Source organism: Rattus norvegicus, chromosome 10 (assembly GCF_021556685.1).
Source record: "Rattus norvegicus strain SHRSP/BbbUtx chromosome 10, alternate assembly SHRSP_T2T, whole genome shotgun sequence".
NCBI classification, from domain to species: domain Eukaryota; kingdom Metazoa; phylum Chordata; class Mammalia; order Rodentia; family Muridae; genus Rattus; species Rattus norvegicus.
In genome coordinates this window covers 32,717,662-33,294,377 of record NC_141543.1, presented here as the reverse complement: position 1 = coordinate 33,294,377, position 576,716 = coordinate 32,717,662, and the positions used below count along the sequence as shown (strand labels likewise).

At 38.3% G+C, this 576,716-nt stretch overlaps 2 protein-coding genes across 8 annotated transcripts; one reads left to right on the top strand and one right to left on the bottom strand.

Moving 5' to 3' along the window:
• Positions 1–126,952: 126,952 nt before the first annotated feature.
• Gabrb2 (gamma-aminobutyric acid type A receptor subunit beta 2) lies at positions 126,953–363,603 on the bottom strand. 3 transcript variants are annotated; one of them, XM_087569943.1, is made up of 11 exons: positions 363,171–363,603; positions 361,726–361,951; positions 361,509–361,600; positions 360,487–360,554; positions 284,520–284,740; positions 237,805–237,887; positions 166,890–167,027; positions 164,954–165,106; positions 161,337–161,581; positions 156,937–157,032; positions 128,018–133,035 (listed from the first exon to the last, which is right to left on the bottom strand). In XM_087569943.1, the coding sequence occupies exons 2-11, from the start codon at positions 361,800–361,802 to the stop codon at positions 132,688–132,690; spliced, it is 1,521 nt and encodes a 506-aa protein (XP_087426069.1). In that variant the 5' UTR covers positions 361,803–361,951; positions 363,171–363,603; the 3' UTR covers positions 128,018–132,687.
• Positions 363,604–488,503: 124,900 nt separating this feature from the next.
• Positions 488,504–503,896, top strand: Gabra6 (gamma-aminobutyric acid type A receptor subunit alpha6). Of its 5 annotated transcripts, none has more exons than XM_087571211.1 (9): positions 488,504–488,923; positions 489,126–489,244; positions 490,025–490,092; positions 491,958–492,148; positions 492,223–492,305; positions 492,591–492,734; positions 493,103–493,255; positions 494,480–494,739; positions 502,813–503,896. In XM_087571211.1, exons 1-9 carry the CDS (start codon positions 488,886–488,888, stop codon positions 503,086–503,088), a joined length of 1,332 nt encoding a protein of 443 aa, XP_087427337.1. In that variant the 5' UTR covers positions 488,504–488,885; the 3' UTR covers positions 503,089–503,896.
• Positions 503,897–576,716: the final 72,820 nt, after the last annotated feature.

The window sequence follows — 576,716 nt, the reverse complement described above, 5'->3', positions numbered from 1 at the left end:
CCAATGCTTCTGAAAACTCCATTAATGAGTTTTGCAGCTTCTTGTAGTATTTTCTTTTTGTTCTTATTTCGCATGATACTCAAAGGAAGAGATAAGCAAATACTAGTGTATTATAGATTTTACATTAGCTGGCAGGAAACTTTGCTTATTTCTGTAACTCCAGAAAAAAATGCCTCTGGTTTGAGATGTAAGTAGAATTTCTTAATTAATAGATTAAATAGCTTCTAATAGCTACTTTTTACTTACCTTGTGCTAAAAAAATAAAGTACTTTATATGAACTAACTGCCTTAATTCACAGCTATCAGTCCAAGTCTCAGCCCAAATGTCAGAGAAGATCAAAGTCACAAGTCAAAGACAAAGACCATCTGGAAGAGAGAAAACATCCTCTTCTTTAGCCTTTTCTGGTTTAGTCAGGTTTCCAGTGAATCAGCCACATGTAGGGGAGGGCAAAAATCCAAGTTCATGAAATCCAATGCTATCATTGATTCATCAAACCAAAGAGCTGCGTATATTAGAGCCCATCAGTTTGACACATAATATCACTCCCATGACGAGTGAAAAGAAGGAACTCAGAACATTTGAGTCATTAATAATTTATCAACAACAAACCCAAAGAATGACTCAAAAGGAGCTTTCTGATTCCTGAAATCAAAGAGGGGTTGGGCAACTGGGAATGATTGTTTATAAATACATAGTTAACCAGACTCTTGTTAATTAGCATATCCTTAGGTTTCTTATTGGAAATATTTTTCACTCTCATATACTATATTTAAAACTCATTTGTGGAACAGAAAAACAAGTTCCCAATCCACCCACCTAGCCTATAGGATTGCAAGCATAGCTTGAAGTTTTAGTTGCAACTAGGAGAGGGGAGATAAATTCCTCTAGGTTGCCTCAGTGGGGAAAATTTTAGGTGCAATTTTTCTTTTCAAATCTTTAAGCTGAAAGTGATTTCTATGTTCCGTGAGAGGCCCAAAGATAAGATTGAAGTGCAGCCTCTGTGAGAGGAAGAAAAACTTGCCTTATGCAGGGCTCTCTGAGGAGACTGATTAGGTCTCTTGTATTGTTTAAGAGGGAAAGGAAGAGCTGAGAAGTGTTTGATGCAGAACGTGAGCAGCTCCTCTTTGGGACTGAAAAAGCTTCTATCAGTCTGTCCTGGCTCTTGAGGTCAAGTTCAAAACAGCTTCCCGACAGAAGCATGAGTCAAGGAGTTTCCTTTCCCCTGTGTCCTGATGGCCAGCCAACCTGCCCAGAGCTTCCTAGTTTTATGGAATAAATATACCCTCTGTACTCACCTAGGGATCAAGAATAAAGAACCAGGGGCAATACTGCTTCTTAAACCCAAGGAGCCTGAGAAAGGCATCACATATATTTTAGGCCCAGATCACAATCACTTCATCCTGAAGCTCTAAAGGATATGTCTTTACCTAACACATGGACTCTCTAGTCTTAGTAGAACTGTGGTACAATGCCTTTTGTTCCTGTTTGCTTATTTGTCCTGTCCCATCGTTTGCTCATTCAGAGCTGGTCCTTACTTTGTTTTATTAATCATATTGTAGGGTTTGCAAAAATCTTACTTCTCAGTCCAACATACAAAGTTTTGTGGAAGCCTGAAGATTTGGAATGATTTTATACTATTACCATAGCAACTTATCTGAATGCACAGACACTAAGAATATAAATCCATGACACAATTGTTAGGGAGGAATTTTTCTTTAAAAAAAAAACACATATAGTTAGAATTAAATAAAGAGGTGAATTGTGTTTTAGAAGACAGATGAAAATATGCATTAAAATGAATCTTATTTTTTTGAATATGAGAAACTTGAAGGAAAATTCAATGCAACATGACAGGTGTAGAATAAAACCCAGAAATAAATAACATTTGTATAGCAAATATATGATAAAGTGGCATAAACAGTTTGGGTGTTAGAAGTAGTGTGCAAATACACTAAGTTTAACTGCTGAATAATTTAGAGGCTTTGGGAAAATCATCTGTAATTGAATTGTATAATTGTCCCCTTTTCCAGCTCAATTTTGGGTGTTGTAAAGCTCTTTCTTACAGCTTTTCTTGCAAGTGAAAAATGCTGTACTATGCAGAGTATATGCTACTCTGGCTACATTGCCCGCAAAGCTCTTATCTGTGACTCTCATATATATATATATTATATATAAGTATATATATATATTATTGTCTATGATGTATCACCATTTCCCTCAATTTTATCCATTCTTTTACATGTATGTGGCAAGGTCTGTGTGTGTGTGTGTGTGCTTTTCAACTTGGTGGGTAAGGCAAGTGGTTTTTTTTTTTCTTGCTGTTCCCACAGCACATTGATTACCCTAGGCTACATGGACAAAGAGCTTGCACTGATTTGCCTGTTTCTTGACACAGGATTACAGATGCTCAGAGCAGATTGACACTTTACCAACTGCACCATTTCTCTAGCCTAACCGTTTCTCTTTATAACATTGGTGAATGGGCTGACTTTAATTCTCCTCCATCCAGTTAGGGTAGCTGCATGACTTTGCACAGCATCCCATGACCAGAGTCCTACTCAGGAGCCTAACTGAGATGTGATATTTATTTCACCTGAAAATATGGGCAAGAGAACTTCCTACTGCTCAGTGTAGCAACCTTCCCATGTTTATGGTGATGTATTTTCCTTCCTTTAATTACAATAGCAATCTGCTCATATGTTCAAGTCACAGGCCTTACCACTGAGTTTACTCAAGTCCAGTTCTTTATCACTACAAAGACCCTGCTTCTTACATTACTCCCTATGGTATTTGTTAACTGGAAAACAAATGAAAAACAACAAAAGAGAAACAACTTTAACTTCAAAATCTTCCTTCAAATCCCTCCCACTTTTCTGTTGCCTTCAAGGTATTTTCTCTGTCCCATCTTTCTTCTTCTTGTTATCTCATTTGCTCTTTAACTCTTTCCTGTAAGAGCTATGAATCTATCATCAGTTCTTGTAATATTCTTCCTTGATCCAGGGTCACAGTCACCTTTGTCCCTGATCATCATCCTTACTTATCTGATATTATGCCTTCAGGTGACTTTCACATTTAATCTATAATTGTCTTTTATTTCTCTTCTTTGTAACCAGCTGTTGTTCTTTGCAAAAAGTGTGTGATCTTAGATTCCTCCTTTCTTATTTATATTCTATACTCATGGTTTTAAACATCATATTTCCGCTTGTAAATAATTGCTATTTTTTTTTAGCATCAGGCAGTATTTCTTCCCTAAGGTGGTCTATCATGCTCCTTATGAATCTCAGAATACACTCTCATGAATATTTGTTTCTGCTTAGGTCACAAAATATCAAATATAACCTTCCTCGTTTTCTTCACCACATATCTTCTGCATCATTAAAATTCCTCAGTCAAAAACTCAAGTATCTCTCCCCAGATTTAGAATTTTATCTTGGTACAAACTACCTTCATTCTTCACTTGTATTCTAACTACCACCCCCTGATTTCATGCCAACAACTGCCTGGTAGATGAGTTCTCTTTGTAATATAATTCCAATCATGACACTTCATTGTGTAAGACCTCCAAGGGTTTTACATCCATTTTTAAAATAGAATCAAAATTACTTACCTTAACTAAAGGATCATACCTGCAAGGTCTGTTTCCCTTACAACCATTTTGCCTAGTATCCCACTTACTTGGATTTACCCCACACAGATCTTGGTTCTTAAAATGCAAATGTGTTCCATTCCCAGTACCTGTCTACCTGATGATCCTTCTAGGGACTGTTCTTCCCAGGGTATTGATGAATCTTACCTCCTGTTTACAGATCTACATATGTTACAGCCAAGTGTCAAATATGCCCATGACTCTTTTACCTCATTATCTTGTTTCTCTTTTATGGTCCTTGCTGTGATTTGTGACTACAACTAGACTATAATTTCACAAGTGTAGAACTATGTCTATTTTACCTGGCACTCAGAATGGTGGCTGACACAAAATGAGCTTTGCAAGAATGGTTTTCTGAATAAGCCACAGAACAAATGATGGAAGCAAAATTATTAACACAACATTTGAGCAACTGAATTCAGAAATGCTGGAAGGCAGTTCTATATCCAATTTCTCAATTACAGGAACAAGTAAGCTCTCTCTTTCTCTAGCCCAACATGGTGGCCTGGCCCTGTGATCTCAGAACTCTTTAGGTTGAGCCTGGAGGACTATGAGCTCAAGAGTTGTCTAGGTTATTTAGTATGACTCTGTATCAAAACAACAAAAGAAAGGGCTCTCTCTTTTTAAACTTTTATCTAAGTCCAATTTATTAACAATTATAATCAAATTCTTGATCACAGACAGTGGTATGGTAGCAAGGGTAACACCAGCTCATGAGTATAGGCTTAGCTCATTTTGTGTGTGTGTGTGTGTGTGTGTGTGTGTGTGTGTGTGTGTGTGTGTAACTATACTCTCAATGGTATTACTTTTAAGGTTAGGCTTCAATAATCTGTGCATGCTCATTTTCATTTACAGCTTGGAAATTAAGAAATGACATAGCCTATTTTTAAGTTTTTTTATTAAATGTTAGAATATCATTTTTGAAACTTTTAAGAATCTCACTTTTGTTTTATATGGATTGCCCTCTCATAGGCAAGGCGATAAAGTGGGAATATTCTAGAAAAGTGATGGAGTTTGGTGGCATTGACAGTGATAGCACTTGTATAATTTGACAGCCGAGCCTAGAGGAATTAAGGATGGAACTCTTGAGAAGTTGAGAATGAGCACTTAGTTGAGGACATCCTCTGCTATATCGGCTGTGATGACATTTACCAAGATGAAAAGGAGAAAGTAAAACCAGTTCAAGGTGCTGCCTGGAAGATATCAAAGTCTTTCAAAATGCTGCAATAGAAGGACAATTGAAGTTCTCTGAACATCGGATTTCCACCTTCAGCCTTTTTAATTGTCTCAATAATCTCAGACTTCCCCAAAATCATGTCAAAGAAGGCTTGAGCTTCTCTCTCTCTCTCTCTCTCTCTCTCTTCCTTCCTCCCTTTCTTTCTTTGTTTCTTTCTTTGTTTCTCTCTTTCTTTCTCTCTTTCTTTCTTTCTTTCTTTCTTTCTTTCTTTCTTTCTTTCTTTCTTTCTTTTAGATTCAATCAAGTTTTATTTTCCCAAATGTAGAGCTGATTGAATGTGTTCATGCATCTTCACCAGCAGCTGGGGCATTGCCACCCTTTGTGATTCTGGTATAAATTACATGGGCTCTGTGCTTTGAAACCAGCTTGATAAGTCCTTTACTAAGTAGCTCCTGAAGGGCTGCCCTGGCCAAGGAACCTTGAATCTTCAGTCTCTTGGAGACCACAGCTGGAGTAATGAGCTTATAGTTGGGAACTTCCTTATAAAGTTTGTTGAAAGTAGCTTTGTCAAACAGGAAGAGATTGTTCAGCTTGTCACAAACTTTGCTTTGGACCACTTCTTCTTTTTGGCCTTGCCAGCAGATTTATTTACTGGGTCTTTGTCTTTTTGACCAACTTTCTGGCATCCTTCTGTTGTTGGAAAGTTATAAATTGGGTTGTCTTTTATCCCCTCTAGATCTGGCACCACAGTGCTCCAAGGTATCTGGTAGATATCTTGCCAGAAACATATATCCCAACTCCGTGGCAGCCCAGTGTCTCTGCCCCACATACTCTCCCAAAATCAAGTTGTTACAAAAAAAGAACACACAACCCAATAACCTCTGATCCAATTGATAAGATATAATTGCCACCTAGACATACAAAGCCCTGTACACATATCCTTTAAGAACATTCCTAACAACCTGTAAAGGTACAGTGTGGAATCTTAACATCGGCCTCCATATTCTTAGCGGCTTCTCTGACAGTCTCCCCCAGTCTCCTCCTCTTCCCTCAAACTTTTCTCTTGCCCATCCTTCCTTCTCGTCCAATGACGGGTCTCATTCTATCTTGTGCCCTGCCTTCACCTGTGTAATGAAAACATCCCGTATCCTTCTTGTTGTTGTTGTCTTTGGGCATCATGGTGAAGCTCAGAGAGTAGTATGGACCACTGCAGAGTTTTTCATTTGTTTTACAAAAACACTAAGGGTTACGTCTAAGGTTTCCCCAGGTCTTATATTCTCTGATTTCATCTATAGGATTTCCACTTGTATAGTCTAGTACTTAAAATTTCTGTTTCTTACGGAAACTCCTTCCCACTAAAGTTGCAGCTAAGTGTTCCTTTCCTTGTCCCTTAATTTAACTTACCATTTTAGATTAACATGGTTTCTCTAGGAAACACCCCACCCCATAACAGTTAAAGACATTTAATTTGTAGATTTTCAAGAATGATGAGCTCTTGGGAAAACTATTCTAACTAGTTTTCTCTAATCATATTTGGTTCTACAACTGGAGAGGCCAATCTCAAGAGCATGGATGTATTCTTTTCTATATATAAATTATATGTAAATTAGTGAGTCAAATGCACTTCTTGCTGTGGATGCTTTTCTAGTTAAGGATATTTTCTATTAGGTAAATTAATCCAAATGACTTTCCATCCTAGAAATGGTACATGGGGAAGCATTTATAAAGACGAAGGAGAGAAAAGGTAAACAAAGTAAGAAAGATTAATGCATCCACCTTTGGCGCAAAGTGCTGCCTGTATGAAAAAGCACCCCGTACTGTTGTTTCTAACAATGCTTCCATTAATCAAATCCTTGAAGCAACTGCATGAAGAGGCAAAGGAGCTAATGTACATTAGCATATTGCCGCACTTTCGCCTTTGCAGGCACACATGAATGTCCATTTCACAGTCCGTTTCAGTACTATTCTTTCTGGATCCAAATATTACAGTCATGGAAGAAAAAACAAAAAGTACAGTTTCCGAAGAGTCTTCTTTAAACCACCTTCACTATTAAAAGCGACCCAAAAGAAAGAGTTTCTCCATTATCACTATACATAAGTTTGCATACACTAAACTCCAATAATGAAGATAGAATCTATTGGAATCAGAGTGTTCTGTTGGTCCCCCAGTATTTGCTCAGTCTCACAAGGATGGATATCTCTGCTGGTCTTCTGTATATGCTAGAATTCCAGAGAAATATGGTCCCATGCCCGTGAATGAAGGGTTGTGTTAGCAAGGCAAAGGCAAGTGGGGAAACAGAAAAGCTTCCTTCTTCTATAGCTTCATATAGACTTGTAGCAGAAGGTGTGGCCAGATTAGAGATAGATCTATCTTCCAATTTAAGATTCACATCAAAGGCCCATGTCTTCCTACCTCAGGATCAGGATCAAAGGCATACATCTGCCTACCTCAAAGGTACAGACTAGAAATAGATTCACTCACTTCAAACCAAGCAGAAAAATCTCTCACAGGTGTGGCCCCCATTTCTGGAGGCACAAGATTCTAAAAAACTTCACAATAAAGGAACCAGTTTCCTTTATTACAAAGTTTGACATATTACTAATATGTATCCATCAGAGAATGTAAGACAGAGACCATTTTCTCAGCATCCGCAACTTTTTTCACCAAGTTCTAAATACAAACTGGATAGAACTGTATAACTTAGGCTATGCAAACTGGATAGAACTGTATAACTTAGGCTATGCAAGCTTGACAGGATGGCATTTTTATAGGACACAGAACTGTCAAGTTGGTCTGGAAGAATATTCACTTAATTTGAGTTATGTTTGAGCTAACAGTTGCCTGATGGTGAGTAGGAATATTCATTTTATTTCAAACAATTTGTGAAGTTGTGTTCTGAAATGGCTTGGCTGGTCAGCAATTGAGTTCCAAATGCTAAGAAAATGTTTAAGACTTATTTAAAAGTGTAGCTTTGAAAAAAATACCACTTAGTTATTTCCAAGTTTTAAAGCTAGAACTAACTTGCACTTGCTGAAAGCCCAGGCTTCTAGAATTTTCTCTGGTCTTAATTGTTATGAAGTGTTTACTTGGTTTACAAAGAGCTGCCATTTAAATTTTTATTTTTATTCTTTTTAATTATATGAATACTTGAACATGGACGCATTGTTACGTGCGTGTGTGTGTGTGTGTGTGTGTGTGTGTGTGTGCGCGTGCGCACACACGCACGCACGCACGTCTGAGTGCAGGTGCTTGAAGAAATAAAAGGTGTCAGATTCCCTGGAACTAAAGATTTGGGCAGTTCCATGCTGTCAGAACATGGGTGCTAGAAACTGAACCTGGGTTTTCTCTAATGCCAGTACTCTCTTATCGACTGAGCTCTTTTTCTAGTCCCAACAGCTGCCTTTGAAAGTTTGTAGCTGACTTTCTTGATGATAGAAAATCTTAGAACAGGTGTTTGTTTGTTTGTTTGTTTGTTTTGTCTTAAAACTAGAGGGAATCTGGACAGCTCCTTTGAGGTGAAGACAAGGCTCTTCTGCCCACAGTGCTTGTGGAAACCACAAGACCATACAAAAAACTTTGCTGAGCTGGTTCAGCTGGGATAGGTAGGAAGCTGGTTTATTTGTATGGCTTCCAATGAGTTTCTTAGGTGGGAAGGGGTGAGAACAAGAGAAGTCACTCAGAGAAGTCACTGAAAATTCTAAGATAAAATGATCCTATGTGCCCCAGGGATGCAGCTTATTTAGTCAACTGCTTGCCTAGTGGACAGGAAGTATACATTGCATAGTGTGGATTCGATCTCTAAAGTAGTGCATAAGCTGGGCATGGTGGCTCACACAGTCCCAGAATCGAAAGGTAGAGACGGGAGGATCAGGAGTTCAAGGTCATCTTGAACTAAATCATGAGTTCTAGGTGGTTCAGTCTGCCATGCAGCAGACACTGTCACAAGAAAAACAGAGGTATGGTTCTAGAATGTCTTACAAAAATTGGGGCAATGGGGTATTCCTCCTGGGAAAGGAAAATCAAATCAACTGAAGGAAGAGAACTTCCTATCTTCCTTTTCCTCCCTTTATTTTTGTTTATTTTGCCCAATTTCCCTGCCTAAAAGTAATAAAACCAGACGTCCTTCTCTCATTCCACATCGTAAAGGAAACATTTTTATTTTTTCTTTGTTTGATGTAATGATGGCTGTGTGTTTGTCGTGTATAGTCACTGTTGCACTATTGTATGAACCTTCTGTAGATAGATCCTTCAGTGTCAATGTGAAGGAAAGCTACATTCTATTGACTGCTTTCCTCCATTTGTTCAGATGATCACATGGCTTTGCCTTTCTGTTACTCTCACGTAGCACATTTGTCGGTTAGTGTTCAGCGGGCCAAATTAGTGTCGTTAGGAGAAATCTCATAGGTGCTTTTAATTTTAATTTTCTTTGTTTATTGACTAGATTTTTCTCTTACTATGATATAAGTCCTTGGATTGAACTGAGGTCTTTGGGTTATGTGGGAAATGTTTTCACCTTCTAGACCATCTTGCTGGCCACTTTCTGTTTTTTTTTATTTTTAAATCACAGTTTTCAGTCGTTATAGACTAATAGTTTATTATAAGCAGAACTGCTTTTTCACTCACAAAAATATTGATGCTCTCCTCTCCATGACAAGAAAACCTTTGGTGAATTATTTAATCTCATTCTTTTCCAGTCACATCCCTAATTAATAACAAAAGCTGATAATAATGGCATTGGGGTTCTGTTGGCAACATAGCAACTCCTAGTCAGTAAACATTTCATATCTAAGAAATGAGCAAAGTACGTCACATGCACTATGTATATTTAGTAAGTCAGTCTGTCTGTCTGTCTATCCAGGAGTAGTTGGCCAACATAGAATGAACTATATATTTTGTTTCAATTTCTTTCATTTGGTATTTTTTAGTCTTGTTTTTGAATATTTGTTTTAATTTATTTTTAATTCTTTTAGGGGCTGGGGAGTGAAGGAAAGAGAGTATTTTAGTGCGTTTGACTAGTCTAGGAAGGAGACATCATCATCATCAACTTCAGTCTGCATGTGGAGATGTTCACAACTTCTCCAAGTTACTGAATGGAAGACATGGTTCTTGAGCTCAGTGAACCTCACAGCCTCACCTGTGATGTGCTGTTCATCCCTTTATTTCCTCTACTTATAGCTAAATGGCATCTTGGTCTAATGCTTTCTATTCACTTTTGGTATTTATGGTCATTGCAAGTTTGATTTCCTTATCCAAATTCTAAATTTGGAATTCTAGTTAATTCTATAATATTAAGCATGTTACCCACAAAGTTGTTAGCTATTGTCAATGTATTTACACTGACTTTTGGAAAAATTACTCCACCATTTGTGACTTGACTTAGAAGATAGGAAAGAAACATCGGAAAATTAAAAAAAAAAAACAACACTGCATTGTTTCTTGGTATCGTCAGCTATTTCTGTCGAGTTTGAGAGATCTAGAGGTACTCCTACAATCTGGTCACATCTGCTTCCTATTCCCAATATGCTGCTCCAATTAAACATGAGGCTCCTTTCCCAGCATCTCCTATCACAGTTATAGTACCTATTTCCCTGGATTTAGGATGGGAACACTATCACAACCTCTTTGCCTGTGTTGTACCATTCGTGGAAATTTTGGCTTCATTGTAATTCTTGAAATACTGTCTAAATGTCCTTTACGATCAGTCTCATCTAGACACCCATGTATTTTTTCCTTTGTCTGTCTCTTTAAAAACTTTACCTTCACTGATGTTTCTAATATGCTAATTTGATTCCATTTTTATCTGCTTAAAATACTGGAGTACTGACTAAAACACTGCTTCAGGGGGGGAAAGGATGTACACACCACAAAAACAAACAAAAAATCTACATAGAAGTCCATACCGTATCAGAATTTTTGGTTGGGCTCACAGAAGACAGTTTATCTCCATTTTCAGCTGAATGTGTCTGTCTGAGAAGAGTTCGGCATTGGGAGGACCCAATGAATCAGGCCTGATATCATGGGAGCTGAGTCTGACTGCTGACAATGGTTGTTCTATGACATCAAATGTTGTCTTGAATTCTTTAGTGCTATATTTTTTTGTAAGGTGGATGAGTCCAAAAGCAAATATCCCAGAGGGTAAAAATGGAAGCACATAACATTTCATTGTCTAGAGTCCAAAATCAAAATGTACAACCAGGGGTTGAGGGGAGATAGCATTTGCTAGGAAGAGACTGACATGTTGGCGTTTCAGAAGTGCATGTATTGGGGAGATAGTGTTTTAGTTACTTTTTGGAAGGATGATCTAACATGGTGTTTTTATAGCCTATTGGGGTTGGATACCTGTAAATATTTCTAAAGCATTCTATTTTTCTACCTTGATCCCTGCTCACCATGGACCCCTTTAGGATGTAATGGAGTGGCCTATGACAGGAGCTCAAAAACTATGTATGGTGCCGAAAGAAGAAGCTTGTTTCTTCAGCAATCAATAGATGTTTGTTTGGGAAATTCATGGAGCTAGACAGAGGGCTTTGAAGGTGGCTCCATGAGGGAGTCATGCAATTTGGACTGCTTTTCACAGAACACCTCTTCAGATTCTATTGTTTTAGCATCTCAGAGCTCCTTGAGATCTATTTAACCCCCTTCTTCTTACTCAGATCAACATTCTTTGCTCAAAGCCCAGAAGCTAAATTGGTCATATAAGAATTTGCCAAGCGAAGAACATTCTAATATCACTGCCAGCAGCTCCACTGGGGATGAAAAAGAAGAAATTATGTGGGTTTTCCTCCCTCAGACAGAGTTTGCAGGGCATAGAGAGCTTTTCAGTCTTCCTGTAAACATTGCTATGGTAACTGACAGGTAATTAGCTGTTTATCACACACTCTGAAGCATACTCAAGGTTTCAGGCTAGAGTCCTCTTGCTGTAAGAGCCTGTTAGAATAAAGAAAGAAAATCAATTTTCAGACTGTTTTTAAAATTACATTTTTTGGGAGAGTCTTCCTACTGTGAATCTTCAGGGAAAACAAAATATTTATGATACAAACAAGCAGAACTGAAGTGATTCTATTTCCTATTCTGCCTCTACTCCTCCACCAAGAATAAAGTTTTGGTAGAGGATTTGTCTTCAAGTTGGAACTGAGCAGCTGGAAGAAGGAGATCTGAAACAGAAGGGCAGAATAACAATTGTAGCACTAGGGCGATCTCACCCGCTCGGGAGGAAGATAAGAAAACGCTTCCTTTTAGCTAGAAGCTACCAGGACTAACTATGTTTTCCCTATTCTGTGGTATGTCATAAAAGGAGTAGACTAGGCTTGTACTGAGAGATAAGTGGCTTATTTTGGTTCAGACCTGCACTGCTTTTGTGAGGTGATTATTAAAGGCATCGCATGCTGTAGTTTCTCAACGTATTTGTATATAATAACCTCCACCTATATAGTATATTCTATGTATGTAAAATCAAAAGAGGCAGCTAGAGGAAAATCAACTTTATAATAAAATTGTAATCGAGACAAAGAGCCTAATTAACATTTTTAGGGAGGCATGAACTCATACCTCAGTGCATACTTTGAAACGCCATTTACATTGCTCGTTGCAACTTTAATTTGGAAAAAAAGAAGTTTGAAAAAGAATTACTCATGCGTTTGGTTTGTATGGCTTAAAGGAGCATGGCAACAGGTATATCTACTGCACATAGAGGGAATGAAGGCAAGTCAATTACTAATGCAATGATAATACACATCATACATCAATTTAGAAATGGTGATTATGTGTTTCTCAGCAAGGAGCTTGTAGTCCTTGATTATGGCTCCCTAGGGAGCCAAGTTTTGTATCATACATTAGTAGCAACTGAAGCAAAGTGAAGTTACCAAACAGAAAGAGAAAACTTTGTTCTTGAAAGAATCATGACTAGAAATCTGAATGAATCATACATTTCTCAACACCTTACAGCTTGTCCTGAGAGCTGTTGAACAGAAAGTAGTAATGAGATACGGGCTTCTAAGGGTGATAATTTAAAACTACTGTGATGGTTGAAAAGGAAATGTGGGGCCTAACCATCCTAGCCCTTGTATCTGATCATATGGCCTGCATATTTGGGCTTTCTACACTCAGATACCAGTGAGACAGAAAATAGTGAGCACTTTCAAAAAATTTAGTGACTCATAATTGACTAGGAACACACACACACACACATACACACACACACACACACAAATACAGTCACACATGCACACGCTCCGATTTGACTTAATTAGAACCCAATAGATATGATTCTTCCTGGGATGGACAGATGTCACAGATGTACTGCTTCTGTTGACTTCTCCTAAAGAGTAGATTGTATAGCAGGCCTATGACAAAACCTAGAGTCCTTAAGGATCTCCCTCTCCCTCTCCCTCTCCCCCTCCCCCTCCTCCTATACCTATACTATACCTATATCTATCTATATCTATATCTATATCTATATCTATATCTATATCTATATCTATATCTATATCTATATCATCTATATCTATATCTATATCTATCTAATCTATATCTATATCTATATCTATATCTAATCTATATCTATATCTATATCTATATCTATATCTATATCTATATCTACCCAGTTCTCTCAGTTCCTGGAAGTCCCACTTTATTACAGTGCCGTTCTCTCAGGGAGATTTCACTACTCTCTAACTTACTAACTGTGGTGACCATTCTTCATTATCAACTTGATCAAATCTGGAATGAACTATGGTCCCAAAATGGAGGGCGCACACATATATAGATATGTATACATACACACATACCAATCACTTATATAAGAGAATAGGGTAAAAGGATAATGATCAGGTTGTGATTTATCCAAAATAAGGGAAAGTCTCAAAAAACAAAATTCTTTTTTTTTCAAAAGCTCATACCTTAAGATAATAAACGCCTGACCTAGGGCTGGAGAGATAGCTCAGTGGTAAGAGCTCTTGCTAGTCTTGCAGAGAATCTGGGTTCAGTTCTCAGCACTCACGTGGTAGCTTTATAACTATCTGTAACTCCAGTTCTAATGCCTTCTTCTGGCCACTTAGGGTACCAGACATGCATGTTCTATGTACACATTCATGTAAACACTTACACTTACTTAAGAGAAGAATAAGCAAAACTTAAACAAACAAACTGTGCTACAAAGCAAGTCAAGGTTAGTATGTGTTATGTGGTGAGGATCTCTCTTAAGAAGGAGGACAGAAAAGGGGAGGGGGAGGAGGAAAAGAGGAAGAAAGTGAAGGAAAGGAAAGAGCCAGGGAGGAGAGGGAAGGGGAGTCAAGGGAAAGAGAGCAGATACTCCCTGTGAAATAAGGTGTTAGGCTTAAAAATATGCTTTTCTTGTGCCCCCCCAATGGTTTCTATTCTATTATGTAATTAAATTGTTGTAAAAATATACAATAATGTTTACTGAAATTTTTCTATAAGCTCTGAATGCATAGTGCTTTGTTCCGTAGTTCATTCTTCTGATAACTCTGTGAGCTAATTATAATCATTCTTTCCTTTTCACAGATGAGAAGGCAGAAGCCCCGAGAGTTTTCACACCAGCCCGCAGCAGAATCATCCCTTACCTCCAGGCAGTCTTTCTCCTCAGCCCACACAGGGAAGTCCCGTAGCAGGCTGCTTATTGGAATGGACAAATCAAACAAAACAAAGAGGTTCCAGACATTAAAGTTTTGAGATCTGAGATAGACGGAGAAGATGAATGTGGTACAGGGTAGCTAAGACCTGATCGAAGACCCTGGAAAGCTGATCGGAAATGACTCCTGATCCAAAAGAGGTGAAAGAAAGCTTGGTTCTGAGGGAGTACCCTAAATTTAATATTTCATACTAAATTAGCCATCAGTTCTAACATAAATACTCATATTTCATATCCTCATATTCTCAGCCACAAAAATCATATTTCATGCTTTATTTCACTCAAAGTATCTCATTACAAATTCCATGGTAAATGACTCTAATGGGTATGCTTTTGCCTCTTAATTAGCAACCATATGTAATGAGTTGTGTTGTAGGTAATCTCATGCAGTTAGGGCAACAGCTATTCAGTACTATAATGTTTGGACATTAACAGAAACAAACATTAAATAGGTGAAGGAAAGTAACCTGGGTATTTTATAGTAGCCCATTACCCATAAAAAATAGAAATAAAAGTGTGATTAGTTCTGCTCAGTATACAACAGCTACAACAATTTGAGTCAAGCTACAAGAGCAAATACCTGTCTATAATGTATTCAAATCTTTTCAGCCAGAATAATGGGTTTAGCTCATCTGAGAAGAGCCTTGGACAGGTTTAGTAAAACTCATCATTTGGAATAGCTGCAAAGCAAGCACCCTGCTTAAACCCACATGCCCAACCTTTCAACCATCCATCCATTAATCCAGCCCCCTATTTTTCCTTTTCCTATTTTATCCAGTTCCCTAGTGACACAGTGAGTATTTTCTGAGCACCCAGATTTACTAGATAGATCTGTGGATGAGGAAATGCACTGGGCTTGAACAAAACAACTGGAAAGAATGATTGGCATTTTCATGAGAGTAAAGAGGATATTTAAAACTGAGGCTTTGCTTTGTATAACCAAGGTGATTATCTTTTGTGGAGATAACAGCACTCTCCACATTAATGCTCCAAATTTCTTCCATTCAGATAGTTTTATTATACCAACTGTGGTGGTTTGAATAAGAATGACCTCTAAAGGCATTCTTTACACAGTTTGGGGAACAGTTTGGGGAAAATTAGGAGGTATGGCTTTAAGTGGGTGTGGCCTTTGTCCAAGGGGGAAGCAACTGGGGGAGGGTGCTTTGATGCTTCAAAAGTCCAGGAGAGACCCAGTGCCTCATTATTTGCCTGATACCTGCAGATCAGGATATAAAGCTCTCAACTACTGCTTCAGCGCCATGGCTGTGTGCTTTCTGGCATGATGGTCATGAACTAACCCTCTAAAACTATAAGCATGCTTCCAATGAAATGTTTTCTTTTATACGATTGCCTTGGTTGTGGCGTCTCCTCATAGCAATAGCACAGTAACGAGAAGACCAAATAAAGTGTGCGGGACTCTCTCTCTCTCTCTCTCTCTCTCTCTCTCTCTCTCTCTCTCTCTGTGTGTGTGTGTGTGTGTGTGTGTGTGTATGTGTGTGTTGAGGAGGTGTGGTCTATAACTTTAGAGTTGAACTTACTACTGTGACAAATGAACATAGAGGATGGAAAAATGGAGAGAGCAGCACTGCTCGCAAATAAACTCCAATTGTAGTTTCAGGGAGGGGTTGACTTTTAGGGATGTTCGGAACACAAGATAAGAAATGTTTCCTTGAGTATCAGCCTGTTACTATGACCATGAATAGCTGTATGCTTATTCAAGGTTATACAACAAGTTGGTGGGAACAAGATGACAGGAGAGACAACGCCCTGAACTCAGCTCAGTGTTCCTTCTTCTATATGTTGATCAACAGAAGATGGCTAATGCCTTGAAATGCCACTTCTTTCTAGATCTCTCTGGAAACTGTGACAGAGAACTTATTTCCTTGAATGTGCCACAAGCAAGAGAGAGACCAGGTGAGGCTGTGATTCCACAGTAACTTTAGTGACTAGCACATCACTTTCCCCTATTCCCCTCTACAGTGGTGTGGATGGATGTATTGTCTAAAGAGAGACACTCTGTATAAGACTGTTTCTCACATAAAGAAGGGCTCTATTTGAAAGGGTTTGTACCTTGTCGCACTGTCTTCCTTATGGATGTTAATGTCAAAGCTGTCATCATCATTCGCACTTTCATTTAACAGTGTAACCGCATTTGAATGCAGCATTAGTCAACTTAAGGCATGTAAATCCAGTTCTGGACCTATGTCTCCACCTCTCACCTTCCCCCAGTAAAAGTGTACAGGGGATTTACGTAGAGAAGATGAATGAAAGAAAAAAAAATATGTTAGGTAACACAGTTTTTCCCACTCATCCCCAAATATCTTTGTGACTTATAGGACCTATGTATTAATTTCAATTCTTAGATTCTTCTCTGCAGGTAAAATGTTGGTCAGAGCTCACATAAATGGCATGGAGGAGAGATGATAATGTTGGATATTGATTCCATGTCAGATAGGGGAGCTTTCATAAATACTGTTCATTTTATCTTCCTAGCAGTCTAATATGCCAACTTGCAGCTTGTATGGCACAGGACTGAAGTCATGAAACAGAAAGGCCCTTAATGATAGCAACTTTCACTTGTCCTTGGGTTTGGTTTTCAAAATATAACCACATGCCACATCTCTTTGAATTCAGTCACTTTCCACATGATAGGGACTTACTGATAGGGACTCTTGTGTTGATGACTCTCTCTCCCCTTTTCTGTGGGTTTGTTGAAATGTACATCAGGGGGCTTCTAAGCTGGTGTATTCTTGCCACCACAGTGGAAGATACCACCAGCAGAATTCTCAGATAATCACATTTCCTCAATACCTTTGGTTTTGATAAAAGAACTAGGAAGTTCATGGAGAGACCTTTTAGCCTTTGGGCAGCTCATCATAAATCAAGGAACACACATGGCCATATTTCTATTATAGGGCATCACTAAGAGAAGAATATATACTTTGAAAAAGTTACTTGTTTGAGTTAGGTCAAAAGGAGGGGGTGTAGAGTAGACTCAGGTTTCAGTGATGGAGAAACCCTAGGGAATAGCACTCTCTAACCCTTCTCTCCCTCATTCTCTGTGCGTCTCTTTATGCTACTTCAAGTTGGGCTTCAATAAGTTCCAACTAAATAACTCTTGGAAAACATACCTACAGAACAGGAACCAGATCCCAGGGTCTACCCCCCTTCCAGTATCTAACATAGAGCTATGTCTTATAAAGCACAATTCACAGAAAACAAAACAAAACAAAACAAAACAAAAAACTAGTGTTTGAGAAATGACCCAGATGTCAGAGCAGGGGCAGAAGTATTTGGCTGGCTAACAAAAAAAAGAAGAAATGCAGAGTAGAATTTATGGTTCAGGTATGAAAGAGTACAACGAAGAAGCAATTAGGAAATGAGTCTGAGTATATACCTTTGTTAATCTTCAGCAGTAGTTCTTCCTATAGATTATACTTAGTTGCCACCCACTACGAACACTAAGGCAATGATCCTTGTCAAGAAATTTACAGCTTCATTACTTAAGCATGGGCATTATTTTACCTATCTTTATCACAATTTTTTTTTATAAACTGGAGACTTCTGACCTGCTTAGAATATGTTAATTTACAGAATGTAGTCATTTCCCTTATCAGCCCCTCCAGGCAGTTGGCAAGAAGTATTTTCAGCTCCAGACCTTGCAATCAGCCACTCAGACCTGCTGGCTTCCTGTGCCCTGACAGATAGAGCTAATTAGCACTCAGAAGCTTTTATGTATTATCTCTGACTCCAGAACATTCCCACAAATGAGGGGCAGGTTTGCCTCAATCCCTAAGGACAAGAAGAAAACCTGAGAGATTTGGAGGTTAAATAACTTTCAAAAAGTTGCTCTATCTCAAGTCTACTTTTTCTTTTCTTTGGTGATCAGCTCCATGCCTTGTTTTAAGTGCAGCCTTAGGGTCTCTCTCTCTCTCTCTCTCTCTCTCTCTCTCTCTCTCTCTCTCTCTCTCTCTCTCTCTGTGTGTGTGTGTGTGTGTGTGTGTGTGTGTGTTTGTGCCTGCCTTCCTTTCCCATTCTGTTCTTGCTTTTGTAGACTAGTACTGCTTACTACTTGTTTCGATTCTCTCAAGACCATAAACAGCCCTTGTAGGATTATTCTCCAAGTCTCTAAATCAATATAGCAAACTCCAATTAAAAATGTATATGTCTATTTGTTCGGTGTTTCTGTTTTCTCAGAGCCAGTCTCCAAGTTATAAGGACTAAGGTAATCCCCTAAATATCCACAGATTGGGCCAACAAAATGCTTCTTTTCCTTTGGTATGTGCCGCTTAAAAAAAATAAAAGGATTCCTACTTCCTATCAAAGTATGAGCGACACATGAGGATGTCGTTCTTGGTGAAAGAAATTAACCCTGGTAACACTGATCCAGGGTACATGTAGCTTTGTGATACCCCACTTAATTTCCGGGATAGAGCCGTGCTACCAGCCCCCACCCAGCTTCCCTCAAATCCACAGATAAAAGCACATGCATAGCTTCCTCATTTTCATCTTTCCTTTTGACACATTGCTGAGTGCTACTATCTCCTGCCTGGAAAAGTGTGCCCGGATCAATATTCTTATCTCTGCACCTCCCACCTACCCTAACTTCAGTTGTTCAGTTGAATATAGTCCCTGTTAAACATTCCTGACCACCCTGTAGGAACAGCCTGTGTGGCCGCTTTGTTTTTAGCTCTCACATAACTCGTCAACTTTGCTTCATCGGAAGCATGGTGAACCCTGTCTTCTCCTCCCTTGCATCTGTCTCTTTTTCTCCAGGGACCCAGAAGTCCCTCCTGTTCCTTCAGCCCAGCAATTAGGCCTATGGCTTCTTTATTGACAGCTCAAGAACCAACTGGGGAACAGGACAGCATCAGAACCACCTCTACAGGTCCACCTACATAAAGGACTGGTAGTAGTCAAATTCACAGGAATGGAAAGTGGAAATGCAGTTTCAACGGACAGAAGAAAAGAAATCTGTAGCTGCTTGCTACAGAGTTTCAGACAAGAAAGACTTGGAGGTCTGTTTTACACAGTGTTCAGTGTACATATTGCTTCTGAACTTTACACATAGAGTTAAAACACTAAGGCCAATGATATATGTTGTTGATCAAAATGTGTACCTCTGTAGTGTGACGATTTATTTTCTCCTGTGATGGTGGGGATACAGTGGGGCTAACTGACCATATAGAATGTGTCAGGCAAAAGAAACACAGAGCAGTACCAACATGGGATGGCACACTGGGTTAGAGGAGCAGTAAGAAAGCTAGCTTACCTGCTTTTGCTTATAACATTAAGGGATGCTCAACAGTGAGCCTTTTACTGATGTAGAATTCTGCACAAAGACCACAATCTTACTCTAAAGTCTACCATGTGTCATGTGGAATCCTTTCCTAATCTTGTGCCAGTTGTTGAAAATAAGGTGTAAAGCAAGGCTGGACAGGCTTTTGATTCCTATGGGGTAGAGAAGTCATAGCAGTCAAGGCAATAGCCGGGACTGTAGTTTGCTAAGGAGGGACGTAGTAAAAGGGACTATGTTCACCTGCAAGTTTACACAGACCACTTAGAGGATAGAAGACCTTTTTAGCCAAGATGGCAAGGTGTGAAAGATTCTGAAATGAGTAAGGGGGATTGTATTCTGAGCAGTAAGAGAATAACTCTACAAGCTAAAAGTGAGATGGTCCCTTGTGTCTGAGACACGGAAGCATGATAGAATGCCAAGAAAGACTGGTCAATGCATTGGGTGAGGGAGAACATGTAGAGCGACATCATAGGGCCATAGAAGGTATTTTAATGAATTTTTATTTTAAAGGGAAGATTTTGATATGCTTATTTGTAATTTCTGCTATTTAATTTTCAGTCAGAATTGATATGTATCAATCCATAGTCTGGGGCTTACTCTAGATTCTCATCAGTGGCTCATGCGCATTCCTTTTTGATTGATCATTGAGTTAACTTTAACTACAATAGCACTCTTTGGTCACCGCCATTGTGAAGCCTATGACACAATAACAGCCTTCATTTGTTTATGATGTTTTCCTCAGCAAACACACCCTGTATCCCTGTACTTATTTTTTTCAGTTTAACCAGCATATTAATTCAGTGCTATTATTTTTTCTTTGGTTTATTGTTTATATTTTCTTTTTCTGTCTCAATCTCTCAAATATTGGATGCTGTGGTACTTTCCACATTCATTGACAGTAATTTTTGTTTGTTTGTTTGCACTCTGGCTTTTTTGGAGGAAGTCTGAAGAGAAATTGTAGGAGAGCAAGAGTATTTAAATTCCACCAGGAGAACTGGTTCTCAAATTTTGATCATTCCCTCATAAAAGGCCAGTTAGCCTGTGTTCCCCAAGGCAGAATACCACAAGCCTTTGGCTCAGTGCCTGGTGGCTGGGAAATAAGTTCCCCATGGAGACTCTGCCGTCATCCAGGGAAGCATACGTGAGTCTCACTGTGCGATGAGATCACTCACGTTCACTGAGGTATGCAGTTTCCAAGGGCTTGCTTCAAGTAGGAGGAATGCTACATTTCTTCAACTGTATATTTATTCCCATTTATCTCCAGCAGAGAGCTCTAAATTGAGAGCATGCAGAGAAATAAGAGGTTAAACAGAATCTACCTTCCCTTCTTGATAATCCATACATGACCCTTCGACTACTTGTAGCAGGTTCAGACATCACCAAGATGAAGCCGATATAGGCAACACTACTGCAGGAAAAAGTGTGATGGAAACGGTGAGTAGGGAAACGTATAAGATCAGGAAGTAGCAGAAAGAACCATGAGAGGAGAATTCGATGTGGCTTGAAGCAACACAAGTGCTCCCCAAACAAGAAGACACAGGGAGGTAGGGCTGGGAGTAAGAGGGCAGTGACCAAAGGCAGGAACTCGCTCCTTCTTGCCAGTTCCCAGGGAGATTGCTGAGGGCTTCCAAGCTGCAGGCCCATCTGTCTTCTTCAATTCTAGGGCAAACCTCATTAGGATGAGGCAGCACCCTGCGTCTCCATCCTGCCCTCTGGGACCTCAGATCCCCATCTGGCAAGCTAAAGGAACAAGTGTGTTCGCTCTGCCACAGGGCTCAGATTCTCTGGCTGGTTTTTTTCCCCCCTTTGATAAAGAAAAAAATGTTTTTTTTTAATTTTGCTACTATTTGTTAACTTTTATTTGGTAGTCCATGCTGTGTTCTTCTTGCCTTAGGAGCTATACTAAACTCATTTCAATGTGCTGGCTGAAAAAGCTAATAACTTCACTCTGGTGTAATTAAACTCTGAAAGGCAAATTCTTCTTCTTCATCGTCTAACCTGGCAGGAGATCAAAGGCATCCAGGGCTTAGAATCATTCTTTGGATACAGGACGGCCACTATGGGGCAGGGTTGGTCTGAAGGCTAGTGGGACAGTGCTTGACAAGGGTTCTATTCCTTTCTGGGAGGAAAGAGTACATTGGACGAGTATTACAAATCCAGAAATTATCTTTCCAGAGGAGAAAACATGCTATACAGAGACCCTAAGTCAATACAGTTCCTCATGTTGTGGTGACACACCCCCAACTATAAAGCTATTTAATTGCTATTGCATAACTATACTTTTGCTACTGTTATAAATCATAATGTAAATAACTGATATTCAGGATATCTTATATGCAACCCCCAAAGGGGTTATGACCCATGGGTTGAAAAACACCATCCTAAGTGCGGTCTGAGAATCATCACCAAAGTGTAGTCAAGAAACATCCACGAGCACAAGCAGAGTTTCCACCAGATTACATAAGAGGTCTTAAGTGAGGCTTTCTCTGTTGAAACATAGAATCTGTTCTAACTAAAGAGTTGAGGATATGACTCCTTTCTTCTGCCTCATTTATTCACTTGTTCAATAAGTATGTATTGAGTGGTTACCCAATGCAAGAGCTGTGATAGTTACTGGGGATATCACCTAAAATACTTCTTTTCCATGCTCTCACAGTTTGTATTTTACAATGATTGAGATTGCAGTCTGAGAGTAGACATTGCCAAATACTTTTAATATTAAGATTTGGAACTTCTCTTTAGGATAGTCGCACACCTCAGTTCATCCTTGCCTTTCATTCAGTTGAGAATGGACCATGGAAAGGAGGAAGAAAGAAGGCAGGATGCCTGCTTCTGCCCCCAGCTCCTCCTTGTTCTTTGTGGCTCTTCTGAGCCTCCATTTTCCTCATCTGTAAAACCTCACCACCCAGATTTACTTACCAACTTCTGTGTCAATTCTGTGTCACTGAGCTGGATCAATGTGGGCAGTGTGCTGCGATGCACTGATGCCAGGCTGTGTGTTTGCCTCACTGCTGGGGTGTCCAGGGCACTCTGGGTAGCCACTGGGGAGAGGCAGAAATTAGTCTGCAGTGGAAGGGAGTCCCAATCCATGTTTTCGCGAGTGGGAAACAGCTTGATCTAGGATGATTCTTGTGGTTCTGTCTCCTGTATTCCCAGGGACTGCTGGGAGTAAGGAACAGGGTTCCTGGTCTACTTGTCAGACATGAAAGGGATGGCTGAGCCTAAGATCGGGAAGAACCTGGTTCGGTTCCAAGTGAGTCCTGACAGTGTGGAGGGCCTGGGAGAGAGAGAAAGCCTTCTCTGGCAGACTTAGGCCCTGCTCTTTATGATGAAGCTCCCCTCACCTCTCTACCCCTCCAGCCCTCCATCCCTCCACCCCCAACTGCTATCCTTGATGAAAAGTGAGTCTTTATTTGTCCAAACTCTTTTCTTTGATGGTGGGAAGGAATGCCTAGGAAGGGAAGCTCATTGGCTGAACACTCAGAGCCTATTTAAATACCTCATTAGCATGGAGAACTCCAGGTTTTTATGCTAAGTGACTGGTTGCCAAGATCCTCATGGCTATGTGTTCCAGAACAGGTAGAGATTGGTAGGGAATTGGCTCTCCTGCCATTCTCAATACTGAGATACTCCCCTCCCCTTCCGGTCTGAGCCTGCTCCACCTTCTTCTGTCTGGTGGCACAGTCTACTTGCCCTTCTTCCCTTTCCTTGATTTTCTGGCCACATGAATCCCATATTTCTACTTTGCTGTCACATGCTTGAATGGCCTGGGATGCTTCTTGGAGTCTCCCTGAGACTGTTTTCTCATCTGTAACTTAGCTGTTATTGCATTTTGCACATACAATTGCAATGGTTTCATAAAGATAGCAATATGAAGTCCTACTCTGCTATGCATAGAATTGACTTTATATAAAATTTATTCATCGTTTCTGCTTATTTTCCATTTTGCCTGCTTTTGGTCTGCCTTTCCCATTCTCACTTGAAAACAACAGTGGGAGTAAGCCTAAGGTTACTCTGAGTTGGACAGAAAATAGCTCTATTTTCTGGTTCAAAAAAAAGCCTTTTTGATACCAGGTCTCCAGTCTGTTAAAATTAGGGGTCAACCACCTTCACAGATAATGTGTGGGGCTACCAGTCTCTAGACCTGGGCTTGTGTTCTTTTAATTACCTAAAGCAAATTCTCTCTGTCTTTCATGTTTCAACTTTCTCATTAGTAAGGTTTGAAGGTATGACATGTCTGTGTCTGGCTTTGTTTTAGCTAATTATTATCCCTCTGAAAAGGTGAAGCAATGCTTTTTATCTGTTTCTCTTCCTACAATTATCTCCTTCTCAGTTGTTAAGAGAAAGCCTCTTCTTGATTCCACTATTCTCTTGGGGCTTGTAACACCTCAGAGAATTGGCTCCTTTATTCATTGTTATTCATATCACTTCTACCCTTGTATAATAGCTACATACTTTCTTAAAGTATAGGAATGAAATAAAAGAGCATAAAATCCCCTTGTTTGCCATGAATGATGTGTTGTGACAGTAAATATAACTGCCTTGGGTGCATTCCAAGTACCAAGTCTATTTGAGAAAATACCTGTTGTGAATTTTTATTACTGTTCGATAAGAGCTCATATCTCTCCTGGATAAAGGAAAGCAGGACGGAAGAGGTGATATTTCTGCTGCCAGTTATACCAGCAGACCACTAGGCTTCCCAGGAACTATCTTGGGCTTTCTAGATGAAGGGTTGGGGATTAAATCTGGGACGAAATACCCCTTGTCACAACCTTCAGGCAGAAATAAAGTCTCACCCACTCATTGTCCTGCCTCAAAGAAACTAAAGATTTTCCCAGGAACCTGTTTTAAAAATGTAGTCAAGTTCCCAGCTTTGGAATGAACTGAGTTGGTTGGATCATATGGAAAACAGAGGTTTAACTTAGATGGATTTTTGAGTATAAGGGTTATATTGAGTGCATAATGCTTAATCATAATAATCAACTTGACCTGATTTAGAACCATCTAGTAAATATGTTTTTGAGTTTGCTTTTGGTGATGTTTCCAGAAATGTTTGACACAGAGGCAAGAGATCTAACCCGATTGTGGGTTGTTGAGCCATCACCATGGTCTGAGGTGCCAGACTGAATACAAATAGAAACAGGAGGCTGATGGATCCCCAGTGTTCATCTCTCTGTTCCCAGTTGTCAAGAGATGAGCATCTTAGCTTTACCACACCCTTTCTCCCTTGATGTTCTGCTTACCCACTAGCTCAGAATAATGGGATGCAGTAACTGTGGCTTCAAACCACATATCAAAATAAACCTTCCCCCGCTTAAGTTGCATTTTGTCAGGAATTTCATCATAGAAAGAGGGAAGGAACTAAGAGAGAGTATGACAAAAAAGAGTGATGCTGGACAGGCAGTGAAATCAGCCTTGGTAAAGATAGGAAGTCTTAAGTTAATCCATTGGAGGATCTATTAACAAATAGAGAGGTCCTGAGTTCAAAGTGTCCAGACTCTGGGGTCTTCATCCTTCATGATTGTCAGCGAGAGGTGTGAGAGAAAACAGCACCAGTTCAGTGGCTGGGAAAGCTCTAGGAGACGAGAGCCCTTGGAAGTGGCTAGATTCTTGTCCTCCTTGCATTAGAAGGGCAAGTTATTTCTTGAAGGTGAAATCAAATGTCCCTCTTGCAGCTGCAGCAATAAACTGATGGATATAACCAGAGTCTGTCCTCATAGGTTATTCATTGGTCCAAATTTCCCACTGAATTCCCTAATGTCATATATTTTTGATACTTTATTATTCTTGGAGTGTGGAGGGAGGGTGTAGTAGCAACACGTGTACTAGCCTGTGCATGAGTCCCTGAAGACCAGAGATAAATTACTGTCATCTTTCTTTATTGCTTCTGATCTAAGTTTTGGAGACACTGTCTCTCATTGCGTCTGGAGCTTAATATTTTAACACGGTTGCTGGCTATGAACCCCTAGGATGTTCCTGTCTCTGTACTCCCAGTACTGCAACTGCAGATGCGCATCTCGACATCTGACTTTTATGAAAGTGAAAGTGCCAGGAATTTGAGCTAGGGTCCTTATAGTTTCATGACAGACCCTTTGCTGATGGAGCCTTATTATCAGCCCACTTTAATTAAAAATAAATTTGCAATAGGATGAAAGAATGCATATTTAACATTTTCCCACTGAATTTGGAGATCACTTGTTTTCTCTTAAAATATAGAAATTTGGCAATGGTGTGTATTCATCCACACCTCAAATTATGGTAGAGTTATTATAAATGTATTTACATGTTATAAACTTCATGAGACACTGTTTTCATTATAAATTTTGCTTTAAATAGTTACATGGTTTATTAACATGAGAAAAACTAGCAATGTAAACTTGTCATTTTTTATCCGCATATTTACTTTTCAATGTTCTTCTGTGTTGTCTCTGCATCCAAGCTTCTACCCACTCTCATTTCCTTTAGTCTATAGAATTTTATATTGTGCTTGCTAATAAAGATTTTTCTTAGATATCCATGGAACCTCTCTTTAGTTTTGAAGTTTGTTTTGCTTTTGCTTTGTTTTCCTGGATTTAGAATCTGGCATGACTACATTTTTCTGACTTTTAACATTTGAAAGATGGTGTAATCTCTTCTGGCCTCTGTAGTTTCTGGCAGGAAATCCAACATTGGGTTTTGATGCCTCTGTATGTAAAGTATCATTTTCTATCCCAGTATGCTTTCAAATTTTCTTTTTCATCTTTAGACTTTTAGAATTAGAACTCGATAGAAGACCCAATCTTATATTACTTCTGCTTAGTGTCTACTAACCAAGATATTTATATCTCCCTCAAAATGAATATAGAAATTTTGCCATTGGAAAAAAAACATGTTGTAATAATATTTTTCTCCTCTGATTGTGGAGTTTCGGTTACAAATGTTTGGCCGTTTGATGTTAATTGAGGCCCTCAAGACTATGTCAAATCTATTCTTTATCTCAATTAGTCATATTAGATTATTTCTATTAATCTATATTCACATGAGCTTCTTCCTCTTTTGTTGTCTGATACTTTGTCCTCAGCTGAGTGCTTATGAGTTTAATCACAAATGGTTCAGAATGAATCAGAGACATACATACAGAGACTCCTGGAGTCCTTTCTCTTTTGCTTCTGAAACTTAACCATTCTTTTTTTAGCTCCATTCCTTCCAGCAGTGTTGAAGATATATTTTTCTCACCAGTACCCTTGACACATAAGCCATACCTAGTCTATTAGCCTAAAAACATTGAAAAATATTGCTGTGATAGAATTATATATAAACATATAGTGATATAATCTGTGCTATAAAGTGATATAATAGAATTTTGTCCTGACTCTTACACCTTTGCTCTGAGTGTGTACTCCTCAACAAAGACTCCTCTGTGTTTGTTTTCCAAAGCTTCAGACAGTTGCTTTATTTATTATGTCTGAATGGTGGTTGGATTTTAGGAAGGGAGTCTTCAGGTAGGGTCTTACTCACCCATGGCTAGTTGCACCTACTGGAAGTTTTTCCAAACCTCAGCTGTAGTTCAACTACATATACCTGCTGTATTGATAGTTTTGCTCTGTGAGCATCTCTTGAATACTCATCCTGCTTTACTTTGTATGAACACATAGGTCCCTCTAGCTCTGTGTTGTTAGTTTCCTTAATGGACTCATATATGAGAAAATATAAACTTGAAATCATCAGAGTGATCCAATTTGAGAACACATCTCAGGAGATTACTTTCTACTTAGACCCCATAATTATATCTCAGACTTTTAGAAAAATAACCACCCTTGTTAGAATAGGAGCCTGTACTTGGCTTTCACTTAGATCTCTTGTCCCAACCATCACGTTTTCTAAGGTATAGTCCACATGGCTGTATTTCTTTTGAGCAGAAATTCTTTTCTATTGTTCTTTGCTACATAAATCTTAATCACTGTAAGATTTTTGGCTTTCATGTTAGTTTCTTAAGATAATGTATTTTATCTCTAGCTCTTCTTTGTGATAGATTCCAAGAACCAATCTTACTTTGACCATTACCAGTCTATAATGATACCATTTCCCTTTTTTGCAATGGTATCTTACAGCCTTAAACTCTTGTAATTTTATATTTATGATTCTGAGGTAGAGTTATTTTTAAGTCAACTCTGGAGTTGTTTTAGTTACTATTGATTGAAGTTAACTTTCATAGGCTGTTGTCTTGCTGAAACATTGAAACATCACATACAGTATAATTAGAGAATTCAATATTTTTTGGCACTCCAGGCATGGTAAGCACATTGACTTTCAATATTGCACTCCTGGATATTTTGACCCTATTCTTGCATCTTTTGTCTTTGTAGCCCTCAGCTATGATCATTGTTTTAGTGCTGCATGATTCTAAATGCTTTTATTTATCCAGGCCAAGGGCAATGTATCTTTATTCTGTTTTCTTACTTTTCAAATTTAATTAGGGAGTCTGGAGATTTACAAATTTTAGTTTCAAAGGATCTTGGGTTTAAATGAATCACAACTGGGGGTAAAGAGATAGCTTAGCACTTAAGAGGCATTGCTGCTCATCTGTTGTACCCAAGTTCAGTTCCCAGAACTATTGTTAAGTGGCTCATAGTTTCCTGTATGCTTGTAAGTCCTGCTTAGGAGAGCTGACGCCTTTGTGTACTATAATCACACAGATATATTTACACTCTGGTGTGTGTACACACACAAATAAAAATACATCTTTCAAGAATTAGAACTGTAGCTATATAAACCTTTGGAAAGAAGCCTCTTGGGGGAATGTAGGTGAGAAGGGAAAATTGGACTTGTTGAAAAGAACCGATCTCTTCTTCAGCCTGAGTGAAACATATTTCATACATAACACGAAAGAGTAAAAACATTCAGTCTCTCTAAAAATGTCATTGACCACATTCCCTATTCTTTCCAACCTTTATTTTATTTTAAAGTATATTTTTAGTTGAAATAGAATTATTTCACTTTCTCCTTCCTTTTCTCTCTTCAGCTCCTCCCTAAGTTTCCTCTCTCCAATACCTCAATATGTCCCCTTCCTCAAATGTATATCCTTTTTATTTTTGTTTATTATGGTTTCTTGTGTGTGTTTATGTATATGTGTGAGTTGTTAAATCTCTTTATATTTCATTTTTATTGTTATTATTATTGTGTGTTGATAGCCTCTTATCTTTATTATTGTGTGTTTGTGTTTGTGAATATATATATATGTATATATATATATGTACAAATATATAAATCCAATTTGATGCATTAGTTTTTGTTGTTTGTATACATTGATTTCAGGCTGACTGTCTGACAAACAATAAGGTTACTGATCCATAAATGAGGTTAATTATTGTTCTCCCAAAAGGCATAATTTTCCTATAGTTCTTTGTGCATTGAGTATGACTTCCACCTTCCCTATTCTTAAGCAGGATGCAAGGAAATTTGTTTCCTAGAAATATTAATTTATTTATACAGAGAGATTTAATTTAGAAACAAGGCAAGGACATGGAGCCAAATAGTAATATCTTTTCAAGGATGTTTGTTTGTTTGTTTTAAGCTGTTTTTCAGGAACTACGTTAGGCAGAAAGCAAGAAAGGTGTATTGTAGCCACATCACACAGAGGCTTAAATTTCTACAGTGACTCACTCTTTTCTTTCACTAGGTAAAGTTTTTATACCATAATAAAATCCATTTTAGGCAGGCACTCCCCAAATCTGAGATGACCTATATATGATCGATCTAGTCAGGACAAAGTTAGTTTTTTTTTCCAGGTACAGTGCCTCTGTTGGGTTGTTCATGGAACAGAAGACAGCTCTATACTTATGTGCAGTCAGGTTATAACAGTTGGATCCAGTAGGTGTATATATGTATAAATGATGTGAAGTTGGAACAGGTTAGGGGAGCAACCTGGAAGGAGTTGAAGAGTAAGGGATACATTTGTTCAAAACAAAGCCATGCATAACATAACATTTAAACATTTTTTAAATCAAGGAAAAAAGAGTAATGGAGCAAAAATAATTTTATTTGCAGATGATCCAATCATGTATTTAGAAGAACCTAAACATTACTCCACAAAACTCTTTGATATGGTAAACACTTTCAGTGAAGTACTAGGGTACAAGACTAATGTATGACAATCAGTAAGTGTCCTATATTCTGCACCATGAACAAACACTGAACATGAAATCAGGGAAACAGTTCCCATTTGCCCAAATGCCCAGGAGTAAACCCAACTACAGTGATGAAAGGCCTCTGCAATAATAACTTTAAGACAAGAAGGAAAGGTTTTGAGGAAGATGCTAACAGACCTCCTAGATCTACAGATTGCTGAAATTAATTTTTTAAAAAAATATTTACCAGAGACAGTTTATAGATTTAATGCAACTCTCTTCAAAATTCTAGTGGTATTCACCACAGAGTAGAGAAATAAGTCTAAAAGTCATAAGGAAGGACCAAAAAGTCCCTCATAGTGCATTTCTGGGGTGGGAGTGGACAATGCTAGAGGCATCACCAGGCTCAATTTCCACATCTACTACAGAGCCATAGTCACAAAAGCACAGTGGTAGAACGAAAACCAATACGGAAGTAGTATATTGACAGAATGGAATGAAACATTGTGAGTAGGCACATAGATACAAGCACTTGACTTTTGTCAATGGTGCCAAACACTGACTAAGGAGAAAAGACCATCTGTTCAACAAATGATTCTAGAAAAACTGGATAGCCAGGAATAAGAATGAAACTGTATCTATCCTTGCCTCGAATACAACCTGTATACAAATCAACACATGCATGAAACACAATTATGTAAGACCAGGAACTGTGAAAGTGAGACAGGAAAACAGGCAAAATACTGTAGAATACAAGTCCTAGCAAGGTTTTCTGAAAACTCCAATACCATAGAAGATAATAGCAGGAAGTGACATAGGATTGTATGAAATTAAAAGTATGCATAATGAACAAACAGCGGCAACAGCAAAACCACACTGGGCGAGCATGATGAACATGTGTAAAGGCAGTTCCTGGGATCCTGACGACCTAAGTTTGATGCTTGAAATGATTGTGGTGGGATGAAGAACACATTTCCACAAGTTGTCTTTTGATATTCACATATGGGCCATGACGCGCGCGCGCACGCGCGTGTGTGTGTGTGTGTGTGTGTGTGTGTGTGTGTGTATGTGTGTGTGTTTGTGTGTGCATGCACACAAACAAATAACTAAATGTAATAAAATTTAAAAACATGTCTGAATAACAAAAGAAATGTTCGAAGTAAAGAGGTCCTTGCAATATTGGTATAAACATCTCTGCTAGCTATATATGCTGGCAGGGGATTGATATGCAAAGACCTTATTAAAATCTCTCGAAGTCCAATAAAACAAGAGGACAAATCAAATAAAGTGGTAGTTCTCAAAATATGAATTATGAGTGGCTTTATTGAAGCCATTAAAATTCTTCATTATCCTCAAACAACAAGTAATGCAAGTTAAAACTACACTGATTGTCTACCTTACCCTCCAGAATGGCTGCCACTAAGAAAATAAATAATAATGCTGAGATGTATGGAGCAAGAAACTTCACACACTTTTTATGGGAATGTTAATTAGTTCAACAGGGAAACCAGTTTGAGAATTCCATTAAAATGTAAAAATCTGATTATCGTATGATGTAACTATACCACTTGTCCTAGATGGCAGTGTTAGTAGTAGTAGTAGTAGTAGTAGTAGTAGTAGTAGTAGTAGTAGTAGTAGAAGTAGTAGAAGTAGTAGTAGTAGTAGTAGTAGTAGTAGTAGTAGTAGTAGTAGTAGTAGAAGTAGTAGAAGTAGTAGTAGTAGTAGTAGTAGTAGTAGTAGTTGTTGTTGTTGTTATTGTCAACATGATACAAGTAGAGTCATTTAGAAAGTTGGAACCTCAAGTAAGAATGGAAAAACTTGTGAGATATTTTCCCGATTTATGACTATTTTTTGAGTGTTCAGGTCATGTTCGTTGGCGACACCTCTAGACAGATGGTACTGGATGATATAAGAAAACAGGCTGAGAAAGCCATACTGAGTAAATCAGTATGTAATATGGCCTCTCGCTTTAGCTCCCTACTCCAGATCCCTGCTGTGAGTCACTACCCTGATGTCCCTGATGGGGTGTGTACTCAGGGCTGTAAGATTCCCCAAAGTTGTTTTCAGCGATGATGTTTTACCACTGCAAAAGAAACCATAATTAGAACACCACTTCTGGGAATATACCCAAAGGATCCTAAGCTACTGTCCTGTGAGATACCTGCATATATTTGCTTGCTTATTGTGGCCATATTCACAATAGCTCAGTTATGGAGCCACCCAAAGAAACCATTAATACATGCCTGGGTACAAAAGTTTGGTATGTATGTATGTGTGTACATGTGTGTATATGTGTGCATATGTGTATGTATGTATGTGTGTATGCATGTGTGTGTATGTGTACGTGTGTATATGTGTACATGTGTGTATATGAACGTGTGTATGTATGCATGTGTGTATGTATATGTGTGTATATGTGTACGTGTGTGTATGCATGTGTGTGTATGCATGTGTGTGTATATGCATGTGTGTGTGTGTGTGTGTGTGAATGTGTGTGTGTATGTATGTGTGTCTGTGTGCATATGGGTATATTTGTAATGAAGGTTTATTCAACATGTAAGAGAAACCTACACAGTCCAAAGGTTGGCCGCTTACATCACATCTCTATTTGCTGGGCTGTGGCAGGATGGGGTAGGGGGTTTGCAGAGGAGAAACCAGGAAAGGCAGTAATTTTACATTTGAAATGTAAATAAATAAAATTTACATTTAAAATGTAAATAAATAAAATATCCAATAAAGAAAAGAAAAACATTAAAAATAAATTAGAAATTAGAACATAGAAGTTGAAATGTGTCTTTACTTTCAACTTTCCCCAATTTTCTGGCCATGCCCTACCCACAGGATAAGTATCAAAACTAGGAAGTTCACATTAGCCCATTATCCATTAGCTCATGCTTTTCAATTTTGGTTGCTTATTTTCCATTGCTACTCTGAACTCTAATTTCTAAACATTTTTGCCATCTTAACATTTTTGAGTAGTTGTCACCTGCTGTGTAAAATGTGGATTTCTCTGAAACAACTATGAACTTTTGAAGTAATATCATATAAATGAAATAGTTTGAAGAGTGTATATGAATGTGTTTCATATTTTTATTTATTTTTAATCACTTCTCCCAGTACTCTATATATCCTTTATCTCACAGATGGAAAAATTTTTCCTGTTACTTCTTATGACTTTAAGGAACATAATATTCAGGAACATGGTTTGATTCACTTATAAACATTCAAGGGGTTGGGGATTTAGCTCAGTGGTAGAGCACTTGCCTAGCAAGCAGAAGGCCCTGGGTTCAGTCCCCAGCTCTGAAAAAAAGAAAAAAGAAAAAAAAACATTCAAGAATTGTTCATCTTGTTTTTATTGATTTCTAGATACATTTTATTTGGTCAGAGAGATGCTTTGTGAGGTTAATATGTCAAAATCGCCTAAAACTCATTTTCAGTCTAACATTCAGATTTTCTTACTGAAGACCTCACGTTCATTTGGAAAGATAATTGTGTGAAGCAGCCCAGACCATCAGAATCTCCAACTGTGAGTAAGGGTCTTTTTTTCTTTGCTTTAAATATTTTACTTGTATATTTTAAAGTGGGGATATCAAGCTTATATACACTTATTGTCCCTTTATCATTCTAATAAATTGCTTTTTCATCATATGAAACACTGTCTTTGATCTCCCATGATTCTACTTTTCTCTAACTCCATTTGTCTAGCGTTCATCTAGCCTCCAGTTTTCTACTGACTATTGACCAGATGCTTCTCTTTCTAATCTCTTAATCTTGAACTGACTATGCTATAATCAATATTTAATATATAATATGTAATGAGAAAAATTATTAATTCAATTTGAATGACCCTTGTCTTTTACTTGGTGTTCGTCTGTTCAAATTTAACAAACCCCATGGTTAAATTTGGTTTCTATTTTGTAATATAAAAGCAAAGTGGTTCATGCCATTTAATTTTGCAATTTTCTTCCATTCTTTATGAGACTTAATATATACTTTTTCCTTGAATTCTTTTTCGGCATTTTAGCTAAAACCATTAACATTATTTTAGTGAATGTGCTAAGACATGTGATTCATTGTCCTCAGCTTCGTATGGTATTTTCTGATTTAATTTACATTAGATTCAGTAAAATTAAAAGAAAAATGCAGCAACACTGTGGGTTGTTATCTGCTGGTATTTGTTGCTACTTATGTTATGTCGTCATATAATAACAAGCCGTATAATAAGTGCTAACCTGTTTCATTGAACAGTCCTATTCATATTTAAGAAATTAACAGAAGACAAACTCCAGATGTTTGCAGTATTCTGTGTTCTCTCTTCAAGGGAAAAACTGCTGTTTGATATTTCCTTAGTTTCAGTCCAGCCTATAGAGCTGCATTTGTTAATTTTTTTGGTAATATTGATTAAATGATGCATGATTTAAAGTTTTATCATTGAAATACCTTTTGGTTAATCAGAGGTCCGGTCTATCCTGCATATGAGTCATTTCAAATATACTTTATAGACTAGAATTTTCATTTGGCTACCTGTTTCTGTGTCTCCATTATACTATCTTTTTGTTCATTCATTAGAAGTATATTTCTGGGATCAAGAGACAGTTCTGTGGTTAAGAGCGCTGGTTGTCTTCCAGAGGACCCAGGTTCAGGTTCCAACACCGGTAGGATGGTCTACAACCATTTGTAATTCCAACTCCAGAGGTTCCAATGTCCTTTTCTGATTCTCATATGCACTGTACACACACACACACACACACACACACACACACACGCACACACACACAGACATATGTGAAGACAACACACACACACACACACACATACACTTTAAAATAAATATTTTAAAAAAGAAGAAAAGGTACATTTCATTTGAAGTCCTGAGTCTTTGGAATAAGGCTTTAAAAACTCCACAGTCTTCCTTGTCGTGGGCAACAGATGAGACAAGTCAACTCCTTCTACCTCCCACCTGTGATTTCACAGAAAGAGCATAAGAATCTGTCTGATTATAAACATGTCAAAGGTCAATGAAGGATTTTGGCAAGCACTATTAATACATATTAGGGCTTGCACATATAACTCCTCCTAACTCCTCCTTCTACTCAAGAAGACGTAACCATAACTTCCCAGGTCCTGTGAGTTTGCTGCATTTCCTGATATGTTCTTAAGCTGATGAGGACTGAGGCTCACTATGCTACTCAGATCCGCAGTCTTGAACTACGTGAAGTTTCAAATGCCCCTTATCCTTCTTCATCTGGTGCTCATTTGATTCAGGCTTTCATCGGTTGCAACCGAGGAGTGTCAGAATAGATAAAGTTCTGCTTATTGATTGCAGAATATAAAATGTTCTGCTAATGAGCAGACTTGCTGGAAAAGCTGAAGTTTGTTCACCAAGTAGGTCATGGGCTCCATTTGATTTTCTTGTCCAAGTCAAATTCAAAGCAGCTGGAAAATGAGCCACATGTGCTCTTTATCTGAGTAGAGTCACAACTAGAGTTCTGTGTGGGTTGACCTCAACTCGTGATCTTCGTGCTCTGGTCTCCATGGTTCTGGCATTGCAGGCATGAACCTTGTACTAGGGTGGACTCTCTGCCTAGAAGCTGTACTTCTTGTTGGACTATGAGGTCCTTGATATCAGAGGCAACCCCTTCTGTGCCACACAGTATCTCCAGTTTATAGAATGGAATGATGAGCAATTATTTGTTGAATGGGTGAAGTTTGGGTTTGAAATTGCCATTTGAATTGCACATGCGTTTGAATGAAGCAGTTATAAAGACAGGCTTTTATTAATTCATCCATTCTGCACACTAAAGTCCCAATAAATGGCTATAGAAACTGATATAGAATCAAAGCAAGTTATGTTCAGACTGTGTTATGCTCCCACAATAGCTGCCACTTTCACTCTGTATAAAACAGAGTCTAATTTTCTAAGTTTACACAGAGCTCTGCATCCTGGCTCTTTCTTAGATCAGTCATTTAAGTTCTTAACACTCTTTATGGTCCTTTATGTTCCAGCTCATTGACCTTTTTGTTTCAATAACATACTCTCTGCAAGTTTGTTCCTGACCCACAGCATTTCACTCAGGAGTCTAATCTGTCTACAATATTCTCTTATAACTTGCCCCATGATTGGTTTCTCATTCTTTAGATCTAGAGGGCAGTTCTTTCTGAAGCTTCTGATTTTCTAATTCACATGGTACATGTGCATGGACACTCTGTTGCTGTCCTATAGTCTTTTAGCATGCTATTTTACCTTTGTTATTTACACCATCACTACTCTTGGATAATAATCTGACTTATTTTTTTGTATCTTAATGATTTATATACTATGAGTATTTAATCTACATAGAAGCAAGTACCTATCTTTATCCTGTGTGCATTATCAATGCCTAGATCACTGTTCAGTGGTTCTTAGATGAAAAAATATGATTAAAAATATCAGATGACTTTGTTTACTCATAACAATGAAATCAAGAGATTATAAATGATTCATTTTACAAAGAGTATCAACTCACCCCATAAAGGTCGAGCCAGTAATATGGAATTCTGAGCTGTCACTAATTTGCTTCTGGGTCTGCATGGCCAAGAATGTGGAAGGTCCCAGAATAACAGCTGCAATGTAAGCGAGTTGACTACAACACCACAAAGACAGCAATGGGCTTGCTTACAATATTGTTCTCTTCTAGTTTTTGAAATAGAATTTATATATAAAATGAAAACCATTAAATTTAATGCTTTTGTACACTCTGACCATATTGATTTTTCTCCACAATTGATCTGATTTTGTGTGGAGCATTTACTATTTACTCGATACTTATTTAGAGGCAACATAGACTTCTACATTCATTGCCATCATTTTTTTGTTCTTTATTCTTTTATATTGCGTTCCAGCCATTTCTACATAAAAGCATTTAGTAACTTTTCCTGTGAGACCTGGAATTTTCTCTAATGGAGATCTCTTTTCAATGCATTATTTTTATGAATAGAATCACTTGTATACAGCTTTCATTGAAAATACCTGCTGGAGTCTGTACAGTTCTGTGTGGAGAGAGAAGGTGAGACATAGAAGTTTGTAGTGTTATACAGGAATTGAGAATACCATTACATAGACGATCCTATATCTGTTTGTTTCTTAGGTCTTTCCCTTCTTATTCAGGGGTGCCAAGGCTCACCTCAGCAGTAATTTTGCAAAAAAACACAGTAATGAATATATTGAAGAAACAAGTCCATAGAAATTGCATTTTTCTGCTGATGTGTATTGTTGGCTTGATTCAGGTCATTAATACTGACAGTCACAGAGTTCCCTCATGTGCTTGCCACTGAGATAAAGAGTTATATGCTTTTCATACCATCTAAATCCTCAGAAGAGAATCAACTCCTTCATTCCATTCTTATCTTCAATCAACAGAATGTGACCATGCACAGAAGAAAAACCAAGTTGCTTAACTTAGGCCTTAAATGTTTTCACTTGTGACCCCTCTCATCCTTGAGAGTTTATGTGACCCAAGTCATATAAATATATAGACTAGGTAAACAAGTCAAACATTTATTGATAATAACCTGTGAAAATATTTTATTTCATATTTTAACAGATATATTTTATTTTTATTTGTGTATATGACTGTGCCTATATACACACGCACATGTACATGCACATACACATGCACACAGATATATGTGTTGGCCAGAAGAGGGATTCAGATTCCTTGGAACTTCAGGTATAGATGAATGTGAAATTTCAGACATGTGTGCTGGTGCCTAACTTGCATCATCTGCAAGGGCCACAAGAGCCGCAAGCACTCTCAACAACTGAGACATCTCTTCACTTATCAATGATGTCATCTTAAATTACTTTATTGGAAATAATTTTAGCACTCTTTGTATGTGTGTCTTTGTGGGGGAGTTACTTGCCAATATGTGTACTTGAGGAAACTGGAAGACATTTCCAGCTGTTGATCCTCAGGCATTGTCTACCTATATTTTGAGGCAGGGTCTTTCACTGACCTAGGTTCACTACATAGGCTACACTGGCTGGCCACCGAACTGCAGAGACCTTCTTGTCTCTATTCCCCTAGCACTGGGATTACAAGCGTGAACCACCAGGTGGATCTGTTTGTTTCTTGGATTCTGGTTACTGAAATCAGTTCCTCAGTCTTGAAAGGCAAGCAGTTTACCAACTGAGTCATTCTCCAGCCCCCAATGTATATTTACTGAAAAAGGAAAATGAGTAAATTTACAATATCATGAAATGACAGTCTTTGTTTTTTCTCATATGAGGTAATAAAATCTCAGCTATACTTTTGATAAAGCAAGATGTAGAGTATCTTCTTCAAATTTTAAAAAAGTGATCAATATTTTCTTTTCTGAGTCATCAACCTCATTGAATTAATCATATACAGAATGGCAGAAACATTTTAAGGACAACAGTTTTGAAAATTGTGTTTTAATCTGAAGCCAAAATTCGTTTAATTTTTTTCATCTTTACATAATTATGTATTTTCTGGTTACAGAATTATGGAATAAAATACAACTCATAAAGAAAAATTGTTTTTTTTTCTTCTTAATTTAGCAAGACAGTTTTTATTTGTTGGTTGGTTGGTTCGTTGGTTGGTTAGTCTTTTTTTCTTCTTTCATTGAATATTTTTATTTACATTTTAACTGTTATCCCCTTTCCCAGTTTCCCCTCCAGAAACCTGCTATCCTATTCCCCCTCCCCCTGCTTCTATGAGGGTGCTCCCTCACCCACCTACCCACTTCTTCCTACCTTCCAGCTCCGACATTCCTCTACACTGGGTCATTGAGCCTTGACAGGACCAAGGGCCTCTCCTCCCATTGATGCCCAACAAGCCCATCCTCTGCTACCTGTGTGACTGGAGTCATAGGTCCATTCCTGTGTACTCTTAGGATGGTTGGTGGTGTAGTCCCTGGGAGTTCTGGGGGGGGGGCTGGTTGGTTGATAGATGGTATGCACTCACTGATAAGCAGATATTAGCCTAAAAGCTCGGAATACCCAAGATACAAGTCACAAACCACATAAAGCTCAAGAAGAAGGAAGACCAAGGTTTGTATGCTTCAGACCTTCTTAGAAGGGAAACAAAAATACTCATAGGAGGAAATATGGAGACAAAGTGTGGAGCAGAGACTGCCACACCTGGAGGATCTATCCCATATATAGACACCAAACCCAGTTGTGGATGCCAAGAAGTACATGCTGACTGGAGCCTGATATAGCTGTCTCCTGAGATAGCTTTCTCCTGAGAGGCTTTGCCAGAGCCTGACTAATACAGAGGCAGATGCTCACAGCCAACCATTGGACTGAGAATGGGGTTCCCAATGGAGAAGTTTGAGAAAGGACTGAAGGAGCTGAAGGGGTTTGCAATTCCATAAAAAAATTCATTTAAGTTTTTTAAAAAATGAAACTCAGGTCAACAGCTCAAACAGTGACATTTAAAATCAAATATTCTAACAATCCAATCCAGTGATTTAACATTTGTTAGTTACATGTGAAAAATTGATAAAAGTAATGTATTAACACTTTTGTTTTCATAATTATGTCATTATGTTTCTACAAGAGCAGAAATCATATGCATAGTTGAAAAAGTTACTTAATTTTATGCAATAGTCTGGAGTCTCACCAAAGGTCTTCCGGGCAGTGCTCGTTGGTGGTATGTGCCATGATGATATACACAGTGCAAAGTGTGCATGTTGTATGTTCAGAACTCAGGCTGTGGTGAAGGTATGCAAGGTAAACTGCCAGAAACACTCCAAGTTCAGCATGCCCTTAAGTTTTAATCACTTTTTATTATTGTAATTCAGAATATGTTTAATTTTGCCACATTGCCATACTCTTTGTGAACCCTTAGGTTGAATTATACAATCCCATATGAGATTGTGACTCACAGTGAGGAAATCTCTGGTGTACCTCAGCACATTATTTTAATTTTTTGTATTATTATTTCATATATATTTTGCTTGCATATATGTCCAAGCAACATGTACTTTCAAGGCTCACAGAGATCAGAAGAGGGTGTCAGATACTCTGGTACTGGAATTACAGATAGTTATGAGCTGCTGGGTTGGTACAGGGAATTGAGTCAGTGATCTCTGTAAGAGCAGTCAGTTCACTTAACACCTGAGCCATCTCTCTAGCCATCAAGTTAAAGGGCAAAGCACGTTAAAACAACTTTATGGAAATATTATGACACCTAAATAATCTGTGGAAACACTCTGATACCTAAATAGAGTCGTTTGACCTTGTAGCCAACCAATTTGGCACCTGCAGTTAACTACCACAGATAGATATTGTCATTATCAGAAGGGTATGTAAATTTGTCTTTATTTATTAGCAGTTATATCCTGAGCACCTGAAAATAGTTCTGAAATAGAAGATGATCTCAGTAAGTATTTGTTGGCCAGTTGAGTCTTTTTTTAAGATTTAGTTTTTTTAATGTATGTAAGTACACTGTAGCTGTCAGACACACCAGAAGAGGGCATCAGATCCCATTATAGATGGTTGTGAGCCACCATGTGGTTGCTGGGAATTGAACTCAGGACCTCTGGAAGAACAGTCACTGCTCTTAACTGCTGAGTCATCTCTCCAGCCCTTGAGTGTCATTTTTATGCAACTGAACTTCAGCAAGATAAAATAACTTGCAAAGAAATTGTGCAGTTCCAGAATATGAGGTTGATCTGGCTTCTAGGTCTTTGCCTTGAAGTATCTGTTGGCAAACTTATGACAAACCTACTTTGCTTTCCACATTCAACTATCATAGCATGGACTGTCAGTTAACACTAAAAACTTTTAGAATATAATACTGTGAAGAAAGCTAATAAGTAATGTGAAATTGAAAACTTTTAATAGAAAAATACTTTAGAATTTAGTAACCGACCTGTCATTTCACCTTGTCAATATGTTTCTGTACTGTTAACCTCAGTTCAAAACTACATTGCTTCTACAGATCTTTCATATGCTGGGCCCTTCCTTCTTCCTTCTTGTTAGGGAGGGATCAACTCATAAGCACTCACGTCAGTTGTATCCTGGATGATTAGTGGGGATGTTGTTATTACTTTCTTCCAATCAAGCCAAGTCACTGTTTAATCAATAAAAATGCTAAAATGATAGCATATTATGATAATAATATTATAATAATGATAATATATTAATCATCTTACATGAAATTCAACTGACTGTATCACTTATTAGTTCCATGCTAATTGGAACAATATTTTACACGTCTGTCTCTTCATCTTAAGGATCTCAAGAGTAGTCAATGTTCTTCATCTCTTCATCCTGTACGCTGTGAGAGAACCGTGGATAAGTACAAGCTTTTGACTACTGAGGAGAACTAATAGGAAAATTTGATAAAGCAACTGAGCTTCAAGAATTGCAAAAACATCTAAGCCTAAAGTGATGGGCAAATCCGGGCAAAAGAGTCTTACCAACTCGACATCTGATAGAGGACTAATATTCAAAATAAGTAAAATACCCAAGAAACTAGATAGCAGAAAATCAAATAATCCAATTAAAAGTGGAATGGGGTTCAGATCTAAACAGAGAAGACTCAATAGTGGAATCTCAAATGGCTGAGAAACACAAAAAATATTCAGCATCCTTATTCACTGCAGAAATGCAAATCAAAAGAGCTTTAAGATTTCATCTTATACCCATCAGAATGGCTAAGATAAAAAACACAAGTAATACCCCTGCTCATGAGGAGGTAGAGCTAGGGGGGACACTCCTTTATTGCTGGAGGGAGTATAAATTTGTACAGCCAATTTAGAAATCAATATGATAGTTTCTCAGAAAATTGGGGATCTATCTGCATCATGATCCAATTATACCATTCTTGGGCATATATTCAAAAGATGCTCCATCTCACCACAATGACATTTGCTCAACTATGCTCATGGGTGCTTTATCATGACTGCTCATAGTAGTCACAAACTGGAGAAAGTTTATATATCTCTCAACTGAAGAATGGATAAAGAAAATGTGGTATAGCTACACAAGGAAGTATTATTCAGATTTACAAAAACATGAAATTTGAAGGTAAATAAATTCAACTAGAAAAAAAATCATCTTGAGTAAGGTGACCCAGAACCAAAAAGACAAATGTAATATATATTTACTTAAGTGGATGTTTGCTGTTAAGTAAATAATAATCAAGTTCCAATCCACAGTTGCAGAGAGGTTAGATAAATAGGGGTGGGGGAAATGCATTGATCTCCTGGTATGAGGAAATTGAATAGATTTTGCAAGTGGACAGGGAACAGATAAAGACAGGAGTGGTAAAGATTTGGTGTGTCTAGAGCGGAAGTTATGGAGGCAGAAAGGATGGAAAAGATAGCTAGAATTATGCGGTATTTGATGAGTGGAGTGAACATCTACTACAATGGAAGCTTCCTGGAATCTATGAGGGTGACTCTAGGGGGACTTCTAGTAATGGAGTATATGGAGTCTGAACTGGCCATCTTTTGTAGCCAGGAAGGGCTTCCACTGGTGGGACTTGGTTGCATTCAGATGAATTGTTGGTTATGTGGATCCAGTAGGGATTCCTTAACCATCCTGGCTGATGTCATGAGGGGGGTCACTTTTTGAAAAATGACAGTGGGGACCCATTGCCGAAGATGACTTCACACAGCACATTGAATGTAGAGTGGTCAAGCAGATGAGAACATAGAGTCTTCATCTCTATGTTTTAATCTCTTTGGTGTGAGAATGTAGTCTACAGCTTACATCAAGGGAAATTTGGACATTAACAGAGCCACAAAACCCTCACCCTATAATCTGTCTGGCTTGTAACATGTACTGAGGCAATGGCAATTAGTGGACACTAATGGGAGTGGCCAAACTGTTTGATTTAAATTGAGGCCCAATCTACAAGCAGAAGCTCATGCCCTACACTGCCTGAATGATTAGAAAAGGGAGACTGGTTATTCCAGAGACCTAGAGTAGAAACAAGCACAATAGGCAAAAAAAATCTATGAAACAATACCTAATTTTGTTGTGCTATACTTACTGATCAGTGCCTTGTCCACCACCAGTCAGGCTTCCTCTGGCAGCAGATGGGAGGAGATATAGAGAACTGTAACCAGACATTGTGTGAAAAGAGAGTTTTAATTGGGGGGGGTCTTCATTGATTTACTCCCATCTGAGTTCAGGGAATCCCACAAAAGAGGGGGTGGGAAGATATTTCAGGGAATGAAGTATACCAGGAGAACATGCCCACTGAATCGACTAAGGGCTAATATGAGTTTACAAAGACTGATACAGTAAGTACAAGGGCTGTTTAGGGTCTGTACCAAAGTGTTCAGGCTGTATGTTATGGCTGTTAGGACTCCTAACAGAAGGAACAAGTGTGTCTGTGACTCTTTCACCTGTTCTTGAGACTCCTTTCTTTCTATTAGGTTGACTGTGCAGTCCCATTATGAGAGCTTCTGCCTTGTCTTATTGTGTGTTGTTTTCTCCTGGTTTGCTATAGTCTCTTGGAGGCTTTCTCTTTTCTAAAAACAAACAAACAAACAAACAAAAAACAAAAAGAGAGTGGATGTGGGGGAGAAAGAGAGTGGGGGGTAGCTGGGAGGAGTGGACAGAGTAAGAAAGGAGCTATTTCTATTTAAAAAACTAAAAAAATTAATAAATAAAAGAATAAATAAACATATTGTATCCCCAAGTAGGGTAAAAATCATGATTTATGTTCATCTTTATATAGGATTATAGACTTTCCTGGGACTTTGTATCTATGAAGACATTTTAAAGTTGCAATTTTGGGATGCTGTCACAGAACTTTCTATGAAATTGTTAGACTCAAATATCCATCTCATCAGTGACAGCTTTGAAATCACAGAGTTGGATTCAAATAAAAATGTGGTATTCTATCAGATCACTCAGATAGCGAGGAGAAGGGGAAACATATTAGATAAAGTACCTCTGTGGATCTTGTCAGACCAGTGAACATTCGAATTTCCAAACATCCAGTCCATAGTTCTTAGAGAAGAAAATACACGGAGCTACAACTTATTTGTTCTGTATCTTCAAACATCTTTGTATGTGCAATTTAATTAGGTCTCAACAAACAACTTGGAGAGTCGGCAGGACTTCATCTGTGTCAAAACGTGGAGACTGAAATTTAAATGCTGAGAACAACGTTGACAACCTCGTTTGAGTCTGGTTGTCAGAAACCCCTAGAAGTTGTGAAGCCAGCACATATTTCTTAATCCCAGTGAGCTCTGGCATCCTTAATTGTTAAAAGAGGATATTTCCGTCATACCTGACTTTCATCAAGTGCAATGACATCAGGGTTATGAGATGCTTACATATCAAAATGGCTGGCACTCATTATGTCACTTGTCATTGGTGTTTTTTTTTCAAGGTTATGAAGTGAATCACCAAACTAGGCCTGAGACATCTATTCTCATTAAGAAGCAAATAGTCAAGGTATTAAAAACCGAGTGGGACATTATGTGTCCATTACCCTTGACAACTTCTTACATTTGCTGTGAGTGACTTGCAGGAACAGGATGATGCTATAACTGTCAATTTACATTTCTATTGCACCTAATATTTTAATAAAGGTCTCTTCAAGTTCTTCAAAATCATCTTGCCCATTATTTTTCCACTTTCCATATAATTCAGGAAATTATAATTCACACTTACAATCCAGCCCTCTGTCCATTGTACTCAATGGCTCATTAATGAGACCAGATAATAATTTGCTCAAATTAAAGTATAGGATCAAATGGGTTCATTTGCTTTTATATTCTTCTTCTACACAGACTTTCAGATTCATGTATCTACATTAAACCAGTCCAGACTCTAGAACGAACTTTTATTCTCCTAAGAATTCAGGCAATAGTCATGTGATGGTTAATCTATATTGTCAATCAGACTGGAAATGTATCTCTGAGTGTGTTTATGAGTGTGACTGTAAAAAGGTTTAACTGAAGATGAAAAGCTCACTATGATATAGGGGCAGTGCTATCCCATAGTCTTGGATCCTGGATCAAATTAAAAATCATGTTCTTCCAATAGGACCTGTGTACTTGATAGAACTGGACTTCTAACCCTTCCCACATTAGCATGAATGGTTCTGTCATAGACTGTCTATTCCTAACTCTATTGACTGAAGTAGGACTTGCACAGGTGTTCTATCAGTTTGCCTCCCCAACATTTGTCAAATATGTGTCCTTTTTGTAATTGGGCAGATAATTCCTTGAGAAGAATCAGTTTTGGTTTGCTTAGTGCTACTTCTCTCCTGCTTTGAAGAATACCCTTTAAGTCATCTGAACCTATTTCTCACAAATATGAATGTATCAACATACATTAATTGTCTTTTGTGACACACTTTCCTGGGTCTGAAGAGGATCTGGGAGGCACTAAGCTAACATCACATTGCCCTTAGATGACCTTGGTTCTATGTGTAGGTTTTAATACAGAGCTGATTGCTAGCCAAGGTGCAGTGAGTTGGCCTCAGATGTAGCACTCTTTAGCTCAGGAATGACTGTAGAGTGGCAGGTGAGCCACTGAGCCATGGTGTGCCAGGAAATGAACTGTCTGACAGGTTAATTCTAGCTGCTGCTTGGTGTGGGCAAGGTGAGTAGAATTGTTAGGGGATCAAATAACCTCCCTATTTCATGTGTGTGTGTGTGTGTGTGTGTGTGTGTGTGTGTGTGTGTGTGTCAGCACAGAGAGAGAGAGAGAGAGAGAGAGAGAGAGAGAGAGAGAGAGAGAGAGAGAGAGAGACTGAGAGGGAGAATTTTCAAATAAAGATACTGAGGCAAGTATTTCTCCACAGTGATCTATTACTATTTTCTCTCAAGAAAACCAGCATAAGATAGAAGTGATGCTCAGTATTTATTCCCAAAATAAATACTTTGGGAGATGTTTGAAAACTTCTACTGCTCAGGTATATCCTAGATCCATTAAGTCTGAATCCCTGGAAGTCGTATTCAGGCACGATGATGTAACTAAAGTAGAAAAACCTTGTCAAGGCTTTTATAATAACAAATAAATTAGATCTCTGAACTTTTGTCTCATTAATGACTTGTGGTTTTAGAGAAAATATGAAAATGGCAATAAAACTGAAAAAAAGCATTTTAGCTGTCTTAAAGGCAAGAGTAATTTTTCAAAGACTGTCTCTTAAATTGAAAATGTAGTAATTTTCTTTTGACAATAAAAGACTCTGTAACTGACTAATTTCTGAAGAAAGGATGCACTCACCAAGCTCAGTACTTTCTTTTCCAAACAGAGTTAAACTATTAACCTTTCTTGAAGTCCACATTGTTTCTCATATTCGACAATATAGAACTAATATAGGAGCATACATAATGCTATTATCATATGCACAGAGACTATTGGTTCATCCTACTGAAAGCCAGAAGAGTATTTCTAGCTTGTGGACCCTCACCCTCAGGTATGACTTAGCAAAGTTGCATCAGTTACAACAGGAGACTTGAAAAATGTACATTTTGTCAAACTTTTCCTTTTACTCTGGTAACAAAGGTAATTGTCAATGAAGTTATGGTAAGACGCAAATATGAAAATATACACAAAGCAGGTAATGGATTACTTGTGTACTTTATACTCACTCAGTATCACGGGCAGTGATTCTCTTGTTAATAGCAACGATTTTAAAATCCAAGGACAGACAGTACCCTTTTAGCACATCCAGGTTCCTCTAACTCATTCTTAACAAATACAGTGTAATATGTACCACTCTTAGTCACATGCTAGATGTATGCCCAATACTTATTAATACTTGGGAAGATTCTAAGAAGAAAGCTTGATCCAGAAATCCTATTTGTTAATAAGTTGAAATACTAATTGATCTTGAACATTTTCATGCTATCATAAAGTACTAAAATTTTCATATATATATTTGTTCCCTTCCAACTAGGGTTGCAAAAATTCTTGTCAGTTTCCTTGATAAATTTGAAGATTCTATAAAAGTCAAAGAGTACAGGATAGTGTGTATTTTGTAGATATTAGATATACAGAATATAAATGTAGGCTATTTTAGAAAGGTATCTGTAGTTGTTATCTGCAGCTCTCGATATGAAATGGAACGCACAGAGGTAGGAACAAAATTGTTATGTTGCATAATAGCACTTAACTCCACTTTAGCTGTAAATAAATATATAAAAATGCATATAGTCCCTTGAGTATTTAAAGAATAAGAGGAACTGTATTTAACCAATATCTTAACAAAAATCAACAAGTAAGTTATATCACTACATATTAAAGAGAACCATAAAGAAGATAACTAGAACCAGTAAGATGCATTGAAATTCATTACATGAGGGGATTTGCATGTTAAATGCATCATGAGTACTTTTAGATTTTTTTTTATTTTTATGTGTATAGGTGTTTTGTCTGTATGGATGCTTGTCCACATGTGAATGCTTTGTGCCCACAGAGGCCAGAAGAGAGCATAGGATCCCCTGGAACTGGAATTATAGACAGTTGTTAGGAACTGCATCGGTGCTGGGAATGAAACCTAGATTCTATGAAAGATCAACCAGTCCTTTTAGCTGCAGAGCCATCCCAATATGATTAGTATTTTAAAAATATAACATTGAGTTGTCTACATTTATAGGAATCTAATGTTAATTCCTCAGGCACAGAAAGGACTGCCATATCTGTTTTCTTCCCTTCTTATACTTTTAAATTTTTTTTTTCAGGAGCCTAGCAAGGCTGTCTTCTGAGAAGCAATTCCAGTAGCTGACTGAGAAAGACAGAGATACAGCCAACCATTGGACTGAGCTCAAGGACTCCTATGGAAGGGTTAGGGGGAGAATTGAAGGAGTTCAAAGGGACAGCCATCCCATAAGAACAACAACAGTATCAACTCACTCAGACCCCTGGGAGCTCCCAGAAACTAAGCCATCACCCAAAGAGTATACATGGGCTGGTCTGTGACCCCCAGCACATATGTAGCAGAGGACCTTGTCTGGCCACAGTGGGAGAGGATGTGCCTAATCCTGTAGAGACTTGATTCCCTAGAAGGGGGATGTGTGGGGTGGTGGAGAGGTGGGCATGGGTGTATGGGGGTGGGTGAGGGGAGCACCCTCTCAGAGACAAAAGGGGAGGAAGTATGGCTTGAAGAACTCTTGGAGTACTGAGAAAGGGGGACAACATTTAGAATGCAAATAAAACATTTTTTTAAAAAATAAAAATATTTCTTTGACACCAGTATACACATCAGGATCAGAGGACACACTGTGTCTTCTTTCAAACAACTGGGCTCTCTGCCTAGTTCCAAAGATGTCTTTAATGGTCTCTTTACTTATACCCATTTCCCTAAAAGTTATCTTAGAGTTATTCCATGTCATTTCTAGGTGAAATTGGAAACTTTATTCCAGCAAGGTTGGAGTCTTGTTCATAAGCGGTGGGGGTTAGAAAGGAAAAGCGAAAATAGAAAGGTAGAAGAAGATGTACAGAAATTATGATTATTCTTTTTATTATGGTCTATGCTTAACCATATCTCTTCTCTTTAAGGCCTTTCCTGACTCTGAAACCAAAAGAGTATTCTTCAGAAATGCTCAATATCCTGTTTTTCTCTGACTCCCTCTGCATCACCCACGAGAGTATAGAATAGACTTGTTCATGTATTCGATACTATCTCTTCCCTTCAATGGTAAGCATGCCCATGTTCTATGTTTATGGTGGGCTTCTTTTCACATATATATTTGTAGGCATTTAGAGCTCAGAATAGTGTCCAACATAGAAGTTTATAGACTGAATCTCTCTCTCTCTCTCTCTCTCTCTCTCTCTCTCTCTCTCTCTCTCTCTCTCTTTCTCTCTCTCCCTCCCTCCCTCCCTCCCTCCCTCCCTGAGAATTGAACACAGGGTCTTCTGCTTTCTTAGCAAGTGCCATATCATTGAACTAAAACTCAAACCTCATGAATTTTTCGAAAGAACAAGAGTTAAAATGGTACGGGATTTATTCAGAGTTAGAGGCTGTAGACCAATATCATTTTGCTCAAGATGAATAATACCTCTGTGTAATGACTGACAGATAATTCAGTTAAAGTTTCAAATTCTAGGTCCTCTTAGAGATGCTCCATTCCTTCCATAAATCATTTCCCTTTTAAATGTAGTCTGTTAGAAAAAGGAATATTTCACAGAACAGTATTGATCTTCTTTAATCTACTATCCCAAATCTCAAACAATTGCCAGCATCTCTGTCTTTTACTTTACCTTCCAAAATCTTATTGTCAAAAGAAAAAATTACTTAATTTTTGGGAAGAGGAAGAGTTTGGAGAAGAGGAGAAAATCAAACACCTCAACTTAATATTATACAGATATCTAGCGTCCTTTGCCAGATACCTTTGAACTTTAAATAGTTATACAATCCTTTAAGGAGGAAGCTGACTCATCAGGGGAATAGTATGATGACTATTAAATTTATGTTTACATAAAGCCTATCTTGTGCTAAGAACCATTTCAAAAAGGATACAAAAATAAAACAAAGCAAAACCAAACCAAACAAACCAAACCAAACCAACCAACCAAACAAACAAACAAACCAAAAAACCCAAACAGAAAGTACCACACTTTCACTTGAATTGCTTATAATGTTTTTCTTTATTCTAAGTGGGCATGAAGCAAGCGTGTGAAGAACAAAATAAAGTTATGTATACGAAATACATAGATTCTTCTCCCACATACACACTTTTCTGAGTGGGAGAATCAGACCTTCAGATCCTGAACCATGCAGGTTAGCTTCCCTTCTATCACCCATCTCCTCTGTTTGCTGAGTCCTCTGGGGCACTCCAAGCTTCCCTGAGCAGCCTGCTATTCTTGATGGACCTCCATTTCCATCTCCCCTCTGCTTCTCTGCCAACCTTCATCAGATCTTCAGAGTCTGAACCATGCAGGTTAGATTCCTTTCCCTGACCCATCTCCCAAGCTTCCCTGAGCAGTCTGCTACTCCCAGTAAACCTCCATTCTCCTGGATCTCTCTGCCTACCTTTATCAGACCTGTCGATTCTAAACCATACAGACATGCTGATCTAGAACTACACAGTCTAAGGATACCCAGCAGAGGCCTGACACAATAGGACCATCAATGTTAACGCCCCTCCTAATACCTACTACAACAGGAACATCCAGAGACCAAAGCCCCATCCCAGTGGCTAAAAGAACACAATCAAAAAAAGAAAAAAGAAAAAAAAGAAAAAAAGAAAAAAGAAAAAACCCCCAAAACAACAACGACAGAAAAAAAAACAAAAAATAAAAAAAAATAGTGCAATATGACAACTTCAGAGCATAGCTACCATACTACAGCAAGCTGTTGATATCCCAACACAACCAAAACACAAGAAAATGACCTTAAATCCAATCTTATAGAAATGATAGAGGCCTTTAAAAAGTAAATGAATAAATCCCTAAAAGAACTACAGAAAAATGCAATCAAACAGGTAGAAGTCTTTAAAGAGGAAACAAATAAATCACATAAAGACATACGGGAAAATACAATTACACAGGTGAAGGAAATAAATGAATAAAAACTGTTTAAGTTCAGAAAGTGGAAATGGAAGCAAAAACAACAACAACAACAACAAAAAGAACAGCAAAGTCCACAAGTGGAAAATGTAGGGAAGAGATCAGGAACAACAGATGCAGATATCACCAACAGAATACAGGAAATGAAAGAAAGAATCTCAGGTATAGATAAGATAGAAGAAATTGATAATATATAAAAAATGTTAAATTTTAAAAATTCCTAACACAAAACATACAGGAAATCTGGGATACCATGAAAAGACCTACCCTAAGAACAATAGGAATAGAAGAAAATAAAGAGCCCTGGCTCCAAGTCCCAGAAATTATTTTCAACAAAATAATAGAAGAAAACTCACCCTACCTAAAGAAAGAGATACCTATAAACATACAGACATTTATAGATGACCAATTAGACTGAACTGGAAAAGGAAACCCTCTTCTCACATAATAATCAAAACAAAAAAATCTACAGAACAAAGAAAGAATATTAAAAGCAGCTAGGGAAAAAAGGCCACATAACATACAAGCAGACATACCAGGCTTGCATCCAATTTTGCAACAGGTACTTGAAAAGCTAGATGGGCCTGGACAGATTAAAAAAAAAACCAACCCCCCAAAAAACAAACAAAAAACCCCAAAAAACAAAAAAACAGATCACTATAACCAGCAAAAGTCTCAATCATCATATGTAGAGAAAGCAAGGTATTTCAAGACAGATCCAAATTCAAACACTACTTATCTACAGCCCTACAGAAAATATTAGAAGGAAATTCCAAACCAAGATGGATAACTACATACACACACACACACACACACACACACACACACACACACACACACACACCATCGTCATCACTACTACCACCACCACCACGAACAACAACAAAAACATTAAAATAAATGGAATTAACAACCACTGGTAATTAATATCTCTCAAAATTAATGAATTCAATACCCCTAGAAAAAGACACAGCCTGACAAAGTTAATGCAAATAATTAATGCATCATTGTGCTGCATACAAGAAACACAACTCAGCAATAAAAATAAATATTACATTAGGGTAAATGGCTAGAAAACTGTCCCAAGAAGCAAGTTCAAATAGCCATTCTAATAGCTAATAACCAAAAATAATCAAGAGAGACAGGGAAGAATACTTTATGCTCATCAAAAGAAAAATCTACCAGTACGATAGCTCAATTCTGAATGTCTATGCCCTAAACACAAGGGCACTCACATTTGTAAAAAGAAATATTACTAAAGCTTACATTGTACATCAAACCCCACACATTAATAGTGGGAGATTTCTACATCCCACTCTTATCAACTGACAGGTCATCTGGACAAAAACTAAATAGAAATATTGAAACTAACAGATACTATGAATGAGATGGAGCTAACAGACATCTATAGAATATTCCACCTAAACACAAAAGAATATACTTTCTTCTTAGCACATCATGGATCATTCTCCAAAATTAACCATATAATCAAAAACAAAGCAAGCTAAACAGATACAAGAAAATTGAAACAATGCCTTACAACTCATCAGGTGACCACGGATTAAAGCTGGACTTCAAGAAAAGAAGCACCAGAAAGCCTACACACTCATGGAAATTAAACAATTTTCTACTCAGTGATCTCTGGGTCAGAGGAGGAACAAGAAAGAAATTAAATACTTTTTAGCATTCAATGAAAATGAATGCATAACACACCCAAATTTATGTGACACATTAAAATAGTAGTGCTGAGAAGAGTCCATAGTACTAAGTTTCTTCATAAATAAATTGAAAGTTTTCATAGCAGCAATTTAAAAGTATACTTGAAAACCCTAGAAAAAAATTTAAAAAGAACCGAGCACACCAAACAAGAGTACAAGGCAGAAAACACTAAAAATCAGACTCGAATCAATCAGTTAGAAACAACAACAACAACAACAAAATAGTACAAAGAATCAATGAAACCAAGAGCTGTTTTTTTTTTTTTTTGAGAAAATCAACAAGAAAGACAAACTCTTAGCCAAACTAACTTATGGGCAGATAGATAGTACATAAATTAAGAAAATCAGAAATAAAAAGGGATACATAACAACAGACATTAAGGAAATTTAAAGAATCATTAGGTCTTGCTTCAAAAGCCAATGCCCCACAAAATAGGAAAATTTATATTAAATGGATAGTTTTCTAGACAGATACCAATTACCAAAGTTAAATAAAGATCAGGTAAACTATCTGAATATTCCTATAACTCCTAAAGTAATAAAAGCAGTCACCAAAGAAAGCCCTAGGCCAGATGGTCTTTGTACAGAATTCTACCAGACTTTCAAAGAGGAGCTAATACCAAAACTCTTCAAAATATTCCACAAAATAGAAACAAAACAAACACTGCCAAACTCATCCCATGAAGCCACAGTCAACCTGATTCCTAAAACACAGAAAGTCTCAACAAAGAAAAAGAATTTTAGTTTGATTTCTCTCATTATCATTGATGTAAAATTACTAAAAAATAGCTTCCAAACTGAATCCAGAAACACAACAAAAGAAAAAAAAAAACATCCACCATGATCAAGTAGGCTTCATCCCAGGGATGCAGGGATGTTTCAATATATGAAAACCCATCAATGTAATCCACCATATAAACAAACTGAAAAAAAAAAACATGATTGTCTCAAGACATTAAAAAGCCTTTGAGAAAATCCAAAACCCATTCATTTTAAAAGCATTAGATCAGTGATAGAAAGCACTTACCTAAATATAATCAAAACAATATACAGAAAGCCAATAGCCAACATTAAACTAAAGTAAAAGCAATTTAAAGCAATTCCACTAAAATCAGGGACAAGACAAGGCTGTCCACTCTCTCACTATGTATTCAATATTGTACTTGGAAGTTCTAGCCAGAGCAATAAGACTACTAAAGGAGATCAAGGGGAAACAAATTGGAAAGGAAGGAGTCAAAGTGTTATTTGTGGATGATATGGTAGTATGCATAAGCTGCCCCAAAATTTTACCAAAGAACTGCTATAGCTAGTAAACATCTTCAGTAAAACAGCTAGACACAAAATTAACTCAAAGAAATCAGTAGCCCTCTTTTATACAAATGATAAATGGGTTGAGAAAGAAATTAACATCTTTAACAATAGGTATGAATAATATAAAATATCTCGGTGCAACTTTAACCAAGGATGTTAAAGATCTGTATTACAAGGACTTCAAGTCCCTGAAGAAAGAAATTGAAGAAGATACCAGAAGATTGAAAGATCTCCCATGCTCATGGATAGGCAAGATTAACAGGAAAACTGGCCGTCTTCCCAAAAGCAATCTATAGATTTAATGCAATCCCCATCAAAACTCTAGACTTTGAATGAGCAATTCTCAACTTCATATGGAAAAACAGAAATCCAGGATAGCCAAACAATCCTGAACAATGAAGTATCTTTGGGAAAAATCACCATCCCTGACCTCAAACTACTACAGAGCAATTGTGATAAAAACAAAACAAAACTGCACAGTATTGGTACAGAAACAGACACATTGACCAATGAAGATCCAGAAATAAACACACGTCCATGGACACTTGAGTTTTGATAAAGAAACTAAAACCATACAATGGAAAAAAAGAAGCATCTTCAACAAATGGCGCTGGTCTAACTAGATGTCTACATGTTGAAGAATGCAAATAGATAAATATTTATCGCCCTCTACAAAAGTGAATCAAGCACCTCAATATAAAACTGGGTTAAAACTCCCAGAAGAGAAAGTGGGGAATAGCTCTGAGTGCATGGGTACAGGAGAAATTTTCCTGAATAGAACAGGAAATAGCTCAGGCTTTAAGATCAACAATTGATAAATGGGACCTCACGAAACTGAAGTTTCTGTAAGGCAAAGGATACTGTCAATAGGACAAAGCAGCAACCTATAGATTGGGAGAGGATCTTCACCAACACTACATCTGACAGAGGGCTAATATCCATAATCAATAAGAATTTAAGAAGTTAGACACAAACAACCTAAATAACCTGACTCCAGAATGGGGTACAGAGTTAAGCAGAATTTTCAGCAGGGGAATCTTAGATGGCTGGGAAACCCTTACAGAAATGTTCAAAGTCCGTAGCAACCACAGAAATGCAAATTAAAACAACTTTGAGGTTCCATCTTGTAACCATCAGAATAGTAAAGATGTGGAGCACGGGGATCGCTCCTCCACTGCAAGTGGGAATGCAAACCTGTACAACAACTTTGGAAAACGATTTGGCAGTTTCTCAGAAAGTTGGGAATAGTTCTACCTCAAGACCCAGCTATTCCATTCCTGAGGATATACCCAAAAGATGCTCTAACATCCCACAAAGACACTTTCTCAAATATGTTCATTTCATAACAGCTTCATTCATAATAGCCAGAAAGTAGAAACAATATAGATGCCTCTCAACTGAAGAATAGTTAAAGAAAATGTGGTACATCTATACAATGGAATACTATTCAACTATTGAAAACAAAGACATCATGAATTTTTCAGGCACATGAGACTATCATGCTGAGTGAGGTGACCCAGGCCCCAAAGGACATGCATGCCATGTCACTTATAAGTGGAAACTAGCCATAAAAAACAGGATACCCATGCTAGACACCACAGACCCGCAGAAACTGAACAAGAAGGAAGGCCCAAGCAAGGATGCTTGACTCTTATTTAGAAGGGGGAGAGTTAGAAGAGGCAGATGAAGTGAGGGAACTGCGTGGAAGAAGGAATGGGTTGGGGTTCAGGATCAGTGGTGAGGAGGGACGGGAGAGATGGCCAGATGGTCATGAGAATGAAAATGAATGGAAATCTCTAGCTGATGGGATTGGGGAGGTGGTGGTGGGGGACATCTCCAAGATGTGACAGAGACCTGGGATATGGGAGATGTCTAAGAATCAACTGGGGGTGACCTTACTTGTGACTTACAGCATTGGGGATATAGAAGTTGAAGAAGCTACCTCCTATAGCCAGGCAGAAACCCCAGTGGAGTGATAAGCACACCAACCCTCCCACAAATCTTTCAAACCCCAACTTTTTCTGTCTACAAGAAATGCAGGGATTGGGAATAGAGCATAGACTAAGGAAACCAATAACTCATCCAAATTGAGACACATCCTATAGGCAAGCACCAATTTCTGACACTGTTAATGGTAATCTGTTATGGTTGCAGACAGGAGTTTAACATGGTTGTCTGCTGAGAGGCAAATGACTCAAACAGATGCAGATACCCACTGCCAAACAGCGGATGGAACTTGGGAACTTATGGAAAAGTAGGGAGAAGGACTGCCAAAGTGGAGAGGAACTCAACAGGAAGACCAACAGAGTCTATTAACTTGTACCTTTGGGGCTCTCAGAGACTGAACTACTGACAAAAGAACATACAGTGGCTGGACCTAGGCCTCCCTGCACATATGTGTCAGATGTGCATCTTGGTCTCTATGTGGGTCCTGAACACCTGGAGCAGGGACTATCCCAAAAGCTGTTGCTTGTCTGTGTGGTATGTTCTTCTAGCTGAGATGCTTCTCTGGCCTCAGTGGGACAAGATGCACTTAGCTACACAGACTTGAGGTGCCAGGGTTAGGGGATTCCCAGGGATCCCCCATCCTCTCAGAGGAGAAGGGGAGGGTGAATAGAGGAAGGATTATGGAAGGGGTGACCAGGAAGGGAACAGTGAGTGGGATGTAACATGAACAAAAAGGAAAGAAAATGAAAAAAAAATCGATGTTAAAAAATGAAAGAATAAATGAAAGAAAGGAATAAAGAAAGGAAAAAATACACAGTGCATCAAAGAAGTTGTGGAAATTCAAAAGGAGATGGCTTTTTGCCACTTTCGTTGTTGTTTTGGAGTAATGAGTTTATCTTTGTGCAATCAATCCATCTGTCTATGAACAATGATTATGTACTAAAGCCTCTGAGTCAGGGTAAATTTATTTAAATGGGTGGCCTGACATGTAAAAAGATAATTATAGGTCATGCTCATGTTGGGATAGAAAGAAGTAGAGCTGTGTGAGAAATGTGTCTTTGAAGACCTGTTTTAAATGCAAAGAAGAGGGCAAATGGTCATTCAAGTTTCCTCAGGAAATGTTAGCTAGGCTTGAACCCAAAGCAAGGGAAAGTAACAGTCTAGCAAGAGGCAAGAGAAGACATAGGTAGAGTGCATGAAGAAGCTGAAGAGGGGATCAGCATGGCATATGAGTGGAAAGAAGACTGTATTACATTTCTGGAACACAGGATTGGCAGACCATGAGGATTACTGTGTTGGGCACTGTACACAGTTTTGTCTTGTTGGAGAATAATTAAAACTAAATGTGCAGCCCATTGCTCCCCATGTACAGATTAATCAATCATTTCTGACTGGGCACAGCGCTAGGCACTTTTGAGTGGACCTCTATGAGACACTGCTAAAACGGACAGTTCTCATCCCGGAATGATGCTTGGCTGTGAGTAGGATGTTTGTTCAAGCCAAAAGCCTACCCTGACTTTTGTTAAAGGGAGTCAGTGATATAAATATCCTTATCTATTCTCTGTTCATTATTATTAAAGGAAATTACAAAGGGAGAAGTACCTTTATGAGAAAAAGCTTCTTTAATCTAGTTATAGATAGATAATGTTTCACATTTGCTTTTGAGTATCCCAAAGGAGACTTTATTATTAGCATTGCTGGGGTTGTGTGGTTTTCTTTCTGCCAAATGTTTTGGAAAAAATCCCACTGACAGCTACGGCTGTGGTAATGTTCAAAAATTACAAGTGCTGTTAAGATGTCAGGAGGCCCACTTGCTCCAACAAGTCGGAAGAGGCTAAAATAGAACCTCAAAGGTAATAAGTGTGAAGAACTTGAAGCTCATGAGAGGTGGGGGAAAAGCATTTTGAACACTTCTACAACCAGTCACTTCCTCTCTAATCTGCGGCATTAAAGTTGAAAGTATTGGTGCAGTACAATGTGATTGAGATTTTATCCATCTTGTTTCTATCTGCATGTCATTACCCAGGTCTCTTTGTAAGATGTAGATTATGATCCAGATATTTATGAGTCAGGATTAGCTGGCTTTCTGCATTTCTAATAAACTCTCAGGGGTTCAGAAGTACTGATGCACAATACATAGAAGAGACACAATTTGCCTTTAAAGTAGACTATGCTTCCAAAGTGTTGAAAAAGACATATTTGTCAATAACTTTCCTACTTAGAAATCTTACTATATGGAAGAACTCTAACAATTTCCTCATTGTTTTAACAATATTTTAAATACGTACTTTAGGAATTTCACATATATATATATATATGTATATATGTATACACACACATCACACACATACATATAAATGTCCTTTCCACCTTTCCATCTTTATGTCTACTTTTTCACCACTAGTTTTCTCTTACAAAATACAAATACTTCATGGGCTAACGTGATCAAACATTACCAAATGATACGGAGTATACATCCAAATATCTCTGTCATGGTGTTTTGATTTTTTTCTGCCCTATCATCGTCCCATAGTGTCCCCACAGCATGGTAGACATACATCATCGCATGTCTTCTTTATGGCTCTCTACAAAGAATGGCAGCTATTTTTCTGCAATGCAAATCCTACATCATGGTCTGCCTTGAATCTCTTCCAATGACTTTATTGTCGGCAGGATAAAATTCAACAGGATCACAGTGAGGAGGGGCTTTGAGGATAAAAGATATTTAGATTCCCATTTCTTAAACTCAGACTGCTTCTAGGTAAGCTTACCCAGATATATAGAAAAGTCATTTTCTCTGTGCTCCATTGGGAGGAAGGAGCTGAAAAGTAGGAGAGCACCAGTAAATTGAAAGTCTACAAGACCAGACAGATGAAAGTCTTTCAGTTTATTGTGTCTTTAACTTTGATGGTTTGAGGATCTAGTAGAAGCAAGGGTCCTTTGATACTAAGCTAAACAAAAGCCAAGTTAAGCATTGAGTATATTTCATTATCTTGATCTTAATCAAGATTCTCAATATCTTCGTTAAGTTGTAAGGAAGCATGGTACATCATTTAAATTTTCACAAAAAGCATCCAATAGAAGGTATCTCTCTCCTAGTCTGGGGCCTGGTTCCCAGTATCTCTATGGAATACTTTTAGCAGTACTGCTAGCAAGTCTGCCCAGAATGCTTCAATCTTTAGCATTACTCTTAGCATAGTATAAATAATATCACTTATTTTTCCTTTCCTAGTTATTCAGGAAGTTTTGTATTACCCTAAAACTGTGTAATTCTTTCGAGCCAATTAGCTTTAGTAAGTATCCTATAGACTTTATCAAATATTTCTTTATATAGTCTTGTTATCACTAGAGTTTCTTTATGTGCTGAAGGTACACACGTATTTAAACTATCTAGAGACTGTTATGAAACCGTGTGATGTGAAAATTAGGTCCCCTTAACACCCAATCAAATGAATTAAAAAAATGCCTGTAGACCCAAACCCGCACTATTGTTAGACTGCTTTTAAAAATCTATCTTCACCAATCAAAATAGTTGTTTTGGTTTGTTTTTAGTTCAAGGTCCCTACTAATAGGTGAAGATTTAGCGGTGGAGAAATTCTAGCATCATAGCTGTATTTCACATTTTTGTCTCATCTGAATATGAGCAAGTGTCAAGCAATTAAACAAAATCTGGCACATTGTCCACTTTCTTACACAGAGATATCACAGTTCTCACATAAGAAATAGCAGGAGGTTCAAATCAGTGACTGCGGTGTCTCAACCAAGAAATAATGAAAGTAAAAGATGGATTGAACCAAAGATAAATACAAAATATTATTTAACTGATTTGCATATGAAACCAGTAAACTCAGAGACAAATGTCACCATAATCAAACACTTTGAAAGAAACTAATTTGTAAATTAATCTATAGCAATGCTAATTCAAAAAAATACAGGCAACACATAATTTGTCAATATTTGAAATAATTTGTCACTAAAGATTATTAATAGTAGTATAAAATGTTTCATGGATACTTTTTCTATTTACTTTCAAAGACACAAACAACTGAAGATTACTCATAAAGACACTGCAGTAACCCCATTGCTATTAAAATGTAGAATCTGTATTTCAAAAGCTCCCAAAGAAAATTACAAGTCAAGATGGCTTCATTGGAGAATTTGACCAAATGTTTTGCAAGGAAATAATATCCATTATATATCATAACACCTAGAAATTCTGAGAAGAAAGAATGCTATTCAATTACTTCTTACTAGCTCCTAAGCCCAAGACTCTACATATAAAAAATCTATAGAACAATAACACTAAAATATACACATGCTAACTAACTCTCTAACAAATCTTAGAAAAGTGAATCTAATATTATTGAAATGTAATACATCGTGATTTACAAGAGTTCATTCTGGGGGTACAAGGTAAGCATAAATGCACAAATCAATTGATATAATTCATTACAAAATATATAAAATAAAAAATTAACGGTAGCCTCAAAAGAAAAAGCACTTAACACAATCTATCTTTTGTTCCTGATACATGGGACAAGATATGAAGTCTTCAATCTGATGGACATATGCAAAACTCTCAGTTAGTTTCATTTGCTATAGTGTGAGACTAATGTCCCTAAGAGCAGTTGAAAGGAAAAGATGCCTATTTTTAATACTTAGTAGATACTTCACTTCTCATTTTATTGAGAATATAATAAATGAGTGAAAAGGAGACGTAGAAAAAAGTAAGAAGCAACAAATTTAAAAAGAAAGAGAGAAAATGCTGTTCTTAGTTGTGAGTAAAATGAGTCATTTCTATTAGACAACTTTCAAAATATAAATTAGACAATGAGATTAATTATATTTCTTTATCTAGTCAGTCAACTGTAAGATATTGAAAACAAAAACATTGCTAATTAAAATAACAGATAATAAATAATGAAAGTGTAAAGGAAAACAATTAGAATTAACACTATGAAAAATTTAAGGTTATGATAAAGCCATAATAATCAAAGACAATATGTGGCATTTGACACAAAGCTAAAATATAAATAGTATATATACAAAATAAAGATACTAAAACTAAACCTATACTTTGAAAATAATAAAATTTATGACAATCATGCAAAGGGAATTTGATATAGAACTTACTGTCTTTTGTTTGTTAAGCTGTGATTGACCTATTAGATATATGTATGTGAAAAAAAATCAACTGTGATTTATGTCACACCTTTGTTTAGATTGTTGATTATGCACTATTCAGTTAAATGAAAAGCATAAAGTAGCTCTAAAAGTTCAGAAGGTATGATCTGAAAATGATTTTGTGATTCTGAGTGAAGCACCTATTCTGTAGATATGACAATGAAAGTTTATGTACAAAAGACTAAACATAAATTTTATCAGAATTAAAAATATGTGCTCAACAAATGTTTGTTAAAACATTACAAAAAAGGCACTGTAAGAGAATAGTTTTTGATGTGTGCTCTGATAAACATGTGTATCAAAAAACCCACAGATGTAGCTCTTAAAAATCATAAGAAGAAATCATGAAATAGGCTTCTTAATGGTCAGAAAATTTATTTTGTTAAGTATACAAGAACACTCTTGTCCTCAATAGTTACCAAGAAATGCAAATTAAAAGAACAATAAGAAATACTACGTACCTTTCAAAATAACTAAAATTTGAAAGATTGGCTATAATATTAACAAGAATGTGAATATTTGCAACTCATATATGCTGCTAAAGTTGTGAATTGATAGCCACTATAGGAGAAAAAAAGGTGATTTCATAGGAAGTAAGGTCTATTTGTGAATATTATAAAGTATAATATCAATTTGCAGTCAAAATATGCCTACTGATGTAATAGTGGAAGTATGGCTAAGGTAATAACCAATCACTTTGAGTTGATTTTAAGCTTCTTCCATAAAAGCAAATTCATGCCTGGTATTGTAAAACTAAGAGGTCTTCGGCTCTAGGAATCAACTTACTACTGTTTAGTTAAGCTGTCATTGTTCCAAGCTAACGTTTATTAGGACAGAAATGTTATTCTCTACTGAATTACAGAAGCTTGCAATCAACAGTGGTTAGTACTGAGATATGTGGCTGTTCATATTATAGGATTAAGTTGACAACTCAATGTTTTTCCCTAAATAAAATATTCAACAACTTATTAAAGTCCCAGGGATTATCACAGAAGTAGCATCATAAAGAGCAGAAGAGCTAGAAGGTATGCAGAAGTGCTGTGAAACATTGTCTTCTGGGAATGGTTCAGCCAGTGCAGTTATGGGCTCATAATTGTTGTAGTTACCTGCAATTGACCATCACAAGACAGGGTCTAGCAATACTCAAAGATCATGGGAGAATTCATGTAGCCATATCCCTCCCTGTTAGATGAATTGATACTTGGGAAAGGCTAGTTATTGTCCCCCAGTTGCATATCCACTGAGGTGCTTACAGACTCCTGTGAGTAGTTCCAAACACGATCACGTATGATCCTGATGCTGGTCGTCTCCAAACAAACAAACAAGCAAACTATTTGTGGGGAGGGAGTTGTAGGGAGGAAGAAGGATAAGAGACGTGAGGGATATAGAAAGGGTGGGGAATTTCAACTAGTAAGTTGAAATATACTTTATACATGTTTGAAATTGTCAATAAACAGAGTCGATAAATATTTTCTAAAAAGGGACTGCTAACATGAGCTAGCCACTCCTCTCCTAGGTGTTTACCCAGCAGGAACAAAAACATATGTTCCAATAAAAATGCGTACAATGCTATTTATTAGAACTTTATTTTTGATTTGCTCTGAGACAGGGTTTTACTATGTATCTCTGGTTGTCCCAGAACTCACTATGTAGACAAGGTTGATTTCAAACTCTAAGAGATCTACCTGCTCTTGCCTCCTAAGTGCTGGGTGTAAAGTGTGCACCACTATGCCAGGCTTCAGTTTTATATGCATAATTAAAATAGCTGCTAATAACAGGATTAATAGACAAATTGTAGGCTATCTGTTTAACTGGTGTCATTCATCACTGAGAATGAAGAACCACACCCTCAAGGACAGTAATGGATTTCAAGACAATGAATGTTTAATGAATGAAGACAAGAGAGTGAATATGTATTGAATTTTCTATCATATAAAAGTTTTGAAAAGACAAGCCAATATGTAGTGGTAGAAAATACATTAGCTATTACTTGGGTGAAAATTACATGGTGTGGGAAATGGGATTCCAAAGAGAGACAAAGATATTTTTGAAGCAATAGCTATGTCCACTGCCTTGACTATGCACAGGAATGGGTGAGTAAGTATGTAAAAACTTATTAAATTATACATTTTAAAGCTAAGCAATATACTGTATGATAATTGTACATCTGATATCACTCTTTAAAATGATCAAACTTGCCCTTCAAGATGTCATGGGTTTTTTTTTTTGTTTTGTTTTTTTTTTAACTATTTAACCCCAAATCCTAAGCTTTTTTTCTAAGCTTGCTTTCTCTTTCTTTCTTTCTTTCTTTCTTTCTTTCTTTCTTTCTTTCTTTCTTTCTTTCTTTCTTCCTTCCTTCCTTCCTTCCTTCCTTCCTTCCTTTCTTTCTTTCTTTCTTTCTTTCTTTCTTTCTTTCTTTCTTTCTTTCTTCCTTTCTTATAAGTACACTACAGCTGATTTCAGACACACCAGAAGAGGGCACCAGATCTCATTACAGATGTGGGTGCTGGGATTTGAACTCAGGACCTCTGGAAGAGCAGTCAGTGCTCTTAACCATTGAGCCATCTCTCCAGCCCAGTGCCATGTTTTTTTAATCACTATAAATCTGTTATTTTTTTTCTCTCATAAAACTGTAAATGTCGGGTGTTGAGGTGGAGTCAGGGGTTGAGGTGGGAGTCGGAGGAGGGAGTGGGAGGGGGGAACTGGGAAAGGGGATAACATTTGAAATGTAAATACATAAAATTTCCAATAAAAAAACATTACAACAGGGAACAGAAGAGCTCAAAACATACATGACACCTTGTTACCAGCTGTCTATAGAACCTACCACAGTGGCCTCCCACAAGCCCAGGTAGTGCTTTATAGAAGTTTTCCTATGAAGTTAAATGATGTCTCTTTCTCTTCTGAGCTGAGTGAAAGCTTTCAGGCACTGAAAAATTGTTAAGTACATTCCTGAAAAAAATCCACTTTCAGTTTCCATGATGGAGTAAAACTCTTTCCCCATTTGAAGTCAAACCACAAACTCTGATGACCAAATTTCAAAGCATACTTATTTTATTTTTAGATGCTAGCATGTTAATAGTTGGAACACTAGAGAGTAAGATTAATGTAGTAGAATCATGACTACATAGTTACTAAGTAGCCTTGAAATTATTTATAGTTAAATTGTGATTATTTTATACCACTACACAATATACAAGCTGTCATAATATTAAAAGAAAGGCAACAAAACTAAAAATAAACAGGGTGACTGTTTTCTTCAATGGCATGTGTTCAGCAAAAAGATGAGCTGGTTTTATCCTGAATAAAGGGCTGTGATGAGGCCATTTGTCAACGTGCTGGCCTTTGGGCTGATCAATGTTTATTACTTCCTTACCTGGTCACAATGATTTATTGTGCAATCCTCACTTTTTATTATCTTGTCTCATGAATTTTTCAATAAGGGCTGACCATAATTCCTTAAACTTGTGCTAACAATAAAACAGGGCTATTAGGAGAGTTTTCTCTAGAGGCTACTCAAAGTTCATAATATATGAATAATTTAAGTGATTTGTGGATTGTCAGTGACAGAGGAAACCCCACAAATAAAATCCCAATTGGAAGTTTCACTTTTTTGAGTGAGAGAGCCTTCCCGTTTCTCTGTAACATCAATGAATTTACTGCTGCTTTGAAGCAAAGAGAAATATGTTGAAACACGGGCACTTTTTAATTGTACCTGTGATGCTGTTCAGTTTGGTCACCTATATACTTTATAGAGATTAAATATTAAAAGTTCGTAGAGGCATAATTTCCATACAAAACATTTATTAGTTAATTAACAAATATTTACAAAGGACTATATAATCCAAATAGTAGAGATAACAACCATGAGCAAATTATATAAAGTCCATATATAAAAATGGGTAGTATATTCTAAAGGGTAAAAACCCTCAGGTATTTCTGTCTTGGGGAAAATAAAGGCCTATCTGTTTAACCTGTCTGTCTAACAATCTCTCAGACACAACAGATCTCTTTTTAACTCTAAAATTGCATATAATTATTTTCTTTAATACATTAATATAATTTAATTTTGTGGTGAGTACCACACAAAAGTCACTACTTTAAATTAGGACCTCTGTTGCACACCACCAAAGAGACTTTTAGCTAGAAATCAATGCTCCAGAACATTGTAGCGAGTAAACAAATAAACAAAAACCTTTGTTACCCATCTGACAAAGAATTTTCATGTGATTTTGAGTAATGTTAACATTGCTAGAACTTGAGGCAATAGATAGAAGGCAGTATTTATTTTTCAAAGTGTTTTCCTGACTCAACAGGACTATTGTCCACATGAACTCATAGCATGGCATGTACAAGACCCGGACCAGAGCAAGGCAGCCAAAATTATACCGTGGGTGGGAGAGAAGATGACAATGTCACAACTTAGCTGAGGAACTACGGGCAAATGGTAGCTCCTACGTAAGAGAGAGTCCACTTTCTTCAGATGTTTGGCCCTCTAGTGACTACCCATGTACGAGGAGATGGCTTTATACTCCTGGACATGCTGGTCTCTTAAGACAAGTTGGTCTACTTCTAAATCTAGCATTAACATTTGCCAATTCCATTTAAATCCCTTTAAATCTCATTAATATACAAATTTTCATCCTCACATTGGATCTAAACTAAGGAATTGAGTAAAATTGATTATAATTTTGGGAATTATCATACCTTTGTCACACTGCGTCTGGCAATTATATACAAGTTTATTAATGTGCCCCATCCAAGGGTAACAATATCAGTTCTGGTTCAACATACAAGTTTTTTCAGTCCTAGGTAATATTAGGTCTGGCAATTCTCATCTCTAAAACAGACAATGGAAAGGAGCACTGGTCCTGTTCCATTTCCTTCTAAACGATACTGGAATGATAACGAAAGGCAAATAAGAATAAGTGATTTTATAGTGTCCTATGATAAATAGTTCAATAATATTTTCCTTTTCCTGTTTTTTTAAATGAATGTCATTATATTTATTTCCATGTTTTGTTCTTTTAAAAACTGCACTTTTCTGACTACCCAAGTGATTTATGGGAAAGAGTACAAACCTCTGCTTGGTGTCATAAGAGAGCAACACTGTATTCAAATACAGTGCTAAGGGATGGGGCAAGGGCTCACGGTGCTCAGTATGCAGTAGTAAAAAGTGTAATAGCCAACAAGGTTGACTACTTCTATATTGAGAAAAGAGTCATTTTTCTTATACTAAAAAAAAAAAGACCTATCCAGGAATTCAATAATGACCTTACACAAGTCAAAACATTTATATTTTATTCCCTAAATCCTCATTTATAGAAGAACCATCAGTCTCAATTATCCTGGACCCCTGACATCCCTTAGACACTGGATCACCAACCAGGCAGCATACACCATCTGAGATGAGGCCTCCAACACATATACAGCAGAGGACTCCTGGTCTGGGTTCAGTCAGAGAAGATGCATGTAAACCTCAAGAGATTGGAGGCCCCAGGAAGTTTAGAGATGTGGGGTGAGTGGGGAAGGGACACCCTTGTGGAGACTTGGTGGGAGTGGGGAGCAGGAGGAAGTTTGGGACCTGGGGAGATAAAAACTTGAGTGTAAAAAAAATACATTAATTTAAAAATTCCTCATTGAGTACAGCATGTGCATTACTGGTTTAGTCATAGGAAATTAACAGTGACCAAACCACAATGGTCTGTCTTTGAAACAAGGATTTTAGGCATCAAGATAACACTGTAAACAGGCTGCATATAAAAAATATAGGTGCACACACTAAGTCAAGTATAATTGCAGTACAGGCAAATAAAACAGGGTAGAGGGCGTGAGGCTGCAGGCATGACTCGCTGTTTCCATGGGTTTAGTGATATTTCTAGGCACATTAGGATAAAAACATCAAGTAAAAGATATTAAGGCATTTTCAACCCATAGGATGAACACAATATCAACCAACCAGAGCCCCCAGAGTTCCCATGGACTAAACCACTAACCAAAGAGTAGCAACGGAGAGACCCATGGCTCCAGCTGCGTATGTAGCAGAGGATGGCCTTGTTGGGCATCAATGGGTGGAAAGGCCTTTGGTCTTGAAAAGGCTCAATGCCCCAGTGTAGAGAAATGCCTGGGTAGGGAGGCAGGCATGGGTGGGTAGGTGGGAAAGCACCCTCATAGAAGCAGGGGTGGGAGGATGGGAGAGGGGGTTCCCAGAGGGGAAACTGGGAAAGGGGATAACATGTGAAATGTAAATAAGTAAAATATTCAATAAGAATAGAAATTCTGGAGCCCCAATTTTAGTTCCATTTGGTCAGACACACTGAAATGGATTGAACTGAATGGGACAGTGTTGTTAACAAGATGGGAAAGACAGCAGCAAGGGAGAGGTGTCATGTTGCTTTTAAGGGTCCGAAACTGTTATTTTATGGATTTTGATAGACTGCTTCCAAATGCTACTTAAATAAAACAATGCTTTTAATAGTCAAAATGTAATACAGAATTATTAATGAACAGTATGAAATAAAACCCACCACAATTGTTTACCTTATCTAAAGGTTAATGTTAAGGATGATCCTATTATTTAATTCAGTTTATCACTATCATGTTTTGAATGAGAGCCTCTTAGGATCATGAGTCCATGGCTCTGTAAACCCACAGTGAACTAGGCCCTTCCACATCCATTGTTAACCAAGAAAATGTCCTATAGGTCAACCTGGTGGAGGCGTTTTCTCAAATGAAACCCCCCTTTCCCAGGGGACTCTGGTTCATGTCAAGAAGACAATACATAATAAAGACTAGCCAGAAAAATAGTCATTGAAATACAGTATGAATTGCATTTTACTATAATAGCTAATTATAGCTATTTTTGCCTAGTTATCACAATGTTCTATACATAGATGTATATATATTCTATGCAAAGATATAAATTAATAATCAAGGTGTTTGTTTATTGTGCCATATCTACTCACCAATATGCTGTTCACATCTTGTGAACTGCATGTGTTTTCCCAAATCTTCCATTGAAGCTGTAATCTCCCATATGACAATGTTAAGAAGTGAGCCTTTTAAACAAATTTCATTTTGCAAGGATCCATGTTGGGGGAGCCCTCAGCATGAGATCAATGTCTTTAGAAGGATAAGGCACATCAGCACACCCTCTCTAGTTTATGAAGACACAGGGAAAAAATGGAACTTTCTGCGAGTCAGGAAGTGGGCCCTTATCAAAGACAGAATCTGACAGTAGATCGATCTTAAGCTAGCTTCCAGATCTATGAAAAATAAGACTACTGTTGAAGCACCAATCACATCATTTTTATAGTATCCTGGACTAAGATAAGGGATTCAATGTTTTCAGTGATAGTTCATTTAACCCGAACCTCTTGGACTAGTGGATTTATTAATCTATGATAAGTGTATCTTGCCTATTTATCTTCACATTGCCTGTAATTCCTTGCTGAAAAGTTGTACCTGTGCTATTTGGTGTACAAATAGTATTAACTCTTGAGCCATCACTTTAGGCCCAATTATTTTATTTTTCCTTAATTACTTTTTGCAGGGTGTATGTGTGTGTGTTTGTGTGTGTGTGTGCATGTGTGTGTGTGCATGTGTGTGTGTGTGTGTGTGTGTCTGTGTATACATGATTGCATATGTATGTGCATGGAGTATACACCTCTGCCTTGTTATTTATTTATTTATTTATTTATTTATTTATTTATTTGACATAAGGTCGCTAGCTGAAACTACACGACCAGCCAGAAAGCCCTAGATATATTTCTGTGTCCACAATCCTTTGTGATGTGGTTTGAAGTGTGCATTGGACAAAGCCCAACTTTCATATAGTTGCTGAGGTCTGATCTTAGATCTTGGAATTTGTACAGCACATGCTCTTCGTCACTACGTCAATTCTGGTGTCTATATAAACCGCATATAGAAAGTATTATAGGCAGATATTACCTTTAACTTGTTTCTAAATAATACAGATTGTGTAGACAGAATAGGGAGCACAGAAAAAATGCTAATATTAATCTTGAAGCTAGGGATAGATAAATGAATTCTCTGTTTATTGTACTAGCAGTAATTGTACACATTTCATTTTTTTGAGCGTAAGTTATCTTCTATTTTAGGTAGAAAAAAGGGGAGTGGATACTCTCACTGAAAGGCATTAACATGGAGGCCAGAGAGATGCCTCAGGGTTTATGTGTTTGATACATGAGCAGGACACTTCAAGGGTTAGGATTCTGATATCATGCATGTAAAAGTCCAACCATGTCAGAACACACCTGCAACTCTAGCAATGAGAGTAGGGAGTGGCAGAGGCAGATGCCAGGGCTCCCTGAGCAGTCTAACAAAAACCTAACAATGTCCAAGTTTAGTGAAAAGATATATATATATATATATATATATATATATATATATATATATATATTCACACACTTGTATACACATGCATCCACAGTTGTATATACATACATATATTACTCATGTACATAACTGTACACACACAAAGATTAAATCCATAAGAAATCTACATCTTCATAAAAAATGGTCGCCCTCAACCCATAAATAACTTGTAGCAACCAAGCTTATGTTCTTAGTAAACAGTGAACCTTGCTAGGATGCTTACTTAGAAGGATGCTCACTAAGAGGTAATAAATAAAAATCTTATTTCTGCCATATGGACTTGACCACAGAGAGATTAAGTAACCCTGAAAAATAAGGGCAGCTACTTTATGAGGAATTCCAGCTAACGATAGCAAAACTAATGGTATAATTAGGATAGCCACCATTTTACAACCCAAAATAAAACAGTTGGCTTGGGTAAAAGGTCTTCAAATAATGAAAACTATTCGATTAATAATGTACTTATAATGAAAAACTCTGTCTCTCTCTGCCTATGATTGTTGATCAATTAGTATTATTAAAACAGAGGCCTATTGCAATAAGGCAGCTATAACTGAGTCCACAGAGGATCCTTAGACATTGGAATTCTTCCCTTATTAAGAGGATGAGTGCTGCAATGTAGTACAGAGAGAACACAGTTTTGAAATATAAATTCAAGAACAATATGAGGACCTGGCAAATTCAGAACATGCAGGAGCACACATTGTCTGGATTTATTTTTAAGCAAATGGTGGCCTTACAACAACGGAAGGCAAGAAAAATTGTCTTATTCTGAAAGAGACCGAAGGTGTCAAGCCCTCCATCCATCAGCATACCTCACTTACATAGTAATTTGAATAAACTAAATGGGGAGGGAGACTGACACTGTATAATTAGAGAAATTTAGGTCTGAATTTGAATTAGACATTAAGAAATCAGTGTTGGCTTTGCTTTATATGAAACAGCATTGTGGTTACACACACAAAAACATGTCAGTTTTGAGCTGTACATTCAAACTTATTTTTAGGTAATATTACATCTGACAATTACAATGAAATATTCTAGAAAAACTCAAAGTAGGAAATAAGAAATGCAATTGGTAGGTAGAGATGCTTTTAACATCCTATTTGGGACATAATTAGTAATTTCTATAATGAAGCTTACACAATAACCAGTGTACAACCCACTGTAATGTACAAACGAGTCAGAGCAGCTGAGACAGGCTAGAGTTAGTCTATAACATTTTGTTAATAAAGGCATTGACCCCCATACACCACTCCTAAAGCAATATGTTAATCCAGGGCTCTGTGTTTTCTTTTGAGAGATATCTGTCACCAGCATCTTTACCATTTATCAGTAGTTGAGGGGAAGAATAAACCGGAATCTTCATGTGGCAAGAAGTTTGAAACTTGACATTTGGTGAAAAAAAATACGCAAAGTCAGAATGTACGTGTTAAAGGACCTTTGTTTTTTTTCCCCTCCAACATAAACTCAGCTTGCATAAGCAAGATGTAAAGGGAATTATTGAATAACTTAAAATGCTCAAGTGAAAACCAGTTCATGTCTTCATACACAGAGAAGTAGAACACAGTGATGTCCTCGTGAGCCAAGCAGTAAATAAATCTACTTGACCAGATTATTATTTTTCCATAATACAAAATTATATTCCCGAATACGAGTATTGTGTGACAGAGAATACATGGAGAAAGTTCAGGCCAGAGCCTTAGAAATCAAGCTTGATAGATTTTACTGTCTCCTAGATGAATGTGCCTTAAATATTAAATCTATAAAACATGTATAACTATAGGTGCTCTATTGTTTTCTAGTGATTAATTAATAATTACAGCATATATTTATTGCAATGCTTAATGTGGCAGCCTTCCATGACAGAAAATACATCTCTACTTAAGATGTCAAAAACCAAAACAAAACAAAAAATTACATATGCATGTGTTTTATAAATATTTATTTGTATGTATTACTTACATAGCCATATAATTCAAGTAATAAAGGCATGATTTTTTATCTAAAAAAAGGATGTCTTTTGAAGGCAAAATCTAGGATTTGGCTTGCTGGGAAGAAATTTTTCCCTCCTCTGCTTATATGTTTTAATTTTCCTTTAGAAGTCTTCTCACGAAGCCACGGGAAGGGGTGGGTGGTTGGCTTGGGGAACACCCTCATAGAAGAAGGGGAAGGATGGGATAGAGGGTTTATGTAAGGGAAACTGAGAAAGGGAATAACATTTGAAATGCAAATAAAAATCAAATAAAAAAGAGTCTTCCCACTCTTCGTGCCTAGAAATAAGCTGCCATCAGAGATAAATATACATGTTACATTATCTTGGCTACAACAGGCTTCCAGACTAAGAATTTCTGGATTCTTTGTCACTGGAGACAGGCATATTCACTGTAGAATGGTGAGCTTTATCCTGTCCTGACCAGATGTCTGTAGCTCACCTAAGTTGAGGCATTGTTAAACATGCAAGACTGTACCTTATTGATACCTACTGGACAACAGTGATTGACATAAGGACTAGAGGTACGACGGGTTGCTCCAATCAATTATTGGAATTGCTAGGTTGGAGATGTGAAATTGCACTGGCTTTGCCAAGCTAGGCAGTTAAGGTTAGAATTACAATGGATTTCTCGTCAACAGCTGCCAAAAGCTGTTCCTGAAACTGAAGGTTATTGTCAGTGGATAGAGAAGGAGAGAAAACAGCTAGACTTGGTGCTCTTGTATAAAGACCTGTAATAACAACGTTGCAAACATATTCCTGGGGGTTTTAGCATTGAGAAACAAGGGCTCCCTTCGATTCCAAACTCTCCTTGAACTGGTGTTTGAGGCATTTAAAGATGGAATCTAGTTGTGTTGGGATTGTTGGACTGAAGTGGAAATCTAGTCAATAATCTGCAGATTAATTGAGGATTTACACTTCCTTAAACTTTTTATGACAAAGATCTCTATCATATTTGAGATAACTGTAGAGTCTTTCTCTGAAAACATTCAGATAGTCATATTGTTTTTATACTTGATTTCAAAAGACTCACAAACAGCCTCCCTGGAACCCTAGAGATTTAAGTCACCCATGTAGGATCTGAAATAAAACCACCTGACCCTTTATTCATCCTTTAACTTTCCAAGCCCTGTCCCACCGGTGAGAAGGGGATCGGGTTGGTAAGCACATAGTTACTCAGTCAGGCACACTTTCAAGTATTCTGGATAATAGGCAGGCATGCAAGAATAGTTTCTTGTGCTATATTTTAATGCTTAATGTATTCTGGGAAGCCGAGACAAACCTCTCTGGGAAGCAATGGTATTTTGAGGTTCTGTTCCTAATATTGTATATGATTAACAAGCATAAGGAAATTCAATTTAAATAAAGTGCTTTGCATATTAATACGCAGGCTGACACGTACAAGTTGGAAATGAGTTTTAAATGTGATCGTTACCAGTGACTAAGTCTGCAAATGAATTATAATCACGAATGTGAAGCTTTTTGAAAGCTTCTATTTCAAGGCTTCTTGGCGTTAAATAGTTTATTGGGGTGGGGAAAGCCTGCTCATGCAACAAAGCTGTGACCAAAGGATCTTTTCAACTTTTCCTTTGACTTCATGAATACGTTCACAGAGATAAATTTTTTCTTCTCAAGTGGCCCGGAGGTGAGTTTAAAAGGGAGAGAGTGGTGTTTCTGGAAACTTGCAGTCCCTTTTGTCTGAATATTTTGCTGTCCTTGTGATATTGAACTATTACTATTGCCTTTTTTTTTAACTACTGATTTCAATTGAAAAGGAAATGAACAAAACAATGTTATCTTCAGGGAATTTGAAGTTGGATCTTTGTATTTCCTGACTTAGTGGGATTTTTGAGACTCTAGAATTACAGCTTTATAAGCCATTTTACATGCCAGAAAGGAGCTGGGTGGGAGTTACCCTTTCTTAGGTAGAATAATTGTTCTACATTCCAAGAGGTTTAAATAAAAAGTAGGATCTCTGTACTTCAAATAATCAAAATCCCATTGAACAACCAGGAATTTCTGATCTGGATCTATATGGAAGTATTAAAATCTCCGACCTTGAAACGTATCACACGCAAACCTATAGTCCATAAAACAATATGTTAATAGCATAAAAACAGACATGTGGACAAAAAGAAATCAAATAGAGTCCCGAAATGAATCCCAATTCTATATCAACTGGCTTTTGATGAAGATCCCAAGAACATATGGCAGAGAAAAGACAGCTTCTTCAGAAATGATGATCATGAGATTGAATATATACATTCAATAGGATACAACTCTCCCTCTCGCTGAACAACAACAACAACAAAACTCAACTCATAGTGAACCAAAAGCCTCCATCTGCCAAAATGAAATTGTGGCGTTTTCTCTACTGCATGGAGACAGAGGCTTCTGTGATCCGCATTATTCATTATAGACAATGCAGGAATCAATCCAGATGTTCACCAGTGGGTAGATGGATGAGGAAAGCGTAGCGTACACACAATAGCATATCATTCGGTCATAAAAGAGCAAAACACTGCCATTTGCTGTGTCGCAGATGGAACGAGAGGTAATTATGTCAAGTGAAATAATATGCATAAAGTGAGAAATACCATATTATACTTAAATTTTTGAAAGCTAATATAAGTCAGTCATGGAGAAGAATGGAATGTTGGTCAATAGGGTGAAGGGCAGGACAGAAAGGAGATGATAGAGTTTATTTTAAAACAACAAAACGCAGAACTGAAAATTTTCTTCTCGTTTTTTTTTTTTTTTCTTTACACAGCAGGGTAACTACTGGTGGAAACTTTATGATGCATTTTAAAACGAACATACGATGCATTTTAAAATGAACATTCAAAGATGACATTCCCAATACCAAAAATATTAGTGTTTGAGGTGCCAGAATCAGAATCAATTACCTAGATTATTTTCTCAAGTAGATGTATATTGAACTGGCATAGTGTAGAGAGTAAATACATAGATCAGACCTTAATAAAACTCCTCAGTGTAGCTTAAAACAGCACATAACTTCTGAGTGACATCTTCCCAGACTGCAAATGTAAACGTGCTCCTTCCAGCCATCTTACCAACCCAGCCATTTTTTCCCTGAATACCTGTGACAAGATGTTTTATTTGAGGTGGAAGACTGAATAGCTGGTGGATACCTACTGTGACATCCGATCACATCATGAAGTCTCTAGGTATGGCTCATTTCCTTGATGTGAACAAGATCAATTTCTAGAAAAGGCTTGTCATCCATAAGTGAGGAGCATCAGATTTGTACAATCTCATCTGGAAGATATTGGCATTGCCCTCACATCGCAAGTGTAATCAGAGAGACCAACTCATTTTCCCTGTACTTTGGAAAATACCACTGCTCCGTTGAATTCCCAGGCCCCATACTGCTAGATGATGAACGACTGCCTGGGATTCCTCAGTAAAGCCCCGTGACAGTGCCTTTTAGGCAAACACTTACTTCCATTATCCTTTTACTATCAGTTAGAGAGGTCCTAATTTCTAGGGCTCGAATTTTCTGCAGAACACAAACACCTTCGGATTGGCCTCTCAGCCTTGTGCTTCAGATAGGGGAAATTTTTTTTTAATGCTTCAGGGATATGGTGTCCACTGTGGGAAGCCTGGAGCAGAAGACCAGACACATTGTGAGCTGATGTGAATCAGGATTTGGCTGTTGTTATCTCTGTCTCCACCACTTCTAACTGTTTACTTTTGCTTAGCTTACACTATGTGTTTTCATAAGGTTTAATAATTTAAACAAGGGTACACTGCTTCTCTGACATACAAGACAAGTACCATGGCTACTCCTACTCATCTTGCAGTTAGTGATTCCAGAATTTAGGCTCAATCCACTCCACAACCTTCATAGGAAGCATGTTATTCAGTTTTTTTTTTGCCACGAAAACAAATATCCAACACAATCACTTTATAAGGAGAAATGGGTTCTTTTGACTCACAGCTTTAGAGATTTCTGTCTTTCGATTATTGTCTCTATTGTTCTTTTGTGTGTAGCAGCACATCCAACTGTGGGCACATGGCAGGCTTCAACAGTTCATCTCATGGCTGGAAAGCAAAAGAAAAGAGTGATGAGAGGGCCAAAGGTCTCATGGTCCCTTAACATACGAACCTCCAGGACCATAGAGGGCTTTCCTATAAGCCCAACAACTTTTAAAGTTCTCACTACCTTCAAGTGCAGCAATTCTGAAGACCAAGCCTAAATTAAAATAAGGGCTCAAACTCTGAGCTTCCATTTAAAATAAAAACCATTGGAGACGCCTTCTCAAGTATAAGGAAGAAAACAGAGCAGTTATGGGGTTTTATTTTGAATCAAGCCTGACTGCAGAACTCTGTTCCTCTCTAAGTCTTTAACCAGAACTTAGTAACAGTCAGCTGAAAGGGAATGGCGGGAAGTTAATTTTGTATTTCTAGGAAAAAAGTAAAGACAAAATGCTTTGATGTAAGTCAAGAAATACTTTGTTTCTGCCATGGTTTCCTCTTGTATAAAGTTTAAAACACCTGTTCCTACTGGATGGTTTGGGAACATTTACCTGTTTGCTGATAGAATAGCATTGCTAATTATTATAACTGCCAACATTTTGATGATATATTCTCCATGGTAAGAAAGGTTTTTATTAACCACCACCCTTTACTCTTGTTCAGCCAGAAATTCTTATTCTCAATTCAAAGTGTGGAATTGGAATGGAAGACTTTTCTACCAGAACCCTAGTTAGATTTAAAAACTCAAGGAATCTGAGGATGGTAAAATAACTAAGGACACAGAAATTACAGCAAATACATCATGTTAAGGATGAAGACAGCCTGGGTAATTTTGTGGAATTTTCTATTATCTGATTACAATATGTGTTGTGAAGATGTTGCTTAAAGAAAATTCCAGATTTATCCAGATTTTCTTCTTTCTTTTTTTTCAATTAATTGTTTAAATTATAATATTTATTGTTCAAGAATTTCCCATATCCTTCCCAACTCCACATCTCTACGTTCTCACAGATGTTTCACAAGTCCCCACATATCCCCTTACAACTGTGTGTGTAGTTACTGTGCATGCAGCCCCAGTCTCTGAGGGTCTGTATACACATCAGTCCAGTCCTGCTGTGTCTGAAAGACACTGTTTCTTTCTCATCATTCATCACCTTTGACTCTTGCAATCTTTCTCCTCTACTGAACAGCTCCCAAAACCCTGCAGGGAGCAGTTTCATGAAGACCTCCCAGTCCTAGATGGTCCCTTTGATTTTATTTATCTGAGTATATCTCTTTTTTACTTATTCTAGCTAGGAGTTTTTCTATTTTGTGTATCTTGTCAAAAGAACCACCTATTTTGTGTTGCTAAGCTCCATTGTGGGTTTTTTGAGTCCCATTTCATTTATTTCTACTGTGATCTTTATTGTTGCTTTCTACTAACTTGGAGTTTATTTTCTTCTTCCTCTTTTTCTATTTCCATGAGGTACAATGATAGACTGAGAACTTTTTGTGGAGGAGGTTTTGCTGTGAGCAAGCATCATTTGCAGTTAATGTCCCTCCAGCAGAGCTTTTGACGTTCACCCCACTGGTTTGGGTGTGTTGTGCCTATATATTTATTTGGTTGAAGAATGTTTAAAATTTTTCCTTCATGCTTTCCTCTTTGATTCAATAATCATCCAAGGCAAATAATCTACTATCTATAGGTTGATATATTTTTCTTTTACGATTTTCATTGAAAATAGATTTGTCTCTGGTACAGTACATCTAGCCACATTTCTCCTCTTATTTTATCACTATTCATTTCTAGGTGCTTCACATAGTTATCAGTAAAGACAGTTTAAACTATTTCACTCTTTAAAAAGGTTGTGACTTCATCATTTGATATAACACACCTTAGTCAGGGTTTCTATTCCTGCACAAAGCATCATGACCAAGAAGCAAGTTGGGAAGGAAAGGGTTTATTCAGCTTACACTTCCACATTGCTCACACAGGGCAGGAACTTGGAGGCAGACTCTGATGCAGAGGCCATGGAGGGGTGCTGCTTACTGGCTTGCTTCCCCTCACTTGCTGAGCTTGCTTTCTTACAGAAGCCAGACCTACCAGCCCAGGAATGGCACCACCCACAATGGTCCCTCCTACCCTTTATCACTAATTGAGAAAACGCCCTGCAGTTGGATCTCATAGAGGCATTTCCTCAAGAGCGTCTCCTTTCTCTGTGAGAACTCCAGCTCATGTTAAGTTAGCACACAAAACCAGCCAGTACAACTAACCCCTTGTCAACTTGACACACAAACACGTCACTATTAGTCCTCAACCGTTAGTTTCTTATTCATCCCCAAGATCTAAATAACTTTGAAAGTTCCACAGTCTTTATAAATTCTTATATATTAAAATTACAATCCCTTAAAAATATCCAATTTCTTTTGAAACTCAAAGTCTTTTTTATAATTCAAAGTCTCTTAACTGTGGGGTTCACTAAAATACTTTCTTACTTGAAGAGGGAAAAATATCAGGGCATAGTCACAATCAAAAGCATAATCAAACTCTAACCTTCCAATGTCTGGAATCCAACCGAGATCTTCTGGCCTCCTCCAAGGGCTTGGCTCACTTCTCCAGCTCTGCCTTTATAGCACACACATTGTCTTCTAGGTTCCAGATGCCTGTTCTCCACTGCTGCTGTGGTTCTTGGTGGTCATTTCATGGTACTGGCACCTCCAAAACATGGCTGCCTTCTGCTGCAACTAGATTGCATGTTCACAAATAGCCTCTCACAGGCTCTTTTCATGGTGCTAAGCCTCAGCTTTTCTGTGTGATCCCTTCAATCCTGGGCCTTCAACTGCCACTGAGGCTGAACCTTCACTAACGGCCTCTTCTGACCTCTCACAATGCCAAGCATCAGCTGCTACCCTTTCATGTTTCCAAATGAATACCACCTGGCTGACTTGTAGGCATTACCAAATCTGACTGCCTCTGGAACACAGCTTCTCTGTGCTCTCAGGAAACCCTTTCCAGAAGATTTCACCTTAGTGATGCTGGTCTCTTCTTATTCACTGCTAATTTCTTAGCTCTAGCTGACCAGCATCAATTGTCCCAGTAATGCAAAGGTCTCACTTTAGTAGTTCTGGTAACCTGTTAATCACAGCTGATACTTCAGCCCCAGCTAACCAAAATCACTGAATCTTCACAATAAAACATCATGGCCCTGATAAGTTTTTACTCTTCTATCTGGAATTCTCCAAGCCAGGCCTCCATTCTTTGCACTATTCTCAACATTATCTTCCAAGCTCCTACAGAATTTCCCACAGCCTAACATCCCAATGGCTTTTCTGATTCACAGTTCCAAAGTTCCAAAGTCCTTTCACAATCCTCCCCAAAACATGGTCAGTCTGTCACAGCAATACCCCACTCCCAGTACCAGTTTGTCTTAATCACAGTTTCTATTCCTGCACAAAACATCATGACCAAGAAGCAAGTTGGGAAGAAAAAGATTTATTCCACTTAGACTTCCACATCAGTGTTCATTGCCAAAGGAAGTCAGGGTAGAAACTCATACAGGGAAGGAACTTGGAGGCAGACTCTGATGCAGAGGCCATGGAGGGTTGCTGCTTACTGGCTTGCTTCCCCTCACTTGCTGAGCTTGCTTTCTTACAGAAGCCAGACCTACCAGCCCAGGAATGGCACCACCCACAATGGTCCCTCCTACCCCTAGTCACTAATTGAGAACATGCCCTATAGCTGGATCTCATGGAGGCATTTACTCAAGGGAGGCTCCCTCATCTGTGATAACTCCAGGTAGTGTCAAGTTAACACACAAAACCAGCCAGTACATAACCTGAGAGTATTCAATGTGTGGATGAGAAAAATAGTCATTTGGTGACTGTCAGACAAGGATGTTCTGTACAGCCTGCTAGGTCAACAGGACCAAGGGTACAACTCAACTCTTCTACTTATGATTTCTGTCTGAATGTCCAAACAATCAATTTCTTGGCAAAAGCCCATCTAAAATGCAAAACAATTATTCCTGGAAGCTATTTCTCCCTTCAGGTCTGTTAACATTTGCAATACATATTTCAGTGTTCATTGGTGGATACAGGAATATTTAATTTATTTATTTCCTTTTACCCCACTGTCATTCCATAATTATTTTTCCTGTCATTTTTACTGCTTTTGATACAAAGATATACTGAATTTTAAACCTTCCAATGCCTTCATTATGTCTGAATAAACCTGTTTAACAGTTCTTATAGGTTGGGTCTGGTGAAAATTGTTTGTAAAGCTTTTGTCTAGAGGTTGTTAGCTTTATATATATGATGGCTTTTCTGAATTTCGTGATTACTGTTATGTACATTCCAAGGAAATATACTGGGATATGTTGACTGAAGCTTTGAGTAGTGTTACTAAAAGCAGCATCATGTCCACTTACACTGTTTTGGGGTTCACGTTTACAAGAACCTGCCCAGTCTTAGGGATGCAATGAGGGCCATGCTTTCTCTGGTGGTGATGCAGGTCAAAATCTGGTCTGAGGCACGGGTTTCTGTTTGGCCTCAGTTCTAGAAGCCATGGCAGGGAAATAGCTGTCATGCCATAGTTTAAGGATAATTTGTGGAGATCGTTCCCTGAATACTAGAGCTGACTCTGAGTTGAAGAATCTCATCTCCTACCCCCAGGGACAAGCATAATCTCAGAAGAATGACAGGTACCCACTCATCAGGCTACAGATTATGGAATTTGAAACTTAAGTCTGTTCTACCAACATAGAGGCCCCCATGCGATGCCAAGTTTGTTTCAGTTTTACCTATGAGATCAGATTGCAAATGGACCTTCGGTTTCCTAAGTGTGCAGGATCACAACATGATGATTTGTTGAGTAGACACAGGGACAAAGCCTTTCTAAACGTTTACATCGTCCTTCCTAACAGTTAGAGTTCTTTTCCAGTTCTTACCCAGAAATTGAGGGAAGTGTGTGTTTTGAAGAGAGCAGGCTGAGTTAAGGTAGCACCAGCAGCCCAGGCTCAGGTGGTACTGGCCAAGTCCTAATGGTTAGAATCTTACTTAGTTTCTAATCTGAGACATAGCCTCAATTCTTCCCCCCTTCCTAAAGTAGAAAGTGATAGGTATCTGCCAAGGTTGTGTTGTTTGGGGCAGGGAAGACTGACGGGGGTAACTTTCACCCTCTTTCAATGCATCTTCTTCATTTGTTATATTAATACCAACCACTAAAATGATACCAAATTTTCTTAGCTTCTGTGCTGCTTGTTTGGTGAGTGAAAAAGTGTTCAACTTGGAATAACTGTGGCAAACAGTACATGAAAGTTCTTTCTCGCCTTTCATGGTGTCCCCCTTCCCCTTGCTGAGGCTTCTGGTTTCTTTTTTCACTTGAAATGCCTGAGATGGTGGTGCGAGCACATATCCTAGGTATCACTGTCTATGAGAGAAAGTTGCCTTCTGCATTTCTTGCTTGCTTCCTATTTCTACCATGTCAACACTTTGCATAAAATACATGCTTGTTTCTTGGTTACTGACCCCATGGAAACTAAAACACGAGACACATTTGCTTTTCAAAATGGCAATTTAGTAAAACTTAGTTTAATTGAACTCTTAGGATTTTACCTACATAAAAAAGTTGGAATTTTACTTAACCAAAACCAACGTGGGGCTGGAGAGATGGCTCAGCAGTTAAGAGCTCATTGAACTCTTGATTCCTAAGACTCACATCTGAAGCTTACTATTGCCTTTCACTCCAGCTCAATGGGATTTGATGCCTTGTTCTGGCCTTTCCAGGTACCTAGATACACCACATGTAGCATATAGACACACACAGAGACACATACATATAAATATAAATAAAAATAAATCTTAAAAATTGACCTGATGCGCTTTTAATTCAAACCAGTGTTTTCAAAAGCTGCCAGCAAAGATTTTTATTCATCAGAAGGGTTTTACCTGTAAGCTCTTCTCTGCTGGGCAAGGCTCTCTCCCTTGATGACTACTGAGCTCCCTATGAGCTCTCTAGCACTAACTGTCTGCCAGCTCTTTTTGGGATACACCTGCAAAGCCTCCACTCCTGCCTATTTTGGATGGTTGGTACTGATTCCTGGGACAGAATCTCTGGAGAGGCTGGCATATTCATGTTCTTGCGATATAATAAGTAACCATGGATTAGACCAAGAATAGGTGGTAACCTTAGTAAGTGAAAAATGGGAAATATTGGAACTTAAATCTCTGCCATGCATTTCAGAGGAAGACATCCATGCAGCAATGGAAGGATGAAGGCAACTTATATTAATTGGGGAGTCTAATATCAAGACATAACATTGAGATGCTGGAAGACATGTCGTATACCCTGGCCTATTCTTACAGCAACCTAAAACATCTGGTCAAAAAGGCCAGGTGGAAGACACCTGTAACCCAGCTGTCTTAGTCAGGGTTTCTATTGCTGGAACAAAACCTAAAGGCAAGTTTGGTAGGGAAGGGTTTATCCAGTTTACACATGCAGATCTTAGTCCATCATTGAAGGAAATCAGGCAAGAACTCTAGCATGACTGGAAACTGGAGACAGGAGCTGATCCGGAGGCCATGGAGCAGTGCTGCTTACTGGTTTCTTCCTTGTCATGGCTTGCTCAGCTTGCTCTCTTATAAAACCCAGTACCACCAGCCCAGGGAAATCACCACTCACAGCGGGCTATGCCCACTTTCATTGATCACTAATTGAGAAAATGCCTTACCATTGGATCTCATGACGGCATTTCCTCAACTGAGGCTTCTTGTTCTCTAATAACTCTAACTTGTGGCAGGTTGAAACACAAAGTAAGCCAGTATGCCAGCACGTGGGAATCTGAGGCAGAAGGCTAGAACATTTGAGTCCACCTTGGGTTACTTCTAAGTTGCTGTGAAGTATATGATGAGATACTCAAAACAACGGATTGCAAAAAGTGAAACAAACAAAAAACTATGGGCAGATAACTTAGAACTAGACTATCGAATAGAGACTCGGATGTGCAGAAGCATGATAGTGAACCCACCCCTGAAAGTTCAATGGGATGCATGTGGTACTGTACAATGTGTCCACCACTCGCCATCCACACCCTTTTTGTTTCCCTACAGCGAACTCCGACTTCTTGCCAGTTAGGTGGATGGTAAAAAAAGCTTTCTGCCACTTTTATTTTATTTTACCTAAGGATGTCCACATGATCTCCTTTCTCCATTGGACAGCTCCTGTTCATGCCCATGGTATTGAAGTAAATGTCTTAAAACTTCCTAGGCCTTTAACAGTTAATGCGTGTTTTTTCCCATGGAGGCCACATTTTATCCAGTGATTAGTTTTATTAGAGAAGTTTTTTTATCATTTATCATATTTTATTTTTCATGAATTCAGAGAAGCGAGCTTGTCATTGTTTTCTTCCACTATTCCTTAAAAGGCTATGTGTACAGTAAACATTTAAAGGTCTTCAGTAAATGAACAACCGATGAATATTAGTTTTTGTACTTTAACCACAGTAGAGAATCTCTGGTTTATTTTCTCGCTAAAAATAAGGTATGCACCAGAACTATTGTTTATTTGGTTTGGTTCATTTCAAATCAACCTTTAACTCTTTGGATATCTGTATAAAGGTGACAGATAAATTAGGCTAAGGCACCAAGGATTATCTAAAAATGGTCTGATGATTATCTGACTTAAAAAAATGGTAATGTCTGTCCTGTCCTTTACTTAGAATGATATTTTTTTATCATTCCATATGATATATGTCTCATTTCTCAAAAGCTATTCCTTATCCTGGTCATGCAGAGTCTAAATAAATTGTGTTTATAAAAATATACTCTAATCTACAGAGGAGCGCTGCTGTGAAAATGGAAAAGCCTAAACTGCTATCTTCAGTCGCTATGGGAAGTTGTACATCTGAGAACCATCAGTTTTCAAATTGAATTATGCTCCAGTTTGTATTTCTAGCTAATGATTAAAACAGCACGTGGACCAGCAGGTTTCCACCAATAGAGCAATTGCATACAAGACGCTGCCTTGTCCTTCTGTCTACAGAGCCCTTCGCAGAGATGAAAGGTCAGTCACTTCTGCTTTAATGATTTGCTGTTATTGATTAAAATGCTCCTTTTGTTTCAATCACATTTGTATGATTTTATGCTACAAAAGTCCCCACTGACCTCCAAAGAAAGGGCAGGCCTTTACTCAATAATGTGTTCAAAAGTTCTAGACAAAGGAGAGGGACAAAACAAAAATAAAGACAAAAGCACTTTGAAGAAAGTTCCAATAGAAGTTCACTATGGTCCCTGAGAGATCAGCTTCCACATGGGACAGAAAGAACCAGGTTACAGATACATTGGAACCAGTGCCTTCTGTTTTCAAAACAAGACCAACTACATTATAATACCTACTTTAGAGCTGTGGAATATAGAAAAATGGAATTCCCATCATAATCTCAGTGTATATAGCCAAGGAAACTCACAGGCAGGACACTTGAAATTCCTTAAGTGCTGGTCCTGTATCTCTTTCTATTTATAGCACACACACGCACACACACACACATACACACACACACACACACACACACACACACACACACACACACACACAAATACACGCGCGTGCGCCCGCGCTCACATCTGTACACATAGAAACCACTATATACATTTGGAGAGATTAAATGTTTGTATTACTTTATATATTAACTATTCTTTTTACTTAATTTTACAGTAGATAAACTTAGAGTCATGATTTGAGGACTGTGTGTACACACTGTGTGTAAGTACGAGTGGGGTATAAATGCAGGTCTGTGGATGCCACAGTGCACATGTGAAGGCTAGAGGACAAACTCAGGTGTCAGTTCTTGCTTTCTAGCCATTTGAGACAGAGTCTCTCATTCACAGTAGCATAAGCCAGTATTCCTGGTTTGCAAACATCCTGTCTCTGCCTCCCATCTTCCTGTAGGAGTATGCAAATCATAGAAATACAGTCCTGACCTGTTTTGGCCATCTGAACTCCGGTCTTCACACTGAGACAAATTATTTTACCCACAGAGCAATCTTCACAAGAGCTTCTTAATTTTAACTGGAACGAAATCAGCTATAAGGGATTCCATTAAAGAGTAGACATCTTTAGAAATGGAAACCATCATTGAAACTTACCTTGTTTTTAATATTTTGAGGTGAAAGTTAAGTATTTGAGCCATCTTCCTTTTCCTTTGATGACATTTACACCAAAGTTTCTCACTGGAAGTGTACATAAAATGTATTTAAATGGTCTGGGTTTTGTCTTAGCTCCTGATCTTTCAAATATTCATATTCATTGCAGTAATTTATGGAATAAGGCCTATTTAGGATCAATATGAAAATGTAGACTTTAAAAATGTTTCTCTTCACTGTTTTATCTATATTTTAATAAATTGCTCAAAAATTCAAGTAAAATTTAATAGTAAAACTATGTGCATTAAAGACTTGTAGAAAGGCTTTGGTGGAAATTGCAGGAATCCCTATACACAATTCCTAGCATCCACTGAATTCTTGCCAAATGGTGCTTGCTACTCAGGTTGTTATCAAGTGGGGCCTTCAGAATATCATGAGGATATGCCTACATTGCAAAGTCCTGTATCTATTTCAAATCCCTGTCAGACTCACTGCTCAGATTTCAAGAGCAACTCTGCAAATTACCAACTTCGCCTCTATTTATAGATAGGATGTGTTGACACCATACTGGACCCATCTTGCTGATCAAACTCCATTGTTGATCTTTAAAATGAGATATAAGGATTTTGCTCCAGGAATCCATATTTATCCTAGAAAGGATTTGCATCTTTCCATGTCCCTCACTACAAACCACTGTGTCTTTTTTTTATATTTATTTATTTATTTTTCATGTATGTGAGTACACTGTAGCTGTCTTCAAACACACCAGAAGAGGGCATCAGATCCCATTACAGATGGTTGGGAGCCACCATGTGATTGCTGGGATTTGAACTCAGGTCCTCTGGAAGAGCAGTCTGTGCTCTTAACCACTGAGCCATCTCTCCAGCCCACTACTGTGTCTTTGATTAGCCATAGAACCCAAAATAATTTGCTTACAGGTTTAAAATATTGGGGATGAACAATTAAAGCAGTGCTTGGACCTGAAAGATGAGCACTTCCCTTATTTAATTCATAAATTACTTATTTTTTCATATTTAGTAATTAGTAATTCATTTATTAAATGTAACCTGAAGCCTGTTTCCCATGCTGACTTTTGTCTGATAACGTGGAGAAACAAATACCGATTCAGTTAGTCCATGTTGATGTCCCTTCTTCTCTAGAACAATAAGGGCCACTCTTCCAACAGCCATTTACCTGTACAAAGGGCTCCCAGCTTTCAGCTTTATTTTTCCCTTCCCTGTGGGTCTCTCTCCTCGCTTCTTTATAGGTCTAACCTCTATTTTTCATTTCTCCACATTTTAAAGAAACTCTTACCTTTCAGTATTTTCCTGTAAACTCTAGAATAAAAACACTAAATCAGTACAAACATTCGGCCCAGGCTTCAAAGCATCAAGCACTCACCCTGATCTATGCATGCCTATAGGTACCCATCTCTTCCTTCCTTTCTATGTGTCTCCTATGATCTTTCATTCCTATTCTTTCTCTTATATTTCCATACCTTTTATCTCCCCAACTAAAGAAAAGAAAAAGAATTCTGAAATATCAGTTCCATACCCCCAAGGGAGGAGTTGGAATTAACCTCCTTAAATTATGATATTTCTTTCTATGTGAGGGGATTACATAACACAAATATAACATCAGCACCTTTCCTTCTTCCCTGTGCCTGCCAGAGTATACAGCCCAGCTTTGGAGTATCTGCATTTTAATTCAGTTCTTCATTTTGAAAAGATCATTTCAAATCCGTATTTTTCCCTGAAAAGATTTTTTCCATTTTTATTACCTTAGGGAGAATGCAAAAAGGATAACTTTTGCCAAGCATTGCCGAGCCTATTCATATTTCAAAAGCAAATGAAGACACCATAGCTAAGCCCTTGGAGGCATTCTGTACCAGTAGGTAGATGATACCTAAGAAATAAATCAGTTTCATTACAACAGTTCCACCCAGCCTCATAGGTATGCTGAGAAGGCCCTACTTTACTCTTGCTTCTTCAAATATGTAAGCTGTTAACATGGCCAATGTCGAGGACATATTCCAGTCCCCATCCCCATACACAGACACACAGACATATAGGCACACAGACACTCATACATTAGCAGACTTATTTCTGAGGAAGTCAAATCTTGTTTTTAAAAGTAGACAGCATGCTAACTATAATGATTAAATGGAACCATGTTCTACACTATATTCTATACTTTCATGTTAATTATTTCCAAGGCTATGCTAGTGCTGCTAGACACTGTACTCTACCTGTTAGTACAGGAGTGGGAAACTTGAGCCCATATGCTTGGTACAACTAACCGGAGAGAACATAGCTTGGTAAAATTAACCGGGTTACTAAGGTGCAGACAATGAGCTTTCAATTGAAGCAGGATGATTGGGGAGAACTTTTTCCAGGAGAATTTTTGAAGAGTGTCTGTAAGGTTGAAGTAGAAAAGTAATGGAGGCAAAGACCACCAATTGAAAAACTATGTTCATTAAACAAGTATATCCATGCCATGACTTGTATTGTACATGGTACACAATGGCTATAGACCCACTGGATCTTTGGTGTTTGTTCTAATGAGGAAGCCCAAGAAAAATAAACATATGCATTAGACTTGCCAGGAAAGAAGAGAACCAGGGAAATGAACCTTGTTAAAGGAGAAGAATCCCTTATTTTGCTTATTTTGTCAAAGAATGGTATGGTTAGGTATGTTTAGTCAAAAAAGGTTGGAGCAGAAAAGACACTTAGGAGACTACTGTCGGTGGAGGAAGGTCTTTCGGAACTTAATGCATGGAGGCAATGAATACCACTTGGTCACGCAAAGTCCCACAGGTCAGACTGAAAGCTTTGGTCCTGGCCTAAGTGCAATTGGGCTTCACTGAGGGTGACAGCATAGTTGAATGCTTGACTTGACTTTGAAAGACTTTACTGGCTTGTGTACACGGCATATTGGTTTGGTGCAGGGAAGGCAAGTTCTCAGATTGGAGGAACTGAACATAATTCCATGTAATTTGAGGTTTCGATACTGGAGCTGGAAGGAGTGAGGTAGAGGTGAACAGCACAGTGTGACAAGTGTGCATGACTCACACTTAACAGTAACACACGGGGCACTTGTTCTTTGCCTGTCTCCCAAGTATCTGTCATTTATAAGACTAGACTGTGGAAATCAATTCTGCCTGTCCATCAAACCAACTCTTCTAATACGTGGACCCTAAGAGAAAAGCTGGAGCCTAGGAAAATTACTTTTGTTGACACATCTCAGAAAATAGCTCAAAAGAAGTCATTCAGTTAGATATTATTTTGGGGTGGGGGAGAATTTGTAAAGGAACTTTTATATTTTCCTATTCATGCCAAGCCTTGCAGTGTGATTATGATTCATTTCATAAGGTAAGTGTTTATGGGAACCAATATCATATTGTACTCACATTATTCTGAGTACATGCTGTCTTAAATACCCTTCACCACAATGTTCTAGCCTTTACTTCTTTTTGCTGGCTTGTGAGAAATCCAGAGGTGTTGCCAAGTGAACAACACTCCTTAAAAATAAATTTTTAAGCATTATATTCTTTATAATTCATAACGGCAGTGAATTGAGTTCAGTGCTAAGATTTTCCAAAGAAATAGATTCTCACATTTATGAGCATGTTTAAACGGAATCTAGATGACTTGAAGTCAAGATGATTGAACACAAGACAAACGTGACCTTAAAATACCCATCAACCATTTCTCCATGACCTGGTATCAGGCCGCTAGACACAAAAATCTATCTCTATTTTGGGTCTCAGGAAACTGCAAATTATTTGTTCATATATATACTTATTTATTTCTACTTGTAAAATCTCATATCATTATGATGCTCACTTTATTTATCTTGATTAAATCAAAGTGATGTTATATATTGAGAATTAGAAGCAATGCCTTTGGAGATATCCTAAGGGATGCTTTTTTCCAAAACAGATTTCACAAGGTATTAAGCTTCTGTTTGTCTAAAGATACCTCTGGATGAAGCTTTAGCTCTTTATTTTACAGAGGAGGAAACTAAACACTCTTGAGTTTTAAATTCAGGGTGTAGATGGTACAAATATTGTCAATCTTTTTCTATTTTTTAATAGCAAGTAGCACATTATGTAGCAAATGAGTAGATTTTGCAAATGGGTGTTTTCTCCAAACTGACAGTGTTGAGACTTGAGTAAGTTATTTGAGCTGTCAGACCATCCATTTTCTCATTCCTTAGCATCTAGGTATAGTACCCAATTTACATGTTAGCAATGATTTTTGAACAATGCTTGGCACACTGTAGACATTTACAATGGGATACATTAGTGTTATTAATAATAGTTTCTAACACAGCAATCTATTTTACATTTCTCTTTCTTCCATTTCTTCTCTCTTAGAATCACTCATTTTGCCTTGACTGTTTATCCCACATTACGGCCCTTCTGGCTCAGACCAGGAAGACCGTCAGGTTTCACACTGGAGGTTGTAACAGAGGTAAGAAAAGCAGCTTTGGACTGGCTTCCTTCTGAAGCCAGAAAGACAAAAGCCATGCTGCACTCACGTTGCTCCTCTTCCTTATGACTTAGCTCTGAAATTCCTGCCCCGGAAGTCTGAGAATGACCTCCCATTGGATATGGTTGGATGGTCATCTGGTCTTGGTTTAGAAGAGTTTGTTGTTGAGGGCTGATTCTTTGGGAGGTTGAGACTTGTATAAACGAAATGAAATGAATAGAAAGACCAGTGTCAGTGGTCAAGTCAACTGATAAATATCCTGACTGCATCCCCGTGGTGTATTCTCCACCCTACCATGCCACAATTCGCAACACACATTCCCTTTCCGTCAGAAATATTCATAAAGGAGCAACCAACATAGGGCAGGCAGGGCTTGAACCAAACGCTTGAGACTCTGTCTAAGACTCCCTGTGACAGAGTTTTCAGCTTCTAAATAATATTCTCATGTAGAATTTAAATCAACTCTTCTATTTTTTTTCCATTTTAAACACAGTTAATACCCAATTTCCCGCACTAGTGAAGAGAATAATTTACAGCTGACACTGAAATTCATTGTATACCGGGTATTAGTTTTCTCGAGTTCTTCATTTCTAATTATGTTTGTTTGAGGCAGTATTGCGGAATGCAGTGTGCAGTAGCCAAGGTGTTAGGTCTGATTCATTATTTTGCACACAGTGTTTATGGCATCTAACATTTGACCTTGAAAAGACAATTTGTTTCTCCAGGACACTTAGTTTTACCCTCCCCAATTTTGGGAATAGTCATAAATATTTACAGAAATCTACCCTGTAGAATATAATGTATATCAATTTGATTGTCTGCAGCATGGACCAGAGGGCCTAGGACACTAGAGGTATTTATTTATTCCTGCTTTAGAAGATTTGCTTTTGCCTCTAATATGGGCTACTCATCTAACATGAAGTAAGAAGATTCATTTCTAGATTTCATTTTCTTCCCCTGACAAATAGGAAGCTTCCTTTAATGATTATTATTATTAGCAAACAACAACAGCTAAAACAGGTATGTTATCTCAGGCTTGGGACTATGAACGTCTCTTATTTTCTGTTTTGTTCCCCCAGAACATTTTTGTACAGCAGTTTTTATGTTGACTCCATTTTAGGTGAGGAAATAGACAGACATTAGTGGAGTTTAAATAAATTGGCCAACCTGGATAATGTCCATGCAAGAGAAAAAAAAATCCAACCAAGCAAACAAATAAACAAGCAAAAAAAACTCTCACCTGGGAACACAGATTCATGTTATCTCAGCTTCCACAATAGTTTTGTGAAGTTTTATAGTAACAGAACAAAGAAAGTCATAAACCAAGTCATCTTTCAAATACGTTCATGGAAATATCATTCAGATGGGTTAAAGCAAAGGGAACACACCACTGGCCTCACACAGCATCTGACAGTGTTCTTAGCTTTTGGGTTGGTAGAAATTGGGTGGTATGTTTGTACATTCTCAATATACTTACCTAGTAGTCTCAGAAATGTTAGGTTACACTCAGAAGAGGACAATGGTTCTTCAAGAGGCCAAGACAGATCCAGATTATTTGTAATTTGGCTTAGAACCCACATTGGAATCTCTACAGACCCCAAAATTCTAATCACCCTTTTTGCGTAAAGCTCCACAAGTGTGTGTCTTCTTCCAGGAGACTTTGGATCACAGGACTCATTTTTGTGGAAACATACTGACATTGTGTTCAGCTTTTCAAACCTTACCTGACTCTTGGGTCCCAGTCACATGATCATAAATAAGAACAGAAAGCTAATAATAAAGCAGTTGTGTGCTCACCTCTTTGTTTTGGCTCTGCTGCAGGCTCTGTGGATCAACAGTATCTTTAAGAGAGAGTCTTTCAGATGTGGATGAGGACTCACTGACAACAGAAAGACTACCTGTTCATGGAAGCAGAACCGTTCTCTAATCAATGTTCAGTATTTCTTCAGGCTGGAGAAAAAAAGAAAGAAATTAAAGACTTTCTAGAATTCAATGAAAGTGAGGGCACAGCATACCCAAGCTTATGGGGCACTGTGTCACTTACTCAACTATGTTTATAGCAGTTTTGTCCATGATATCCAGAAACTGGAAACAACCTAGATGTCCCTCACCTGAAAGATGCATAAAGAAAATGTGGTTCATTTGTACAATGCAATACTACTCAGCCAAAAGAAGAAATGAAATAAAAGAAAAGAAAAGAAAAGAAAGAAAAGAAAGGACATCATGGATTTTGCTGGGTATGTGTGGTTGTTTGAATATGCTTGGCCAGGGGACTGCACTATGAGAAGGTGTAGCCTTGTTAGAGTAGGGGTGGCCTTGTTCAAAGACGTGTGTCACAATGGGGATGAACAATGAGTCCCTCCTCCTAATCATGTGAGAGCCAGTCTTCTCCTGTTTGTCTTCAGAACAAGTTGTAGAACTCTCAACAACTCCTGTGCTATTCTTGCCTGGAAACTACCATGCTCCCACCTTTATGATAATGTACTGAACCTCTGAACCTATAATCCAGTGCCAAATAAATGTTGTCCTTATAACAGTTGCTCTGGTTATTGTGTCTCTTCACAGCAATAAAACCCTAACAAAGACAGTATGTAATCACTTATAAATAAATATTAGTTATAATGTATAGCATATCCTTGCTATAATCAACAGACCCAAAGAAACCACATAACAAGGAAGGTTCAAGGAAAGACGGTTGAACCTTTCCCACAAAAAGAAACAGAATAGATATCAAGGTCAATGGAAGAAGGAACCTGGGAGGAAGAGGAGATGGGGAGAAGAGTGGGAGAAGAGAGATTAGATGTATGGAGAGCTGGGGAAAGGGAAGGGAGATCAGTGGGGGTGGAGGTGCAATCTTCAAGACATGCCTGTGACCTGGGCTGGGGTAGGCCATTACATTAGTGTAGTCATAGTGGCAGGAGCTTGAGGGGACTGGTCACATGGTGTCCACAGTCAGGAAGCAGAGATCAATGAAGGATTGTGCTTAGCTCACAAACTCATTTTCTTTCAGTCTGTTCTCTTTGTACGAATCCTCTTTATACAATGTTTAGAGGAGTTAATAAAGGAATAGTCCAAACATACAAAAGGAATTTCAATAGCTCTTTGGTGATGATGATTTTGAAGGTGTTTAACATACGATGTCACAAAATGGAATTAATAGCTGGTTTGGCAGAAGACAGTGGGGAAAATTCGAAAGGCATCTTTAGGAAAGCAACTCCACTGGAGAGGAGAGCTACTGAAAATAACCAATGGGAAGAGTATGAAGCTGAAGAACAGAGTACTTGCTTGGATGAGTCAATTAATGCAAGGAATCAAGAGTGTAAAAAACATACACTCTAGCTAGAAAAGTAGCTTCTTATGTGGCCTACAACCCTACTGTTCCATAGGCTATTCTGCTATCAGTAAACACTGCTACCAGTTTTCTTCTACCAGAAAACCAAGAGAGAAGAAATATGCTCTGGACCCTAATGTAATGCATTGATATTACTCACCTAGATGCCAGGCATTATCCTAAATTCTTTCATTCATTATCTCAATATGTAAAATTGCTTATGTTTTTGAAACAGGTATGAAAACTCAGATGTGTTCATACAGTGATTGGTGGAGGTAGGAACACATGGTTGTATTGGAGAAATTCCTTTACATTTTGACAGATGACAAAGCAGGAATCTGATTTTGCAGCTAGCATTAGTCACACAGCTTATCTCTGCTTTACAGACAGCACTGCAGAAAGCATAGGAATGAAGGCAGAAGAAGACTTCAGTCAAGTTCTTTTTCTGAGAAATGATTTATGAAGGTTGAGACTCATTGTTTGTCCTTTCTGGGCCTCCTTCCCTTAATTGTAACCTGAGTTTGTTTATATGAACTTATATAGGATTAAGTTTCTCAGAGTCTATGACAGCTGTTTGACCATATACTGAAGAACTGCAACTTCTCTGGCCTTCAGGATGCTCTTGTTCCTTTGCTGTTTTACCTAATATGCCCTAATTTATGAGGAATAATAAGAAATCCCCAAGAAATATAAGTTGGCTTAACCTAAATATTAATATTGCCAATGTGACAAGCTCTAACATCACCTTGGAGGCAAAACTATGGGCGTACCCAAGAGAATTTCTAGACTTCATTGAAGAGAGATGATTGATGTTAAAAGTTGGCAACACTGTCCCATGGCCTAAAGCCCTGCACCAAATGAAAAGTAGAAAGTAAGCTTATCTGGAACTTTATAACTTTTCCCTGCCTCATGATTTCTGATGTACTGTGGCTGCTGCCTCAAACTCCTGTGGCCATACCTATCCAGGAATGATGTATTGGACCCTCAAACTATAAACCGAATAAACCTTATCTTTCTTAAGTTGTTTTGATAGATGTTTCATCATAACCACAAGGAAAGTAATTAATATGTTAACTTACCAATGCAAGACCTATTGTGAAGTTTAGAAATTGTATTAAACTTTCAAAGTACCACCCATATTTTATAAAGTCAATTGATAAGTTCCCAGATGTTTGTTTCCCATTTCTCCTTTTCCACAAATATCTGTCTCTTTTAGACATCTAGCTAGTTTTTGAGCATCCCTTCCCATTCCTCTAGAAAACACAAGGGTGGTATTGTATCAGATGAGATCTCCAAAATTTATATGACCAAACTCACTGGGTCCTTTGCTGCCATTGACAACATCCATTTCTGTATAAATTTTCAGTCATCAAGATGGCACACAGGAGGGTGTTGTTCACCCCAGTCAATGTTAAGGCAGCCTCGGGAAGATTATTTTAAAACAGGGATAGGTAAACTCATCATTTTTATACTGTGATAGAATATTTTTATAAATGGGAAGTATAGATGAGTATTGACAAAGTTAAATAGGTACAGTATGTGTCAAGAGAAACCCAGAATCACTTAGATGTAATGTTGCTCATTAAAATGTTTTTTGACATGCCAGGCACAAGGATAATGGAATGGTAAGGGGCTTTTTCTACTGTTATCCAGGTAAAATTGGATATAATTATGTCACTGAGAAGAGAGCTAATGTCACTAGAGGTCACAATAAGAAATTTAAGAAGACAGATGTTATCCTTTTACCACTCCATTTGCTCCATGTCTTATAAATATATCCCCTGTGATAATTTCCATAGATCCTCTCTGGTTCTTAATATATACATTTTGGGATGCTAGAACCACACATATCATGAACTCAAAGGCAGAAATGTAGCTTTGCAACTTCTTCTAACACTTGTAGAGAAAGAACATACTGCCAAGTTTTGATTTAATCACCCCAGAATGTTAAACCCTAACTCTTAAAATAGATAAGTAAATGATTCTTAAAGGAGCATAAAATTCCTTTGTCTCCATTGGCAAGTCCATTATTTAAAATAAGACATTCTCTACAGTGTTTAAAAGTTGAGTTCTGCTTCAGGCCATGGGCCTCTTGCCAGGAACTAGCAAAGTGCAATAACTTAGAAAAGGCTAATAACTGTGAAATGTTATTACGTTATTTAGACATCGCTCGGAAAGAGACTAATAGCAGTAACATTATGTGTGAACTGCCAGGCGCAAAAGTCACAGAACTGGATCTCTGTTCATCAACAACTCCACAGGGTAGCGGACCTCGTTCAGTTGGCCTGAGTATAAATCTCATTATGATCTCTAGGCTCTCCATTGCTGCAAACCTGCCACATTCGTACCCAGCTCACAGCTTCTTTGACAGAATTGTTGGCTCTATTTGTCCTTAAGAGGGTTGAGACTGATGGAATTGATGTTTACAGGGAAAAGAGAAAGGTATGGGCAACCTCTGCAAAAAGAATAGGCAAAGGTAAGAAATTCTCATGAAATATCATAATTAGACACTTTGGGGGTGGGGGAATAACCCAACCCCATTTTCCTCTGTTAGTTGCTGGAAGTGACTCTCAAATAAAGGATAGAGTGGAAGCCCAGGTAATTCAGGGCTGATAGCCTCCCCTGAGCAAGCTTAGAGGCACTTTGTTTCTCATGCATTTTAACTAAGGAGGCATTTAAATTTGTGAGTTGGTGTGAGTGTGTGTGTGTGTGTGTGTGTGTGTGTGTGTGAGAGAGAGAGAGAGAGAGAGAGAGAGAGAGAGCTATAACTTTGTTGACTAGAAATCCTAGCTACAATGATAAGTCACAGAAAATATATAAAAGACATCTAGTTTATGGAAGCAAACGGAATCTACTCTTATTTGCAGATGATTTAGGTAAATACTACAGATAACAAATAAACTAATCTGAATTTCAGAAAGTAAAACATTCAATTAAAAATCTGTATATAGATCAATTTTATTTCTGTGTACTTGCAATCAATATTTCAAAAAGAAAATATGAGCATAATTACACTTAAACATCACCCAAAAGAATGAAATTCTTAAGGACATGCATTTATGTTCTCATTAATAAGTGGAAATTAGCCAAAACAAACAAACAAACAACAACAAAACCCCAAGTACATAATACCCAAGATACAGTCCACAGAACTCAAAAAGGTCAACAAGCTCAAGGGCCCAAGTAAGGATGAGTCAGTCCCACTTGGGAGAGAGAAGAAACAACCACAAGGGTGGAGGGAGGGAGGAACCTAGGAGGGGAAGGGGATGTGAGTGGAGGAAGAAGGGAACATGATCTGGTATTGGGTGGGGGAAAAGGACTGAAGCCCTGAGGTCCGATAGAAAGAATGGAAAACAGGTGACCTCAGAAAGAAGGAGGTTAGGAGGACCCTCTAGGATGTACAGAGACCTGGGAGGTGAGAGATCCTCAGGAATCAAAGGGGGGACCCTAAATGAAATGCTGTATAGTGGAGAGAGGGAACTTGTTGAGCCCACCTCCATCAGAAAGATAGAGCATCAAGTGAGTGATGGGAGCTGCTATCCTATAGTCAAAACTCTGACCCATAATTCTTCCTGTCTGAAAGAACTGCAGGAATGGAAATGGAGAAGAGCCTGAGAAAAAGAAGGTCCATCGACAGGCCCAAAGTGGGATCCAGCTCAAGGGGAGGCCCCAAGACCTGATACCATTACTGAGGCTATGGAATGCTCACAAAATGGACCGATGATGACTGCCCTCCAAAAGACCCAACAAGCAGCTGAAAGAATCAGATGCAGATATGTGTACCCAACCAATAAACAGAAGCTGCTGACCCCTCTGGTTGAATTAGGGAAAAGCTGGAGGAAGCTGAGGAGGGGAGTGACCCTGTAGGAGGGCTAACAGTCTCAATTAACCTGGACCCCCAAGATCTCTCAGACATTGGATCACCACCCAGGCAACATACACCAGCTGATATGAGACCCCCAACACATATAGAGCAGAGGACTCCCAGGTCTGGGTTTAGTCAGAGAAGATGCACCTGACCCTCAAGGCCCTAGGGAGTTTAGAGATCTGGTGGGGTGGGTGGGGTGGGGACACCCTAGTGTAGACAGGGGTCGGGGAGGAGGTATAGGTTGTGGAACAGTTAGTTGGAGGGTGAACTTGGAGAGGAATATAATTTGGAATATAAAAATAAATAAATAGATTAATAGATTAATAAAGTAATAAAGTAATAAAGTATAAGATGAGTATACTGAAAAATCTAAAAGTTGTTGAAGTTAAACATGAACAAATAAATCGACTCGCATTCCATATTTATTAAGAGAACAGAGTGTTATTGGTGCATCAATGATCTTCAAACTGATACAAACATATATCACAATCCCCATTGACCGTGCTTTAGTGTGGCTTTGGCAAAAAAGTCTTGCTAGTTTTAAAAGTTGTGCTAGGTGGCATTGATGACGACATTTCTCTCCTGGTAATGTGCAAAGTGTCTTTCAGCACTGTGAGAGCGTGACAGCAAGGAAGGAGCTAGGAGTTACTGAGAATTCATAGCTACCTGCAGAGGTAGTCTTGTTTAATGTAAGGCCCAGGGTAGGTCAAACTCTCTCCAGTGGGTAGCCACACACTCAAGAGTATATAGCCAACATGAATGGGACTTGATAGGTTAAAAAAATAGGATACACAATGTACTGGGTATGAAATTAAAACTGGTTCTGGGAGGAGATGGAAAAAGGGGGTGAACATGGCAAAGTAAAATGTATGAAGCTTTCAATAAGTAATAAAATATACATTTAAAGAGTCATAATAATGCAAGAGATGAAGAGTATTTCAAATAGTCTTGAACATGAAAAAGAAGATTGAATAATTAAGATTTTTTATTTTAACACTTTCTAAAATGTTGGTTTTCTGAATGGAAAGGAAAGATACTTCCTGTCCTTTCGTGATACTTTTATAATGTGATATATGGATTGGTGGAACGGAATGGATTTCAGAAATAAGCCTTATACTCACAGTCTACTTATTTTTGTTTTATGTGTAGGGATGTGACCCAGGACTTTGTATATGCTAGGCAAACACTTTACTAAGGAACGACATTACCAATTCTGGTGAATAATTAAGGATTATTTGTTTGGAGTTTAAACTCATTAAATTGTTAAAGAATAGTGTTTTGAACAAGTAAACCCAATACCTTGATATTATAATAAGGTAGGCATGGTGCCACAGGCGTGGCATCCCAGCAGTTAAGAGACTAAGGCAGGGGGATTGCCATAAATTTAATACCAGCCTATTCTACTTACTGACAATTAAGCCAGTCAGGATTATATGGCAACACTTGTGGGAGCCAAAAAGAAAACAACTGTATACCTATGTGGAAACGAATGAATCTGGTCTCCTAGCTCATATCACATATAGGAACTAAGTAAACATAGGCTGAGGAAATAAGAGTTAAAACTGTAAAGCAAGCAGGAACTCATCACCATGAACTAAGCACTTTTTGTTTGATATGTTGCAAGAACTACATGTAACAAAGCAGTATAGATTTTTTTTTCAAAATAGATAACAGACGTTAAGCTATGTAGTTTGCCTATGTAGTTTCCCTTTGTGATAGAATTTTTCTTGATAATATACTAATCTGTCCTATTCCATTTTAAGGAAGGGGGTTTAAAATACCCTATACTTGTGCCATTGGCACTCAGATCAAGAAAGTGAAGTCATCAACAGTTCAACAACAACCACGTGCTCTCCACCCCAGTTTTGACTCCCAACCCCAACTAGTCTCCTGAGAGGGCATCGCAGATTAGTTGAAGTATTATTTTGAACTTTACAATAATAAAACATGGCTTCTTTTATTGAGAAAAGATAATGATTTTTCTATCTAACAAGGCCCCTATATCTGGACTATGTAAAAATTTTTATAATTTAACAATGGTAAGACAATAAACCCAATTAGAATACTGGTGAGAAATTTGAGAACATATTTCTCAAATATCGAAACCAATGGTAAATAATCAGACGACTAGATTTAAGAAAATGTAGAATAAAATCACAGTATAAAAACAGTTCTTGTCTGCTATGCTGCTAGCAGCAGACAAGGTAAGTGTAGATGTGTACGTAAAGAAATTGGAACGGTTGGAGTAAACCTAAAAATGCCTGAACCTTTTACCCGGCTCTAACGCAGGCGCTGTTGGGCCACATGAAACTGTGGGGAACTTTTATCTCAGCAGCTCTATGTTGCCCCCAAGCACTCTCAGACTCAGGCGGTCCACAAGCCATTCCCGCGTTGCACCTTGCCACGCTGGTCCCTAGTATTAGTTCTGGCATCAGAGGGCCATATGCAACTAACCATAATTTATCTCTGGTTAGTATCTCTCCCAGCGACTCTCTACTAGCCTTGAACTCTCTGGTTCCAGCTACCTGGTAAAATCTGGAAGTCTAGCAGCAGCTGGCCAATCGCAGTTCCCTGCCACTGACTCTGCAAACACTCCCCGCAACTGCCCCCGCCCCGGTAGTTAAGGTATAAACTCCCAACTACCAGGTGAAATCATGACTCAATAAGCTGTAATTTATTAATCAGATTTATGTGTTAAATCCTCAATCCACAATACATCCACAGAATAAACTCACAACCAAATGATAAAGATATAAACCGCCCACCTAGATAAGGTAAATTGATCTATAGAAATCTATCCCTTAAGAAATATATGTAACTACCTAGGACCATTTAAGACCCCCTGAATCTGGGTCGTCCCTCTCCATCTCCATCTTGATTCTATCCCTTTCCCTTCTCTCTCACCTTACAAAAACTTTGTGCCTGCCTTACTTTACTGTCCAACCAGGGCCTTGACCTAACTTCTGCCTCACCTGCATATAGACATCAACCTACCTGGAACCTCCGTTCAAATGAGATTTCTAAATACTGGAGAGTCGTGTGCTCTGTCCTCAGTACATCAAATAGGCCCTCCTAAGTATGTACCTTGAAAAACTGTAACAGATTCCCATAAAATATGTAAAAGGTATTAACAATACTATTAGTGCAACTCAAAGGTCCATCAAGTCTTCAATAGGTGGACGAAATATTCATACAATAAAATATTATGTAGTAGTAGTCATACAAACTCACATTATAAATTTATGTGAAATCCCCCAAATAAATAAGTCCATAGCAAAACCAAAACAAATGAGCAGATGAAACGATTCTGTGGAGTGTATGGGCAGCAGAGACTAGAAATGAAGCAGGATCGTTAATGGATGTGCTTTTATGTCTGGAAAGAAGAGAACGGGTGCAAATGTTTTAAAATTTAAAGTGAGGATGATGACGGCTGTACACGTGAATTTGCAAAATCAAATGGGTTAATTTTATGGCAAATAAGCTTTATCTCAATAACCCTCTTTAAAAGATATTCAGTGCTTTCAATAGCGTAGTTGTAACATCACTGACATAATTAAAATGTATTAGAACGCTAACGTAATATCAATTACTTTAGGCGATTGACAAGTGTTATTTGTTACCAATTTATACTTAATGTGACTTGGCACTTGTCCCAGGCTTCTCAAAGCTCTTGAGACAGTGTTACAAGGCCTCAGGGAGATGCCAGATGAGCTGTTTCATTCATAAATTAGCTGAATGGTATCTACAGACTTCGTGGAGTCGATTGGATAGCATTCATTATCGGGGGTGGGGGTATCGCTCTGTAGATCGTGCAGCATGAGGCAAGTGAAACCTGTTTTCCACCTGTTTCCCTATGTATTTCTGAGAGACTCAGGACCACCACCATCACTGTGTGTTGTGGTTTAAAGGTAAAATGCCCTTTCTAGGCTTGTGTTGTTGGGTAGGTTGTGGAACTTTTTGGAAGTCTTGCTGGAGGAAGTGATACACTTGAGGGTGGGGCTTAATATGTATTGCCCAGCGCTACTTCCTGGACTCTCTGCTCCCTAAGTGTAAATACAGTAAGACCTGCCCTTTTCCTGCTCACGGATGCCAGTTCCTCCTCACCAAAGTAGACTATCCCTGCGCAACTGGAAGCCAAACGTATTTTATGATATCGACCAGAAAATAGCTACAACAATACGACAGTCCAGTGTTTCATAACTGACTTGGTTGACATTCTCGGGAAAATCTTCCAATGACACACACAAACCCTGCAACAATTGAGCTGCATGGAAAATTCCATCCTGAGTTTGACCCGGAGTGGATCTTGGAGGACTCTTTTGGGAAATCTAGATCTAAACATCTCATTCATCACCCTCAAAATCCACAGAAGGGATAGCAACGCCCAGAATATTTAATTTCCCAAAAAATATGCACACACAGCAGAAAACAATTCCAGAAATTATCAAGAGAAATTCCAAATTGTAAGAAAATTTTGAAGTGTTTTAATCATTAATGATCAATGTGATTTAGTAATGAGATTTCCTTTTATATTATTGAAAAGTAGGTTATCATTCAGATTCCTCAATTGGATTTTAAAATAATCAAATATTTCAATCATAGAAGTAGAGCAGACTCTAAGGCTAAAGAATTAGTGGGTGACTAAATTTTTTGGGACTCAAATAATAACTGAATGAACACAGTATGAATGAATCCTTGAGAACTCAAAATAAATGGGACTTAGAGTGTGAGATAAATGATGGAACAGAAAGGTTTTCCCTTCCTACGTTATATTGGTGAAATGTACATTCTTAAGGAACATAGCTGTTAGCACACACTATTTACTGTTTACATTCATTCTATAAACAAAGAAAAGTTTACCATCATGAGGCCTGCTTTTATCACATCAAGTGTCTCTTCAGACAGTTTCTGACTTGTACTAATCTATTTACACCTAAATGCTTGCCTCAAATCTAAAAGCCCAGTTTCCTTCCTATAATGTTTACATTGACTTTTCTGTTCAACATATATAAAAAACATTTGCACTTTTGGCAATTTTTTAAGTCCAGGACATATTATTAGTAACAAAATATTTCCAAGTTCTGTTTTACCACTTATTGCCCTGGCAACTGAAATCATCTGACTAACTAACTTGTCACCTGTTCTGACTGCTCTATCTGTGTCTGTGCTCAACAATTTAGAAATCAAGTAAGGTAGACTATTTGCTATTTATCTTTCTGTGCCTGGCTTATTGCAGTTGCCACAATACCCTCCAGATGCTTAAATGTTTATGTAAACAGCAGTGTTTCATTTTGTTCTGAGGTATATATGTTATATATAATAATATTATTATATATTTATATTATATAATACAATTCATATATATTATATTATATATATTTATATAATATATTAACAATACTGTGGTGAGTGGGCCTAGGAAAGTGGATATCTACTTAACACACCTGTTTCATTTCTACTGTAAAAATGTTTTTTAAACCTTCTTTTTTTTATTCTATGTATTACTGTCTTCCTTTCATTGTCCCTGCCCCCAGTTTTCCCCCTCATATATGTATCTTCCAAACTGCTACCCTTTTAGTCTCAAAGTCTGTCTTCTGTGATTTTTTACCTTTAGATCAACTAGTTTTGGTACTAGACTTCTTTAATTGCTTTACAAGCATTTTCCTGATGCTGGCACAAATAAAGTGTTGTCCTGAGCTGAATCTAATGGTAAGACTGGGTTCTTCTTTAAGCGTAGACGTGGAGAAGCTGACATAATTCAGATGATAGGTAGGAACAGTAAGGAAGAGGGGACAAGTCGTTTGACAGTTTTAGCAAATGATTATTGTGTTAGTGATGAAATGACCATATTTTTTGGAAGAAAGTAACTTGTCCATGACACCAAGTAAGAGTAGCCTATGGGCCACACTGTTATACCACGGAAGCACGTTTATAAACCTACACATTAAAAACTCTCACAACTCACAAAATAATCAACTATATGTAACATATACTACATGCCAGGATATTTTCTGAAAGGCATCTGTAATTTCTCCTAGTTACTAAAATTAGAGTTGATGTCCAGAAGATTTGCCTAGTTTATTGCATTGTTCTCATCTCACAGGCAGACCATTTTGAATGTGTCTGAACTTTCAAATCTGCTCATTTTCACTATGCATTTCACAAGCTAGCAATTATAATAATAGAGAATGAAATGGTAAAGATGTTAAACTTTGCCCACAGAACCATCTAGTTCATTTCCATTGGCAAACAGTAAGCAGGAGGATGGAGGTCACTTCTGTGTTCCATAGTACATCTGGAGGAGTGCTCACCTGTGTGATACTTGGATCTGAGAAGTCTTTCTTGAGCCTCACACATTATCTTCTTGTGCGAGTCTTTCCCCAACAGCATTTGCATATCTTTAAATGGAGCGTTGTTCCATATACTCTGCCAGTTACTATCTGTTCTCCTGCTCCACTCCACTTAACTTCAAAGCTCCAGGAGTGATGGAAGAGTATTCATTTCTGTGGTTTATGGTATATATTCTCAATTTTAAAGTCCCTGCTACTCTTTGGTATTTGTGGATGGAAGCAGGTAGGTTTACCTTTTGTACTCTAAGCTGTGGAAGCAGTCGAAGATCTTACTCAAAAAGGAGACACTGAGGTCACCTTTCTCCATGTCTTAAAATAATCAAAACACCTGTTGATGAAACTAAAATGTGTGTGTGTGGGGGGGGGAGGGCAGGTATCTATCCCAATGGAACCATTACTTTTAATTTTTTATAGATTTATTACTAACTAACAATATGTGATGATGTTGAAAGCAGCCACCTTGTTATTTCCTCAGAAGGGTTCTGAATATGAGTAGTAGATGAACTGAATTGACCCATAGATTCATGACTTTTTTTCTGTATAGGTCCTATAACAGTGAAAATAAATACCAGGACTTTCACACTTTGGTTTATGGATTACATTCATAAACCTTAACAGTAACTTTAAACGTCGTAAGAATTGTGCCATGGGCTAGAGAGATGGATCAAGGATTAAGAGCACTGGCTCCTCTTCTCGAAGACCTGGGTTCAATTCCCAGCACACATACACAGCTTACAACTGCCTTTAACTCCAGTTCTAGGAGATCCAACACCCTCACACAGCCATACAATCAGGGAGCACATCAATGGACATAAAATAAAAATGAATAAATCATAAAGACCAATTGTGTCTTTTCAGTTTAGACACCTGCAGCTTTTGTTTCCACATCTTATAAAATTGAGGTGTTATTATTCAATTATGCAAGACCCATATTCTATTTCTGAATTTAAAAGTGAAGTGGACGAGGGTAATACAGAGGAAATGAGTGGGAACAAACAAGAATCTGCAAAGCTGTTCAGTATATGAGGTTTCCACGGATTGCAGGAAAGTAGGGGTCAGAAAGAAAGCCATAATCTACATCTATCTCTGTAGATGTAGAAGAAAGATAAACTTTTATCTTTCTTTTCCTTGTCATTCTTTTCATCTCCATTTCCCCTGGGACTACCCCACTAGGTATCAGTGACTCTGGTGGCTGCTTGTGACTGAAGAAGGTTCAACCCTGAAGAAGGTAGAGGCATGAGGACAAAAGGCCACCTGAATGCTTTCCACAGCCTGGCAATCAAGGAGAGACTGCACAGCCTGCCAGCGGAGGAGGTCCAAATGTAGGGTGAATCATCCTTTGCCTTTGGAGTAAGATGGATTCCGTTCACATTGCGAGTTGCTTTCTAGCAAACCTGTGACTCCCGTTCGGTGGCTTGAAAGGTCATGCACCTCTCACCGGGATGCAGGCAATGGCTCTGCCTTCTATATCGCCTTGATCTCAAACTGTTGCTTGCACACTTTCCCTCCATCATCTTTTCTGATGGATTCTCACTGCTGACGAGGCCAGCTGCTCACACAATATGCTGGTGGCACATTCCTGGCAGGCGCTCTCTCACAGCCAGTCCTGTTTATGGCCTTTCCAGCTGACTGCATGTTCTAAAAGCTCACCCGAGCTTCAGAATCAAAAGAACACAGATGCTGGTAGGTATGAATCTTCCCGGGGTCAAGTCAAAATTTGTGGGTTAAATGCATATTTACGATATCCGTCGCTTCATGTTAACAAAGCAACAATGGTCCTTTGTGTATTCCTGAGATGCATAAACACAGCAAGCCTTTGCCTTACTGAAGAACACCGCATTAGCTGACTGAATTATAGGACGCAGGAAGACATAGTTGGTTCAATTTTTTTTTCCTGATCACTCGGATCAATACAATTAGACTGCTAATGGGTCCAGTTAAATTAGCTCAAGCATAGAGAAGGAATTTATGGCCCCACAAAAGTGAAAAGAACTTAGCTTTTGTAATAGTTGTAATAGTTGGTTCTGGGCACTAAATAACATCAGGAATCCCTCCTTCTCTCTCTCCTTCTCGTCCCCACCCCTTTCCTCTCTCAAATTCCATACCCGTACCAATCTTCCCATGGAAAGTTCACAGTATCTGATGGATGACAGGCCAAGCACTATATCACTGACGGTAGGAAGATAGGTGAATTGCTGTCTAAAAGCACACATTGGAGATGGTGATTACAGGAAATCCTGACTGGCAGCCAAACCTGATCTTATACAGGAGGAGTCCTAAGTTTAGTTGCTTACCCAAGAAGAAGCCCAGCAATTGAACTGGGTTTCAAAGCTCCATGCAAAAAATAAAAAAAAAAGATGTACAATATTGTACTTCCTTGGAGAAGTAATCCTTCCCCAGTATTTTCTTCCAGTGCTGTTACAAAGATCTGAGTCTTTGTCCTCATCATTATTGCTTGCCTGGCTGGGGTAGTCTATACCTTTAATCCCAGCAACTGGGAGAGAGCAGCAAGAGAATCATTGTGAGTTTGAGTTTGAGGCCAGCCAGGTCTACAGAGTGAGTTCCAGGACAGCCAAGACTACACAGAAAGCACTGTTTCGAAAAAACCAAAATAATTAATTAAATTAAAATAAAACAAAAATAATCATTGTTTCCTATGGTGGTTCCACCAGGCAGAGCTTATTTAATTCCTCATTGTGCTCTTATTCTAGACATACTGATGAGGAATAGTGATTTGCTTCGCATTGCATCAACTGATTTATCTTTTCCAGTACAATAAGATTTTAGTAACTAAAGAACTATTTTGGGAATAAGAGCTCATTACATTTTGTTTATCTTCATTCTATGTGAGAATTTAAAACAGAAATTTGATAAACGTACTTGTGTTTCATTTTTCAGCCCAATAAAAGCATAAAAACCTCATCAAGTAGTCTTCTATTAATAAGTAATAATCATTAGTTTTAAATGCCTTAAATGCCATTATTTGTTGTACATGGACAAGCAAGGTCTTCGAACTAAATGAGAAGATGAGCTGGGCTTTATAACTGGCCAGCCTTGCTGTCTGCTCCTCTAGACAATCTTTCCAGAAACCACATTAATGTTTTTTTTTTAATTTTGTTATTTCTGCAATGATGGCTTTCACTTGAATAGGTCTTAACAAATAGCTAATTAAAGAGCTTCTTAAATAAGCAATGTTTTATGGTTTTTGGCAAGACTGAAAACGAGTGTTCATTTAAATCTCTTGGCCTAAGACTTGAATTTCTCACAACGTGGCACTGCTCTTTAGTTCTAGTTAAATTAGTAGACGAGTTAACATGGTCAGTACAATAATATCACAGCGAAGTCCACAAGAGGCTGAAACCAAAATGCAGCCACATTAATCCACCCTTCTCCTTTGCTAAAGAGAAAAAAATCAGGCAATAAAGAAATAGTTCATAGGACAGTATACAACAGAGTATATTCTTTGTGCTTGTTAAAAAAAAAAGAAGATAACCTTTATGTTCTAATTCCTGGGACTATCATCTCGTAGGTGACAAATAGGACATGTGAGGTGACAAAGTATAAGGAATCCACCAGGAAATATTATTTTGAAATAATCCTCCCAAGGAATCAGAGACTACTTTGATTCTGATTCTGTATGTTCTCCCATGGGCAAACTGAAGATAAACACTCCTTATACTTCCTAGACTATTTTGGAAACAAAAAACTAGACTGGTAGCTGACTCAAGTTCAGAGTCAAGGATATACACTCTTCAGCTTGTATTATTGCAGATCTTCCTTTGATGGAATTTTTTTCCTTTTTTTTTATTAACTTGAGTATTTCTTATATACATTTCGAGTGTTATTCCCTTTCCCGGTTTCCGGGCAAACATCCCTCTCCCCCCTCCCCTTCCTTATGGGTGTTCCCCTCCCCATCCTCCCCCCATTGCCGCCCTCCCCCCAACAATCACCTTCACTGGGGGTTCAGTCTTAGCAGGACCCAGGGCTTCCCCTTCCACTGGTGCTCTTACTAGGATATTCATTGCTACCTATGGGGTCAGAGTCCAGGGTCAGTCCATGTATAGTCTTTAGGTAGTGACTTAGTCCCTGGAAGCTCTGGTTGGTTGGCATTGTTGTACATATGGGGTCTCGAGCCCCTTCAAGCTCTTTCAGTTCTTTCTCTGATTCCTTCAACGGGGGTCCGATTCTCAGTTCAGTGGTTTGCTGCTGGCATTCGCCTCTGTATTTGCTGTATTCTGGCTGTGGCTCTCAGGAGCGATCTACATCCGGCTCCTGTCGGCCTGCACTTCTTTGCTTCATCCACCTTGTCTAATTGGATGGCTGTATATGTATGGGCCACATGTGGGGCAGGCTCTGAATGGGTGTTCCTTCTGTGTCTGTTTTAATCTTTGCCTCTCTATTCCCTGCCAAGGGTATTCTTGTTCCCCTTTTAAAGAAGGAGTGAAGCATTCACATTTTGATCATCCGTCTTGAGTTTCATTTGTTCTAGGCATCTAGGGTAATTCAAGAATTTGGGCTAATAGCCACTTACTTTGATGGAATTTTTAATAGTTACCTCAGTTTTTTTCTCCACTTCTTTCATTATTCTGAAAGCCAAGATGCGAATTCCATGTTTGCTTTAAAATATCAGCTTATAATATGAGCACAATCATTGAAACCAAGGTGACATATATTCAGGAGGAATTGTACACTGTATTACGAATTTTGGCCAATTTTGGGGATAGCCATGTGTGGTATTATATGCCCTTGTGATGCTTGGTAACAGCCTTGAGCCATGGCTTCCGAAGAGCCACACACTACCTTGCCTTGTGTTGCTAGATTTTGGTGCTCAATGGATTGTCTAGACACCATAAGCGAATGTGTACCTTTTTCTGTCTTAAACTGCGAGTTAGATTCTGTTACTTATACTTTGAAAATCCTTAACTGACAGAGAGTTTATAGAAAGCTTTGGGATGATTGGCTAAGAAAACAAGCTCTAAGATGGACGAATCTGAGTATTGATTATCATAAGGAGGGGCGTAAGTAGGAGAATAAAGACCGAAAATGGTGTTCATCTCATAGGACTAAGAGACATTTATTTTCTCAGTTCTAGAAGTTGGAATATTTTTGGGTTACGTTTGGAGTGGATTCATTTCATAATGGGGCTCTCTTCTTGCATCACAGATTTCCTCCTAACTGAGCATCATATAGTCTTTCTTGACACTGTGCCTGACTAAAAAAATTCTGCCTGTGCTATTATAAAACAACAAACCAATTTCGAGAGTCCCACCTTAGAACAAACTGAGACCTAACTCCTCTCCAGAGATGCCATATGCAAATGCTATCAGATAAGGGCAGTAGCCATGTGCAACTTCCAGCTCAGAAACATGACTTGCACTATGATGCGTCATGAGCAGTCCAAGCAATGATGTGAACCTTAGCGGTATTTTTGTGTATTTATTTAGTCTCTACTTTGTATGCTTGGTATTTGGCATCTAATTGTACTGCATGGTTTTCACAAATACATGAATGAAGCTACTGATGATAATGTCCACCCCTCATTTATAGGTGAGCTAAAAAAAAAAAGTCAAGCATTTAGATAACCTGCCCATCGTGTTTAGATTATGAGGGATAAAACTTTAATTCTGGGTCTTTTAGTACTGAAATCCATGCACCTGACCATAGTACTTCTTAATTTGTTGAAAACCTTATAAATCATCTGTCCACATTTGCCCATGAAGTTGCAACAATAGCATAGATCTCACCTCATTCATTCCATTTGAATAGCTACCCTGAAAAGACCTTTCAAATATATTCATAAAAGGATACTGGAGTTATACTTATTCATTTTTCCTGAAACAAAATCACACTGATCATCCAATCATTTTCATTTATTAAATACTGGTTGTGTTTCTGTCTTATACAAGCTACATAGTGCAAGACACCGAGGACTCTTTTTATTTCAGCCCAAGTTCAAATGCTTTTGCAGAAGTGTATTTTCATGAACAATAGTCATGGATAATCTTATGGCAAAATATCTCCCAAGGCAAGTTGTCATAGAGACTGAGAAAAGGTTTTTTTTCTCCCCATTCTAGTGTGTAGAAGCATGAGGTCATATGCTATTTGAGCACCTCTAAGAGGGTGCTGTGTCACTAGGTAAGGAAATATTGGCTCGTAGGCAGAGCAGCATTTGTGGGGAGAAGGATCAGATAAAACCTGGCTTAGAAAAGAAGATAAAAATCAAAGTATTAAAATATCTGCTTTATAATGTGACAATGATGTCCTTCAAATAACTCCCAATCCTTATGGTTTAAAAGAGCAAACATGGCCTCTTGGTTCAGCTCATTATCAGGGAGATAAACGTCAGGACCAGAAGGAGCTGTCTTGAAGAGTTAAATTCTTCCTTACTTTTTCTAGTGGTCATTGAAAAAAAATGTTACTTTTATAGCTTTATAGTTCCAATATGGCTTCGTGTTAAAATAGGCAACTTCCCTGTGGGTGAATGATCAAATATCCTCTTCCTAGAATGCTGTCTGAAATTCGGTCTGGCCTATAATCTTACTCTAACATAATGATGCTTACAAATGTAATATCTCATCCCTTTCGCCCAGATTTCAGCCATGTAGTCTATTTCTCTTCATCAAATAGATTTCTCGTTTTGTCGTTAGCTACTGACCCTTAAAGCCCAAACTCATCTCATACATCATCCTTCATTATATCACAGGTTTTGGAGGCTTGTTCACTTGTAAATTACCTTCGCTGCTCGGTATTTTGTATTTAGAAATAAATAAATAAATAAATAAATAAATAAATAAATAAATAAATAACTTTATTTTAATCAAGAACAACAGCTGCTCTGGTTTAATCTTGTCTCGGCTGAATTCTAGTCACAAAGTCTGACTCTCCGCTGTAAGGTGTGGGGGACCAAGCACTTCTTTTGGAAAGCACATTAAAGAGATGTAGAACTGGGAGGAAGAGTTCCTATTTAGTATTCTAATAAATGACGCTATTAGGCATGATTTTTGAAGACTTCTCTAATTGGAGTCATGCCTTATTCACAAGTCATTAAAATTGTCATTTAGGTTTTAAAAAAAATCAAACTTCTCCTTTTGATTACATCTGTAATTATAATACATTAGCAGAACAACTATAAATACAGAAGTGCCATTTGCTTCTGATGTCAAAATGTAGTTGTAAAAGCAATAAAATCACCTTGCCATTGTGCCAGCCAAAGTCATGTTAATTGCCTTAAGAGTCCCAGTCCTGTGTCACAAGGTGTGACAAACATAGTGTTTTATACGTTCAATTTGTTCCTATTTTACAGGCTATCAAAGCTTCTTATTCAATCCTGGGCCATGTTCTAATGTTTTCATTCTGTACCAAAACGTGCCTGAGATACACTTGGAAACTTTTGGAGTTGGAAGAAGAGTTTGAAAGATCCATTCATCATTGATTGGTCTTCCATCCTTACTTTGTAGGTAGCAGTGAGCTGACAGTGAAACCTGAGCTTCTGTCATTAGCAGAGGGACACTGTGTATTTTATTTCTTGCTAGTCAGCCTCCCACTCTAAACCCAACCAGTGTTTTCAATAAAGTTGTGTTCTAGGAATCTTCGGAATGAATGTGCCAAAAACAAAATTCAAGCCAGCTTGGGACTTTCACATTCCAGAAATCTAGTCTGGCATCTGCACATGATACAGTGATGCCATATAGGCGGTCTCTCCCTTTCTCGTCTTGCCTCACTGCTTTCCTTTGTGTTTCTTCAACATCCAGACTGTCTCGAAGTGTTGGCAGTATCACTACCCAAACTGTCAGAGTGATGCCTTGTCTTTCTTCAAATCTAAGTGAAATACAGAAATAGCCCACACACCACATCCACAAACACCTGCATTGTCTGCCATTGCTTGGTCTGACTTTTTATTCTGGTAACTCAATTAGTTAGCCTTGATTGCATGACACTCTGGAGCTCATGGCATATATGTCCTGGAGAGTGACAGACGATCCATTATGGTGGAGGTGAAAAACACCAAGTTGTGTGGTTTGAGGTCTGTACTGTTTTGCATGAAGGCATATGGTGAAATGAAACAAACAGAACTCTGAACTGTTGATAAACGGCTTCAAACAGTGCTCCTCTTATTGTCTGTATCCAGAGAAAATGGCTCACATATCTCGGCCTCCCATGTTTGATAATTAGCTGTCTTCCTAAGAATATAGAAAATGTCGATTGTGAAAGTTGAAACAGAAATTGAAGGTTATTAATAATATTGATAGTATCTCGATTAACATAAGAAATTGTTATGAGGATTTTAAAGAATTGTTTACTGGAAAGGAACTTATTTCCTAGAGTCAAAATGAAGTTCATGAGGTCATAGAACAAATAAAAACTTGAAGCTAATTTTCCCTAGTTTGGAGATTTTATTAGTCATAAGCCAAATAGCACATTGGAGTCTGGTTTTCATAATCAGTCCTTTTGTCCTTTTCTTCTAACGGGTTTTGTAGGAAAGTGAATGGAACATCATGAGTTAAAAATAAGTACAATGCATGGAGGTGTGTGGTGATGGGCTGACCCATGTCAGGATAATGGATTCCATTTTGCAGGGGTATTAGGAATATCTTTCCTCTGATAAAAGCATACCTATTTTTTCCATTCAGCTCTGTACCTTCCCAGGCATAGATTTTATTATTATTATTATCTAAAATGAGAACAGGTCAACAACTTTTTTTTTCTCTATCTAGGGCAGCACTGAGGTTAGCTGATGTTTTAAAGATAGAATAAAATCTCTAACCAGAGCCCTAATGTAGCAACATAGAAAGTTTTAAAAGACACTGACAGCAGCAGGGAAGATTAGGAGCCTGAGAAATTTTCAGCCATGTTCATAAACTTGGATGCTCATAATATCACTGAGACTGTTTATGAACACACGAGCTGCTTATTTATTCCAAACTTTCTAAATTAACTATTGAAGCCATTCATTCAATAAATATTCTTAAAATTCTTAGTATTTGAAAAACAACACATGTTTTTATATCAGGAAATATCAGTTCATAAAGCAGACAGAACCTGTCCACTTATGAATATAAATTTGGGTGAAGGAAAGAAATTAAAATGATCATTATAAATATGTTCAGCATAAAATGGAGAGAATGTAGAGAAAAGGATGGGATCGAAGGGATAGTAGGTCGGGGCTGACTTTAGAGTGTTAAAGGAAGGTGATGATATTGTATAATGTGGAAAGGAGAGGGCTCATCGGAAGACTTAAAAGAACTAGGAGAATTAAGCATGTTCTGGAGGGACATTTCCAGACAGAAGAGAGGCAAGAGAGAAGAAACATGTTCCGATCATCGAGGTTGAGCAATGAAATCTATATAGCTGGAGCCTAGAGAAACAGAACACTTGGCACCAGGTAGGTATGCAATGGGATTACAGTATATAGGCTATAATATATACATTATAGAGATGTATACAGCTTTTGTATCATATTTTAAAATTCTCTTCTGTCTGTTAAAAAGGAGTCTCTGATGTATTTGGAGAAAAGCAGTTGATCTGAGTTGCCTTTTAAAATGCACACTTCTGATACCATGAGAGGAATGTGAGGGTTAGGTACTTGCTTTAGTGTTGCGACAGAAAACTTGGCAAAACAGCAAAAAGGAGAGAGGTTTTATTTTCACTCAAGGTTTAAGAGGGGATACGGTTCATCATGTTGGGGAAGGCATGGCAATAAGAACATGAGGCAGCTGCTCATATCACATCAATAGTCTTGAAGCAGAGAGATATGAATGTAGTGGCTCAGTTTGCTTTTTTCCCTTTCCATTTTTGTTCAGCTTGGTACAGCTCTACAGATGTTCCTACCAGTATGTCTCCTAGTTCATCCAAATCCAGCCAAGCTGAGGAAGGTTAATCTTTAACATTTAGGAGCAAGCATGAAGAGCAGAAGACAGCCTGGCTGTTCAAACCATGCAAGTACAATATTGTAATTCAGCTAAGTGGCTACAGAAGGAAATGAGTGGTGGTCATATATTATTATGCTGGAAGGAGTAGAAATATTGTAGGAAGCAGAAGTCCTAGAGGACTGGACATAATAGAAGCATTGCCTTCATGAACACATAGCATCTGTGGCTGAATGCATATGACCTGCACAGGGTGAAGTCAGTCAACATTCTTGTATGGCACAGTGGTGGCATACTGGTGCCAAACTAAGGAGCTATTGTCAGGTGGCGTCTTCTAAAGGAAGGAGAATCTGTTTTCCATAGTGGTGTTTACCCCACACCCATGAATATATGGGTAGCCAAATTCAACTCAATAGATTATCAGGGGAAAAAAAAGAAAAACAAAAAAGTGAAATTTGGAAGTAGATGGGCAGGTTGGGGCCAATCTGGGAAGAGTTGTGGGAAGAGTGGAAGAGGTAAACATGATCAAAACATATATGTATATGTGTATGAAATTCTCAAGGAGTTAATAAAATTACTATACAGAATGCTACTATTACAGAGTCCCTGACATCAGTAAATGGAATGCTCCTAAATTGGAGAGAAAATCAGTTTTGAATACTCAATATTTGCAACGCACATTCAACATATATGGAATGTGTAAGTTAGTTGGAGTTTAGAAGAGTGTTATATATTTAAAACATAACAATGCACTCTAACATAAAGACTTTAGAATAGAGTAAAAATCAACAAAGGACTCTGAAAAAATAACAATTAGTAAGTCATAGGACAACTCAGAGCTGAGAAACTTGCTTCCATGATCAGCGTGTCCTCTGGTTAATACTCAACTCTACCCTAAATTCTGTCAAACACCTGAAGTTTCCCCAGTTACTTATGAAAGTGTTATGGCACATTTGCTCTGTGCTGAAGATGGTGTCCAAAATAAATCAATGTTTAGAATCAGGAAAGTTTTATCAGATGACATGATCTCTAATTTTTTTTCTATTCTTTTTTTTTCGGAGCTGGGAACTGAACCCAGGGCCTTGCACTTCCTAGGCAAGCGCTCTACCACTGAGCTAACTCCCCAACCCCAAAAGATTTTATTTATTTTATTTATATGAGTATACTATAGGTATCCTCACACACACCAGAAGAGGGCATCAGATTCATTACAGATGGTTGTGAGCCACCATGTGGTTGATGGGATTTTGAACTCAGGACCTCTGGAAGAGCAGTCAGTGTTCTTAACCACTGAGCCATCTCTCTAGCCCACCACTGAGCCATCTCTCTAGCCCCCACTGAGCCATCTCTCTAGCCCCCACTGAGCCATCTCTCTAGCCCTAATTTTTTTTACCAGAAAAAAATACATAGAGAAATTCCCATTTCTCACACTACAAAAGTGAGATTGAGTGTGTTTCATTCTTATACTGATGTTCCTAGAAGTCAGGTCTTTCCTTGAGATCAGATTTGAAAACAGGTGCTATTCTGCTTGTACAAAAACTCACTTTCTCTACAGGGAGTCTTTGGATTCCATGGCTCTAGCTATCTCAGTGACCATATTTGTTCAGGAAGAACACATTTTAAAAAGGACTAGAGACCTGAGTATGAGTAGTGCCTCTGTGGAACTGGCTGGAACTCAACTGGGAGGGAGTCTGTTTTCAAAGGCAGAAAGAAAAAAACCAGCTCTTAAAATGAGCAAGGAACCAATCTCAAAATGCTATAATGTATCTAGTCTGAAAACTTGGGAGTCCATGGTGAGATTAAGTCTCCTATAAATATCAGAGAAGCTGCACACATGAAATCTTTCTAACAAGGCTGCCTAAGCATGACCTTGGCAAGGATGATAACAGTAGAATAATGTATGCTGTGGAAGAGGGAAAGTTCAGGAGGCCACAACCCTAGACAAAGAACTATAAGGAAGTAAGGAATGTTGAAAGTACAAGAAATAATCTTCCCAAGGGAAAGATAAATGTGTCACTGAAGCACCACTGAGGATATCATTCAAGAGCAGTCATTTCTGAGGGCCATTGATTTTCCTGTTGGATAGGACTGTTAATAACTTCTCTCCATCAACAAGTCACATAAGACCTAAGAAAGAAAAGTTATCTTGGCAACCAACAGCTATTTGGACCTATGGCCCACTCATTAGGAAGGAATTCATGTCTGATCCTGCAAACCAACTACGTGGCTGGAGGGGTCAGAGATTCGACATGAGAACCCACTATCCCCTTTTCTTAAATCACAATAATGTCTATTTGTATCTTAACTGCCCATCTTTATGTAAACAGAATAGCAAGTGTAGCTCTCACACCTCATCATAAATTTTAGTTTTACAGTAGAGATGGAGACTACTACATAGATTTACAACTGCTCAAAATGTAGACAGTAAATGACCATTGGTTTCCAGTCTCAAGTGGTACATCTTCAATGCAACCTTAGAACATAAGGCTCAGGGAAACTTTCAGAAGAAGTGGAAAGACTCTAAGAGGTAGATGACCAGGACCCCTGTCATTAGACAGCATTTTTAGTCAAAAAGAGAAACTGCACCCATGAAATCTCAATAACGTGGTTGATTAAACAAGACTAAGTAATGACGATAACAGTTGACATTTTGGATAGGGTTAATTTCACAAGGTTCCTATTCCCAGATGAAGACCTACAGCAATCAGTGGCTGCTGAGAGACCAAGAGAGGGAGAATTGGTTTTCTTCATGGATGAGCTCCGAATAGGTTATCGAATCCCACACGATCAGCTCCAAATGCATTTGCATATAAGCAATACTAAACAGATTCTGTAGGACACCCATGCATGTGCGTGTGTGTGTGTGTGTGTGTGTGTGTGTGTGTGTGTACACACAAAATTAAAGTCACAAATTTTAAAGGGAGTCATTTTAAAGGGCAGACATTGAAGGAATTGGTAGAAAAGGAACAGTGAAAACGATATAAATAAAGTAATCATGTATAAATTCTCAAAAACTCTTAAGTTTTATATACATTTAAAAATAACATCATTCCCATATTGTTGTTGTTACCATCAATCAACTGAAGACCCCAAGACTGACCGCCCTCTGAGAAGGGTGGAATTCTACCAATACATGGTCTTTGAACTTGAGCCAGAACATTGGATGTTCCTCTGAGCCCCAGCCTACTGGTCCGCACTAAAGGTTCTGACATGTATTTTCATAATCATGTGAGAAATTTTCTTATATTTAATATTTCCAAGTACAAACGCATGCCCTACTGCTTGTGTTCTCTTGAGAAGCTCATTTATTAAACTGGGGAAAGAGAAAGAAAGCTCGAGGGTCTTCGTTTACTGTCAGAAAGCCCCATAAGCATTTGCTTTTCCTTGCCCACTGTAAAAACAGGCTATCCTGGGTGTTCCACATTGATTCTGGAAGAGTTGCCAAAGACACATGTCGGTTCCTACTGTGTGCTAGCCCTGGATGCAGAAAAGCTCATCTTACATGCACATAATCCCATCATTTAATTTTAGCAGGAACCTTGTGAAAACCTTTTAAAAGTTTTTACTTATTAATCATTTTATACTTCGTATGCATCAATAGTTTCATTTTATATATTTTGTAAGATTCTTGAAATGTTCAAATGAATTCCTGGCAAGTGGAATGAGGAATCGAAATGAATAAATAAAGGTTTGGCAAACCACGTCTGAAAGGTTGCCAGCTTTGAGCAGAGTTCTGATTCCTTCGTGATTGTTCTTAACTCTTCTCCCTTTGATTTCGTTCCCTCACCTTCTCTTGCCTTTCCCTCTCACATTTCTCTTTCCCATGCCCTTTCCCTTTTCTCTGTCACACCTGCTTCTATTCTCTCCTATTCATTCTTCCATTCCTGAAAACTGAAAAAATATATATATTTGTTCACAGTTTGAGATCCATAATGTCTGTAAGTCTAGGCAGTGGGAGCTACAAACAGCTATTCATGTCTCACCAGCTGCCAGAAAGGAGCAGTAACTGCTTGCATGCTGCTGCTCCTCCTCCTTCTAGATTGATGCAGCCCAGGCAATGGTCCAAACCACAGTCTAGACTTCTTTTTCACATCAGCTAGGATAAGGAAGACAATCTCCTTCAGGTATGCATTGAGGCCAATTTCCCAGGTGGCTCTCGGTTCTATCAGGTAACATCTGTTACCATTACAGCCTCTCCTGTCATTTTCTTCTCTTATCTTGTGATGATGTTCTTAGGGCTTGGCATTTCCCTACTAGGGATTCCAGAGGAAGCATGTTCATTTTATTTGAAAAATGTCATGTAGGAGGCTTCAGTTTCTTCAGGGCCAGTGGACCAGATGACAATAGAGACCTACCTGCTTGGCCCTGCCCTTCAACATTTAATTTGAGGTGAAAGAAAGAAAGAAAGAAAGAAAGAAAGAAAGAAAGAAAGAAAGAAGGAAAGGAAGAAAGAAAGAAAGAAGATAAAGAGAAAAAAGAGGAAATAGAGAAGAGAAAGAGAAAAAAAACAAAGAAAAAGGAAAGAAAGGTAACAAAATCTTCACATTGGGAAATTCATAACTCAAAACTTTTTAATGAGGACAGAGAAAGGAGAACCCTGTGTACTGTGAGAAAACGTGGCTTTCAAATTCCTTAGATGATAATTTAAATGTACTCACTTGATTTATTTTAATGCTCCTTCCCTCTTAAATAAATTGGGGATGACAATCAAAGCATCTAGAATTTGGAAGTTCTTGGCTTTTCAAAATACATAGAAAATAAGAAAAAACTAAGCAGGGGATGTAGCCCAGGTGGTAACACAGTTTGCTGCATAAGTCTGGCAACCTGAGTTTGATCCCCAAGACACTACTTAAAGGCGGAAGGAGAGAACCAGTTCCACAATGCCATCCTCCAAATTCTGCACATATGCACTGTATGTTCTATTACTATAGATATAAAGGAAGATTGGGAATGAAAATCTCATCTCACTCTTTCCTTATAACTTTAGCCTTGTTCCTGACTTCCCTCTTAAAGAGCATGCGGCCTTCATAGCTGGAGGAGAAGTTGTGTAGCAGCAAAGCAAAGACATTGTGTATACAAGGTTGGTTGTCAGCAAGCTGGTCCTGCAGTACAAGCTGTGGCCCTCTTACGTTCTACGCAGCTGATTAGTTTCCCACACGCTCTATCATGCCATCCTAATTACAGCACATGCAACACGGTTGGCTGTGTCGGGATCTGAACAAAATTCATCTTTCCTTTCTCCGCTTACCCCTCCTCTCTCATTGGTCTTTCCTGGGCATGAAGGGTGGTACCAGATCCTTCAGGTCACTACTGTGAATTGATTTTCAATCTGTTTTATTAACTGCAGTCCTATTGCAGTTAGGATCAAATTTCTTATTTTTTTTCCATTTCAGAATTTGAAATTTCTGATTAAGTGTGTTGTGTTGAGTGTGTGTGTATGTGTGTGTATGTGTGTGTGTATGTGTGTGTGTGTGTGTGTGTGTGTGTGAGAGAGAGAGAGAGAGAGAGAGAGAGACATAGAGACAGAGAGAGAGGGAGGGAGAGAGGGAGAGAGGGAGAGACAGAGACAGAGACAGAGCAAGAGAGATAAGTGTATATGTGTGCAGTTACACATAGTTATGTGTACTCATGTGGAAACCAAAAGATGAATGCCTCTGTGGTGCCTTCTACCTTGAATTGTTAAGACAGAGTCTTTTACTGAACCTGAAACATGATTAGACCTTAGACATAGAGAAAACTTTGCAACTTTGACTGAAACCAAACACACACACACACACACACACACACACACACACACACACACACACACACACACATACACACACACACACACACACACACACACACTCATAGTTTTTCTTAAATATAAGCAATGCCAGCTTCTATGAAAGGGGAAAAGAGTGATCCCATTGAAGTTACAAATTCATGGAAGCTTCTCTACACATTTTCTTGGAGGTTGTAATGTTCTTCCACTCAGCTTGAGCACTGCAGTTATAGAACCCATTTGATGTGCCCACTTGAACACATGAAAAGAGAACTGCATCTTTCTGGGAAGTGAATGATTTTCTGCACTGGGGAAAAGTCAGTTGGTTGGTGGTAGTCACTGTGAGGTTTGGGCTCTTGCAGTCTAAGATTAAGCTAGCAACATGGTACATGCAATTCTTCAAAATTTTTGGATGCTCTCTCAGATAAAGTATGCCTTCCTGAGTTTGCACTGCCACTTACAGGAAGTTTCTAGTAAGTTTATCATTTCTGCTAACAGTTTCTACTAATCTTTCTATATTATGGTCTGCAAGACAGGGGTATGGGCTATACAAATTCTCTATTTTAAAGTTTATTAATTTTCTGCATGTCTTTTTCAGGAACTATTTCATTGTCATAACAAATCCATCTTCTGGCTTTTCAGATCACTTCATGCTCTGCATTGATCACGGACTAACCAGGTCCTGACTAGGAACGCAGCAGTGAGTCTTACTTCTTAAATGAATGGCACATTTCTTTGTTGACATAGCTCATTCTGAGTGCGTCTTTGGCTGCGATCACAGGGCTCCCTTGCTTTAGCAACACGCCCATGGCCAAAGCTTTAAACATGGCCTTCTTAGCTCCTCTGTGCCATTTTCTCTATGTTATGCCATTTCTCCAGGTCATAACCAGTGAGTAAAGTTTAAGCTTTTTTTTCTTTATTTTTTATTGGATATTTTCATCTTTATTAAATTGGTTATTTCTTATTTACATTTCAAATGTTATTCCCTTTCCCAGTTTCCAGATCAACATCCCCCTAACCCCTTCCCATCCCATTCTATATGGGTGTTCCCCTCCCCATCCTCCCCCCATTACTGCTCTTGCCCCAACAATCCTGTTCACTGGAGGTTCAGCTTTGGCAAGACCAAGGGCTTCCCCTTCCACTGGTGCCCCTACTAGTCTATTCACTGCTACCTACGAATTTGGAGCCCAGGGTCAGTCCATGTATAGTCTTTGGGTAGTGGCTTAGTCCCTGGAAGCTCTGGTTGGTTGTCATTGTTGTTCATATGGGGTCTCGAGCCCCTTCAGCTCTTTCAGTCCTTTCTCTGATTCCTTCAACAGGTGTCCCATTCTCAGTTCAGTGGTTTGCTGCTGGCATTTGCCTATGTATTTGCCATATTCTGGATGTTTCTCTCAGGAGAGATCTACATCCGGTTTCTGTCAGCCTGCACTTCTTTGCTTCATCCATCTTATCTAGTTTGGTGGCTGTATATGTATGGGCCACATGTGGGGCAGGCTTTGAATGGATGTTCCTTCAGTCTCTGTTCTAAACGTTGCCTCCCTATGCCCTCCTAAGGGTTTTTTTGTTCCCCTTTTAAAGAAGGAGGGAAGCATGCACATTTTGGTCATCCTTCTTGAGTTTCATGTGGTCTGTGAATCTTGGGTAATTTGAGCATTTGGCCTATTATTCACTTATCAATGAGTGCATACCATGTGTGTTTTCTGTCATTGGGTTACCTCACTAAGGATGATATTTTCTAGTTCATTCCATTTGCCTATGAATTTCATAAAGTCATTGTTTTTGATAGCTGAGTAATATTCCATTGTGTAGATGTACCACATTTTCTGAATCCATTCCTCTGTTGAAGGGCATCTGGGTTCTTTCCAGCTTCTGGCTATTATAAATAAGGCTGCTATGAACATAGTGGAGCACGTGTCTTTGTCATATGTTGGAGCATCTTTTGAGTATATGCCCAAGAGAGGTATAGCTGGATCCTCAGGTAGTTCAATGTCCAATTTTCTGAGAACCTCCAGATTGATTTCCAGAATGGTTTTACCAGTCTGCAATCCCACCAACAATGGAGGAGTGTTCCTCTTTCTCCACATCCTCGCCAGCATCTGCTGTCACATGAGTTTTTGATCTTAGCCATTCTGACTGGTGTGAGGTGAAATCTCAGGGTTGTTTTGATTTGCATTTCCCTTATGACTAAAGATGTTGAGCATTTCTTTAGATGCTTCTCAGCCATTCGATATTCCTCAGCTGCATTTTGTTTGTTTAGCTCTGTACCCCATTTTTAAAAGGGTTATTTGTCTCCCTGCAGTCTAACTTCGTGAGTTCTATGTATATTTTTGATATAAGCCCTCTATTAGTTGTAGTTGGTAAAGATCTTTTCCCAATCTGTTGGTTGCCGTTTTGTCCTAACAACAGTGTCCTTTGCCTTACAGAAGCTTTGCAGTTTTATGAGATCCCATTTGTCGATTCTTGATCTTAGAGCATAAGCCATTGGTGTTTTCTTTAGGAAATTTTCTCTAGTGCCTATGTGTTTGAGAGTCTTCCCCACTTTTTCCTCTATTAGTTTAGTGTATCTGGTTTGATGTGGAGGTCCCTGATCCACTTGGACTTAAGCTTTGTACAGGGTGATAAGAATGCATCGATCTGCATTCTTCTACATGCTGACCTCCAGTCGAACCGGCACCACTTGCTGAAAATGCTATCTTTTTTTCTACTGGATGGTTTTGGCTCCTTTGTCAAAACTCAAGTGACCATAGGTGTGTGGGTTCATTTCTGGGTCTTCAATTCTATTCCACTGAAGTTTAAGCTTTTAATCGATAGGTTTTATTATCCTTTTTCCTAATCTTTGAAAAACTACCCCATTTTACTTTAAAAGATATCTTTATTTTCTTCCGGTTTCCATCTGGGCTCAGAGCTGAACCTAAGACACAGCCCTCTGTGTTCGGATCCTGCTGGGAGAGAGCTGATCTCAAAGGAGTGCTAACACACCGGGGAGCACAGGCAGGACTATCACTTGTCCTCAAAGGGACCCACCTGGAGCCCTTGGGAGACAGAAGCTGAGGAACAGTCTGGGACAGGAGCCTTCCAGTTTCCATGTGCTCCCAGAGCTGACACAGAGTCACAGCCCTTTGTGTCTAGATCCTGCCAGGAGAGAACTGGTCTCCCAGGAGTGCTGACACACAGACTTACAGGTGGGTCAAGACACAGTCAAAGGGAGAAAGACCAGCCAACATCAGAGATAACCAAATGGCAAGAGGCAGGAGCAAGAACATAAACAACAGAAGTCAAGACTTCTTGGCATTCAGAACCCAGTTCTTCCACCACACCAAGTGCAGAATATCCCAACACACTGGAAGAGCAAAACTCTGACTTAAAATGACACCTTAAGATGATGTTAGACAACTTTAAGAAGGACATAAATAATTCCCTTAAGGAACTACAGGACAACACATATAAAGAGGTAGAAACCCTTAAAGAGGAAACACAAAAATTCCCTTAAATAATTATAGGAAATCACAATCAAACAGATGAAGAAATTGAACAAAACCATCCAGTATCTAAAAATGGAAATAGAAAAAAATAAAGAAATCGGCAAGGTGACAACCCTGGAGATAGAAAAATAGGAAAGAGAAAAGGAGTCATAAATGCAAGTGTCACCAAGAGAATACAAGAGATAGAAGAGAAAATCTCAGGGGCAGAAGATACCATTGAGAACACTGAAACACCAGTCAAAGAAAATGCAAAACGCAAAAAGCTCCTAACCCAAAACATCCAGGAAATCGAGGACACAATGAGGAGATCAAACCTAAGGATAATTGGTATAGATAAGAGCTAAGATTCCCAACTTAAAGGGCCAGTAAATATCTTCAATAAAATTATAGAAGAAAATTCCCCTAATCTAAAGGAAAAGATGCCTACAAACATATAAGATGCCTACAAACATATAAGAAGCCTACAGAACTCCAAAGAGTTTGGACCAGAAAAGAGATTCCTCCATCACATAATAGTCAAAGTTCCATATGCATAAACAAAAAAAATACTAAAACCAGTAAGAGAAAAGGTCAAGTAACATATAAGGGCAGACTATCAGAATTACACTAGACTTCTCACCAGAGATTGTGAAAGCTAGAAGATCTTGGGCAGATGTCATATAGGCCCCAAGAGAACACAAATACAAGGCCAGGCTACTATATCCAGCAAAACTCTCCATCACCATAGATGGAGAAAACCAAGATATTCCATGACAAAACCAAATTTATACAATATCTTTTCACAAATCCAGCCCTACAAAGGATAATAAATGGAAAACTCCAACACAAGGAGGGAAACTATACCCTAGAAAGAGCAAAAAAGTAATCTTCTTTTAACTAAACCAAAAGAAGAGAGCCAAACAAACATAATTCCACCACTAACAACAAAATAATAGGAGAAAAATCATTGGTCCCTAATATCTCTCAACATATATAGACTCAATTCCCTAATAAAAAGGCATAACCTAGCAAACTGGATATGTAAACAGGACCCAGCATGTTGCTACATACAAGAAATGCACCTTGACTATTTCTTAATATCTCTCAACATCAATGGACTCAATTCCTCAATAAAAAGACACAAACTAACATAAAGAGGACCCAGCATTTTGTTGCACACAGGAAACACACCTCAGTGATGAAGACAGAAACTACCTCAGGGTTAAAGGCTGGAAAACAATCTTTCAAGCAAATGGTCAGAAGAAACAAGCTGGACTAGCCATTGTAATATTGAACAAAATCTACTTATCACCAAAAGGTATCAAAAAAGATAAGGAAGGACACTTCATATTCATCAACAGAAAATCCAACAAGTTGAACTCTCAATCCTAAATATCTATGCACCAAATGCAAGGGCACTTACATTCATCAAAGAAACTTTACTAAAGCTCAAAACACACATTATTGTGCACCTCACACATAAATAGTAGGAGGCTTCAACACCTGACTCTCAGAAAGGGACGGATCATGGAAACCAAAACTAAACAGAGACACAGAGAAACTAACAGAAGTTATGAACCAAATGATTTTAACAGATATCTACAGAACATTTCATCCTAAAACAAAAGAATATACCCTTCTTCTCAGCACTTCATGGTATCTTCTCCAAAACTGACCATATTATCAATTATATGTCACAAAACAGGCCTCAACAAATATCAAGAAGATTGAAATATCCCATGCATCCTACCAGATCACCATGGACAATGCTGGTCTTCAATAACAATAAAAATTAAGGAAAACCCACATACACATGGAAGTTGAAAAACGCTCTACTCAATGATAACCTGGTCAAGGAAGAAGTAAAGAAAGAAATCAAAGACTTCTTAGAATTTAATGAAAATGAAGGCACAACATACCCAAACTTATAGGACACAATGAAAGCAATGTTAAGAGGAAAACGCATAGCTCTGAGTGCCTCCAAAAAGAAACTGGAGAGAGCATACAATATCAGCTTGAGCCATCCTGAAATATCTAGAACAAAAAGAAGCAAATACACCCCAAAGGAGTAGACAACAGGAAATAATCAAACTCAGGGCTGAAATCAACCAAGTAGAAACAAAAAGAACTATCCAAAATCAACAAAACCAGGAACTGGTTCTTTGAGAAAATCAGCAAGATAGATAAACCCTTAACCAGACTAACCAGAGGGGTATGAAAAGGGAGACATAACAACAGAATCTGAGGAAATCCAAAAAATTACCAGATCCTACTATGAAAGCCAACTCTCTCACTACTTATTCAATATAATACTCGAAGTCCAAAAAACCCTAGCCAGAGGAATCAGACAACAAAAAGAGGTTAAAGGTTACAAATGGGAAAGGAAGAAGTCAAAATATCACTGTTTGCAGATAATAGGATAGTATCATTATGTGACTCCAAAAGTTCTACCGGAGAACTCCGAAGCCTAATAAACAACTTCAGCAAAGTGGTTAGATATAAAATTAACTCAAAACAAATCAGTAGCCTTCTTCCACTAAAGGATAAACAGGATGAGAAAGAAATGAGGGAAATGACACCCTTCACAACAGTCACAGATAAGATAAAACAACTTGCGGTGACTCTAACCAAGCAAGGAAAAGATCTGTATGACAAGAACTTCAAGTCTCTGTGGAAGGAAATTGAAGAAGATCTCAGAAGATGGAAAGATCTCTCATGCTCATGTATTGGCAGGATCAATATTGTAAAGATGGCCATCTTTCCAAAAGCAATCTACAGATTCAATGCAATCCCCACCAAAATTCTGACTCAGTTCTTCATAGAGTTAGAAAGAACAATTTGCAAATTCATTTGGATTAGCCCAAAAAAACCAGGATAGCCAAAGTTATCCTCGACAATAAAGACCTTCTGAGGGAATCACCATCCCTGACCTCAAGCTGTGTTACAGAACAAAAGTGGTTAAAAACTGTGTGGTATTGGTACAGAGACAGGCAGGTAGATCAATGGAATAGAATTGAGGACTCAGAAATGAACTCATACACCTATGGCCACTTGATCTTTGACAAAGGAGCTAAAACCATCTAGTGGATATAAAGACAGCATTTTCAACAAATGGTGCTGGTTCAACTGGAAGTCACCATGAAGAAGAATGCAGATTGATCCATTTTTATTGCCTTGTACAAAGATCAAGTCCAAGTGTATCAAGGACCTTCACATCAAACCAGATCCACTCAAACAAATAGAAGAAAAGTGGGGAAGAGCCCCTAACACATGGATAGTGGGGAAATTTTCCTGAACAGAACACCAATGGCTTATGCTCTAAGATCAAGAATCGACAAATGGGATCTCATAAAACTGCAAAGCTTCTGTAAGGCAAAGGACACTGTGGTTAGGACAAATCGGCAACCAACAGATTGGGAAAAGATCTTTACCATTCCTACATTCAATAAAGGGCTAATATCCAAAATATACAAAGAACTCAAGAAGTTAGACTCCAGAGAGCCAAATGACCCTAAACAAAGAATCCTCAGCTGAGAATTATTTATTGGCTGAGAAGTACTTAAATAAATATTCAACATTCTTAGTTACCAGTGAAGTGAAAATCAAAACAACTCTGAGATTCCACCTCATACCAGTCACAATGGCTAAGATCAAAAACTCAGGTGACAGGAGATACTGGCTAGGATGTGGAGGAGGATGAACATTCCTCCATTGTTGATGGGATTGCAAGCTGGTACAACCACTCTGGAAATCAGTCTGGAGGCTCCTCAGAAAATTGAACATAGTTCTACCTAAGGACCCAGCTGTATCACTCCTAGGCATATACCCAAAAGATACTCCAACATATAACACGGACACGTGCTCCACTATGTTCATAGCAGCCTTATTTATAAGAGCCAGAAGCTGTAAAGAACCCAGATGTCCTTCAACAGAGGAATGGATATAGAGAATGTGGCACATCTACACAATGGTATACTACTCACATGTTAGAAGCAATGACTTCATGAAATTCTTAGGCTAATGCATGGAATTAGAAAATATCATCCTGTGTAAAGTAGCACAGTCACAAAAGAACACACAGGGTATGCACTCACTTATAAGTGGATATTAATCCAGAAGTTCAGAATACCTAAAATACAACTCACAAGCCAGAAGAGGCTTAAGAAGAAGGAACAGCAAAATATGGATGCTTCAGTTCTTAGATGGGGGAACAAAAATACTCACCAGAGTAAATAAAGAGAAAAGTATGGAGTAGACACTGAAGGAAAGGCCACCCAGAGACTGCCCCACATGGGGGTGCATCCCATATACAGCCCCCAAACCAAGACAATATTGTGGATGCCAAGAAGTGCATGCTGACAGTAGCCTGATATATCTGTCTGCTGAGAGTCTGTACCCCAGCCTGACAAATACAGAGGCAAATGCTTTCAGAAAACCATTGACCTGAGAACAGGGTCTTCAATGGACGAGTTAGAGAAAGGACTGAAGGAGGTGAAGGTGTTTGCAACCCCATAAGAAGAACACAATACCAACCAACCACCACCCCCAAGAGCTCTCAGGGACTTAACCACCATCCCAAGAGAACACAGGGATGGACCTATGGTTCCAGCTGCATATGTAGCAGAGGATGGCCTTATAGGGAATCAGTGGTAGGAGATACCCTTGGTACTGTCAAGGCTCCATGTCCCAGTGTAGGGGAATGCCAGAGCAGGGAGTTGGGAGGGAGTGTGTGGGAAGGTGAGGGAGCACCCTCATAGAGGTTGGGGAGTTTGGAGAGCAGGTTTCTGGAGGGGAAACTGGGAAATGGGATAACATTTTAATGTAAGTAAGATATGCAATTAAAAAAATAAGTATGGAAAAAACCTGTATAACCTTAAAAATTACCTTTATTTGCCTTAATGCTGAGTTTTTCTTTGCAGTTTTACCCATTCTCATCAAAATACACACACACACACACATACACACACACACACACACACACACACACATGCTTTCTAGTGCAAATAGGTTTCATGTGCCTAGGTTTTAATTTGTAAAATAACCATTAAGAGTAAAGCCATCCTGCATACTAGAAATGTTTTGTCTTTTCCATAGATATATTCTTTGAGATCCACAACTCCATTAAACCTGTGGCTTTACTGGACAATCATGTACAGGAAGGACACCTCCTTCAGGGTAACATCTTCCACTAAAATAATGTTTGGAATTCCGAAAGAAGTGAGGATGAATGGTAGTGGATTTATCATTAAAGTATCCGCAGGACCTGAGAACTCAGCTGTGCCTGGTCGGCAGGATCATGACTGTTCACCTCTGTTTCCCCATGTCTGAAAACTTTTGGCTAGGTCTGACACAAATGTTTCCTGAAAAGTGACCAAGTGAGGCATTTTAGAGACGGGAAGTGTGTCTGTGAAATGGATGCTCAATGTTCAAGGCTGGTAATAAATAAAAAAGCTAGCATATATTTTTTCACAGACCACTAACTATCTCGTAATGTGTCCGGAGCTCCGTCATCCCATCTTTACAACTACCTTAAGAGTAAACTGAATTTATGCCTTTCATTTACAAACAAAAAAGCGGAGTTAGTGGTGTGTGTGTGTGTGTGTGTGTGTGTGTGTGTGTGTGTGTGTGTGTGTAATAGTTGCTTGTAGGCATCGCATAAAAACTCACGTTGAAGTCTGCAAGATAGTGAGTTCCAAGTTTATAAAATCTTGTGCTTTTCAGAAATTATTGCAACATAAGCCACACACGCGGACATTCATGCACAATAAAGCCACACATAGAACTTTTAATTTTTATTTATATTTCTTAGCTCAAGAATTACACACTAGCCAACATTAGTATATATTTACATGCTGAAACTGGCTGCAATTAGTTGAAATTCATGAAAATAATTCTTATGTGCTATTCATTGATAATCCTCTTTTGAATTTGACTACCGCGTGTATCCCAGAGATTTTAGAAGTCCTGATGTTAGAAAGACGTGAAAACGGATGCAGTGAGTCCCGCTAGTGCTTTGCATTTTTCTAGCTGTTGGGGAGTGAGCAGGATGTGTGTGTTCAGAAAGGCTACAAGGTCATTGTAAGGCTGATAATCACTACGTTGTGAAGACACGGGACCATCACTTCTTATAAAAGGACAGTTCAGAACTACGCAGGAACAATTCCATAACAGAACTATTTAAACACCCATGCAAAGAAAAATTGTAAGTGGCATGGAATTTAAATTATAGGTAGCTTCATTTGCGTGGATTGTGTCTAAAACGAATGTGTGTGGACTCGTAATCACTGAACCAAAACATAAAATGGGACAAACTGATGGAAATGCTGACTTGATTCAAATGGTGAGTGACAGGGGTATGGCGTCAGATGGAGGGGATCTAACAGGGAGTGGCATTTCGCTTTAGAACTCAAAATAAAATTTTGTTTTTCATCGTTTTGGATGTTTATCACAAACATACTTCCTAAATCAAGTTAAAAATTGATGTCTAAATATTGCACATATCTAGAGAAATGTTCTCAATGAATTTCCCAAACTAGAGCTATTTAAGGGTACAGCTTTTTTTTTTTTTCCAACTTAAAAACGCAAACAAACACACAGACAATAATTTGCTCAGGGAAACTTCTGAATTTACTCTCTATTGACTCCTTTCTATTTTTTTTAAAAACCATCTCCCTACTGCATTTGGAAAAATTATTTAAACTTTGGTGTGAAGCAGTGACCTTTTTTTCCATTTCCTTTCTTTCTTTCATTTTTTTATTCGTTTGCTTTTGAAAAATAATTCTGGAGTCTTTGGTTGAAAGGAATAATACTATCTAAAGACAAATGCTAGTATATATTAAAAAAAAATCTTCTAGCATGCATCACATATAACAAATTCTGGAGCTGGTATGAATAATTTTTGTTGTCTGCAGTGCTGCTATAAACATCTAGTTTTGGGGGCCTAGCTATACTTTGCAAACTTTGGCTTCTTTTACTCTAGCATAGAAAAAAGTTAAATCGACCCTAACCAAGTCTCCTTTTTTTCCATTTAACTTTTTAAAAGCATCCCTTTTTGTTAATATGACGCCAAAACAAGGCTACATTTCCCACTGAGAGGGATCAAATGGGGGTGAAAAGCAGGGAGTAGAAGATGGTGTATGTGTGTGTGTGTGAGTGTGTGTGTGTGTGTGTGTGTGTGTGTGTGTGTGTGTGTGTGTGTGTGTGTACTCATACCTGTATGTGAGAAACAGCAGTGGAAACCCTTCTGGCTGGGATTCCCAAATCATTTATGCAAAAGGGTGTTTAAATTACTCTGTTGGGGCACTGCAGTAAACACACTGAGTGAAAAATAAATAGATAAAATTAAGACAAAAACCTTAAGCAATTATTTGTATCTGTTGACTAATAATTTACAGCATATTTAATTATGTACATAATGTAGCACGTCAATGTAAGCCATAAACAGAATTAGTACATTGCCTTACTGTAAAATACAAATTAGAAGTTAAAAATATTTAAGAAATCTGTTTAAATATTTACACACGCTCAGTGAAAGTTATGGTTGCTTACATAACAGATTCTGTACACTTAGCAAAATGGCATAATTACTACAGTTGTAAATTTCCCCTAACCATCATGGTGAAGGGTTATTTTTTTTCACTCCTCTCCAGAGGATCTTTTCCCCCATTTTCTTAATTTTATTTTTTAAATTTTAAATCACCAATGGACAGTGTTATATGTGTCCTTTAAAAGAGAGCAGATGGACATTTGACAAGCAATGCAGAAACTAGTTAACATCTCATAATTTGAGGTACAGTACTATTGTAGTGTCAAACTGTGCAATGTTCTTAGAACTGTAGGCATTGATTTGCTGAGAGAGATGTTCAGTACCCTGTATTACTTATTTCAGAATGGTGACCGTTGGTTGCCAAATTTTAAAAAAAAATTAGTCATATACAGGCTCAATGAAGGAAATAACTCATTAGCTTATTCCTTTTGTTTCTGACGTATGAATGAATGCATACATATGCATGTATGTTTACATGGATCTCTATATACACTATACACATGTAGATATGCTATAAGACCTGTCCGTGTTGATGTTTTCGGGTTTTGTTGTTGACCATGAAGTTAGCTATAAGACTCAAACACAGTGACCTACAGAAAACGGAATTGGTCATAGTTGCCGATTTAAAGCAGGTCTTGCTTAAAATACCTGTGATTTATTTCTCCGTTAGAAATTCCACTGCACTTTTGTGATGTCTTGTGCTTTTGTAAGCTGACAGATCACTTCTGTGTGGTCCTAATCCTAGAATGTAGCATCTTTTGTTTTTTTTTTTTAAATCAGTATTATTACTGTTGTTTTTATTACTTTACTTAGCACTGCTCTTGTTGAAGTGAAGAGACAGAAGGACTAGATGGCACTGCTTGAGTCCTATCCTTTGTTGTTAAATTGCAGTAGAAATAATTGTAACATTCCTATGCAAACACATGAGTATGCTGCATGAAATTTCAATTCGGAGGTGCATTTCATACCTACAAGCAGTCATGTACAATATATATATATACAGATTGAGATCAGAGATTTTGTTTAGACTGTGCATTTGAGAGTCAGAATTTGCCCACTAATTTCTCAAAGATGAAAAAACACCTTAATTGCTGGCTATCTGACTATTGTATAATCAAAAGAAAAAACTATACATATGTATAAACGGATAGTAATACCATTTCAAGATTGCCAAAATACACCTTGGTGGTCCATTAGTTTAATTACTGGGTAATAAACTAATTGGTTTTCCCAGATTCAGCAGACCTAGCACCCTTTCCTACATTCTAATTCAACTAAATATGTAGCTTAAAAATAAAATCTACATGGACTGCTATTCCTGGACGGGAGGAGTCAGTGTTCTCTACCTACATGTATATTGAATGTCAATATATGTTTTCACTCTAGGGCATTGGTCACAAGGTCCCGTCTTTTCTCTGCATTAGTTAGACCAGAAATCTGTTTGCTTATCATGAGCCTGTGAAACCCACCCTGTGAGGCTGCTTCTCTCCATCTTTGATCTAAATTATGTGGTTGACTTCCCTGGACAGCTAAGGTTTTGTTATAATCACAAATTACAATATCAAGGGTTTTGTTATGGCTTTTATGGAGATTGCAAATGGGAGCCTAGACTTAGGCTCTGAATTGTCTTTAGAAAAATCTTTTCAGAATGGCATGTCACAGGTGTGCCCCTGAGATTAAGGTTATGCTTCTTCCTGTGGGTTTCTACTCAGACTTCACCCCTGGTGACAAGGGATAGGCACTTTTATTACTGTGAACCCCCCCTAAAATAATGATTTTGTAGGAGAAAGCCCTGGAGAAACTCGAAAAATCTTTACTCCGAGCACATGTGAACATCCTTAGTCATGTCTGTAGTCCTGTAACTCAAATTCAAAAGTATTAGGTACATAGTTAAAACACAGGAGTCAGGCACCCCCAACACTGATTGGGAAAAACAAACAAACAAACAACAACAACAATGACAAAAAAACCCACAAAAACCTACTATCCTATCTTTGTTAAAATTTAGAAAATTAATGATGAATTTTCATTTCTTTTTCTTGTTTTCTCTTTATCAGAATAGAAGCACACAGTAATGCTTACTCTCCTAGGTTTTTGAGCCATGATGGAAAGATTCATCTGTAAATGATACTAGCCTTGACTCCTATACACTTAACTGGGGACCCTACTCTGAAGTCAGATATATATTTTTTTGATTGTTTTTAAAAAATAGAAGTAGCAAAGTCATCCTCTGAGGTTAAGGTCAATCAGAGTCAAATGTATAGAAAACATAGTAATTTAGTATTTTCTATAGGTAAAGGCCAAATAAACACCCCATCCCCGTTGACAAAAAATAAAATATATTACCCTGTTCTCTTTTCTGTAAAGAATCTGTAGGCCCAATATAGAAAGATGCACAATGACACAATTTGAGAAGCAGTATAAAAACAATCCTCATACCAGCCTGCTTGGCGGTTATCTACGCTTCTGTACCATGAGCTGGGAGTGCAACACTCACTCACCACGGTTTTGTTCTAATCCCAGTGTCCACTGTTTTTCGTGGTTTGCTTGATTAAGTAGATTGCAATATACACAATGTGAGCACCCTTTAAATGACCCAACCCCACAGACTCCCAGACTCCGTAACGCAAGCCTTGGAGAATACAAAAGAAAACCCAGGTCACAAGGTCTCAGCAAAGTCTCTCCGGGGCTGTCTCCTAAGTGTAAAATGAGATATACTGAAAGCAAGAAAATCTGAAGAGGGCGACTAATCCTTTAGGGCAAAGAGCAAATTCTCCTTGTAAAAATACCGTATTCGAGTCCGAAATAAACCTGTAGGAGGACAATGTAAGGGCAACTGACACTGAGGAAAAATGACCTGCTTGCTCATCTCTGCTCTGTATTTGTCTGTTAGAATGATTCTCAATATAAGCTATCAAGAGACTTCTAATTCCCTCCACTTTTCTATTTGATAGCTACTTTTTTGATGAGATAAATGATTTTTAAAAATCCTCTTTAAATGTGCTAAGCTCACGACATGGGCACATCAATCTGTCTCATTCTATGCTTTGCTGCTCAGGGCTGTGTGTCAGACCAGATGCTGTGTTGCAATGATAAGGGTCACACTTGGTTGTTTTACTCTCTCTTAACCATGGTATTTTCTGGACTTTTGACCCTGCTCTGTGCTGCTAGCTTTTATTTTGACCACCTAGGAAACAGCTTTTTGGCAAAGTGTAACCTTTGGCCACTGCACACGGTCTGCTCAGAAGTCTTCTGTTCTCTAAGACCCGCTTGAAAAATATGCCAGCTGCTTTGCTGTAGGCCAGACCAATTGGATTCCCGAGTCTCTTCTTTGAAGCTTTGTCCCACCTCCCTATTTTGATTGTGCTCAAAATGCATACAAATGTATGAGACCTTTGAGAATCACCACTCTATGATGTCATCATCATCATCATCATCATCATCACCACCACCACCACCATCATCATCATCACCACCATCATCATCATCTGGCTTAGACCTCAAAGCCCATATTGAAGTAGCATGTTTGCATTATTGCGGATAATGTTTTATAAGCACAGTGCTGTCCCAACTGCGTGCCAACCTTAGGAACAACGATGGAGAGCATTTGGAAATGACTGTTTCAGAGACTTGACTGCCCATGCCATTGAGCTTTCCAGTGTCTTCTAGAATCTAGGTAATTAACCCTCTGAGTAGGCTGTGTCCTAAAACTGACAAAGATCTTGCCGGCATGTGTACAAATCACTTGCATTGTAACTGGAAAACCACGAGGACCTTAGTGTAGTCATTACTTAGTAGAAGCAACCCAAATGTTATGAAATGGACCACAGGATAGGCCAGCAACTAAGGTATTTTAACATCGCTTTTGTCCTGGATTGATGTGTTTTCCAAGTCCTACATCAGGCATCAAGCTGTACAACTGTTTGAAGAGGAATCTAGTCCTTGCTTCTCATGGGAGGCTGGAGTTTAGTTCACATAGTAAAGCCAATAGACGATGTTGAAGAAGGAAAACACCACAGGGAAGAAAATGCGGGACCACCGATCAATGGCGTTCACATCAGTCAAGTCGGGGATGGTGATTTTCAGTTGGGAGGCACGTCTCCTCAGGCGACTTTTCTTTTGTGCCACATGTCGTTCCAGGGCGTTGCGGCCAAAACTATGCCTAGGCAACCCAGCTTTCCGATACTGGATGCTGGAGGCATCATAGGCAAGCATTGTGCTCCTGGGGTCTCCAAGTCCCATTACTGCTTCTGATGTGGCCATCTCATTTTTTATCTCAAGAGTGCTGAGTAAGATGTTCTCATGTGGGTCCATCTGGAAGGAAGAAGGATCAGAAAGGGTACCATAAGACTTTGTTAAGGCTTGTACTGCAAGGAACTATTACAGACACTTAACAGGCTGTGTATCACAGTGGCGAAGAGAGCTAGCTTTCTTATTGCAATGCTTGACTTTTAATTGCAGCTTTGCCACTGTGAGCTATTGACCATCAAGTTCCTCATTTACTAGATGGTACAGATTCAATTCCAGAGGTTTCCTATAATGTGATTATAATAGATTAACTAACACCAGCTTCATAATTTCTACTTACCCCAAGCAGAGAAATAGAAGTCAAGAAACATCCCTTTACATAATTTATAACATTGACATAAACAGATGAACAATTCAATTTTATTATCTATGGTATAATGGTAGGAAACTACTCTCTGAGTTATATTCACACTTATGTAATATATTTATTTACTGAATATATATATATATATATATATATATATATATATATATATATATTTGAGAATCAAGGTATAGCAACCGCCATTATTCTTTTTCTTCCTTTCTGGTCATGTTGGGGACTGTACCTGGAGCCTTTACTATTATAGGTAAGTGTCATACCTCTGAGCTACATGCCCACTGATAATTTTTTAATTACAAAATAAGAAAAAGTGAATCCAACTTTCTGTACATTGATTGAGAAGTAGAATATTTTTGTATGTTCCTCAAGAATCCAACATTTTTGATCTTTTTAAGGCAATGATTATGCAAGTTGGGTGTTATATTTTAATCCATTAACCATTACTAAAATAGAAACTAATGGGATGGGTCACCAAATATACTTGTCACATTGAGCCACTTAAAAATATTTTTTAAAAGAAATTCTTGTGTGTAGCAAGATTTAATAATCTGAAAATTTCCCCCTGGGCACGATTCCCAACATGCACATGGTAGCTTTCAAGCATCTATAATCTAGTTCCAGGGGATTCAATGCCTTATTCTGACCTGCATGAGCACCTCACACATGTGTTGTGTATATATAATATGTAGGCAGAACACACATACAATTAAGACAAAAAAGTCTCTAAAAATACAAAACTATACTATTACAATATTACTAACATGTAAATTGAAATGCTATATATAAAGGAAGACAATAAAATAATGAATGAATGAAGAAAGAAAGAAAGAAAGAAAGAAAGAAAGAAAATCTGGCTAATGGTAGGCACAAATGATATAGACAGGAGATATAAGCAATTTGTAACATGATATAGTAGTGTGAGCATGGATTGTGCAGAAAACAAAATATTATAAAGACTACATATTAGTAATTAACTTTGATATTTACTTTGATGGTCCTATATTACAACTTCAGAGCTAAGACTGTTTGAGAAAATAGATTCTACAAAACATTCTAGAGCATAATAGTTGGCCAATTAATCTCTGCCCCCTATATGGTTGTTTTATGGTTTAAACAAACATACTGGGTAGACTAAACAACAGCTATTCAAATTGTTTTGGAAAGTTTATAAAATTTGGAAATGCAAATACATATATGATACAAGAGTACTGACTTTCACAGCAGTGGTTGTGATGATTGGTTAGTTCTCAGCCTAAGGAACACTGAAATGCTTTTGCTGTGTTCAGTTCTCTGCAACAACTGTTGCACTAAATACTCACAAGCTTTCTTATAACAGGGCACTCTTCTTCCATTTACAGGTAAGGGTGTTCACCTGAATTTCCCTCCCAGACACTTGGTCCCTAAGGAAAACCATACCTCAAAGCTTCATCCTCTAAGAAATCAAATTTACAAGTGAGAGGATGTGAATTTTCACCTGCTGCTCCAACACTCCATCTACTCTCTATATTTGCTGTGCTTTTATCCATACAGGAAACAATTTTTAACATGCAGATTTTTCTTTAATGATTTTCAGTGCTTCTCTCATTCCAATACCGGGATGCTTGCCTTACTACAGAGTGTTATAGTAGTAAGAGAGGTTACAAAGCAATCATAGGCTTGACTGTTAATTGTATGAAACAATGGTAGCAATCCCAAGAAGGGCATTGGCACCTGTCAAAAGTAACCTTTTCTAAATTTTACACACATTACACTCGGATGATTTATTTAACTTCAATGAGTTTCTATCTTACTGTGTATGGAATTCAAGAGTTGAATCCAACGATCCCTGGAGCCTTATCATTTGTTTCTTTTTCATTTCCAAATTCAAGAGATATGTTCAGTGTGATTGATTAGCGGGCTGAGTGTCATGAATATATAGAGGGCTAAGGAAGAGTCCTCATGGCAAGGGCAGCCTGCAGAAACAACACTGGGTACAGGTCAAAGTGTAGTTTTCCATTGGTTCTTTTTGATGTGAGAAAGCTAAACATTCCTTCATCTGTATTGAGAGCTGATGTAGGATGCGGGGAAATTAACTGAAAGGAAATATGTAAGAAAGTAGACGCTAAAGCACGATTCAAGCCAACTGTCATGAAGTTGACAGTTATAGGGAGATGCATATGAGTACCAGGAACATGGAAAATAACAATAATAAATAACCATGCCCAAGGGAAAAGTTACTGGGTTGGCTTATATATACTTATGTGACCCACAAGAAGCACTTCAAAATTCAGAGCTGATCTCATACAAGTAAAACCACTGTTCTCTGGACGATTAAATTTGATCTAGAGTGATCTTTTCCTAGGTAAATCCAATCATCTCTGTCTTATTGGCGGTCTTGGCAGGCTGAGAAGGAGGTAGTGGTGGAGAATGCATATGGAATACCTGTGTGGACATCTGATGAGCTGCCACTCTTTGGCAGAGACCCCTTCACTAGAAAATGTTTTTTTCTTTCAGTTTTTAGTGTCGTAATTTATCTATGTAGCCCTGCTGACCTGGAACTCACGCTATAGACCAGACTGGCCTCAAATTCAGAGATCCTCCTACCTCTGCCTCCTGAGCTTGGGGATCAAAGGCATGCACCACCATAATTGGATCAAAATACTTAAACTGTAAAATATGACTATTCTTCTAGATTTGATTACCTGGCCAATAACAGAAAAGAATTAATTTATCTAAAAACATCTTTATCCAGAAAAATCTTACCCATGCTACAGAGACAGGAAGTAGGCAGGAATAAGAAATAGCCATCTTCATTTGTAATTCATTTTTCAATTAACAGGCAGGAAAGAGACTCAGGCCAGTTGTAATTCACTGTAATACGCTTTAAAGTAAAGTACAATGACATAGCTCTGGTTTTCCCAGCTAATTCTAGGAAGGAGCATTTTTCTCCTTGATCCTGTTTTCTACAAGGTCTTCTTTATAGCACTTACCTTCACTTTCCTCCTGAAAGTCACTGAATTCCTCACCAAAGAACACTCTTTAGTGCCCCTTTGTCACCAATATGGAGAATGCTTATCACATCTGCTTAGGGACTCAAAGAGCACTTGCATCACTTTCTCCATTCTGCCAAAGGCAGGCTATTGTACACTGTCCTGTATATTACTCCATATTGTGACAGTCTTTGCTTATCCAGGGTCTACCTTTGGGACTAAATCTCAACCTCTCTGATTTCAGTTCTGTTAAATGTCAATTGGGGAAAGTATCAGCACCAGCTTTCTGGGGTTGTTTAGGAAAATTGAAAGCTGTATATGCAAAACACTTAGGCTCTTTGCTCATAGCAGGCATTCAACAAATCGTAGCTAAAATTGCTATTAAAACTCCAATACAGCAACCATTGGACTAAGCATGGAGTAGCCAGTGGAGGAGTTAGATATAGAACTGAAGGAGCTGAAGGGATTTGCAGCCCCATAGGGAGAACAACACCAACCAACCAGACCTTCCAGAGCTCCCATGGATTAAACCACCAACCAAAGAGTACATATTGAGGCATCCATGGCTCCACCTGTATATGTAGCAGAGGATGGCCCTGTAGGACATCAATGCGGGGAGGGGAGAACCCTTGTTCCTGTGAAGGCTCGGTTCCTCAGTGTAGGGGAACACCAAGGCAGGGACGTGGGGGTGGGAGGGTCGGTGGGGGAGCACCCTCATAAAATCAGGGGACAAGAGGATGGGATAGGGGATTTCCAAAGGGGAAACTGGGATAGGGGATAACATTTGAAATGTAAATAAATAAAATATCCAATAAAAATTTCAATATAGGTGAATAATCCACAGTCTCCTTATCTTCATGCCTTTACTGTAAATGAAACATCCATAGCACACTGACCCTACACACCTACACACACACACACACACACACACACACACACACACACACACACACAGGCTGTGTAAGAGTGAACAAAAAGATTATAGAAGCTAGGGCCATTGGATTCCTGCAGTGGAAAGTGTTTACCAGACATGATCTGGCTGTTATACACATGAACACATAGCAGCTATGACAGCATTCACAAGAGCTCTACAAAATCTCCCCAGTCAAAACCAAGCATGGAAAAAAGCTCATGAAGCTCTACCCACAGATGAGGAGAGATATTAGCAATTGATGACTTCAGGCAGAGGGAGAGAGTTTTCTTTAGGCATATAGCTCATGAGGGGCTGTGTAGGCTCAAGCTGATGGTCCTATAATCATATGCATACAGGTAGCACTAAGAGGAATTAGTAGGTTTTTAAAAAAAGGAAACCAATGAAATTGAAGTCAAACATGGTAGGGGAATAAAAGAGAAACTGGGTGGGGAGGGAATGGGAGTAGAGTCGATGACAACACGTTATTGGCATATATAAATTTATCAAACAAAACAATCTCACTAGTCAATGCATCTATAGGTTTCACTTTATGCTGCCATAGGAAAAAAATGCCACAGACAGTTATATAGGCTAAACTTTCAAAATCATTACTACCTACTGAACACTATGTGTTTATTTATAAAATATGGCTTCATTAACTATAGTAAGTCTACACTGAATCATTTTCAAATGTTGAGATGAGATGAATAGAAGTTGCATTTCATTTTTGGGGGAGGGATGGAGAGAGAACAAAAGGCTAATGGACATTACTACATACACCCTGCATGCCAGTTCATTTTAATATACCTAAAACCACCTGGGAGGTCAGTCTTCTGAAGGAAGTTTTCTCAGACAAATTTGTCTCTGGATGTGACTATGAGTAATTGCCTTGATCGTTACTTGATATAAGAGGACCTTGCACCATTCTCCAGACAAGTGTCCTGAACATTGGAAAGAGAGGTGAAAGCAAGCTGAGGATCATTGGGCCAGCAAGGAACCATGCCAATAATTCTCTGCCCTTGAGTGTGGATATGATGCGTATACAGTTGCTCACCTTTCTGCCTTGACTTCCCTCAAGTGATGAACTCTAGTCTGGAATTGCATGCTGAGATAACTCCTCTCTTCCATAAGTTACTCTGGGTCAGGATATTTTATCATAGTAACAGAAAGGAAAGTAGGGCACCACATTTACGGAACCAGTTACATCTGCCCAATGACAAGAAAAATAGGGCCTAGAGGCCAAGGCCAAGAACGAAATTATCAGTATTACAGTGGCAGAGAGCAGGGACAGATGACCTGGCTTGTCTTTTCTCCTGATATGTCAGTTTTCGTTAAAATTCTGATGACAATAAATTATACTAATTTTCTTGGTATTTGTCGTTTATCAAACAGCACTTCTTGAGGAAAACACAAAAGGAGGCCTTTGTATTCCATTGCTGTATCTTCAATAATCTTACATTGCTCTTAGAACAATGCACATGCTCAATATAGAGTGGTTCAATGAAATTAATTTTGTGATAATAAAAATCAAATCCACCTCTTTGTGAGTCATCAGTACATTGGAGTCAATTATTTCATAGCACTCTAAAGAGCAGAACACACCAGGAAGACCTCTGGAACTCTACCTCTGCACCCAAGATTTCTTTGTCTATTTGCATAGGTGTTTGCTTGCTTGCTTGCTTTTTTTCTAAAATAGAGCCTCTATACTCCCATGGTGCCCAATGTTACTTCCAGGACAGATCCTCCATTCCTACACAGACAGGAGTACTTAGGAACTAACAACTTGAAGTTGAAATTAAGCATTTTATTTACAGAACACGTTCAGTTGTCCCAGAAGCTACTTAGAGCTGGCTCTGATCCCACACTTGGAAAATAGTGAAAAGCAGGCAGAGCAGGAATTAGATTTAGATCTGTTCCACTTTCCATTGCTGAAGCATGGAACCAGTCTACCTCAGTGGGGCAGTCATCACTGGGTCTTGCACAATTATCCAGAGGAAGGACTAATATGAGTGTTTAGAGTGAAATCTGTCACTAAAGATAAGAGCTGGTTAAACTTGTATTAACTCCAACACTGTCAGGTGAGAAGAGAAGACATATGTGTTCTGTCTGCTTATCACGGGTAATCTACTTATTCTCATTTCTTTTTTTAATTGGATATTTTCTTTATTTACATAAATAAGTAATTGCTGGACTGTGGGTCTCAATGCAGTATTTCAATGCTACCTCCAATCTGTCTTAAATCTACCAAGGAAACCTGATCCACCTGGTGGGGTGGAGGACGAGAAGCTGTGTCCCTTGTTCCTAAGCTCAGGTGTCCATCACAACCCCCTGAGGCCTTGTTAAGACAGATTTCTGGCTTCCACTGTTAGGATACCTGAATCAGCAAAGTTGGAATGCATCTCGATAATCTGAATTTCTAATAAGTTCCCAGGTGACACTGTATTTCTGATCTAGGGTTTATGCTTAGAAAATGCATCCCTTGGACAGCAGCTGAAGGGCACAGTGTGACTTCAAATGAGGAAGCAGCAGAGTTAAAAAAAATTATGAAAAGAGAAGTGGCTGGTTGAATTCTACAACCAATTTGAAGAACAGCTTTCACATGAAATGCATGTAGTTTTCATTTCTGCACTATTCCCAGGAAACACACAACACATGCTGCTTCTCTGTGACTTGACAAAACTCTATGAAACATGGATCATTAACATCTCCATCTTAAATACAAAGAGATAAAGAGATATGCCTAAATGTGTTCTTAGTAATCTGGTCCGAGATCCCCTCCTAGGTACTTAATTATACATCCTCCTGGCTGAATTTTGTCATTGAATACCTTTTCTGTATGCTGTCTTTAGATGATAAATTTTAGAAAATTAGAAGATGCTGCCATTGACTCATGCATTTAGCTAATTTAAAAAATAAGTTTCTCCCTCTTCCACTTCCTCCTCTGTTTCTTCTTCTTCTTCTTCTTCTTCTTCTTCTTCTTCTTCTTCTTCTTCTTCTTCTTCTTCTTCTTCTTCTTCTTCTTCTTCTTCTTCTTCTTCCTTTCCTCCTCCTCCCCCTTCCTCCTCCTCCTCCCCCTCCCTCCTCCTCCTCCTCTCCCTTCTTATTTTTCTAATCTAACCTTTTCTGATTGTCTCAACTCAGCAGAGCAGAAAAGACATGTGAAACCCTCTCATCTAATCTGGTTTCTGCAGAGGACATTGTACTGGAAAACATACCAGTATTATGAAACTATTCTCTTTTAGCATGTCTACCTATTCAAATAACCATGGGCATTTTCTTAATAGCAGCTGAAGCAAGATGGAGAAAAGCAAAAAAAAAAAAAAAAAAAACAAACAAAAAACCCAAAAAACAAAAACAAAAACAAAAAACAAAACCAACCAACCAACCAAAAACCTAACAAATAAAACAGAAGAGATGGGCACATAAACCCACACGCTTGCAGATGAGTTGCAGGGAGCCTTGCTGGTAGTGGCTTTGTACTGTGCTCTTATTTCAAGTTCTGCTTCTTATTCGCCTATCCATTTCTAAAAACACGCTTGTCTGGGGAGATTTTATAAAATCACCGTTATCAATCAAACTGTTGTTTCCCATCCAATGCCCCTGTCTGCAAATTAAGATGCACCTGGAGTTGTATTTTTCAATCAAGAGCTGAGTGCTGGATTTTGAGAGGCAGACAAGAGTCTCCTGCAAGGCTCCTCTGAGAATGAAGACAGCTCGAATATCATCCATCTGGCACACCTACTGGTTGCAGAAACACCTCTACTGACATGGCTTACTTTGTAGATTGACCCAGGGAGCGTTGCCACTGACACTCGTAAATTAACTCTGAATATTTGGAATATATCCTTGTTTCCTTACTGTTGTCTGCTTGTCAACATTTTTTTTCAGAGGAAGAAAACTGGGCTGGCTAAAGGATTCCATTTTGCTGTTTTTTTTTAAACAGTAATCCACTATGCTCTGAAGAGTATGACTTGCTTTTTATATAATGATTGGTTAATTCCAAATGGGTTTTCAGACTCACTGCTTCTTTGCCTATTTATAATTGACATATGATCTACAGGGACAACCTTATGTCTAAGGTCATCTACAGAAAAACAAATCACGTCTCTCACTAGCAGACTAGAATCACCAGCTTACCTGAAAAGGAGAATAGTGTTATTTTAAAACTCAGTTCACTGCTGGCATTACCCACTGCATGAGAAATTGCAGATAAAAACAAGTTCTAACTACACAGTTTCCCTGCCCTGTGCCTACAGAGGGTAGGAGATCTAGTTTTATCTTCCATGAAATGGCATCGGGGCCCGTGAGACTTGAAATGCTAAGGCAATGAACCATTAAGCACCTGGGGATAGTCAGTTGCACTCTTTCTGGAGGTGGAAATCCTCTGAAAATACCTAGCAAACGCTCAGTATTCTGTGAAGTGAAAGAAAGTTCAGCCAAGCAGAATGTGTAATGGGGATTTTATCAGAGTAAGTGAAGGCCAATGCTGTTGATTCTTCAAGTCCTTGAACCAAAGTTAGTGGAGAAACAGCAATCAATGTTGGCATTTAGAATTTAGAACTGGATGTAGGAAGAATGCTTCACAATATCTCGGTAGCTTTTGCCTTACCATATGTGTGTGTATGTGTATGTATGTATGTATGTATGTATATGTGTACATATGTATATATGTATATGTGGGTATGTATATATGTATATGTATATATGTATAGTCATCCTTCCTTCATGCCTTTATTTTTCCTTCTTTGCCTTCTTCTCTCTCTACCTCTATACTTTCCTTCATTTTTAAACATATTTAATTGGTATACAGTTACTGTGCCATCTGCACATGCTTCCCTGTGTTGGCCAGAAAGTGTAGGTGGGCTAGGGAAAACCAACTCTGTACCTCAGGTTCTCTGATTTTTTTTCCTTCTCTAAACTTGCCAAAGCAGTATGCCTTCAAGACAGCAAAAGTGAGATTGTGTGTTGGTGGTAATGGATCGTTAAGTCTGTCTGGAAAAAAAATGCCACAAGTATTTAAACAAATAAATCAACCCCAAACCAAACACGGTATATTGAATCTCTAACAGTGTTAGAGAAGTCTGGGAGCTCTTCTATGGCAGGCTGTGGAGACCTATTACATGAGACCAACATGAGAGATAACTGCTGTACAGCCATACTGTGGACTTAGCAATAACAACATCCCCCACTACATACCACATCGACAGAAAGGTGACACTTGTAACCAGAGCCAGAACGAACGTAAGATCTGCTTTCCTTAATTAAGTCAGTTACTACTATCATACTAGAACTACCCTTTGTATCATAAATAAGTCCATGATTACTTCAGGCATAGTTACATGCGGAAAACTTTTCCTGGTCTTGATAAGTAATTACTAGAAAATGTACTATGTTCATTATTTTTCAGTACAAAGTAAAAAATAAGGAGCAGTATGAAATAGATTTCAGCATCTTTGAAATACAGTGACAATTATTGTAGCTTTGCTAATTCTAGGTTTTTGACTGGATATGAAGTTTGCTTACTAAACTGCTTTTGTGTTAAGCATCATCCATCTGTGCAATCATTCCTTATGATCGTCACCCGCTATGGTTCTAATGTGATCATCAGGTGGAATGTTTCTGTTTCTCACATAAAGAGTCCATCAGGCCAGCAGGTGAATGCAATGAGCTAGGGGGTGGCTTGTTTTCTGAGGGGATGACTCTTTTCTGAGGAAGCAGAAGCAGAACTCAGGATAGGAAGGAACCGATGAAGTCTCTTCTCTCCAAAGTTCCCCAGCAACAGGCCTCATAACACTTGCAATCAGTACAGAATCAATCTGTGAACCCCTTGATAGGCATGTGTGTTTCTAGAATTGACATTCTTACCCTTTAGATTCTTCTCCTAGATTTACTGCCCTTTGCAAAGTTAAAACATTGACAAGAACAGTAGCTTCAGCAACAACAGCAGATTCCAATTTTGACTTTCGCTCCTTTTCCTCCTCCTCCCCACCTCCTCCAGCTCTTCCTCACCTCCTCCAGCCCCTTCTTATCCTCTTCCTCCCCTTGTGTTCCCACTCCTCCTGGTCTTCCTTTTCTTCTAATTCTGTCTTGCTTTTTCATGCTCCTTCTCTCTTTCTTCTCCCCACTTCCTCTTTCTCCTCTTCTTCCTTCTTCTTTACCCTCTTCCTCCTTCATTTTCTTCTTCAACACTATTATTCACTAACTCTTCCAAGCCTCCCTATCTTCTACTGGGAAATTCTGAGATTATAGATAGATATCATTATGCTCAACTCCTTAAAGGGTCTTAGCCAGAAAATCTAGGTGTATAAAGGAAGCCTCATGCAGGTAGAGCTGCAGTGGGCAAGTGAGCTTCCTGGAGATGAGCCCACTGTCCTGCTCAGCTTTGGTGGGTGAGCTCTGGTGTGGTATGAACCCAGAGACATTGTCCAAGGACTGCCTCTTGCTTCTGTTGTACTTTCTTATGTTGGTCATTGCCTACTCCTCATTCATTTGGGTTGGTGTGAATGGACACAAAGAGACCCTTGCTGCCTATCACTTGGTGTAATAGGCACCACCCATCCTGGGCGATGGGCCATTTTGTTGGGCAAGCTTTTTGCAGATCAATATGAAGGTGAAAAATTCTTGAGATAATAGTGTCTAGATGAGTTAATTATTTCATGGAATTTCTGACTTGATTTAAATAATCTTTAAAGGTTATTTTGATTTAAATAATTTTGGGAAGTTAGGGTAGTTGACAAAAACACATACAGTTAGGAAATTGGAAGAGTTGATAAAAAGTTTAAGTTAGAATTAAGAATAAACTGTGCCCTTTCCTGATAGACTGGCGAGAGCTGCTTGAGTTAGAGAAAGGAGTGCAGTGAGCATTCATACATTACAGCATGTGATTGTAGAGGTAAGAAGAACAGACTGGGACAAGCTAATGATCGAGATAAGCATACCCTCTGAGATGGTCTGAGTTCTTTCTTGTGATCTAGGGATTCGGTGACAGGAATTTGGTGTGTACCAGAAAATGATAAGGTTATAATAAGGAGCAAATAATTCCAATATGAGTATAAGATCAGAAAACAGATGACTAGCCAGCTTAGCTGATCAGAACTTCCAAATTACAATGTAAGAAATTTGCTCCTTAGTAAAGGTAGGTTGTCACCAACCAGGCAAAGGGTAAAAGTTACTCCTATAGACTTGGCTGGTTTAAACTTTGTTAATCAATGACTAAAAATTACTGTTTTGAGGTCACTATGAGTTTTTGCAGAGAAAGATAGGGCACAATTGCTTAATTAGGTATGAGTTCATATAAGATATATGTAATTAATATTTTGTTGTAGTTTTCTTTTATATAATGATTTTGATCTGTTTTGGAAGAATGTTTTTTATGGTGATTACCTCTGGAAAAGATGTAATTTGTGGCTATGCGGTAATTTTCTTTCTAATAGAAAAAACTGTCTCTAGGGGTCTAAAAGAGAGTTAAGAAAAGAGATACATTCTTCCAGCTTATTCTTGCTTCAACCTTTCAGTATGCCTGAGTGTTTGATCCCTTCTTTTGTCCCTGCAGGCCCTATAGTTATCTGTATGTGCCTGTGTTAGATGCTCTCTGTGGCTCGATGCTATGTATCCATTAAGCTGACTACGGCAACCAGTACAAATGAGCATTCAAAATAAAACTAAACTGAATCTCCAATAGTTATGTTAAATCTTGGATCATTCAATTTTGGCTTATGATGGTTACAAAACAAATTTTGAAGCAGATATAATGGAGAACAGGAGGAAGTTAGTCTTAGAGTGAACTAGACTAAAAGATACTTTACCTTAATTGCATCTAAATAAAACATTATCAGGAATACAAGATAGTCAAAATTACAGCTAAGTGTTCAGTGCTCAGGGAGTGGCATAAAGTGTTCCTCTTAGATTTCATTAATACAAATTTCTTCTGTAGCTGCATTTAATTTTATATTAGCAACTAACTTTTTTGACTTAATATACAGAGTGATGTTAGAAATGAGAGCAAAGGGAAAATCTTGTCTTTGATATCGTGGTGGAATAATCTTAATTCCAGCACTCAGAAGAAGGAGAGGTGGTAGTATCTCCCGGTCAAGGTCAGTCAGGTTTACAGTTCAAATGTAGTCAGCCTGAGCTACATGTAGAATATTTTTAAAACAAACAAACAAAAACAAAAGAATAGTACACTTTCCCCATGTAGTTCTTTATAAAAGCAAATCCCCATTAGAGATTCTTAAGTAGTTTTCTTGGTTTTGGTAGCTTACAGACTTTTCAACCCTGTCCTTAAAGGAACTAGTTGATATTTTCTGCAGCATGATGCCACCTTCCACATGGAGAATGACACATTAGTACAGATAATTAGTTTGTGTTTCTCCAGAATATTTGCATTGAGATCAAAGAGTAGATGTTAAAGTTAGAAGAGAGGCAAACACATTCAAATTGCTATATTCTACAAGATCACAGTGAATGAAGTGCACGCTGAATAAAATGTCTAAAGGTTGGTCAAATTCTTTTTGGTTTCTCTTTTTAATTGAGTAGAATACATATTAAATTTGAAAGTAAGTAAATTTGTCATTGGAGAGAAAAACCAATAAGGATCAGTTTAAATTTTTCTGAAGAAATGAGAATTGAAACTGTATTATGAACAATCATCATTTCTTGCATTCACATGAGCTTTTGATTTTCACAGGTCTCTGTGGTGTAAGGAATTGAGTGTACTTTTACAATAAACTTTCCTAGGTTCAAACCCTTTTCTCTGAGAATAGCTATGTTTGTCTTGGATGGACAATTACTAGGCTTAAGAGTTCTCCCTGCCTTCCAAGTAGCTAGGACTACAGGCTTACACTGTTGTATCCTTTAAGGATCAGATTTGGGAAAGTTTCTGGAAGTGGATGTGAGAATTTACACATACAATCATAATGATTCAACAGAAGAATGAGACAAAGGTTTCTTAATTCAGTTTTCATTTGCTGTATTGACACAAGCCCTGAAGTAGAATCGGTGAACTAATCTAATCTTTCCATTAACTGGTTCATCTACCCCAAAGCACTATGGGTGGAAAATTCCTGAAGATTTTTACCAATATTATAGCTTGCAATTAACAACTTCCCAATATAAGTTACCCAAATAAGACCACATAGAACACTTGATTTGATTTTTTCCTTCCCAAGGCTAGAAACAGGCTAGTCTGTGGTTTTTAGTGCGTAGAGGTAAGGACGACAAACGTAACACATCATGCCAAGTACAGTAATAGGATATATGAGTAAGAGAGATAAACAGTATTGTCAGGCATGCTGTCATAATCTTTAATCCTTAAAGAGGAGTAATAAATTCATTAGGTCAAATCTCAATTTTATTTATAGGTCACAATTAACTTCAAGGTTGTGGCTTCAATCAAACCAGGTCATTGAGAGAAGAACTTATGATCGTTATCTTTTCCTTGGGTTTTAAAACTGACCCTGAGAGATATTGTCCCATACGTAAATGAGGTGGGTTTGGGCACAGAAATCCACCCACTGCCTCTATTTAAGTCATAGAGAATTGTCACTGCTAGCTTTTATTCAAAAGCAAAGAGTCCACAGTTTGGTTTTTGTCACATTCAGTCATGGCGTCATTTTTTTTTGTATTTTTAAAAATTTGTTTATTATTGATTGATTGATTGATTGATTGTGTGTGTGGGGGGGGTGGGTGTGGGTGTGGGTGTATTGCTTAAGTATAGGGTTAGAGGACCAGTTATAGGTGTTGATGCCTAAGCTCACAGTAGATGCAATTCCTCTAGCAAGATTTGCAAAAGACTGAGCCCCACAAACATTCGATCCTGCACTTTAGATTCAACATGCTAGGAGATTTCTAAAGTTAAAACCTCAGTCGTCACAGGAAGCAAAAGACTGCCAATCATCTATCTTCCTGGTGCTTAATTTGAGGACTATGTTTGTTTCTTTATCCTTACAATGGCCAGAGGCAAGAAGGAACTAGAAATGTTCCACTTCATTATCTGCCAACAGGATTAGTCTAAGTTTTGGAAGTCCCACCCTGCACCCATCAACAAAATTAAATTTTCAGACTAGTTCTTATTCCATTTATATATGGAAAATAAATATCTCTTCCTGCAAATGAAATGCGTCAATAAAGACAGCTTCATTATGATGATAATGATAATATGCAATTCACATTCTGTGCGTGCTCTTTGTATAGTCACATTTAAAATTCGAGTAGAGACAAGAACATTTATAGAGTTAACTAAATTTGCAAATGTGAGCGTGGAAACAGCTTTGATTTCTTGCTCATCTACCAACTTGCTGTGTGATCTTGGCTTAGTTCCCCAGCTCTACTGAGCCTCAGTTTCTTACTTGTTAAAATACAGGAATGAAAAGGCACAGAATACATAGGCCACAGAAGCAGAAGTAGGACTGCTGAGGAAGGCGGGAAACCGTCAGGAGGACATAGATGATGGAAAAGGAAGTTGGGAAGGAGTATGTTTCATAGAAGAATCTATGAAACAATGTTATGGAACCCACTGCTTTGCATATGAATTTCAGAAGAAATTTGAGGTTATTTTAGGATTGGTTCATAGTATTTAGGAAGTATAATTTGGATCTTCACGGTCCTTCAAAGGCCCACATGTTAAAAGCTTAGAATGAAGCCTGTGATGCTACCGGGAAGCAGGGGAATCATTAAGAGGTATGGCATTCGAGGAGGTTCTAGACCATTGAGGGCGTGTCCGTGAAGGGAATGCTGATGTCTTAAAGAAGTGTTTCTCAACTTCAACTCCTCTGAAAGTAGGACAACCTTTACACAGAAGTGATCGAAGACCATCTGAAAACACAAGATATTTGCATTACTATTCATGGTGACATGTTTAAAATTACAGTTATGGAGTAGCAAAGAAAATAATTTTATCGTTGGGGGGGTCACCACAGCATGAGATATTGTATTAAAAGATTATAGCATTAGGAAGGTTGAGGACTACCGCCTGCATAGCCTAGTTGCTCTGAGCATGATGTCGAGCTGTTCCTCCTGGCAATGGGAGCACGATGGATTAAACCTGTAAAACCATAAGGCAGATAAACCTTTCTGTCCTTTTACATTGATTTGTTTCAGATTCTACTTTAGAGCAATGGAAAGCTGAGGAACGCAGTCATTCCACCAGCCTGTATGGCATGTTATTAGGCAATAACAAGTGGTCATTTCTAAGGTGCTAATAACTTGCAATGTGTACAACCCAGAGAAAAGGTTCAGATTTACAGATTCACTTAGTCAGACAACATTATTTTAAGAAATGTTTTCTCTGGGGTATTTTAGTGGAGGTTCCAGATGAATCAATACTTCCTTTCTAACGGAGTAGCAGTGACTTCCTGTCCTCATTTTGAGGCTGATGGCTTTAAGCCAGAGTTGTTACTCTTCCCTTCCCCTTGGCAGTTATTGGCACAACAGAACAGGCAGGCGGTCTATGACAAGGGAAACTTATTCCTAATTGGCTCCTGTGTCCAAAGGAAATGCCCATCTCTTTGTCTGGGAAAGAAAGAAGAAATAGGAAATCTGTTTGCTAATACGGAAGTCTTATATCAGAACAAGGTATTTGTAAGTAAGATTTGGGATTGTCTGGCTTGACATCTCCCTTTCTCTTGTACTTATTCCTATTAAGCAGTGGCAGAAAACCAGAAGAATCTCATTATAATAATTAGCAGATATGGTTCAGATAAAATTTGACCCATAGTTCAATAAGTATGTGCATGTATGTACACATTACACCTCTCTCTCTCTCTCTCTCTCTCTCTCTCTCTCTCTGTCTGTCTCTCTCCCCCTCCCTCCCTCTCCTTCTGTCTCTGTCTCTTTGTCTCTCCCTCCCTCCCTCCCACCCTCCCTTCCCCCACCGTGTATTTGTATTTGAGGCAAGTCATTACTTGTTAAGTTAGGCAAGTCTCAAATTTCCAGCTATCCTTCTGACTCAGATTCCCAAGTGCTGAGATTGTACCCTACAGGGCTAAAAGTAGTAATCTTTTGAGGAAAATTCAATGAAATCTCACAACATTTTAAATAAGTTTATTCCTGAATTTATTTAAACCACTTGAACAAATTGAATGTACATCCGGGTCTTTTAGCTTGATATTCCCTACAACATTGGAGTGAACTTGAAAGATTAGGTGTGCAGTGTCTTTTAATTTCACAAACAAGACAACTGAAGACAAGTGAGGCTCTTTAGTGAAAGTCTCAGAGTTGTCCCAGAGACTCAGCTACACTGAGTCCCCTGGCTTTATGAATCCAAATTAGATTCTGTGACTGGTTCTGACAATTATAGAAGTGAGAGGAAAGTTATTTTAAAACAGCTTCACATGCAATCTGTGATTAAAATGTGCAACTCAGAGAGAGATAGAAAAAAATAATCTAGGCATGCATTCTAGCTTTATATAGCCATAGCCCTATAACTTACTGGCTTCTATGAGATCCTGAATTAATCCCTGAGAGCTCTGTTCTCAGCTTCTGTATGTTACATGACAGAATTGTTAGAGGTGATGGTGTCTATTCTTAAGCTTATGATAGGCAATGTAATAGCCCAGATGGCTCTGGACTCAATTGCAGTATCCTCAATGTCGTTCTCAAGGCAGCAGCCATGAGTCATCCAGAGATTGCTCTCCAGAGTACTCACTTGTATCCCCTCAGCTAGATTCTTGCTATTTCCTACAGACCATAGATCGATCAGTTGCTTTGGCATCACTGGAAAGTGTGTGGAGATTACAGAACTTCAAGCCTTAGACACTACAGACTGAGTTTGTACTCTTCCAGGAGCCTTAGACTACCTGAATGCATATTAATGTTGAGAGAAACTGGGATTAAATCATCTAGCCTCAACCATGCTACTTGACCTTCTAAAGCCAATGGTATCTGCTTTGTTTAAAGGTGGCTCTGGAAATACACATTCATATACTATTCCTGACTCAAGCATATGTATTACTCATAAGTGAGGCTCTGTGTAAACCCTTCAGGAAAGTGAGCTGCAGAGGGAGCTATGAGCTCTACTGCAGCCAAGGATTTCTTACTCAGCTGTGATCTAATGGCTTTTGTGCATTTGGCCAATTACATGGTGAATTACTCTTGTCAAATGCAGCCTCTGCCTCCTAAAGGACTCTCTGCTTAGGAGAACGGCTGTTAATCTGACACAGCCTTGTCAAATATCCCGGTGCCAGTTCTAACACCCAATTTCCCTTTGCTTGGAGTTTGAAGATGATGGCAGACAGCATATGCTGCTCAACTCTAAAACATAGGGCAACGAAATGAACAAAAAATAAAATATATCAATTTAGAACGTATGGCAGAACATTGTGGTCGGTTGATGTCCTGATATTTCTCCGAAGGAGAAAACCCTATCTGTATTCTGGGTCAAATATTGAAATCTTTCAAAACAAAAGAACCCAGGTTAAAATTGCATGTTAGTCTCTTATGAACTATGAAAATGAATTTCTTTACTTTGATCAAAACTGTCTTTTCTTGGACTAAATGGTTTGTAGAGCAAGTATACAAACTTATGTTTTTGTGGTCATGTGTATTCTTTGGGGAGTTTGCTAAAATTTACCTTGGCAGGCAATCAGAAATTCTGACCTAGTTATTAAAATGTTGTAGCCTAAAGATGACCCTGTATGTAGTTGTGTTTTGGGGTTCTAGATAACAGGAGATGATTCAAATAGATGAGTTTCTTGACTTCTGAGTTTACACAGCTCTCAGTGAACATTAGCTTTTTAAGAGATATTAATATTTAAGACTTAACTAATTTTCCCCAGAGTGGTCCAAGCTGGGGGCGTAGAATGGTTTCTATTTTGTCAGGACACTGTCCTGTGCAGTCACTTCTCCCAGAGACATTTTTTACTGGAATGAAGAGATCAAAGTACCATGCAGATCAAATTATTACTCACTTTTAACTCCTGGAATAGAAGACAGTGCTATGAAGGGGGCAATGTAATTGTTGTGTGACCTTGGACTGGTCACATCTATTTATGGATTAGTCTTTTTGGTAATAATGAGAAGACCCTTCAGTTGTCTCCCTAGAGTAAAATGCTGTTCTTACACGACTGATTCATTTACCCAAGTTGGACAAAGAAGTAACTTAGTCATATTTTTAATTTTATTTTTAGAATTAAAATTTCCATTTCACTCTGTAATGCTTTTCCTGAGCATATATCTGGATGCAGCATCTCCTTCCTGTGAAACTGAAAAGCACACATTATCTGCAACTCAGTGAGCTAATGTACAGTGCACTCTGTGATCCAATACCATTAGAATAATCCTACAGGAGCCATGGGAAGGAAAGGACCAGTCGACCAAATAAAATGACAGCACAGAATTTAGAAGCAAATCTTTAACACCACGAAACACTCTCAACTCTGTTTTTTCTCTTCTTCCACAAAGTCACAGTGACCACTTGCAAACACCAGCTGCTTTTCCAAGATCTTCCTACCTTCCTTTCAATACAATTCTTAAGAATACAATCTCATGGCATAAGTATAAGTTTTTCTATGCAAATGAGATTTTGAAGCTCTCCCAGCTGCCACTTTATGCCCACACAGCTAAAATTCAAGTCTTGGGGCTTGAGTTATGGGCTCTCTCTAATCCAAGGTGAAGCTGGATTCATCAAGCTAGAACTTTCTGTGCACTTAAGCCATCAAAATAGAGAATGCTATTCTATAGGAGTAATCATTTGGTAAATATTTAGTGAACAATCATCACATTCATGATGCTCTTTCCAAATCTGTATTCTTTGTGAGATATTCCATGCTAGCCTGCCAAAGGCTATTAGAAGAGGAACAGAGAATAGCTGAGAGCTTGTCATGAAGAAAAAAACAAAACAAAACAAAACAAAAAACAAAAAACAAAAAAACCCCAAACCCCATGTGTTTGGTTTCAGTAGGCGAGTATTCTCAAGTAATCCCTAAATCTTAGCAATACTTCATCTGAGTAGAGAACTGTGACCCCTAGAGACAATGAAGGTGTGAGGTGTAGGGAGCAATAGAAGGAAGCTAGATAATGGGTGATTTTTGTAGATAGAAGGAGGGAGCTCTAATACTCTACACCACAGAATCTGACCAATTTATGACCACTTTGTATATATAGGAAGGGCAAAAAGAGAAGGACTAGAAGGTTTCTAGAATTAAATAATAAAAAGTATTAAAACATTGATTATTATCTAAACATTGATTATTGTTCACTTATACAGAACCCATTGTATACATGTATTGCGTTGACATATTGCATTTTTCATAAGTGTGGACAATAACAATAATCCTTGTTCCTGGCCTGAGGAAATGTGAAATACTCCATGAACTAATGTTTGCACATGGGTACTTGATATTGTAGTATGATCTTCAGGAGGCAGTTGAGAAGAGCTGACTTCCCCTTCCCCAACTCAGATTTTCAGCCCCAACTCCTCTCTCAGTAATCATCACAGGTATCCTTTTACTCAGGGGAGAAAGCCTGCTGGAGCTTGTCCAACTTCCAGAAATATTTGCAGTCAGAGCTGGTAGAAGTGTTGTGAGGAAAACAGACAGCTTGTTTATTGTCAAGGGAGATTTCAAAAATCATATCAGGGTCCAGTTTTGTTATGTCTCCCTAGATACTCTTTGCCAAAATTAAATAAGTATCAAGCTATCTGGCATAGCTCTTTGCACCAGAGGCTGTAACCAGTCTGAATTTCCTTAAGAACATGAGAAGTAACTTGCTCAAACTATTGTATTTTTTGTTGTGAAATAATTTAAAATTAATAGGAAGGTGGCTAATGAAAATTTGATGCCAGCTCTTGATTCCCAGAACTGTTCATGGAACATACACTTCCTTTCCTTTCCACTATTTGACAAATTCTTCCTAATCCTTACAGAGTTTTCTCAGGGAAAGTTCCCTTTTTTGATGATAGAAACTTCACCTCATTTTCTAGAATCTGAAATTCTATAAGAATAAAATAAATACTATAAAATACCCATCCATTGTTTACAAATGCAGGTGTGAGTAAGAATGAGAAAGAAATTATTCATATTATGTGTGCCCTATCCTAACTCCAGGAGCTTGACAAGGCTGATCTTTGTTTGTAAATGGAAGACAATTTGACTAATCTTTACTTCTTTTGGAGATCTAATTGATCTCCATTTTAACAAGTTATTTTTCTTTTATAGCCAAGAATAAATGTTGAAGCTTTATTAGCATTTTTTGATGTCTATGTGGGGAGAAAGATTTTAGTCTTTCAACTCATGCTTGTTACTTGTATACTTCAAGGAAACATGTACCTTTAAGGTAGTTTGTGAGCCTTCTCTGGGTATATCTATCTATTCAATGGTTTCTCCCTGCCATTGACATTTATTATTGAAGTGGACCTCTGACTTACTATATAGTTTTAATAGGGGTTTGCAATCACTTATTTGTAGTGAGCTTCAAAATCACTTGAAGATGTCCTTCCTGCTATGTCCAACAACTATCACTAAAGGTAACTAGATCTCAATGTTTGAAATGATTTATTATGGAAAGTTTATGGGCTAGATTTTTTTTAGGCAAGGTTACCTTTTTATATCTATCCTATTAGTTTTAGTTAACACAAATCGAGCAGTCTTTGTGCACTTACTTGTAGTTTCTCGAATGATCACTTTGCTTTCAGATTCCTCTGTGTGTGTGTGTGTCTGTCTGTCTGTCTGTTTGTCTGTGTCTGTGTCTGTGTCTGTGTCTGTGTCTGTGTGTGTGTGTGATTATGTGCATGTGCGTGGGTGCAGGCTTGTCTGAGGTGATCCGAGGACAACTTGTAGAAATCATTTCTCTTCTTGTATCACATGGATCTTGGGATTAAACTCAAGTAATCAGCCTTGGCTACAGTACCTGAATCCATTGATCCCAGTTTATCCCTTTATTAATTTGCTCCCTTTTCTAATCTTTCTTCCCGCTATTGTAATATTCATAGAAGATCTTATCATAAAAGTCAAACTTGAGATGTAACTTATCTCAGAATTGGTTTTTGTCCAAACCTCTTCCAGGATTTCTATGCTGTTTCCTTGTTGGATTTCTCATCTTGATTCAAATGTTGCTATTGAGTTTTCCAGTTGGCCTATCTACAACCTGGGTGGATTTCTCTGAATTCTGCTTACATTAACTCTGACTTTGTTTGCACATCTTTGCTTGGGAGAGCTTAAGTTTATAATTGTTATTTTATTATTTGATTTACTTTTAAATTTCTGATTTATTCTTTAGGACTTTTTAGACAGAGAGAAGATGAAATGAATCTAGAATTATTTTATACATCTATTTCTCTAGTACTTAATTGGTCACAGTAAAACAGGTATTTTCTGGTTTGTTTGTTTGTTTTTCTCATTTTAGAGGCAAAATGCACATATGGTACACTCCTATATGGTGCCAGTATCTCAGCAAATTACATGCAGACCATTATAGAGAGTGACATGTAAATAGATATCACTTCATTCTGGGCCAAAAAATTCAATTTTCCACATTAAGAGGTAACAGTATACAAATATGCCACCAATGGAAAGCTGATTTTATAGCTGTTTTTAGTAGACATGCCTCAGGAACAATTTACACATCTAAGAATGTATGCATATTAAATACGTGAGTAGTAAATTATGATTTGGCATTCAGTGAAACATTACCATTAATTTGATTTATTTTTGAAACTGTGAAAACTAGAAATCCATTCAATGGTAGAACATTACAAATCTATATAAAAGAGTATCACTAAGCATGAATCCAAGGCAGTGATAATAACAGTTAGGACTGCAAGTGGGGATATGGATGTTTTCCATTGTTTTAAAGCTTTAAAAAGATATATCCTCTGTGCCACCATCCCAATATTCCTAGCCTATTTTAATTGAGTATGCTTTGCCTGGTAATGTATATGACCTTAGCGTAACTATCTCATCTATCTTAGCATCTCCACAGTGAGCTCAGTGTTCACCTTAAAACATTAAAATATCCAATGCCACACACCTCAGAAGGACAAGACCAGAATATAGACCCATTTCAGTTGGACCCTAAAATATAGCCCTTATCTTGCCTCTTGTGATTGCCAAAAACATCTTGGTTATTAAGCATACTACATCTCTAATAAAAAAACATTGTTTAAATTGTTGAATGTTAATTTGTATTTGAAATAGTAAATACAGACTTAAAATGAAGACTCAGAGGAGAGAACAAACACATATCTGGGAAAAGACACAAAATCAAAGAAAAACATTAAACTTTATACTTCAATGTATTTTGCTGAACATTCTCTTTAATGAGGTATATGTAACAGAACATCTTAAAAAAACAAGGTTCTTGATCATTGGGCCAAGCCGTCGCTTAAAAAACGTGGCACAGACTAGGCAAAATTTCTTCAAAATATTGTCATGGTGAGAGAATGTTCTAAATTTTCTTGGTGCTTTATCTAATCATCAGACTAATCATAATGATTTGATTTTTTTTCAAATCATTTTTTTAAACATCGTCATAATAAACACCAACTTCCATCATGTTTCATTCCAAATGACCACCATTTTTCCCAGAATGCATCAAACCACTCTACTTTCAGCAAGAGTCACTGAAGTTTAAGAATCACATTGGAAACAACACACTCATGATAGCCGAAAGCATGGACATGATAGGTTCCAGAATTTTGAAGAAATTAAGACTAAAACGATTGTTGACAAGCTCTAAAATGCCTCTGATCCCAGAACCTCTTGCCATTTTTTGGGTAAATACTTAACAAGCTATACAACTTATAAAAGCAATGAACTACTAAGCCAAGACACCATCTAGTCTATCACCCAAATCTGTGCTTATGCACAGAGGCTGAAGAATGAAGTGTCAGGACTTTTGAAGCCACAGTCTTCAAATTAAGGAAGAATGGGATAGAAGACACAATATGGAAACCCACTAGGCATCAAGGCCTCACACAAAAGGTTGAAAAGCATCAGTATCAATTCATCCCCATTAGGAATTGAACATTAAGACACAAAACCAAAATGTGTCAATGGAGTAGTGGCAGGTGATCAGGTGGAATGTTGAGTATTAATGTGTTTCTTCTCCTCCTCTCATTCAGAAGGTAATAAGATGGACTAGTGGCCAGTAAGGTCACGGGAACATGAGGATTCAAACCTTGACTCTAAGAATTAGTAAACAGATAGACTAAGATGTGGTTAACCACAAGTTTTCACAAGGAACACTTTCAATAACTGTCTTCTTCTCTCATGATAATAGTGCCAAACCTGCCATAATAATACTTATTTAGAAAATAAATAACAATAAAGCAAGGACTTGATGCAAATATAACAATCCTAGTTATAAATAAAATAATTTACTGCAGAAAGTAAAGGTTCTGAATTCCCATGTTCCAAACAACAGAAAAAGAAAAGTTTAACTCCCTATTCACTCAGGTGTTCAAAGCACCCAACAACAAAATCAAGAAAACCCATGAGTCATCATAATAACACACTCTCTCTATACAGACAATGGGCATAAAAGCAATCTGCTTGCTTTGCTCCCTAATACTGCAATAATTTCTTAAGGCTATGTCTGCCATAGTTGTACTATGTTGAAGACTCTATTTAGGTCTTCAGAAGACATTTCTCTTAGACTAAGATCCCTATGGACACATGCCTGTGAATTATCTTCATAGATGCCAAACATTATGTTAATGAGAACAGCCAAACAGAAATAGAAAGAAATAGATTAAAAACTGGCTTTCTAACCATATACAGAGAGAAATGATAGTAGGTAGTCCATCTAGTAGGGTCCCACAAGGATTGATACTGGGTCCTATTTTGTTTAATATCTTTATAAAAAATCTGGAAGACAAAGTAGAAAATGTGCTAATTAAGTTGACTGATGGCACTGGTAGTTCAGGTGAACTGGGTGTATATAAATGCTATTGGTCTTCAGGAAACATAAAGAAAAAGACCGGTACTAAGGAAGAATGGGAGAATGATGATTAGCTGGTTTTCAAAAGCATTTTAATAGTTAATTCTAAGCAGTAAGGATACATTGAAAAGGTCTTAGTGCTTTGCATTACAAACGGTTCAAGAAGGCCTAAGGTCAATAGTGTGTCACAACATCCTGGGTGCAAATAACATCAAATGGGGGTTCTTTTAGGAAGAGTTTTATTGAGAACACTGATGGCTGTAGGTTTCTCAATATGAAAAGCACATTGGAGGGATTTCAAGTATGCAATAACCAGGACTGAAAAGGCAAAAATGACTGGATTCTCAAACATGTAAATACTTAGCAACAGGCAGAAAAAAAGAAGTCAGGAAGCCATATAAAGCTTAAAGCTAGGAAAACAATGATTTGGAAACTTTAGTCATGAGGAAAACAGGAACCGATTATTAACGAAAAGAAAAATTCTATCAGAAAACACACACACACACTATCTATCTATCTATCTATCTATCTATCTATCTATCTATCTATCTATCTATCTATCTATCACACAGGGGCAAACAAGCTTTGATTGCATTAAAATAGATTTTGCATTTTTCTCATTTATTATTGGAAGCTATTCTATGTTTTAAATCACCACAAAGGACATTTGGGAAAATATCAGCAGGACTCATGTCAGCTTGAAGTTGATTTTAAACTCACAGTATTCTATAATTTAGAATGTTATATAAGAACAAGTGAAAGAAACATTTGGTTATAGATTTTCCTGTGCTGGGTTTAAGTCAAGTAAACTGATGAACGGATTTCTCAGATGGACTAATGAGGAAAGCAAGTTGCAATTTTCCTTTATTTTGGTCAGTATACAGAGCCACAACAATATATACACTATATATGGCTGAGAATGTACACTATATACGGTTGGGAACACTCCGAGTAGGTCTGGGGTCCTTGGTTAACTTTCTGATGCAATTGTGGCTACAGCATGTTTTCCTTATTAGGTTTCATTTCTGATTTACTTAAAGGGAAGGGTGGTGTTTTAAAAGCGGGAAAATATATTCAAAAAACTAAAAGTAACTAATAAAGAGAAAAGAGAAAATATGAAAGTTAACTGTATGTTTCTTCTTTTGACCTTCCCTGTCTCATTCTACCTTGACCTTGTGACAGTGCAGTTTGAATATCACCACAGCTGATCAGATATAGTCCTTCCCTTTTTAGGAAGCCATCAAAGCAGGAAAAAAAATCTAATCCTTCTCGTAGCAGCTGATTCTTTTTTTGTTACGGGAGATAACAATACTTAGCTGATTATGTGTCCAATCTTGGGGGGAAAATAACCTTAGAATTACAGTTGAAAAGAAGGGACATTTCTGATAAGAAATAGTGGCATTATGCATGATACTGACACAAAAGAAAGGATTATATAATCAGAACTCAGTGTGGATCTTCTCTGACCTTTTGTGCTGGGCAAAAGAAAGTCAGTATCTGAAATGCTACATGAGCATCTTTTTTGTCTTAATCTAATCAGGATGATGTCAAATGTTCTGCCCTATAAAATGTCTGGCAGAATTTGGCACAATAGTTTTGATGTAGATTGTATAGCTAATAATCACTGAAAACCTCATTCCCTTGTTGTTATAGTAATTCCTGGCATGCATACTATTATAGGCACTATACTTTGGGGATGCTAAACAATGTAAAATCAAGGGATAGGTATGCAGTTGGCCTATTTGACTGTGAAAAAAAATAATGCTTACTATACAGAAGGGTATCAATTTTATTAATACATAATTCTTAATGAATGGCTGTTAGGTAGTGAGGATTCTCTTACCCTCCTTTCACAGTATCCGAATCTTCACATAATATTTTCATAGAAACATTATGAGAAAAGAATTGACCTTATTTAATAGACTAAATACTGAAGGCCAGACAGGTTGACTCTGTCTATTATCACATAGGGCCAAATACTAAACCTGATTGATTTAAAATGTGATGTGGAATTGCGTTTGATATCTTTGGGGTGGGGGCTTGCTGATCAAACAATAGATAAACCTCGTAGTCAAAGAGTAATGAAACCCAACTCAAATATATTATCTAGGGAGATCTGTCTCTCGGGTTCGAAGTAAGAAGGTTGGGTACTTTGGGCAAGATGATTCTTTATCTTTGCGCAAGCTATTCTGGGCATTGTGGTTAGTTTACTGACATCCTTGGCTGCCATACATGGAACACTAGTAGCAACCTCTATGTCCTAGTTTGACAAGCAAACATATCTCTAGGCATTTTCCCAACCTCTCTAGGGTCAAAATTCCCCATTTTGGAAACCGACAATGTACTGGATGGTACCATTCTCCTCTGTTCTTTGTTATGCTATGATCTGCACTGTGCCCACCCTCAGCCAGGAAAACGGGCTTTTCATTATCCAAAAGTGCCTACCCCATGAGCTTTTCCCTGCTTCTTTCTGGAAACAATTGACTTTAAAACTTTGGAAAGCTCTTTAGGTTCCATTTATTTAAAAATCTTCACTGCCTCGGTCTTAAATGTATCATTTAAATGCAAATTAGTATAAAAAGATCAGGTAGATGAAGGTGTAAAGGGATCAGATGTTATCTTATTAAGTCGGACTTGCATCAAGCAATTGTTTAAACTCATTTCAAACTCAAGTCCTAGGAGACACTTTTATTTATTATTCTTTCTGTTTTCTTTACTTAGCATACTCTGTCTGGTGAATCATGAAGCGGTTTTAACAGTCGTCTCAGTTTTCAACCTAGGAAAAGCATACTGATCAGCTGGCTTTTGCTGTCCAGCAGCCTACATATTCCAGCTACAGAATATCTAAGCCCGGGGAATAGGTGGACAGTTCCTAGACTCCATGCTTATTGGCTTCCATAGATAGCATATAAAATTTATTATTATAAATGTCATCTTCTGCAAAAGAAGTTTTTAATTAAAAATAGTCTAAACAAATATGAGACCTGTGGTTAAATTGGAATCATGACTCAGAAGCTTCCATGGAGTTTCTGCAAGGAAATTTCAATGGTGAGATTTGAGTTCTATCCTTGTAGTTATAATGAAGCAGAAGACATTAACATGTCAGTGTCCTAGTTAATTATTGTTGTGGGTAATAAGTATAGGGAGTTTAAGCACATTTCTTTTTCCCAGGATATCAGTGTGAATTATTTAATGAGTTCACTATTTTATGTTATTCCGTAAACACTAGGACAGATGCTACTGAAAACACTTAACTCAAAAAGTTCAAACATGGAATAGGAAGAAATATCTTCACAATTATTCTGTTTAAGACAGAAAACTCTGTAACAGTAAGCCAGGTGAAATTACATTTGGATCCAAAAAGCTCAACTCCAGTAAGACTTCTGCCCAAATCCCTCAAAGTGATGATTCCCAAAATGGGTTCCAAGTAAGAATAATCCAATGAAACTATGAATGTATGATGCCCAGGCTTAGGAAGGACTTGGGATTCAGTCTCTACAACATTCTTTTCATCACACCAAGAGGAGAAACTGACTTCAAAAACAAAAACAAACACTGTGAAGACTTATATAGGAAGTCTTTGACCAGGCTTGACTTACTGAAGATGGGCACCTCATGCAGGCAGTGGTCTGGCACGGCTTTAAGCAAGCATGTATCACCTGAGAAAATTGCTCCACTTTCCCTACTTCTTCCCATCCTTTTGATTACTTGGGAGGTGGGCATCTCCGATTGTTGTCAGTAGGTAGTTAACAGATTTCTAAATGTGATTACTTGTATTTTAAACCAAAGAGAAGGCAGAACTAAGGTTCAGAGCCTTCATTTCATATCAGTAAGAGTTTAATGATGCAATTTTATTTTATAGTTAAGGTCAGGTAGCGGCAAGCTCTATTGAGTATGATAAAATGACCTTGTTTTTTTTAAATATATTTAAACAAGTAAATTTAGAGGAATGCAAATTATTTATAAGATGTGATTCTCATATATAGGAAAATATCTTCTGTGGTTATGAGGTGAGGAAGTTTGAGCATCTTTTGTGTCAAAGAATGAGTACCCAAGAGTTGGGTAATATAGTTGAGGAGCCTATTTTGCCTCTCACTTATCATTTATGGCATTTTGGGAGGAAATTACTGTTTTCTTCCCTATGCCCCATTTTCCCAAGTCTTAACGACTCCATCACGCTCCACAATTCCTCTGAATCTAAGCAATCAGGACCATTTCTCTGTAAGTGTACCTTGTTGACATCCAGGCGCATCTTCTCGTTGTTGGCATTAGCAGCTTTCTCAGCTGCTTTCTTTTGGCGCTGGGGTCCTCTCCCAAAGAAGATGTAGTTGACCAAAGCATATTCCAGAAGGGCCATAAAGACAAAGACAAAGCACCCCATTAGGTACATGTCAATGGCTTTTACATAGGGAATTTTAGGGAGAGTCTCCCGGAGATGGGTATTGATTGTGGTCATCGTCAGGACAGTTGTAATTCCTGAAAAAAGAAAAAGAAAAAGAAAAAAATTAGAGTAATATATTCCTATTTCCTTACCTGTCTCATAATAGCTGAAAAAGCTAGCTTACTTATATATATATAAGAGATTGATAGAGATTTTATTATTTATCAGCCTAGTGAAAATATGTGTAAATTAACTTATAGTAAACATGTATCATTATAGAATTATCATCTAATTGTATTTTTTGGTTCATATTTATTTATGAAGTAGATCATTGGAAATGTGGATTAAATATTATGCTACATGTATATATTTGGAGCAAATTTGCATAGAGTAGATCCCAGTTCATATCCCTGATATGTCAGTATCAAGAATGTAGATTTCAGGAGGTGCTTTTTGAAAAATGAGTGAGTGTTGTCTATTTATCCAGAGGAAAGTAATTGATAGTTACAGCAAACCTCAGGAGATCATGGGTGGGAAAACTTCATATATAGGTTGGATTACAGAGAGTTCACAGCTCTTCAATAATGTTCAAGATCTTCAAATATATACACATATATTGGAAGAATGGAGGTTAAATGAAAGCTTGCTAAATCAAAGATAACGCCCAATGCTGGCTAGATGGAGACCAGTAAACATAAATATGGATATACTAAATTTAAGAAATTTACTCTGGTAACAACATGGGAATGAAAGAAATGCAATATAAGGCAGAAATAAAGAATACTAGATTAAGGGTTTTTCTAATAATCTATGTAAATAATGGAAAGGTAAATTAAAATAGCAGACACAGATCTATGAATGCATTATGCAGCTAACATACACAAACTACTACAAACATTTGAAAGACAAAGGCAGAGGGTTAAAAAGCAGAAACTAGAGTGCTTCTGATTTTGAATTGGACAAGTGTGAATACATAATGCACAGACATGAGACACAGATCAGCTACAGTGGTCCTTATTGGAATGTCCCCTTGGGTCAGGTTATAATTGCTTGTCTAGTTAGCAGGCATCTCTAACAGTAGAGAGCAGTTAGTCCCAGAGCAGTCACTGGAAGGTAAAAATATTGAGAGTTCAGAGAACTTGGTATGGCGCAGTGCAGACTTTGTAGTGATGAGAAAACAAAGAACAGACAGAGGCCACGTCACACAGAGGGGAAGCTGTACTGACACCATCTGAACTGAGGTCTCAGGAACATTCACCTCCCGAACAAACCATCATCGTGTCTCAAAACTTTAACTTCACTCTTCAAAGATTTCTCTAGCGTAATTCTCTTCTTTAATCCTGTCTCACTAATGATTTTCATTTTGTTTTTAGCAGAGCTCATGAGTGAGTAGCTAGTACCTGAATATGGACTTCAGTTGACTTCAGTTGAGATGTTTCCTTACGGACCTTAGATATCCTTTGAATGAGTCATTTTGAAAGACTTTCAATTTTATATTACTCCCTGTCATTTCTACAACAGGCTTTACTATCTTATTCACTTATTAAACCTGACTTTTCATCTGAATGCCTTTTGAAGGTAGTCACGTTCCTAATAATAAATGGTTCAATTACAAAGATATTTTAAGCATTTCTTTTAAGGCATTAGTAAATTACGTGTTTGCGCAATAGACACACAGTAGATGCTTGCTTTACTTTAAGAAATCACAGTTTATTGTTTCCATTTCTTTATTAGCATTTTATGTATGCATAAGACAGTACTGGGATATGACTATATATGACCCTTCTTCCTCCAACGAGTCTTTCGATGCTTAGGGGAGAGCATCAAAAAGTAACCAAACAGAAATTAGTTCCCCATCTCCTGTGATCTTTCCCCATGGCTTTTCTCCACACTGTCCTCTACAGGGTCCCATCGACATTCCCAATTTTTTCCAACCCAGGAGCTTTTGGAGGCGTTTGGACAATCACCCCCTAGATCTTGATTTTTCTTGACATCTTTTCTCCTATAATTACTTCTGTGTGAGGTCAGCTTTGACCATGGTGACACTCCCCGGCACGGTTACAAAATGCTTCCTTCTCTCTGCAGACTCACCCTCTCCATAACTGTTGGTGGCTCCTCAGTGTCTGTTTTCCATCTTCTCAAAATGAGTGTGCAAAATTTTAGGATTTATTGTGACATTTTCAAACATAATTTTGTTACTCCTCACGGTCCATCCTCTACTCTCTCTCTCTGTGCTACTTTTGCCTTCTACCCTAGCACCCACCTTTTTGCTTTCACATGAAGTCTGGTGCCCTGCTCCCTTTCCACAATACCTCTTTTTGTCCTCTCATGATTGCCTTTCCAGATTCATACACACACACACACACACACACACACACACACACACACACACACACACACACTCTTGAAAGTTAGGGTCCCCATGAGAGTAAAAAGTATGGCAATTTTTCTTTCTGAGAACCTCACTTAATATAATTTCCATATTAGTCTACTTTTCCTCAGTGTTCATGTTTTGAAATTGAATACAATTCCACTGTGTATATGAACCACATTTCCATGATCTGCTCTGTCTTGCTCTTAAGACTCTTATCTATATTTGCTGCTCCACTCTATTTTTCAGAAAAGGAGACACGCATCTTCAGTGCCTTGCTGTGTCAGCACATGTTATACGCAAATGTTTTTGAATGAGAAATGAATGGCTTTTCTATGTGTGTAGTGACTGAATCTGGATCTTGTGATGAAGCCAAGCAACTCCCAATTTTAAAAGGGATTAGTCAGAAATGTAAATAGAGAAATCTGTGCAAGAGGTCACACAATTTGCATAAAATGTTTACTAAATGTGATTTATTCACATCTGATGTTATGACAGAAAAACAAAGTCAGGCATATGATGAAGAAGACAAAAAGGATGTCCCAGCACTTGACTCTTTTGTCTCCTCCCCTCTACATGCTATCTTGAAGCATGAATAAACCATCAGATATTTTCTTTACTTATACATTTGTTAAGTAGCACATCTCCGTGCTAAGGTAGGGGATAAAAGGAAGCATTCTGCAGGTGAAGAAGCATGGAGATAAATTGAGCAATTATGCAAGCATTATTACACAAAATATGTTTTGATAAGACTATCAGACTGATGAAACCAATTTCATTACCAGCAGCTCTACCGTTACCTAATTTTGACATGGAAGAGCTTTAATTTGTGTTTAATTGATTTAACGCTGAATCAAATCATAGAAGTCTCGTGGCTGAACTCTTGTAATGGGAAATGTCCAGTCTTATACACCACAAAATTCTGAGTGAGAAAAGTAAAGGCATCCACATTTGGACACACACACACACACACACACACACACACACACACACACACGCACACACCCCATTTTGGAGGACGGGGCAGAGAGGGAGAGAGAGAGAGGGGAGAAAGGAGAGAGAAGAAACAGGATTCCACAGTTTGCAAATGGCCTACCTAATGCAACCCGTGCAGCAGAAGCATCATAGTTGATCCAAAAGGAGACCCAGGAGAGGATGGTAATCAGAATGGATGGCATGTATGTCTGCAGGATGAAGTAGCCAATGTTTCTTTTCAGCTTAAAGCTTAGGGACAATCTGGGATAAGAACCTAGAAAGGCAATTTGAGAACAACATAATTATCAATATTTATAAGGTGCTTTCCATTAAAGGTTCATAAAAACTTTGTACTTCTTTTTAAATGCAATTTTAGCTCTGGGTGAAGGGCATTTTTGTTCTGTAAATCTCGTCTGAGATCCCAGGCGTTTTACTGAGCAGAAGGACTCAAGTGTGGAATACATCCCATGCTTCCCAGCAACTAATGAACCCATCCTCTTCCTCATCAGCCTCATGTTTTACACCAAAGATATCCATTCTCTGCAACTGTGAGGACAACACGATTTGTACAGTCACTTGGTTGCCCTCCTTCAGCTCTTCCTTAGTACATTCACCCTATAATTTTTTGTTCTTTTAATATAAGAATAAAGCTGAAGGCCCTGGTGGCAGTAACAAACACCCTCAGAAGCCATAGGATACATTTTCAGTCTGTGATCAGAACCCAGGTGTCTTTCACTGCATACAGCCTTTTCTTTCCTTAGCAACAGCATTACTTGTATGATAGTCTGGACTAGTCACTCAAGAAAGTGTAGAGAATTACCACCTTTAACTAAGATTTATGAGATATAAACCAAAGGACAAAAATGTCGCGCTAAAGACACAGATCTTGGTATATACTAGGCTACTGAAAAAACTGAACCAACAAAACAATCCCACTCCTTCAAATGCCAAGCAATAGAAGTTGCCTGAATGTGAGTCCTTTGCCTGTGGAGTTCTGGGGAGTTAACATTACCAAGAAGACATGTAGGAGTGTACCACCTTGGAGTGTGAAAGTTCCACACTGTAAAAGGCATGAAAGACAACATTCTTCCTATGTATAAGAAAGTGTTGTTTAGTTTTCTTGGGCTAAATCATCAGAGGTCTTAATATATACACAATCCAAATATTTTCAGAAGGATATCCTTTCCACTGAGTTATAGGGATGTAAAAACCCCAGGCTTACTGAAAGCTTCTGGGCTTTTTATCCCACTCCTCTTAAGCTAAAGTTAACTTTGTATTTTTACTAAGTCATAACACAGCTCTTTCAGAAAGTGGTTTACAGCTCGGCAAGTATCAGAATCCTTGGCAGAAAGGCGATTCTACAAATCTTCAGTGATGGACTTAGTTATTTATGTGCCTGTTGGATTCATTTCAACAAGAAAAACCACCAAGAGGAATATTCCAGCAAGCTTATTACTTCCGCTGAAATAGTTTCAAGAAATGAATGCTTTCCTCCACCATCTTTAGGGGAACTCATGCAGCCACCCACAACACCACAGATGCCTGAGATCTGGAGGAAAAGGGGTCCATGCTATCACTGTTTGGAAGATGTCAGCTCGAAGATAATCTGGAGCTAATGAAAGTCTCATGTTCTAAGGCAAACATGGCTTTCTAGGCTACTTTAGTGGATGCCATGCTTCCGCTCTAAGTGCCTAAAGAACTACCCTTAGCAAACTGGAATGCTTAAAAAGAGTGGTTTTAAAAAATCAAGATGCCTGAGTCAGCTTTCCCTCCCTCCCTCTTCCTATACTCCATCTCTAAAATCCATCTCGTCTCTGGCACGAGTGGTGAAGAGGAGGGTTGGCTCTGCTTGACACTGCCTTCCAGAAACCACTTGTGTGTTTCTGAATGGCACAAGGAGCCTCTTGAGGACTGAGGGTTGTAGCATAGCTTCTACACTGTTGGCTCCTAGGATACAGAGTTGCTGCCCGCTATCCCCAACTCCATATTAAGGTATCCTTCTGAAAAAAATGGGATAAAGTTCTTTTTTGCTTAAATCCTCCCGCCCCGATACAAACCTGTGGAGAAAACAACTTTCTTGGTGATGAGTTTATAATCTACAATGGAGAACTGAGGAAGCTCAATCTTTGTCACTCCCGTGACTGCATTGTCATCGCCACGCCAGTAAAACTCAATGTCATCAGTTGTATAGCCATCTGCAAGAGGAAACATATATGAGTGCTCAAAACAGAAAGAAACATATAGAAAGAACACTCGTGTAATAGCTGAACTCGCATGTACGAGAAACTACAGTGATAATGTGATGTGTGAAGTAGCAACCGATAGAAGCATTTTGAAGTCTACTGAAGCATTTCAACCTTACACAATCTTACCATAAGGGAGTAGCCTTCGACCCACTCAAGGTGTAAAAGACTTAGAGGAATTAACAGAATCCTCTTCTTACAAGTAGGAAGTGCTGTGCATGGGCTACAAATCAAACTGGTAGTGAATCTTCCCTTATCTACGAAACATGATCAAATATCATACAATCCTCGATTGTGCTTAAGAAATGATAAAAGAAGAAAAAAATTAAGTGGTTAATTTAGTGCTAAATACCCTCAAATCATTCCCTTCCAATACAGGTTATTTGAATTATAAAATATTCATTTCATGTCAGAAAAGAAGTCTTCATGAAGAAATCTGTATACCACATCTCCAAAAAAATCTCATTTTTCTCACTGAAGTTTTTGGAGCCCTCAAAATTTAATTGGTTTTAACAGCTCTAGTAGATATGAGTGGGTGGCATATATTACAGATGCACAGTACATTAAGAAAGCATGCTTCCCTATACTGAACCATGATTTATGGCACTCATGTCATCGTCATTATTGGATATTCTCATGTGAAAGGATTTTGTATAATAAAGACATATTGTAATCATGAAACTTTCCATCCATGAACCTTAACGAGTGCAGAAACCATGAGTGTAACAAGCAGCCCAATTAGACTATAGACAGTACTTTCAGAGATAGATGGACAGAACCTAGTACATATTAATAATTAATAGACCCATCTAGACTAGCCACAAACATATCCCTCAAGCAAAAATGATGCATTACATCTTTATATACGGCACGTGAAGAGTCGTCACCTCTATGTCTTCACAAAATCTATTGGATCGGAATAGCTGAATGTTACAAGTATGGGGGTTGGTTCCTTAATTTAAAACTCAGCAAAACTAATTAAAGAGTGTTTAGGATCCTTGCCTTTGGCTTGTTAGTAAATAGTGTGACACAGATAACCAAAATACCTGTCGTTTAACACTTAGCTTCACAGAGACCATGATCCATAAAAGGACCCCTGAGTTTATGGACACAGCCACTGTATCTAGCTTTCCATGGGTTTGGAGGGTGGAAACTGAAGCCCCACGCTTCCACTGCAAGTATTTTATCAACCAAGCCATCTGTATTTTCTGCACAGCCTACAGTTCAGATTTGATGATGGCAAACTTCAGGGCATTTGAAGTTCCATCCATTCTTAATAGCATATCCATTTTTATTCAACGAACAAATACAGGGATTTTAAGCCTTAATGAACATCTGTCTGACTGGTTCCACAGTGTTGGATTTTGGTGAACTTTTAAAAATTTTAGTATACTTTCAAGTACCATTTCTCTATTGAAACAGAATTATGGACTGTTAATTGATTTTATTTTATTGGCACAGGCTAATATAGAGATCTTTTATAATGGAATGCCTGTTGTGATAGAAAACTTTTTCTTGGAAGTAAATTTGAAGATTTTATTACACTGTAAATGATAAGTTAATAGCACAATAAACAAATTCTCTTCAGAGAATTCATAACTCATTTGTTTGAAGGTAATACATTTCCTGATATTGGGAACTTATGGTCCAGACTGGTTTCTCAAGTGCAATTTATTTGATTGTCTGTTCTTTATACACACTGCTCAGTTATGAGATAGGTCAGGGTCTTTGATAAGAAGACCTGTTTACAATCAAAGAAAGAGCAATCAAAGAGGTATTTGTGAAATAAGAAGACACAGTCAGTCCCCATGGAAAGAGTTTAGAAAAATAGTAATTACCACTTATATATCTAGACAGCCAAGAGTTGGTAGACACATAGTAAATACCATCCCTTTTACTGAGAGGCAAAATTTCAAGAAAAATGAATCTTGGTTTATCCTACCAAGAGCATAAGATACTTGTGGAGCTGATGATTTGACCTAGGGACTTGCTTTTGCTTTTAAGTAAGCATCTTGGGTAACTATATTTTGGGTGGCAAGTGGAAACCTTAAGAACCACTTGTCTAGCACATGAGGAAGATGATGATAATAACTACAAGATTAAATATAGTCTTTTATTTCACTAAAACCTTTATAATAAAAGTAATATCAATATTTATATCAATATTTACAATAATTATTTTATAGGAAAAGAGTATTTATAAACATTATGTTAAGTTTTGTCAGCCCATACTGTATATGAATTATTTTTATTCTAACTTGATGGCAGAGAAAACTAAGACAAGGAAAAATTACATAATGTGTTTAAAGTTACCTATCTGGCATTTGACTGAATAAAGAACCTGTTGCCATTTTGCTCCAAAGATAGAATTCTCCCACTGTACAACGTTGCTAGGGAACATAAAACAAGCAATATGCTAAAAAGAGACAAAGTGCCCATTTTGTGATGTAAATAAAGGGCAAGTAACTTCAAAGCAAAAAGGGGAGAAAGTAGTCTTGAAATATTTTCCCATACAGAGGACAAGAGCTGAGCTAATGAAGACCCTTCCAGCTTCTTCTCCTCACTCCCTTCCTCAGTATTGACCTCATCTTTGTATTCATCACTGTGAATCTTACACATCCATAGACAGAGGAATTAATTAGAAAAGGGGAGGCATTTTAGCAAGATAGCATTGGCTTTGCTTGTCATTTATTCCCCTAATGGGAACATTACAGAGGACTACATCTGTGTGTTTGACAGTGTTTGCTACGTAATGCTTGGTAGAGGAAAGGCACTCCATAAAATCATGGTGTTAATAACATATTGATTTAATGCACATGTTGATTTGAGTGCACAGTTATTTATAATGGTGATTTATCTATGTGCTCATACACTACAGGTACACACACATGAACACACACATATAACTTTATTATGTACTAAATAAATATTTTCAAAATGAAATTTCAAATTTTATAAGAACATTTAAAGATTACCTACCCAGTCGTTCTTAGTCATATACTTCCCCCACGTCTTGCAAAATACCATTACTTTTATTTATTCTCTATTTTCTCGTATATGAATTAAGATAATAAAAAACAATACTTACATGTAGAGGTGCATTATGGAGAAAAGCATACATTTTTGAGTTTCTATTATTTAAATGTTCAATTATTTTCAAATTTTACCTAACATATTTTGATCACATTTACTTCAGTTCCTTCCCTTACTCCACCCAGCCCCAGACCTGGAACTTTCTGCTCTCTTGTTTTATTTGAAAATTGATAACCCATCAACTCCAACTATGCTATGACTATATTTCTGGATGTAGGGTCTGCTAGTGGAGTGAGGCTGACCATCTAGGAGTTACAGCTGTAAAGAAAATCAGACTCTCTTCTTATACTTTATATAACTGTAAAGAATAATTTAAAAATATCAATGATGAAAACTGAATAGCATTTTGCTGCATGTCGTCTTTTTGTGCTTCCATGAGCACACACGGGGACTGCATGATTAGAAAAATGAGTGATCTGACTGCATTTGTAGAACTTTTTTAAAGGCTTGGAAATTAGGAGTCAAGAACTTAAAGGTCGCTTTGATGCCCAAGTTTTTGGAATCTAACATGATGATAGAGCGTATTAATCATATTTCTTGGCTACTGCTAGTCTTCAAAAGCCAAATTGTCTTGACATCATTTTGGTTAGTGCAGGCTAAAATATTCCAAAGGAAAAACAAGTGCATTCTCACCCCCTCCCCTACCCTCATCTCTGAAGATGAAAGACCAATCGTATCTCACTGAGCTAGGGCAGTAAGATAAAAAGACAGTCTGATAGACCATGTAGGATTGGTTTAAAACAGACCTAGTTTTCTCCTTTGAATTTTCTCTAGAGAAATGCTTAGCACTCTCTCTCTCTAAGTGATTAAAAACTAAGAGAAAATGTATGCAAATGTGCATGACCTGACTTTCATAACATCCATAATGAAAATAATTAGGTTCCTTTTAGAATACATCAGAAAGTGGCCCTGTACTGAAGTGCTGCGTTAATGTCTCAGAAATCAAACTTACCTTTTTATATTTTAACCATGGAATCCCTAAATGTGAGCCATCACATTATTTTTGGTTGTGTCATCAAAAGCGCAACCTACACACTAGAGTCAGATGGGCTATGAATACACAAAGCGCAGATTCATTACAATTTACTTGGAAGAGTGAAACTGATAGGCAGTTGCACCATGACATCACTTTTGATCAGGAGGTACAGATATCTATATTTCTAAATAAGTGTATAGAAGATATGAGTTGGAGACACTTTGGCTTTCAAATATCAGTAAATATTACTAAAGGGCTAAGGAGTAGAAATGCCACTTTTAAATACAGATACACAAAAACTGAGCTAATCCTTACAAGCGTGATATGATTTTTCATAACACAACTTGGCATTCTAAAGTGTTTTTCTCTCACTGTCTTTCTTTACTGTCAGTCCACATACCTACTTGTCGTTTATTAAATAAAGGCTCAGTTTTATAACTTTGCAAAAATATGTACCATTTCCAAGGAATTAATCCACAGAGATTAATGAGAACATTAATAAGAGAAAAGTTGCTGATAGCACCATTTTTTAAAACGTTTTATTGGTTCTTTGTGAAGTTCATATCATGGATTCCAATCCCACTCATCTCCCAGTCCTGTCCCCTCATATTGGCCCCTCTACCTTTGTAACCTCTATCTCCAAAAGAGAAAAATGTGGAAGCTGTAGTCTGTCACAATGTGTCCCACAGTACCTCCTTTTCTCTATACTTCTTTGTTGGCAAATGTTCATTGAAATGTATTCTTGGTCTGGCTTCTGTTTACACAATCAATACTGGAACTACACTGAGAGTCCTTGCAGATATTCTGTTATGGCTCTGTGTCCTGGAGATCCTGTAGGTTTAGATTTGTAGAACTGGCCTTTTCCCACACTCCAAAAGATCATGCATAGGGTAGATATTGTGGTAGGCCAATTCCAAGCCCTGGATCTGGGCCTGAGAGGTACCTGTACCCACATCACAGAGGTCCCTCCTATCATTCCCTGGCTGGCCCATCCAATTTCACAGCTTTCAAAGGCAGAGCTAGATGTCCAACTCACATGCCCTTGGGGCTGACTCTTCTGGTGCCCATGCCATCAGTGCCAGCTCTACTGTGCTGCCCCGGGGAGATGCCGAGCCAGCTCTCCAGAGGCTGCAGCTGGCAAAGAGCAGGGATAGCTCTACTACTCTCATGCCCTCAGGGGCGGCTCACCTGCATAACCAGAGCCAACTCAACCCTGCTGTCCAGGCGAGGAGCCACCATTTACTTTTGATACGGGGAAATTGAAGTGCCTTTGTCCTCTCATAACTTATTGAAGCACTGTTTCTCAATGGAGTTGATAGAAATGTTCTGAAGTATTATCTCCGTTTATACCTCCCTATCTGTCAGCACTTAGCAGTTGCATTAACCATCTAGTAATATCCTGTTTCTATCAGTTGACAATGAAGGGGAATCATAAGCTAATGCGATTGGTGAGTTTACTTTAGACATGAGTTTGATATGAGTTCATTTATTAGAGAATTATATTAAGGACTATTTGAACTCAAATTCTCTGCCTTTGTTCCAGGATTGTAAAATAGCACTGAAAGCTTCCAGAATCAAGCCCTTCATTTCTAAAAATTTAGCAGGTAACTCCCTCTTAGTGCTCTTCTTTTTTCAATGTGGTTGCTACGAGTCTCTGAAGAGCTGTTATCAAATCTTTATTTTTGTTCTAAGAAACATTACTCTTATAATGAACTTTACGGAAAAGGGTTCCATGATCTGTGCATTGGAGAATAATAGCACATGTGAGCCGCTGTCTACAGTCACAGAACATTTAACACAGTAAAGGAAAGGAAACCATGAAGTAAATAATCCATTTAATTTTACTTGTGCTTATCATAGCTGAGACTTGTTTTATTAGAAACAAACAAACAAAAACAAACAAAATGCCTATCCAGATGCAATCATTCCATTAAATGCTGGGTTCACACATTGTAGGGAAAACATAATCGTCCTCTTAATAATGGCCGCCAAGCACTCCCAAGAAGGACATGAGAAGACTCATGAACCATTAGAAGTAATTCTTCCTTAGTAGATTAAACATTATTTTATCCCCAAGAAAATAATTTCAATAAAAGAGATGGAGCCGCCTTTTGGGGAGCTAAGCTGACAGGGATGTAGCATGGGGAAATGGTTTCACTCACGGTTCTCGGGTCTAAGTCAAGTGAACATAATGAGATGCTTACAATTAGAAGGGAATTCACCATATAAATGTTGAGTATACAAGAGTGAGTAGCATCAATGCCAAAGCCATGAGAAATTTTAAGATGCAGCCATGGCTTTTTAAAGTTAGCACTAGGTATTGCTGAGATACTCAGTGATGTTTCTAACTCCATTACATTCTTCCCTCAGCTCTTTAGACGAATGGCTAGACACAAAATTTCCATTGTAAGACCATCTCTAGACTTCAAGCAGTTCAAAATAATTAACTGAGGGAAGGTCAGGTTTGATTGTGTAGTGCTTGCTTAGGACGTTTATCATAGGCCAAAGCCCAACATTAGTTCCTAAATCAAAGATTGTGTGTGTTTGTATTAATCATAAAATTTAACTATTATGAAGTATGAAACAATAAAATCTATCACATTCAAGTAAAATGTCAAATGATGGACTTTGAAATCCATTGCCCCTGGCAAAACAATAATTTTTAAGCTCCATATGGGTGAAGGGTGATTTTGTGATAATTTATGGGAATTGTAACTATACTGCATTTCTTAAATATTGTTATAGTGTTTGCAGAGAAAAAGTCATTAATGCTATGGTTCAGACCTAAATACATTATGTGTCCAAATTCATGAGGTCTCCGTCTCAAAGTAATATGAAAGATTCAGGAAAGTTTTGGTTTAAAAAAATAGCCAAGTGCTTCTCAAACTTTGTGTGTATGGAAATCACCCAGAAATCTTCTTAAAATGCAGACTTGATTTAGATATGAAGCCTGAGATTTCGAATTTCTATCAGAGCCCTAGGGGATCTGATACTGTTTGTTGACCAAGCATCCTTAATCTAGCAAGAGATTAAAGGATTTTGCAAGGTGAAATTTCTCTCTGCCATGGTGATAGTCAGGTAACAGATGCCTTGAATCCAGTAGGATGGACAGAAGAACTTGATCTCTGATAAATTAAAGTCTTATTGGATCCTAAATATTAAAATGCCTTTTCCTGTTTTATGACAGATACTAGGTAACAATTCTGGTACATTGACTGGAGACCTGGTTTCATTTAACTGCCTATAACTTATCAATAAGTAATACTACAGAGAGAAGGGAAAGAGTCTGGGTCCAAAATTCTAGTACAAGTTGTACCTATTCCAATTTTATTTCAATGTTTAGCCTTTATGAGGTTCACTGATAGGACCTCTCACTGATGGAAACAGCTTTCTGTATGTTTCGCAGAAGAACAATCAGCAACTTTTCAAATGCTTCCCCTTCCTCCAGTTTATGATACACAGCTGGTTAATATTAGTTTATTTAAAAGAGGTTGAGAGCCAGGCATAGTGACCTAGTTCTGTAATATCAGCAGGATATAAAACTGGAATATTACATGCTGGATGTTAGAATGGGCTATGTAATGACCATCAATTTCAAAGATACCACAACAGAATAAATGAAAATAAAACATGAAAGAATAGTAAAAATATATTGAATGAAAACAAGTTAGTGCTTTAACAAAACAATATGGAAAGGACAAATAGAGAAAATAAGTTTTCTGTCTAGGTGGTTCAAAACTGAATGAAAACCCATCAGTCTCACATTGAAAACTGGCATTGGGAAGGCTAGGCTGACTCCATGAAAGGTTTCAAAAGGGCTGTTAGGAGACTAGGTCAAAGAGTTGAGCAAGTCCAAGCAAGCCCAGGTAAGTCAACTACTAGAAAAAAGACCCAGGCTTCAGGCAGCTAGTCAGAAACTGCTCTACCATCAGAAACTGCCCCCCCTTTGCCTGAGGCAAGGACAACTGGTCAGCAGCAGTTTCCAGTCTTCCTCACCAACAGTTTCTAGCCCCCATGTCCCAGTGATGGAATGTCCCTAGAGATGGAGTAAGATAAAGGTTACCTACCCAGGGATCCCCTAATGTGTTTTAAATCAGGCCTGTAAGCTCACTTAGTTGTGTCTCTATCTTGGTAATGGGAGATCCCAGCATGATGGACTTCTGAAGAATAAAACACTCCTTGAGTTTACATACTATTTAAGTCTGGGACATCATTCTTTGGTGAATCACAGACCCTTATACATTATATAGCTTCTACCCACTGCCTTTATTAGTATTATCTCCCTCGCAAATTCCTCATCATTGGTCTACTCTCTTTGTGAATTATGAGAAACTACTTGACCTTCAGGGCCTGGTTTGAGTTACCTCAGTTATTTGACTACTTCACTCTTCACGTCTAGTGTCCTAATGTCAGCACTGTTTTTTTGTTTGTTTATATGAGTACATTGTCACTGTCTTCAGACACACCAGACGATGGCATCGGACCTCATTATAGATGGTTGTGAGTCACCATATGGTTGCTGGGAATTGAACTCAGAACCTCTGGAAGAGCAGTCTGTGCTCTTTACCACTGAGCCATCTCTCCAGCCTTTGTCAGCACTTTAAAATGGTCTATCTCAGTGTCCTTCTTTCCCCTAAACCTTCATTTTCTTTTACTTTGTCTGCAGCTTTCACTCAGAGCATGCTAGTTGAATGTCTGCTGCCATAATTCTCACAGCTGAGTCAAATCTGTATTAGGGGATTTTGTGGGTATGCTGGTCTCAGTGATCAGGCTATCAAGAAGCATGCCTGGCTCTTAACTCTCTTCTTCTTTTGTGTAGGTCTTAACTCAAGCCAGAACTTGTCCTATCTGGGTAAACTGAATTGTCAGTATGGTGCTACCTTATACCCTGGTGACTCGTCAAGTCTCTGCGAGCACAGGGAAACCCAGAAGCCATTTGCTGAGTGGCAGAATGGAAAAGTTAGGAGCTTGAGCATCAGCAAGTCCCATCCCTCTAGCTTGAAGTCATTCAAAGAATGCCAATGCGGCTGGTGATTGTCTAAAGAAGCAGTTTATCAAAACGTAGTTGTGTTTAGTCAAACTTCCAGATGTTCTGGGTTTTTAATAGGTGTTGCCATCCCTAGAGTGAACTAACATGTACTCTTTGAAGGGGATCAGAACTCTACTAATGATTTTCTCTGGGCTGATAGATTTTGGAAACCAATCTGCCACACTAATCTCCAGAGGGACCCAATACCTGCAGCTCAAATACAATAATGCTCCCTTGTGAACGGTGGAAATAGTCACACAGAAGAGTGTGCTAAGTCAAGAGTGATCATGGAAGACATTTAAATTAACAAGGCCAATTGAATGGGCAAGGAGATGCACACAGCTGTGCAATAAAGTGCCATCAACTGTGACATCAACCCATCTGCTTTCTAATAAGAGGTGACAAAGCAAGTAAAGGCCCAGCTGGCTGCATCAAGGACCAATGTGGATCTTTCCATGTTAACCCACACTTTACATATCCTTGCTGGGATACAAGGTGAGCTGAGGATCGCTAGTAAAAATGGTGGCAGCGGGCAATTCAGGCTGAGGGATAGTTGATCTAGAAAAGCTCTTCATCTATGCTATAGACTGTTAGGATAGAGCTTGACCAGTAACACTCTTCTTACAGTACTTGTACTTGCCTAATCTGTAAGAGCATTCGGTATGTTTAATACAAGTTATCTGGCACAGGCTGTATCCCCATCACTCAACTCTGAGATCTTATTTAAACAGAGCATTCACTGCTTACGTTCCCAAAGTGGAGTGAAAGGTGGCAAACGTCCGATATTTAGTACACAGTTATTGAGACGGACTGGATTTATGTTCTGTAAGAGGGTTTATGTACACAGCAGGAGGGAGGACTTAGAGACTGATGGCTTACATGCCACTCATGTCAACAGATGTACGCAGTTAAATATGGCACTGCCGCTTTGTCTGAGGGAGTTGGGAAGAATTCAGTAAACGGAGGTAGAGAAGGGGCTTTAGAAAACAACCACTGGTTTATGTGATTAAAGAATTTCTGCAAGAAACCTGGTGCTTCCTAAGCATCCTCTCACCCTGCCTTTAATAAACCCTCTGACATATGAGTTATTTTCTTTATTTCAGAGATAAAGAGCCTACCTTCTAAAGAGGTTAACTTGCCCTAGTATCAGAAATGGGAATTAAATGTAATCCTCTTTAATATTGGTAAAGAATCCAACCACTTGGTCAATATAATTGCCGTCCCACATTATGATACAAAGCCATATGTCTGACTTATTATGTAACATTATAGAGATACTATACTGGGCTCTGTTTTTTTCATTTTAGAGCATAGTTTGGGATATTTTTACTGGAATATGGGGTCAGCCGAGGACATTCGTATTTAACTAGTCTCATTGTATCCACTCTTTTTTGTAATGTGAATTTATAACTTTCACCATTAAGTGGTAGATTCTTCCTCTGCACCCCAAATGTGAGCCATCTTTGATGCTTGTTTTATTCAGTATTGCTGACACAGCTCCAGCTTCGGTCTCAAGAAAGTTTGTAGCTGTGATTATTCTTTGAGCTTCCTGCTGCCACCATGGAAACAGTCCTTGGACAGCTTGCTAGATAATATGGGGCATGGAGAACACTTCCCTTTATCATGGCAGTCAGACAGCAAATCCCCAGCCTTCCTGCCAGAGGACACTAGATGCATACATGGCCATAGTTAAAATGAGCCAAGCTTGGCTTAGCTCGACAGAACCTCCCAACTAATTTGTAGTCTTTTAAGTAACAAAGACTGCTTTTGGTTTTAATCCATTGAATTTTAGGCTAGCTTTGAAGGAGCAGAAACTAAGAGAGGACAATGAGTCCAATTTAAGACTGAAAACAAACTTTCTTTCCTACTTGGTGATGTAGGGTCTGTATATACAATCCAGTCTAGAATGGACTTTGGAGTCATAGCTGAGCTGTGTTTCACAGAATCTCCAACTGCTTGTATAAATCTTATAGTCTTGACCATATAACACCAATCAGAATACCTACCTAGATTCTGCTACAAAGAAGCCATAGCACTAGGGAAGCCGAATATATGGCGTTTAGAGCTCAAGTTCTACTTCTGAAAATAAAGCATTTTCCTCAAACAGCAGTTCTCAAGTTTTGGTTTCTAAACAGCTTTGCTCTGAAAAACCACTGAAGACCCAAATAGCTATTCACATGGCTTAGAGTTATAGATATTTACTATGCTATGAGTTAAAATTACATTTTAAAATATTCAGTATTATGAGTCATTAGCTAATTGAAAGCAACAATGGTGGCCCTATCACTTACTAATATAAATAACATTTCTATGAAGATAATTTATACATATTGCTGCATGGGAAGTGTTATGAAGAATTTCGGTTCTTTTCCATGCCAATGACTTTAGCTGGATCCCCATGTATTCTTTTTCACTGTTAACGTAGTAACCCAGTGCTTAATGCCTCTAGAAACTGCGTCTTTACAGGGAAAGAATGGGGGAAATGAGGCAAATAATTTTTGGTACTTTTGTGAAGGTAGTTATTTAGCCCTGCGGATATTCTAAAATGTTCTCTAGGGTTGGGGATTTGGCTCAGTGGTAGAGCGCTTGCCTAGTAAGGGCAAGGCTCTGGGTTCGGTCCCCAGCTCCGAAAAAAAAAGAAAAAGAAAAAAAAAAAGAAATGTTAAAATGTTCTCTAGATGTACTCAGGGAAATCTGAGCATTGTAGACTACAGTGTTAGAAATCATTGCCTTTGGGAATTAGCAATATGAAATTTGATGATTTAGGTAAAAGTATGAAGAATCCATTTTTTTCTTTCAGATCTATTGAGTTTATTTAATGTGTATGAGTGTTTTTGTTTGTATGCATTTATGTGCATCGTGGATGTCAGAAGTCAAAAGAAGGTGTTAGATCACCTAACACTGAATTTATGAATGGTTGTGAACTACTCTGTGGATGCTGGAAACCAAACCAGGGTTATCTAAAGGAGTAATAAGTATTCTTAACCCCCAAAACATATCCCCAATTCCAATTAATTCATTTTAAGTTATTAAAAATTAGTCACGACTAATTCTGTTGTTTGATGCCAAAAGAATAAAAATAATTCACCCTTGAAAAGCTAGGAATTTAGAGGCCATTTTTGATTCTTAGCTAACTCAGAAATAATGCACATTTATAGTTCACAAAATTTAACTTATTTCATTTATTCCCTTGGTAAAGTAGGGATGTGCACATCTGAGAAAGGAAATGAATGCACTTTTATGCAGTTGAAGCTACTCTTCACCCATATCTGGTTCTCAACTCGTAGCTGTGATTGTGGATTTAAAAAAGATTGAACTTCACCTTAGAATGCTCACTCTTTCTCGTCATGTAGAAGCTTTGCGTTCCTAAGATAATAGACTTAATTGTGAGGATAAAAGTGGGGCTATTGACTAATAATCAGAGGACTAGGGTTCCTGGTTCAACAGCATCAAGCAGCTGAGGCCTGCTAGAATCCTGTGAGTGGGTCTGGAATCATACTCGTCTCCTCATGAACCTTTCAGAGGAGACCACAGCAACAGACAACAGGTTGACTACCACCTAAAAGAGACCCTGAACTCAAAGAACCTAATTAAGACACCTTTGTTTTTCCTGAACATGACAAATTCTGAAATAAGACGTCTAACTTTATTATTATTATTATTATTATTATTATTATTTATTTATTTATTTTTAATAGTCCAGTCGCTATACCCCTCCTGGTCTGTCCTCTGAGTGTTATTTAACCCATTCCTCCTTCCCCATCACCAAGAGGATGTCCTACCCTACCCCCCAAAAGCCTTTATGCTTAAGGGAAATCTGTGAGTAAGGCTGACCATAAAACAGTGTGCTTTAACACAATAAATTTACAAAACCAAACCAAACCAAACCAAACCAAAACCAAAAACTAAAAAACACCACGCATCACGTTATATTCAATGATAAAATGTCAAAAACTTTTTTAACTCAGAGTCCAAGAGATCGATGCTCAATCTAGTTGCTTCCATTCAACACAGTACTTGAAGAATCATTATCAAAACAATTGGCCAAGTAATAGAAATTAATTAACTTAACTGAGAAAGAAGAGTTTAAATAATATCTATTTCCAGACACACACATATGCACATGTACACATACTAATACATGCAGACACACAAACAATACATGCATACACACACACAAAAACATACACACAGATGCACAAGCACTCATAAACACTTGCATGCACACAGATGAACAAACGTGTGGACACACACATACACATAAATGCACACATGTACACAAATGCACACACACACAAACACTTAAGAATAATAAATTCATAAGTGATGCAAGATACCAAAATCTGAGTTTTAAGAAATGATTAATTTCTTCACGTGAACAATAAACGATCTGAAAATAAAATCCAGAAAAAATATATTCATAAAGGACTCAAAACAAACCTAATCCATGAAATTTTAAAAAATCGAAAACTGAAAATATAGATGAACCAAAGAAAAACTGGCATATGAAACCAAGTGTTGGCATTATGGAACCAAAGGGTTTCTGTCTTAAACAAATGCATAGATAAACGGACATGGGGAATGTGAAGGCTTCGTGTCTTGGAGTTTTATGCAGACTTGTTTGCATAAACTTAGATACATGAAAAATGTTTGGACTGGAGATAAGCATTTGAATATAATAAGCACACTGGTGATATCGAATGTTGTTCAACCTAATGAGAGAATACATGAATACACTAGGCCATATCTAAATGCTAACAGAAAGTTGGCTGGTCAGTATATGCATTCACATCCTTGGCGGTGATATGTAAGAATGTAAGATAGAAACAAGAGGACCATGAAGAAGAATAAGAAAAAAATACATATGGTAGGAGACAAAATTAGAGAGTATACCACCAATTTCCTCAGAGCAAGAAAGGGTCATGAGGGGAAACCAGTGTCAGTGGTGTTAAATGATTTGCCTCAAACATGTGGGGGAATTGGAGTGTTCTTGTGAGGTCATTAACAGCCATGATAATCTCAGCTTGAGTCATGGTCAAGGGGAAAGATACAGTAGAAGAGATTTAGAATACAGTGTAAAAGAAACATCTGAATTGGAGTTTGCTGTGAAAGAAAAAGCTAGCTTTGCAGCTTAGAAGTTTCTTTATAAGAAGAATTTGTATATTTCTTGTCACCTTGTCAGAGGAGCAATAAAAACTGATATAGCAAAGAAGGTGAATGGCTGGAGCCATTCCCTTGAGTGGGCAAGAAGAAGAAATTCTATATACAGGGAGCAGGGTAACAGCAGGGAGAAGGTGGCACGTGGGTGAGGAAGCTGGTGGCTGGATAGGTGAAGGGTGGGAGGATTCTGAGTTCTCTCATGATTCCTTTTTTCCTTAGCTGGGTAGAAAACAAGATCATTAGTTAGGAGAGCACCAGAGGTGCTGAGAAGGTAAGAAGGTAAGAAGAAAGGAGTAGATTTAAAAGAGAGAGAGAACTAATAGATCAAATATGTATAACATGATTTTCCAGCAAAATTATTGACAGTTGAAAGGTGGGATCAGATGGACAAAATAGGCTAGTCACCATGTACCGCTTAAGCTACTTCAGCTGGGCTTTTTCCCCGATCCAAAACACTCAGACCAGAATATAGAATTACATGGAAACAGCTTAGCCTCTTGGGATATCTGTGGGTGGCAACTTTTTATTTTGATGTTTTAATGATGAAAATCTAGGACACGATTATATGAGTGTTCTTTTTTTTTTTTTTTTTTTTTTTTTTTTTTTTTTTTTTGGTACCCAGGAAGAAAGAAAATCCAGACTGCATTTTAATACATCTACATAGATTTAAGCATACTTAATACAATGGTTACAGATGTGTAGATACAGTACACTACACTACACACACACACACACACACACACACACAGCAACACACACACACATTCCACCCTTACAGAGAGAGAGAAGAGAGTGAGAAAAGCAGGCAGACAGAAAGACACAGACACACACAGACAGACAGACAGACAGACAGATAGACAGACAGACAGACAGACACACACACACACACACACACACACATTCCACCATTACAAAGACAGGGAAGAGAGTGAGGAAGGCAGGCAGACAGAAAGACACAAACACAGAGACAGACAGACAGATACACACACACACAATTTTGGAAATATTTGCAGTTTTGATTTTTCTATGTTGCTTTATAATTCCTCATTATCATCTGATATTGATAGTAAAATATTTATGACCTCTGCTTCATACAGAAATGATAATTTTCTGTATATCTCAAAATGATATCTTTGTTGTTAACAGCTCTCTGTAGATATTTTTGAACTTAAATATTTCCTGAAAGTATAGACTTAAATATCCATTCAGTTCTTCCATGGGCACATAGGGCCAAAATTCAAAAGACATAGTTTCTTTTCCTCAGAGTATAAGAATGACAAGGACATCGGTATATGTGTTAGAATATAATTAATGATGATGATGCCTGTGATGCTAAAAACAACAAGATTTTGATTTTTAGCACACTGCACTGTGGGAAAAAAGACAATGCAGAACAGTATTTAGAAAAGAACATTTTTAGATAAGTTTTCCTTATCCCTATTTAGATTATGCAATGCCAGAGACATTAACTGGGGTTTTATTTTGAAAACGAGTCACCCATGAAAGATAAAAGAAGGAAAAAAAACCCTACTTTGTAACAAATGTAACAAAAATATGCTATTTTTTCATATTTACAAATTTAAAAATCATCTCCAGCAATGTACTGGAAAGCCTCAGAGGTGATCAGCCCTGTTGTCTGTGGTTGCTAACCTTGGTTCTCAATGAAAGCAACCATGACCATTTAGAAAAATGGCAGACTTCCATCTGGAAAAGTGAAGAGACCGAATACAGAACTGGAAACTGAAAGGAAAGCAAAATTTACTAGATTTGTACCAATAAGGGTCAGTTGTCAAACAGGTCATTGGCAAAAATTAAAGCATGGTTTCGACAGTAAATAGAGAATATACAATGCATAAAGAAAATGTTTAAACACACCCCTCAACCATACCTTCCTATGGTCAACACTGAGGGATACTGGGAAATCCCCCAACACATACCCTTCCATGGTCAACATTGAAGGATACTGGGAAATCAACTCATTTTTCTGAAAACTGATATAGCAAAGCATATGAAATCTTATCTAGTCCTAAGATGATAAAATAATTTAATATCTGGTATGAGGGAACCTGTTTTCATATAAATAGCTTAGTTAATAAGTTAAAAAAGAATAATAAGTACATGGCCCCATTTTGTGCTGTTGTACTAAATCTAAGCTGTTGTCACAGCAAGACAGGACAGTGTCTCGTTTTAAAAAAATGTACCCACTAGGTAGTACATTTGACAAAAGTAAAATCATACAAGTACTAGAAATTATTAAGAGTTATTTCTGCAAAGAAGCCCGAGGAGGAAAATACCCCAGTAAAACACTCAGGAAGATAGATTAAATTAAGAGATAAAGAAATCCTAAGAAATTCCACACTAAAATAAACAATCAGCCTTCCCTCCTATCGCATGGATTCTAAAGGAAAACATGACAATAACGGTTTTCAATATAATGATCATAAGAAAAAAAGAAAGGATGCAAATTATACATGAAAATTACTTGAAATAATTGCAATTGCAAGGACTTTATTTGGATCTGAACTTGAACAGACTAACTGCTGATCTAATATAAGTGAGCACTGACTTAAATTTGATTTTATTGATAATGATATCAAAATCTGATGTTTAATGGTCATCCTTATCCATAGTCTGGAAGGAGTTATGAATCTGATGATATAGTTCTAATACTTAAGGTCTGCAAAACTCTTCTGACCTGGTCTATGGCTCAGCAAGACAGAGGTGTGGACATTTGGTCCTGAATGACAATTTTATCACACTGCAAGTTCAGTTTTAGTACATGGCTGGAACTCAGAGTCTACCTCCAGGAGGGTCTCAAGAGGAGGGACGGGGTTACTAACCATAGTCAAAAATTCCTGTCCCGGAATTGTTCCTGTCTAAAAGAACTACAGGGACAAAAATAGAGAAGAGACTGAAAGAAAGGCAATCCAATGACCAGCCCAACTTGAGATCTGTGCACTGAGGTCTATATGCAGGTGAGGGCAGGCACAAGATAAGGCAAGGCCTGTGATTGGGCATTGAAAAGAAAGGCGGGGGCAGAGTTTTTGTAAGGACGGAGAGATGAGAACGTTGGAGAAGAAATGAAGTTGGAGAAGAAGGATGACCTACCCTCGTGTGGCTTTAAATAGCCACAGGTAGCTATGAAAATCATGTAAGGGATGGGTAATTATAAGACAATTTGTCTTATGTAGGTAGGCAGTTTATATCAATATCAATTGGTTCTGAGTTTATTGTGTGGACGTTTTGTGGAGTGAGAATTTACTGATTGATAAATTACAAGCTTCTAGAGTTTCGATTTTGCTGGGTTACTGGGAATTGCGACTCTATCTCCAAGGTGCTGATGGCTGAATGGGGCTGGTGTGGCCTGTGGTCTGAGATCTACAGTCACTGCTGGGGCCAGCCACAGCAGGAGATCGCCACAGAGCCCAGAAAGTAGTCAATGGTAGCATGGGATGGAAACTGGGAACTTAATGAGTCAGAAAGGAGACGTTTTGAGAGTTCTAGGTCAGAGAGTCTGCCGAGTCTGGCTGACTGAGATTAAAATACCCTGCAGATGCCGTGTGGCCCAATGGTGCCAGCGATAGCATGAGTTGGTGTCTCATTTCATGTTTTTATTATTTACCACTACAGGGATCTATCTCATGGTGGGTGGGGAGGAGAAAGCAAGGCCTAACACTATTGCTGATGCTATGATGTGCTTACAGACAGGAGCTTGGCATGGCTGTCTTCTGAGAGGCTCTACCAGCAGCCGACTGAGACAGACACAGATACACCCACCATTGGACTGAAGTCAAGGGTCTCTATGGTTGAATCAGGGGAAGGATTGAAGAAGCTGAAGGGAAGTAATCCAAACTCCAGGGAGTTTCCAGAGACTTAGCCACCAACCAGGAATATACTAGGGCTGACCCAAGGCCCCTGGCACATATACAGCAGAGGTCTGCCACATATGGCCTCAGCGGCATGAGAGACTTGAGAGCTCAGGAAGGGGGAGGCCTGCTGGGAGGAGCACCCTCTTGGAGGCAAGAGGGAGGAATGGGATGAACAAATGTGGAAGGGTGGACCAAGAGGGAGGCAACAACTGGAATATAAATAAATAAAATAATAATTTTAAAAAAGTAAAAGTGAAGAAAAGGAAGAGAAGTTTGAGTTTTTCCTGCTTACAGACGGGGTTCAGGCAGAGAACACCACTGTGATATCATCCCAGGTCTCTGGATTGTTTTGTAATTTGTTATTTTCTTCGTTCTGAGGCTTATGAAGTAATTTGGGGTAAAATAATCCTTCATTCTTTTATCTGGGAGCCATCAGCTATATTTATGGATCCGGGCTTATGTGTGCCAAATATAGGCTGGAGGGAATGTTACAAAAAGTTATGTTCTTAAAGACAGAGACATGCTGTTTTTTGAATAATTTCAAAGGTTTGTACTGTTCCCATCATAATGTAATTTTAATCAAAGACAATTCTAAAGGAAATGGATTTTAAATATTCAGTGTTTTGTTAAAAATTTTAACAAGCTGAGGGGAGGGAATGAAAGCACTGTGGTGTTCTCAGTGCTGGGGATGGAACCCAGTGCCAGTCAGCCGCTAGCCAAGCACACTACCACTGAGCACAGCACAGCCCAGCCCCTGTTTATGCCAGGTTTGGAAATTTGCTTTTCTCTGCCTCACATATTACTCAGTGTCACTAAGTGATTAAAGACTACATAGTTTTTCTTCACGACGTAATACATAAAACATCAGTCGTTAAACATTTCTCAGAATATCATTAATTCAGTTATAATGATCTATATTTTAGTCTTACTACAGTATTCATCAGTGTACACTGAATAGGAAATAACTCATACTTCATTCTTTATGCCTATGTGTCTCTATACTTGTGCCTGATAATCTGTATTTCTGTTAGAAATGTTAGTAAAATGACGGTAGTTAATTTTTTTTAACTGTAGAGTTTTCCTCGTGTGTCCTATACTAAACTCTTCTAGTCTTTGGATAATAAAGTAAGGAAAGTTTATGATACAGTGTTTAGCGTCCCCCCTTTTGCTGTCCGTAATATCTGAAATGTTACCTAGTACATACTCAGTTTCACCTATATAAGCTGAACAGATATAAAGTTTTCTATGCTAAATTTCAAAATGGTGGCATTCTAACATCTATAATGACAACTTTCGTATGAGTTATTGGATTTTGGAAAATCCTAAAATATGTCTATTACTCTATCCATTTTATTTATTTGTTTGTTTATTTATATCCTTATATATATTTATTAATAATAGATTCTTATTTCATATAGTACATCCCAACCACAATTTCCCCTCCTTCCACTCCTCCAGGCTCCCTAGAACCCCACCTTCTTCCCAAGATCTACTCTTCTCCATTTCTTTTTCAGAAAAGAGCAGGCCTCAGAGAGACAACAACCAAACAAGACAAAAGCAAGATATGATATAATGAAAAGAAAAGGCCCTCATATTGAGGCTGGAGCCAGCAACCCAACAGGAGGAAAAAATTACCAAGTGCAGGCAAAAGGGTCAGGGACACACCCCTGCTTTGACGGTTACCACGATAACAGCCAAGAGGCATAAACAAGCACAGGTCACCTGGTGCAGACCTAGCAGACCTGTGCTTTCTGTTTCTGTCTGTGTGAGTCCATACGTGCCCTGCTTAGCTGATCCAATTGGTCATATTCTCCTGGTGTCCTCCATCCCCTCCTAGAATCTTCTCTCTCCATCTACCACAGGGGTCCTCTATCCTAAGTGAACCCAATGGAGACCTTATTCTCTCCTTATAATGTGGGTGGGGGTCTTTGCAACCAGGTGCCATGTGCTATCAGAGGAAGCCTCTCAGAGGATAACTGTACGAGGCACCAATCTGAGGATAGCAGAATATCATTAGGCATCATTTCATGGTTTTTTTTGTTAGTTCGTTTGTTTTGGTCAATCTACCTTCCATCTCTGAGCTATCCAGTCTCTGATATCTGGCTGTTCACGCAGTATCAAGCACAGGAAAGACAGATTGTAGGTCACGGGTTTTATGGCTTGGTTGGTGTCCAGGTTTCCCTTTCAATAGTCTGCAGAGTACCTTCCCATGCCAGAGACCAGAACATGGGGGTGGAGGCTCCAGGCAGGGGCCAGTGTAACCTCTCTACATTCAATGAGTTGTGTGTCGTCCAAGACAATGGGGCCCTGTTGTCAGTTTGGGGGATATCTAAGTTGTTTTACGTTTCTGGCTATCATGACTAAAGTTACTTGAAATACATTTAACAAGTGTCCTGGTGGTAGAACGGAACATACTTTATATACCTAAGCTTGGTATAGCTGGTTGTTGATGGAGATCAGTTCCCATTTTTCTCAAAAGCCATCGTATTAATTTCCATAGTTGCTGTACAAGTTTGCATTTCCCTCAGCAATCAAGGAGTGTTTCCTTGCCTCCACATCCTTGGTAGCACAAATCGTCGCTTGTCTTATTGATCTTAGCAGTTCTGACAAGTTGTAGTTTTGATTTTCATTTCCCTGATGGTTACGGATGTTGAACATTTCCTTAAGTGGTTCTTGGCCATTTGAGATTCCTCTGTTGAGAAATCTTTGTTTAGCTCTACGTCCCATTGTAAAAATTAGATTATTTGGTATTTTGATACCTAGTTTTTTGAGTTTTTAACATACTTGGTTATCAGATCCTTATTGGTAAAATTATTTTCCCACATTGTAGGTTCCTGTTTTGTCCTATTGATGGTGTCTTTTGCTTCACAGAAGCTTTTCTGTTTAAAAGGTCCCATTTATTAATTGTTGATTCAGTGCCTGCCCTACTGGTATTCTATTTAGAAAGTCATCTCTGGGGCCAATGGATTTAAGGTTCTTCTATCCATTTTATATTTCCTTATACTATATATCTTAAGTAAGAAAAGGAATTATTCTAACTATATAGTAAGTAAGAAAAGGAATTATTATTTATGATATTATTTTTACCTCAGCATTTATGTTGTGTCATGTCAGGTTCTGATTAATAAGACTCTTATTTTCTAATCTTAGAAAACCAAACTACTTTTTGTTTCTTCCTGGTTTAAAATGATCTATTTTGAAGATAAAGATAGAGTGCTTCAACAAAAAGTATGGTTGTAGTTATGCTGACCACTACATGTCATAAAGCTGATTTCTTCAAATATCTTTTGAATTTGGAGAATAATACTTTATAGTCTTCAAAAGGACTCTTCAACTGTATAATATGACTTGCATGCATGAACGTAACTTTCCATTTTGTTAATTTTTATTTTATTTTTGTTTTATTATTTGTTTTGTGTGTGTGTGTGTGTGTGTGTGTGTGTGCCCGCATGCGCACACATGTGGATGCATTTATGCAATTATGTTCATGTGGGGGTCTGCAGACAGTTTGCGGAGTCACTTCTCTCCTTTCTCTAAATAGGTTCTGAAGACAAAGCTCAGGGAAGCAGGCTTGATTGGGACACTATGTTCCTGAACCACCTGATCAGCTTACCTGGATGAAAATTAAAGAAATGAACACAGGCATATGGTTCACTACATATATGAATATACATATACGTATAAATGCATAACTGAAGTCAAGATCTTGAAGAGACAGCTGATTGTTACGTTCATTGCATCATTTTAAATAATAGCCAAGATGTGAAAACTATTTAAAAGTTCATTGGTTGGAAATGATAAAGAAGATACAGCTTACTCAGCAATGTGATATTATTTGGCCAAAAAAACCAAGGATGACCGGCTTCATGCAACGGCATTGATGAACCTGTTGGACACTGCATTATATCGAACAAGGCACGGAGTTGCAAGCACTGTGTGGTTCCTTTATATGAGGTGGCTAAAATAAACCCAGAAACAGAGGTTGGAATGGCAAACTCCAGAAATAAAAGAGTAGAAACTGAGGAGTTATTGTTTAGAGCGTATGAAGCATAGAGGTTCCTCCTAAAACCAGAAAGAGAAGTATCATACACCCATGGATTCCACTGATTCACAGACAGACAAAGAAATTAAAATATGCATGTTTGAGAAATGGATAGGACAAATGCCCTGAACTGCTCATTACTTTTTCCATATACTGAAGTGCTATGACATACATGATAATTATGAAAATTATTTTATACCATTTAAATAGACAAAAAAATAAAAAGAACACAACAAATGTTGGTGAGGAGGTGACAAAAGGGAACATGTGTCATTGCTGATGGAAATGTTATCTCATCTAACCATTAAAGAAGGCGTGACGTTTCCTCTAAAACCTGAAAATAGATGAACCATATGACCTGGCTCTACCACGGCTGTGTGTTTACTCACAGCATTCTGGGTCCAAATCACTCAGAGGTATTTGCGTATCAATGTTTATTGCATAACTAGTCACAGTAACTAAGTGATGGAGCCAATTTAGGCCTCTCTCAGTAGAGGAAAGGGTGATGAAAATATAGTATGCATATACAGAAGGGTTTTTTCCATCCACAAAGAAGAAAAACATTATGGCAGTTGCTGGAAAATGGATGTAAGTGGAGATGCTCATTTACAATAAACACGAACATTTTTCTTTTTTTGTCATCATTCCCTAAACAATGAAAAGCGAGACTACATTTTAAAAAAATACCAATTCCAGACAATCAGCAAGTAGGAGAATCATGCTTCTCTTGAGTGCTAATTCAGCTCCAAAATAAGTGTTCTTTCCTGTGCTTTACTGTCTGTCCCTCTCCTTTACTGATTCTCTCTCTCTCTCTCTCTCTCTCTCTCTCTCTCTCTCTCTCTCTCTCTCTCTCTGTGTGTGTGTGTGTGTGTGCTTTTATGTCTCTGTCTCTCTTGGTCTCTCCATTTCTCCCTTTCTGATTTTCTTCATTTTGCTTTTAAAATTTCATTTTGGAATTAAAACTTAATACATCACTTCTCCCCAGCCCTTCTCGAATGTGCCCACTTTCTCTCAAAATACTGGCTTCTATTTCTAACTGTAATTCCATACACATATACGAACGCTCATAATCCTAAATATATAACTGTTTTATCACGTTTCTCAAGGTAGATTCCCCTGAGGGTCTTCTATCGTAATAGAGATGCTGGTAATTTACTATGCGGGCGTTTTATTTTTCTCTTTGTTTTGAATCTGCTTCTATTGTACCATTTGATGGACTTCTTATGGACATATTAGGGTTTCGCCAGGTCATTCACGCACACTGAGTAGGTCCTATGCCCTATAAATGTTCAGCGAGCATGTGTAGTAGGTTCTCAACTCTTTGAGAAGTCTGCAAACAGGAAAGTTGGCACGTCTATGTTAAGGAGCGTGTCATTCTGCCAAGTTCCCCAGAGATTCGATGTTATAAAAAGAAACCTATGTTCCTAAGCATACAATAAACCGTTTCGAAGGGAGATGACAGCCACAGAAAGGGAACCTCTTTTAAACTGCAACTAAAATGAAAAGTATGACTGGCTGGCAGCAAGCTACAGCACAGAATCATGCTGATGAAGCAATGGCCGGAGGATTCCTTTATCCATCATCCATCCGAGGGGTTTGGTTCTGCTGCTTTTAGCTGTGAAAGAGGAACGCGATTGTTCTCCACACTTGGATACTTGAATCTCATTCAAGCAAATGCTTGCAAAGAACTACGAATTTAGAACCAATCATTTGATATCATCTGAAGAAAATCAGTGGAGATCAAATTTAACCACAATTCTTTTTCCCTATCCCAATGCTAGTTTTCTGGGCACCTTGAGAGTAAGAATCAAAGTCACCAATGTGCTACTTACTATGTGGTAAATGCTTCATTCAAAGTATGTGTGCAAGAATGCATGAATGGTGCTGTGGTTTAGCCAAGAAATCAGGGCTTTGTAACTAATGAATTCGTCTTGATACAACTTGTTGATAAAATATTTCTTTAAAAAAACTAACCTTTTCAAAAATTAGATACTTCTGTAATAACACATTACAGTAAGAGAAAAAGAATTCTTTGAAAGGTAACAAATCCTTTTTCTGGTTTACTAACCTTTCAAGGTCTGGATTAGAAGTCTCTTTATAACTCTAGTTTATGTTAAATTTCAAATGTCACCTTTTGTAGTTACTCAAATAAAAAATAATTTTCATAAAACTTTAATTATACGCGTGGATGTCTCTGCATATGAGTTAAAACAAAACAGAATATCAAAATTCTGCAGTTTTTTCAAACGTATAAGTCTCTTTGTGAGGAAAAATGAAAAATGCTTCCCACGAGGCTTGGTACATACTAGGGAATTAATAAAATTAGATATTATTCCAATGAAAAACTCAAAATAGCAAACCGATTAACTTAGTTCCTCCTCCATTCCTTTCTCTGTAATTCCTGTCCTGTGTTCCTCCATCACTGAAAGTGGATGGCTAAAAGACCATGTTCTGAAGCAAAACCGACTCTCACCACTCCATCTTCCACGCTGGGATTTTGGCGGGATTGATAATTTGCCGTTCTTGTGCCTTAAGTCATGGCCACCGTGCCTTGACATATGCCACAGCCTTTTCACGTTAGGCATATTCAGTTTTGTCATATTTAAGTCAAATTTTCCTCTCATTTTATAGTACACAAATACATGTTTATCATAGGTTGTATCTCAGCAAGTAAATGATTTGAAGTCTAACTTTACCACCGAAATAACCAAAGAAATGCCATTTCAAGTGTCAGAGAAAGCTACCACATGCTTCAAAGTTCAGTGGAAATCATATACACATTTAAAGATCAAACGCGGCCTCAAGATGTTAACACCAGGAAACAAAGAACAGCATTTCACAGTATTAAATGTCCCCTTCAGAGATACAGAGACAGTAAGGAAAACACTTCTTATATGTATTTATTTATTTGAAATGTGTGCGTTATTACACTAATGTGCGAGCTTGTACCAGGTCACAGGTGTGACGGTGAGAGGATAATTCGTAGGAGTCAGCCCTTTTCCTGCACCAAGTAGGTTCTTGAGGTCAAATCCAAGTGATCAGGCCATTGTACACGAAGCCATCTCACTGGTTCACAATACTACATTTTATAGGAACATTTAAAGATAATTTTAGAAAGGCATCTCAGAACCCACTTAGGCAACTTCAGTGTGCACAGTACTTCTCTTGCAGAAGCCCCAAATCTAGTGTCTGGCACACAAGGGTAAATTTAAGCTTCTCTCACATTTGTGGTTTAACTGGTGAGCACATTGCACACAACCCAATACATGTATTCTTTCTCTTTCTCCCTGCCTCTGTCTTCCTGTCTCTGTTTCTCTGCCTCCCTGTCTGTCTCCTTCTCTCTTTCTGTCTCTCTGTCTCTGTCTTTCTGTCTCTGTTTCTTTGTCTGTCTCTGTCTGTCTCTGTCTCTCTGTCTCTCTGTCTCTCTGTCTCTCTGTCTCTCCCTCTCTCTCTCTCTCTCTCTCTCTCTCTCTCTCTCTCTCTCTCTCTCTCTCCCTTCCTTCCTCCCCTATCTCATGTCTCATTTATGTTCCAAAACATTTTTTTAGTTTCATTTTAACATTTTGTCTTATGTGTGGTGTCTGCATGAATGTCTGTATATCATGGGCATACCTTGTCCCCGTGGAGGCTAGAAGGGAAGGCACTATAACATATGTGGGGGCTGTAAATACAGATGTTTACGAGCTACCCTGTGGGTGCTGAAGATCAAGTGTGGGTCCTCTGGCAGAAGTACTCTAACTGCTGAGTCATCTCTCTAGCACCACTCAAAATAAAGTTTAGACAAAATAAAAATAGGAAATGTAAAAACATCAAGGTCTCGGAATCAAAAACAAATATACCTATAAGGTTTCAATACTTTTTTAAATTTAACTGCTAAAAAAAAAATTCTCGGTGTGAGGGTAAACTTAATTCAGGACTGCATTTGGGGGAAAATAATTTTTGAAGTTGTAACTTATAACAGAAAGTAAGACTTCAGGGAAATTTATTGAGCAAGATGTTATTATTGAAAAAAAGAAAGAGTCTAAAGAAAGGTAGGTGAACTGCCAAGTTAGAAGGAGACAACTGGAAGAAAAAGCAGTCCAACAACACTGGCTATGGCAGGCTTTTTCATTCAGACTACCAGAGTAACCAACTGTTTGCTTATTTGATCTGAGTCTTGCTCTTTGGAAGGAACTCAGATCTGTGTCTTTGATATGGATAAAGCCTGCTGGTGGCAGAGGGGCTCATAGATACTAGTAGGAAGACTGCTGCTGACAAAAAAGAGGGGGCTCTGTTGGTTTCCATGTATCTGCTCAGCAGGATCTGGTTTCTCAACCTACTTGAGATGCTCTTTTTGCATTTAAAATAATGCCTTATAGCAGGATGTAGGGTTCAGCCAAGCAAAGTAAAACATTATGAATAGCCTTATTATTATAGATGGTCTCTTTATCATCAGATCTGGAATATATTTGATTATACATGTTAATGTTTATGGGTTCCGTCTACATTTGGCAACCTCTATCCCCGAGGCTCCCTACCTTTCGATTTTTCTAGGTCCTATTATTAGAAAAACCTGATTTAGAAATTCAGATAAGCTCCTGGTTTTTTTCTCGTGTGGTTGTGAACAGATTCAACATGCCTGAATCTATGCTGTAAAATGGACTTCCGGCAGGAAGACTGGCAGCTCCTGCCGTGAGACCACTGAATGGTTATCAATTAAAAAGTTTTAAAGGGAACTATTGTTTAAATAATACTTTCAATGGCAGTTCTATTTTTGACTTTATGGATAAGAGTATGCATTAGCATTGTATACATTATATAACTATCTTGTACATGTGAGGACCAAAGAAATAATTTGAGAGAGAGGCTTAGAATTTTCTATCAGTTTGTAAGGAATGAATGATATCTCAGAGAAAGACACACACACACACAGAGGGAGGGACTGAGGAAAAGAATAGAGACTACCCATTGAAGTGAGGCAAATTAATCTGTCAAGAAGCCTACAGATTAATGAGAGGTGCTATTTTTTCCTTAGATTTATTTATTTTATGTATATAAGTACACTGTAGCTGTCTTCAGACACATCAGAAGAGGGCATTAGATCCTATTACAGATGGTTGTAAGCCACTGCTAATTGGCTGGGAATTGAACTCAAGACCTCTGGAAGAGTAGTCAGTGCTCTTAACTGCAGAGCCATCTCTCTAGTCCCGTGAGGTGCTATTCTTATGGCAAATGTCTTTTTGTTCTTAGGAATAGATTTGCCAAAATATATAGATGGTCTTCATTACGATTTATTACATTTAGTATAGTTACAATGAAACATGCTAATACTGATTTATAATTGTTAATACTGGGCTAGAAAGATGATTCTGTAGTTAAAAGCATGTGCTGCTCTTTCAGAAGACCTGAGTTTGGTTCCCAGTACTCATGGCCATTGGCTCAGAACTATTTGTATCTCCAACTTTGTCCCCATCCTTTCAGGTACTCATATACACATGGCATATACACAATCAGATGCATCTCTCTCTCTCTCTCTCTCTCTCTCTCTCTCTCTCTCTCTCTCTCTCTAGCTAGCTAGCTAGCTATATCTATATCTATATCTATATCTATATCTATATCTATATCTATATCTATATCTATATCTATATCTATATCTATATCTATATCTATATCTATATATAAACAAGTGCAGATGCAGATTTCCTTACTGTGAACATGTCAAGGAATATTCTCTGGTGTTCAGATCTTTACTTTTGTGGTAATTAAAGCTGTTTCTGCTCCTCAGCCTTTTCTTCTCCTATTTGTAAGCAGACTCTTTAGACAATTTTGCTGATCATCTCAGTGGTGACTAATGTTCAATATAATAAAAATTTTGGTCAAGTCTAAACATTTTGAGAGAAAGTCCTAAGAAGAAACAAAGACAAGGCTTAGCTTCTGCCACATGACTTTGGAAGCTATGTATCCTTTTTCAAAATCACATGTCTCTTCTCTCTCTCTCTCTCTCTCTCTCTCTCTCTCTCTCTCTCGCTCACTCTCTCATTCTCTCTCTATTTATGAAAAACAAAAATTAAGGATTTTGCACAGGTAAAATGGAATGACTTACTACAATGGAAAAATAAAAATAAAATGAATGACAACAAGTCTCATCTGATCTCCAGGGCTTTGTTTCCTTAACATTCCTTAAGCTCAGCTCAATCTATCTATTATACTGTTTATACAGCCTAAACTGACGTCTAGTTTGGAGTACTGAGACTAGGCCAAACAGAATGAAAATAATTTCAAAAGAACTACCTGACTCAGAATAGTTTACCTAGAAGGAAGAGCTTGGAAAGATCTATTTTTTTCCATTCATCAACGTGCGTCAAAAACTCGGTGACTACACTATGTAAATCATTTCACCTAGAGAAACTGCACTCTACAATTGCTATGGGTTATCATTCATTCAAAGTATCTTCCACACTTCAATTAGGTGTTTGGCAAGATAAGGCACTTAGTATCATCCAGGCAGAGTTACAACTTCTGCATTGTGTATATATTTTATCATTCTGCGCACTTCCAGTTTCCTCCATTCACAGGCTGGCAATGAACGTAAAGTTAGTAGGAGCAGTCACCTGTTATTTGCTGCAAAATCAAACTAGAAGAGGAGCCAAGTGAGATCTAGCGAGCCCTCAGTACCCAGGGGATAAAAGCGTCACTGCTGAGTACAAGGTCCTGAGACTTCCGGTGTTTGCCCTGCTTTGCTGTAGATTCCACAGAGTACAAAAAGTGATGTTTCTTGTCTCTTTCCAAAAAAACAGTGCTGAGGTGTGTTGGAGATCTAAGAATTCTCTTCCTCTATTTAGTTCTGACAGCACATCAGCCTTGAGCATTAAGGGAACTCTTAAGAGTTAGTGTTATCTCCACCCTCCTCTGACAAGACTCAAGCTTTAGTAATAGTAGCATTAGAAGCTTTTACTTACAATATTTCATTTCTAAATTGTGGGCCTGAGAAGTTCGCTTAGAAGGACACTATGAGAAAAATCTAGAAGGTAAAGTACAAAGTAAAAAATGACAAACATTTACAATCACATCTAATACCATAAAAATTCTTATTTATAGGATTTGTGTTCATCTATGCATACCGATCATCTTTCTATTCATGTATCATCTAGCTATACCTATAATTTAATCATCTATCATTTATCTATCTTTCCCTTCTTTCTACATAGCCAATCTCTTCATTAAATATATGCAAATTGTATTTATTTTTATCACTACAATGCACCTTCTTTAAACCATGGCCCTTCAAGTCTGTGCCACTCTCTTGAGTACCCTCTTTTATCTCCTTTTGTATTTCACCTGTAGCTCACTCTTCTTTAGCATCTTTTGCATGCATGTACCGTCATGATGTTTTATCCAACTGGGTTATCTAGAACTCAACAGACTCCAAATAGAAGCCTTCATTTCTATGACAGCCCAGTTCCCATGGTGGCTTCCACTTCTCTAAATGAAATCACGTTCAACTACTTATCCTTATTTCATTTCTTCTTTCAAGATATCCGTCTCATATAAAGTACTGGCATTTCTTTCCAGATAAACACCAAAAGTCAATTATTATTTTTTTTATGTAAGCTGTGCTTTTCTAAATAAATTTCAACTCTAGGTTATCAACAAAACTGAATCCCTTGGCAGCAAGTAGGGTGGGATGGGGGTGGAGACATTTTTACTATTTTCCTTTCTTCTTAGAAATGTTCATTCTAATCACATGGCTAAGTTCCTTCAAGACTTTATTTATTCAAATTCCTCTTCTTTGGAATAACCTTCCTTAATTACCATGTATAAATGTATAAGTCAGCAACTTTGTTGCTTTTTATTCCCCTACCATTCCTTATCAATCTTCATGTGCATTATGCATTTACATTACGTATTTGTTGATTTATTGTCCGCGTTCTTATAAACAATATATTAGTTCAATGTAAATAATCACTTTTTAATTGCTGTGCTCCATCTTTGAGACTAGAGATGATTGTGCAGTAGGGGTTGAATTAAGGCTTGTGCATAAATACAGGAATAAATACTCCTGGCAATGAAAGGTCTAGGCTGACTTCATGACAGGCTTCAAATGGCAGTTCAGGACTGGGCAGGTCCAGGCAGGTCCAGGCCTCAGAAGCTGCCCTGGCACTTGGTCTGTGGCAAGGACAATGGATTAGCGGCAGTTTCTAGACCTCCTCAGCTACTTCCTCAGCAACTGTTTCTAGCCTGCATACCCCAGTAATGGAATGTCCCTAGAGATAGAGGAAGACAAAGGTCGCCTACCCCAGAATACCCTAATGTGCTTTACATCAGGCCTGCAAGCTCACTTGGTTGTCTCCCTATCTTGGTAATGGGAGACCCCCGAATGCTGGACTGTCCAGAATAAAACGCTCTGCATTTACAAACTATTTGAGACTGGGGTATCATTCTTTGGTGAGTCATGGACCCTTATAATAGGAAAATAATCGTTTCTATGTTTTGCTATTCCTTAGAATATTTGAATGAGTTGTAAGGGATGCCAAGGAGGTTTAGATCTAAGTATTCGGTTTTCAAGCCTTTATTATTCAGGAAACTAATTGAATGCATGGGTGGCCATACTAGTTCTTGCCCAATTCTCATGTGTTAATATAAATTACAGCTCATAGTAACTATTCAAAGGCTATTTATCAGAGCAATGGCTTCAACACCACAATCAGAATATGTCCAGTGTAAGTCTTTACTATAAAGATCATACCATTGATCAGGGGCTACATTTGAGATGAGATGCATGCTATTCAAAGTATAATTTTATATGGAAATTAAGTATATTTTTTCTCTCTTACAAACCAGAGAATCTTAACAACAATGGCGTTGTGCACCGTTTGGCAAGCAAGAGGCACAACTGAAGACGGTATCATCCTCAGAGGCACCTGAGATACTGTCTCCATGTTTGCTGCTTCTCTTAATCAATGTGACCTTCCTAACCTCTAGGCTGCTTGTGGCATTTATATTTCTGCCTTTGTACAAATGGCAATTCCCATTTATTTATCACTAAAAAGTACTTTCAGAAAATGACAAACAAACAAACAAAAATATTCTAACGGAGATGAAGCGTAAGATATTTGAGCCAAAGAGACTTTCAGTATCGTCCTCATCATTTGTAGTTAGATGAATAGAAGGGCTTTGTCTCTAAACTTAAGTTTTCTTCTGCATGAAAACAAGGCCAGCACACAGCCATCATGAAGTGTAGATAAGATAAAGTAGCCTGGGATTTGAGGCATTCACTAATTGGCAACTCTGTCGTCAGTAACAGTTGATGACAAAAACGAGGTTTCTTATTATAAGCATTAAGTTGACTTATGTTGGAAAGTACAAATAGAATTATTTGCTCTAATATTCTGTTTATTTATTCCACAGTCAAGATGAAAAATATCCTTAGCTGGAGTCATATGTGTTGATAATTTTTTCCTTTGGCTGTTTTTTCCATCAAATCCATACAAATACAAACCATTTATTCAGAAACTATTATAAAATGTTGAAAATAAAAAGGTGGAAATTGGTTGATTATTGATTGATTGATCAATTGATTGATTGATTGACTGATCAATTTTTTATTGTGGAGTTAGATCCCATGTCTCAAGCATGCTATGTAAGCACTGTGTAGCACTAACTTTCCATTCATGATCATTAAAAAAAATAAATATATAATTCTAAAATCATTTATTGAGTATTACAAAGGCATTTATTATAAAGACAGAGCTGAAACTGAAATAAAAGTGAGGGGAAAAGCAATTAGCTTCTTTTAGGTATAAAAGTATAAAGGTGGATAGAGCACCTACTTTGCCTTCCTTTATGCTTATATTAGACATGATGTTATTGGAATTCAGTATGCTAGAATCAGACATGATATTAATAAATCCTTAGGATTTAGATGAATCTAACCTTTGTCAGACAAGATATAATGCTTGCCTAAGAGGACCAGAGGGAGTATATACAGGGATAGTACACACACACACACACACACACACACACACACACACACACACACACACACAAGCATGTACCCATGTGTGTGCACATACTCACACGGACACACAAAGATAAGAAATCTTCTTTCTTAAATCTAACATAGTCAATCACGTTTTGGTTGCATTTGCTATTTATAAAAGTATATCTAATGTACTTCTGGATAGATAAATATAAATTTATCTAAATATAAAGCATCTGCAGAAAGTTGTAATGTCTCCCATTCTGAGTGTGACTGATGTCAAGAACAATATAATATCTTTACCTTCAATATTCATAAAAGCAGAATCAACAGCTTCATGGTTTTCTTTTCCAATACACTCTATTTACTGCTATAAACATGGTGAGTTCCACCACAGGTGCACAATAACAGGTTATATTATGAAAGTGTTTGTTGGTATAAATTTGGGTGAAATAAACAGTACTTTTATTTCCAAATGTTCAAAAGGTGGCCTTGATATTTATAGCAGTTGTAAATGAAGAGAGAGGGTGTGAAGACAGAGAATCAAGGACTAGAAAGCAGAGGTGTATCTTAGAACAGCTAAGCTGGGTTATTTGAATATGTTGCCTAAGTAATGAGATTCAAATCGAGATAAATTTTATTTTTGCTACCTCCTCCTTTATTTGAAATGAAGCATTTAAGAATAACTAAGTCACAGCCAGGCATCGTGGTGGATGCATCTAATTCTATTACTCGGGAGGGAGAGGCAGAGGCAGGTGGATCTCTGAGTTCGAGACCAGCCTCATCTACTGAGTGAATTCCAGGAGAGCTAGAGCTACACAGAGAATCCTTGTCTTATAAAAAAAATAACCAAGTCATGATCAGCAGTCTGATGAGAAAAACATCACATTTACTTTCAGGTTGCGTGACGACAGAGTCACTGTGTCTGTGGGGCTAACATTCATATCAAATAAAATCTTTTAACAACAAGAAGGAACAAAGAGAGTGTATAATTAACCTGCACCCCCCAATGTCCTAACCATTACTCATAAGAACTATTTATGAATCTCTAAAACAAGCTTTCTGTATCTACCGAGTATTTATCATAATAAGAATATAAAACACCCGACCCGTGAAGAGTGATTAAATGTATAGCACTGAGTAGACAGCATCTGCGAGAATAAATGCAACTAAAATCTTTATACAGATAAGCATATTTTTCCTGCTCTTAATTGTGTGAAGTCTCTTTAAAAACAAAATTAAATGGAACTGCTAATGCTCGTTGAAAGCATATGAATAATTTTTCTAGATAAAGTTCTTAGGAGCAGGGGCCACTGGTACTGTCGCAGATAATTAAAAAAAAAAAACCCAGTGTAAGTGCTTGATACATTATTGAATTATTGTTTGTGCTAAGTCATTTATGGTGTAGGAGTCTAGAGAACTCTTCACATATTTTTTTCCATACAAAAGCTTTTTGTTGAATTGGTGGAAGGTGTTTAGAGGTAAAAATTATCTTCCTACGCAGGAATTACGAATTGAGTTTGCAGATCAATACACATAATCCTTTCTAATCATTTGTCTCAGTGTATCTTTAGGTAGGACACCGAGTCAGAATTTTTCATTTGGAACTCAGTCATTTTCTTTTTAAAATTACATCCTATTTTAGAGGGCGGGAATGAGAAACCTGGGAACTGCGACTCTAAATATTTCAGACAATAGGCTTGACAGCTGTATGCTTTTAAAAATCACGTTATTTACCCTTTGAGGATTTTATCTAATGCATTTTGAGCATGTTTATCCCTGATAAACAGATCCACTCTCAGATCCACTCTCAACACTCTTGCCTTCCTACCCTTCCAACTTCAGTTCTCTTCATCTTTTAAAAACTTATCGAGTTCAATTATGATGTACAACTTCTTTAAGGAGTAGAATCCTCCCTAGAGTTTCCTTGGTCTACTAGAGGTCACACCAGTCTTCCTCTCCTAGCAGCTATCAACTGCCGACAGCTTCCAGTTAATAGTAAGAGTTCATGACTAACTCTGTCCCTCTGTGTCAGGATTTTGTCTGGCTTGAGATGGCACAGGTCTGTGCATGATGTCACAATCACCATGAATTTATATTCTCAACTGCCCCCTTATGTCCTTAAACTTTACTGTCATCTTTAGTTATAATCTTTCAATTCCCTCATCCACACATACCCATAAGCCCTAGAGTGAGAGGTGTGTTATCTATTATTATTCTGTTAAATATACCTAGTATTACGATGGCTGCTAATAACTTATTATATTATTATATATGTGGTAGTTTGAATATGCTTGACCCATGGGAAATGACATGACTAGGAGGTACGGCTTTGTTGGAGTATGTGTGACCTTGTTGCAGGAAGTGTGTCACTGTGGAGTAGGGCTTGAGGTCCTATGTTCAAACTCCTCCTATGGCAGAAATGAGTCTTCTCCTAGCTGTCTTTGAATCAAGTTGTTGAATTCATGGCTCTTCCAGCACCACGTCTGCCTGCACACTGCCATGCTTCCCGCCATGATGATAATGGACTGAACCTTTGAACCTGTAAGCGAACCCCAACTAAATGTTTTTTTTTTTTTTGCAAGATGTTTTGGACATGGTGTCTCTTTACAGCTATGAAGCCCTAAGTAAGATAATATCCATAAGTCAGTGCATCTTTCAACCCTCTTCAGAAAAGCTTCTCGCTGAAGATGGCAGTTAAAACAGAGACCGATCAATCCAACTGATCATCATGCCTACAGGAAGAAACTGTGGAGTGCTCAACCCTGGCTTTATGTGTTTTCAAATATTATTTAAGCTTTGTAGAAACTGTGCTCTGTCATGCACAAAGGATGACAGGATGGAAGGATAATTAGAGTCAAGAAGACATTGTTCTGTGGTTCTGGTAAGCCTGAATAATCACCTGACTGACAAGATGTTCAATCAAATGTTATTGTACCAAACAAGAGAGTAAGATATGCTCAGTTTTAAGTATGATAGAAAGTAAACAACCTGGGATAACATGCCATTGATTTCTTACCAATCTTTATCTCCCAAATACCTGTGTTTATTCCCAGTGAACATACTGTGTCCCACAAAAGGAGGTGGATTTTTTTCTTGTAAATTTCTAGAAAAACTTAACTTTTCACTGAGTAGTTATTTGTGTTTTGAAGTAGAAGCTGTCATAGTGTATATTTATTATGGTAAGAGGATAAAAAACAGTTATAAGAACTTCTGAGCCTAATTTATAACTATTTCCCTAAATGAATCTTATTTGCTATTGTACTTGATATAAATAGATTGTAATTACTCTGGCTTGAAGGGCATATGTATTAACAGTTTTTAAAAGTGGTCCACAGAAGGCTGGGGAGATGGTTCAGTGTACTTCTTGCTCTTGTAGTGGACCCAGGTTTGGTTCCTAGCACCCACAGGACAGCTCACAATATTCTGTCTTCTGCAGGCATATGTTTGGTGAACATACAGACAAAATACCAATACACACAAAATAAAAATAAATAAAAAAATTAATTAAAAATATTCAACCTATACTGGTTCATTGGAATAACATATATTACAATTCCATGGCTAAAATGGGAGCCATTAAAATGAAGTCAGGCATAAGTGATTTCAATCTGTAGAGTCTTGTGGGATTTTTATTGGGTTCAAAAGAGTATATTTAAGTGAGTTGCAGGGGATCTGGTCAAAAAGTGTAGCTTGAAGCTACCCAGAAGAAGGTTTTCTAGAGTGACCTGACTAAACAGAATAAGTGTTCACATTTTCATCACTATTCATAAGACCATTCCCCCATAGAGTCTCGTTTAGGTGACTGTAGAAATGAGACTGATGGTCTACACTCTTCTGTCTTCCTGAAAACATACATCTGCCTACCTCCCTATCCCTTGTCCAGCTGATAGGAAAGAGAGTTATTAATCCAGAGAGATAGGGGCTTGAGGAGTCTAAACATTAGAAGAGAGTTATTTAAAACATGAGCCCATTGCGGTTAGTTATATATGCAACAAAAGACATATTTGAGTATCATGGATAAAAACCAAACCAAAACAGAGCGGTGGTCAACAGAAATACCCAGTGTCTTTTCCTGCTAAAGAACTTATGGTGCCTGTAAATGTACCCCCTCAATATTCTACTCCTGCATTGTAAGGATGTACTTTAGTAATGCAGAAGTGTACTCCTACCTGTAAACACTCTGTATGTATATTTGAGGTAAACTTGAAGAGCCTTGTAGCAAACACAGAACAGTGTATTTACAAGATGCTATCTAATAAAATTTTTTTAAATAAGTCTCACACTTTCTTATATTTCACTTTCACTGGCTCTCTTCTAAGTACTCAAGCATTCTGGATGAGGACCATCACAGAGTAGACATGACTTCAAGAAGTCTTGTTACAGACTTTACTGCTAACCACTCCCAATCAGCCCCTCTAGCCAAACTTCTCTATCTGAGTTTCAATCCCTGGGTTGAAATATGACCTAGGGCTGAAAGCACTTGGACTTCTCCATGCAGCTTCTAGAGTGGGTGGCAATTGGAATTGGTCAGCGAATTGTTCAAAGTGTAAAAGACATGTCTACATTCTGCCTAAAGAGCAAAATGCGATAAAACATGAAGGGAAATATTAATTGAGAAAAGGGGAAGACGCACAAATTGAAGGAGAGAGTATACTGAGCTATAGTAATATATTTGGGTTTTAATAAATATTTCGTTGCTATATAGAGTTTATCTTACAATTTCCTTACAAATGACTTTTCTACCAATACTTAAATGCTTTGCGGGTGGTTCTACGTCCCTGGAGTCTGTTTTATTAAGGTTGAATAATGGTCTATAACTTTCCATTTTAAACACATATTACTGCTCCAGGGCCTGTGTATGGTCCAAGGGGATCGCTCATTAATAAACATGTCTTCTTAGCTAGAGTTGGTTGTTGTGAGAATCAAGCTGGCTTTATTCCACAATTACACAATGATGAAATTTTCTTCCACAAAACTTTAATTTTTCAGTAACTTAATTTACCACTAGTACAGTGAACTGTCACTAGAGCATTGGAAAGCAACCCCAAACTAGGTCAACAGAATAACTCATTAAGCCCTCTCTCACCCTCTCCTGCTCCCTACCCTCCCCCGCTCTTACTTTTTCTTTAACATGTTAAAATATCTCTTTAGAATCCAATTGTACCAGTTCTTTACCCAAATGGGTTTGCAAATCTCAATAAATACAACAAGAGTTTAGAATTGAGCTTCTTTGCAACTACTAAGAAAAAATAGCTTCCGGTGCTCTTTCTGGACCAATGCTGACTCATTTACATTTATGTTCCAGACATTCAATACTCTAGTGGAAAAACAATGTGAGAAATCAAAAAGTAGAAGGAGTAGATATAATTCAGTGTTAGAGACTTGCCTAGTGTGTATGTGAAGCTGGGTTTGAGTTCCTGTACCATGAAGAGGTTTAGAGAGCTGATCTAACCAGGTTTTAAGTAATGTAGCTTCTGAGGGCATGAGTGCAGCAAGCTTCCTGGTGAACACACACACACACACACACACACACACACACACACACACACACACACGCATAGGAGAATGGCAGGTGGGCCAGCACAGTGTAAATGCAATAGTGGTGCTAAGAAACTTGGTGACAAGTTTTTACAAGGGGATAAAGAAATGGAATTTACTAACTGCTGGAGTGTGCAGGAAGAGTTACAGGAAAGACATTGAAATATCATGGACAAAAATTAACAGATATTTACCTGACATCAAGGCTCCATCACAAAGCTTCTGCATTAAAAAAACAATTTAGAAAGGTTCAAGTGGGGTTGGGGATTTAGCTCAGTGGTAGAGCGTTTGCCTAGCAAGCACAAGGCCCTGGGTTCGGTCCCCAGCTCCGAAAAAAAAAAGTTCAAGTGTATTCAAAATGCTAGTTTAAATCTATACTCAATCATCCACATGCAAGTAATTGTTTTTCATTGAGAACTTTGCTGAAGAAGAAGCATGAGTTTTGTGGTCACATAACGTCAATTTCAAAAAAACTACCATTTGTTTGACCTAGAAAAAACCATTTCAACTTTCTGGCATTCGGTTTCTAAACTTATGAGGTAGGTATTAGGATAGCTACCCTTATGACTATCTTAAATGTGTAGAACTCGGTGTGTAATCCTAAGATAACATTATTCAATAAGGAAAATTCATCCCCACTGACAGCAGCTCCACAAGATCATCATGGAGCTTTCAGATGAGATAATGGTTAGCAATGCTTGCCCTCCTTAGAGATGCTACTGAAAGCACAGTTTATCTGGCTACTTCGTCTGTCCAGTAAAAGATGCATTATAAGATGATTAACTGATGCTTTAGGATGAGGTCATGCCCAAAGGTAGGGAAAACTCTGAATGCGAAAATGGGCTAATGGATAGTTGGTGGATACTCAAAGTACTCATTGTAAAAGAAAAATGTCCCGTACCTTTGGGCAAGGAGTCAAGTACAGCAATATCTTTAGTGAGGCTCCAAGCTAAAACAAATAGATACTGTGCTGGGGAGAGCGAGTTTGAGGAAAATACCATTTCAAATCTGGCTTCTAGGGTATTTATCTTTTGCAATTTGAATTAAGCTATTAACCTCTCTGAACTAAGTTTTTTCCTACTAAATGTCTACTAAATATAATATGGTATCTTGTCTATTTAAAGATTTTGGCATGCAGCTCTATTAAGGTAATATGTGTATACACAGTACAGAGTTGTATACATAGAGGATTTTCAGTGTTCGCTCTAATGTTTTGATATTACTGAATTTATATTGTCCGGTTCCACGGTAGGCCTTTCTGCTTATTTCATTTGCACATTATTACACTTTAATGAAGTGGTCTTGAACCTCTGAATCTAGCTTCAGCTTTGCTGCGCAAATAAAAAATATGTTACATTTTCCATATAGTCCAGAATAGTGTAAGAAGGGGCAAACACGGAAGGGGACAGTGAAGTGACACCTTAGGTAAAGATGTTTTCACTGAGCCCAAACTCCCAGGTTTGATCTCTGGCACTCAAATGGTGAGAAGAAAGAACACCTCAAGTTGTCCTTGGACCATCAGTCACATTGAACCATAGAAAACACGGAAGCGCGCGTGTGCGTGCGCGCGCACACACACACACACACACACACACACACGCACACACGCACACACGCACACGCACACACACACACACGCTCATACAGAGGGGATAGAGAAGAGAGATATCATATGTGTGATCTCATGCATATGATAAATAAATAAAATTAAAGAAAAATAAAGCCAATAAAGAAGAGCGAAGAATGGGAGAGATGCTTCCAAATGGTAAAGAGCAGTACATTGCTGCGGGACTTTGAAGTTCCTAGGAGTGCTCTGTTCTCTAGGGCTAACTTGAAGAGATAAAGGAATAGAGGATATATGTTTGCTGAATAAGGGACTGTTTACTAAGAGGTATTTCCAATGCTATTTAGATACTCAACACACGGTGGGCTTTATATTGCTGAAGGTCCCTGGATTCTGGTTACAGCACAAATCTGCTTTCTCCCTATATCAGTATGAGCTTTTATAGTTCTTTTTTTTTTCTTGAGGCCTCGTCTTTTATCATGGAAGTAGGCAATATCGTACTACCAGCGTTGCTATCATAATGAATTGTATTTATTCCAGTTTACGCTCTTTCTTTCTGAGTTAAGCAGGCACCACTCTATTCTTCGTGTCCTCTTTCACTTTTTTTCCATGACTTCTTCCTTCCTAAGAATACTCAGTCCGTGTGAAGGCCTCTCAGTTTCGAACCCTCTGGATTATGTGACATGTTGGAATTCTGTTTCATACCTGGAGTGATGAATCTTTGGCTCCAAGCTAACTCAGTGCTATATATGCCCACGCTAAAAGATGGATTAACAGATTTGTGTATCACATTGAGAATCCAAGCTTCTACATTTTCATAATGAAACTCTGTGGAAATCCAGTGCCCTTCAGTCCTTTCTCATGCACCCATACCTTAGCCTCTTGATACCTGAGAAGTAGCTGTCAAGCATTCAAATATCTTAGCTCAAATAGTAAAGAGGCCTTAGCAGATATCAAAAGAACAGAGCTTGAAAGACATTTTTCTCCATCCCTTTACTGTATCCAAGTTCTCTTAAAATTATTTAGTTTCAAATATTTAACCTTTTTTTGTATTTAAGAACCATAATTAAATTATCTGATACACACAAACACTGTTTAAAAATTAATGCAATTGAACTGCCTGAGGATCCAGCTATACCTCTCTTGGGCATATACCCAAAAGATGCCTCAACATATAAAAGAGACACGTGCTCCACTATGTTCATCGCAGCCTTATTTATAATAGCCAGAAGCTGGAAAGAACCCAGATGCCCTTCAACAGAGGAATGGATACAGAAAATGTGGTACATCTACACAATGGAGTATTACTCAGCTATCAAAAACAACGAGTTTATGAAATTCGTAGGCAAATGGTTGGAACTAGAAAATATCATCCTGAGTGAGCTAACCCAATCACAGAAAGACATACATGGTATGCACTCATTGATAAGTGGCTATTAGCCCAAATGCTTGAATTACCCTAGATCCCTAGAACAAACGAAACTCAAGACGGATGATCAAAATGTGAATGCTTCACTCCTTCTTTAAATGAGGAAAAAGAATACCCTTGGCAGGGAAGGGAGAGGCAAAGATTAAAACAGAGACTGAAGGAACACCCATTCAGAGCCTGCCCCACATGTGGCCCATACATATACAGCCACCCAATTAGACAAGATGGATGAAGCAAAGAAGTGCAGACTGACAGGAGCCGGATATAGATCGCTCCTGAGAGACACAGCCAGAATACAGCAAATACAGAGGCGAATGCCAGCAGCAAACCACTGAACTGAGAATAGGTCCCCTATTGAAGGAATCAGAGAAAGAACTGGAAGAGCTTGAAGGGGCTCGAGACCCCAAAAGTACAACAATGCCAAGCAACCAGAGCTTCCAGGGACTAAGCCACTACCTAAAGACTATACATGGACTGACCCTGGACTCTGACCCCATAGGTAGCAATGAATATCCTAGTAAGAGCACCAGTGGAAGGGGAAGCCCTGGGTCCTGCTAAGACTGAACCCACAGTGAACTAGTCTATGGGGGGAGGGCGGCAATGGGGGGAGGGTTGGGAGGGGAACACCCATAAGGAAGGGGAGGGGGGAGGGGGATGTTTGCCCGGAAACCGGGAAAGGGAATAACACTCGAAATGTATATAAGAAATACTCAAGTTAATAAAAAAAAATTAATGCAATAAATTAGTGTTTTTAGTCAGGTTCATGATCCCTGTCCATCTTAGACCTTGAATTCAAAGACCTCCAAACAATGTCTTTCGTTTTCCTCTCTTCCTGGTGCCACGTTCTCTAGATTCAGCATAGTGATGACGCCATACTTATTTGTCTTGCTGCATTTTTGGCTTGGACTATTTTAAACAAATCATTAAGAAGAAAGTGTACATAAGTCCTGTATTTAATCATTCAGCCCTAAGGCGAGTGTTTTACTTCTAACCCCATTTATACATTCTTAGATTGTTTATTGCAGCAGCTGCTTGTCACTTGTCAAATTAGATTAAGTCAAATTAGCTAAATTAAATTAAACAATAACAATTGAGTTCAGGAGCCATATGTGAGTAGGTACTTATATTTTGAAAGTGAACATATCAGTTAAACCTCCATCATTGGAGAATATTGTAGAAGAGTGTGCTAGTCTACACCCTGTTCTTTTCCATAGCAAAGGTCATTTTGTAGTAGTACCTGACAATGTTGCTAACCAATGTTGTTACACCAAGAAGTGAACAAGAATTGTTTGGTAATATCAAATATACATCTGGCATTAAAATTCCTCTACCTTAACCCTCTTGCTTATCATGAGTTTATGAGGAGCTTTCATAGGTTTCAAAATAACTCAGAGTCTGTATGCAAAACCTGCTTAAGTACAGAGAAAGAGAGAGAGAGAGAGAGAGAGAGAAAGAGAGAGAGAGAGAGAGAGAGAGAGAGAGAGAGAGAGAGAGAGAAGGGTTTTACTTGGGAAGATACTGAGATACCATATGATTGTCTCAAATACTTATAAAAAAAATGTTTCTAGAAAATGAAGACTCAATCCCTAATAGGAGGTATGTCTAACTAAGTAATTAAGGAGCTGAATTCCTGTTTCAAAGGATACTATAAAATGAATTTGCTAAACACAGAACAAGGAATTCACTTTTTAAAGATGAAAATATCTTTTTTTAGTAGTTCTATTTTTTATTTGATTCACATATTTGCCTGAAATAGGTACAGGGTCAGTTTAGGATCACTGGCCTTGGATGACTCATGTCTTCTTGATAATATCACCCATCTTCTATTGGAATAGCCTGCATTTCTTCTTATGATGAGAGAGGACAGAGGGATAGATAGATAGATAGATAGATAGATAGATAGATAGATAGATAGATAGATAGATAGATGGACAGACAGATAGGTAGGTAGATAAGTAGATAGATTGACATATGGCCAATATCTTCTGCAAAAACATTCTCTACTTACCTAAATTTCTCCCTCTAGGCCTTACCTTTTGAAAATTGTAATGCTTCCCATTAGCATCACAGCTAACGGCTAAGCTTTTAATACAGAGATCATCAGAGAATATTTACCTAAACCTTGCATCAACAATGTATTTTTTAAGACAAGATATCATATAGCCCAGACTATCTTGGATCTCACTATGTAGCTGGAGATGACTTTGAACTCCTGATCCTCCTGTTTTTCCCTTGTGAGTAATGGAATCTGGTTCTGTATTCCTTCCCTTGCTCATGCAGTGTTTCATTCTAGGAACATACTTTATCATCTGAACAGCATGCCCAGCAACAATGCATTATTTTATATATGCATAGCATATATATATACCTACACATAGCATACATATTATATATGCTGATATATATGTGGGATGAATAATAGCAATAAAACAAAGGACATCAAGGAGAGATTAGAAGCATTTTGTTATAATGAGATACTTGTATATCTGTAAAGCAGTTTTTTGAAAACATTTTAATCACATGAGTAATACAAGCTTTAGGACAACTGCCTAAGATTATAAAATATTTCAATCATAAACTGTATCTTATTTTTATTCTGTTACAATGCCTCTGAGAAGACAGTTCTTCAGTTGCATGAATCTGTGCATTTATAAGCATGTAAAATGAAGCATGCTTCTCCTTTTGCCTTTGGTATAACTAGGGTAAGACACCCTGAAATTCTGAAATAGTCCCATTCTCCTTCATTGGCCATTTCAAATGTTCATTTCCCTTTACTTACCCAGTCATTCATCCAATATTTGCTTAGAGCACCAACTCATATAATGAGGCCTTAGTTTTTGATATAACTCTGATAGGATCTCGTAACTTTTTTTTTTTCGGAGCTGGGGACCGAACCCAGGACCTTGCGCTTGCTAGGCAAGCGCTCTACCACTGAGCTAAATCCTCAACCCCTGATATGACCTCATATCTTCATGATTCCTCACATGAAGTATATTTGACTCTTGGCACACTTAGTGCTACTGAGGATAACTGTGCCACAGTCAGGGCAAGAAGACTTGAAAGGATTTTGCCAGTTGGACAACAGCTATCTATCCTGTACTTAACTGTGAGCCAGGCCTGTGTGAGGTGACTGGGACAGGTTAGACATTCACATATGCAGAGTTCATGTTCCCATTCAATTTAGGCAAACATCATCATGCTGTGAATTGGAGGGATGCAAGGAAGAGATAGCTGTCTGTTGATGTCTAGTATTTGGGGTGTTATAATGGGAGGGCAGGATCACTGTGTTATCGTCACTGTGACCCTTCTGTTGGCATCCCAAACCAACCTATCAAAGTTGTCATTTACCTATTGCTCACCTCTCCCCAAAACATCCCTGACGTCCATGAAATCACTTGCTGTGTAAGCAGCCCTCAGCCCTACTGGACCATCTATGTTGAGCATCTGTCATTTCTTTCAGAAACTGCAGTCTCTGATTTTTCCCTGGCCTTTCTAAAAGTAGGTCCTCACCTCAAAGGCTGCAACGAATCTTCCATTTCATTACAAATGCAAATGTATGCCAAAAATCTCCATCTTTATATATCTACACATATTCCCAATTGAACGCTAGCATATCAATCATTTTTAAAACATCTACAAAAATCTCTCATGAACATTCCTCTGCTAACCCTTTTTCTAGCCAAATTTTCCTCATGTCTTTCTTTCACTGAAATGGGCCTTTTCTTTTCTTTTTTTTTTCTTTTTTTCGGGGCTGGGGACAGAAATCAGGGCCTTGCACTTGCTAGGCAAGCGCTTTACCACTGAGCTAAATCCCCAACCCTGAAATGGGCCGTTTCAGTAGGGGAAATTTCATAGGTCAAACGAACAGTTTTGATACTTGGAAACATTTCATTTATTGTTGACTGGTTGGCTTATGTTAAGTAAGATAGAATATTTTGGACAACAAGATGGTAGATAAGAGAAAATGCTCTTAAACTTGCAGTCTTCATTGGCTTAAGCACCACTATACTCAGAACAAAAAAGAGAGATTTAAGTCAATAATCATTCAGTGATCATCTGTCCAGTGTTGTGCTCTGTATTAACTAACAGATATCTTATATTGGATGACATTTTAAAACATGTTTAATTATCATATATACACATTAAATGAATGGGTATGGGAATATATCCATAAGCTGATTCATTCAATGGTATTTTCTAATTAAAAGCAAGGAAACACTAAGTAGCTAGTTTTAAGATTTTTAAAATGTTTATGTGCAAATTGTACCCTGAGTGAGGTAACTCAGACCCGAAAGGACATGCATAGTATGTACTCACTTATAAGTGGATATTAGCCATCTAATAAGCATATATTAGGATACAATCCACAGAACTACCAAAGGTTATCAAGCCAAAGGGCCCTGGTGAGGGTGGTTCAATCCCACTTGGGAAGGAGAAGCAAACAATCACAGGAGGCACAGAAAGGGAGAGATCTCTGTGGGAGAGGGAAGGTGGAAGGGAAAGGGGAACATGAGGAGGTATGGGGAGATAGTAGAGAAGCCCTGAGGGCCAGCAGAATGAATAGAAATATGCAACCTTTGGGGGTGGGAGGTGGGGGAACCCTCTAGAATGTACCAGAAACCTGGGAGGTGAGAAACTCTCAGGACTCAAAGGGAAGGACCTCAGATGAAATGTGCTATGTTACTATATGTGCTATATTACTGATGTACTATGGAATGCTTACAGAGAGGAGCCTAGCATGGCTGTTCTCTGAGAGGCCCAACAAGCAGCTGACTGAGACCGATGCAGATAGTTAACCATTGGGCTGAAGTTAGAGACCCCTGTGTTTGAATTAGGGAAAGACTCATAAAGCTGAGGAAGTGGCTGACCCCAGAGGAAGACCAGCAGTGGCAACTAACCTGAATCCATGAGATCTCTCAGACACGGAGCCACCAATAGGCAGCATACATTAGCTGGTCCAAGGCCTCCAATACATATACAGCAGAGGATATGACTGGTATGGCCTCAGTGAGAGATGTCCCTAACCTTCAAGAGACTTGAGGCCCCTGATAGTGGGGAGGCATAACGGGGGAAAGGGGGTATCCTTGTGAAGACAGGGGGGAGTAGGAATGGCCTGAGAAACTGTGGGAAGGCAGACCAGAAGTGGGGCAATGATGGAATGTAAAACAATGAAAATAATAAAAAATTGTGTATTACTTTATTTATGTTTATTTGGGCACTTATAGGCACTGTGAGGCCCATGTGCTATTTCAACATACTTTCTGTTGTTGCCATTGGGAAGGAGACATTTGAACTATCACTCTAGCAATGATTCAAATGTCTGCTTCAAGGCCTCGAACAACTTTAAAAAAAAAATTGTGCCTCAGTACCCTGTTTATGACACCAGGGTGAAAATTTAGACCTAGGGAATGTACCAGATGCCTGGGATAATTAATCAGGATTATTAAATTATTTAGTAAATTCTAAAGGGCTGTACATGATGTTGGAAGTGTGATCGTTAGGGGTGAAGTGGCATTCAATGTTGTGGCTATGAGCTTGCACTTGAATCTGGAATCAAATTGCCAGAGTTCAGGTTCCCTCCTCCCTAGTCTCTATGTAATACTACGTAAATCAGTGAGCTTCTCTACTCTTTTTTTCTTTTTTTAAAAAATATTTTATTAGATATATTTCTTTACTTACATTTCAAATGTTATTCCCCTTCCCAGTTTCCTGTCCATAAGCCCCCACTCCCTCCCTCATATGGATATTCTCCCTATACATCCCCCTTATTTTCCCCACATTCCCTTGCACTGGGGGTCCAATCTTGGCAGGACCAAGGGCTTCCCCTTCCACTGGTGCCCCAATAAGGCTATTCTCTACTACATATGCAGATGGAGCTTCTCTACTCTTAATTCCTCCTTCTCTAATGCCCCAAGGAAAAACAACAGACACCAGTTTATATGCTTGCCACTAAAATAAAGTCAAATATTTAAAAGTTTAGAGCAATGTCATTTACTTCATAGCTTTTATTAGTAGTTACATATTATATATTTCGAATGTATGTGTGGCTCTCTGCATGTGCTTATGTATGAGAGATGTGGAACAGTTTGTACACAAAGTAAAATTGGCCCCAGGATTTCATTCCCAATTTAAGTAGATTTTTTCCTGCTGTTCAGTTTTCATGTGCAAATCACTTCACTAACATGGCCACAAGATGACTACCTTAATTCTGTGGTTTGATGGAGTGGGTTCACTCATTACTTTTACACACCCAAGGCTTATATTTTGCCTAAATATGTCTCATCCTGTGATCCCTGTCAACGCTTGAATAGTGGCACAATCTCTCTCATAAAACCACCGAGACTAAAGAATCCTTAGAGTGATTTAATGCCACAGAAGCATTTAAATAATTTCAATATTACTCAGTTGTCTCTACTTTCAAAATCAGTACAACAAGCTAAAGCGAGAAATTAGTTTGGTTTTTGGACACTCCACTTTTCATCTAAATTTATACTGACCAGGCAGTGGATATTAGAAAATATTGAGTTATATGAATAACATGAATATATATCCAAGACAATATATATGTTTATTATGTATATACTCATATACATATATAGCATATATGATATATTTATGCATATATACATTTACCTTTGAGTAAATAAGTAAAAGAAAATATAAAAACTAAAAATTCAAAAGGACTAGATATTTAAACTACATAAAACTTTTACGAGGAGCGGCAGGACCCCTGCCGGAGACACCGCCGGACCCTGAAGGAAACAGACCGGATAAACAGTTCTCTGCACCCAAATCCCGTGGGAGGGAGAGCTAAACCTTCAGAGAGGCAGACAGGCCTGGGAAACCAGAAGAGACTGCTCCCTGCACACACATCTCGGACGCCAGAGGAAAAAGCAAAAGACCATCTGGAACCCTGGTGCACTGAAGCTCCCGGAAGGGGCGGCACAGGTCTTCCTGGTTGCTGCCGCTGCAGAGAGCTCCTGGACAGCACCCCACGAGCAAACCTGAGCCTCGGGACCACAGGTAAGACCAAATTTTCTGCTGCAAGAAAGCTGCCTGGTGAACTCAAGACACAGGCCCACAGGAACAGCTGAAGACCTGTAGAGAGGAAAAACTACACGCCCGAAAGCAGAACACTCTGTCCCCATAACTGACTGAAAGAGAGGAAAACAGGTCTACAGCACTCCTGACACACAGGCTTATAGGACAGTCTAGCCACTGTCAGAAATAGCAGAACAAAGTAACACTAGAGATAATCTGATGGCGAGAGGCAAGCGCAGGAACCCAAGCAACAGAAACCAAGACTACATGCCATCATCGGAGCCCAATTCTCCCACCAAAACAAACATGGAATATCCAAACACACCAGAAAAGCAAGATCTAGTTTCAAAATCATATTTGATCATGATGCTGGAGGACTTCAGGAAAGACCTGAACACACTTAGGGAAGCACAGGAAAACATTAATAAACAAGTAAAAGCCTACAGAGAGGAATCGCAAAAATCCCTGAAAGAATTCCAGGAAAACACAATCAAACAGTTGAAGGAATTAAAAATGGAAATAGAAGCAATCAAGAAAGAACACATGGAAACAACCCTGGATATAGAAAACCAAAAGAAGAGACAAGGAGCTGTAGATACAAGCTTCACCAACAGAATACAAGAGATGGAAGAGAGAATCTCAGGAGCAGAAGATTCCATAGAAATCATTGACTCAACTGTCAAAGATAATGTAAAGCGGAAAAAGCTACTGGTCCAAAACATACAGGAAATCCAGGACTCAATGAGAAGATCAAACCTAAGGATAATAGGTATAGAAGAGAGTGAAGACTCCCAGCTCAAAGGACCAGTAAATATCTTCAACAAAATCATAGAAGAAAACTTCCCTAACCTAAAAAAAGAGATACCCATAGACATACAGGAAGCCTACAGAACTCCAAATAGATTGGACCAGAAAAGAAACACCTCCCGTCACATAATTGTCAAAACACCAAACGCACAAAATAAAGAAAGAATATTAAAAGCAGTAAGGGAAAAAGGTCAAGTAACATATAAAGGGAGACCTATCAGAATCACACCAGACTTCTCGCCAGAAACTATGAAGGCCAGAAGATCCTGGACTGATGTAATACAGACCCTAAGAGAACACAAATGCCAGCCCAGATTACTGTATCCAGCAAAACTCTCAATTAACATTGATGGAGAAACCAAGATATTCCATGACAAAACCAAAATTACACAATATCTTTCTACAAATCCAGCACTACAAAGGATAATAAATGGTAAAGCCCAACATAAGGAGGCAAGCTATACCCTAGAAGAAGCAAGAAACTAATCGTCTTGGCAACAAAACAAAGAGAATGAAAGCACACAAACATAACCTCACATCAAATATGAATATAACGGGAAGCAATAATCACTATTCCTTAATATCTCTCAATATCAATGGCCTCAACTCCCCAATAAAAAGACATAGATTAACAAACTGGATACGCAACGAGGACCCTGCATTCTGCTGCCTACAGGAAACACACCTCAGAGACAAAGACAGACACTACCTCAGAGTGAAAGGCTGGAAAACAACTTTCAAAGCAAATGGTCAGAAGAAGCAAGCTGGAGTAGCCATTCTAATATCAAATAAAATCAATTTTCAACTAAAAGTCATCAAAAAAGATAAGGAAGGACACTTCATATTCATCAAAGGAAAAATCAACCAAGATGAACTCTCAATCCTAAATATCTATGCCCCAAATACAAGGGCACCTACATATGTAAAAGAAACCTTACTAAAGCTCAAAACACACATTGCACCTCACACAATAATAGTGGGAGATTTCAACACCCCACTCTCATCAATGGACAGATCATGGAAACAGAAATTAAACAGTGATGTAGACAGACTAAGAGAAGTGGCTATTAGCCCAAATGCTTGAATTACCCTAGATCCCTAGAACAAACGAAACTCAAGACGGATGATCAAAATGTGAATGCTTCACTCCTTCTTTAAATGAGGAAAAAGAATACCCTTGGCAGGGAAGGGAGAGGCAAAGATTAAAACAGAGACTGAAGGAACACCCATTCAGAGCCTGCCCCACATGTGGCCCATACATATACAGCCACCCAATTAGACAAGATGGATGAAGCAAAGAAGTGCAGACCGACAGGAGCCAGATGTAGATCGCTCCTGAGAGACACAGCCAGAATACAGCAAATATAGAGGCGAATGCCAGCAGCAAACCACTGAACTGAGAATAGGTCCCCTATTGAAGGAATCAGAGAAAGAACTGGAAGAGCTTGAAGGGGCTCGAGACCCCAAAAGTACAACAATGCCAAGCAACCAGAGCTTCCAGGGACTAAGCCACTACCTAAAGACTATACATGGACTGACCCTGGACTCTGACCCCATAGGTAGCAATGAATATCCTAGTAAGAGCACCAGTGGAAGGGGAAGCCCTGGGTCCTGCTAAGACTGAACCCACAGTGAACTAGTCTATGGGGGGAGGGCGGCAATGGGGGGAGGGTTGGGAGGGGAACACCCATAAGGAAGGGGAGGGGGGAGGGGGATGTTTGCCCGGAAACCGGGAAAGGGAATAACACTCGAAATGTATATAAGAAATACTCAAGTTAATAAAAAAAAAAAAAAGAAAAGAAAAGAAAAAAAATAAAAAAAAACTTTTACTATATGTATGAATTAATTACTAAAATAAATCTACAAACACTGAGGAGATGTTTGGCATCTGGATTTTTTTAAAAAAAATTTTGAAAGAAAATATTTTGATAATTTTCTGTGATTTTATATGCCCAAGTTGTGTGGTAACATTACTCGGTAGCAAAATGTAACATTAAAACAAACCTAGAATGAACTTTCTTTTCAAAATCAAAACAAAGAAAAACCTAAAAAAAATAGACTGTTCTATGAGAGAATTCTCCATAGGACATATACGAGGGCAGCTGCAATAAAATGAAAGCTCTTTTAAGGAAGCCACAGAGCAATGTTCTCCAAACACAAAGAATGGACAGTTTTAGGAAAAAGATGAGCAACTCAATGGCTCAAATTATATGAAAACTATGAGAATTTGAAGAAACACTGAGCCAGCACTAGGGGTTAAGTACAAATGCAGCTTAATTAGAGAAAACAATCTCTACTGGTCCAACTGTGAATGAAATTCTTAATACTGATAAAGTGGATTTTGAGTTTATGAGTTCAAGCATTCTTTGGGGAGCGATTTATAAGGGTGTACAAAGTTTAAAGCACTAATTGCCGGGTTACTCGGTTATTCCTGTTCTTTTAACATAGTATAAAAGGAGAGAATACAAAGAGGGACACGCAGCGCTTCATTTTCACATGACATGTGAGTGAATAGTTGGGGAAGGTAAAAAATAATCCATAGGACAGTTATTAAATATATTATACCACATCCCTGTGACCATACTGTGTAAGGAATAGATGTGACATCTCTTAGCACTGGCTGTAATGGATGTTCACGATATATAGAGAATAAATATAGAAGAGCTTCATAGGATGTATTAGTAAAGGGGAGATTATATAATATTGGCCTTGTTTATCCCTGGGGAAATGATAAGGGGTAGACATAAAAAAATTTGATATCTTAGTTTTCCTATTTGTGTAGCATGGTCAAGGGTGGATGTCATATTCTGTCTGATTTCACAGAAGGAGTGTGCCTTCTTTATAGTTGTTAAGGGTGTAAGTTACCATCGGCATAAATTATTGAACTGGTCACTCTGACCATGGGGATCAATTACCTCAGAGTTGTTTCTTTAGGGGATTTGTTTATTCCCACACTGGACTTCCAATATGGGGCAGGACCTTGGCTACATATCAAATATTCCTTTAGGAAGTGAGGGCCTGCGTACTTTGAAGCATCTCCCAGCCTCAGATAACCTAATTCGTGAAGATCAATAGAACAATTCTTATAGATGTTTTCAATCGAAGAATTTGCCTCAGAGAAAAATATTCAATTGTTTCAGATTTACAATCAGATGGTGCAATGACTTTGAAAAAAAAGTCTTAATTTGTACGAAGAGAAGTTTTTTTTTTCAAAATAAAACCTCTAAAATTAAATTCTCTATTTGACCCTCAGGAGTTGATCAAAGCAGAAAACTGTTCTAAAATCAACAGGGGAATTTCCCACGGGAGCACAAATTATCCAAATGATCTCTTTGGTCTATCCACCATCTCTTCTTTGGAGTTATCTGGGTAATACAAATGTTTTCTAAACTTCATGTGACAAATTTTGTTTACACTTTTGTACATCAGGTCATCTAGATTTTATAGTATCAATGAGCATGGGTATTCAGTATATTGTTGAAAACAGAGAATGCAGGGTACCTGCATTTCAGAAAATCCATCTGCCATAATAAGTTAAACAACTTCATTTTTTCCTCGTGTACAGAGCCCATATAACAAATCTCTGCCAATCTACCTCTCATGTCTACCTGTTTCTCTTATAAAAGAACTTTGCAGTTAAAACAAAAGAAAATGAGAAGTTAGGACTCTAAAATCAAATTTGATGTGATGTTATTGATAAACAATTCAAAGCAAAATGCCAGGAGATTTCAAGTCTTTGTGCTTTAGAAACTGAGTCAGAAATAATTATAATACACATATCATAATATTATAATATATATATTTTTAATATAAGCATGTGCCCTAAGAGCTTTAAATACTGACTTGTAATTATTAGTATTATGATACTGGCACACAAAGCCAGACATAGGTTTTGAAGAACCCAGTCTGAAACATAGGTAGACCACAATGCAGATAATAAAATTATTATTTAACAATTACAAGCTAAATACACACATCCTTTTACTTAAAATTCCACTTATGTTTTTAATAAATGCTTAAATTATCCATGAATAATTTATAAATCAGCCATGTATTTATATAAAATATAAAGGCAATGTAACTAAGCTGTCTTACTCTTGATTCCAAAATGTGTAAATATTTCTGATTCAGTAAAGAAGACAGTCAAAACCACATATATTGAAACTGTTAGTAGAATAAGGATTATGAAATGAATGTGGTGAGATATTTGTGTTATAATTTAAAGATACATCATTTTGGAAATTCATTACTTTTAAGTGATGCACATTTTTCAAACTGTGAGGTATAATTTAGTCCTGATACTGGTTCTTTATCAAGAGCACCAAAGTTGTCTTATGATATACAGCATCCTTGATTAATTTTGCCCCTCGAAGACAGATAATGGGAGATGCATTTTTTATTATGAATTTAATAATTCATTTTCTATTAAAAATCCCCTGTAAACAGACGTTTTAGTCATTTTAAGAAAGATTTTTATAGTCGATAAAATAGCCTTGAATATCCTGTATTATCAAACCTGCATCCTCTGTGCGTGGCATCATCACACGCCATTTTTTCTTCAATGACAAGTTGATGATTAATTGTTACAGTCTGAAATATAATGACTTCACTTTATCTTTGGAGAAACATGTACATAGAATTACTTATAAAACTCATATAATGTATATGCAGAAAATGAGAGTAAGTGAAGGTTTTAGTTTAACGAATGGTATGCTGTATTCTTTCAGAAAGCACAGGACGTGAAGGAGAAAATAATGCATGGTACAGACGCTCCAGTCCTCAATCTGTGATTAGCTGGACCAATGACCTGGAAATTATTGGTTCCTTATCTGTAAATTTGGGTAGTTGAACTAGAGAATAGTCGTCTCTCAATTCAGGGCCTTTATAACAACAAATGATGGGGGCCTTTCCAGAAACCGAAGCCTCCAAGTTGGATTTTAAGCTAACAGGAATTATCATTTTAATGGGTTGCGATCATCCAGATGGTCCAAATTAGTAGGTGCACTGAAAGTGATCTTAGGTTATTCAGCCTGTCAAAACTGTGCATAATTAAACTTCCAAAATATATTCAGCAAATCTTTCTCCTGCTGTACAGTTAACAGTGTGGTAAATAAAACCTTGAGCCTCTGACGAATGTCACTTTGGTGTTGAAGAACAAGAAATGAAAATAACTAATAAGATGCATTTTATAAGCACGGTCTTTGTATTTATTGCATTTTTCAGATACATAAATTCCAAATGGAATGTGTACACATATCAATATGTGTGAGATAGAGAAGAAGAAAAGGAATGGGGAAAAGACAGAGAAAGAAGAAGAGGGGAAAGAAGAGTACCAGAAAGAGGAGGGGTAAGGAACAGATAAATAGAAAAGATTGGATTAAAGAATCGGCTGGGATCATTCAATTATAACAACAGTGAAAACTTGCTTTGTGAATGTTTTCACCAATATAAATTTCTATGGTAGCTCAAAATATAACTTCTAGAATATGACCTTATAATAAAATGATCCTGGGTTTCTCTCAAAGAAAGAAGAAGCAACCACATAGGGACTGATTTTATTTTTCAGTGACTAATTAGCACTGTTTTTGGAATGGAAAAGGTCTCAGCTTACACATGTAGTTCTCAGGTGAGAGCTGTGAAATTGGGAACCTCCCCAAACTCCTCAGAGATGAAGATTCCTCAACGGCAATATAATGATAATAATTCCTACTCTATCAGATCATTTGGCAGGGATAATAGGCAAAATAAAGCATAGTACCTAGTTGGTTTCCTTTCAAGAAAGTGTGAAGTGAATTGGTATATGATCAAATTTATAGCCTTACTTAAAATAGTACATAACTCAAAGAGCTTGTATTGGATTTCACACAGTTAAATGTAAATATGTGAGCTTAGGTCTCTACTCCGATGCCCTTGAGTCCATTATGCTGGAGTTAATGTGCTTCTGAAAGTAATACATCATACATTTGAGTAAGCCAGTTTTATAAAAAGAGTATCAGTCAAATTAAGACTGAGGGATCTTTCTATCAAGTGCTAGAGGAATAATTAGTCTTCTTTTTTAGTCATGTAAAACCTCTCTCTCTCTCTCTCTCTCTCTCTCTCTCTCTCTCTCTCTCTCTCTCTTAGATATATTTCTTTACTTACATTTCAAATGGTATTCCCTTTCCTGTCCATAAGCCACCATCCACAACCCCTCCCCCGTACAGCTGTTCCTCCCAATCACCTCCCCCCCAACATTCCCCTGCACTGGGGGTCCAACCTTGGCAGGACTAAGGGCTTCCCCTTCCACTGGTGCCACAACAAGGCTATTCTCTGCTACATATGCATTTGGAACACTGGGTCAGTCCATGTATTGTCTTTTGGTAGTGGCTTAGGCTCTGCAAGCTCTGGTTGGTTGGCATTGTTGCTCTTATGGGGTTGTAAGCTTCTTCAGTTCTTTCAGTCCTTCCTCTAATTCTTCCAAAGGGGGTCCTGCTTTCAGTTCAGTGATTTGCTGCTAGCATTGACCTCTATATTGGACATGCTCTGGATGTGTCTCTCAGTAGAGATCCATATCTGGTCCCTTTCAGCATGCACTTTTTAGCCTCATAGATCTTATCTAGTTTTGGTGAGTGTATATATGGGCCACATGTGGGGCAGGCTCTGAATAGCCATTCCTTCAGTCGCTGCTCTAAATTTTGCCCCCCTATCCCCTCTTAGGGAAATTTTTCCCCTTTTAAGGAGTGGGAGCATCTGCATTTTGGTCATCCTTCTTCTTAAGCTTCCTGTGGTCTGTGGATTGCATGTTGGGTAATTTGAGCTTTTGGGCTAATATCCACTTATCAGTGAGTACATACCAAGTGTGTTTTTCTTTGATTGGGTTACCTCACTCAGGATGATATTTTCTAGTTCATTCCATTTGCCTATGAATTTCATGAAGTCATTGTTTTTGAGAGCTGAGTAGTACTCCGTTGTGTAGATGTACCACATTTTTTGAATCCATTCCTCTGTTGAAGGGCATCTGGGTTCTTTCCAGCTTCTGGCTATTATAAATAAGGCTGCTATGAACATAGTGGATCATGTGCCTTTGTTGTATGTTGGAGCATCTTTTGGGTATATGCACAGGAGAGATATAGCTGGGTCCTCAGGTAGTGGAATGTCCAATTTTCTGAGGAACCTCCAGACTGATTTCCAGAGTGGTTGTGAGTCTTCTTACCTGTTGGGCTCATGAATCCGAGTGAGAACTCAGAATGTCTGTGATGCAAGAGTCTGTGTTGGTGCCTCAAAGAGGAAAAATATATTCAGAGACAGCTAGTGAGACACAAAGACTAAGTTAGCTGAAGAGATTTTTTCCAATCCTAGTTACTTTGTGGCATGGCTGTGCAACATGTTGATCTAAGGGAAGCTGATTGAAGAGCATGTGGGAAGACTATCCATTCCCCTTGTAACATTTGGCAAAACTGATATTTCAAGATAAAAGTATCCCAAATGTCTAAATTTGAAAAAATTGATAATGGTAACAAGCAAGCAGGCCTTCCATACCCTCTTCACTCCCTCACTCTCCGCTCTTACTAATCAAGCTCCTTGTCCCTTGGGAGCTTTCAGCACTGTCTCCAATCCATCTTGGTTCTTGCGTCTCCACATTATGAAGGTGGTTCAAACTGGTATACTCATTACAGCCAAGAGCATCTTTCTTGGCTTCAAGTTAGAGTCAATGATAGAAACAGTTCAGGACCTGTGGGTAATGTTGGACAGAACTTATCCTGGCTAAGTTCTAAGGAAATGCACATTTCATTAGCCTAACAAATAAACAGACAGTGACAGGGGTATGGCAATTAGGTTACATAAACTTATAACTGTAAAGATGCATCATTAGGTTATATTTTTAAACTTCCATATGCCACCCAAACTCAGGCATAGAGAAACCTGTAATGCCATCTTCATGACAGATTTTCTTAAATTCGCTGGTTTTCCCTTCTCTCCTGACATTTCATTGAAATTTTAATACTCTACACTTTGACATTTGACAGGTTGCCTTCAGCTAACTTTGTTAAGCAGGAGCATCTGTTTTAAAATGGCAAGCTAGGTCCAATCATCCCGTCTTCTTTTTTTGTTAGGTTCACAGGCCATTTTAACAAGCCCTGGGTTTTTTAAATTCTGTGATATTCAAAGGGGGGGTTTGTAAACGATGCTCTGCAAAACAGCTACCATTTACTTTCCTTAATTACTGAAATGGCCTGCTGGAGGTGTAAGGCCAGATAAGAGTCATTTGAATGTGATTTATTTTCATAGGGTAGAATCAGGTTTTGTCCAATTTCAGACACAAATTCTGAATTCTCATAAGGGTTAGAAAAATATGACATCATGAACAGCCATGAATATGTAAAAGTAGCATTGGGAAGCAAGCCAGAGAGCAAGCGGGTTTCTGCATTAGGAGATGGCTGCTTGCTCTTTTTTTGTATGCACAAGATCTAAGTAAAAATGTCATAGTTTCTGTGACAGGTCGTGAGCCATAGAACATGGTCGTAGATATGAGCAACATGGGATGGCATATTCTTCCCTTTTGAGGAATAGGAGGCAAGAGATAAAGATGATTAGGCTACTAAATCATGACAAGTCACTTCTTGGTAGTCCATCAGTTGTCTCTGAAAGAGTAATGGATCAGATTGTCTTACAGTTAAAGGATCATGTAGCCTTAATACTTAGGACCTAATTGTGTTTCCCTGGATAGTACACCATAATTACTGCAGAAGGCTGAGAAAAACTACAAATTGTGGGGTGCCATATTTATAACTTATTAACCTTGGAACACTCAACCCTAAATGGAATGTCTCCCTCCCTACAGAGCTCAGGGAACCTGTTAGAAGACCGGGAAGAAAGAGTGTAAAAGACACTGGGGATAGAAAATAAGGCCATCTAAATCAACATGAGCAAAGCTCATATAAACTCAGAGACTGAAACAGCATGCACAGGGGCTGCGTAGGTCTGCACCAGGTCTTCTGTATATGTGTTATGGCTTCCAGGTTAGTGTTTTTATGAAATTCGTGAGTGTGAGAACAAGTGGGTCTCTGATTCTTGTGCCTTCTCTAGAGATCTTTTCCTTCTATTGGTTTATCCTGTCTGAATTCAATGTAGTAAATTCTTATTTTTTTCTTATTATATTTTGTATTGTTATAGTTTAATGTCTCTCCTAGAAGCCTGTTATTTTCTAATGAAAATCCTTGTGGGAAGGAAAATGGAGAGGAACTCGGAGGAGCTGGAGAAAGAAAAATCCTATTAAGGTATATTACATGAGGAAAGAATCTGTTTTCAAGAAAAGGAAAACTCACGAATTAACTTACTAAGTAACTGACTGACTAAGGCAAAAAGTAAGTTCAGAATTGTCTAGGGATGAAACTAAGTGACCAAGCCCTTGCCTCACTAGTTCAGATCAATGGCTTTGACATCTACTACTGAAGACACACAAAGTGAATGTGGAAACTCTTCTAGCATGTATACTATCCCAGACCTAATCCAGGGTGAATCTGACAGGGCTTATGAGAGCTAGGCTTGGAGCTTATTTCTTTCTGGTATGCAGATGTAGAAATGCTTCTCTAAGATCATAATCAAAAGACTATGCAAAAGCATTATGATGTTCTCTGTCTTATTATCATAGTAATAACAATGAGACTATTGTGAACTAGAAGAGAGCTAGTAGACTAGTTGTTGTAAGTCCTCCATTCTATAAAGTAGTTCATGTCTAGCTATAGTCAATAACTCTGACTTAGTTCTTGTAACCTCTATGTACGATGGCTATGATTATTAAGGGTATATTCCATATTATATAATACTCATTTTTTAATATTATACATGATATGAAGCATGGCATATGATATGTACACCAAAGATGATAATGTCTTCATATGATTTAAAGGTAAATCAATGGAAGAGCATATTTTTGTTGAAAGCTTAATTGAATTCAAAGTTCATCATATTGCAAACATTAAAACGATAACTTACTAGAAGTAAAGTAGCATAGCATCAAATAATTCCTGACACAAAAATGAAGTTAAAAGACACATTAGAGAAGTTTAGAAAGAAATGTCCATGAAAATAACATTCTGGGAAATCAATTAAATTGGCGCTTAGGAAAATTTGAATTTTTAAAGGCTGTATACTTGAAGATTCAATCAATAATTCACTTATTAAAAAACCTAGGGAAAGATAAAAAGAGAAAATACAAATGGTATATAGATAGAAAAATCCAAAGGGCATGATAGGTGGGATAAAAAGAAAATGTCCAGAACCAGAGAGTCTTTTATAATACTTAAGGGAATGACCAACTCCCAGCTATTTATCAATATAAAGAGAATATAGGTTACCAATATCAAAGGATGAAAAGGAACTATTAGCCCAGATCTCATGAGTATGAGTATTATGATAAGAAAATACAATTAGAACCTTTATGCAAATTTGATTCTTAAGGAAAAAAGTGTTTATTGAAATATACAACTTCCTCAAAATTTTGCAAGAAACGAGAAACTAATCTATTAAAAAAAACCCATAGCTATTAAATTATTGATTTACTAAAAACTTACTGAAAAGCAAACTTTGGCAAAAATGATTTTATGTGTGACTTTTATCATATATTAAGAAAGGAAGTAGAAACAGGCTCACTGGAAACTTTTTAGAAGACTACGGGCCAGGACATCTGCTGAGGATAGCATGATCACTATTGTTACAATGCCGAATCCTAACGAAAGCTCATCTGAAAAGGAAAAAGCTACAATTTAAGGCACTCCCTGATACAAAAACGAACCAGGAAAACAACAGAGTATCACACTCAGTAGCTGTTAAAGTGGTATTTAATCAAGATCTCTGGGAGGCATTGGATCTCAGATCCTGGGTTCTTTACAAGAAGAGCAGAGGGACAGAGATCTCAGAATATAGTTATAAACTTATAAAGGGTCTTATTTTATACAGTGTAGATATTTAATTTTGGTTTGCCTTTTACATCTTGATAAAATGTGGAAAACGCTCTTAAAATTGATACACTCTGGCAATGAAGTTAATTTCAGTTTCAACAATTCCTGGTCTGGCTAAGCTTTTAACCATTGGTCTTTTTATCTTTAAAATAAGGTTTGACATGGTCCTGTTCAAGAGATTACCACAAAAAACCCACGAGATGATCACGGAGAGGACTTAGTCAAAATACACAGCAAAGAGAGGGATTCTGGGTGGCAACTGCTAGTTTCCACATGTCAAATTAAAATGGATGTCTTTGCTAATTTTAGGATTTATTTTTGTTTTTGTTGTTAATGTGTCTTCACAACCCAAAACATTGAGCCTACTGTATCATTGCATACCTTTAACCCCAAAACCTAAAAGTTGAAGGGAGAGATTGCCATGAGTTTGAGGTGAGCCTGGGCTACATAGTGAGTACCAGACAACCCTGAGGTATTGAGACTCTGTCTCGAAGAAGGAGAAAAAGAAGGAGAACGAGGAGAAGGAGACAAGGAGGAGGAAAAGGAGAAGAAAGAAAAAGAAAAGGGAGGAGAAGAAAGTATGAAGAAGGAGAAGACGAGGAGGAGGAGGATGAGAAGGACAAGGGCAAGGGGAAGCAAGGCATAACTAGTTAGGTAGCAAAGTCCTTACTTAAAGTTTAAAGCTGGGCAGAGCTGAAAGATATATTCACATCACAGATTTCCTGTGATTATAGCAGTTTGTATGCTCTCTTGTGTTTGTTATCATAGTGCAATTATAATTGAAAATAGCATCATTCCGTTCAGGACAGTGCATCCCTGATGTATGCTTCCTGATTCTGTTAATTTTATTATTTGGCAGTAAATTTTATTAAGTGTTACTCAAGCAGTATTTTATTGTACATATAAACAAACGGACTCAGCATTTATAACTATAGTAAATATTTTCTTTAAACATGATTTTTTAAGGGGCATTTAAAATCAATTAATTTGATACAGTGCCTTTATTTTGGTAAGAAATAAGTCTTTTATTTTCTAACTGTCAGAATAAATTAGGACTAGCAATCATTTTAGAGATCCATGCATATATTGATACCAAGATACTCGTGACAAATTAGGAGCCCTTTCCTAATACCAAGGCCCGAGGGATTAGAGAAACTTTTATTGCTAATGTAGCTCTGTAGTACACTTAAAGTAGTATATGTGTGAAGAGACTTTCTGGGATTGCATTAACAACACTACACCTCGTTAGTTCTGTGACCTTTACTAACCAATTCCTACAGGGCTGGCATGCTAAGACAAGGCATTGAATGTAAGTTTTTCATATATTTAACAAATGTCCCATGAAGTATATATATATAGTCCTAGATATTATGCAATTGTGTGTGTTCAAGGGAAAATTTAAATTAAATATCTAATCTTCTTATTTGAGTCATCACCTATCAAATACATTATGAGCAGGTAATCCAATACAAAGATAAATTATATGAGAGTATTATTAATTATTTTAATTGCATCTTGTTTTGATAAGGTCTCTTGATACAGTAAACTTTAAATAAATAAGTAAGTAGAATAGACAAATTTGCTGATTGTTATCACACAAAGTACTATGGGTGATAAAAAAAATGATACAGAATAAAATCCATCCTTTTAAAAGCTATCATCTTTAGTTGCAAAGAAATTAAGTAGGAAAATATTTATTAAACTGAAAATGAACATTATCACTAGAGAGCAGTTGTATGAAATACATGATCAGAAGCAAAGTTCAGACTCATCATTTGTACTAAACTCAATGGGCTGCGACTGGGGCTTCACTGTAGATGCCAGGGACATGGGCTACGGAGCACAGTGATATACACATGCAAACTATCACTGCTTTTCTCTACAGACTCAGTGCTTCTGGTTGTCTGTTCTCATGCTCTACTATACCTACAACTCGGAAGTATGTGACTGGTAGTATTCTGTCTGCATCCGCCTTCTAGTTGTAAAGCAGGGAGATGGTGAATGTCTGGCTTTTCAAGGGATGTGAGTTCCACCATTATAGAATGGGATTATTCATTTATAAAGAAAAAGATGAAAATATCTAATGTCCTCTAAAAGCACACAAATGAGTAGATGGAATTTAATAAAGATGCAAATGCTTATGTGCAAAGTGGACTTTGTTAATTGTATTAGAGCTATAAGTAAGGAAACTTACAATAAATGCAAAGGCTTAAAGGGATGAGCTATAACAGCAGACCAGCGAGGTAACATCTAGTCTTAGATACTGCTTCATATTGGCAGTTGACTCACTGAGAACTGCATTCACCAGTTTACTTTGCCCTACAGTTTCAAGCAAGGTGGGAGATCTGTCAGTCAGGAGTGCTTGCTGAGAGAAGAATTCAGAGCTGGACTGAGTGTACAGCTTACAGATTCTAGGGCATTAGCATAGATTATATAACGAGCGGGGGAGTTCTGGTCCAGTGGCTGAGTAGTAGCCCCTGTATTCATCAGATGGTCACACTAACCCATGAGCAGCTGCTACTTTGGGAACAGAAGGCTGGGCTGCAATTCTGGGAGTCATATCAGAAATCTTAACCTAGTTTCTATTTCTCCAGTCCTGTCAAGAATTCTGTAAGTCCACTTAACCTCTTCTGCTTAAAACCTAACTGCACAGTTCTATTTGCTGCAACTAAATCTTAAACAATAAATTCACTTGCTAGCCTGTGTGTGCTTCTATCTAAATGTCCACTTATCTGTCTGTCTATGTATTTATGTATCTATGTCTGTCTTTCCGTCTACACACACAGACATACACACACACACACACACACACACACACACACACACACACACCACTCAACTTTCCAAATGACTTATATCCTCATATGTACAGATGTTATTAGAAGCTGCCACAGGAGATTGGGTGAAGTCAAGTCTGTATCCAGACAGCATGGAACCACAATGCACTATTTGATAAATGGTGATTCTTAATGCTTATGATGAAAACAATCATGATGTCACTAAGTAATAACCACCGGGTTGACTGTCACAGAGATCAGTACGGGCATAGGAAATAGAGTTGGAAGCCATCACGAAGAGCGAGATTTGATTTTCAAAAAATAACCATCTTTATTTAAGGCCTAAGAAAATGGAGAAATCTTGGAGAGGTAATGCAGTGAGTCAAATTTTGGATGTGTCACACTGCAGTGGGCTGCAACTGTCAAATGAAAACAAAATACATTGTCTGAAAGTGCTGCAGGGAAGGTCTGTGGGTGTGCGTAAGGGTATAGCTTAGGAGGCTCACGTCATGGTTCCAATTTTCACCCTAAACACTAAGCAACCCACACCTGTGCCAGTTTTCTCTACTCCTGCCTGATAGAGTATCAACGGAAGGGCAGCCAGGAAGAGACACCATCCACAGCATGACAGCAGCCTTGACACAATTCCTCAGCCAAAACCAAATCAAACCACACCAAACCAAACCAAACCAAACCAAACCAAACCAAACCAAACCAAACCAAACACCTAAACAAATGGGTTTGCTGTTCTCCCCTTCCCCCATAAAACCTGAACACTGAAGACCTGATTGCATTTGCAGAGTGGTCAGACATATTGAGAGCAGGAACTGGCCTAGTAGTAAAAACTTTAAGAGGGGGGAAGGCATCAGATTATAAAAGATAAAGATGCTCAATGCCACTTTCTGGACAGAACATCATTTCTGGGCAGAGCATCCTTTCTGAGTGGTGCATCATTAAACACTCAGTGTCCTGAGAGACCCAGAAACTCACTTTATCCTTAAACAAGTGTTTCAATTTGAAGTCTGTAGCCTAGTAAGTCTTTCCCTAACCTGAACAGCTCTGTTTACCAATCACAGCCAGAGGGTGTTACTCTGGAAGCCTCTGGCTAAGGATGAGCTTTATCGTTGAAAGTTGCAGGCCACTGAGTTCAACGTGTTCACATTTGATATAATATTCACAACAATATTCTTGATATGTTACAAGATAAACGTCTAATAGGGGATCGATTCTGTCACTAATTCATGTTATCTTAAGTTGTTTAAAGTCCGGATGCCAAAAAAAAAGCAGCTCTGATTCACATGAAAGTCTTCACGGATGCCAGTAGCAAAACTACCTACCTACCTATGGGGTGTCCTGTGGTGGGCAGGCAGCAGCTCTCCATACCAGAAGCTCTATAACCTTTTACTTTGCACACTGTATCGGGAAGAGCCTAATGACGGCCTAGGTAAGTGAAACGAATAGGTAAGACTTCAATTATGAGTGTGGAAGGTACTAATTTCCTAACACTGAACTATGCTTTATTGAGGTTTAACCCATTAGGATTAAAAAAAAAACAGTGTTTTCCTCTGCAAAGATAACAATAATCATTTGAATTCTAATGTGCTTCAGGGTCCTTTCCGTTTTCGTGATTTTTACATAAAGCAAAGACACCTGGAGGTATGAATGTAGAGTTTCATTCTTCTTCTCTGAGATCTGGTGAATATGACAGGTGATAAGGTTTGAGAGTAGAAAATCCTTGGCAGGTGCTGACACTTTATCAAACCGATACCCTGTGCTGCTCCAGTACAGTGGGTACGAGCGTTTTAATTTTTACTTGTAATTACATTCTGTCTTCTTTTAACCCTATGTTTTTTATTAGAAAGGAGATGTCCACATGACCTGTGTAAATGCCTTCATCCGGGTAAAATTAGTGGGAAGAAGTGATATTGTAAAATTCTCAGCCTGGAAGGATGTGTAGACCTCATGGAACAGAATCAAAATATATTAAATTTTATGTTTTCGGTGATGAGGATGTTAAACTTATATGGATCTGCCCTATATTTTAGTATCTTTCAATAAACTTCTGTGTGATAAAAGAAATATCTTAGCTGTCTGCTCTGACCAATATGAAAACTCCCAGCTACCCAGTGACTAAGCATATTGACATAAACATAGTGTAACCAATGAGTTGAATGTCTAATTTTATTTCATTTTGCTAACTATGAATTTAACTTTATATATCATATTGGAAAGCATGACTGTATAATATATTCGTAAATAGATGCCCTGGCATTACCCTACGCTGGAGAAACGAGCCTTTCCATGACCAAGGGTTTTTCCTCCTATTGATGCTGGGCAATGTCATCCTCTGCTACCTATGTAGCTGGAGTCATGAGTCTCTTCATGTGTACTCATTGGTTTGTGGTTTAGTCCCTGGGAGCTCTGATGGAGTCTGGTTGGTTGATATTGTTGTTCTTCCTTTGGTGTTGCGAACCCCTTCAGCTCCTTCAGTCTTTTCTCTAGCTCCTCCATACGGGTCCCCTTGTTCAGTCCAATGGTTAGCTACAACCATCCTTATCTGTATCAGTAGGGCCCTGTCAGAGCCTCTCTGGAGACACCCATATCAGGCTCCTGTCAACAAGCATTTCTTTTTTTTTTTCCCTTCTTATTCTTTTTTTTTTTTTATTAACTTGAGTATTTCTTATATACATTTCGAGTGTTATTCCCTTTTCCGGTTTCCGGGCAAACATCCCCCTCCCCCCTCCCCTTCCTTATGGGTGTTCCCCTCCCAACCCTCCCCCCATTGCCGCCCTCCCCCCATAGACTAGTTCACTGGGGGTTCAGTCTTAGCAGGACCCAGGGCTTCCCCTTCCACTGGTGCTCTTACTAGGATATTCATTGCTATCTATGAGGTCAGAGTCCAGGGTCAGTCCATGTATAGTCTTTAGGTAGTGGCTTAGTCCCTGGAAGCTCTGGTTGCTTGGCATTGTTGTACTTTTGGGGTCTCGAGCCCCTTCAAGCTCTTCCAGTTCTTTCTCTGATTCCTTCAACAGGGGACCTATTCTCAGTTCAGTGGTTTGCTGCTGGCATTCGCCTCTGTATTTGCTGTATTCTGGCTGTGTCTCTCAGGAGAGATCTACATCCGGCTCCTGTCGGTCTGCACTTCTTTGCTTCATCCATCTTGTCTAATTGGGTGGCTGTATATGTATGGGCCACATGTGGGGCAGGCTCTGAATGGGTGTTCCTTCAGTCTCTGTTTTAATCTTTGCCTCTCCCTTCCCTGCCAAGGGTATTCTTTTTCCTCATTTAAAGAAGGAGTGAAGCATTCACATTTTGATCATCCGTCTTGAGTTTCGTTTGTCCTAGGGATCTAGGGTAATTCAAGCATTTGGGCTAATAGCCACTTATCAATGAGTGCATACCATGTATGTCTTTCTGTGATTGGGTTAGCTCACTCAGGATGATATTTTCCAGTTCCAACCATTTGCCTACGAATTTCATAAACTCGTTGTTTTTGATAGCTGAGTAATATTCCATTGTGTAGATGTACCACATTTTCTGTATCCATTCCTCTGTTGAAGGGCATCTGGGTTCTTTCCAGCTTCTGGCTATTATAAATAAGGCTGCGATGAACATAGTGGAGCACGTGTCTCTTTTATATGTTGAGGCATCTTTTGGGTATATGCCCAAGAGAGGTATAGCTGGATCCTCAGGCAGTTCAATGTCCAATTTTCTGAGGAACCTCCAGACTGATTTCCAGAATGGTTTTACCAGTCTGCAATCCCACCAACAATGGAGGAGTGTTCCTCTTTCTCCACATCCTCGCCAGCATCTGCTGTCACCTGAGTTTTTGATCTTAGCCATTCTCACTGGTGTGAGGTGAAATCTCAGGGTTGTTTTGATTTGCATTTCCCTTATGACTAAAGATGTTGAACATTTCTTTAGGTGTTTCTCAGCCATTCGGCATTCCTCAGCTGTGAATTCTTTGTTTAGCTCTGAACCCCATTTTTTAATAGGTCAACAAGCATTTCTTAGCATCAGCAATAGTTACTGGGTTTGGTGGCTGCATATGGGATAGATCCCCAAATGGGGCTGTCTCTGGATGACCTTTTCTTCAATCCATTCCATTCTTTGTCCCTGTATTTCCTTCCATGAGTATTTTGTCCTCCCTTTTAAGAAGGAATGAAGCATCCTTTTTTATTTAAAAAAGAAGTAACTATTTTAAAGTGGAAGGAATTATTGAGTGAAAGAGTTTTCTACCCAGGTTAAGACATACTCTTCACATCCAAGATGGTGCTTTCAAATGTTGCCAGAACTTAAGAGCAGAAGAATTCAAGTTCAAATATCAAAGTCAGAAATAATATCTGCCCAATGTGCTAAAATTCTATCGATGCCTTTAGGACTTATCTATGGCCACTGGGGACTGAAAACTATTTGCCTAGACCATAGTCCAACAAAATATCAAACATAGCAAGGGTGGGAAGATACAGCCTTGCCTTCTGCAAGCCTAGATAAAATTCTAGAAACTATCAAACCCAAACAGCAATGCCAGCTGGATATTATGCAATGACTGAGTGATCATTTGCAACGCTCTTGGCTTTTCTTGAATAAATAATTATAACTAGGCTTTACTGGAGTGGCAGAGGAATATATTAATTGAAAATAATTCAAGGATCATTTCAAATTCTGGGTAGTTTTATTGCTTTATGCATCTCCATTTCTCCCCATCCAGTACCGATATAAATAGTGATGAATACATTCTCTTCTATTGAGCCTTGTGAGAAGGAGCAGACTCAAAAGGGCTAAGGTTATTTTTAAAAGAGTGCATCTACCTAGGGTCTTAGCTAATTCTGCATAGATAAAACTGTAAAATGTTCTTCTATGAGGAAATTTTGTGGAAAGAAATACAAGTGGCTAAGTAATTGTAGGCAAGCACAAACATACGCGCGCGCGCGCACACACACACACACGCAGAGAGATAGAGAGAGAGAGAGAGAGAGAGAGAGAGAGAGAGAGAGAGAGAGAGAGAGAGAGAGACTTGAAGCTTAGCAAGTAAGCAATCTTTTCCTAATCAACACCACTCCCAGTGGGATATGCAGATGGGCCGTGCATCCTTACATAAACCGGTACTGCCTTAAAATCCTTTAATTAAATTCTTTCAGCTTTTGCTGGTGTCAAGTGACCCTCAACCCACAGCTACTCAGAAACTATTTAATCTCATCACTTTCTCAGTAAAATAATTTCTTCACACCCAGTAAATGGTCTCGCAAAATACAGCCACCCATTTGATTTTCACCAGCTACAATTGCCTAAAGCTTTTCTTTAACTTTTCTGACCTAAATTGCCTTTTGGCATCTTGTAGCACTGATCTATTTTTCCCTCTAGGTCATATACAGTCAAGATTTTTAAGAGGAAGTCTTGCAGTGATTATCGGAAAAACAACTCTCCCGTTCAAATGCTACATGCATCCCTCCCTAGCTCCAAGGTCCCTTCCTCGAGATAAATGAGTCTACGCAACAGCAATTCCGGTTTCTTCTACTGTGTCTTTAAAATGTCCGTTCTGTATACTGTTGACATTTTCTTCAGTGGTTGTAATTGCCAAATCTCTCTCATAAAGGGTTGTGAGTTTAATTAAGTCCAATATTATAGGGATAATTTGATAATATCAATGGTAGGTGTTGTCTAGAGAATCATTAGTCTTTGTATGACACTGAAATGGTGCCTTGTTTATCTCAGTATCTCTGAACATAATAGTATTGTATGGCCAGTAAACAATAATTCGAAGAATAGCAGCTGCTGCTTGCCTAGTTCACTGAAGAAGCTATAACGACTCTTCTAGTTATATTCCAAAATGGCCCCCATCACTGTATCCGTTTAGTCCAGAGACCCATCTGCTCACCGTCTCCTCTGTTCTAGGAGGATTATATTATAAGGTGATGCTGACCTTGTAGTAGTCATGACCTAGATAGTCCATACTGACCACCTAAAATTCTCGAAATAGATTTTATGGTTTGTTCTAAGTATCATTTGTTTAACTTAAATAATTAAGTACTTTATCCTACCAACAGTATTTAATTTACCAATATTATTTAATTTATTATTTGCATTTTATTCTTTCCATTATGTCCATAAGCCTGCTTAGCTGCTTAGCACAGTAAGTAATTAGTGTCCAATGAGTGTTTAATGAAGAAAGTAATTATTGAATGGGTGGATGGATGGATGGATGGATGGATGGGTGAATTCATTGTTCATGCTTCCTACTCCAAACATTCTAGAGACAGGTTATGCCTTTTTACTGAGCCAGGATATTTGCTGTCAACGTGTTGAGAGATCATCATAATTTAACAATAGTATTGGGGCCATTTTGAATTGAGAGATAAGAAGAGAAAAGACAGGAGGAGAAAAAAAGGTGGGGAAGAAAGGGAAGAAAAGATGGATAGAAGGAAAAGCGAGACTAACGGTTCCCCAGGCTTCCAAAGGAAACACTGACTAAGGTGGATATGACGAGGTGTCAGGTACCATCTATAAACCACTTGTTTACAGGTTAGAACTTGAGCACATTCAACAAAATGTAAAAGTAAAAAGGCTTTCATATCCTATGCATTGTTAAGACTGCATCAGATTATATTTTCTACAAGGATGATTAGCAGTCTGGATCAATCTACAAGTACGAATTCATTTTTAGAAAAGACCATTTAGAATGGGAAATTGAGAAAAGGGATAACTTAATCTGGTCATCCAATATCAGTGTCTTTCCTAAGACATAGCAATGATTTATGATTACATCAGCAAGCTCTTCTGTTTCTTTAAGGGCTACAGGATACTGGAGAGATACCACTTTTACCTATTTGATTCTGTTTCCCTAGGTATAAATACAGAAATATTACCAACTACTTCATTTCGCTGGGCAACTAGAAATAGAAATGAGAACCGTACACTGAGATAATGTATTATGTAAATGTAAAAGTTGTAATTTAACCCTTGAGTATTACCTGTTTCTGCTAATACTCCTTCCTTAAAACAAACCAGATTTTTTTGTTTTTGGGTTTTTTGTTTTGTTTTGAGAATACAACAAAGAACTTGAAGTGAGATCATTATAATTTCTCCATCCTTTCATAAATATGATTTTTTTATGAGTCCAGTAAAATGTTACCTCCAAAAACATAATAAAATAAAGTGTCAGAAGCTAACTTTTTTCCGAGAAATCTTACAACTGAGCATCTGAAACTGCCTAAGGATTTGGTCTTTGAGAAGTATTGTACCATAAGTTTAGCACATGGAACACACCATTCCATCTCAAAGATATTTACATAAAACTAATCATTGAAATCCTATAGGCCAGCTAAATTTAACTAGTTTTATAATGCAAAAAAACCAATTTTGGAATAATGATGAGTTAGAATTTAAGGGTGCAATTAGTTTCTTTATAAGCATGTGTAAATTTAATTACCCCTAGAGCTGTCTTTTTAAAATGAGTACAAATATGCACAAAGTTTCATAAATGCTCTCTGTCTGCTCAGAGCAGTGCTGGACTCATGCTGCTTACCATAGCTAACATTTTTCTCAAAGGCAGGACACATCTCACAGTCCAGCTACTTGGTGTACTGAACACTGAGTTAAAATTGTCTACTTCTAACTATGGACTGGGATAAAATACAAAAGTGTTCCAAAGCATTTGTGGGAAAAAAAAATCAGACACCAGCTTCTTCTTTCCCTTAAACCAGCTCTTTGTGATGTCTGCAATGCAGAAAGATTACAGAATCATCAATTTAGCCCCTCTTCCAGCAGGGCAGATGACAAATTCATTGTCATGAAATCCATGGTGCCAAAAAGCAAACACATTACAAAACAGATTAGTATCATAAGTAGAATAAACATGCATACCTAAATGCTTGCACGCACACACACACACACACACACACACACACACACACACACACACACACACACACACAAAGTCTAGCTTACTGTATGGCCTTTGGCCTTCTGCACAAAGCTAAGTTTCTAGCACTGACAATCCTGTTTCAAAGCAAAAACAAGCAAACAAAATCCACAGCCCAGCGGACCTTCATAACACAATCAGTCTTCATGGCTCCATCCGACATTAACTTATCAACTATAGGGGATAGCATTTATGAGTTTCAAGGACAACTGGGGGACATTTTATCACATGCTGTCACCTTTACATTTTCCCCCTCAGGTTTGTCTTAACCCTTTACACCAATTTCATACTTCAAATGCTTGACTAGCCTGTGATTTCCTTCCAGAGTGTTAGTACTATTTTGATTGATAAATCACACTTTTCACTAAACATGTTCCCCAGGATTTAGAGGTGGATGTAAGAAGGTGGCAGCATTAAGGTGGGGAGAAGCTGTTTGAAGTTGTTTGCCTGGATCAAATTGCAAATACTCCTCTAGCAACTTTGCCAAGACCATTGATTGAGGCATGATCCTGCTTAGCAAGCCTGTGCCTGAGGTGAACCTCAAACCAGGAGGTCAGCCCAGCTGGATCCACAGACACTTACAGCTTTCGATCTCCAACGTGCAGTTTTGTTCATCCAGTGGATACCGCCTTAGGTCCATCATGCAGGCAGCTGTAGTTGTGATTCTAGAAGAGAAATGGCAATGTGAGTTGTTAGTGCTTAAATCCAAGTGCAGAAGAGAAGAAACAAAAACAACCAACAAAAAATGCCCTCTTAGAGACTGAATCCTCAGTTGAGCATCCACAAAGAGAGTGATCATCTTTCAAAAATCATTCTTCTCCACAATGCTTCTGGCTTCTGAAGAGAGTGGACTATTTAAGTCTCCAATGGGTCACGAATGGCTTGAACCAAAATCAACCAGATGTGTTTCAAAGGCAATTCTTTCAAGTCTCCAGAACGTCTTTGGGGTGAGGTTGTTCTAGCTGTATCTCAGGTGACTTGGGTAGTAAAAACATTCCAATGACTCTCACATTTTGCTTTACTTAATCCTTTTGCATAATGCTAAAGTCTAATCTTCTACCAACCTTACTTTGGATCCATCATTTTTCATGCTTAAAAAATCACACTGTACTTGGTAAGCATCCTCATTAACAGACAGCACACATTAGCCCTCTATCTATGCCTGATCATTTTGTTCTAAATAACCTGATGTTCTCTTGGCTACTTCGAAAGACAACGAAGCATGGAAGTTCATATTTTTGGATTTGACCAACCTACTTTTGCACAATCGTGAGGAGCTCAGAGCTCAGTTAGAAGTGGAAAAATGAGACAGACCTCTATTCTGGAGGAAAGAGTCTAGACTACACTTTCCAAACTCTACCTCTATCATGTAGAACTAAACCAAGAATCCATGTAGCCACACTTCAGGAAGATACTTGGGTGAATCTGACAACCCAAGGGGTAGACTGGAAATGTGTAATTGGTTATTCATAATGAAGTTTCTTAATTTTAGTTTTCTTTTCTTTTGTACAAAAATGCTTCCCAGAGAAGGTTTCTTGTTGACTTCTCCCTTTATTTAGCGAGTCCTGCAGGTCACTCTGCCTCAATTATCTACTACCCCACTTTCTCCTATGAGTCTGTCCCCCTTGCTTCCCCTACAAGTCAGTGCAGGAGCTGGGCCTTAGACCTTTCCATTTGTGTCCCTAATTCTATCATGCACAGAAAACAATAAAGTAGATCGCATCTGTTAAAAATGTAATGACTATTCTAAGAGAATCCAAACTCTGACTTTGTCCGACTCTTTCTCACATGTTATGTTTCTCTTCTTTCCTATTAGCTTCTTCTATTGTTTTTTCTCACAATGTCTTTCTGCCATCAACTTTGTTCTCTATGTCTACAGCATGCATCCTTCCCCATCAGAGAAGCTCTTTCTGAACAGCCTATCCAGGGTGACTGTTTTAAGTCATGCCTCTATCTTAACTTTCTGTTCACTGCTGTCAAGCAATTACCACAATCTGGAATTAGCTTGCTAATTGTTGTCTCAGAAGAGTCTTTTTTTTTCTTTCAATAAAATTTAAGCTGCTTATGGGCATAGACTCTGTTCAATTCAGTGCAAAGGCATTCAATAAATATCGGCTGAATGAGGAAAAATTAATTTATAATGAGGCAACCAGATGGATTTGCTCGTTATAAGTCTTTACATGTGGAAGACTTTTATTGCTTCACCTCTGTTTTGACTGAAAATGGTACTGTGTCTTAAGTTAGAGATGTTCCTTTTGTAGGGTTAACAATAAATGGAATCTAATCAATTTAAATTACATGAAGAATATTATTTTAAAGTTATTTTATCAATTTGACTCTTACAGCTTTCAATGAGATTTATGTTGCATTTAAATTCTACAAATTACATTAAAGTTAATATTCACATTTAACAATCTGGTAACATGGTACTTGGATGGATTTTTTTTTCTTGGCCCACTGTTTCCTCTTAGAATTTTGTGAGACTTTATAGATTGATACACTCTGAATTGCCTCTAACCTACAGATTACAAAGGGAAATTAAATTTAGGAAATGGTAGACATACTATCTCCGAGCGCTGTTGTGGAAAATCGTTAACTGGGTTCCTCTCCTCAGAAACTAGATGAAATGACTTACTTAGTCTGATAAACCAATACAAAAGGCAAGACTGCTACAGGGACATAACTATAATTTGGGAAATTATAAAATGGGAAAAACAAGTACTGAAAGCAAGCTGTGTAATTGAGGTGAAATTTGTAATTGATACTGCAGTTTGTATTTCACAGCTCTGCTGATACATATTCATAGCAATTAATAACCGTGAACTATACTGTATAAACTAAGAAAAACAAACCTACTAAAGCTCTTAAAAAGGCAATGTGTTTTCTTCAAGTTTTAAAAATACAGTGAAAGGAGAGATGACTGACATTGTAGTCCTGTTAGCAGAATGCTCACCTACCGTGTATGAAGCCCTGGGTTCAATTCCCAGTACCACATAAAACAGGGCTTGTAGCTAAAGAATCAGAAGTTTAAGATCAAGTATAATAAGTTTGAGGCTAGATTGGGGTATACAAGTCATAGTCTAAACAGCAGCAGCAAAAGCAACAACAACAGAAAGTAATTTTTTCTTATGATATTCATATTATTTATTTGTTTTACTTTACTTCTGTTTTTAGCACTATAACACAGAAAGCTAGCAGATCCTGTGGCCATTTTATATTTAATATTTGTAGTCTGGGTCTTCTATTGGAGTAAAGTCAAAACTCTGGGACTGGAAGGATCCATTTTAAATCTTGATCAAGTGCACAAGGACTAGTCACCCCTCAGATAATTTACTAGCATTCTTCGCCTACTGGAAACACTTGCTGACCAAGCTGGCTGTAGGATGATAAATGGGAGGCACGTATAACTCAAAAAGTGCTCTGCAACTTTTGTATTAATCTGCGACAAGCAGATATCAAGACAACTCATTTCACTGATGAGGAAATATAAATACCCATGTGTGTCCATTACCAGAACCATAACTATGAATGTAATAGTGATACCATATAAATATATGACATTGTTATATATGGGTGTGCATATCATAAATCTAGATATTTCTCAAGTGCCCACAGAGTTCAGGAATCATATGTTTTGTCTTAATTTGGATTTAAAAGACATGTTCCTGACATATGTCACTAACTCACAATTAAAATAATAATAAATCACCAAACAAAACAGAGAAGCGTGATCCAATGTGAATACTGATTGACAAATTAAGAATTTTCAGGTGATGGTTATTAAGGACCAAATATAACTCATCCTAGAATTCACACATAAATTTAATAATCAAAACCATTTTAGTGAAGAAAGTATCCTGTTATGACTATCATTCAGAAAAGGCCAGTGGCAAGCATCTATGCCTGTTTTATTCATAATAGGGCTGAGGTTCACAGTAGTGCAACAGATACAACTTCAGTCCTAATGAATATTCTTAGCACTGTTAATGAGTCTTAAATCACTCAACAGCATTACTAGATGTCTTTGAAGAGATGCTTACAAGCGGTTACACAAATGCCCCGGTTAAAGATCGCAAGATCCAAAAGATCAGAGAATTTTCTGTGAGATTGTGTCTCCTAGTAACTAATGTCAGAAGCTACATCCATAAACTCTCATCAACGTGACCCTCAAAACATGAACTGAACAAAGACACTAATCGACATGCCAAATTGGACTGGAAAGAAAACCCATGAGGCCTCAACCCTACACAAAGGACTACAGGCAACTGAGGAATATGGAGGAAAATAGTTTTCCCATGGAAAGAGCACACCAGTTGGTTACCTAATACCAAATCGTCAACCCTGAAAACATACATAAAATTAGTATTATGCAGACTATTTTAGTTTTAAAACTTAACAATATGGAGACAGCCTTAGTTTTTAATCAAACCAGCACCTTCCTTATGAATGGAGAGTCTCCAACAGTCTAATTGTAAACACCTTCGACAGATTTGAACTCTTTTGAAGAATGAAAGTTTTACTTAGAAATGTCTGTGTTTTATTTGGAACAAGAGATTGTGGATAAACCTTTCCTAAGGTAGTCATAAGCTATTATCACTCTATAATGCTTTGTATCATAAAATATTAGCACAGAGCAAAAAAAAATCTAAATATACAGCACTACCCAAGGATTCACTAAAGGCACTCATAAATCAAGAAATATAAAAGCTAACCCAACATTTTGTATCAAAGCTATAATTTGTATTTTTGTAGTTTTAGAGTGCACAAATGCCACTCAGAATATGAATGGAACTAAAGAGGGCTACTAAGCAAAAGCAAATACCACTTTTTCAGATGCAAGATGAAATACTTGGGCTCACAGTAAGTGTGACAAATCTTAAACCTTGCAGTAGACTCTTTAAGAGATGATTTTTGGAGTTGAAAACTCCATATGCTCGCATGTGTATAGCCTATGAAAGTCTGGGTGGGATTTCAAACAGAGATAGTAAGAGAATGAATTAAGTGATTTTTTAAATGACTTTGATTCTTTAATAGATGATGTCATACTTATCCATCAAGAAATTTTGTTTTTATCCATATCATTGTCTGCTTAAAGTATCAAATGTCCCATCCTGAACCATGCTTCGTTAGAACACAGTGTTCTAATGCATGCTGTGCTTTTATTTGCTCAACTAATATATTTACTCAAAACCTACATCCAATTATAACCACAAGGGAAAAAAAACTTCTGGTATTAATAGGCAAAATACCCAAAGGAAAGTGAAGAATTTTAAACTAGGGAGATTGAGAGATGGTTCAGAAGTTAAATATGCAGGCTGGTCTTGGAAAGGACCAGAGGTCAGTTCCTATCAGGCACATCCATCCAGTAGCTCACAACTGCCTGTGGCTTTAGCTCCAGGATTCCAATGTAGGCATTGCATAAACCTACAAACATACAAATACACACACACACACACACACACACACAGAAGCTTAAAAATAAAGTCTTTAATGAAGTCAATTACCCAAACATGAATCAATTTTTGAAGTTTTCAAACAAGCATATTAAAATTTCAACACAGAGAAATTCTAAATTTAAGTTGTTTAGGATATTAACTAATTATAAAATGTTCCAAAGACCTCATATAATTCTCTTTCCTTAAAGGTTCTTTAAAAGTGTCTTTCTTGGTGTACTACCGTATTTGACATCACATCATTCTGTATCTTATGGCGACTTTCATTGGGAAACAAAATTAATCTTTCACACTAACTCATACTCAATCAGGTCTTACATCTTGTGGATTAAAAAGAATATAGATAAAGGACATGGGTGGTTTCTTAAGTAGAATTCTGATGTAAAAACCACATAATATTAACTTATCAGTTACTAATAAGGTATAGATACTATTAATACCACCCAGACAGTTCTCATTTAAGTCTAATTATTATTATCATCTAACAGACACAAGTAGTGGAGGATGTTTTAAGAGACACACTGTAAATGGAAGAACAGGGATTTTTTTTCCCGGCAGGAATTGACTTAACAGTCCACATATTTAAGAATGATACTTAACTCGATAGATAGATAACCTTGACAGTGTGGTGTTGGTTCTTCAGAAGACTGTTACATATATTCAGAATGAGCTTATTCTTTCTGGGATCCTGTATTCATACATTCATGGTATGACCTTGAGATGGTGTCGTTCTGTTTTACCCACACATGCAAATGTTGTATTTCCCTGATGTTTATTCTGTTTTACTCAATTATGTAGATTAGCCCACCACAGACAAGTAAATGCAAGCCTCTCCCTAAGGAGTCTCTGTTAATACTCTCTCTCCTCTGATTGAAGGTCCTCCTCACTTTTTTCTGCCTTTCTAGCCACTCCAAAGGCCTTGTGCTTATAGCAAAATCTCCAAGACTCTTGCGTAATTGTTTTTAAAAGCTCCTTTGAAGTCCTCTTTTGAGTCACATGCACTACTATGCTCAACTTTGTAATCACCCAGAAAAGTAAGATTGCTGGCACTCAAGTTCCCATTTGATAATTCATGCATTTCAGATTAGAGCTATTTGTGCTCTTCTGCAGATGTTTGGCCTTCTGCGACTCTTTCAATCTTTTTTTCGTAATCTTATGCTCTGCAAAGATACTGTGACCATTAAAGGGCTACCCAGATCTCTGCCACAAACACAGACATTATTATTTAAGAAATTTCCCTAAATAAAAAGCCTGCTTCCGCAACACAGTTAGAAGTCTCTAGCAAGTTCTTATTCTGTGAGGACACTTCATCACAAACATTAATGTAAATGTCCCAACCTAGGTTCCCATTTGCCTTCTGTTCTCTGTTTTTCCCATCTTCCCTATACTATCGTCTTTGTGGTCTCACCTATAAATCCTATACTTATCTCATACTCTTATTTTTTTCTTTCTAAAATTTACATCAAGAGGAGAGGCACAAGAAAAAGTAAACATCCATTAATTTGATCATCATTTAACTGAAATTTGATTTTATATCACAGTAAAAGGTCTAATGGAGCTATGATTTCTTTAAAAGGGGAAGGGCACACAAAAAGAGTGGGAACTCTGAATTATTTTAAAATCGAACTTTATTCACAATGATGACTCAATATACTGGGTGCTTTTGATAATATATTCATGAAAATAATCAACTACTTTTTTCTATATAACACATCAGAAATCTACCATTTCAGAAAAAGTCATCAGTTTCTCTCTCTCTCTCTCTCTCTCTCTCTCTCTCTCTCTCTCTCTCTCTCTCTCTCTCTCACACACACACACACATATATATGTATATATATATATATATATATATATATATATATATGTTCAACCCTAGCTAGTCCAGATATTGTTAAGTAGACCAGACTGTCCACAAAGTCACAGTGGACTGTCTCTATCTCTAGAGTGCTAAAAGCTTTGGGCCAGCACAGCTAGCTTATTCAGTTTTGTAAAAATAGCTAACAGATGTGTGAGGACTTGACTAGCACAGACAAACCTCTAACTACAGCTGTGCCTCCTCACTTCTTTCTGGTCCCTTCCAAGTATAGTTTAAAACACGAACTACACAGGTGGGAGCCTACTTTTTGCTTCTCCGATTGTACCCTCTAACTCCAATCCCTGCATTTTGGCTTCTTGAAAACTAGTCTACTTGGACTTCACAATCTCTTCTAAGTCTGGTGTCTGACCCAGGGAGTGAAGAACAGGACATGAATCTGAGATCAGAGGGAAGTTAAAATCCAGGGATGCTACCCTCATTCCCTGCTCAGTCCATAGCCCATCTAGTCCTCCCTTCTCTTTTGAAAAGTGAATCCTAGGGCGCTGGTGGCAACCTGCTGATGCTGTGTAGTTAGGGAGGAATGTTTTTTTTTCAACTCTTTGTAAATAGTTCTTTTATTGCCTCCTCAAATTATCCCACTTTCGGCGTACCATCTGTTTCCTGTTGGGTTCTTGACTGATAGAAAGCATTATAGAAATGTATTTAAAATCAGAGGCGCTAACAGTTATGCTGTCAAAAATTAGAACAGTTCCTTTTTGGAGTTCTCTACCTTGAGAATTTGGAGGTAAGATCATGAACATCCCTTTCCTTAAAGGAAACATCTCTTACCTGTCATTCTGGTATCTGTTCATCACAGCCCTTCTAAAGCACCCTCTCCCGCTGCCTAGCTAACATGGTGCTACTTGTTCTCTACTGCTCACCTCCTGTGTGTATTCTCTTCCTTTTTTTTAACTTATTAATCATTTTATGTGTTTACATTTCCATTCTTACCTCCCTTCCTAGTCTCCCCTCCATGAACCTCGCACCCCATGCACCTCCTCTTTGCCACTAAGAGGGTGTTCCCCCACCCAGCTAATTCGCCTCATTTAATGCTATCTATCCCTATTAAGATTCTGGATGTTTGTAGGATTTCTCTCTCTCCCCCCCTAGACTCAACTCAAGCATTGTCTAACTAAGGCTGGGTTCTCTAGAACCTGACCTTGAGAAGTATTTATTTGGGATCATCAACAGTGCAGAGAAGCTAGATGAGGGGTTGTTGTTGTTGTTGTTGTTTTTAAAGGAAGACTTCGAATTGTGTTCTATGCAGTATGGCAGCAATCCCACCATGGTTAGTCTCCCAGGAAACATGCAAGATCATCTGTGGTAGGACTGAAGTGGCCATTAACCAGCCTCTCATAGTCTATTATGCACCCATAGACTATGCCAGGCAAACTTGACAAAAGAGAAAAATACCTTTGGCTCATTTTTCTCATTCCTTCATTTATCTCCCATTTCATAGAATCTTGCTGAATTCGTAAGGCCAAAAATTCTAAGTGATCCACTGTTATCACATCATCATACATAGTTCCCAAGCACTACACCTGCATCTGTGATGAGCTGTCATGTATAACATACAGGCAATTCATTTCTGATTCCAATAAAACCTATACATGCTACCATCTCAGGGCTTTCTGTCACCTGACCTCACAGTAAAATGGTTTTAGCTACATGGTACTTTTTACTATTTCTAGATTGTATGCTAAGTAGTCATAAAGATATGTGAGCAATGCTTAATACAAGTAGCAACCACGCATGTATATCAAAGGCATGGTTATTATTGTTTAAACAATCAGCACAAAAATGAAAAAGATGGTATCTGGACTGCATAGAAATGGATGCCTCCTGGGTGCTGTGGTTTGGACTACAAACTGGTATAATGTTTCTGAAGGATTGTTGGACTGCAGCAAACAAAACCTACTTACTTACCTTGGCTCCTGAAATGTCATTTTAGTGAATTGGTGTGAAATCACAGTGATATAGAGATGTTGAGCAAACTTCGTAACTTGGCAGGACAAAAGGCTTTTGTGTATATTTGAATGTGCATGAGTATGTATACACACACACACACACACACACACACACACACACATAAATGTTGACATGAATTTTGATCTAGACACATGATGTGGTAAAACACTCTTGAGAAGAATGGGAAAAAACAAGAAATCTTTTCTCGATATATGAACAATAAGAAATTAAAGAAGCAATACAGGCAGTGTAAGTCTGTGTGCTTTTAAGAAGTTACATCAGTGCATATTGAAGTAGTTAAAATATCATAAAAGAGGTATAGCACATTGGTGAGTTGATAGAGTACTTGCTTAGCAAACATAGATCTTTGAATTCTATCCCCAGCATTGCATAAAACTAAGCTTGGTGGTATATATGTATTATTCTCACCATGGGGAGGTGGAGGCAGGAAAATCAGAAGTACAAACACAACTGTTGCTATATACTGAGTTTCAGACCTCATTGGGCTACAAGAAATCTTGTCTCAAGGAATCTAATTTAAAATGCAATGAAGATGTAGTTGACTCTTTTCTTTCGTAATTTCCTTGTTTCTACATTGAATAGGTATCATTTCCTCTCCAATAAACATTCTAAAGACAGTTTTCTCTATCTGCTTGGGGCTAGGACAGCACTACTCCTGTCTCTGAACTGAATTCAGTCTATCTGAATAACTTTTATTCTTTAAGTGAAGACATTTGTTTATGCACGGAACCATATTCCATAGGTTGCAGATACTGGTCCTCAAAACTGTGGTGCAATAGGATTCATGTCATTAAAAATGTTTATGAAAAACCAAACGCACAAAATAAAGAAAGAATATTAGAAGCAGTAAGGGAAAAAGGTCAAGTAACATATAAAGGCAGACCTATCAGAATCACACCAGACTTTTCGCCAGAAACTATGAAAGCCAGAAGATCCTGGACAGATGTCATACAGACCCTAAGAGAACACAAATGCCAGCCCAGGTTACTGTATCCTGCAAAACTCTCAATTAACATAGATGGAGAAACCAAGATATTCCATGACAAAACCAAATTTACACAATATCTTTCTACAAATCCAGCACTACAAAGGATAATAAATGGTAAAGCCCAACATAAGGAGGCAAGCTATACCCTAGAAGAAGCAAGAAACTAATCGTCTTGGGAACAAAACTAAGAGAAGAAAAGCACACAAACAGAACCTCATATCCAAATATGAATGTAACAGGAAGCAATAATCACTATTCCTTAATATCTCTCAACATCAATGGTCCCAACTCCCCAATAAAAAGACATAGATTAACAAACTGGATACGCAACGAGGACCCTGCATTCTGCTGCCTACAGGAAACACACCTCAGAGACAAAGACAGACACTACCTCAGAGTGAAAGACTGGAAAACAACTTTCCAAGCAAATGGTCAGAAGAAGCAAGCTGGAGTAGCCATTCTAATATCAAATAAAATCAATTTTCAACTAAAAGTCATCAAAAAAGATAAGGAAGGACACTTCATATTCATCAAAGGAAAAATCCACCAAGATGAACTCTCAATCCTAAATATGTATGCCCCAAATACAAGGGCACCTACATACGTAAAAGAAACCTTACTAAAGCTCAAAACACACATTGCACCTCATACAATAATAGTGGGAGATTTCAACACCCCACTCTCATCAATGGACAGATCATGGAAACAGAAATTAAACAGAGACGTAGACAGACTAAGAGAAGTCATGAGCCAAATGGACTTAACAGATATTTATAGAACATTCTATCCTAAAGCAAAAGGATATACCTTCTTCTCAGCTCCTCATGGTACTTTCTCCAAAATTGACCATATAATTGGTCAAAAATGGGCCTCAACAGGTACAGAAAGATAGAAATAATCCCATGTGTGCTATCAGACCACCACAGCCTAAAACTGGTCTTCAATAATAATAAGGGAAGAATGCCCACATATACGTGGAAATTGAACAATGCTCTACTCAATGATAACCTGGTCAAGAAAGAAATAAAGAAAGAAATTAAAGACTTTTTAGAATTTAATGAAAATGAAGGTACAACATACCCAAACTTATGGGACACAATGAAAGCTGTGCTAAGAGGAAAACTCATAGCGCTGAGTGCCTGCAGAAAGAAACAGGAAAGAGCATATGTCAGCAGCTTGACAGCACACCTAAAAGCTCTAGAGCAAAAAGAAGCAAATACACCCAGGAGGAGTAGAAGGCAGGAAATAATCAAACTCAGAGCTGAAATCAACCAAGTAGAAACAAAAAGGACCATAGAAAGAATCAACAGAACCAAAAGCTGGTTCTTTGAGAAAATCAACAAGATAGATAAACCCTTAGCCAGACTAACGAGAGGACACAGACAGTGTGTCCAAATTAACAAAATCAGAAATGAAAAGGGAGACATAACTACAGATTCAGAGGAAATTCAAAAAATCATCAGATCTTACTATGAAAGCCTATATTCAACCAAACTTGAAAATCTGCAGGAAATGGACAATTTCCTAGACAGATACCAGGTATCGAAGTTAAATCAGGAACAGATAAACCAGTTAAACAACCCCATAACTCCTAAGGAAATAGAAGCAGTCATTAAAGGTCTCCCAACCAAAAAGAGCCCAGGTCCAGACGGGTTTAGTGCAGAATTCTATCAGACCTTCATAGAAGACCTCATACCAATATTATCCAAACTATTCCACAAAATTGAAACATATGGATCACTCCCGAATTCCTTCTATGAAGCCACAATTACTCTTATACCTAAACCACACAAAGACCCAACAAAGAAAGAGAACTTCAGACCAATTTCCCTTATGAATATCAACGCAAAAATACTCAAAAATTCTGGCAAACTGAATCCAAGAGCACATCAAAACAATCATCCACCATGATCAAGTAGGCTTCGTCCCAGGCATGCAGGGATGGTTTAACATACGGAAAACCATCAACGTGATCCATTATATAAACAAACTGAAAGAACAAAACCACATGATCATTTCATTAGATGCTGAGAAAGCATTTGACAAAATTCAACACCCCTTCATGATAAAAGTCCTGGAAAGAATAGGAATTCAAGGCCAATACCTAAACATAGTAAAAGTCATATACAGCAAACCAGTTGCTAACATTAAACTAAATGGAGAGAAACTTGAAGCAATCCCACTAAAATCAGGGACTAGACAAGGCTGCCCACTCTCTCCCTACTTATTCAATATAGTTCTTGAAGTTCTAGCCAGAGCAATCAGACAACAAAGGGAGGTCAAGGGGATACAGATCGGAAAAGAAGTCAAAATATCACTATTTGCAGATGATATGATAGTATATTTAAGTGATCCCAAAAGTTCCACCAGAGAACTACTAAAGCTGATAAACAACTTCAGCAAAGTGGCTTGGTATAAAATTAACTCAAATAAATCAGTAGCCTTCCTCTGAGAAGAAGAAAAACAAGAGAGAAACAAGCTGAGAAAGAAATTAGGGAAAGGACACCCTTCATAATAGACCCAAATAATATAAAGTACCTCGGTGTGACTTTAACCAAGCAAGTAAAAGATTTGTACAATAAGAACTTCAAGACACTGAAGAAAGAAATTGAAGAAGACCTCAGAAGATGGAAAGATCTCCCATGCTCATGGATTGGCAGGATTAATATAGTAAAAATGGCCATTTTACCAAAAGTGATCTACAGATTCAATGCAATCCCCATCAAAATAACAATCCACTTCTTCAAAGAGCTAGACAGAACAATTTGCAAATTCATCTGGAATAACAAAAAACCCAGGATAGCTAAAACTATCCTCAACAATAAAAGGACTTCAGGGGGAATCACTATCCCTGAACTCAAGCAGTATTACAGAGCAATAGTGATAAAAACTGCGTGGTATTGGTACAGAGACAGACAGATAGACCAATGGAACAGAATTGAAGACCCAGAAATGAACCCACACACCTATGGTCACTTGATTTTTGACAAAGGAGACAAAAACATCAAATGGAAAAAAGACAGCATTTTCAGCAAATGGTGCTGGTTCAACTGGAGGTCAACATATAGAAGAATGCAGATCGATCCATGCTTATCACCCTGTACAAAGCTTAGGTCCAAGTGGATCAAGGACCTCCACATCAAACCAGATACACTCAAACTAATAGAAGAAAAACTAGGGAAGCATCTGGAACACATGGGCACTGGAAAAAATTTCCTGAACAAAACACCAATGGCTTATGCTCTAAGATCAAGAATCGACAAATGGGATCTCATAAAACTGCAAATCTTCTGTAAGGCAAAGGACACTGTGGTTAGGACAAAACGGCAACCAACAGATTGGGAAAAGATCTTTACCAATCCTACAACAGATAGAGGCCTTATATCCAAAGTATACAAAGAACTGAAGAAGTTAGACCGCAGGGAGACAAATAACCCTATTGAAAAATGGGGTTCAGAGCTAAACAAAGAACTCACAGCTGAGGAATGCCGAATGGCTGAGAAACACCTAAAGAAATGTTCAACATCTTTAGTCATAAGGGAAATGCAAATCAAAACAACCCTGAGATTTCACCTCACACCAGTGAGAATGGCTAAGATCAAAAACTCAGGTGACAGCAGATGCTGGAGAGGATGTGGAGAAAGAGGAACACTCCTCCATTGTTGGTGGGGTTGCAGACTGATACAACCATTCTGGAAATCAGTCTGGAGGTTCCTCAGAAGATTGGACATTGAACTGCCTGAGGATCCAGCTATACCTCTCTTGGGCATATACCCACAAGATGCCCCAACATATAAAAAAGACACGTGCTCTACTATGTTCATCGCAGCCTTATTTATAATAGCCAGAAGCTGGAAAGAACCCAGATGCCCTTCAACAGAGGAATGGATACAGAAAATGTGGTACATCTACACAATGGAATATTACTCAGCTATCAAAAAAAAAAAACAATGACTTTCTGAAATTCGTAGGCAAATGGTTGGAACTGGAAAATATCATCCTGAGTGAGGTAACCCAATCACAGAAAAACACAAATGGTATGCACTCATTGATAAGTGGCTATTAGCCCAAAGGCTTGAATTACCCTAGATGCCTAGAACAAATGAAACTCAAGACAGATGATCAAAATGTGAATGCTTCACTCCTTCTTTAAAAGGGGAACAAGAATACCCTTGGCAGGGAAGAGAGAGGCAAAGATTAAAACAGACACCCATTCAGAGCCTGCCCCACATGTGGCCCATACATATACAGCCACCCAATTAGACAAGATGGATGAAGCAAAGAAGTGCAGGCCGACAGGAGCCGGATGTAGATCGCTCCTGAGAGACACAGCCAGAATACAGCAAACACAGAGGCGAATGCCAGCAGCAAACCACTGAACTGAGAATAGGACCCCCGTTGAAGGAATCAGAGAAAGAACTGGAAGAGCCTGAAGGGGCTCGAGACCCCATATGTACAACAATGCCAAGCAACCAGAGCTTCCAGGGACTAAGCCACTACCTAAAGACTATACATGGACTGACCCTGGACTCTGACCTCATAGGTAGCAATGAATATCCTAGTAAGAGCACCAGTGGAAGGGGAAGCCCTGGGTCCTGCTAAGACTGAACCCCCAGTGAACTAGATTGTTGGGGGGAGGGCGGCAATGTGGGGAGGATGGGGAGGGGAGCACCCATAAGACAGGGGAGTGGGGAGGGGATGTTTGCCCGGATACCGGGAAAGGGAATAACACTCGAAATGTATATAAGAAATACTCAATTAAAAAAAAAAAGAGTGGAGCAGAAACTGAAGGGATGGCCATCCAGAGAGTGTCTCACCTGTGGATCCACCAAACCCAGTCACTATTGATGATGCTAAGAAGTGCTTGCTGACAGTAACCTGATATAGATTTCTCCTGAGAGACTCTGCCAGAGCCTTATTGATACAGATGTGGATGCTTGCAACTAACCATTGGACTGACCAAGGGAACCCCAATGAAGGAGTTAGAGAAAGGACTGAAGGAGCTCAAGAGGTTTGCATCCCAAAAGGAAGAACAAGAATATCAATCACCCAGACTCCCCAGAAGTCCCAGGTACTAAACCACCAACCAAAGAGTACCCATGGCTCCAGTCACATATGTAGCAGAGGATGGCATTGTCTGGCATCAGTAGTAAGAGAAGTCCTTGGTCCTGTGAAAGCTTGTCTCCCCAGTATAGGGGAATGTCAATGTGTTGAGGTAGGAGTGGGAACATTTTCATAAAAGCAGGGAGAGGGGGAATTGGGAGGGGACCACAGGTATTGGAGAAGGGGGGATGGGAGATAATGTGAAATGTAAATACATAAAATATCCAATAAAAACATTTTTTTCAGATAAAAAAGTTTATGAAAAAATGTCAATTAATTATGGATTTTAAAGCAAAAAATAGGTTGAGTGACATCCATGCAAATGCCCTTTAGATAAACGAGTTCTTTCTTTGTGATCTCTGTAATTATTGTCCTAACAAATCTCCAGGGACTTGAAATTCAAGCTCTCTGAAAGGAAACCATTTTGTCTTTGGAAAGCTGTGATTATCAGATTTTCTTTCTATTTTTAACATCAGTTTGAATTCTTTAATTGTAAATTATTTCTCCCTGTACTTTGTAGTTTTGCTTAGGAAGTGTCCTTATTTTTCTTGTTCATAGAGATTCTTGACAGTTTATGACATCCATTTTCACAGAGCTGTACCTCTCTTGCACATTGGTTTCTTTTCTGCCATTATTTGTGTAGAATGTCTTTATCTCTTGCCAAATGAGTGAAAAAAAGAACACTGCAGGAGAATGAATAGAAATATGTAGCAGTGGGGTGTGTGGAGGGGAACCATTAGAAAGTCCCAGATATCGGGGGTGTGAGAGACTCCCACATGTAGTAGAAATACCCAACAGAGGGGAGACAAAATCTGAAGAGACTGCCTCCAGTTGATAGGCATAGTCCCCCACCCCCAGGTGAGGCCACATACCCATTTCAAAAGTTTTAACCCAAAATCATTCCTTCCAAAAGGAAATTTGGGAACAAAAAATTGAGCAGGGACTGAAGGAAAGGCCATCCAGAGACCACCCCACCTTAGGATCTATTCCACCAACAGACACCAAACCCATTGCTGATGCCCAGAAAAACTGTCCTTTGAGATGCTCTGCCAACACCTGACTAAAACAGAGACACTCAAAGCCAACCTTTGGACTAAGCCCAGAGAGCCCAATGGAAGACTTAGGGGAAAGACTGAAGGAGCTGAAGGAATTGCAACACCATAAGAAGAACAATATCAACTAACCAGAACCCTCAGAGCTCCCAGGGTCTAAACCAACAACCAAAGAGTATACATGGCTCCGGCTACACATGTAGCAGAGGATTGTGTTATTTGGCATTAATGGGAGGAGAGGTGCTGGGTCCTGTGGAGGTTTATTGCCCTAGTGATGGGGGATGCTATAGGGGGAAGGTAGTGAATAGGTGAGTGGGTAGGGGAGAACCCTTTTAGAGGCCAAGAGAAAGGGATATGGAAGGGAATTTGCAGAGGGAGACTGGGAAGGGGGACAATATTTGAGATGTAAATAAATAAAATAATCAATAAACACTGTATCTGATTTATATGCTTAAATTTTATACTGACTTCTTAAGCCCATCAAGATGTCATACTGATACACTGTTTATGCTTAGAACACAGACTTCATTTTTTTCCTGGAAAACAATGTGGTGCCATTATTTCCTTGACAAACTGTCATTTCGTTCCCAGAGAAGAAATAGTGACAGCAAAGGTAAATTGAGATTCTTATCATTACTAATGCAAATATAATATATACTTTTATGAAAAAATAAAATAACAGAGTGGAGAATATAGTTTCATTTCCTGTAATGCTTGCCCAGCATGTACTAGACCAAAACTTTGCACACCAGGTATTGTGGTGTCTCCTGTAATTCCAGCACTCAAGAAATAGAGATAGGAGGATCCCAAAGGCAAAATCATCTTTACTTAAGTAGGAAAATAAAGGACAGCCTTGGATATGCAAGTCACTGCTAAGCAATCTTCACATATTAGGTCAGTAATTTTGTTTTTGTAATTTTCAAGAGGATTTTGTATAAAGAAAGTGATAAGAGATGAGTTTAAATAACCATGAAAGATATAATGATCCATGCACCACTAGTAATAATACAGTTTCATACTCGAGACACCAGCAACCCTCTCATATCCAGAAGTGTAGAAGAAAATAAAAGAAAATGGAACTTCTGAAGTTTTGGAACCGTCTCTTAACTTCTATCATGACTGCCTCCTGCTGTGTGACTTGCAACATCCTATGGGGAGAAAAATGGTATGAAAATGGTCCTGCAGCCCCAAATACTTCATCATCCTGTGAGTTAGAACCATTCCCCAAAGCAATAAGGAACCTTGCTTCTGGTTTGTAGAAATAATTTCTTCAGAATGTTCATCTACTTAGAAGGGTAGGAGGTTTGAACTGAGGAGTGGGAAGGTATGTGTATCTTAGCCACCGAAATTAAGAGAGCCCCTTACAGCTTGTGACAAAGGGAAACAACAGCATATGCTGCCTCATTATGAAATAGTCCAGTGATTGCTAGTCCCTCTAAAACATGTCTAATAAGAGGGTGTTTAAAAATAAGGGAAAACAAAAAAAAAGTTTCCATGTCTTCAAATGATGACTCAATGTGCAATAAACTTACCTAAGTAATTAATTAAAGCAAAATAAATTGAAGGGTACAAAAAAGAAAAGTTTGGAGCAGAGACTGAAGGAATGGCCATTCAGAGCCTGCCCCACCAGCCCATATATACAGCCACCAAAACTAGACAATATTGATGAAGTCAAGAAGCACATGTTGACAGGAGCCTGATATCACTATCTCCTGAGAGGCTTTGCCAGAGCCTGACAAATACAGAGGCGAATGCTAGCAGCAAACCATTGATCTGAGAACAGGGTCCCATTGGAGGATTAAAGAAAGGATTGAAAGAGCTGAAGGTGTTTGCAACCCCATAAAAACAACAATACCAATCAACCAGAGCTCCCAGGGACTAAACCACCATCCAAAGAGTACACATGGACAGACCCATGAGTCCAGCTGCAGATGTAACAGAGGATGACTTTGTTGAGCACCAGTGGGAAGAGAAGCTCTTGGTCCTGCCAAGGCTGGCAGTGTAGGGGAATGTCAGTGTGGGGCGGTGGGAATATCGGTGGTTAGGAAGGGGACCTTATAGAAGAAGTGGGGCAGGGAGAAGGGGCTTATGGACAGGAAACCAGGAAAGGGAGTAACATTTGGAAGGTAAATAAAAAACACCCAATAAAAAAATTTAAAAAGTAAAGCTCAACATTAGAAAGAATCTCAAAGAAACAAAAAAGGGTCACAAATAGAGATTTAGAAAAAAAAGATTTAGCATCTGTGCTTCAAAAATAGCTGAGACAGGATCATTGCCATGTGCTTGAAGCCAGCCTGGGCTATGCAGTGGTTAGTTACAGACCATCTTGGGTTAAAGAGTGAGATTTCATGAACCAGAAAGTAAAGGAGTTTGCTGTGAGATTGTATATCCCAGAAATGTGAGAAACCAAAGCCAGAGAGTCCCACTATGATCGCCTAAGTATGAGCAGAACCAGGACAGTAGATGCACCTAAGCAGAGCAGGTAAGCCCATGAGACCTCAAAGCTACAAAACAACTGCTGGAAAACAAAACAAAACAAAACAAAACAAAGAAACAAACCAAAAACAACAACAAGAACAAAAACAAAACAACGCTAGGAACAGGAGAGACAGTCTTTCTGAGAAGAGCACACAAATTGGTTATCCAGTAACAAATGATCTATTCCCCAAAACACATATGGGCAACATGACATTCTGAGCCGCTTGTATCTCAGAATATATATGTATATTCTGTATACACATATCTGTATGTAACAAATAATGAAAAAAGGCCATCGTTTGTAAGAGATCAAAAATGGGTTTGAAAGAAGAAAAAGAAAGAGAAAATAATGTAATTATATTATAATCTCAGAATATAATCCCCAAAATTAAAAAAATAAAACAAATTGTATGCTAGCTAACATATCTATGTTCTGAAATTATATTAAGTCCCCCAAATAATTTTAAAACATTACAGGAAAGACACAATGGAAATTTTTCCATATTTTATCCCAAGAAGAAAGGAGAACTAAAAACAGACGATATCAGAAGACAATAGTCATGAGTCAAGTTTATTTCACCCCATTGTGAGATGAGAAGAGGCTTGAAAGAAAAGAAAGGTTGTCAATGTTAACCAACACTTGCCCTGATTGATCTTTCCTCCCTCTTTATCCTGCCTCTGTGTTTGTTGCAATTCTGACCCTTTCCCTTCTCTCAGAAGAGAAGAAAAGGTAGATGAATTCATGATTGTGTGAAGTGTGTGACTGGATATTGCAGCCTGAAAAACCATGGATCCCTGTGGCAGCAGAAACTCTGTGGTTCTACCTGGGTACAGGGAAGACTGATGGATGACACCCGCCTCCATTCATGGAGAGGGCTCAGTGGAGCAATGATCAGCTGTTCACATGGTCCACTGTAGACTAAGGAGAAAAGTTTACCCATAAATTTTACCAGGAAGGGCTCTGAGGATTTAGGTTAAAGAGAAAGATGACTCTGCCGATAGTAGGCTGTAAATGATGAGATGGCTCTCCGGGGTGGATGAGCAGGTTTCTTTTCTTGGAGATGATGTGTACAGAATAGGCTCATTTATCAGTATGATGGGATGGGAGCAACTCTTGTGCAAGGATGATCTATATTTTCTGGTTCATGTAGACAGACTCTCTACCTGTTAATTTATAGCAACTGAAGAGTGAAGACAATGTGTAAATTATTCAAAGTGGCAGCATATATTTGCTAATTTGATTTTAACAGAATTTTATCTGAAAAAAATGGGTAGGGTCTACTAAAGTTTGTCAATGTAGTTGCATATCTAAAGGCTTAACATAGCTTCTTAATATCAAAGTATTTCAACACATGCTTAGTAACTGCAAGAGCTAAGGAAACACATATGTGACACACAATAATTTAGGGGAATTCTCAAAGAACTAGATTCAATATTTTATGTCTATAACATTGTTCTTGCTGGAGTCTCCGAATAGTTAAGACATTTGTGGTAGAACACTACAGTGCTGCTAAAGGGTCATTGGTTCTGAATTATTTGTTAATGGTTAAGGCCCATTATATCACTGTGGCACAACTGATTTTAGGCTTCTTTTCTCTGTAGCCTTCTTGCCTTTCCCCAGCTTCCACCCAAAGGAGTTCAGATTTCCTCTACTTGAAAGAAAAAGAGATAGATTAATAATTACCTAATGCCAATCATCCACAAGAGAAATACCAGGCAATAGGAGATACTGAGAGAAGAAAATACAGTGACAGATGATATTAAGACCACTGCATTTGGAAACTATTTCTACACAGCACACAGAGCTCAATGCTCCCAGTATTTACATTTCACTTCCTAGAAATAAATAAGCAATAAAAAATTTAAAACTGAAGCATTCTTTTATGGGGATTACTATAGCTTTTCAACAGGCTATAATGTCTACCCTAAAAGAGAAAAGATACTCATGCCTGAGTAAGAATCTTTGCTGGGGAACTCAAAGAACCTACTATGATCATTTTGCAAAGGGGATCTAACATCAAGTTTCTTTCTAACTACCATCTATTCATATCTGGGTACAGCTTTCACACTCATCGCACAAACTCATTTATGCAGTGGTTCTTGGTTAATACAGAGGCTCACAAGTGACCACATATCAGGGAATAAGTGTCTTTGTAGTTCTTAGCTCTAAACAAGACATGTATGACACATATCCTTCACCAAGGCTCAGGCAATGTGGGAAAAAGTTATGAAATGATTGTAAGAACCAGATGGCTGCAAATTAATGTCTTCTGAACATGAAATGGCCACAAGAACTCACAGCAGTTGTAGATGCCTACATCAGACCTGCACAGGACCAAGTCAACCAACATTTCAGGATTAAAAGGAAAATTTCCCTCCCCCACTCTAACTAAGGGTCATTGCTTATTAATATATGTTGGGAGAGGGGAAATAAATCAGTTTTCTTCAGTGATATAGCGAATTGCTGTTTGACGGTGCTACAGGTTATGATGCCCTATACCCTTGTGTACATGATAAGCACTATTTAGTCTCAGTGGATCCTAATTTTAAAAAAGAAAGACATGAAGGTACGAAGATGTAGGGGGACCTGGGTGGAGATGCGAGATAATGGATATGTAGACATGATCTAAATATATTGTCTTTATGTGTAAAATTACCAAGAATCATTTACAAAAAAAAGGACATAGTACAATATTCAAAGGTGTTATGTTTGCCAAAGAAAATAACTTACATAAATTGGATCAGTTCTGAGGGCTGATGCTAAGTAGCACTTAATATACTCTGTAATTTTATACTTGAGGAAAATAAGCCTCTGAAAGTCTAAGTGGTTAACCCTAATTGGCAGTCAGTTGGATATGACCAAAGACAAATCTATTTCACTTTAGAGGTAAAGCATTTATGCTAGACAATGTGGGGCAGTGTGAACCAAGAGTCAGAACATCTATGAATTTTCAATACAACCTTAATTATCTTGATGAATGTTCCCAAAATTTTAATTGTACTTTATTAGAGTCTTAAATAAGCAGTGGAGTGAATAAAATATAAAAAATAGATAACAACAAAAAATAACAGTTTACAAAGCATGTAGCAGTGAATTCAAAGACTCATGGCCACCCAAGATGCAGAGAATAAGCAATAATTTTGGACCAGCTAAGTTATACTTCTCTCTCTAAGGCCCAATGTTCCATAGAGGAAGAACGTTTGCAGAATACCTGAGCTGTAAAATAGAGTAAAGATCTGAACATTGCAATTCTCTAGACCTAATACAACACTAATCATCAACTCACTGTATTTCCTTGTAGTGGGATAACAGAAAACCATTCCTTTCAACATCAGATAAGGAAGGAGGAGAGTTTTATGCAGCCCTGCTTTTATCATGAACTATTAGTTATTGATAAATTCTTGGAGACAGGGATTCACTCTCTCTTCTTGCTACACCCTGCTGAGCTCACCAGACTCCACCAGATAGCTCTAAACCCCCACTCAGTCAGACAAAACGTACAAAATAAAAGAAAAAGAAATGAACGTGAAAGAGGCATTTGTGGGCCTTAGGGAGGGGAGACAAGGGTGAAACAGGTAGGCAGTGAAAGCGGCCACTATGCATTGTGACAACCTTTTAAAATTGTAGAAAAAATTATTTAAAAAATTTAAAAGAAATAAAAACTAGAATATATTGCCATGATAATTGCAATTGTTCACAGGCACATCCAAGAAAGTTATTATAAGATTGATATGATTTATATTATGTCATTACATTTTAGTAAAATAAATAGGCACATTACATAATTACAGGGAATAAACATGTTTTCAGGAAATCTCAGATTTCTAGAATGTAGCACTGAGACCTTCGAGAGGTTGGATCTCCAGGCCAACTTGTGGACTCGTAACAGAGACTCAATAAACCTTCTACCTTTTCAGGATTGCCTCAGGTATTTTGTCATAATAACGGAAAACAAGCACAAATCCATGAGTTAAGAAACAAGAATATAATATTCAAGGTGATGTAGCCAAACTACTTTTACTAACTTTTTGTGATTTTTTAAATAATTCTTTCATAGATATCACCTACTAAACTAGGAAACAATAAAAGTTCTGCTAATATTTTTTCCAATTATTTTCAATTTCTGATTATTTTTAAATTAATCATCCCTTCAACTTTGTTAAATTTAATTCCAAGTCTAGTTATTGACTATGTATTAACTGCCTGAAAGATGAATTAACTCCTGAAAGATGAGTCCATGTGAGTATCATATTCAAAAACATATTTATTTTATTCTTCATATTTTTTAAGTTTTCACTTCACTTTATTTTTCTTTTTTTAATTTCTTATTAGATATATTTTTTTACTTACATTTCAAATGTTATTCCCCTTCCTCGTTTCCTGTCCATAAGCTCCCATTCCCTCCCTTCCCCTTCCCCCTCCCCCATACGGGTATTCCCCCTATACATCCCCCATACTGCCCCACCCCATATTCCATTGCACTGGGGGTCCAACCTCAGTAGGACCAAGGGCTTCTCCTTCTACTGGTGCCCCAACAAGGCTATTCTCTGCTACATATGCAGTTGCAGCCCTGGGTCAGTGCATGTATAGTCTTTCAATTGTGGTTTAGTCCCTGGAAGCTCTGGTTGGTTGGCATCGTTGCAAGCTCCTTCAACTCTTTCAATCCTTCCTCTAATATCCCCCAAGGGGGTCCTGTTCTCAGTTCGGTGGTTTGCTGCTAGCATTGACCTCTGTATTGGACATGCTCTGGATGTGTCTCCCAGGAGAGATCTATACCCGGTTCCTTTCAGTATGCATTTTTTTTTTGCTTCATCCATCTTATCTAGTTTTGGTGGCTGTATATATATGGGCCACATGTAGGGCAGGCTCTAAATGGCCATTCCTTGAGTCGCTACTCTAAACTTTGCTTCCATATCCCCTCCTATGGATATTTGTTTTTCCACTTTTAAGAAGGAATGGGAACATCTGCATTTTGGTCATCCTTCTTCTTGAGCTTCCTGTGGTCTGTGGATTGCAACTTGGGTAATTCAAGCTTTTTGACTAATATCCACTTATCAGTGAGTGCATACCTGGTGTGTTTTTCTGTGATTGATTTACCTCACTCAGGATGATATTTTCTAGTTGACCATTTGCCTATGAATTTCATGAAGTCATTGTTTTGATAGCTGAGTAGTACTCCATTGTGTAGATGTGCCATATTTTTTGAATCCATATTTAATACACAATTATTTGTCTTTGTATATGTTTAAACAAAAGTACCATAAGTAAATTCGTGAAGTTTTCAATGAAATAGAATTTCATGTTTTTCATGGAAAAAAGCAGCTTTCCTTAATATATAGGAAGTGTATCTAGAGGCAAAATGACTAAAGTATTATCATAAAACCATTACTGGACTATCTCAGCCAACTTACCCTTATCTGATCTAAAATCCTAGAGAAAAAGAAACATCTATATAAAAATTCTGAAGACTAATTAACTAGCTAAAACGTCATGATGTTAATTGTGAAAATACTATAGAAAAGGGTCAAATAATCTTGGGATCTCTTTAGTCGTTTTGACAGAAATTCTTTATCACTTCTGTATCTAACCTATCATCCTTTAAATTAACAAGTTAATATTGTTGGAATTCATTAATTTCACAAACTATTAGCTTCCATCTGTCCTATAGTGAATAATTTCATCAAATAAACAAACAAACAAACAAAAATCAGTGCGTAGTTGCTCATTCTTTGCTGTACCACTCACAGATGCATTTTTAAAATGCTTTGATTTATGACTGTGTTTTATTCTGTGACTTCATGCAAGTTCACTGAAAAGTGTTATTTGGGGGTACCCTTAATCCATCAACTTGCACATAATTCAGGATAAAGGATCTCTTATTTTCCTCAAGGTAAAGTCTGTGAGGTAGGTATCTATGAATCCATCTATCTACCTATCTACCTATCATCATCTTCCATCACTTATCTATCTATCCATCTATTTTCTATCTACAATTTAATGCAAAATTTTAATTAATGCTTTCTGAATTTTATATATGAAGAAATGTATTTGGACCTTATTGACCCTCACTCTTCACTTAACTCCTCCATATTATCCTTGATTCCTAAATTTATATCTTCTTTTTTTTTCTTTTTTAAAACCCACTGAATCCATTTGTGCTGACTATAGACAGGAGTAGAGGGTCATCCCCTTGAGTTTTGTCAAATTATCCAAACTAGAAATCACACCCTAAAGAAAACCAAGTCTCCTCATCTAGTAGCCACCAACTGTTACTAGATCCTCAGAGAGGTGTAGAAGCTGCTGAGCCCCTCCCTTACTTATTCTGGAATGTTAACTAGTTTTGTGCAGGCAACCATGGCAACTTGGAGTTCACAAGAACACTAGTCTCATCTTGTACAGATAATGCTATTTGACTCAGTGCTTCCCAACCTGTGGCTTTTACAATCTTTCTATCTCCTTTATGTGATATTCCCTAATCCTTTTGTGGAAGGAATGTGATCTATTTAACATTTACAACTGAGAATTCAATAGACATATATTTTCCTTAGTCACTGCACTAGAACGTTTCTCCATGAGGACTGAGTTGCAGCCCTTTCCGGTAGGTACAGTGATTCATAGTTAGAGGGCAATTTGATGCTACAATGTTCAGTGAACTCCAAAGCCATAGGTTCTAGGTGAGGTGTACAATACTGGATATGTATTTCCTCCCATGGAGTGGGTCTTCAATCCAATTGGAAATTGGTTGGTTATCTCATAACATTTGTGCCACTGAAACACTGATGGAAATACATTGTCAGGCCAGTTGTGATTGCAAATTTCAGGTTCGTTACTCAATAAAGCCACTGATGGCTTTTCTTTTGGTGGTAGGAAAGGCTAGCCAGAAAAGGGGAAGCCTCTTGGTCAGTAAATACTTGATTTATCCATGTTTTATTATCATGGATAATGGTATGTGTTGTTTTCAGTAATATGGACAAAGCACCAAGATCTGGTGGGCAACGGAGAATAATACAGATATCTATGAACAATATCTTGAGGGTAGGTATCCCACACACCTGACCTCTTAGTTTGACGAGCTATAGCTTCTAGTAAAATCAATGCCCCTATGTATGATACTTTCAACTAAGCTCTTTTGAACACAGAGTGTGTATATGTATCTGTGTTGTGTGTGTGGTGTGTGTGTGTGTGTGTGTGTGTGTGTGTGTGTGTAGCTGATAAAACAGAAGGTTTCCATATGGCTTTTCAAACATCCATAGTGTTAGTCATCTCTTTCCTTACCTCCTCCTCTGATCTAACACTATATATATGGTGATACATAAAAATATATATGCTTATATATGGCATTAGATATATCTATATGTGATACTCTTCTGTGGATATATATCCATAGTACTTTTAAGTCTACATATATCTAAATTTCCAAATATCCATAATATTTTAAAAATACTTAGAAATTTTCTTATGGATTAAGGCAAGAAGCACAATCAGATATCCCTCTGGTGTTCTCAGGGCTAAATTCAGCTAATGAACTGAAAAAAATAACATTATCCCATCAAATGCTTAAAATATTTTCATTCATCAACTAAACAGTTTGAAACCAACACTTCAGAAAATGTCAAGGCAATGATAAATGCTATTTGTATTTACGCCCTAAGAACTGCAAGACCGTAAATGTATAAGTCATAAAAGAACTGTTAAATGCAAATTTGATCATTGATTTCTATGATTAAAGTTCATGATGGTTTCCCTTGCTCCAAAGATTAATTTTAAAATCCTAAATATTGTCCAGAACAAACTCTTCTCCTGCTCTAACCTGTCTCATTCCTCATGGCTCACTCTCACTGTCTGTAGTTCAGCCAAAGGAAAGTCATTTTCCCTCCTTCATTTTTGTTTGGCATATACACTGCTCCCTCAAGGTGAGTCTCTTCCCTCTATTTTTCAAAGGTTCTACTTCACTTGAATATCTCTATGTCCTTCTTTATGTGGACCTATCCCCAGTATTGCCCCGACACACACACACACACACACACACACACACACACACACACACGCATGCACCACACAAACACCATGCTACCTACATAGCAGATATTTCTATATGCTTCTTTATCTAAGAAAATGATATGCAAAGATGGATGGGATATCTGAGAGATCGTTAAGATGAAACGGAATGAGGCTCCATAGGGAGAACTAGAAACCTGATACGACGATTCATTCTTTCAGATCCGTTTTGCATTTATTTTTATTATGCTATTATACGAGTGTTTTGCTTGAATATATGTATGTCCTTCTTGGACATGCTTGGTGGCCTAAGAGGTCAAAAGAGGTTGAGGAGACCCCGAGACTGGATTTAACACACCTGTTGTGAGTTCCCATGTGAGTAATAGTAATCAAACCTAGGTCCTGTGCGAGAGTAACAAGCTCTTACCTGCTGAGCAAACTCTCCAGCACCAGTAGTGCTTAGTTCTAATGTTCAGCTTAACACAGTCTAGAATCACCTGCAAAGGGAGTCCCCGTGAGGGGTTATTTGGATTAGGTTAGCCTATGGACCTGTGTATGGAGAAGCGAGATGGTGTGTATACTGTGGGTAGAAGTAGATTCTCAGCCGTGTAAGAATGAAAACGTGAGACAAGTCCGATCGTGCACGAGTGTGCATCAATGCATTGCCCTCTGCTCCTGACTATGGATGTGCCATGACCTGCAACTTCATTTTCTGTTCGCTTTCCTTTCCCACACTGGTGGCCTGTAACACAGGTTTATGAGCCAAATAAATCTTTTTCCTCCTTAAGTTGCTTATATCAGAGTGCTTTATCCCAGTGACAGGAAAGGAAACCAAGATATAAGGTAATCAAGTCAATAAATGCAGAGCCATACAGAGCTCTCTCCACGTGGCTTCTCTGGGGGTAATCAGCAAGCCACCCAGGTCAGAAGTCAGTTTACTCATAAATAAAGTGACACGTTACAGTGATGGATAGACAGCAAGAGCCTTTAAATGTACCCTGTCAACCCTGCACAAGCTTATTTGTTGTAGAAATTTAAATAACAGTCATGTGGATCTTAGGCCAACCCTCTACTGCTAACCCAAAGCCCACACCGAGCACCCTTGAATGTTAATACTCATTAATGTCATGCATGTACCTAGACGAACACAGTTTTCTCTCTTCTTAAAAGCAATGGAGCTGAGGGAATTTAACTCAGTATTAGAATCTGTGTCAAGTGTTTCAGACCTTAGATAGGGGCCCTATAAAAATGTACATATTTTAGAAAACTTATTAAATTCAGAAATTACAGATACAATTGGAGAAACACCACATAAGATTACTAATGACTGCATTAAAACAGTATCCCAAAACCTAATAAGTATCCCAAGAAAAGAGGTTGGCATATAATATATATACATATATAATATATATACATATATATATAATCACTACACAAAAATAAGGAGGATGACGCACTCTTAAAAATGGTACTGCAGAAAAGGATAAATGGAAGCCTACTTGTCATATAATATTAACTGGAGGAAGAAAATTATACAGTAGCAAACATAATCAAAGACTTCTATGAAAAGCAATGCATATAAAAATCTGGAGGAAATCCTGTCTAATACTCATGACAGACACTCCAAAGTTATAATCATTAATGAGTGTTTTCTTCTAGCAGTTCAAATTCTAAGTTCTTTTCTTTTCTGGCTCCTGTGATGTTCACATATGTTCTGGCGACTAGGAAACAACTTAGCCTGGTCATGAAGCAGAGCGAAGAAGAAGAATAAAGATAGAGAAAAGGCAAAGGAGGAGGAAGAGAGAATGAAGAAGGAAGAGAAGAAATGGCAGGAGAAGGGATGGGAGATTAGGAGAGAGAAGAATGAGACGGTAAAAAGGGAAACTTTCATTTAGTCTTTTAAATATATTTTAAAATTTAAATGTAATTATCTCGTCCCCTCTTCCATATTCTCTCTTTAAACCTTCCCTTGGTCCTCTCTCAAACCCCTCATATTTCCCATCTCCCTTGCTGACTGATGGCTGTTATTTTTGTTACCATTATTATTAATAGGCTATTAATAATATATTATTTTAATATTTATTAAATATCAATAACAGTCATCAGTAATATGCTTCCTCTATGTATATATAAAATTAGTGTTTATTTTTAGAAGGTTTAACACCATTATTCATCAGGAAATGTAAATTAAAACTATTTTGAGAATTTATTTTACCCAAGTAAGAATGGCCAAGATCAGAGATATTATTTATAGCAGATTCTGGCCTGGGTGTGGAGAAATGGGAACATTTATTCACTGCTGGTAGGAGTGCAAACTCTCCCAACTACTGTAACCATTAGTATAGATGTCCTTCAAAAATCTGAAAATTATATTTATTATATGATCTAACTATGAAACTCTGGGACATACATCTAAAAGAGGTTTATCTTACAACACAGACACTTGTTATTACATATTTATTTTTGCTCTACTCAACAGTAGCCAGAATATGGAAGCATCCTATATATCCATCAACTCTAAAAAAGACAATAAAATTGTGGGCACTTACCATAATCAAGGTTAAAAATAAACAACAGTTTTCAGATGACCAGTGCCTAACATTCTTAAAAATACATTTTATAGTGATAGCAAAATTAAGTTACCAAACTTATTATCCCATATGCTCTGGAGGTACAGAAACCGTGGAATAGCAGTATTCTGACTTGAACCATCAGATGAGTGATACTTCTTATACACAAAATAATGCCTTGAATTTAAAGCCATAAATAATTACTTCCATAGTATGAATCTATAGCTATGAGATATTTGTTCAAGCAATGAGTCTTCAAATATAAAAAAATTACTCTTTGTTCATTACAGTAAATCAGAAGGGTAAGGGTAAAGGAGGCAATATGAAGTAGGTGCTGTAATACCATGTATCAGACAAACATAGATCCAGTATTCAGTTTTAACAGTGACTTTAGGAGCATTACTTAAACTTTCTGTGATCCTTTTCCCCCAGCATAAAAAATATCCACCCTTACAAGTAAAACTGCACAAAACAATTCATACGGTGTGTAGCACATAAATGATACTCATTAATTATGAATTACTTGAATTACTGACAGAGAAAATGATTTTTTTTGTCGCTTTGTCCTTTTTTTTCCTTTTTTCCATCTTTATTAAATTGGGTATTTCTTATTTACATTTCAAATGTTAGTTCCTTTCCCAGTTTCCAGACCAATATCCCCCTAACCCGCTCCCCTTCTAGATGGGTGTTCCCCTCCCCATCCACCCCCCATTACTGCCCTCCCTCCAACAATCCTGTATCCCATTCACTGGGGGTTTAGTCTTGGCAGGACCAAGGGCTTCCCCTTCCATTGGTGCCCCTAGAGAAAATGATTTAATGGAAAAATAAACATGTAAAATACCATGAACAAAAGTCCATAGTTGATAAATTTGGGAAGCATACTTATAGTGAGAATCTTGGGTTGATTTTACATAAAACCACTATTCTACTTGTCAGTGACCACAGTATAATCCTACTCTGTTATCTGCCATATGGACTTGAAGCTGACAATACCAGGAATCTCTACTCATTGGCACAGAAGGATGAAGAAAAGTGTGCATTCCTTGTACTGGGCAATATGCCCACATTGTACACACAGCATCGTGGTCCCATGGACAATAGCTACTTACTACTCATGACCTGGGTCATAAGGTCAAGAATGCTCACCATCTACCACTCATTTTGTTATCTTGTGCTTTTTGTATTCCCTGCTCATTTCACTCGTCTTTTCTGAACTTGGTGTCCCCCTCAAGCCCTGTGACATATTTCACCATCTGTTTGTGCACATGGCGCTGTCCAGCAAAGTCAGAGTCTAGTGTCCCCATTTTGTTCTTTCTTTCTCTCACTCTTTTTTTTTATCTAGTTGAGTTTCAGCAGTGGGAAAAACAAATGAGGAATCACAAGCCCATGAAACTGAAGACGACATGACCTCTGTAAAAAATATACTCACTGTAAGGACCTGGATTGTAGCGAATGCTGTATGCGTTCAACTCCCCCCAGCATTCTGCTGCAAACCCACTATCTACTACTGACGTCCCCTGTGGTATGGCATCACAACTCTCCATCACGTATTTGCAGTCAGCGAGTACCGAAATGATCGATTGTGAATTTGTCTGTGTGTATTTTACACTTCGCTCTCCCCATGTCTAAAGAACATGAAATGATGCAGGGATGGAATGGCTTTCTGTAATTAAACAGGGCTGTCACTGAATGATGGCCCACTGTTCTTTCAGAATTGTCAAACATTACAAAGGATGAAGTTGAGCCAAGCAGCTCATTTATTCTGGGAGGAAGCCCAGAAGCTTGGACATCAAACAAACATAGCACAATCGCCAGAAGGAAAGGCACATCAGAGCACCAGCGTCTTCCCTGCCTGAGATGCCTGTGACTCTCTCAATAAACAGGCCAATTAAAACCAACTCTAGGACCCAAACTTCAAGCAGAACTTGAATGCGAATGCCTTTCAGCTCATGTTATTTGGAACATGGCCTCTTATAGTAAAATCTGTTTTCCTTCTGGCTAGAGTTTAGTAGGCACACATGCCTGTTTTAATGATTTCCCTTTGTTTTCCTCTCACTCACTGCTCCCCCACCCTGGGTACCTCACAGTGAATCTACTTTCTGTTACAAGGCAACTCTACTTATTTTTCAAAAAGGGAAACCCATGTGGTTCATCTCATCTCTTTACCAGATGTAAAGATTGGGTGCTTTAGGCATTCTAGAACTTAAGAAGGATCTGCAATTCAATACTTAGTTAGTGGTATTAGTGAGGCACAAAAACATTCAATATCTTCTTAGAACTATCAGCCAAAGAAAAGAGCTAAGTGGAAACTCATTATTACATTATGGGCCTCTTTTATATTGGTGTATCTAATTGCCCAAAGTGTATGTGTGTGTGTGTGTGTGTGAGGGGAGCTACAAGGGCTGACAATTGCATGCAAAGAAAATAAGATTTGAAAAAAATATTGTTTGGAAAATATATTTTACTTTTCCATGCATAGTAGTTTCTCTTCATGACCCTCACTACCAGCAGTACCCCAATCATATGGACAGAAGCACAGAAGAGGACATCTGAGTTGTTTTACACACACACACACACACATGCACACACATACGCACATGCACACACACATACATATAATTGAGTATAGGCAGGATAATCTAGATGGCAATGATATACTCTATGCTCAGCAAACTGTGCACCATGACTTAGCAGTCATAAAAGTTAGTCACAAAGTATTTTATTGTTATACCTAAAATGTACCACACCCCCCCAGCACTCACACTCAGCCCCAAATACATTTTTGAAGCATTTTTTTTAAAGATTTGTCTAGAAAGTCTTCTCTCGGTGGTTTACTTTATGGTGGAGACTGGTATTGGGTACCTAATTTCTACCTGTACAGTTGTTTTTTTACTTTGATATGTTTGTCTATCATTTAAAGTATTTTAATGGTAGAAAATATTATATGACATAAAATAGCAGCCTGCCAATGGAAATGAATACATAGGCAATTCCTATTAACACGTAAATAACACTGAACAATAGTAGCAGTGGATCTTGCTTTTGTTTTAAAACATATCTGAAATGTGCTGGAGTACATACTGCATGAAAGTGCTGTCACTAATAATGTAGTTTCCTTTCCAATGAAGAGACACGCTCAACATGTAAACAGGGAGGACCATAGATTATCTTTAACTTCACTGCAGCATGATGATCTTTGATTATTGGGTTTGAAATCATCTCAGCTTCATTTTGTATTTCTTTTCCTATTCCTTTTAAATGGCACATAAATCACACACAGAATACTTTAACATTTGTAGTTGGTTGCTGTGGGACACAAATGCGCTTGATGTTGGGGTGTGAAATGGGGTACAAAACAGAAATCTATGCCTTCCTAGGGATGCTATTCCTGTAGAGGGTATCCAATGAATGTAATATTTAAATGATGGATTATTTTAGGAGCATTAAACGCAATAGTGTGAAAGAGTGACTAGAAAATTTTGGACAACATGGCTTTCCTTTCATTTTCCCTTAAACACAGGAGGCTTTTCTGGCCTCAGGAATATGAGAATCTCATGTTTCCAACTGGAACTTATCCACAGAACTCTTTCTGTCTTTCTTTTATTACCGTTTCTTTTTTATTAGTCATTCATTTCTTATTCTCAATAATAAGGTCTCTAAGTGTCATCCTCTAGAGCAGTATCCTACCTCTCCTCTCTAGATATTCCTCATGAGATCCCTCTGATCCTTCGGCTCCATTGAATTCATCATAACTTGAAAACCTTCTATTCATTCATTACTCAACATATTTATTGCAAATGGTCCTAAGATTTTCCTCAGCATAAGAAGTGCCTGTCTATGGGTTACCATACCTGCACCAGCAACCCCACCTTGAGATTACCAGAACTCCAAAGGAATAAGTTGATGAACATGGGAATGGAGTGTTCAAGGATTTTTTTTCAGTTTTATCAAAAAGAAACTTGTTTTTGTTTGTCTCCAGCTTCCATTTTGAACGCTCCATAGACATTCTTACAGTTTAGATTATCAAACTCGACGGTACATTAACTTCTATTCATGAAAATTCCCAGCATGCCTTTACCTGCTTTTTTTTTTTTCGTATCCCAGTCTGTGCACCAAGTTATTTCTCTCTCCTAAATCCAGTATGAAGCATTAGGCTTTAGGATCAAACAGTGATTAAAGCTATTTCTAGTTTTGACAAATATATTGCTACTTTGAACAACTTACTGAATTTGCTTGAATACCCTTCTCTCTAAAAATGAAATGTTCTGTTGCTTCCAAGCCCCTGCTATCTGTTATGTGCCTTTCAACCACATATGTCTTTGAACATGAGGTGTGTTTCCTACTATGCCCCCTCTTTATTCATTTTCTTCCCCAATTAACTTCCAATATTTTGTAAGTGACACATATTGTAGGGCTCATTTGTCTTCGTGTGTGCCCACTACTGGCCTGTGGTGGGTATGTCGTAAGTATTCAATCATGTATTTCTTTCTTGACATATTTTATTCCCACCATATCAGCATGGGCTACAACATAATAAGTCAAAGTAAGATATTTGCAGAAATGTTAACAGTAACAATTATCTTTAAAATTAACTTACTACCCGCCAGATAATTTGCTAAATGCTCTACGTCTATTCATTTGTTTAACTGCCTTAATAATGGTTCAAAGTAAGTAGGGTTAAAAATCATTTTACTGATAAGAAAACTGAAGGTCAGGGGATGGAGTACAACATGTCTGTGGTTCCGAGTGGCCTTGAAACAAGGCAATCAGAGTCCAAACCCAAGCTCTGAGCATTGCAATATGGCTGTTCCAATGGATCTTTGTTAATAGCCAGACATCTCCTAGTGCTTTGACATCTGTAGAATCTTTGTTCTTTGTCTTGTTTGGCTTCTCCTAGCTGTCAGCCTATTACAGCTCCTACAATATAAAGTCCTAATTATTTCCACCATTACGGCTAGTGGGAGCAATCCAACTTGGGATTAGCATCTCCCTCTAAAGATTTATAGCCATTTAGCATTGTGCTGCCTTTTTATTCTGTCCGTAAGAATGCACCTAATGAGCTCCTTCTGCGAAGTAAAACAGCTTGAGCATTTCATGTTACGGGGAATGAGATTTGAGTCATTAACCTTTTACACTGCTTTAGTTCCTAAAGAGAAGGCATGCTTTATTTGTCCAACATAAAGAGGGACAGAATGGCTAAAGCTCTTCCATATCAGTTTAGCAAAATGGATGAATAATATAGTTTCTTAAAGTCTTTAAATAATTTTCTAGAGATAATTTACAAAGGTTAGATTATTTTTCATTTTCTTCGTTCCTCTTCCAAGGAGTAATAAAGCTGAAACCAACACCACTATTCAGTCCATAAAATTAATAGTTATCCCTGTGTTCTTTTGGACCTTGCCCAATAGTCTGGTCCATGAAGGAATCTGCCTAGTTACCCATATAGAGAGGCATATATTAAAGGCTATAATAGGCTCTGAACTCACTACCTCCCCATCCATTGTAAACGTTGATACTAAAGTCACTGGTGAGAGTCTCACACCCATGCTCATGGATAGGTAGGGTTAACATGGTTAAGGCCATCTTACTAAAAGCAATCTACACAGTCAATGAAATCATTGTCAAAATTCCAAAACAATGTTTATAGACCTTGAAGGAACAATTCTCAATTTAATATGGATAAACAAGAAACTCAGGACAGCCCAAACAATCCTGAAAAGAAAAAAAAAATACTTCAGGAGGAATTACCATCCCTGACCTTAAGCTGTACTATAGAACATTGTTAATAAAAAAGTTGTATGGGATTGCCACAAAAACAGATAATTTGATCAATGAAATTGAATCAAAGACCCAAAACTAAACTCACACAAGGATAGACAGTTGATTTCTGATAAAAGAAGCCAAAACCATACAATAGGAAAGTGAAAGTATCCTCAAGTAATGATGCTGGACTAACTGTGTATCTGCATGTACAAGAATGGCAATAGATCCATGCTTATCACCCTGTACAAAACTCAAGTCCAAGTGCATCAAGGACCTAACATAGAACATTCTACTCTAAATTCCATAGAAGAGAACATTGGTATAGGAGACAAGTTCCTGAACAGAACACCAATGGCTCAGGCTCTAAGACTAACAATCTAAAAATGAGATCTTGTGAAACTGCAAAGCTTCTGTAAGACAATGGACACTGTCAATAGGACAAATAGGCAGCCTACAGATTGGGAAACGATCTTCAACAATCCTATACCTGACAGAGGGCTAGTTTCCAAATTTTAAAAGGAGCTCAAGTAGTTAAACATTAACAACCCAAACAGCACAATTAAAAATGAGGTACAGAGCTAAACAGAGACTCTTCAACAGAGGAATCTTGCATGGCTGAGAAGCAGTTAAAGAAATGTTCAAAGTCCTTAGTAATCACTAAGGATGTAGAGCAAGGGGAAAACTTCTTCATTGCTAGGTGGAGTACAAAATTATGCAATGGCTTTGGATATCAATTTCACAGTTTCTCAGTAAACTGGTAAGAGTTCTACCTCAAGACTCAGCTATACCACTCCTGGGAATATACCCAAAAGATGCTCCAAAACCTCACAAAGACAATTGCTCAACTGTGTTCATAGCAGTTTTATTCATAATAGCTAGAAACAACCTAGATATCCCTCAACTGAAGAATGGATAAAGAAAATGCAGTATATCTACAAAATGGAATACTATTCAGCAATTAAAAACAAAGGCATCATGAATATTTCAGAGAAATGAATGGAACTTGAGAATATCATCCTGAGAGAGGTAACTTAGTCCCAAAAGGACATGCATGGTACAAACTCACTTATAAGGGGATATTAGCTAGAAAATACAGGTTCCACATTGCACTCCATAGATGCAAAAAAGCTAGACTAGGAGGAAGGCCCAAGTGAGGAAGCTTGAATCTCACTTAAAAGGGGGTATAAAATAGTCATAAGAAACAGATAGAGCAAACAAATTGGGAATGAAGGGAAATGCTGAGGGAAATGGGGACTTCGGAATCAGGTATGGGGAAGAACAAAAGAAATGGCTAGATGGCCATAAAAATGAATGGAAATCTGTAACTCATGGGAGTGAGGATATGGGAGCATCTCCAGGGTGAGACAATTCAAGGATGAGATGGTATAAAAGGGATGTCTGAAAATTGATAAGGGTGATCTTAGATGTAAATCACTACACTGTGGATATGGAACTTGAAAAGGCCACCTCCTGTAGTCAGGCAGAAACCTCAATGGAGAAATAGAGATACAAACACATCCACAAATCTTTCAACCTAAAATTTATCTTGTTTACAAGAAATGCAGGCATGGTAGATAGAGCAGAGATTGAAGGAATGGCCAACCAAGAACCATCCCATCTTGTGACCCATTCTATGGGCAAACACCAGTCCTTAACACTATTAATGATACTCTGTTATGCTTGTTGACAGGAGCAAGTTATCTTCTGAGGGGTTCAACCCAACAGCTGACTCAGACAGATTCAGATACCCACAACCAAAGATAGATTTATCTTGGGGACTCAAAGGTGATATGAACTCTACAGAGAGACCAGCAAAGTCAACCAACCTGGACCCTTGTGGCTCTAAGCTTGAACCACCAACCAAAGAACATACACAGGGTGGACGTAGGCCTCCCTGCACCTATGCAACAGATCTGCAGCTTGGTCTTCATGTTTGCTCCAAACAACTGGAGCTGGTGCTATTCCAAAAGTTGCTGCATGTATGTGATAGGTTCTTCTAGCTGGGCTGCCTATCTGGCCTCAGTGGGGGAGGAAGCACCCAGCTTCACAGAGACTTGAAATATATGTGTGGGGAGATATCTATGGAGGAGGGAACCTGCTCAGAGGAGAAGAGGTGTGGGAATTGGAGAAGGACTCTGGAAGGGGATAACCCAGAGGGGGATGTAACATGAGTAAGTATACAACAAAATTAAATTAAAAGGAAAATAGGAACTCTCTAATAGAGCAACGATCTTTAGTGACCACGGGGAGATATGTTGCTTTAAATGAGACAGAATAAGATAAACACTGAACATCTTTTCACGTGTGTGGCATTCTATTGACTCGGAGAGTTCATACATGAAGAAAGAAGGGTATGCAAGTTCTGCCAATGAGTTTGCGAAAACAATATTGGCCCACTATAGTAAATACATATACAATGTGAGCCATAGATACTTTTACAATCCTCATTATGTATATTGGAAATGTGTGTCGATGTCTATCCTCTTTAGCACATCAATGATGCTATCATGTTCGTTCTTTGGGCTTGTAGTACAAGATCCTTGCCTTTTGGAGTGAGCTGCCTCGAATTCCCCAGTCTCTGACCATTCCTCTTTCCTGAAAGTTTTACCTTCACACCTCTGCTCTGTATCAGAGACAAAGTTTGACACTGTAACCATTTGTACCTAGCTTTCTTTCCACTGAAGTCAGTGGGCCTAATGGTATCTAGGGACAAATGTAGAGGGGAATGCAGGAGCCTTAGTAACCACTCGGCTACGATAAGCCAGAAAATATTAGAGAAAAGCAAGGTAGCAAGGTTTGCCTTTCCCTTTCAAATAATCTTTTGCTGTTTAAAACTGAAGCAAAATGTTAAAACGATTTGTGTCCACATGCCATCTCTGCTCCTCAGCCTTCAGTGTCTGACTCCAGTGTTGTTGATTTGGATCTGAATTATTTGGTAATGTTAATGAAACAGTGTGAATCTAACTCAATGAGAACATATGCGGCGACTATGACAGCAGCAAAAGGAGAACAGTCCTTGAATTGGAAGTTCAGTGTTTGGGGATATATTGTGTTTTCCAACTAATAGCTCTCTCCACAGCAGCAGGTGAGTTGTTCTCGTTTTATATCTGCCTTTTAAAGAAGCTGTCTTAGTTAGGGCATTATTGCTATGAGGAGACACCACATCCAAGGAAACTTTTAAACTAAAGTGTTAAACCAGGGCTTGCCTAAAGTTTTTAAAGGGTGATTCCATTGTCATCATTGTATGGAGCATGGCAGCAGGCAGCTATAGCTGAGAGAGACTTGGCTTGACATGAGCTTTTGAAACCTTAAAACGCATGCCCAGTGACACACTTCCTTCAACAAGGCCATACCTCTTAATTCTGCCCAAACAGTTCCTTCATTTGGGAGCCAAGTATTCAAATTTATGAGCCTATGTGTGTGTGGGGGGGGCATTCTCATTCAAACCACCACAGTTGAACTTATAGCAACTATAAATTACTTCTAAATATGTTTACTTTTAATCTAAGTAATTTTATCTTATATGAAAATGACGAGGAAGAACGTTACTTTAAAAAAGTAGACACAGTTCTTTAAAAGCTACATCTAAAGTTCCTATGGGTTTCTTTTTCCCATGAGGCAGAGGCAAGTTAAGAATAAATTAAGAGACAAATTAAGAATAGGGACTCTTTAAACAGCAACAATATTTAAGTATAAAACCCTCTAAAATCGATTTTTCTGTTGAGGACAGGGAGCATATGATCAGCTCTCCTACTCTGGCTGAGAAGACTGATATTCTTAATAAAATCTCTTTTGTTCAGCCTGACAAAGTGCGATTACTCAGTATCTGTGTGAAAATTAATTAAACCAATTAGGAAACCCAAGCTAAAATTGATATATTAATGTTTAATAGAGCATTTTTCTATGTGTGATAGCTATCTTGTGCTAAAACGTGCAGACTGGAGAGAGAAGATGGAATTAATAAAACCCCACTTGCCTATACTCATTACAGGCTAACTTTTTTTTTGCCATTTTCCCAATGACAGAGCCTACAAAAGGGGGGTGGGGTGGGGTGTTGAATCATTGTTTCTGGTGCCTGCTAGATCTTTCTTTAAGAATGTGAACCTTAAGTATGAGTGACAAGTTTCTGAGCTAGTGTTACTTATAGAAGGTGTTTAAACAAGTGTTGTCTAGCTGACTCCCATGTCTACATACACATGGAGACTAAGTGGGCCTAGGAGCTCTCCTCAGATGGGCTAGCTACTACTCAAAGCAAGAAGGCCATTCTTTATATAAAACCATCGCTAAAAAACAAAAATAAAACAAAACAACAACTACCACAACAGGCTTCAGTAAATATTCTGGGTGATTTCTTTACCAAGTGAGTCTACAGAGCTAAGCACAGCTACATGATTCTAAACTGTATTTCAAGCAGCTTCTTGAGTTTCTCATTAAAGTACTAAACAGATTTCAGAGAACATCCTATATTTTATATAAACAACTTCATATTTCACCTTTCATTCAAACCTATAAAATGTGTCTTGTGTAAGAAATATATCTGAAAACATAGAAGTCTGGTGGATATAAAATGAATTTCAAAAGTACTTTATTCATATAAATTATGCATATTATTGCAAATTGTTAAGAAACTGGTCCCCATGTCAGACATTTAACATTAAATTATTTTTACAGAAAACTACATATGTACTTTTCTAAAATGAATATAGGTGAAAATACAGAGCAAGGTATTATTTTATTTTGACTATATTTGCTAGATAGTCAAAAAGAAAAATAAAATTTCATAATTTAAAAATGTCTTTTTATTGTTAAAGGGTTTTTAGGATATGTTAATCAATTGGCATTAATTTCAGTGCTGATGTTAAATTTTTAAGAGAATGTAGGTTGTTACTAAGAGATATTGCCTGTTGATAACATGGGTTGATTCCTTTGAAAATCAGAATGTGACACTTTTGCTTCTGCTTTATAATTAATTCATCAGAAGAGTTTATTTTTCGAAGACAACTGATGTCCTTGGTAGACCTCAGATGTATTGAACATTGCTACAAGCAAATGAGATATTTCTTAGAAGCCAGGATGGAGTACATAAGCAAAATTATAAGACTATAGTCATTGGGGAGCTAGAACAAGAATTTAGCAAACATTTCAATAAATTATTGAATGAATCATCAATTTTCAATTTTCAGACTAGAATGCTGACTGGTTTCCAATTAATTATTCATTAGCCTTTGAAATGTACTAAATATGCTATTTTGAGAAAGTTAAAATATAAATCATATATATGCAATATTCTTTTTATTTTATTTTTTAATTTTTTATTTGTTATTTTATTTATTTACATTTAAAATGTTATCTCCCTCATGGTTTCCCCTGTACAAACCCCCATCTCATACCCCTCACCCCTGCTTCTATGAGCATGCTCCCCCACCCATAAACTCACTTCTTCCTCACCACCCTACATTCCCTTACACTGGTCATAGAGCCTCCACATGACCAAGGGCCTCATCTCCCATTAATGCCAGATAAGGCCATCCTCTGCTACATACACAGCTGGAGCCATGGGTCCTTTCATGTGTACTCTTTGGTTGGTGGTTTAGTCCCTAAGAGCTCTTGGGGTCTGGTTGGTTGATTGTTTTATTCTTCCTACAGAGTTGTAAGCACCTTCAGACCTTCCCCTAACTCCTCCGTTGGGTTCCCATCATACTACTGACATAATCATTGCTATGTTTTAAATACCGGAAAGGTTCACTGAACACTGCTTTATGACAGTTCACTCAAATATCATGGATGATGGTCTCTCCTTCCTTCCTGCCAAGATGGGTAGGATGCTGTGGTTTGTGGTATCTTATGCCATAGACACTCGACTCAAAGTCATTGATTTGCAAAGTTCACTGGTCATTGTCTTGATTTATAAAACTGCCTGGCTCTCAGATTCCTTCCTGAGGTTGAATGATTTCCTTTCGGTTTTCATTATTCACACTGGTAGACACTACCATTACTGATGTTTATTTGCACTGACTTTGTCCGTCTTCAAGGATTACACACACACACACACACACACACACACACACACACACACACACACAACCTACCACCACCACTACCATTGCCATCATTGTCCTAGAACATCCTATAACTCCATTAAACCCTGGGATTGGAATCTCAAGGTGAATTTCCATACAAGATTCATGTTTGATGTTTCTCGGGGTTTTTTTCATCATGCAAGAGAAAAGTCTCTACCAATCTACTAAAAGAAATTTCCATTTAGCTTTTCTTCTCTCCCATGCATTCTAGGTTCTTTCTGAGCATTCCCAAATTTAAATTTCTATAGGTTCCTTTGTTTTTCATATAATATGAACAAAATAACAAGACTTAAGTAGTATGAAATAAGTAAATACACACATGATAAGGTTTTCCACGAATCCTAGATACTTACAATAATTTCTAAGTATTTTTCAACATTTTTCATCACATTAATTCCAAATAAAATTTTTATCAGACTATGAGCAATGAAAAATAACAGGATTGGCAATAGATTAGTAGGAGGAGGGGCTAAACATTTGTATTCAATACTTATAATGGTCATTTTAACTAAATTTATTCTATCTATTGCAAAAAAGTTTCCTGACGATGATAAGAATAGAGTATCAGCAGCCACCAAACCCAGACACTATTGCTGATGCCAAGAAGTGCATGCTGACAGGAGCCTGATATAGCTGTCTCCTGAGAGGCTCTGCCAGAGTAGGACAAATACAGAGGCAGATGCTTGCAGCCAAACATTGAACTGAGAATGGGGTCCCCATTGGAGGAGTTAGAGAAAGGATTGAAGGAGCTGAAGGGGCTTGCAACACCATAAGAACAATACCAACCAACCAGAGCTCCCAGGAACTAAACCACTACCCAAAGAGTACACATGGATAGACCCATGACTCCAGCTGCATATGTAGCAGAGGATGGCCTTGTTGGGCACCAATGGGAGGAGAAGCCCTTGGTCCTGCCAAGGCTTGACACCCTCCCCCCAGTGTAAGGGAATGTCAGGGTAAGTAGATGGGAAGGGGTGGGTGGATGAGTGAGGGAACACCTTCATAGAAGCAGGGGTAGGGACATGGCTGGGGGTTTATGGACAGGAAACGGGTAAAGAGGATAACATTTGAAATGTAAATTTTAAAATAAAAATCCAATAAAAGAAAAAAAGAAAAAAAGAATAGATTATCACGCATTTAGCAGGAACTGGTCTATTTTTTCCATAAAATTTGAGAGGACTACCTAAAAACATATTTTAAAATCTTTCTATTAATTTCATTGGCTGATTAATATTGCAACTCAGAGAACAATCAAAATTAATGAGCCTGCTTTGCACAGAAGTGCTAGTTTTATGAATGTCACAGGTGTTCAAAAACTTGTTTATTGTCAAGAATCTTTGTTGAAAGTGGAAAAGGAAAAATAATGATTTTCTACTATCGGGAAGTAATACAGGCTGCCCTGTCAGCATCCAGCTCAGAGAAGTTATAAGCCCCAAACCATTTGCCTCTAAAGCGGTTCTCAACCTTCCTAATGCTGCAACCGTTTAATATAGTTCCTCATGTTGTAGTAACTCCCAACCCTGAAATTATTTTTTTTTGCTATTTCATAAGTGTAAGTTTGTTATTGTTAAGAATCATAATGTAAATATCCGATATGCAGGCTGTTTGCTACGGGACACCTGGGAATAGGTTTCTTGTTCCAAAGAGGTCATGACCTACAGGTTGAGATCCTCTGCTATAGATGCACAAGGGGCAAGTGCCACTAGCGAAAATAGGCCTGGAACAAGATTGAGGTTGAAATGTATCCAAACTGTGAAAATCTCATCTTGAGACTGGTAGGAGTAAGGACCGTTTCCTCCCTGTTCTGGGCACACTTCAGCCAAACCTGTGGTCATCCAGCACACCCGTCACAGTAATCTGACATATATAGCCACCTCCCTGACAGCACTGATCATACGTACAGAGGGGTTTCAAAACCACCAACCTCTGAGGTACACATCCCACCCTGGTTGTCTGTGGTTCTAACAAGTAAGCAGTCCTTCCCTCCACACTTTGAGTCTCATGCTTTCTTCCATTGTTCCATTAGCATCAAGCCTAAGCACATCAGAGAGCTACAGTCTCCTGCCTCTAGGGCATACTTTCACACTCAGTGAACTCACTTAAGCTAGACAAGGAAGAGACTATTAAAGCCATTGGAAGAGAAGCCACTACTCCTGCCCTATTCCCTGCCCCAAGTAAGCGTCTCTGCCCTGCGCACCACAAGAAGCCAGATATGATCCATCTATATCTGTCACACATGCGCAACACTCTTCAAACACTTCTTAATTTAGCTTGTTAATTTAGAGGTCAGAGGATTCCTAGCATCTATCATTGTCCCACAATGTTTTATGAAACAAGGTTCTGAAGATTTATGCACATGTGAAACTGCTATCCTGGAACAACTCCTTGCCAAAATACACTGAGTCTGCTTTATGAAGTCAGAGACCATCATGATCCTCTCCTGTACAAAACCACAATCATCTTCACTTATCCCCTCCATGGTAAATACCAAGTTCCCCCAAAACTGAACTTGAAGCAATGCACAGTGCATTCAAGAATTATAAAGCACAGGAGATGATGTTAAGCATCACTCAATCAGTTGCATAAAAGTCTCTGCTAACTCCATATTGACAAACCCCAACACACAAGAAGAGCCAAAAAAAAAAAAGAATGTCTTCTCAAAAAATTAACAATTACATAGTGATAGCTGCCAATGAGGGTGACTTAGACAAAATTCTAGACAAAGAATTCAAAACAATAAATATGTCCAAAAATTCCAAAGAGGATGCAAATAAACTCATGAATCAATTGAAAGTGGAGGCAAATAATCTCTGGAGTCAATTCCAAGAGAACACAATCAGCTGCATGAATTAAGAAAATCAATTCAGGATTGAAAATAGAATTCATCAAAGATCTAGAAATACTGAATAAAACTCAAACGGAAATGATATTAGAAATGAAAATTCAGTAAGTCAAATAATCATCTCCTCATTGGAAAGCTTCAACAGTAAACCAATCAGAGTGGGTACATCATCAGCGTTTGAGGATAATACAAAACAATTTGATCATTCAGTTCGAGTCAATAACTTTTTTAAAGAAAAATATCAATAGACTCAAAAGATCTGTAGGACAATATGAAAAAATAAAATTTTGAATTATGGACACAAAAAACAAGGAGAATTCTATGGTAGAAGCATAGGCAGTCTTTTTAATCACAGAAGAAAAGGTCCCAATCTCTTAATAAGATGCCCCTCCAGGCATAAGAGGCATGAAGAACATCAAATGGATAAGACTAGAGAGGAAACACCCATGTAATATTATACTCTACAGAATGAGTAAAGGATACTGGAAACTTCAAGAGACAAGGCTTAAATATATAAAGGCAGACCCATCATAGTAATATTTGACTTCTCAATGGAAACACTAAAAACTAAACACCCTTAAAGAAATGGATATGCTTCATGGCCTGAGATCTGCACCCAAGATTTCTACGCCAAGGAAAACTATTTGTGCTAATACTAATAAACAAAAGAGAATGATAAACATTCTGATGCAGAAGCAAGAGGAAGTAGTAAATCTGTGTGTATGTAGATATATGATTATGATACATTTACATATATGCATATAATATATGTGTCTATTTATGTTTGGGTAGGTGACTATTCCAGTGCATGGATAGAAGGTTATGGTAAAACTCTGACCATCAGTCTTGACCTTGAGTGAGGCAGGGCCTCCGTATTGTTCGCTGCTTCATACACAGACTATTTGGCCTGAGGATTTGAGTAATTCTCCTGCCTCTATATACATCTAGCTAGGCAAACACTGGATTGCAGACAGACAGTACTATACCCAACTTCGGGTTCCTCATTTTCACATGAGGAACATGATACATTTGACCCACCCATCAGTTTTATTTTTTTCCTCTTACACCGTCAACACACATTCCTCTATTTCATTTGTCACCACTTTTTGATAGTATCCAGTATGGTGTCCCAGCTTTCTATCAAGTGGATTACAAAATCCTTTTTACTGACTTGTCATGTGCCATGAATGATTCTAATCAATTCAACAAGAATCTTCCACAACTGTTTGCAGCCTCATCCATAAAGTATTTCAGAAACCCATCCATTACAGCTTCCATGAATATTATTTTATCAATAGTAGTCGAGTATTCCCCTGACTGGACAGTATCCAGAGTAATTCAATCAAACACCAGAAAACGTTTACTGCTCATCTGTATTACCAAGAAACTGAAATTTAGAAGTTGTATTAGAAGTAAAAATACAGCTTATACATAATCATTTATATAGAAAATATGAAGGAAACCCAAATGCATCGAGTATTATTAATAGGACTTTAGCTTTTCTTCTTCCAGTTAATTTTTCATTTTGGCCAAAGGCAATAGTAAAATCCATGCTAAGAAAATGCTGCTACCTCGGCTTTCTGATTTTGGTGCCAGAACAGGACATATGATCTCTCTGTACTTTTCAACAACTTGATAGATTGATCACTGTGTGCATGCTATCACCTTATGAAATTTCACTCCTATGATACTGTACAGTACCAGAGTTCAACTGTCCTTCATTTATCCTTTCATAGATCCTTTGCACTTATGAATTTGGGCTTCCTGGATGTGGTCCTATGGGAGAGCTAGGTTTCAATGCAAATTAACAGTGGTTGTAGCACATTTTTTGCTTAATCATTTCTTTTCAACTTTTTTTTTTGAGAAACAGAGCTGAGCCTTTTCTCATCAAGTGTATCCTCTCTGGGACCTGTCTTAGTATAACTATCCCTAAACCTTTATAAGTTCCTATCACTTGCAGCTCATGGGTTGGTGGCACTTATCTTGGTACCCCTTGATGAAGTCATCATACAGGCTCAATGTGTCTCTCATACCAAACACAACAATCTCTTGCCAAATGGGATATATTTTCTGTTCATGTTCCCATCCATAATTGGAAGGCATGGCTTATTTTACTTATCAAACCAAGAAATGTAAAATGGAAACAGGCTGTGGAGATGGTAACTATACAATGTGTGGAAAACACTTAGCTTGGCATATAACACCTGAGAAGGATACAACTAATGACTATTTCCACTGCCACTAACATCATTATGATCACAGGATAGCTACATGCTTAAATAAAATATCAGATTGGGGACAATGAAAAAGCCTGATGTTTAGAATGGTTTGCATCTCTTGTGCAAAGAAAATGTTCATACTGTAATATTTTTAGAATAAAAAAAGTTTCATGCAAAATAATAGGTCAGAGGCATTTGAAAACACTGACGTCTAGAGTGGTCTCTTTCTAGCATGCAAATACAAATGTTTACATTGAAATTATTTCAGAATAAAAATATACTTTCATTTTTATCAATTAAAACTACATCCATTGGTTTTGATTGAAATTAAACTAGCTTCCTTTACAAACCATCCCCATCCAAATAGCCTGGTCTTGCAATGATATACTGGAATTACCCTTAAAAGTGTAAATTATCCATTAATAAACATGAGATGGGTATTATTTGCAAGTCAGATTGCTCCTTGGAGGACGAGAGGGCATGCTATTCTTCTCTGTCACCAGAGGACCATGACCCAGTTCAGCAGCTCAGGAGCATCTGCCATGTCCAAATAATCAGTCAACGGTCAGGGTTTTCTGTTTTCCAATTTTCAAGAAATCCTGTGCCTCAGCTCTTTTGATATTCTTTATCCCTATTCCTTAAAGAAAGCGGCTTTAGCATCAGCAGCTGATACTGGGAGATAATTCAGAAGAAGTAAAACACAACAGCAACTTGGTCTTAGCTGCAGCTAAGTCCTTTGTACACATGGTGTTCTAAGCTCTCAGACATTTCCCTGATAGTAGATTTAACTATTTTTAGTAGGACTGTAAAAGGAATAAGAAAAATAGCACGATATAGCCACTGACAACAGGCCATTGAATTTTATTTTTCCAGGAAAAGTTAAATGTTAAGATCCGTACTACAGACCTGAGGCCATACAGGACAGTACCATCTGGATGCAGTCGAATCATACGGTTTTTGACAGTCACTCCATGTACAAATGACTTCTTATCATTCAGGAAGTAGGTGTCAGGCACCCAGAGCTGGTCTGCCACTCGATTGTCCAAAGTCAAGTTTAAAGGGATTACATTGTAGGACAGTCTCTTATCTCTCCAGGCTTGCTGGAAATACATGGTCAAGGTGTAGTCCTGTGGATATGAGAAGAAACATAGTTATTTTGTATTATCACAGACTCCTGGAATGCATTCATTGATTTAACTCATTCCTTGCTATATGTTGCAGGAAGACAGACATCAAAGAATAATTGGATAACTTATTTTTTCTGTTGTTTTACAAAGTAGAATGCATAGGGTTGTTTTAGCTAAGGTATAAGTACAAATTTAGAAGGATAGGCACTTGTATTCCTCAGTATTGAAATAATTAGCACATCAAATCTAAGATTTCATGCATTGATTCATTCAACAAATGTTTAATTTGTTCCTGGTATGTGGCTGGCAGTGCTGACGAGTAGATCAAAGCCTGCTCTAAGGGAATTTATGAACAAAGCCTAGATAAATGAAAAGAATGTCACATAATGTTGTAGTGCACAAAGAAAATATAGCAAATATAAAAACATTTATATGGGATGATGTAGAGGAAAGCCTCTCTACGGAGGTGAGATGGTACAGAGACCAAAAAGGCCAAACCACTGGCCCTTAAAGGAACATTCCAAACTCAGGAGAGTCTACAACAATCCTAATGTTTGAGTGGAATTGTCATATGTAGTAAACCGATGAAAGACATTCTCATATGACAGCAGGGGCACATAGAAAAATGAGAACAGAACAACCCTATGAGATTTACCAGTCGGAAGAGGATGGGTATTAATGATGCCCCGCTGTCAAATGACAACAAATGTTAGATATGGGGAAAGAGGAATCCTATGTACTTTTGGAAGAAATGTGAACTGTTTCAGCCACTGAAGATTTCAGTATAGAGCTTTTTAAAAAATCTAAAAATATAGTTACTATGTGGCCAGGCTGTCCAATATGCAGTCATACTAGAGAGACTCAAAGTGCTACCACAGAGATACCCCTACATTGCTATCTATTTGGCATTATCGGCAATTGCTACAAAATTGAACTAGACTAGATGACAATAAATGAATGAATGAGAAAATGTTATGCATACAAGTAGTGGGAGTTTATAGGCATGAAGGGAACAAAACACAATACTAGCAGGAAAAATGATAGAACTGTAGACCATTATGTTAACAGAAAGAAGGCACACATTGAGAGACAAATTCTTCATGCTTTTTTTCAGACATGGATCTTACACTCACATACACACACACACACACACACACACGGGTAATGAAACTGGAAATGGAACCAAGGAAAACCGAGTCTTTATAGGGAGGAAGAAGACCACCCCAAAAGTCTGAGAGGATGGGATGGAAGTGAGTGGAGAGAAATGAGCTGGTTATCAGGTGCACACTTACAGCACTCCCTTTTGCCTGAGTTGATTAAGTATAAACAGAGCTCTTAATATATGCCTAATATAATCAGCACTATTATGGAAATTAAATAAATAATGCAAATGCAATTTGTAAACCACATAAAGCAATATATTATGAATAAAGCATTAACATATATATTGTGACATGCTTGATCCATTAAAAGCCTATGGGCACAAAGGAATTGCTCTCTCCCCTTCATTTGAATGACTAACCGGAGGACCAAATACTCATTTGAAAAAAGATAATTACAAATCTATTTTAAAATTAATTCACAATGACCTACTTGAGGGCTTTTAAAAATGAGAGTCATGTCTTAATCATTCCAGCAGCCTGAGAAGCTAGATCAGCACCGGGGCACAAATGGTGAATGAGTGAATGGGCTGTAAATCATGCCTCTGGGATTTATGCCCAGAGCTGGATAATTCTGTATATAAGAAATGCCATTCAATCTTCACAATGCCTGAGGTTTTCCAAACTTGGTTGGTTGTTATGTATCCTAATTTTGTGCTTCACATGGTATATGTGATGATCACTTATAAAAATGTATGTGTGTCACATATACAAAAAGTTTAAATAGGTCTCTGGTTTTGCACATCTGCTCACGTTGGACTAATCAAGAAGTTACTTCATCAAGCAGCATCTAATTTTACCACCAGAATTCTATTTTAATAATGCAGATATACTAAGGTCCTAAAGGCATTTCAGATAGTTGTAGGTGGAAATCAGTTCAGTGGATCACTCTGACCATTACCCTAAACGATTCTGCAAATGTCTAGTTCAGAAAAAGAGTTCATGTGAAGATTATTAGAAGAGTTCACCGGCTTAACAGAAACAACACCAGAGAGTCAAGAACAACATTGAGATGAAATAATACCCTGTATAGTTTTCTCATGTCTGTGTCACAAATAACTTAAAAGCAGGAAATAAAAATAAATAGAAAATTAATATTGAGAATAGGAAGATACTGATCCTATTAGAATATTTGCATGGCCTTGACAATAAGCTTTTTTTCTATTGAACACAATTGGAAACAGTTGAATTTTAACAGTCAGCTGATACATATTTAAGCACAAGTCACATGCTAACTCCAGTTATTTATCTTCAAGCCCTTCCTACTAAGACGTACTCCCAAATAGAACCTGGATATTTTGTAACCTAGCATTTCTGCCTCCATTTCAGCTATTTCAAAACTATACACCATGGCACCATCAGGAAAGAAAGAATTTGTACACATGAAGAAAAGTCTTCCTGCAGTCTCCTCTCCTCTCCCCACCTGTTTACTTCAGATAAATCCTTTCGACTTCAGTATTGATCTTGTGTCCTGTGGAATTTAACCATGGGGAGCTGTTCCAACTTTGCTGTGTTTGAACAGGAAATTCTCAACTTAACCACAATCCAGACCATCTCCATAAAAGATGGATTTAGAATGTCAAAGCTAAAACCAATTCTTTTTCCATCCTGTGCAAACTGATGTTTGTACTGCAGGTTATTTGTCCCTCTAGCTGCAAGTAAAATAACAAAATTCTAGAGATAATAAGAAAGCAGCTATCTCTCATGATCATGTAAAGTTAATAATAGAAGATAGACAGAAGAAGAAAAAGAAATTGAGGTAAAATTGTTACAACGAGGAGATTGTTATTGTATTATTGTAATTTGTGTCTTCCTTTTCATTTTACTGCAGTAACATACATGAAGGTGGGCATGTGTCTACATGCAGAGCTAGAAGGATACATCCCTAAAGAAGGGAGATATATGCTGTATCCATGACTGCAAGGGTGAATATTATTAAGCTGCCATCTCCATGGAAATGCGAACGTTAATTTTTGCCTTCACATGCGAGGGTCTTTTTTAAAATGTGAGTAAGGTGTTAAAATTCATATGCAAAATGCAGGAATAGGAATAGTAAAAATAATTTGGAAAAAAATAAAACTATCGAAAGCCACAGAATGAGTTTTAAGACATAGTATGAAAATGCACTCAGCTACGTGGGGATGGGTTACAAAAACATAGATCAGTAAAATATACAGGTCTAAAAATATCCACATGTACCTGTAAGTTCACTTGATTTTCAACAAAGAAACCAAGGGAAATAATGGAAAATGCCTGATATTACGGCAACCATCCAATTCAACTGGAATATCTATGTAAGTACAAATAGACGAATCCTTCTGGAAACATAAACCCCAATAAACAAATTCTTCTGTGAGTTGCCTTGGTCCTGGTATTTTGTCAAAACAAAAACTAATACACAAAGTATGACATACATCCATATATATGTATATATATATAAATTAATTTTATGTTGTCAATTTCATATATATGTACATGTATATTTATTCAATATATACTGTTTGGATATATACACTATATACACTATATAATGTATAAATACACACACACACATATATATATATATATATATGTTAAATTAGCAAAAGAAAATTAATTCATTTGAATGCTATCAATCAGTTCACCATTCACCCAAGATACCACCTTTACTTTCTAGACTTCTTTAATCTCGGTAGCTCCCTAATCATTATTTTTGTGATGATGTTTTTGAGGGCTTCTGGTCAGTTGTTTTGTTGAAGGTCATTCTGTCTGGATTTTCTAGTATGTTTGCCTAGTGAATTGGGTTTACAGCATGTCTAGAACTAGGAAACAGAAGCCTGATCATTACACAAGATGCTTCTCCATAAGGCTCATTTCCCCTCTACAGACGGACTGTGCCACTGCTCTGGCCACTTCTAGCCAGAGGTCTTCATTCTGGTGTCTGCTGAAGTTTTTTTCCTGGCCAAGCCTATGGTTTTTGTGCCTGTGTCTGCAGTCACGAAGCTTCTGTCTTCCACCTTACTGCCTTTTTGTCTGTGGCTCTCTAATTCTTCATTTCTTTCTTCTCAGGGGAAGCTGGAATTGCTATTCTATGCATCTTTTCCTTTGTTTTGCATTTAAACCACAGTCACTCACTTGGGGAAAAATAACTAATATATTTTCATTTTCCCATTTAATTTTTCTGAATCTAGGGAGAAGCCAACAGGGAATGAGTGTGTTTAATTTGTGTCTGGTCTGTCCTTTGAGTATGCCAAAACATCTGTTAGCTTTCTAAATGGGAAGACGTTAAAATATACTTTCACCGATGATAAAATAAGGGATTAATCTGCTTTATCTACTGTAGCGATGTTTTGTAAGCTTTAAAAATTGCTGTTACTACACTAGAACCTTGAATTTCAGTGACTAATCTTGTGTGTACATTCTTCTAGACAATAGCTTTGTCTTCAAAATTATGTATTTTTGCAAATATCGCAATTTCTTCTCTAAAGCTTTTGATTTCTGAAAAAGCAACCCAACCTCTTTTAATTACCACTGGCAGAAACAAGTATATCTAATAATCTTTCTTTATTACTTTCCTCTAGAGGATGGTACTCCAAGACTGAGGTTCTGAATGGAGAGTCTGAACTTCTGCCTGCTTTTAGATGGCTCTAATACTGGAAAGGCAGTGTAAGCTCATTATTAATAAAGTACATGATTAATTTAAGTTTAACACACGTTTCTGGAGTATAATATGCCATACATATCCAACATTCACCCTTGTAGATTTTCCTCTCATTTGGGAAATAGTTTATTAATTTGAGGGCAAATTTAGAAGACACTTTCATGTTTCCTTCTTGTATTTCCAGTGAATTCCAAAATTTGAAATGCAAAATAATTTTCACAATTAAAACTCAAAGTTTTGTTAAAGATATCACATGCAATATGTAAATTATCCTAAACATGACAACTATAAAACTTAGTGATATACAGGATGCATGTTTTTAACATCAAAGGTTGTCATCTCCATGAGAGAACTTGTATCTTATTCATGTAGACAAAAACAATATTTAGTACACATTCAAGTAAATAAGAGTACAATGTGGATTTCTTGTGAACTCTTAGGAAAATGCACAGAATGCTCTAAATATGATTCCTGTTTCTCGGTATTACATTCTTAGTGATATATTTTAATACTTTTTGTTTGTTTTTAATTATGTATGTGCATGTTTTGGTGTGTGGGTGTGTATACATGAATGCAGACCGCAAAGCAAGTCAGAAACATCGGATCCATCTTGGGGATGGAGTGACAGGTAATTGTGAGCTGCTGGAAGAGGGTGTTGCTGTGAAAACTCAACTCCAGGCCACTGAAAGAGCAGTGTGTGTTCCTAACCACTGAACAATCTATCCAACTCTAGAAATATTTGTAGAAAAAAGCCAAATACTAAGTTCTAATTCCAAATATTATAGAAAATCTGGTATGTCTCTAGTCTTAAGAGTTGGTGGCAAATTACTATTACAAAGAAGTTATTACAATGACATTGCCACTGTTTATATTTTTATCCTTTCCCTCAATGGGATATTAGGAACCTACACAGAGACGTGTCTTCCTGAACTAATACAGTTTGAAAGCTTTTTATATGCATAGAATGAAACATTAACCTACTTCCACAGCCTTGTACAAACTTGGACATACTCTGTTTCTTTGGCCTCACCTCTGTCACTTTTCTGTCCCAAATTACTAAACATTTATTCATATTGCCTTTTCCTGATTTGCAAACACTTTAAACTCTTTTAGATTTTGAATACTGTCTTAATAGATAATGAACAAGCTACATTTCTATGTCTGGCTAGAACTCAAATCCAAGTTCGAAACTGCTCAGCAACCTCTTGACCCCAGTAGACCCCAGTAGACCATACACCAGCTTTCATTTACTGTATAGTCTGAGCACTTGACACTTTACAAAATCATATTCATTTATTAGGGTAATTCTGTAATTTTCGCCTTCAGAATTGGAAGATATGTTCCATAAAAATGAGCTTCTCGGGTTTTGAACCATTGTATCTTTTGATATTTAACTACTCCACCCATCTAAAATATCCATGGCACTGTCAATTTTTACTTCAATCAATTTGCTTTCATTATTCCTTATCACTGTCAAAAATGCAAACATCAAAACAATGTTCATATACACAGTTAGATGCAGCAATTACAAACTAAAAAATTAAGCATACATAAAATAAGTTATATCTATTTTATTACCATCACCAAAGTCACACAATTTAATGAACTTAGAGTTGGCACAATTGAAGCTCTGAACCTTCACATTTAATATCTTATTATCATAGGTGATATTAATGAGGACAAAGGAGACCTGTTAGTTTCTGAACATACTCTATGCAATTGTGCATATATTACAGAGTGTCAGAAAACACACATAGACCAAGTTTAAACAAAAAAGGTGACTCCTTCAATTCAATTAGTTTGTGCAGCAACTGCGGCAAGGTAGAGCTCTTGCTTTAGTGATTAGCTTTCTGAGTATCAATTCAATTAGAAAACGCTTCTTACAAATTAATGCATGCTAAACTTAAATTAATATCTCTCTTGAAGGAGCCTGGGTCTTTTAGAATAAAATATTTAAATTTGATGATTTTTAAAGGGACAATGTATACATGATTGCTTAAAGTAATTAAGTTTATTTAACCAAAATGAGTAATTTCAGTGAGTTATAATTAACTCGCATAGCATAACTTTTAAAATAAAGTCATTTTATAAATGAGTTTTTCATGGCTCTGTAACTTGTGTCAGAATTAAAACAAAGGTCACATTATGTCCTAACACTTAAGGAAATGTCCAAACTCAAAACCTGTATAGCTGTGCCAGTACAACATTTTCAAAGTTGTCTAGCTATTTACCTTTGAATACAACTATTGTAATGAGTAATTATGCAGATTACACAGAAACTCATTCGCCTGTCTATTGTGTAGCTATTTCTTTAAACTGAAACATTCTCTCCTCATCATTCCCAATAAGTCTCAGGAACCCACGAACATTTAAAAGGCTAGAAAAGGGCCCTCTCTAAGCTTTTGTTAAGCAACAAACATATACAAGGGAAGAGGTTTTTGTTTACTGACTGGACAGGGTTCCCTAAGAATTCTCCTCTCCTGAGTTTTCACCCATGCATTGTCTTTTTGATAGCACAGCTACTTTTCAGTTAGTCTGGGTGGAATGGACTCTGTCTGCTGTTACCATATTCATAATAAGCAGTAGCCCATTCATGTCTCTCCGTGAGAAGGTACACAAGGCTCTCTTAGTTTATGTAAGTATATTCTGTGATACTCATGCAACTGAAGCCAAAACTGCTTCTTTAAACCTTCCCTAAGATAGGTTATCATCATTAAAGAATGGGTGAACATGAATTCAATATTAACACAGGGATAGCCCTTTGTAGCCAATTTATAAAATATCAGAAACTAAGACATTACGTGATAATTCAAGAAAGAAGAAAAGGGGAATGAATTTTACAAAGATAAAACAAATTTAACTTCATGTTTTAAGACCTCAGGAACAATAGCTAAAAATTTTGCCTGTTTTTGATGAATAAGATTCCAGGTTAGAAGTGAGTATTTTATTAAAGGAAGAAACACATTTGCAAGAGCCTAATCCTAACTAACATTTAACTTTAGCTGCATAACTGGGCGGGGTCCTGGGAATGAAGTACTGCTATCCATGTCTCCTTTGTTTCACTTCTCATGTTCTGTTAAAATGTCCACAATAAGATAGAATGGAATGTCCCCAACCATAAGACTGCAGGAAAACCGTGAGAGACTTGAGACATGAACTTGTCAAGTGACATCTTAACGTTTGTTGACACTTTAATATGTGAAAGCAAGTACAATTTACTATGTATCCATTACATTTGGAATTATGTCAAAGGCTGCATAGAACTTTATGTGAATCAGAGTTGTTTTCATTTTCATAATAATTCAGTATAAGTTGAGATACAGACTATGATTAAATCAAAATATGAATTTTGAGATATGCAAACACATGTAAAAAAGATCAAAGCAAGGAAGAAGGAGTGATGTCAGAGAAAGTAGAAGAAGAATTCGGTCTGATGGCACAGGCTCAGTGTCCCAGTGCTTAAGAGACCAAAGGATGAAAATTACCAGGAGCTTAAGGCCAGCTTTGAATACAAATGAGTTTCAAGACAGCAGTGGTTCTTTAAAGACATAGTGGAACCCTAGCCAAACCAAAAAAAAAGAAAAGAAAAGAAAAAAATGACCTAACAAAACATGAGAAAATAGAGCAGAAAGAGTATTTGAAAAAGCCATAGAGAAACATAGTTTAAAAATTTATTTAAAATGACACATATATATAAACATATATGATAGATAGATAGATAGATAGATAGATAGATAGATAGATAGATAGATAGATAGATAGATAGATAGAATATAAAGAGTTTAAATGGTAAATGGTGTTGGTCACAGACTATTTCACAAAATCCCTAATGGTGGTCAAAGAAAACCTCTCTTCCAGTAGAGGTTCTTGCCACTGTAGTCTGTTACATACCAGAACTTGAAGGCAGGACAGTATTTCAGAGACACTGCAGACTTCAGACATAGAACTTTGTTGAATCAAACTCGTAATGATCTGGTAACATCCTCTTTGAAGACTAGTTCTGAATATACTAGAAGTTTCTATGCAAGCTGTGAATGGAGAGAAGCAATTGCTAGATCTACCCAGCTGTAAGTCTTTCAAAGCACAATAAGGATCATCCTGGCTGGATATTTTGATGGTACAATTGAGCCACTTGTGTCTTAGACAGTAAGCAACAGCTGTCTCATTGGACCGAAGGACCACTCCATAGGATGGCCTACTTGTCTGTAACTGTAAGTTAAGTGACTTTGCATGGCTGGAGAGGCCATATAACTTGCAACAGTCATGTCACTAAATCAAAATTATTCCTAATTATAGGGTAACACTGATAAGTACAGCTTTCCCCCTTTATCATAGAAATTTCTTTTTGCAGCAGTTAGGATTTACTACAGAGATGCACACAGGACAACTAGAAAAACAAATTAACCATGGTATGTCCATTTCAAGTTGGTACATCTACAACCCAGACCCTACATCTAAGGCTCAGGAAAGATCATGAAGGTAGGGCAGAATGATTGTAAGATCCAGAGGAGCAATGCCCCTCTTGCTCCATAGTATTTTCTAAACATGAAAGAGATGTCTTCATGAAATCTCAACACTATGATTATGTAAACAAGACCTGAATAATAACCACACCAGTCAACGTGCCAAAATGGATGGAGGACATGTCATAAGACCCCATTCAATATTAAAACCTATAGGCAATTAATACCTATTATGGGAGGGCATATTAGTTTGCTCTATTTAGGAATGAGCTCAGAGAAAGGGATTCCAATTCCAAGTGGTCATCCCTAAACACATGTACATAGGAAAAATACCACGTGGATTCAGTAGATGTGTGTGTGTGTGAGAGAGGGAGAGAGAGGGGGGGAGGGACAGAGGGAGGGAGGAAGGGAGGGAGGGAGAGAGAGAGAGAGAGAGAGAGAGAGAGAGAGAGAGAGAGACTATAGAAGAGGTTATAAATTGACAGACAGTGGGAAGGTGGGTAAAAGGAAGAAGAGCAAAAGAAGGTTGCAAATAATATAAATTTAGCAAGTTTAGGTATGAAATTCTCAAAAAAGCAAAAGAAAGAGAAAACCAAAGAACACAAATAGGGAAAATAAAAATAAGAATCTAAGCATATTTATTCTGAGTCAAAATTTCAGAGTAGTTTCTAAGTTTCCTTACCTGGAAACTATTGCAGATTTCCCTAGATCTCAATAAAAGACAATGTCATTATCTGTAATTCAAGCAGCAATAAGAATGTTTGTTTCAAAAGAATGTTGAATACTGAACGATATAACTCCTATGTAGAGGCAAGTAAGTGTCTTATTGTAAACCCTAAAGTGAAATTAAAAAGAAAAAACTGAAAGATTCCGCACTCCAATTGAACCGTGATGTCACCTGGACATCCTAACCTGAGCAATTACATAAGGTAAGACTAAAATGACACTCATTTTCCAAAAGACAAAGAATACCATCAATGATGTTCTCTCTCTATATAAATGGCTATTTGATACTGTGAGAACTATTAATTTAGAAAAGTTGTAAAATACAAAATGAACATCTACTTGGTTATATTTCTATAAATTAGAAATGGAAACTATGGATTGAAAATGTTTGTCAATCATGTACCTGATAAGATGTTAACAGTGAAACCCTAGTAATGAACTCAACAATGAAATGGCAACAATATGGTATAAGAGAAAGACAAAGTTCTTTATCAAAATAATATAGAAAATTACAAAGGTATGCTGAAATTTTTCAAACTATAAATTGACATCTCACCAAGGTGTCACTTCACACCTATGGTAGCTGCAATAAACAATCTACCAGATACAAAATCAAAATTTAAAATGTAAAAAAATTAAGAACGATAGGAAAAAGTATAAGTTATTGAAGATGTGTTGATTTTGGAACTCTTATATGATACTGTGAAATTGCATAGATGTCATAAAGTATAACTGTTCCAATGAATGAATGTATGGATGAATATATCATCATGTAACATCAACTGACTGACCCGAGAGCCAGTTTAAAATCATATAAGGTACATTATCATATATGGTGCAGTTTTTCCAAAGCAGAATTGCATCACAAGCCAACCATTCCTTACTTAATAAGTTCAGTTTTGTATATTTTATGGAAAATGCCCTTTCTATGTAGGGAAAGCTGGCCCTAAATTTTTCTTAGCTTTCTGATTACTTGGACTGCAGATGAGAATAACCATGCCAGGCATCTTGTAGTTTTCAATGGGGTGTATTGTAATGTAACTATAGGAGAACCCAAGGTCAAGTTCTCCTTGCCATTTCCAAAATGGGTTGTGTTAGACAAGCATGCAAAACCACCCTGGGTACTCATATCATCACTTATCTTCCCACAGGTCCACAGCAAGAAGTTTGATCATGGCAACTCATTAAACATTAAATTGATATGGTCTCCAGAAATGGGAGAAATGCAAAGAAATGACTTTTGTACTTTTGTCGTATGTCATGCTTAAAATAATTTTGAGAAGTTTCTTTAAACCAGTTTGCACACATCAAACCATTTCATTTTTTAAATAAAGGAAACTCGGTATCCAATGACGCACATTGCCACTTTGACCAGCCGTGACACATGTGGTGCTGGCCTCAAAAGAAACCTTTTAAATCTAAACCATCAACACTTATGAATCTATTTTTATGCTCACCACACACTGGCCAGAAGTATGTATTTTTATTAAGCATATCAAACTAAATGACTTATGATATGCTTCTTGTGGTGTTTTCTAATGGTTCACTAATCTGATGGTTGCAAAATAAGTCCACGGAAGACATTACAGAGATAAGTGGATTTCCCACATCGGTTTTTACAGACATTTGCTATGGCTGGTAGTACTACATTCATATGTTTTATATTTTTAATAAAGGTCTCACCTGATCTACAATTATAGTGCTTAGCAGAGCCCATCTAATCCTAAGCACCTAGTTGGTCTTTCTCTTTGATTCTCAAAGTGATTTTTATATGAAAAGTAGAACGAGGTAAGGAATCTGAGAGACAAGAGGTGCCATGGAGTCCCTTTTCAATATTTCAGATGCTTATTTTTGTTCAGCTCAGCATGAGCCAGGCTCGTTCACTCTGAAGCGGCAGCTTCTGAGGAAATCTGACAGTTCTAAAGGGAAAGGACGTTTTCAAATAAGGATGTAGTCTGTTTTCATACTTTTGACAAGGTGGCGGAACCTAAGAACTTGGCCAGTTTGCAGACTGAGGATGGAGCAAAGAGAATGTGCTTAGTCAGCGCTTCCAGGAGAATGGCTGATGGGCCAAGAGAAAAGACAAATGCATATGATCACGTTTTGCAGGAAAGGTGATATATATATAATATATATATATATATATATATATATATATATACACACATTATTAAGACATAAGTGACATTGAGCTACAGGTCAATATTTTTTAAATCACTGGTGTACAAATGGGCCAATATTTTTGTGGATGCTAGTAGCATCCTGTCCATCACGTGTCTGAGGACCCTCATTGTTATCCTTAGTTCAAGCTCTGCACCTGCGTATTTCTTAGATCTCTTGCCCTGGTAACTTGACCATAGCCCTTCACCATTTACTAACATGGATGTCATCAATGTTCTAAGTTTTGTCATCACGAAATCTTTAGAGAAAGTAGTCCAATAAAAGAATGTGAAAAAGAAGTTTCAATGGTTCAAACTACCCACTCATCTTGAAAACAGGACTGTTCTTTTAGGAAACCATTCAAAGTGTAATGACAACGCTCGCAAATGAAGGAAATGGGGCTTCTCTTAGTCTCAAAGAGAGAATAATTATTGCTAAGAAAATAAAAATAAATTAATGGATGTACTCGACAGTGACAGAAATTCGTGGTGACCAGTCACTAAAAATTGAGGAGTTGTTTTCAGAGGTTTGGCTATCCTAAGACAGCCAAAACTTAAGAAGTTGTTATTTATTGATTACATTCATAGGTCAGGATAGGACTACTTTTTTATTAAGTTGGTTTCTAAAACTTTCCCCTGAAAAGGTTTAAGCTTCCTGCTTGTAGGGTGTGATTATCCTCAGAAAAGCAGAGCACATGCTTCTGGAACAAAGCAAGTGCTCTGTGTCAGTGGACAGGAGAATAAAGCAAGCAAATGTCCTTACAAAGAAAATGGTTTCCTCATTCTAGACCATAATCAAAGACATCAATGACTATGTCTTTACTAATGTTTATTTCTTAGCTCTTACTTCCTCTAAAGATCTGAGGCAGTTCGTTATTGGTTTCCCGGCGGAGGCATTTTGTCAAATATCACAGAAAGGACAAATAAGATCATGTCAGGGACATTAGTGTCCTTCCTAAGGTAAATTACTTTCAATCACTAAGATACACATATATAAGTCTGATCTTATATATGATGACTTCCTATTTTAGCACATTTAAAAGGAATTTTTTTGGAGTCAAATTTTATTTAATTGTTGCTTGAAGAAGAATTGCATACATAGGTAGTTTTATATACATAGAATAATAGGAGGTGCCTTTTCCTACTGATTGTTTTGGAAGAAGAGCAGTACATTTAAAAGGATAATTTTTTAAAGAAAGAAAAAAGTTAGTAATCTACAGGGTCCTTTATTTGTTTTTTTTAAACAACAGTATACATTTAAAATTTCTCCATTCCTAATAGAAAGTTAAGACATGAAAAAAAATCACGTAAACATTCAGTAACATAAGCGTGTACCTACTTTAAAAAGCTTCATTAAACAAAATAATGGTTACATATCATCAAATCTTGTGTCAAGGGTATTTTAAGGCTACTCTTTAACTGCAACAATTTGTATACCAAAAGGTTCATGAAAACACTGGTTAAAGGTAAGTGGGAAGATTGAATTATTCATTAAGTATGGTCATGCAAGGGAAGTAATTTACCAACAAAGAATGCAGCGGCTGGACCCTGTTAACACAGTCTTGTAATCTCATCTATTCCAGAGGCAAAGGCAGAAAGAACACAAGTTCAAGGCATGACTGTGCAGTATCCCAAGATCTTGTCTCAAATTTTTATAAAGAGAAGAAGAAAACGAGGAGGAGATGTAGGATGTATTTCTTACTCTGTGCCAGGGCACAAACTGATTGCTGGATCGGAGAGCAGTTACACACAGGCCTGGCTTCTATTCCCAAGGTACCATTCAGTCAGTGCCACCGCATGTCATCAGAACTTAGTGTATGCCTTTATCATTGTATTCTCTTCAATGATTTTTCTTTAATAGGTATATTATTTCTGAAACGTTATCAGTATGAATTTACTAGGATCACATGATAAATCAACTTGTCACTTAGACAACAATAAATTTCTAACGCCCCCCCCCAAGCAAAATTACAAATGATGGTTTGAAAATATATATCACCCACTTCTATTCATGACAACTTTCTCTTAGAGAAGCAGTGTTGTGCTTTATATTTTCTGCCAAGTAGAACAATATTTACCTACAGACAAAACAGACAAGCTAATAAAATAGTTATTACATCTAAAGCTGGTATTATCCATGATTATCTTTAATCCATTCAAGAAAAATTAATAAAAATCATGGTTTAAAGTCTTATCTGAAGTTTAGGCATCAACCTGATCTGATGGATTCTGAGGATAGAACTATCCATGAGTGCCCTATCCTTAGTAAGCCCCTGAAATTCACAATGGTTACAGTACTGAGCCAAAGTAAATATCTTCCCTGTCTCCAGAGCAAATGCTATTAGGCAGTGGTCCTAAATCCTTGAATCTTCATAGGAAAGCCAATTATTACAACAGGGAGATCTCTGATCCAATCTTTCAAATTTACAGTTTGTAGCCTGTAATTCTGCCCCAAACTCAGCGCACTCGAAGATCTGGTGAACCCTGACAGAGTGTTACATTTTCAGATCCCAGACTCCTTCATTGTCAAGTTCTTTATGAGCAGTAACCCTGTCAACAGGAGAACATAGGCTTATATATGTTTGAACACTTGGTCTCCTCTTGATGGAACTGTTGGTCCTGTTAGAGGAGTGTCACTGTGTGTGAGAGTTGAGGTTTCAAAAGACTAGCGCCATCCCAAATAGTCTGTCTCTTGCTTGTAGGCTAAGATGTGAGCATTTAAATGTTCTTTCCACCGTGGTTTTGTTATGCTTTCATGGCCTCTAAGCCTCTAAAATCATAAGCTCAATAAAATCCTTTAATTTATAAGTTGCCTTCGTCATGGTGTTTTGTCATAGCAATTAAAGAGTAACTAAGAGAGGAGGAACAGGTTCATTTCAACTTATGGCCTACAGTCCAGCATCAAAGAAAGCCATGTAAGAATTCAAGGCAGGACCTGGAGATGAATAAAAACCTGGAGCAGAAGCCATGGAGGGATGCTGCTTGCTTGCTTGCTCCCTGGCTTATGTTTAACTAATTTTTAGTGTAGCCAAGTCCCACCCGCGTAGGGATGGCATCACCTATAGTCACTGGGCCCTCCCAAATTAATTTCAATAAAAACAATGCCCCATCTACATAGTCTCAGGGCAATCTGATGGAGGTAACTCTTCAGTAGATAATCTATCTTCCCAGGTAGTCTGATGGAGGTAACTCTTCAGTAGATAATCTATCTTCCCAGGTAGTCTGATGGAGGTAACTCTTCAGTAGATAATCTGTCTTCCCAGGTAGTCTGATGGAGGTAACTCTTCAGTAGATAATCTATCTTCCCAGGTAGTCTGATGGAGGTAACTCTTCAGTAGATAATCTATCTTCCCAGGTAGTCTGATGGAGGTAACTCTTCAGTAGATAATCTGTCTTCTCAGGTAGTCTGATGGAGGTAACTCTTCAGTAGATAATCTACCTTCCCAGGTAGTCTGATGGAGGTAACTCTTCAGTAGATAATCTGTCTTCCCAGGTAGTCTGATGAAGGTAACTCTTCAGTAGATAATCTATCTTCCCAGGTAGTCTGATGGAGGTAACTCTTCAGTAGATAATCTATCTTCCCAGGTAGTCTGATGGAGGTAACTCTTCAGTAGATAATCTATCTTCCCAGGTAGTCTGATGGAGGTAACTCTTCAGTAGATAATCTGTCTTCCCAGGTAGTCTGATGGAGGTAACTCTTCAGTAGATAATCTATCTTCCCAGGTAGTCTGATGGAGGTAACTCTTCAGTAGATAATCTGTCTTCCCAGGTAGTCTGATGGAGGTAACTCTTCAGTAGATAATCTGTCTTCCCAGGTAGTCTGATGGAAGTAACTCTTCAGTAGATAATCTGTCTTCCCAGGTAGTCTGATGGAGGTAACTCTTCAGTAGATAATCTATCTTCCCAGGTAGTCTGATGGAGGTAACTCTTCAGTAGATAATCTATCTTCCCAGGTAGTCTGATGGAGGTAACTCTTCAGTAGATAATCTGTCTTCTCAGGTAGTCTGATGGAGGTAACTCTTCAGTAGATAATCTACCTTCCCAGGTAGTCTGATGGAGGTAACTCTTCAGTAGATAATCTGTCTTCCCAGGTAGTCTGATGGAGGTAACTCTTCAGTAGATAATCTATCTTCCCAGGTAGTCTGATGGAGGTAACTCTTCAGTAGATAATCTATCTTCCCAGGTAGTCTGATGGAGGTAACTCTTCAGTAGATAATCTATCTTCCCAGGTAGTCTGATGGAGGTAACTCTTCAGTAGATAATCTGTCTTCCCAGGTAGTCTGATGGAGGTAACTCTTCAGTAGATAATCTATCTTCCCAGGTAGTCTGATGGAGGTAACTCTTCAGTAGATAATCTGTCTTCCCAGGTAGTCTGATGGAGGTAACTCTTCAGTAGATAATCTGTCTTCCCAGGTAACTATTGGTTAGTATCAAGGTGATGGTTGAAGTTAATACTGGTAATGTTCAAAGAAAAAATCCAGAAGACTTTTACTTTGATTTTAGTATATTTTTCCATATTTAATCTCTGTTTATCATGGATTTTGAGCAGGCAGCAGGTGGCAGTCCCTGGTAGGACTGAGTTTTATAGAGCTTCCACTTGTATTACTCATCTGGACATCATGTGTTCCAAACAACAGTTCTATTAACATGTTTCTCCATAAAATTATATCATGTGCAAAGTGTGCGATTGAAATACTACATTTGTCTATGTTTCCTTAGAGGTGCACAATGGTTTATTATAGGGTCAAACCAAACAAGTTAAATGGTTTCTATACTGGGGGAATTAAAATTTTCAAAGACTATTTTAGGAGCAAGTGTGACCATTCCCATTTTGTCATTTCACAGCAATGCCTCTGAGGGGAGTAGCAAAATTCTACTCATTCTTACTAGTCTTTGCCTGTGAACTTTACCAATAAAAGGTTCATCCATTTTTTTATTCTTATGTTTTATATATGTATTTATCTTGTGGTGACAAGGCTGAGTACAGGATCTAGTATCAGATCACCCCTCAAACAAGAATCCTGAATGTGTATCAGAAAAGATTCAATTTCTTTTAAAAAAAATTAAAATACTAAGTAGGCAAAATCAGAGCTAAACAATTAACAAAGCATTCCATAAGGCTTTTAGGTGTGGTCATGCTTGATCCACATTTGGAAGATTAAAAATTAAAGTAAACAAAAATGCCATTGCAATGAATAAACCTTAAATGACTGCTGTAATTCAGGACCCCAAATTCAGGACTCTGGCTAAGAAAAATCCCAGACTCAAGAAAAATTTTGGGAAATTTTAGTGTGGCTTAACAATAAATGTGCTTTAATAGAAAGACAGACATCATTGCTACTGTAGCACGCAGGATAAAAAGAACCCAGAGATATATACTTTACAGGTTTTCCTATGAGAAAATACAGTTAAATGTTAAAGTGATGGAATTGTTATGGAAGTATTTTTCTCTCAACCTGACTCTTTAACGGAAGAATTCTTTCTCCCAAATCCGTGACAGATGGTAACCCAATTCTGCTTGGATACTTCCAGTAATGAAATCTCTACCTGGCAAAGCCGACATTGCCCTGTTGGGTGGATGGAACTGGAAGAAAGATGTTTGCTTGTGATTTTCACCCTCTGGTGTACACAACATCGAGTCTCCCTTTGAAAGGTAGCTGATGTGTAATTTGAGACACTTTGCATAAATTAAGGCGCAGAGATAAAAGGAATGAACACAGTAGCATACTGAGACTTTACGTCCTGTGGGTCTTTCTGCATACAGATGTAAGGGACCACTCCTCCACTGAGAAAGGATCGTTATTTGAAGGACAAATGTTGGAGTCCTAGATGAGATCAGCTTGGAAAAGATTCATGCAAGAATCAATGTTGGTCACCAACTTCCTTCCTTCCTACTCTATTGTCTTAAAGGCAACAAAAAATCCTTTTTTTTCTAACTAGTTTTGTGGATATATTGTACAGCACATAAAACCAAAATGACTTTAAATCCTTCAAAACTCACAATAAGTTCATGCAATTCAGCATCTATTATAAACGGAGGTGTCTTCATCCCAACTCTATTGACATCCATTCTCTTACCTGAGCTAGAACTCACCACATCTTTTCTTGTTTCTGACAAATATTTGCCACACATTTACCAAAGTACTTCCTCAAAATACATTTTTGCATGTCATTTTCTTTCCTAAACTTATATCAGTATTGGTTTAGAGTATTCACAAGATTTTCAATTCCTTAATGAGGTTTCTGTGATTGCTTTCCTCTCAACTTGACAGAACCTGGAATTACCTGGAAAGATGCTCTCCATGAGAAAGTTTCCATATTGACCTGTGGGCCTTATTGCACAGGGTTGCCTTAGTTAACTGATTGATTGATTAATTAATTGGTAAAAGAATAGCCATCCCAATGCATTTGGAAAAATTCCCTAGATAGGGTGTCCTAGACAAAGTAAGAACAAAGAAAACATAAACAAGCAAATAAGTGCATATCCATTCATGCTGTCCCTGCCTTGAATGTGGCGGTGATGTGACTCACTGTCTTAAGCTTCTACTGGTAGAGCTTCCATGCAGCGGTGGACTATAACATGGGGATGGATGCTAAACTGAATCTTTTCTCATCTACATTCCTTTTTTAGAGGGAATTGTTTTACAGCCACAGAGATTAAACTAGGATGCCACGTCCCAATCAATGTTTTCTGAATATTAAACTTCATTAATACCCTTGACTTCTAGGTTCCCTAGGACCTAGACTTTTTCACAATCAATTTCTCACATCTCTGTCAATTTTTCCTTATTGTCTTCCTTCAAGCAACTCCTATTTATTCATAAATAGGTCCTGAATCACATAGCATGAGTCACCATTTAATGATGGGTTCTCCACCTTAGTTCTTTTCTCCATTGCCTGTATTCAAATCTAAGTTAGATATCTTCTAACACACTGTGGTGATAACTGTATATTCTTACCTAGAACAGTGTTTATTATGTCACAGTGTCTTATGTTCTTTCTGCTTCCATACATTATAAAGTGTGCAAAGTTGGGATAATGCTCTAAGTATGCAGTCTATATTACCACTGTCAGGAAATGGCACATAGTAAGAAATTAATAGCATTGTCCGGGAATACATCAGTGTAATAAAGTGAGGAGAGTTCCCTGGCCTTGGCTTGGTTGCACCTCTATTTTTTAAGGAAAGCAATCATAGAATTGTTTGGTCATATTTCAGTTCAGTATGTGCTGAGAACTCCACGGACTAACACAATTTCCAGTTATATACTGCTACACATGTTGCAAAGTCACTTGTGGTCCCCATCAAGAAGTTTTGTTTTGTGAATGATATATCTTTTTACTTTGGGTTTATTTACTGGCAAGAGTGGGAAATTATCAAAAGTCCCAGTTATAGTGGTCAATAAGATATGCTAGTACCATCAATGACTAACATAGAATGTGTACTTCAATAATTATTGGAAATAGGTGGACATGTGAAACAATTCAAAATATAATGCAACAGCAGTATAATAATAGAGAGGGGAAGTTGAAAATTTGTTGAGGGAAAAAGATGCTTCATGAAAAAATATTAACTGTTCTGGCATTAGCACCACGAGCAAAATTGGCCATATTCCAGACAATGCAGCTATCCAAAAGGAGAAAGGGACTTCAAAAGAAAGGAAAACATTCACAGGTAAGGGCAGGGTATGGGTGTGGGGTAAAATTAATCATTACTAAATCTATGCAGACACAAATAATAGAAGAAACACACAAGAGAAAAGTGATAATCTAAACCAGCAAGCAGGTCACTGTGAGTGTACTTTGAATAATATGCAAAGATGATCTTTGTTTCCACCCAGCATGGAATCCTGCTGTATACAAAATGGAGTGTTTTGTGTTTTGTTTAATGTATTTTGTATTATTATAATAATGAATTCAAAGGTAAGTAATTTAGTCATTTTTGCGGTTAGAAAATAAGGGAAGAAACAGTTCATGACTTATGTAAAGAGTTATTAAAACAGAATTAGAGCTCAGAATTGTCTGCAATCAAGCCCGTCAAAACTATAGGCTGAAGACCAGAGTGAGGGGCTGCAAAGAGGACTGTGCAATTAAGAGGATGCATTGCTCCTACAGAAATCCTGAACTGGGACCTGAGCATCTAGGTCAGGTGGCACACAACCATCTGTAACCCTTGCTCCAAAGAATCCGATGTGTCTGGACTGTAGAGACTGCTGCAATCATGTGCAAAACCCCACACACTGGCACATCAGACTCTTAAAAACAAGAACAACAACAAAAAAATAAAATAAAACAAGCCAAAAAGCCTAATGTGTAGAATGAAATGGGCAAGAAGAACCAACTTGCAAGAAGACCATCCTTCTGCCTCAGTCTTCTGAGCTCTGAGGATTCAGTTATGCATCAGCACCCTCACCTCTACATATAATATTTTCAGTGTGCATTTGTTTTTTTTTCTTTTCTTTTTTTCAGAGCTGGGGACCGAACCCAGGGCCTTGCGCTTGCTAGGCAAGTGCTCTACCACTGAGATAAATCCCCAACCCCTTCTATTAATAGTATAGTTTAGTTGCTCTAAAAATTCTGGAATTTGTACACCTTCTGGTTCTAATGTTCGAATTATTATCCAATACTCAATGTGCGTAGGAGTTTGGGTTTTAAAGGGTGCAGTGTCCATATTTTGTGGGTTCCCAACTCTCTTACATTTTTGGATGTAGCAGTCCAAAGTATTCATTGAGAAAATGACAAACCCAGCTAAGTATTGAGGCAATAAATACACAACTAGATTATTTCATCCTCCAGGTTCAGAGATCTTCATATCACTCAAGGTAGGTCAATAAGATACTATTTTACAATTTTTGGTCAAGGAAATTGAAATACATGTTTCCATTTGTAGACTAGAGTCTTTTATCTTTTAAAGAGAAGGGCAACACTTGAAAACTGCCTAAAAATAAAGAGAAAAGGTGAATATAGTCATCGGAGATGCGGGCTGACTGCAATGATTGTAGACAATACCATTTGAGCATGTCTAGATGCTCTGTTAGCCATGTCTGAGGCCAAAGCAAGGCCCGGTCAATTCAGTTAGTGAGACAATGCATTCCCTTTTTATGGAAGCCTGCTTAAGTGCTGTTTTTGTTATTGCCCAATGACATGGCAAATATCTGATACTTGGATCACTTTAAGGTGGTCACAGATAGATCTACACTAAACTTTGAAGAATATGCATGACTATTAGATAAAAAAAACTGAGTATTTTTTTCTGGAAAGAGGCATTGTAGACAAAATCCATCATTCTTGCCATCAGAGTTCTCAGTTTGACGTGTTTCTTTTATCTATCACAATTGAACAATCTACAGAAACAAACATATTCCCCAACAACTCCATGTCTCTGGAAAATGCACACCCAAAAGCATCTTGTCTGTAGTGATGGATTGCACTTTAATTCTCTACGCACATCACTGAAAGAGAATTTGATAGCATCTATGATACACTTTATAGACTGGTTCATACAGCTACAGCACAATGCCTTTGCCAAAGCACCCAGCAGGTTACTTTGAAGGACAGCATATCAACTGAAGAGCACCCATTTGCGGCATGTGAAGTCAGCTGTGTAATGCATGAATTTATACATTAACTTGGTGGCTCTCATTATGCAACCCTAAAATAGAGAGAGATTCTTTGCCTCCCATTCAGTCCTATCTTTCCAAGCCTCCTCCTCCATATGTGCGATCATAAATATTCATCTCAGAAAGTCATCCGTTTGACACCAGCACTCTACTGTCTTCCAAAGTGCTAGAAGGTCACTGTGATAAACTGCCTCAGAGAAATAATTTTGAACATCATTGAACAGAGCAAGCACACCACAACACTCACTGTTTGTTTTGAGAATTCTTTATAAAATTCTTCAAGAAAGTAAAAGCAAGAATGAGCTCTTTCAGTTCAGAGAAAAAATTGGGTTGTGCCTCAGAAAACTTTAAGTCAGTTCCATGTTTTGATCCATATTCTCTTCTCATGTTGTATAAATATCGAGGGACTACCTTTCCTTCTAGGATGAATTACTTTAGGAGTGTGCAGATCATGAACATTTTTCTCTTATAATTTCCCTAATAAATCATTTTCATTATTTGTTCTTTGCTTTCCTATTGGGAGACAGAGGCAAAAGTTCTGTGGTTAAGAATTCAGTGTTTAAGAGCACTAACTATCCAGAAGATCTGAGTTTAATTCCCAGTGCCCATAATAATGGCGTATAACAGGATCCAAAGCCTCCTTCTGGCTACAGGCATCAGTTTTGCACTCTGGTGCATAGGTGTGCAAAAACATCTTAGGAGACAGTTGAAATTAATTTAATGCACTGACTAAACACAGGTATACACATTCACACATGCATAGGCATGGGTACACACACACACACATGCTGCATTCCTAGAAAAACCATCACAATTTATTTTCCCAACTTGGTAAAACAAGACAAACTGGACTAGAAAACAGGATATTAAATAGTTGTGGGGAATAGCTACAATTTCCCACGACTCTCATTGTCCCTTGTTAAAATGCCATACATGTTAAATTATAAATATATTTGATTAAAAATCATTCAACCTAAGGGAAATAAACAAACACATTTTCAGTGTATGTGGTTAAGTAGGAATGTTTGGGAATAGGGCTTCACACCATAGGAAAGTTTATGGATCTTTGACTCCCTGCCAACACAGGAAGGTCGCAGAACAGAGCATAGTTAGTCTTCGAGTACGAAGGCTTGAGTCTACTCACCTTCAATTCCATAAACTGGGCTCACTGTCTGGGCTTTCAATTTTATTCTAGTAAAAATATTATAGTAAAATAGTGGCCTTGATGCCCAACATACAAAGTATCTCTGGAGATACAGCAAAATAATACATGAATGACCCCCTAGGGGCTAACAGATACTCAATAAAGGTTGGCTAAACACATGGAAATTATAAATGAAGAGACTTCTCCCAATTACTGTCTCCCAGTCCTTGCATTTTCTTACATTTTTAATGCTCACCGTTCGAAGGAACGGTTTATCACTATGACAGAAAACTTTCGGAGTGTAGCTGTTTGTGACCCGGGGTAAAAGTGCTAAAGTGCTGGAAGAGTACTCACAGAGAATAGATAGCGTGCCCGCTCAGTCGAATGTGCCTGAGCATTTCCCATGTTTCTATGACTGAATATCTGAGCATTAGACAGATGAATGGGCTCACCACTCTCATTCTGCAATACCTTTCTCTACACTATTGTATCCAGTGTTATAATGACTGGGATAGATTGTGGAGGGCTCTAGAAAGGGGACAGAAAATGACCTTTGGTTCATTGATTTATATTTTTCCTTGTAGTTTCTTGTATTTCCTTTTATTTCTTTTTCTATACAACCTTAGGCATTAAGGCCCCAGTAGTATGAAAATCGCCCATTCACATCTTTATGCGAACATGTAGGCTGTACCCCAGAAGTAGATTTTAGATGTAGTGAATTTTGTCCTCTAACCTCTTCAGAAAGAACACACTGCTTCCTCTCATTATTGCCTTATCATTTTCTATATACATTCATCCTTGTGCCACTGTAGTTGTGACAGTGTGGCAAGAAATCACTGAGTACGTGCTGCAGCGCAAACGTTGCTTATGAAAACTTATGCTTGATCTACTCTATGTTATGATTACTGACTTTTGATCACAGAACATTCGAAGGAAACCTCTCAATTGGAGAAAAATGGCTGGATTTTGCACAATACCATTATTATTTTATTATCCCCGAATGAAAAATTATTTTCTCTTCTAAATTTCTCTCTAATTTACTCAGTAGTCATAGCACGTATAAAAGCTTTGTCCCACTTCAGGGCAAAAGGTATTCATCTGGTTTTACTTACTAACTTTACAGCATTCATTTCAGAACAAAATATTTACAAATTCTACAAGACAATATACTGTATATGTAAGATGTAGTAGGAAACATTATAGTTTGGAAATGTACCCACATTTTTGGAGTACCTGAACCAGGAATCTGTTTATGGTTGAGTTTTAAAGGTCATTATTTTGTTTCTTTATTTTAAGTGACTATACTTTCATTTTATGTCAAGAGATGCACATATTGTTAGCTACCAGACTTGCTTTCTAAATCAATTCAAGACACTCTGACATTCAAGGTGATCAGTATTTGGTGCTTGAGCCATGGACTCTAATGAAACAATCACTTTTATCCAAATAAACAGATGATTCATGTTAAGGATGAATAACTGTTGAGTGACAAGACTGTAAGTAATAGACTTTCTAATCACGATTTGTTCCCTGCAAAGAGGATCAGCTCAGTTTCAGCATAGACTATCTATTATGGAGTAATGTGAAAGCATAAAGTTATCCTCAAAATTATGTATAAATCATTTAATATATTTTACCATAAAACCAAAAATGATATAAAACAAGAACATAAAACATTTCTGAGAATGTATTCACGGCAGGTAATTCATAATTTAAACTATACAATGTAATTTTCATTAACAGCCTCATTGGCTGAACATTACCATAACTTTGATGTTTTATAGGTGAGAAAAATCAAACATTAAGTAGATTAAATAACTGTCAAATGTAGACGGAGGAGATAAGAGTATTAATATTTAAATCCAAGCAGTGGGAGTAAGGGTCTTGAGAGTACAGACCAATCAGAGTTAGGACAGTGCATAGAATAGTTCTACTTCCTAATGACCATTTTCTTTAATATAGTCTCTTGCCCTGCCTCTAGAGCAAATATCTTTTCTCAGACATATTGTTCATGCTATAAAAAAATAAAAAAGAAGAAAAGAGATCAAGAGATCTTTACATCTTGGTCTTTCTCTAAATAGTACACAGGGTGCCAACCATCTTTGTCTCTTTGTCTCTGTCTCTGTCTCTGTCTCTGTCTCTGTCTCTCTCTCAAGTTGTCTGACTCTGTTTCTCTGTGTATATGTGTGTCTCTCTCTGTCTCTGTCACAGTGTGTGTGAGAGAGAGAGAGAGTGTGTGTGTGTGTGTGTGTGTGTGTGTGTGTGTTGCACATACACGTAGGATAAGGTGAGGTTTGAGGAATAATTCCTGATGTCCTGTTCTATTTCTCTTCATTACTTTGATATTCTCTTTCTTGCTGACTGGGGGCCTCTCATTTTCTGTAGACTTCTGGGTCAGTAATCATGCCCTAGAAAATCTTTCTGTGTTTCCTACCAAAGTAATAGGTTTACAAATCCTATTCCCCACCATGCCCTACATTTTAAGAGAGTGTGGGGTTCTTCTTCATGAAGATCATGTCTTCATGTTTGCACATTAAGCTCATTTACATACTCACTCCTCTTGTCCCACCTATTTTGGATTTTCTTTCTGTGTCTAGAAGTATGTCCCATTCTGAGAGCGCTATTGACAGAATCATGGGCCATAATGCCTTCCTCATTTCCACACGAAATGTTTCTGTGAGGCCAGCACTATAAAATAGAAAATTTACCCAGGGCAGGAAACTTGATCAAAATGAAGTTAGCTGTTGATTTGTAGGTCATGGCTGAAAAACTGGAAAATGGTAAAGAAACTTATAATGGTATTAATAACAGTGACATCATTTTCCTGTGTATGATATTAGCATGGCAGCAATTGAATTAAAAGTAGAAACTTGATGTTACATATAATTAAATGAGGCTGGATGAATACAGGAGGATCTAAAACCCTTTTCAATGGCATTAAGGTCAATGACTCATGACTTTCTATTAGAATATGTGAAAGAATCTATTACTTTGTTAAATTCAAGTTTTACTACACAGACAATGCTTTAAATAGTTAACACAGGTAACACTTTCCCCATTGATTTTAAGTGCTGTGTTTTATAATAAATTTCAATGGTCTACTTAACTTTCATCTTTTGTTCATTAACATAAAAGTCTCCAAGGTTACCCTTCACAAACATATGGATGTGGAATGAAAATTTTATTGGATTTTCAAATCAGTAATGGTGGTCTTTTAGTATCATTTTAAAATATATTTTTAATGTATGATTGTTCTGTCAGTATGTGTGCATGCATGCATGCCAGAAGGGGGCATCAGATCTCATTACAGATGGTTATGAACCAACATGTGGGTACTGGGAATTGAATTCAGGACCTCTTGGAGAGCAGCTGTAGGCACTAAATATTCTCTTATATTCACAATATAAAATGCAGAGAATGAGAACTTACAACTCAAATGCCTATAAGAGCTAAGCCAGTGGTTCTCAACCTGTGTGTCACAACTGCTTTGTGGGTAGCACCTCAGATATTCTGTGAATTCTGTGTATCATACATTTATACTGGAATTCATAACAGTAGCAAATTTACAGTTATGAAGTAGCAACAACATAACTTTTTGTTGGGGGCCACCAAAACATGGGGAACTGTATTAAAGGGTTGCAGCATTAGAAAGATTGAGAACCTCTAACCTAAGCACTGGCTGTATTACTGTGGTGACGAATGAACACATAACTAACATACTATTATGGGGGACTGAGTAGTACTGGTCCCCATAGACTCATGTGTTTGAATGCTTGGCTCTTAGGAAATAACATATTAGAAGGTGTGGCCTTGTTAGAAAAGGTGTGGGATTGCTGGAGGGGGTGTGTCACTGTGGGAGAAAGCTTTGAGGTCTCCTATGTCCAAGCCATGCCTAGTGTGGCACACGGTCTCCTTCTGCTGCCCAAGGATCAAAATGTAGAATTCTCAGCCCCTTCTCTAGCACCATGCCTGCTTCTTACCATGATGATAATGGACAAAAATCTCTGAAACTACAAATCAGCTCCAATTAATTATTTTAACAATAGTTGCCTTGGTCATTATGTCTCTTCATAGTTATAAACCAAAAGTAGGGAAGTCCCACACGGGCGGATCCCGGACCGCAGCAGCTCTCTGCTCCCAAACCCCGTGGGAGAGAGACCTCACCGCCTGATCAAGTGGGCACTCCTGAGGCTGCAGAGCGGAGGAGACCACCAACACTGCCCACCCCTGCCCACATCCCTGGCCCAAGAGGCAACTGTATAAGGCCTCTGGGTTCCCATAGGGGAGGGCCCGGGAGCGGCAGGACCCCTGCGTCTGAGACACTGCCGGAACCTGAAGGAAACAGACCGGATAAACAGTTCTCTGCACCCAAATCCCGTGGGAGGGAGAGCTGAACCTTCAGAGAGGCGGACACGCCTGGGAAACCAGAAGAGACTGCACTCTGTGCACATCCAGGCGCCAGAGGAAAACACCAAACGCCATCTGGAACCCTGGTGCACGGAGGCTCCTGGAAAGAGCGGCGCAGATCTTCCCGGTTGCTGCCACAGCGGAGAGGACTTAGGCAGTACCCCACGAGCAAACTTGAGCCTTGGAACTGCAGGTAGGACCAACTTTTCCCCTGCAAGAAACCTGCCTGGTGAACTCAGGACACACAGAGGCAAAATTCCTCTAAGGCCGGGCACTTCCTGTGTTTACCGGAAGTCCCACACCGGCAGATCCCGGACCGCAGCAGCTCTCTGCTCCCAAACCCCGTGGGAGAGAGACCTCACCGCCTGATCAAGTGGGCACTCCTGAGGCTGCAGAGCGGAGGAGACCACCAACACTGCCCACCCCTGCCCACATCCCTGGCCCAAGAGGCAACTGTATAAGGCCTCTGGGTTCCCATAGGGGAGGGCCCGGGAGCGGCAGGACCCCTGCGCCTGAGACACTGCCGGAACCTGAAGGAAACAGACCGGATAAACAGTTCTCTGCACCCAAATCCCGTGGGAGGGAGAGCTGAACCTTCAGACAGGCGGACACGCCTGGGAAACCAGAAGAGACTGCACTCTGTGCACATCCAGGCACTAGAGGAAAACACCAAACGTCATCTGAAACCCTGGTGCACAGAGGCTCCCGGAAGGAGCGGCACAGATTTTCCCGGTTGCTGCCACAGCGGAGAGGACTTAGGCAGTACCCCACGAGCAAACTTGAGCCTTGGAACCACAGGTAGGACCAACTTTTCCCCTGCAAGAAACCTGCCTGGTGAACTCAAAACACAGGCCCACAGGAACAGCTGAAGACCTGTAGAGAGGAAAAACTACACGCCCGAAAGCAGAACACTCTGTCCCCATAACTGGCTGAAAGAAAACAGGAAAACAGGTCTACAGCACTCCTGACACACAGGTTATAGGACAGTCTAGCCACTGTCAGAAATAGCAGAACAAAGTAACACTAGAGATAATCTGATGGCGAGAGGCAAGCGCAGGAACCCAAGCAACAGAAACCAAGACTACATGGCATCATCGGAGCCCAATTCTCCCACCAAAGCAAACACGGAATATCCAAACACACCAGAAAAGCAAGACCTAGTTTCAAAATCATATTTGATCATGATGCTGGAGGACTTCAAGAAAGACATAAAGAACTCCCTTAGAGAACAAGTAGAAGCCTACAGAGAGGAATCGCAAAAATCCCTGAAAGAATTCCAGGAAAACACAATCAAACAGTTGAAGGAATTAAAAATGGAAATAGAAGCAATCAAGAAAGAACACATGGAAACAACCCTGGACATAGAAAATCAAAAGAAAAGACAAGGAGCTGTAGATACAAGCTTCACCAACAGAATTCAAGAGATGGAAGAGAGAATCTCAGGAGCAGAAGATTCCATAGAAATCATTGACTCAACTGTCAAAGATAATGTAAAGCAGAAAAAGCTACTGGTCCAAAACATACAGGAAATCCAGGACTCAATGAGAAGATCAAACCTAAGGATAATAGGTATAGAAGAGAGTGAAGACTCCCAGCTCAAAGGACCAGTAAATATCTTCAACAAAATCATAGAAGAAAACTTCCCTAACCTAAAAAAAGAGATACCCATAGGCATACAAGAAGCCTACAGAACTCCAAATAGATTGGACCAGAAAAGAAACACCTCCTGTCACATAATTGTCAAAACACCAAACGCACAAAATAAAGAAAGAATATTAAAAGCAGTAAGGGAAAAAGGTCAAGTAACATATAAAGGCAGACCTATCACAATCACACCAGACTTTTCGCCAGAAACTATGAAGGCCAGAAGATCCTGGACAGATGTCATACAGACCCTAAGAGAACACAAATGCCAGCCCAGGTTACTGTATCCTGCAAAACTCTCAATTAACATAGATGGAGAAACCAAGATATTCCATGACAAAACCAAATTTACACAATATCTTTCTACAAGTCCAGCACTACAAAGGATAATAAAGGGTAAAGCCCAACATAAGGAGGCAAGCTATACCCTAGAAGCAAGAAACTAATCATCTTGGCATAATAAAAAAAAATAACAGGAAAAAAAATAAATAAGAAAGATGGATAGATGATACATAGATAGATGATACATAGATAGATGATAGATAGATAAATAGATAGATAGATAGATAGATAGATAGATAGATGATAGAGAGGTAGAGAGATAGAGAGATGGAGAGATAATTGGGTAGACAGACACATGGTTGATAGGTATCAGGCTTTGCCCTCGCTGTAAGTACTCCATATTGTATAAAACAGTTGTCTTTCTGTCTATGCTTTGCTCTGAGAGACTCTATTTTGAAGATGGAGGATGACTCTATTTGGGAAGACGAATGAAGGGCCTCCTGATAAATAAAGGGCAGATTGACAAATGACTTAGTTCTAAAAGTAGAAAGTTGGCCACTCTATAAACTTATCAAAGTAAATTGAATGTATTAAAATCAAGTTAGGAAAATATGGCTGCAGAACTTACCAGATACACCAGACTGAGGAAAGAGGAATCTCTCTCATCTGGACCACATAAGGAGGAGGAGACTTACCACTCTGATAGTGAGCCCCACCAACTTGTCATCTGATCACTTGGTTTGTATATCAAGGAATTGAGAAGCTAAGATTTTCTAACTTCAGCTCAGCTCGGTGCCTGCTGTTGACACAACCTATTTTATCTGCCAACCATGCATCTGCCTGCCTGTCCATCCAGATCTACTATGAGTCTGCCTGCTGTTCATTTGCCGCTCCAGCCTCCACCACACCTTGCTTCTCCAGTTTGACTCTTGTCTCTGCAGCCTAACTCTACAGCAGTAGCTGCAGGTTTCCAGCCAACTTCCAACTTGAGCTTACTGTCTTCTTTCCCCAGAGACTGTTTTAATCCCTGACGTTTCTGTCTTTCAAGTCTCTGAAACATCTTCATCACCGTCCTAAACCCTTGGCAGCCATTCTACAGCCTACACATATACATGTTTAGACAGGTGTACTTTTGATGTGTACTGTGTGATTTGAGTATTAGTAATAGTAAGTATGGTTGGAAAAAAAACTACGTTTACATTGGCTGGGATGATCAAGGAAAGTAGAATTACTTGGTAAAGAAATACTGACAACAAAACCACTATTCCTTGTGAGTTCATTTTCAATAAATTCTAACCTTGTAGAAAGAAAAAAAAAAAAAGAAACACACATGGACAGAAAAAATAGGGGGAATGAATCGGACAGACCTATAGAGAGGTTCCAAGAATTCCTAGTACAATGCTTGTTAACACTTAGCACAGCGCCTGGCGAGAAGTGACTGTCCATTAATCAGTAACTAGTGTTAACACGGTAATCATTACTCAGTAAACACTGCCCTGCTCAGCAGCGTGAGAACACCTGGGGACAGAGATGGTGGAGTCAGAAAGGTTAGCAGGTAGCATCGACTTGGGAGCTGTGCTGGGGCTGTACCCTGATAGGATTCATAACTTTAGATTTGTTTCTATTGTGTTAAAATTAAGAGTGTTCTGGGCTGGGGTTGGGGATTTGGCTCAGTGGTAGAGCACTTGCCTAGCAAGCGCAAGGCCCTGGGTTCGGTCCCCAGCTCCGAAAAAAAGAAAAGAAAAGAAAAAAAAAGTGTGCTGGGCTGGAGAGAAGGCTCAGTGATTAAGAGCACTGATTGTTCTTCCAGAGGTCCTGAGTTCAATTCCCAGCAGCCACATGGAGGTTCACAACCATCTGTAATGGAATCGGATGCCCTCTTCTGGTGTCTGAAGACAGCAACAGTGCACTCATATAAAATAAAATCTTTACCAAAAATAATTAAGAGCGTCCGCACGCACGTGCTTGTGTGCAGATGCCTAAGGAGGCCAGAAGAGAGCCCTGGATCTCCTGAAGCCAGAGGTACAGACGGCTGCGAGCCACGGAGAGGGTGGAATCCAAGTCAAGTCCTCCGCAGAGCAGCACAGGCCCCTAACCACTCGGCCACTTTTGCAGCCCTTGGGTTCTGAATTTACAAAACAGAACTCTGGCCCTTTCAACTGCTTCCCAGACACCATGATGTGAACTGCTCTAGACCACCCAACCCTTCCTGCTTAGATGGACTGAGGGCTGGCTAAGTGGAGCTCCTGCTCTGATGAAAGAGATCCAGAGACTTCTGATCACAGAGGTTTCCTAGTAGTGAGCTGAAAGTTACAGTTGTGATTGAAAATATGTCTGAAAAAAAAAAAATCACAGCCCGTGAGACGGCTCAGTGTGTAGGTCTGATGCCTGAGTTTGAGCCTGGAAACCATGTAAAAGTAGGAGGGAGAGCAAACTCCATAAAGTAATCCTGTGACCTCCACAGGTGATCTGTGGTACACGTGTGCCTTCCTTCAAAGTTTAGATGGCTGCAGGTTCTGGAGGCGGTAAGATTCGGAAGGTAGCCATGGGGATGGGTGGCTGAGGATGGTGTATTGGAAAACAACTCTCTTGTTTGGTCTTATGTCCCAGAACTGTAGGAAGGGCAGGAACATCCCTGAGTACCCTCAGATCAATGTTTTCATAGGCTGGAGCCTCCTTATGAGATGCTCAGTTGCTGGCTGCTCATCCTTTTAGATTGAACGTGAGTTGTGAAGCCCAATTATGTAAAAGGAGCAAACAGAACAGCAATATGTGGTGGGGGGATCTCTGTGACCAGGTCTGACAAGACGGGGCAGGGAGGCACACGGGGTGGCAGGGAGGAGGGGCGGCTGGCTGTAAATGGTACAGGAGAGAGAAGAACAAAGGTGGGCAGTGGGAACAGAGAAGGGAGAACTTGGAAGAAAATAATTGATTTTTGATGTTTTTGTTTTTTACTTCTTTTTTCTTTTTTCCAGAGCTGGGGACCGAACCCAGGGCCTTGCGCTTGCTAGGCAAGCGCTCTACCACTGAGCTAAATCCCCAACCTTGTTTTTGTTTTTTAAAGACAAGGTCTCAACTAGTCCAGGCTGGCTCTGGACTTGCTATGCAGCTGAGGGTAACCTGTTGACCTTCATCCTCCTGCCTTACCACTACCTCTCAAGCATTAGGTTTACAGTTTACAGTGCCCAGTTTATGCTGGTACTGGGATGGAACCCAAGGCTTTATCGATACTGGGCCACCAAGTGTGACCTTAGAAACAAAGGGTGAGTTCTAGAAGACTCAGTGATAGGGGCTTATGCAGGTGGAAGGATGTTTAGGTGTTCCTAGGGCAGAGTCCACTTCCTAGCATGTAGTCATGTAAGGTGGAGGTCTTTTGGCCTAACCTGGGCTTCAGGGCTGGCAGGCCTCAGCTCCCGGTGGGCAATGGGCATCGCCCACTCTAGGGCAGGCAGTAAGGCAGGAGTCAGGAGGTCAGCTTGCCAGGGTTGGGTAGAGGGGACTCGGAGGCCTGCTATGAGCATGGAGCCGCAGAGCCCTGTCCTGGGCCACAGGCAGCCCCCCAAGTCCAGGAACACCCACAGTCTTCCCAAATTACAGGGTCAAGCTGTGGGCTTTTGGGACGCTGTCCCCTCAAAGGGCCACAGACAAATTGCTTTAAAAATAGACTTGGGGTAGCTGAGGAGTTGCTGAGCCAGCCAGCAGGGTGGATTGAAACTCTGTCATCCATCTGCCCGTCATCATCTGTCATGGGGTGAGAGGGGCCGAGCCATGTCCCTGCTCTTCCCAGGCTGGGGGTCTGAGACCTCACAGAGGTCCAGGAACTTGGCAGTTGCTGAAGTGGGGTGAACAGCTGCGACCTCAGTAGTCACAAGCCACAGGACCTCCCAAAACTCCAGAAGGTGTCCCTTCCTTCTTGGCAGGGAGGACAAAGGCCAGTTTCTACTCTGGGAGAGACGGCGGCATGGCACGGTCTGAGAGCACAATGCTCACGAGCTAACAGCGATTCCAGGAAGGCACCGCTGTCTCCCCACTGAAGAGAGGGACGATCAGAAACTCACACCTAAGGCCAGTTCCTCTGGCAGGCAAGGCGAGCAAATCTCACTCATTGTTCTAACCACTCCTAGAATTAGTAGGAGTGTATATTCCATGCTGGGCCCAGAGCTGAAAACCATATATATATATATATATATATATATATATATATATATATATATATATATATATATATCTTAAAATAAGACTTTCCCCTTAGAATAAAAAACGTTTTAGGCTAAAAATAAATAAATAAATAAATAAATAAACCAAAAGTAAAAAAATTATATAAACTAATAAATTAATTCATGCAGCTATGGCCTGGTCTATATTTGATGCTGCAACATTTTTGCTAATGACACTAGATTATATTACAGAAGTGAGATTATGACTATCAATTCACTTTTCCCAGAGCACTCCTGTTTTGACATGAAACATAAATCTTTGGTGATTTATTTGCATTTCTAATATCAGAGACATGGCTGCTGATATGTGTGTATGTATGTTCACATAAGAGGATGAAGGCATCTGCAATATTGGCTTAAAGAGGAAGAATGAGTTTAGTTTTCCATAGGAAGTAAATGTAAATGTGAATGGTTTTCTAGTGAACCTAAATTTTTCTCTAGGCAGCACGTAACATTCGGGCTTTGGATTATGTTTGCTGTCTTCATTTTAAAAACTATTTTAAGAAATCAAAAGTCAGTAGGGAAACATGCCATGGGCACTTGTCACAATGCCTCCGCCAAAAGTCTCTGGATAGGACAGAGCTGCTGAACAGAGGAAACTTCAGAAACTGAGGTTTCTTGCACAAGATCAATCCAATTAAATATCCCAGAACACAGGGAGGTGGGGGCTCCTGATGTTCCACAAATAACTGAGGAACTATTGAGAGCTGATGGCTATTCAGGGAGAAAAGGTCACTTTTCTTTGGGCTACAGCCATAGGTAGGTTTTTCTTTCCCCAGTGAATGGCCTCACACCCATGCACATATGGGCACTACTAATTGGACTCAGTGGGTTATAAAAATGAAAGAAGAGACTAGAAGTTGGAAGAAGGACATGGTGGGCAAGGACTGTGAAGTTGGAGAGAGGAAGTGAAAGATTATTATGAGCAAGACAGGACATGTATAAATGTGTAAAATTTTAGAACATTAAAAAGGATAAATATCATCATAATACATATGTCTATGAGATGGAAAATAAAAATAAATCCTACCTAAAATTCTTTTTATTTGCTTTAGTTTCCTAGTATGTTTAGGTTCAGAATTGGATATGTTTCATTTAAAAACTGCTATTTTTTCTTAAAACATATATCATAATCTAAAGAAAAGCTATTATTCATTATGATGTCTATATGTAGTCAAATCCTAATAGTGTGTGGAAAGTAATACAGAAAGGAGAATCAATCTCCTTTTGTGGTGGATTGAATGAGAATAACTCCATAGACTCATATCACTGAATATTTGGTTCCAGTTGGTAGAATGTTTAGGGAGGATTAGGAAGTATTGTCTTGTTGGAGAGGTGCATATTTGGTATTAAGATTTAAGGTTTCAAAAGCCCAAGCCAGGCCTAATATTTTTTTCTTCTGCCCATATATCAGGGTGTAAGATCTCAGGTATTGTTCCAGTGCTATGCCTGTGTGCTACCACCATAGTTCCCATTGTGATGGTCATGGACTAACCCTCTAAAATTGGGAAGAACCCAATTACATACTTTCTATTTTCAGTTGCCTTGGTCCCTTGGTCATGGTGTCTCCTCACATTACTGAAACAATAACTAAGGCATTGTTTAAGCTTCATAACAAAAATTCACAAAAGGAAACAAAAGAGTAAAACAATTGGAAAATGAATATTTTAATGTCCTTTGAAAAGAGCTTTGTGTTTCACTTGCTTAAAAGAATTTATTATGATTTATTTCTCTTTAGAAAAAAAAACTGAAGGTGATTTTCCTCCAAGATGACGAATATCCTCTTTAGCAAAAGACCCTCGAGATATTATATGTGAACATTTCAAAACAATGTATTCTACACTCCAGGGGCTAGACAGTTTTAAAGACGCTTTGATTAAAATTATGGTCACAAGAGGGATATTTCTATGAAAATATCTGTGATGTTTGAACTATGCTGTAAGCTAAATTAAAGCAAAAGTCATTTTCAAAGAAGAATGTCAGTCAAAAGAGAATGTATGATCTCAGAGGCTACCAACAGAAATAAGGAAAAGATTTTTGAGTGTCATTTCTTTGTGCATTACATAATCTGTTCAAAAATATAAAATGCTAATACAGATAAATTGACATACAACCTTAATCTAGTGTTGATACTTTCTTATGACATTGTCTCTAGCCAAGTGGACTTCATATTTTCATCCCTTCATAGACATCATGGAAGGCATGACTTTTGCTTAAATTATATAGGAAACTCAAATGTAAGTCATTGGTCCAAATAAACCTTTGGCCAGTTTGGAAACATAAGATCCTTTCATTGGAAAGAGAATACAAACACAGAAGTCAAATTGAGGAAATATAAGCATGATCAATGATTCTACCATTTATTATTAGCGTTAGCAAACAGTGGAGAGGTTATGCAATCTCTCTGATTGCTTTTTACTGTCTGTAGTCACTACAATGTTATCTCTAAGAGACTTTTAGGGAGATTAAAGTAATGAGTCACTCAGAATTATAAATAGTTACATAGTAATATTTCATTCCTTGATAATTTTTTCAATTTATTTTGTTTATAACATTATGTTTCTGAAAATTCAAAGGTGTTTATTGATTTTTAACAAAACTATTCATAATGGCTACTGATAACAAGAATGACTAAAGGAAAAATTACTCGGTCTTCCTGGTTGCTGCCGCTGCAGAGAGCCCCTGGGCAGCACCCCACGAGCGAACCTGAGCCTCGGGACCACAGGTAAGACCAAATTTTCTGCTGCAAGAAAGCTGCCTGGTGAGCTTGGGACACACGGAAGCAGAATTTCTCTAGGACCGGGCACATTCTGTGTTTACCAGAAGTCCCACACCCGCGGATCCCGGCCCGCAGCAGCTCTCTGCTCCCAGACCCCTTGAGACAGAGACACAACCGCCTGGTCAGGTGGGCACTCCTGAGGCTGCAGAGCGGAAGAGACCACCAACACTGCTCACCCCTGCCCACATCCCTGGCCCAAGAGGAAACTGTATAAGGCCTCTGGGCTCCCGTGGGGGAGGGCCCAGGAGCGGCAGGACACCTGCCTGAGACACCGCCGGAACCTGAAAGAAACAGACCGGATAAACAGTTCTCTGCACCCAAATCCCGTGGGAGGGAGAGCTAAACCTTCAGAGAGGCAGACAAGCCTGGGAAACCAGAAGAGACTGCTCCCTGCACACACATCTCGGACGCCAGAGGAAAAAGCCAAAGACCATCTGGAACCCTGGTGCACTGAAGCTCCCGGAAGGGGCGGCACAGGTCTTCCTGGTTGCTGCCGCTGCAGAGAGCCCCTGGGCAGCACCCCACGAGCGAACCTGAGCCTCAGGACCACAGGTAAGACCAAATTTTCTGCTGCAAGAAAGCTGCCTGGTGAACTCAAGACACAGGCCCACAGGAACAGCTGAAGACTTATAGAGAGGAAAAACTACACGCCCGAAAGCAGAACACACTGTCCCCATAACTGACTGAAAGAGAGGAAAACAGGTCTACAGCACTCCTGACACACAGGCTTATAGGACAGTCTAGCCACTGTCAGAAATAGCAGGACAAAGTAACACTAGAGATAATCTGATGGCGAGAGGCAAGCGCAGGAACCCAAGCAACAGAAACCAAGACTACATGCCATCATCGGAGCCCAATTCTCCCACCAAAACAAACATGGAATATCCAAACACACCAGAAAAGCAAGATCTAGTTTCAAAATCATATTTGATCATGATGCTGGAGGACTTCAAGAAAGACATGAACACACTTAGGGAAACACAGGAAAACATTAATAAACAAGTAGAAGCCTACAGAGAGGAATCGCAAAAATCCCTGAAAGAATTCCAGGAAAACACAATCAAACAATTGAAGGAATTAAAAATGGAAATAGAAGCACTCAAGAAAGAGCACATGGAAACAACCCTGGATGTAGAAAACCAAAAGAAGAGACAAGGAGCTGTAGATACAAGCTTCACCAACAGAATACAAGAGATGGAAGAGAGAATATCAGGAGCAGAAGATTCCATAGAAATCATTGACTCAACTGTCAAAGATAATGTAAAGCGGAAAAAGCTACTGGTCCAAAACATACAGGAAATCCAGGACTCAATGAGAAGATCAAACCTAAGGATAATAGGTACAGAAGAGAGTGAAGACTCCCAGCTCAAAGGACCAGTAAATATCTTCAACAAAATCATAGAAGAAAACTTCCCTAACCTAAAAAAAGAGATACCCATAGACATACAAGAAGCCTACAGAACTCCAAATAGATTGGACCAGAAAAGAAACACCTCCCGTCACATAATTGTCAAAACACCAAACGCACAAAATAAAGAAAGAATATTAAAAGCAGTAAGGGAAAAAGGTCAAGTAACATATAAAGGGAGACCTATCAGAATCACACCAGACTTCTCGCCAGAAACTATGAAGGCCAGAAGATCCTGGACTGATGTCATACAGACCCTAAGAAAACGCAAATGCCAGCCCAAGTTACTGTATCCAGCAAAACTCTCAATTAACATTGATGGAGAAACCAAGATATTCCATGACAAAACCAAATTTACACAATATCTTTCTACAAATCCAGCACTACAAAGGATAATAAATGGTAAAGCCCAACATAAGGAGGCAAGCTATACCCTAGAAGAAGCAAGAAACTAATCGTCTTGGCAACAAAACAAAGAGAATGAAAGCACACGAACATAACCTCACATCCAAATATGAATATAAAGGGAAACAATAATCACTATTCCTTAATATCTCTCAATATCAATGGCCTCAACTCCCCAATAAAAAGACATAGATTAACAAACTGGATACGCAACGAGGACCCTGCATTCTGCTGCCTACAGGAAACACACCTCAGAGACAAAGACAGACACTACCTCAGAGTGAAAGGCTGGAAAACAACTTTCCAAGCAAATGGTCAGAAGAAGCAAGCTGGAGTAGCCATTCTAATATCAAATAAAATCAATTTCCAACTAAAAGTCATCAAAAAAGATAAGGAAGGACACTTCATATTCATCAAAGGAAAAATCTTCCAAGATGAACTCTCAATCCTAAATATCTATGTCCCAAATACAAGGGCACCTACATACGTAAAAGAAACCTTACTAAAGCTCAAAACACACATTGCACCTCACACAATAATAGTGGGAGATTTCAACACCCCACTCTCATCAATGGACAGATCATGGAAACAGAAATTAAACAGTGATGTCGACAGACTAAGAGAAGTCATGAGCCAAATGGACTTAACGGATATTTATAGAACATTCTATCCTAAAGCAAAAGGATATACCTTCTTCTCAGCTCCTCATGGTACTTTCTCCAAAATTGACCATATAATTGGTCAAAAAACGGGCCTCAACAGGTACAGAAAGATAGAAATAATCCCATGCGTGCTATCGGACCACCACGGCCTAAAACTGGTCTTCAATAACAATAAGGGAAGAATGCCCACATATACGTGGAAATTGAACAATGCTCTACTCAATGATAACCTGGTCAAGGAAGAAATAAAGAAAGAAATTAAAAACTTTTTAGAATTTAATGAAAATGAAGATACAACATACTCAAACTTATGGGACACAATGAAAGCTGTGCTAAGAGGAAAACTCATAGCGCTGAGTGCCTGCAGAAAGAAACAGGAAAGAGCATATGTCAGCAGCTTGACAGCACACCTAAAAGCTCTAGAACAAAAAGAAGCAAATACACCCAGGAGGAGTAGAAGGCAGGAAATAATCAAACTCAGAGCTGAAATCAACCAAGTAGAAACAAAAAGGACCATAGAAAGAATCAACAGAACCAAAAGTTGGTTCTTTGAGAAAATCAACAAGATAGATAAACCCTTAGCCAGACTAACGAGAGGACACAGAGAGTGTGTCCAAATTAACAAAATCAGAAATGAAAAGGGAGACATAACTACAGATTCGGAGGAAATTCAAAAAATCATCAGATCTTACTATAAAAACCTATATTCAACAAAATTTGAAAATCTTCAGGAAATGGACAATTTCCTAGACAGATACCAGGTATCGAAGTTAAATCAGGAACAGATAAACCAGTTAAACAACCCCATAACTCCTAAGGAAATAGAAGCAGTCATTAAAGGTCTCCCAACCAAAAGGAGCCCAGGTCCAGACTTGTTTAGTGCAGAATTCTATCAAACCTTCATAGAAGACCTCATACCAATATTATCCAAACTATTCCACAAAATTGAAACAGATGGAGCCCTACCTAATTCCTTCTACGAAGCCACAATTACTCTTATACCTAAACCACACAAAGACACAACAAAGAAAGAGAACTTCAGACCAATTTCCCTTATGAATATCGACGCAAAAATACTCAATAAAATTCTGGCAAACCGAATTCAAGAGCACATCAAAACAATCATCCACCATGATCAAGTAGGCTTCATCCCAGGCATGCAGGGATGGTTTAATATACGGAAAACCATCAACGTGATCCATTATATAAACAAACTGAAAGAACAGAACCATATGATCATTTCATTAGATGCTGAGAAAGCATTTGACAAAATTCAACACCCCTTTATGATAAAAGTCCTGGAAAGAATCCTTAACACCCTGTACAAAGCTTAAGTCCAAGTGGATCAAGGACCTCCACATCAAACCAGACACACTCAAACTAATAGAAAAAAAACTAGGGAAGCATCTGGAACACATGGGCACTGGAAAAAATTTCCTGAACAAAACACCAATGGCTTATGCTCTAAGATCAAGAATCGACAAATGGGATCTCATAAAACTGCAAAGCTTCTGTAAGGCAAAGGACACTGTGGTTAGGACAAAACGGCAACCAACAGATTGGGAAAAGATCTTTACCAATCCTACAACAGATAGAGGCCTTACATCCAAAATATACAAAGAACTCAAGAAGTTAGACCGCAGGGAAACAAATAACCCTATTAAAAATGGGGTTCAGAGCTAAACAAAGAATTCACAGCTGAGGAATGCCGAATGGCTGAGAAACACCTAAAGAAATGTTCAACATGTTTAGTCATAAGGGAAATGCAAATCAAAACAACCCTGAGATTTCACCTCACACCAGTGCGATTGGCTAAGATCAAAAACTCAGGTGACAGCAGATGCTGGCGAGGATGTGGAGAAAGAGGAACACTCCTCCATTGTTGGTGGAATTGCAGACTGGTAAAACCATTCTGGATATCAGTCTGGAGGTTCCTCAGAAAATTGGACATTGAACTGCCTGAGGATCCAGCTATACCTCTCTTGGGCATATACCCAAAAGATGCCTCAACATATAAAAGAGACACGTGCTCCACTATGTTCATCGCAGCCTTATTTATAATAGCCAGAAAATGGAAAGAACCCAGATGCCCTTCAACAGAGGAATGGATACAGAAAATGTGGTACATCTACACAATGGAATATTACTCAGCTATCAAAAACAACGAGTTTATGAAATTTGTAGGCAAATGGTTGGAACTGGAAAATATCATCCTGAGTGAGCTAACCCAATCACAGAAAGACATACATGGTATGCACTCATTGATAAGTGGCTATTAGCCCAAATGCTTGAATTACCCTAGATCCCTAGAACAAACGAAACTCAAGACGGATGATCAAAATGTGAATGCTTCACTCCTTCTTTAAATGAGGAAAAAGAATACCCTTGGCAGGGAAGGGAGAGGCAAAGATTAAAACAGAGACTGAAGGAACACCCATTCAAAGCCTGCCCCACATTTGGCCCATACATATACAGCCACCCTATTAGACAAGATGGATGAAGCAAAGAAGTGCAGACCGACAGGAGCCGGATGTAGATCGCTCCTGAGAGACACAGCCAGAATACAGCAAATACAGAGGCGAATGCCAGCAGCAAACCACTGAACTGAGAATAGGACCCCCGTTGAAGGAATCAGAGAAAGAACTGGAAGAGCTTGAAGGGGCTCGAGACCCCTTATGAACAACAATGCCAAGCAATCAGAGCTTCCAGGGACTAAGCCACTACCTAAAGACTATACATGGACTGACCCTGGACTCTGACCCCATAGGTAGCAATGAATATCCTAGTAAGAGCACCAGTGGAAGGGGAAGCCCTGGGTCCTGCTAAGACTGAACCCCCAGTGAACTAGTCTATGGGGGGAGGGCGGCAATGGGGGGAGGGTTGGGAGGGGAACACCCATAAGGAAGGGGAGGGGGGAGGGGGATGTTTGCCCGGAAACCGGGAAGGGGAATAACACTCGAAATGTATATAAGAAATACTCAAGTTAATAAAAAAAAAATCAAAAAAAAAAAAAGGAAAATTACTCAACTAAAACTTATGACTTAAGAGTCATTGCTGTCAGACACTGTCATGTATCCTTCCATAAAACAAATATGAGTAACTTCTGGTCATATTTTACATGCAACTTTGTTATGTTTTAAAGTTCAGCTATAGCATAACTATCTTCTACATCATCAAGTGGAGTTTTATGATCTACAGAGGATTGTAATAAATTGAAGTTATTATCAGTGTTCTTGAATTCTGTGCTTTAATATTCTTTTCATTTTATCTTTAATATTAATAACTTCAAGGAACATCCTTACATAGTATGTCTTCATACACTTGGAAAAATATTTCCCTAGTGAACAGTTTTATCTTATCTGTTATTGGATTCAACCATTGCATAATGTTTGTACTCTCTATGAGACATCCCCTGCTTTCTTTAAAAATGCAAAAGTAAGAGGCACCCAACATTCAAGGTGAGACACTTCTCATATTACCAGTTTTGCATCCTATATTAAACAGCATTGGACACCACATACAGTAAACTTAATCAACAGTGGGATGGCTTCATAAGGAACAGTGAAAAAATATGAAATGATAGAAAAAATACGAAGCCATACTTATTAGAAACTTAGGGAGCTCAAAGAAGTGTTTTAGGCACCTGACACATAATAAATTAGATGTCACGTTTCACGCCGACACAAAATTGTGTCTCGATGAGGAGATGAGTAGCACATAAATGAAGACAAGTTAACAGGCATGCCAATATTGTCCCCATCTTATAATGATGCCCGAGAGGTGGAAGAAGTGATTAGAGACCACTTTCTCTGACCCATGCCATACAATGTCTGACCACCACGTTATCTTTTGACACTTAAACATTATTTAGTCCCTGTCCTTCCACACAAAGCCCTCCTCTCAAACTCTCATTTAACATCTAAGGGGATGTGACAAATGCATGTTGGAAGTAACTTAAAGTTGCATTTACTCTAAGGAAAATGAAGTCCTGACATTTCTGAAGAGACATCAGACACATACGACTATGGTCATGAAGCACACACAATTGAGCAGCCTGCAGTTGGCTACACAAAGCTCTGAGTACCACATGTTTTGCCATGACACCATTTCATAAAGTGCAGGCTGAATTCTTTCTCTCTGTGTATTATTAATTAGCTGCACATGTCATTTAGATGGTCATCTTTGTCCACAACTTCAGAAGCACAGAGCTATGCTAATATTAGAAAAATAAACCATGATAATTTGTACCCCCAATGCTGTGTAAGTAAAGTGGAGTTAATTTGCCAGAACAACCTAATTTCCTCTAAGCTATTCTCTCTTTGAAGATGTTCTGCTTCTTCATTTTAAACTAGTAATACTTAATTCCATTATAGATAGCTGTATAAAGAATTGAGGCAACACTACATAAATGGAGCAATAGATCTTCCTCATTTTGTTCACTCTGAAGTACCCTCAAACTCACAAATTTTACACTACATATAAAATTTACTCTGATTAATGTTCCAGAGAATCCAATATTAGGGCAGCCTCTACAAAGCATGTTTTAACTGTGAGAACCAGGGTTCTATCCCAGTGGCACACTGAATGCTTACCGTAAAAGTGTCCTGTGTCAAGCCTAGCAACCAATCAATAAACATACTCATAAATGTTTAATATCAATATGCTATTAACTTGGGTAAGCACTGACTTTAATCAACCCAGTATCCTGCATCATGAAATCACTCGACAGTTATATTGCTACAATGATTTTGTTCTGTGTACATCATACTCCAATTTCAATTGACATATACATCCATGAATATCACCTTTGGTTTTAATTCCTGACTCAATGGTCACGTGCTTTCTTGTGCCTGAAACATGCTGGCACCAATTCTTTAGCATGAGGTAAAACAGCTCTGTCATCACACTCTAGGAAATTCTTACCTGTCCTCCTCAGTGAGTAAACTGCTCTCCTTTGTACTTAACCCACATTCTTCCCAATGACTGCATTTACAGTACCAAATTGCATCATTCATTTATATATGCATTCATTAAATGCTTCCCCTTCTGACTCAGCCTTCTAAGTATTTCTCAAACCTCTTATTGCATCACCTCTTTTTATTTTATTTGTTATTCTAAAGCTGTAAAATACCACACAGTATGATAACTTCCTCTCCCTTTAATTGGATTAGTTCTTTTTTAAAAAAAAAGACTGTGTTTATAATTAAGGTCGTATTCTGATGTAGTGAGAATCAGTATAAAATATATACGGGCTAAATTATATGTATATACATATGTATATTTAAACAATAAAAGACAATTCCATTTTTAAAATTTAAATATGTTTTTATCATGAATGGAACAAAGACGACCCCCATAAACATGCCAAAGTGGACGAGTTAAAGTCCACATGGCTGAAACTCAACACAGAGAACTACAGGCAAAGAAGGAACTTTGAAAGAGATGAATGGTCTTCCCCTGGGAAGAGCAAACCTGTCGATTAGTCAGTACCAAGTGGTTGATCCTGAAATATACATATAAGTAACATTATACAAACTGAGTAGGTTATATTTAGGAATATCAATATATACACATAAGCATATAGTAACAATGGAAAAAGAAGTCATGATTTGACATGGAGCAAAGACGTATAGAAGGATATAGAATGGGGAAAAGGAGAGGAGAAATTATGTTATATGAGAATCTCAAAACTAAAATAAAACATTTTTAGCTTGAGTAAGCATTGATTTTAATTGTTTTCATATCTTGAATCTCTGCTCTCCTGCAACCAAGTACTCTATAGAACTCAACACTAACCATTGGTAAAAATTGCCCAGAAATCATGCATGCCTCACAGCGAAGTACCACAGGACTGAATATGATCAATGAGGTGAGAAGATTGGCTTTCTCATTCTTTTGTTGCTTTTCCTAAATCAAATTCATTTCAGAGCTAGGGATCTGGGGGGATACATTTCACCTGAGGTGAGGAAACAGATGTTTTCTGTGGCGTTGTATTCTCCCTCTGCCAGAAATCTCAGCTAAGTGCAATTTCATTTCAGGATTTCATGATTACAGCTCCGGGGAGTTCAGCGATGTGTTCAGCAGCTGACACTTGCCTCAGTGATTAAAAACGTGCTTGCTTGTGTCTGACCAGCGTGCTGACTCTCTTTTCTTACCTCCTCCAAAGGATATCCCCAGTTTCCCATGCTTCCTTTCACAGCTCACTTACACGCAACCTCTGGAAGTCCAATCCTTTTACAAATGCTTCCTCTATCTCTAAGCTGTACTGTCATGAATTCTCCTTCCTTCCTTCCTTCCTTCCTTCCTTCCTTCCTTCCTTCCTTCCTTCCTTCCTTCTTTCCTTCCTTCCTTCCCTCCCTCCTTCCTTCCTTCCTTCCTTCCTTCCTTCCTTCCTTCCTTCCTTCCTCCTTTTCTTCCTTCCTTTCTGCCTGCCTGCCTCTATCTCTCCTGTTCTCACTGTCTTGCTCTCTTTTTCTCTTTCTTTCTTCCTTTCTTTTACAGAATACTATGTCAGGCTCTTATTTGCATATTGCCTTGATTACTGTCATTGTCCTACACTAGGATAAACATCAAGAGGAAAAACATCTGTTTGGACTTGTTCATGTTTTTCTCCAGACCTCAAGACACAGGGTCTTCTTTAGAGCAAATGGTTAATGTGTATCTGCAGAGTAAATGGAAGAAGGAAAAAAAAAAGAATGGGGCTCGAATACTTTCTATTCACAAAAGTACACACATATGCATGTATGGGCAGTTATGGAAAATATGCTGATCACTAAATATATACCATAGGACACAGCCATGGGAGACTCTCGGCCTTTTATACTCTGTGGTCCTCTGAGTTTAACATGTTTAATGTCTGCATTCAACTCTGAACTTCAATCCTCTCAAGCCTTGTTATGATTTGAGGCGAGCTAGCCTCTCTGTTTACGCTCTGTGTTAACTTACAGCACTGTTTCTCTTCTGCTCTTGAGTTTTCTATCATAATTGTTAACTACTTTTAAATGAGAAAATGTATGCCATTCCCATGCCTTATCGGGGATAGTGCTCATTAAGGAGTAGTTACAGTATCATCTATCAATATTGTCAATGGACCCAAACATACTCATGCAGGGCAGTTAATGTAAACTTCTACCCAGTTTATCTGAAATGTGACTTTGAGATGGGGAAAAGACCATGTTATGCAAAGCGAGCTCAGGCACTAAAGTCAGTCTCTTCCTTTAGTGGCAGATTTGTTTTTATTTAAATATGATTCTGACGATATCTATGCGAAAATCTTCAGGTTTTTCTGAAATTTCTCTGAAACACTTTGACTAAATAGAAGCGGAAAGGAGAAGCAAAACACATTTAAAATTCAAAGTAAAGTAAGCTCATTTGTTGTGAGCAACTTGGGCCTATTTTTGAAGAAAAAGAAATATGTTCTCTTTTACCCAGGAGATAAATTGCAAAACAGATTTTTTTTTTTGCTTAATTTGGAAAAACGAATGAATGGATTCTTGCACACAAGGATAGCTTTGAAAACTCAAGTTTATTGGATATTTTCTGGTTTTATTTTTCCTTTAGTGGAGAGGAGAAAAAATGATGTTTACATTCTGATATGCTTCATGGATCCCACTAATTCCACCATGGACTTAAGATTCCTTAAACATCACAGATTTTTAATTACTATGCAAATGTATTAATTAAGCTACTTAGAGTTAAAGGTCAGGTGCCAATGTAGAAATAGAAATAAAAAAATTTAAGAATTTTTGGAGTGGCTGAAATTCTTTAAGGTTGTTTTCTATATAATAAGAATAGGCTAGGTGTGTTGGCACAGATCTCTCATCCCAACATGCCTGAAGCAGAGGCAGGCAGATCTCTGTGAGATCAAGGCAGCCTGGTCTACAAAGAGAATTCAGCCAGGAAGGACTACATAGTCAGTGAGAGCCTGTCACAAACAAACAAACAAATGTAAAGTAGAAGAGATAGAGAAGGAGAAAAGAATGTAATTGTCAACTAGCTATACAAGATAGGTCAACATACATGCAGAATGCTGGTCCTAGTATCATATGCCTTTAATCCTAGCACTCTGGAACCAGAGGCAGGAGATCACATCTTTGTGAGTTCTATGTGAGCCTGGTTTACATAGTGACTTCTAGGGCTTTGTATAGAGATCCTGTCTCAAAACCCAAACCAACCAACCAAACACACAGACAAAAGAAAACAGGAAACATATACAGAGAATATAAGGGAAGCAAGAGTTCACAGTGAGTACAGCGGTAGATGAGGAAAAAGTACTTTTATCCTGGCAAAATCAAGTCATCCAGGGTCCACACCAGCTTCTCTCCTTACTGCTTCATGGAGGTTTGCCATTAGGCAGCTGTGTAGAAAATGAGGAGGACTCTGAAATGCTACCTTCGAGCCTGTAAGTTTTGACTTTGACATTACTTACTGGACGGGACATGGGTATTCTGACCTCATCTCTTACCCTCCCACTCACATTTCCTAGTACATTTACATGAAGTTGGAGCCAATAAAGATCTCCGTGTGTGTATGTGTATGAGTGTGCATGCGTGCCCATGCCCAATGTGTGTTCTAATGCGCATGCCTACGTTCACATGTGGAAGCAAAAAGAGGACATCAGATAGGCTACTTTCTCACTCTTTGCACTACAGGGCCTGTCACTGACCCGACTCTAACTGCTTACACTAGGGTGGGCTGTGAGCTCCTTGGATCCTGTTCATTCCACCTCCTGATGTTGGGGTTACAGGCACACATGTGACAGCTTTTTCTCTATGGATCCTTGACATGAGGTATTCTGATGCACTGAACCATAGGCCCAACTCATAGCTACTACCTTGATAAAGAAGCTTAACTCATTGGTCACATGTTAACGAACTATTGTCTAAGGCACACCTGCAACTGTCCTAAAGTCTGTTAGTTCTTCCATTTAGTCATCACAATGAACTCGGGAGTTAGGTAAATAGGGTGCGTTTGAATGAGGATGCCTCTCAAAGGCCTCTTAAATGCTTGCTCCCTAGTGGATGGTCTATCTACGGAGGGTCAGAGAGTGCAGCCTTGTGGGAAGAAATATGTCACCGAGCCTGGGCTTGGAGGTTTCAAAAGCCCTTGCCAGGGCCAGTGTCTCTCATCTCTTCCCTTCTGACTTGTGGAAGACACAAATGTAAAGTCTTATCTACCGCTCCAGTGCAATGCCTGCCTGACACCTACCATGCTCCTTGCCATGACGGTCATGGACTCATCTTCTGAAACTGGAAAGAAATCAGCCATGAGACGCGCATTTTTATAACTTGCCTTGCTCCTGGCATCTTTGAAGCCATAGACCAGTAACTAAGACAGTGATTACCTTAATCCTAAACTCTGTGTAAATACAACACACCCCATTGCTTTTAAGGACACAGGATTCCTCACAGTAGCCATATGCAATCACATCAATTCCTGCATTAAAGAAGAAAGCAGTGAACCTAATTAAGGCAACGAGACTCACCAGAGATGGTTAATGAATAGACAGCCAAACAATCTTCAATCCGTCAGGATACAACTCCAATAATGTTTTGCTTTTTTTTTCTGAAAAGCCTAGATACTGCCTTAAAAACATGATTTTAGTAGGCTATGCAAATTAATCAAGACTATGTTTTTGCCTTTAGAAAGTTTTCAGGGTAATCATCCTACTCACAAGATTTTATCCCACCTGTGGTCAGTACAGGTAATCAAAGATTTACCATGAGAAACTGCAAGTTTATCTTGTTCTCAATTGTTGTGTTCAGTACATGTGTGAAGAGTGACTTCACAAGGTAGGGTGGATTGCTATAAAATCCTAGGAGATAGGAAGAGAGAGGAAAATAAAGGTCTTCCCAAAGAATGAGAAGACATCCCTTGGCTTTCTTATATTAATTTTCACACCTTATGCATGTGTTTTTGGAAATAACTTGTGCTTGCATCAAGAGAATTAAAAGATCCCTCACTTTTACCATGTCTCTAAGGTATACCCATCTGTCTGTTCTGCCTTTTTGCCTTCCTCTATCCTGTGAGTAAATTCTGATGCACCGGGTATTTTCTGTGGCATGAGGACATAAATGTCTAGGATAAACACTGACACAGTTGAAGATATTGGAAGGAAATGTCATTAGGTGTTTGTGACTCAATTTATTTTCTCAAAATTTTTCTTGAGTGTTCTCAAATGACTGAGTTGAAACTGAATAAAGATGAATAATGTCTCACTATGCATTTTAATTGTTTTTGTTGAAAGGAAGAAAAGCCCTACTTCTGATCCTTCTCTCTTTTTGGTGGCTGGATCAATGAACCTCAGAAAATACCTCAGCTCTCTCCTCGAAGAAGTATCTCTGTCACCTTTGGCATCAGAGAAGGCTGGCTTTGATGGGATGTACTTGTTTGGTTTGAATTGTACTGAGCTCAGGTTTGAAAGTGTTTCTAAAAATAATTTTGTGCTGCAAAGAAATGTTGAGTTCACCATTTGTTGAGATTGAACTTCACTTTGCTTGTAAGTACAGGGTGTCTACTATTTTTATCGATGATTCTGGCTGTAGCCAGTTGAGGTTAGATCAGGCATGCACACCTGTGCAGATGACTCTCTTTATGACCTAGAGGAAAACTTGAAGGAGTAGTAACCTAAGACCCCCTTTAAGAGCTGGTAGTTAGGAGATGGGCAGGGTAGCAATTGGATTGCCCAATGTCTGTATCATGCTCTGTACTCATGATGTTCAGACAGTGACAAACTGACTGACTCTAAAGGGACCATGTCTAATATAAATCGCACACTACAAAAAAGTGAAAAAAGTTTAAGAGAAACAACTCACAGAAGACAAATAGAAAACGAAGATTTCTAATTTTGTCACAAGAGAATATCGAAATTTTTTAAGGACAATAAGTGGGTTAATTATTTTTAATTATTATTTTTAATAATATTATTAAATTATTTTTAATAATCTATACAAAATTAAAATCACGACCTGGGGAAATTGTTTTAGAAGACAAAAGCAGTAGTTTCTTATAATTTATGGGGATGGGGGGTGAAAAATCCAGTCTCAGGATGAATTATCAAGAGATGCTCAGTTTTAATGTCTCTTTACAAGGAGGGCTCTCCTACAAATTTTGGCCAGTGTGGACATTTTTAGCTCTGCTGTTGTCACTGATGTGAAATAAGCGTTTTCAAGATTGAGCCCAAATGTGTCAAATGAAAGATTAAAATCCCTTACATTTCCCTAACATACTGAAAAGCTCATTTCACTGTTTAAACTGAAAATATAAAAGTATATGACTCTCTTAAGCAACTCAGTAGCAGCAATGCAGTCTTACCACACCAAGATGCTGTTACTGAAAGTCTCTGTGCACGTATGCATAACAGTGTATCATGCATATCCTAATCTGTCCCAGCAGTTTCTCTTACTACATCTAACCATAAAGCTAGAGGGGGAAGGGTGTTCGATTTATGCAGAGTAATGAAATAGACAATAAAGCCTCTGGTTGCATTGAGAAGGCATTATAAACTATATACATCAATCATTGATACAGGAAAAGATGTATTACCACATTCATCACAATGGATCAATTACATTGATGCATTTGTGAATGAAATCAGAAACCCATTATCCTACCTGCAGCACCAGCTTCACGCACGCCTGTAACACTTCACAACATTTCACTGCAATATTAGATTTTGGTTCAAAGTGGAACTCATTAACTTAAAACGAACTCTTGAGGAAGGCAACGGCGGCAGCTTCTTGTACCATAGCAACGTCCATTGAGTTTTGTAAGGTTAACAAAGAATGGAAGGAAGCTTCAGGGCAAGTTCATGAAGCAGTAATGAAGATGCTGCAGAGATCACCACAGGGGCTATACGGACAGAGAGCGTAAGCTTAGACAGCTCTACTGTGGAAAGTGCTGTGCGCTGGCGCAAGGTAGCAAAGAGACAAGTAGCCAGATTAGAGGTGCCCTCCTGGATACCATGAGCAAGAGCTGGAGGTAAGAGAATAGAAATCAGTCCATTCACATATAGAGACTCGCCAAGCACCTGTCTGCTATGCTATCCTTTATCCTGTGACTCACACTGGCTTTGCTTAGCAACACTATGCCAAGCATCGTTCTTGCGTGAACAAGAAGGTGCTTACTAAAAACAGACCAGTACATTTATAGAGAAGGTTTTATGGTGCTCGGCTCTGCTTACACAGCCTTCTAAGCATCCTTCTCCCATTAAGATGGCCACGACCCTTGGTGACGAGGGAAGTCAGTGTTATATTCAGGCTTTTAGAATACAGCGAAGACCCTACAAAGAAAACGATTTTCGCTGTTTTAAAAAAGTTTGGTATTTTAAGGAATTGTTCGGGATGTTTCCTTAAAGGTGAAGTTTTTTGTTAAGACACAAACATAAATAAATGACATAGAAAAATTTAAGGGATGTAAATTGAAGGATTAGCACTAAAATTTTGAAAAAAAAAACCCTGAGAGATATTTTATGGGGATGTAAAGCAGTAATAATAATATCCATTTAAGGTGATGGAGAATGATATGAAGAGAGCAAAAGTGAGGTCAGATAATATTTAATAAGCAATTCTATACTTTGCTTTTAGTCCATAAGTCTCATGATGAAGCAGCTAACTGTAAGATATCCTGTTATAAGCAGATCCAGGGCAATACAAAAGAGAAAAGACTTTCAATGTTTTCAGTGAGATCTAATATCACAAACGCACTATTTTTGCAATGTTTATTCCCAATGTTGGCATTTCTCTTTTAACTAATGCTAACATTGCATATAACGGAGCATAAACTGAACTACTTACTTCGAGAATATTTATTTTCCAATGAAACAGAGGAATATTCAAGGCAAGTGGAAAGCACCGATGTCGCCTTAAAGAAGAATTAACTGGCCCCTGTGAATGAGTTACAAGAATGCAATGTATTTCTGTGGCTGCCTCTAAAGTTAGTTCAAGAAACATGGCTATGTGCATTGGATATCAAAGGATATGTTTTGTGTTAGCGATAACCTTCAATATTTATATCAGTAATACTCAGCTCTGCCTTCATAGAAAGAAGGGATTAGCACTTGGTAATTCTTGAAAAATGACATTCCTCTGCTATTTTTCTTTTGCCTGCCTTTCCAACTAACACATCTTGATGAAGCTGGTCACGAAATGAAAAGATTCTGTTGCTCTCAGTGTAATCAACCTTTTAAGATTCAGTTACTGGCTGGTCATATTCTAGCTCCTTTCTCTGAACCTTTATTAGGGAATAATATTGACAAAATACAGGGAAAACCAAGATTCAGACATGATATAACTTTTTAATAGGATATTTTCTTTATTTACATTTCAAATGTTATCCCCTTTCCTGGTTTCCAATCCAGAAATCCCTCATCCCATGTCCCCACCCTCTGCCTTCATGAGAGTGCTCCCCTACCCACCCACTCCCTCCTGCCTCCCTGCCCTGGCATTCCCCTACACGGGGACGTCAAGCTTTCACAGGACCAATGGACTCTCCTCCCATTGATGCCCAACAAGACCCATCCTCTGCTACATATGCAGCTGGAGTCATGGGAGGCTCCATACTCTTTGGTTGGTGTCTATGTGGTGTCTGGTTTGTTGATATTGCTTTTCTTCCTGTGGAGTTGCAAACCCCCTCAGCTACCTCAGTCCTTTCTCTAACTGCTCCATTGGGGACCCCATTATCAGTCCAATTGTTGGCTGCAAGCAACCACTGCTGTATTTGTCAGGCTCTGGCAGAGCCTCTCAGGAGACAGCTATATCAGACTCCTGTCAGCATGCACCTCTTGGCATCTGCAATAATGAATGGGTTTGATGACTGCATGTGGGATGAATCCCCATGTGTCACAGTCTCTGGATGGCCTTTCCTTCAGTCTCTGTTCCACACTTTGTCTCTGTATTTCTTCCTGTGAGTACTTTGTCCCCCCTTCTAAGAAGGACGGAAGTATCCACACTTTTGTCTTTCTTCCACCTGAGCTTCATGTGGTCTATAAATTGTATCTTGGGTATTCTTTCCTTTTGGGCTAAAATCTACTTATCCGTGAGTACATATCATAATTTTTAAGTATATAACTTCTAGAGATATAATTACTGTCATCAGGGCTCAGACCATAAACTATAAAAGTAAAAATTGTTTATAAGCTTCCTTGTATCAATAGAATACATGAACTAAGCTAACTATAAACAACTGTGTGTTGATGTAAGTATGTGTATGTATGTGCATGTGTTGGTGTAAATATATTCATACCTGTATGTGTGTGTTTCTCTGTGTGTGTGCATATGTGTGCTGTGTTTGTGTTTATATGTATGTATAGTCGTATTTGGAGTATATAAACCTGTGTGTGTGAACATATCTGTATAAATGTATATGCATGTATATATATGTGTGTGTGTTTCTCTCTCTCTCTCTCTCTCTCTCTCTCTCTCTCTCTCTCTCTCTCTCTGTGTGTGTGTGTGTGTGTGTGTGTGTGTACTCCAGAAATATGGGTAGAGCGCATTTGTTTCCATGAAATGACTGAGAAACAAGCTTACCTGAACTCCTCATCACAGCATGCGACATTAGACCTCACCGATCAATAAACTTTGCTAAGAAGTCAATAGGTGTTGCAGTACATTGCTTAGGAAACAGGTATGACAAATCATATTTACTGAGTTTTTTGTCTTGTCAAGGGGGCAGGTCTACTTTGTTGGCTGTGACTAAGAACATCCACGATTTATGACGCCTGATCAAATGTGTCAGTTCTTTGAACCTGGACAAATCTCATTTGGATAAAGGAGATGGAGGGCCATTGGTTTTACTGGGTTCTCCAAGTTGCCAAGAGCAATAAAATGAAATGATGCTTAGCAAGTTCCCGTTGCCCCTTTAGGAATAACTCTCAGGTTTATCAGCTCTTAAAAGTAATGAATTAAGCCTGGCTCCACGTACCTAATCAATGCCCTCAAAAACTTCATCAATCACTTTTTCTTTATACTTAATAAATAAATTGGCTATACATCTTATAACCTGCTTCTTGATCAGTAGGCACAGCACGAGGCCTTTAGTTAGGAGCATCAGAATTATAGTTCAAATTTAACTACTTGGTAACTACTGCTGAAGTGTCTTCCATGGAGATATAAACATCTACTTCCTAAGGTCTCAACAACAAACTGAGGCATGATTTCACCAATATTTATTCTGGGACTTGATAAGTTCATTAGGTTTACTTACAGAACACAGGTGCGGTACTGTTCACAAGAGTATGGGTGCTCTTTGACTAAAAGACAATATTGAAAATTCTTCACCTACCTAGAATAACCCCTTTCCCATAGCCATATTGATGGAGTCTCCTCCACTGGTTCTTTCCCCTCTCTATATGCTATCACTTCCCCAGGACCTGAACGTTAGATGCATACAATTTATTTGAAGAGATGAATAGATACTCTGTTGAGAGTCCCGTGACATCCCTGTACCTTCTTCTGTAAGGGAATATTAGAAGTCAACCAGCCCCTGCATGATAACCTCTCATGTGCAGGCCCAGCTGAACTCTTGAAGTGTGCCTTGGAGAACAGTTTGATATGGTAACCATATGGTTTATGTAATAAAAAGACACTACCATCTAAACAATTCACTTCTTATGATTAGGAAAGAATGGCGCAAACAAGGTGGGAAAGTCCTTGGTTCACCTCTCATAGATGATAGGGAACACAGATAATAGAAGTTGCTTTCAAAAGGATCGACTCATCAACACTCTTGTGTGTGCTTATAACCCAGCAGGAAAGCACAACGGTGAAGTGTAATGATGGAATGGTCCTAATGCATGGGGAAAGACCACATTTCAATCATTTTACTTAGGCTGTTATCTGAGAAACTTGGTAATGTCAGCATCCTAACTCTGACTCAGCAAAGAGTAAATCGCATTTCTATGGTACAAAGGCCCATGTGTTCTAAAAAATTCGGATTCGACTTTACAATTTTTCATAGTCTGGAAGTGACCATGGCAACAATCTCCATATGATTCAGAGAACACAGCTCCACCACAATGACATATCAGTTCATTTATTCTCCCTGTAACATGAAAGTCGGGTGTCATGAAGCTGTCAGGGTACCGTCATGTCTCGGGTAAGGACCTGTGTCATGAAGCTGTCAGGGTACCGTCAAAAGGACCTGTGCCCTTTTTCAGGAAAAGGGGTATCATTTTCTGTACATGAACCTTGGAACTCTGTCTTTTGAGGACACAGCTCTTGTTAGCCTGATGTGTATTTAAGAGACCTTTAAGTGTTACCACACGTTTAAGATTAGTCAGGTATGATTCAGGAAGAATGAAACTTACAGGGTCCCCATTGGAAGAATTAGAGAAAGGATTGAAGGAGCTGAAGGGGTTTGCAACCCTAAAAGAAAAACAGTGGCAACCAACCAGAGCTCCCAGGGACTAAACCACTACCCAAAGAGTACACATGGGCAGACCCATGGCTCCAGCTACATATGTCCAGAGGATGGCCTTGTTGTGCACCAATGAGAGGAGAAGCCCTTGGTCCCGCCAAGGCTGGACCCCCAGTGTGGGGGAATGTCAGGGAGGGGAGGCAGGAGGGGGGGGGGTTGGGGAGAGGGAACACCCTTATAGAAGAAGGGGAGGAGGATGGGGTTGGGGGCTTATGGACTAGAAACCAACCGGGAAAGGGAATAACCTTTGAAATGTAACTTTTTAAAAAATTCCAATAAAACAAAGAAAAAAAAAAGAAACTTACAAAGAGCTGAGAGGAGAGTCACTGTCCCCTTTTCAGCTATTCGATGAATTAGCATATGGAAATATTAGCACCTCACAAATTTCCTGCAGACTGCTGCAAATGGAACACCTTGGGAGGATTAGCCCGCTGAGGCTTTGCGGAATCAGGACGCCGCTACAAAAACAATGGCCAAATATCCAGGAGGAAACAGCAGCTTTTCTAATGGACAGCATAACACCTTTTATTATCTCCCTTTTCATCGTCGATAACAAATGCGTTTTTTGTCTGCCTGGCAGCCCATGTATGGCTGTTCATTTAAAATTTTAAAACAATCTAGCATCTTTATAAAATGTATTTTCTATTCGTCTTTTAAAAATATTCCGAACTGGTATAGTGTATTAATGAAATCCTTTCATGTGCCTACAGAAATAGAACCAGTGCGCAGAGAAAGAAAAATAAAAGACCGACTCAAGGTCACACAGTAGAGAGGAGGGAGGATAAATTTAGAATGTAGGTTTACTGGATCCGACTCTAGCAGCTCTATACAGAACGAACGAGTCCTTTGATCGTCCACTGCCATGTGCTTCTGAGAGTATGGCTGTCTTCATTTGCTGCCCAGACAGAAATTCTTATGGATTCATGCAAATTTAATTTGTGCTGTATTTTTGGTTTGGGGTTTTGTTTTGTTTGAGGCAGGGTCTCCCTGTATATATCTCTGTCTGCAATGGAACTTCCTATGTAGACAGTCCGGTATGAAATTCACAGAGATCTGTCTGACACTGCCTTCCAAGTGCTGGACTTGAAGGCATGTGCCAGAAAGCCTGTGTGTGTGTCATATTTTAATGAATGTTATTTGTAGATATATTATACTATATAGAAACTTTAATAAGCCTTGTATATATATTAATTTACTTAATTTGAGGAATCATCTTTTGAAGTTCATACCATTCTTTTGTCATCCAGCTGGTAAGAAAACTGATAGTTTAGTAAGTTAATTAAATTGAACAATGTCGCAGAGCTAAATACGCCAGAGAAAAAGATTCTATAGTCTAATATTTAAGAGCGGTGCTTTGTTTCCCAATGTTTAAAAGAAATCAAAGGAAAAGCATTTACTCTCCAAAAAATATGTCCTGCCTTTATTAGTTTTAAGAAACAAAATTGACTTCTAATCTTTGTAGAAGTAACCACAATATTTATTTAATTCTGGTCCAGCAGCAAAATACGGATGTGTTGCATTCCATTCTTTAACAGAAATTGACCAAAAGTATTTCAAAGATACTTAGTATTTTAAAAAGGAAATGACAGGTTCCTAGCTTGGGAAAGCATGCCTTAAATCCCAACACTGGGGAGGCAAAGGCACGTGAATCTCTGTGAGTTTGAAGCCAGCCTCTTCTACATAGGGAGTTCCAGGATGGACAAAGGTATATAGTGGCACCCATCTCAAAAAGAAAACAAATCAACCAAACAACAACATCAAACTGAAAAAGAAGAGAAGGAGGAAAGGAGGAAAGGGGAAAAAGAAAATAAAAGAAGAAACTTTGAAGTATTGTGATGGAATAGTTCATTTTTCCTACATCTGAAACATTAAGTCATATTTATCACCAGTAAGCCCTATCAAACTACATTCTATGTACAACCCAGTATTCTGTGTAGCTCTGATTTTAGTTTCCTTTTCAATCAATCATAGTGATAATTTCAGTGTGCATGCTTCAAAAAGGATGCTGCTCACTAAAACCTTCAGGTGGATCTACTGACCAACCATGAGAGCGACTCTCACTCTTACTGACATGCAGATTCTTAGACATGTAAAGGAAGACTGTGTTAATACGACACTAGGCTTCTCAGGCAAATTCCCAGATTGAACTGAAATATCCTAGAGAAAAATTGCTGATTGAGTGTAAGCGACAATAACTTCCAAATAAAAGCATAATTTGGTAGTGATATAACTTCCGGAGCGCAAGCAGCACTAAGAGATTCCGTGTTGTTCTAACAATAATTTAATTCATTTGTTATGTAACAATCATGAATCATGTTCATTTTGAGTTCAACGGGCATACAGTTAGAACAGTCAAGGAAACGAAAGGGTGCTGACTTCTTGAGCGCAGACTAAAAGGCTATGGTGAGGTAAAATTGAAATGGACAATGAGTTAAGATTTTACCAACAGTAATCTCGGTAGTAATAAAATATTAACCATGTCAAAAGCATCCATACAGTGTTAGGTCCTATAACCTCTTGATTAAGTACAAAGCAAATCTGAATACAAAATACAGGCTGCCTTGCCTGTATCTGAGAGATGACAGTTGGTGCAGAATTCCTTAAAATTTGATCTATAATTGATATCTAGAGTATCTAACCTGTCCCCTTCAGGCAAGTGGTATTCACTCCTAAACTTTACGTGTTGGGACTATGTATAAGATTACAAAAGAGGTCAAAGAACTGAGATTGTACAAAAATGAGACTTAACCATTGTGATGTAATTATTAATAAATGTAAGACCTCATATGTACTAAGTTCTGGATATGGAGCAGTGAAAATGTTCAGCCATCATATAAAAAATGACAGGTTTTAATTGGAATTCTTGAACGTATTCATTAATAGTGCAAAATACATGTACTCTAAAATAAACTTATTTTTTCCTATTTATTTTACTACTCTTTCTTTTTTCAATATGTTTGTGACTGGAGATAATGTTCAGTGATTAGAAACATGGGCTGCTCTTCCAGAGGACTCAGATTCAATTCCTAACACCAATATGGCAGCTCACAAGCATTTGTAGCTTTAGTTCCAGGGGTTTGGAAACTCACTCACACACGCAGACAAAATCCAATGCATATAAAATAAAAGTAAGTAATTCACTGAAAATTGTAGTTTTGGACATTTTGTAGTATATGTGTGTATATGACCACATTAAAAGGTTTTACCCAGCTGTGAACTTTGGGAACTTCCTGCACAGCAGGTAGAACTAAGAGTTCAATAAAGACAGGAATTTTATGAAGGCAACCAACCTCTTCTGAGCGGAGTTAAGGCCCACCCCACCACAGAGGAAACACAAGCATATTGCTGTGAGCATGACTAAGAACTCCTGTTTGGAGAGCTCACAGGTACCAGTATAAACCTAACCTATTTTTTTATCATCACTATCACCATCACCATCAGCATCACCACCACCACCACCACCACCACCACCACCACCACCACCACCATCATCATCATCATCATTTTGTTAAATGCACATAGTATTGAACTGCCTTCTAAATTCATTTCTCTATACCTATAGATTAGTGTAACTCTTAGACATAAGCAGAGATGTTTCGTTGTGGACAGTAGTTAGTACTAAAACTCAGGACTTGTCAAGATACAAATAATAAGTGTAAGGAATGCTCAGCTACACAAAAGACATCTATATAGCTTTCCTTCAAAACTCAACAGTCAATGGTAGAAGGGAAAGGTAGATTTTTAAGAATCTCTCAGACACCGAGCCACCAACCAGACAGCATACAATAGCTGGTCCGAAGCTTCGACACATATACAGCAGAGGAGAGCCTGGTCTAGCCCCAGTGAGAGAAGATGCACCTAACCCGGAAGAGATTGAGATCCCAGTGAGTGAGGAGGCCTGGTGGGGGTTGGGGGTTGGGATATCCCCTTGGAGACAGGGGGAGGAACAATGGGATGAGGAACTGTGGGGGGGGGCAGGACAGGAGGGGGGCAATGACTGGACTGTAAAAATTATTATTATTATCATTATCATTATTATTATTATTATTATTATTATTATTATTACTATTACTATTACTATTACTATTACTATTATTATTATAGTTTAAGACTGGGAAGAACTGGACCGAAACAAGACCACTGTGGCTATAAACTCAAGCGCTGCTGCTGCGATTGCCTGCATAGAAGCTGCACAAGATCAAGGCACTCAACATTCTAGCATGGTGAGGGGGGATAGTACACCTCGCTGCGGACCGAGGAGGTATTGCAAGCTGAAGGTTTCACTTAGAATTTAAAGGCGTGGTAAGGGGAAGAACACCCTTATGGGGGAGGGGAAGAGGATAGGGGGCTTATGGACAGGAAACCTAGAAGGGAATAACAATTGAAATGTAAATAAAGAAATATATCCCCCCCAAAAAAGTGTGATTGCAGTAGATTGGCCACACTCCACTGGATACTCCCCAACCAAGCAGTATATAGGCAACGTGAATTTTACCTTAAAGACGTTTAAAAAAAAAATGAAGACACAAAGTTGAGTTATGTAGGGAGTTGGAGTATATAAGAGGAGGTATGGGGAAACATACGAGAATTAAGTTCAAAATACACTTTATAAAATTTACAGAGAATTAATAAAATTTATATTAAAAAGATACGAAGCATTTCATATATTTACAAGTAAACGCACACACACACACACACACACACACACACACACACACACACACACAGAGTCACACACTCACACACACCAGAAATGTCTTTCTCTAGTTTCTGATCTCTTGGTTAAACCAAGATGAAAGTTACTCCAACATCAAAGAATCTAAACCTCCCAAAGTATATGCTGTGTTTTCTTCAGTTTTGTGGCGTTTTCTTCAGTTTTGTGGCGTTTTCTAGAAATCATGAGCCAAACAGACCAACATGACCATCAAAACAGATCAATAAATCAAACTGGCAAATCATGGTAATAAACATGGGCAAACAATATTCGCCTTAGACTACTGCGATGGGAGAGCTTTTATGTCCTTATTTTTAAGGCACCAGCTGTTCTTTGTTAGTGTTGAATCTTGCCGAATTATTACTGTAGAAGAACTAGACAAGGAAATATTTGATCATAGAGTGGTAGATGTACCGTTTCAGTCTTCTTATATAACTACTTTAGCATAAAATATCTCCTCTGTATAATGTGCAGATGCATTCCTCCAAGTCACTTTTAATATATATAGACATAACCTGTTGTGAGAATCCATAAAAGTTCTTGGTTTCAGAAACTTTACGATATAAGGGATATAGATGGGACAACTTACAAAGACAATTACTTCAAAGACATATTATAGTGCATAAAGTTAAATGCAAGGTGTATTAAGACAATGTTCTCAGCAGCAATGCATGCTGGTCCTTGGAGTCAGATTAGAAGACTGAAATTACAATTAAACAATCCTATTTTTGTGCATTTAAGTTGATTAATAATAGTCTTCCCTTAAAAGAGGTGTGAAATTTTAGATGTGTGTGTAGCGGGGTCAGAGGTGGCTCCAACGAAATTAGTGCCATCACGGGTGCCTAACCAAAAGCTGGAATAGAAATGGCAGTAAGAATGAAGAAACTAAGAGGCAAGTTTCTGAAATGTCTCTTTGACATTTATTCATTTGGCTAAGAATTAAAATAACCATTGAATGGAAATTTTCCATTCAGACTATTAATAAGAATCTAAAGTACTGAAGTATAAGGGCAACAAATACATAGTACTTATAGGAATAAATTTATTGAGAAATGTGCCATATTATCCTGAATGAAACTACATACTTTTATTAAAACACATAAAAATATAGGTAAGTAGCAGGGAGAGTCATACTTTTCAAACGGGAGGGCCAACAAACATTCAAATCTGTTCAATAGGAAAATTCAAATCAGTTTATATTTATTAAAAATGTGATATTTATCCTACTGAAGTTTAATATATACATATGTACATATGTTCATATATATATGTGTAGATAATATGAGTGAGTTATTTTCAAGTAAACATAAATATAGTAAAGGGGATTCATTACCTTTAACATAAACTTACTTCTAGCACAAAATATAGATAAAAACTAATGACTGTTACAGAGTAAAAATTACAAATCTAAAAACAGGAAAATTACTGTATAAGTATGTAATATAAATCTATATAAATATTCTATATAGTTTATTTCATAGTAACAAAAATTCTACAAATAATAACGATCATCCACAAATGATTGATTTCATAAATAAAGTGCATGTATGTAATAAAATTCTATGCAAAAATTAGAATTATGATTCAGAGCATCACAAGATACTGACAATGCTGACAATTGTAAATATATCTGAGGGCATGATAATATGTCCTACCTTATTTCATATGGCAAATATATTATTTATTAATACTATAAATGTATTTCTAAGAAGTCGGAGAACTCTATATTTATTTTGCTAGTTGCAATCTTCTCCATCTGTCTTTAGTCTGGCCAGAATACTGTTTTAATGGCCAGAAGAAAAGAAAATAATTCAGATTTTAAAAACTCCTAAAACATGGGGGAAACTGTATGTGACAGAGGAATTAACTTGATTTATAAACAGAATGTAGCAAGCAAATTAAATCTACCTTATACATTTCATTCCTCCATTAGCAAATAAAAATGTTTTCTAAAACTCAAGAAGGCTTTCCCATTATTTAAATTCTAGGATAAAGTCCGTGCTCCTAGTGTCTTCCTTTTGATAGAAATAATGTTTCATAAATGTAGAAGTAATCTGTTAATATTCAGCAGATTTTGATTGAAGAGCTCTGCTTTCTAAATGAGTATACACAGCACATAATTTGGAAATTATAAAAGTATTTGCATATTCAAAGCATATTGTGTATATATAAGATATATTTCTCCTGATTTTGATCTTATCAATCTATGTGGAAGTTAGATAAAGTATATTAAAGATGCAGGTATCAGATGAGTTTTGTTTGAGGAACACATTTCTCAGGACTTAGATATGGGTCTGTTCCAATGGAAGACTTGACTTGGGTGGATACATGTGTCGCCATTATTTTCACAGACACTGAGGTACTGGTCAGCACAGTGTTTTGAGACAGCTGTCTTCCCATTGAAATGGCAAGTGTGATGTCAATAACTGATTTTCCTTTGCTCTAAAGTCTCTCATAAAATTTAATCAAAATCTAATTTTGTGCTTAATTCCCAGGATTAGCATACACTTTCTTTTGAGCACATCTTTTTTTTGTGTGTGTGTGTGTTCAGCAAGAACTAAATTCATTTCTTAGGAATAAAAGCTAATGTACAAGAGCTAAGAAAAATATAAATTATAATGTCTAATTAACTCACAAATTCTACTGGTGCCGAAAGTGATAATTACTAGCAGAAACCATATCTAAATCATTGAGTCTATATGCATTCACACTGTGACAAACTTGAATATTTTTTAATCGATTTTGTGAATTACCCACCACCCTTGGCGATTATGGCAAAGGAACATCTACTCAATTCCTAGGACATTTTTTTCTTATTATCTTTAGGAAAACCATTTGGGGAGGCAAGCTTCATTTCCACCCCTACCCCTTTCTGGAGAATCATAAAAAAGAACTGTGTTGTCTTGGTTCTAACTAAACTCTTGCTTCTTCTACTAATCCATCAGCCCACATTCATAAGCTGAGAATGTAGAGTTTATTTCATGTTTTTTTGAAAATTGTGCCATTTCATAGAAATTTCTTAATAAAATGAGTTTTAAAAATTAGTCATAATCATTTTCCAGTTACATGTCAAAATTTTTCATTTTCCAGGTGAACCTTTCAAACTAAAATGTTTTTTGAAAATAAAGTATTTTTGCTTCAAAGAACAAAGAGAATATACATATACCATATACTTGGATTCAGATCATTCTAAATCATCTAAATTCCAAAGGGCAAAGTCTGGGCATGGAGTGAGTTATTGGTAGAGCGTGTGGTTCACATGTGCAAGAGAAAAGAAGAGAGAGACAGACAGGAGATGGGGAGGGGGCAAATCAAAAACCAATTCTGGGCTATCCTTATATAGTCCTTATAGCATGCTTCATGTATTTTATACCAAGCAGAGGTCAGCTTTAGTGTAAAACATAAGCCTTTTTTCTCCTAGGTCGTGAAGACATACTATAGACTCGTGGGCAAAAGACTGCTATTTTTATCATTCCCTCAATGTCTCCCACTCCCCTCTCCGTGCTTCATTTTAAAATAAAACAGTGTAAAAACAGCAAGCAAATGAGAACTGGAGAAGAAACAGAGAAATGGGGATCAGAATCTAAACCCTACTCACCCACAGCTGCTCAGCCCTGCTTACAATTCTTTGTCATGCTGGAATTTTTGCCAGGGGAGTTTCTTTAAAATGACTCCTTGAACGCATAGGCACAAGGGAAATGTTCCTGAACAGAACACCAATGGCTTATGCTCTAAGATCAAGAATCAACGAATGGGATCTCATAAAATTGCAAAGCTGTAACACAAAGGACACTGTTATTAGGGCCTAACGCCAACCAACAGATTGGGAAAAGGTTTTTACAAATCCTACATCTGATAGAGGGCTAATATCTAATATATACAAAGAACTCAAGAAGTTAGACTCCAGAGAGCCAAATAACCCTATTAAAAATGGAGTACAGAGCTAGACAAAGAATTCTCAACTAAGGAATACTGACTAACTGAGAAGCATCTAAAGAAATGTTCAACATCCGTACTCATCAGGGAAATGCAAATCAAGGCAACCCTGAGATTCCACCTCACACCAGTCAGAATGGCTAAGATCAAAAATTCAGTTGACAACAGATACTGGTCCTTACCAGCATCTGAAGATGGAGATATGGAGAAAGAGGAACACTCCTCCATTGTTGGTGGGATTGCAAACTGGTACAACTATTCTGGAAATCAGTCTGGTGGTTTTTCAGAAAATTGGACATAGTACTACCTGAGGATCCAGCTATACTACTCCTGGGCATATACCCAAAAGATGCTCCAGCATATAACAAGGACACAAGCTACACTGTGTTCATAGCCGCCTTATTTATAAGAGCCATATGTTGGAAAGAACTCAGATGCCCTTCAACAGAGGATTGGATACAGAAAATGTGGTACATCTACACAATGAGGTCCTACTCAGCTATTAAAAACAATGACTGCAAGAAATTCATAGGCAAATGGATGGAACTAGAAAATATCATCCTGAGTGAAAAAGAACATACATGGTATGCACTTTATGATAATTGGATATTAGCCCAAAAGTTTGGAATACCTAAGAAAAAAATTCATAGATCATATGAAGCCCAAGAAGAAGGAAGACCAAAATGTGGGTGCTTCTTTCCTTCTTAGAAGAGAGAACAAATATTCATGGAAGGAAATACAAGGACAAAGAGTGGAGCAGGGGCTGAAAAAAAGTCATCCAAAGAGTGCCCCAACTAGGGATACATCCCATATGCAGCTATCAAACCCAGTTGCTATTGCTAATGCCAAAAAGTGCTTGCTGACAGGAGCCAGATATGGGTGTCTCCTGAGAGGCTCTGCCAGAGCCTTACTAATACGGATGAGGATGGTTGCAGCTAACCATTGGACTGAACAAGTGGACACCAATGGGGAAGTTAAAAAAAGACTGAAAGAGCTGAAGGGGTTTACAACCCCATAGGAAGAACAACAATATCCACCAACCAGACCCCACCAGAGCTCCCAGGGAATAAACCACCAACCAATGAGTACATATAAAGGGACCCATGACTCCAGCCACAAATGTAGCAGAGGATGGCATTGTCCAGTATCGATAGGAGGAAAAGCCATTGGTCCTGTGAAGGCTTGTTTCCCCAATGTAGGGGAATGCCAGGGCATTGAGGTTGGAATGAGTGGGTAGGAATGGGAGCATCCTCAAGGAAACAGGGGGAGGGAGGAGGGGACATGGGTGAGGGAGGAAAGAGATAACATTTGAAATGTAAATACATAAAATATCCAAGAAAATTAAAATTAAAAAAGGAAAAAAATAAAATGACCCATAGTTTGTTTCATTCAAGATTAATGATGACGAGGGTTATCTCTGAAGATACATTTCAGGGATAGACCATGACTACCTAGCAAGCACATATCCTCTTGCAAATGAGCAAATGGACAGAAGAGGAGAAAAATAAAAGATTTGAACACAAGTTTGTAATTTTTGAGATTGTAACATAATCACAGAAAATTGTCAATGTTTAAAGATTATTTTGTGTTTGGGTGAATGACTAGATGCTCTATTTCCTAGATATTGTCAATCTAACTTGCCACAATCTCAAAAACAGGAATAGTCAAAGCTTTGTTGCGAATAAACCCTGCTTTCTAAGAAAAACAGACAAAGCTCAAAAATATATTTTCCTGTTTCAAACATTAGAACTGCAAGGTAAAAAAAAATGTGGATATATTCATAGAAAACACCAAATAGCTAATTTTACCTATTAAAGTCCTACTTCCTAATATTCCCATTAACAAAAGAAAATGCAAAAAAATCTTGAATTTTATATAACTATTAATGTTTCCCATTTTCATGGAAATTGAAAAACTCTAAACCAGTAACAAAATGAAAAAAGAATAAATATATTGCACCTCTTTAAAAATAAAATTTTGAGTAAATATCATACTTGAGAATGTTTCGTAATATATGAGTGCCTACATCCATTGACAGATACCTTTTCCTAGAGTCAAACAGCCTGAGGTGTTAAATGTCAGTGATGCCCTTATTATCTTGTGGCTATGGACAAGTTAATAATTCAAAATTTAGTTCAGACATCTGTAAAATGAGAAATTATTTCTATCACTTATTAGGTTAACTGTGCTTTTTACTTTAGCTAAAATAAAATAAACATTTTTTCTATACAATCTAAGCAGTCAGTGAAATCCCAAAAACTGGGTGTAGAGATATTCAAAATCTCGAATTATAATTTTGGTTACTAAATTATGAACTTATATATATAATGTACTTTAGGTACCTCAGCATTTATACATATATATCTACACACACACACACCACACACACACACACACACACACACACACACACACATATATCACATGTGTTGATACAAAAGTCATTAATCTTCAACTTATGTATATCTATGAATACATATAAAACCTTCTTATAAAAACCAGGAACTCACTTATAAATTGTAATACTTTTAGAAAATAAATTAGGGATACTTTTCACAGAATATACATGAACCTAAAAGGTGAATTCTATATAGTAGAGGAAGACTTAACTCTAAGGTAAAATCTCCTTCAATAGCTACTGTCAATTCTAACCAATAAGGTGCCCTTCAGTTAGCACTGAATGAATATTTTCCGAAAGGCTACAATGTCAGTGCTTTCTCTGTGCGTGAACAAATTCAGCCCTCACTGGTTGCACATCTGGGTATAGCCAGGCCTCTGCTGAGCGCATCATCGGTACTTGCAAAGTCTGGCCCTCCAATCTCTAGTTTTCCTCTCTGGCTCACTCGTGTATCCCTTTCCTAAGCTATACATTGATCCACCTTCAAAACTTCATTAATTTAATTGTTGCTATTGTGTTAGGAGGAAATTTATTTCATCTTCAATTGCCTGAGAATTGCTTTATAGTGAAGACCTCTTGGCAGGGAAATGGACACTGGGTGCCAACTTAGCGAGCAAGGAAATGAGAGCTGGCAATAGAAACGCCTGAAGCACATTAACAAAACTGTCATCAAAAACCAACAGGCAAACACCTCTCCAGACTTATCCACATAGACGGCACAGCCCATTTATCCCCTTGAGTAACGTACAACATGATAAAGTAATATTATGCAGTAATTATTTGGCAAGTAAGATTCATAGCTGGAAACATCATATGGATTTTTTGTTTTATATCTTTTGAAATTCAAAAATATTAATGTTTTCTGCTTTAACATTCAGTTTTAGTGCATGTTTACACCACCCAAAATGTGATAATTTTATAAAAACTCAGATATGAGTCAAGGTAATATTGATATTTAATACAGTTCTCTCTTTTGCATATTTTGCATATCATTATTAATAAAGGAGACAAACACATTAAGTGCTCCTTTATTTTTTTAGCTAATCACTTCCCATAATTGTAAGCTTCCCTAAAATAGATACAACAGATTTCTTTTTTAATTATAGGTAATGAGTAACAGGTAAATGATCATTACGTTCATATATTTCCACATCATGCAAATTACAGAAAGAATGCAGGATAACCCCCATAGAACAAACAACAATATCAACCAACCAGACCCCCCCCCCCAGAGCTCCCAGGGACTAAACCATCAACCAAAGAGTACACATGGAGGGACCCATGGCTCTAGCCGCATATGTAGCAGAGGATGGCATTGTCTGGCATCAATGGGAGGGGAGGCTATTGGTCCTGTAGAGCGTAGAGAGATGTTGGGCAGTGAGGTGAGAGTGGGTGTACCTGTGGGGGAGCACCCTCATAGAGGCAGGGGATGGAGATGGGATGGGGATGCTACACAGGGGAAACTGGGAAGAGGGATAACACTTGAAATGTAAATAAATAAAATAACCAACTTTAAAAAGGAAGAAATACAAACACCAGTTTGCCTTGGCGACAGTGATGTTACATATTTTTTGTTACTATAATTGTAAATTACGAAATTAAAATGCACATAAATGCAAATTAAAATGTCCTAGGAAATGAAAATGCACAGTATACTACTATCAAATAACCAAGAGCATTGTATTGTGAATAAGAACAAGAATTAAAATGTAATAAGCCCAAATAAAAACAATTTTAAGAATTAACAAGAAAACTTTTTTTTCATATTCTAAAATTGTTTACCCACAATAGGCTTTTAAAATTAAGTGAGAAAGGCCTTTAAATACAGAAAAACATGGCTCAGGAACAGTGTTTTTCCTTACTTGCTTGAAGAGAAAAAAAATGCTATTCTTCACACCAGTAATTCTAAAAGGCATCTTTTGATTTCCAATATTTAATGGCTGTCACTTGCACTTAATGAGTAGAAGCAAGAAGTGCTGTTGAACGCTCTACGGTACATGCAGCAGCCCTCTGTAATAGAGTGGTAATTGACCCCAAGTACCAGCAGTGCCACAGTTCAGATAGTTTGAGTGAGTCCAAAATAAGAAAGCACCCTTGTTAAAACGAATCCTCCCTCAAAGTGTTTTTTTTCTCATTTATGCTCTTGAAGGGATTCTGTCATTGTGCAATGGGTTAGGAGAAAATAAAACATATATGATGCATTTCTAAATCATGACATTGAAGAAGGCCCCCCATCTGCTTTCTGTACAATGTAAGCCCATATTCACATCTTTAATTCACCTCCCATTCAAGCAAAGCCTTGCTGAGTATCCAGTAAGAGAAATTACAGATGATGTACTCAGAGAGAGAGAGAGAGAGAGAGAGAGAGAGAGAGAGAGAGAGAGAGAGAGAGAGAGCGCTGAAGGAAATAGATCTTAAAATCAGAATTATTAAATTGAATGGCTGTTCAAAAACATATGAAAATTTTAAAAATCTGAGGCTTATGATGAATTGCAGTTAGATCATGTAAGAAAGAAGGGGAAAGTAGAAGGAAACAGAGCATCTTGATAATAATGAAGGAAATGTAAGAGTGTGGTGGTTTCACGCAGTGCCTCCCCACAGTTTAACTTCGTGAAAAGAGTTTAAAGCTGTCAAAAGTTAAGTCAGCAACATCGGTGGCAATTATTCATCATAAATTAGAAACCTTTATGATCACTTGATTGATATTGCTGAAGCGTCACAGTAAAATTAGACATGTCACTGACTGATACTCATTATCAATGAAAGAAATTAATCATACAATCAGCTTCCTCAACAACTTGAGATCTTAGACAAATCTTTATATATCTCTGGATAAAGTACCTGACTGAAGGAATCACTTGTTTAAAACTGAGGTGTTTTAAAACTAGGACAAGAAATGATAGATACATCTTATAAATCACTGGATCATCTTATCCATCCATTAATTTCTTACACACACACACACACACACACACATACACACACGACAATGATGATGACCACCACCACCACCACCACCACCACCACACCACTGCCACCACCTCAGAAGAATTAAAAACAAAACCATACAAAGAGTATCCTGACAGAAAGCAAAGGATCAAATAGTTAGACTTCCCTATGCTAAAAGTACACTCTAAATGAGATGCTAAGATTGAGAGATGAGAAGGTGATTTTTTGCTGCCTGTGTGACCTTGAAAAAGCCACCCTTCATCTCTGCACTTCAGGTTTGTCTTCTCATAAATAAGTTGATTGTACTGATCTCAGCCTTTATAGGATGTTTGCTAATGAGATAATGAGAAATAACACAATGACTGCAGAAGAGCCCAATAAACAGTAGCTGTAATTATCTTATCATATTAATGAGATGGTGATGATGATAGTGGTTGCTGAACACTGCACGGGTGGAGGAGGAGAAAGAGAATGAGACAGTAGGGAAAAGACAAGATGGAAAGTAGAAGGATACAAAAGCTTGTGGATAAGAGCAAGAGGAATGCGGTAAGGAAAGAGAAAAGGTGGAGGAGAAAAGAAGTTGATGAAGAAGATGAATAATAAGAAGAAAGAGAGGAGGAAGAAAAAATCGGGGAAGCATGTAGAGAGGAAGTGTAGAAGAAGGAGGAAGAGAAAGCAGAAGAGAGTTCTTTGCCAATACTGAGTATAAGATTTTCTATGAAAAATCTATTTAGAGCTAGTCAAACATGTTAGCCTAGAGAGCTCCGAATGTATTCCACAACAGCCATGCTGGCTCCTCTGACTCATTAGATAATGTCTCTTCTGGTACAGAGAACATGAAAGTCTTAGGTAAAGAAATCTTTCAGCTTCTCGCTCTGTCCTTTATTGTTCTTTGAATCTTCTGCCTTCTGCCTCCTGAAGGCTATTTCTTCTCTAAGTGTACATGGTTACTTTTAAAGCAAATTTCTTCTCAAAAATGTAGTTGGTCTCCAACCACTAAAACATTCCTTATTGTGCTCTGTTAATACGTTCCTATTCTTGTGACTGAGAGACAGCTCTCACAGCTTCTTTAAAGTGATTCCAAAACATGGAACCTGAGGGACCACTTGTTTCTCATTCAAACTCTCATGAGCATCAGCTTCTAAGACATTAGCTGAAGGCTCTTAAGTCAATAGTCAATTACTTCTTGGCTGCACCTTAGCCACCCATCATTCTCTCTTCTCAGCTCTTTTCCTGTTTTCTGCCACATAAACTCCAGTGCTCACAAGGCCTCCACTTTTAGCTACCTTTTAACTTCTTTTTAATTTTCTCCTCATACAGTAATATGTCCCACTTACATAACACAGTGTTCAAGTCTATGCTCAAGTCTTCTTTCTCTGTTATAGTCTTCCATTTTTTCAATTACCTCCTAGTTACCCCCACTTGAAGGCTACAAACATATAGAAAACTCAAAAGCAGCATTGCTCAAACCAAACACACCAGCAGTTAATATGTCATCCTTCCAACCTCCACTGCCATTCTGCCCTTCTCTACAGAGATAAATGACACCATCGAAGTCTTGGGGTTCATCTAAAGTGTACCGTTCCTGATTTTAAGGTTGTGGGTTTTCTATCTCCTCCACTGCCATCATATCTTAATTCGCCAATGCTCCTTAGCCTTTGTACTTAGCTTTCTTGTTTTTTCCTAGCCTTAGACGTTGCTCCACTTCTCTTCTCTCCCAGAATTTCAGAATCAACTTCTAGACTTGAGTCAGACTATATGATTCTGTTTAGAATTTTGCACGAGTCTTTACACTCTTTAGAAAGATAACAAGCTCTTTAGTAAGGCAGGCAGGCAGACAGACAGACAGGCAGGCAGATGGATGAACAGACAGACAGACAAGTATACAGACAGACAGGCAGGCAGATGGATGAACAGGCAGACAGACAGTCAGATAAATAGGCAGGCAGGCAGACAGACAGGCATATGAATGGGTGAACAGGCAGATAGACACACGGTCATAAATACACACACACACACACACACACACACACACACACACACACACACACACACCTCTATGATCTGATGATCACTGCCTCTGGCTACATTACCAACTCTTCACTCCTCTCCATAGAATCACAGCAGCATTTTTCAAGCGACCAACAAATGAATACCATTTCTTTCCCCCTTTGCATATTCTCGTCTATGTCAGCTTTATTTTCTGCTGGGAACACCCATCCACAGTTCTCTAACTTCCCTCTTGACATCATCTATGTGGTTCATCCTTGTTCTATATTTTTATAATGTTCTGTCCTCCTTCAAAGTACTTACAACTTGACACTGGGATTCAGTCTACATCATTTTAAATGGTGCATATCTTCAAGTCAAGCACGACTCTATGCTGTATTTCTCCACATAGGCATTACCAATTGTAGACACTAATAGCTAATTTCTGCTATGACAATGAATTCTTCTTTCAATGCGGGAAACCACATACTAGCAGAGACAGTATTATTTGTTTGATGTCATTCGTCAATATTATAGAAGCAGACAGGCAAACTGTGTAGCAAATAAGCCAACTTGACATACCAAATACCAAATGAGCTTCGAAATTGAGCGGCAAAGACTGAGAGAAGACAGAGACCACTAGGCACCCGCTTGACTGCTCACCAGCATGTGAAAGAAAAGATAAGATGTAGGCTAAGAAAGCACAAGAATCTGAGGCATAGTTGAAGGTTAGTGGACACTTAAATATACATAAAGTTACATGAGGTCAGGGCGATACCCTTTGTTGCTCTGCCCATCAGGCCTGACACACATCTTGCTAAATAACTGTTCCTTGAATGGAATTTTAAGCTGTGCAGCTGGTGATACAAGAAACATCTGTATATTTTTAAAGCATTACTTCTCTCCATTTGCCACTCCATAAAAAAAGGTAATTTTGTGAATGTGTTTACTAGAACTCTTTCCTGAAAAGTGAAATATTGCTTCAGTTGGTTGGCAAATGTGCCATTTCAAAAATGAAGACTCTGCCTCAAATGAAGAAAAAGCTATTTTGGTCCATAACTCTCACAGCCAAATTTGAATCATAAAATGCACTTTTCATCAAAGAATCTTAACAAAAAGATTCCTGCCAATTTAACCAAGACATCTAAAAATATTTCATTCTAGAGCCAAGCTTCCTGCTTAGCAGCGTTCTGACTGAGATCATGGTTTCCAGAGATCTTCCACTGGGTGACGGTCACTCATGTTGAGAACCTGTCCCACTGTCACCACCTTCAGAAAAGCTCAGAATCACATTCTGTCTAGGAATTTTGGACTTCTTTCGAATTTTCTTATCCTTCCAAGTTTTCCTAAAGTTTTTATGTATTCAACAATCACCATAACACGCTGTAACTAGAGGTATGTGTAACTTGTAGACGGTAGTCTCTTGACACTTATTCTGTACAGTTCAAGCAGGAAGAAATGGAGGAGACCTCATGAGGTACCCGACTATTAAAAATGGACACAGGGCAGCAGCAGGAATGGATGCTGGGTACACTAAATGCTTGCCTGGTTTTTACCCCTCATTAAGTTAGATGCAACTAATGTCATTTTTTAATCCTGGTGGTTATCTGAGATAGTAGGAAAATAAGTATACTCTCCTTTACCCCTAAGGAAATAAAGATCTTTTTGACTGTGAATAATCTCACTGTGGCCAAGAAATGGAGCTGGTACCTAATGCTCCTAATCCAGCTATGGATCTTTCTACAGGTATCATCTGTTTAAAAAAAATATCAATACACACCTGTATCACTGCAGTTCAAATATGTGAGTGGTCTGGGGGCTGTCCTTCTTTAAAGGCATATGGACAATAATAAAAGTTACAGAAACCACAGACAATAGTTCACAAGCCATAGTGAACAAACATGGGTATTAATCAACCCTGAAACTTCACTTAAGTAGGTAAAAAACATTCATTAGACAGTACATGTAATCAAACGTCCTAACCCTGGTAGGCCTTTGTGCACTATCCAATACACGTCCTATAGTAAGTTACCCATGGGGGCTCAACTCATCTGTTGCTTCCAAGCGCCTAACCATATTTTGAAGCAAGATAATAAGTATATGTGTTACAAAACTGTTTTTGGAGGGATAATTTTAGGTCAGTCAGACTGGCAGCCCAAAGTGTGTCTGGACAAATGCACAGTGTCAGCACTAAGCTAAGAAAGGAGTCTGGCTTGGGAATTTTCACACCTGCATCAGATCATTAATGCTACAGTGTTGTCCCATTTACAAGCTGACATTTATTTTTGCACTTTCGACATCCCATGACTTCTCTGCAAGAGTAAATAGCTCAAAGTGATTACACCCTGCCTCAGCCGGATCTCTATTTTGACTAGCAGGTCTTGGCATTGTGTCCACCTCTGGTACCACTCCAAAATGGTGCATACAGGGAAAAAGTGTCTGTGAAGTTCATGAAGAAAACGAAAGCTTTACCACTCTATGCCACGTAAGGATACAATACACTCAAGCCCTTCCCAACCTTTTGTTGTAACCTGGAGTCATTTTGTGAGCGTTGCTTTATCTCATAAATTTGTTTCTTATTTTCTATGAAATAGTTATTTTGTGATGTCTTCACAAAAAGCTGTTAGTAAAATAAAGTTTTATTGGGGAAAATGAGCAAAATATTTTTAAAAACAATGAGATATGAGTCTGACCAACCACAATGTAGAAAATACAAAACCTTAATTGATTTCTATATAACTTTGACATTAGAGATTCAATTTGGAGTCAAGTACTTGGGACTTGTAGAGGTACCCAGATTAGGGCACTTTCTATTTTTATGTTGAAGATCAAAATATGCAAACTTATGGCCAACTTCTAAAATCCCACAAAAGTAAATATTTGTATATCTGAGAAATTAACTTCTTAAGAAATACTTTTTCTATCTACACAGGGAAATTTCCTACTGTGTCTTTCTGAGTCATCCAATACTATGTATCTTTTGTGTTTGTGTATCATACAATCAAAACACTGCCAATTATTAGATTATAAAATTTCTGTTATTAAACCACTGCTGAGTTAATTGATTATCCCCCTCGAGTTTCTGTTAAGTGGTCAGAAGCTTATGGTGCCTTTAGATTGTTACTGCCCAGCATCTGTAGCTGATATGCTAGTTGCCACTTTGAATTCTGGGAATATAAGAACTTCTGTTAAATTGAGGTGAGAGCCAGGCTAAATCCTAATACTTCAAACTTCTTGAGTTAATTAGTATGCCCTAAATTTTATGTCCCAATGGCTGGTTTAGAAGTGTTTGTATAAAAGCTCACACACTTCATCTCCTTCTTTAATTATTTGTTCACTCTCAAGACAGGAAGACAGGAGGATACCATAGAACAATCTGAAATGTTCTGTGTGCTATCAGATTTGAAAGGAATACTGGATTTTTAAGGTTCCGTTTATCTAGAGAGACTTCTGAGAAAAGGAAAGAAAGAAGGAAAGAGGGAGGGAGAGAGGAATGGAGGAAGGGAGGGAGGGAGGGAAGGAGGGAGGGAGAGAGGGAGGGAGGGAGGGAAGGAAAGAGGAAGAGAGGGAGAGATGGGGGAGGGGAGAATTTACAGGAGAAATGTCCGTGAGTTAAGTGGGGGAATCTGGGACACTTGTCCTTGTCATGTATGTCCGCAGTGCTCCAACGTGGGCAGCAGGGGGCGCTCCTGCATGAAGCATAACCCCACCCCACCCCCTTCCAAAAAGTGCTTCCCTGTTGGAGAACACAGGTTCTTCCCACACCCCTGTCTCTTAGTGTTTATTCTTTTTCCAAAGACTGAATGTGGCTGTCAATAAATTGAATGTGCTTGGTACCCACGATGATTAGCGTCGTAGGAGCTGTAAGAAAGTACACTTGGTATGAAGCTTGCCTTTTTGGATAGAGACTGGTCAGCTTTTATTTTATCTCACTGGAATAGCAGAGGGGTTTAAAAGAGATGAGAAGTAGTGAGGGCAGGGCAGAGGTGTCAAATATCATCAAGTACAAGGAGGCAATTTCCTAAAGCAACAAGTGGGCATCAACATCCTAGGACTTACTGATTTGTCTCTCTGTGACAGTTTAGTTTGTAAGATAGACTTCCTGGTAAGGTATTTTCTTTTTCTCTTCCTTCCTTCCTTCCTTCCTTCCTTCCTTCCTTCCTTTCTTTCTTTCTTTCTTTCTTCCTTCCTTCCTTTCTTTCTTCCTTTCTTTCTTTCTTTTTGGTCACATTCACATCCTCCTTTACATGACTGATCCCCAAACCCAGAACTGAAACCTGACAAACTGAGGCATCCAAGAAGGTGTCAGAACCATAGCTTCTGCAGGGGGGAGGAGGGGCCTCCAGCATATTACTGTCTTTACACGTGAATGTGTGAGGTATTTTACTCGCTCTGTATTGGATCCAAATTGGAAAAAGTGCAAAAACAACAACAAAAACAAAAAGCAAACAAAAAAAAAAAAAAAACCAGGAGTTGTTCTGTAATTACACATAACATGAATTCCAGGACCATATACCCTCTTCCTGTCCCCACATTATACACATATTCAAGCTTACCCCACCCAACCCCCAGTGGCTGCACAACCCCCTCACAGTCCCCATTGCAGAGACATATCTGTGAGTATTAATACTCACCATATTGACTTCAGAAACCATATCGATGCTGGCGATATCAATGTTCATTCCTACTGCCACAGGGGGACCTGCAAACCAAGATGGTCAGCCATGTGACTTCTCAGAACTTAGTCATTCACACCTGAGTTGTCACTGGAAACTCTAAAGAACCCCCTCCCCCCTCATGCTCATTATATTCCTACATCTTTGCGATAGGAATGTGGGGGATACTCTTCTAGGAATATGCACACATGTGCTGGTCGGACAATGAAGCCAGCTGTGTCTACACATGTTGATGGCTCAGCTTGTGAATCCTACAACTCACAGCAACACAAGAGAGTTTTAGCCGGAGGGATTTGTTTATATTGCCTTGAAGCCCCCTCCTTCTTCTTTTCCCCACCCACTTCTGTGTGTAGGTTTTAACTCTTTGAGTTCCAATAAGAGTCTGAGCAAAATTAAATGGCCACACTAGCATATCTGGGGCTCCAGGGAGAAGTGCCCTTTTTTCCTCTGCTATCTTTATTCTCAATCCCCCAGACCCTCTTCTCCCCTGTACCATTCCCGGTTGAGGGCTGGATAGAATCCCGACGTAAGCCACTTTAAACCACGGCCAGAACTCTTCTAAAGTAGGTGGGCACTGAGAGTCGAGGCCACCTCTCAGCCAACCGCCTGCACATTGTGTCCTCAAAAGTACTCACATTATAAGACAGCCCCGGCCGGGCACACACCGTTAACTAAACTTAAGAGGCTTGTATCTCAAGAAACCTCAGACTGGGGACAAAGATATATCACAGTGAAGGAGAAGGAGAGCTGTTACCAAGTCTGATCACACTCTAAGGGGGTCTCTTGAAAGACCTCTCAAGTGCTGGAGAGAAACAAACTGGCTTAAGTTTGGATCTGTTTCTCAGCAAGGTAAAATAGGGAAACATTCCATACACCACATGCACCCACAACTAAGGGGCGGAAAGAGAGTGCACACAAAGCCCAAAAGACAGCTTAGGCTGGAGCTGGGCTGTTTCTTATTTGCCAAGCAATCCCATTACCTCCGAAATCTGGTCTCAGACGAATGTCATAGCCTTTCAACAGTCTGTCCACCGTCTCTTTAACCAGCGACATATTACTAGGGTCATTGACACTAAAGAAAAAAATGACAATAACCAGGAATGAATAAAGAAGACAGCACGGCATCTTCAACAGCCCTGCTCACAGAGAGGTATGCAGACAGAGCCCTGACAAGTGAGAAAGGAAAGCGACACTTACCTCTGAGCACAGACAGCGGCGATTATTAAGGGAAATGACCAAATCCCAAAGTAGCCCCTTTTCCGGACTCTCCACATCCCTTTAGTTTTTGGTGGGATTGAGGGATTCACTGAAGAGAGGAGATCCAACTTAGTCTGCCCAGTGCAGTAATTCTAATGTGGAGCGCATGCGCACGGCGTACCAAAACATCAAAGGGGCAGCGGCGGCTGCCGGGGACCGAGATTTCCTTGTTTAAAAAAATTAAAGGGGAAAAAGGAAAAGAAGCATATATATGTGTAATATGTACATGTTTGAATAATATTAAACTACTACCCCAGAAATGCATCCAGAGTAAAATCTTCGTTGTTTTCTTTTTTCTTTAAGACAAAAGCAACCAGAGCGTCTGGTAAGTTTCTGTTCTAGGATGTAGTTGCACCTCACGATGTGGTGGGGTTTTAGAGTGTGTGTGTGTGTGTGTGTGTGTGTGTGTGTGTGTGTGTCCTTAAATATTAAGAAGAAAAATAGGACTAGGTGTAAGGGAGGAAGATTGGTTTTTGAAACCCCACTCCTCCCGGTCTAAGCAGGTTGAAAGGGGCAAGGAGTTGAACTTTTATTTCCTGAAGAATAGCAATCCCCTGCCTGGGACAAGCGGAGGTGGTGGGGGTGGGGTGGGAGCGCTAGGAGTGGGGAGGGGAGCAGTGGGAACTGGAGTCCGAGGAGGAGAAAAAAAAAAAAAACCCAATGGGAGGAGTACTGAGCAGAGGTTGGATTTTGAACGAGGGGGGTGGGGAGTGAACTGTGAATATGAAAGAATCAGAATGGGTTTGAGAAGAAAGGGGAAGAATACAGGAATTCAAAGATGCTGGTTTTTCCTGGGAGTCAAGGGGCAAGCTTTTTCTTCACTACTCACAAGTGATTTCTTTCTCTTCCTCCTGCTCACACTTTGTCCCCTGTTCCCTGGGAAGAAAACCTCGGGGTCTTGGTTTCTGGCGCTGTGACGCTCCTGACCCGCTAGTACTGCTATTTATAGCAGGAGGGGGAGGGGGCGAGGGGAACAGTCAGGCAAGCAAAGGCTTCTCTGGGTTTGGGTCTGACTCTGCACTGGGAAATTATAAGTGGTCAGAATGAGGTGTGACTGAGGGACAATGGAGGTGGGGACGTGAGGGACAGAGGGTGACAGGCGTTCCAGCACAGGTGCGGGGTCAAAAGGCACCCAGCGCGAGGGCGGGTGGCGGGGTGGGATGCTCTCCTCTGGCCCCCCACGCCTTGCGGACGCACGCGCACGGCAGGCACACACACGCGCGCGCACACACACACACACACACACACACACACACTCACAGGCACGCACGCACGCGCGCGCGCTAACACACACACACACACACACACACACACACACACACACACACACACACACACACGAGACACACGTGCGATCACAGTCCTTGCCACCCACCACTCCTTACCTCACCAGCAGGAGCTCGCTGCCCACTACTGTGGCCCAACAGAGCTGCACCCCTGCCGCTCCTCTCTGGCCAGCTGAAGATGCACCTCTGTGTCCAAACCCAGTGGCTCACACAAGGCTGGCACAATGAAGGAACCCCGAAACCGTCTGAGCCACCGAACCACCAAACTACACACCACAATTTCCCCTCTTCCCTTCCTAGCCCACGGGAACCCAAGACTGCCCACTTCCCTCCTGCTTCAGGCTCAACACGGACACCAGATCGAGACTCATTTCATAGGAAAAATCATTTCCTCTGCTCGGGGCGCGCGGAGGGATGGGGGGCGGGGCGGGGCAGGGTGGGAGAAAAGGGGATGCCGAGAGCACGCGGACTGGGATGCCCTGGAGTCCTGTTCCCTGTTTTATCTAGGAGACGACAGGAAGGGAGCACCGCAGGTTCTTCAGCTACCAGGCACTCTTTGGTGAAGAGGTGGGAAAGCAGATCTCAACCCTGGGTCCTGGACCGCAGTATTTAACCTAAATCTACTACTGAGCCTTGTCATATACCGAGAGCGCCTACCATATTAAGAAAACCGTGCTTAAAGCAATATTAGCTCGAGGTTGACTCCTTGGTGACCCCATTTTATGGGTTTAGAAACTAGCACATCGAATCTGAGGAACATGTCCAAGGTCATTCCGGTGGAGAAGGATGAAAAGTGATTTGCGCTTTTAAAGCAGTGTTTCTAACCCTTAGACTAGACTACCTCAACTCTTAAGTTTCAGGACCTCAACCTCTGCTAGCTCCTTACCGCCACCCGGGGGACCTCCAAGAGCCCGCTGTGCCTGTGGTATGGAAAAGCTCACAGTTTACACAGGGCTGGTGGTCCAGCAGGTCTCTGGTGAGAGCAGCAAACTGATCCTCCACGGGGTTTGCAGCTAGCTTGGCGCTGCAGGATGCCAGCTGAGGGCTCTTAGTCCCCACAGTGGCCAGGTCCAGCTTCCCCTCTTGACCCACATAGTGAATGACACCCCCACCCCCGCCCTGCGCGCGCGCCCCGGGACATTGAGAGTCATTATTCTGGGGCAACTTAGAGAGGTGACTCCAAGGGAACTTGTGGAGGAGGGATGGTTGCCAGCAGGAATCTGATAGTTTCCCTAGGGTGGAAGACAAACCAGAGGGAAATAGTCTGGGGAAGTTAGCACCAGAAACACAGGGCAGATGTACTATTGCATGACTATCTGCCAGGTGGAAGCTAATACACACACACACACACACACACACACACACACACACACACACACACACTGACTGGTGGGGGGCAGAGGGAGATTTGCTGATTTCTCTTCCTTTTCTTGATCTTACAGTAAGACTAATATTCAAGCTAAGTGTAATGAAGAGAGAAAAAAATATGTTTCAGTAAACACAAGGTTCTCAAAGCAGTTAGCCAGTAATTCAATCAAGTCCTAGAAAACTCCTTTCTCTCCAAAAATATCTCCAAACACAGACTTCGTTCCATTAATTACTCCTCCGATCTGTCCATCACCTTCAGGAAGGTTGTCTAGTTTGGCTGAAAGAATGAAGTTCAGTAAACTAAATCACAAAATACCCTCATATCCATTCAACATAATAGTAGTGATCCAATAAATAATTACATACATACATACATACATACATACATGCGAATAAATACATATTGAAGATCTATTATGAATGGATCTTCTCAAACACCTAGAAGTAACTGCAAGACATTGATGTCTCTAAAATGTGGTCTCCTTGACTTATCTAATCTAGATAAATGTTAATACTGTTTTTGCCATTGGATTAATGTTGAATGATGTAATCACTTGAGTAGCATTTGTCATGCAATTAGCAATCTTTAATGAGTGGGCACAAAAGCAAACAACGTGGCGAGGCAGTCATCTTTAAAGACGGGAAGAACCCAAATCAGATGCAGTTGTTACAAATTTGCCTGAGGAGAATAAAAGAGCTGCCATTTGGAGAAAAATCAAAAAACGCATAGTAAACGATGAGAAAACAAAATGGCAAAAGATGACAGGAGATCCTTTGCCTCTGCATGGTAGGCCTCATGGGCATCTCTTATCAATGACTGTAGGGACTAATATTAAAATACATTTGTTCTACTTATAAGATGCAAGATGGGTATGCCTGAAAGAGATTGTATTTCTGAGACTCTCAGGAAGATTTGCTCGTATAGCTACTTAGGAAGAATACAAAACTGGAAAAGAAATATTGCCTCTCACTTGAAGTTGTGTGGACCCATGGAGAGCATCCTCCAAGATCCACAAATGTGAGCTGACAGGCAAAATGTCAGCCCTCAAAGAAAGCACAGCTTTATAGTCATCTCCAAGTGTCTGCTATGTAAACACCAAGGGGCAACAATACTCTGCTGTCTATCACTCTTCTCATCGTCATGGATAAAAGTTATTTGTACAGCGTTGACAATGATGACCTGAAAACAGATATGGTCCTCACCCTCTTGAAACATGTGTTCTAATATGGTAGATGGTTATCATAGAAATAAGTGCAGGTTGAATGTGTGGAAATGAAATGGTCTGTAATGTTGATGTGTAGCCTGTACCTGAAGAAATGCTTCACTGCACAGAATTTGAAAGTTAAGCTATCCTTGAGCTGGAACCAAACTAAAAGTGTCTTTCCTGTTGGTTAACTCCCATAGCATGTAGAGGTGTTATGCAGGTAGCCATGAACCCTAGAGCTATATGGCCAACTTATCAGGCAACAGGAGCTCACTGGTACAATAGCTACACAACTCTTATGGGGTGACTGGAAGCCTACAGATTGTATTGGAGGCCGACTCCACAGGAGAAGCTGCATGGCTCCTACTTTAAACTTGGTTAAAAAGAATTTCTTGGGATGTAATAGACTTTCGGGGGGGGGAACCTCACCACCGTTGTTTGCTTAAGTTGATATGGCAGTGTAGATGACTATGTTTAGATCCATAAACAAATGAGTCCCTCTCACCCTAACTTAGAGAAGCTTCTCTCTGTGGTGAACGGCAGTGGATGTGGAGACTCGTGGCTGCTCAAGGTTGTTAGACTAAATGATGGTTGAAGTGCTCAGTTCTTATCAGGACACTTTTAACACTACAAGAAGAGGCAATTAAGGCAGTGCAAGATCCAGAAGATAGGGGGACCGCAAAATGCTATCTTTAGGCCAGGACACAGCTATTGCAATCATAGTCTCACAGCAGCCTCAGCTGCTCTGAGTTGGAACAAGACTGGACATGTCAATAGATAATTCTGAATCTAGTCGGATCTTACGGGACTCTTAACTACTCTGATGAACTACTGACAACTGATGGGTTCTTGACCAGGTACCAAAGAGTGAGTCTACTAAACTTCAGTGGGTAATAATGAACCTGTAGCCACAGAGGTGATCTTCAAATTGGTGGGTTGCAAAACGAAACAGAAAGGCATGAAGCTTGAATGATGGGAGAGGATTCACATAACAGGGAGGAGTATGATAGAAGCGGAACTGAGATAAGAAAGAGCTGGAGGTAGGGGGAACAACCTAGTACATAGGATAGAGGTAGTGAAATGGCAAATTTAACTAATAATAAGAAAGATAAGCTATCCCGATAGAGAATTAACTAAGGAACAGTAGAAATAGACGGTGAGAACTACAGCAGCCACTAAAGAGACAATGGGACTATGGCTCTGTTTGGAAGCAGAAGTGCGGCTGATGAATCTTAACCACACTGGAGAATGACAGGCACGGCTGTGAGTGATCTGTCAGAATGGAGGGGCGAATGCAGATGAGAGATGATGTTGCTCTGAATTAAGACAGGGATGATAAAAACAAACATGTCACTGTCATCCTAAAGACAAACTGGCTAACCTTCTTGACAGGTGGGATCTGGGGAATGGGGGTTAGAAGGACTTGGGTTGACTCCTATATGTCTGGTCTGAGCTACATGGTCGTGACAGTTACGAAATGTTGATTATGTTATATTCTGTTTGGCAGTGTTCCCTATATTATTTGGCTCTCTGAACTCTAATGCTTAGAACTGAGGATTGCCAGCTAGGCTGGGGACACCCACTTCTTGGCACTCAATGCTTTCCTCTCTGGTTTTACTAATTTTAATTTTTGAATGTATGGCTATGCAATTATATCCATATTTCACCCATTTCATTTTTACCCATTTCTGAATCAAAGTAAGATATTGGACAATGTGGGGTTCTTTTTGTTGATTTTTTTGGTGTTCTCTTCGGGAACCAACTAGTATTCCTCCAAGCCTGAAGACAATGTGTTTGATTGCAAAATGTTATGGGAGCATGAGCCTAATCCAAGAAGAACGACCAGAGCAAAAACCTGGATATTCTAGAAGTTACTCTTTCTGGCCTGATACTGGGGAAAAACCCTGATGATCTGGGAAGAAAGTTTCATGGTTTCAGTGATTGCTCGTTTGGCTAAGCCATCGGAACATTTGAATTTGTAATTATGTTAATAAAATGAATAATGGCTCTCAGCTTTGAATATTGATCCATCTTTTTAAATAATGTTCAGAAAATTAACGATATTCAAGAGCAGAAACAATCCTCAATAACCTGTAGAAATAAAGTTTAGTGTGTGATATGTGGTGTACACACACACACACACACACACACACAGATATTACCTTAGTTTCGGGGGCATTCCACAACATGAACATGAACCTCTAATAACGCATTGTCAGTTATATGGCTGTCTAGACAATTACGATGTTAAAATAAGACCTGATTAAAACACACACACACACACACACACACACACACACACACACACACACATTTTCAGGTGTGGAAAAATGACACTGTGGAATTATTAAAACAAACTGAATTCAAATCCCCAGAGCCCATGTAAAGCTGGGTGCAGAAGTAGGTATTTGAAATCCTGGTGCTTCTCTGCAGAAATTTGAGGTGGTGAAAGAAGAAACCAATGGATTAGATAGTCTGGCATATGCAGCAGCAAAACAACAAAGGGTATGTGACACAAATGTGGTTAAAGGTCAGTACCAGAGCTCTGGCAGTCCTCTGACTTCTACATGAGTGCCCTGGCACAGGCACATGATATGCATGCAATAAATAAAACATAACAATGGGTTCACTTACACACACATGCACATAAACACACTATATACACCCACTTGGAAATCATTCGATGTATCCCACGTAGAAATGCATTTGCATTTATTTTTGTGTGCCAATAGGTCTGACTAAATGAGTTCACGAGGTCTGGTTCAACACTACGTTGGTTAAATAATACCTCTGGTTTATTTTTCTGGCTAAACTTTCCTTTTCTGAGACCTAAATAGACATTTTGCTATTCTCTGGCAATACCATAAAGTATGGATTAAGCTTATGTATTAATATTTTTTTACTCTAATGAAAAATATGTGAACTCCATGCTCACTCTGTTCTGCATATCCTTCAACAGGTGGCACTAACACTGAACTTTGGTTTGGGCAAGCTAAATGGACACAGTAAACTATAAATCACTTTAAAATGTTTAACTAGGAATATATTAGCAAAAATAATACAATAGCTCATTGTGTCAAACATCATTCCAAATGTTTTATGTAAGAGAATCTATTCAGTGCTAACAACATGCCTGTATGATGTAATTCCTCTTTCTCAGACTAGGAGAAAAGGACATGTGAGTGCATTTTTTACTGTATTAATTTGTTAATTTATTCACTTTACAGACGGATCACAACCCCCCTTCCCTTCTCAGCTCCCAGACCCACTCTTATACCCTCTCAGAGGATGAGCTTAGTCCTCATGTATCATTATGGTCATAGTTTGTGAAAAAATATTCAAGGGCTAAGGTCCTTCCTGAAAAAAGAAACTCCTGTCTTCTGAAACTCTCAATTTTTCTCATCGACTAAGTTAATATAACTGAAATAAAATCTCAACTCCAACAGAGGGGATCTCTGCACTTTACGAATGAAATGACCAGTAGGCACTCTTAAGGCCTGAGTTATGAGACATATTTTAAAGTAGGACACCTTTAAGCACCACCTCAGATTAATCGATATTCAAGAATACAGAAAGCAAAGTGCAGCTGAGGGTAGGAAATGAAATTAGCGATGCTTCAAATGGAAGCAAATTGTTCAATGAGGAAATTACCTAGAGTCTGACACCACAGGGATGCTGATTATATTCACATAAATCTCAGCAGTAATAAAACACTACATCCCATGTGCTACAGATGGATGGAATGGGAAGGAAGTTCTTTTTCCCCCTCACTGTTTCTCAAAACTTGAATGGGGAGAATAAATAGAAGCCCCTTATCAATGTACCTATGCAAACTGATAGATGTGGCAACACGAAAAAAAAAAACCACAGAGCATTTTTTTTTCATTACATCTCTAGCCAAGGAGAGATATCTAAAAATGGATGATCTGACATGAATAAGTGAATTTCTCTGGAACATCGGTCATGCTCTCTTGTGGCATTTCTAGTGGTCTCTCCCTTTTCAGGATGTGTATCTACCTGGCTACGATTTAATGACCCTAAATTTTTTAAAAATTTTTGAGAGACTACAAAACTGTCAGAATTCTGAAAAATGTGTGCATTTTTCAGAAGTTAAAGCTGAAATCAGACTGTTGGAACTATGATTGGAAGTATGTTCATATAGTCAAGTAATCAGGAGAAAAGTTCTATCTCAAAAAAAAAATCAGATAAAGCTAGCCAAACCAAAATAAAAAGAAATCCCTGAAGCTTGGCATTATGGGGAACACCTGTAATCCTAACATTTGCGAGGCAGAGACATGATCTCTATGAATTGTCTATGTAACATATTTCAGACTGGCCAGGGCTATATACTGAAAAACTGTCTCAAAGCAATCCATACGGTGCTGAAGTTAATGCCTGTTTAGTTAAATGCTTGTAACATCTAATACTATGCTTTCAAATGTCCAATGTCAAATGTTCTATGCTTAATATAGAAAAATATATTTAATATACTTTATAGTACAGATCAAGAAACCTACCAAAAATAGATCTTGAAGGATTTATACCAGAAGATGTGTTGGAAATTTAGCTTAGTGCTGAAGTGCTTAACAAGCAATACACAAGACCATTGCTTTGAAGCCCAGCATTGGAAAATAACAAAACCTAAGGACTGCATCTCATCTCACTTTTGTATGTCTACAGCCAACTATGTTCTTGACTCAAGTGCTTTATCAACGTACTCTTTTGCTAAACATATTGTGGTTTGCTTTTCATTTCATTAGTCACCAAGAACAGTGAACTATTCTAACTTATATCAGGTGTTCACAACAGTTGTCACTGATAGTTAAACTAGTAATGATTCACCGCTAATACATTCCAAGTTTTTGCTTACTGTCTTGCTTTGTCCCTGATGACCACCTAACAATTCATTACTCATGAAACTTTCCCAAAACTATGTCAGGAGTCACTCAGTGCTGCTGGTTTTGCAAGTGTTAAAAACAAAAACCCAACTATCTTAGGTAAGACAATATTATCATTAGATAGGTGTTATTTAAAACTTTAGGGTACACTCAGTTCCTTGATATTTTCTTTATAACTTTTCAATTCTGCTTTGTGAAAGTTGACTTTATTTGTATCTACAGTCGGTCTCTTCTATCAGCTGTTCAAGGTCAACAGAGTTGAAAAGATTAACAGGCTTTCAATTTCCAAAGTTGGGATACTACCTAGGAGTGTATGGGCATGGGTGTACAAATGCACACACGTTTAAGAGCAGAGTGCCTGTGGAAGCTGATGGTCAACCTTGTTATCCTCTCCATTTCCAGTCCATCTTATAACTATAAAATTACCATCATAATTATTATTTGTTTGAGACAGGCCTTTTTTTTCCTTAACCTAACATTTCAACTGCACTGCCTGTTTGGTGAGCATCCAGGTTCTTACACCTTTTGCCCTCCCAGGTCCTGGTGTTATAGAAATGAAACACCGAGTCTGGTTGTTAAATTCATAATTCAAGTCCAAATGCAGGTCATTAGGTTTGGCAGTACTCACTGAGTCATCATCCCAGATAGTAAATAAAAATTCAAATGCATAATTCTATAAAAATGTTTTTGTTGCATAATCATTTACAGGAGACATATCACATATAACTATGAATTTTTTCTTTAATAATAAAATTATTCCTTCATGGCAGATATGGTAGCAAATGCCTCTGATCCCAGCAGTTGGAAGGAAGAGGCAGTTAGATCTCTATGGGTTTGAGGTCAGCCTGGCCTAATGGTAACTTTCAAGACAGTCAGAGCTATACATAAGACCCTACCTTGAAAAAAACACCAACTATTCCTTCATGTTTATCATTTGCCTTAAAGATAAGGTCACTGCTGATGCTAACCATTGTTTCCTGACATGATTTTTTTCCCACTTGGTCTACATTTCATTTAATTCTTCCTCAACCATATAAAGTGGGTTCTAATATTGCCTCTAATTCACAATATTTGGCAGGTTTCACAGTGTTGTGATTTAAGCAAAACCTTTTAGCTAAAAGGAATGGCAATAGTTAATTGGAGGGTACGGGAGTAAATTCTTCTTTAACTGGAGCTTCATGAGTAAGTTGTGTTAGCCCCTGCTCCCTTCCATTCGTTCTAGCGGTATCATAAAAGCTGCATGAAGGCTTGCTTTGTTCTTAGTCCCTGAGAGGATGGATGTAAGTTTAAGTTCAGATAAGAAGTGCAGGCTGACAGGAACCAGATGTAGACCTCTCCTGAGAGACACAGCCAGAATACAGCAAATACATAGGCAAATGCCAGCAGCAAACCACTGAACTGAGAACGGGACCCCCATTGAAGGAATCAGAGAAAGAACTGGAAGAGCTTGAAGGGGCTTGAGACCCCATATGAACAACAATGCCAACCAACCAGAGCTTCCAGGGACTAAGCCACTACCCAAAGACTATACATGGACTGACCCTGGGCTCCAACCTCACAGGTAGCAATGAACAGCCTAGGAAGGGCGCCAGTGGAAGGGGAAGCCCTTGGTTCTGCCAAGGCTGGACCCTCAGTGAATGTGATTGTTGGGGGGAGGGTGGTAATGGGGGGAGGATAACACCCATAGAAAAGGGGAGGGGGAGGGTTTAGTGGGATGTTGGCCCGAATCAAAATGTAAATAAGAAATACTCAAGTTAATAAAGATAAAAAGAAAAGAAAAGAAAAAAAAGAGTGGCAACTGAAAATCATTCTCCTGAGTTGTGCTGTGTGGGGGTGGAGAGCCACAACACTGCTTTCTCTTTTTTAAGGACTAAATTACATTAAACAGAAATCCCAACAACTAATTTCTGTTAGTGTATATATCTTTAAATATAATTATTTTTATGAGGTTTCTGCTATGTGATTAATGGTTGCAACTAATGATGTGTTCATTTACAGGGAGCAAGGAGTACTTTCTGGGAATCTGATACATTTAAGAACAAAGTTATTCAAAATTTGCACTCTGGCTGGTTTATCAGATGGTTTTGGACATCCCAAGCTTGGGCATTCAAATTTCATCATCCTATAAACTGGGAACAATGTCTCAACTTTCAGTTCTGATTATGTCACCATAGAAGTCTCAGTAGATGGTCAGATGCCATTGGGCATTTCTCTAAGATTTACCTGTCCATTTTAACTGAGGGTTTTCAACGTTCACATCTAAAGCAATGGATTTATCATCTCGGTTATATTTAGACCTCTCTACTCTGATTCCTCAAATATAGCTATTACCTTCCTTTATAAACAAAAAGGTTAAACATCAATATTGTTAGGAAAATAAATGAAAGAGCAAAGCAGCATTTGACAAACCAATGTAGGTGGTAAACAGATGAAACACTGCATTGATTAGGGCAGGAACTCACTATCCTTTCTATAACAGAAGTTCCCTTCTTTCATAAAACAGTTACTTATTGTTTTTTCATGTGGGTGAGGGTTTTGCCCTCAGGAATGTCTACCACATGTGTTCCTGGTTCTCACAGAGGCTGTTAGGAGGCATCACACCCCCAGACATGTAGGTAGAGATGGTTGTGAGGCACCATAAACACTGAACCCAGTTCTCTGCAAAAGCAGCAAATGCTTCTAGCAACTGAGCTCCCATAAGAGAAATTCCTATAGTTATACTGCATTAAATTTCCTCTACCTCTGTAATTCCTGTGGTTACCAAATATCTGCAGAGTAGGTAATCAATAGATATGGATATGAGGTGATCCTGAACATTCTCTCAAAACAATGACATCTCTTTGAGAGGAAACCTCCAAAGCCTGGCTCAGTAACTCCATGAATATGCTGAGTCTCAGTGTACCTGTGAATTTTCATCCAAGACAGGAATTGGTGTCCCTCTCCTTAAGGAGTCTTTCGTAGCAGTGAGAGGAAGGTAGCCGCCATGAATGGTGTAAGCAACAAGGTATTAGTTCCATAAGAAAACTATGAATCAAAAGGAATACAATTTTTGTGGGTATAAGAGATCAGAGTTTGTTGAGAGAGGATGGAAAAGACTAAACTGACAATAAACTATTTTGAAAATGGACCTTGAAGGATGGGCAGGACGAAGTTGCAGTTACTAGTGGGCTCTGGTGAAGTTTGGGATAATTTTTGCATGAATGTAATGCACGCATCTATTGAAGAGATGAACAGTGGCAAAGGCAGGTGAGGTATAGTATGGAGATTACAAATTGTGTAGATAGAGAATGTGTTCTGGAATCCAGTCCTTATAACGCTTACCATTTTTTTTTTATTTTAATCAGTACTAGGGATGACTCTTATCATAGCATTTAAATATGTATTTTGTCAGATGCTCCACTTGGCACGGGAAGCCTGGAGACAAGCATGAACAAGGGTAAGCAATAAAAATGAGTTATAATTTGAAGAGCCATAGACCTGGAAAGTAAGAACACTACTGGGCAGCACGCAGTCAAGTCTTACAAGTAACGGCGGGGCTGGGGATTTAGCTCAGTGGTAGAGCGCTTACCTAGGAAGCACAAGGCCCTGGGTTCGGTCCCCAGCTCCGAAAAAAAGAACCAAAAAAAAAAAGAACCAAAAAATAAACAAGTAACAGCAACCAAAACAAACAAACGTGCAAACCACTTCTTAACGGCTACCCGTAGTGCTTCTTATCCATACCTGTGGGGTGTACATTTGTAACGCACCATTTTAACCTCGGTATGAATTTTTACAACTGATGTACAAAAGCTCTACGTCACAGATCCTTTCAAAATCGGAAGGATGACTTGGGCGGTGATCAAGGGGAGAGCATACTCAAAGTAATTTTTTAGGCTCTGGGTTCAATCCTGAGCCCTGCCAAATAAAAACAAACAAACAGAAACTCCTACTGTGGGAAAGCTGTTACAAATTTATAGGAAGGAACGTGTAAGAACGGAACAGGTCTCCTTCTCACTTTTTTATTACTTCCCAAGAAGTAAAAGTGGAGCATGAAAACTTGCTTGCTCCTTTTTCCATATGGAAAAAAAGGGAGTACAAAAGGGATGGAAAAAATAAACCATTAAGACACTACCATGACTAAAACTTAAGGTTTGGGGTTTCCTTGGAGAAGAGGAGAAAAAAAAATCTAAACCTTAAAGTTAAAAATAATTAGGTATCTGAAATGTGTAACAACTCTTGAAGATGTGAAGAGAAGGCCTTGGATTTGGAAAGAGCCTCCAGCAATCATTGTTGGGTTAATATAATCCCTATTATTTCTTTTTCTAAAAATGGGAACTTTAAATAGAAATATTGGGTGGTTTCTTATTTCTTCTTTTGTTAAAAGTACACAACAGAATACAATATTTTTGTTGCCTCCCTAAGCAGCCTAGCTCTATCACATGCTACAAGCTAGGAAGCTATATAAGTAACTTACACTAGGAGCCTCCTTGTGGAATTAGACTCTGTCTACTCCTGCATGACCTTAATCACCTACCCTCTCTAAATGCCCTTACCTGCTTATCATTCGCATGGGTATTTTGTTTCTCCCAAAGTCTCAGTGAAGAATTTGAATCTAAGACTAGTTTGAAGAGTATCTAGGGAAAATGATCATTTCTGGAAAAGAAGGCATCATTGTTGGACCTCATTAGATTCCAAACATAAAGTAACAGAGCTCATTGTAGAGTCTTAATACTACATGTGTGATTGGGTGGGACCAGGGTACAAAGAAGCAAAAATCTCTTAACTCTCTGTTGTCTTAAATAAGACAGGTCAAATGCAGGCAAAGCCTTCTATGGCATGAAGCAGATGTGGGCAAGCTATGGATCTGGTCAAATGAAGCTTTACCTCTTGCTTTTACTGTTTAAGTATTTTCAAGAGAGTCAGGTGTCTCAGCACAGAGCGAAGGAAGTAGGCATAAGATCTCGCCCATAACCAAGAAACTATTTGCAATTGATACCTGTGGGCAGAGGGAAAACCAGGTTTCTCCAGTGTAGTGCCATAGGATATATCGACCACACTGCAGGGCAGATGTCTATCCAGAAGTAGTTGGCCAACACAAAACGATCTCCATGCTATGGGGATGGGAGTTATTGTTGACATGTATTGGGTTTTTTGTTATAATTTTTGTCTTTTTTGTTTTATTCATTTATTTTGAGAGAGACACAGACACAGAGAGAGAGGGAGAGAGAGAGAGAGAGGGAGAGGGAGAGGGAGAGGGAGAGGGAGAGGGAGAGAGAGAGAGAGAGGGAGAGAGAGGGAGAGAGAGGGAGAGAGAGGGAGAGGGAGAGGGGGAGGGAGAGGGAGAGGGAGAGGGGGAGGGAGAGGGAGAGGGAGAGGGAGAGGGAGAGAGAGAGAGAGAGGGAGAGAGAGGGAGAGAGAGGGAGAGAGAGGGAGAGGGAGAGGGGGAGGGAGAGGGAGAGGGAGAGAGAGAGAGGGAGAGAGAGGGAGAGAGAGGGAGAGGGAGAGGGGGAGGGAGAGGGAGAGGGAGAGGGAGAGAGAGAGAGAGGGAGAGAGAGGGAGAGGGAGAGGGAGAGGGAGAGGGCATAGATATGGGGTGATGAGTAGGGAGACTGGGAGGATCTGAGAGAAGTAGGGGAGAGGGGAAAACATGATCAACATATATAAAGAAAGTTAATTTAAAAAATTAAAGTTATAGAAAGATAACAACCTCCATTTTGTTGGGAGTCTATCCTTGCCATGAGCTTAGGTGTTGTCAATGAGTAATTTGGTATAAGCACTAAAGATATGAGTAACCTACACTGTTCAGGGACTTGTTTTACTGTCTTAAAAACAAAACAAAACCCAACACACACATATACATGCACATGCGCACGCACATGTGCACACATACACAAAGCCAAGCAACCAAAGAAATTGAGGTTAAGTATCTTTCAATAGCTCACCAGGAACTGGGCAGGAGTAGGGGAAAAAATCACTTTCATCCAGTCTGCATCCAGGCAGGTGCTTTTAGCAATGCAGAGCAGCCTGGATATGGGAAGGGCCAAAAAGGAAAATGGATCTTCGAACCTCTGAGTCATCATAATTTGCTGCTTTTGTTTTATTTTTAGGAGCAGAGTTAACATCAACAGGAAGTCAAGTGGCAAGTCGAAACATGAATGGGGGCAAGGGTGTGTGTGTGTGTGTGTGTGTGAGAGAGAGAGAGAGAGAGAGAGAGAGAGAGAGAGAGAGACAGAGACAGAGACAGAGAGACAGAGAGAGGGAGAGAGAGGGGGAGAGAGAGAGAGAGAGAGGAGGGGGTCTGCAAGTTCAACAGTTAGCAAATAACGTAAAAGGTAAAATTCAGCCCGCTGACATTTTTCACCATCACATCCCGTCCTGAAGTGTGTTTCATGTTTCCTTCATTTTTTTCCTCATGGTGCAAATCACAGACACATTCACAGATGAATTCACAAGTGAGATGCTTGACTTGGTCGTCAGCAGTGGCAGCCTGCGTCTGTGGGGTGGAACTAATCATTTTCTGTCACTTCTCAGATCTCATCCTCTTCCCACTTCCGCTGAGTGCATTTCTGCTGAGGCAACTTGATGAGTGAGAATCCGAGGGCAGATGATTTCACTCTTCATGATCCACAGCAGAGCAGAGCTTGGGTCCAATTTGCTTTGCGCTGTATTCTTGTCTTTGTAGATCCTGTGGAGGAGACCCACTTAAAATCCATGTGTGTATGCCTTTCCACTGAGGACAAGTTCATTGACTAGCCTGAAACAAAGACGGAAACATTGCAGAGCGGAGAGGCTGGAGAGCCTTTTTTTCAGTACATCTTCCTTAAGTGACAGCTAGAATTCATATTATTAGAGAAATAGAACTAAAGCCTTATAATTTGGGGGAAAAGTTCCATCAGTTCCTAAAACTCCCTCGTTCTTCCTATTTTTTTTATTTTCCTGTTTGGTAAACATTTGTCATTCGCTAGGTTTTAATATTCACACAGAGTGAACTTGGCTCAAGTATCTTAGTTTTTGCCATTCAAAGCTGAGATGTAATATGGTTCCTAATGTAGTAAGTTGACTGGTAAATTTCTTTTGTTGCTGTTGTTGCTGTAACTCTTTATTTGCTATTATGAAACAATTTGTGTTTGTTTTAACTATGTCCTTTAGACTATGTGCTGCTGTTTTTATTTAGAATGATTTCTCTTTTTAATACTTTTTTGATTTCTTCATAAAAAATATACTGATACCAGTTGCCCACCCTCTACTCTCCCAGTTTCTCCTCACCTCTCCCCCATCCAGATTCACTCTATTTCTTATATTGATAATAAACAGGCTTCTAATAGGCAATGATAAATAAAATAAAATAATCGCTTTCTTACTTCTGCCCAGGTAAGAACTTCTTGAAATTACAATTTTTAACATTCCTTAGACCCAAAATATAACTAAGCTACCCACTTCTTTCTCTCTCCTCCTCCCCACCCTCTCTACGTCTGTCCCTCTCTGTCTCCATTTCTTGTTTCCCATTTTTCTCCTGTTTTACCATTCCTTCATTTTTTTTGAAGTTTTTGAATTATATTTCTACTAGTTCCAGAATGCCTGAGGTCGTAATTGTACTAAACAGAGTGAGTGCCCAAGAGTAAGCTCCTTCACCAAGTACTCACACTAACGCTTTGATCTTGCAACTGTCACCTCTACTTTTTGAATGAGGACACTAAGTAACAAAAATGCTTAAAGGCTGGCTAGAGTTTGTACAACATCACAAGTGAGATATTATAATTACATAATAATGGTAGGTGAATGGAGATCCTGCCTCAGCTGGGTTGGAATCTGGGTGGTAACATTCAACGCTGCACAGTTTCAGAAGATAACAGCCCAGGATTCCTCAAAGGGTAAAGGGGTCAGAGAGATCTTGGTTGTTAGGACTGGAAGAGCCTGTAGTTATGACTATGGATCTGCAGAGGGCTTTTAGCTGTGGGATGATGAAGTAAACATTATATTCACTGTGGCATGTATATTACGAATTTCAAAGAAACTAGAAATTTCTTTGAGAAATGGTTCTGTTCACCAACAATATAATAGATCCAACTGCACTGGGGGAAATGCAAGACAAGCCAGTAAGGAAAAACCTCTATACATACATACATACATACATACATACATACATACATACATTCCTATAAATAGGGTATACACACATAAACAGACACAGGAGAGAGGAAAAAAACCCAGCAGACTATTTAGGAATTCAAAGAACTTTTAAACGTTTTTGAGGGAAAACATCCATTCTTCACTGAATGAAGTACTGTTACAAAAAAAAAAAAATAGATTAGGGAATTTTGGTTAAGTAAAGTAAAAACTTTAAAATGGACTATTTAGAAACAGAAACTGGGGGCTAAAGAGATGGCTCGGAAGTTAAAAATACTAGCTGTTTTCCCAAAGGTTCCGAGTTTGGTTCCCAGCACCTTCAGGGTGACTCAATCATCTGTAATTCCACTTCTGAGGAATCTAGTGTCCTCTTCTGGTGAACTTGGGTACTGCATGCATGGTGCATAGTTTACACATGTAAAATCAGATTGTGTCTCCTTTATGCTTTAAGTGGGTTCTTGAGGAAGAATTATAAGTTGTAGTATATAAATTACATTTATAATGTAGGAATTAACGTGCAACAGTTTCTAAGACCAATCAGAAAATTCGAATGTGGAAGAAGCAAGCCTTCCAGGACCTTGGAATGCGGGATGGACTTCTGCTGGCAGCCCTCAGACACTTCTGAAGAGTAACTGGTAACTATGACATCCAATTTCCTTTGCCTAAATCTTAAGCACCATTCTGAGAACTTTATACAAATGATGTCTTTATATTTCAGCCAGGCTCATTTGTCCTTGTCTTATTTCCTAGCCTCGGGTTTCTGCTGGTATCTTGCTTTAACTTTCGCTGCCAGCATCCTTCCCGACTGCATCCAGTCCTCCTCACAAATCATCTGCTCCCTGGTCTTCAGGAGCTCTGTTAGACCCCAGACTGACTTCTGGAATCCAGTCTCCTTTGCTCTCTCCTTCACCCCCAGTCTGCCTACAGAGGCGACCCCATCCCTTCAGTGTTCCTGCCTCTGAGTTTTATCCGATTTCTCTGCCCCGCGTAGCTCCCTCCAGGTCCTCCCATGGCCAGTTGCACAGTATCAGCTAATCTTATTGCGTGGGCTGCTCAGACTGGCCTATCCTGAGCCAGTACCATTTAGTCTCACCCTTATATTATACCCGTCCGATATCTGCTCATCCGGACTGTTTCCTCATTGCTCATTCTTTGTCTTCTTGCACTGAGCTGCAAGTTTTAATATACCCTGCGTATCTTCCTCAAAGAACATCCGGAACATCAGACACACTATGTCTGAAATAAAAATTTCAATCTGCAGGAGCAACTGCATTTCAATTCTCTCAATGAGTTTGTTTTTCCTGGTTGCTGTTTCTTCTAATCAGCCTTATGGATTGCCCAGTTCTGAGAATTATTTTAACAGATACTTTATATACATCACACATTTAAATTTTTACAACTCTCTGAGGTCATGACTACTGTGCACAGGTAAAGTTCTAGAGCCAGCGAACAGGAGAATAAGTATCCAGAGGAAGTGGATTCTCTTGTCATTAAGCCATATAAGCCTCTGGTGTCTGAAGGGTAACCTTCAACTGTTCCTCAAAGTTCACTTTATGACATGATGGCCCATTGTCTTGCTTGCCGTTTTTGCCCTTATTCACAAATAGGTTTTCTACTTCCTCATTCCAACAGAGATGTGGCATATCAAACATGCGATGTGAATATTTTCATTACTTGTCTTGAATTAAATTGGTTAAATGCATGTAAAGAAAATCCTCCAAGACGTTTGGTGAGAACATACTGGCTCCTCACTGAATGGGGTCAGCTGTTGCAATAAATACAAAGTGGGGGCTGATCATCAAATATCACCTTCCTGCAAATTCCAGTAAAAACTATTCAGCTATATGTAAGCATTAACCTGAAGAAAAGGCTCGTGGAGATTGCAGGAAGTTCATTTGGAGTTAAATATTTAACCAATAGTTTACCAGCTCATGTAATAATGTTCTCATCTCAAAAGAAACTCTTTTTCTCCCCGGACTCCCTGCATTCGAGGAATATTGCTAAATTAACAAGAGTTCTCTGTGATTTCCCATAGAGGCAAGTATCTTCCTAAAACCTAATAGGCTATCAAGCAATATCATCCCATGTTGAGTTGGATGATTGTCTTTATACATCAACTGAGACCTCACACATGAGAAAGACAACACATATTTTATATCACTTCATACGGCTGAATATGAAGGGAAGCCAACGTTGTGCTGACTGGATAGCTTAGTAAAGGGCCTATCTGTCATGAAAGTGCAAAGCCTTGAGCTAAGACCCTCAGCTCCATCACAAAGCACAGGATGCAGTAGTGTGGCTCTGTGATCCCAGCACTGAAGAGCCTGAGATAAGGTGACCCTGAAGTTTACTGACTAACCAGCCTAGCTGAGTCAGGGAGCTGCAAATTCAGTGAGAAGCCGTGTCTCACAGACTAAGGTGAGGAGTGACTGAGAAACTAATTGACTTCAAACTTGGTCCTCTACATTCCTTCACACATTTGTGCATGAGGGCTTGCATGCACAGGTCTACACACATAGACCAAACACAGGACGGGTGGGCAAGAGCAGGCACATCCCAGTAACCTATTTAGGAATTGAAGGAACTTAAAAATTATTAAAGTTCAACATCTTTACTAAGACCCTACTATGCATGTTCTAGATAGTTTTTAGACACCGGAGATATTCTGATAAAACAGATATTGTTTTTCCAAGGAAGACATATTTTAGTAGGGAATTAAGAATTAGTTGCTGCATAAGCAAAAGTGTGACCTGATACCATTTAGAAAGTATATATTTGTGTGTGTGAGAGAGAGAGAGAGAGAGAGAGAGAGAGAGAGAGAGAGAGAGAGAGATGAGGTGTTTGGTAGAAAAAAATTCCAGAATGATTCCTTACAAGAGCCCAGGATAAGTTCCATGAAAAAATTGCGTTCACGCTGGAACCTGGAGCTGTAAATCTAGGCATAAAATAGCAGTGATGGTGTTCTGATGCAAACTGGGAGGGAAATCGAAAGAAAAAGAAGATGTTCTAGTGGGTATAACACCACCCAAATCCCTCTTGAGATGAAGAGTGACTGGAACCAAAATAAACACATACCCTAAAATAAAGTTTGTCAAACATCAGTCAAGGCAGAGTAACCAGTAGTGGCTACTCAAAAATACATAGCAATGTGTGTGATGGTGGGTGATATGCTTAACGACAGGAAATGCCACTGGGTTCATTTACACAGTCATAAAGTCATTGGGTAGGTCATTTTTAACATCAGCCATTGAATATCAATTGTATATCACTATGCTCTGTCTCAGTGGCATCTAGACATGACAAGTCATGCTGAAGTCAACTTAAACAGTCACACATTGAGGCTTGGCATGCATTGTCTTCATAATACTGAATATATACCTCAGCAGTGGGTCACGGTGGGAGGGATGAATAAATCTATAAGTTGTTCTCAGAGTTTGTGGCTTCAATCAAAGGACAGATTCTACAGCAGTCATCTTCATAGGTAGAAAATTGGGTAGAAAATGTCCTAATTGAATAAGCATAAATGATAGTATTTTTTGAGTCTCAGTTTATTACTTGGTAATCTGGGGGTAGTGGCAAAGTTATTGCCTTCCATGTGGTTTATCTGTAGGGGATGGAAGGACCTAATACATAATTCAAAGGAAACATAGCTCTCAGCCTCTAATAGATAATAGAGACAATAAAGAGGAAACATTACACTTAATTCCACATGAACAAATGGAAGAGTTATTTTTCCTTTATTATAAGGTTCAATTTGCAGATATATTTGCTTCTTGAGACCTGCCTGATAGTAAAAGGCAGCGGCTATAACATTGGTTTGGAATGAGGAAGTCTGGAAAGCTCCTGGGTGATCCTAATGTGCAGTGATGGCGCAAACACCTAACTTGGAGCTTTTCTGAGGAGGGCAACCAGCTTCTGCTCCACTCCCTGTCCTGTTCCCCTTCAGGGAAGAATTCAAACAAGTGCCGAGATTGCCAAAGGGCAGGTGAAAGAAAGCTAACAACTGTAGTGTTAAAGAATCTAAAGGATTCAGAATAATGTGCTCCCAGGGCCTCTTTTGCCCTACATTTTCTGTCTGTTTGGTGACAGTCGCTAGCTGGCTATAAACATCGAATGTTCTCTACCCCGGGATTTTGGTCCCCACTGCATCATTGTAGAACTCAGTGCCACGGAGGCTAAAATTGTTCTTTCAAGTCATTAACAGAAATAACTTCATATCATGTTAGTACATTAGGTCACACATCAGTCTGGAAAAGTTTATGCAATGAAAATGATCTAACACCGAAAGCTTGAGTGTTATGTCCCCAGACTCTTCCCTCTAATGCTGCCGATCCCCGTGTATGGTTTTTGCTTACTTCCATCACTGTTCTGTCTTGAAACATGACTTTCAGGTCTTTTGAATGACTGAATCCAGTCAGATAGACACATCCATGGGTTTTTCTTCGGCAAATACTCCATTCTTTGATCGAGCAGTCTGTTTACTCTCTTTGGACTTTGTGCTTTCTGCTCTCTATGCCAATGGCCCTCAGCCTTTTGCATAAATCCCAAGCACCTAAGAATCCTGGGAAAACACGTGCTCATGTTCACTCGTCAGTGGTATGGGCGCAGTGAACATAGACATTTCTTTCAAATTCCCAGGTATCATGGCTGGAGTTGGTGCTAGCTCTTGGTTTTACAAACAGACTGAAAACATCTCGCAGAGGAGCTGTATGTCAGCGAGATGCTAATATTCTTCTTATGACTGTGTGACTTCTATTCCCCCCTACCCGCCTCTCTTCCACAGAAGCTGCACAGTACTGGGTGAACTCTTGTATCAGGAGAGATCTGTGCTTAAAATTAGATCCTAGTACAGCCTTTGTTGTTGAACAGTCGAACTCAATGATAATAGCATCAATGGATTTCTCAAGAAGCATCCTGCAGTGAGAACCCGTGTTCAGGAAGGTTGGGCTGGAAGTCTGAGGAGTCTAAGTGGATCAATGTATTCATGGTTACGAGAGCCCTAATAATATGATTTTTAAACTCCCCAGAGAAACAAGTTCCCTAAACTTGTTACAGAGAATCCTGTCTATGGAAGATGGGAAGCTACTTCTTTTCAGAATTTCAGACACTTCTGAAAATTTCCCAGCAATGCTGCTTGCATTATTAGCTTAAATACCATTAATCATCCTATATGGGAACCAGGTACCAGATTACAAATTTTGGATCGAGATAATGCTTACGCACTACCTCCCTGTTCTTTATATTCTTCTGTAGTTTTCAGGGTTGGGATCTAGCCTGAAGGCATCATCTGTGGTTTGTACTTCTTAGAAACTCTTTCATGACATGTGTGTGGTAACTCAGAAGTAGTACATTCTCCTAAACACTTACCAATTTAGTGGCTGACTCTTATAAGTCTGTGGCCTGGGATAATTTAGGGGATGATTAGGAGGCATGGTCTTCAGCATACTTTTGCTAATCTGGGATTAGGGAAACACCTGCATTTAATATGCTTGAAGAAGCGAGTGAGTATCAGGCTTAATCTTATCCCAAAGCAGCTTGTTTTGCTGATTACTGAGTCAGTTGAATGCTAAGGTACACGAAACTATGGAAACCAGAGTGGGGACGAGCAGACCAGGAAAGAAAATCACTTTCTCTTCATCTGTTATATACACATAAATATTTCTGCCCAGCTTTTGAACCCCAAATGTCAAGGCAAGAATTATTATGATTTTTATCCAATTAAATAACTCATGTTTTGCCACATTGTAATACTGGCATACATCAGGAGAATATGATAAAGCAACAATTTCTCACAGTCACTTTAGCTAGGGGTTAAATTCTATCCTAGCAACATAAAGTTACAGCTGCTGGAAGAAGGCTAGTAATTACTATGGTCAACATTCTCCAAGAAACTCCAGCTGTCTTATCAAGCATGCTTTGTCAGGAAGACTCCATTTCTGACAGGAGCATAAGTTGTAGAATAACATTGGCACCTGTGAAAGAGCTGAAAGAAAAAATTTCAGTGATTATGCTGTGGCTTTTGTTTTCAGTCTTTTTTTTTTTTGGAGGGGTGGTTGTTTTGTTTTGTTTTTGCTTAAATTTAAGACTCTGGTAATGCTGGTTATGCAACTAGAGAACATTCTGCTGGATTGGACAGACAATGCAAGAAAGAATGAGAGCTAGAGAATATGAGACTGAGGAGACAGAAGAGAAACATTAGGTCTCTTAAAAAGGGAGTAATGGACAAAGGTACCACCCCAACCAAGAAGTTATTGGCAATTGATATCCACTTAGAAATATGAAATCAATTTTCTCCAAGAGGATGCAATTGGGTATATCAGCTACATTTTGGGGCAGGGATTTTAGGTTGGAGTACTTGGCCAACACAAAACATACTCCATGCTTTGTGTATGTGCATGTGTATGTGTATGTGTATGTGTATGCGTATGCGTATGTCTATGTGTATGTCTATGTGTATGTGCACACACTCATGTGCACGCACATGAATGTTTTCTGTTTAAGTTTGACTTTTTTTCTCATTGGTTGTCTGTTTGTTTTGATTTTTGATTTTGTGTCTTTGTGCTTTTTTGTAAGGAGGGAGAAAAAGAACATAAATTTGGGAGATCGGGCGGTGTAGAGGACCTGGGAGGAATTAGGGGAGAATAAAAACACCATCAAAATATACTGTATGGAATAAGCTCAAGAAGCTTTATTTTTATCAGTGTAAATATTTATGAAATTCCTTACCATAAAGCTAATCTCATCCCAAGGTGACTTTTAGTTTATATATTTACTTTCATGTTTTTTATTCTTTTCTCCTAGGAGAGATCTCATTAAAAAATGAACCAAGACATGATGAACCTATAGATACGTGTTGAAATTATGTAAGAAAAATATCACCGAACCTCAAAACATTTTAGTTTCTTATTAAAATCCATGTACATGTTCATATGTATGTGTGTAGGCACTCACCAATGTGTGTGAGTTTCCACCAAAGCCAGAGGCATCAGATCTCCCTTGAGTTAAAGACAGGTATAAGTTGCTTAACATGGGTATGAAAAACCAAATTCATGTTCTCTACAAGTACAATGCATGTTCTTAACTACTGAGACATCTTTCCATGCCTAAGGCCTCATCTTTTTAACCTTTCATTATCACCATTTTCCACCTGAAGATATGATTCCAAGAAGTCCAGCTGGTTGGTTTTCATTCAAGATTACAAAGTCTAAGAAGGACTCTGGGTGTACAAGTAGACACTTACTAAACTTTTATCTTGAATGTGTGATATATTTTTAATACAAAGTCATCTTTGATATTTTTGGTTAATGAAAACAATAAATTATAAAAAAATACCGTCCCTTTTTCTTTAAATAAAGCCTTTTTGTTCCAGATAGTCTCATAGTTTTTCAAGAGTTCAGTTGAGCTCCCAAGAAGTGGTTCTGATTTGAGCATTTATGCAAAAGTGCTGTTGTAAAAAGTATGAGGGAGCTATTAAACTAAGTCCTTCAGGAAAGGACCCAGCAATACCTACCCAGAATTGCACACAATTTCAGGACTTAAGAACTTAAAACTTTTCAGATTTCCATTCATTCTAATGGATGCCTGGCCTTCTCTCCTGTTCCTTTCCATACCTGATCCTGAGTCCCCAACCTGTTCCACAGGATAGGAAGGTGGGATACATCTTAAGGACATGTTGGAGACCTGAGATAGGGGTGGCATCCAAGAATCAATGGGGGAGACTCACAGGATTAAGGATATGAAGCCTGAAGAGGTCCCCTCCTATAGCCAGGAAGGAACCCCAGTGGATAAATAGGGACACCAACCCACCCACAATACCTTTCACCCCAAACTTATCCTGTCTACAAAAAATGCAGAGAGAGGAGATAGAGCAGAGACTGAAGGAACAGCCAAGCAATAATGGACCCAACTAGAGACACAGTTCATGGGCAAGCACCAATCTCTTATCCTATTAATGATAATCTGTTATAGTTGCAGACAGTAGTCTAGTATGGCTGTCCTCTTAGAGGCTCCACCCAGCAGCTGACTCAGATGGATGGAGAAACCTACAGCTAGATGGTGGATGGAGCTTTGGGATTCTTAGGGAAGAGTTGTGGGAAAGATTGAGGGTCATAAAGGTGATAAGAACTCCACCGGAAGACAAACAGAGTCAACTAATGTGGAGCGTTGGGGCTCTCAGAGACTGAACCACCTACCAAAGAGCATACATGGGCTGGATCTAGACCTCCCACACATATGTCGCATGTGCTGCTTGGTCTTCATGTGAGTCCTGAGGAACAGGGGAAGGGCCTACCCCAAAAGCTGTTGCCTATTTATAGAATATGTTCTTCTAGAGGGGATGCCTTCTCTGGCCTCAATGGAAGAGGATGTACCTAGCCCAGCACAGGTTTCAGGTGCCAGGCTGGGGGGATAGCGAGGGGAGAGCTCCATTCTTCCATTCTGTGAGGGGGTGACTAGAAGGGGCAGCAGTTGTAGGGATATAAAATGAATGAAACACATACACACACACAAATGGATGGGGGTGACAATAAACTTTGTTATTAACCATGTTTCCTCCAAGAAGAGGAGGTCCCATTGTGGTTCTTTCAGTTCACAGACTGACTTAGCCCAGAAAGCAGAAGAGGAGTTCTTCAAATAAAGAGGCAGATTGTAGCCACCGGAACTAACCTGACAGGCACCAGGATGTCATAATCAAGGAAATTGCATGTGGGTCCAGGAGATACAGTTGGAACATCACAACTCATTATAAAAGCTTAGTAATACTCATTCTCTTCTAAGACCCTCATTCTACAAACTGGAATTCATGCTGCAGAGATAGCTTTGAAATAGTCAGACAACTAATGAATAAATCTGGATCAGATTTAAGGTCTTTCAGTTATTAGATTCAGTTAGTGTCTATGTATTTAATTAGCCAGGCACCAGTGCAACACGAATAGCCATATAAGAAAGAATACAATTTACGAGAGATTCAGGAGCAGAGTAATGATCTGTAGCTTAGGAGCTCAAAGGAGGTTGCTTTGAAGTTGAGCTATTTCACCTGTGTATTTTCTCGTTAAAATTGGTATTTTCATTTTATAGTCTAGCCATGATAATAAGTAATGGGGATATAGTATTAAATACAAAAGGAAGAGTCCCTATAGTCATCTAACTTAATATTATTTGTTTAAAGACAAATAATGATTAGGAAGATTAACAGACATGCAAGATAATGCTAATTGGTCATGATGATCATGAAATAAATTTAAGTTAAAAAAATAAAACAACGAAAAAAGCACGACTCACATTATTTTACATATAGAAATTAGGGAAGGCTGCTCTACCATGTGAAACTTGATTTGAGTTCTGAAAGGGCCAAAATCAGAGCGGGAATCTCTGGGAAAGAGAAACTTGGGCAGCAACAAAAGCCTTAAGGCAACAACTTGAGGATGGAGAGAGAAGAGATAGGAGTTGACCAATGATAGCCTGATGTGAGACAAGTGTAAAGGGTTAACAGAGTCTTACAGTCCAATGTAAAGAGATAGTGTTTTGACTTTTATGATTAAAGTTGGCATTGCTTAAGTTTTAAGATTCAGTGATGTATAACCTGTAAGAAATGTGACATACATACCAAACATCTATTTGGACAAGTATATATTATTATATATTTTATATAACTATGCATTTACATATATTAATATACATTATATATGTTATATATTAAATACATATCACACACACACATATGTATATATACAAGCCTAACAATGTGTGCGGGAGATTACAAGTAGATATTTGAGTAAAGACACCAATGAATGAACTGACAATCTAAATAAATTGCAAGGTATTCCAAGTTCATATATTGGAAGGTATCTGGAAAGTCAAAGGGTGCCAGATTTTCCCAACTCAGTGTATATATTCATTGTTATCTTCATTCAGACTCCAGCAAGCTACTTTACAGATATCGACGCTCTCAATTTTGAATGTATATATAAAGGAAAATAGTTTGGAATGGATAATACATCACTAAGACATCGAGACACTACCGGAAGATGACACTGGCCTACTTTGGAACTGACTAAAGCTCCCATAATCACAGCAGCATGTAACCAGGGAAAGAATAGACATAGATCAATGCAGGAAAATAGCTCAGAAAAAGACTAATTTAGTCAGCTTCATTTTAAAATAGACACAAAGGCAATTCAATGGAGAAAGATAATCTTGGGAACAAATGGTGCCGTTACAATGGGGCATCGATGTAAAAAATTATAAACCTAATCATAGATATTATACCATGCACAAGGTTAATTTAGAATGCATTGTAAGTTTTAGTGGAAAACCAAAACTTCATAACTGCTCTAAGAAAACACAACAGAAAAGTTTTTATGACCTTGAGTGTCACCTCAACAATATCCCCCTGAAGCACTCACTCTGAAGAATGCCCAGCTCAGAGAAGCTTACAGAAACTCCTGGTTTCTAATACGGCTCTCTAATAAAAAGGTACAGATCGTTTAAAATGAAGCCTGATCCAGGGCTGAGACTAGGCATATGCATGATGAGGCTGAGCTATTCTGTGGTGCCTGAAAGCAAGGACATTTGCAGGGCAAGATGACAAGAAATACGTCACACTAATAAGGTAGAGTATGACAGCAGGTACAGAGTAGGATGAGGGAACCTCCCATAGCCAAGAAGGGAACAATTCAAGGGACAGATAACATGACCGTGGGATATAACACAATATATAAAGTCAGTATCAACAAATGCATCCTTACGTGAGTATGTGTTACAAAAATAAGTAGAGAGGAGTAGATAAATCCCCACTCAGGCAGAATTCCGCCAGACTTATGCAAAAATTCTATCTTCAAGTCAGAGGTTCATAGTTTTCAGCTCCCAGTGTTGGCTACACATGATGATTTCCCTCCAAAGACAGAGAAAATAAAAGAGGAAACAGAGGGCACAGATGAAGGATAAAAGTGACCAGCAGTGATTAGACTTTGGAAGTACAGTGCTGCCAGGCTGGTAGCATGAACCCTCTGCTGTGATATAAAGACAGTAACACTTCTGCTCTTGATTCAGCACCAGAAGTATTATTACAAGAAGGAAGCCCAGAACATGCAACACGCAATACACAGACATAGACACATAACATCATACATATAAAACATACACACTCACAAAATACATAACAAACAGTGCACACACATGTGCACGTGCATGCACACAATACATTCAGTGATGTTCCACAAGATGCCTCTTCCGTATACTTTAAAATTCTCAAAGTCATCAAAACCAACGGAAACTAGCTTTTCTTGCACACTGAGGAAAGGATATGTGTTATCTCAGGTAAGATCCTTAAACACGAAATTGATACTAGACAAATTCAAGAGCACATTAATCATGTGTCACTTTTCAGTAACAAGATTATCAGTATTCATATCTTAATTATGATAAGTTTACTATGCCACTACAATCTATTATCACAAGATACTTAGTAATAGAAAAAATTATATGTGGGGTATTTGGGGAGTCCTTTTACAACCTTCCCAACTCTTCTATAAATATAAAGCTCTTAAATTAAAATAAAAGGAAATAACTCAAAAGGCAAAGTAAAGAACATAGATGAACAGTTTTAGGAATATCTTCTGATTGCATAGTGTATCACAATAAGATAATAAAGTTAAGAAGCTCGCAAGGGCATGGCAGTACATCAGAATGCTTTGTTGAAGAAAGAAGCCAAACTTGAAATTGTTATTATTCTACATATCAATAGTCCATGTATCAATTATGGTAATGATCTAAATACACATCTATCAATCCTATTGAGTTATAACTTTACCACCTACCCATTTCTCGGGGTACACATTTTGCTTTTCAAATACTTACATTAACCTTTTTTAAATGACTTATCCATTCTGAAGGTGATAAATTTTAAAGAGCAAGCATACATTTATGAGGTAATTAAGGAAGATCTTTCTTGTAGAAAGTCTTATGGAGAAATGCCGATGGCCTCAAATAAGTGACAGAAGAGAGGAGAGAAAAAGTAAATGTTTTGGGTGCCTGTGGGAACTAAGGCAACTGGGATATGGTGCCAAATGGATTATGGAAATTAGATTTTTGTGGGAAGGACTCTGCACTTAGTCTGAAAACCTAGAAACATATTTTTCCTTAGCATTTTATTTTATTTTATTTTTTTTTATTAACTTGAGTATTTCTTATATACATTTCAAGTGTTATTCCCTTTCCCGGTTTCCGGGCAAAATCCCCCTCCCCCCTCCCCTTCCTTATGGGTGTTCCCCTCCCAACCCTCCCCCCATTGCCGCCCTCCCCCCATAGTCTAGTTCACTGGGGGTTCAGTCTTAGCAGGACCCAGGGCTTCCCCTTCCACTGGTGCTCTTACTAGGATATTCATTGCTACCTATGGGGTCAGAGTCCAGGGTCAGTCCATATATAGTCTTTAGGTAGTGGCTTAGTCCCTGGAAGCTCTGGTTGCTTGACATTGTTGTACTTTTGGGGTCTCGAGCCCCTTCAAGCTCTTCCAGTTCTTTCTCTGATTCCTTCAACGGGGGACCTATTCTCAGCTCAGTGGTTTGCTGCTGGCATTCGCCTCTGTATTTGCTGTATTCTGGCTGTGTCTCTCAGGAGCGATCTACATCCGGCTCCTGTGGGTCTGCACTTCTTTGCTTCATCCATCTTGTCCAATTGGGTGGCTGTATATGTATGGGCCACCTGTGGGGCAGGCTCTGAATGGGTGTTCCTTCAGTCTCTGTTTTAATCTTTGCCTCTCCCTTCCCAGCCAAGGGTATTCTTTTTCCTCATTTAAAGAAGGAGTGAAGCATTCACATTTTGATCATCCGTCTTGAGTTTCATTTGTTCTAGGCATCTAGGGTAATTCAAGCATTTGGGCTAATAGCCACTTATCAATGAGTGCATGCCATGTATGTCTTTCTGTGATTGGGTTAGCTCACTCAGGATGATATTTTCCAGTTCCAACCATTTGCCTACGAATTTCATAGACTCGTTGTTTTTGATAGCTGAGTAATATTCCATTGTGTAGATGTACCACATTTTCTGTATCCATTCCTCTGTTGAAGGGCATCTCGGTTCTTTCCATTTTCTGGCTATTATAAATAAGGCTGCGATGAACATAGTGGAGCACGTGTCTCTTTTATATGTTGAGGCATCTTTTGGGTATATGCCCAAGAGAGGTATAGCTGGATCCTCAGGCAGTTCAATGTCCAATTTTCTGAGGAACCTCCAGACTGATTTCCAGAATGGTTGTACCAGTCTGCAATTCCACCAACAATGGAGGAGTGTTCCTCTTTCTCCACATCCTCGCCAGCATCTGCTGTCACCTGAGTTTTTGATCTTAGCCATTCTCACTGGTGTGAGGTGAAATCTCAGGGTTGTTTTGATTTGCATTTCCCTTATGACTAAAGATGTTGAACATTTCTTTAGGTGTTTCTCAGCCATTCGGCATTCCTCAGCTGTGAATTCTTTGTTTAGCTCTGAACCCCATTTTTTAATAGGGTTATTTGTTTCCCTGCGGTCTAACTTCTTGAGTTCTTTGTATATTTTGGAAATAAGGCCTCTATCTGTTGTAGGATTGGTAAAGATCTTTTCCCAATCTGTTGGTTGCCGTTTTGTCCTAACCACCGTGTCCTTTGCCTTACAGAAGCTTTGCAGTTTTATGAGATCCCATTTGTCGATTCTTGATCTTAGAGCATAAGCCATTGGTGTTTTGTTCAGGAAATTTTTTCCAGTGCCCATGTGTTCCAGATGCTTCCCTAGTTTTTCTTCTATTAGTTTGAGTGTGTCTGGTTTGATGTGGAGGTCCTTGATCCACTTGGACTTAAGCTTTGTACAGGGTGATAAGCATGGATCGATCTGCATTCTTCTACATGTTGCCCTCCAGTTGAACCAGCACCATTTGCTGAAAATGCTATCTTTTTTCCATTGGATGGTTTTGGCTCCTTTGTCAAAAATCAAGTGACCATAGGTGTGTGGGTTCATTTCTGGGTCTTCAATTCTATTCCATTGGTCTATCTGTCTGTCTCTGTACCAATACCATGCAGTTTTTATCACTATTGCTCTGTAATACTGCTTGAGTTCAGGGATAGTGATTCCCCCTGAAGTCCTTTTATTGTTGAGGATAGCTTTAGCTATCCTGGGTTTTTTGTTATTCCAGATGAATTTGCAAATTGTTCTAACTCTTTGAAGAATTGGATTGGTATTTTGATGGGGATTGCATTGAATCTGTAGATTGCTTTTGGTAAAATGGCCATTTTTACTATATTAATCCTGCCAATCCATGAGCATGGGAGATCTTTCCATCTTCTGAGGTCTTCTTCAATTTCTTTCCTCAGTGTCTTGAAGTTCTTATTGTACAGATCTTTTACTTGCTTGGTTAAAGTCACACCGAGGTACTTTATATTATTTGGGTCTATTATGAAGGGTGTCGTTTCCCTAATTTCTTTCTCGGCTTGTTTCTCTTTTGTATAGAGGAAGGCAACTGATTTATTTGAGTTAATTTTATACCCAGCCACTTTGCTGAAGTTGTTTATCAGCTTTAGTAGTTCTCTGGTGGAACTTTTGGGATCACTTAAATATACTATCATGTCATCTGCAAATAGTGATATTTTGACTTCTTCTTTTCCGATCTGTATCCCCTTGATCTCCTTTTGTTGTCTGATTGCTCTGGCTAGAACTTCAAGAACTATATTGAATAAGTAGCGAGAGAGTGGGCAGCCTTGTCTAGTCCCTGATTTTAGTGGGATTGCTTCGAGTTTCTCTCCATTTAGTTTAATGTTAGCAACTGGTTTGCTGTATATGGCTTTTACTATGTTTAGGTATGGGCCTTGAATTCCTATTCTTTCCAGGACTTTTATCATGAAGGGGTGTTGAATTTTGTCAAATGCTTTCTCAGCATCTAATGAAATGATCATGTGTTTTTGTTCTTTCAGTTTGTTTATATGATGGATCACGTTGATGGTTTTCCGTATATTAAACCATCCCTGCATGCCTGGGATGAAGCATACTTGATCATGGTGGATGATTGTTTTGATGTGCTCTTGAATTCGGTTTGCCAGAATTTTATTGAGTATTTTTGCGTCGATATTCATAAGGGAAATTGGTCTGAAGTTCTCTTTCTTTGTTGTGTCTTTGTGTGGTTTAGGTATAAGAGTAATTGTGGCTTCGTAGAAGGAATTCGGTAGTGCTCCATCTGTTTCAATTTTGTGGAATAGTTTGGATAATATTGGTATGAGGTCTTCTATGAAGGTTTGATAGAATTCTGCACTAAACCCGTCTGGACCTGGGCTCTTTTTGGTTGGAAGACCTTTAATGACTGCTTCTATTTTCTTAGGAGTTATGGGGTTGTTTAACTGGTTTATCTGTTCCTGATTTAACTTCGATACCTGGTATCTGTCTAGGAAATTGTCCATTTCCTGAAGATTTTCAAATTTTGTTGAATATAGGTTTTTATAGTAAGATCTCATGATTTTTTGAATTTCCTCTGAATCTGTAGTTATGTCTCCCTTTTCATTTCTAATTTTGTTAATTTGGACGCACTCTCTGTGTCCTCTCGTTAGTCTGGCTAAGGGTTTATCTATCTTGTTGATTTTCTCAAAGAACCAACTTTTGGTTCTGTTGATTCTTTCTATGGTCCTTTTTGTTTCTACTTGGTTGATTTCAGCTCTGAGTTTGATTATTTCCTGCCTTCTACTCCTCCTGGGTGTATTTGCTTCTTTTTATTCTAGAGCTTTTAGGTGTGCTGTCAAGCTGCTGACATATCCTCTTTCCTGTTTCTTTCTGCAGGCACTCAGCGCTATGAGTTTTCCTCTTAACACAGCTTTCATTGTGTCCCATATGTTTGGGTATGTTGTATCTTCATTTTCATTAAATTCTAAAAAGTTTTTAATTTCTTTCTTTATTTCTTCCTTGACCAGGTTATCATTGAGTAGAGCATTGTTCAATTTCCACGTATATGTGGGCATTCTTCCCTTATTGTTATTGAAGACCAGTTTTAGGCCGTGGTGGTTCGATAGCATGCATGGGATTATCTCTATCTTTCTGTACCTGTTGAGGCCCGTTTTTTGACCAATTATATGGTCAATTTTGGAGAAAGTACCATGAGGAGCTGAGAAGAAGGTATATCCTTTTGCTTTAGGATAGAATGTTCTATAAATATCCGTTAAGTCCATTTGGCTCATGACTTCTCTTAGTCTGTCGACATCACTGTTTAATTTCTGTTTCCATGATCTGTCCATTGATGAGAGTGGGGTGTTGAAGTCTCCCACTATTATTGTGTGAGGTGCAATGTGTGTTTTGAGCTTTAGTAAGGTTTCTTTTACGTATGTAGGTGCCCTTGTATTTGGGGCATAGATATTTAGGATTGAGAGTTCATCTTGGTGGATTTTTCCTTTGATGAATATGAAGTGTCCTTCCTTATCTTTTTTGATGACTTTTAGTTGGAAATTGATTTTATTTGATATTAGAATGGCTACTCCAGCTTGCTTCTTCTGACCATTTGCTTGGAAAGTTGTTTTCCAGCCTTTCACTCCGAGTTAGTGTCTGTCTTTGTCTCTGAGGTGTGTTTCCTGTAGGCAGCAGAATGCAGGGTCCTCATTGCATATCCAGTTTGTTAATCTATGTCTTTTTATTGGGGAGTTGAGGCCATTGATATTGAGAGATATTAAGGAATAGTGATTATTGCTTCCCTTTATATTCATATTTGGATGTGAGGTTATGTTTGTGTGCTTTCATTCTCTTTGTTTTGTTGCCAAGACGATTAGTTTCTTGCTTCTTCTAGGGTATAGCTTGCCTCCTTATGTTGGGCTTTACTATTTATTATCATTTGTAGTGCTGGATTTGTAGAAAGATATTGTGTAAATTTGGTTTTGTCATGGAATATCTTGGTTTCTCCATCAATGTTAATTGAGAGTTTTGCTGGATACAGTAACCTGGGCTGGCATTTGTGTTCTCTTAGGGTCTGTATGACATCAGTCCAGGATCTTCTGGCCTTCATAGTTTCTGGCGAGAAGTCTGGTGTGATTCTGATAGGTCTCCCTTTATATGTTACTTGACCTTTTTCCCTTACTGCTTTTAATATTCTTTCTTTATTTTGTGCGTTTGGTGTTTTGACAATTATGTGACGGGAGGTGTTTCTTTTCTGGTCCAATCTATTTGGAGTTCTGTAGGCTTCTTGTATGTCTATGGGTATCTCTTTTTTTAGGTTAGGGAAGTTTTCTTCTATGATTTTGTTGAAGATATTTACTGGTCCTTTGAGCTGGGAGTCTTCACTCTCTTCTATACCTATTATCCTTAGGTTTGATCTTCTCATTGAGTCCTGGATTTCCTGTATGTTTTGGACCAGTAGCTTTTTTGCTTTACATTATCTTTGACAGTTGAGTCAATGATTTCTATGGAATCTTCTGCTCCTGAGATTCTCTCTTCCATCTCTTGAATTCTGTTGGTGAGGCTTGTATCTACAGCTCCTTGTCTCTTCTTTTGGTTTTCTATATCCAGGGTTGTTTCCATGTGTTCTTTCTTGATTGCTTCTATTTCCATTTTTAATTCCTTCAACTGTTTGATTGTGTTTTCCTGGAATTCTTTCAGGGATTTTTGCGATTCCTCTCTGTAGGCTTTTACTTGTTTATTAATGTTTTCCTGTGCTTCCCTAAGTGTGTTCATGTCTTTCTTGAAGTCCTCCAGCATCATGATCAAATATGATTTTGTAACTAGATCTTGCTTTTCTGGTGTGTTTGGATATTCCATGTTTGTTTTGGTGGGAGAATTGGGCTCCGATGATGGCATGTAGTCTTGGTTTCTGTTGCTTGGGTTCCTGTGCTTGCCTCTCGCCATCAGATTATCTCTAGTGTTACTTTGTTCTGCTATTTCTGACAGTGGCTAGACTGTCCTATAAGCCTGTGTGACAGGAGTGCTGTAGACCTGTTTTCCTCTCTTTCAGTCAGTTATGGGGACAGAGTGTTCTGCTTTCTGGCGTGTAGTTTTTCCTCTCTACAGGTCTTCAGCTGTTCCTGTGGGCCTGTGTCTTGAGTTCACCAGGCAGCTTTCTTGCAGCAGAAAATTTGGTCTTACCTGTGGTCCCGAGGCTCAGGTTCGCTCGTGGGGTGCTGCCCACGGGCTCTCTGCAGCGGCAGCAACCAGGAAGACCTGTGCCGCCGTTTCCGGGAGCTTCAGTGCACCAGGGTTCCAGATGGTCTTTGGCTTTTTCCTCTGGCGTCCGAGATGTGTGTGCAGGGAGCAGTCACTTCTGGTTTCCCAGGCTTGTCTGCCTCTCTGAAGGTTTAGCTCTCCCTCCCACGGGATTTGGGTGCAGAGAACTGTTTATCCGGTCTGTTTCTTTCAGGTTCCGGCGGTGTCTCCGTCAGGGGTCCTGCCGCTCCTGGGCCCTCCCCCACGGGAACCCAGAGGCCTTATACAGTTTCCTCTTGGGCCAGGGATGTGGGCAGGGGTGAGCAGAGTTGGTGGTCTCTTCCGCTCTGCAGCCTCAGGAGTGCCCACCTGACCAGGCGGTTGGGTCTCTCTCTCACCGGGTCTGGGAGCAGAGACCTGCTGCGGGCCGGGATTCGCGGGTCTCCTTAGCATTTTTTAAAATTGAATGGTCACGCACAAGTAGCTTGGTCCATGTTAGTTTAGCTTTGTTTTGTTTTTGCTTCTTTCTTTCTTGAGTAATACATTTGTTTTCTTGTTTGTTTGTTCATTTGTTTGTTTGCTTGCTTGTTTGTTCTTGAAATTATATTTTAAATGTATTTCTCTTTTTCCTCTTCCCACATGGTCCTCCCTGCAGGCTTTCAAATTCATAAGTATCTTGTATAAACTGTTAATGCATGGATATATGTATTTGTATATCAATATATATTTACAAATGTAACAGTTCAGGTCTACATCATGTTAATTGTACATACGTTTTCAGGACTGACTATTTGTCACTGATCAACCAATCGGTGAGCTCTTCCGTGTGCAGAACCATAACTCCAGCTCCCAACTTTACTCAATTGCTTGTAGTTACTTTTGTAGAGCTTAAGCCTCAAAAATCTCTCATTTAAATGAGTGTGATTGTTGGAGGGAGGTTGGTAATGGGGGGAGGATGGGGAGGGGAAGCCCATATAGAAGGGGAGGCAGAGGGGTTAGGGGGATGTTGGCCCGGAAACCGGGAAGGGGAATAATCAAAATGTAAATAAGAAATACTCAAGTTAATAAAGATTAAAATAATGATCTCCTTAGACAAGCTATACCTAGCCAATAGATTACAGAGAGAATCAGATGAGGTTTCATATATAGAAATAGTTATAACTATTATTGCAGATGTTAGAATTATGGGATACATCATGGAAGACTGTGTCTGTACTAGAAACTCTATCATGAATAAATTAATCATAGACTGCATGCAGACAAAATAGCCTGAATTAATAAACAGTTCTACTCTTCAGGGAAATTACTTTTAAGGAGTTTCAATATGGAATTTTAGCTGCAAACATGTCAATAAAGAAATTTGAAATGTGTGGTAAGAAATCATATTTGTACTACTAACATTTTATTCTACACAGTCTCGTTAGTAGTGGCCTCAATATTCCACACGCAGATCTTACTGAAACCGAATGTCACCATAAACTTAGCATAGTTTGCATTTGATTGCAAAGAAAGTAGAGAAAGCCCTCCTATATTTTTGTACTAACTCATCTAGGGCTATGCCACTTTAACACCATGCTCAAAAACTCTCATGATAAGTCCAAGATGACAGCCAATCAAATGTGAATCTACTTTGGTTTCCTTGGAAACTGACACACAGCTAGAGAAATAGATTGCACAGGACTGAAAAAGAAAGACTGCAGCAATTTCCCCTTATTAATTCTTTTCTTTCCAAAAGGGAAATATAGAGCTGACAAGTATCATGTTTTGAAGCTAAAGGACAGTATGATTTCTTGGCTATCTTTCCTTTTCCAATTTGCTTTCTGGGTCATGTATCTAGATTATAATCAGTATTTACTAGCTAAGATTTAGGTAGATACCACAAATTATTTCTTTCTCTCTTTTAGAGTCCAGGATGCACACACACACACACACACACACACACACATACACACACACACACACACATGCATGCACGCACGCACGCAAGCACATGCACATGCACACACACAGGGACATGCACAATATGCAATGTGCACATACACGCATCCCACAGGTATATGCACACATAGGCTCGTTAACACACACACACAGGCACATGTGCTCACACACACACACATTCATGCACACACACGAGAGCACACACACACACACACACACACACACACACACACACACACACACCAGGCAGAAATGACCACCAATTTGGGAAAACAGATCAACAAAAAACAATATATCAATGTTTCTAATGAAGTCTCAAAACCCTGTTTGGGATCTATGAAGACTATTGTTTTCTGGGATTGGTTTTCAGGTGATAACATCACAAATAGTGAAGTCATTTGAAAAATTATCTTCTGTTATTAACCTCGCTCTAACCTCAATGTGGATTGAAGACTGTGTTTCCTGTCATTGTACAAACATTGGATATTGAGCAGCACATATTATCTTTCCCCTGTGCAGAATGTAGTGAATACCAAAGGTATAATAGGTATTCCATGAACTGCATCAATAGGAGGATCGCATGAAGCTACACAAGTCTCCCACATCCTATTTCATCCTTAACCGAAGGAATACTTGTGATTTTTCTCAGTGAGTTACTAGCGTTTGAAGTTAGGGAAAGTGCATACCTTGACTGCTTTCCCTTTTCTAATTCTACTCTGAGATGTCTCAGTATCTTCGTCTGAGATTCAATCAGTACCAATCACCTAAGTCTAATAAAAGGAATAGCTGCCTCCTTCTATCCTTTATAGTAGTTTATAGCCTACGATGTGGATTTAGCGTTTTAAGAGGAGATAAATCTGAGCTACTTGTTAAGCAAACACTCATGAAGCATTTACTATATGCCAGGTGTCGCCCTATATTGTGAGTGTTTATCCCTGTTAAGTTTAAGTTTGTTGGATTAAAAAGTGGATGGTTTCCTGTACATTCCCACAGGGTACCATTGTGTTCAACATGAGTGAGAGCAGAGTGCATATGTGAGGGGGAGTCCTGATCTCCCTGGAAGAGTTAGAGCCACCGAGTGTTAGGACTCTTTCACTGTAACTGAATCACTGAATGTTGCTAATAATGAACTCCGCCAAGAGGCACTGCTATTTGAAGGTTGCGTAGTTGAGAGAGTTTCTAAAATAATCTCGTGTTCGTACTGTACCCAAGTTGGTGAAAGGGGATTCATGAAATGATAGAAATGGGAAAAGGCCACTAAATCTTACTAGTTTAAGTTGTGGTTCACTTCTTTATTTGTATGGATTCCCTGTTTGACACTTCTACACATGGGCATTTTGTGAAAAAATATTAGCAGTGATGTAAAATTGAAATGCTCTAAGAGATTCCTGGCTGGCAGAATATCAGATCCTCACATAATCGTTATAATATAATCATTGGGCTCTATGATCATTTTCAGAGGAAATTCATGAAGAACCTTAAGACAAGTTTATGCATATGTAACATACATAAAAACATCTGAGTGTGAGAAGTGACATAGCATCTGTGGCATAGAGGATTCCACACGGAATTCAGAATGTTTCATGTACAGTGCACACACCTATAAAAGCCATTATCTGTAGCATCAAATTTTAGACTATTAAATCTAACAAATTATTATTAGATAACATAAAATATGCTAAGTCAGTATTTGCCAAATTGAGGGATTATTTCAACTTTTCTCGGTGTAGACATTTTATAATGAGAGGGATTATTCTATCAAGAATTCCCACTACCACTTCCAGAAATTTGAGTTTTAAGAAAAATATCGGCGTAATATCGTCTTTATGCATACATCTGAAAATACCTAAGCTGATCGATTTAAAAAGGATTACAAGGTTGAATATAGAAATTAAGTCTTGTCCCCCTTGCAAATCAAACATATATATGTATATACATATATATATATATATATATATATTCACTAACACAATTACAATCTTGATTATTGTCTTTAAATTGTCAAGCGCTGGGATCCAAATACTCTCTATTTTCTCCTATCTGTGAATAGTTTGGAGGGAGAAGAGGGAGGGAAGAAGTGGGGAGGAGAGATAGAAGGGAAAGAGTGAAGGGAGAGCGAAAGACAGAAACAGAGAGAGACAGAGACAGAGAGAGACAGAGAGACAGAGAGACAGAGAGAGACAGAGAGACAGAGAGACAGAGAGAGAGAGAACAACAGCACCCAGAAAATACAGCCAGGGATGGCTATTCTTGGATGATTCTCTCAGGTGGTTAATCACGGGGATTAATTAGCAAGCAGCTACTGTGAGAACTTGGATCTTTTTTTCTTGAGTCTTCATTGCGCATCATTAGGTATTTTCTAAATTCAGGCTGAATAAGTCTGTAAATTAAGCACTGAAGCCTACCCCAGAGAGAAGGATGCTCGCTGCTCACAGGTATCCATCCCAGCAGTAGGAGTCATGCTCTGGGTGCTGAGTGAGACAACTAAAAAAAATACGTCTGTTCCCACCCACACCTTCTCCCACTGACAAATGCTGGGCTCTCGAGGCCAGAATTCTAGAATTTTATTCCAAAAGATACATTTATGAAAAATGGGGGGTAACATAAAGAAAAGGCTGTCAGAGACGTAACACCTGCCCCAAACTGAATATCCAATTATGCCCACACCCCTAAAATAGTACTTTGCAAAGCAACCAAGTGTTGCTGTCTCAGATCAGTGCACGTGTTAAAATGGAACCACGCTTAAATACATCTGCTCATGAGGTGAGGGCTGGCATGATACAAAATACAAAGATGCTTGCTAGAGCAGAATAAAATATCAGCTCTCAAAACACCAAATTTTCAGCTGGTTAAGAAGAATACTACCTATTCTATGCAGTAGCATAGCGAAGGAGCTTGACCAGACATCCACTATGTAACTAAGTGTCAGGTAGCTTCTCCATCCTTCTTTCCCTTTTGCTAGAGCTCTCTCTCTCTCTCTCTCTCTCTCTCTCTCTCTCTCTCTCTCTCTCTCTCTCTCTCTCCTTCTCTTTCCCTCTCTCTTTACCCCCAGTTTTTCCCTCATCGCCCACTTGCACAGCACTGTCTTCTCACTTATGACCCTATTACCCACTAAATCAGTCCCCAGATCAGAGTACAGGGATAGCAGTTGTGTGCCACCGCGCCTGGCTCATTTTTAAGCCTGTGCTAGACTTATGCAGAGGGAGGGAAACGATGAAATGTAGAGGCATTATCAAATAAATAAGACCCATTTATTTCCATAGATGCTATGGTTGAATACACCTATTATTTTTGTACGGCATCATAGATATAGACATTCATGCTTTTGTGCATATCATTTATACCATTATGTTAGTTATAAACAAATACAGGGCTCAGGTATTTAATCTAGAATGGCTGATAAAGACCTAAATAACCGCCATCGGGTTTCAGAAAAATGGATGCCTGAACAAGGTATATAAATAAGAGGTACTCAGGGTTGTTTTATATGTAAAATAAAGCAAATATTTTTGGAGGAATAAATGATGGCTTCATATTACCAACAACCTACAAATCAAGTTTCTGTTAGGTTTATGCAGCTTGCTGTATCACCGGTGAAAGCCCTGAAAGCTTAGATTAATAAGACTGTAGACCAAATTCTGTGTTCTGAGCGTATTAAATGAGATAACATCACACACTGCTGATTCTTCAGTATATGATAAAAATAGTTTTAATCAGTATTATGCCGTGTATTTCTAAATGTAACTTCGAGATATACAAGAAAATTGTCCTCTCCGCTTCTGGTAGGGTGAGTGCATACTGCGTAGTGTTCGCATAGAGGACAGTTAACTATCCTCACTTTCTCTTTCCCCAAGTACTCAGAAGAACTTTATATGGCAAGATACAGGTAGAGGGTAAAGGCTGTCTAAAGTAGGACTCCGTTCACTCAGGAACTAAAGTCTACTATCAACAAATGGAACCTAAAAAATTAGAAAAATGTATACAGCCAAAGAGTGAATTGAGTGAAGGGGAAACACTACAGAATGGAAGAAAATCTTTGCCAGCTATGTATTTACACACACACACACACACACACACACACACACACACACACACACACACACACACTTCTACAACATAGAGAGCACTGTTAGAACAACTAAACGATAAGAAAACAAACAGCCCAGTTCCAAAGTGGGCTTCTGAACTGGGCTGCAGCTATTCAAAAGAAGAAACACAAATGTCAAGTAAATATTTTTTTAAAGAGTTAAACATTCTTGTCTATCAGGGAAGTTAAAATTAAAACTACTTTGAAGTTCCATTTCCCTGTATGAATATAAGCAATTTTCAAGAACAAAGAAATTAAATGTTGGTATGGTGACAAGAAAGAGAAATACATATTTTTTTTCTTTCTGGGAGGATAAAACTGCTGTAGCCACCATGGAAATCCATGTAGAGGTTCCTCGATAAGCTATAAATAGCCATCACCTGCTCCAGCTACACCACCCCGGCCACATACTCACAAGACTTTACATCCTACCACAAGATACTTTCACATCGTGTTCATTTCTGTTCTACTCAAAATAACAAGTAAAATGAGTCCGGCATCATGTGAATGGAAAATAAAAGTGTTGAAATGAAAACATAATGAATTTTTATTTAAGTGAGGGGAAAAATTAAATCATGAATTTTTCAGGAAAAAAAAACTATGTAGAAGTGGGAAAATATTGCATTAGCTCAAGAAATCCAGGCTCGGAAAGACAAATGCTACAGGCTCTCTCGCACCTGCAGCTTCTAGTATCTAACGATTCTATGTGTGTACTTATGTGAGGCTGAAGTGAACAGAGGCCAGGAGACCAGAAAGGGATCTGTACGAGAGAAATAAAGAGGCTTAATTGGAGAAGGGTGAGGAGAGAAGAGAGGTGGGCAAGGGTCAACTCCTATTAAGAGTGTATAAAAATGTCCAAAGAAAATATGCTAGTTTATCAGCTAATTGCGAACATGAAATAAAATTTAATTTGAGAATGACTTAAGCATCAAACGTCTCTGAGTGAGGAGAACACAGCGCACCTCACAATGACTCCCAGAGATGCTGTGCCTGAGTGTAATAATGAAGGAGAAAACAAAGTATTGCAAAGATCTCTGCACTTTCAAAATAACTCACTCTGTCGTAATCAACTGTCAAGTAGGTAATATCTGTGTAATTGAGTGAGAAGTCAAATGCTCAAGAGATTTCCGTATTTCTTCAAGGTCTAGGTCATTACAAGCTTTGGGGATGAAATCTTCATCTGTAAACTTATTCTATTACTTTGACAAAATAATTTACTTATCGTTTTTAAATATATCAGTACTAGACAGAGACTCAGCTTTTTGACAGGTGATTTTTGTTGACATGTAGTTTTAAAGCTAAGTCAGGGTAACAAAAGCGTCTCCAACATCATTTTGTGATTTAGAAAGCATTTCCACAGAATCATTCTCATTGTATCACTACAGTAAGCTTGTGACTTTAAGCAGGACAGACACTGTGATCTCATTACTATAGATGAAGTAAAGCTAGTCTTAGAGAAACTACTCGTTAGTTGATCTGCTCAAGGTCACAGAGCCAGGCAGCTCCAGTGTCAAGAATTATTCTCCAATGACAATAACACTGCCTGGGGAGTTTTCTGGAAGCAGTGAGTTCTGGGAAACCGTAAAGAGGTGTCTTTGCTTAAAGTAGACTCGGCAGCTAATTTGCAATTTTATTTAGCAATCAGGATCTTTGATACCATTTTTAAATCACTCTTCATTGCAATCAGTTCTAAAAATAGAACTGATTAATATTGCCACAAAAATAGTAGAACGAGTCAGATTTAGATTGCAGAGTGATGTTGGGAAAGGATCCTAGCTCGACCATGTCCTAGACCCTCAGTTCATAAATACCTCTTTAAAATTAAATTAAAAAGAAACACAAACACTTATAATGTAGGCAGCATAAATGTATCAGCCTGCTGTAACAAAGGGAGAGAATATAGTTATAAAATACTTACTACTTAATTAATAGCTGAGCCCAAGGACATACAGGCACCTCAAGGTCATGTAGCTATGTCACGTCAATGAAAATAGTTTTAAATAGAATTTATATTTAATCTCTTAAGCATCGTTTTGACATTTCTGAAAGAGGGAGGTTATCAGGAAGAAACAATTTGAAATTGAAAAGAAAACTTAGCTAGTCCATATGTGACAGTCAATGTCCAGCAATCTGACAGTATTCCTACACCAAGGAATGTAATTCCTGTAGACAAACATGAAGTGCTATTTCCGTGGAATTATGTTGCTCACTATTTAAGAATATGTCCAGTTTAATGTTTCTTTTTGCATAACTTCACTTTAATTTCATTTATATAGTCTCATTTTTTTAAAAAAATTTAATTATTAGAATAGTACAATAAATGTGTCCTAAAGTGTCATATGATCACAGGTCAATTTCAGGAGGACAGTTTAGTTTTTGTAGAATGTTCACAGAATGATTTTATAAGTGTTATCTGGAAGAAAAAATATATTTATATTTGGTCCGTGTATGGAAGGAGGAAAGGATGGCTATCTGATCTAGAATCGCATAAGAGACAAGCCTTTGATGATCTCACTGCTTATTTATGGTTGGCAAATGGATATGAGACCTCCCTAAGCATAAGCAGCAACATTCCACAGTCTGCAATGTACTGCATTGAATAAGAGAGAGAAAGCAAGCCGAGCTATAGCACTCATCACCCTCTGCTCCTTGACTAGAAATGCATCGGGACAAGCTGCCTGAAGCCCTGGCTGCCAAGAAGTCGTGGTCTCCAAACTGTGAGCTGAAACAAGCTCTTTCTTCCTGATTTGATTTTGTCAGTTTTTTGGTTTGTTTGTTTTTTTTTTTCCATCAAGATGAGAACGAACTAAAAACAGGACGCAATTCCCCATCCTGATTTTCTCCGGGAGGAAATGAGCAAAGCATTCTGTTTTATTAAGGTGACTTTACACAGCAACAGACCTAAGCCTGAACTGAAACCGGAAATTGTAAGAGCTCACTCCCTGGAAAGCAAATCATGTTCCTTCGAACGGTGAGCATTTACATTTACCTGAGCATAGTTCAGTAAAACGCGCCATTAAACCAGCTGTCACCCTTGCGCTGACATACCAAATGAAGGATATCCGGATACTTTGAGCAGAAAGCTCTTCCTGTGTCACCAGTGGAATTTCAAGTATCATCCGAGCCACAATCAGATTAACTGCCGAGTTGGCAAAACGTAGCTCAGAGGCACACATTCTGTTATTCTCCTGAATAAAGAAATTGTGCCTGAATTCCAAGTGTCAGACATGATGCTAATTCTGATTTTAGCATGTCTGTGACAGAGGGAGCATTATCATTTTGGGAAGTGCTTTGAACTCATATGTTGCATGATCTTTGTCGGTATATTTAGATTTGCAAATGTCTTAGTTATCAGGGTTTTTGACCTTGCTTCTGACCTATTTTTAAATGACATCCTGAGACTTTATATTCTTAAATGTATTTCAGCATAACATTTCTATAGACATGTATAATCTACATTTATGTCTTTTTATGTGTCCGTGGTTTTTATGAAAATAGATCTCTTTAAATCTGTCTTATGCATATACACAGGCATATATATATATGCAGAAAGATATATGAGCATTGCTATCTCTACATAAGACTATCTCTATAGATATAGAGATACAGATATATAGGTATTTGTGTGTACTTATTGAGGTATTTTCAAGGATGTCATATGTAGCTGTGCATCACTGGAAACAAATATTGCATATTCAATAATGTCTTTCTCCTTTCTCCTCTGGTCTACTTCAAGTACTAAGTCCTTCTATAAAGTCTCTTATCTTCACTCAATTCATGTTTCCTCCTTTGAATCTCTTAACAAAATACATTTCCATGAAAGCCTCCTCAGTGAAACCGAGGGTACTAATGAGAGTCTACAAGTGTTGCAATGTTTCTCAGACTCTATATGCCCTTCACACATCCGAGAGACTATTATATTATAAAGGATAAACTCAAAGGGAAGTTAAATAACTTTCCATATATATACATATGCATAAATATGAGAAACCGTGATCTGCTTCTCTCCAATGACTCCTCATTTATTCACCAATTTCTCAATAGTTTTTGAGCCTCATCATAGATTTGATTATGTTCTGGGCAGTAGAGTATACTGATGTCCACATGGCAATAGACCCAACCATGAAGTCGACATCTTAGCTGGAAGTCTAATGCCCGAGTCATCTGACCTCATGTATTTCATGGGCTGAATCTAATATGGAAAGTCACAGTTAAATTACTAAATCTACTTTGGGCTATATTTAGTATCTAAAATGTGAGGCAAGGCATTTCAGAAAGAATGATATCTATGCAAGGATGTGTCCCCAAAAGATTAGAAAACTGTGTAACAAATTATCTGGGAAACTATGACCTATATACATCTTTAGAAGGAAATTCAAGCTTAAAGTTAGGCTGAAAAAAACTGAACGAACATTCAGAGACAGATGTTTTAGCATCTAAAATTAGTTCTCTGATTTCCAAAAATCAAAATCATTTGTAATGGGGGAATATGACACCCAGCCATTCCGATAAATCAGTGATAATATTTGTGATCTAATTGAAAGAACAACATTGAAAGTAGATAACTGCCATAGTTGGGGGCCTCCAATTCATAATTTAATATTTGTTCTTGGGATAAAAATAAGCTTCCAGTATGATACATGCATATATTTTTGTTGTTTTCCATATATATGGAAACATTTATATATACACATACATATACATAAACATTTATACACTTTTCTGCAAAATCTTATCAAAACGTGGAAAATGTGCTATCAAGACTATATACCTATGTATGTTTCTTCGATTTCTGCAAACACTACTTTTGTTTTCATATATGGCTTATGACGATTGCAGAGATTAAAGATAATAAGATGGTCAATTTGTAAATAAAAAATGAACAAAAAGTCAACCAAAAGAGACCAAGGTGTACAGAATTTGAAATTAGAAAATATCTTTAGCATGAGCATATGCACTTTCACATATATGTGCATACAAAGAGAGAGAGAGAGAGAGAGAGAGAGAGAGAGAGAGAGAGAGAGAGACTAAAATGTAAGTGAAATGGAAAAATTTCAAATATAAACTTGTTCTTCAATAAAGACTAATAACTCAGCATATAGTATTAATTTGATGTTATATTCTTAACATATTCTGTCACTATGTTTACCCCTGGTGTATCTGATAATGGTTGCAATAATTTTCAAAACCAAATCTTGATTCTTGACATGTCTACTCTATGAAATGTCTATTCCCTACATTGCATGCAGTTGATCTTGTTTCCATTTCTGTTTTTAGAAATCATCTTTGAAGGTCATTCTTGTTTTGGTTTTAGTTTAAAAAAAGGGAAATAAGGCTTTCTTCTGATCTCAGATACAGAACTTTCAAACTGCAAATTAAATCAAATCACTGCTGGAAGATTTCCACAGGTGAAGCCAACCCCAGCAGATAGCTGAGCTGGGGGCTCTAATTTTAAGACTCTGAGATTGCAAGAGTGTGCTGGCATGAGTGTATCTCTTGTTGTAATCAGCGTGATTCAGCTGTAACCTTCAGAACATTTCATTTGCCATTGGATCAATTCAGCTTCCTCCTTTGTATTGTTTTCACAAATGAACTTCATTATGACCCTGTATTCCTAGTCTTGGTTAAGGTCCAGTATAGCATCATTTCATCAGTTAAATTTATTTGCAACTGTGTTTGGAGGATGCTGGATTTGCTGATGCCAGTGATGAATCAGTACTGAATCAAGTACCTCTGTATCAGATACTTTTTACCAGACAGTCATGGTGGTGAGCCTAAGCTCAAACTTGAATAAAGACCCTAGTGCTGTTGCACCAGAATTGGCTCTTCAGTGGTCTTTGGTGGTGTAAGAATGCTTCTTGAACAGGTACAATTCTATCTGAAATATTAAATATAAGGAAGGAAAGAAGGAAGGAAGGAAGGAAGGAAGGAAAAAAGGGAGGAAGAAAAAAGAAAGAAGAAAAAGACAGAAAGAAAGAAGTTTATGAATACTTTCTCTAAAATAAGAATGACAATTTTCAACTTCATAATAGTTTAACCATTTAACTTTTCGATCTACAGGAGCCAGATACGCATGTCTCCTGAGAGGCTCTGCCAGGGTCCTACTGATACAGATGAGGATGGTTGCAGCTAACCATTGGACTGAACAAGGGCACCCCAATGGAGGAGTTAGAGAAAAGACTGAAGGAGCTGAAGGGTTTTGCAACACCATAGGAAGAACAACAATATCAACCAACCAAAGCCCACCAGAGCTCCCAGGGATTAAACCATCAACCAGTGAGTGCCCATGACTCCAGCCACATATGTGGCAGAGGATGGCGTTGTCAGCATCAAAGGGAGGAAAAGCCCTTGGTCCTGTGAAGGCTTGTTTCCCCATAGTAGGATAACACCAGGGCACTGAGGTTGGTATGGGTGGGTGGGAATGAAGCACCTTCATAGAAGCGGGGGGGGGGGTATGGGAGAAGGGGGAAGGTAGATAACATTTGAAATGTAAATACATAAAATAGCCAAGAAAAATAAAATTATTAAAAAAATAACCTTTCTATCTAAACTCAGTATTCAGTAAGTTGTATGAGGCATTTGACACCTCATAAAATCGGCTTTGTATTAGACGTTCTCCCTTGTTCTAGTTTGAACTATAAGTGTCCTCTTAAGACTTATGGGTTGGTCTCCACAGCAGAAATGTTTGAATTTCATACTTTGGATGAGTGCTTGTGCTCTATGAACATATGAATCATCAAATTACTGATTGGTCCAGATTTGAACACGTGAGCAACGATTAAAAAAGTAACATGTAAGACCTAATGAATGTGCCCATCATTAGTGGCATGCTCTTGAGACTATATCCTTTACTCCCAGCCACCCCCCTTTGTTTCACCTCCGCACTTCCTAACTTCCAGAAGTCAGTAGCCTCGCTCCAGACCACCTTTTCTTTAACATGCTCCATAGTTTTGTGATCCTCCAAGCACTGAGGTCAGCCAATCCTGGGCTAACTGTCTAAAAACATAAATGAAAACTGTTCCTTCCTCGGAAACGATTATCTTAGATGTCTTCTTTTCTTCACTGATGCAGTCTCTGTGGGATAATGCAAATGGTCTGAGTCTTCAAGGCAGGCTGGGTTAAGCTAGGAAATTGACTAAGTTGGACAAATTTGACTTATTTTCTACTATTGATGTTTTTCAAAGTATCATCTAGTTAATAAGAAACAACCTCAGGGGTTGGGGATTTAGCTCAGTGGTAGAGCGCTTGCCTAGCAAGCACAAAGCCCTGGGTTCGGTCCCCAGCTCCAAAAAAAAAAAAAAAAAAAAAAAAAACAACCTCATGGGAAGTTGGGAGCACTTCTAAAGGGAAATGATGCAGGGTTGGGTTACTTAATACAAGACAATTCAGCTTATAAAACTCATTCTCAAAAAGGTGAACATGGAGACTACTTGGGAAGTGTATAAGAAACTTATCACTCAAAGTTAAATATGGTTAAGGAAGAGCTGGGTCTGGCTCATTGGTGAAGTGCTTACTGGGTCCTAGGTTTAAAAAAAAAACACTGAAAAACAGCTTTTATGTAAGACTTTTTTCTTCTTGTAACTGGTTTATAATTACTAGGGAGAAAATTGCTCTCACTAGTCATCATAACAATGTATCATGTGTTGTGTAAGAACAATACAAGGGAGGTGATAAATGAAAAGAAGGTAAAATGTTATTCCTTCTTCTATCTGGGCACCACAGCTTTCGGAATACGTGAAAGAGTTATTTAGAGACTGCTACAGAATATTTTGTTCAAAAAAAGTGTCTTGGAAGATAAATGAACTTGAATGAGGCAGATAAGAGGAGCCCTCCAGCAAAGTAATGAAGTATTACAGCTCTTTGAAACAAGCATTTTTTTTAACTGAACTGACCAGATTTTACATCTTAATCTCTTGTTGTTTATATGAAACCTTGGATTTTAATTTATAATTCGTTCATTTGGTTTTGGCAGAGAATATTTGAATTTGCATGAAATTATAAAGTATACAGTTTTTAAGCTAAAGGAAGAAAATCAATAATTTGCCACAATAGACCTAATATATACAGTTAGTAGGGAGTTTGCTCATTTGATACCTACCAAACAGCTATCTTATGAACATATAAATAATATTAAATGTATCTTATTTTGGTGCTTTCGTTCAACTTGATTTCTACGTTTTTGTGGCTATACAATTTTTCACATCTTTCTGTGGGAAACTTCACAAATATACTATATTTGCATATTCTTCTTTAATTTTTACTGGATACTTTACATTTCAAATGTTATCCCTATTCCTGGTTTCCCCTCCACAAATCCCTATTCCATCCTCCCTCCCCCTGCTTCTATTAAGGCGCTCCCCCACCCATACAATCACTCCCATCCACCTCCTTGCCCTGGCATTCTCCCACACAGGGACATCAAGCATTGACAAGACCAAGGGCCTGTCTTCCCATTGATGTCCAACAATCCCAACCTCTGCTACATATGTAGCTCCATGAGTACTCTCTGCTACATACGTAGCTCCATGAGTACTCTCTGCTATATATGTAGCTCTTTGGTTGGTGGTTTTGTCCCTGGGAGCTCTGGAATATCTGGTTGGTTGATATTGTTGTTCTTCCTATGGGGTTGCAAAACCCCTCAGTGACCTCAGTCCTTTCTCTAACTCCTCTATTTTGGACTCTGATCTTAGTTCAATTGTTGGCTGCAAGCATCTGCCTCTGTATTTGCCAGGCTCTAGCCTAGTCTTTCAGGAGACAGGTATTTCCAGCTCCTGTCAGCATGTACTTCTTGGCATTTACAAGTGTTAGGGTTTTGTGACTGTATGTGGGATGGATTCCCAGGTGAGACAGTCTCTGGATGGCCTTTCCTCTGGTCTCTGCTCCATACTTTGTCTCTGTATTTCCTCCTGTTAATATTTTGTTTCCCCTTCTAAGAAGGAATGACGGATCCACACTTTGGTCTTTCTTCTTCCTGAGCTTCATGTGGTCTGTAAATTTTATCTTGGCTATTCCGAGCTTTTGGGCTAATATCTGTTTATCATTGAGTGCATACCATATGTGTTCTTTTGTGATTGGGTTACCTCACTCAGGATGATATTTTTTAGTTCCATCCATTTGCCTATGAATTTCATGAAGTCATTGTTTTTAATAGCTGAGTAGTACTCCATTGTGTAAATGTACCACATTTTTTGTATCCATTCCTCTGTTGAAGGACAGGACATTTGGGTTCTTTCCATCTTCTGGCTATTATAAATAACGCAGCTATGAACATGGTGGAGCATGTGTTCTTGTTATATTTTGGAATATCTTTTGAGTTCATGCCCAGGAATTATGGTATAGCTAGTTACTCAGGTAGTGCTATGTCCAATTTTCTGAGGAACTTCCAGACTGATTTCCAAAGTGGTTGTACCAGCTTGCAATCCCACCAACAATGGAGGAGTGTTCCTCTTTCTCCACATCCTCGCCAGCATCTGCTGTTACCTGAGTTTTCGATCTTAGTCATTCTGACTGGTGTGAGGTGGAATCTCAGGGTTGTTTTGATTTGCATTTCCTTGATGACTAAAGACATTGAACATTTCTTTAGGTGCTTCTCAGCCATTCCATATTCCTTAGTTGAGAATGCTTTGTTTGACAAACATATATTTAAATATTGGATTCCTGATAACAGCAATGTGATCCTAAGTAATTATGTTAATTCTGTGAATGTTCAATCTATCTTTAAAGTGAAGGTGTTAACCATAACATATTGCTTCAAGACATTTATGATGACTAAAAGAGAAAATACATTCAAAATGCTTATAAAGTCTTTCGCACAAAATAAATATCTGGTGGATGTAAATCTTAGGATGAAAGAAGGGAGATATGATGTAATAACTGACTCCCTAGCGAGATTTGTTAGCACTCTTCTGCTGGCTCCACAAAGCCGAAATCCAGTCTCAAATCGAAAATCATTTTCAAACCAATTTTCACTGGTGGCACATTGATCATAGTAATGGGTGCAAGAGAATTTCAATTTCAGTTCTCTTACAGTTAGCTTGAGGTTAGATAGATACTGAAAAATATTCTTAAGATTTTGGTGTCCTGATTTGTGAATTGACATTAGTAATATCCACTACCTTTCATTTTAACATATTCTACAATTTAAATACCATGTGGAGCACTTGGCAATAGCCTCATTCTTTTTCCACACTTCATATATCCAAATATGACATTGGAATGGGAAGGTGTTGATTCAACAACTGTGTTATAGCTCCATCAGTTGGTGTTGCATTTTATAGAGCTATGTAAAATAAACATTAAGTATAACATACACCCAAACTTACCTAAGTGCAAATACATGGATATGTGTCACCGATAAGGTCATTAACAAGCTTGTGAGTATCCATGAAAAGCAAAACACATTAAAATCTTTACTTTTGTAAACCTGGATACAATCTGATATTTCACTTGCAAGCTCAGTGAGTATGCCAGTTAAAGACCAGCAGAAAGTAATAATTTTTAAATGTGTGTTAATAGGCAAAAAAATTGATTTTGCCGCAAAGATACTGTGTGCCAATATCAATGTACTTCTCATTTCCAGATTCTTGGGTTCGATAGTGAGGTTCAACTCCTGATATTCAGATGGCGTTACCTACATTGGAAAGGATATGCCCACTGTAATTCCCAGTCAACCCATATGCTTTAGATTGTCTTCATAAAAGACGTGCCAAGCACATTAAAGAGAGTGAGGAGCTGGGCACGCAGGAAGGACTTCTGCCCTAAGATTATTAGCAGGTTATTTGAGGACAATGCTTTTTGAACACTTACATTGAAACATTTGTTTTAGAATCTGGGCAGATGTGTTAACCCGGTTTTACCATATATGATCTGCATTAACCAGCAGTAGAGAAAGGGTTGAAGATCCCCACTGTAAAAATTACAACAAAGCTTCATTTCTTTTGGAAAGTTAATTGAGCTTGGTATGTTTTAGAGAAAAATTTGCAGATAGTGAATTATTTAGAAAAACTTTCTACAGTATGCTATGTAGGATAGAGCAGGCTGCAGAGCCTGTCATTTGCTGAAGGACTATAAGAATGAATTGAGAGTAGCACTAAGGAAACTGAAGCTAGTCATTACATCCAGACGTACAGGAATAGAAGATATATCAGTAGACGATTTAGAAGATAACAAATGAGGTGGCAGTCTCAACACGAAGCCTTGATTCTGCTGTCACTGTGCTGGGCGTGTTGGCCAAACCTAGGCTTTATTTATATCATCACAAACCAGAAACCAAAATGTCTTCAAATTATGCAGTGTATTAAGACACATGATCATATTATGACACGTGATTGCATAGAATGACTCGTAACTTTATTAATCCAATTTTAATTCTCCCATATACATACAGACTCAAAGCATTACAAGAAACATTCAGAGAGAAGACAAGCTGTCCTTTTTAGCTTGCTCCCTCCCAGGACAGTATGGAGACAAGTCACCAAACATATGGTAAGTGTAGTGTGACAAGTAATTAATTGTGCTGTCTTCTCTACTCTGCACATAAATGCTAACAATGCTCAGTTGTTTACTAACCTTTATTTCATCCTCTCCTAATTGTTTCCTCTGAAGACTCTTGTTTGGATCCACTTTCTTCAGCTTGTTACACAAATATTTCCAAAGCAAACTCTGCCTTATTTCTGTGATCTTTTTCCATGGTTGAAATTAATCATTTTTCATCAAAGCAAGGTAGCTGATCCAGTGGTGTACAACCTACTAAGTGTATTTGCCATATGTAAGTGCAGTTAGCGAGAGAAGCAAAGTTCTTACTGTTCAGCGTCTTCCCTTCCTGCTGATGTGTTCTTGTAAAATTATAAAAAATTATCCCACTAGGTGTGTCACCACAGTGCCCCAAGATATCTGCTAGATAGCTTGGCAGAAACACATCCCAACTCTGTGGTGGCCCAGTGTCTCTTCTGCCACACACTCTCCCAAATTCTCCACAAGAAAGAGTACACAAGAACCTCTGATCCAATTGATAAGATATAATTGCCCACCCAAACATACAAAGCCCTGTACACATCCATCCCTTAAGAACATTCCTAACAACCTGTAAATACGCAGAATGGAATCTTAACATCGGCCTCCATGTTCTCTTGGCGGCTTCTCTGCGGTCTCCCCTAGTCTCCCCTTTCTCCTTCTCCTTTCCACTCCAGTCTCCTCCTCTTCCCTCAAACTTTTCTCCCGCCCATCCTTCCTTTGTGTCCAATGACAGGCCTCATTTTATCTTAAACATGCCTCACCTGTGTGGGATGCTGTCACAGGTGAGGCAGGTATAAGATAGAAGGAGGCCTGTCATTGGACACAAAGGAAGGATGGGTGGAGAGAAAAGTTTGAGGGAAGAGGAGGAGACTGGAATGGAAAGGAGGAAGAGAGAGGAGACTGCAGAGAGAAGTCGAAGTGGAAAGAACATGGAGGCTGATGTTAAGATTCCACGTGGTACCTTTATAGGTTGTTATGAATTTTCGTAAGGGATGGATGTGCATAGGGCTTTGTATGTTTAGGTGGGCAATTATATCTTATCAATTGGGTCAAAGGCTATTATGTTGTGTCTTCTTTCATGTGCAGATTTAAGTGTAAGGGAGTGTGGGGCGGCTGGTCTGACCCACCATGGAGTTGGGACGTGTGTTTCTGGCATGGAAACTTGCCTTGGGAACTAGATAGGTAGAGAGATTGCTGCCAGGCTCGGAGAGAGGCCTTCAGCAGTGTAATATGGGATGAAGCAGAGCGGGTGAGATGCTTTGTTGACTGAGATTAAGATATCCAGCAGATGAAGGGATTCGAGACCCCATATGAACAACAATGCCAACCAACCAGAGCTTCCTGGGACTAAGCCACTACCCAAAGACTATACATGGACTGACCCTGGACTCTGACCTCATAGGTAGCAATGAATATCCTAGTAAGAGCACCAGTGGAAGGGGAAGCCCTTGGTTCTGCGAAGACTGAACCTCCAGTGAACGGGGTTGTTGGGGGGAGGGTGGTAATGGGGGGAGGATGGGAGGGGAACACCCATATAGAAGGGGAGGGGGAGGGATTAGGGGGATGATTGCCCAGAAACCGGGAAGGGGAATAACAATCGAAATGTAAATAAGAAATACTCAAGTTAATAAAGATGAAAAAAAAAAAAGATATCTAGCAGATATCTTGGGGCACTGTGGTGCCAGACCTAGAGCGGGTAAAAAAGACAGCATTTTACTTTTTATATTTTTACAACACACCTGTATGACATCATCCCACACTGATGACCGATGCCTTCTAACTTATTAACCACCTGCCTCGGATAACTCATGCCCATGTTTCCATCTTCTGTCGGACTTTGATTTGTCAGATATTGTTGCTCGACTTCTGCAGAGTCCTTTCTCTCTCTACACAAGGCTTTTCCTCCCTGGGTGTTTATTTCCTGTATGAAACGACTCTGCTTCATGGAGGTTTAAGAGCTATTGTTAGTTCTACTGACCCTCTCCATTCACCACTGAGTATTTGCTTTGTCATTTCGCTGCGGAAATCCTCCTGCCCAGCTACATGGCTCAGTCCTGGTGTCTATGACTTGAGGTCTTAAACATGGTAAATATTTTCGTTTCCAGTTCTTTCTTCTATTCTTCTTTCTCAAATGGCTTCCAGATTTATTCTGATTATGTCACCCACTATGTTATTTCTATTTAAAAATTCAATGCCGTTTCAAGATGTAACAAAAATTATCAATCAGTTCTTGACCCATAATATCATCTACTATGTATGTCATTCAAAATGTTATATGGTGTACTCAGATATAGCAAGGAGAAATCAGGAGACATTATAAAATAAGTAGAATTTAATAAGTATTTGTGTCCCTGCATCATATTGAGAAAAACATATATATATATATATATATATATATATATATATATATATATATATACATATATGCATATGTATATATGTGTCTTATGAAAATAAAAACTGAATGCCATCAGTTCAATTTTTTATGTTTTCCTCATAAACAAACGATGAAGCTATTATTCTTGTACTTCCAGACAAATGAAAATTGGTCATTCTGTTTTTTTCTTAATTATTGTTGTTGTTAATTTTTTGATTTTCTAAGTAGAACAGACTACAAATGTCTCTCATTATACAAATTTCTGTCTGAAAACAACCTCACAATATTCCCATTTCTTGGTATCTATGGAGGTGTTTAAGATCAGTTAATATTTCACATGCAATCATGTGCTTATACAACTGCTTTTAAAAATTCATTCTGAAGATGTGTTAGTTAAGTGATACAAGGAATGATGGTTATTCGTCAGGGACTATCTCAGTCTACTAAGGTCAGCATTGCAAAAGCAGTGCATCCTCAGCAGCCAACCAGGATTTGCTAACAGAATTAGTTGTAAATTATTGTGTTTTATTTATTTCTATAAAATCTATATGTTATCGGTATCCTGGGTATTGTATGAAAAGTAAAACCCATAGAGGAGAAAATCATAGAAGGATTCTGCCAAATATTTATCATAATAAATGCTTTTGGGATTGGGATATTTATCTGTCTCCCTTTTAGAAATACACACGCACATTAGCATATTAGAATGCTGGATAATTCAGCATTAAACATATCAACCAACTTAACTTTGCATAATATAATTTGTCCTATATGTCAGACCTTTATTACAAATCTAAGCTGTATGCACACATGCACATACACACAAAACACACACATATGTGTATGTTTATATGTATGTGTATATGTATGTATGTATGTGCCTACAGTTTTTGTCTAGAAAGAAAACATCTTTCCAAAAACTATAAATATCTAGTGGATAAAACTTTTGAAAATCAATTTGTAGGATATATCTTCTCAGTGAGTATAATTTATGTGACTTGTCAACACATTGACATACATATTTTAAGGATGAAAATAATATCTTATGGGAGAACCATGCCATTTTTGAAAGGAGACAATTGAGTTGGTGCTTAACGACTTTATATTTGATTGCAACAACAACTTTAACCAAGAAAATTCTATGGAGAAAATGTTTATTTTTGCATAGAAATCCAAGGAGACTGTTCTCCATCTTGTTAGGGAAGATTGGTAGCAGGCTACGATAGAATGGCCACAAGTGCTTGAAGCAGAGAGACAATAAGAACTAGGGCCAGAGATACATTAATGCTCACTGTTTCCAGAGAAGCACATTTTACAGTAAGCTTTTACTTCCTAAAGGCACCAGAACTTCAAATAACAGCACCACCAGCTGGTGACCAAGTGTTGTACTTTATGGCCCTATGGGGACCCTTTCATGTTCAAACTAAAATAAATGATACTTTTTTATCTGTATTCAACACATTTGCATTTAAGAAACCCATCTCACCTCTCTTGGCCAAATTGTTTACATTTTAGGAATGTGAACTAAACAACTGTGGGTTCATATTTTAAAGGAGAGGAAAGAGCCTATGGTAACTGCGTTGACGTTGACATTAACAACAAAAATGTTTTTCTTGTAATGCTATCAAGATAAAGAAAACAGCAACACATTTAAGAGGTTAGTGGTATGCACAAATCACCAATTGGTATACAGTTCATCATGGTTCAAATAGACTTTTATTAAAAATATTGATACATAAATCAGCTCAACCAACAACCATATTCATATAAACTGCTGAAATAAACAATTTGTGGGGTCTCACATGTATATTGAGAGTTTACAGTAGCATAAAATACCACCATTGTTTACAAATCAGTTATGTGTTAAGATTTCAACAAAACCAAAGGAAATATTTATTGATTGTAGAAAAACTGTATTTTTCACTTGAAATAATACAAGTTCACTTTAAGCTGATTTCAGATAATAGCAAGTCAAAAAGAACTTTTAATAAAGGCAATATATAGTAGATTGACTTTATGCCTCTCTCTCTCTCTCTCTGCCTCTCTCTCTCTCTCTCTCTGCATCTCTCTCTGTCTCTCTCTCTGCCTCTCTCTCTCTCTTTCTCTCTCTCTCTCTCTCTCTCTCTCTCTCTCTCTCTCTCTCTCTCTCCCTCCCTCCCTCCCTCCCTCTCTCTCTAGTACTGAGGAAAGAACTCACTTCCTATGCCCTAGACAATCTTTGGTAGTGAGCTATTTCTAAGATCTAGATGCAATATATAATAATCATTGATAAATTATAGCCAAATATCTTGGCGTTAGAACCAGTACTGCCTCCCAAAGGCAGCAATGCTGACTGCATGCTTTAATAAAGGACCTCTCTGAGAACTCATTCAGTTTCCTTATCTGGAAAATAGAAAACAATATGCAATGTACCTCAAACAATGTCTGGTCATTCAGACCAGATATAGTGGCTGGCTCATGAACAAAGTGTTTAGTTAGTGTTTCCAATTTTTCAGAATCAATATTTGAATATTCTGGTTTCAACTCAAGTAGAAGAGTGTGATTGATATAAATATTCCTACTAATAAAAATGAAATTTTCTAAATGTGAAAAAATGAAACAACTATTAGAAAACAAGTATTTTTTTATTATCATTTTTTCCTCCATCTTTATTAGCTTGGGTATTTCTTATTTACATTTTGATTGTTATTCCCTTTCCCGGTTTTAAATAAATATATATTAATGAAGTTAAAGAAAAAAATTAATGTACAAAAAATTTAGAGAAGTAGGTGCATTCTTTAGATAGTATCTTAGAGTTTCTATTACTGGAAGAGACACAATCACCATGCCAACTCTTATAAAGGAAAATGTTTTATTGTAGCAGACTCCCAAGTGTAGTCTATTGTTATCATGGCAGGAAGCATGCAGCATGAATACAACATGAATACAGCATGAATACAGCATGAATACAGCATGAATACAGCATGAATACATGGTGCTGGAGAAGGAGCTGTAGATCCTCCTAGAGGAATTTTAATCCAGGAGTTTGGCTGCTCTGGCAACGGATCACATCCAAAGTCCAAAGACCTTCTAAGTCTGTGTGATCTGGCTAGAGTGACACACCTTTAATCCCTCTGTATGGAATACAGACACACCCTTAGTACACACTGTTAGTTCCATGTAATGTAGGTAAAGTTGTTTTGTAGAAGGAAACAGCAACGTTTGCAAGTGATGTCTAATTGAGGGGCAGACAAAATGATGAATCAGAGAAAGATCCGACAGAACGATTCAGTTCAGATAAACCCAACTCTCGTGAGAACAGACAGGAAAGAGGCTATTTATAGGACAGTGAGGGAGAAAGAATTCAGTTGTGTATAATTCAGTTTTGTATACCTCAATTGGGAGCAGTTCAGTTCATGTAGAGAGAGACAGTTTTACCAGCAGAGTATTACAGAGACAGATGGCAGGTAAAGACAGAATGAAACAGAAGGAGCTAGAAGATTGGAATAGATCTCCAGAGTTAGTTAGAAACCAAGAGAGAAAAGACTATACATGGACTTACCCTGGACTCTGACCTCATAGGTAGCAATGAATATTCTAGTAAGAGCACCAGTGGAAGGGGAAGCCCTGGGTCCTGCTAAGACTGAACCCCCAGTGAACTAGACTGTTGGGGGGAGGGCGGCAATGGGGGGAAGGTTGGGAGGGGAACACCCATAAGGAAGGGGAGGGGGGAGGGGGATGTTTGCCCGGAAACTGGGAAAGGGAATAACACTCGAAATGTATATAAGAAATACTCAAGTTAATTTAAAAAAATGCATTTATATGTATTAACCTAAATATAGTGACAAAAAAAAAAAGAAAAAGAAAAAAGAAACCAAGAGAGAAACGAGATTGAGTCAGTCAGCTTGGAGAAAAGTTTGAGCCGAAACAGCTGAGTTGAATCAGCCAGCCAGCGTTCAGAAACAACTGAAAGAGGTAAACCTATTCAGAATTAAGCTTCTGAGACAGCAATTGCACTTGAAAATGGGAGTTACTTTTACAGTAACTTTATAGTTACTGGATTTACTGGCAGGAAGAGAAAGCCACACTGTACCTGGCTTGAACTTCTGAAACATTGAAGCCACGCCTCCCCATGCCCCAGAGACACACTTCCTGAAGTGAGGCCACGCCCACACCTTAAGGCCACACCCCCTAGTTATACCAATCCCTATGGGCCTAAGTGGGCCATGTTCATTCAAACTACTACAAATAGAAAACTATAGAGTAACTGTCATTATTCCAATAGCATATAATTGGAAAGAAACAGTTTAAAGTACCACTAGAAAACCACATCAAGCATAAAAATCTAGAAAGAAAACAAAAACAATGTGTTTATAAACTATACATTGAAAGTATAATACTGGTAGATGACTTAAAAGTTAGAAAAATGGAATGAGGGTGCTGGAGAGATGGCTCAGTGGCCAAGAGCTCTGATTGCTCTTCCAGAGGTCCCAAGTTCAATTCCCAGCAACGACATGGTGGTTTACAACCATCTGTAATGGGATTAGATGCCCTGTGCAGGTGTGTCTGAAGACAGCAGCCGCGTACTCATATAATAAAAATAAGTAAGAAAACATGGAATTAAATGACACACTTTGGATTTCAAGGCTAAATTCTGTTAAAGTCGTGTCAATTCTCTTAAAATTTGTCTATGTATTCTTTCCAATTCCAATTGGTATTGCAATAGCTTCTTGAGAACTTGACTGAATCCAAATTCATAAGAGACCAGCACGGAAAACAATTTTGAACACATGAACATATTTGGAGAATTAATGAATCTTTTTTGAAACTTTAAAAATATATTTTATTTTACATGCATTGCTGTTCGCCAGCATGTATGTCTGTGTGAGAGTGTCAAGTCCTCTGGAACCTGAATTATAAACAGTTGCGATCTGCCATGTGGGTGCTGGGAATTGAAAGCAGGTCTTCTGGAGATCAGTCAATGACCTTAACCATTGAGCAATCTCTCCAGCCCCAGAATTTATGAACCTTTAAATAGGTGTCAAAGTGTTTCATATAGTCTATACAAACACACTAATTAAAATGGTTTAATATTTGGATGAGTATTTATAATTATGTCAATGAAATAAAATCTAAAACACAGAAATGTATTCATACAAATTGTTCATTCAGCTATCTGTGAAGGCATTCAGATTCACAGGTGAAAAAAGATTTACTTGTTTTTAGTAGTGTTCCATAATTGAATTATCTTTATGAAAACAGTACTCCTACCTACTTTATGCAGACTTGTTATCCAGTTCCTGTTTTTTAAAAAGAAACAACAATGTATTCACAAGGAAATAAATTTTCAGGCTGAACACAAAATGTATTAGAATTTAAAAAAATGAAAAAACAATTTTGAACACATGAACATATTTGGAGAATTAATTGGAGAAAAATTGAACTTAATTCAAGTAAAATAATTCCAGCAGTGCAAAGCTAATAAAACATTTTCCACATGTATATATGATGATTCCATATATAATATATTTCTAAGTCTATTAAATATAAGTAACTGAAAAAATATATCAAAGACTGTGGATTGATGTCTACATGCAGTTGCAGGTACAAGATAAAGCAAGGCCTGTGATTGGGCAGTGGAAAAGAAATATGGGGACAGAGTTGTGTAAGTTGGGAGAGATAAGAAATAAGAAAAGATGGAGGAGGAGAAGGATGGCCTACCCCTGTGTGGCTTTAATTAGCTACAGGTAGCTATGAATATCTTATAAGGGATGGATTATGATAGGACAACTTGTCTTATCTAGGTGGGCTGTATATATCAATATCCATTGGCTCTGAGTTTACTGTGTGAATATTTTGTGGAGTGAGAATTTACTGATATAAATCTACTTGATGAATTGCAAGCTTCTAGAGTTTTGATTTTACTGGGTTGCTGAGAATATGAACAGAGTCTGAAGAAAGAGAGCTGCAAGATAGATGGCCACTGATGGGGCTGGCCATGGAGGCCAAGAGACCACCAGGGACAGAGAGTACCAGGAAGTAGTGTGGCATGGTGCCTGGTGTCCCGCATCATATTTTTATTATTTACCACAACAAAAAACATTAAATAATGATTCACATGCAAATTATAAAAGTAGCCACCATTCGTATTACCTGTCACAGTTATCATATGTAACTTTTATTATATATTATTACAAATCAAATTGAAACTGTCCCACATTCACTGGAATGGCTAGAGTAATAGTACTAGGTTTTGAAAAAATTATGAAGAAATGTGAAAACATTACATAAAACTACTTATTGTTTCTAGGAGTGTTTAGACATAGCTACCCTGTTGCAGTTTGGAAATTTCATTCATAGGTTTGTATACAGAGCAAATTAAGCTATATTAAATACGTATTTAGTTATACAATAATGTGAATGTCAGATCGATTTATTATAGTTAAATACTGGAGACCACTGAAGTGGGCATCAGAAATGATGAACTTTTAAACAAAATATGTTATATTCAGACATTGGATGCTTATGCTAATAAAATAAGCATGTCAAGTTGATATGTACTGCAATAGTTCATTCTGAGAAATATTGGACTGTATAATTTTTATCTCTATAGCATACATATCATACAAATGGGACCAATAAAGGCAGTAGAGTGTTAGTCATTGTACCAAAAGAGTAATCATAGCAAAAGGGCACAGACAACTTTCTGTGTTGGTGAAAATAGAATATTCTGTGTTGACGTTAGATTTATGTTGGTATGTGCGTATGTCAAAATATCTGGAACAAAGGTACAATAGATCAGTTGAATTAAACAATATCAAATGTAAATTAGCATAAACATCTACTCAGTTCTTTATTAAAACATTTCAGATTTCAAGATTTTTAACATTAACCAATTAAAATTTATTAGTAACAATAATACGAATTGGTTGGAATTATTGTGAGAACTTGTATTTAGCACGATACATTCTCAGCTGTATCAAGAAAGTCATTATATATTACTAAGTATAAAACTGTTAAAAGAAGTGTGATGTTGGTTATCATTGGAAATCTACTAAAAGTATGAGTATCAAATAATCTAAAGACAAAGATAATCAGAATTTAAAGCAGATACTGAGATATTCAATTAGAGGGATACGCTATTAAAAGTTCCATGGCACAAAATTGGAAATTTCAAAAATTGTACTAAACTAACAGTAGTAGTAAAAGTACTGAACAAATGATAGTTATAACTTGTCTAGATGTACATTTATTTTTGACCAAAGTTTATTATTTATTCTTAGGTATTCTCTCCATAGTGCCAAAATTCTCAGTATAACTCTAATAAGAAATTATGGTTCTTGAAATAGTGATTTCAGATGTCCAAAAGAATGGAATGTTATTCATTCACCAGTTAAATACTGTAGGATGATGTCACAGGTGAGGCAGGTACAGAATAGAAGGAGGCCTGTCATTGGAGGAGAAGGAAGGATGAGCGGGAGAGAAGTTTGAAGGAAGAGGAGGAGACTAAGGGAGAGAGGAGGAGACAGAGGAGAGAGAGAGGGAGAAGCCATGGCAGGTGATGTTAATATTCTGCTTTATGTATTTACAGGTTGTTATTAATGTTCTCAAGGGATGGATGGTACCGGGCTTTGTATGTTTAAGTGGACAATTATATCTTACCAATTGGATCTAAGATTATTGTGTTGTGTGTTCTTTTATGTGAGGGTTTGAGTGTAGGAAAGTGTGCAGCTGGGATGTGTTTCCGCCAAGATATCTAGCAGATATCAGGGGCACCCCCGGTGCGGACCCAGCGGGGTAAAAGACAACACTACTCTTTTTTATTTTTATATTTTTATAACAACAAAATACTATGTTTGAAAAAATATTTATGTACTTCTAGTGTGAGTTATTAAACAGTGGCAGCATCCCAACACTGCAACAACTTTGTTTTCTCCTTGTTTACACTGCGATGTATGAGCTTGAATAAGCTTTGTTTTTAGTTAATTATTAGTTCCTCCATGTCTTTGACATAGATAGGAAGAATGTGTCTCTCACCACTGAACCTGCACTTTATGACACATACCTGGCATTTAGTTGACAAAACCTTGCCTAGTCTATGCATAGTTGGATGAATTGAAACAAGTGTCTCCATGTGAAGTGTTAAAAGTAGTTCAACTCTCATTGATATCTAGTTGTTTCCTGCTAATGGGAAACCCAAAGAGTTTGGCCAGTTCCTCTGTTCCAAGGCTTCTGTAGGCATTTTACAGTACGTGTACTTTTCCTCCTCATTCATTTATGAGTTAAACTTGATCTCATTATAAAAATAACACTTTATTTTTACATTTGCCAAAAGTACATTATAAGAGACAACCCCTTTTAAACATTTGAAACTTGAGGACCTGGGGATGAATGTTTTATTATTTACAACGGACAGTCATCTAAGTGATGTTCAAATTAAGAAATTCCATGTTAAAGTAACTAATATTTGTTTTGAATGACCATTTCTGAATAATTACATATTGATCAAATTTCTTTGCCAAGGTGGCTGTTAGCACTACTGAATTTAAGATTATATCTATAAAGATGTAAATGTGCTTATTTGCATCAATTAAAACAAAACACATTATTAAAACAGACTTAAAATCCATTAACTCTAGGTACAAATTAATTCATTTTTGTCTGTATAAAAGTTGCATTGTTTTCAATATTCATTCTTCAAATAATTTTTCACTCTCATAATTTAAATATATTTACTCCTCTAAATACCTGTAAAATGCAGGGGAAATAATTGGAGAAAGTTAATTGTCTCATTTTAGTATGCTCACAAATATATTTGTGAGGTTATTATGCATTGAAAGTACATTATTACCTAATAAAATACACTTTCATAAAACAAAAACTATTTTGGACTACTTTTACTGTAAATCTTTAATAATAACAATAAATTTAAAAATACAATTATAATATTCTTTCTGGTATATAAACATATCTCACTAGGAGCATAATTTTGCGATTTATCACCCAAGATTATTGTTTGTTTGCTTTTAATCAGTTCCAAGGGTATCTTTTTATTGTGAGACTTTTTCCCCCTACTAATAAGCTTCTTCAGTGGAGTAAACTAAGATTTCCTGCACATTGCTCACAATACAGTTTAAGCAATTTTAAACCCATAAGCAATAATTATTGTGCCATAGGGAATCAGGAAATAATAGAGTGTGGTGGCTCAGTGCCTTCCCACTTCCCACTCTGGAGTTTCTTACATATAAGAAAAAGATGTTATAAGTTAATTCCTTCTAATTAAGTCACAGTTCATGGTCCTCCAAAGGACTGAGTCTTCACTTTGTACAAAATTGCAGATCATAGAGAAAAGGAAGCATGGAAGGTAGTACACTCTAGTGGATCCTAGAAGGTAGCATATTGTACAGCAGACCCAGAAGGGTTGTTACATATTGGAATTGCTGCATAGCTATTAAGAATCTAATATCCCAGTCTTGGATTTAGGTCAAGGTTATTACTGTTGTATGCAGTTTGGTAGAGGATATGCGTGTTAATTCCATCTGTGTTTCTGAAGGAAGCAAGAGACTTCCAGTCTACAGGCGGGGTTGTTTCAATGGAACAGCTTTCCTCCAGCTTCCTCTGAAAGGAGAATGCCTCAGAAAGGCATCTTCATCAGTAACTTCCAGAAATGCATAGTAGTCAGAGTTTACTGTTTCTCCTTTGACGTTTTTAATTGTTACTTGGAGTGATCTCTGGGCGTGTACACATGTATATGCACCACAATTGCCTGTGGTGGCTAGTGGTTGACGTTGGGTGTTTTCCTCAATTACTTGTCTCATTTTATCTGTTTCATTCATTCATTCATTCATTCATTCATTTTTTTTTAATTTGAGAGTTTTTTCACTGAACCTTGAACTCACTGGCTAAACTGGCCGGCAAGTGAACCCTAGGAACCTTCTAAGTAAGTACCTTCCAGTACGAAGACGCACAGATGCATGCCAACCTGTCTAGCTGCTGATCTGATCTCGGTTTCTGATGCTTGCATGACAAACACCTTACCTACTGAGCCGTCTCTTGACTTCTTCTGGTGAATTATTTAATTGTGCTTGACAGAAGGTTGAGGGGCACGGTTTTATTTGGTGAACAAGTTTATGAGAATATGAGAAGTCTTGGGTAGATGAATGCGCTACGGGTCTTACATCTTCAAAACTTGGGAGGAAAACGCCTTAATTAGTTTATGCCACACATCAAGTTCAGATTCAAAACCGTGCCTTAACTCTTGTTACACTGAGTCAATTATAAAATTGTAGCTTTTTATTTTCTTTTTACATACAAGAGGTTTCTGGTACGTCAGTAGTGAGGAAAAGGCATATGAGGGTCAACTTGCCCTACATTGTGACTGTTCTTTCCTAGTGCTGAATCTAATTCAGTTTCTCTCTCTCTCTCTCTCTCTCTCTCTCTCTCTCTCTCTCTCTCTCTCTCTCTCTCTGCTTCACGCTCTCTTTCTGTTTCCCCCCCCTCTCAGACCTAAATCAAGCCCACAAACAATACAACAGTCAAGGGCAAAGGGTTGCAGGAATAGATAGATAGATAGATAGATAGATAGATAGATAGATAGATAGATAGATAGATAGATAGATGTAGAACACACACACGTGTGTGTGTTCAATTTATTTATATATCTCTAGGTATAGATGAACATTTGTGCTCTGCTTCCCTCAGAGGCCAGGAGGGAGATTCCCTGGAGCTGCAGTTACAGAGTCAGGATCTGCACAGCCTAACTGTTGACAACCCAACTAATGCCTGCAGTGTGCCCTCTTACCCACCAAGACAGCTCTCAAAACCAGCAGTTTATATTTTAATACTTCTGCTTCTCAGATGAGTCTTAATTAGATCCAAAATCTATCAGAAAGTAGTTGCATGTTCTGCTTATTGACTCCTTTGAGAAAACGTGTCCTTTACTTAGAAAAATGTTTCTCTGTTGCCTGGATTCTATCCTCCTTTTCCAAAAGTTGGAAGTAGCAGTTGACTTGGGTGTAGACAGATCACCAATATGCCATGCATGTCTAATTCTGTGCATCCCCTAGACAAATTGCTGTCCTCATCTGCTGGTTTTCTTGCTGCAGAGGGATGTGAACAATGGGGCTTTGATTTTCAGAAACTCAAGGCAGGAAGCCCTAGGCAAGCATGTAAACGAATGCACAAGACTGTTTCTAGAATTGATCAAATAGCAAATGTGTCAGCACTGTGGATGGATGAAAAAAGTCACATTAGCAGTTACTGTGTTATGCTGTCTGTCGAAGTTTCTAGATGCTATTGCCAAACCATGTTTCTCTTTGGCTTTTCTTCTGTATTAGCATACCATACTCCTTCTCCATGTGGTTTGTTTGTTTGTTTGTTTGTTTGTTTGTTGGCAAATGCTACACTACTGACTGTAGGGGAGGTACTTATAATTCAGTCTTAAAATAGATGTGCCTCTTCTTGAGTGGTCAGACTGGCTGAGGAATGGACACATAACCAATACATTCAATACTTGAGAACATGAGGCACAGAGATGTTAATGGTATTTTTGTTATTGAGTCTCAACATTAATAATCCTTCACTAGGTTTTCATTTTGTGCTCGGTGAATAATCTAAAAGAATAGGGACATGCATTGCATGGCTAATATTTGCGAAAGGATCGCTGATTTTACACCACAATTTATTTGCAATCACAATAACTTCAAACCTGAGACCAAGTGCAGAATAATTCATTTTTACCATGTCTATGCTGACTCTTGACTGTTGGTCACTTTTTTGCTTTGAAACCTGACATTTTTGATATTTTGGTAGGACAGAATAAATTTCTTTAAATGTTTTTTTCCTGTGTGTATACATGGGAATGATGTATGCACATGTGTGTATGTATGAGTATGGCCACGTGCATGAAAATGGCAGTGGAAGATATTTAGTTCTATCACTCTCTGCCTTATTCCCTTGAGGTAGAGTCTCTCATAGAACCAGGAGTTCCTTGTAGGTTGACCAACCAGACAGCCAGTATGTACCAGAGGTTCTCTGTTCTATTCTCTCTCAGTACTACTTACCAGCATATAGAACCATACCCACCTTTCCCCTCTGAGCTCTAGGGGTTTGAACTGAAGTCTTCATGGTTGTGTAGCAAATGTGCTTATTTGCTTATTCATCTCCCTAATCCAAAGCAGAGCTTATAATACTTTTTGCATGCAGTTTTGTTTGATACATTGCTTAGATAAATTCATCAAAGGAGATTTATGATACAGACTTTAAAGTATATGCATGTACTAGAGACAATAACTTTCTCCTTCCCGTTTTTTTATGAATGCATCAATGTGTAGTTGGAGTCTGTAAAAACTCCAGCTATTATTCATATATCCACGTGCTGAAATACACTATGTATTGTGACCAACACCATCAGTTTCTTAAACACTTTTGTAGTGCTTTGAGGATCCCATTAAAGCATCATAAGGTTGTTCAAAATATAGTATCCTGTCACGACACCTCATAGAGATATTAATATTTTATCATACCTAGGTTCCATTTTGTTTGCTATCTCTTCCTTGTGAACAGTTTTACATGGTAAATCACACACTTTGGAGGCTCACTTTCATTTTTATTTCAATGATATTCAGCTCATGGAGGAAAAAAAAAACCCAAGACTGTTATGCTCCAACACGTGAAAAAGAAATACAGCTGTAGGTTGCTGAACATTTCGGTTTTTATTTCAAAGACACAAAAGAATACAGAAAAAGTCAATAGAGAACAACTTTGTCAGCGTGGTGCTATACAAGGGGTTACGTACAAATTACTGGTGTGAAGACTATGGTTGCAGAATGGAGCCTTAAAATTACAGCTTGAAAAATTGCTTCACCATCCGTTCCTCCTTCACCTGGCCTTCCAGAGGACATACAAAAGAAACATGGATATTCAAATCTTCAACTGTCCACTTGGCTGTCAGCATAGTTATTGAACTATAATATGGAGCATAAAAACACAAGAGTAGATATGAAGAACAGAACCTCCCAAATCCCTGTAGGTATTAAGATTGTATTATTGTAAATAAAAGTTCTGCTCTCCATTGGCACCTTGATGGAATCCTGAGAATATCAGTTTAGCACCAGACTGTCCTCTGAAACACTTTTGGACTAAACTAAAGTCAGATCAAGCCTTGGGGCTGAGCTTGCGTAGTAGATGACATTTTTAGGAGCAGAGCACTAAGGTTGTTGAAGTGAATGTCTATTCTGCTAGCCACACTGAAAGAACACAGCCTGCACTGAAATATTCTAAGTGCCATCCATGCCTGGTGAGACCAGCACACGTGGAAGTGATTCTCAACACTATCAAGACTCTCTTCCTTCAAAAACATCCAAGCATCTAATTTTTCTCATATCGAAAATCTCATCTTTTTTTTTTTAAATCCACATCTTTTCTGAAGTGCAAACGAAGGATTTTTTCGAGCTGAAATCCATCCAAAATAGATCGAGCGTAAGGCGAGTACAAGATTGCAGAAGTGTCTGCTTTCTTTCTCTCTGCCTTCACACAGTCTTCTTCTGGAGGCTCTCCTCCCAGGCGAGTGGATTTCTCAAGATATTGGCAGAGATCTTCCTCACTCCTGTGAGTGTGAAAGAAAGATGTGATTTGTGGATATTTCAGAAGCATCCCTCACCTCTCTGCCAGAGCAACAAGTCTGTTCCAGCTTGATTTCTAGCCAAGTAACATGAAGAGCTACATACTAGAACATTCCAAGCTGAGTTAACTGAGTTATCTCATTAAAACCCATCCTCCACATTATGGAATCTTTAGGGATACAGACCAATTATTACCTAATAAAAGGTGTTGTCTCTGGTTTTAAGATCAGAGAAAAGAAAGGTTTTGTCTCTGAAAAAAAGGATTCCAAAACCTCTCCTTGAAACGGATGTTTGTTGCTGACATTTGGATGTTTTTAAAATGTCCTTCATTCTTACTGTATGTATTACAGAGACTCTTACCATAAATCCCCAAACAAGTACTGGCTAATGACAAAGCACATTTTGTAAAGAAGGAAAATATTATACATGCAGGAGAGAACAGGTTTGGGAGTCACACCCTCAGACGTGAAGTACTGAATTTGTAAGGGAGTCCATACCTTTTTGAGAACAGAAAACTGTTTTTCTTTGTCTATTTACAAATGAGTATAATGTGTTCCCCCATGGGAGTGATTAAATTGTGTGTGTGTGTGTGTGTGTGTGTGTGTGTGTGTGTGTGTGTGTTTGCATGTGTGTTTACAAGCTACCATCTCCTTGTTGGTCCATTTTCAATGTGGCTAAAACTAAGTTGTAGAATGTTTCAATATTGAAACCCAGCAAATTATCTGAATTCAATTTACTTTTCTTGTTAGCTTTTGGTCAAAGTGTTCACCTATTATTATTTTATCAAACAGGCAATAATGCTTACATTAAGGTGTGTACTAGTGGTGGAGTAAAATTTCATGACATTCAAACCAGCACACACTAGGGATTTCATAAAATGTCAGTAGCTCTTATTGAGGCTGCAAATACTTGAACCATAGGCTGTAAAAGATTACAGCAAAAAAATAATTCTGTTTAGCCCTGAGATCTATTCTCCTGAGCCATTGATGTTACCATATGATTTCCAACACTAACACGTTAGGGGAGAGAAATAACCACTTAATTCAATGGAAGCAAAATCCTTCCTAGCACAGTGAAATAAAATATGTCAATATGAAAAAGTAAGGCGCAAGGAGGTGATGACCCATCTAAGTTGGCCACAGGATATTATCTGTAATTTACAGAGCATGTTAGCTGCTCTCTGGCTATCTATGAGACTGTAATTCTCCCCTTACCTACACTAAGACCTTCTCTCAGCTCCAGGAGCACAAGGGCATCTCTCTCTCTTTTTTTTTTTTTACAAGGGCATCTCTTTAACAGGCACTTGCTCCTGTCTTCGTGTGCTGTTCATTAAGGGTAAATATGAGACACAGACTTGGAACTTGAGCTGTACAGGACAGTCCTGTCAAAGAACCGAATCTTACGGCTGGCAGGTAGAGCATTGTCCAAGGATGATAGGGCACCGACATGGCTTTGAGAAAGTGTTAATTCTGTTTTTATACTGCAATGACATATCTGTAGAGAAAATAAATAGTGTGGCAGAAGAATTCAAATCCTTTGTTTCTAATTAGAAGAACTCTTGACAATAAAGTTAAAATGCCAAGATTTGCTCACAATTTCCTGGTATTGTCATCTTGTTATTTATCAAATTAAAAGTCAAACAAATTTATAAAAAGTTGAGGTTATATTAAAAATCTAACTAGTCCCTGAAATCTACAGTTTGACTGACTAATTTTTAAATGGAGTATCAATTATATTCTACAGTATCTATATTTTATGAAGCATTGTGATGTTTTTCATTTTTTCTTCATCACTTTTGTCGCTTATAGTATGTTTTTTCTTTTTTTCTTTTCCTCTTTTTATTAAAAATAAATCCTTTCCCATACAATATATCTTGATTTCACAATCCATTCCTTCTACTCCTCCCAGTTCTTCCCCACCCACCCTCCTTCCCTTGGGATTCAGTCCCTTTCTGTCTCTCATCAGTAAAGAACAGGATTCTAAGAGATAACCATGAAGCATAACAAGCACAAGATAATAACATAAAACAAAAACCATCATATCAAAGTTGGGCCATGAAAACCAACTGAAGAAGAGGACCCCAAGACAAGGCACAAGAATCAGAGACATGTTCACTCACATACTCAGGAGTCCTATAAAGACGCTAAGCTGAAAGCTATAATATATATGCAGAGGATCTGCTGGTGCAGACCGATCCAGGACCCACCTACATTGCCTCAGTCTCTGAGTTCATATGAGCTTTGCTTGACCTAGTTAAAGGGCCTCCATTTCCCCTGACTCTTCATCTTTTCTACCTCTTCTGTAAGAATCTGTTTAGGCACATCACATTTAGTGACAACTTAATAAATTTTCACAATCACCTATTATGAATTATTCTTATTTTACCTCAAGATAAAGGAGAACATTTTGTTTTTCTTTAGATTTTTGTTTCTTTGTTTGCCCGCTTGCTTGTCTGTTATTTTGTATACACAGGTCTTGCTAACTAGTATGGAGTGTTTAGAGTTCAGTTTGTAGTCCGGTTGCCTCTAACTGACAATGATTCTCCTGCCTCGTTCTTCCAAGTACTTCGGTTACAACTGTGTGCCACTATGCCCAATTTCAAGAACTTTTCTGGTTAGGAAATCAACTTAGAGTATAATCATTGCTTAATATTTTCCCCTTTTGAGAGTCTTTTAGAATCTTAATCTAGATTAAAGTAAATTTAATTATTTGACATTTCTTTTGAAACTTTTATAATAAGCTAGGAAACTTTGGTGCAATTAAAATAATTATTATATATGGTTATTTACTAAAGCAAATCTCAATCTTAAAGGCAGACACAAATTTGAATTTTGTTACATCATTTTCCAGTTTATAAAATATTATGGTGTGCCTATATTTATATTTCTGTGCATGGGTGTTTTGCCTGTATGTAGGTCTATGTACCAAGTGGCCTAAGGAGGTCATTAGAAATTGTCTGATGTCCCGGGACTAGTAATAGAGACAGATGTGAGCCATCGGGTTGGTGCTGAGGTTTGAACCCAAGTCCTCTGGCAGACCAGCCAGTGTTCTTAAGCACTAAATCCTGAGCCATTCCTCCAGGTCTAATAGTCGTGCTTGTGTGTTTTACAAAATTAGAGTATACACACCATTAGCTGCAGCTAAAACTCCCAATCTAAAGACATAGCAAGGAACTTTCTATAAGGAGTAAAACTTTCTGTCAGGAACTATTCCATGCAATACAAGAAAGAAGCATTTAAAATTTGCTAAGGTGATTTCTAGTCACTTAACTCACGAAACTCTTATCTTTTATGTTATAGTATACAGTAATTACATTGCTTTGCAACCTGGTGTTGGTTACTTCAATGAATGAAAACATTTATGAATTATAAAGTATTAAGCCCACAAAGCAATTTTAGTAGAGCCTACCTTCATAAGGGTACATTAATAATTGAGATAACATGGTATGGTCAGGGAAATGGAACGAATTAGTTGATTGAACAAATTTAACCAAATACTCCCTTAATTGTTCTTCATGGTATGCAGATCTAAGTTTATGGGCCTCAGCAACCTTACAATTTTGCTTGCAACATAGACCCTCACCGTGAAGAGTAGTTTTATAATAAACAATACGAATAAGCAATGCTATGCTGAAACATATCTTGATCATCAATCCAACCTTTTCTACACACTACGATTTTGAGTGGCAGCCTGAGTAGAGTTGTTAAGTGTGGGAATTTAGCCAAATCACATTTGCCTCTTGTGACACTCTCCTATTTCTCATTCCTTCTTCTATTGGTCAAATCAATGCTTAATTTTGCTTGTCTGTATAAGGAGATGTGGATTTGACATATTTTAGGATGGAAAAAAAAACTTGCAATGTTGTAAAATAGTCGAGGATTTTTTTTTACACGTTTTATACAGGCAACCCAGCTGCTGTCAGTTGATACATTCAACAGCCATGTTATTTCTAGAAGTCAGGCCATCACAGCTTTCCTCTCCATCTAGTTGGTTTTAAATTCTTGCAGCCCCCTTTTCTCCAAGTTCCCTGAGCCTCAGATGGTAGGAAGTTACTCTAGATGACTCACCCACAGCTGGGCACTCAGAATTATTTATAGTTGGCACTTTGACCACTCTTGAGCCTTGTATTAACCACTCCCCCGTGCAAAAAGAAGCCTCTCTGTCCAAGGATAGCAGCACTAATCTAAGGTTTTAAACATGAGTATCTAGAATGCGCTTTGACAGTTAAAGCCATTTTGCAAACAACAGTAGAGTTTGTCTCCTCTACCCAGAGACTATGGTCTATTCATTCATGGGCTCTTAACCATGTTTATAGAACCAGGAGTGAAATCTCCCCTGTAGAACAAGTCTAATCAATCACAGATTGAATGATTGCCCCTTAACAATCATGTCACAAGATTAAAACAGAGACTGAAGGAACACCCATTCAGAGTCTGCCCCACATGTGGCCCATGCATATACAGCCATCCAATTAGACAAGATGGATGAAGCAAAGAAGTGCAGACCGACAGGAGCCGGATGTAGATCGCTCCTGAGAGACACAGCCAGAATACAGCAAATACAGAGGCGAATACCAGCAGCAAACCACTGAACTGAGAATAGGACCCCCGTTGAAGGAATCAGAGAAAGAACTGGAAGAGCTTGAAGGGGCTCGAGACCCCATATGTACAACAATGCCAAGCAACCAGAGCTTCCAGGGACTAAGCCACTACCTAAAGACTATACATGGACTGACCCTGGACTCTGACCTCATAGGTAGCAATGAATATCCTAGTAAGAGCACCAGTGGAAGGGGAAGCCCTGGGTCCTGCTAAGACTGAACCCCCAGTGAACTAGACTTTTGGGGGGAGGAGGACAATGGGGGGAGGGTGGGGAGGGAAACACCGATAAGAAAGGGGAGGGGGGAGGGGGATGTTTGCCCGGAAACTGGGAAAGGGAATAACACTCGAAATGTATATAAGAAATACTCAAGTTAATAATAAAAAAAAATAAAATAAAAAAAAACAATCATGTCACAATCATACTAGTGGGCACAGCTTGCCATCAGGGCAAAGTTGTAGCATGAAGGATGCAGCACTGGGTAAATCTATTAATGCCTTTTCCCCAAATAACCTGCATAGCAACTTCTGGGATTATGTAAACTAGCCAGGAGGGAGAGAATTTCTTCACAAGATCAACACAGTAAAAAATTCCACAATGAACAGAGGGATTTGTGGAACAATTGTTGACATGGATTACAGCTATGGGTAGGAGAGTAGTGTTTCTTTTTTTTTATTTTATTTTTTAATGGTTCTTTTATTTATTTACATTTTAAATGTTATCCCCTTCCCAGTTTCCCATCCACAAACCCCCATCCCCTCCTCCTCCCCCTGCCTCTATGACGGTGCTCCCCACCCACCCACCCACTACTGCCTCTGTGGCCTAGCGTTCTCCTATCCTGGGTCATTAAGCCTTGATAGGATCAAGAGGCTCCTCTCCCAGTGATGCCAGGTAAGGCAGTCCTCTGCTACATATCCAGCTGGAGTCATGGGGGATCTGGTTGGTTGTTATTGTTGTTCTGCCTATGAGGTTGCAAACCCCTTAAGCTCCCACAGTCCTTGCCCTAACTTCCCCACTGGAGTCCCAGTGCTCAGTCCAATGTTTGACTGTGTATATCTGCATCTGTATTGGTCTGGCTCTGGTAGAGTCTCTCAGGGGACAGCTATACTGGGCTTCTGTCATTAAGCACTTCTTGGCATCAACAATAGTGTCTGGGTTTGCTGTCATAAGATGAGATGGATCCCTAGGTGGGGCTGTCTCTGAATTGCCTTTCCTTCAGTGTCTACTCCACTCTTCATCCCTGCATTTCCTTTAGACAGGAGGAATTGTGGATTAATATTTTTGAGGTGGGTGGGTGGCCCCATTTCTCAACTGGGGGCCATGCTTATCCACTTTGGAGATGTGGCTAATAATCAAGTCCCAGTGGATGGCCAGATACTCTTGTAGAATGGATATCACTAATTAGACTCCAGGGGCTATTTTTTGTTCTTCCTTTCTCCTCACCTCCTAGCATTACTATTTTTCCAGTACAGTTTATTCTTCTTTGTACTCTGTGGATGGATTTATTGGTTCGGTTTGATATTATTTTAAGTACATTTTAGAGATCTCAGTTAGTACACACAATTTCCTTTGACCTATTTTTACCATGAAAACTTATTTTTTCCTTCAGTTCTGACTGATAGCTTTGTTGGGTATAGTATTCTGGCTTGGTAGTTGTTATCTTTCAGAATGAGAGACCCTAGAGAAAGGTGGGAAAAGGTATTGATAAATATGATCAATGTATTTTGTAGGTATATGTAAATTTCAAGGAGTAAAAATCACAATTATTAAAAATGATAAAATGATGAGTCAGACACATCTGAATTGAAGATGTATTCTCAGTGTGTGAGGCATTCTGATTTGGCTCAAGTAACCTTATTCCTTATAAATTAATAAAATAAATAAGGGATCCTTTGTCAGACAAAGATCTAAATCTATATTGTATAATATTTTAAGCCTACTGTGTGTATCTAGTATCTACTATTAAAAAATTCTCATGGGGTTGAGAGATGGCTCAACAATGTAGAATTTCTGTTCTTTCAGGGGATCTGAGTTTGGTATTCCACAGCTATGTCAGGCAATTCAAATAGGTACCTGTATACATAAACACACACACACACACACACACACACACACACACACACACACACACACATGGCCCAAACACACATACATGTAAATAAAATAAAATTACTCTTAAAAGTTCAATTAAAATAATCATTTAAAATACTGTTGAATTCTCTAATTTTCAAAAACCTCTTTACTGTCTGTCCATTAAACAAATGTTTTTATGAATGAGGAATCTGAAATATAGTACATATTAATAGACACATACTTTATGACAATAGTGAGAGACATTAAGGGAAATGTTAACCACCATATCTGAATATGAACATGGAAACTTAATAGAAATACAGTAACCTTCACAAACTCACAATAGAAAAATAAGAATCAGGAGAGGATTTGGGAGAAAATAAAAACAGAAGGAGAAGAAGGTTGGATGTTCACTTTATTGTAAACATTAAATAAAAATATGTAAAGACCGGAAAGTTAATCACATTCAGCTGAAAGTTTAAATGTCACTGTTTTCGGTGGTCCATCCTGCATGAAGGGTTACTTCCCCATTAGACACAGGAAGGCCATTCATGGCCTACCTGTCTACTCCATGGTCAAGGGAAGAGCAGACATTGGAATGGCATTTTCCTTGAATATAAAGTTCCAGCTGGGTGTGGAGTGGGAGTGTCTTACATATTATCAGAAATAATGAAAAGGGTGAAGGGAATACACAAGCCAGTGGCTTCGACAAGCAGATCAACTTCTCCGTGACCTGGGTTTAGTTAGGACAGAAAATAGACTGTAGTCTGGTGTGTGGTGTCACCTTATATCAGTCAGGCAGCCTGTACTAATACAAAGTGCCTGTACCACTGAAATTTTTCAGAAGCTGTTCTTTTAATGCAAGATTTCTCTGGAATATCCTGGGTTTCTGACAACTTGATTTACACACACACACACACACACACACACACTTGGTTTCATGGCTGTTTGTCGCATTTGTTCTTTCTTACAGGATTGCAATCTCTCTTCCAATCAAATCTTAGTTCCTTGGGCCTTTCTTTAAGTTATACCTACAGGAAACACTGTGATGGTTGATTTCCTTAAGTCTGGCTTATTCTGCTTAGTATTATAATTTGTAGTCCATTAATTTTCCTACAAGTGAGAAAATTTCCTTCTTCTCTACAGCTAAATAAAAATTTTTGTTATGTATTCTGTGTTTTCCTTTTTGAGAGAAAAGTGGTTTATATTTATTCATATGCATGGGTGTGGCACATATTCTTCAATTATTCACGTGTTGATGGAAATATCAGTGGATTGCACAACTTGGATATTATGAATGAAATCAGAAATGGTAATGGACATGGGGTGAGAAATATGTACAATATAGATTTACCTCTATATTACATAGGCATGTATACCTACATAAGAGATTTTGTACAGTACCTTCCAGAAAAATACTTGAATTCTAAAGTACTTAAAACCAAGACTCCAGTGGAACACAGTTCAGGCCAGAATAAACATTCTCTTTGATTTTGTGAATAACCCTGCATCCTACCTACATATATATGTTGATGAGCAGATGCACATATTTATTTCATTTTGCTTAGCTTTTGTTATTGTAAAGCCCTGTTGAGCACAACCAAAAAAATGCAAATTCCTATATCAGATTCTCTGAGTCATTTTGACCTTTTCTGTCCTAGATACAAAGAGTACAAAAATACATGGCTATTCATTAGTGTGAAAGAAACTTATCAGGTCTGACCAAGTATGGAAAGATTTGCTATCTTTATTTAGGATCAAAGAGTGTTTTTATAATATTATATTTATAGATTTTTATAATGCTGAGGAATATGGAAGTCTTTTTTCTTGTTTTATGTTTATCTTTTATTATTAAAAGTAGATTTTGCAGGCAATATATTGATTACAGTTCCTCTTCCTCCAACTCTTACCAGAAACTCAGTACTTCCCCACCCATCCAAATCCAAACTAGTTTCTCTGTGTCTTTGTGTCTTTGTGTCTTTGTGTCTGTGACTCTGTGTCTCTGTGTCTCTGTCTATCTTTTTCATGAGAATAAAAGGAGGTCAACATAGTGATGATTAAAGGGATGATGATGAAATATAAACTAACAGACAAAGATAGACAGAGATAGACAAAGAAGAAGCACAGGAAACATAGATGGAGAGACATGTGTTCACACACAGAAATCCTATATAAAAATACAAAACCAGAAATCATAGTGTATACTCAAAACAAACAAACAAACAAACAAATAAACCTATCAGGTTAAAAAAATAAGGCTGTTATGAACATAGCAGAGCATGTGTCCTTATGGTATAGTGGAGCATCATTTGGGTATATGTCCAAGAATGATATAGCTGGGTCTCCAGGTAGAACTATTTCCAATTTTCTGAGGAATCACAAAATTGATTTCCAGGGTAGTTGTACCAGTTTGCAATCCCATGAGCAATGGAGGATGTTCTTCTTTCTCCACATCTCTGACAGCATGTGCTATCCCTTGATGTTTTTATCTTAGCCATTCTGTTCGATGTTAGGTGGAATCTCGGGGTCATTTTGATTTGAATTTCCCTGATGACTAACGGTGTTCAACATTTCTTTAAGTGCTTCTCAGCCATTTGAGATTCTTCTGTTGAGAGTTCTTGTTTAGCTCTGTGCCCCAATTTTAATTGTTTTTTTGGGGGGAGGGTCTTGGAGGTTGACTTTTGAGTTCTTTATATATTTTGGATATTGGCCCTGTATTGGATGTAAGGTTAGTGAAGACTTTTTCCCAATCTATAGGTTGCCATTTTGTCTTTTGCCTTACAGAAGCTTTTCTGTTTCATTAGGTCCCATTTATCAATTGTTGATCTTAGAGTCTAAGCCACTGCTGTTCTGTTCTGGAAATTTTCCTCTGTGTTAATATGTTCAAGGTACTTTCCGACTTTGTCTTCTATTAGATTCAGTGTATCTGGCTTTATGCTTTATGCTTTATGTTGAGGTCCTTGATCCCCTTGGATTTGAGCTTTGTGCAGGTGATAAATAGATTTATTTTCATTCTTCTATATGCAGACCACCAATTAGACCAGCACCATTTATTGAAGATGTTTTCTTTTTTTCCACTGTAAATTTTTGGCTTCTTTGTCAAAGATCAAGTGTCCATAAGTGTATGGGCTTATTTTTGGGTCTTCAATTTTTCCATTTATCTACATGTGTGTCTCTGTACCAAAACCATGCGCCTTTTCACTATTGCTTTGTAGTACAACTTGAGGTCAGAAAGGGTGATTCCCCCAGAAGATTTTTTTGCTGTTGAGAACTGTTTTGGCTACCCTAGGTTTCTTGTTTTTTCATATGAAATTGAATATTGTTCTTCCAATGTTTGTGAAGAATTGTTTTGGAATTTTGATGGGGACTGCATTGAATATGTAGATTGCTTTTGATTCAATGGCCATTTTCACTATGTTAATCCTACCAATTCATGAACCTAGGAGATTTTTCCAACTTTTGAGGTCTTCTTCAATTTCTCTCTTCAGAATTTGAAGTTCTTGTCATAAAGATCTTTCACTTCCTTGACAAGAGTTGCACTAATCTATTGTATATTATTTGTGGCTATTGTGAAGGGCATAGTTTCCCTAATTTCTTTCATAGCCTGTTTATCATTTGTGTATGAAGGCTATTGATTTGTTTGAGTTAATTTTATATTCTCAAACTTTGCTAAAATGGTTTATTAGCTAGCTATAGGAGTTCTTTGGTGAAATCTTGGGAGTTTCTTGTGTATACTATCATATCACCCACAAATAGTGATACCTTGACTTTTTGTGGAATGTGAATAATAAAATAATTAATTTTTAAAAAAATGGACAAGCATAATGTCACAAAGAATTTCCCAAAGAATCATTGAGCTCATTTTGTGTTAGATTCTCTTTCAGATCAAAGAAACATTCATTTGAGGAAAAAGAGGAGCAATAGGAGGCATACTTTATTAAATATACCAAATTAAAAATCAGATTATTAAATTTGCACATTTTGTGTATCAGGCTTCATTTTATTAATGAAAATCTAAGTTTCTTAATAAAATAAAGAGTAGTTTTAGCTTTTCTATGTAAGTGAACAAAATTATGCCTTTATATACTATCAAAAGAATCTCAGAATATATTGCTTCTCGTATAGTACAAGCAGAGAATTCCTTGGTTACTTCTCTGCTCTATACAGAGATTCTGGAAGGTACTGTACAAAAGCCTTTATATAGGTTTACATTTTCATGTAGCATATACAATTCAGTTCATAAGCAAGCATGTCTGGTCATTTGTCTTCTCCATTAATCCTCATCCATTTTAACCATTATCTCTACGCAACTAAAAGTCATATTGTTTAAAACTTGATGAATTTGTCCTATCATTGCTTCAGACATATTCTTTTCTTTACATGTTTTCCACATTAACATTCTATATTAATGCTATTGTCAGTAACCAAGCCTGAGAATTGAAATCATATTCAGTAATTTTTACTATTGTTGTTTTTTTTGAACAACTATTTCTATTTGCCTCCCCCACCCACATGACCCATTCTCTTTCCCAAGGATTAGGTAGGCAAGATGATTCTATTTCACTGTTATGAGGCACCCCATTTTTACACAGTGTTAAGTGATATTTCCAGAGAGCTGGTGCCATAGGACTCAGTCTTATTTTTTTTCTTTAAAGATATTAGGAAGAGACAGCCATATTTCCAAACGAAAACTGCTGAGCTAGAAGAACAGGAATGTGGCCCTGTTGTTGGTCACTTTCCATCATTTGATTGAAGTCTACAGAGAGCAGAGGCAGCAGAGTAAATCAGTGATGAACTGCAGACATCCAGAGACAGTTTTGAATGCCAAGTTCTATCCTTTCCAAGGCTGGCAAATTTCTCTGGGCTTTTCAGTTCTTAGAACAAATAAATTTCTCTTAGAGCCTTTGGACTGAGTTGAGTTGACTAGAGTGAAAAGAATTGAGAGTTACTATGCAGTAAATGAGAAATTGTTAACTCAATATTTTGGCTTCTGTAACCTTAAACAAACCTCTCTTTTTCACTTATTCAATACATTTTCTCACACACACAGCGCTGTGTGTGTGTGTGTGTGTGTGTGTGTGTGTGTGTGTGTGTGATTGTATGCATGAGATTACGTAAGTATGGCAAATTCAAATATGTGTGAGTGTATATGTAAGTGTAAATGTGTGAATGGAATTTCTTTCTAATTTTGTGATTTTTTATCTCTGTGAATGTTTTGACTGCATCTACACATTTGCACTGTGTGCATGCTTGGTACTTATGAAGGCCAGAAGATGGCATAAGGTCTCCTAGACTTGGAATTACAGATGATTATAAGCTGCAATATGACTATTCTGGAAGAGCAGCCAGTGCTCCAAGCCATTGAGGTATCTCTACAGCTCTGCTTTTTAATATTTAATAACATTTTAAAGTTAGAAAATGTTCATATAAGAAACTCAGAGAATTTTAGACACACCCGGAAACACATTCTCATTGGTGTAGATTCTTATTTTCTTTATGACTGTGAACATTCTGAGAAGCAATGGCCAAGTATTTCTGAAGAATGTCCCTTGCTTGGAAGTCATCTGTTTTGTTTGTTTTCATTAGAATGTAATTGCTAATTTGGAGAAAGAAGACACAGTTCCCAATCAGTATTTTTCAGAATCTATCATATCAATGTTGCCAGAAAGCCTTGGCAACCACTGATTCCTTTAGCATCTCAGTAGCTTTGCTTTTCACAGTACATATGTGAATGAAATAACCCAGTATATAACCTTTTTTAAAAAAACTCTTTTTTAAAGACCATCACAAAGCTAACAGGAAAGCAGAGAAACTTTTTCATGTGCTTTCCTTCCTACATGCTTAGCTTTCTCATGTTTAAGAGCAGACTAGTAAGTTAAATCACTCAACTGATTAGTGTCTATTAACCCATCATAACCAGCTGGGTTCCATTATTTATATTACAATAACTATTGGTCTTGGACATTCCACAACTTTAGAAAAATACAGTGTCATGAGCAGTGCAGTAATGTCAAATAGCTTTTTACCATCTTGAAAATTTTCTATGGTCTGCATATAAATGTGTTCTTCATGTTTTAACCTGTGATAAACACTATTTCTCACTGTCTCCATAACTTTGCATTGTTGGAATATCATACATTTGCAGCAGTCAAGATTGTGATGGCTCTATAAAGGCTTGTTTTACCTAGTGACATCAATAAATGGTTCCTCCAGGCCTTCCCATGACTTGCCAGTCCATTTCTTTTCAGGGATGAATGTTGTGTTGCCTGGATCTTAACAATACAGTTATGTTTTATCCATTCACCTACTGAAGGGAACCTTAGTTGCCTCTGTACTTTGGATATCATTGGGAAAGCTACAAAGACCATCCTTCTGCAGGTTTTATTGTGAACATAAATTTTCAATGCCTCTGGATAAACATCAAGGCACATGATCATTGACATGCGTGAACAGGGTGTCTATGGATTTATAAGAAATACAAGACTGGGCTACAATTTCCCACTGGTGAGGGGCACTGCCTTGCTTACTCCTCAGAATTCAGAGTTTCCAGCATTATGAATTTGGTCTGTTTTCCTGGGCATGCAGTAACACTCATTACTGACTTCCGTTGCATCTCTTGATGACACACAATACCACATTTTGGCTTGAACACATGACTGTTTAAAATGTGCACACATATGTATGCAATGCCACCCAATGCACACAGGGGTTATGAAGTTGAAGAGAACAAGCAGGAGTATAGAAAAGCAAGAAGGAAATGATAAAAATTATATTACAATCTCTAAAAGTGAAAGAAGTGTTTGTTAAAATAAGAAGGGGAGCATCAATGATGTTTGAGATAATTTAGTTGTCTATTTCAGTAGGCCGGCATTTAAATTCACTATACTGTCTGTTCATAATATAATTACTTGTGTAGCTTTACCATAGTGTTTGCCTTTTACTTTATAGTAGATGCATAAATAAGTTTGTATATTTGATGGGTTAAGTACTTCTGTGTTCTTCAAGAATCTTTTTACCTTATTATGAATTTTTTGCTAATTTTTAGGATCAGCTTGATGACTTGTACAAGAGAAAATGTTTCAGTTGGTAAGATATCAGTGTATAGATCTATTTGGAAAGTCCTACTATTCATAAACCCAAATTTAATTTTAAAATGTATAAAATTGATACAATTCTCCATTATTCTGAGTTCTATTTAATTTCTCATATATTTTAACTTTAATGTGAAAATTTCTCAAGGTATTTGTCCCCAGGAATTTAATTTTGATACATTTCTAAAGATGTTGATTTGAAAGTGATCACTACTGGCACTTTGCCACTGCATTAATGCACTGAGACATGGTTGACTATTATTTAACTTTTCTGAAGTCTCCCTAAAATCATATATTATTTTACTTTATTGGCAGAAATAAAATACATCATTATTTTTATTTTTCTTGGTAAAAGAGATTGTCACTATTTCTCAACTGAAGAGAATACTAGGAACTTTTTTTTATTCCTAGTTAGCTGCAAGGGTATTTGAAATTATAAATTGGTAATGATAATTATCATATGTCCTTTTGTGAATATTAAACAATTCTGTGATCTTTTACTTATTTTATAAATGGAGTTATTTTGTGTTGGGAAAAGTTTGGATTTCTAGAACGAATTTCAATGAAAACACTTTCGTTTTTATATCTTGCTGAAACTTATTTCATTTATAATTTCTTTCCATTTGTAAGAATTTTGTTCTGTGTTCTCATTACTTTACAATGTATTTTTCTGGTTTGAGAGCAGAGTCTATTTCATGAATAAAACTGATTTTTCAAAAATGATTATCCAACCATTTCAAACCACAAAGAAAACAAACTATACAACAAACCCAAAACTCCTGGGTTTATAATATCACCTGAACATTGAGTAATAAACTTATAAACATCCTATGGGCACCGAATAATGCAAACAGAGGAAATAGTTTGTTCTCAAACATAAACAAACCTGGAGTTATAGTTGCCAGAAGAAATTGTTATAGGTGTCATCAAAACTGAGCAAATGAGGAAATGGGGTGGGAGATACAATTACAAACTCTAAATTGAAAAAAACATCAGAAAACCCCAGAATTAGAGTACTTCTGCCTGTGAATTTTAAACAGAAACAATAGCAAAGGTTGTCTATGAAGTTCCAATAAACTCGTAAAAACCGATTCATTCTAATTTTCTTAATATTGGTTTTATTCCAAGATGTATTTGGGATAAGATACAGTACAAAAATATCAAAGGAAACAAAACAAAGTAACGCCCCCAAACACAACAAAATTCACCACAAAACCCAGACCAAACAATACTCACTAATTCAAAAGGAGCTCATAGATACTTAGAAATTAATGTTACTGATGATTTCATTAGATGCTGAGAAAGCATTTGACAAAATTCAACACCCCTTCATGATAAAAGTCCTGGAAAGAATAGGAATTCAAGGCCCATACCTAAACATAGTAAAAGCCATATACAGCAAACCAGTTGCTAACATTAAACTAAATGGAGAGAAACTTGAAGCAATCCCACTAAAATCAGGGACTACACAAGGCTGCCCACTCTCTCCCTACTTATTCAATATAGTTCTTGAAGTTCTAGCCAGAGCAATCAGACAACAAAAGGAGGTCAAGGGGATACAGATCGGAAAAGAAGAAGTCAAAATATCACTATTTGCAGATGGTATGATAGTTTATTTAAGGGATCCCAAAAGTTCCACCAGAGAACTACTATAGCTGATAAACAACTTCAGCAAAGTGGCTGGGTATAAAATTAACTCAAATAAATCAGTAGCCTTCCTCTACACAAAAGAGAAACAAGCCAAGAAAGAAATTAGGGAAACGACACCCTTCATAATAGACCCAAATAATATAAAGTACCTCGGTATGACTTTAACCAAGCAAGTAAAAGATCTGTACAATAAGAACTTCAAGACTCTGAAGAAAGAAATTGAAGAAGACCTCAGAAGATGGAAAGATCTCCCATGCTCATGGATTGGCAGGATTAATATAGTAAAAATGGCCATTTTACCAAAAGCGATCTACAGATTCAATGCAATCCCCATCAAAATACCAATCCAATTCTTCAAAGAGTTAGACAGAACAATTTGCAAATTCATCTGGAATAATAAAAAACCCAGTGTAGCTAAAACTATCCTCAACAATAAAAGGACTTCAGGGGGAATCACTATCCCTGAACTCAAGCAGTATTACAGAGCAATAGTGATAAAAACTGCATGGTATTGGTACAGAGACAGACAGACAGACCAATGGAACAGAATTGAAGACCCAGAAATGAACCCACACAGCTATGGGCACTTGATTTTTGACAAAGGAGCCAAAACCATCCAATGGAAAAAAGATAGCATTTTCAGCAAATGGTGCTGGTTCAACTGGAGGTCAACATGTAGAAGAATGCAGATCGAACCATGCTTATCACTCTGTACAAAACTTAAGTCCAAGTGGATCAAGGACCTCCACATCAAACCAGATACACTCAAACTAATAGAAGAAAAACTAGGGCAGCATCTGGAACACATGGGCACTGGAAAAAATTTCCTGAACAAAACACCAATGGCTTATGCTCTAAGATCAAGAATCAACAAATGCACACAGAGGCAAAATACCTCTAGGACCGGGCACTTCCTGTGTTTACCGGAAGTCCCACACCCGCGGATCCCGGCCCGCAGCAGCTCTCTGCTCCCAAACCCCATGGGAGAGAGACCTCACCGCCTGGTCAGGTGGGCACTCCCGAGGCTGCAGAGCGGAGGAGACCACCAACACTGCCCACCCCTGCCCACATCCCTGGCCCAAGAGGAAACTGTATAAGGCCTCTGGGTTCCCGTAGGGGAGGGCCCAGGTGTGGCAGGACCCCTGTGCCTGAGACACCGCCGGAACCTGAAGGAAACAGACCGGATAAACAGTTCTCTGCACCCAAATCCCGTGGGAGGGAGAGCTAAACCTTCAGAGAGGCAGACACAGCTGGGAAACCAGAAAAGACTGCACTCTGCACACACATCTCTGACGCCAGAGGAAAACACTAAATGCCATCTGGAACCCTAGTGCACGGAAGCTCACGGAAAGGGCAGCACACAGCTTCCTGGTTGCTGCCGCCGCAGAGAGCTCGTGGGCAGCACCCCGCAAGCAAACTTGAGACTCGGGACCACAGGTAAGACCAACTTTTCTGCTGCAAGTGACCTGCGTGGTGAACTCAAGACACAGGCCCACAGGAACAGCTGAAGACCTGTAGAGAGGAAAAACTACACGCCTGAAAGCAGAACACTCTGTCCCCATAACTGGCTGAAAGAAAACAGAAAAACAGGAAAACGACAAATGGGATCTCGTAAAACTGCAAAGCTTCTGTAAGGCAAAGGACACTGTTGTTAGGACAAAACGGCAACCAACAGATTGGGAAAAGATCTTTACCAATCCTACAACAGATAGAGGCCTTATATCCAAAATATACAAAGAACTCAAGAAGTTAGACGGCAGGGAGATAAATAACCCTATCAAAAAATGGGGTTCTCGGGGTTGGGGATTTAGCTCAGTGGTAGAGCGCTTGCCTAGGAAGCGCAAGGCCCTGGGTTCGGTCCCCAGCTCCGAAAAAAAAAATGGGGTTCAGAGCTAAACAAAGAATTCACAGCTGAGGAATGCCGAATGGCTGAGAAACACCTAAAGAAATGTTCAACATCTTTAGTCATAAGGGAAATGCATATCAAAACAACCCTGAGATTTCACCTCACACCAGTGAGAATGGCTAAAATCAAAAACTCAGGTGACAGCAGATGCTGGCGAGGATGCGGAGAAAGAGGAACACTCCTCCATTGTTGGTGGGATTGCAAACTGGTACAACCATTCTGGAAATCAGTCTGGAGGTTCCTCAGAAAATTGGACATTGAACTGCCTGAGGATCCAGCTATACCTCTCTTGGGTATATACCCAAAAGATGCCCCAACATATAAAAAAGACACGTGCTCCACTATGTTCATCGCAGCCTTATTTATAATAGCCAGAAGCTGGAAAGAACCCAGATGCCCTTCAACAGAGGAATGGATACAGAAAATGTGGTACATCTACACAATGGAATATTACTCAGCTATCAAAAACAACGGCTTTATGAAATTCGTAGGCAAATGGCTGGAACTGGAAAATATCATCCTGAGTGAGGTAACCCAATCACAGATAAACACACATGGTATGCACTCACTGATATGTAGCTATTAGCCCAAATGTTTGAATTACCCTAGATGCCGAGAACAAATGAAACTCAAGACGGATGATCAAAATGTGAATGCTTCACTCCTTCTCTAAAAGCGGAACAAGAATACCCTTGGCAGGGAATAGAGAGGCAAAGATTAAAACAGAGACTGAAGGAACACCCATTCAGAGCCTGCCCCACATGTGGCCCATACATATACAGCCACCCAATTAGACAAGATGGATGAAGCAAAGAAGTGCAGACCGACAGGAGCCGGATGTAGATCGCTCCTGAGAGACACAGCCAGAATACAGCAAATACAGAGGCGAATACCAGCAGCAAACCACTGAACTGAGAATAGGACCCCCGTTGAAGGAATCAGAGAAAGAACTGGAAGAGCTTGAAGGGGCTCGAGACCCCATATGTACAACAATGCCAAGCCACCAGAGTTTCCAGGGACTAAGCCACTACCTAAAGACTATACATGGACTGACCCTGGACTCTGACCTCATAGGTAGCAATGAATATCCTAGTAAGAGCACCAGTGGAAGGGGAAGCCCTGGGTCTTGCTAAGACTGAACCCCCAGTGAACTAGACTCCTGGGGGGAGGGCAGAAATGGGGGGAGGGTTGGCAGGGGAACACCCACAAGGAAGGGGAGGGGGGAGGGGGATGTTTGCCGGGAAACCAAAGAATTATTATTAAGTATTAAATAAATTTTAAAAAAATTACATAACAATTTACTTTGATAGGGTTAGAGTATCCTATGAAGTACTGATAATTAGGTGTACTGTTTTATAGAATTTATGACATAGTATATTTCCAAAAGATCATTAAAAATTATTTTTAGGCAATCTGTTTGGAATTTTATCTAATGTATAATCTGTTCTTGAACACTACAACTGGTAGATATCTGTATTTCTTTTTTATTTTTTATAAATGCCTTTGGTCCAGCAGGAGAGGGTAAATCTCTTCATCGCAGCACTTGTTTTTAAACATTCTTTTGTACATCTGTCATCCAACAATTTTGCACCTGACCCTCATCAGTTGCCACCACAGTATGAAATATTCCAGAAGAGTACCTTTCTTTAATTTCAAGTGTAAACTAAAATTCACAGTATTCCATTGTGTGTGCTGTGTATAAAAACAATCTAAATTTTATAAAATGGTGTTTATAATTGAAAAAAAAAGAATCAACAAATGGGATCTCATAAAACTGCAAAGCTTCTGTAAGGCAAAGGACACTGTGGTTAGGACAAAATGGCAACCAACAGATTGGGAAAAGATCTTTACCAATCCTACAACAGATAGAGGCCTTACATTCAAAATATACAAAGAACTCAAGAAGTTAGACCGCAGGGAGACAAATAACCCTATTAAAAATGGGGTTCAGAGATAAACAAAGAATTCACAGCTGAGGAATGCCGAATGGCTGAGAAACACCTAAAGAAATGTTCAACATCTTTAGTCATAAGGGAAATGCATATCAAAACAACCCTGAGATTTCACCTCACACCAGTGAGAATGGCTAAAATCAAAAACTCAGGTGACAGCAGATGCTGGCGAGGATGCGGAGAAAGAGGAACACTCCTCCATTGTTGGTGGGATTGCAAACTGGTACAACCATTCTGGAAATCAGTCTGGAGGTTCCTCAGAAAATTGGACATTGAACTGCCTGAGGATCCAGCTATACCTCTCTTGGGTATATACCCAAAAGATGCCCCAACATATAAAAAAGACACGTGCTCCACTATGTTCATCGCAGCCTTATTTATAATAGCCAGAAGCTGGAAAGAACCCAGATGCCCTTCAACAGAGGAATGGATACAGAAAATGTGGTACATCTACACAATGGAATATTACTCAGCTATCAAAAACAACGGCTTTATGAAATTCGTAGGCAAATGGCTGGAACTGGAAAATATCATCCTGAGTGAGGTAACCCAATCACAGATAAACACACATGGTATGCACTCATTGATATGTAGCTATTAGCCCAAATGTTTGAATTACCCTAGATGCCGAGAACAAATGAAACTCAAGACGGATGATCAAAATGTGAATGCTTCACTCCTTCTTTAAAAGGGGAACAAGAATACCCTTGGCAGGGAATAGAGAGGCAAAGATTAAAACAGACACAGAAGGAACACCCATTCCGAGCCTGCCCCACATGTGGCCCATACATATACAGCCACCCAATTAGACAAGATGGATGAAGCAAAGAAGTGCAGACCGACAGGCGCCGGATGTAGATCGCTCCTGAGAGACACAGCCAGAATACAGCAAATACAGAGGCGAATACCAGCAGCAAACCACTGAACTGAGAATAGGACCCCCGTTGAAGGAATCAGAGAAAGAACTGGAAGAGCTTGAAGGGGCTCGAGACCCCATATGTACAACAATGCCAAGCAACCAGAGCTTCCAGGGACTAAGCCACTACCTAAAGACTATACATGGACTGACCCTGGACTCTGACCTCATAGGTAGCAATGAATATCCTAGTAAGAGCACCAATGGAAGGGGAAGCCCTGGGTCCTGCTAAGACTGAACCCCCAGTGAACTAGATTGTTGGGGGGAGTGCGGCAATGGGTGGAGGATGGGGAGGGGAAGACTGATAAGAAAGGGGAAGGGGAGGGGGATATTTTCCCGGAAACTGGGAAAGGGAATAACACTCGAAATGTATATAAGAAATACTCAAGTTAATAAGAAAAAAGAAATTAATGTTACATATCCAATTTAGAAAAATCCAAGCAAATATCAGGGTTCTCAAAAGAGTTTTACTATCTTGTTGGTTTATTTCAGAAATCTTATATGATGCTATGAGACTTTGTTCAACTTTGTTTTGCTTCTGTTGAACCTACAAAGAAACAAGTTATCCAGTCCCTGTAGATGAAGGTCTGTAGTCAGTGTAGAAAGAAAGGCCTTGATGACATTCTTTTTCTTCTGTCCTAGACCCTTAATATAAATAGCTCATTTTTAGCATTGGCACAATACAGACATTCATATACCGATGTTATGTTCATGAATGTACAACTATTTTAACGTACATGGCTATTTACTCTTGTATATTTTTATGTTATATGCTCCTTATTTTAGCATATCAACTCTTTTTCATTGTCCTTGCTCTTTTCTGAATTTCAACCATGATTTTAAGTTCATGGCAGTAACCTCTACTTAAAAACTTTAAGACTATATTATAAAGACTACCCATTAATGGCTGTGCTACCTATCTAGCCCCATTATAGAAATTTTTTTCATCTTAACTTGGGTATTTCTTATTTACATTTCAATTGTTATTCCCTTTGCCGGTTTCTGGGCCAACATCCCCTTAACCCCTTCCCCTCCCCTTCTCTATGGGTGTTCCTCTCCCCGCCCTCCCCCCAACAATCACATTCACTGGGGGTTCAGTCTTGGCAGTACCAAGGACTTCCCCTTCCACTGGTGCTCTTTCTAGGCTATTCTTTGCTACCTATGAGGTCAGAATCCAGGGTCAGTCCATGTATAGTCTTTGGGTAGTGGTTTAGTCCCTGGATGCTCTGGTTGGTTGGCATTGTTGTTCATCTGGGGTCTCAGGCCCCTTCAAGCTCTTTCAGTCCTTTCTAAGATTCCTTCAACGGGGGTCCTGTTCTCAGTTCAGTGGTTTAATGATGGCATTCGCCTACGTATTTCCGGTATTCTGGCTGTGTCTCTCAGGAGAGTTATACATCCGGTTCCTGTCGGCCTGCACTTCTTTGCTTCATCCATCTTATCTAGTTTGGTGGCTGTATATGTATGGGCCACATGTGGGGCAGGCTCTGAATGGGTGTTCCTTCTGCCTCTGTTCTAAACTTTGCCTCCCTATTCCTTCCCAAGGGTATTCTTGTTCCCCTTTTAAAGAAGGAGTGAAGCATTCGCATTTTGGTCCATTATAGAAATTTTAATTACAGTTTATCTCTACCCTGATGATAACATTATGCAAACTGTGATCCCGCTTTCAGTGTGTCACTTTTCCCTCGGTTTTTTTCACGTGCTTTCTGTCATGTCTTGTAATTTATGAATGAAAATTTTACATTAAATTAAAGTATGTGGATAATAAATATTCCAAATGTATATTAGAATTTCCTTGGCAGACAGATGTTTTCAAGGACTTTTCATTTCATCTTCATAATTACTATTCTATTCATCTAGAATATAATAAACTAGGGATTGAATGAATGTAGAAATCTTTCATTTATTTGTTGATTTGTTTAGAATCCTAGTTACCTTTGTAGAACCTCAACTTTGAATTTTATCTCTCAAGTCATGTAAAACTGTTGTAATTTTATGTAACTTTCTCAGTTTTCATGCCACTGCTTAGGTTACAGGGCATCCTGATGAAGTATCTCGAAAACAAGACTGGGCTTGTATTTAGTGCTTTTGAATTAATCACTGCGTGTCAGAAAATTGGAGAAAAAAAATGGAGGGGAATTGCAAATAGGTATTCTTGCCAATACAAATCTTTAGCAAGAGGAGAAAGTCCTAAATTTATGGATTTTAGGATTGAACTTCTCACTCAAAATACTAATTTTAAAAATGGGGGTTTTAGAAATGGAACCAGGAGACAAAAACAAGAGGTGTTGAAGAAGCCTGGAGAGAGCAGTAGAACATGTGTGACAAGACATAACAGCACAGAGGAAGCTACAAAATGGCGTGCACCATGGAGAGCATGGAAATGGACAAGGGATGAGGGAGAGCATCACCTATAACAAATTTTGCATGTAAAGTCCACAATGAAGCCTAATACTGTGAATACTAAATAAATAAGTGGAGATCAAAAGAAAATGTGTTTATTTTGTGATAAGCTATGGGAGTCTTTTCTTACATACTTATATTGTGCTGGATGAATTACAGGAAAAAATATATATAAATACAAAATGAGAGGCCACATCACCAATTACTTTCCTGGGACAGTAACACAAATTTATATTAGTGGTATAGTAACAGCATGAGTGATGAGTCTCCCACTTAGAAGTTACTCTTTTTACATGGAGTTTAGTTTGTGACTTTATAGTAAAGCTCACCTGGAATGCCAGTTTACTTAAGCCCCATGTGAGATCTTGGAAGGAGGTATATAAATTTGTTTAAGAAAATACTTTTACAACTCATTCCCTTAGCCAAAATCTTTGTCCCTAACTATCTAATCAATTCCTTTGTCTTTCATTTTCTCCTTCAGTTCACACATTATTTTTTTCTTGACTAATTTGTTTTTGTTCAACACATGAGAAAATAAAACTGACAGAACTCATTACTGAGGAATCTCTGACATCACACTAGACCAAAAACCAAAAACAAAAAAACACAAAACAAAACAAAAAACCCACATAAAACAAAACAAAACAAAACAAACAATTACAGCAAAAAAAAAGAAAAAATATACATTCAGTTCTATAAAATATGCTCAGAAAACTCAAAGAACCATGGCTAAAATGTTAAGAGAGGAAAATGATGTCTGCCAAAATGGAGATTTTGAACAAATAAATCAAACTATCAAAATAGTAAAATAAAATCTATAGTTTAGGAAGGAAGTAGTTAAAACTCATTAAAATATCCAACTATAGTTTGAGGTTGAAGATGAAAAGTAATTGAATTTGAAAAGAATTTGAATATCATCCAATTGAGATTACCCAGTATGAGAAAAATTAGTACAAATTAGTACAAATGAGTAATGAGTGCAAATTAGTACAGTTTAGAAATTGATATGGTATTCTATCAAAATATATCTGAGCAAGTACTCATGTATATCAAGCAGACATATAACACACACACACAGAGAGAGAGAGAGAGAGAGAGAGAGAGAGAGAGAGAGAGAGAGAGAGAGGGAGAGGGGAGAGAGGGAGGGAGGGAGGGAGGGAGGGAGGGAGAGAGAGAGAGAGAGAGAGAGAGAGAGAGAGAGAGAGAGAGAGAGAGATACATGGAGCCCAAGAGGGAACAAATGCTTGGAGGCCTGCCAATTTTAATGAATGTTATTGGGATCCCCTGGATCAGTCCAATGGCTGGCTGAGTATTGGTCAGATGCTGATAGAACCTCTCAGGGAACAGCCAAACCAGGCTCCTGTCAGCAAGCATTTCTTGGCATCAGCAATAGGGTCGGGGTTATGGGATAGATCCCTACGTGGGGCGGTCTCTGGATGACTTTTTCTTTAGTCTCTGTTCCATTTTTCATTGCTGTCTTTCCTTTGGGCAGGAACATTTCTGGGTTAAAAATTTTGAGATGCGTGGGTGGCCCCATGCCTCAACTAGGGACTGTCTTATCTACTGGAGATGGTCTCTTCAGGTTGTATCTCCCCTTTGTCAGCTAAGGCCATTGCTGTTGGGTCTTGGAAGACTCTCATATCCCTGGAGTCTGGGACTTTCTAGGGGCTACCCCCAGGTCCCCATCCCCTACTGCTATAGATTTTTACTCAATTTCCTGACCTTCTGTATTTCTGTCAGGAGCTGAAGGGGATTCCAACCCCATATGAAGAACAATATCAACTAACTGGACCCAGAGCTCCTAGGGACTAAACCACCAACCAAAGAATATGCATGGAAGTAGCCATGGTTCCAGATACATATATAGCAGAAAATGGCCTTATCTCACAGCAAAGGGGGAGGGGGCTTGGTCCTGTGGAGGCTTGATGCTCCAGTGTAGGGGGATGAGAGAGAGCTGAGGCCGGGGTGGCTGGGTGGGCATAGGAGTATACCCTCATAAAGGCAAAGTAAAAGTGCAGAGTGAGGATAGGATAGAGGGTTTGTGGAGGGATAACCTGGAAGGGAGATAACATTTCAAATGTAAATTAATAAAACAATTAATAAAACACAAAATCAAAACAAACAAACCCTTATACATACAAATAAACCTGTTTTTTAAAAATCAAAAAATTACTGCTTTACAAAGCAAAATAAGAAAATCTTTTGTAAATAATACACGTGGAATCATAAATAATAGGAACCCAAATATTCAGAGAGACAATTGAGTTCGATACAAGACAAACAAGTCACTGTTTATAAAGAATTGTTTCTCTCTACAGCTGAATTCCTAACATAGTCGTCATCCAGATAACTGGACTGTCACATACGGATGTGTCGAGAGTAAAATACCATCAAATAAGTACATATCATGAGGCAGTGATGGCTCTGTGAGTGATGTGCTTCCCATGAAAGCATCAAGACCCAACAAGTTCAGATCCCCGGCACCACATGTACGAAAGCAAGGAATGGTCCTGGTCATCTGTAACCCTAACTGAAGGTGATGGTAAAGAGGTAGAGACAGAACTCTTGAGCTTCCTACACAACCAGTCTAGTCACTTGATGAATACTGAGTTCAGTGACAGACCATTCTTCAAATAATCAATTGTAGAGCTATCAAGGAAGAAACCTGATATTGGACTCTATATACATATGCATACTCAGGGCACGTAAGCACACGCATGCGCGCGCGCACACACACACACACACACACACACACACACACACACACACACACAGAGGGGAGAGGGAGGGATGGGAAAAGAGAGAGAGAGAGTGAGTGAGAGAGAGAGAAAGGAGAGATTGGGGGGATTTGTAATGTTCTTTATGCACTAAAACTGAGACAGTAATTCTAAATGACTGAAAATGATTTTAAACAGAAAAGGAATCGTTACCTTTCAATAGCATCCACTGATAAAGGTCCTGCCATATGTAAATGTGAGAGACGATGTGAATACAGCATTATTAAGTCCTATCTGACTTAAAGACAGTTAAAACTGTATAATGATGACTGTATAAGCTTTACATAATTAAAGCAAAAAAACCAACATGAAAGAATAGGGGCTGGACAATTGGACTGGACAACTTTTATACAATCGAAAATAAGTTCATGTATGTTAATTATAATCACCAGGTAGACAATAACAATGTCTCCAAAAATATATAGTAAAGACAAGAGGGAGAGCAGTACACTAGATAAAAATCATGCAAAGTCACAGATATGGATAAAGAGAAAATGAGACAGAAGATAGAAAACAGGAAAAGTAGCATTTGAAAACCCTAGCTAATGAGAAATTAGATTACACCCAAACACACACAACTCTAGCTATAATGATGAATGGATGATTGATTATAATATATGAATAATTTATGTGTGCTCACCCCATGCTGTTAAGAGTTATAATGAAGGAATCTTGCTTAAATATGAAACAGCATACAAATATACAATACAAACACCCATATATAGTAGTGGCTATTTTAGGAAGTGTTTCTTAAACTGTGGGTCTTGACCCCCTTAGGGATTGAAAGACCTTTTTACAAGGGTTAGATATCAGATATCAAACATATCAGAAGTTTGCATTAAGATTTACAAAAATAGCAAAATTTCAGTTGTGAAGTAGCAACAAAAAATGATTGTATGGTTGGGGTAATCATTGCATGATGACCTGGGTTAAAGGGTCACAGCATTAGGAAAGTTGAAAACCTATATGCTAGCATAAGTCAAAGTGGATTTAGTAGTAAATTAGCACTATAAAATAATATTTGAGATTAGATAACAATAAAAATGACAATCCATTTAAAACACAAAACAATTATAAACATGTATAAACATACGTATGCACACATGTTTATATATCAGCAAAAATGGAGTAAAATCTGGAGTATTAGACATTGGTGATAATACAGAATTCAGTTTTCATTTAGCTATAATGAATAATTCAACTACACAATTTAACACATATTTATACAGCATAGACAAGTAGATTTAATAGATATCTGTAAACACCTCCTCCAAAACAACAAAAAGTATTCTTTTAAATTACAGACATGATTTCTGCAAGAGATTATTATGATTTATTAATTCACAAGAAATAAAAGTGTTCAAGACAATCAAAGTCTTACAAAATTATGTTATCCAATCGATCAATAATGGACATGTATATGATGACCCATTTGAGAAATTAACCAACATGTGGTAGTTAAATGTTACACTCCTGAATGGCCACAATTGTTGCAGAAATCACAAAGAAAAAGTTAAGAATATGTCAATATTGGCATAAAGAAAAACAAAATAAAGCTGATTGTGGGTAATGTAGCTGATACTGGGTTTATGGATATGTTAGTCCCTGTGAATGTCAATCTGAAAAAGAAATCCTCCAAATCATTGACTTTAACTTTCCCTGGAAAAATCACTGGAGAAATAAAAGTGTTTGAATTTACAGTGTCTAGTGGGGAAGTATGGAGACCATTAGAATAAAAATACTTAACACATAATAAAGTCAATGGAAACAAATATTGGATCTTTGAGAAGGTGAGTAATAACTTAACACAATTGTTAGAGAAGAACTGCAAAGAACAATATCGCCAGCATAAAGAAATCAAGAAATAAAAGAAGTAACATCATTAGTAAACTCATGTTCACAAAAAGAATTAGAAGAGCATCTTAGACAGGGTTTCTATTGTTGAGATAATTGAGTAGACAATAGATAATGCTCCATGACTAAATATCAAGTTGTGGTGGAAAAGGTTTATTTGGCTTCTATTTCCATATCATGGTCTATCATCAATGAAAATAAGAATAGGAACTCAAGCAAGGCAGGAATCTCGAGGCAGAAGATAATTCAGAGTCAGCGAAGGGGTACTGCTTATTGGCTTGCTCCTCGTGGCTTGTTTGACCTGATTTCTTATAATCCAGGACCATTAGTTGAAGGGTAACCCACCCTTCAACCACAATCAGTTGGTCCCTCTGCAATAAATAAATAATTAAGAAAAATTATTAGAGCCAGATCTTATGGGGGGCATTTTCTCAAGTGAAGATCCCTCCTTTCCAGTGACTCTAGTTGTGTCATGTTGACACACAATTATCAAGCACAAAGAGAATACTCTGAGCACTTCCACTGCCAATAAATCATGTAGCAAATTTGACATCTTTCTAAGAAGATAGAAACTGCAATAACTGTCTGAATGGAAATACCAAATCTTAATAAAACTGAAACAAAGTCATTGATTGCCAATAAAAAGAAATCTTGCACAAAAACATTGATCTAAATGAGTATAGTAATAAGTCATATTTAACTAATAAAAATAATTTACAGTAAATCTTTAGTATCATCTTGAGGAAAAGACAAATATCCTCAAGTTCTTTGAGGTCAAATATCACCATATGTCAAATCTAATGCTATTCTAAGAAAATAAGAATTCAACATCCTTCATCATTATAAATGCAAATCCTTCTCCAAATCCTCTTAGACTAAATCTAGTAGCACATAAAAACTATCGTGCACCATGACCAATGAGATTTACTCTGGAAATGCAAGATTAATTAGCTTTTCATAAAAATGATCAACAAATTTTCTACACTTATTAGCTCAATAAAAGGATAATTCCACATAACCATTTTATTAGGTGCTAGAGGTACATTTGACAAGTTCCAACATACCTTCATAATAAAAATCAACAAAACAGTATTAAAAATGAATTGCCTCAGTTGATGAGAGGCAGCTATACAATTGCATGGGTAATATTACAATTAATGATGAAAGACTAAATTCCACCTCAGATATCAGGAAGAAACAAGAAAGGCATGTCCAGCCTTGATATTATTTTTAATATTATAATGGAGGTTATTGTGACAAGAAAAATTTGTAAGTATGGATTTTAGAAAGGCAGAAGTAAAGTTTTTAGAAATGATAAGAACTTTACCATATGAAATCCCAAGGATACCATGAAAAGCTATCATAAATAATAGAGATCAGGGAGATCAAGGGATACAACATAAATTCTCAATCTATTGAACTTGTATAAATTTACAATAAATTATCTATTCTATATCTATAAACCACAATTGTAATTAAAATTTCATAAGTTTATTTAATATATTAATATATAAATATATATGCATAGCTTAAATGGAATTAAGCCGCATGGAGTGCTTACCGCCCTCCCCACCCCCTGCAAGAATTTATGTACTATCTAACAAAAAAATCTGTGTCAACAAGGAATGCCTCTTCTTGAGGTATTACCCAGGTCCCCCAAAACTGTAATAGGCTATTGTCATTGTTTTTGGTTACTTGAAAGTAAGACCTTATTGTTGAAGATACCATAAGCATCAGATACATGACTTAGAGGAATCAATTTGAAACCAATCTGGAAACCTTGTCCCTAAGAATTATCTCTCCTAATACCTAGGAGGTTCTATGAAAGCTGCCAAAGGAGAAAAATAGTCAATGACGCTACCAAGCTGTAAATGATAGAAACCTCAGCACTCGCCAGAACCACAAGATATCCCCATGGGTGCAATAATGGCACTTAATAGCTTTGCAATAACCAACAGCTATTTAATTAGACTTAAGGCTCACTCAACAGAAGATAAGTCATGCCTAATAATGTAAACATAGCCACATTACCCACACTTGTTCAGGCCATGCGCCCTTGTAGAGAATCTCCTGTTGCCACTTTCTTAAAGCAGAATAGTTCATAACTGGATTCTAAATGGTCATCTTTCTACCCATAAATTAGTGTCACTCTGACCCTGTGTCAAAGAAACCTCGTTTTTGGAGCAGACCACCACTGAAATCTACAGCTCATTAAAATGAGTGTGGTTGCCCTCCTCAAGTGACAATGTCTACAACACAACACCTACACTTAAAGCTTAGAGAATATCATAGAAAATGGGCTAAAACATAGTAAATGACAGAAGACATCATGTCTGTCTGGTGCAAGATACTGTATGGTATGATATATCCTACCCATGAAATTGCAACAATATGGTTGCCTCAACAAGACCTTAACATTGATAGTAGCAGTTGACTAAATTAATGCCAATTTGGAAGGGGGGAAATCTCACTAGGACTTATTACAAAATGAAGAGCTACACACAATTAAAAATTGCTGAGAGAGGGAAAAATCAGACTTCTGAGATATGCCCCTCATTCCCTGGTTGTTATCCAGAACAAGTGGTCAGTCCTGAACACATATACTTATGAGCAACACTAAATAGACTAAAAAGATCATATTTGTATACATACAGGCATACATACATACATGCATGCATGACAGTAATAATTAAGGAATAGGGAGGTCATTCATTTGAGAGGAGGTTTGGGGACATAGAAGTCAAGAAGAAGATGAAAGATGGAATTACATAGAGTATTAATATGTCAAATTCTAAACATAAAAGTAACAGATTCAGTAGTGTGCATCTGTGGTTACAGCACTTACATAGTGAAGTGAGACACATAGACAAGAGAATTTACTGGAAGGTAAAAAGCATGCTAGTCTGGAAGACACACAGCAACTGAAAAAAAAAAAAAAGAAATCTTTCATTAAATTGGGTTGGATGTTGAACATAAGATTTGAGTCCTGAAAAATTTCCTCTGACCTCCACACATGGGCATGTAGCATGCATTATCTGTGTGTGTGTGTGTGTGTGTGTGTGTGTGTGTGTCTTTCTCTCCCTCTCTATCACTCTCTTTCTTACTTTATCTCGCCATCTCCCTCTTTCTTTCATTATGAGGAAAATTCAGAAGAAAATATTAATAACATATCAAGAAGAATCAATGTCATTATTTGAAGAAGGCCCTTACCAATGCAACACTTATGCAAAAGCATAAAAATACAAAGTAACAAAGTGGACAAATATTGCAGTCTTTGGCATATCTGAAGGTGAGTAAAGAAAGGTGAATGCCATAGAAAACTATTCAGTAATATTAAAGTAGGAACAGCCTGAATTTGTGGGGTAAAGGGACCTCCATGTGCGAGAGGCTTATAGAAACAACAATAGACAGAACAGAACGGATTCTCAGCATAGCATATTATAATTAAAACATTGAAACATAGGACAATTTTTTTAACCTGACAGAAAAAAAGCACCAACTCTTATTGAAGGGCTATTTGAGCAGATTACTTGCAGATTTCCCAGTAAAATCCCAGAGCGAGAGCAGAAATGGAATGGCATACTTTACCAATAAAATAATAACTGAAAAGGAAGATCACTGTGTGTAGCAAGGTGATTCTTCAAAAGCAAAGGATTAGATAGGATCAACCTTATAGAATGCATTGGGTTCTGTGCATTCATATATAAAGAGAGAGAACCACCATTACAATAGCATATGAAACTATTCCATAGATCCTGGTTTAAGAACTGATGCTGTAAGAGAAACAGACTTCACACGGCAAACATTTAAGTTTTAAAGCAATTGTTTCTGATCACCTGCTCCTTTAGAGGAATTGCATAAATGCTTGTTTTCTTAGAGCACCAACTGGAATGGAGGGTGTGCAAAGTAGTGGAGTTATCTGCAACAGTCACATGCTATTGAAAACCACAGGTTTTTTTATTCCATGTTTTTTAAAAATAGATTTGAACCTAAATGTAAAATTTTTTAAGGTAAAGGTGTTTGTCCAGTGAGGTAATGCTGGCCACTGTTTTTAAGTAGCTTCTGTGATTAGAGAAGCTTTGATGGGGAGCTTCAATTAACTACTTCTACAGCTCTTCTCTTAGTGTATAGAAAACCTTTCTTTTTTTCTTTTTTCTTTTAATTGGATATTTTCTTTATTTACTTTTCAAATATAATCCCCTTTCCCAGTTTCCCCTCTGGAAATCCCCTCTCCCAACCCCTGCCTCCATGAGGATGCTCCCCCACTCACCCACCCACTCCTGCCTCCCTGCCCTGGCATTCCTCTACACTGGGGCATCCAGTCCTCACAGGACCAAGGGCCTCTCTCTCCTCCCACTGATGCCCAACACGGCATCCTCTGCTACATATGAGGCTGGAGCTTGGGTCATTCCATGTGTACTCTTTGGTTGGTGCTTTAGTCTCTGGAAGCTCTGAAGGGTCTGGTTGGTTGATATTATTCTTCCTATGAGGTTTTAAACCCCTGCAGCTCCTTTAGTCCTTTCTCTAATTCCTCCATTGGGGACCCCCTGCTCAGTCCAATGGTTGGTTGCAAATATCCACCTCTGTATTTGTCAGGCTCTGGCAGAGCCTCTCAGGAGACAGTTATATGAGGCTCCTGTCAGCAAGCACATCTTGAAGTTCACAATATTGTCTGGGTTTGGTGACTGTATATGGGATGGATCCCTGGCTGGGGCAGTCTCTGGAGGGCCTTTCCTTCAATCTTGAGCCACACTTCCTCTCCTGTTTCCTCCCTTGAGTATTTTGTTCCCCCTTCTCAGAAGGACTGACACATCCACACTTTGGCCTTCCTTCTTCTTGAACTTCATGTGGTTTGTGAATTCTATCTTGGGTATTCCAAGCTTTTGGACCACTCATCAGTGAGCGCATACCATGTGTGTTCTTTTGTGACTGGGTTATCTCACTCAGGATGATATTTTCTAGTTCCGTCCATTTGCCTAAGAATTTCATGAAGTCATTGTTTTCCTATTCAAGACAGATACAAGCTCCTGTTCCTGCATAGAGTCGGTTTTTTTTCACCCTATTGCTGATTTTTGGATGAGCTGATTTCAATGTAAGGAATCATAAAAAATAATTAATATTTTGATGGGGTGTGCGGAAGAGAAAAATATGTTCTATAAACTGATGGTGGCAGCCTGACTGAAGATACTAGAACTTTGAGACTTTATACTGAGTAAATTTTGGTCCAGAAATGTAATGTGTAGTTATTTCCCTTAAAATGATATTGGGGGAAAAAGTGAGAAAAATCAAAGAGCCAAACATTACTAACTTAATAAACAAATTACATGGAAATAAAGATAACAAACCAAAATGAAGAGTCAAAACAATTAGAAGAAAATGACAGGCTATAGTTCAATAATGACTCTAAATGCAAATGTGTTAAATTATCCACGTAAAATACATAAGCTGACTGGATTTGTTAAAACCACTACCTAACAATACAGGGCTTACAAGACTATTTGCCTTGCCAGTAAACATAGAAACAAACTGAAAAGCACAAGAGGGAAAACTATTTCACAATGAAACAAACTCTAAAGCAAGGAGAACTAACTTTTCTTCTTTAAAGACTATAACCTATAAAACAAAACTGTATAGAGATACAGTTTACTTATCATAATCAAGAGATCAACTCTTATAAAAGACATAAAGACTATTAATCACACTGTAGACAGTGTTGCAACAGCAATATTTTTTAACTTTTTCCTTATTTATTTATTTATTTATTTATTTATTTATTTATTTATTTATTTTTATTTCCCCCTTACATGGGAGGAGTCTCTGATTCTTTTGCCTGCTCCTGCTACTCTTTTCTTCCTACTGGGTTGCCCAGCTCAGCTTTAATTTGAGGGGTTGTGACTAATCTTACTCTAACTTTTTATGCCATATTTGGTTGTTATTGTTGGGAGGCGTACTCTTTTCTGAAGGGGAAGGATAACTGGATCTAGGGGAAAGGGTAGGTGGTAGTGAACTGAGAGGAATGGAGGGAGGGGAAACTGTGATTCAGGTGAAACATATGAGAGAAGAGTTAAAAACAAAAGATTCTACCTTACACCATATATTCTTATTACAGTTTCTCCTCCTACTCGTCCCAGTTCCTCCACACTTCCTCTCCCATCAGATCTAGCTTTTCTTTTCTGTCTTTCATTAGAAAAGAACAGGCTTCAAAGGGATAACAATAAAATATAACAAAATAAAAGAGAGTAAGATAAAACCAAAAAAAGAAAAATAAATCACTTCAAAGTCGGACAAAGCAAACCAAGAAATGGAAAAGATCCCAAGAGATGGTTTAACTGTCAGAGACACAATAGTTCCAATCCTCTGAACACTCATAATCACACTAAACTGAAGTCTATGATATGTATGCTGAGGATCTGGTACAGACCCATGGAATCCCTGTGCTTGATATTTCAATCTCTGTGAGTTCATAACAACTTCACTCAGTTGATTTAAAATGACTTTTCTCCTGTTGTACTCCATCAACTCCGGCGCTTACACTCTGCCTCCATTGTAGCGAGAGGATTTTTAGCTACACAGCGTGTAGCACTCCTGACGTGTAGCACTTGCCTAGGAACTATCTCAGATCTGTAAATGGAAAATACGCACACACGCATGCACGCACGCAGGCGTGAGTGTGCATGCACATCAGTTAATCTTAAAATCCCTTAGCTACCTCAATGACTTGGCACACCTAAACTTTCTACCCCAGGTACAATCGAGGAAGTGGTCAATGACGACTTACCCAAAAACTCACCTGGCTGGTTGGCTTTATCTCCTATTGCTACTGCATCCCCTTCCTCTTCCTGAGCACTCCTGATTCTCCCAGCGTCCTACCAGCACAACTCTCAGTATCTCTTCCCATGCTCAGCCATTGGCCATTGGCATCTTTATTAATATAGCAAAAACCAATTGCAGACAAGGATCTTCAGTGTCATTAGCACCAATCTCCAACACTACTTCCAGTGTTCCCTGAGCTCTGAGGGTAAAGACTTGATAAAAAAAAATTCCATTCATAATTGTTTGTTCCAAAGTCTCTCTGAGTGTAATATTTGGTTGCGGGTCTCTTTATTTGCACCTATCTGCTATAGGAGAAAACCTCTTTGATGTTGGCTCTGTAAGACAATGATCTATGAGTATAGAAAAATACCCTTAGAACTCATTTTATTGTTACTTCTTTTCTTTTAGAACAATAGTATTTGCTTTTACCTAGGTCTCTGGGCTATCTAATCTTTGGTTCTTGGCCACTCAAACGGTGACAGGTATTTGTTCCATCTCATGGAGCGTACCTTAAGTCAAATCAGACATTGTTTAGTTACTCCTACAAGCTTTGTGTCATCATTATCTAGCATATTTTTTTTTATGCAGGACCAATTGTAGATCAAAGGTTTTGTGGCTAGGCTGTTGTTCACACTGCTCATTTGTTAACCTGGAGAGTTCCTTCCTATACTAAAGACACTATAACGTAGGGCTAAAGCATCTTTGTAGACACCAGCTTGACCCCTTCATGTTCAGCGAGTTGGATACATGTTGTCTTCAGCAACTGGAGCCTTGATGTCAGTTTGTGGAGAGCAGCCTATTGTTTTGGCAATAGCCTGGGTTGTTTGGGATTTCTATGGGACTCCTTTTGTCAACAACAGAAATGGATGTGACCTAGTTCCTCTACTAGAGGCTTCATTGGTTACAAAAGTTGGCCAGTAGAAGTTCTATACCCTCACAATTTGAACGCCCCATGAAGATATAATACACTAGATTTCCATACAACAACTCAAATGCTGTTCAATTTTGTCTTTCCCCATATCCCCTCCTTCAATCCAATTTCCCTTCTCTTCCCTGCCTGATCCTCCCACTTTTGTCCTCTATCTCCACTCCCAGTTAAACCATAAAATCTACTGAATCTCCCCTACCCAGGGAGATCCAGTAGGTCTATTCCTGTCCCTATGTCTTCCTTTATACTTGGCATCTTTGGTCTACAGATTGTAACTTGGTTATAATATTTCTCTGTTATTTATTTATTTATTTATTTATTTATTTATTTACTTTATATCTTGATCATAGCTGCTCTTCTCACAGTCCCTCATGCTCATTTATTTAATCCAGATATAAGTGAATAAATACCATAGATACCATATTTATCTTTCTGGGTCTGTTACCTCGTGCTGATTTTTTTCTAGTTCTATTAATTTGCCTGCAAATTTTTAAAAAGCTGAGTAATACTCCATTGTTTTAACATACTACACTTTCTTCATCCATACTTCTGCCAAGGGAGATCTAGATTTTTTCTAGAGAGCTAAGGAAATGGAAACTCCCAGGGATTTATGAGGGGGACCCTAGCTAAAACTCCTAGCAAGGTCGAAAATGAAGCCTGAACTGGCCATCTCCTGTAATCAGGTAAGACTTACCATGGAGGAATTGGGCCATAATCTCAGTCCTAAAACATTTGACTTGCAATTTGTCCTGCCTACAAATAAGCAGGAATAAATATAGAGCATAGATTAAGGGAATGGCCAATCAATGACTAGACTATCTTGATAGTCATACTATGACAGGGACCTCCCCTTGAAACTGTTAATGATAGTGCATTATTCTTTCAGACAGGAGCCTAGCATAATTATCATCAGACAAGCTTCACCTAGCATCTGATGGATACAGAGACCCATAGCCAAACATTAGTTAGAGTGTGGTCAATCCTGTGGAAGAGTGAGAGAAAGGACTTTAGAATCCACAATAGTCAAGAATACTGCAAGAAACCGTACAGAATCAACTAATGAGGGGCCACAGGAGCTTGTAGAGACAGAGCTGCCAACCAGAAAGTCTACATGAGACTGACCTAAGTCCTCTGTACATTGTTATATAGCTTGGTCTTCATGTGGGACTCCTTATGAAGCAGGGGCTGACTGATGCTGGTGTCTCCTGTTGTAACCCTTGTCCTTTCTGGGTTGTCTTTAACAGCATCAATAGGAGAAGATGCACCCTGATATGCCAAGGTTGGTTGAAATACATGGGAGGCCTCCCCTTTTCAGAAGAGAAATTGAGGAATGGATTGGGGTTATGAGAGAAGGACTGAGAAAAAAAGAAGGGAGGTGAGAGGAATATTAATTAAAACAAAAGAAAACATGGTATTTACATGCAGAGTATTAGATTTGTTTTGTTGTCCAAGTAGGCTTGTCAGTGGGATAAACACACTAGTAAACTGGTCTCTCTCAAGGCAGTGAGGGTGGGGAATATGAACAGTATAGTGAAAAAGCTACATTACACTCAGATTATATATAACTCTGAGTTATATTATAACCTCTGAGGAGTTTACTAGCTTCTGAAGATTTTGACTATGTTTTAGAAATACGTGTCATACATTGAACCCAAGAGAATATGTCTGAAGCAAAATAAAATCCAGCGTCAGCCAGTTACATGAACAGGGAGATGTCTCATAATTATGACAGAAGTTTTATGGAGGTATACCAGAAGCTATCAAGGAGAAGCTAAAAACTAGCAGGTGAGCTTCCTGAGATGGTTCTGTCACAGACTACAATGTAAACAACAGAATTGTTTCTTTCAGCAAAGCCAAGGAGATTACAGATGAAGAAAGATTCCTGTTATTAATATGATTTTCCTGTTGTTAAATATATATAACAATCCCTACATATTGGCCCATCCTTTTTAGCAGATTTCTGCAGAAAATGAAGTTGTACTGTTCTATGGTGATGCTATATTGAAAAACAGATGATTTCTTAATTATTAATGAAGATTCTATAGTAATTCCTAAAATTCTATTAGTACTTATTAAGATCTTTTATACTAGGACTGCTATTAAGTCCTCTCTGTTATCAAAACTGCAGTGAGAACTCTGACAGTCTTTAAGTGTCATGAATTAATTAATTAATTGCTTCTGAGCTAGCAAGCATCTACAACTTAGAGCACATTCTAGGAAGTTGTAAAACAATTAACCAAAGGTCATATAATTGCAAGGACAGAAGATAAAAATTAACTGAATTTATCTATACAAAACTTCAATAACATTTAGTCATAAAAATATGTTTTTCAATGTTCTGTGAACCTGTTGGGACAGATAATGAATGTTTAGCAAGAAAATTGTTCTACATTCTCTGTTGTAAAATTCTTATTCAATTTATGATTTTAATTTATGTGTAAACTTAGGGTGGACTTTTTACCAGGTGATCATATATTCTGAGAGATGTATAAGTGCTGAGGGCAAAGAGAAAAAGAACCCTTTTTCTTTCGAGAACTTGCATAGGAACGTTTTTAGAAAGAACTGAGAAATAAAGGCTGAAACCACTTTTCAAAGTGTCCCCTTCTCTTTCTGAGACTTAACTTCAGGCTGTGAGTTAGAGCCCTGCAGTTCCTGCAGAGATAGAACAAAGGCTACTTTACCTATTCCTGCCCACCACCACCCCTTTAGACTACAGGTATTAAATTGCCTAAGCCACTTTTAACCCTCGAAATGAGCAAGAAAGTTTTTAGGACATTTTAGAAGTTATCAACAAGCATTCAATATAGTTAGAGAGATAGAACATCCAGAGGCCTCCAGTCTTTAAAGCTACACCTACATTCTACTCTGTCTTGCTTCAACCCAGTCCAGGCTGGGAGGCCCTGGAAGACGTGAATTTTATGCAACACATTCTGAAATAATGCCAAATGACTCAAAAGAAAGAAAGTCCATTGGCTTTCTGCTATTTCACTTCTGTGCAAATATTCAACCTTCTTCAAGAAATCCTTCAATATGGCAGTCACTCATGTACTTCATCCAAATTTTTAATATTGTGCATGATATAAATAGACATCTTAACCTACTGTTTAACTTATATGAGGGGCTAGATAGATACCTCAGGAATTAATAGTGCTAACTGCTCCTGCAGAGGACCCAGGTTAGTTTCTGGAACCTACATTAGGAAGCTAAAAATCATCCAAACACAAGTTCCTGAAATTCAGTATCTTTTAGACTCTTTAGAAACTGCAGGTTTTAGTGCACATAAGTGCATGCAGTCACATATCTATCCATCCATACATATGAAAATAAATAATAATTCAATTTTAAAACATAGTAGACTGTAGATTTAGTGAAATTTTCATCATTTACATTCATTTTGGTAGTAGTAATTGCAACTAATAATCACTGGTTGATATCTTGTCGAGTCTGAACCATGCTGAGTAATTCAAATATTATCATTTAAACTTTTCAGTTCTAAGAAGGGTGCAGTTGTTATCTTTGATATGTAGGTGAAGTTAAGACACACAATATTTGTAACCTGGAAATAGTAGCATGATATTGAACTCAGCAACTATAGCAATCACTGGTATGATAAAACAAAACAAAAAACAAAAAAACAAGGGTGGAATGGTTTTCTTAATGTGGCACATATGTGCCTGGGATTTCCTGATATTTGACTCCCATTTGACGTTTTCGGTGTGCACAAGGATGCTTTAACAGGAATCTAGCAGTCAAGTGAACAGAAAACAATATAGCTGACAGAATTCTGTATTGCATGGCATTATCTGTTCCATTTAGGACTTGAATCTACCAAAAGAGTAAAGTATGATAGACTGACATTCCTTGCTCTGGTGTTTTTTTTTTAACCAGGACATCAATATCTTCCTGCCTATTTTTCTTCACATCATCAACATGCTGATTCTCAGGCTTCTACAGGTGGACAGGAACTATAATACTCGCTCTTTTGCATCCATCCTAGTGTGTTGAGACAGGGAGCTGAGCATCTCTTGTGTTACACCTCTAGTCCCCTACCCTGTGCCTCTCTCTCATAAGTCTTCTTTCTTTCTCTGAAGAACTGACTAATACCACTTGCTATTAGAATTTGGGTGTTTTCAATTATCTTCATCCCTCTGTTTCTGCCTTGTTGATTTTACAAACAGCATCATTTACTTATTTGTGTGTTGATGTGTCAATATGTGTGTATGATATTATATACATGTATATTCACTTAATGAAAATATAATTCATTTTTGCACTTACACAATAATAGCAACCTACTGTAAATAAAATAAATGCATATCAAAACATAGTTGTAGCATGTATGTATGTGCATGTCCAACTTTGTGAACAATAAAACTTAAAATACAATACTGTTACAGTTTCCTTTTTGTTGTTAAAATTTCCTTAATAACTTCTGATTCATTTATATTGTATTTATAAATTGATACTTCTATGCTTCAATGAAACTGTTTCTACAACTGCATATTTAATAATCAAGTAAATGTTTCCAGTTAAGCAAGAAAATTAAACACAACATTAAGTTATTCTACTGGTTTATTTTATAAAGAAAGTATTTGCAGAAACCACATTGTACAAGACTTGTCTGTGGTGTATGGGTACAGGATCCCAATGCTTCTCTAATGTGTATTTGTAGTTCACTAGGTCCACACGCTCAGAATGTGCTTATGACATTTGAGATTTACACTCAATTATACTTAAATCAATTGACTGGTTACTAGGTTCCACCTCTATAATAAAAAGTATATTATTTTATTAACACTGAAATTAGAAATTTTATACTCTGTGAAAGTACAGATCTTGGCTATTATTTATCACAAATGTGAGTCCACCTTTTTTCCCACAAAACATTTTTCTTCGACGTTTTATGTATTTACATTTCAAATGTTATCCCCCTTTCCATCCTCCCCTGCCCCATCCCCCCTAACCCTGCTTCCATGAAGATGTTCCCATTCCTCCCTTATTACCGTAGCATTTCCCTACACTGGGGAAACTACCCTTCACAGGATCAAAGGCTTCTCCTCCTATTGATGCTAGACAGTACCATCCTCTGCTACATATGCAGCTGAAGCCATGGGTCCCTCCATGTGTACTCATTGGTTGGTGTTTTAGTCCCTGGGAGCTCTGGGAGGTTTAGTTGGTTAATATTGTTCTTCCTATGGGATTGCAAACCTTTTCAGCTCCTTCAGTCCTTCCTCTAGCTCCTCCATTAGGGTCCCATGCTCAGTCCGATGCTTAGCTGCAACCATCATCATTCTGTATCAGTAAGACTCTGACAGAACCTCTCAGGAAAAGTCTGTATTAGACTCCTGTCAGCAAGCCCTTCTTAACATCAGCAATCGTGACTGGGTTTGGTAGCTGCATAAGGGATTGAACCCCAGGTGGGGTAGTCAGTCTATGAATGACCTTTATTTCAGTCCCTGCTCCACTCTTTGTCTCTGTATTTCTTCCCGTGAGTATTTTGTTCTCCCTTTCTAAGAAGGACTGAAGCATTCCCATTTTGGTCTTCCTTTTTCTTGAGTCCACATTTTACCTCTTACAGCTATTAAGACATGTAGCTTTTGAGGGTTTCATATGTGGCTGACTGAATTATTGGAACAAATTACACATAGTTTTCAGTGGATTGCTTTTCACTTACTGTGGATTCATTTTTCTTTTCATGTACTTATTTCACAATTATTTCTGAAGTACTTATGCTAATACAATATGGTTATGGCAAATAAGTCTCTACATATCTATCTCTCTGTAAGAATATCTGGAGTGTCTTAGATGGACATTTACATGAAGAGTCTTGCAGGAAGAAGAATGACTGAGTAGCAACCTTGATGTCTTCATCACACTGTGACTGTCATTCAGTCCTGTAGCTCCCCGTGAGTGCATTTTAGTGGAACATTATATAAGTTTGGTCTAAAAGTCAGTGTTAAAGACAGAAATACAACAAGCAGGTATAATGCAATATATTTCAGCCTACTATTTTTTCTATTTCTTGAAAAGTAGAAAGTGTTTTAATAGGCAAGAAGGTGACTCAGTGAGGAGGGATATGTGCCATCAAGCCTTAGGACCCAAGTTTGAGTTCAGAACAACACAGAATAGAAGGAAAGAATTCAATAAGCTGTCAAATTATGTGCATGTGTTATGACATGCATGGTATGCATAGATACCATGCACACATGCATGTGCATACATGTATACACACATAAACACACACTCACATACATATACACAAACACAAATTACAAATTGTGTTTTTAAAGTTTATATAAGGTTCATGTGCCCATGCATACACACATACAAGTTGACAAAAGCATACACATGTACATACACACACACACACACACACACACACACACCCACACATATATTCACAGACATACATGCAATGAATGGAAAGAATAAACTAATGTTTATTCTGTTCCATGCTCACTTAAGTCATACTTATGAACTTAATATTATGTATCTTGCTTTATGCTATGTGATGTTATGATGTAGCAATAGCTAGTGATTACATTGGGAACCAGGAGACAGGCCCAACATAAGATTTAGCCGTGTTTCTTCCTACACAACAAAACTACCATTGAAAGATCTAAACCAAAATCAGTTAGTTAAGGCAGAATATATGTCTATGGAACAAATATGTAAATTTGAGTTGCCATAAATTCAAAACTAGCAATTAATAATTCACTCCCTGAATGATAAATTCCAGAGGTTCTTGGGGACAGCCCCTAGGCATTAAAGCTATGAAATCTGAGACATACCATCTACTACTAAGACATATTATTTTGCAACTAAAGAAGGACAAGACTGGTTTTTAGGAGAATAGTTCATTGTTTCTATTTTCTTGTTCCAGGGTTTGTTTTCTCCATAAATTGTTTCCTTATTTTCATGCCCCGAGAAAGGACTATGAAATAGTGGAAGAAACAGTAATGGAACAAAAGGCAAATAGTAAACTAGAAACCACAATAATGTTTGGTCTTGGAAAGTCCATATGTCTAGAAATGAGCACCAGGCTGACTACACCAGGATTTCTGGTGGTTAGATAAGCCAGCATTTCTCAGACACTTGTGAAATAGGTTCTTTGTCCACTTAAAGGAGTCGTTCTCTTACCTCTGAAAGAAGAGACATCATCTCCACAGTAGAATCCTGACCTTCCTGGATTCACAAGGCTTCCTTCCTCTCATGTACCCATTTCTAAGTAAATGTGACATACCACCTTGCTATTATGGTAATGTCTCTTGACATTACCAATCTCTTGCTTGGCTTGCTTTTTCTACTCTTCTCTCTGTTCTCTAGCCTCTCATACAGGTAGCCCTGGTCTTGTCCAATCTGCCAGCCATGTTCAATCTACTTCTTTCTCTCTCCTCTGGATTCTCTCAGATGCCTGTGGATATTTTCTTTCTCTTATTCACAATAAAAGCGCCCCTCCCCACATAATGGAGCTGGCAATTCAGGAGTTTCTTTATTTCAGCCTGTTGCATAAAAACAACGTAAAACTGTTGAAGTCATAATCCTCATCTGACACGTTCTGAAAAATCATAAATAAAGATTCACTCATGCAGATTTCACAGTAATAGGGTTTTAAGAGGCAGGGCAAGCTGGCCATGTGAGATCTAGCCATTCTTGTATTCAGAGCAACTCCTAGAGGGCACACATCTGCATGCCTGGCTTCTGCAACTTTATTTGCATCCTGATGCTTTCATAACCTATAGGATAGCAGGGGACAAATGTACAGTTCCCTTGTGCATTCTAGACCTGCATACATCTCTGTGTTTCCCTACTCATGAAGACGATGGTAAATTTTTCTGTAGTCTGGCTGAATGTTTCTTCCTTCATATTCTTCCAACTGCCTTGTTTACGCCACAAGCTTTTTTTTTCCTGGAAACAAGCAAAACAGATGTGTGTTTCCTGTTTTCTGCTGTGAATTCTCTTTAGGCAATGGAGGATAGAATTTATTACCTGTTTAAAGAAGGGAAAGGGTATTAAAAGAAACATGAAGTGGAATGGCATTACGGCTTGTTAAAAGATTGAAATATTGCCAAGCAAATACAGAATGGTAATGTTTGGCAATAGATTTAAGAACAAACCAAAACAGAAGATCAGTAGTAGGGAAAAGCCTTCATATGTCTGCAGAATTTTAATTTCTTCAGCTTCAGTAACTTTGTCTCTGTTTTATAAAAGTTTCATCACACTGTGACCTGTCATTTCCTACCTGACAAAGGAACTTTTATTTCCTCGTTTCCTTTTTAACACAAACACTTCAGTGTTTGGCCCTTAATAGCTACCCTGTGAATATTTGCTAAATCAATGAATACAGAAATATGTATTTCAATCATTTTTGACATTTTTGAAGGTCAAAAAGGAATATTGGTATAGCAATTAAGAGAGCCCAGTCAGTGAAATATAAACTCCCTGGTGACAACACCAGTCTTGTATGCTTGCATATTTGTGGTCAAAAGAGGGCCTAGTTTATTAGATCTACATGATGCTTTAAGGAACTATGGCCTATAATATATGCCTATGTCATTCTCATTTTCTCTTTTCTATCTCCACTCTTTTCCTTTTTATTTTTCTTCCTTCCTTCCTATTCTCTTCATCCTTCTTTCTACAGTGTTTTGCTGTTGAACAGGTAATAATCCTGAGATCCAAGAGGTAAACACATTTCACTTGTTTTGAAAAGCTGAAACTTGGAGGGCCCAGGAGCGGCAGGACCCCTGCCAGAGACACTGCCAGACCCTGAAGGAAACAGACCGGATAAACAGTTCTCTGCACCCAAATCCCGTGGGAGGGAGAGCTAAACCTTCAGAGAGGCAGACAAGCCTGGGAAACCAGAAGAGACTGCTCCCTGCACACACATCTCGGACGCCAGAGGAAAAAGCCAAAGACCATCTGGAACCCTGGTGCACTGAAGCTCCCGGAAGGGGCGGCACAGGTCTTCCTGGTTGCTGCCACTGCAGAGAGCCCCTGGGCAGCACCCCACGAGCAAACCTGAGCCTCGGGACCACAGGTAAGACCAAATTTTCTGCTGCAAGAAAGCTGCCTGGTGAGCTTGGGACACACGGAAGCAGAATTTCTCTAGGACCGGGCACGTTCTGTGTTTACCGGAAGTCCCACACCCGCGGATCCCGGCCCGCAGCAGCTCTCTGCTCCCAGACCCGGTGAGAGAGAGACCCAACCGCCTGGTCAGGTGAGCACTCCTGAGGCTGCAGAGCGGAAGAGACCACCAACTCTGCTCACCCCTGCCCACATCCCTGGCCCAAGAGGAAACTGTATGAGGCCTCTGGGCTCCCGAGGGGGAGGGCCCAGGAGCAGCAGGACACCTGCCTGAGACACCACCAGAACCTGAAAGAAACAGACCGGATAAACAGTTCTCTGCACCCAAATCCCGTGGGAGGGAGAGCTAAACCTTCAGAGAGGCAGACAAGCCTGGGAAACCAGAAGAGACTGCTCCCTGCACACACATCTCGGACGCCAGAGGAAAAAGCCAAAGACCATCTGGAACCCTGGTGCACTGAAGCTCCCGGAAGGGGCGGCACAGGTCTTCCTGGTTGCTGCCACTGCAGAGAGCCCCTGGGCAGCACCCCACGAGCAAACCTGAGCCTCGGGACCACAGGTAAGACCAAATTTTCTGCTGCAAGAAAGCTGCCTGGTGAGCTTGGGACACACGGAAGCAGAATTTCTCTAGGACCGGGCACGTTCTGTGTTTACCGGAAGTCCCACACCCGCGGATCCCGGCCCGCAGCAGCTCTCTGCTCCCAGACCCAGTGAGAGAGAGACCCAACCGCCTGGTCAGGTGAGCACTCCTGAGGCTGCAGAGCGGAAGAGACCACCAACTCTGCTCACCCCTGCCCACATCCCTGGCCCAAGAGGAAACTGTATGAGGCCTCTGGGCTCCCGAGGGGGAGGGCCCAGGAGCAGCAGGACACCTGCCTGAGACACCACCAGAACCTGAAAGAAACAGACCGGATAAACAGTTCTCTGCACCCAAATCCCGTGGGAGGGAGAGCTAAACCTTCAGAGAGGCAGACAAGCCTGGGAAACCAGAAGAGACTGCTCCCTGCACACACATCTCGGACGCCAGAGGAAAAAGCCAAAGACCATCTGGAACCCTGGTGCACTGAAGCTCCCGGAAGGGGCGGCACAGGTCTTCCTGGTTGCTGCTGCTGCAGAGAGCCCCTGGACAGCACCCCACGAGCAAACCTGAGCCTCGGGACCACAGGTAAGACCAAATTTTCTGCTGCAAGAAAGCTGCCTGGTGAACTCAAGACACAGGCCCACAGGAACAGCTGAAGACCTGTAGAGAGGAAAAACTACACGCCCGAAAGCAGAACACTCTGTCCCCATAACTGACTGAAAGAGAGGAAAACAGGTCTACAGCACTCCTGACACACAGGCTTATAGGACAGTCTAGCCACTGTCAGAAATAGCAGAACAAAGTAACACTAGAGATAATCTGATGGCGAGAGGCAAGCGCAGGAACCCAAGCAACAGAAACCAAGACTACATGCCATCATCGGAGCCCAATTCTCCCACGAAAACAAACATGGAATATCCAAACACACCAGAAAAGCAAGATCTAGTTTCAAAATCATATTTGATCATGATGCTGGAGGACTTCAAGAAAGACATGAACACACTTAGGGAAGCACAGGAAAACATTAATAAACAAGTAAAAGCCTACAGAGAGGAATCGCAAAAATCCCTGAAAGAATTCCAGGAAAACACAATCAAACAGTTGAAGGAATTAAAAATGGAAATAGAAGCAATCAAGAAAGAACACATGGAAACAACCCTGGATATAGAAAACCAAAAGAAGAGACAAGGAGCTGTAGATACAAACTTCACCAACAGAATACAAGAGATGGAAGAGAGAATCTCAGGAGCAGAAGATTCCATAGAAATCATTGACTCAACTGTCAAAGATAATGTAAAGCGGAAAAAGCTACTGGTCCAAAACATACAGGAAATCCAGGACTCAATGAGAAGATCAAACCTAAGGATAATAGGTATAGAAGAGAGTGAAGACTCCCAGCTCAAAGGACAAGTAAATATCTTCAACAAAATCATAGAAGAAAACTTCCCTAACCTAAAAAAAGAGATACCCATAGACATACAAGAAGCCTACAGAACTCCAAATAGATTGGACCAGAAAAGAAACACCTCCCGTCACATAATTGTCAAAACGCCAAACGCACAAAATAAAGAAAGAATATTAAAAGCAGTAAGGGAAAAAGGTCAAGTAACATATAAAGGCAGACCTATCAGAATCACACCAGACTTCTCGCCAGAAACTATGAAGGCCAGAAGATCCTGGACTGATGTTATACAGACCCTAAGAGAACACAAATGCCAGCCCAGGTTACTGTATCCAGCAAAACTCTCAATTAACATTGATGGAGAAACCAAGATATTCCATGACAAAACCAAATTTACACAATATCTTTCTACAAATCCAGCACTACAAAGGATGATAAATGGTAAAGCCCAACATAAGGAGGCAAGCTATACCCTAGAAGAAGCAAGAAACTAATCGTCTTGGCAACAAAACAAAGAGAATGAAAGCACACAAACATAACCTCACATCCAAATATGAATATAACGGGAAGCAATAATCACTATTCCTTAATATCTCTCAATATCAATGGCCTCAACTCCCCAATAAAAAGACATAGATTAACAAACTGGATACGCAACGAGGACCCTGCATTCTGCTGCCTACAGGAAACACACCTCAGAGACAAAGACAGACACTACCTCAGAGTGAAAGGCTGGAAAACAACTTTCCAAGCAAATGGTCAGAAGAAGCAAGCTGGAGTAGCCATTCTAATATCAAATAAAATCAATTTCCAACTAAAAGTCATCAAAAAAGATAAGGAAGGACACTTCATATTCATCAAAGGAAAAATCCACCAAGATGAACTCTCAATCCTAAATATCTATGCCCCAAATACAAGGGCACCTACATACGTAAAAGAAACCTTACTAAAGCTCAAAACACACATTGCACCTCACACAATATTAGTGGGAGATTTCAACACCCCACTCTCATCAATGGACAGATCATGGAAACAGAAATTAAACAGTGATGTAGACAGACTAAGAGAAGTCATGAGCCAAATGGACTTAACGGATATTTATAGAACATTCTATCCTAAAGCAAAAGGATATACCTTCTTCTCAGCTCCTCATGGTACTTTCTCCAAAATTGACCATATAATTGGTCAAAAAACGGGCCTCAACAGGTACAGAAAGATAGAAATAATCCCATGCATGCTATCGGACCACCACGGCCTAAAACTGGTCTTCAATAACAGTAAGGGAAGAATGCCCACATATACGTGGAAATTGAACAATGCTCTACTCAATGATAACCTGGTCAAGGAAGAAATAAAGAAAGAAATTAAAAACTTTTTAGAATTTAATGAAAATGAAGATACAACATACTCAAACTTATGGGACACAATGAAAGCTGTGCTAAGAGGAAAACTCATAGCGCTGAGTGCCTGCAGAAAGAAACAGGAAAGAGCATATGTCAGCAGCTTGACAGCACACCTAAAAGCTCTAGAACAAAAAGAAGCAAATACACCCAGGAGGAGTAGAAGGCAGGAAATAATCAAACTCAGAGCTGAAATCAACCAAGTAGAAACAAAAAGGACCATAGAAAGAATCAACAGAACCAAAAGTTGGTTCTTTGAGAAAATCAACAAGATAGATAAACCCTTAGCCAGACTAACGAGAGGACACAGAGAGTGTGTCCAAATTAACAAAATCAGAAATGAAAAGGGAGACATAACTACAGATTCGGAGGAAATTCAAAAAATCATCAGATCTTACTATAAAAACCTATATTCAACAAAATTTGAAAATCTTCAGGAAATGGACAATTTCCTAGACAGATACCAGGTATCGTAGTTAAATCAGGAACAGATAAACCAGTTAAACAACTCCATAACTCCTAAGGAAATAGAAGCAGTCATTAAAGGTCTCCCAACCAAAAAGAGCCCAGGTCCAGACGGGTTTAGTGCAGAATTCTATCAAACCTTCATAGAAGACCTCATACCAATATTATCCAAACTATTCCACAAAATTGAAACAGATGGAGCCCTACCGAATTCCTTCTACGAAGCCACAATTACTCTTATACCTAAACCACACAAAGACACAACAAAGAAAGAGAACTTCAGACCAATTTCCCTTATGAATATCGACGCAAAAATACTCAATAAAATTCTGGCAAACCGAATTCAAGAGCACATCAAAACAATCATCCACCATGATCAAGTAGGCTTCATCCCAGGCATGCAGGGATGGTTTAATATACGGAAAACCATCAACGTGATCCATTATATAAACAAACTGAAAGAACAAAACCACATGATCATTTCATTAGATGCTGAGAAAGCATTTGACAAAATTCAACACCCCTTCATGATAAAAGTCCTGGAAAGAATAGGAATTCAAGGCCCATACCTAAACATAGTAAAAGCCATATACAGCAAACCAGTTGCTAACATTAAACTAAATGGAGAGAAACTTGAAGCAATCCCACTAAAATCAGGGACTAGACAAGGCTGCCCACGCTCTCTCTACTTATTCAATATAGTTCTTGAAGTTCTAGCCAGAGCAATCAGACAACAAAAGGAGATCAAAGGGATACAGATCGGAAAAGAAGAGGTCAAAATATCACTATTTGCAGATGACATGATAGTATATTTAAGTGATCCCAAAAGTTCCACCAGAGAACTACTAAAGCTGATAAACAACTTCAGCAAAGTGGCTGGGTATAAAATTAACTCAAATAAATCAGTTGCCTTCCTCTATACAAAAGAGAAACAAGCCGAGAAAGAAATTAGGGAAACGGCACCCTTCATAATAGACCCAAATAATATAAAGTACCTCGGTGTGACTTTAACCAAGCAAGTAAAAGATCTGTACAATAAGAACTTCAAGACACTGAGGAAAGAAATTGAAGAAGACCTCGGAAGATGGAAAGATCTCCCACGCTCATGGATTGGCAGGATTAATATAGTAAAAATGGCCATTTTACCAAAAGCAATCTACAGATTCAATGCAATCCCCATCAAAATACCAATCCAATTCTTCAAAGAGTTAGACAGAACAATTTGCAAATTCATCTGGAATAACAAAAAACCCAGGATAGCTAAAGCTATCCTCAACAATAAAAGGACTTCAGGGGGAATCACTATCCCTGAACTCAAGCATTATTACAGAGCAATAGTGATAAAAACTGCATGGTATTGGTACAGAGACAGACAGATAGACCAATGGAATAGAATTGAAGACCCAGAAATGAACCCACACACCTATGGTCACTTGATTTTTGACAAAGGAGCCAAAACCATCCAATGGAAAAAAGATAGCATTTTCAGCAAATGGTGCTGGTTCAACTGGAGGGCAACATGTAGAAGAATGCAGATCGATCCATGCTTATCACCCTGTACAAAGCTTAAGTCCAAGTGGATCAAGGACCTCCACATCAAACCAGACACACTCAAACTAATAGAAGAAAAACTAGGGAAGCATCTGGAACACATGGGCACTGGAAAAAATTTCCTGAACAAAACACCAATGGCTTATGCTCTAAGATCAAGAATCGACAAATGGGATCTCATAAAACTGCAAAGCTTCTGTAAGGCAAAGGACACTGTGGTTAGGACAAAACGGCAACCAACAGATTGGGAAAAGATCTTTACCAATCCTACAACAGATAGAGGCCTTATATCCAAAATATACAAATAACTCAAGAAGTTAGACCGCAGGGAAACAAATAACCCTATTAAAAAATGGGGTTCAGAGCTAAACAAAGAATTCACAGCTGAGGAATGCCGAATGGCTGAGAAACACCTAAAGAAATGTTCAACATCTTTAGTCATAAGGGAAATGCAAATCAAAACAACCCTGAGATTTCACCTCACACCAGTGCGATTGGCTAAGATCAAAAACTCAGGTGACAGCAGATGCTGGCGAGGATGTGGAGAAAGAGGAACACTCCTCCATTGTTGCTGGGATTGCAGACTGGTAAAACCATTCTGGAAATCAGTCTGGAGGTTCCTCAGAAAATTGGACATTGAACTGCCTGAGGATCCAGCTATACCTCTCTTGGGCATATACCCAAAAGATGCCTCAACATATAAAAGAGACACGTGCTCCACTATGTTCATCGCAGCCTTATTTATAATAGCCAGAAGCTGGAAAGAACCCAGATGCCCTTCAACAGAGGAATGGATACAGAAATTTTGGTACATCTACACAATGGAATATTACTCAGCTATCAAAAACAACGAGTTTATGAAATTCGTAGGCAAATGGTTGGAACTGGAAAATATCATCCTGGGTGAGCTAACCCAATCACAGAAAGACATACATGGTATGCACTCATTGATAAGTGGCTATTAGCCCAAATGCTTGAATTACCCTAGATCCCTAGAACAAACGAAACTCAAGACGGATGATCAAAATGTGAATGCTTCACTCCTTCTTTAAATGAGGAAAAAGAATACCCTTGGCAGGGAAGGGAGAGGCAAAGATTAAAACAGAGACTGAAGGAACACCCATTCAGAGCCTGCCCCACATGTGGCCCATACATATACAGCCACCCAATTAGACAAGATGGATGAAGCAAAGAAGTGCAGACCGACAGGAGCCGGATGTAGATCGCTCCTGAGAGACACAGCCAGAATACAGCAAATATAGAGGCGAATGCCAGCAGCAAACCACTGAACTGAGAATAGGTCCCCTAATGAAGGAATCAGAGAAAGAACTGGAAGAACTTGAAGGGGCTCGAGACCCCAAAAGTACAACAATGCCAAGCAACCAGAGCTTCCAGGGACTAAGCCACTACCTAAAGACTATACATGGACTGACCCTGGACTCTGACCCCATAGGTAGCAATGAATATCCTAGTAAGAACACCAGTGGAAGGGGAAGCCCTGGGTCCTGCTAAGACTGAACCCCCAGTGAACTAGTCTATGGGGGGAGGGCGGCAATGGGGGGAGGGTTGGGAGGGGAACACCCATAAGGAAGGGGAGGGGGGAGGGGGATGTTTGCCCGGAAACCGGGAAAGGGAATAACACTCGAAATGTATATAAGAAATACTTAAGTTAATAAAAAATAATAATAATAATAATAAAAAAAAGCTGAAACTTATAAGATGCTATTGTTATAGGGGGAGATTCTGACTAACCTAATTTGAAGAGGATACTCTTAGGCCTGTAGAAATGCCTGCAAATATAATCAAGAGATGTTGCTCTTATGAGCTGTCAACCATATTGTGGTAGGAATTTGTTGATGAAACTGCTTTTGAGTCATGCCTGCTCCTTTAAAGAACCCCTCACCCACAACCCTGTTAGTAACCTAATAAAAGCTCATTGTTTCTGTAAGTTGACTTTGGTACAGTTATTACGTTATTCTGTCATGGGTTTCTTCTCTGGGCTGAGTACACATATGTGCACTGTATCTCCCCAGGAAAATTTTCTCACACACAAAAAAATCTGCCAAAGTCACAACCCCAGTGCCTTGATCTTTTGAGTTCTGGCATGACAAAAGCGTGTTGCACAGATAAATTATAATATAAAATTTCAAATATTTAGTGATATTTGTGAAAGTACATATCAGGTATAATTATCCATCCTGTCACACCCACACGCATTATTAAGAAAAGTAGCACATTACTTAGACACACAATACATGGAGATTGACATGTTTAGGAGTCTGTGCTTTAGGTCACAAACTGGAGTGTTGTTGAAGAAATCTGAGTGTTTTGGAGAAGAGATTTGAATAGATTTAAAATAGAATGAAACATCTATTATACAAAGGAATTTAATGGGAATTAGTAATCATGGTATCGATATAAACAAAGAAGTGTCAATGTAATATAATAATTATAAAAGTCTAATAACACTTTCTAGTAGAGAGAAGAAAATTGTTAAATTGCAAAGCAGATATTATAAATCACTAGGTAATAAATAGACTTGCTATTGCGATAATCTAATAATCAGGAAAATAAAATGGGTCCTCACAATTGCTCCCTTACCACGCTACCTTCCAGATAACAAAGTCTTTGAAAATTGAAACTGTCGGAAGAAATGTGAAAGAGATTTCAACTTCTGCAAAAGGATACTTTCTAAAATGCCAATTCTATGTTGTTAAGGTGAAACAAAAGTAAATTTGGCCTTATTAAAATATTTGTCTGAACAAAGTACCGCAGGAAGTAGCAGACTAAAAATAAATAACTGATGGAGCAAATAAAAGCAAAGAAATATCTGTCGGGGTTGGGGGTTTAGCTCAGTGGTAGAGCACTTGTCTAGAAAGTGCAAGGACCTGGGTTTGGTCCTCAGCCTCGAAAAAAAGAAAGAAAAAAAAAAGAAATACCTGTCTGTCTATCTGCCTATCTATCTATCTATCTATCTATCTATCTATCTATCTATCTATCTATCTATCTATCTATCTATCTATCATCTATCTATCTATCTACCCACCTACTTTTATCTATCTATCTATCTATCTATCTATCTATCTATCTATCTATCTATCTATCTATCTACCTACCTATCCATTCATCCATTCATCCATCCATCCCTCCATCCATCTATCATTAGCTATATACCTATGAACAACTGAATAATAAAATTGATAAATGTCATAAAATCAGTCAAGGAGATTCAAGTGTGAAAACAAAACTATCCAAGAGTAAAAGTAGTTTAAGCTTAAAAAGATGCAAATTTAGGCAACATCAAATAAAAGTGATACTATTGCACGCTTTGGTCAGATGACAAGGAAAAAATAAGCTAGTATTAGCCTGGAAGTTTTCTGACTTATTGCTAGTTTTCACAGTACCAGAAATTTCTATGGAGGCTGTTGGTGGGGAAAGTTTATCTGCTATCCCGCTGTTAATACTGTGTTCTATAATAATGACCTGCCTAGTCAGATGTGGCCATTAGTATTTCTTTCTTTTTCTTCTAAATACACTGTGGCCATCGTTTGCTTTCCAATCTCTCAAACAGAATGGCTTAGCTATAAGAAGAAATCTCGCACATTCTGTCCTTACAGGGAACGCTTTGTCATTTAAAATGACAATATAATACAGGAGACATGGTGATACATGCCATTACTCCTAGCACTGGGGTGGTGGAGGCAGGTGTGGCTCTGTGTGTTCAAGGCCAACTTGATCTATATAGAGGTAAAGAATAGGACTGCAGAGATAGACCCTGACTCCAAAGAACAAGATAACAGTATGGCTGATGTGATTTCAATTTCTTTTATCACTGTCTCCGAAGTTTTCCCTCTACAAGACAGTATGTTTGGAGATTGTATCCTATCCAAACTGGATAGAATCCACATTTAATTGAAAACCATTTATCCTCCTCCTCTGTAATATTTCCCTAGAGCTTATCATTTGGCTGGAACAAAAAATATGGTCCTTTCTTTTTTTTCTTTTTCTTTTTTTTTTCTTTTTCTTGTATACTTCAAGCACCAGATACATAGACGGATTCTAGGAAATAGATAACACAGCTGGAAGAGAAATCCTAGTGGTCCCCTAGTGGCCCAAATGGGTTTGTGCAGTTTACTAAAGTGCTTATTTTACTCCATGGAGGTGTGAGTTTCATTAAGCAAGGAAGTTCATTAAGTAACTTCCAATTAGCTAGATTTCCCCCTCAGCCCAGGAAACAGGACAAGTGCATTCCACTATCTAGGTTTGCTCTCCAGTGAGTCACACGGCTTATCTGAATGTCAGATTGCGTCATCACAATCTGAAATTCTAATTTCACTTTGCAAGATGGCCTTCTGAATTGCAGAAGCCACCAGTAGTAGAACTCAACTCAATTTGCCCTAGGGGAGAATAATAAATTTAAGATAAAAACACAGAGTTTTCCTGGGGAACCTGATGGCAGTTATGACACCCAGATTACAAAGGAGTTACAATTAAAGGGCGCTGTCAGAAATCCAGGAAATTGGTCTCAAAAGGTTTGGGGTTGCAGGGACACTTCTCTACTTCTTTCTGAAGAACGACTGCATTCTGTCCCTCTCTTTTCTTCCCACAGACCTTTCTTTGTCCTTGTCTGAACTAATTTAACCCCCTAAACCATCCTATCACCATGGTCTCAGTAAATGAAGCAGACTTCTTTAGTTTCCTAGCTCCATTTCTGAACACCTGAGGCAAAAAAAAAAAAAAAAAGATTTGGCCAAACACAATACAAAGAATGATTATGACAATGACAGTGATGGTGGCATTGTTGGTCAATGCTTTCATATCTTGGTTGCTATAGGTGTGTTCATGAGAAACAACTTCATTCATATTAATTCCACCCTCACCACAGCCTATACAGCCATTTTATAAATAGAGAAGGTGATAGTGATGCCTGGAGGGGACAAACCAATTGATTATACGTGTCTAGTATGAGCCATATTCTCTAAAGGAGCAGAACTGATGGAATCAATGCCTATATATTTAAAAGTATATCCATTAATGTAATTTACAGGCACTCTTTCTCTCTCTCTCTCTCTCTCTCTCTCTCTCTCTCTCTCTCTCTCTATATATATATATATATATATATATATATATATATACATATATATATATACCTATATACATATATATATATACCTTAACAGTGGTTGTCTCCTCAAAGAAAGGCCCAGAATTCAGTAGATGTTCAGTCCATGATGCTGGATTTCTCACTAGCCCCAACTTGTGCTTCTGTCCCAAATCATTCTTAGTTTACTTTAGAATCTCCAAGAATTAGTTTCTATAACCAGCGAATGGATGTCCCAGCAACAAGGTAGAAAATCTCACCAGTGAGAGTGAAGACAAGGAGACAAAAAAATGTTTCTTCTTCTATATCCTTTTATGTGGGCCGGAAGGTGTGAACTAGATTAAGGGTGAATCTTCCCACCTCGAATGATCCAATCAAGAAAATCCCTCACAGGCATGCTCAGCTTTTGTGTTTTAATTATGCAGACAACTTGATACCCAACAGCTCCCAAATTATTTAAGCCAAATTAATTTTCTATGAGATAACCACTAGTCCTTAGTCTCTGCCACAGCTACCTCCTTGCCTTGTATCCTTATTGCCCATTGTTAATAATTAGTCTTCGTTACTTAATAGTTTATTGTTTCTATATTATATTAACAATAACTATAAATGCTAGAATGTGCACATTTTGAGGGTGAGTAAAATGTCATAAAAACATCTATTCTTAGCATATATCACATATTTAATGAATCAAAGTTGAATAGAATTTATAGTAGCTGAGAAACTACAAGTTGAAAAAAAAATCATAAACTTATACTCTGCAAAATAGCTTCTGTTTCCTCCGTATTCGGGTTTCAGGTTTAAAATACCTATTTTCTGTCTGCATGTTTTGGAGACAACAGAGCGCCCATAATGTACTCAACAATCAATTTCTAACCAAACCAAGAACAATTTAAAGCAGGAGTCCATAGGAATGTCCCTTTATTGTCCTTCGCTTCCCCGAGCAATTTTATTCTTATTGCACTGCAGCCCCGATAGGGATCTCGATAGTGTCCACTGAGATGGCAGGTACCCCTTAATAAAGATAGAGGATTCTGCTGGTCCAGGAAGTTTAAGAGCTATAACCTTAGAAAATGAGTTGGGTCTGACATGCATGAAGCATAGTACATTAAAATGTATGCTTTGGAGTTAGAGACAGTAACTAACTCCAAACCTTAATGCAGTAGCACACTTATGGTGAGCCCCTTTCTCCAAACTTTGAGAAACAAATCTGAAGACAGATAACTTGCAGGTATTGATAATATCTGTACCTATGGTTCCCGTGCAGCGAATGTTCAATAAATGCTCATCGTCATATAGTCCATCACTCTGGCCCCTTCCTTTAGTCCAGTGTAGTAGGACCCTTTCAATCCTTTCAAAGTCCATTCTTCTACCAGCAATCCTCTCTCTTCCTTTATCCAACAGAACCCCAAAGTAACCAACAGAGCTTTTAAATGGAAATATCCACTGACACATCTTGTTAAACAATTATTCCTTAAAACATCCCCCAGATAGCCTTGGTGTCTTGCAGAATGATCACTGATTATAGGCATCATATTAATTGCCCCCTCTACATGTGATTCATGAATGCCGCTCCATGGCTTTTCACAGGACATGCATTTTCCCCTGAGAGCTGACTCCATCTTTGTATGACAAACAAAAGAAATGACTCATTTAATAGAACTGACAATTTTCCTCACTTCTGCTTGCCAGTCTTGGATTCTACCTGGCTACTTTTGAGGGATATTGTTCCTTTGGTTTTCAGTCTTGATTCTGCCACTTATTATCTTGGTACATCTAGTTACAAAGTTCACACACTGCTGATTTATCCAATGAACAGAATTATAGGTAGCTCCCAGTACCATGCGAATTGTTGACATCCTTTTGCACACTCCTGGAAATGTTGCAATGGAAATGGTAGTATCTCTCTAGTCATACTGTGCCATACTACCTTAGGGTCCCTCTGAAGTTTAATACTGAGAGAGATTTCTTATGTATGGAATTGGAAGAAAGACATGGTCTGTGATCACCTGACTGCCCAGCATTCAGGGAATAGACAGCAAGCTTCTGGTTATTCTTTCCTGGACCTCCGTGTGCAATTACCACAGCAAATATATCAGCAAAGAGGGGGACATCATCTGACTCTTCAAGACATTTTCTATCCTTAGAATGTGTGTGTGTGTGATGGTTTATAAGAATCGTTTGTAACATACCTCATTTTTTCTAAGAAGGGATTCCCTCTTTATTCCCAGGGAAGATATAATAGAAAACCCCTCACTAAGCCCAAAATGAATGTCTCTTTTTTGTTGCTATATTATATGGAATCATATACGGTATCATGATATGTTTATGGGAGGCTAAAACATTTATTTGTGAAAATTCAGCCTATGGTGTTTTCATGGTGTCAAAATCATATAATGATACATTTGCCAGGACAAATCCGCATTAGGTAAAGCATGGTGCACTTGGCACAGGATGGGGATGGATGAAGGATAGTGGTTTTACCATGCTTCGGTAGCCTCTTTATGGGACTGAAGACACAGTGTTGGTTTGCTCAAATAACCTGTTAAGACTGAGTTTTACTTATAACTATAAACCCTAGTCTGATGCAAGCGTCCTCTTCTCCATCATTCACAATCACTGATAATGACTTGCCTCTGGGGAGCATTTTAAAATATTAAGGAATATGTTTGTTTATTATCATTAAAAGCCAACGATAGCCACATGGTTGTATAACAAAAGTTTCTAAATGTTATTAAACGTGTAGAACAGTCACATAAAATGAAGAGTTGTCATTACCAGATTGCAAATACAACATTGCATCAGAGAGTAATGCATTAGACATCAAAATTTGAGTAACTGATGATCTACCTAACAAGAGATGAACGCATACAGTGTTTACAATTCATTTGCATTTTTTATTATTGATGATGTTCACTTTTCATTCTTCTTGAACATATTTTATTGCAAGTTGATAAGAATCTAATAAATGAATAGTTAGTCAGAACTGATCTAGGAGTATTTGACAAATATTGTTCTATTGTCCAAAAGAAGGAAATTGTCTCTGTAGGGGAGTTCTGATGCTTGATTTGTAGCCAAAATGCTAAATAAATGATCCAACATCTCCTGAAATGGTGACCATTTTCATGTCCTTGACTTTGTTTTTCTTCTTGGATCCATGGAAATATTATTTAGAGCGCCTAACATCTTGTTGGCCCAATACTGAGGCGTGCAGGGAGGAGGAGTTCACTTCATGTAAAATATATAACCACCTGAATGTGGGTAGGTGGCCTTCACTCATAAATATAAAGTTTTCTGGATAGATGATGGGTGACTTTCACTACATGCAGAGCTACATATACACATATTATAATTTTGTAGATCTTGTATACTGTTTTGATTGTTTGGTTGGTTTGGTTTTTATTGTTTTTATTTCTTAGTATTAAAAACAGCAAAAAGAGTTGTTCCCTATTAATCAGTTACCTGTGGGGATTATTTTTCGTTACCGGGATGCCTATAGTCAGCAAAGCCAATGAAAATCATTAAGGGAATCCAGTAAAAGTCCTAGTATTTGACTTTTCCACCAGGGCTGTGTGGGAATCCTTCTGTGAACCATAGAAATAATAACTGCTGAGCCCATTGGAACATAATCTCAATCAGCAAGATGCCACAGCTTTCCAGATTTCCTCACAGGTCCTTCTAATTCCATGCCAAAACTAGCTGTGGATTTCTTCCTTTTAATCTCCCCTGATGCCTTAGTCAATTATTGTCATTTCTCTGACTCTCCACTTTCCAACTGAACCAGTCAGAGGAGGCTGGGTATCTGCAGGACTTAATCTAAGACCACAAACGACCCCATTCCATGAGAAAAGACAGAAATAAGACAAAAAAGAAGAAGGGAACCCTTAACATTTTATTGGCAAACCATTCATCTATTGGATTCCTGACTTGTCACAGATTGAGATAAGGAATATGAAGGATTTGGAAGATTTCTCCAGTTGATTGTCAAAGGAGATCTGGCTGAGGGGAGGAAGAAAGCAGGAGGGTGACCTGGCATTTCAGTGAACCATAGGATGCTGTTGCTTCTCCCCTGGCTCTTCAGTTTACTATGGTAAGAAGATCTTTCTGATTTTTCCCCCTTTATCTAAGAAGGAAGGGGGACACTGGGTGAATGTTGCATTGCATAGTGAAAAACAAAACAAAACAAAAACGGGGGTATTGTGCTGGTATCTATGAGGGGATAAACTAGCACCCATGAAACAATATATTTTCTCTGAGGCCAGGTGTGAGAAATTTTGACTCTCTGCCTTCAGGATAGAAAATGCCCAAGCTCAACTTGAAGATGAAGGGAACTTCTATTCTGAAAATGTCAGTCGGATTCTTGACAACTTGCTGGAGGGCTATGACAACCGTCTACGGCCGGGATTTGGAGGTAGGTCATTCCTATTAGACCAAATACTTGAACTTTTCTTCCTCTTTTTTTTTGTTCTTTTTTTTTCGGAGCTGGGGACCGAACCCAGGGCCTTGCGCTTCCTAGGCAAGCGCTCTACCACTGAGCTAAATCCCCAACCCCTTCTTCCTCTTTTATAACCCTTCTCAGACCCAGAAGAGTCAGAAAGAAGGTGTCTTGCCAGGTGGTAAGGGGAGGAGCACTAAGACTCCATGTATGTATTAACATCCATTCCTTACTCCTTCCTCAGTAACTGACAGTAAGTTATCTGAATTCTACAAGCCTTACTGTCTCTAAATGAAGGAGTGTGTGTGTGTGTGTGTGTGTGTGTGTGTGTGTGTGTGTGTGTGGATTTATAGGCATACTTGACTCACAGGGTTGTGTGAATATAGAAAGAGCTTTTCTATATGTGGCAATTCCCTTACTATTTGTCCTTTGAAAGCTATCAATACCGATAAGTTATTATCATTAATCATGTTAGTAATAATTATTACCAGGGCACACCGATCTTGCCATTTTTCCATCCCTTGAGAGTCTCCCAGTGTGAATAGAGTGAAGTTGAAATTGTAATTGGAGTAAATTCTTGAAGTTTGAAAACTAAAGGGCATCCACTAGAAAGGGGTGGAGACAGGAAGAGCTTTATTTGCAAGTATGGGCAAAGTTTTTGTGGACTCGCCATGCTCTCTTCGCAGTTTTGTGGGCTCACGATGCTCTCTTCCCAGCACACAGGTTGACAGCCCTGACTTTCTTGGCTTATTTCAGGTGCTGTAACAGAGGTCAAAACAGATATCTATGTGACCAGCTTTGGGCCTGTGTCAGATGTGGAGATGGTAAGTGCATTAGGGTATTTAGGTCTAGGACTAATGATACACATAACATGTATATTTCTGCAGGGAAGGCATTTGCATTAGAGAAGGATACTGATGCTGCTTATTTTTAATATTATAGGCTCTCTTCCCTTCACATATCATGCAATGACTAGTAAGAAGTTCTTTTTAAAGCTTCTTGCCATGTAAGCATATACTGATGAGTGTGATGCTGAGAAATGCCTATCATTTGTAATGCATCGTCACGGGTGCATCTTATCCAAACAGTGAAGAAGTCCCTTGGACAGGTTCATGCTTTCCACCTTGTACATTGCGGATGCATCAGTGGGTGTTCTGGAGACTGTGTTCCAGGTACAGATGGCTGGAGGATTGCTAAGAGGGTATTTATGGAAAGTGGCAATGAAAGCCTGAAGTTGTCTTGCTGAACAGAGTGTATCATGATATTTCTTTCCAGTTTCCAGGTAGTATATTTCTCCCAAGACTAAAATACAAGCACCAAGACAAAAGCTGTCACAAATGTCTGCTTAAAACTATGCTGTTAGTTTTTCCTAGGAAATTGCAATTCTATATAAACAAAACAGTTTCTGGTGATTTCTTTTCCTACATTAGAGTTGACATAAAAAAAGAGTAAAGAAAAGATGAGTAAAAGGTAAAGTACCAGGAGCCAAAAGGATAAGAAAAGGGATGGATGGAGAAAAGGAGGGATGGAGAGATTGACAGAGAAAAGAAGGGAAGCAGGAAGTTACAGAAGAGGGTTAAGGAGTGAGAAGGAAGCTCCATTGGGAATAAAAATCTTAAGATATAAAGGGAGAGCCGCTGCACTCAGGACACTTGTTTCTTTAGTATTTTTTTTTGCTTCAAGTTTTTCTTTATTTCAAGAATAAACAAGTCTAACATTTGGTACTGCGGTGCTCAAGTCAGGGCTTAAATTACTTTTACGTCATATGTGTCTCTTTTTAGATTATTTTGTGTAATAGAATCCTCACAGTGGATGGTTGATGATTGTATAGATATATCCTGTGTTGAAATATGCTTTTAAAAATTAATCACTATTTATAGAAATAAGTATCATAAAGTAGGCAAAAATTGATGCAACATTTCAGCACAGTAGCAATGTATTTGTCATTGACTTCTGTGATGGCCTTATAATTGTATTTTAAAAACTAACATTATCCTGTAAAGCCATGGTTTAAAAATCAGAGTTGTGGTATTTGTATTAAATATTTAATTTTCTTTTAAAAATAATTATGGTAATATTTTCTTGTAAGTTCTCTAACGACAACATTTTATAAATCCATGGTATGCAGTATTAGGCTTCTACTCAATGAAGGCTTGTATTATTGGAATTTCACTGTGTGGAAGTGTTGCCCTCTGATCCCACTTTCAAGGTGAATGAGGTGTGAGAAAGAATGGCTAGACTAACTGCAGGAATGTCAAACAGGAAGCTTGAAGTATAAACATTCTTATGTGGTTTTCTTTCAAGTTAATGGTGACAGCAAAGGAAAGCCCACACCGGCAGGTGGCTGACTGAATGGATAGGGAGTAACAATGTTGGACAGCAGAGTCAGACAGGAGGAAGATTGGGCCCAATAATATATATATATTAATAATATATTTATGTTTTATAATATTAAAAACCTGTGAGTTTAAGAAAAACAAGAAATGATCCAAGTCATTATTTAGGATTAAAATAGCATTGATTCTAAGACCATTATTGATTACCAAATTAGTTAACTTCATTAAGAAATTATAGGTGTGAAATTTACTGTCATGGTTAAATTTAGAACTGGGTATAGACATTTCCCACTATATGTGTGAATATTTGGTTTTTCCCTTAGGAGTACACAATGGATGTTTTCTTCCGACAGACATGGACTGATGAGAGGCTGAAGTTCAAAGGCCCTGCTGAGATTTTGAGTTTAAATAACTTGATGGTCAGTAAGATCTGGACTCCGGACACATTTTTCCGAAATGGGAAAAAGTCAATTGCTCACAACATGACCACCCCTAACAAACTCTTCCGATTGATGCAGAATGGAACGATCCTGTACACCATGAGGTAAGTCTTCTTTTCTACTTCTGTGATTCAGAAGCTGGGTCCACCATGCTAACCAAGGTGTTCAATGTCTGCAGGCTTACCATCAACGCTGACTGTCCGATGAGACTGGTTAACTTCCCTATGGATGGACACGCATGTCCACTCAAGTTTGGGAGCTGTAAGTTAAACAGAGTTTCTGGAAGTCAAATAAGGGATTAGATATATGTACCTACTTTGTTACAGCTAGAGACTTGGAAAATTAAAGAAAATACTACTAGGAAACTTTCATTGTGAGCTCAGCAATATGCTTTCTACCAATTATTAGAAATTTCCGATGATTTTTTTTAATTCAACGAGGTTTATGTTTCCTTTACAGTAGTCAAGTCAGGCAATGCTTGTTTTGAAGGGAAGAAAGGTAATGAGTTATGTTTACTGCTTTGTGTCATTTACTTCAAAACTACAGATGCCTATCCGAAAAGCGAAATCATATATACATGGAAAAAAGGACCGCTTTATTCAGTAGAGGTCCCAGAAGAATCTTCAAGCCTCCTCCAGTATGATTTGATTGGGCAAACAGTTTCTAGTGAGACTATTAAATCGAACACAGGTAAGAATACTTTAAAAAATCACGTTAACATAACTCTAATACACAATTTTCAAATTATCTAGTGTTTTATTTCATGACTATTAGACATCATAAGCTAAATTGACTATTTTGATGTCATGGCTTCAAAAAGCTTGGTATGTAACAACATTTGTGCAGCCTTGGAATGGATTATTCTGTAACTTAATGACACAGGTTGTCATTAAAACCAACAAATCGGTACATGCCTTTGCATCTGATTGTGTAATATTCTTATATATATTTAAACGTTGTCTTTGCTGGTTTTCTTTCAAACTATGCTGTTTTATATGCACCGGATTCATTTTCTTACTGTCAACGGCAATTCTCCGAATGAGCATGTCTTCCAACAGGTGAATATGTAATAATGACAGTCTACTTCCACTTACAAAGGAAGATGGGCTATTTCATGATCCAGATTTACACTCCGTGCATCATGACAGTCATTCTCTCTCAAGTGTCTTTCTGGATTAATAAGGAGTCGGTCCCAGCAAGAACCGTCTTTGGTATGCCTCCCACTTTGTGCCCTGTTTCCATCCAGTTTTCCCTTCTTAATGCTCAATGATTTTGCTGTGAATACTAACAACTGTGAGTTCTCTCAATACACAGAATAAAAAAAACAGAGTCATATGTCAAATAAAATGACTCTCATCTTTTTGCAAGTTATGTGGTGACTCTACAAAAAAAAAAAAAAAAAAAATCCGTGCCAGATTTCTAGTTCATTCCTTTGACTTGAGTATCTTAGTTAGCAGTGCTAACATAACTGAAAAACCTGACATATCCATCCAGGAGAACAAATATTTGACATAGTGAATCCACTCATGTGAATTATAGCTCACTTACATTGGGTAGAATAAAATGAAGTTGGCATTTTGAAGATTCCAAAGTAGATAAATTTTGATGAATTTCCTATAATCCAGCCGAATGTTTACTTCCATTTGTGGAAGATAAAATCATTAATTAGTGAAGGAAACTTAAATAATAAGAACAGGCGTGGGGACTGAACATTATGAGAAGCAAATCCACTCTTTCCTGAATTTTTTATAGTTCTAAATTTAAAAGAATACATAAAAGATCTCTCTCTGTGTGTGTATATATATATAATTTAGTATGATTATTCATGATTTATTAGGATTACTTAATAACAATTATTATTTATTATGATTATTACTGGATCCACTTGTCAAATTACCAGTTCATATGAGTATCATCAACATTGCACATTTACAAATTACATAAATTCCCTGCCACAATTCAGGCAGAAAACCTCCCATCGTGAAGGTGTCAGAATTCTTTTCTTCGTGGGTAAACACTTTATCTTTAAATTGTTTTTTTATTTTCTTAAATTGAGTGACATAATTTCACAACAGTTTTCTATTCCTGGTTTGTAAGGAAAGATAATCTTGGCTCCTGAAAACAAAGATGGAGGATTTTGAAAGTTCAAATCACAGTAATTTGTTACATTTTTCTCAAACAGGAAACAAGTAGAACTCCTCATGATTAGCATTTTACTGCAGTTAATTTACTTCAACAAATATACTTATGGGAATTTTATTTTCTAAGTCAGTGCAGTAGGTTGGGATGATGTTGGAAGTCCGTGATAAAGCACTGTGATAAGTAAAATCACAAGGGGGAGGCCGAGTGATTGAGTCCCTTACTAATCTGCTCTTGAAACCCTTTACAGGATTCCTGATTCTCAATATTGCATTTTTCTGTCTTTTTCATTTCAGGAATCACCACGGTTTTAACCATGACCACCTTAAGCATCAGTGCTCGGCACTCTCTACCCAAAGTGTCCTATGCAACCGCCATGGATTGGTTCATAGCTGTATGCTTTGCGTTTGTCTTTTCTGCTCTCATTGAATTCGCAGCTGTCAACTACTTCACCAATCTCCAGTCCCAGAAAGCCGAAAGGCAGGCACAGACTGCAGCCAAGCCCCCGGTAGCAAAGTCAAAAACAACTGAATCACTGGAAGCTGAGATTGTTGTGGTAATGGCTTTGTCTTCTACTGTTAGTCAGCAGACAGAGAGAGCGAGCTCAGTCAGTGGCAACATACGCATAAGCAGTCCTAAACAGTATTTGTTGAACCTAAATTATATAACTAGAGTTGCTAGGTGAATTTTACTTCTCACTTCACAGGGTGAAGCTGGGGAAAAGCCTTCATTTATCTTCCTCTAAAGTTTTGCAATTCTTTCATCCCCCTTTACTTGTCCTGGCAGACTCTAGGCTCTCAAAGAAGATTAGAAAATTCTGCTTAGCCTTTAGAAGTTTCCTTTGAACAGGTTCCCTTATAGCAACTAGGGAGAATAAAGTTTAAAAAAAAAACAAGTCCTAACCAAGCTTCGGGGTCTGAAGAAAAAGGAACAACTTCAGTGGCATGGGTGACTTCTTTATCTCATAAGCAGAAGCGGTGAATAAGGCGTAGAAGTTCTCTGAATGAAGGAAAAAAAAGACTGTAGGAAGGGAATAAATTGGGGGTTGGGGGAGGCAAGCCATTTATTGATCCATTCTAAATTTCCTGCTTTTACAAACAGGAATATCTGATCTCAGAGGTCAGAGCTGAGTAGGCATTCTTAAATGTCATACTGTTTGCCAGAAATATGACCTGGTGGAAAACTCAGGAATTGATTCTAGGATTGTTGTCTACATTACAGGCTAGTACTATTCCCTCCCCGTCAAAAATTGAAAGAAACAAATGTACCTGAGCTTGTCCAACAGGATAAAACACATTTTACTATGTAGATAACATCATTCCCCAAAGTCTTCTTTTGATCTACTGATATTTTGGTTTATAAGTATATATAAATAGAATATATGCACATATAATGAAAGTATTTATAACAAAAAATAAGTTCTAGGCTTAGTTTGACATGCTTGAAATGATTTGTTTTTCACACAAGTTTGATTTGAAATATTAAAAGAAATATTTTATACTTGTGGGAAAAGTGAATTGTATTATAAACTATCTGTATGCATACACACATATGATGTACATTCTGCAAAATTTATAATTGAACGTAACATATAACTTTAAAGAATTATTTTCCAGAATTCAAAATGGTTTGCAAAGGGTTACTGAAAAGAAAGCAGCTGGTGTGATACACACCATGGAGCTTAAATCTATTTCTGTCAGATAAAGTAAAACAGAGGTTGGGCATTTCCCCAATTCATTCCCACCTCACTAAGTTTTTGTTTTGCTTTTTTCCAGAGAAGATGATAGTGTAAATTTGATAATGAGGGCAGAACAGAAAGAAAGGTAATTCCGGCAGAAATAGGATAAATTAAAAGCACCTGAAATGATTTTGAATCAACCCACCGATGTAGTGTTGGAATATAATAAAATAATTATTTTCTTCATTTTTATTTAATTATTACTTTATTACAATATAAGCACCAGGAGCAGCGGTCATGATTTCAATTATTTGGAGGAGACCTAGAGTTATCAATAACTCTGGCTATTAAAGTTATAGTCTATTAAAAGACAGGATGTAAAATCCCCAGGATTCACATGTAAACTTTGTCCTATCTTGCTAAAAGAGCAACAGGTTGAGCAGGCCCTGCGGGAAGCTGCTCTAAAAAAAAAACCATTTAAACCCCATGAGAGCACTTTCTGTTTCAAATTCCATTTGTCTTTATGAGAAATTCTATTTTCCTGAATCTCTCTGCTTAAAATATTTGAAAACAACAAATAGGATGTTTTTATTTGTCCCTGAAGTGTAAAAGTTTAAAACCGAAACTAACCAAGCCAAAATTATAAACCCTTAAAGGTGTCAAAATAAATGCATGTGATAAAGGCATTTATATTTCATTTGTTCACAGTAAAATGTAGCAAGTTGCTTTATGGAATAGGGAAGAATGAACATACATTGCACACCGGCTATTTACATTCTACAATGCTATATTATGATTGCAAGGTCATTTTATTTTCTCCCAAATACCATGACATTTAAAAAATGCCTATTCAGTTGTAATCAAAACATTATTTTGAAAAGTTCGCCATTGAAACCACAGATTACTGCAGTGAAGGTGAGGTACATTAATTTTCTAGTTTCCTGTTACTTTAAAGGTCTAAGACCTCTTTGCTGTGTTCCCCGGTGTGAGTAGTCTTTACACCCACCGCTGAGCTCCCTTCACTAGCACTTTTCCTAATATGGTATGTGTTCCTTACAAGAGGGGCGACAGCATTGTGAACCTGCAAGTAAACTGCCTATAAAATGGACCAAAACTTCCTTCATTAGCCAGAAGAGACAGTGACTGTATCCTCATTGTCACCTTATGCACTGTTTGCTTCTTTCTACAACTGACGTCCATTTGTGGGGAGGCTATGGCAGATTGTTCAGACATTACTTATACGTGAAATTTCGTATACGGAATATGGAGTGTCGCCATATGATCTTACCCCTTATGGAGCTGCTTGTGCAGCAGGAAGAGAAATGGCAAAGAAAGAAAGAAGTCCATGGTTGACTGTGATAGAGGCTTTGGCTTAAGACAAGGAGTAGTGTGAAAATATCCACATGAGACTGTCTAACTCATTTTGAAGGAGTCTGCATTTCTAGAAGAATGATGTCAGGGTTGAAAAGAGAAAGATAAGCTTGGTTTGTATAGGATCCCAAAGCTGATTGCTAGGAACGCCGGCATAGAGACAGAAATGGCACTGTTTGTATAGGATCCCAAAGCTGATTGCTAGGAACGCCGGCATAGAGACAGAAATGGCACTGTCCTTTCTGCTGTTTCCTCTTCAGGGTACAGTTATGTGCCATATCCCAAACATGCTATATTCAACTATACATAGAGATGTGAAGGATAGGATGCTAAAAGTTACCTCTCCTTTTCCAAATCTGGCTCAGATTTCTTTCAGCCCCATTAGTACTCCCTAAAAATAAGACTGTGAAAGACTCTAAGAAGTACAAAGGTCTAGGTATCCCTTCTCCATGATTGTTCCGTCCTATACATCCTGGGCATACAGAACTCAATTAGGTGATATGTGTTTGTTAGAGAGATGTTTGTTCCTCATAGTCTATCAAATCCTCACCCAGTTCACCAGTCTGTACCCTTTAAAACCCAGTCTGGATCCCTTAGCACTGATGTACCGGACAGATGCCAATAAGCCATTTTTCAGAGGACATTTTGTAATCTTCTATGGTCTCAAATAATACTTGCTCCAATATAAATTGTTTATAAAATAATGCACTTCTAATTTTCGCCATAATATATTAACATGATGTTTTTGAATGCCGTTTACAAATACTGTTTTGTGGGATTTTGATTTGCTTTGTTTACTTTTAATTTTGTTTTGTTTTCATGCATACAGTGAGTGGTTCTATAAATAATCATTTTGTGTGTTGCGTTGTGAGCCTTGATTAAAATGACTGTGTGTTAAGGCACTGTATATTTAGGTCCTTAAGAGATGGCTCATCAGTTAAGAATACTAGCTGCTCTTGCTGAGGGCACCGGTTCAGTTCCCCACACCATCATATTGGCTGGCATCCATCTGTATCTCTAGTTCCAGGGGATCTAACGTTCTCTTCAGCTTCATCAGTCACAAGGCTGAGGTCACAACATGCATGGTGTACAGACGTACATGCAGGCAGAATACATACACATAAAGGATAATAAAAACTAAAAGTGTTTCATAGAGATTATATATTTGGGCATTTCATTTAAAATACTAGGCAAATGTCAGGTATTTCTTTAATGCCTTATCCCTACATCAAATAATTATTATCATGTTGTCTACTTTTACTCAAAGTACCTTTGCAATATAATGTTACTTAAAACAAAGAGGTGCTCTAAAAATACCCAGAGCAGGATGGCACTCAGCAGCAGGGGAGCCCAGGAAAATTTCAAAACCACAGGTGTTCCGCTCAAAACACTGACAGCCCCAAGCTGAGCCCTCATCTGGACTCTGACAAAAGCCTATTTTACCATCAACCTAAGCTGCTGGGCTTACAATAGAGCAGGTGGGGTCTGATACAAACCTGTAGCTTAAAGGGCTTGCAAAATTGGCTTTCTTTCCATTACAGAAACGCAATGTCTTTCTTCTAAATTGGCACCTAGTATCCACTGGCTGCCAATTCTTAACCATCCAGTCTCTGTTTATTCAGTGAACAGCATTAAATACAGAACTCCTGCATTTCCTTTATATTCTTACATTTGTTTCTGTTGGAAGCCCTACCCAACTGGTTACCCTTTACTTCTTGTCCAGTTACTACTTGGCAGGGATACAAACTGGATTTTAAACACAGCTATTCTTCCAGTAGGCACTGGACAATGTCTGCATGTTGTCATAAATTGAAATGTGGGTGCTATTGGGATCTTGTAAAACAAGGTTTTTCATCCAGAAAAAAACAAATCATCCAGTCTAAAATATTAATACATTAGAGCCTGAGAAACCCTGGGTAATGGTGGGGTGAGCAGGATAATAACGACTATGGGCAGGGTCGCCGGCACCTGCATTGAATCCTACCCTCTATACACATAGGCCTAAGTGAGGTTCCCTTTCAATTTTTCATATTCAAAATGAGCATGACATCAAAGGTGCTTTCAACGAGTAAGTAAAATTCTTTCATGAAAATTTTCTCATAGTGCTTGTTAACTCTTGGAAAAATATTTACATTTTCATTCATCTGTTGATTAAGCATAAATTTTTTGAAAATATACTCTGTTCCATATACTGACTAGGCACTCTTGCTTGAACAGAGTGAGCCTGTATCATTAAGAAGATGTCTTGGTGTGAAAGAAGAAAAGGCTAAATAGAAGTAGTTATGTAACTAGAAGGGATAATATGATGCAAACTACAGGAGTTCTAGAGATCAGGAAAGTGTATGAAGATGACTTCATTGATGATAGTGGATGATGCATGAGTTTTCTATCAACATATTTAAAGATGGGGCAGCAGGGGAACATAATTTTGAGAAAAGAAGAAATTAAGAAACGGGGATGGGAGACAAGCACATGCAGCACATAATTGAAACGACACAACTCAGACTAGCTAGGCAAATATTTGTGAACACATACAGCATGTGTTTTGCTCAGATTCTTATAAAATAGGAAAATATGCATGACAACAGGCATTACTGTTGCCAACATTGAAGATAAGAACCAAGGCTAAGGCAGAGTCAGAGACCTTGATGTTGACGGCCCATCTAACCCATATCGTGAGTGTAGATGTGCAGTTGCAGACTCTTATGTCCTAAGAAATGTTCCTAAAAGACTGTAGCAGAAGAATGAAAGAAGTGCTTAGTTTCAGGCTATTGTTATTTACTATTTCTGATTCATAGCTCTTATCTCTGGACTAGAGTCACTTGGTAATCTTCATTGAGTTTTTCTGACCATACGGGCATGTCAAGGTAATAAAAGAAATAGCTTTTCTACTTCAAAGGACCAAAGAAGATGGGAAGAAAATACCAACATCTTATAATCTTATGATATATATTATATTTATAGTCATTTTCTCAACGAATGAGCCAGATCTTCTGTCTTTCTACCTGAAAAAAAAAAAAGAAAGACAAGTTTTAGTCAGGTCATATATGATGTTCTCAGTGAAGATGAGTCAGGAAAGAAAGTCTCTGAGGATTTGGCCTTTTCCACTCTATCATGATTGTAGGAAATTTTACTAGAGTAAAGGACTTTTCTGCTCCATGTGTGTGGAAGGAGGGTGGCTCTTATTGTGCAGAAAGAAACAGTGATATTTTGTGCTTTCAGGTAGAAAATAATTTAACAACATTTCAATGGGTAAAATAAAATTAATGATATTAGAGCCTGAGAAATATGGTTGAAAACACTCAGGAAATAGTGCCAATTTCATCTCTTAAGGGTTGGGAGGGGAACACCCATAAGGAAGGGGAGGGGGGAGGGGGATGTTTGCCCGGAAACCGGGAAAGGGAATAACACTCGAAATGTATATAAGAAATACTCAAGTTAATAATAATAATAAAAAAAAAAGACACTAGTGTGTGATATGTTAAGATCAAAATATTGTCATTCTGGTACAAGTAAAGCACAGTCTAGTGACCACAGGGTATAATCCTTAGCTGTCCCTTATTTTTATCAGATGATGTCACTCTTTTCATGGCCAGAATCAGAAAAGTAGGTCTTTATTTATTTTAGGTTGTTCCCTCCTTCAAGACCTGTGACTTATTTAACTCTGCAAAGGTCCCAACCGTAGTACCAAGCCATTTTTTACCTTTATGAGGAAACATAGTTGCCATGTTTTCTAAAGCACAATGGGCTCCAATTCTTTAAGTTGACAACTGTAACTTAGAAAGCCAGGATATTCCATGCTGAATCAAACAAGGAAGTCCAGAAAAAAAGAGAAAAAATCAAATCAAAAGCAAAAAATTATTGAGTTGATGTTCCTGTAGCTCAAATGTCACCACGCTCGCAGGCCATTGTGAACCTGTGGTTCAGTCAGCACAGGAGAGATGGCTGTTTCATCCTGTGCTGCAGGGTGGCTGGCTTTAGGGTGCTGCAGGAGTCTGAACACAAGAGGAACATAGCGAACCGCGCTGCAATATAGTGATTTTGCTGCCACAGAGGAAACAAGGTCATTTTACAAAATCAAAGAGCAAAGTTCAGCAAGTATTTGAAGGTAAGGAGTCAGTAAAACAACACTGTTCCAAGGGACATGATTGTTATAATTATAATATGCAGACAAAAAAAAAAGGAAACAATAGAAGGGTGCCTAGACTCCAATAGCCTGGGAGGATTCTAGATCAGACAAAATCGAAGTCTCTGAACTAGTAGTTTAGAGCAGAGGTAAAAAATACGTTGGAATGAGACGGATATTAAGTAGAGCCATAGGCTTTGCTAGAAGTGTGACCAAAAGAACATGCTCCCATTCCTTTGACTCTTACTTTCACAAATGTTAACTAATGCACTTAATATCTCTTTCAAAAACGATGTGAACTAGGATTTCCGTAGAAGCTGAACTCAGTGATAAAAAAAAAAGAATATGGAGCAGTTCTCAGGTTAGTGGATGAATGATAAACCATTTGGGATGATTTCAGAGAGAGGCCAGTGGACATGTGTTTCTTGGGAAGATGAGCGGATCTCCGTGTCCAAATCCTAGGTTTAAAGGCAGAAATGTTTCAGAGCACAGACATTCTCCTGCTTGACTTAAAGATTTTAGCATTGGTCCTTGGCCTTTGATATACATTGCTCTAATGGACATTGGCTAATTCTCTTAAATGTCTCTGGTTCAAATTCCTAACTGTGAGAATATGAATATTTGGGGTAGACCTTTTTCTAGAAGGTTACTATCAGTGACCAGAGCTAGGATTTCCTTGTCATAAATATCCACATATTTTACAAACCAAACAAACCCCACTACCCCCATAAAGACAGACACAGAGAGAAAAAGAGAGAGACAGAGACAGATAGGGACAGAGAGAGAGACAGACAGACAGACGCAGAGAGAGACAGAGACAGAGACAGACAGAGACTGAGAGACAGACAGACAGAGACAGACAGATGCAGACAGAGACAGAGACAGAGACAGAGACTGAGAGACAGAATGACAGATACAGAAAGAAAATGGCACTGAGATAGAAACAAATAGAGACAGAGATCTGTGACAGTGAAAACAAGAAAGATATACTTGATCATGAACATTTATTGGCTTAGAGGATTAAGTATAATTTTGAAACTTGGATTAGTTTTTCCTAATAGTACAATCTAATTGTCCAAATATACTTAATGTTTGGCAACTACTGTATTATTGTTGATGGATACAATGGTTTTGGAAACAAGGCTGGAGATATGTGGTTCAGTGGTAGAACACTTGCCAGGAACACATAGTTCCCAGACAGCACAAAAGAGAGAGAGAGAGAGAGAGAGAGAGAGAGAGAGAGAGAGAGAGAGAGAGAGAGAGAGAAAGAGAAAGTGCAGCCATCTTCAGTGTCGCTCGATGGCAGGATGAGTTGCTTACTGATAGAAACATATTTAACATGTGCAAAGCCTTGCATTTAAATTCTAGCACAACAACAGTGGTAAGGTCATGCCTTTCTAGACAGGGTATATCTGTTATTTTTCTATGTTGACGATCATTACTTTCTTTCTTAGCACTCTGACTCCAAGTACCATCTGAAGAAGAGAATCAGCTCTCTGACTTTGCCAATCGTTCCATCTTCTGAGGCCAGCAAAGTCCTCAGTAGAACGCCCATCTTACCATCAACGCCGGTCACTCCCCCATTGCTCTTACCAGCCATTGGCGGCACCAGCAAAATAGATCAATATTCTCGAATTCTCTTCCCAGTAGCATTTGCAGGATTCAACCTTGTGTACTGGATAGTTTACCTTTCCAAAGATACAATGGAAGTGAGCAGTACTGTCGAGTAGTTTGCAGCCAGGAAAAGCTGGACACTGTAATTGGTTATTTTCCATTTTCCTCGCTTACAGAACACAAATTATTGTGTTAGTATAAATGGTCTCATTTCAGAAACTAAATGTCTATATTTCATAATATGGAATAAGCATGTTTGGGCTAAAAACAATAATATTACTCTTCAAAATTAAATTTAGAAAGCTACTGAAAATATGAATTTTCTGTATAGTAAAATTAATAATAATAATAACAATAATATCAGCATTTATGTGGATAAGGTAGATTCAAAATGAGTTTGCCAACCTTTGTCTTCATTGTTCAATATTTTTAATTGTCACTGTGAATAACATTTTCCACAAAGCAGATATATTCAGATATGCTGACCCTTCTAAAGCTTGCCTTAAATTTGTTTATTTTGGCTTAGTTTCTACTCTAAACATTTATTGGTATGTTTATACAGCATGCTGGAGGCCTTTGCGATTTTACAAGAACTCTCACTGGCATTGAACTGCTTATATTGAGATTAGACATTTCTTTTTAACCTTGCTGTGTTCTTTTACCTCAATAAAATGTGGCATTATATACACATAAATAATACATAGTTTATAAATTATGTATGCATATGTACATAGCTTTAGTTATGCTGCAATACTGTTGCTATTTCCCACTAAATTCACCTTTAAGAAGATGATGCTTGACATAACACCAGGAGGTTCTAGGAAGGTCACTCAATGTACTATGACTGTATATTCTGATTCGGATTACCATTGTGTGTTACACTTTCCTAAATATAATGCCAAATAAAACCACAAAAAGCCTGCATCTCTGGTTTTGATTCATAAAGACGGGGAGATAGGTTTTCTCAGGTACTAAAACAGGAACTGGCTTCCTCTTCCCCAGTGTTACTAATAGTCTTTCTGAGACACAAGAGATGAGACAGCCAAGCTCAGTCAGAGGCTGAGAAGACCTGAGTCATACTCAAGCAATCCCTTCTTCCTTTTCTTCTCTATAATCAACACTGAAATCGGGATGGCAGTTCTCTTCTCCCTTCTCCCCAATACTTGATGATTCCTTGATGGTTCTCTTAGAGAAAATTACTCTAGGGAAAGAAAAATCAGGGGTAAGAGAAGGCAGATCATGCAGTCTGTTCAAGTGGACTGAATCTCAGAACCCATTTACCCAACAAAAAATACTTTGATGTAAATAATCTTGTCCCTATCCATGAAAACAACAACCTACTTCACATAAACAAATTCAATTTTATTTGAAATGTCCTTCTACTAAAGATGAAGGAGATAAGATTTCTGTCCAACTTATCTATTGTTTTTTCTTTTTATTTTCAACTAAGTGTCTTTAAACCCGCGTACATGATTTTTACTTATAGAATAGGATCACTTGGGTACATCGTTCTAAAGATCATTTTAATTCTGAAAATACATGCTATTTCTTTACTCTATATAAACAAAGATGGTATAATTAAACAGAAATTTATTTCTGGTTCAGCGAGCATGTTAGATAATTGAAAGCCAAGTAGGTTACCATCTTCATCTTGGCTAGGCATTATTGAGTCTTCCTCACGATGATGTCAAGGATATTCTGCTATTTTCTCTTTTGAAGATGATGAAGCCACAGCAACAAGGGAAGAGCCCTTGATTATGTAATGCCAAGTGATCAGCTATGAAATCATATACACACAAGTAATAATCTGTGGACTGAACGGATTATAATTATTTATTTATGAATGTATGCTACATTCATATATGTGAAGCAATACGTTTTAAAAACTAGATGCCGGGGTTGGGGATTTAGCTCAGTGGTAGAGCACTTGCCTAGCAAGCGCAAGGCCCTGGGTTCGGTCTCCAGCTCCGAAAAAAAGAATTAAAAAGAAAAAAAAAAAACAAAAAAAACCCCAAAAAACTAGATGCCAAGAATTTTAAATAGAGTAAGGAAGGATGCAGTGAAAATGATTGGATATAAGAAAGGGAAGAAGGGAAGTGTTTACGTCCATATATATATATGGAGAGAGAGAGAAAATGAGAACTAAGGCACTCAGAACATTGAAAATGTTTAAAATAAAAGTCTATTAATGTGCGACAGCTGTGGATCTTTCCTGAACACTGGCATCATACCATAGCTAACTCACACCTTAATCATAACCTTAATCACACCTGTTCCCATCTAATAAAATGTGACTCTTCTTTGCTTCTCTCCTGTGCTCTCTCATACTGTATTTCTCTTCCAATAATTATTTTCCTGGAATTTAACACCCTCCATATCATTTCTCATCTTCATTCTGAATCTTAACACAATGAACACCATGTTACTCTTTACAGTAGAAACATGAATAAAAATAAGTAAGACGTAAAGGTTCCTCCCCTAATAAAATACTATTGAATAAAATAGCTCCATCGAATTATAAAACTTCCTGACTTCCTTCGGATCATACAGAGCTCTATTTCTCAATATATGCCTTGGGAAGGGAAAGGAATAGAAACTAACTGAGAAGGAAACAGCTTCACCAGTCAAACAATTTGGGGAGGAGGTGCTGAGTCAATATTAAAACAGCTTTCTCGTCTGCTAGACTTCCCACAGTCTTTATTGCACTTGTGTGAGCCGAGCTGCTAATAGTTTTCTGTGGGAAGATACCATTTCCTATCTCTTTATGACTGTGAACTTCACTTTGCAAAAGAAAGTCTTAGCAATAGAATTCCCTAGAAAACAATCTGGGAAACACCACTTTTAGGGACTATTTATGTGATTCCCTCTATTACCCCCCAATTAAGCAGATATGGGATTCAATGTGTACATGGGGACTCCTGCTTTCACGGCTATTAGAAACCATATTAGGACTGTAAATTAGAAATACAACTGTGTAGTCCAATTGAGAGCATTTAAAGTGTAAAAATACATGGTAAGACACACAGAGATGCTAACTCCAGGAAGCACTGCCTGAAGGAATGGAGAGGTTTTATAGAATCTAAGAGTCTAGGGAGGGGTCCTCTTACAGTAGGATTCTGCCATATAAATCGAGAACACTATCTAGCTGTGACAGAAGCTTAGTCCTCTGTGAAGGAAGCCACTGGGATGGGGAACAAAACTTTCTAAAAACATTGGTCCCTGCTTGGTTCCATAGCTCAGCTCACTGGAAGAGGTTTGGCCTTGCGTGTTTAATGAGAACTACTGTGCATTGTGGACCACGTATGGAGGATGTATTGCTTGTTTAAAAGTAATACCCTTGGGAGGAGTAAAGTATGGTGATTTTAAAAGTACAATGATCTAGACATGGAGACCAGTGGCATCTTTCTACATTCTCGGTTTCCTATGCCTCTCCAGTAATCTTCATCAGCAGAACCTATGGGAAATTCCAGTGATAGAGAGAGGAGAAAATTGCAGTTTTAGCTCAAGCAATAGAAACCTGAGAATAAAAGGTTAAACACTGAGCTCTAAATACTTGTCTAATAATACTTTAGTACATTATGTTGTGTACATATTTTGTGCCGATATATTCTATTTTTAAAATAATAATATGCAATTATTATTCATAAAACAACATACAAACACATAAAAGTTTTCAGAAATGCATATACATAATCCTGAAAGTCATGTGTGTGTGCGTGTGTGCCTGCCGGCTTGTATGTATGCCAGAATGCAGGCGTACACATGCTGTGCTCTATGTGTAAGGTCAGGAAACGATCTCCAATGGTTGCCCTCAACTTCCATCACGTTTGAAACAGGGAATATTTGGTATTTGCTGATGCACATGTAAAAGTCTGGCCCATGGGCTTCTAGGCATTTTTGGGTCTATGGTTTGGAAGCACTAGTGTGGCTGGTATGCATTTTATTGTCCAATTTTATATGGGCTCTGGGGATTTGAACTCAGGTTCGCATAGTTATGTGGCAAGTGCTTTCCCTGCTGAACCATCTCCCCATGCGGGGTCATTTTTTTTCCATCTTCATACAGCAATCACAGGACCAAGGGCCTCCCTTCCAGTTGATGCCAGATAAAGCCATCCTCTGTTACATATGCAACTGAAACCATGGGTCCCTCCTTAGTTGGGGGTTTTGTCCCGGGGAGCTCTAGGGAGTCAGGTCCCAAGTAGAGATACATTCCATCCACAGACACCAAACCTGATACTAATAATACTCATTCTAATAAAATGATAATCTCACATCGATATTATTCTCAAAAGTTTCTATTGTGAAACTATTCATTATGGAAACAGTACTTGTATTAAAATAATTAAGGAGACAGAAGAGCCATCAAAAAGATATTGTTTCCTGAAAACATTTTGTCACTTTATCTACATCTATAGCATGAATAGAAAGGAATAAAATGTGCATGGCTACTGCAGTCTCCATTTCTGTAATTATTTATTATGGTCACCCATATTTGACATTCATAATTGCTCCTCTGTTATTCTTTCTTCTCAGTCAGCATATTGGTTGATTTGGGGTTATTTATCCATAAAAATCAATGCAGGAATAGGACACCATCATCACACTCAGAAAGACTCCTAAAGCCAAAATGTCTCAGGATGCTTTGTAGTTCTGAGATTCCCCACCTTACTCCTTGAGTTCACTTGCTAAATGGGAGGATTTAGAACATCATTACCATATGTGACATCCTTGAAAGCATCTCTGTCCTAGAGTGATTAAAGTAGATAAAAGTGTGATGGTTGTAAGATTGAGTGACAAATTTGATTGAGCTGGTGTTTTACTGCAAACCCATGGTTTTGTTTAAGCTAACCTAGATGTTTTATGGTAAGGGATATTCACCATGGTACAAAACCAGAAAAAAAGCAGTTGGCGGGTGGGTAAATGGAAAAGGGAAACACAGGGCTCATTGTTTTACAACAATCTAGAAAAAACTGATTCTTACTATAAATGTCTTGATATTTATGAATGGCATTATCAACTATTAACTCTAGCCCCTCAAGCAAACCCTTTTGTGTGGCTACGGATCATGTTCATGTTCAATCATAGCAGGATGCATGTGGAAATCTGATTTGCTTACATCTGTTATTTGAGGCAAGATTTGACTACTACGGTTCTGTGAAGTATATAGCATTCATTCACAATGGACAAGTGAAGAACTGAGGTTCACACAGATTTCCTTTCTTACAACATATCATATTGAGGAAAAATCCAGAACCTTATTTTCCCTCTACAAATTATCAAATCATCTCCATAAAAGTCCAGATATGTCCTGGGAAATAATCTCCATATACAGTTGTATTCCAATCACAGGACATTGAAGAGAATCTTTGACTAACAAAGTTTACTTGTATGCAGTCACTGATTGCTGTGTACCAATGCCCAGGTTTCTGCATGCATACTCAAGGGATATAACATGATTTCCATTTTGTATTGTCACATGATCACAATACTCACTGAGGGCATGAGGATACTATCATCTATCTGTTTGCTGGCCTGTCTATTATCTACTATCTATCTATCTATCTATCTATCTATCTATCTATCTATCTATCTATAATTTATCTATCACCTATCATTATTAATATATATTTGTCATTTATCTCTCTATGATCATCTCTCTAGATCTCTATTATTTATGTCTCATTTCTATATTTGTATCAAAAGACTGTGCACAAATATCCTCTGTAATATCCTGACAAAGAATTATCTCATTTGTCCAAGCAGTTAATAAAATAACATCCAATATGTATCTTCAGGCAAATCACTTAAAATTTTTGAATGTTTTATACATTATTAATTATTTTTATTTGTAAAGTAATTATTATTTGTAAAGTATATGCATATATATAACACAATACTGTTAATATTGTCTAAGAGATATCATTTATCAACCAATGATAGATATTTTAAGACTAGGTATTGCTATTTAATTCTTATTTCCATAGTGTTGAGTATAATATTTAATATTTCACTGATGTTCCATAAATAAATGCCAATCTCCTCTTCAATTACATTTAAAAAATTTCTTTAGTGTGTAAAATACCAACTTTGCTTACCTGAAAAAGTTGTTATGTCTCCAAGATCTGGCTATGGCCTGCCTTCCCCTTCAAGTTATGAAACTTTCTAATGCAAGAATTCAGAGCAGATACAGAGAGTATAGTAATAGAACGAAGTGCTTATAACAGGGTAAAGAGAGGCTCTATCAAGGTGTGGGACTAGACAATGACCATAGAAGCCACTGTGTAAATTAGGCAGGTTTTCTACTACTTTTAAAGTCCCTAAACCAGATACCACTTCCTTAGACTTATTTCCCTGCTCAAACAGACCTATTTGGATTAATCCTTAAGGGAGTAAATGCTTTCATTTTTTTATCATAAAGCAGTTGGACCAATAGAAATCTTAGATAGTTACCTACAAATGTTCTTCTAGGAAGTTTAGAATGTGATTTCCCCATCCAGGACCAGAGACACACATAGTCTTCACCCATCTTTCCAGTTGTTAGGGTAGAGTCAGAAAAGTATCACTCTAGAAACACAATACTAGTTTCTATCACAATAGAAACTATTTCACTTCTATTTTTCAACTGCTGATTGTGTGGAATGGGTTTGTCCCCAAGGACAGTAATATAATTAAGTACCTAACAGTTGCAGCTCACATAGTTTATTGAGCAGTTTTCTTTTAGGAAGGTCTCGTACAGGAAGTTTTAAGACATCTCCATATTTCAATGACAGGAAATTACACAATCTGTCCATCATTTAAAAAGGAGGGCAAAAATAGTTTCTACTGCCTGTTGCTGAATATCAAAACTAGGGTGACAATCATGCTGGCCAGGGGATACAGTGAACTATAACCTAAACTCCAAACAGTAAACTTTGAATTTAGGTCTAGCTGTAGTTGATCAAAAAAGTATTTATTGCTGTTGCTGTTCGTCTATATACAAGTTAAACGATCAGGAAGGCTCAGAAGGCAAAATGTATTAAAGGAAAAAGTACATGTATATGTTCTGGAGTTCCTGTCTTCTGCCTGCACCATTCACCCTATCTCTTTGTTTGTGAGTCTGATATTATCATGAGGAAGCATTGTGCAGTAGAAAGTGGATTAGGGCACAATGTTCTTGCCAATGGCCCACAGATAATCCAAATGGGCCTATTATGCACTATGTATATTGTTCATACCCTTTCATCTTTCTAGTAATTGTCCAACCTCTGGCTCTTTTCTCACTGTTATTAGTGAAAACAGATTTAGATCAGGCTATTATGGAATTCATTAGCAGGTCATCTGAAAGTCACTTGGCAAAAGAGAGAGGGAGGAAGGCATGTGTACTATTATCTACAAATTTACTATGGTCATTCTTCCCCATCATGCTTCAGTGTGTTCTTATTTGTAATATTAAGATACCAAACTCCTTCACTTTAACTGTGAGAATGAAAAGTTAAATACAGAAATTACCTGCATTAAGAGATTGATGGACTGTAGCATTTGAGGAATAGCAATCAGTATTATGGCTGCAATTTTATAAAAATCAAAATATCCACAGAATAATAGATAAATTGTGGTTCAGTATTTATTTGCTATGATAACACTAATATGCACATCAAATGTGGTCATCATTTTTTTTTAAATTAGGCAACTTCTTTTTTTTTTTTTATTAACTTGAGTATTTCTTATATACATTTCGAGTGTTATTCCCTTTCCCGGTTTCCGGGCAAACATCCCCCTCCCGCCTCCCCTTCCTTATGGGTGTTCCCCTCCCAACCTTACCCCATTGCCGCCCTCCCCCCATAGACTAGTTCACTGGGGGTTCAGTCTTAGCAGGACCCAGGGCTTCCCCTTCCACTGGTGCTCTTACTAGGATATTCATTGCTACCTATGGGGTCAGAGTCCAGGGTCAGTCCATGTATAGTCTTTAGGTAGTGGCTTAGTCCCTGGAAGCTCTGGTTGCTTGGCATTGTTGTACTTTTGGGGTCTCGAGCCCCTTCAAGCTCTTCCAGTTCTTTCTCTGATTCCTTCAATAGGGGACCTATTCTCAGTTAAGTGGTTTGCTGCTGGCATTCGCCTCTGTATTTGCTGTATTCTGGCTGTGTCTCTCAGGAGCGATCTACATCCGGCTCCTGTCGGTCTGCACTTCTTTCCTTCATCCATCTTGTCTAATTGGGTGGCTGTATATGTATGGGCCACATGTAGGGCAGGCTCTGAATGGGTGTTCCTTCAGTCTCTGTTTTAATCTTTGCCTCTCCCTTCCCTGCCAAGGGTATTCTTTTTCCTCATTTAAAGAAGGAGTGAAGCATTCACATTTTGATCATCCGTCTTGAGTTTCGTTTGTTCTAGGGATCTAGGGTAATTCAAGCATTTGGGCTAATAGCCACTTATCAATGAGTGCATACCATGTATGTCTTTCTGTGATTGGGTTAGCTCAGTCAGGATGATATTTTCCAGTTCCAACCATTTGCCTACGAATTTCATAAACTCGTTGTTTTTGATAGCTGAGTAATATTCCATTGTGTAGATGTACCACATTTTCTGTATCCATTCCTCTGTTGAAGGGCATCTGGGTTCTTTCCATTTTCTGGCTATTATAAATAAGGCTGCGATGAACATAGTGGAGCACGTGTCTCTTTTATATGTTGAGGCATCTTTTGGGTATATGCCCAAGAGAGGTATAGCTGGATCCTCAGGCAGTTCAATGTCCAATTTTCTGAGGAACCTCCAGACTGATTTCCAGAATGGTTTTACCAGTCTGCAACCCCACCAACAATGGAGGAGTGTTCCTCTTTCTCCACATCCTCGCCAGCATCTGCTGTCACCTGAGTTTTTGATCTTAGCCAATCGCACTGGTGTGAGGGGAAATCTCAGGGTTGTTTTGATTTACATTTCCCTTATGACTAAAGATGTTGAACATTTCTTTAGGTGTTTCTCAGCCATTCCGCATTCCTCAGCTGTGAATTCTTTGTTTAGCTCTGAACCCCATTTTTTAATAGGGTTATTTGTTTCCCTGCGGTCTAACTTCTTGAGTTCTTTGTATATTTTGGATATAAGGCCTCTATCTGTTGTAGGATTGGTAAAGATCTTTTCCCAATCTGTTGGTTGCCGTTTTGTCCTAACCACAGTGTCCTTTGCCTTACAGAAGCTTTGCAGTTTTATGAGATCCCATTTGTCGATTCTTGATCTTAGAGCATAAGCCATTGGTGTTTTGTTCAGGAAATTTTTTCCAGTGCCCATGTGTTCCAGATGCTTCCCTAGTTTTTCTTCTATTAGTTTGAGTGTGTCTGGTTTGATGTGGAGGTCCTTGATCCACTTGGACTTAAGCTTTGTACAGGGTGATAAGCATGCATCGATCTGCATTCTTCTACATGTTGACCTCCAGTTGAACCAGCACCATTTGCTGAAAATGCTATCTTTTTTCCATTGGATGGTTTTGGCTCCTTTGTCAAAAATCAAGTGACCATAGGTGTGTGGGTTGATTTCTTGGTCTTCAATTCTATTCCATTGGTCTATCTGTCTGTCTCTGTACCAATACCATGCAGTTTTTATCACTATTGCTCTGTAATACTGCTTGAGTTCAGGGATAGTGATTCCCCCTGAAGTCCTTTTATTGTTGAGGATAGCTTTAGCTATCCTGGGTTTTTTTGTTATTCCAGATGAATTTGCAAATTGTTCTGTCTAGCTCTTTGAAGAATTGGATTGGTATTTTGATGGGGATTGCATTGAATCTGTAGATTGCTTTTGGTAAAATGGCCATTTTTACTATATTAATCCTGCCAATCCATGAGCATGGGAGATCTTTCCATCTTCTGAGGTCTTCTTCAATTTCTTTCCTCAGTGTCTTGAAGTTCTTATTGTACAGATCTTTTACTTGCTTGGTTAAAGTCACACCGAGGTACTTTATATTATTTGGATCTATTATGAAGGGTGTCATTTCCCTATTTCTTTCTTGGCTTGTTTCTCTTTTGTATAGAGGAAGGCAACTGATTTATTTGAGTTAATTTTATACCCAGCCACATTGCTGAAGTTGTTTATCAGCTTTAGTAGTTCTCTGGTGGAACTTTTGGGATCACTTAAATATACTATCATGTCATCTGCAAATAGTGATATTTTGACCTCTTCTTTTCCGATCTGTATCCCTTTGACCTCCTTTTGTTGTCTGATTGCTCTGGATAGAACTTCAAGAACTATATTGAATAAGTAGGGAGAGAGTGGGCAGCCTTGTCTAGTCCCTGATTTTAGTGGGATTGCTTCAAGTTTCTCTCCATTTAGTTTAATGTCAGCAACTGGTTTGCTGTATATGGCTTTTACTATGTTTAGGTATGGGCCTTGAATTCCTATTCTTTCCAGGACTTTTATCATGAAGGGGTGTTGAATTTTGTCAAATGCTTTCTCAGCATCTAATGAAATGATCATGTGGTTTTGTTCTTTCAGTTTGTTTATATAATGGATCACGTTGATGGTTTTCCGTATATTAAACCATCCCTGCATGCCTGGGATGAAGCCTACTTGATCATGGTGGATGATTGTTTTGATGTGCTCTTGAATTCGGTTTGCCAGAATTTTATTGAGTATTTTTGCGTCGATATTCATAAGGGAAATTGGTCTGAAGTTCTCTTTCTTTGTTGTGTCTTTGTGTGGTTTAGGTATAAGAGTAATTGTGGCTTCGTAGAAGGGATTCGGTAGTGCTCCATCTGTTTCAATTTTGTGGAATAGTTTGGATAATATTGCTATGACGTCTTCTATGAAGGTTTGATAGAATTCTGCACTAAACCCGTGTGGACCTGGGCTCTTTTTGGTTGGGAGACCTTCAATGACTGCTTCTATTTCCTTAGGAGTTATGGGGTTGTTTAACTGGTTTATCTGTTCCTGATTTAACTTCGATACCTGGTATCTGTCTAGGAAATTGTCCATTTCCTGAAGATTTTCAAGTTTTGTTGAATATAGGTTTTTATAGTAAGATCTGATGATTTTTTGAATTTCCTCTGAATCTGTAGTTATGTCTCCCTTTTCATTTCTGATTTTGTTAATTTGGACGCACTCTCTGTGTCCTCTCGTTAGTCTGGCTAAGGGTTTATCTATCTTGTTGATTTTCTCAAAGAACCAACTTTTGGTTCTGTTGATTCTTTCTATGGTCCTTTTTGTTTCTGCTTGGTTGAGTTCAGCTCTGAGTTTGATTATTTCCTGCCTTCTACTCCTCCTGGGTGTATTTGCTTCTTTTTGTTCTAGAGCTTTTAGGTGTGCTGTCAAGCTGCTGACATATGCTCTTTCCTGTTTCTTTCTGCAGGCACTCAGCGCTATGAGTTTTCCTCTTAGCACAGCTTTCTTTGTGTCCCATAAGTTTGAGTATGTTGTATCTTCATTTTCATTAAATTCTAAAAAGTTTTTAATTTCTTTCTTTATTTCTTCCTTGACCAGGTTATCATTGAGTAGAGCATTGTTCAATTTCCACGTATATGTGGGCATTCTTCCCTTATTGTTATTGAAGACCAGTTTTAGGCCGTGGTGGTCCGATAGCACGCATGGGATTATTTCTATCTTTCTGTACCTGTTGAGGCCCGTTTTTTGACCAATTATATGGTCAATTTTGGAGAAAGTACCATGAGGAGCTGAGAAGAAGGTATATCCTTTTGCTTTAGGATAGAATGTTCTATAAATATCCGTCAAGTCCATTTGGCTCATGACTTCTCTTAGTCTGTCGACATCACTGTTTAATTTCTGTTTCCATGATCTGTCCATTGATGAGAGTGGTGTGTTGAAATCTCCCACTATTATTGTGTGAGGTGCAATGTGTGTTTTGAGCTTTAGTAAGGTTTCTTTTACGTATGTAGGTGCCCTTGTATTTGGGGCATAGATATTTAGGATTGAGAGTTCATCTTGGTGGATTTTTCCTTTGATGAATATGAAGTGTCCTTCCTTATCTTTTTTGATGACTTTTAGTTGGAAATTGATTTTATTTGATATTAGAATGGCTAAAGCTTGCTTCTTCTGACCATTTGCTTGGAAAGTTGTTTTCCAGCCTTTCACTCTGAGGTAGTGTCTGTCTTTGTCTCTGAGGTGTGTTTCTTGTAGGCAGCAAAATGCAGGGTCCTCGTTGCGTATCCAGTTTGTTAATCTATGTCTTTTTATTGGGGAGTTGAGGCCATTGATATTGAGAGATATTAAGGAATAGTGATTATTGCTTCCCTTTATTTTCATATTTGGATGTGAGGTTATGGTTGTGTGCTTTCATTCTCTTTGTTTTGTTGCCAAGACGATTAGTTTCTTGCTTCTTCTAGGGTATAGCTTGCCTCCTTATGTTGGGCTTTCCCATTTATTATCCTTTGTAGTGCTGGATTTGTAGAAAGATATTGTGTAAATTTGGTTTTGTCATGGAATATCTTGGTTTCTCCATCAATGTTAATTGAGAGTTTTGCTGGATACAGTAACCTGGGCTGGCATTTGTGTTCTCTTAGGGTCTGTATGACATCAGTCCAGGATCTTCTGGCCTTCATAGTTTCTGGCGAGAAGTCTGGTGTGATTCTGATAGGTCTCCCTTTATATGTTACTTGACCTTTTTCCCTTACTGCTTTTAATATTCTTTCTTTATTTTGTGCGTTTGGTGTTTTGACAATTATGTGACGGGAGGTGTTTCTTTTCTGGTCCAATCTATTTGGAGTTCTGTAGGCTTCTTGTATGTCTATGGGTATCTCTTTTTTTAGGTTAGGGAAGTTTTCTTTTATGATTTTGTTGAAGATATTTACTGGTCCTTTGAGCTGGGAGTCTTCACTCTCTTCTATACCTATTATCCTTAGGTTTGATCTTCTCATTGAGTCCTGGATTTCCTGTATGTTTTGGACCAGTAGTTTTTTCCGCTTTACATTATCTTTGACAGTTGAGTCAATGATTTCTATGGAATCTTCTGCTCCTGAGATTCTCTCTTCCATCTCTTGTATTCTGTTGGTGAAGTTTGTATCTACAGCTCCTTGTCTCTTCTTTTGGTTTTCTATATCCAGGGTTATTTCCATGTGTTCTTTCTTGATTGCTTCTATTTCCATTTTTAATTCCTTCAACTGTTTGATTGTGTTTTCCTGGAATTCTTTCAGGGATTTTTGTGATTCCTCTCTGTAGGCTTCTACTTGTTTATTAATGTTTTCTTGTGTTTCCCTAAGTGTGTTCATGTCTTTCTTGAAGTCCTCCAGCATCATGATCAAATATGATTTTGAAACTAGATCTTGCTTTTCTGCTGTGTTTGGATATTCCATGTTTGTTTTGGTGGGAGAATTGGGCTCCGATGATGGCATGTAGTCTTGGTTTCTGTTGCTTGGTTCCTGCGCTTGCCTCTCGCCATCAGATTATCTCTAGTGTTACTTTGTTCTGCTATTTCTGACAGTGGCTAGACTGTCCTATAAGCCTGTGTGTCAGGAGTGCTATAGACCTGTTTTCCTCTCTTTCAGTCAGTTATGGGGTCAGAGTGTTCTGCTTTCGGGCGTGTAGTTTTTCCTCTCTACAGGTCTTCAGCTGTTCCTGTGGGCCTGTGTCTTGAGTTCACCAGGCAGCTTTCTTGCAGCAGAAAATTTGGTCTTACCTGTGGTCCTGAGGCTCAAGTTCGCTCGTGGGGTGCTGCCCATGGGCTCTCTGCAGCGGCAGCAACCAGGAAGACCTGTGCCGCCCCTTCTGGGAGCTTCAGTGCACCAGGCAGGGTTCCAGATGGTCTTTGGCTTTTTCCTCTGGCGTCCGAGATGTGTGTGCAGGGAGCAGTCTCTTCTGGTTTCCCAGGCTTGTCTGCCTCTCTGAAGGTTTAGCTCTCCCTCCCACGGGATTTGGGTGCAGAGAACTGTTTATCCGGTCTGTTTCTTTCAGGTTCCGGAGGTGTCTCAGGCAGGGGTCCTGCCGCTCCTGGGCCCTCCCCCACGGGAGCCCAGAGGCCTTATACAGTTTCCTCTTGGGCCAGGGATGTGGGCAGGGGTGAGCAGTGTTGGTGGTCTCTTCCGCTCTGCAGCCTCAGGAGTGCCCACCTGACCAGGCGGTTGGGTCTCTCTCTCACCGGGTCTGGGAGCAGAGGTCATCATTTTTTATTTGTTTATTTTTTTTTTTTTTTAAGACAGGGTTTCTCCGTTTAACTCTGGATGTCCTGGAACTCAGTCCCATAGACCAGACTGGACTCAAACTCAGAGATCCAACTGCCTTGCCTCCCAAGCGCTGGAATTAAAGGCGTGTGTCACTTCCACCTGGCTGTGGTCATAATTTTTATAGACTGCTCACATACTCAATGGTGTGAGAAACATTCGCAGACTTTCTAAGTACATAATTGTGGCTTTCAAGCAGTCTCATATATTAATTTACTTCTAATTCAGTACATAATGCATATATTGCTTTATGGATTTACTTTTATTATTAACATATTTCCTGTTTTTAATCTAAAACATAAACTTTATTCACCCATACAGGATAATCATCATATACCAGGGGTATTGTGAATTAAAAAAAAATATGTAGTTAATGTTTTTTCAAAGTCAGTCTCAGGGAAAGAAAAGTAAAAAAAAAAAAGAGGAAAGAAGTAAGGAGGTAATTACAGTATGGCAATTATGGGAACAACTTGGGTGAGTGCTGAGTTCTGCTAAGCTTTGCTATGAAACATGGAAGGGAAAGTACTCTTTGCCCATTTAACTGACTCCCACCATAGTTTGTATGGGGCCAGACACCCCAGACTCAAAGACTGTTTTATTCTGCGGAAGTCCAGCATGCTGGGGTCTCCCCAATACCAAGATAGAGAGGCACCCAAGTGAGTTTACAGGCCTGATTTAAAGCACATTGTGGTATTCCAGGGTAAATGAGCTCTCTGTTAATCTAATGGATTCCTCCCTACTGATACTCCATTACCAGAGTGTGGGGGATGGAAACTTGCTGGGGACTGTCACTGAGGAAGTAGTTGAAGTCTGGAAACTGCTGCTGACCTATTGTTCTTGCTTCAGGTCAGGTGGCTGAGACATTCCATTACATTGGCATGAATGCTATCCTCATCAAAATTCCAACTCGGTTCTTCACAAAAATGGAAAGGGCAATTTTCAAATTCATTGGGAACAACAAAACACCCAGGATAGTGAAAACTATTCTCAACAATAAGAGAACTTCTGTGGAAATCACCATCCCAGACCTCAAGCTCTGCTACAGAGCAACGGTGATAAAAAATCAAAATGATATTGGTACAGAGATAGGCAGGTAGATCAATGGAATAGAATTGAAGACCCAAAAATGAACCATACACCTATGGTCACTTGATCTTTGACAAAGAAGCTAAAACCATACAGTGGAAAAAAGACAGCATATTCAACAAATGGTGCTGGCTTAAGTGGTGCTTGGCTGTAGAAGAAGCAAATTGACTCATTCCTATCTCCCTGCATAAAGCTCAAGTCCAAGTGTATCAAAGACCTTCACAAAATAGCAGATACACTGAATCTATTAGAAGAGAAATTGGGAAAGAGCCTCAAACACATCAGCCAAGAAGAAAATTTCCTGAATGGAACACCAATGGCTCAGGGTCTAAAATCAACTATTGACAAATGGGATATCATAAAATTGAAAAGCTTCTGTAAGGCAAAGGACACTGTCAATGGGAAAGAATGGCAACCAACAGATTGGGAAAAGATCTTTACCAATGCTACAACAGATAGAGGGCTAATATCCAATATATATATAAGGAACTTAAGAATTAAACTTCAGAGAATCAAATAACCCAATTAAAAACTGGGGTAGAGAGTTAAACAAAGAATTCTCAACTGAGGAATATTGAATGGCCATGCAGCACCTAAAGAAATGTTCAACATTCTTAGTCATCAGGGAAATGCAAATCAAAAGAATCCCGAGATTCTGCTTCACACCAGTATAATGGGTAACATCAAAAACCCAGGTGACAGCAGATACTGGTGAGGATGTGAAAAAAGAGAAATACTCCTCCATTGTTAGTGGGATGCAAACTGGTACAACCACTCTGGAAATCGGTCTGGTGGCTCCCCAGAAAATTGGACATAGTACTACCTGAAGACCCATCTATATCACTCCTGGGCATATACCCAAAAGATGTTCCAACATGTAACAAGGACACATGCTCCACTGTGTTCATAGCAGCCTTATTTATAATAACCAGAAGCTGGAAAGAACTCAGATGTCCCTCAACAGAGGAATGGTTACATAAAATGTGGTATATTTACACAATGGAGTACTACTCAGCTATTAAAAACAATGACTTCATGAAATTCTTAGGCAAATGGATGGAACTAGAAAATATCATCCTGAGCGAGGTAATACAGTCACAAAAGAACACACAGGGTATGTACTCACCGATTAGTAGATATTAGGATAAAAGCTTGAAATACCCATGATTCAACTCACAGACCATATGAAGCTCAAGAAGAAGGAAGACCAAAGTGTGCATGCTTCCTTCAGTCTTACTTAGAAGGGGAAACAAAAAATCATGTAAAATAGAGGGTGGGAGGGACTTGGAAGGAAGAGAGGAGGGGAAAGGAAAATTCAGGGACAGAATCAGCTGTGGGAAATGACAGAGGAAATCTAGAGGTTCAGGAAACTGAACAGAGGAGTATAGCAATGGGAGATGCGGAACTGGGGGGTACCAAACCTAAAATCCCAGACTCCAGGAAAGCAAATGGGGATGATATTAGCTGAAATACCCAACAAAAGGGAGAGAGAACCTGTAGAGACTATATCCAGAGGTTAAACATGACCCCCGGTTGAGGGATGGGACTACCCACCCTTATCAAAAATATTAACCCAGAATTGCACCTGTCTAAAGGAAATAGAGGGACTAAAAGTGGAGCAGAGACTGAAGTAAGGCCATCCAGAATCTGCAGCACCTGGGCATTCATCCCATATGCAGCCACTAAATCCAGTCACCATTGGTGATGCCAAGAACTGCTTGCTGACAGGAGCCCAATTTGGATGTCTCCTGAGAGGCTCTGCCAGAGCCTTATCAATATAGATGTGAATGCTTGAAGCCAATCATCAGACTGAATACTGGAACCCCAAAAGAGGAGTTAGGGGAAGGACTGGAGGAGCTGAAGGGCTTTGCAACCCCATAGGAAGAACAACAATAACAACCAATCAGACCCCACCAGAGCATCCAGGCTCTAAACTACCAAGCAAGGAATATACAAGGAGGACCCATGGCTCCAGCTGCAAATGTAGCAGGGGATGGCCTTGTCTGGCAGGGGAGGCCCTTGCTCCTATGAAGGCCCGATGGCCCAGCATAGGGGAATTCTAGTGCGGTAGGCAGGAGTGGGAAGGTTGGTGAGGGAGCGCCCTCATAGAAGCAAAAGGAGTGGGCAGGATAGAGGGTTTTTGGAGGGGAAACCTGAAAATTATATAACATTTGAAAATGTAAATAAATAAAATAACCAATAAAAACAAAAAATAGAAGAGAGATCATTGAGTATAGCTATATATAAAATCAACACTACTTGTAATCCCTATTACCCTCTCTCACACCCTTTTACTCTCTTGCTGAAACCACATTTTACAAAATCCCCGCCCACGTTTATGTCTTTATTGTGTGTGATTGACAGAGTTTAATTACAGTTTCTCATATGAGCATAGATGGGCAGTTATTTACTGAAGCATGAATAATTTATCAATGTTTATAGCACTGCAAAAAAGTGACACAACTTTTCCCAGCCATCATTAACTGTTAATTGTCCCTCAAGGTTGTGTGGGAGGGTCTCATGAGCCAATTGCTTTCCCATAATGAAATGTTGATGGGGCCAATCTTGTAGTTCTTGGCTATTGTGAATTTATGAGTATAATCACCATGTCTTGTCTAGGAGGCAGTATTCTGCATCAATTTTCTCTGACCTTTGGCTGCAACAATCTTTCTGCCTCAAATGCTACACTATTCCTTGAAACTTGAGAACAAGATAGCTCAGTTAAATTTAAATTGAAGACCTAGTGTGAAACTTCTTAATTTTTAAAATAAGAAAAAATTTACTTTCTTGTCATTTTTTAACTGACAACAGGAAATGTCTAGAAAGATAGCGAATGTGTGTGTGTGTGTGTGTGTGTGTGTGTGTGTGTGTGTGTGTGTGTGTGTGTGTGTATGAAGTAGATATCATATTATACTTCAACATTTAAATGCTACTTTGGAGAATATCATCAAAACTTCTGATAGTGTTGGTAGAGTTTCCTCTGTGTCTGCTGTAAACCTTAAGAGAATGAATTGTCTTACAACTAATTCTGCTTTCATTGCTGTAATTCAAGTTTAAAGTTGATAAAAGGTTTTCCAGATGTGTCCAGTCCAGCATGACTGCATAAGGGGAAGTGTGGCATAGTTCCTGCCCCTGGAGTATCTCCAGGCTATTGATCCCCATGTTCCCCATGTGTGCTGATGGTTGCTCTTGCACTGAAGCTGATCTGTTCTCATTACTCCTTTACTTTCAATCTTTCTTTCTGGAGAATACACTTCCCCAATTACTCAGAGAAAATCATGCCATAATAAATGAAACAGATGTGGTTCTCAGTACTGAGGAAAGGAGATGGCCATGAGGCTTTGGAGGATGAGAAACAGGCCTTCTGCTTGGCCTTTAAGGCCATGGAAAAGGATCTAGACAACATAACCACAGAGGCTATAAAAGCTTATATGGTCCTTTGCTGAAATAATGCATTGCTGGACTTGGCCTTGAATTTGAAATCACGAGGAGACCCATGCACCCTCTGGTCCAAATACTGCTGCATTAATTAGCTAGCGTGAACTTGGGGCCATCAAGGAGAGATAGAGTTAAAGAAGACGAGGTATGGATAGAAAAAAAATAAGTTATATATGATTTAGGAATAAATAGTATTAGAAGGAGAACACACATGGCTATGGAATTGCTAGGGTGAGGAAATGAAGATTAGATAATTAAAAGATGACGGGCATGTGTATAAAAACGTAGTACTCTCTTTTCCTAGCTATTGAAGAACTGGAGATGATAATGCCTGAAAAGAAAATAGAGAGCTAACTGCTTTACATACATAAATTTTAAAACTTTGTAAGGAATCATTTTAATGTTAGTAGTCTGTCATGTTCTTACATGAAAATAGTTACTAAAGACTGTTGTCTGCTGTACGGGGAAACCACAAGAGCTTTGCCCAGCTACCCATGAAGAACAGGCCGTGTAAACCCTATAAGGAAATGTGCTTTCGCTTTGTGTTTAATTTCTGCTCTAAGGAAATGAAGGTTGGGACTACTGATCTGGGTTTCATAGAATTTACATAACTTTGGGAATTTTCGACAATTATTAACAATGATCAAAGCCTTGATAATGTAGCTTTAGTAAATAAAAGATTGGGTTTAGGCTCTCTGGTTGGGAGAAAGCTAAAGCATGACGGAAGGAGAAGAATGGTGGGAATCTTCAGGGAACAGAGAGAGTACCTGAACTGACAACTTGCATCTATTACTGACTCCGAGTCATTATCGAATCAGCTCTGTTCCCATTCCTGTCTTTCTCATTGCTCTCCTCATGCTGAAGTTGAAACTTGACTCAGATGTGCTTCTTTAGGTACTATTAAAAATTAGGAGGGCCCCTATAAAATTGTTTATTCTTTATTTATTTGGATATTTTGACATCATATTCTGGGAGGTGAGGGAAAAATACTAAAGTTGTAACAAGAGCTCAAAGAACTTTTTAAATGTTTTAATGAATGATTGAATTGAAAAAATTTGGAAAAAATAAGACTATTTAGAATAAAATATATTAGTCTTTCTCTTCTATTTGTTATTAGATATATTAATATTCATATTCTCCTTTGGGGAAACAAAAGACTTGCTTCATCATAAAGCAACAACAATGAACCTTATCCAAATATTTTGAAATAACCTTAAACAGATCTTTGTTCGTGGTATCTTGTATATTTTTTTTAAAAGCTGGAAGGAATTTTATTTTCATATTTTATCCTTGAGCTAATCTTATATATTTAAATGAATGTTTTCTTCTACTAATTAAACTCCATGAATAAATGTTCTAGTTAAATTACTATTGCAGTGATGAAACCAAAGCAACTTGCGGAGGAGAGGGTTCATGTTCATCATCAAAGGAAGTCATGGCAGGAACTCAAACAGGATTCTAACCTGGAGGCAGGAGCTGATGCAGAGGCCTTGAGATGGTAGCTTACTGGCTTGCTCCACATGGCTTGATCAGCTTGCTTTCTTGTAGACCCCTAGCTCCGAAGTAGTTTCACCCACAATTGGCTGGGTCCTCCCCCACCAAACACTAATTATAAAAATTCCATCTGAACTTGCCTATAGTAAGATATTATGAATACATTTTCTAAATTGAGTTCCCCTGGGTGATGACTCTACCTTGTGTCAAGCTGAAGTAAAGCTAGCTAGCCCAATTGACCCGTTAACTACGTTAACTACTTGACACAAAAACACATTACTATCAAGCCACATCCTTTCCTTTCTTTTCCATCCAAGATTACTCAGTAACAAGACATCATAATATAAAACATTTTACAAGCTTAAACATTTTCAAAGTCTAACAATTCAAAACCCTTGAAAAGTTATATCTTCAAAAAGAGCGAGTCTCTTTTAATTTCCAATTTCTCTGTAAAACTCCAAAATCTCCTTTTGAAAAGTTTAATGTCTATCAACTGTGGGCTTCTCTAAACTTAAAAATAACCAAATACTTCCTTCCTTCAAGAGGGAAGAATCATGGCAAAGCCGCAATGTGAATAGAGCAAAAGTGAATTTTAACAGCCTAAATAACTCAACATCCAATGTCTGGAATTCACTCATGGTTGTTTGGGCTCTTCCAACAGGCTTAGGGTATGTCTTCAGCCTCACCCTCTGCAACACACACAGCTTATCCACTGGATTGCTGCTGCTGTTTTTGTTGGTCATCCCATAGTACTGGCATCTGCAAAATGCTGGGGTCTTTTGTCGAAACCGAATTGCATTTTTACCAATAACCTCTTGTGATGCAAGTCTCAGCTTTTCTGTATGAGCCCTTTAATCCTGGACCTACAACTGACACTAAGGCTGCACATTCACTATGAGCGGCCTCTCTTGGTACTTCAAAGTTCCAAGTCTCATCTGCTCTCCATGACTCTTTCACGCCTTCAAAATCAGCACAGCCAGAGTGGATAAGACATATTACTGAATTCAGTGACGTGTAAGAAGTACAATCTTGGTTGCCTCTGGAATACAACATCTGTGTTCTTATTTTCCTCTTATCTATATGAAGCATGAAGCCATACTGGGAGTAGGAGGTCCTATGGGTCTCAGTCCAGCTGAAAAAATTGGAAGAGTTATAGCTCTTAGATGAGAAATGAGGTTTGGGAAGTCTGCACGGAAGATCCTGCTACTGAGGCAGCAACAGTGGCAGGGGTGGCAGTGTTGTGAGCCTGGCCCGCCACACAAGTCTGAAGTTCAGTGATGAGTGCTTCAGGAAGGAGAACTCTTCCCTAAGGGACACAGCTCAATAAAACAGTCACTCTCAGATGAACCTCAGTAAAATAACATGTTCCCCTTTTCTCATGTGGACAGGGACTATATAAAGATTGAGGATTAGGGTGTGGTTTGGGAGATAGATGTTTCTTATTGGTTTAATTTGAGATGTTAGTAATGCTCTAATTGCATGGAAAAGGACTTTTCCCTATGTGACTGACTATCATGATCCTCTCAGTGGGGTGTCATGCTTACATGTTCCAGAGCAGGTATCAAGGTAGACAGGGAATGGCTCCACTCCTACTGTTCTAAATTCTGAGATTCACGGGGTCTGAGCTCACTCAGCCTTACCAGTTCTCATGTCTGGTGGCACAGTCCAGTTGACCCACATGTTCTGACTCTCACGAAACAGTTCTCAGAAGAGTTCACCTCAACGATTCTGTATTTTCTTAAACACTCTTGATTTCTCAGCTCCAGCTGACCAGTGTGAAGTATCACATCAAGGTAGATTTCACTTTAGTAGTTGTGTTATCTTGTTACTAATGGCTAATTGTTCAGCCCCAGCTACTCTAGTCCCTCAACAGAATCTCAATTCAAAATAAAAATGGCCCCATAGAATCTTTAAGTAACTCAAACTTCTCTCTAGACCTTGAGAAGGCAGGCAGGCCTCCATTATCTGCATTTCTCAAACAAGCTTTTTCCAAACTTCCACAGAACTGTTCCACAAACCTTGAATACTCAATGGCTTTTCTTTCCTAAACTTTCAAAATCCTTTTACAATCCTCCCCAAAACAACATGAACAAGTCTATCATAGCAATATGCCCACTATCCTGTTTCCAATTTCTGTTCATCATTAAAGGAAATCAGGACTGAAACTCCAATAAGATAAGAATCTGGAGGCTATAAAGGGATGCTGCTTACTCGATTTCGTCATGTAGTCTATTCAGTCTGCTTTATTATACAACCCAGGACAACATGACCCTGGGTAGAACCACCCACAATGGGCTGGACCCTCACTAGTTCATCACTAATTATGAAAATGTCCTACAAGCTTGCTTAGAGACCAATCTTATACAGACATTTTCTCATTTGAAGCTCCTGACTCTCTGATGACTCTAGCTTGTGTCAAGTTGATGTAAACTTAGTCAACATAGGTAATAACAAGGGGCAGAAGTTTTCTGGTTTTGTTCATCTCCTAATAGTGCCTTATTTGTTAATACTCAGTTAATGTGATGCTTTCTTTTCCTAACAGCTTATAGGAGTAATTAAAAGAAAATTTTATGATCTTTAAAGCATTAGTTTAGAAGTAGATGTGTTTCATGCATGTTTGAAATGGTGATTCTATTTTCCATGCTGTCATCCCTTTTTCTTCTTGCTCCTCCTTTTTTGTCCCCCTTAGTCTTCTTCACAACATAAAAGGTTGCACATTTATACAGTGACCTAATATATTAGTATATCTAATAGTTGCTGGACTATATAGTGTGGAAGAATTTATGTTAGAAAATATTATTCTCGAGACACCGCCGGAACCTGAAGGAAACAGACAGGATAAACAGTTCTCTGCACCCAAATCCCGTGGGAGGGAGAGCTAAACCTTCAGAGAGGCAGACAAGCCTGGGAAACCAGAAGAGACTGCTCTCTGCACACACATCTCGGACGCCGGAGGAAAAAGCCAAAGACCATCTGGAACCCTGGTGCACTGAAGCTCCCGGAAGGGGCAGCACAGGTCTTCCTCGTTGCTGCCGCTGCAGAGAGCCCGTGGGCAGCACCCCACGAGCGAACTTGAGCCTCGGGACCACAGGTAAGACCAAATTTTCTGCTGCAAGAAAGCTGCCTGGTGAACTCAAGACACAGGCCCACAGGAACAGCTGAAGACCTGTAGAGAGGAAAAACTACACACCCGAAAGCAGAACACTCTGTCCCCATAACTGACTGAAAGAGAGGAAAACAGGTCTACAGCACTCCTGACACACAGGCTTATAGGACAGTCTAGCCACTGTCAGATAGCAGAACAAAGTAACACTAGAGATAATCTGATGGCAAGAGACAAGCGCAGGAACACAAGCAAAAGAAACCAAGACTACATGGCACCATCGGAGCCCAATTCTCCCATCAAAACAAACATGGAATATCCAAACACACCAGAAAAGCAAGATCTAGTTTCAAAATCATTTCTGATCATGATGCTGGAGGACTTCAAGAAAGACATGAAGAACTCCCTTAGAGAACAAGTAGAAGCCTACAGAGAGGAATCACAAAAATGCCTGAAAGAATTCCAGGAAAACATAAATAAACAAGTAGAAGCCCATAGAGAGGAGACACAAAAATCCCTGAAAGAATTCCAGGAAAACATAAATAAACTAGTAGAAGCCCATAGAGAGGAGACACAAAAATCCCTGAAAGAATTCCAGGAAAACACAATCAAACAGTTGAAGGAATTAAAAATGGAAATAGAAGCAATCAAGAAAGAACACATGGAAACAACCCTGGATATAGAAAACCAAAAGAAGAGACAAGGAGCTGTAGATACAAGCTTCACCAACAGAATACAAGAGATGGAAGAGAGAATCGCAGGAGCAGAAGATTCCATAGAAATCATTGACTCAACTGTCAAAGATAATGTAAAGCGGAAAAAACTACTGGTCCAAAACATACAGGAAATACAGGACTCAATGAGAAGATCAAACCTAAGGATAATAGGTATAGAAGAGAGTGAAGACTCCCAGCTCAAAGGACCAGTAAATATCTTCAACAAAATCATAGAAGAAAACTTCCCTAACCTAAAAAAAGAGATACCCATAGACATACAAGAGGCCTACAGAACTCCAAATAGATTGGACCAGAAAAGAAACACCTCCCGTCACATAATTGTCAAAACACCAAACGCACAAAATAAAGAAAGAATATTAAAAGCAGTAAGGGAAAAAGGTCAAGTAACATATAAAGGGAGACCTATCAGAATCACACCAGACTTCTCGCCAGAAACTATGAAGGCCAGAAGATCCTGGACTGATGTCATACAGACCCTAAGAGAACACAAATGCCAGCCCAGGTTACTGTATCCAGCAAAACTCTCAATTAACATTGATGGAGAAACCAAGATATTCCATGACAAAACCAAATTTACACAATATCTTTCTACAAATCCAGCACTACAAAGGATAATAAATGGTAAAGCCCAACATAAGGAGGCAAGCTATACCCTAGAAGAAGCAAGAAACTAATCGTCTTGGCAACAAAACAAGGAGAATGAAAGCACACAAACATAACCTCACATCCAAATATGAATATAATGGGAAGCAATAATCACTATTCCTTAATATCTCTCAATATCAATGGCCTCAACTCCCCAATAAAAAGACATAGATTAACAAACTGGATACGCAACGAGGACTCTGCATTCTGCTGCCTACAGGAAACACACCTCAGACACAAAGACAGACACTACCTCAGAGTGAAAGGCTGGAAAACAACTTTCCAAGCAAATGGTCAGAAGAAGCAAGCTGGAGTAGCCATTCTAATATCAAATAAAATCAATTTCCAACTAAAAGTCATCAAAAAAGATAAGGAAGGACACTTCATATTCATCAAAGGAAAAATCCACCAAGATGAACTCTCAATCCTAAATATCTATGCCCCAAATACAAGGTCACCTACATACGTAAAAGAAACCTTACTAAAGCTCAAAACACACATTGCACCTCACACAATAATAGTGGGAGATTTCAACACCCCACTCACATCAATGGACAGATCATGGAAACAGAAATTAAACAGTGATGTCGACAGACTAAGAGAAGTCATGAGCCAAATGGACTTAACGGATATTTATAGAACATTCTATCCTAAAGCAAAAGGATATATCTTCTTCTCAGCTCCTCATGGTACTTTCTCCAAAACTGACCATATAATTTGTCAAAAAATGGGCCTCAACAGGTGCAGAAAGATAGAAATAATCCCATGCGTGCTATCGGACCACCACGGCCTAAAACTGGTCTTCAATAAAAATAAGGGAAGAATGCCAAAATATACGTGGAAATTGAACAATGCTCTACTCAAGGATAACCTGGTCAAGGAAGAAATAAAGAAAGAAATTAAAAACTTTTTAGAATTTAATGAAAATGAAGGTACAACATACCCAAACTTATGCGACACAATGAAAGCTGTGCTAAGTGCAGAAAGAAACAGGAAAGAGCATATGTCAGCAGCTTGACAGCACACCTAAAAGCTCTAGAGCAAAAAGAAGCAAATACACCCAGGAGGAGTAGAAGGCAGGAAATAATCAAACTCAGAGCTGAAATCAACCAAGTAGAAACAAAAAGGACCATAGAAAGAATCAACAGAACCAAAAGTTGGTTCTTTGAGAAAATCAACAAGATAGATAAACCCTTAGCCAGACTAACGAGAGGACACGTAGAGTGCGTCCAAATTAACAAAATCAGAAATGAAAAGGGAGACATAACTACAGATTCAGAGGAAATTCAAAAAAATCATCAGATCTTACTATAAAAACCTATATTCAACAAAACTTGAAAATCTTCAGGAAATGGACAATTTCCTAGACAGATACCAGGTACCAAAGTTAAATCAGGAACAGATAAACCAGTTAAACAACCCCATAACTCCTAAGGAAATAGAAGCAGTCATTAAAGGTCTCCCAACCAAAAAGAGCCCAGGTCCACACGGGTTTAGTGCAGAATTCTATCAAACCTTCATAGAAAACCTCATACCAATATTATCCAAACTATTCCACAAAATTGAAACAGATGGAGCCCTACCGAATTCCTTCTACGAAGCCACAATTACTCTTATACCTAAACCACACAAAGACACAACAAAGAAAGAGAACTTCAGACCAATTTCCCTTATGAATATCGACGCAAAAATACTCAATAAAATTCTGGCAAACCGAATTCAAGAGCACATCAAAACAATCATCCACCATGATCAAGTAGGCTTCATCCCAGGCATGCAGGGATGGTTTAATATACGGAAAACCATCAACGTGATCCATTATATAAACAAACTGAAAGAACAGAACCACATGATCATTTCATTAGATGCTGAGAAAGCATTTGACAAAATTCAACACCCCTTCATGATAAAAGTCCTGGAAAGAATAGGAATTCAAGGCCCATACCTAAACATAGTAAAAGCCATATACAGCAAACCAGTTGCTAACATTAAACTAAATGGAGAGAAACTTGAAGCAATCCCACTAAAATCAGGGACTAGACAAGGCTGCCCACTCTCTCCCTACTTATTCAATATAGTTCTTGAAGTTCTAGCCAGAGCAATCAGACAACAAAAGGAGATCAAGGGGATACAGATCGTTAAAGAAGAGGTCAAAATATCACTATTTGCAGATGACATGATAGTATATTTAAGTGATCCCAAAAGTTCCACCAGAGAACTACTAAAGCTGATAAACAACTTCAGCAAAGTGGCTGGGTATAAAATTAACTCAAATAAATCAGTTGCCTTCCTCTATACAAAAGAGAAACAAGCCGAGAAAGAAATTAGGGAAACGACACCCTTCATAATAGACCCAAATAATATAAAGTACCTCGGTGTGACTTTAACCAAGCAAGTAAAAGATCTGTACAATAAGAACTTCAAGACACTGAGGAAAGAAATTGAAGAAGACCTCAGAAGATGGAAAGATCTCCCATGCTCATGGATTGGCAGGATTAATATGGTAAAAATGGCCATTTTACCAAAAGCAATCTACAGATTCAATGCAATCCCCATCAAAATACCAATCCAGTTCTTCAAAGAGTTAGACAGAACAATTTGCAAATTCATCTGGAATAACAAAAAAACCCAGGATAGCTAAAGCTATCCTCAACAATAAAAGGACTTCAGGGGGAATCACTATCCCTGAACTCAAGCAGTATTACAGAGCAATAGTGATAAAAACTGCATGGTATTGGTACAGAGACAGACAGTAGACCAATGGAATAGAATTGAAGACCCAGAAATGAACCCACACACCTATGGTCACTTGATTTTTGACAAAGGAGCCAAAACCATCCAATGGAAAAAAGATAGCATTTTCAGCAAATGGTGCTGGTTCAACTGGAGGGCAACATGTAGAAGAATGCAGATGGATCCATCCTTATCACCCTGTACACAGCTTAAGTCCAAGTGGATCAAGGACCTCCACATCAAACCAGACACACTCAAACTAATAGAAGAAAAACTAGGGAAGCATCTGGAACACATGGGCACTGGAAAAAATTTCCTGAACAAAACACCAATGGCTTATGCTCTAAGATCAAGAACAAATGGGATCTCAAAAACTGCAAAGCTTCTGTAAGGCAAAGGACACTGTGGTTAGGACAAAACGGCAACCAACAGATTGGGAAAAGATCTTTACCAATCCTACAACAGATAGAGGCCTTATATCCAAAATATACAAAGAACTCAAGAAGTTAGACCGCAGGGAAACAAATAACCCTATTAAAAATGGGGTTCAGAGCTAAACAAAGAATTGACAGCTGAGGAATGCCAAATGGCTGAGAAACACCTAAAGAAATGTTCAACATCTTTAGTCATAAGGGAAATGCAAATCAAAACAACCCTGAGATTTCACCTCACACCAGTGAGAATGGCTAAGGTCAAAAACTCAGGTGACAGCAGATGCTGGCGAGGATGTGGAGAAAGAGGATCACTCCTCCATTGTTGGTTGGATTGCAGACTGGTAAAACCATTCTGGAAATCAGTCTGGAGGTTCCTCAGAAAATTGGACATTGAACTGCCTGAGGATCCAGCTATACCTCTCTTGGGCATATACCCAAAGATGCCTCAACATATAAAAGAGACACGTGCTCCACTATGTTCATCGCAGCCTTATTTATAATAGCCAGAAACTGGAGAGAATCCAGATGCCCTTCAACAGAGGAATGGATACAGAAAATGTGGTACATCTACACAATGGAATATTACTCAGTTATCAAAAACAACGACTTTATGAAATTCGTAGGCAAATGGTTGGAACTGGAAAATATCATCCTGAGTGAGCTAACCCAATCTCAGAAAGACATACATGGTATGCACTCATTGATAAGTGGCTATTAGCCCAAATGCTTGAGTTACCCTAGATCCCTAGAACAAATGAAACTCAAGACGGATGATCAAAATGTGAATGCTTCACTCCTTCTTTAAATGAGGAAAAAGAATACCCTTGGCAGGGAAGGGAGAGGCAAAGATTATAACAGAGACTGAAGGAACACCCATTCATAGCCTGCCCCACATGTGGCCCATACATATACAGCCACCCAATTAGACAAGATGAATGAAGCAAAGAAGTGCAGACTGACAGGAGCCGGATGTAGATCGCTACTGAGAGACACAGCCAGAATACAGCAAATACAGAGGCGAATGCCAGCAGCAAACCACTGAACTGAGAATAGGTCCCCCGTTGAAGGAATCAGAGAAAGAACTGGAAGAGCTTGAAGGGGCTCGAGACCCCAAAAGTACAACAATGTCAAGCAACCAGAGCTTCCAGGGACTAAGCCACTACCTAAAGACTATACATGGACTGACCCTGGACTCTGACCCCATAGGTAGCAATGAATATCCTAGTAAGAGCACCAGTGGAAGGGGAAGCCCTGGGTCCTGCTAAGACTGAACCCTCAGTGAACTAGACTATGGGGGGAGGGCGACAATGGGGGGAGGTTTGCGAGGGGAACACCCATAAGGAAGGGGAGGCGGGAGGGGGATGTTTGCCCGGAAACCGGGAAAGGGAATAACACTTGAAATGTATATAAGAAATACTCAAGTTAATAAAAAAAAAAAGAAAATATTATTCTCACCTTAAGTACTTCATTGGCTTCTCAGCTTTGCCATAAGACACTTCTTGAATGAAATAATTATATAGAGATTTAATTTTGAGTATATGTATGACCATCATTAAAACATTTATCTTCGGTTTGTTTGTTTTGATTTTTTCTGGGTTGATTATTTGAGACACAGTTTACTCTTTGTAGTCCTGGTTTTACTGGAACTAGCTACATAGACTAGGCTGAACTTGAACTCACAGAGGTCTGCCTGCCTTAGCTTCCCAGTGCTGGGATTAAAATTGTATACCAACATGCCTGATTCCTTATGACATTTGTACTGGGTGAGATAGTTTGAATGAGAATAGTCCCATAAGTTAATAGATTTGAATGCTTAGTCACCGGCGGTAGTACTACTTGAGAAGGATTAGTAAGTACGACCTTTTGGAATAGGTGTGTCTTTCGTGGAGAACATGTGTCACTCAGGTGTGCTTCGGGATTCCAAGAGTTCAAGCCATGCAGGCTCTATGTCTGTCTGCTTCATTCAGATCCAGATGTAGCTCTCTCAGCTACTTCTTCAGTACCATGCTTACCTGCATGCCATCATGTTTCTTGCCATGATGATAACGGACTAAACCGCTAAACTGTAAGCAAGTTCCAGTTGTGTTTCTTTATAAAAGTTTCTGTAATCACAGTATCTCTTCACAGCAGTAGAAGTCTGACTAAGACACTAGAAAACATAATAAAATTCGTCTTCCTATCCCAAACCATATTCATATAAATAAAGCATTATGAAAATGTAGTTTCCTTCTTCAAAGGTATATTATATTAAAATCACAATTATAGAGACAACACTGGTTTATTCCCTGTTGATACTTCCATATTTTTTATTTTTTAACTGTTTATGAGTATAGTCACAGGCTTCTTGCCACTAGTTAACAAACTTCTCACCACTAGGAAAGAAAAACAGACAAAGGGAATACGGAGATGAGAACTCAGAACTCCTAAATATTGAAAGATTTGGCAAGAACTAGATCCATGTCTATTGATGTTTACACTAGTTCCCTGCATCTCCATATTTATGTACTGTCAAAAGTTAAAAGTGTTAAACTCAGTTAATGTAATTCTATTTATAAAGTAGTTAGAAGGAGACATTTTAGCATTTTGGTAGGGTTGCTGTAAGCCTAACAACTGTCACCTTTCATTTTGCTTTAATTTTAGTAAGACAGCCTGTTTTAAAACATTCTCTTAAACCAAATGACTGATAAATGTTTCTCAAAAACACGTTAAGAACACATAATGTGTGTGGGCTAAATACAAACAGTTATTACTTTGAAGATAAACATTAATTTTTCCCTAAAGTAGTTACATGTTTCATGAAATATTAAGACTTTTTTTTATTTCTCAGTTACCTCATTTTTTCCATTATCCTATTTATTGGGGCTTTGGTGGACGATTGGAATTCTTGCAGTTTCTTGTGCCCATTCTTGTTGTAAGCCATGTATGGAGATCTTCACAATTTATTCACCTTTCTTATTTAACTAGGATTTGAACGTCAAAATAGAGTTTGAAAATGAGCTGTTTACTAGAAGTACCAAATGGTAAATGATAGTTCTAAGACTACCACATTGAGATACAGAACAGAGTCCTGAATCTCTAATACTAAAAGACACACTTTTAACATTTCTGAGATCAGAACACAAGCAACATAGAGACATATTGTATCATATTGTCTGTTAAATCCCTCATATAAAGTGATAATTATATGCTATCACAAATGGATTTACATTTCAAATTCCAAACGGATTTATGTAATCCCCATAGTTAACATGAAGACATTCTGTTTAAACTCTAACTAAATAATCACGGAATCACAGTATTCCTCTAAAGCCTGTCTGATTCACATACCAAAAATACATATGTCTACTAATGGCCAGTGCAGCCTGGGTCTAATGCATGATTGGTCTAAATACTGTTAACCATGTCATATGTATGTATGTATATATATATATATATATATATATATATATGCCATGTCTTATGTATATATATATACAAGTATGATACATATAGACATATATTGTCATCTCTATGTTCATTCTTTGCTGTTGTCACTAATTTTCATTTTGTTTTGCTTTGCTTGTTTGCTTTTAGAATCTAAAGAGGCTCATAAGGTAGGAGGAAGAAATGTGGCACTTTTTAAACTGGATTTTAATTTTTGGGCTTCCTCTCAAATTCATGGTCTCTTTTCTTTAATTGTAATCATTACATGTTTGTGAAAACACATACATATCTAAACATAGCTGGTGAGGTTGTTCCCATGATGATCCTAAATCCCAGCAAGTTGACAATAAGGGTCAGTGACCACACATTGCTAAAATACATCTTTTTCCTACTACTGAAGACTAAGTCATTATAACCTTTGGTTTGCTCTTACTATGAACCTGTGGACAGTTTTAAGCACAGGGATGAATATCCTAGATGTAAAAGCACTAATCGTTTTCTGCCTTCTTTGTTCCATTGTTCTGGTCTTTGTTTGAGATAGAAATTGAACCCAGAGGTTTAGGTACGCAAGGAGAGCACTCTGCCACTGAACTACAGACACTACCAAGAAGGTGTCTTCTTAATGTAAATCATTTCCCAGTTTCTTCACTCTTTGAAAGATTTCTCTGATCTCTGTTTTTGTCTTTCTTTACACACTCATCTTTGCCCTTCCTATGAAAGGTGGACTCAGAATAGAATGCGTTTGTTAAGCATTTCAGACCAACACCATGCTAGACTTTCTCGCATATTCTATTATTTAAGCCAAAGATATTGACACAAGACAGGTTTTACTCATGTAAAACTTAGAGTAAACTGACTATTTGATGGATTACAAAAATCCAATGTGTAGCTTTATGATTAACCATTTTCTCCAATGTAGAAGCATGCAGTCAAATACTATCCTTTTACCTGCATCAGTTCAGTGCAAGAGATTTTCATGGAGCTCTGCATGCATAGATTCTCCCCCATCTTCTAAAAATTATTCTTATATCAACAATGTTTGTTGTATAATTTGAGTTGTAAACTCCTACTCAAGACCGTATGAAGCTCAAGAAGAAGGGAGTCCAAAATGTGGGTGCTTCAGGCCTTCTTAGAAGGGGAACAAAATAATCACTGGAGGTAGTGGGAGGAAGGAATTTGGAAAGGAGAGAGGAGAGGAATGGAAAGAGGGGGCAGGACCAGGTATGGGAAGAGACAGGGAAGATGTACAGGGTCAGGAAATTAAACAGAGGTATGTATGAGGGATGGGGCCACCCACCCTTATTAAAACTATTAACCCAAGTCTTTGAAGAAAGAAATCAAAGATCTCAGAAGATCAAAGATTTCCTATGCTCATGGATTTGCAGGATTAATATAGTAAAAATGGTCATCTTGTTGAAAGCAATTTACAGATTCAATGCAATCCTCATCAAAATTCCAATTCAATTCTTCATAGAGTTAGAAAAAGCAATTTGCAAATTCATTTGGATTAGCACAAAACCCCAGACAGTGAAAACTTTTCTCAACAATTAAAAAACTTCTGGGAAGGGCTGGAGAGATGGCTCAGCGGTTAAGAGCACTGACTGCCCTACCAGAGGACCTGAGTTCAATTCCCAGAGACCACATGGTGGCTCACAACCATCTGTAATGGGATTGGATGCCCCTCTTCTGGTGTGTCTGAAGACAGCTACAATGTATCCTATACCTGAAATAAATAAATAGTTCTTTAAAAAATACTTCTGGGAGAATCACCAAGCAATAGTGATTAAAAAACTGTATGGTATTGGTACAGAGACAGGCAGGTAGATCAATCGAATAGAATTGAAGACCTAGAAATGAACCCACACACCTATAGTCAGTTGATCTTTGACAAAGGAGCTAAAAATATCCAGTGGAAAAAAGATAGCATTTTCAACAAATGGTGCTGGTTCAACTGGAGGTCAGCATGCAGAAGAATGCAAATCGATCCTTTCTTATCACCTTGTACAAAGCTCAAGTCCAAGTGGATCAAGGACCTCCACATCAAACCAGATACACTGAAACTAATAGAAGAGAAAGTGGGGAAGAGCCTTGAACACATGAGCACAGGGGAAATTTTTCTAAACAGAACACCAATTGCTTATGTTCTAAGAACAACAACCGACAAATGGGACCTCATAAAATTGCAAAGTTTCTGTAAGGCAAAGGGCAATGTTAATAGGACAAAATGACAACCAACAGATTGAGAAAAGATCCTTACCAATCCTACATCTTGTACAGGACTAATATCCAATATATAAAAAAAACTCAAGAAGTTAGACTCCAAAGAATCAAATAACCCAATTAAAAATGGGATACAGAGCTAAACAAAGAATTCTCAACTGAAGAATATTGCATGGCCATGCATACAGTACCTAGAGAAATTTTCAACATCCTTAGTCATCAAGGAAATGCAAACCAAAAGAACCCTGAGGTTCCACTTCACACCAGTATGATGGCTAAGATCAAAACTCGGGTGACAGCTGATACTGGCAAGAATGTTGAAAAGGAGGAATACTCCTCCATTGTTGATGGGATTGCAAGCTGGTACAACCACTCTGAAAATCAGTCTGGTGGTTCCTCAGAAAATTGGACATAGTACTATCTGATGACCTAGCTATACCATTCCTGGACATATACCCAAAAGATGCTTCAATATATAACAAGGACACATGTTCCACTATGTTCATAGCAACCTTATTTATAATAGCCAGAGCTAGAAAGAACCCAGATGTCCTTCAAATGAGGACAAAATAATGTGGTAAATTTACATAGTGGAGTACTGCTTAGGCATCATCCTGAGTGAGGTAACCCAATCTCAAAAGAACAGACATGGTATACGCTCACTGATAGGTGGATATTATCCCCAAAGCTCAGAATACCCATGATACAATTCACAGACCACATGAAGCTCAGGATGGAAGACCAAAATGTGGATGCTTCAGTCCTTCTGAGAAGGGGGAACAAAATACTCACAGCAGCAAATACGGAGACAAAGTGTGGAGCAGAGACTGAAGAAAGGGCCATCCAGAGACTGTCCCACCTGAGGATCCACCCATATACATTTATCAAACCCAGACAATTTTGAGGATGCCAGGAAGTGCATGCTGACAGGAACATGATATAGCTGACTCCTGAGATGCTCTACCAGAGCCTGACAAGTACAGGGTCAGATACTAGCAGCCAACCATTGGAGGGAAGGAGCCGAAGGAGTGTGCATCGCCATAGGAAGAACAACAATATCAACTGAGCAGATTCCCCAGAGCGCCTGGTGAGAAACCACCAACTGAAGAGTACACACGGAGGAAACATGGCTCCAGCCACATATGTAGCAGAGGATGGCTTTATCTAGCATCCATGGGAAGGTAGACCCTTGGTCCTGTGAAGGCTTGATGCTCCAGTATAGGGGGATGCTAGGGTGGTACGGCAAGTGTGGGTGAGTGGGGAAGCACCCTCATAGAAGCGGGGTAGGGGAAATGGGGTACGGGCTTTCTGAGGAGAAACAGAGAAGGGGATAACATTTGAAATGGACCCCCTTTGTACGGGATTGTTGGAGGGGTGGTAATGGAGGGTGGATGGGGAGGGGAACACCAATCTAGAAGGGGAGGGGGAGGGTTGGGGGATGATGGCCTAGAAACCAGGAAAGGGAATAACATTTGAAATGTAAATAAGGAATACCCAATTTAATAAAAAAGGAAGAAAAAAAGGAAAAAGAAAAAAAGAAATGTAAATAAATAAAATAACCAATAAAAAAAATTTTAAAAAGATTTTCTTGTAGTCATGCCTATGCACACACAATAAGGTGTTACTTCCCTTAATGTTTTCGTTCAATCAAGTGAATGTGTTTATGCGTGTGCATAATGACAGCACAAGTGCTTGAATTCAGTAACAATCTAAGGTGGTGGCCATGTTGATTGTCATGACAACTAAATGATGTTCTGTTCTTGAACATCTCTCCCATGGTGTATACCGTAGAAGTATCTGTTAATTCTTAATATGGAAAACTGCAAATTAGCAAGATCCAACTCACAAGCTTAATTTTCTTAGTTTCTCAAGTGGTCCAAATTGAAGCAAATGAAGTTAAAACTTCTATTCTGCGAAATGATAAAAGAGTCATTAAAATAAATCTACCCTTCATAGAGCTTATTTTCTCTTTTCAGTGGCATAAATAAGATCACATTTTACTTTCATTATTAGTTTGGGACATTATTAAATAAAACACTTAAGTCCAGTATTGAAAACCAAGCTTTTCTGCTGCTTTCCCCAATTTCATTTACATCCATTTTGCATATTTAATACAGACTACTAAAGGGCAATTCAAATACTTATATATTAATTCCACATGTATTACTATAAACAGAATATAAATATCAGAGTATACCTATCTGTCAGCCTTATTTGTCTGCTGATTTGTAACTAGAATGTCATAACTTTTATTAGTGTTCATAAAGGAACTTGTTTGAAAGCATGTGATTATCTCAAGGCAAATTTATTCATATACTACACAAACAGTAAAAAATATTAATACTCTTTAAAATCAATGTCATGGGATATTGTTGTCTACGTGACAGCTTTGCATAAAAAATTATACTGTGAACTATGATAATTCTCTTATAATTCCTACAAAATGCCCACATACATGGTTATGTTTGTACAGTTTTGAATAATTACAGAAAATTATACACATCAGAAAAATTATTTTAATACATCCTATTTCAAATATTTCTTATTTTTGCCCTTTAAAAGAATCTTTATTGATTCTTTGTGAATTTCACATCATGCATCCCAGTCACAGTCATCTCCCCACCCCCTCATATCCACCTTCTACCCTTGCAACCTCCCACACAAGATAAAAACCACACAAAAAATAGACAGAACATAGAAAGTATGTCATACAGAAAGCAGTAGTATGTAGGTCACAGTGTGTCCCACAAAAGACCCCTCTATCCACATACATCTTTACTAGCAACTGTTCATTGCAAAGAGTCATTGGTCTGGTTCAAGGTCTCAGACTCTTCTGTCGCAACATCAATGTTGGCTCCTTACTGGAACTCTTCCCTAGTTTCTTGTTGTTGCCCTGTGTCTTTGCAGCTTTGGATTGGCAAGACCAGCCCTTTCTTTTTTCTTTTTTTAGAAAAGATTTATTTATTTTATGTATATGATTACACTGTAGCTGTCTTCAGACACACCAGAAAAGAGCATCAGATACCATTACAGATGGTTGTGAGCCACCATGTGGTTGCTGGGAATTGAACTCTGGACCTCTGGAAGAGCAGTCAGTGCTCTTAACCACTGAGCCATCTCTCCAGCCCCTAAGACCAGCCCTTTCATGTGACCCAACAGTTCACAAATGATAAAGACTTTGGGGTGGGCCAACCAAAAGTCCTAGATCTGGGCTGTGTGGTAGCTGAGCTGATCAGTCCACTGGCTTGAATATTTTATCACTAAGTGTAGTTTATAAAATTAAAAATATTAGGGTAGACCTCACCCAGCATCCTCTTGTACTAGTTTAGCTGCCTAGACCTCCTCTATATGTTCCTATCTACTCTATCTCCTATCCCAGGCTGATTTTCTCAGACTTATTCTTTAGGAATGCAGCCCACACAGCTTCTGGGAAAATAGGGATTACAGCTCCATACTTTAGGGCCATTTCAGCACTGTTGAACTGTTTGCACCAGATCTACAGAAGAAATGAGTCTCTCAACTTTACAATTAATTAACCAGATCCAGAATGCCTTAAAGAATTCACTCTAATGCTCAGTACTGAGGTCTGACAAAAATATGACCAAAATAAAATTAAGAAGATAATTTAAACACCTACTGTAGACAAGAGAAAAGAGTGCTCTGGGCTTAAAAGTGTGGCATATGGAGGTAGCATGAACATTAAAGTATATATAATTAGTGGATGTATCAGAAGGGAAATATAGTACTGGCTGTTGGATGGTTCCCAGTTATGTAGATTGCATAATTGAGAAATCAAAGTTGCACTTTTTTACTGAGACGGAACTAGGAAAGCAGTCAAAATTGATATAAAAAACTAAATTTTCAAGATGGATGGTGTCAGCTTGAGATGTCTCAAACGTATAGAGAATTTAGTTACAGTTTCACAGTCTTTGTGTACAAGTTTCACTTCTGCAAGTCTCTATGCAAAAGTATAAATCAAGAGTTAATTTTGATCTAGACAAATGAGTGAAGGTATAAAAGAGTAGCTATGTGACTTGAGCCTTTGTATTCTCATAGTAGAATTTCTGGAAGAGGAAAAAGAAATCTTTGAAACACTATTAATTTTTCAGTTGAGTGGCAGAAGGCAGTGGGATTGCTTCTGTAAACACAAGGCAGTAGTTTTAAAAAGAGAACAAGAAATCACCTGGGAGGCAAATTTTTCAGGTTGAAGGAATTATTTCTAATGTTTACTGATATATGAATACTTTTCCAACAAAATATAAAAAGTAAACCCACAGAAATAGTGGATTAACAAATTGAATGCATTGCTCCAAAGCTTTGACTGGAGACTAATACAAAAGTGATTAAAATCCCTTGGGATTTAGCAAAATATAGAATAATAATAATAATAATAATAATAATAATAATAGTAATGCCTAAAAATGTGAGATAGAATATAGAAGATAGAATTTATGTTGGTAATGTTGTATATCAGCATATTGCTCAGTAAATATACATTAATATCAGAATTGTAGACATACTAAAATATTTATAATTATTGCATCACAATATTATAATATATGATATGATAATTATTAGTAATACTTATTAATTATATAATATTTGACAGAATTATTTATAATAATTTTGTATAATTTATATGTACATATGGAAAGATATAATTGAGAGAAAACTATTAAAGGCAGACTTAGCTGAAAGACTAAAAGGCAAAGTATAACAAAATATTGATAATACTGATTTCAGCTAGGATTAAGAAATCATTCCTCAAATGCAAACCAGTAAAAAAGATTCACTCTTGAAATGTTAAATGAGTCAAAACAAAGAACAGGAAGAAAAACAGAAAAAAGAAGAAACTTCTTAAAATATGGCAAAGAATTATTAGAGAAAAAACTACAACTATAAAGGAGTGGCAGGATGGCAAACATGTGAATTTTTTATATTCCTTATGTAGAGGATAAAAAGATAAAACCATCAGCAAAGAGATGATGTAGGACATATAGTATATAATGAGGACATGAACCTACAAATTAAAGGGGGAAAGGACCACAAGAGGTCAGGATGCAAAATAGAGAGGTGTTTCTAGTTTGCTTCTTAATACAAGGTAAATTAATTAACTAATAATTAATTTACAAATGCAATAAAAATAATGGTGAAAAGATAAACTTTGCTCACTTTACTATTCCTATCACTAGTTCAAAGATCAGGAAGGCTTTGGGTAATCTATTAACAGCAGGAGAAAAGGAAAGGAGTAGTTTACATTAATAGATATTGTAAATTGATTATCAAATGAAAGCTCCCAAATGTTACAAGAAAATAATAATAAAGCTTACCTGCAGATAAAGCAAGAATCAGTGTAGTACCATCAGGCAATGATGAACTAGGCATGGAAGCAACAGGGGAAGAGTGACGATGTTTATGACATAAAATTTTGTAGAGCACAAATGCATTGAATCAAAATTAAGAGAATAAAGGGACCGGAGGTTCAAAGAAAAATATTTATAGGATCAAGAGTGTAGTTAGTCTTTCATGACATTATGATAAATTAAGATTACAAAAACACAACAAGAAAATAGAAATAATAAGTTAACTCAGGTGACTATTACAGGCAGAAGAAGAGAGATAGCCTTTTTTTTTTTTTATCAAGGGCCTCTATTTGCACCCTTTAGAAAATTTGAAGCATATTAAGTATCAGAATACACTTGTGCAGATTCTGTTAAGGTATTAAGGTAACTACTTAAACTATAATGTAATGAGAAAATAACTTTAAAATGAAAATGTCCTAAAGGAGAAAGAAAAACTATACTCAGCAACACTTAGTGGAAAGCAGAATATTTAAATGCTTTGTTAAAATAAGTAAAGAATCCAATCTAAGTCAGTATGATCTCTGTCAAAATAATGGACACCTTCCTTTTAAAAGAAAGAAGATATTATAAAACCCAACGCTAACATTTTCAGTGTCACTTTGTACATAAACTACATATGAACAATTAAGTACAAAAGTAGACAATATGGTTGTAGAAATACAAGATGAAAAGAAAAACAAATTTTAAAATGTGTTAGTTATTTTTCCCCCAAATTAACATAGCATAAGAATCAGCCTAGATACCCACCAACAGATGAATGGGAATGTGTGCATAATAGTTTCATTTATCTTTAGTGAAGATAGAAGGATTAATATCTACAGGGAAATAAATGGAAGTGAAGATTATCATGTTAAGTAAAACAAGCCAGCAAAAAGACAAAAAACAAATATCACTTTTTATCTCATATTCATAATCTAGTTTTAAATATATTAAATTATAATATATACCCTATGTAAAATATATGTGGTATATGTGGTATATGTGTTATGAAAGCAGGACTGAGACTATTTGTGATCTAAAAGGACAAAGTTATTACCAGAGATTGGAGAGGGGCTTCAGTTGGGTGAAATGGAACTGAATTTGAACAACGCTCAAAGATATATCTGTATGAAAACTTGTAATTAACCCCATTGTTTTGTTACTAAAACAGACTATTGGAAACGTGAAAGAAAAAGTACTAGAATAAGAAAACATGTGTAAGTTAAAATAAGAGTAAATCAATGGCTTTGTCTTTGATGAGGAGTTTTATGTTATTATATGTGAATAAACTGAACATTCAATTATAACATTAAGGAGTTTCACTAGCACAATAGGAAATTTTGTCAGCGTTATAGGCTGCTATGTGAATGAAAGATAACAATAGAAATTTTAAAAAGTGGGACATGCTGAAAAACATCTGTGAAAAATATAGCTGATAGAGGACTGATTCCAAATTAATAAAGAATTTTCAAAACTCACCAATAGTAGAACATATAATTGTTACTATCTAATCTAAGTAGATTCACAAATTCTACATTGAAAATATTCAAAGATGTTTTACATTACATGATCTTGTGCCTGTTCAAGCCCCCTCATCTCCCTTCCTCGAACTTATTACTACCTGCGAAAGTGATAAGATTGTTAGGGAAAGATGATGTCATGTGGAACTCTGGGGAACACACTTTCTCTGATGACTAAAAAGTGGCATTTTCCTGTAATGCAGGTACAGGATAGGATATTCAAGGAATGAAGACAGGGTTCAGCATAGTCCAAAATAATGCCTGGAACAAAGGACTCAGTGTTACTACATCGGTGATGATTTCTGATTTAGACATTATATCGGTTGCTTTGGTAAGACATTATAAAGTACTAACCAAGAATGACTATCAATGAATGATCTCTAGCTTTCAAAAAGCTCATAGCATTATTAGACCTTGGAGACAAAAACTTCCTGTGTGTTCTTTCTAGTCCTGGATATCCCCAGGCTATCCAGATACAAAGCTTTCTAACTTTAGGATATAGACATTGTTTCTAAGGAAGGAAAGTTTGGTATCATCGGTCACGGTGACTCACTGGGCTAAACTAAGCTCTGATGTTTTAAAGGATGGACAAGAAATGACCTACAAGAATGAGCTCCCACATTAGAAATATATGGTTCTGAAAATGTTTAAGAATAAGCTTTGGCAAGCTGTTGAAGTTCAAAACAAAGGAATCCTACCCCACTTAATCTCTGTGACATAATGTGTTTCATAAAATGGAAAAATGAATTGTTGGTTACTTCCAAAGTATGCGTGCCACAATTGCATCCTCATGACTATAGATCCGTGCTAGTTCTTGTTGTGGTTCAAGGTGTCATAGCTATGCAGGATGGTAGGTTCCTTCCTTCCTTCCTCTGGAAGGTTTTATTGTGCCTTCTGATACTATGGAAGCAAGAACTCTGTGAGGAGACATTCCTGTCAGTTCCAGCTCTGGACCCTCTTGACTCTGAATAGGTACAGGATATTTACCACAATAGATTTATTTACCCTCCACCTCTATGTGTACAAAGGAAATAGCAATAACCTCTAATGATTCAGGAATCCTTTAGTCACTCTTGAGTAATCATTCACAAAAAATGATTTAATGTTGGGAGTTTATGTTACAGGATCTTTGGCTCTTGGAAGGTGCATTATAAAACCTCGTAAGGCATTCTTGTTTTAACCATTAAATCTGTTAATGGACTTAAGATTGCTCAACAGAAGGGAAATCATGCATGATACCAGAGACCTAACCAACTACCTAGGCTAGCAAAGTCATGGATCTTGGAGCAGAACCTACAATGACTGTTTTACTAAAGCAGCATAATCCATAACTACAATTTAAATATTTGTTTTTATATCCATAGGGCAACATAGTCCTTACCCCTCATCAAAGAAATTCCTCTTTGCAACAGAGAGATACCATTTCAGAGAACTACCACCAGCACCACCAGCACCACCACAACACAACCACAAAACCCAGCAGAGTTGTGAATCACAGTCCCAATAGATCCGTGTACAAAACAAACTCAGAAGCTAAGGCTTAGGAATCAGTGCAGAAGTTGAGTGGGAAGACTGTAAGATCCAAAGGATGAGGGAGTTTGCTGTGAGACTGTGTCTCTTAGCAATGTCAAAAGTTACACCTATGGTGTCTCCCTAATGGGACTGTCCTAGCATGAGCAAATAATAACAAAAACAATAGACTGCCAGAGTGGGTGTAGAAAAGTTCACTAGGCCACATCCCTACACAAAGAACCATAGGCAACTAAGGAAGGCTGGCAGTGGAAGAAATAGGCTTTCACAGGGAAGAACGCAGCAACTGGCTATCCAATACCGAAACGTCTCTCTGAAAACATTACACAGTATGAGCAGGCTGAACTTATATTTTGGAACATACACACACACAAACACTCACAACAACAATTCGTGGGGGGGAAAGAGTATATGAATTCGAACTGGGAATATATGTGAGGCTTTGTAGGATAAAGGAGAAGAGGAATATGAGGTAATTATATGAAAATTTTGAAAAGTAAAAGAAGCAGTAAAAATTGAAAGAAGAGAAATGATTGGCTCATGAAAACCCTATGAGTAATTTGATATTGAATCTAGAACTTAAAGACTCTTCAAAATATAAGAGGTAGGAATAGTGGCTGACTTTTATTCTTTTTTCCGTTTACAATGATTTTTGTTCTTTTTATTTTACATATATTTTTAAATTAATGTCTTTATTTTGCATTTAAATGACATTAAAAGTAAAGCACGATCCCTTCTGGGACGAAGAAAGCTAGTTCTCAGGGAGGAGACGTTCATTTCAGATCCAGCAGGTCCTGTGGGTCCTGTGGGTCCTGTGTCTGACATGCATGATATATTCAGCAATGAAGACTTACTGGTCACCTTTGGGGAGCAGTCAAGGGCAAGAATGTAATCTAGAATATTTTGAGACTGAGAAGATTGTATTTATGGGTTTATGAATGTGTGTGTGTGTGTGTGTGTGTGTGTGTGTGTGTGTGTGTGTGTAAAATAGTAATTGGAGAAAAAGAAGAATAGCAAAGGTTGCATGGGAGTTGTTGGAGAGAGGAAATGATGTATTATAATTTTAAAAGTAACAATTCATTACTGAAAAGCTGAAACAAATATAGACTGTAGAATTAGACCAGGGGAGGATTATTAGTGTCAGGAATGTTCTAAGTGATCAACTAATAAAGAAAAACTTGTATCCACTTTTCCAGCTCCAGCTGATGTAGCCATCTAAAGCACTGTGCTGTGACTGACTCTAAAACCATATTTGGCTTCAACAGAAAAAAAAAGTGCTATGACTCATTGGTAATGTTTGCTCTATATTCAGAATATAGACTGCTTGTTATCATTTCTTAGGCATTTTCCATTAGTTTATTAACTCCATTACACGGAGAAAAGGCCTGAGGTCCCTTGAAAGAAAGACATTTATTGGTAAAACTGTATGATGCTCTAATTACAGATTGTCTATATTTCATATTTAATGAAGAGAAAGTTTCTACATCTTGAAAAGACACACTCCTATGATAAAAAAAATCTCTTTCTGGTGACCCTGTAAATAATCTGAGCATCCTCTAAAAATACAAAATTAAAGAATGAATAAAAATAGTTCCCCTAAATTGTTCCAGTCCCTAAACCACTTTCCCTATTCAGAATTTCAATCTGAGCTATCTGGGTCCACCTGACTCTCAGATCTCACATTTATTTTTATAACAAAAACTAGCATGCCCAGGCATGAGGTATCATTTTCTTTTCTAAACCAAATAAGAATCAAGACTCTGCCACTTTCCTAATGAGGACTCGTGCACAACACCAAGACCTTGAAGCATATTCAGGTGAAGACCTGTGATTTTTAACAACCAGACTTGCTAAGGGATTCATTTAAAGAAAGTGTCAAAGGAACTCTTGAGAGCGAGCACATGATTAAACAGGAGGAAAGCTGGCAGAAATCTTGATTTTCTCAAAGACCAAAAGTAAAATGTTACCCTTTTTGGATGGGACCTGTTACTGACTCATTAACAATGAATGTAGGAAATTTGAATGAAAGTGGAAAGTTGTGGTGTTTAGGGTAGCTTGGAACTCTGGGTATTTTGTAGATCAATGGTCTGGATGGGTTTTTTCTGTGGATATAGTCCTTGCTCCTGTAATTTCAGTAATGAGTTGTCACCCATTGTTTTGTTTCTTTTCTCTCAATTGAAGGTCCACTTTGGTTGAGAAGATTTGCTGTTAGTTTCCAGACTGACTACTCTGCCTTTTGTATACATTTCACCAGCATTCTTGGCTTCTCTGATCACAGCACATACTGGTGCTGTCCCTTGATAATTCCCACACTGCAAACTCTGAAAGTGTGTCTTTGCTGGCCATTGAAATACAGTGTTGTGAGGGAATCTACTTTATATATAATAAGTAACTAGTAAATCTATTAAAAATGATATTAAAAGAATGAGTCAATAAAAGACTTAAATAATACATGCTTAGACAAGTGTTAGCCTACATTCATTTTACCAACTATTCCACATACAATGGTCATAGAGAGTTGCTCATGGGGATCCTTGTTTCGAGTTGCATTATTCCTGAGCAGTTGTTAAATGGCTTTGACCCCCCCTTGTGTGTGTGTGTGTGTGTGTGTGTGTGTGTGCATGTTCCCAAGTGTGTGAGTACTTATGTGTGTGAGTATTCATCTTTACGTGTGTATGTATGTGAGGAGGTTAAAGATTGTATAAGTTTTCTATATCACGTTCAAATTTAAATAGCAATGCAGTTCTCTTAGTTAAACTTAGAGCTCACTCATCCAACTACTGTACTTACAGCCATCTTGCCAGTGGAATTCCACTGTCTCAGCCTTGGAGTACTAGTATTTGGCCATCCACCAGTCTCACTATACATTAACATATATGTGGGCATTCACACTCTGACTCTCATACTGAAAATGTTTTGCCCACTGAGTCATCTTCCCAGCTCCACTAAATACATATTGAGAAAAATAACCCTTGACCCCTTTGCTTGTCCTGAAAATCTATTATCACCTGTACAAAACTTAGGCAACTAATCATAATTTTGGTCAAATCAAAAGGGCAGGGTGTAAAATTTGCCATGGTGAAGTTCACAATGGTTAGACAAGGGAAATAATAGAGGTTGTCAAAGTACAAATCTATTTATCCTGCACATTGCAAAGATGATAAAAGAAGTAAAACTGGCTGTGCTTCATTTAGTGTGCTCAAAATCTGCAAAGTCAGTAAATACAGCTCATGTATGTAATACAATAATCATACCTTATGGTTCATTTTCAAACAAATCTTAATCACTGCCTGAATATGACTCAAATGTCCAAGGGACTTTCATACGTACTCAATCACTTGCAATTTGAACATGCTAAAAAATGCCATGCCATTTACCACACAGAGCAGAGGAGCTCTGGGCCAAACTTAGAAAATGCAATTCATTCTAGGTAATGATACTAAATGGCATAACATATGCTATGGTCAGTGAAGTTGCAAAACAAGCTCTGATTTTAATCACTAAAAATGGAAGTCCTTTGAAACAGAGCAAACTTTCTTAGTTCTGGGATTGTCATCTCAATCCAAACTCAAAGCATCTATCTATCATCTATCTATTTCAAAGCTGCAAAACCAACTTCCAGCTCTACAGAATTAGGTACATTCTGTCCCACTGAGGCCAGATAAGGCATCCTCTGTTACAGACATGTTGGAGTCTTTGTCTAAGCTGTCTATGCTTTTTGATTGGTTGCTTAGTCTCTGGGAGCTCCCAGGGTTCCAGGATACTTGGAATTGTTGGTCTTCCTATAATGCTCTCTCCTCAAGTTCCTTCAATCCTTCCTCTAACTCTTCCATAGAGGTCTCTGATCTCAGTCCAATGATTAGCTTTTTCTGCATCTGTCTCAGTCAGCTGCTAGTAGAGCCTCTCTGAGCTAGGCTCCTGTCTGCAAGTGCAACATACATTAGTAATAGTGTCAGGGTTTGGTGCCCGCATATGGGATGGATCCGAAGTTGGGCAGGTCACTTTTGGCTATTCATTCAGTCTATGATCCATTTTTGTTCCTCCATTACTTTCAGACAGGAACCATTTGGGGTTGAAAATTTTGAAGAGGGGGTCATTGTCCCCTCCCTCCACTGGCGGCCCCTGGACGTGGTGTCTTCAGTTTCCGTCTCCCTACTCTTGGGAATTTTGACTAAGGTCACTTATGTTGAGTTCTGGAAGCCTCGCCCATTCCAGGTCTCTGGGAATTTCTAGAGGTTCCTGACACTCCACCCTAGGAAACTGCGTATGTCCATTCATTCTCATGGCCTTCTGAGTCTACCTTCTCTGTTGGTATGGGGGAACCATACCTGACCCTGCTCCCTTATTCTCCTCCCTCTCCTCTCTCCCACTCAGGTTCCTCCCTCCCTCTGCCTCCCAAGATTATTTTGTTTCTCCTTTTAAGTGGGATTGAAGCATCCTCACTTGGGCCTTCCTTCCCATTTAACTGCATAGGGTCTATGTGCTGTATCATGGGTATTCTATACTTTTTGGCTAATAGCCACTTATCAATGAGAACATACCATGCATGTCCTTTTGGGTCTGGGTTACCTCACTCAGGATGATATTTTCTAGTCCCATCCACTTGCCTGCAAAATACACCGTGTCCTTGTTTTTCATAGCTGAATAGTATTCCTTTGTGTAGTTGAACTGTATTGTCTGTATCCATTCTTCAGTTGATGGACATCTAGGTTGCTTCTAGTTTCTGATTATTACAAATAAGGCTGCTATGAACATAGCAGAGCAAGTGTCCTTGTGATATTAGGCAGCATCTTTTGGGTATTTGCCCAGGAGTGGTATAGCTTGGTCTTCAGGTAGAACTATTTTCAGTATTCTGATGAACCACCAGATTTATTTCTCGAGTAATTATACCTATTTTTTTAATCGCACTAGCTATGGAAAAGTGTTTATTTATATCAAAGCTGCTGAAACCATTCCTCCAGCTGTGTAGACAATCTAGTCTTCTTAAAGTCTCTCTTACAAAACATTTCTCCTTCTTTATCTTTAATGTTCTAATTTACCATCCATGAAACGTGTTCTAAAACACTGATTGAAAGAGTTAAGTAACACCATTTCTGTGCCAAAGGTTTGTGGTTTGTCATAAAATTGTCACTGGCAACTAAAGAGTGAATGTAGCAGTCTTATAACTGAAGGAAAGAAAAGCCGATGAGTTGCTGGGCTTCCCCTCCAGTAGGTCAGGTGAGAGCAAATACAGGTGGCTTTAAATGATCTGAAGGACTGAGTGTAGTCACCTCTGCAGAAGGCAGCCTTTGAGCATTGTGTATGTTGACTTTATATTCATGGAAGAGAGAATCTACAGTAGGATTTTGCCAAGGGCACTGAGGCTTTAGTTTTATATATCAGAAGGATCACTCTGGGTACAGAAGGCATGGCTGGTTAAAGAACCAGAAGGCCAGGAAAGGATTTGGAGATCATGATAACATCCTAATCTATTGGGTAATATTATGTTAGGGTTTGTTTTTTTTTTTTTCTTTTTAAGTAACAGTAGCACGTTTTACACTCCCAGGCCTATGACCTCCTTAGGCATATGTTGTTGAGCTGTTTTATTGGTTTTATCATCCACACATGAATTCCCTCTTGTAGAGCTGATGATCTCAAATTCAATCAGAGGGCAGTTGGTTACCCTCTACCACAGTTGTGCCATTATTGAAGTGGTTGGCATAGATTGCCTGACAGGCCAGCATTCTTTTTCATGGATTTCATAGACTGATAAAACCATAAGTGTCCTTTGTCTCTAATAGTCTGGATATCACCTTCCAACACTTTCAAAAATATTTAGAGGGGGAATACATGTGATCCTCAGTTATGCTTGACATTCCTATACAATACAGTGAATTTGTGGCATCTTCAACAACATAACCCCATGTCTACTTCTTCAAGAAAATCAAGAGGACTGACAAGAGCCTAAAAAGCGTTTAGTTATCCCTGGGGTTTTCCTGACCAACTCCTATAGGCATATTTCATACTCTGGCTTGGAAAATTTCTTTGGTCATTGTCTTATTTCCTTTTCTACTGCTGGGAGGAGATACCATAACCAATTCTTTTCTGTCATACCTTAATGGGACTGTTATATACATCACTGACTAACATGCTATGATCACCTAAATACTTGACCATAATTATCATAAAGTTGCCATTTAGATGAATTAATGAAATGAAAAATGCTCTGTATATACAGATACATAAGCATACACACAGACTCCATACAAGGCATCCACATGTACATAAACATGTCATTGTTCACAAGCATACACACAACCAGATTTTAATTTATATCAATTTCCATTGAATTTAATAACTCCTTTAAATTGTTCTTGTGGAACAGGTCTGGTAGCTGTGAGTCACTTTGTTTTGCTAGTATGAGAAAGTCTGTAATATTCCTCCATCTTTGAAGGAGAATGTCACTGAATTATACTCCTATGCTAATGTATTTCCTTTCAATATTTAAAGTATTTAACTCCATTTCTATTTACTTTATTTCTAAAGAGTAGTTTCCTATGCTTTTTGTTTGTTTGTTTGTTTGTTTGTTTGTTTCTTTTTGTTAGCAACTTTTAAAGTTCTCTGTCTTTGGATTCATAAAATTTGAACATTTGAGTTCATATTTAGTTTCTTCGTGTTTTCTGAACTTCTTGGATTTGTAGTGGAGCTGAATAATTAGAGATGTTCTCACCTATTACCATAATATTGCTTTGCTTCAATTGATTCTTTCCCCTCCCTCTGTTTCTGGCATTCCATTCATTGATGTGGTATAGCATTGAAATTATCTCACAGATCTTACATGTCCTTTCTCTCTTCTATTGATTTTTTTCCTGCTCATTTACTTTTGGCTGCCTCTGGCTCAGGTCTAAGCTCACTTCCTGAATGTATTTTTCCCTGTGCCCCATCATGTCTCCTGGATGCTATCTAGGATATTTTGTTTTGTTTTGGTTCATTCTTTTTTTTTTCAAACAAATTTTTTCGTACCTTTTGGAACTTTACATCATCTACTTCAATCCCACTCATTCTCAATATCTCCATATCCACCCTCTACTCTTGTAACTTCTTCCCCCAAAGAAAATTTTAAAAAACAAAAACAAAAGTTAACAAAAGAAAAGAAAAAAAACAATCTTGCCTACCTCTCTAAGCAATGCCTGCCTTCTCCATCAACCATTGCCTTTTGTGAATATGTGATTCCTCTCTTCTGTTCCTACTTCTCCATCAAAGATCTATTTGAGGTAGTGGCATTAGACATTGTGGTGTGTCACTCTGTACACCCCTTTGCCCAATTAGCTGTACTTGTGAATGTTCACTGCAATGAGTTATTAGTCTAGTTCAAAGCTTCTGTCTTCTGCTATACCATCAACACTGGACCCACATAGAGATTCACCGATCTCCTGCTGCTGCCCTATGCCGTAAAGATTCTGAGGCTATAGATCTGCAGGACCAGTCTCTTTTGTTCCAGAAGCTCATAGGTGGGAAAGATGTTGGAGTGGGTCAGCTCAAAGCCCTGAATCTGGGCCTTGGGGTGTGGTAGCTGAACTGGTCAGCCTGCCATGTGAGAGTCAAGCCAGCTCTCCCATTCATTCCCCTGTCACCACTGGCACTACCGTGTGGTAGCCAATAAGGGGCAGAGCCATGTCCGTGCACCAATATAGCTTCAAGTTAAAGTACACATAACCACAGACATCCTCATTGCCTTTGGTGGTAAAAGGTGGCCACAGACATCATCACAGACTCCTGCTGCAATAGTACCACACACCCAGACATGGCCCTTGGCAGCAACAGGTACAGACATCAACATGTCCTCAAATGGGAGTGCAGGCCTCTCACATCAGCCTGTTCCTGTCCACCACTGAGTCTTCAACTTTACTTCCCTTTATAAAGCACAAACTGCTCTGCTTCTCTTTCCTTTCAGATCTCTCCAGAGCACACTTGCTAGCTTTCACTGTACCTGCCCCTTGAGAACCCCTGGTTCATAATGGATATTGGTCTGGAGGTGCCCCTTACATATCTCTGACAGGTCTGCTTCTCCATTGATCTTTTAACATTCTGTGGACGAGTCCAACTTCCTGTTGGATTATCCCAGAGTCCTATCTGACTCCATTCTTTTGATTTCATTACCTCTCCATATAGAGCTGTTTCTTGTTTCTTGGTGTGCTATAACATTTACAGCACATTGATGTAGTGAGCATTCGGTTTTTAAAAACAAAACAGTTATGTGATGCGAATATCTTTTTTGTTTTAACCACAGGTGTTAGATATGGGGCTGCTTCAGATTGCCCACAGCTACTGTGATTTGTCCTGTGCTATAGGAAAGGCGTGGTTTTTGCAAGGTTCAGATAGACGATGTTTGGAGTTCTGGGGACTCTGGAGAGGGTATAAACACGAGAGACCCAAGAGGGCCTGTGGTGCCTGCTGTTCCCCCTGCTTCTGCTGATTCCTGGTGCTGCTTTTGCTGTTGTTAGATTGCTGGTTGAAGATACTGTGACAAAGATTGGACTTGCTTCAAAGAACTTGATTCCCTTAATCAGGAGGAAGTAGTGTAAAGAGGTTTGCACCCCCTGCCCCTCTAAACCTCTTTCTTTCCTACTTTTTGTTGAAGTCTTGGAAGAGAATAGGTTTGGAATAAGGATTGAAAATGTGGTAGATATTTGAACCCAATAAAGTAGTCCAACAAGTATGCCACACAAAACACTGTCTGGCAATCAATATTAAAGCAAACTTGACTTTAAAGTGAGGGTTTTCCACAAATAGGCTAATGGTTAGTTTGAATTTGATTTTTGATGTGGCAACAAGTATCAGGGGTTTTTTTTGTTTTGTTTTGTTTTGTTTTGTTTTTTTATTAACTTGAGTATTTCTTATATACATTTCGAGTGTTATTCCCTTTCCCAGTTTCCGGGCAAACATTCCCCTCCCCCCTCCCCTTCCTTATGGGTGTTCCCCTCCCAACCCTCCCCCCATTGCCGCCCTCCCCCCAAGAATCTAGTTCACTGGGGGTTCAGTCTTAGCAGGACCCAGGGCTTCCCCTTCCACTGGTGCTCTTACTAGGATATTCATTGCTACCTATGGGGTCAGAGTCCAGGGTCAGTCCATGTATAGTCTTTAGGTAGTGGCTTAGTCCCTGGAAGCTCTGGTTGCTTGGCATTGTTGTACATATGGGGTCTCGAGCCCCTTCAAGCTCTTCCAGTTCTTTCTCTGATTCCTTCAACGGGGGTCCTATTCTCAGTTAAGTGGTTTGCTGCTGGCATTCGCCTCTGTATTTGCTGTATTCTGGCTGTGTCTCTCAGGAGCGATCTACATCCGGCTCCTGTCGGTCTGCACTTCTTTGCTTCATCCATCTTGTCTAATTGGGTGGCTGTATATGTATGGGCCACATGTAGGGCAGGCTCTGAATGGGTGTTCCTTCAGTCTCTGTTTTAATCTTTGCCTCTCTCTTCCCTGCCAAGGGTATTCTTGTTCCCGTTTTAAAGAAGGAGTGAAGCATTCACATTTTGATCATCCGTCTTGAGTTTCATTTGTTCTAGGCATCTAGGGTAATTCAAGCATTTGGGCTAATAGCCACTTATCAATGAGTGCATACCATGTATGTCTTTCTGTGAATTGGTTAGCTCACTCAGGATGATATTTTCCAGTTCCAATCATTTGCCTACGAATTTCATAAAGTCATTGTTTTTGATAAGGTATCAGTTTTAGATTCCTTCCTTTTCTCTTTCTCCTCCTCTCTTCCTCCTTTTCCTCCTCCTTCTTTACGTCCTATATAGTCTTTGGAATTTTCTAAGAACTTCTCTGAAAGATTAAGCTTCTTCAGCTCTAATAGCTGGACTGGAGCTCTTTTTTCAAGATAGTAAGGGGAGAGAGAACTTACTCTGCATTCTTTCCATTCAAGGTCATTGATGTAGCAGGGTGTTTAGTGAGATTTCTCTCACTGCTCTAGATTTTCCTTCAGCCTTGTCCTATCTCTAGCTGTAGTAATGCCGAGCTTTGTGTTTGAAATGGTGGGTGACCCTGTTCACAGATGCACCTTCTGCTAGAAAGAATGAAAGGGAGACTGCTCCTTAAATTTTATTTTTCCTCCAAAGCATAACCCTTTCCACTGGAAGATTCTGGGAGCTTACTTCATGATGACTACTTGTTTTCCCTCGGGGAACCATGACAGGCTCTTTCCCTGCACTTTAATCTGACAGTGTTATTGTGTGTTGAAGAGAACCCTCAAAAAGACTGTGAGCTTTCTTCAAACTGCCCTTATAAGGAAGTCTTGTTCTCAAAGAAGTCCACACTTCTTTAAGACGTGTCCACACTTTTTATCTCCATAAATTTGTGCAAAGTGTTACTTGATCTGGTTCACAGCTCACACACTTTTGTTCACAGATTTTTTCCATGTATCTGTGGATGTGCTTTTCCCCAAGATTCAGAGTGCAGGCTTGTCCTGTAGCCTCTGTACTCTGGTTTGTCCTACTAATGGAAACAGTGGAGTTTTTTTGGTTTTTTTTGTTTTGTTTTGTTTTGTTTTGTTTTTTTTGTAGTTCACACAACTGACTCTTGTTTTAAGGAAGCAACACTCAAACATTTTAAATGTGATGGATTAAATATGAAGTCCACAGCTACTTATTAAATTAATTTCTTATTTTCAGGACTCTCATAAATCCTGGTGTACATTTAATAAGTATTACAGAAACCTGCTTCTTCCTGCAGTAACATTTTGCCAATCATTAGCATAGTGATATGGCAGGACATCATCAGGGATATAGTTCACCCATTTTCTTCAGATTTCTCCTGGTTTACATCTCATCTCAGTGTATAGTAAGTAAAGAATACCTTCACCTGCATAAGCAGGTGTATCCATTGTCAAAGTTGTGACACTGACACAGCAATTACTGACACACAGAGAATCTAAAGATTCACTTTTATATCCACAACCATATCCTTGTCTCCTGCCACCTGCTCCTGGCTCCTGGAAACCAATAAATGTAGTCACAGTTTTTAGAATCAATCGGTTCTCCAAAATGTAAAATACGAATGGATCTGTAGCATATGCAATCTGTTGGCGTTGTCTATTTCTATCTGTCACTTTTCCTTCACTCTCTTTTAGTATGTCACTAGTTTTCCCTTAAAACCCATCCTGTCTGGATGATTACTGTGACATAAGTCATTGTTTATTTTTGATTATGACTTCTTTGTACACTCATTCATTCTAATACTTGTTTAATTGTTCCTGACTATCTTAGAAGAGCTTCATAGTCGTGCTTGTCTTTCATAGCGTGTGCCTCTTACTAGGTCATTTTGGTGCTTGGCTTATAACAGCCATAGCGCAGCCCCACTCATCCCTTTGTCTCACCATTTGTGTATTTGCCCATTGTATTTGCTTGTGTTCAGTTCACTCCTGTAGCTGTTTGGATGAAGTTATTGATCTTCTTCCTTCTTATCTCACAAATTGTGTTTTGCTCTTCTCTTTCTATGACAATTATCTTTTCTGTCCCTTCTCTTATAAGGCATGTATAGTTTTTCTTTTATTCGTAAACTAAATAATCTTTCCACCTAGAGACTTGAATATATAATTCATTCTCTACTGTAAAGACTAAACTTTATTCAATAAGATCAGTCAGGCAAGGTTGCAAAATGACCTTTGTTCTATAGATTATTATCTTCCTCTAATCTTCCACATGATAATAATATTGTGATGGTTTTATTTATTACACCACCAACTCCTTAAAAATCTTTTAAGGATTTATTTATTTTATGTGTACAAGAGTTTTCCTTGCATCTATGTCTCTGTACCACATGTATGAATGGCACCCAATGGGGTTCAGAAGAAGGAGACATATCCCTTGGACTTAAAGTTACAGATGATTTTGAACCACCATGTCCGTGCTAGAAATTAAACCTAGATCCTCTGCAAGAGCAACAAGTGTTTTTAACTGAGTCATCTCTTCCGCCCTCAAATTCTTATTTCTTTCTATTTTTTAAAAGATTTCAAATCTAAACATAATTTCACTTATTTATATATGTGTGTGTGTTTATATATGTGTGCATATGCTTGTATACATATATATGCATATATATTTTGAGCTAATTATTTTCTTAATTGTTTTCCTAATTTTGTGATGTAGTTTCTACGTGATTTATTACATAGTATCTTTAAAACTCTTCTTGTTTATATCATTATTGTTATTATCAATTTGCCAGAGGCATTCATCTAATTTCATTAACATTTCCTCTCTTGAAACTTCTCTCTCTCTCTCTCTCTCTCTCTCTCTCTGTCTCTCTCTCTCTGTCTCTCTCTCTCTCTCCCTCTCTCTCTCTCTCTCTCTCTCTCTCTCTCTCTCTCTCTCTCTCTCTCTCTCTCTCTTTTCTCTATATACTCCAATCTGGCCTGGACTTTCTATTCTCCTATCTCAGACTCCAGCCTGCTGGGATCACTGGTATTGTCATGCCCAGCTGTAATTTTCATTTTTACCTTTCATGGGAAAGGCAGAGTTAGGAAATTTGAAAGAGACACTGTAGTCAAATAATGTCAGACTATGTGTTTATGTCCAAGAAGCTAAAAACAAAACAGTGGTAGCATGACTTGCAGCTGATTACAAGGTCAATGATGATACAATGGCATAGGGGATAAAATAATAAGCTAAAGACTAATGTAATTCTTAGACAAGTTGGGATGTATAAGAAGGAAAAAAAGAACCTTCTAGGAAAAATTTTTAAAACTTTCCCACTTCTTTTAAAGTAATTTTGAATAAATCCATCATTTTTTCCTTCTTCCTCCCTCCAACTGCTCCAATGTAACACTCCTCCTCTTTCTCAATTCCTTTTTCTTTAATGATTATTACACACTAACACACACACACACAAACACAACACAAATTCATAAATATATGACTGCAATACACCGCAACTTGTACATGTATGATTTTGCAAGTATTTGTTCGTTCAAGTGTAAGCTGTGCCTAGTAAAAGCCTGAACACCAATAAAACTAGTTTTCTTCTGTGCTTAAAGAATGTCTGCCCAGTTTATAAGCACTTGGACTGATGAGAATTTGGGAAGGAAGGGAGTAGATTTTAAGTGTGCTGTCTCTGTGTACAACTTGGTGTTGCTGAGCAGTACTTCAGTCTATTACATTCTTTATTTTGGGTCTCAGCTCTACTGAATAAAAATGAAATGGCATAGGGGTCATATACAGGCTACATGTAGCAATTTTAGCCAGATTGCCATTTTTAAGTTCATTTTTATTCCAACCCGACACATCATAACTATGTATATTTCTTAGGCGCATTTTAATACACATACACAGTAAGTGATGAGCAGGTGGCAAGGGCTAGCATGTTCATCCTCTCCAATATTTGACATTGCTTTACCTTCAAAATACTATGCTGTTAATTAATTATTTTAATTGCTATTTTTCAATTTACCAATGCAATTAAGCACAGTTTTATAATCTATGGCCACTTAATCTTTCGTACAGCTTTCTATCAATTATCTGTCCATTATAAAATTTCTTTGATATATAGTTATTGATTATGAGAACTTGTTCTTTTCAGTTCAATGTTTGCATTTATTCTCTACATATTCATTGAACTTTCAATTTGATTTTGATATGTAGTTTTTCAATGAATTAATGATTTTAGTCCCTTATGAGCAAATATAACAAATATTTCCCCTGCTATGTTGCTCAAAAGTAATATTTAATTTTGCTTTCTGGAACAGTACTTCATTAAAAACCTGTTGCCAAGTGACTATCTTTTAAAAATCTCCTGAAACTACAAGATTTGAATGTTTATATTTGGAATATGATTTGTTAAAAAAGAGCTGAGAAAATGCTTTTGTCAGACTGCCTGTCTCTTAGAGCACATTTCCAAGCTAAGTACATTTTAAATGTAAAGAATAAATTAAAAATACTTTTCACAGTTTAAGGAAAGACCACACTGCACTAGCCACTATACTATGTTATAAATTCCATATTTTATGACCTCAGTTGGGTAAACTGCAAAGTCTATAGCCACTAAGTATTTGAAGCTTGATAATGTGGTATTGACAAGAAACCATGATTAGTTACTTGAATATACTTCCATTGAATTCTAGCTATCCCATGGACAACTCATTTAAGCACCAAGTTTCCGAATGTCTGAACCTGGATGAGACTGAATTTTTCTTAAAATACTTAAAAGTTTTACTGTTCAACATTTTAGGCTGTCAGTCTTGTGGCAGAAAAGTCAGAAAGGTGGAGGGGAATGTCCAAGTGTAATGACAGAAAGCTTCCCTTCTCAGTTGTCACGACTTGAGCTTGGCTCTAAAGCACTCTAAAGAGTGTTTCCTTGCGAGTGGGGGTTGTGTTTCTTCTGGGTGTGGAAGCAGCATAGAACATGAGACAAGCAGTCCAAGGAGAAAGCATAGGAAAAAGCTAAAATTTAGAGTTTGTATTACTTCTTTCATATGTTGTTAAGATTCCTGTAAGTGCTATTGAGTAAAAAGGAACCTGGAATCTCCCATAAGTGGTAAGAGAGAGGGAGAATACACTCCATATCCCAGATCTGTGAACTTAAGTTATGAGAAGTGACTATCTCCCATTTACAATCAATATTATCATTGTTCGGATCTTGTTTAGGCAAGAATACAGTTGGTGCTTCATGGATACAGCATCCCTGTCATATGTAGAGGACATAGTCTTGCAGCAGATGTCCAGGACCACTGGACATTACAGTCTTCTTGACTCTTCTGCGATGTTCACTGAGCCTTAGGTGTAAGGGTGATGTTGTAAATGGGTGGCCATGAGGTCTGGCCATCACACAGCCTGTGCATTTTGGCCAGTTGTAGACTTCTGTAATTATCTTTGTGTGCTAAAAAGCTTATTTGATTAGTATGAGAACTACACTCATCTGGAGATATACGGGTAAGTACACAGAATGTATTTAACAATTATACTAGTTTAAGAAAGTAATAGTAATATGGTTATCTGTGATCCATGGCCTAACCAGAAATGGGCAGTTGGCTAGGTTTATAATATCTACATAGGTTATCTCCTATTAAGTAGCCTTTCAATCTAGTTAGCCACTTGTTACCCACATCCCAACCTGGGTGGGATTAATCTCACCCCTATATAGAGAACTACAGGCAACTGATGAGTGCAGAGAGAATGAAAGTCTTCCTCAAGAGTGAGTCTCCTAATGGTTATCCATTCCCTATTGTTTCTTCATAAAAATATAAACATCCTAGAAACAGTACATGGACCCGGCATCACATGGAACAACAACAGATAAATAAAGAGGGTCTGAGGAAGGTCATGAAGTTGGAGGAATTGAGACAGTAGGTGGAGTGGATCTGTGAGGAGTTCGGGGGAGTGGTGTGAGGTATATGATCAGATGCATGATATGAAATACTTAGTGCAAATAAAAACATTATATATTTTGAAGGTGGGTATCATTGCATTCTTCTGCACTAGAGTTTTTCCCACAAGCTGACTTATTTTTATCTAGAGAGAGCCAGTTTATGGTTCTCATTGTTTCTCGGTTTCTGATAGAGTTTTCTATGAGTGTTTCTACAGACTCTTCACTGAGGCTCCTTAGTCTGCACCTACTGTTTCTTTCCTTTCTGCAGCTCCTAACAGCTCTCCAAATGTGAGAGGCATCTTAACACGCTGGCAAGTGGCAGGAAGAGCAAAATCCCAAGGTTGGGAATGAGGAGGAGGCAGGCAGGAGGGGGAAGAGATAATCACATAGATTAGCCCCTCTTACTGAAAATAACATGTGTGATATTCTTCAAAGCAGATATTTTAACTGCTGAATCCAAGTGACTAAGTGGAGTGCTTTTCTCTTAGACAAAATTTGTTTCCAAAAGAAATGACGAACAAATATAAAGGAAACTAAAGAGCACGGGCCCTCTTTAAGGTAATTACATGCTGCAGGAAGGAAGTCTGATCTATTCCAGGTTCTCAACCTTCCTGAGGCTTCAACCCTTTAATACAATTTCTCACATTGTGGTGACCCCAAACATAAAATTATTTTTGTTGTTACTTCATATTGTTTTGCTACTGTTATGAATTGTAGTATAAATAGCTGATATTCAGGATGGTCTTAGGTGACCCCTGTGAAAGGGGTCGTTTAGTCACAAAGGGGTCATGACCCACAGGCTGAGAACCAGTTATCACAACAGTCCTATTACATTTCTTCTAAATACTCAATATATGCTCTTTACATAGATTAAAAAAAAACAGGTTTTCTCCAATTTGTTTTCTTCAGAAACTCTGCTTTAAGGTTGGGCATTAGGTTAAAAGTTCACAAGGACATGTGAACCACATGATTGACATGACTAGTACATATGTACGGAGCTTACTTACTACAAGGTTTGCCTTTTGTCACCAAGATATCACACTATAAAACTTTATGAACAGGCACTCCTGAGGCTGCAGAGCGGAAGAGACCACCAACACTGCTCACCCCTGCCCACATCCCTGGCCCAAGAGGAAACTGTATAAGGCCTCTGGGCTCCCGTGGGGGAGGGCCCAGGAGCGGCAGGACTTCTGCGCCTGAGACACCGCCGCCGGAACCTGAAAGAAACAGACCGGATAAACAGTTCTCCGCACCCAAATCCCGTGGGAGGGAGAGCTAAACCTTCAGAGAGGCAGACAAGCCTGGGAAACCAGAAGAGACTGCTCCCTGCACACACATCTCGGACGCCAGAGGAAAAAGCCAAAGACCATCTGGAACCCTGGTGCACTGAAGCTCCCGGAAGGGGCGGCACAGGTCTTCCTGGTTGCTGCCGCTGCAGAGAGCCCCTGGGCAGCACCCCACGAGCGAACCTGAGCCTCGGGACCACAGGTAAGACCAAATTTTCTGCTGCAAGAAAGCTGCCTGGTGAACTCAAGACACAGGCCCACAAGAACAGCTGAAGACCTGTAGAGAGGAAAAACTACACGCCGGAAAGCAGAACACACTGTCCCCATAACTGACTGAAAGAGAGGAAAACAGGTCTACAGCACTCCTGACACACAGGCTTATAGGTCAGTCTAGCCACTGTCAGAAATAGCAGAACAAAGTAACACTAGAGATAATCTGATGGCGAGAGGCAAGCGCAGGAACCCAAGCAACAGAAACCAAGACTGCATGCCATCATCGGAGCCCAATTCTCCCGCCAAAACAAACATGGAATATCCAAACACACCAGAAAAGCAAGATCTAGTTTCAAAATCATATTTGATCATGATGCTGGAGGACTTCAAGAAAGACATGAACACACTTAGGGAAACACAGGAAATCATTAATAAACAAGTAGAGGCCTACAGAGAGGAATGGCAAAAATCCCTGAAAGAATTCCAGGAAAACACAATCAAACAGATGAAGGAATTAAAAATGGAAATAGAAGCAATCAAGAAAGAACACATGGAAACAACCCTGGATATAGAAAACCAAAAGAAGAGACAAGGAGCTGTAGATACAGGCTTCACCAACAGAATACAAGAGATGGAAGAGAGAATCTCAGGAGCGGAAGATTCCATAGAAATCATTGACTCAACTGTCAAAGATAATGTAAAGCAGAAAAAGCTACTGGTCCAAAACATACAGGAAATCCAGGACTCAATGAGAAGATCAAACCTAAGGATAATAGGTATAGAAGAGAGTGAAGACTCCCAGCTCAAAGGACCAGTAAATATCTTCAACAAAATCATAGAAGAAAACTTCCCTAACCTAAAAAAAGAGATACCCATAGGCATACAAGAAGCCTACAGAACTCCAAATAGATTGGACCAGAAAAGAAACACCTCCCATCACATAATTGTCAAAACACCAAACGCACAAAATAAAGAAAGAATATTAAAAGCAGTAAGGGAAAAAGGTCAAGTAACATATAAAGGGAGACCTATCAGAATCACACCAGACTTCTCGCCAGAAACTATGAAGGCCAGAAGATCCTGGACTGATGTCATACAGACCCTAAGAGAACACAAATGCCAGCCCAGGTTACTGTATCCAGCAAAACTCTCAATTAACATTGATGGAGAAACCAAGATATTCCATGACAAAACCAAATTTACACAATATCTTTCTACAAATCCAGCACTACAAAGGATAATAAATGGTAAAGCCCAACATAAGGAGGCAAGCTATACCCTAGAAGAAGCAAGAAACTAATCGTCTTGGCAACAAAACAAAGAGAATGAAAGCACACAAACATAACCTCACATCCAAATATGAATATAAAGGGAAACAATAATCACTATTCCTTAATATCTCTCAATATCAATGGCCTCAACTCCCCAATAAAAAGACATAGATTAACAAACTGGATACGCAACGAGGACCCTGCATTCTGCTGCCTACAGGAAATACACCTCAGAGACAAAGACAGACACTACCTCAGTGTGAAAGGCTGGAAAACAACTTTCCAAGCAAATGGTCAGAAGAAGCAAGCTGGAGTAGCCATTCTAATATCAAATAAAATCAATTTCCAACTGAAAGTCATCAAAAAAGATAAGGAAGGACACTTCATATTCATCAAAGGAAAAATCCACCAAGATGAACTCTCAATCCTAAATATCTATGCCCCAAATACAAGGGCACCTACATACGTAAAAGAAACCTTACTAAAGCTCAAAACACACATTGCACCTCACACAATAATAGTGGGAGATTTCAACACCCCACTCTCATCAATGGACAGATCATGGAAACAGAAATTAAACAGTGATGTCGACAGACTAAGAGAAGTCATGAGCCAAATGGACTTAACGGATATTTATAGAACATTCTATCCTAAAGCAAAAGGATATACCTTCTTCTCAGCTCCTCATGGTACTTTCTCCAAAATTGACCATATAATTGGTCAAAAAACGGGCCTCAACAGGTACAGAAAGATAGAAATAATCCCATGCGTGCTATCGGACCACCACGGCCTAAAACTGGTCTTCAATAACAATAAGGGAAGAATGCCCACATATACGTGGAAATTGAACAATGCTCTACTCAATGATAACCTGGTCAAGGAAGAAATAAAGAAAGAAATTAAAAACTTCTTAGAATTTAATGAAAATGAAGATACAACATACTCAAACTTATGGGACACAATGAAAGCTGTGCTAAGAGGAAAACTCATAGCGCTGAGTGCCTGCAGAAAGAAACAGGAAAGAGCATATGTCAGCAGCTTGACAGCACACCTAAAAGCTCTAGAACAAAAAGAAGCAAATACACCCAGGAGGAGTAGAAGGCAGGAAATAATCAAACTCAGAGCTGAAATCAACCAAGTAGAAACAAAAAGGACCATAGAAAGAATCAACAGGACCAAAAGTTGGTTCTTTGAGAAAATCAACAAGATAGATAAACCCTTAGCCAGACTAACGAGAGGACACAGAGAGTGCGTCCAAATTAACAAAATCAGAAATGAAAAGGGAGACATAACTACAGATTCAGAGGAAATTCAAAAAATCATCAGATCTTACTATAAAAACCTATATTCAACAAAATTTGAAAATCTTCAGGAAATGGACTATTTCCTAGACAGATACCAGGTATCAAAGTTAAATCAGGAACAGATAAACCAGTTAAACAACCCCATAACTCCTAAGGAAATAGAAGCAGTCATTAAAGGTCTTCCAACCAAAAAGAGCCCAGGTCCAGACGGGTTTAGTGCAGAATTCTATCAAACCTTCATAGAAGACCTCATACCAATATTATCCAAACTATTCCACAAAATTGAAACAGATGGAGCCCTACCGAATTCCTTCTACGAATCTACAATTACTCTTATACCTAAACCACACAAAGACACAACAAAGAAAGAGAACTTCAGACCAATTTCCCTTATGAATATCGACGCAAAAATACTCAATAAAATTCTGGCAAACCGAATTCAAGAGCACATCAAAACAATCATCCACCATGATCAAGTAGGCTTCATCCCAGGCATGCAGGGATGGTTTAATATACGGAAAACCATCAACGTGATCCATTATATAAACAAACTGAAAGAACAGAACCACATGATCATTTCATTAGATGCTGAGAAAGCATTTGACAAAATTCAACACCCCTTCATGATAAAAGTCCTGGAAAGAATAGGAATTCAAGGCCCATACCTAAACATAGTAAAAGCCATATACAGCAAACCAGTTGCTAACATTAAACTAAATGGAGAGAAACTTGAAGCAATCCCACTAAAATCAGGGACTAGACAAGGCTGCCCACTCTCTCCCTACTTATTCAATAAAGTTCTTGAAGTTCTAGCCAGAGCAATCAGACAACAAAAGGAGATCAAAGGGATACAGATCGGAAAAGAAGAGGTCAAAATATCACTATTTGCAGATGATATGATAGTATATTTAAGTGATCCCAAAAGTTCCACCAGAGAACTACTAAAGCTGATAAACAACTTCAGCAAAGTGGCTGGGTATAAAATTAACTCAAATAAATCAGTTGCCTTCCTCTATACAAAAGAGAAACAAGCCGAGAAAGAAATTAGGGAAACGACACCCTTCATAATAGACCCAAATAATATAAAGTACCTCGGTGTGACTTTAACCAAGCAAGTAAAAGATCTGTACAATAAGAACTTCAAGTCACTGAAGAAAGAAATTGAAGAAGACCTCAGAAGATGGAAAGATCTCCCATGCTCATGGATTGGCAGGATTAATATAGTAAAAATGGCCATTTTACCAAAAGCAATCTACAGATTCAATGCAATCCCCATCAAAATACCAATCCAATTCTTCCAAGAGTTAGACAGAACAATTTGCAAATTCATCTGGAATAACAAAAAACCCAGGATAGCTAAAGCTATCCTCAACAATAAAAGGACTTCAGGGGGAATCACTATCCCTGAACTCAAGCAGTATTACAGAGCAATAGTGATAAAAACTGCATGGTATTGGTACAGAGACAGACAGATAGACCAATGGAATAGAATTGAAGACCCAGAAATGAACCCACACACCTATGGTCACTTGATTTTTGACAAAGGAGCCAAAACCATCCAATGGAAAAAAGATAGCATTTTCAGCAAATGGTGCTGGTTCAACTGGAGGGCAACATGTAGAAGAATGCAGATCGATCCATGCTTATCACCCTGTACAAAGCTTAAGTCGAAGTGGATCAAGGACCTCCACATCAAACCAGACACACTCAAACTAATAGAAGAAAAACTAGGGAAGCATCTGGAACACATGGGCACTGGAAAAAATTTCCTGAACAAAACACCAATGGCTTATGCTCTAAGATCAAGAATTGACAAATGGGATCTCATAAAACTGCAAAGCTTCTGTAAGGCAAAGGACACTGTGGCTAGGACAAAACGGCAACCAACAGATTGGGAAAAGATCTTTACCAACCCTACAACAGATAGAGGCCTTATATCCAAAATATACAAAGAACTCAAGAAGTTAGACCGCAGGGAAACAAATAACCCTATTAAAAAATGGGGTTCAGAGCTAAACAAAGAATTCACAGCTGAGGAATGCCGAATGGCTGAGAAACACCTAAAGAAATGTTCAACATCTTTAGTCATAAGGGAAATGCAAATCAAAACAACCCTGAGATTTCACCTCACACCAGTGCGATTGGCTAAGATCAAAAACTCAGGTGACAGCAGATGCTGGCGAGGTTGTGGAGAAAGAGGAACACTCCTCCATTGTTGGTGGGATTGCACACTGGTAAAACCATTCTGGAAATCAGTCTGGAGGTTCCTCAGAAAATTGGACATTGAACTGCCTGAGGATCCAGCTATACCTCTCTTGGGCATATACCCAAAAGATGCCTCAACATATAAAAGAGACACGTGCTCCACTATGTTCATCGCAGCCTTATTTATAATAGCCAGAAAATGGAAAGAACCCAGATGCCCTTCAACAGAGGAATGGATACAGAAAATGTGGTACATCTACACAATGGAATACTACTCAGCTATCAAAAACAACGAGTTTATGAAATTCGTAGGCAAATGGTTGGAACTGGAAAATATCATCCTGAGTGAACTAACCCAATCACAGAAAGACATACATGGTATGCACTCATTGATAAGTGGCTATTAGCCCAAATGCTTGAATTACCCTAGATCCCTAGAACAAACGAAACTCAAGACGGATGATCAAAATGTGAATGCTTCACTCCTTCTTTAAATGAGGAAAAAGAATACCCTTGGCAGGGAAGGGAGAGGCAAAGATTAAAACAGAGACTGAAGGAACACCCATTCAGAGCCTGTCCCACATTTGGCCCATACATATACAGCCACCCAATTGGACTAGATGGATGAAGCAAAGAAGTGCAGACCGACAGGAGCCGGATGTAGATCGCTCCTGAGAGACACAGCCAGAATACAGCAAATACAGAGGCGAATGCCAGCAGCAAACCACTGAACTGAGAATAGGTCCCCTATTGAAGGAATCAGAGAAAGAACTGGAAGAGCTTGAAGGGGCTCGAGACCCCAAAAGTACAACAATGCCAAGCAACCAGAGCTTCCAGGGACTAAGCCACTACCTAAAGACTATACATGGACTGACCCTGGACTCTGACCCCATAGGTAGCAATGAATATCCTAGTAAGAGCACCAGTGGAAGGGGAAGCCCTGGGTCCTGCTAAGACTGAACCCCCAGTGAACTAGTCTATGGGGGGAGGGCGGCAATGGTGGGAGGGTTGGGAGGGGAACACCCATAAGGAAGGGGAGGGGGGAGGGGGATGTTTGCCCGGAAACCGGGAAAGGGAATAACACTCGAAATGTATATAAGAAATACTCAAGTTAATAAAAAAAAAAAAAAAAAACTTTATGAACACATTATATACAGATTCTTTATGAACATTAATTAGAAAATAAATAAGAAGTACACAATATATAGTCCACAGCCATAGTTAAGATTTTTATTTGTCCCATATGAACAACATATTTCATATCCTTGGTAAGAAACTGTGCTATACAAGCTGCTAAGGCATCCATGGTCTTATCCAGCCATGGACCCTGTGTGCTACAATATTGGTCAGGCAGTCAAGGTATTGCCACTGGTTCAATGTGTACAAGGCTTTATGGAAGCAATCAACTGTTTCCCTGTTGAATTTGTGGCCCACTCTACAAGAGAATATCCCTGTTTCGTTGTAGCTGATCTTTGCTATGTTGTAGGTTCTTCCTTTTGCTACTCTTTAGCCCCACCCCCTACTCCCAGTTTCACCTCCTGATTCTAAATAGGAGAGAAAGAAGAATAGAGGAAAGAGAAGATTTCGGAAAATTCCTGAATCTAATTTCTTTCCTTTTGTTTCTTCTTTGACTGCAGCTTCTAAGAAACTGCAACCAACCTCACTAAGGAATAACAGCCAATACCACCCCCTCTCCAGCCTCTCAAGACCCTTTCATACAGATACCTTTTGAAAAGTTCTCGGAATCTAAATGTCACACAATCGCAGAAATTGTTTGCAGCTGGTAAAACCATACTTCTACTAGAGCACAAGGTAAATCATGGTCAGCTGCTATATAGCCCTACATTCCTAAAACTAGGATTAAAATGAAAGCAGGCTGTTATAATATTTCTGTGTTTTCCCCCTTTTGTTTTAAGTCATTAATTGTGCTGAGTGTAGTGGGAAATTGTAAAGAGACATTTTCAATGGAATACGCAATTTTTAGATCAGGAGACCTCTCCTGCTCAAGTGCCTGCAATTATTTCTTAGTTTAGGGCCACTGATCTACTCATACTGGCCTCGTAGTCAACCATTTTAAGAGTAGGGGTGTTGGTACTTTAGCAGTGGTAACCCTTATAAATATGGAAACTCAATCCCTGTATGTCCTGCGCTTAGACAATTGCCACAGCCTGGGTTTTTGTTTTTGTTGTTGTTTGTTTGTTTGTTTGTTTGTTTTGAGGCCCTGTACTAATACCTTCCCCAGAAGCATCTATGATTTTACCTTTATTTTATCATGCACTGTCTTCAGGATTGCCAGAATAATTTGAGTACCCTACTGTTTTAAAAGATTCCTTCCACCTGAGGAATTAATTTTCCTATTTGATCTTCCTGTCCAATAACATTTAACTCATCACACACTTCATTTTATCTGAGATAACTTTCCAATTCCTAGAAACTGATATAAAACTTTTGGAGTGGTCATTCCGAATTCCAAGATTTTCGTGAAATATAAAGTATCTTTTATTTGCCTGATACACTTGTCTCTAAGGCTCACTGTCTCTGGCTATTATCCTGGGCCTATTCCTGGAAGCTTGTAGCCTCCATATGATCTAACTTGGCCTAGAATGTTTCAGTCTCTGGGACTCGATGCTGAATAAGATCACCCTTTTTAGCTCTTTCTGAACTCTAGCTGGCTGGTTTGACTCAGCTGTTTTGGCTCAAACTTTTCTACAAATGGTCTGATTCAATATGACTTCTTTCTTAGCCTCTGACTGAATTGCTCTGCTTGGTCTCAAACTAACTCTGGCAATTTCTTCTAATCTCCTGGATCCTTTTCATTCTCTGTCTCATCCTGTCTTCACCTGTGTTTAGCTTGTTCTCTCTTCAACCTGTCTTTGTAAAACACTCTGAGTAAAACTGTGTCCTCTCTATTCTCGTGAGAGTTGGGCATATCCTATTTCGTCAAATCTTTCTCTGATTCATCACTTTGTCTGCCCTTCAAGAAGATGTTACTTTAAACCATGAGTGATTCCTTCTACCAACTAATTTTATGTTTATTGTTTAGAATCAAAGGTGTGTAGTCATGCTGTCTTCTGTATTCCAGCCAGAGTAAGTAAAGGTGCGTGTTAAGCCTGAGCCACTCCACAACTAAAAACAGGGTTTCTTTTCAAGTAAACAACACCACCTTGGGTTTCACAGTGCACTCAAATATCCTGCAACACCCCTGTGTCCATCAAACCTTCTATTTCAATATCATTTACTTGCAGTTTTAATTTTGGCCTCTCATCTTGAGCAACTGTTTGCCAGAACACACATTTTCCAGTCCTTCCAAGCCCTCCTGTTCTATCTACTCAAGCAGCTTGCTTTTGTTGTAGGAAAACAGCAGCCAATGAGCAACCCTAATACCTGCATTAAATTGCCTTTCTCTTTATATAAGTCATCAATGTAATTTTTCTTTGAAATCTTCATTTATAATTCCTGGATGCACAAGGCATCCTTAGGAAGTCAATTCATTCTTTGCCAAAATCATCCCTCATGTCAGTGAGGGCAAAGGACCATAAACTCCAAAGCTAGTTTATATAACATTGAGGTTTTGGAGATAGAGTAAGATGTTTATCTGTGGCTGAGTCTAGAGCAGTTCTGCCTGCACTGTCGTGTATTAAATCTCCAATGCCAAGTGCAGGTTTTTTGGTCTGTATGTTACTCCTTAACGGACAGTGCTCATAATTTTTGGTGTAGGGATACTGAGCTGGGCCCCCATGGCTGTTCCCAACAGTAAGAACTTACCTTGAATATCTCAGTTGGATCTGCATTCCAGAACCCAGTGGCCACTTTTGCCTTATCATGCACATGTACACCCCAGGAAGCCTAAGCAGTCTTTCTGCTCAAAATTTAGGAAAATCATCGCTTCTATGGTTCATGTCTTGTTCACTTTTGAAGTATTGTATTTCTTGAAGTTAATGCACTGGGCATTTTGAGATCTGAGGCTTTTGATTTGGTCACAGTCTCTTTGCAAATGACCCCATTTTCCACAATTGAAGCATTGTCTGTTTTGATATCAGTGATCTCTAACTATACCTTGATCTATTATATCAGTACAGTACATGTGAGAACCAATATTGGTCATATCCCTTCTATACTGGTCCATAGATGCTGCCTGCATCTTTAGTGTTCTAATAACATTTCTATATTTGATATTCATATTTCCAAATGGCAAGGTCTGAATCAACACCTGCCTGCGTCAGGGTCTGATGGGCATTTATTCACTGCTACAACCAATCTTAAAAAACAAATCAAAACTAAACAAACAAAAAGCACAAAAACAAAAACAGTGAAGCCTTCTCCAGAGACTTGTATAATCTTTGTAAATGAGGTGAACTTTTCCCCAGGTTCTGAAACCTTTTTCCCAAGCTCTTAAAGCCACTAAGGAACATTGTTCATTAGTAGCATCATCAAATTGATTGTGTTATTGTATATCATAGTACGACCCTTGACCCAGCAACTGATCTTTTATTATTCATTTCCTGTGCTGTATTTCACTGTTCACTATTTATGGCCTCTTCTGCACACTATGCTAACCATTGAACTTGTGGAGCCGCCTCTAGTACAGCTATTATCAATGCCTTTGAATCTTGGAGAATAATTCTATTTTAAGTAGCTCAGTTATTTAGAGTTTGTTTCACATAAGGTGAGTGCATCCCATACGATATTGTAACCTGTTTCCCTTAGCGGGCATATGTTGTACAACGATTGAGAAAGCTGATGGAGATCTCATAACAATGGGCCACCCCTCTTCTAATTCTGGCAGCAAGGTAGGTTCAATATTAACCCTTTCTTCCAAAACAGGCTGTTTTATCAGGTTGTTCTTCTGCTTTTTTAGCTTTTCTCTAACCCAACCACCCTCTGGCATTGTTTCTTTCCCACTCTGCTCCTACAGGAAACTCCTCTTCTCTTTCTCAGTCATGGGGGCTGAGACTTTTGGTTCTCTTCTCCAATGCTCCTCACTTCCCAAGTGCTTCCACCTCCACTCACAACCACTCCAGTCAACTCTGCAACTCTTTGAGAAGTCAGAGAGCAGAAAGACTCCCTTTTGTTTTCCCATTTCAGCCATATTTTGTTTTTCTGGACCTTCCACTTCCACTTGCAATTTTTCCAACTGCTCACCCATTCTTCCAACCTTTTTGAAACAGAGTACATGAAGAAGAGAAAAACAAAACAAACAAACAAAAACAAAAAAACAACAAAAAAATCAAAAAGATTACCCCAGAAAGCAAAGCAGGGGGAATCCTAGTGGTAGTAACAGCAATAAAATTTTTGGTGACATCTTGCAAAAGAATATCCATTCCTTCATCTGCTGCTGTTTTCTCTACAGCATTTGAAATAAATTTTTCCATTTTTATTCTTAATGTCCAAGCCGCACTTTGGGACACCACTTGCAGCTGGTCATTGCTACTTTGTGTGTTCTTCTTTTTTCCTACCTTTTATTCTCCTTATTTCATCCACTAACACTAGATAGGAGAGAAACAAGGATAGAGGAAAGAGTTGTCAGGAAAATCCCTAAATCTAATCTCTTTCCTTTTGTTGCTTCTTTGAACACAGCTACTACCAAATTTCCACCAACTTCTTTAAATTACCAACAAGGAACACTGTCCCCCCATTTCTTGCCACCTCTCAGGGAAAAGTCCCCAGAATTCCAAATGCCACAAAACCACAGAAAATACCTGAAGCTGGCAAAATCACACTTCTGCTAGAGCAAGAGGCAAATCATGGTCAGTTCCTGTGGACATTTTGAAGCAGCCCCACATCCCTACACCCAGGATAAATGAATACACACTCACAATATTTCTGTGTTTTTTAAAGTGTCACTACATTTGGTACTGTAAGCCTGATCACAAAGCTATGGCTGAGGAAGTTGAAGACCCTGGTGTGGAACATAAAGCTGTTGTTTGGCTGAATTGAAATATTGCTAAACTGTCTTCTAAATATTCATATTTGTACAGATTAGTGCAGCTGTCAGGTTTGTACAGAGAAGCGTCTTCCTACAGTAAGTAAATGTTAATGAAGAGACTTGTAACTGGTCAAAGTATAAGTAACTATTGAGTGTTTAATCCTTAAAGAGGACATCTACATCACCCCTTCAAAGCCCCAGAGAAAAGTATGGAATAGGCATTGAAAATAATAAGGGCTAAAGGTGTGGAAGACTGATGTGAAATGCAAGGTTATGGAATGGCATGGCTGTGTATTCATGAACTCAAACTATATGTGGTTGACCATAGAAGATTGGAACCTTCTCCCTGCAAATTACATCATAGGTAAGAAGGTCCTTCCATGCCCTATTACCCATTCTCTTCCTTAGGAGAAATTGGCAGTTAATGTTTATTAGGGAGAAAGACAAGTTTTAAATTTTATATTATTATGTGTGTGCATGAAAGAGTTGATAGACTCTGTACATGTGTATGTGCATGTGCTTGTGTTTCCACGGAGTTTAGCAGAAGACATCTGGTCCTCTGAACATGAAATTGTAGGAAACTGTGTTCTCAGATGGGTGCTATGACCTAACCTCTCTCTTATCCATGAGTAACAAGTGTTAACTACTGATTCATTCCTCTAGCTTCTATTCTTCTTTCTCACCTATTACTTTTCTCAGTGATATAGCTGTGTGTAATTGTCCTGTTTTGTAATAAAATATATCCCTTATCATGCTCAGGAAAGCAACCCAAATTTTGCGCTACAAAAAAATTGAAAAAGACACAAAAGTAGGAGTACGTTAATAATGAAAAGTATTCTTTAGTGTTGAATATGTTTTATGCTTATTTAGTAACCATGTTTGAGCCACTAGAAGCAAAATATTTATCCTCTAAACAAAGATGACAGAAGCAGATATAAGTAATGTCAATGTTAAATGGGTACCTCAAAATGACCAGATATCTTGGCTCCTGTCTCTAATTATATAAAAGATGCTAAAGAAAAAGTTTCTGTTCAGGTAAGAGTAGTTAAAAAATAACTGGAAAGAATATTTAAAGTATCTTCCATCACAAAACAACAGATATTCCTGGACGGAAGTGATTATACTACAGGAAGGTAGAAAATCCTTTATAGAAATAGAAGATATTAATTATAATAAGATGCTAGACTGGGCTGAAAGTTCTGTGGAATAAACAGGAAAAAGAGAGGACTGCAAATGACAACAATAGAGAGATTAGCAGGGAGATGTAGTCTATCAAATCCGTTTTCTGAGGACTTTATCAGAAGAGAGACCCTCAGAAATGATAAACGAAGAACAAAGTGAACTTGATGAAAAGAATAAAATATATAATTACACAGAACTTTGTGGAAATTACTAAACAACAAACTAAGACTTACACTTTGTAAAATGTAATGTGACTGGGAACATACTTGAGAGGATTAGGTTTTAGTTAAGGATTTCCAATTTTTCTCCATAAGAGACCACCAACTACTTTCTGAGAAAGTTGAATACAAAATATAATGATTACCATAGCCCTAAATTGTGACAGACTCAAATGTATTCAAACAGACTCACCGAAGATGGAGAAAACTCCAGAATGATTTTTCTATTAATGTAGCCACTGTGCAGAAATTAATGCTCTGTGAAGATACTATCTTTGATAGAAAAAAAAAGTACTACATTTTTGAAGTTTAAAACAGTCATAGACAAATCAGAGAAGGAGACAGATATCATAATTGAAATATGCAGATAGCATCACAAATTCCAGGAGTCACTGATTCTATTATGATATGAAAAACTTGACACGTGCATGGTTAGTAGGAATGTAGCTCCTCTCTAAGGTTGCCTGTGTAAAGTTTGGTTTATACAGAAATAGAATAGCCTGTAGAATCTATTCTAACTGTAATCCATCTGAGCACGAACTGCCGAGGCTTTTTCACTTTCTCACCCATCCAGAGGACCTTGTCCTGGCCTCTTGAAATATACTGACATGGATTCTAAGGCAGTGTTCAACATGGACAAGAGCAAGCTGATGATGTCGTTCATGAGCATAGCAATGAATACACCAGTTTTATAAGGAAAATGACTCAAAAATATCTATCTCCTAAAATATAGATTATAGAAACAATTCACTATTTTAGAACTTCAATCATCATTATCATTATACCACACAGCTAATCAAATGAAGTATGTCAATGATTTTTGAAAACCTAGATATGAATTCAACATGAGGCATACAGAAGAGAATAGCATGATGATAGGAGACCTTTGGTCTAACTAGAATGTATGGCAGTGAATGGATGCTGGACTCATTAACACCTGTTCCAGACATATTGCTATGTGTGTCCCCCTTAATGTTATGTATGGACTGCATAAAAAGTCGTGAGTTTTGTTAGTAAAAGGAAGAGGAGAAAAATGTTATAGAAGCATTTTGAAATTCGCCTTCTCTAATGTAAATCAAAACCTTTTATTTATTTTCAGTTTTTGAGGTTTAACTGACAAAAGCCTACGTTCAAAATATTCAAACCTAGATTTTGATACACATGTATATTTGCATACATCATTATAAAACAAAGTGTCACAATCAATCTAATGAGTACTAATCCTTTTCAAGTTATCTTGCTTTATGAGAACATATAAGATCTATTCATAGAAAATATCAGGTATATAGCACATTAGTATTAACATAACCACCATGTAGTACATGAGTTTTATAGAACTTATTTATCTTATGACTTCAAGTTTGCATGCTTTAGCCCAAATCACCTCTGTTTCTTTTGTATTTTGAGAGCTGTCTTCATACAATACTGTGAAAAGTTCGGTACCTTTGCAAGTCATGTGGATAAGATAAATATTTAACAGAGCAACTTGGTCCCATCACTGTAACATAGACAATTTTCATTACATAGATTCACCAAATTGCAAAGATCAGACAATGGAAAAGGTAAATATCACTAAGCCAATTGTAGCAAATACATGGCAGTATCAGGGTCTCATTTCAAGTTAAGTTAATTATTGATGGACTGTTAATCGTGTGTGTGTGTGTGTGTGTGTGTGTGTGTGTGTAAGAGAGTCTGTGTGTGTGTGTGCACGTAAGAGAGAGTCTGTGTGTGTGTGTGTGTGTGTGTGTGTGTGTGTGTGTGTTAAGACTGACTTTGAGGTAACTTATAGGGGGAGAAAAGTACATTTTAACATTATACTATGTCCCACAAAACAGGACATTTAGGAAGCACGTCTCGAGGTCATGTTTAATGAACAGTTGGTTTCTAAATAAACAAGCCAGTAAACTTCTGATAATCAAAGTAAATATATAGGAATCATAAAGTATTTTCCTCTAAATACTTAACTTTTAGAAACCTAAAATACCATGAAAGAAGGTGCTGGTGTAATTAATTAGTTGTACTTTCATTAAAAAAAAATGAGGCCAAGAATCTATTTGTCTTCTTTACTATAAGCCCCTTGAAACTGAAGATAAAAATGAAATAGGCACACCCGCGGATCCCGACCTGCAGCAGCTCTCTGCTCCCAAAACCCGTGGGAGAGAGACCTCACCGCCTGGTCAGGTGGGCACTCCTGTGGCTGCAGAGCGGAGGAGACCACCAACACTGCGCACCCCTGCCCACATCCCTGGCCCAAGAGGAAACTGTATAAGGCCTCTGGGTTCCCGTAGGGGAGGGCCCAGGAGCGGCAGGACCCCTGCGCCTGAGACACCGCCGGAACCTGAAGGAAACAGACCGGATAAACAGTTCTCTGCACCCAAATCCCGTGGGAGGGAGAGCTAAACCTTCAGAGAGGCAGACACGCGTGGGAAACCAGAAGAGACTGCACTCTGCACACACATCTCGGTCGCCAGAGGAAAACACCAAACGCCATCTGGAACCCTAGTGCACGGAATCTCCCGGAAAGGGCGGCGCAGATCTTCCTGGTTGCTGCCGCGGCAGAGAGCTCGTGGGCAGCACCCCGCAAGCAAACTTGAGGCTCGGGACCACAGGTAAGACCAACTTTTCTGCTACACGTGGCCTGCCTGGTGAACTCAAGACACAGACCCACAGGAACAGCTGAAGACCTGTAGAGAGGAAAAACTACACGCCCGAAAGCAGAACACTCTGTCCCCATAACTGGCTGAAAGAAAACAGGAAAACAGGTCTACAGCACTCCTAACACACAGGCTTATAGGACAGTCTAGCCACTGTCAGAAATAGCAGAACAAAGTAACACTAGAGATAATCTGATGGCAAGAGGCAAGCGCAGGAACCCAAGCAACAGAACCCAAGACTACATGGCATCTTCGGAGCCCAATTCTCCCACCAAAATAAACATGGAATATCCAAACACACCAGAAAAGCAAGAT

Coding starts and splice junctions, on each gene's coding strand:
- Gabrb2 (XM_087569943.1), bottom strand. CDS start 361,802: ATGTGGAGAGTCCGGAAAAGGGGCTACTTTGGGATTTGGTCATTTCCC. Junction 360,555..361,508: donor TCTGAGACCAGATTTCGGAG/GTAATGGGATTG, acceptor CTTGGTTTGCAG/GTCCCCCTGTGGCAGTAGGA. Junction 167,028..237,804: donor CACGTTGGAGATCGAAAGCT/GTAAGTGTCTGT, acceptor TTCCTCTTGCAG/ATGGCTATACAACTGATGAC.
- Gabra6 (XM_087571211.1), top strand. CDS start 488,886: ATGCTGTTGCTTCTCCCCTGGCTCTTCAGTTTACTATG. Junction 488,924..489,125: donor TGGCTCTTCAGTTTACTATG/GTAAGAAGATCT, acceptor CTCTGCCTTCAG/GATAGAAAATGCCCAAGCTC. Junction 492,735..493,102: donor GACTATTAAATCGAACACAG/GTAAGAATACTT, acceptor GTCTTCCAACAG/GTGAATATGTAATAATGACA.